The sequence below is a fragment of the Moschus berezovskii genome, chromosome 6 (assembly GCF_049115385.1).
Source record: "Moschus berezovskii isolate FMDL1 chromosome 6, NW_MosBer_1.0, whole genome shotgun sequence".
Classification (NCBI taxonomy): domain Eukaryota; kingdom Metazoa; phylum Chordata; class Mammalia; order Artiodactyla; family Moschidae; genus Moschus; species Moschus berezovskii.
This window is the reverse complement of record NC_142465.1, coordinates 53,871,869-54,324,732: the sequence shown is the minus strand read 5'-3', so window position 1 is coordinate 54,324,732 and position 452,864 is coordinate 53,871,869. Positions and strand designations below refer to the sequence as shown.

Genomic DNA, 452,864 nt, shown 5'->3' with positions numbered 1-452,864 from the left:
AGCAGATTGCATTCAGTCTCCTCATAGCCATTTAGAACTGAAAAGCACTATGGGCAAATGTTTATTATCCTTACTGTTAATAATTATTACTTTGCCTATATAGTCATTACTTAAATATGACAGAATAACTAAGATTCCACAATTCATACAAACACAGCAAGGTAAAGACAGAAGATTCGTGCTGAATTCTCCAACATGCTTCTTCACAAAGGCATAGTTTCTGCTAAATACATGAGTCAAAACAAAGGAACAAGCAAATACCACAAACTCAATTTTCTCATTGCAAGGGGGAACACCGTTTGTGGATTGGTTTTATAGAGTCTCAGAATTTTCAGTTTGGAAGAAATTTTATAAGACCCTATAGACTAACTTCTAATCTACAGGATCACTATCCTGGTCACTGGATTAAAAAGGGAGAAAGGGAGGAATACAGGGAGGAAGAGGTTCAGGGATAAAATCAGAATCTCGCGACTCATTACTTACCTAATTCTGTGTCTCCTCCCAGGCTGACTTCAAACCAGGGATAGTCACTGGGTGGGAGTTTTGGCCAGGTATAGAGAAGCCATGGAGAAGGCCTTGGCACCCCACTCCAGTACTCTTGCCTGGAAAATCCCATGGGCAGAGGAGCCTGTTGGGCTGTAGTCCATGGGGTCGCAAAGAGTCAGACACAGCAGCAGCAGCAGAGAAGCCATACTGTAGTCAAGGCCTCAATGGGTTCATTCTGTCTTCAACATTAACTCGAGTGCTACACTGGAAACTTTGTATTAGATAATCCAGACCCACACCCAGGACTCTGAGTTACACAGCATTCTTAACCAGTTACCTGGATAAGGCCGTATGCTACACAATCATCATGGGCCAATGGACATCTTTCTGAACTTTTACTGGAAGGCCCAGTAGGTAACCTACTTTGTTATAAATGTTAAAATCAGGATAAAGGCTATTTCAACACATGACACTCAGTAAGAGTATTAAGTGAATAAAATGAGTGTTCTCTTACCTTACTAATTTCTATGCTGCTAAATTTCCCTAATGAGCAGTTCTCCATTGGAACTTCCCTTTTTCCCTTTCAAACTCCTCCCTCCCACAAAATATAACATGTTTCAAACTACAGAAGATCTCATAGTCTAATGAATGAAAAAAGACATTTACTCCCTCATGAAGGTTTGAAGTTTCACAGCATTGCCAGTCACATGAGTAAATTGGGAGACTGGAGCTCCAGGTATGTTGCACCCCAGGGACCATAAAACAAAGTAGGAAGCTAAATGCCATGAGAGTGGTCTGAATAAATTGGGGCAAGATTCCTTGAAAGGGAAGAGATTTCTGATAGAGGTGCTGAGGGAAAACCTAATACAGAAGATGTAGTCTTCCTGGGTTTAGGGAGGCATAGGATTTTGGTAGGTAAAGATAGCATGAAGTAAAGATACATTGTTGATTGGAGATTTTTAAAGTGTAGATCCTGGACCTGCAACATCAGCAACACCTGGGAACTCGTTAGAAATGCAAATTCTAGAGTCTATGCTTGCCCTATTCAATCATGAGTCATAGCATTTTGTGGTTAGTAAGCATCCAGGTGACACTGGTACATACTCGCGTTTGAGTTTCAATGACCTAGATTAAAACTTTGAACCTGGAGTCAATGAACTTAATTGAGGAAAGCAATACATCTTTATTTTCACTAACCTCTAGTTGATACTTAATATCGTCTTCCAATGCAGATGTCGGCAATTAACTGATATGATAACAATTAGGACCATTACAAGGTCCTGTTATTTATAAATGAATCTATAAATACATATGATATCACAGATTTTAAAATATTTTTATAACTGTATTTTAATATAACTGTTTTCCTTTGTAATTCCATGTATGTAATTTGAGGTATTAAAAACATTCTGAGAAAGTGTCCATCAGCTTCACAGACTTCATAGCCAAAGATATCCATCCCATTATACAAAAAAAATTAAGAATTCCTAGACTAGAATTAGTCTAAACAAAGAAAACTGAGCAAAGGCTAAGAGGTAAGAAAATACAGGGCAGAACGCGTCATCTACTTTTTTTTTCTCCCGTATTCCATTTTGACTGAAATGTGAGAAACGGTGACGAGGGGAAAAATAAAGCGGGACAAGGATCAGAGCATGAGAAACCCCATCAAACCAGAGTTTTAAAATAATTGCCTGGTGAAGGTAAGAAGGATGGACTGGAATACAAAGAAACAGAAGGTAAGAGGCTAAATTTCTAATCCAGGCTTCACTAATAAAAGCCCCAAATGAAGATCAAAATGGAAAAAGGAAATGACTGTGAAAGTGCTCTGAAGGTCTAATGTTGAGTATGACAGAGAGGTTATTGATATTTCTCCCAGCAATCTTGATTCCAGCTTGTGCTTCTTCCAGCCCAGCGTTTCTCATGATAGACAGGGAGGCCTGGCGTGCTGCAATTCATGGGGTCGCAAAGAGTCGGACACAACTGAGGGACTGAACTGAACTGATGACAGAAGGGAATCAAAGATGATCCCAAAGTTTAAAGTGAGGATCACTGGAACAGAAGTCTTACCAAGAAAAATCAAGGAAGCCAAGTAGAACAATTTGGGAAAGAAAAGTGCTAAGTTGCCTATAGGATATCCAGGTGAAAACATTCAGTATTTAAGATCAGCCTTCTCTGGTGGGTCAGTGGCAAAGAATCCACCTGCCGATGCAGGAGACAAGAGTTTGATCCTCTGGTGAAGGAAATGGCAACCTACTCCAGTATTGTTGCCTAGTGAGTCCCATGGACAGAGGAGCCTGGTGGGCCACAATCCACGGTGTCACAAAAGGATCGGACATGACTTCATGACTAAAAAACAATAATTTATTTGAGGTACTAAGGTCCTAACCTTCAAGACATACTGCATTTCCTGAATAACTTATTTGGAGCTGGTAGGTTTCAGATGAATCTTTTTTGGATCTCTTCGACGTCTGAACTTTCTAAAAAGGCTCTATCAAAAGTAGCATTATTTCAAAATCTTTCAAGAGTTTGTCACCAACAGAGATTTTTACCCTGAGGTGCGTGGACCCATAGGAGTTTCTGTGAATCCTTGAAATTAAAAAAGAAAATTTTGTCATCATGGACATTTTTCTGGGAGGAGGAACATACATCAATATAAACTCAAAGGGTATGTGACCCTCCTTCCTCCTCCCGAAATGCTAAGGAATAACTCCCTAGTCATCCTTCTAAACACTCCAGGCACAGGAAGCGCTGTGGTCTGATGATATGGGGAGGAGGCACAAGCCTCAGAACGAACCAAAAAAGTCTCTATAATCCAGCAACCGCAAGATGCCAGTCATTGGTGAACGGTTCTGAGTCAGGAAAAGATCACCGCACAGTTGCTGGGTGAGAAGAAAGTTTGGAATTTCTCAGTCAAAATTCAGTGAAGAGGACAGTAGAGGTTCTGACTCATTTCTTGAACTAAATCTTTCCCGAATACCTGTCTGTACAAGAGCAGTCATTAAAGCACACTAAAAATGGTCATTTTGGTGATAACTCCTGCACTGCTCAACTTTCCACTGTCCAGAAGAAGCTACACTACACCGATGTTGCCAGGACAGAAACAAAACCTCAGGTCAGGAGCTGTTGCCCTCTGCTGGCTAGTTCCAGGTTACTCTCACTCCCAACCTTCTTGCCACCAAATAAAAGGTTTTGCAATCATGTCAGTTTTGACAGAGCCTTTCTAGAGAGTTCAGACACCAAAGAGAGGCCCCCAAAATTTAACAGAAATCTATTAGTGTCAAAAAACAAACAAAACTCATAATACCAAAATATTGACAATGTTATTAAGTACCTACAGCATTGTCTAATGTTACACATTTTGGGGACTTTAAAGAATCTGCCTGCCAATGTAGGAGATACAGTTCCGATCCCTGGGCTAGGAAGATTCCCCTGGAGGAGAAAATGGCAACCCACTCCAGTATTCTTGCCTGGAAAATTCCATGGACAGAGAAGCCTGCTGGGCTACAGTCCATGAGGTTGCAAAGAGTCGGACACAATGAGCACAAACATACTGGTGGTCCAAAGATTAATATGGAACCCTGTACCAAGATCACAGGTGCAAAGCCTTGTACCAAGGCCACAGATGTGGAGCCCTATACCAAGGTCATCTCCAGAACTGACCAAGCCCCATAGAAACCACTGTCATGAGACCACCCTGATCTAAACCGGCTGGCTCCCTGACCCCATATTAGGTAAAACACCCACCCTATTACCACCCTCTAGCATCCTAACCAATCACTCAATGCCACCTTCCAGCAGGAATTCTGTCTTGAGGCTACTAAAGTTGGCGACTAGCCCAAGAAAGGCCTTAGCTCTCCCATGAACTGATACACAGTTTTAACAGTGACTTCTGCTCTAATAACTCTGAAAGTGTTAGTTGCTCAGTTGTGTCCAACTCTTTGCAACCTCATGGACTATAGCCCACCAGGCTCCTCTGTCCACTGGCTTTCTTCCCAGGCAAGAATACTGGAGTGGATTGCCATTCCCCCCTCCAGGGGATCTTTCTGACCCAGGGATCCAACCTGCATCTCTTGTACCTCCTGCATTGGCAGGCAGGTTCTTTACCACTAGTGCCACCTGGAAAGCTCCCTATTTAATTATATAAGGTAGGGCAATCCCTTTTCTCCCCTCCCAGGCCCATGCCAATTCTTCCAGGGAAGCAAAAGGACCCTGCAGGTAACCAGAATAATCCTATTTTAAGTATCTTCTCAAACTGTTTCTTCCAAGCATTTAATACTTTCCCCAAGAAGAATTTTATTATTGGAAGCTAAGCAGTTGACAGATTTTCAATACTATTAACAACTCTCACTTGTAGTTAACTGATGTCTGACAAATCAGTACAATTTTTTTTGTTTTTTTGAAGCTGAGTTATCTCTTTAGCTCCTGTAGGTCTTACTTCATTGGAAGTTAATTCCCTGAGGACACAGACAAGAAACTTTTCCTCAATATCACCCATCCCTTTAAAAACGAAACAAGACCACAGAGACTCAACTTTGATGAAATGAAACATTATTGCTCCTGGAGATTTTTGCAGGTTTTTAAACTAAAAATAACATTTTAAAAAAAATATGCAAAGAATCACCTTCTCAAGCTTTCCAAGGACAAATGTACTTGCTAAGCCAGATGGTGACAAACACATGTCTGAGAAAGTGGCCTCATTATGGAAAGGCATAGTTGCAAAAATTATGCAAATAAGTCATTGTGTCTGCATTAACAATTTACTGTGAAATTGTATGATTCCACATCAATTTAGTCATACACAATTGGGTCTAAAAGTTTAACTGGGACTTCTCTAGTGGTCCAGTGGTTAAGAATCTGCCTGCCAATGCAGGGGACATAGGTTCTATCCCTAGTCTGGGAAGATCCCACATGCTGCAGGGCAACTAAGCCTGTGTACCACAACTACTGAAGCCCGTGCCCTGCAACAAGCGAAGCCACTGCAATGAGAAGCCTGTGCACCACAACTAGAGAAAAGCCCGCATGTAGCGGTGAAGACGCCTTGCAGCCAAAAATAAAGTAAAAAAAAAAGTTTAACTGGCATGTCCAGGCTGTGTCAACAAGAGTGTAAAATAAGGTCACATGGATTTCTTAACACCCTTTTTAAGAAAACTTCAACCCTCCATGCTGCGTAACTGTAGGAATTTCAGGGTCTTGACACTTTCCCCTCCTCACTGTTTCTGAGAATCAGGACCCCTCAAGGTGTCTGCTGCCTTAGCCTCAGGTCTGTTCCTCATCGATCCATGCTATATCTACACAGGTTATTCATTGCTCTGTTACAAACCACCTCCTACACATTTCCAGACTCCCTACTGCTGCCCACTCCTGATCTTTTCCCTAAGCAAATGCAGAGACTCTCTTAATTCGCTGATGACACTTCTCAGCCCAACTGCAACCTTTAGGAAAGACACCTCTCAAAGTTCAGGAAAATGGAAGGGGGCATTTCAAGACCAGGAATACTTTAAAGCTGTACTGGGTGTAGCTACTCATGGCCCAGATACACCTCCGTGTCTTTTATAACAGTGATCTTTCACACTGAGACTCCACCACCTGGGGTATGTGAATATGCCCCGAGAAATACTAGGATAAAGGTCATTTCTAAGAAATCAATTTCAACTTCAACTTCTGCATAAACTCTTTCCCCCAAATGAATCTCTGTGAAGGTGCCTTTGACAGGTTATGCTTTCTATTTTCTTTAGTAATGGCTCTTCTCTTACATAAAAGCAAACTCACTTCTTACCCATAAGTTTATGTGGTGTATCAGAAGATTGTTTATGGGTCTTGAGTGAAGCACTAACTGCCCTTAATTCTGGACTGTCTTTCAAAGATGCATGTGTCCTGGTGAGCATCCTTGGAAGACAGCATGCCCCTTCACCTAAAAAGTAGACATGTTCACTGCTAAGGGCTGAATGATGCCCCTCCCCACAAAAAGATGTTGACGTCATAATCCCCAGTACCTCGGGATGGGAATTTATTTGGCAACAGGGTTGTTGGAGATCTAATTAGTTAAGATGAGGTCATACTGGAGTGGGCTTCTCTGGTAGCTCAGCTGGTCCAGAATACACCTGCAATGCAGGAGACCCCAGTTCAATTCCTGGGTGAGGAAGTTCCCCTGGAGAAGAGAGAGGCTATCCACTCCAGTATTTTGAGCTTCCTTGACAGCTTAGATGGTAAAGACTCTGCCTACAATTTGGGAGACCTAGGTTGGGAAGATCCTCTGGAGGAGGACATGGCAACCCACTCCAGCATTATTGCCTGGAGAATCCCCATGAACAGAGGAACCTGGTGGGCTACAATCCACAGGGTCGCAAAGAGTCTGACATGACTGAGTGACTAAGCACGCACAAACACATATGGAGTATGGCAGGCCCTTTGTCCAATATGACTGGTGTCCTTATAAGAAGACATCCATGTGAAGACAGAGAAAATGCCAAGTGATGACTGGAGTCATGCAGCTATATGCCAAAAAATACCAGAGATTGCTAATGAAACATCAGCAAGGAAGGATTCTTCTATAGGTTTCAGAGGGAAGATAGCCCTGCCACCATCTTGATTTCAGACTTGTAGCCTTTAGAACTGAGAGACAGTGAATTTCTATTGTTTTAAACAACCAGACTTGTGGTATTTTGTAACCGCAACCCTTGGAAACTAATATAGTTACTGCCCAGAATAACACTTGAGCAAATGGAAGGCATCATTATTGACCATTAAAAAAAGATTTGGGTTTCCTAAGTTCAGAATTCTCTCCTGAAATGCAATGAATTGTGTGAGCAGCATCCACCTGGGCCCATTCACATTGGCCCTGAGGGAACTGGAGTTCAGAGAACCAGTGCAAAAATGGGAATATTCTGGCTATTGCTACTGCTGTAATTACCTCCTGTGTGCTGCCAGCATCCATGAAATTATGGCAGGGTAACCTGTAAAATATCAGACCCCTCACAGTTCTTAATATGAGGAATTACTAGAGGGTGTAAAGATCTCTGCTCACCAGAGGAACACTTAAGACAATTGACTACATTAACCAAGTCACCAAAAGCAGTACCTACTCAATTCATTGAAAGAGATATTTCAAATAAAATTTCTAGTATGTATGTCATTTGGACATTAGACTCTTGGAACTTTATGGTAATAGAAAGAACAAATATATATAATATGCTGATAAGTATTTAATAGGGTGATCAATAAGACTTTTAAGAAAAAAACATTAGAACAAAATTCTGGGACTTCTTTGGTGGTCCAGGGGTTAGGACTCTGAGCTTCCACTTCAAGAGGCATGGGTTTGATCCCTGTTTGGGAAACTAAGATCCTGTATGCTGAAAGGTGCAGCTGAAAAAAAATTGTTTTTTATTATCCTAGAATAATATTCTATGGGAGAAACAGAATGGAATTCAAGGAGCAATACAGTATTTCCAATTGTTACAAAGCTAATTAAGATGTTTTTAAATATAAAAAATGGTAGCTATTAAGTCTATTATAACAAGATTTCACTTATACATTTAAAAGAAGGAATTTTATTTCCAGTGTCAATATCTACAATGTATGATAAACTGTATCACCTGAAACATTTAAATGTAATAATGATGATATCAGATTTTTTAAAAAAATCCATCAAGGAATCATGTTTTTTCCAAAATTGGTAAAACAAGTTTGAAGACTATTCATTGCCTTCCTGCTTACAATCCCCTCAGCTCTGGGCCTGCCTGGGTGGTTGGAGCCAGTTTACCTCAATGCCAGCACTAATCAAGCAGGCCTCATATTTATCATGGTTGACTGCTGTATGACCATCCTTGGCGTGGTTAATATTTGTGTTAGTTGCTCAGTCATGTCTGATTCTCTGTGACCCCACGGACTATAGCCCTCCAGGCTCCTCTGTCCATGGAATTCTCCAGGCAAGAATACTGGAGTGGGTAGCCATTCCCTTCTCCAGGCGAATCGTCTTGACCCAGGGATTGAACCTGGGTCTCCTTAACCAAAGGCGGATTCTTTACCATCTGAGCCACCAGGGAAGCCAGGCAGTTGATGTTTAATAGTTGTTAAATGAATATAAGTTAAATACCAGCAAAGACTCATTCATATCCTCTATCTGTTTTGCTTTGGGGACTGACTGCTCTACTGGTCTATCCTGGAGTGACTGAAACCAGGATGGCTCTGGAGTCAAGGGGTGTCCTACATGGCCAGACCTTGACACACTAAAAATAAGTTTAGCTCTCATCTATAAGTTTAATAAGCTGAGTCATTATAATCTCATATCAAATGAGACACCAATTTTCAAATTTTAATGAATTGAGGAATTACTCTACAGTTTCTAAGACCTGCCAAAGTGCCCAAGGGACAAAGTTAGCCCAAGTTCCCATGACTATCTTCCTCTGTGAGATCAGTGTCAAGTACCATCCTGCCTGTTCCTGCTGTTGCCACTGCACAGCTAAGCAGTTCTCTTTCAGAATGCACCTCAACACAGCTGCCTCTCGTGGCCTCTCCCTGAGGTCTACCATCAGGCAAACTCCTGCCCCCAGGTGCTGACATTAGGTTCTTGTTGTATAGTCGCTAAGTCGTGTCCAACTCTTGTGACCCCACAGACTGTAGCCCGCCAGGTTCCTTTCTTTATAGAACTCTCCAGGCAGGAATACTGGAATAGGTTGCCATTTCCTTCTCCAGGGGATCTCCCTGATCCAAGGACAGAACCTGAGTCTCCTGAATTAGCAGGCAGAGTCTGACATTAGGTACAGAGCTACAGAAAGCAGAACACATTTGCAACTCTTATTTCCTAACATTGATATCTTACACATACCATACGGTTTTAAAGTATCCCAGAAACAGATTATCAAAATCAGATTGAAAAAATAAGCAGACAAGTCAAAAGACTTGCATTTAATGAAGCCTCATGGATCTACAAGATATCAAGAGAAGTCTCCCAAGGAAGAAGGACATGACAAGCATATTTCTTCTGACTCATTTCCTCTGGAGAAGCAGCTTAGAATTATTCAGGCAAAAGGCCATGAAATAATTGCATTGGAGAATTGCTAAATTCTATCTACAAGGCTTTCTTGGGAAGTCACATGGCATGTCTTTTCTTTCTCACTTGGATGGGAAAAAACATTTATTTTCTTAAACTTACTTAAAAGAAAAACAAAAATCAGAAGTAAATGTGATGTTTTTATATAGAGTAATTATAGAAAATAGACTGAGAATGATTTTCTACCTAATAATAAAAAATTACAGTAAAAATATGCTTGGAAAGATTTTGGTTCTGAGTAGCTTCTCTTGCCGAGTAATCCACTGGATATACACAGCACTGCTTAGCTATAGTTGGCTAAATGTCTTGTGTGCTCATGAAGTGGTTGGGCTTTTTGTGGTCACCCCATTAGTGTCAATACTGAACTTTTCCCCTCTATGTATTCCTTTGCAACTGCCTGAAAAAAAAACTAACTAGTTGTAAAAGCAATCAAAATAAATATTTTCAGATGCTGCTTTCCAAAATTGGGTCAGAGACCACTAGGGTACTGGCTGCCTGAAGCATGGGAAGAATTTCAGACGAGATCGGGCGCGTTCAGGGTGGTATGGCCATAGTGGGAAGAATTTTAGTGGCTGAAGTAGAATTGCTGAGGAAGGTATTAGAAACTAGAGAGGGAGGGAAAAAGTAGAGGAGAGGAGTTAACAGTAATCAAGAGAAAAAATCAACCATGAAGAAGAAATAAGGGAAGGTTGTAATATTTTATATGAAAGTGTCTATGGTAAGCGGAAAAAATGGCTGCTTTGACTCAGATTCGGGGTTAAAGCTAAGAGGCAAAAGGCAGAAATCCTTATAAATTCTTACACATTTCTTTACAAACTCCTCAATGTCTATGGAAGATGCTGTACAACTCACTATTTTAAAAACTGACAAAAGAATAAAGCGTTTATCTAGCCACCCCTTTATGAGCTGTTCAAGGTAACTAAATAGTTAGAGGTGTAGTTCTTCTTTGCAGATTTGTCTAATAAATGAAATTGGAGTGACATATTTAGAATCCAACAGTTTTGTAACCTCTACTAATACAACTAATTTCAGAAATGCCAGGTATTAGCTGTCTAATAAAACACACAACATGTGTGTGTGTGTGCACTTGCTAAGTCACTTCAGTCACGTCCAACTCTTGGCAACCCTTTGAACCATAGCCTGCCAGGCTCCTCTGTCCATAAGATTCTCTGGGCAAGAATACTGGAGTGGGTTGCCATGCCCTCCTCTAGAAGCTCTTCCCCAACCAGGGATGGAAACCCTGTCTCTCATATCTCTTACATCTCCTGCATTGGTTCTTTACCACTAGTGCCACGTGGGAAGCCCAAAATGCACAACACTTGCTACCAAAATTTTAAAAAAAGCAGTTACTGAATCTTTCCTCAAAAAAACTGGAAATAGAACTGCCATATGATCCAGCAATTGCACTCCTGGGCATACACACCGAGGAAACCAGAATTGAAAGAGACACATGTACTCCAATGTTCATTGCAGCACTGTTTATAATAGCCAGGACATGGAAGCAACCTAGATGTCCATCTGCAGACGAATGGATAAGAAAGCTTTGGTACATATACACAATGGAGTATTATTCAGCCATTAAAAAGAATGCATTTGAACCAGTTCTACTGAGGTGGATGAAACTGGAGCCTATTATACAGAGTGAAGTAAGCCAGAAAGAAAAACACCAATACAGTATACTAACGCATATATATGGAATTTAGAAAGATGCAAATGATAACCCTGTATACGAGACAGCAAAAGAGACACAGATGTATAGAACAGTCTTGGGACTCTATGGGAGAGAGTGAGGGTGGGATGATTTGGGAGAATGGCATTGAAACACGTATGTTGTCATATGTGAAATGAATCACTAGTTCAGGGTCGATGCATGTTATAGGATGCTCGGGGCTGGCATGTGGGGATGACCCAGAGGGAGGATAAAGGGAGGAGGGAGGTGGGAGGGGGGTTCAGGAGGGGGAACTTATGTAAACCCGGGGCGAATTCATGTCAATATATGGCAAAACCAAAAAAAAAAAAAGAAATTCTAAAAAAAAAATAAAAAAAGCAGTTACTGAATCTGATCAAACATCTTGATATAACTCCCAACATGAAGAGAAAAAAAGGAACAGAAAGCATGTTAAATAATGGTTTGAGGATACCATCAGCAAAACCCTGACTGTGAAAACCTCATAGGAGAAATGAACTAAACATTTCGATCAAAAGGCAGAGACTGTCAGACACTGTTCTTTTTAATCAGTATTCTCTAGTTCTCACTACACACACTTGAAAAACAATGATACAAATAAAGGACAAGTGAGAGGACTGAAAAAGACACACCATGCAAACAGGAAACACAAGCAACCTGGAATGGTCATAAAAATGAGGCAAAGGCTATCCTGATGGCTCAGAGGTACAGAATCTGCCTGCCAATCCAGGAGATGTGTTTGATCCCTGATCTGGGAATATCCCACGGGCTATAGAGCAACTAAGCCTGTATGCCACAACCATTAAGCCCATGCTCTAGGACCTGGGAGCCCTAGAACCTGTGCTCCACAAGAGAAGCTAACGTAATGAGAAGCCCTCGCACTGAAACTAGAGAGTAGGTGCTGCTCATCACAACTAGAGAAAGCTCATGCAACAACGAAGATCGAGCACAGCCAAAGGAACTACTCTTAATTTTTCTTAAAAAAAAAAAAAGGAAGAAGAGGCAAAATGGACTTCACAGCAAGGAGTACTAATGGAAATAAAGTGGGAAGCTTTATAATGATAAAATGGTTAACACATGAGAAAGAAAAACTATAAATATGTATGGGTCTAATAAAAGGAATTCAAAATGCAAAAAACTGACAGAAATAAAGAAATCCACAGTCACAGCTGGAGATTTTAATTCACCCTTCTCAATAATTGATAGAGCAACCAGAGTAAGAAATATCAGTAAGAAAACAGAAATGAAATGATGCTTCTACCAATGATAAAAATTTGGAAATCTTTTACCATAGGAAAATTGGTATTGTGTGAATTCTGAAGTACTTTCAACATGTTGTAGGAATAATATGGACTTTCTTGAGTTTTACACATTCATAAGTAAATGGTCTGTATCTCGTGCCTTTGTTGGTTTTCTGTGAGCTGTGGTTTCTGGGAAGTGAGCAGCTCTCATTCCTGTAACTCTTGTAATCCAGTCATTCATGTGCCTCCTTCATGAGGATTCAGTACGGCTGTGGTGCTGTTATCCCTCTGATAGGAACTCTTAACTCAGTGTAAAGCCCCAAAGGTCTGTTACTTATTTTTATTTTATATTGTACTATATTTCATTTACAGTGTTGTGTTTGTTTCAGGTGTATAGCAAAGTGATAGTCATATATATATATATATATATATATGAATTAACAAAAGTAGTTCCCATCTTTTGATGGGGTGCTCATGGTTTATAACATAAATGGCATTATTTTGAGAGAGGGATAACTTAGGTATGGCATTGGGTTTTTTTTCTTTTTGCAGCCTGAGGCAGTTGTAAAATAACTTAATGTAGCTTTTTACAACTGTGTATTCTATGGTATTTTTTATTTGGTGAAATTTTAACTGTTAATGTTTTCGGCATTGTGCTTTGTACCATTTATTAAATAAAAATTTTAAAAAAATTTGGGAAGATCCACAAAGATTCTAAGGGCTTCCCTGGTGGCTCAATTGGTAAAGAATCCACTTGCAATGTGGGAGACCTGGGTTTGATCCCTGGGTTGGGAAGATCCCCTGGAGAAGGGAAAGGCTACTCACTCCAGTATTCTGGCCTGGAGAATTCCATGGACTATATGGTCCATGGGGTCGCAAAGAGTCAGACATGACTGAGCGACTTTCACTTTCACTTCACAAAGTAGAGCAGGTGGGTTGATTAGACATTTACCTGCCACCTCTTCTAAACTAGTTCTTTAAGTACCATTCAAACTGAATGTTGAAGTACAGGTTTGTCACAAATCTGAAGAGAAAGATGATAACAGGAAAGTTTAAAGAACAGTGGTTCATCTTTTATTTTGACAGCGTTCAAATTCAAGTAAGCTTGCAAAGTGTTTTTTACATGCGTGATCTCAGTTCATTCTTACACATCCTTGGGAAAAAGCAGACCATATATCCTTATTCCCATTTTACAGATGAGGAAGTCAAACTCAGAAGTCAACTTGCCAAAGAAAATTGCAAGTTGGCTGTTAGATCAAAGGGTGAACTTATTTTGATGATCACCTGAGTGACTCTACTGGGAGTGAGGTTGAAATAACAGCTATTTTCTCTCTTCAAAGTAAATTTCTCTAGTATCTTCAAATGTACAGAGCAATTATAAACAGGATATTGGCTCCTGGGTTAAGAATTTAGCTTTACTGTCACACTCCCTAAGATGACACAGTCAGACACCAGGTTGGACCCAAAGAACAAAGTCATAAATGTTCACCCTCTGTCCAAACAGCATTCTGAAATGAACACTCCTTGATGGGCTTGTTGGCAAACTTGGTAAGTGTTCACTACACTTCCAGTTGTCCATAAACATTGATCAAGCTGTGGTTTAGAAACATATTTCAAAGCAAATGGTCTACAGAAAATATGAGCATTTACTCTTCCCATTAGCAAGGCATGGGGCTTCCCTGATAGCCCAGTTTGGTAGAATCTGCCTGCAATGCAGGAGACCCCAGTTTGATTCCTAGGTTGGGAAGATCCCCTGGAGAAGGGATAGGTTACCAATTCCAGTATTGTTGGGCTTTCCTTGTGGTTCAGCTGGTAGAGAATCCACCTGCAATGCAGGAGACCTGGGTTCAATCCCTGGGTTGGGAAGATCCCCTGGAGAAGAGAAAGGCTACCCATTCCAGTATTCTGGCCTGGAGAATGGGTTCACAAAGAGTCAGACACTACTAAGCAACTTTCACTTCTCTTCACATTAGCAAAGCATAGACCTTATAGATCATTTCATTACTGATTTTCAAAGGACAAATCTCAGAGAGTAAAATGACTTTGTTTCCTGGCTTGAACCAAAATAGGTTTAAAAATAAATATACAATTCAAATATTTTCTAGGTGAGGACTCAGTATTTAAATATTGTATATGTTTTATTTACACTTTCTGCCACGTTCCACTGAGGCCTATTTCTTTTAGGTAAACGGGACACCATATCATTAAGGCTAACGGTGGTTTCATCTGGGGGAAAAAGAATTCATTGACACCAAGGAATATTTTTCAGCTTCTTGGAAAAACACGAAAAGGAAGAAAAATGATTTGACTAATTAGTTCCAATTGTTTTCAATTTTTTATGTAAGTTAAATGATGTGAAATCGGCCCAGATTTTTATTGAACCTGAGTGAATAAAATGCAGAAGTGAATCTCTACTTCCGATGTAAAGCAAACTGGCTTTTCACAAATCATATTTTTACTTTTTTAAAAAAAAAGAAAAACACGTGTTCTCCACAGAAAATAGTCCAGTCTGAGATAGGCAGGCCTCTTACATGGACTCAAGAGACTCTGGTCTCGGCCAATGCTGCCAACTTGCCTGCTGTGGCCACCCCGTAAAAAACCGTGACTCCGTGCAATCATGAGAAAGGGGACTGCTCTGATCATTATGCTGCACACAAGCTTTGAAGGAACTATCAAATAGTAACAACTCAATTACTCTTTGTGGCTTATTTTTACTCTGAATCAATAACCTAGAAGGGAAGGTCTCACAGTCCATTATGGCTTCACTGATCTGTCTCCTTCCCCATGAACACCCACTGAAGGAAAGCGTTAAGGAAGCATGTGTTAAGATGTATCACTGCTTCTAAAAATACTGTGGAGGAGAGGAATGAAACCCAGGTTGAGATGTGCTTAACTGTAGGTGGATTACTCAACTATGAAGAGGCCTTTTGAATGCGCAATAGATTTTTAGCAAGTAAAAGGTATCAAGACCTCCATTTTGATTTTATAGAAGTAGGTTAAGTTGCATAAAAGTGGCTGAAAAATCAAGACTGCCTGCTTTTTCAGCTTAAAGATAACCAGGGAGTGGAGCCAAACATGAGCATGCATTTCAACGGAAAGGTGATCAACAGAGAGCCAAATAGCTCCTTTTCTGAAGAAGGAAGAAACTGTAAGGCCGGACCCCGGTGGCCATTGTAAGGCCGGACTCCAGTGGCCATCTTGGCTTCTCCTTCTCTTCTTCCCTTTCCCGCCGGCGGGAAAAAGCCCTGCCAGACTCCGACCATTGTGCTCTATTCTCTCATTCCATATCCCACTACTGGAGTGTCCTGGTAGAAATCAACCCTCTTCTAACCTCTCCCTCTTAACCTCCTGTCCAGAAACAGCATTCTGCCCAGAAACAGCAAGAACTATTCCACTGTGTCAGCACAACCTTGAGCAGATTGGGCAACCAACCCAGTCTTGCCCCCCATTTAACTGACCTATGAGAGACCACCACTCCAAATCTTACCTAAAGTTATATAAGTTGCCTCTTGCCTTTGTTCAGTGCGGACTTCCTCGACTTTGCTCTGTTGGGTCCTAGAATCCCGCCCAGGGGCGCCTAGCCATTAAAGCCTGTTACATTATCTATTTGGCTTCTGGGTTCTTTTATTTAACATCATTGGGCTCTTTCAACCTTACAGAAACGACCACTTAATGGCTTACACTGACTTTAAGAGTGAAAATTTCAAACTTTATAAGGGTAAAAACAAATGCAGCTAGATGTGTAGGTCATCCCAAAAGCAACCTTGGCTATTAAAGTTGCCCTGAGAATCTTCGGAACTGTTAAAAACCAGATGCTATTGCTACCATTCTGATTCACTGTCAATTTCAAAAATTGATAGAACTTTCTCATCAAGACCCTAATTGTGGCATCAAAAATATTAATTTGCTGATCACAAAACTTAAAGTTTCATGTTAATTTGCTAATTCATGAGCTAGAAAATATTCCTTGATTTTTAAAAATCTGTTTTATAAAGTATCTCAGTTACTCATCCAGGAAGGAGGGGAGGGAAAGACAGGGCGTTTGAAATTACACTGGAATACAATGTTTGGAACAATATAAAACATCTGGAAAGGAGAATCAAAGGCCAATAAATATTAGTCTACATGAAATACAGGAAAATAGAAGAAAACGCCAAAAAATTACCTTGCTGTACTGCAGAGACCACTATCCATGACCACCTCCTAGGCTACTCTTTGGATATGTAATTCAGTTGACCATAATTGCTTATAAAGGGTGCAATGCAATCAGGCAGGGTTTGTCCTGAATTTAGAACTGAAAGAAGCATGGGGTGGGGGAGGGGTGTGGGGGGGGTGTGGTACGGGGTGGGGGTGGGGCGGAACCTCTAATCATAGACCACTGTAGATCGTTAGAGCAATTAAGAACACAATACCCAGTCTTGAATACCTTTCACACAAACCACCTGCTAACCTTTGGATCCAGGTTTCAGACTTGCAAAAACCTTGGGGTTCTTAAGGGCAAGTGAGATCTCACTAAGGAAAGAAATAAAGTGGGAGTCTCTCTCCGATTTCTTTGACTCAAAAATGACAACAATGGTAAAGTGAGGTTCTGGGCGGGTGAGGAAGTAGGTGCTCTGAACTTTGTCATCATAGAAGTGGACCACTTTCTCCAAGCTGTTCAGGTCAGATGTGCGGTCTGTCATGATCATGATGACATTGGGCCAGTGCATGACAGGCCGGTCGCTGGGCAAAGACACCACAGCCGGATATTGATCCACTCCCTTGGGGGCCTCTCTGTAGGAATGGGGGTGGTGATAGCCATGACCCTGAAAGCTCTCAGAACCACGGTTGTCGAAGATTAAGGACACGTTGGCAGCATCATATTTCCTGATGAAGCTGGAAATCTTTCCAAAGAGGTCAGGGCTGGCTTTTGCAGTCAGCGCTTTCATTTCTGAAGCAGTCGTTTGTCGGCTCAGCGCCTCGTGAAAGTAGAAGCTAAATTTGGCAAGAAGCATGTTTTTGAGTTTCATCAGCCAAAGGAAAAGGTGTGGGGGCTGAACGGCCTTCTGAGACTGCCCTCCAAACAGATGTTTCTTGGTCTCCCGTTGCTTTTCAAAGATCTGGCCCCAAGTCTGCAGCTTGGTGTGAGCACTGTGCAAGTTCACCAGGGACGGGAGGAACTTCCACTCTGAGACCTGAGCCTGGGCCTTCAGGAGGTGACTCAGGACGTCAACCTCCAGCTGGAAACTGCTCTCCAGAGGACTGAGGATGGGGTGGTGAAACCTAAAGTGGGAAGGGAGATGAACATGTTAAGTGGAAATGTTACCCCACGGTGACACTTTCTATCCTCAAAAAAAAAAAAAAAACCCAATGTGGTCAGACAAACAATATTATGTCTGGGGGCAGGGAAGGGAAAGACAGAAAGAGTCCATGTTAATTTATTTAAACAATTGTTCTGATAACTTCACCATCTCAGGATTATATTGGTGTTACAGTCTCCCATGGGAAGAGCCTGAGGTTACAAAAAGAAATTGAGAATAGCCGCTACTTTCCTTTCAAATAAAGAGAAACTGAATTAGCTCTAAGTCTTTCTCAGCTTTTGTTTGTTTGTTTTTGGCCATGCCACACGTATTGTGGGATTTTAACTCCCTCATCATGGTTGAACTTGAGCAGTGAAAGCACCAAGTCCAGTGAAAACACTGGACTGCCAGGTAATTTCTGTTATAAGTCTCTCCGAAGTTTATTTATTCCAGGAATTGTATGACGAAACAAGACATTCTATTTCAGGCTTAGGTCCTAAAGAGGCAAAGAAAAGGTCACTGAAATATCTCTTAAACGTGCACATAACACATATCACTGTATTTAATGTTCACAGTAACTCCAAAAGGATCATAAAACCTATTTTGCAGATGGAAGTAGAGATGATAAACCAATATCTGAAACAACAGTATGCAATCAATAAATGTTTATTAAAGGAACAGAACACTTTCCAGAAAGCCCTTATTCAATCCTAGTTCCCAAACTCCCTTCATAATTTAATCACAGTTACAAACAAAATGGTAGCTAAATTTTTAAAAGTTTGTACTTCAATCACTTTCCATTTATCTCAGGATAAAATCTAAAATCCTTAACAAAGGCTTACAAGGCCTTTTAATAACCTGTGCAAGTTCACCCTCCTTGAACTTAGACCCTCCTCAGTTTGATCCACATTCCCATTCTCCTCAGTTTCCCCAGAAATTACATAACTAGAAATGAGACAATATCACAAAGTTAAGGTAATACTGTGATTTCATTCCTATTTGTCCTAGACAAAATGTTTTAAATAAATTTTAGCCATGATCTACAGTAAGAAATACAGTTTATACTGTGACTTAGTACTGTGACTATACTATACTTTATACATACACCTATAGATAAATTTCATATTTACACTTACTGTGGGGCTTCCCTGGTAGCTCAGACGATAAAGCATCTACCTACAATGCGGGAGATCCGGGTTCGATCCCTGGGTTCGGAAGATCCCCTGGAGAAGGAAATGGCAACCCACTCCAGTACCCTTGCCTGGAAAATCCCATGGACCCAGGAGCCTGGTAGGCTACAGTCCATGGGGTCACAAAGAGTCGGACACGACTGAGCAACTTCACTTCACTTCACACTTACTATGCACAATGTACTCTTGATATTTATTATACATATATATTTGTAATTAGGTTGCTGCTCACTAAATTAATTTGATGACTCCAGTATGCTCCAGTCACTATGGGAAATGATTTACAGGCTTGATCCCATGTAATTTAATTGCTACACTTCCAGTAGTCAAGTACGGATGTGAGAGTTGGATCATAAAGAAGGCTGAGTGCCAAAGAAGTGTGGTGCTGGAGAAGACGCTTGAGAGTCGCATGGACTGCAAGATCAAACCAGTCAAACCTAAAGGAAATCATCCCTTAGTATTCATTGGAAGGACTGATGATGAAGCTGAAGCTTGAATACTTTGCCACTTGATGTGAAGAGCCAACTCACTGGAAAAGACCCTGATGCTGGGAAAGATTGAGGGCAGGAGGAGAAGGGGACGACAGAAGATGAGATGGTTGGATGGCATCACTGACTCAATGGACATGAATTTGAACAAACTCAAACAGTGGAAGACAGAGGAGCCTGGCATGCTGCAGTCTATGGGTTGCAAAGAGTCAGAAGTGACTTAGTGACTGAATGACAGCAACAACATACCGTCAAAGAGATAGAAGATTCACACACATCTGTTTTGGCCCTGGTTGAAGAGGAAAATTTTGGTTATCAATTAAACAATTAGGAAAAAAATCATTACAAGTATATCTAGAGTTTTTAAAACCCTAAAAAAAATGAGATTATGATTACGAGATCCCAAACTAGGTTGAATATTATAAGATAGAAACTGATTATCATGTGATAAATAGGATGCAGTTATTCACATAACAATAATACATTGTTTTTTGTATTACTGGCATTTTATAGTCAACATCCTCTAGGAAAGGGAAGCTAAAACATGGATGGAGGGTGTAGTCTAATAAGGCACTGAAAGAATCAGAAGGATAAATTCAGTTCAGTCGCTCAGTCATGTCCGACTCTTTGAGACCCCATGGACTGCAGCATGCCAGGCCTCCCTGTCCATCACCAACTCCTGGAGTTTACTCAAGTTCATGTCCATTGAGTCGGTGATGCCATCCAACCATCTCATCCTCTGTCGTCTCCTCCTCCTGCCTTCAATCTTTCCCAGCATCAGGGTCTTTTCCAAAGAGTCAGTTCTTTGCATTAGGTGGCCAAAGTATTGGAGTTTCAGCTTCAGCATCAGTCCTTCCAGTGAATATTCAGGACTTTTTTCCTCTAGGATGGACTGGTTGGATCTTCTCGCAGTCCAAGGGACTCTCAAGAGTCTTCTCCAACACCACAGTTCAAAAGCATCAATTCTTCAGTGTTCAGCTTTCTTTATAGTCCAACTCTCACATCCATACATGACTACTGGAAAATAAACCGGATCTCAAATCCTCTAGCTCAGGGACTTCCCTGGTGGTCCAGTGGCTACGACTCCATGCTCCCAATGCAGAAGGGGTCCAATCCCTGGTCAGGAAACTAGACCCCACACACTGCAACTAAGAGTTCACATACTGCAACGAAAGACCTGGTGCAGAAAAATAAATAAAAGTGTTTTTTTTAAATCCTCTGGTTCAAGTACTCAATTAACTAATTTGGACTCTTCAAACATTACATGCTTCGAAATAAACATTAAGAAAGTCTAATACACACACACACACACTATAGCATGTCTCAAAATCTTTGCATTCTAAGAAATGCTCCTACCACCTTAGCCTTTAGGCAACTTTACACTTAATAAGCCTTAAGCATCATAATATTCTGTAATCATGGGTATCAAGAAAAATCTGCCAAGGAACTATGAATACAGTAAGACTGTTAACGCGAAAATGGTTTCATTCTATCACAAGTAACAGTACTCAAAGTGATTTTTCTGCTTTCAACTGGAAATCATTTATATCCAATATTCTCCTTGAAAGAAAAATGAATTCTCTGTACCAACCTTTAGAAAGAATTCACACAAGCTCTTCCATAAACATACTAAAAGTGTTTAAATGTTCAATGTTTATTAGGATGAATGTGAATGGCAAAGCTACTTTTCATCTTTTCAAGAAGAGCTAAAAATTCATGTTGATATTATTCTGCCAAGACTCTGAGATTAGCATCATGTTGTATCACCTTCCCATTCCTACTCTGTGCCTTATACCTATTCACATCTCAGACCATGCGGTGGGTGGTGGTGGTAGTCTGTTAAATCGTAATCCAAAAACACACACCTCACCTATGGCAGCGAGCTTGAAAGAGTCTGAATACAGAATACACTGACTACTATTTGCAGAGAACATCTGCTCCAAAAAAAAGCCAAAAGAGAAGACAGAAAAAGAGAGAGAGAACTCAAGCATGCACTCCTTTCTTCACAGATCCCCATCAAGCAGTTCCTTCCAAAAGAAGTATGGAGGTCCACGCATGTGAGAAGTCAGAAGTCTGATGAAAAACAAAGCTGTGGCACAGTGTGAATATAGGAATGTGAATATGAACACATTCACAATGTGAATATGTCACAGAACTGTACACTTAAAAATGATTAAAACTGTACATTTCATGTTACGTAAATTTCACCACATTAAAAAAAAATCTATACTCCCACTTACAACCATTTTACTAGTTTTTAGATACAAACACATTGATGAAATGGAGATGAATTAGCCAAAGGTTTGCCCTACAGGACTTAACCTGGTGGAAGGAGGCGTTTATAATGAGTACAGGTAGGAAGTAACACATCTCTTAGGATGGGTACAGATCAAGTAACAGTTTAGAAAAAGGAACAATTCCTTTTGGTTGAAAGGGTGTGCAGGCCATGGAGGAGACAGGTTTAAATTGACCCACAAAGCTCAGAGAACTGGTAGGAGTTAGCCATGTGAAGATGTGGGCTTAAATTTCAGGCCCCAAATTCCTAACCACCCCAATTCAACCCCCTTTGCTGTGTGATTTTGCAGCCCTCCCACCAGAGGTGGCATACATTCCCACCCTGGACCATGGATTGGTTATGTGATTTGCTTTAGCCAAAGGGATGTTAACAGATCTGATGCAGGCAAAAGCTTAACATGAGCTTGACTGGGCTTGTTCTTTTGCACTTGGGTCCTCACCACTAGGTAGCTGCTTCCTAACCTTGGGCTCAGAATGCATACACATGTAGCTGACTAAGCCCACAGATCACAGCAAAAAGCCAAGCCCACTGAGAGCAACGTGTTCAGCACAGCTACCCAGCTGAGCCCAGCCTACATCAGACAACTCCCGGTAGACCTGTCTGCCTGAAAGTGTGACTTTGGGGATGGTCTGTTATACAGAATGATTGTGGCAACAGCTGATACAAGGTAGAACTCTATGGCATCCTGGTATATTGACTGTTTTAAGCTGTATGAATTTGAGAAATGACACGTGCAGGAAGGAGTTTCTGGCCCTCTCCTGCAGCAGGTAATAAAACCCTCAAGTAAGAGGGCCTCTCCTTGTACCCTGAGGAAAGGAACATTCTTATCTCCAAAGACAAAAGGTCACAGAGCGAAATCTGAACTAACAGGCCTCGCTGTTTCTCCCAGTTCAGGAAACTTGGCTCATACCACTTTTTTCCACAACTCTCACTCATCATCAAATCTAGCATAAAAACACAGATTTAACAACTTATTTGGGTCTTCATTTCCTTAAGAAGACTCCAGGCCACATTGTTATTTGGTTGCTAAGTCGCATCTGACTCTTTGTGACCCCATGGACTGTAGCCCACCAGGCTCCTCTGTCCATTTCCCTGGCAAGAATACTGCAATATGTTGCCATTTCCTTCTCCAGGGGATCTTCCTGACCCAGGGATTGAACCAGTGTCTCCTGCATTGGCAGGTGGATTCTTTACCACTGAGCCATGAGGAAAGCCCCCAGGCCACATTAAAACTATATTAAATACATTTGTATGCTTTTCTCTCATTAATCTGTCTTTTGCTAAAGGGTCCCCAGCTAGAAAAGAGGGTAAAGGGAAGAGGTAATATTTCCTCCGATACAAATTCAAGCATATTCTAAGCGAACTAAGTAACAGGAACTAAGGTAGGAAATGGCAAATACTTATGGAGAATGCATTAGATTGTGGACTGGTTTTGGTTTTTTAGGGGGGGCTTCTTCTTAAAATCCTGTTTTCTCTTTGAAGCTGCTTCCTTTTCACTCAGAGTTTGAATGCAATTTAAAGAATTTTATGGGTCTTAGATAATTTGAGAAGTTGGATTGGGGCAATATCACAGGAAAACCTTGAGTCTTCACTGTTAAGGTCCAGGCATGTCAATTAATGAGAATAGAATGTGTCCCACAGAAATTGCACTGTTGTTGGTTTTGCTTACGAAATTTTCAGTGGGCAATAGTTAACCTTATTGAACTACACACCTGCAACCGTTTCATTAACAGTGTTATCATTACAAATCTTTTTTGAAGGAAAAAGGGCATAAAGTCTAACAAATCAAATCACAGTTCTGCCTATGGTGAGAATTCTGTCATCTGAAGCATTCAGATTAAAAAACAAAATGTGCTTTGTAAAATGCAAACAGGAAACACATAGTTTTTCAGGGCAGAAGCCTGGCGTGTCTATCTTTGCCTGGCAAAGGTTTAAAGCTATCCTTTTCTACTTCAACCCTCCCCCCCACCGAATGCAAATAAACTTATGTAACTCAATTTTTTAAATTGTCCTTTAAATACTAGCTATAAAATTATGATTAAAGAATAAAAACCATCTAATAGAATATTATTGCTATACCAGATGGACTTTAAAAAGCTATCTAGAATGAATAATTGCAGATCCTTGGTTGGGGAACTAAGATCTTGTATGCTGCATGGCGCGGCATAAAAAGGATATCTGGCACCACACAACGAATACAGCCAATATTTCATAATAACTATAAAAGGGATTATCATTTAAAAATTGTGAATCACTACACTGTATACCTATAACATAAAATACTGCACTTCAATTAAAAGCTCTTGTTTTAGGAGAGTATATATTAATTTGCATTTTTATAATCAATATTCTAGTTTTGCTTTAACCATGAAACAGAAAGATTAGCCAGAGTTTTCTCTTATGCCTATTGTACAAAACAGGTAAATAAATTCAAAACAAATTCTACAGAATCAAAAAATGTTCCACTGATGCCTCCTTGGGGAAAAACACCCAAGTTCTACTTCCCTTTAAAAGTATTCAAGGAATAGCAGACACCCTGACCTTGAACTCAAAATACAAAAAACAAAAATCATGGCATCCGGTCCCATCACTTCACCACAAATAGATGGGAAAACAATGGAAACAGTGACAGACTTTATTTTCTTGGGCTCCAAAATCACTGCAGATAGTGACTGCACCCATGAAATTAAAAGATGCTTGCTCCTTGGAAGAAAAGCTATGACCGATTTAGACAGCCGACAAAGGTCCGTCTAGTCAAGGCTATAGTTTTTCCAGTAGTCATGCATGGATGTGAGAGTTGGACCATAAAGAAAGCTGAGCATCAAAGAATTGATCTTTTAAATGGTGGTGTTGAAGAAGACTCTTGAGAGTCCCTTGGACTGTAAGGAGATCCAACCAGTCTATCATAGAGGAAATCAGTCCTGAATATTCATTGGAAGGACTGAAGCTGAAGCTGAAACTCCAGTACCTGATGCGAAGAACTGACTCACTAGAAAAAACCCTGATGCTGAGAAAGATTGAAGGCAGGAGGAAAAGGGAACGACAGAGGATAAGATGGTTAGATGGCATCACCGACTTGATGGACATGAGTTTGAGTAAGCTCCAGGAGTTAGCGATGGACAGGGAAGCCTGGTATACTGCAGTCCATGGGGTGGCAAAGAGTCAGATATGACTGAGTGACTGAACTGAACTGACCCTGAAAGAATTAAATCTGTATTATTCTTTCTATAGGGCACACAGAATGATTAATGTTAATGATTAATCAGATGATTAATGTCAATTGTTCAACTTGAAATGCAGCATCACAAATGACTGTGATTCTTAAACAAGAATTTGTATTTGCTTAACAATGTAGTCGATAAAGGACAGAAATGGTGTGGACCTAAAAGAAGAAGAAGATATTAAGAAGAGGTGGCAAAAATACACAGAAGAACTGTACAAAAAAGATCTTCACGACCAAGATAATCATGATGGTGTGATCACTCACCTAGAGCCAACCATCTTGGAATGGGAAGTCAAGTGGGCCTTAGGAAGCATCACTACGAACAAAGCTAGTGGAGGTGATGGAATTCCAATTGAGCTATTTCAAATCCTGAAAGATGATGCTGTGAAAGTGCTGCACTCAATATGCCAGCAAATTTGGAAAACTCAGCAGTGGCCACAGAACTGGAAAAGGTCAGTCTTCATTCCAATCCCAAAGAAAGGGAATGCCAAAGAATGCTCAAACTACCGCACAATTGCACTCATTTCACATGCTAGTAAAGTCATGCTCAAAATTCTCCAAGCCAGGCTTCAGCAATACATGAACCGTGAACTTCCAGATGTTCAAGCTGGTTTTAGAAAAGGCAGAGGCACCAGAGATCAAATTGCCAACATCCACTAGATCATGGAAAAAGCAAGAGAGTTCCAGAAAAACATCTATTTCTGCTTTATTGACAATGCCAAAGCCTTTGACTGTGTGGATCACAATAAACTGTGGAAAATTCTGAAAGAGATGGGAATACCAGACCACCTGACCTGCCTCTTGAGAAACCTGTCTGCAGGTCAGGAAGCAACAGTTAGAACTGGACATGGAACAACAGACTGGTTCCAAATAGGAAAAGGAGTACGTCAAGGTTGTATATTGTCACCCTGCTTATTTAACTTCTATGCAGAGTACATCATGAGGAACGCTGGGCTGGAAGAAGCACAAGCTGGAATCAAGATTGCCGGGAGAAATATCAATAACCTAAGATATGCAGATGACACTACCCTTTGGCAGAAAGTGAAGAGGAACTCAAAAGCCTCTTGATGAAAGTGAAAGAGGAGAGTGAAAAAGTTGGCTTGAAGCTCAACATTCAGAAAACTAAGATCATGGCATCTGGTCCCATCACTTCATGGGAAATAGATGGGGAAACAATGGAAACAGTGTCAGACTTTATTTTTTTGGGCTTCAAAATCACTGCGGATGCTGACTGCAGCCAGGAAATTAAAAGACACCTACTCCTTGGAAGGAAAGTTATAACCAACCCAGATAGCATATTTAAAAGCAAAGATATTACTTTGCCAACCAAGGTCCATCTAGTCAAGGCTATGGTTTTTCCAGTGGTCATGTATGGATGTGAGAGTTGGACTGTGAAGAAAGCTGATCGCCGAAGAATTGATGTTTTTGAACTGTGGTGTTGGAGAAGACTCTTGGGAATCCGTTGGACTGCAGGGAGATCCAACCAGTCCATTGTAAAGGAGATCAGTCCTGGGTTCATTGGAAGGACTGATGCTAAAGCTGAAGCTCCAATACTTTGGCCACCTCATGCGACAAGTTGACTCACTGGAAAAGACTCTGATGCTGGAAGGGATTGGGGGCAGGAGGAGAAGGGGACGACAGAGAATGAGATGGCTGGATGGCATCACTGACTCAATTGAGACGAGTTTGAGTGAACTCTGGGAGTTGGTGATGGACAGGGAGGCCTGGTGTGCTGTGATTCATGGGGTGGCAAAGAGTCGGACACGACTGAGTGACTGAACTGAACTGAACAATGTAGTAAGTTTGCCAAAAGAGGAAACCTTTAACACCATTCTACTCTGAGCATAACTGGCTTCCAGGGGGAAAAAACAAAACATGCTTCCTCTTCAACTCTGAATGCAAAGAATGTGCGTGCGTGCTAAATCACTTCAATCGTGTCCGACTCTTCGTGACCCTATGGACTGTAGCCCACCAGGCTCCTTTGTCCATAGGATTCTCCAGGCAAGAATACTGGAATGGGTTGCAGTGCCCTTCTCCAGGGGATCTTCCTGACCCAGGGATCGAACCTGTGTCTCCTGTAGCTCCTGCAATGCAGGCAGATTCTTTACCACTGAGCCACTGGGGAAGCCACTGGGAAAGCAAAGGGTAAATCATGTTAATTTGTATCTAAAATAATTCCACTTTCTCCCCCAAAATCAATATATTATACAAAATTTCAACTTTTCAGTAATTCTAAAGAATTTATATTGCTGAAATTAACCCAAAATGTCTAAATGTAGATCATTTTTGGACTAGGATGTGTCTGTGATCAGCAATTCCCTATTAAGTAGACAAAGGCAGCACTGGTGGAGAATGTCTACAGCTGAAAATACTTATTGATCATGTGTTATCTTACAGCCCAACTCCATTGGTATCCACTCAGCAGGATGAGGGGTACAGACAAGTGCCCTAAGATCTGCAAGAAAGAAATCTGGGCTTTTGCTACTGCAGTGGAAGAAATTCCCAGGGATCTGAGAAGTTGGGGTGTTTCAAGGAAGGTTGAAAGTTGATATATCACAAGTCTAACAAAATAAAAACAGTTAAATAGTAATAACCTTTCATTACTATGTGAAATTTCTGGAGTTCAGTGGTAAAGAATCCACCTGCAATGTAGGAGATGTGGGTTCTATCCCTAGGTTGGGAAGATCCCATGGAGAAACAAATGGCAACCCACTCCAGTATTCTTGCCCAGGAGATCCCAGCAATGAGAAGCCTGGCAGGCTACAGTCCATAGGGTTGCAAGAGCTGGATACGACTGAAGCGACTAAACCACTACTATCTTCATTACTATGATACAACAAACGCACAGGCACTTGCACACACATTGATAAGGCTCCATACCCATATATCCAGTATTGGCATCATTCTCTTATTTATCCAATTTTTCTTGCAGACTTATGTATCAGTATTACAGGAAACTTTTAAAACAGACAGATGTCTGAATACCCAATCCAGAATTGCTAGATCTTACTCTCTTGGGAAAGAAGGGCCCCAATATAAGTATTTTTCTTAAGCTCCTGAAATGGTTCAACAAAACCACTTTCACGTTAGCATTTGGGAATCACCACATAAGATCCTTCACCCTAAGAATCATATCTCCATACTATAGTTTTTGGTTTAAAAAATTATTAAGAGACAACATATATTAATCAGATTTGAGGGAGAAATAAAACAACACTTCCAAACATAAAAAATTTGAAAACATGTAAAATTTGTTTAAAAAAAGAAAATGTGTGTATTGATATGCATAGACTATCTCTTGAGAATGACAGAAAAAAAGTTGTTAACATTCACTGACTCTCAGGAAGGGAATTTAGCTGAAGAACAGGGGCAGAAGGTAAATTTTCGCTACTGTATTCTTTTGCACTTTTATAAATTTTGAGCCATGTTAATATGCTGGATGGCATCACCGACTCAATGGACATGAGTTTGAGTGAACTCCAGGAGTTGGTGATGGACAGGGAGGCCTGGAGTGCTGTGATTCATGGGGTCGCAGAGAGTCAGACACGACTGAGCGACTGAACTGAACTGAACTGAATATATTGGAAAAGACCCTGATGCTGGGGAAAATTGAGGGCAAGAGGAGAAGCTGGCAACAGAGAATGAGATGGCTGGATGGAATCAATGACTTAATCGACATGAGTCTGAGCAAACTCAGGGAGACTGTGATGGACAGAGAAGCCTGGTGTGCTGCAGTTCATGGGGCTGCAAAGAGCAGGACACAACTTAGCAACTGAACAGCAACAATATATTACCTATTAAAAGTAAATAAAAAGATAATTTAGAATACAGTTTACCCTTGAATGACATGAGTCTGAACTGCACAGGACCACTTACATGCAGATTTTTTTCAACAGTAAATAGTTTGCATCCTTGGATGTGGAGTCACAAATAGGGAGATACCACCGATATGAAGAAAGCTTTCTTTCTACAAACTTTTGCTTTCAAAATCCTACCTGCCCTTAAAAATCTTCTCAGAGAGGGATAGATTGGGAGTTTGGGACTGACATCTATATATCTATTTTAAATATAGCAGTGTGTATCAGAGAAAACCATAATCCAAAAGGATACATGCATCCCAACGTTCATTACAGCGCTATTTACAATAGCCAAGACACGGAAGCAACCTAAATGTCCATCAACAAAGGAATAAAGAAGACGTGGTACACATATACAGTGGAGCATCACTCAGCTATGAAAAAGAACGAAATAATGCCGTTTGCAGCAACATGGATAGACCTAGAGGCTATCACGTCAAGTGAAGTAAGTCAGAGAAGGACAAGTATCATGTGATATCACTCATATGTGGAATCTAATTTTTAAAAAAGATACAAATGAACTTATTTACAAAATAAAAGCAGACTTAGAGATATCAAAAACAAACTTATGGTTGCCAAAGGGGAAAGATGGAGAGAAGGGGTAAATCAGGACCTTGAGATGAACATACACACAAAACTATAAATATAAGAAATAATTAACAAGGACCTAGCATATAGCACAAGGAACTCTATGCAACATTCTGTGATAACCTATAAGAAAAAGAATCTAAAAAAGGATAACTATATGTATGTGTATAACTGAATCGCTTTGCCATACACCTGAAACTAACACAATACTGTAAACAACTATACACCAATAAAATTAAAATATTAAAAAAATAAAAAATAAATAAAATAGATAACCAACAAGGACAACACAGGGAATGGTGCTCAATATTCTGTAATACTCTAAATGAGAAAAGAATTTGAAAAAAGCATAGGTACATATATATGTGTAACTGAAACACTTGGCTATACACCTGAGACTAATACAACATTGTTCCTCAACTATTCATCAATATAAAATTAAAAAAATTTTTTTAAGTCTCCTCAGATTCTACCTCCTCCATATGGTCTCTTTCAATTTCTGTACTTTGCCCACTGCTGCTGCTGCTAAGTCGCTTCAGTTGTGTCCGACTCTGTGCGACCCCATAGACGGCAGCCCACCAGGCTCTTCCGTCCTTGGGATTCTCCAGGCCAGAATGCTGGAGTGGGTTGCCATTTCCTTCTCCAATGCATGAAAGTGAAAAGTGAAAGTGAAGTTGCTCAGTTGTGTCTGACTCTTTGTGACCCCATGGACTGCAGCCTACCAGGCTCCTCCATCCATGGGAGTTTCCAGGCAAGAGTGCTGGAGTGGGCTGCCATTGCCTTCTCCGACTTTGCCCACTACTCATCTATTAATCAGATGAGCATTAATTAGCCTTCATTTTGGAATATAAATTAATATATCTGCCTTTCTTTTTTAAGCAAACATATCTGAACTCATTATGTCCAAAGGAGTGGTATCCTTCAAAGTCATCACTTTCCATTTAGCTCATCATAAAATTACTGAGCACCTTCTATGTGCAAGGCTTTATGCCAGGTTCCAAGGACCCCAAAATCAAACTGAGTCATTCACAGTCAATGATGTCCACAGCACCATTCAAATTCTTTCGGAATTGCTTTCTAGATCTGGCAGTAAGTAATACATTACAACCAATCTCTCTTCTTTATAGGTAGCCTGTGTCTCCTGCACTGGCAGGCAGATTACTACTGAGCCACCAGGGAAGCCCTGCTTAATGTATACCTGTTGATTAATTAACATATATAAAATGTAATACAGCCATTTCTCCTTCACAGTTATTCCATGAGACTCTGCATGGAACTGCAAGGTTGCCACATCCCATCCCTCCCTCCTCACCTACACTGACCTGGAGCTGTATTTCTTGAGGATGGTGTCCAAAAGGCCAACAAGCTCTTCAGCATTGATGAACTTCTGTGTGCTGAGAGTATACATCTTCTCATAGAAATCTGCGATCTCCGTGCGAGCCTGAACAAAGAAGCAGAGCTGCTCTGACAGGTGGGAAAGGAGCTCTTCCACGTGAGGAGCGGTCCCCCCGAAGGCACCACGGCCAGTCACCACCTTCTTCAGCTCGTTGTGCAGCGAAGTATAGATGGTGCGAATGGAATCCTTCCTGCTGAAGAAAGACTGGCCCCCTGGAAGGCAAATGACAGAAGCAGGTCAGGAAGAGAAACCAGACCCACAAAATGCTTGCCAGCATCCAGAAGGAAACAATCCAAACCACTGAGCTCAATGATTTTTCATCTACCATATTCTCTGACTTCTACATATTTTGTGATTCACAATTTCAGTGGAGAGTAAGATAAGTGGATGCCTGGTACCACTCATTTGTGTAGCAATGGACCTGTGTATGATTGTTTGTTGCCTTGTTGTTTAGCCTCTAAGTCATGTTTGACACTTGCAACCCCAAGGACTGCAGCCCATCAGGCTCCTCTGTCTATGGAATTCTCCAGGCAAGAATGGGCTTCCCTGGTGGTATTCCAGGCAAGAATACTGGCATGGGTTGCCATTTTCTTCTCCAGGGGATCTTCCCAACCCAGGGATCAAACCGATGTCTCCTGCATTGGCAGGTGGACTCTACCACTGAGTTTTCCTTACCCACATGCCAATCCCACTTCAATGAAGGATTCAGATCTAATTCAGAGGATAGTTAACCTAGCAAGTGACATGAACTTGGTTCTAAAAAGCCCTCCTTCCACATTTAGGAATTTAAAACAAAAGGGAATACCCAATTATGAGACACTGTTGTTATTCCTGGTATATCAGAAAACTTCATTTTGGCTTTGGAGTTGTATTTTTCTTTTAAGCTACACTAGAAAATGGAAAACACAGCCTATTGGGATCCCAGGAGAAAAAAAAGAAATGTTAGTGTTCTTAGTAAGATTGACACTATAGGTTATATCACAATAAGCACCACATTGTGAATTATTAAGAGTAGGAAGCAATTATAAATAACTGCTGCTGTAACTCAGGGGTTCCAAAGGAAATCAGTATGAAGTAAGACCAAATACATTCTTTACAACAGTTGAAAAGGTTCAAATGGCATCATTTCTTTACATCTGTATTAATACAAGAAAAACTATATTTCTGGGGCCAGTTTCATAGATGTTGTCTTAAGCAATTCTGTACCCCAACAAAGGATCAGAGGCAAGACATTAGGAGAACAAAAAGAAACAGGGCAAGTTTAAAACAGGAAGTCTTAGGAATATTAAAAATCTTAGAGACAAGGGACAGTTTAAATTCTCTGCAGATAATTCACAGAAAGCTTTAATGAATGAGTTAGTATTCTAAACGTACCAGTTAGGAGGGAAAGTGACATATCAAGGCTTTTGTAAAATGTTCTGTTAATGAATGAAACATTTCACAATTCGTTGCCCAGTTTGTATTTCAAGAAAGTATTCTTATATCCCTTACTACTATGGCAACCACCTTGCCCCGGTTTATCTGTGACTGTCCAGGTTTTAGTACTGAAAATCTAGCTTCTCAGGAAACCCTTAGTGCCATGTCCTGAAAACCCCCTCAACGTTGAGCAAACCTATGCTGATGGTCAGGCTTCCCTGATAGCTTAGTTGGTAAAGAATCTGTCTGCAATGCAAGAAACCCTGGTTTCGATTCCTGGGTTGGGAAGATCCACTGGAGAAGGAACAGGCTACACACTCCAGTATTCTTGGGCGTCCCTTGTGGCTCAGCTGGTGAAGAATCCGTCCGCAATGCAGGTGACCTGCGTTCGATCCCTGGGTTGGGAAGATCCCCTGGAGAAGGGAAAGGCTACCCACTCTGGTATTCTGGCCTGGAGGATTCCATGAACTATATAGTCCATGGGGTTGCAAAGAGTCAGACACAACTGAGCAACTTTCACTCTCATGCGGATGGTCACCCTACTTAATTTCTGATTCCATAGGCAAACTGCTGATACTTAAAAAGTGTTTTCTCCAATATACTGTCCAATCACACTGGCGAGCATTCACATCATTTCTCTTACTAATAGCAGCAAAAACGATATGGTACAGGTGGATCCCCAGGTGGCACCAATGGTAAAGAGCCCATCTGCCAATGCAGGAGACCTAAATGATGTGGGTTTGATTCCTGGGTCGGGAAGATCCTCTGGAGGAGACCATGGCAACCCACTCCAGTATTCTTGCCTGGAGAATCCCATGGACAGAGAAGCCTGGAGGGCTACAGGCCGCGGGGTCTCAAAGAGTTGGACACGACTGAGGTGACTTAGCACACACAGGTGGATCCAACATCCTATACAGGACTGTATCCTGGAAGGTTTGCCTTCCTTCTCCATCTGTATTCAGTCGAGCTTTGCAGATTTTGTAAAGTGATGGTAGGAAATAAATGGACATTTGTGCCGAGGTCTAGGGCAAAATCTGTTAGGTTAGGAAGGTAATGAGAGTACTGAGTAAAAGCTGAAAGCTCTGGAAGGCTGAAAGACTTGGTTCCAAACCCCAGCCTCCAAATTTACAAGCTGTGTGATGTGCACTAACTTAGCCACTTTGAGCTTTAGTTGTTGTTTTAACATGAAACTAAAAAGACACAACGAAATAACACTTGGTTTGTAACAAGCCTGGAGCAAAGCACATAATCAATAATGCTAATTCCTTTCCCTTTCATTTGGGCTTCCCTTGTGGCTCAGCTGGTAAAGAATCCGCCTGCAATGTAGGAGACCTGGGTTCAATCCCTGGGTTTGGAAGATCCCCTGGAGAAGGGAAAGGCTACCCACTCCAGTATTCCAGCCTGGAGAATTCCATGGACTATATAGTCCACGGGATCACAAAGAGTCGGACACGACTGAGCGACTTTCACTTTCCTTCCATTTCTAACTGATGTAAGAAGCTCTCCCAATAAACACATGAAAGATGCTCAACATTGCTCATTATTAGAGAAATGCAAATCAAAATCTCAGTGAAGTATCACCTCACACCATTCTGAATGGCCATTATTAAGAAATCTATAACAACAAATGCTGGAGAGTATGTGGAGAAACGGGAACACTCTTGCACAGTTGGTGGGAATGTAAATTGATACAGCCACTATGAAGAACCATAGGGAGACTTCTTAAAACACTAGGAATAAAACTACCATACAATCCAACAATCCCACTACTGGGCATAGACCCTTCAGTTCAGTTCAGTTCAGTCGCTTAGTCGTGTCCGACTCTTTGTGACCCCATGAACCACAGCACGCCAGGCCTCCCTGTCCATCACCAACTCCCGGAGTTGACTCAAACTCATGTCCATCGAGTCGGTGATGCCATCCAGCCATCTCATTCTCTGTCGTCCCCGTCTCCTCCTACCCCCAATCCCTCCAAGCATCAGACTCTTTTCCAGTGAGTCAACACGTCGCATGAGGTGGCCAAAGTATTGGAGTTTCAGCCTTAGCATCAGTCCTTCCAATGAACACCCAGGATTGATCTCCTTTAGAATGGACTGGTTGGATTTCCTTGCAGCCCAAGGGACTCTCCTGAAAGATGATGCTGTGAAAGGGCTGCACTCCATATGCCAGCAAATTTGGAAAACTCAGCAATGGCCACAGGACTGGAAAAGGTCAGTCTTCATTCCAATCCCAAAGAAAGGCAATGTCAAAGAATGCTCAAACTACCGCACAATTGCACTCATCTCACACACTAGTAAGGTCATGCTCAAAATTCTCCAAGCTAGGCTTCAGCAATATGTGAATCGTGAACTTCGAGATGTTCAAGCAGGTTTTAGAAAAGGCAGAGGCACCAGAGATCAAATTGCCAACATCCGCTGGATCATGGAGAAAGCAAGAGAGTTCCAGAAAAACATCTATTTCTGCTTCATTGACTATGCCAAAGCCTTTGACTGTGTGGATCACAATAAACTGTGGAAAATTCTGAAAGAGATGGGAATACCAGACTACCTGACCTGCCTGTTGAGAAACCTGTATGCAGGTCAGGAAGCAACAGTTAGAACTGGACATGGAACAACAGACTGGTTCCAAATAGGAAAAGGAGTACGTCAAGGTTGTATATTGTCACCCTGCTTATTTAACTTCTATGCAGAGTACGTCATGAGGAACGCTGGGCTGGAAGAAGCACAAGCTGGAATCAAGATTGCCGGGAGAAATATCAATAACCTCAGATATGCATAGACCCTTAGAAAACCATAATTCAAAAACACACATGTACCCCAGCATTCACTGCAGCACTATTTACAATAGTTATGACATGGAAGCAACCCTAGATATCCATCAATAGATGAATGAATAAAGAAGTTGTGGTACCTATATACAATGAAATGCTGTGTATGTGTGTGTGTGTTGTGTTAAGTCGCTTCAGTCATGGCTGACTCTTTGCCACCCTATGGATTAAAACCTGCCAGGCTCCCCTGTCCTTGGGATTTTCCAGGCACGAATACTGGAGTGGGTTGCCATTTCCTCCTCTAGGGAATCTTCCCAACCCAGGGATCAAACCCACGTCTCTTACGTTCTTTATTACTAGCACTACCTGGGAAGCCCTTAAAAGGAATGAATTTGAGTCAGGTGAATTAAGATGGATGAACCTATAGTGTATAATACAGACTGAAGTAAGTTAGCAAGAGAAAACCAAATATTGTGTGGGTGCTAAGTCATTTCAGTCGTGTCTGACTCTTTGTGACTCAATGGACCACAGCCTGCCAGACTCCTCTGTCCATGCAATTCTCCAGGCAAAAATACTGGAGTGTGTTGCCATGCCCTCCTCCAGGTGATCTTCCCAGCCCAGGGATCAAACTCGAATCTCTTATGTGTCCTACATTGGTTGGTGTGTTCTTTACCACTAGTGCTGCCTAGGAAGCCCCAAATATCATATATTAACACATAAGTATGGAATCTAGAAAAAAAGTACTGATGAACCTATTTGTAGGGCAGGAACAGAGACAAAGACATGGAGAACAAACCTGTGGACACAGCGGGGGAAGGAGCGGGTGGGGCAAATTGAGAAAGTAGCATTGTAAAATAGAAGGCTAGTGGGAAGCTGCTGGATAACACAGGGACCTCAACCTGGTGCTCCAAGACAATCTTGAGGGGTGGGATGAGGGCTGTGGTGGGAGGGAGGTTCAAGAGGGAGAGGACATGTGTAGACATATGACTAATTCATGTTGCTGTGTGGCAGAAACAAACACAACATTGTAAAGCAATTATCCTCCAATTAAAAACAAAAGCAGCTCTCAGTACTACAGAGTCAGGCTTCTGCAACTCTGTGATCAACTGGGAGCTTCAAGTACTGGAAAAAGAACAGCTAGCTACTTGATAGATAACTGGGTTATCTAGTGGGTGTGGAAGGGCTTCCCTGGTGGCTCAGATGGTAAAGAATCCACCTGCAATGCAGGAGGCCTGGATTCGATCCTGCGGACAGGAAGATCCCCCGAAGAAGGGAACAGCTACCCACTCCAGTATTCTTGCCTGGAGAATTCCACGGACAGAGGAGCCTGGCGGGCTACATTCCTTGCGGTCTCAAAGAGTTGGACATGACTAAGCAACTAAACACGCACACATGCATTTGGTGTGGAAACACCACATAAATATAAAGAATATCTTTTAAAGCTTATCAATAAACATACACTACTAGCATGTGAAATCAAGCTAACTGACGCTTTAGGAAAGGTAAAGACCACCAATTCATTTCTTTTAAATGGGTCTTTTTTTCTCAGAGCTCTCAGGAGCACAAGCCTATCTGGTGACTGTCCTGCTGAGGAATGGGAAGCCCAGGTGGCTCAGTGGTAAAGAATCCACCTGCCAACACAGGAGACTCGAGTTCAATCCCTTGGTGGGGAAGATCCCTTAGAGAAAGAAAACCGCTTGCCTGGAACATTCCATGGACAGGGGAGCTTGGCAGGCTACAGATTAGGGGGTTGCAAAGAGTCAGACATGACAAGCACATACACACACACACAGACTGGAATATCCAGTGGGGAGTGGCCTTTCTTCATGCTGGAAAACAAGGAACCAGAGACACCAGACTTCTTTCTTGTCTCAGTTTTTTGAATTTACAAAATATAATTATTTTGAATTATTTCTAGAAGTCTATTTTCATGAAAGCTCATTATTTTTCAAGATTTCAACAGTCTATCTTGTATCATGAAGTTTCAAGTAGCAAGTATATTAAAGGAGCATGCAAAATTTCTAAGCATATTTTAATCCACAACTTATTGCTAATGATAATCTTTAAACATCAGTTCTCACGTTAAGTCATTTTCTACCATGGTAACTTCCAGCAACCAGATGCCGAGGAAACTCTCCAACAACAAAACAAAGGGGAGAAAAGTATGACCTTCTAAAGTCCTCCACAAGTGATAGCATAACAGTGAAGAGGCAAAGTAGGGAATTAAATAGTTAAAACCACTAGGTGATTATAAGTAGAAAAATATGGAAGTAAGTTACTGATTATTCAAAAAAGTAGGTTTGCTTAACCACAAACCCTAGCAGGTCTGCTGCAGAAGTATGAGACATGACCCCAAACAATAAAACAATGGGGGCATGAGACTCACATATTACCCAGGGAGCTCAGTAAGTTAATGATCACCACTTTGACACACTCTCTGACACATAAGAAACAATGGTTTGTGGACCTAGCTTGACCATGTTTGGACAAGAAAACTCCCCTGCCCAACCTGGAGGAGGAGCCGATGATGGAAGCGTGACATTTACTCAAGGAAGACTAGGAAGTTCTTCTCCTTGCTACTTTTCCTTTGATTATAAAACTATATAGCTCAGTTAAGTTCACAAGGGGCCACCCGCTTGTAAGCCTCACAAGAGTCTTATTCTTATAAATCACTTCTTATCTATCACTTTGCTCTCGTTGAGTTCTCCATGCTGAGACATAAAGCACTGTGGTACGAGAACTCTTTGGAGCCTCCGGAAATGACACCAGATGGTTTTGGTTTCACAGGTATTGAGTCACCATATTTTCTTTTCCCAAATACGTATATTCTCCCCTCAGACTTCCCCCAAAGTTCTTCAACTGAGCCAAGGCAGGAACAGAAGGCTCCCTGTCAGTTCTGTCCTTTGTCTAAAGTCCCATTCTTCCATTTATAATCAGGATTCACGGATAAGGCCTCCAATAAACAGTCACAAAAGTAGGGTCAAAAAGACTCACTTTTTAAAACCATGCTTTCTACATGTTTAAAAGGTATATGTAAACTTTTTATTTTGCTTTTTAAAGAAACCCAGATAAGTATTTTAAATAGCAAAGTAGTTGAAGAACATGGGACTGTGTTAAGTGGCAACACAAAAATTTTCCCAAGTTTTTAAGAAAATAAGAGTGTCAACTCAATAATCAAGAAGTCATATTGTAAGCACGTTGATACCACAAACATTCCCATACAGAAAAACCATAAGGTATTTGCAAAGTTAAAATTTTAAATCTGGAACCTACATTTACTGTACATGGAATAAGTTATGAGGCATTAAATATGCCATTTTCAGAACATTTACTCTGAAATGACAGATCAGCTGGGAGCCTCAACAGCCCTGAGGATGTTTCATAGTGTAAATTGCTCTGTGGATCAATTTCAAAGCACAGTCCTCAGGCTCACCCATGCAAGCTGGGGTCCTTGCAGAACTAATCACTTTACATAATAAGAGCCACTTCACAGAATCCAAGTCAGAGACAGTGATGGCCTTGTGCATGTTCTTATGCACATCAAGCACATCAAGCCAGACACATACAACGTAAACTAGAGTAGATTTCTTTCTTTCTTTCTTCCTTTTTTAGAAATCTACTTTAGAGTGGATTTCTTAACTGAGATCTATACATAGGCTATGGGCTTCCCTGGTGGTTCAGCGGGTAAAGAATCCGCTTGAAGATGGGGTGTCAGTCCCTGGGTCAGAATGGCAACCCACTCCAGTATTCTTGCCTGGGAAATCCCATGCACAGAGGAGCCTAGCAAGCTAGGGTCCATGAGATGGAAAGAGCTGGACATGACTCAGCAACTAAATAACAACAATACACATAGGCTTTAGGAAATCTGACTGAATACTTTCAGATTATATGCAAAATTGTATTAACATATATTTTTCTGGGGAGTGAGGCCACAGGTTACCAAATTCTCATAGGTGAGCTAAAGAAACAAACCTAAGAAACATGACCCTGGGATCAATTACCAATCTTCATGAGGTAGGGGAATCTAAAAACACTAAAACTGCCAGAAAATTACCCACCATCAATTTTATAGCCAGGATCGTCTCCATTTTCATATACACATAATAATATGTAAATTACATAATACATAGTATGTAAATTACAATACATCTACAATTATTTATAAATCATATGGTTACAAACACAATCTGACAGTTCAAAGGTAGGTATTCTGGTACAGGCTCTGTCACCTATTCACACAACTTCACACACACACACACACACACACACAATTTGCCAATCCGTAGAAAGGGGGATTACAATAATCAACAGCAACTGTAAATTTATGAAAAGTGCCACTGTAGGAAAGGAGGAAAAAATACAGGTGAAACTACCTGACTAGTTCTTGCCAACAAGTCAACACACTACATAACAAGATACTGTTTGAAAAGCTAAAGCAAAGATCTCAGAAAGTCCTGCCCCTTGGGTGTTTACAGAAAGCAAGATATACAGGATCACCTTCTGGCAATATAAGGAAAGTGGGGCAAAAAACTCAAACTGGATTCTGCACTCAGTTGTAGTCTTCTATTTTATATTGTATATATGTCCTTCATTCATACCAGACCCTGTGCCTCTGATATTAAAGAGTCTAAAACATGCCAAAGCACTAAAAAGACTTAAAAACTCTGGAATTCATAATATCGGTAATTATTAGTAGTAATACTTTATACGTATAGCCTTTGGCTTTCACATATATTATTTCCTTCTGATCTACTCATATTGTTTGTTTCTACTAGTGAAAATCAGCTGAATCAGCTTCTGCGTTTGATTTTCAGGGGCAAGATTTATCATGGGATGATAAGTGTGTTTATCAGTATCTCTGTAAGACCCCTCTTGTTAGAGTTAGGCATAGTTCTTGCCTTTCCTGTCCAGTATTCATTTTTTTCTTCATTCATTAAATGTTTATTGAGGGTCTACGAAGACGGGGTAGGACTCCATTTGTAATTCTCTGGGGCCTTCGCCTTAAGAGGCCAGACAATAGTGTTTATTAATTCTAACTAGGTTGTACTGCCAAGTTTTGCTCCTCTCGCCGCAGTGTCACTGGTTAGAGAGCGAGTTTGCGTAACTTCTCACTTATGGCACCAATCCATGCATGAGAAAAATGGATACAGCCATCCGTTTGGAGCACAGCCCTGCAAAGAACATCCACCCAGTTGGCCAATCTAACTGCCGCGCAGGCCGGTGGGCGGGGTTTGTGGAAGCCGAGGGAAGGAAGGGATCGGTGGGAGGAGACCTGGGAGTGCAGAGTTGAGCCAGCGGCTACGAGTGACCGAGACTGACTGGGAACCCAAGCCACTGCCGATCGGGGAATATACTCCCTTTCCTTCCTCCTCCAGGGGCACCGGGGGGGCGGGGCGGAGGTACCTAGTTTCTGCCCCAAGTAGGTGAGGCTGTGATAGACCTTCTCGGCCGCGGCCAGGTGGGCCAATGCCGCCAGCAGCGACAGCCAGCTGCCCCCCGCGCTCTTGTTGGCCTCTCGTTCCTTCTCCACATTGTCCTTGGCCTTGTCGTAAGAGAAGATACCCAGATGAGAGAAGAACGTCTCCAGCACCGCCTGTTCCACCGGGACCGGGGCGGCCAGCGGGATAGACTCCCCCATGCGAGCTGCGCTCCAGCTCCACCCACGTGGCTCGCCTCTCCCTCGCACTTCCGGGTTCTCAGGGAACGTGCGTACGAGCGTGCGTGCGCGTAACCGCCGCAAGCGGCGGGCTCGTGAGCGCGCTGCTCTCTGGACCGGGCCTGGGCCTCAAAGAGGACGAGGATAAGAATTCAGGCGAGAGACGGGTGACCGCCCCTCACCTCCTGAGCCGCTTCGGCGCTTCCGTTGCCGCAGCTCTGACTATTCGGACCCTCAGGGCAGAGCGCTAGGCGGCCAACTCGCTGCTCCGCGGAGCTGACGTTCAGAGGTGAGCTGAGAGGCCCCGCCCTGTGAGACTGCGTCAGTGATGATGACGTCACGTTTGCTTGACGTCAGTAGTTCTTGTTCTAACCTCTGGCCTGGGCTCCACTGAGCCTGGGGCGCAGGGCTAGGAATTGAGACTGCGGCCTGGAAGTGTGCTGCCTCTCACAACAAGGACTCTATTGTCATTGCTTTCAAACCAACCCCAGTGAGTGGTTTATAGAAGCCTCACGTGGGTAAAAGTTTATTTCTTTTCCTCTTGTCTGATTTTCACCCAATCACACGAGTTAATTCTCGCCTCTGTGGGGTTCTAGTCATCTCAAGTTCGTGCGAACGAAAGAGCTTCCGAGCAGAGCTGCTCCTAGGCTTCGCCGTACTTCGTTAGGCTTCCTTAAAAAGGTCTCAGAATGAAGGCTACTTTAGTGTAACTTCTGTTAAAGAATCTGAATTGATCCACTTTGCCATTCAGGTTAATTACAAATTTTTCTGACTTTTAAGAAACTCCATAACCCAGCTCATGTGTATGTCCCCTGCTTGAGACACTACCCACTGCTTACTTAGCTTTTACTTTTCTTTTTCCTTGTACATGCTTATTTTATTTATTTTATACTAGTTATATTGTGTTTAGTCACATAAATTTACATGTCTCTTTCCCCTACGAAGTGGTGATTTCCCTAAAGCAGAATCTACGGTTCACTAACCTTTATAATCTTTTCATCATGGATGGCACAGTGATGTTCCTTACTCAAATGAGGGACTTGCCTGTTTTCATTTTGTTGGTCAAATGAGATCTGTTCTGCCATTGTTACCTTTTAATATAACAAATCCCATAATTTGATGTTAATAAATATATATTGTATCTGTTGCTTGCTCTCAAGAATATAATTAAGATCAACTCTGTTAACTGATACAAGGCAGAATTTTATATGTTATAAAGGTAAAAAGGGAGGCAGCAGTGGTGTCTTTTTGGAAGAATCAAGGCTTCCTGAAAGACAGTGTGATGGTTCTAAATGAATGAGTAGAAAAGTAAGTAAGCAAAAAAAAAAAAGTGTAGTACTAGCCCCAAAACCGACAGTGAAAGACAGTTTTAAAGCTCATCAGTTCAGTTCAGTTGCTCAGTCGTGTCCAACTCTTTGCGACCCCATGAATCACAGCATGCCAGGCCTCTCTGTCCATCACCAACTCCTGGAGTTCACTCAAACTCATGTCCATCGAGTCGGTGATGCCATCCAGCCATCTCATTCTCTGTCGTCCCCGTCTCCTCCTGCCCCCAGTCCCTCCCAGCATCAGAGTCTTTTCCAGTGAGTCAACTCGTCCCATGAGGTGGCCAAAGTATTGGAATTTCAGCTTTAGCATCAGTCCTTCCAATGAACACCCAGGACTGATCTCCTTTAGAATGGACTGGTTGGATCTCCTTGCAGTACAAGGGACTCTCAAGAGTCTTCTCCAACACCACAGTTCAAAAGCATCAATTCTGGTTGGTGACCGCGCTATGCGTTCTTCGGGCATCGCTTCCCCCGCACCAGGGTTTCGGAAGGCTCCCAAATAATCTTACATGAGAAAGAAGCTCAGAGGAAGAGGAAAGAAAGGAGAGGAGATGGCCCTTTCCCACTGGTCATGTATGGATGTGAGATTTGGACTGTGAAGAAAGCTGATCGCCGAAGAATTAATGCTTTTGAACTGCGGTGTTGGAGAAGACTCTTGAGAGTCCCTTGGACTGCAAGGAGATCCAACCAGTCCATTCTAAAGGAGATCAATCCTGGGTGTTCATTGGAAGGACTGATGCTAAAGCTGAAACTGCAATACTTTGGCCACCTCATGTGACGAGTTGACTCACTGGAAAAAGACTCTGATGCTGGGAGTGATTGGGGGCGGGAGGAGGAGGGGACGACAGAGAATGAGATGGCTGGATGGCATCACCGACTCTGTGGACATGAGTTTGAGTGAACTCTGGGAGTTGGTGATAGACAGGGAGGCCTGGCGTGCTGTGATTCATGGGGTTGCAAAGAGTCAGACATGACTGCGCGACTGAACTGAACTGAACTGAAACATAGAGGTGATTTTCCTTTTCACATCCTCATTGGATCATTCTCCTCATGAAGACACAAGGGTTTCACATCTGTTACTGTTATAAAAGATTTCACAGTGGCTGCTCTTGAGCAGGCCAGCTTCAGTACAGATGCCTAAGGATTTCTCCAGATTGGGCAGCTTAAGCATGTTGTTGTTGTTGTCGTTGTTTAGTCACCAAGTTGTGTTCAATTCTTTTGCGATTCCGTGGACTGTAGCCTGCCAAGCTCCTCTGTCCATGGGATTCTCCAGGCAAGAATACTGGAGCGGGTTGCCATTTCCTTCACCAGAGCTTAAGCATGATTACTGCATTAATGATGGTGTTTCTAAGGCAGAACAGAAGTTGCAAGTACTAAATAAAGATTTTAAATCAACCATCTTAAACATCCTTAGAGAGCTACGGGGAGCCATGGACAAAGAACTAAAGGAAAGTGGGAGAACTGTGTTTAAACAAATAGAAAATATTAATAAAGGGTCTTTCTTGGTGGAAAAAAAAAAACAAAAGCATCAGTTCTTCAGTGATCAGCTTTCTTCACAGTCCAACTCTCACACCCATACATGACCACGGGAAAAACCATAGCCTTGACTAGTCGGACCTTTGTTGGCAAAGTAATATCTCTGCTTTTTAATATGCTATCTAGATTGGTCATAACTTTCCTTCCAAGGAGCAAGCGTCTTTTAATTTCATGGCTACAATCAGAATCTGCAGTGATTTTGGAGCCCAAAAAAATAAAGTCTGACACTGTTTCCACTGCTTCCCCATCTATTTCCCATGAAGTGATGGGACCAGATGCCATGATCTTTGTTTTCTGAATGTTGAGCTTCAAGCCAACCTTTTCGCTCTCCTCTTTCACTTTCATCAAGAGACTTGTTAGTTCCTCTTCACTTTCTGCCATAAGGGTAGTGTCATCTGTATATCTGAGGTTATTTATATTTCTCCCGGCAATCTTGATTCCAGCTTGTGCTTCTTCCAGCCCAGCGTTCCTCATGATGTACTCTGCATATAAGTGAAATAAGCAGCGTGACAATATACAACCTTGACGTACTCCTTTTCCTATTTGAAACCAGTCTGTTGTTCCATGTCCAGTTCTAACTGTTGCTTCCTGACCTGCATACAGGTTTCTCAAGAGGCAGATCAGGTGGTCTGGTATTCCCATTTCTTTCAGAATGTTCCACAGTTTGTTGTGATCCACACAGTCAAAGGCTTTGGCATAGTCAATGAAGCAGAAATAGATGTTTTTCTGGAACTCCCTTGCTTTCTCCATGATCCAGCGGATGTTGGCAATTTGATCTCTGGTGCCTCTGCCTTTTCTAAAACCTGCTTGAACATCTCGAAGTTCACGGTTCACATACTGCTGAAGCTCATAAAAATAATCAAATTTGTAAGAATTCCTTAGATGGTAAAGGTAGCATCATAGATGAGTGGTGAAAGGAAAACTCAGTAGTGAAGGAGACATAATTATGGGGAAGAAAAAAAAAAAAAAACTTGCCCCCTGTATCCTGCAACAAAAAATAATTGCATATGTAAAAAACAAAATCGTAAACAAACTAGAAAGAAATACAAGTGAAAATTTAATTGATCTAAAAATAGAAGAATGTAATTATGAAAGAACTGGAAGAAATTACAATTACAAGAAGGGATTGAATTGTTTCTAAAAATTTCAAGAAAACACAGTGCCATCCTGGGGGAAAGATCTTTGTAACTGTATGTCAGGCAGAGGTCTGATGTGCATAACATATCAAGATCTAGTCATCAGAGAAATGCAGATTATTATATTTTTCACTTACCACATTTTGTAAAAATCTTTTTTTTATGTACTGGTAAACATGTAGGGACTCTGTTCTTATACCTTACAAATGGGTATGTAACTTGGTATGGAAAACATTTGGCAATATATATTAAGGTTGTATGTTAGTTGCTCAGTCGTGTCCAACTCTTTGTGACCCCATGAACTGTAGCCTGCCAGGCTCCTCTGTTCATGGAATTTTTCAGGCAAGAATACTGGAGTGGGTTGCCATTTCCTTCTCCAATATGTTAAGGTTAAATGAGAGTATATGCAGAGTGTCTAAAACACTAAGACAAAGTAGATACTTAATAAATATTAGTTAACACTTGTTGTTACTATTGTTGCTTTTATCGTTGACAACATCCAACCTTTTAATCAGCAGAGCACCTAGAATAATATCTTGAACTTATCAAATTTAATAATAGCCAATTATTTTACCTGCAAAAGAGTTTACTCAGAAATAGCCAGAGGAATTGCAATTCAGGTAATGGAAACTATGGTGGACCACAGGCAAGTCCAGAGGACATGGAAGGGCTTCCCTGGTGGCTTAGGTGGTAAAGAATTTACCTGCAATGCAGGCTGCCTGAGTGCGATCCTTGGGACAGGAAGATCCCGTGGAGAAGGGAATGGCTACCCACTTCAGTACTCTTGCCTGGAGAATTCCATGGACAGAGGAACCTGGCAGGCTACAGTCCATGGGGTCGCAAAGAGTTGGACACAACTGAGCAACTGAACTGAACTGAACTGAAGGGGCTGTCAAAACTAAATAGTTCTCGGGAGGAAGCAGGGAGTTCAAAGTGTGGCCTGTGGAGGCCTTTCATTGTTTGTGGTGCTGCAGTCTTTGATTGACTGGGCAGTGGTTGGCCAGAAAGATGGTTTTCTTCTTCCTGCTAAATAGTAAAGTAGGCAGTACCTCCCTGTGGGAAAGAGGTAGGGGTATGTCTCTTACAGTTTGGAGTAACTGATGATGCACAGCCATGAGAGCTCTCCCTGTAGACATGTTCTGACTCCAGCTTCAGCTGAGGTTCTTTATTTCTACAAACTTAGTGGATGTTTATTAATGTCTATTTATTTATGATTGGCTGATTCTCCTTGTCTTACAGGAATTATAGGAAAAAGATACTGAGTCAGTGACATGATAGGCTATTACATTGATGCTGTAAAGATACAAGTTACCTTAAAGGATCATCTGGTTCAGTCTATTAGCAAGACACTTTGGACAGTAGTATAAATAAATGTTTGCTGTTGACGATATGCTTGCCATCTACTGCTGCATATTAAATAACCCTGAAACTTAGTGACTTTTGTTGTTGTTGTTCAGTCACTAAGTCTTGTTCAACTCTTGGCAATCCCATGGACTCTTGCTTATTGACCCACATACAGGTTTCTCAGGAGACAGGTAAGGTGGTCTGGTATTCCCATCTCTTGAAGAATTTTTCACAGTTTGTTGTGATCCACATAGTCAAAGGCTTTAGCATAGTCAGTAAAGCAGAAGTAGATGTTTTTCTGGAATTCCCTTCCTTTCTCTATGATCCAACAAATGTTGGCAGTTTGATCTCTGGTTCCTCTGCCTTTTCTCAACCCAGCTTGTACATCTGGAAGTTCTTGGTTCACAAACTACTGAATCCTAGCTTGAAGGATATTGAGCATTACCTTGCTAGCACTTGAAATGAGTGGTAGTTTGAACATTCTTTAGCATTGCCCTTCTTTGGGACTGGAATGAAAATTGACCTTTTCCAGTCATGGCCACTGCTGAGTTTTCTAAGTTTGCTGATTTATTGAGTGCAGCACTTTAACAGTATCCTCTTTTAGGATTTGAAATAGCTCAAGTGGAATTACATCACCTCCACTAGCTTTGTTCTCAGTGATGCTTTGTAAGGTCCACTTGACTTCACACTCCAAGATATGTGACTCGAGGTAGTGACCACACCATCATGGTTATCTGGGTCATTAATACTATTTTGGTACAGTTCTGTGTATTCTTACCACCTCTTCTTAATCTCTTCTGCTTCTGTTAGGTCCTTACCCTTTCTGTCCTTTATCTTGTATATCAAATAACCCCAAAACTTAGTGACTTAAGAGAGTAAAAATCATGTATTCCCTCTCACAATTTCTGTGAGTCAGGAATTCAAGAGTGTCTCAATTGGGCATTTCTGTTCTAGTGTTTCATAAGGTTACAGTCCAGTGTTGGCTGGGTTGTGGTCATCTAAAGACTTATTTGAAGCTAGAGAGGTTGCTTGCAAAGTGACTGTCTCACACGTCCAGCAGGTTGGCACAGACTGTTGGCCACATGGTTCTCTCCATGGGATGGCTTGAGTGTCCTGCTCAAGCATGGCCACTGGCTTGTCCTGGAGCATGTGATCAATCTGATAGACCAAAGCAGAAGTTGCATGACAGTCAAGGCCATCCCTGATTGAATTTGGGCAGACTAGGGAAGGGCACAAAGGCTAGGCAGTAAGGTTCAAAGGAGGCCACCCTGGAAGCTCCCACAGATGCTGATGACATTTCCAGCATGGAGACTTATGTGTCTTTGTGAAAATATCTAAGGATGGAAGCTCTTAACTGATCCTTTTTAGTAATATTGCTCAGGAAATTGTCCCTTAATTTCAGCCCTAATCTTTCCTGTTAAGTCTAGAAAAGATCACTGATTTGATGTTGCTCTTTACAGAGTCTTTGAAATATCCCTACTGACAATGCCAGTGACAAAACTGTTTTAGTGATAACAACCCATTTTGGGGGCAAAATGATATTTAAAATGGACAAGGCATTCATTCATTTATCCAAAAATTTTTTTCATTCATTTGATAAACAGTTGATTAATTTTTGTGTGTTGAAAATACACATAAAAGAACATATACCACAAATAATTTTACAGTTTAATGATTATTCCAGTTAATTCCTACCCCAGTTTTTAAGTATTTCAGCTTACTTTCTTTTTGCTGATTTGTTTTGTTGACTTTCACTTTTTTCACTTCTCTTGACATTATACTAATATAATAGTAAAATTGTTATTGATTTAGCACTTACTGTATACCACGTCTTTAACGTATGACTAATCTTCCAACAGATCTTCACGGCAGGTGTAGTTATCACCATTTGATTACAGAGAATTTAAGTAATTTGTTCAAAGTACTCACAGGCAGGGTGAGATGCAAACCAGGATCTGTCTCTCTTTTCTTTATAAACATGGCTTCTGTTCGTGAGTTATCCCCTTATGCATATGCCTCCCACCTAAGAGGTAAGAGACTTCCACATTGTTACTCAGGCATTTTCAAATTGTTTCTGCAGTTATCTCCCTTTTTACATGGATAGTATGGTTGAGAAGTCTGATTTCAATGAGAAGTCTTTCTTAATTTACCAAGAAGAACCAGATATTTGATATGGAACAACCTCTCACTTTCTCCTTAGATTATTTACTAAAAAATACCATACAGTTAACAATATATAGCTCTTTAGCACCTAACTTTCAATTAAATTACTTTCCCTGTTGTATATTTTAAAAATCTGACCAATAGCAGCCCCCCCTTTTTTTTTACAGTTAATTAACTCTTGCCATTTTGTCTTTCTACGCATAAATATAATATGATTTTGAAGTCATAAGGTAAAAATTATGCAGGGTAGTGAGTTGAAAAAGAAAACCAAACCTCAAGAGAGAAAGCATATTTTAAATCTGAGCTCTAAATAACCATTGCCTAGAATTGATATGGAGCTGCATTGTGCAGTATGGCAGTCACTAGCAATATATGGCTATTTAGATTTCAATGAGTTGAAACTAAACAAAATTTAAAATTTGGCTCTCATTTGCCTTAGTTACACTTCAAATGCTTAGCAGCCACCTATGGCTAGTGGCTACCATATTGGACAGCACAGACACTGAATTTTTCTTTTTATTTTTGGCTGTGCCTTGTGGTATGCAGGATCTTAGTTCCGACCAGGGATGGAAACGGTAACCCCAGCATTGGGAGCTTGGAGTCTTACCCACTGGACCACCAGGGAAGTCCCTGAAATATCTGTCATCACACAAAGTTCTGTTGAACATGCTGGAAAGAAACAACGTCATAAGAAAGAGTTTCACAGATTAACAAAAATAAGCCAAAAGGAAAAGATCAGAAGTTCTATTATTTTAATTGTATTTCATACTTTCTTCTTGATTTTATCCATATTTATGTTTTCTCTTTAAAATGTTATGTGTTCAGTTCAGTTGCTCAGTTGTGTCCAACTCTTTGTGACCCCATGGACTGCAGCATGCCAGGCTTCTCTGTCCATCATCAACTACCGGAGCTTACTCATACTCATGTCCGTAGAATTGGTGATGCCATCCAACCATCTCATCCTCTGTCACCCCTTCTCCTCCCACCTTCAATCTTTCCCATCATCAGGGTCTTTTCAAATGAGTCAGTTCTTCACATAAGGTAGCCAAAGTATTGGAGTTTCAGCTTCAGCATCAGTCCTTCCAGTGAATATTCGACTAATTTCCTTTAGGATGGACTGGTTGGATCTCCCTGCAATCCAAGGGACTCTCAAGAGTCTTCTCCAACACCACAGTTCAAAAGCATCAATTCCTCTGTGCTCAGCTTTCTTTATAGTCCAACTCTCACATCCATACATGACTACTGGAAACACCATAGCTTTGACTAGACAGACCTTTGTTGGCAAAATAATGTCTCTGCTTTTTAGTATGTAGTCTAGGTTGGTCATAGCTTTTCTTCCAAGGAGCAAACGTCTTTTAATTTCATGGCTGCGGTCACCATCTGCAGTGATTTTGGAGCCAAAAAAAATAGTTTGTCACTGTTTCCACTGTTTCCCCATCTATTTGCCATGAAGTGATGGGACTGGATGCCATGATCTTAGTTTTCTGAATGTTGAGTTCTAAGCCAACTTTTTCACTCTCGTCTATCTTTTTCATCAAGAGGCTCTTTAGTTCTTCTTTGTTTTCTGTTATCAGGGTGGTGTCATCTGTATATCTGAGGATACTGATATTTCCCCCGGCAATCTTGATTCCAGCTTGTACTTCATGATGTACTTTGTATATAAGTTAAATAAGCAGGGAGACAATATACAGCCTTGACGTACTCCTTTTCCTATTTGGAACCAGTCTGTTGTTCCATGTTCAGTTCTAAGTGTTGCTTCCTGACCTGCATACAGATTTCTCAAGAGGCAGGTCAGGTAGTCTGGTATTCCCATCTATTGAAGAATTTTCCACAGTTTATTGTGATCCACACAGTCAAAGGCTTTGGTATAGTCAATAAAGCAGAAATAGATGTTTTTCTGGAACTCTCTTGCTTTTCCAATAATCCAATGGATGTTGGCAGTTTGATCTCTGGTTCCTCTTCCTTTTCTAAAACCAGCTTGAACATCTGGAAGTTCACGGTTCATGTACTGTTGAAGCGTGGCTTGGAGAATTTTGAGCATGACTTTACTAGCGTGTGAGATGAGTGCAATTGTGTGGTAGTTTGAGCATTCTTTGGCATTGCCTTTCTTTGGGATTGGAATGAAGACTGACCTTTTCCAGTCCTGTGGCCACTGCTGAGTTTTCCAAATTCGCTGGCACACTGAGTGCAGCCCTTTCACAGCATCATCTTTTAGGATTTGAAATAGCTAAACTGGAATTCCATTACCTCCACTAGCTTTGTTTGTAGTGATGCTTCCTAAGGCCCACTTGACTTCGCACTCCAGGATGTCTGGCTCTAGGTGAGTGATCACACCATCGTGGTTATCTGGGTCATGAAGCTCTTTTTTGTACAGTTCTTCTGTGTATTCTTGCCACCTCTTCTGAATACCTTCTGCTTCTGTTAGGTCCCTACCATTTCTGTCCTTTATCGAGCCTATCTTTGCATGAAATGTTCCATTGGTATCTCTAATTTTCTTGAAGAGATCTCTAGTCTTTCCCATTCTGTTGTTTTCCTCTATTTCTTTGGATTGATCACAGAGGAAGGCTTTCTTACCTCTCCTTGCTGTTCTCTGGAACTGTGCATTCAAAGGGTATATCTTTCATTTTCTCCTTTGCCTTTAGCTTCTCTTCTTTTCTTAGCTATTCACACACAGAAAATAATTAAAGCAAAATTTATTGAGTACTTAATAAATTCCAGGAACTGTACTAAGTGCCTTCTGTGTATTAACCCATTTAATCCTTAGAACAATGTTATATTCATTATAGAAAATATTTTTAAAAGAGAGAAAACCAACCTTAATCTGCAAACCCAGAGGTAATCACTGTTGACATTTCCGGTGGACATTGTGGTATGCTGCCTGGAGCTCAGGATACAGCTGCCAGGAATTTTGGCTGCTGATGACTCACAATTGAGTTGTTCTCCAGAATTACCTTCTGTGGACAAGATGGCAGAGGAATAGGACGATGAGACCACTTTCTCCCCCACAAATTCATCAAAAGAACATTTGAACATTGAGTAAAGTCCGAAAAACAACTTCTGAATGCCGGCAGAGGACATCAGCCACCCGGAAAAGCAGCCTATTGTCTTCAAAAGGAGGTAGGAAAAAAGATAAAAGATAAAAAGAGAGACAAAGAGGTAGGGACGGAGCTCCATCCCGGGAAGGGAGGCATAAAAAAGAAGTTTCTGAACATCAGGAAACACTCTCACTGGCGAGTCTGTGGTGAGCCTCGGAACCTCAGAGGGCAACACAACTGGGAGAAAAAGAAATAAATAGTTAAAACTCACAGCTTACAAGCTCAATGGTAACACCCAGCGGAGAAGCAGAGCAGATGCCCACGTCCACCGTTAGCAAGTGGGGGCTGGGCAGGGAGGAGCTGGCTGAACTGCTTAGAGAGAGGACCGGGCCTGAATGCCACAAAGGCAGTCTGGGGAAGCTGACTGGAGATAGCAGAACAGACTGTGGGGTAGCTACCCCGCGAAAAGGCGAAAAGCCCTAACCTAAGACTCTGCCAGCCCCGCTCACAGAACAAAGGACTGAGCAGAGCTAGCCAGTTGCGGTCAGCTCATCCCCCGCTGAGACAGGCAGGGGAGGGCAGCCAGAGCCGGAAGGGGGCAATCGCAGCCCCAGAGAGGCATCTGATACCAAACTTCAGGCAGGCTTCATTGTTAACCAAGACTCTTTGGGTTTCTGGCTGGCTAATATCCACCTGAGAAGGTGCGCTGGTTGTACACCCACAAAACCGAGCAGGAGGGACCAGGGAGGCGATAAGTCGCAGCGACTGTGCTCGCCAAACACCTGGTCACTTGAGCTGCTCGGTCCGGGGAAGGCACAAAACACAGGCCCAACCAAATCTACACCTTTGTGGAGTACCCGAGTACCTGAACCTGAGTGGGTTAGACCTGGGATGTGCATGCAACCCAGCGCTGACCTCAGACAGTTATCGGCAGAGCAACCTAGAGCCTGTGCAATGTAGACTGGGACAGCACACATGCCGTGAGTGGGGGCAAACCCAGTGTGGCCAGGACACTGTGAGCACTCCCCACAGATGCCAGAGATATCTGTCTGCAGTGTTCCTCCCTTCCCAGAACAGGACTGAACAACTGAGCCTTAAAAAGTGTCCACCACCATCCCCTAGTGTCAGGGTGGAAATTAGACACTGAAGAGACCAGCAAACAGGCTAAAACAGAGGGAACCACCTTGGAAGTGACAGAGAAGTCTAGAGGCTACTGTAAGAATAAGACTGAAAACCAGAGGCAGAAGAATTAAGTTCAAATCGTGAGAACACCAGAGAACTTCTGACTATAGGGAACATTAATCAATAGGAGCTCATCAAACGCCTCCATACCCACACTGAAACCAAGCACCACCCAAAGGTCAACAAGTTCCAGAGCAAGACATACCACGCAAATTCTCTAGCAACACAGGAACATAGCCCTGAGCTTCAATACACAGGTTGTCCAAAGTCACTCCAAACCCATTGACATCTCATAACTCATTACTGGTCACTTCATTGCACTCCAGAGAGAAGAAATCCAGCTCCACCCACCAGAACACTGACACAAGCTTCCCTAACCAGGGAACCTTGACAAGCCACCTGTCCAACCCCACACACAGCGAGGAAACTCAACAATAAAGTGAACTCCACAAACTGCCAGAAGACGGAAAGGCCACCCCAAACATGGCAATATGAGCAAGATGAAGAGGCAGAGAAATACCCAGCAAATAAAGGAACAGGATAAATGCCCACCAACCCAAACAAAAGAGGAAGAGATAGGGAACCCACCTGATAAAGAATTCCAAACAATGATAGTGAAATTGATCCAAAATCTTGAAAGCAAATTGGAATTACAGATAAATAATCTGGAGACGAGGACTGAGAAGATGCAAGAAAGGTTTAACAAGGATCTAGAAGAAATAAAAAAGAGTCAATATACAATGAATAATGCAATAAATGAGATCAAAAACACTCTGGAGGGAACCAATAGTAGAATAATGGAGGCAGAAGAGAGAATAAGTGAGTTAGAAGATAGAATGGTAGAAATAAATGAAGCAGAGAGGAAAAAAGAAAAACGAATTAAAAGAAATGAGGACAATCTCAGAGACCTCTGGGACAATTTTAAACACCCTAACATCCGAATCATAGGAGTTCCAGAAGAAGAAGACAAGAAGAAAGACCATGAGAAAATACCTGAGGAGATAATAGTTGAAAATTTCCCTAAAATGGGGAAGGAAATAATCACCCAAGTCCAAGAATCCCAGAGAGTCCCAAACAGGATAAACCCAAGGCGAAATACCCCAAGACACATATTAATCAAATTAACAAAGATCAAACACAAAGAACAAATATTAAAAGCACCAAGGGAAAAGCAACAAATAACAGACAAGGGGATCCCCATAAGGATAACAGCTGATCTTTCAATAGAAACTCTTCAGGCCAGGAGGGAATGGCAGGGCATACTTAAAGTGATGAAAGAAAATAACCTACAGCCCAGATTACTGTACCCAGCAAGGATCTCATTCAAGTATGAAGAAGAAATAAAAAGCTTTACAGACAAGTAAAAGCTGAGAGAATTCAGCATCACCAAACCAGCTCTCCAACAAATGCTAAAGGACCTTCTCTAGACAGGAAACACAGAATGAGTGTATAAACTCGAACCCAAAACAGTAAATAAAATGGCAACGGGATCATACTCATCAATAATTACCTTAAATGTAAATGGGTTGAATGCCCCAACCAAAAGACAAAGGCTGGCTGAATGGATACAGAAACAAGACCCCCATATATGTTGTCTACAAGAGACCCACCTCGAAACAAGGGACACATACAGACTGAAAGTGAAGGGCTGGAAAAAGATATTCCATGCAAATAGAGACCAAAAGAAAGCAGGAGTAACAATACTCATATCAGATAAAATAGATTTTAAAACAAAGGCTGTGAAAAGAGACAAAGAAGGACACTACATAATGATCAAAGGATCAATCCAAGAAGAAGATATAACAATTATAAATATATATGCACCCAACATAGGAGCACCACAATATGTAAGACAAATGCTAACAAGTATGAAAGGGGAAATCAACAATAACACAATAATAGTGGGAGACTTTAATACCCCACTCACACCTATGGATAGATCAACTAAACAGAAAATTAACAAGGGAACACAAAAGTCAAATGATGCAATAGACCAGTTAGACCTAATAGATATCTATAGGACATTTCACCCCAAAACAATGAATTTCACCTTCTTCTCAGGTGCACACGGAACCTTCTCCAGGATAGATCACATCCTGGGCCATAAATCTAGCCTTGGTAAATTCAAAAAAATTGAAATCATTCCAGGCATCTTTTCTGACCACAATGCAGTAAAACTAGATCTCAATTACAGGAGAAAAACTATTAAAAATGCCAACATATGGAGGCTGAACAATATGCTGCTGAGTAACGAACAAATCATTGAAGAAATCAAAAAAGAAATAAAAATATGCATATAAATAAATGAAAATGAAAACACAACAACCCAAAACCTGTGGGACACTGTAAAAGCAGTGCTAAGGGGAAGGTTCATAGCAATACAAGCACACCTCAAGAAACAAGAAAAAAGCCAACTAAATAGCCTAACTATACACCTAAAGCAACTAGAAAAGGAAGGTTAGTAGAAGGAAAGAAATCTTAAAAATTAGGGCAGAAATAAATACAAAAGAAACAAAAGACACCATAGCAAAAATCAACAAAGCCAAAAGCTGGTTCTTTGAGAGGGTAAATAAAATTGGCAAACCACTAGCCAGACTCATCAAGAAACAAAGGGAGAAGAACCAAATCAATAAAATTAGAAATGAAAAGGGAGAGATCACAACTGACAACACAGAAATACAAAGGATCATAAGAGAATACTATCAGCAATTATATGCCAATAAAATGGACAACTTGGAAGAATTGGACAAACTCTTAGAAAAATACAACTTTCCAAAACTGAACCAGGAAGAAATAGAAAATCTTAACAGACCCATCACAAGCATGGAAATTGAAACTGTAATCAGAAATCTTCCAGCAAACAAAAGCTCAGGTCCAGATGGCTTCACAGCTGAATTCTACCAAAAATTTAGAGAAGAGCTAACACCTATCCTACTCAAACTCTTCCAGAAAATTGCAGAGGAAGGGAAACTTCCTAACTCGTTCTATGAGGCCACCATCACCCTTATACCAAAACCTGACAAAGATGCCACAAAAAAAAGAGAACTTCAGGCCAATATCACTGATGAACATAGATGCAAAAATCCTTAACAAAATTCTAGCAATCAGAATCAACAACACATTAAAAAGATCAGACATCATGACCAAGTGGGCTTTATCCCAGGGATGCAAGGATTCTTCAATATCTGCAAATCAATCAATGTAACACACTACGTTAACAAATTGAAAAATAAAGACCATATGATTATCTCAATAGATGCAGAGAAGGCCTTTGACAAAATTCAACATCCATTTATGATCAAAACCCTCCAGAAGGCAGTAATAGAAGGAACATTCCTCAACATAATAAAAGCTATATATGACAAACCCAGAGCAAACATTATCCTCAATGGTGAAAAACTGAAAGTGTTTCCCCTATAGTCAGGAACAAGACAAGGGTGCCCACTCTCACCACTACTATTCAACATAGTTCTGGAAGTTTTGGCCACAGCAGTCAGAGCAGAAAAAGACAGAAAAGGAATCCAAATTGGAAAAGAAGAAGTAAAACTCTCACTGTTTGCAGATGACATGATCCTCTACACAGAAAACCCTAAAGACTCTACCAGAAAATTACTAGAGCTAATCAATGAATATAGTACAGTTGCAGGATATAAAATCAACACATAGAAATCCCTTGCATTCCTATACACTAATAATGAGAAAATAGAATGAGAAATTAAGGAAACAATTCCATTCACCGTTGCAAAAAGAAGAATATATCTACCTAAAGAAACAAAAGACCTATATATAGAAAACTATAAAACACTGTTGGAAGAAATCAGAGAGGACACTAATAGATGGAGAAATATACCGTGTTCATGGATTGGAAGAATAAATATTGTGAAAATGAATATATTACCCAAAGTAATTTATAAGTTCAATGCAATCCCAATCAAGCTACCAACAGTGTTTTTCACAGAGCTAGAACAAATAATTTCACATTTTGTATGGAAATACAAAAAACCTCGAATAGCCAAAGCAATCTTGAGAAAGAAGAATGGAACTGGGGGAATCAACCTGCTGGACTTCAGGCTCTACTACAAAGCCACAGTCATCAAGACAGTATGGTACTAGCATAAAGACAGAAATATAGATCAATGGAACAAAATAGAAAGCCCAGAGATAAATCCATGCACCTATGGACACCTTATCTTTGACAAGGGAGGCAAGAATATTCAATGGAGAAAAGACAATCTCTTTAACAAGTGGTGCTGGGAAAACTGGTCAACCACTTGTAAAAGAATGAAACTAGAACACTCCCTAACACCATACACAAAAATAAACTCAAAATGGATTAAAGATCTAAATATAAGACCAGAAACTATAAAACTCCTAGAGGAGAACATAGGCAAAACACTCTCCGACATAAATCACAGCAGGATCCTCCATGACCCACCTCCCAGAATATTGGAAATAAAAGCAAAAATAAACAAATGGGACCTAATTAAAATTAAAAGCTTCTGCACAGCAAAGGAAACTATAAGCAAGGTGAAAAGACAGCCTTCAGAATGGGAGAAAATAATAGCAAATGGAGCAACTGATAAAGGATTAATCTCGAAAATATACAAGCAACTCCTGCAGCTCAATTCCAGGAAAATAAACGACCCAATCAAAAAATGGGCCAAAGAACTAAACAGACATCTCTCCAAAGAAGACATACAGATGGCTAACAAACACATGAAAAGATGCTCAACATCCCTCATAATCAGAGAAATGCAAATCAAAACCACAATGAGATACCATTTCATGCCAGTCAGAATGGCTGCTATCCAAAAGTGTACATACAATAAATGCTGGAGAGGGTGTGGAGAGAAGGGAGCCCTCTTACACTGTTGGTGGGAATGTAAACTAGTACAGCCACTATGGAGAACAGTGTGGAGATTCCTCAAAAAACTGGAAATAGGACTGCCATACGACCCAGCAATCCCACTCCTGGGCATACACACCGAGGAAACCAGAATTGAAAGAGACACATGTACCCCAATGTTCATTGCAGCACTGTTTGTAATAGCCAGGACATGGAAGCAACCTAGATGTCCACTTGCAGACGAATGGATAAGAAAGCTTTGGTACATGTACACAATGGTGTATTACTCAGCCATTAAAAAGAATACATTTGAACCAGTTCTAATGAGGTGGATGAAACTGGAGCCTATTATAAAGAGTGAAGTAAGCCAGAAAGAAAAACACCAATACAGTATATTAACACACATGTATGGAATATAGCAAGAGGATAACGATAACCCTGTATACGAGACAACAGCAGAGACTCGGATGTGTGGAGCAGTCTTTTGGACTCTGTGGGAGAGGGCGAGGGTGGGATGATTTGGGAGAATGCCATTGAATCATGTATATTATCATATGTGAAACGAATCTGACGTGGTTGGGGGCTCCCCACCTCAACACTCTGTGGATTCAAAAGTCCGTTCCTTCTGGAAGTGTATAAATTAGCCTGGGATAGAACCTGCACGCTGAATTTACTGATTAAGAAATCAGAAACCAGAACTATACAGGTGGCATAGAAAAACAAGAAACCATTCTTAAGTAATCTTTTAAAACTTTGAACAGAGTTACAGATTTTACCATTTGTGATAAACTGGTATATATAATTTAACCAGAACCAAAAAGAAGTATTGTGTGAATTCTGAAGCACTTTCAACATGTTGTAGGAATAATGTGGACTTTCTTGAGTTTTACATATCCATAAGTAAATGGCCTGTATCTCGCGCCTTTGTTGGTTTTCTGTGAGCTGTAGTTTCTGGGAGGTGAGTGGCTCTCATTCCTGTAACTCTTGTAATTCAGTCATTCTTGTAATCCTCCTTCATGAGGATTCAGTACGGCTGTGGTGCTATTATCCCTCTGATAGGAACTCTAACTCGGTGTAAAGCCCCAAAGGTCTGTTACTTATTTTTATTTTATATTGTACTATATTTCATTTACAGTGTTGTGTTTGTTTCAGGTGTATAGCAAAGTGATACAGTCATATATATATATATATATGAATTAACAAAAGCAGTTCCCGTCTTTTGATGGGGTGCTCATGGTTTATAACATAAATGGCATTACTTTGACAGAGGGATAACTTAGGCATGGCATTGGGTTTTTTTTTCTTTTTGCAGCCTGAGGCAGTTGTAAAATAACTTAATGTAGCTTTTTACAACTGTGTATTCTATAGTATTTTTTAATTTGGTAAAATTTTAACTGTTAATGTTTTTGGCATTGTGCTTTGTACCATTTATTAAATAAATTTTTTTTAAAAATAGAATAAAAATGTAAAGAAAAAAAATTACCTTCTGTGAAGGCAACTGCCTCACACTAGGTTACATCTCCTCCATGGGGACAGCCCACATCCCATGACTGGGCACTTGTAAAGGTACAAGGCACAGTCCCTCAAAGATAAATAGTTGCTTATTTTTTTTAAAAAAAGGAGAAGGCAATGGCACCCCACTCCAGTACTCTTGCCTAGAAAATCCCATGGATGGAGGAGCCTGGTAGGCTGCAGTCCGTGGGGGTCACTAAGGGTCAGACACGACTGAGTGGCTTCACTTTCACACATTGGAGAAAGAAATGGCAACCCACTCCAGTGTTCTTGCCTGGAGAATCCCAGGGAAGGGGGAGCCTGGTCGGCTTCCGTCTATGGGGTCACACAGAGTCGGACACGACTGAAGTGACTTAGCAACTTAGCAGCATTTTTAAAAAAAGGGCAGGGGGTCAATGTGGGCTAGATCCCTGGTGGGAGATCCTGCATGCTGCAACTAAAACCCAGTGCAGCCAAAATAAATTTTTAAAAAAGGTACAAGGGACAGTCTGAGACATCCAGCTTCAGAACTCACCTAGTAAACAAAGCTTCTGTGCCATCTGCCTTGTGGTTCACCCGCTCCCTCTGCCCAGCCCTGCCTCCCCTACAGGTGCTGCCTTTCAGAGTATTCTGTGCTAAACCACCTGTATGCAGATCTCTGCCTCAAAGTCGGTTTCCTGGAAAACCCAAGCTCAGTCAACATTTCAGAGGATCAGTTCCAGCTTTCTTATTTTTGCATGTATTTATGTAACTTTTAAAAACCTATCCAAACTTAGGTCACCCCAACAACTTTGATGTTTTCTCATCTATTGTTTTGTATGTTAACTTTTAGTTGATAACATTTTATGAATAATTTTGCATGCCACTAAGTTTTTTTATACCACAGTTTATAACAGCTCCCCAGGATTCATGTAATACGTTATCCTCATTCTTACATTCTTGAATATTTTGGTGTTTCCTGGTTTTCACTGTGGCAAACCCTGTAACTTAGACCAACATTCATCCCCAACTTCTCTCTCACTTGCCTGCCTATGGGATGGGAAAACCAAATATTCCCATGTATTTTGTTTTCCTAACCTTGCTAGCAGTGGTGTAAATTCCAGCCTTCGAGAAGTCAGCTGAAGATTTCTGAAGTTGAAGGGAAGTTCCAGGAAACCTTTTGCCTTCCAAATAAAATTGCACAGCTAAAAATGGTATCATCTCTTCCCTGTTCTCTCTGCTTGGTAAGGAATAGGATGTCTGGAGCTGTGGGTAGCCATCTTTCATCCATGAGCAAAAAGTCAAGAAAATGAAAGGCTTCTGGCCTTAAGATCATTAAACATTTAAACCAAGGGACTTCCCTAATTAAAGGGATGTCAGTTCAATCCCTGGTTGAAGATCTTGCATACTGCAACTCAGACCCAATGCAGCCAAAATAAATTTTTTAAAAAAGCAACTACCTATCTCTGGATTTCTCATTATGATGAGGAAAAAAACTATATTTTTTAAAATGTGCTTATGTTTGGATTTTCTGTTAGTTATAGCTGAAGTAATTTATAAATGTCACTATCCTTGATGTTCATGAATAGAAGTAATACAGTGATAAACACTTGCATAGCAATGGTTTAACATAAAAGTCAGGGAAGAAGAATCAGGATCCTTCTCTTCCAGTGTTTCTTCTTTTTGACCTTGTGCAGCTCTGTCCTTAACCATCCTGTTTTCCTTTTCTTGTGGGGACCAGAAAAATAAGGCATGTAAGGTTTCCTAAAGTCTCTCAAAAGGCAATAGTAGTTAGAAAAGGAAATAGACCTTTTAGACATCATAATCATATCTCTTCAAATAGGATATTTTAGCAAAGGCAGCATGCCATTGAGTTCATACCCACTACTGCAGAATCAGCAATAGTGTTTTGGAGCAAGTGTTGCATGAACTGCATTGCATTAAGTAATGCATTAATTTTCTGTATGTGCTGTGCTTAGTTGTTCTGTCATGTCTGACTCTTTGTGACCCCATGAACTGTAGCCCGTCATGCTTCTCTGTCCATGGGGATTCTCCAGGCAAGAATACTGGAGTGGGTTGCCATGCCCTCCTCCAGCAGATCTTCCCAACCCAGGAATCATTCCCAGGTCTCCCGCATTGTAGGCAGATTCTTAACCATCTGAGACATGCTGCTGCTGCTGCTAAGTCACTTCAGTCGTGTCTGACTCTGTGCGACACCATAGACGGCAGCCCACCAGGGTCCGCTGTCCCTGGGATTCTCCAGGCAAGAACACTGGAGTGGGTTGCCATTTCCTTCTCCAGTGCATGAAAGTGAAAAGTGAAAGTGAAGTCACTCAATTGTGTCTGACTCTTAGCGACACCATGGACTGCAGCCTACCAGGCTCTTCCATCCATGGGATTTTCCAGGCAAGAGTACTGGAGTGGGTTGCCATTGCGTTCTCTGTCTGAGCCATAAGGGAAGCCCAATTTTCTGTATATTTGCCTGGAAGTCATTAAGGTCTCTAAGGTTGGGATATTTTATCCTTTGAGGATAAACAGAGAATCAAAGATGAACTGCACTACTGTTTGAAGTGAAAGGATCAGTGCTAAATTACAAAGCAGTTGTGAAGATTGTGTTTGATTTCAGCTTTCTAGTGGCAGGCACTTGAAATTGGCAAAACCTAAATCTAGTGAGTCTACCTCCATGACTCCACTTACCCAGTCTTGAGGCTGTTTCTGATTTGACAGCCATAGAAACCTCAGGCTGGCTGGTTCGGGTTCAAAGCATGGGGATACTTTACAGGTCACAGGGAATCGGGGTATCTAAGACCTGGGGTGTCCAAGATAGAGATGCTCTAGCTCATTCCCACTAGTGTCTTTAGGATGGAAGATGGCTCTAGATCTGGCCAGAGTGCCAGCAAGTTGCTACAGACTAGACTTCCATTCATGAGCATGGACTAAAACTGGCCTGACAAAAGCAGCAGAGTGAAAAGGCAGCCTAAGGAAATCATATCTAATAAGGGGGAAAATACTCCGATGCTGGGAAAGGTTGGGGGCGGGAGGAGAAGGGGACGACGGAGAATGAGATGGCTGGATGGCATCACCAACTCTGTGGACATAAGTTTGAGTGAACTCCGGGAGTTGGTGATGGACAGGGAGGCCTTGCATGCTGTGATTCATGGGGTCGCAGAGAGTCGGACACGACTGAGTGACTGAACTGAACTGAACTGACTGAAGTGGGTAATATTCAGAATCTATAAGGAACTCTCACAACTCAACAACATCAAATATAATCCACTTTAAAAACAGGCAAGAAGATACACAAATTGCCAAAAAGCATATAAAAAGATGCTTAACATCACTAATGATTAGAGAAATGCAAATCAAAATGGCTACCATTGAAAGCAAACAGACAGAAGATAACAAATGTTGGCAAGGATGTGGAGAAATTGGAACCCTTGTGCCCTGTTGGTAGGAACATAAAATGGTACAGCCCCTATGGAAAACAATGTGCTGCTTCCTCAAAAAATTAAAATAGAAATACCATATGATCCAGTAATCCCCTTTCTAGGTATATATCCAAAAGGCTTTCAAAGAAGCATTTACACACCCATGTTCATAAAAGCATTATTCACAATAGCCAAAAGGTGGAAGCAAACCAGGTGTCTATAAATAGATGAGTGATGAAGAAAATATGGTATATGCATACAGCAGAATATTTTTCAGCCTTAAAAAGGACAGGAGGGAGGGAATCCTGTCACATGCTACAACATGGATTATAAGGACATTATGCTAAGTAAAATAAACCAGTTGAGAAAAGACAAATATTCGATTCCATTTATGTGAGGTATCTAGAATAGTCAGATTTACAGAGACAGAAAGTAGAATCGCTAGTAGTTGCCAGTGGCTGGGAGAGGGGAATGGGGACTTGCTATTTAAGGAGTATAGAGTTTCAGGTTTGCAAAATGAAAATATTCTGGAGATCGTTGCACAATAATGTGAATGTACTTAACACTTAGGAGGGGTGGAGAAAGAAAAGTAGATCAAGATCACAGGGTCCCGCAATGCCTAAAATACGTATTTACTATCTTGGTCCCTTATTTGATGACCCTTGCAAATAATATTACTCATGGCACACTGTGTATTTTTGTATTTCTTTGGTGTATTTGGTGCATGAAATAGGACCCACTCACATCGTGTTAAGCAACAGGAGATTTAATACAGGGAGTCAGGAGCTTACAGAGTTACTGGAAAGTCTGAAGAGATAAAAGTGGGGCCTCCAGGAGTGCTTACTAGGACAAGACTGCTGGGCTGGTTTACCAGACAAGAGGCGATGTCTGCTGTAGCAGAGAGCTGGGGCGTCCGGGGACACCACTGGTGCTGTTGAGTTCAAAGACTCAACACTGTCACTGTTATCAGGAAGCCACTGCTGCTCCTGGGACTACCTCTCAGCACCCATGAAGCTAGTACCTAGACTAGTTAGTAAAGCCCAGCGTGTTCACAGCTGAGTTTACTGGCAGAAACAAAGCATGTGGCTCCAGGCTTCGATCCGTCTTCCAAGTGCTTCTAATTGGCAGAAGCAGAACCCTAACTGCACAGAGATGGGGGAGGTGTGGTTTTATCCTTCTTTAACACCTGCAGAGCGATGTAGAATTGATGCTTTTGAACTATGGAGCTGGAGAAGACTCTTGAAAGTTCCTTGGACAGCAAGATCAGACCAGTCAATCCTAAAGGAAGTCAACCCTGAATACTCATTGGAAGGACTGCTGCTAAAGCTGAAGCAGGAATACTTTGGCCACCTGATGTGAAGAGCCAACTCATTGGAAAAGATCCCGATGCTGGGAAAGATTGAAAGGAAAAGAAGGCGACAGAGGCTAAGATGGTTAGATGGCGTCACCAATTCAATGGACGTAAACTTGGGCAAACTCCGGGAGACGGTGAGGGACGGGGGAGCCTGGCGTGGTGCAGTCCATGGGGTTGCAGACAGTTGGACACAGCTTGGTGACTGAACAACAGCAACAATGACACCTGCAGTCTCAGAAACACTGGAGGACTTCCCTGGTGGTCCAGTGGTTAGGAATCTGCCTCGTAATGAAGGGGACATGGGTTTGATCCCTGGTTGGGGCCCTAAGATCCAACATGCCACAGAGCAGCTACTGAGCCCACGTGCTCTGGAGCTCACCTGTCACAACTAGAGAGTCTGCACCTCAACAAGAGATCCTGCATGACACAACTAAGACCCGACCCAGCCAAATAAATATTAAAAAGAAAAGAAATACTAGAGGTTTGGCATAAACGCTGAGAGCCAGTTCAGAGCACCCACCACAACTGGATTGTGGCTTTAGGCTCCTTCTGCCTCTTCTCGTCTTTGGCCAGTTCCTTATTCCTTTACTTGAGAAATCTTCTCTGACACTCTCTTCTCTACCTCCACCCTTAAAGAATGGAATGCCCTTTGTGAGCTTCCCTAGGTCTTAGCTCTAGCTGTGTGACCTGTGTAGTTCTCTATATCATAATAGCCCTGTTTCTTCTTCCGGACTTCCCTGGTAGCTCAGCTGGTAAAGAATCCGCCTGCAATGCTGGAGACCCCTGTTCGATTCCTGGATATTCGATATTCCTGGATATTCCTGGGTCAGGAATATCTGCTGGAGAAGGGATAGGTTACCCACTCCAGCATTTGGCCTGGAGAATTCCATGGACTATTGTGGGGTTGCAAAGAGTCAAACATGACTGAACGACTCACTTTATTCCTCCACTAGACTATAAACGCCTTAAAAGTAGAAACTTGGTGTATTATTTGTTAAGAATAATAAGTAGTTTCTATATTATAACATCCTAAATAGTGTTTCTTTTCCTATTTTCTTTGCTCCATACTTTTGTGTGCTGATATCTATATGGTAAAAGCAAAAGTAGCTTTCTGGCTTTTTGGCAGAGCAAAGAGTAGTTCCACCAATATTCTCTATATATGTATCCTTATTTAATTCTCTGTGTACCTATATAGGTACAACTGTACTCCAATAAAGTGAGAGTCACTCAGTTGTGTCCAACTCTTTGCAACCCCGTGGACTGTACAGTTCTTGAAATTCTCCAGGCCTGAATACTGGAGTGGATAGCTTTTCCCTTCTCCAGGGGATCTTCTCAACCCAGGGATTGAACCCAGGTCTCCCGTATTGTAGGTGAGTTCTTTAACAGCTGAGCCACAAGGGAAGCCCCATATTCCAATAAAAATTAATTTAAAAAAATACTTGAAGTTCTAAAATTCCAGAACTCTATGAATAAATTCTTTGTTTTTCATTCAATAATTATTACTTCTGTGTAGTGAAAATTTCTTCACCCTCTGAAGTCTAAGCTTCTGTGGAATTTCAATTTTGTTTCCTCACATCTTCCATGATACCTAGTCCAGTGTCCTGCATAGTACGAAACAGGCTCTTAAGAGGTAAAAAATAAATATATAGATGTAATTTGAGTATGCCTCCAAGAAATCAGTCTTCAACATTTTTGGAAATGTTTCTGTAGTCAGAGCTGAGATTCTTTTCCTTAGAGAAGGGCTGTGTTCATTGCCCAATTGTCTATTCCTGTGACTGAATGTGAAAAGGTTTCTTTTATGAAAATTGTGTTGCATGCATATAGAATACTCTTGGCCTGTGGATAATGCCAAATATAGCAGGGAGTTTTCTATAGGGGACCAGTTTTCATTCTGCTCCCTGTCTCTTACACAGGGCAGTCGTAAAATCACAAGATCATTCAACAGTTTTTCTCAATCTTTGAGGAATCACTTTTTTAGGAAATAAAGTTTAAAAAGAAAAAAAAGGAAATAAAATTCTTTCTAAACATATAAATGACCTATGGACAAGGCATAACGTTTCTGAAACTTTCATTTACGTCAGTAGTTCAGTCTCAAGAAAAAAGTTACCATGAATGCAGATTAAACAAAGCCGAAAAGCATGTGAAAGGGAAAGAAAATAAGTACCTTTTTAAAAAATAATTATATTTAGCTGCTATTTTACGTTATAGCTTCCCTGGTGGCTCAGATGGTAAAGAATCTGCCTGCAATGCAGGAGACCTGAGTTCAATCCCTGGGTCAGGAAAATCCCCTGGAGAAGGGAATGGCAACCCACTCTAGTATTCTTGCCTGGAGAATACCATGGACAGAGGAGCCTGGTGGGCTAAGTCCATGGGTTCACAAAGAGTCAGACACAACTGAGTGACTTTCACTTTGATATTACATTCTAGGGGAACAGCAAAATTCACCTCTGGGGTAAATAGAGGTTCTGTTTGAAGAGAGGAAGGAAACAGACCAGCCTTTGGGATTGTGAGCTAGTCTCTATGGGGACGGTTTGACAATGAGATTTTTTAATACTTTGTTTGGAGTAATAAAATTACAGTGATTTGGACCTTTGGAACTCAGAAAGGAGATGAAGGAGAAGGAAATCTGAGCAAAATGGCCGCAGGCAGTACCTGAGAAGAAAATATAGTGATAAATTCCCTGTGCTGAAAACAACCATAGAACTTTTGGATACTTATATTTTCTGTCCTGTGCTTACAGTATACTAATTCCTCTTGTAATCCCCAGACCTTCAGTAAGTCTTTTATAAACAACCACTTGTACAGAATGGTGCTTGGGGAATAAATGAGGAGCGGGCAGTGGTGACAACTAGGATCAAGTGGGGCAAAAAGGAGATTCAGTTCGGTTTAGTCACTCAGTCGTGTCTGACTCTTTGCGACCCCATGAATCACAGCACGCCAGGCCTCCCTGTCCATCACCAACTCCCAGAGTTCACTCAAACTCATGTCCACAGAGTCGGTGATGCCATCACTACTACTACTACTACTAAGTCACTTCAGTCGTGTCCGACTCTGTGTGACCCCATAGACGGAAGCCCACCAGGCTCCCCCGTCCCTGGGATTCTCCAGGCAAGAACACTGGAGTGGGTTGCCATTTCCTTCTCCATATAGTCACTAGCAGTCTGTTAATGAAAGAAAGGAATGTCTTAAGGCTCAGGATGCCATCACTAAAAAGCAGGAATTTAGAAAAGATCAAGAATTCTTTCTTAACCTCGGGGTAACCTTGGGGAATCATAACCTATGTATTAAAGAGCCAGGTAAACCTAGAGGCCTGGGACACTTGAGGTCACTCGATGCTACACATGAAAGGTTAAAGCCTGATCCCCAAGCAACAGGAGCAACTCCCAGATTGTGCAGGATCAGCCTGGGTGGGCTGAGGTGCTCTCTAAGACTTGAATCCAGAGAATTCACAGAGAAAATTGGAGACTGATATTAAGAACCATTCATCTCACTGAAGAAACTGCATATTTAGAAACAAGAGCAACGACAAAACAGAACTCTGTAACCTGTTCACATGTGGATCTGTGCATTCTTAGTAACTGTCACCATGGTAGCAAGGCAGTTTGAGAGGGTGCCTTCTTAGCACAGTATATAGAAAGGAGAGAGAGAACAGCTCATCATGTACTGTCTTATACCTTCCTTATTTATTTGTGTTGATCCTGTAACCCCTGACTATTAGCCTCTGACACTTCTCTTCCTGATAGCATCAAACACAGTGCTAAGAATATATTAGGCACTAAAATGCATATACTGATTGACTGAATTGAATAAATTATATTTCTGCTGTGTCTTCCTTTCTAAGCTATAGAGAGAGTCACCCAGCAGAAATTTGATTTTAAAAATGACTCCTGGGAATTCCCTGGCAGTCCAGTGGTTAGGACTCTGCACTCTCACTGCCAAGGGGATGGGTTCAGCTCCTGATTGGGGAATTAAGATCCTGTAAGCCTTGCAGCAATCCCCCCACCCAGAAAAAAAGAAAAAAAGAAACCTCCTATATTTATCTAGAGGATCAAAACTAGGCCATTTTCCTAATTGGACTGGCCCAACGTGCGTTTCAGATTGGAGGGGTGAAAGGACAAAGATTAGGTACTCTAAGACTTTATCTTATCAGAAGACTAACCTGTGTATAGTAGGTAGATGAGTAAATCCACTTGCACCAGTAAGGCCGTTGTGAAGACTTGCAGTGCTGTTTTCTGCTTGGATGCAAAGACAAGGTTGGCAGCAGTTCCTGAGTGAGTAATGTCAGGCCTGGGTTAAAGCCCAGAGGACAGGGAGTTCACCAGATTTGAACTTCAAACTGAGAAAGCTTTTTGGGCACCTTATTTTCAATGAACACTCAGCCTGGGAAGCCTTCTTATTATAACGCTTTGAGTGAATGATAATCTTTTAGTGTGGCCTTTTCCCTAATATATTCTTACATTTCATTTTAATTTGTCATCTGTATAATTGCCCTGCATGTCAATGACTTTCATTTCTACTCTTAATGTCTTGTTATTTCACATTTCTTTTTTTAAAGTATTTAAATGCGGACGTAGCCTCTTTGTTTTAATAGCCAGGGGGGTGCCTAAATTTGCCACTTTTAAATCTGGGTTCCTGTAGTTTCAACAGATTCTCAGCATGTGCCACCTCCAGCTTACAGATTGATATTCCAGTCATGTTTGAGGCTGAAAACAGCTGCAAGAATTTGTCCTTAGAATTCTTTAGCAGTTGCTTCCAGTTGATAAAGTCCAAATTTGGCTGGTCGATGTATCAGCTACTGGGATGTGATTATTGTCATGATATCACCCCATTGGGACAAACCAGATGGGACCAGCCTCTCACAGAACAAGCTGCAGAGGTCGCCATTACCAGAGAGGAACAGGTTAAATCCTTCCAAACCTGCTAAGGAATTTGACCTAGTTCCTGGAAATTAGAGTGTATAATGAAAAGTATATTTGGTTGCAAATGTGTTTCTTTCTTTCTCAAAATTACTTTTGAACCCCTGTGAGACAGGGATCTCATGGACTCAGGTACCACCGTTAATAAGCTTGACTAATTCAGTATGAAGTTTGGGGAGCAGACAAATAATATGACTTCATTTTATGAAAAGAATGTTTAGGCTTATAGTGGTGAACGTCTGTGAAGACACAGTTGACATGCTTCCAGCACTCTCGTGTCCTGTTTTTTGACCCCTGTGTTTAAAACAATGGCAGGCACAGGTGCTCAGTCAATGCTGAAGAAGTGAGGGAACGAATTTGAAAAGCTCCTCACAGCCTGACTCCAGCCTACTTGTCCAGTTGTGGTATATCCAACTGCCCTCTCCCCAAAACATCCAATTTATACGTTGGCAAAATAGTTACTGAGTTCCCTAAAAATCTCTCCTCCTTTCCCACTTCTGTACCTTTGCTGTTACTGTACCAATGGCCAGGCATATTATTCTCTCATATCCCAGAATATGAAAAAGTTACTGTTTTTCAAGCCTCATTTCAAATGCTACTTCCTTCATGAAAATTTTACTGATGATCTCAATAAGGTAAAACCAAGCCTCTTTGCCCTCTAACTCATAAAACTCTGTACTTCCTGTTCATTTATTCTCAACTATTTTATCACGTAATTGTCTCTGTAGTTAACGTATTACAAGCTTGCCGTATAGTAATCTTGAAGAGGGGCACTGGGTCTTACTCATCTTTACAGTAACTGCACATAGTTGATAGTAATTGTTGTTGTTATTCAGTCACTCAGTCGTGTCTAACTCTTTGTGACCCCATGGACTGCAGCATACCAGGCTTCCCTGTCCTTCACCATCTCCCACCATCTCATCCTCTATCTCCCCCTTCTCCTGCCTTCAATCTTTCCCAGCACCAGGGTCTTTTCTAATGAACTGACTGTTTGCATCAGGTGGCCAAAGTGTTGGAGCTTCAACTTCAGCATGAGTCCTTCTAATGACTATTCATGAGTGATTTCCTTTATGATGGACTGGTTTGATCTCCTTGCTGTCCAAGGGACTCTCAAGAGTCTTCTCCAACACCACAGTTCAAAAGCATCAATTCTTTGGCACTCAGCTTTCCTTATGGTCCAACTCTCACTTCCATACATGACTACTGGAAAAACCATAGCTTTGACTATGTGGGCCTTTGTCAGCAAAGTAATGTCTCTGTTTTTAATACACTGTCTAGGTTTGTCATAGCTTTTCTTCCAAGGAGCAAGCGTCTTTTAATTTCATGGCTGCAGTCACCATCTGCAGTGATTTTGCAGCCCAAGAAAATAAAGTCTGTTACTGTTTCCATTGTTTCCCCATCTATTTGCCATGAAGTGATGGGACTGGATGTCATGATCTTCGTTTTTTGAGTGTTGAGTTTTAAGCCAGCTTTTTCATTGTCCTCTCTCACCTTCATCAAGAGGCTCTTTAGTTCCTCTTTGCTTTCTGACATTAAGGTGGTGTCATCTGCACATCTGAGGTTATTGATATTTTTCCCAGCAGTCTTAATTTCAGCATTTGCTTCATCCAGCCCAGCATTTCGCATGGTGTACTCTGCATATAAGTTAAATAAGCAGGATGACAATATACAGCCTTGATGTACTCCTTTCCCAATTTGAAACCAGTCCATTTTTCCATGTCAGTTTTAACTGTTGCTTCTTGACCTACATACAGGTTTCTCAGGAGGCAGGTAAGATGGTCCTTTATTCCCATCTCTTTTATAAGAATTTTTCAAGTTTGTTGTGATCCACACAGTCAAAGGCTTTAGCATAGTCAATGAAGCAGAAGTAGATGTTTTTCTGGAATTCTCTTGCTTTTTCTATGATCCCAACGGATGTTGGCAGTTTGATCTCTGGTTCCCCTGCCTTTTCTAAACCCAGCTTGAACATCTGTAAGTTCACGGTTCACATACTGTTGAAGCCTGGCTTGGAGAATTTTAAGCATTACTTTGCTAGCATGTGAAATGTGTGCAATTGTGTGGTAGTCTGAACATTCTTTGACATTGTCCTTCTTTGGGATTGGAACAAAAACTGACCTTTTCCAGTCCTGTGGCCACTGCTGAGTTGCCATATTTGCTGGCATATTGAGTGCAGGATTTTAACAGCATCATTGCTTAGGATTTGAAATAGCTCAGCTGGAAGGCAAATGTAGGAACTCAGTAATTAGTTGTTGAATAATTATGGTATTCAGTTTTATTAATGCTGTACTGTGAACCCCAGAAAATCTTTTTGTCAGTTTTCTTAATAGAATATAAATGTTGTTATCATAAATGGACACTATTTAAACTCCCAAATAGATTGGAGTTGTATTTGTCTACATTTTCTTTCTAGTCAATTCTGTAAAAGATTGGAGCCCTCATTAAGACAAAAGGACTCTCCCTGTGTTTTAAATGATCATGGATTTGTTTAGTTCTTTTAGTAACATCATTAAATTTATATCTTGTGTTCCTCAGAGAAGATCTTTTGGGTGTTTTTTTCCTAAGTATGTATGTGTCATTAAATTTTGATTCCTCTGATCATTCATTTCTGTTGTTCTCACCTGTGTTACTTAAAGTTGACATTTCCATCCATTTATCTATTTACATGTAGGGCAAAGGTCTTCATGGAGACTTTTGGAGCTGTGCTTTCTGAATATAATTAAACATTTTTTCTACAAATGACCTCGTCTTGACAATCAATAATAAAACTAAAAATTCTCTCCCATTTTTAAATAGTTAGCTATCACCACACGCAGAGGTTGAAGAGAGAGGGGATGAAGCACAGATTATCCCAAGAATTAAGGCTGGAAGTAAACTGAAAGCTTCACTCTTAAAAGCAAGCACACCACTATGTGTTTTGTTTCCTAAAACTTCTAGTTCTCCTGAGGAAGGCATGTAATATCTCATTCAGAAGATTCTAAGGATTTAAGACAAAAGATGCGAAGAAGTGGAAAAAACTGTCCTTTTCAAAAATTTGGGATGGTCTTTATTCTGACCGCTACATGAGTAGCAGTCCTAAATTATAACTTTCCAAGTCTCGTAAAAGCATCATTCCTAAAATAAATGCTGTTTCAGTCAAAGCCTCACCAGTTTTTATTTTAAATGAAATTCTCTTTTTACCACGCTGCTTCTCTTGCTTAGAGCCGTGGCTCTATGTCCTCTCTTTTTGTCCCTCTCTCCCCATCTCATTTCCTTCTTTCCTAATCATATTTCTGTCCTTCTTCTCATTCTCTTTATTCTAAGTTATAATGTGTGTACTTAAAGTACTTTTACATTTTTAAAGTAATTTCATAGTCTTCCTGTCTTAATTGATGTTTTTCAGAGTTTCCATTTCTTATTGAAAACATCTGTTGAGCATCTGTGATCAGCCAAATCCTGAGCTAGGTAAGGAGATATAATCATGAACAGAAGATATAAGGCCCCTGTAAGAAGCTCATAGTCTACTGGAGATGGCATTTATTAAGTAAATAATAACATAGCTTATTTGTCTAATAGCTCAAAGTCTATGATAGAGTGGAGTTGAAGGTAGCTTTACTGAGAAAGTAAAGCTGAATTTTGGGAATACAAGTATGAATGAGGTATGAAGGGGCTTGGCATGCTCAAGATAAAGAGAAAACATGGGGGTGGGGAAGGATGGGGAAAAAAGAGAGAAGACCGATGTGGTGGGAAAATTTTGAGCCAAGGGTAGAGTGATTTGAGGGGAGGTAGGTAGGGACCAGGACATGTAATGCCACTATGGGCCAGGGTATATATTTTGGACTTAATCCTAAGAAAAATGAAAAAGCTATTGGAAAGTTTTTTAAAAAAAGGATATAATCAGATTTTATTTTAAAAGTAACTGTGGAGAAATTTAAGATTCAGGAAACCCCTAAAAAAGCTATTGCTGTAACATAGGTGTTAATGATATTGGTTTGGACTAGTAAAGATGGGAAGAAGTATGTGTTTTGAAATTCTGTTGTGGACAGAATTCACAGGACTTCCCTGTGGATGAGTTTAGATCTGTCCTGTCTAGAAACAGAGGGAGAGGTGAAATGACTTCTCTTGAAGCATAGGAGTCTTACTCAAGATTAATTCATGATGGAAAGATGCAGATAAAAGAAGAGGAGACTTCATCTTATTAGAATATAAATGCCATGCCATGAAGTCAGGGGTTTTTAAGTTCTTGTTTATTACTGTATCTCTAGTGGTTGGAATAGTGCCTGACACATACCTACTAAATAAATATTTGTGGATTGAATGCCTAGTGCCACAGTTACAGTACAGAAACTATCTAAGCAGTTGCCTTGGCCAAGACTCTAATTATAGGAAGAAAAATTTAGATTAAATTTACCGTCACACCTCACATTACCTCTCTAGATAGGTAATGAGAGAAAGTTTTGTTTTGTTTATTTATTTACTTGTCTGTTCCTCGTCTCGGTTGTGGCACATGGGATCTTTAGTTATGGCATGTGTAGTCTAGTTCCCTAATCAGGGATCAAACCTGGACTCCCTGCATTGGGAGCATGGAGTCTTAGCCCCTGGACCACCAGGGAAGTCCCAAAGCTTTGTTTTTTAATCATGGAAAGCTGGAGAATTTAAGCTAAGCAGCCAGCTGGTCTATAGGAATAAAGATGGACAAAATACTTGCCTGGGCAGCTCAGCTGGGACCAGGTGAAGGTCCTCGAAACCTAGTGGCTTTGCAGGACCTCACTGTTGGAAACCACAGAGAATCTGAGTGTATCTGAGTTTGTGAGCTAAATTCCTGACTTTATAAACAGAAATTCATCATTGCTTATATCACACATCTGTGAGACTTATAGATTGCCTCATCAGCAGGACCCAAGAACAAAAGCCTGTCTACAGTTATCTTCCAGCTCTCCTAAACTGAATTTTCCAAGTTGAAATACCCGAGTCTACTAGTAAGCTTCTGAAAGCAGCCAGTTCATCCGGTATCTACTGCAGAGGCTGGAAAACTGCCACCTACGGGACCAGTTAGCCTGCAGCCCATTATTTACTTTTTAACAGCTTTATTGAGATATAATTCACATACCCTACAGTTGCCCTTTTAAAGTGTACAGTTCATGGTTTTTTGGTGTATTTACTGAGTTGCACTATCTTCACCACAATTGATTTTATAACATTTTCATCACATATCCCAAAAAAACCCTCACCCATGAGCAGTTCCTCTACCTGTCGCCAAAACCTGCCAGCCCTCGTATCCTTTTTTTGTTTTTTGTCTATAGATGTGTATATTCTGGACGTTTCTTGTAAGTGGAATCATACAATAGGTGGTTTTTTTGCGACGGGCTTCTTTCACTTAGCATGTTTTCAGGATTCATCCAGGTTGTGGCACAACAATGCTGCTTTCTTTCTTTCTGCCAAAAGAATGAAATGGGTGTTTCCACATTTTGACTGTGATGAATAATGCTGTACATTTGTGTACAGTGTTTTGTGTGGACATATATTTTCATTTCTCTTGGGTATATACGTAGGAGTGGAATTGCTAGATCATATATAACTCCCTGCTTAGATGTTTGAGAAACTGCCAAACTGTTTTCCAAGGCTGCTGTGACATTTTGCAATTCCCACAGTAATGTATGAGGGTTGCAGCTTCTGCATATTCTTGCCAACACGTGTTATTATTTGTCTTTTTGATTATAGCCATCAAGGGGTGAGGAATGATATCTCATTAGGTTTTGTTTTGCATTTCTGTAATTTACAGCTTATTTTTATACAGTGTAAAAACTATGAATGGTTTTTACATTTTTTTAATGTTGAAAAACATCAAAAGAAGAATATTTATCTGAAATTTCAATTTCCGTGTCTATAAATAAAGTTTTAGGGAAATACAGTCTCACCAATTTATTTTGTATTGTCTGTGGCTGCCTTTCTCCCTGCAGCAGAACTGAATAGTTACAACATTGACTACATGGCCTGCAAAGCATAAAATGTTTACTGTCTGTTCATTTACAGAAAATATAGTTGGGTGAGACTCTTGTCTACAATGTAGTTGATGAGACTACAAAGAATCTAGGATAGGAAGGAGGAAATATCACTACCCAGTAGAAATGGATTTTTAAAAAATAAAAATCGGGGATGCAAACGAGCAAAACAAGGGAGCAAATCAGTATATTATGGGTCTTAGGGAGACTACCGTATTTTCACTTCAGTCATTATTATAAGATCCTTCCAAATTTGGGCTCTCCACATCTTGCAGTTCTCTCCTAGAGTTCTGTTCCTGATCTACTGCTCTGGTTATATATGATCATCAGAAGCCTCCAGGGATGTCCCATGCCTGCAGACCTCTTCTTCAGGAAAACTTAGCCAGTGTCCCACATGATCTGCCTCAACTTAATTTTCTGACGCTTACCTTCTATCAAAGATGTGCATGTGCTAAGTCGCTTCGGTCATGTCCAACTCTTTGCGACGCCATGGACTGTAGCCTGCCAGGCTCCTCTGTCCATAGGATTCTCCAAGCAAGAATACTTTACCACGGAGCCACTGGGGAAGCCCTCTGTTGGAGACACCTCACCTGAATTTCAGGATTTTGTGCTTTCACTCATACTTTCTTTTCTACTTGGAATGCTTTTCTCTTCTCCAAATCCTAGACACATTTTATTATCATAAAATATTTCAAGCATACAGAGAAGATAATAATATAGGGATATCTGTGCACTCATCACCAAGCTTTGTTGAATCTTTTGCCATCTTCTTCAGTTTGAAACAAAATTGCACACTTATGAAACAATATTACCCGCGTAGATACTTTTAAAATCTCCACAAATACTAAATCTTCTAAGTTCGGCCTTGTTAATGAACCCAATCAGAATTAAACTTTTTTCTGTGATTTCCTGTAACCCTTTCTTTATTCTACCCTTGTAATATCTTCATGCGACGAGTTGACTCACTGGAAAAGACTCTGATGCTGGGAGGGATTGGGGGCAGGAGGAGAAGGGGACGACAGAGAATGTGATGGCTGGATGGCATCACTGACTCGATGGACATGAGTTTGAGTGAACTCCGGGAGTTGGTGATGGACAGCTCCGGAGGCCTGGTGTGCTGTGATTCATGGGGTCGCAAAGAGTTGGACACGACTGAGCGACTGAACTGAACTGAACTGAACTGAATATCTTCTTTAAGTGTTCCTTACTGTTATCATTCCCATAAAGTGGTACAAAGATGATTTTAGAATAATCCAAGGTAAAGGCATTAAAAATTTTTAGAATTGTGTTTATTTAAAATGCATATTAGAAATATGTAAGTATTTAAATATATATATATCTAGAACATCAACTCCATGATTTCCCAGATACTCTAAACTAGGTAGAGGTACTAGAAAAATATGGAGTAAATAATGATTTTAGAAAATAAGGAGTAAATAATGTTAGAAAAATAAGGAGTAAATAAAAAATACAGATGATATGGCAAAAGTTTTGAAGGTTGTACTCAGTTTAGCTTAGAGAATTTAGCTTTTTAGAACAGAGACAAAGTTTTATTAATTTTTGTGTATCCTAAGTATCCAACTAACTCCAAATTAGTTCAACTAAACCCATACTCTCTGGGACAGCGAGATCCTTGAAAATTGTATGAAACCTCCCAAACCTCTGACAGACCACATTTAGACATTTTCGCCACATTGAGTGTCCCCAGCACATATGCCAAGGACAGATGGTGCTTTTCTCCCCCTCTCTCTTCCCTGTCCATTATGACAAGTTGCCCCAGTTGGGGCTTGATAAATATGAAATAATGCTAATAATAGTCATCATCTGAAGGAATGAGAACTCTGAGTTGCCAGAATGCTGTCATTAGTATCCACTTCAACAGACCAGTCTCAGCAAATTTCAGTCTATGGGCCATTTTAGAGAAATATTTCTCCGCCTCCTTAAAAATCACTGTTTTGTGGCATCTTTATTGCTAACACAGAGCCATCTGAAGTCACACTGGCAACTGAATTTGGTCTTGAGACTTGGCGGCGAGGAATCATTTTGTTGTGTAGCAAGCCCAAAGCATCATGCTAGCCAAATTATGTCATATAGTTACAAACTACTGTCCAGTCTTCCAGCTTCTCTGAGTAAATGTGGTCTTCTCAGAAGTTTCACCCCTCCTACCCAAAAATGACCTTGTATGCTCTCAAATATCAGAGAATCCTTAGTGTGATGAAATCTTTCACTCTATGTATTAATATTTCCTTTCTTACAGCCTGTGTTTTGAAGTGGTGTTTTGTTAATATGCGGGAGCCAGGGGAACCCCTGACACTTCTGAGTCACAAAAGAAAATCAGAACATATCAAAGGTTTGGTTGAACCCCCAAAGCTTTACTCATATTAGACTGGATATGCTTCTCAATAAAGCCCGATAAACTTCTCTAAGTAGGTTTAACTTTTGCTTCTTAACTCCCACTGCTAAGGCACAGAGCTTTCCTGATCCTAAAATTCCACACTGAGACTGGCTTCTAACCAGGGTACAGATATAACCTTATTACTTTATCATCCAAATGAGGACACTGTTGAAAATATAGCAGAGGTGCTGGGGAAAAAAATGTGTAAACCATCCAAGAACACCATGATGTTAAGTCACCATACTTAAAAAATCATTGTGAGCCCTTAGCCTCTGCAGCAGAGCCTCTCAAACTGGGGTCTGGACGTCTGCTTGAAAGTCTGTGGAGTTTCTTAGGAAGTTTAAAGTTTCGTTTTTATTTCAGTGGAATGCCTGTGTTTGCATTGTTTATGTTGGGCCATTGTTTGTCCCTAAGTGGAGGAACTTTGAGTGTCCTCAGCCAAAAAGAGAATAGAAGCAGGTAACCTCCCTGGTAGTCCAGTGGTTAAGACTTGTCGCCCTCCCAATGCAGGGGACAGCAGTTTGATCCTTGGTTGGGGAACTAGAATCCCACATACCGCAGGTCGTGGCAAAAAATAAATAACACTGTGGCTATGTGAATCAACCATATTTCAAAAATTTTCTTTTAATTTAAAAGAAAAATTTTTTAAATAGCAATACATTGGGGAAATAAAATAACACAAGCAGATTTCAAACATAGTGAAATGTTCAAGCCGAGGGACAGTCCGAGGTTAGCCTGTACATAAAGATGTGTAGTAGTTCTGAAGAGCAGAGTGAAATGTGATGCCAGGAGACTGAAGAACTTAAGGGCTTTTGTGATACATTCTACCATTTTCATTTTGCGAGGAGAGGTGGAGTTTGAGCAAAACATCACATGTGACATTGACATTTACATTTAATTTTATAAACTTTTAAACTATACATTTGTGCTGATTTTATAAGAACATATGGGGGCTTCCCAGATGGCTCAGTTGGTAAAGAATACACCTGCAATGTAGGAGTCACAGGAGCCGCAGGTTCGATCCCTGGGTTGGGAAGATACCCTGGCAGAGGACATGGCAACCCACTCCAGAATTCCTGCCTGGAGAATCCCCCAAAGGATGACAGAGGAGCCTGGTGGGCTTCAGTGCATGGGATCACAGAGTCGGACACGACTGAAGCGACTGAGCACAAAAGAACAGTTTTCTCACACCTAGATTTATGTTAGTACATATTAAAGAAGACTGACAACAAAAATTAATTTAATTTTGAAGATCAGCAGGAATTAAAAGTTTAGCAATCAAAACTCCCAGAGCAGTTGTTTTTCTGTCTTCCTTGTCCAATTTTGCCCCCTGGTGGTTATAGTTGGTAATAGATGTAAAATGTTTAGTTGCCAAGCCTAGAAAATCCCATGGATAGGGGAGCCTGGTAGGCTGCAGTCCGTGGGGTCGCTAGGGGTCGGACATGACTGAGCGACTTCACTTTCACTTTTCACTTTCACACATTGGAGAAGGAAATGGCAACCCACTCCAGTGTTCTTGCCTGGAGAATCCCAGGGACGGGGGAGCCTGGTGGGCTGCCGTCTATGGGGTCACACAGAGTCGGACACGACTGAAGTGACTTAGCAGCAGCAGCAGCAGCAGTGTTTGACTCTTGCAACCCCCATGGACTGTAGCCCACCAGTCTCCTCTGTCATTGAGCTTTCCCAAGCAAGAATACTGGAGTGGGTTGCCATTTCTTTCTACAAGGGATCTTCCCTACCCAGGAACAGAACCCATGTCTCCTGCATTGGGAGGCGGGTTCTTCACCATGGAGCCACCTGTGAAGCCCTAGGATATAAAATACTCCCTTTATAAATGTGTCCTCTCCAAATTCATTTGGTTAGCTGTGCTGAAGACAAAGTAATTTCCATGTAGGAACAATGTTCTAAAGAATGGTTAATATTGCAGAATAGCCCACAAAACCCCACAATGGCTCTCTTCCACTTGATCTACACCCTCCACCCTCCTGTACTGCCCTGATACTTCTGCTACGTCACTTCAGTCATGTCCGACTCTTTGTGACCACATGGCCTATAGCCCACCAGGCTCCTCTATCCATGGGATTCTCCGCAAGAACACTGGAGTGGGTTGCCATTTCCTTCTCCAGGGGATCTTCCCAACCTGGGGATCGAACCTGTGTCTCTTTTGTCTCCTGCATTGGCAGGCAGGTTCTCTACCACTAGCACCACCTGGGAAGCCTTTGCTGGCAAAACAAATCACTAACCACCGTCACTACCATTGCCACTAACTACTCCGTCTGCACACCCACAAGTAGAAAGAGGGAGAAAGGGAATTAGTGGCTCCATCAAATCCAGCATCTTTAATTACAGGCACAACTTATGCCCTGAAACCCTACACCTCTCCTGGGGTCTTCAAAGGAGTGGACCACCCAGAAGGAAACTTAACGGTCCCCTTTGCCTCTCAGAATCTTAGGGCAAATATTAATCTTGCTTTCTTTTCTCTTGTTCCACCTCTAGCCCCTCTTAGTTCTACAAAATCACCTTCCAAGTAGAAGAAAACAAGAAAGGAAAAGAAAAATAGGAAAACCAAAGAAAAGAAAACCCTTTGCCCCAAGGTTTTTCCTAACCCAGCAGCCAGAGGTCTCTGATCTATAACCTTCAAAGCCTCACCTCCTCCAGGCTGTAGAACTTCCTCGTCAGTCCCTCCTGGGGCCTGGCTCAGAGAGGAAGGTGAAGGCGGCAGCAGTCCCGGTCCTCTTGGTGTTCGTCATGGACTGTCAGCACTTAAGTGGTCAGCTGTTATTTGTGCTCTGCGACTCCAAGGGCTCCTCCCCCGTCAGGGACAGTGACGGTGTGGACCCTGCTGTGCTTCAGGCTTAGACAAATATAAAACCCATTTTAAAAGGATTAGAATTCTGTGGAATACTGTCTAGTCCATTTAAAATGACAAAAGGGAAAATGATTTTATGATTTTAGCCATGTTTAGCCAACTTTTAGAAAAAAGTTGGAAGAACAGATAAGTAAAATAGTTATGCTGATTAGAGTGCTTGATTGTGGCAAATGATTTAATTTGGAATTACACTAACATTGATAGAATGCTCTGAATGTATTTAAAATAAATGAAAATGTCCTTGTTCTGTTTACCCATTGCTACATAATAAACCACCCCAAAACTTAGAGGCTTAAAAATCACACTTATTTTTTTAAAAAAAGATAAGCTCATAGAAACAGAGGATAGAAAGTGGTTGCTAGGGGCTGGGATGGGGAAATAGGGAGAGGTTGGTACTTCTCCAAACTTTTAAGGGTATCAGTTCAGTTCAGTTCAGTCGCTCAGTCGTGTCCGACTCTCTGCGACCCCATGAATCACAGCACGCCAGGCCTCCCTGTCCATCACCAACTCCCGGAGTTCACCCAAACTCATGTGCATCGAGTTGGTGATGCCATCCAGCCATCTTATTCTCCGTCGTCCCCTTCTCCTCCCGCCCCCAACCTTTCCCAGCATCAGAGTCTTTTCCAGTGAGTCAACTCGTCGCATGAGGTGGCCAAAGTATTGCAGTTTCAGCTTTAGCATCAGTCCCTCCGATGAACACCCAGGATTGATCTCCTCTAGAATGGACTGGTTGGATCTCCTTGCAGTCCAAGGGACTCTCAAGAGTCTTCTCCAGCACCACAGTTCAAAAGCATCGATTCTTCAGCGATCAGCCTTCTTCATAGTCCAACTCTCACATCCATACATGACCATGGGAAAAACCATAGCCTTGACTAGACGGACCTTGGTTGGCAAAGTAATGTCTCTGCTTTTTAATATACTATCTAGGTTGGTCATAACTTTCCTTCCAAGGAGTAAGCATCTTTTAATTTCATGGCTGCAATCAGCATCTGCAGTGATTTTGGAGCCCAAAATAATAAAGTCTGACACTGTCTCCACTGTTTTTCCATCTATTTCCCATGAAGTGATAAATACATTTAATTATGAGATGAATAAGGTCTGAGTACCTGATGTATAACATGGTCACCATAGCTGGTAACACTGTATTATATAATTGAAATTTGCTAAGACAGTAGAGCTTAAATGGTTCCCCTCCCCCTCAAAAAAAAAAGATATCTATGGGAGGTAAGGGATGGATTACCTTGAGTCAGGGTGAGGGGTGAGGGTGGGGAAAATCCCTTCTCAGTTCAGTTCAGTTCAGTTCAGTCGCTCAGTCGTGTCCGACTCTCCGTGACCCCATGAATCACAGCACGCCAGGCCTCCCTATCCATCACCAACTCCCGGAGTTCACTCAAACTCATGTCCACAGAGTCGGTGATGCCATCCAGCCATCTCATTCTTGGTCATCCCCTTCTCCTCCCGCCCCCAACCTTTCCCAGCATCAGAGTCTTTTCCAGTGAGTCAACTCGTCGCATGAGGTGGCCAAAGTATTGCAGCTTCAGCTTTAGCATCAGTCCCTCTAATGAACACCCAGGATCGAAATCCCTTCACAGAGTACAAGAATATCAAATCATCACATTGTTTACTTTAACTACCTTACAGTTTTATTAGTCAATTATACCTCAGTAAAGCTGGAAAAAATCCAACCTTTTATTATATCTCACAATTCTGTGGCTTGCCTGGACAGTTCTTCTAGAGGTCTTACTTGGGGCCTTTTTGTGAGTTTGCTGTTATGTGGCAACTGGGGCTGGCACTCCTGTCTGTGGTCTCCTTCTACATGTTTCTTTAGACCATGCTTTCAACTCAGCATAGAAGAGGCACTTTGTAGAATAGCCAGATATTGGGATAGCACTATCCCAGATGTTGGGATATAGTCATGAATAAGATGAATGAGGGCCAGACCCTCATGAAGCTTACATTCTTAAACTCCTGCATTGCAGAAAATAAGTAAAACAAGTATAAAGTGAGGTAAGTGATTGAGAGGCCACTTGGGAGTGATCAGAAAAGCCCTCTTTGAAGTGACACTTGACAATCTGGGGGGAAAGCATTTGCTAGTGCAAATGTCCAAGGCTTGAAAGAACTTGGAGGCTTAAAGGAAAACCATAAAAGGCCCAAGTGCTTAGGGAGTAGTGAGTGAGAAGAGTGATTGGATTAGGTCACAAAGGTAGTCAAAGGTCAGGTCATTAAGAGTCCTGAAAGCCATGGTAAGGACTTTGGAACTGTGGTGTTGGAGAAGACTCTTGAGAGTCCCTTGGACTGCAAGGAGATCCAACCAGTCCATCCTAAAGGATATCAGTCCTGGGTATTCATTGGAAGGACTGATGCTGAAGCTGAAACTCCAATACTTTGGCCACCTCATGCAAAGAGTTGACTCACTGGAAAAGACTCTGATGCTGGGAAAGGTTGGGGGCGGGAGGAGAAGGGGACGAGAGAGGATGAGATGGCTGGATGGCATCACCAACTCAATGCACATGAGTTTGGATGAACTCCGGGAGTTGGTGATGGACAGGGAGACCTGGCGTGCTGCGATTCATGGGGTCACAAAGAGTCAGACATGACTGAGCAACTGAACTGAACTGAATGGGAAGAAAAGAGAAGGTTTAAAGTCATAAATTATATTGATTTCCTTGTTCAAAAGAATAGTCCACTCTCACTTTAGAGAAGGGTTTTGTAGGAGTCAGGGGTGAAAACAAAGTAATGAAATAGTTTATTGCATTAGGTGATGGAGGTTTGGACAAGAGTAGAGTAATTACGAGAAGTCAGTAGATTATTCATATATTTTGAAGGAATTTCCAGTAAGCGCTGCTGATGGATTGTGTTTAGAGGATGAAGAGAAAGGAGAAAACACAAACGTCTCCCAACTGTCTCTTTTGAGTGGTAGAATGAATGAAGTAAAATTCACTGAGGAGGAGCAGACTGGTGGAAGAACAGATTTCTTTATTTGGGCAGAAGGCAGGAAAGAAAATTTTAAATTCTACTTGAACATTTTAAATTATATTATGCCCACTTAATAATTTGCAGTTGAACTGTTAATACATGATTTAAGGTTCACCCAAATCTGTGCAAGAATAAGCCATGTTGTAACAAAGTGCCATACCACCTGGAAAATTAGAATCAATGACATGTATTTAAAGTATAAGTTCTTAAAGTGAGTTAGTGTTTCTGTTAGGATAACTGCTACCATCGATTGAAGGGGTTTTTTATTTGTTTGAACCATATGAGATTGCAGATATTGATAATTTTGAACTTGAAAATGGTAGAACTATTTGTTTACATATGAATGAATGAATATTCACAAAAACCCTTAAGGTAGACTTTCTATTAACTTATGCTTGACAAAATGGAAGTTCTGAAAGAAGTTAAAAACCTGCCGAAAGTCTGATAACAAGTAGTTGGGCAAGAATCAAAACAAGGTCTTGCTGACAAAGCATCTGGACTCTCAGTCACAAGGTTATACCACCCCTGTTTCCAGCCAGAATCATTCTGCCTTCCTCTCAATGTAAAAATCTTCAGATCCAAAAGACAGATATACAGGCACACAGTGCTTGGTCTGATAGGATGAAGAATTGCTGACTGTCTTCTTCCTACAGGGAACCAAGTTCAGGTGGAACTTACAAGTCAGTATTACATTTTGGAAGTAAATACAGTGAACAAAGAGAAATCAGAGTGAGTTAATACTATTCAAGGTTGCTCAGAAATTCCCATTAAATTCATTTTTTTCAAGAAATTTCCAGCTTCTCCTCTACATTTATCATTGAAACATCTCTACTATACAAATACATTAAATAGAAAACAAGTGATTCTAACCTCAGAGAAAATATGCCACTGGCTGAAACATATCACCAGTCAACAAGCTGTGACCACTATTAGCAAATGCCTTATAGCATGTTTAATACCATACTTAATACCATACTCAGGCATTTCTATACACTGAACAGTGGTACTACCAGTGAGTGAGAGTCAGTATGGAAATAAGTAAAATACATCATCAATCATAGAGACTTTAGGCTTTTCCCTCTTAACCTAGTTTCTGGGTTATCTAGATTTCAGTAAAATGAAGAAACTCTTCATATGTGTATTCTCGCACTGTCTGTGAATCAGTTAGGAACACTATAAGGACAGAATGGCAAAGTCTGCTTGATCAGTTAGTAATTAGCTGTTTAAATCAAAGGTTAAAAAAAGTTTACATGACTGAAAAGCTTTCTGTCCACCCTTGGGAAGACTATTTCCCACATAGCTCTTGCATTGTGAATCTACAGTCCTTGGTGATGAGCAGTGGAAATAGTCACCTAATGAAATCATACTCCTGCTAATATAAAATTGAATTTTCAGTTTAATAATGAAATGAATCTGTTCTTCAGTGCTGTCTAGATTAGGGGCTGAGTATAATAGCTAGTCCCCAAATTGGTCCTGGAGATAAGGGCAGTACTTTTTAATCTCTAAGTTCTCAGCCAGGTTTGATAGTAGTTTAATAAGTACCAAAACCTAAAACTCCCCAGTGGCTCGGTGGTAAAGAATCTGCCTGCCATTTCAGGAGACACAGGAGACATGGGTTCGATCCCTAGGTGGGGAAGATCTCCTAATGGGGAAAATGGCAACTCATTCCAGTATTTCTTGCCTGGATAATCCCATGGACAGAGGAGCCTGACAAGCTACAGTCCATAGTGGTCACAAAAAATCAGACATAACTCAGTGACTGAGCACGCATGCACTGAATCCTTACTACTTCCACATGCCATGCTATGTGCTTAAGCAATACCTTTTCTTTTAAATCTAACAACCCTCTGGGATAGGTTATATTTTTGTTTTGATTAAGGCTTAGAGATGTTAAATAACTTCCCAAGGTCCAAAACTAATGGGAACGGACAAGAAGCCACGTGGGAAAGAGACCCCCAAGCCCTCTGCAGAGCCTCGCCACTCCTCGCCCAGAACCAGGGCACTGCCTGGAAGCCAAGGCAGAGCTGAGTCAGCTAAGTCAGTCCTTTTGTCATTCTGCAGGCTCCACACTCATCAGTAGTCAGCCTACTGTCCCATCATTTTTCCAGTTTCAAGTGTTGCTTGTCTTTGTCTTAAGAATCTTTTCCAATTCTCCTGTTTAACCATCTCTTGGGAATAACCCCTCATCTGACAGCTTGGGACACTCAATAAACACCATTTTGCTCCCTTTCTGTCCCTAGATTAGAAAGCAGAAGACTTGTAATCTTGGATGGGTGACAGTGCAGAAGGCTCAGACACTTTCTGGGGCAATGGTGATGACAGCCAGGAGGAAAATGCTTAGTCCAAAGAAAACAGTATTGTTGAAATCAGCATACAACCAGGCACTGAGCCAGGGTAGCAGAGGAACGCACTGCCCACTACAGAATGCTAAGAAGTGTCTCATCACAGGCAGAGAATGTCAGAGCTGGAAGAGAACTTGGAGAACAAGTTCTCCCTAGCCTTCCACATAAGCAGAGGAGGCCCTGAAAGGAGATCTGGCTTTCTCCAGGTCAAGCAGCCAGTTAGTGGCTTAGCCAGAACCAGGAATCAGATGTCCTGAGTTTAATTCTCTCTCCACTGCACAGCACAGACAAGTCTGGCTTGGGGGCTCTTTCCTTGGTGCTGGATTCTTCTCTGATACTCCCTTAAGTAAGCTGAATGGAGGACCCAGTTCCTGAGTTCTTAGAAGCCCAAATCCAATAGCTCAGCAGGGATGCCAACGTGAAGGTTTTTGTTGGGTTAGTTTACTGCCATAAGATATAGTAAGACATTTTAGAAATAACTGGAAGAGCCATAACCGCTTATAGACAGTTTCTCTTTCACAGAAACTCTATGAGACTGCTCTCATTAGCCCCAGGTTCGTTTAAGAGTGGCAGAATGCATTTAGTCTTGTTGAAGCAAGTCTAAGCTTCTTTCCCCATGATAGATGAGGAACTGACCTTTCTTATAGCTGTGTCTATGTTCTTCTGCTCCTTCTTCCATGAATACTTATATCACTAGAATTTTTACAGGTGGTGTCATCCTGTTGCCCAGTATTTACACTCCCCACAATCTATTTTTGCATATGTCAGTGGCTTCATGCCAGTCACCATTATTACACCAAAACTCATCAGGGTGCACCTTCTACACTTGCTCTTCATAGGTTTCTGTTTCTTTTATGTCTTTAGAAACTTTTTCTTTTAGAAAAATGCTAGTCTTCAGCAACACTTTATGTCATTGTATTGAACAGTTTCTTTTTTTGTAGCAGATTAAAAACTTTAAAGACTTCTCTTAGAGAGGTATTGATAGAACCTTCAAATAAGATCTTTTTTTATAGAATACAGGAATAGCTGTATTTCTAATAAATATTAAGTTGACTTCCAATTAACATTTTATACTCTTATTAACATTTCACAGATTGTTTCTGTTCAATCAATTTCAGAACTTCATGAAAAAGTTGAGTGGTAGGTTGGGTAATAGGGTAACATAATGGGAGCCTTTTTTCCAGTGCTGGCATGTGAATAAAGTACCTGCAAATCATAAAAAGAAACAAAATAGAGAGCTTTAAAAACAAGACTTTTCACACCAGTCACATCATTAAATACATACTTGCTGGCATAGGGCTGTTGAGTGTGAGAGTTTAACCCACAAGACTGCCAACATTTAGCCCTCCAATCTCCTCCATTTGTGACCTAGAAGACCTCTGATATGTGAGCCTTTCAGCTCACTGAAGCACTTTACTTCAGCAAAGAAAGTGAATTGCATTAATAATGTATCAGTTATCAAAGCATCAATAAAGAAACTAGGACTGTTCTCACCATAGTGTGAGCTGAGGCTCCTGGCTCTCGTTTTCACAAGCCACACACAGTGGGGAGTTGAAAGGAATCAAGCTGGGGTGAGTGAAGCTTGGCCCCCCACTAGGACCAAGTTGAGGGAAGAGGAGAGTTTGTCTCCACGGCCTCAGTGAAGTACAGTTGACCCTTGAACAACATGGGTTTGAACTGCATGGATCCACTTGGGCTTGGATTTTTTTCAGTAAGTACACATAAATATAGGTGTAGAACACTGTGCACGAGGCTTGTATTTGCAGTGGAGAGTCTCTCCTTACATAGGCATAAGGTGATGTTTAATATAAAATTGATAATGTGTTAGTTTTCATATTACTGTTTATAACTTTGCTTTCAAAGAATTACATACCATACAGTATGCTTCTCTTTCTTGTAATTGGAGAAACTGTATCAGCCCATCACCACAGGTGTCTTTTTTTAAATAACAATGTTTCCAATACTATATTATGAATATGACTATAATACTGTGTGCCATAAACATTTTATTATGATTCATTCATTATTGTATAAGCCAGGTTACCATAAAGCGATCATATTGCTGCTGCTTTGTTACCAATGCATGAACCATTATGCCTGTACATAAATATAAATTTCTTTTTCACATTATATTTTCATTTCTTTTGCCTAGTGATTGTAATATGTGTAACATCTACAGTGCTTTGTATCATATAAGACAAATTAATGTCTTATATGATACTTATAGACAGTTCATTTTTGAAAGACAACATGAACTTCCTGTATCAATAAATATGATTTTCTTAATAATATTTTCTCTAGCTGACTTAATTGTAAGAATGCAGTATATGACACATATAACATACAAAATATGTATTAATAAACTTTATGTTATCAGATGGCTTCTGGTGAAAAATAGGCTATTGGTTAACTTTGGGTGGAGTCAAAAGTTATATATGGATTTTCAACCATGTGGGGTGTGGCATCCCCTAGCTACAACACTGTTCAAGGGTCAGCTACTATAGGAAAAAACTAGGGAAGAGACAAAAGTAAAAATCTTTAGCTAGACTCTTGGACGGCTTCAAGCATTGCTTCTCAACCCTGGACGCACATTAACATCACCTGGAGAGTTTATCTTAAACACCAGTGCCCAGGCACCACCCCAAACTGAACAGTTACAGCATTTCTATATGTGAGACTTGGGTATCACAGGTCGGGAGGATGATGCTAAGGACAAAGAGAGGAGACAGTGGCAAACTAAACGGAGCAGTGTCTGCCCAAGAGGGTAGCTGCTTTTAAGCCCTGGCCAAATGTTTTCATGTAGGCATGTGACACTATTGTTGCCATTGTTCTCATTTTTAAATGTGCGTAACTGTTTTTAAAACATTGATTTATGTGACCCATGCTACAACATGGATGAATCTTGGAAACATCATGCTAAGTGAAAGAAACCAGACACAAAGGTCATATGTTGTGTGATTCCATTTGTATGAAATGTCCAGGACAGGCAAATCCACAGAGATAGAGTAGATTAGCGGTTGCCGGGTTTTGGGGTGTGACAGCTTCACGGGTAACAGGCTTCTTTGGGAGTGATGAAAATGTTCTGCAATTAGATAGGGGTGGTGGTTGCACAACATTGTGAAGTGTATTAAAAGCCACTGAGGGAATTCCCTGGTGGTCCAGTGGTTAAGACTCTGTGCTTCCAGTGCAGGCGACCTGAGTTCGATCCCGCATGCCACGTGGTGCAACCAAAACAAAAAAGTAAAAATAATAATAATAATAAGGTCTTGGTAGTTCCCTGGTAGTCCAGTGATTAGGAATCAATACTTTCACTGCTGTAGGCCTGGGTCAAAAAATAAAGTCTTTAAAATTAAAAAAGCCACTGAATTTGCACCCTTTAAAATGTTTAAAATGGTGAATTTCATGCTATATGAATTTTACTTCAAAAAAAGGGAGGAAGAAAGTAGGGCATGTGCACCAACTCATAGTGGGACAACCAAAACCCTTTCATGGGAACCAAAATGGAACCTATGCTATAAAACCACGTGGAGGAAAACCAGGATTGGCATTGGCCTGTAAAAGTTTTTAAAGCAAATCTTTAGGCCACAATACATGCCTTCCCATCCTTGTATGTCTGTCTCCATCCAAAGTAATAACAAAGCTATGCCTGCTGCACCCTTTTCATCTTAAGTTAGAGACAGCCTGGGTTTTGTTTTGCTTTTTCCTTTAGAGGTGCTAATGCAAAGCTATACCGCTAAGAGCATTTGGCTTTGCCGGCCTATAAATAGAAGCAGGAACCCCTGAGGTGCAGAACAAGCTGGCTGATGAAACAGTGCTCTGTACTGTTCTTTCTTACTGTTTTGTTATTGAATGTAAGAGAAGGGTGAATGAAACAACAAAAAAGAAAACCCTAATAACTGCATTCATCGTTCCTCCTTTATCAGTTGTTTTTCTTTCCCAACGACTGGCCAATTATATTGTCTCCTTCAGTAGGGTTTCTTGCTTTCAGTTACTCACATGTTAAAATCATTACCGGTTCTGCAAAATAGATGCTGGTTGCGATAAAGACAGTGAATGAGAAACAGTTCTTCCCAGAGAGCTTTGATGATTCACTGGTCTCCTCTGGCCTAGGAATGTACTTCAAGTGGCAATAGTTCTTAGACACCCCCCCCACCCCCAAATCCTACCTTACCACAGTAAGGTAACTATTTTATCAAAGTAAAATATTATTAAAAACAAACGTTAGAATTTCCTACTTAATCTTCTAAATATTGGGCTGTGTTGTAGTTTTGCATGAAAATAAAAAATGAGTGAATTTTGTGGCAGATGACAGTCCGACTTTTTCTTACCTGAATTCTTCTCTGTAGTTGTTCCTAATATACTCAGCTAAAGTCTTGCTGTACTGCAGGCAGCTCTTGAGGATGTAAAACTGCTGGTACAACAAAACCGCTCGGCCAGGACTTAGCAGCTGAAATGAAGCTGAAAGGCCCTTCACCACTTGTTTCACAATACTGGCCACAAAAGTAATCTAGACAAGGGAAACACAGTTACACACACGCTGCATGCCACCTGCAAGGGCACCTGCTTAGCTGAAATCTCAACTAGAAATCTAGGCTGAAGTCCTCGCCACCCTGACACCCTGATGCCCTTGCACTGTGCTATTTCTTACTCTGAATTAGTACTAAGAGAGCACCAGACCATAGACCGACTGGGTTTGCCAGTTGCCCCCTACAAACTGGATCAGTACTAGACCTGACTGTCAAAGGAGTTTGACTCCAAAGCAGAAGGAGAACATTGGAAGCATAAATTTAGGCTACTGTAAAAAACAGGAATACTACTGCCGTTTCAGGCTCTAACCAGAAGGTCATTCTGGATGGTCATTAAATTAGCATTGACAAAATTTGCCTTTTCTATTCATGTGGCTACTGACCCTTCCTAAGTAAGGCAGGTGATCTGAAATTTTGCCAACCCAGATCCATTTACACATATTGACTAAATATTGTATCAGGCAAATGCAGATTGAGATCAGAGAGTCTGGAGCAGGGAACAAAGCAATGCCCATTTGGGAATTACATTTTTAATTTCTTTAGCATCTTGCTGTAATCAAGAAAGAGAATCAGCCAGAGCTGACTGGCATGCAGGTATATTCAATGATTCCTCCAGTTTCCCTGCTTGCAAATTTCTCTCAAATGGTCTGTTTCTACCCAGACTCTTTAGAAATAGGTTAATACTGAAGTTTTCAGCACTGTTTGTGGTCCTTTTGCCATCTTTCACCCTGACATGCTTTATGGTCACAGGCTGGCCACATACTCAGCTCAGTTCCTTTCGTGAACCAACCCTAGAGGTTGATAAGAAAACTTTCCTGTCACTTGGCGTTCTTAGGACCCCAAATTTCGCACAATAGTTTAGATGATGAGGTCTGCAAACACCCCACACAAAAAGTAGGGGTCTTGCATCGTGCACATAAGAGCTACTGTTGCTTGGAGTGACTGTAACTTTATAATACTCTTTGAAGTGGGCCTGAGACTGGTTCGAGTCTAAGTCTGCTGAAGGACCCAGATTCCTGGCTCAATCTCTGTATAAAGCAGCTGTACTACTGACAAATGTACCCTCTGACTGCTGTCAGGTTTTTATATATATATGTCACAGAGATCTGGCAATTGGATTCCCTAAGACAGACTCAACATCAAAATAGCTCAAAGCAGGTAACCACTGATGATTAAAAGAAGCACATTCATGTGTGGAAAGAGAACATTATACTACATGTCAATCCTCCATTAGCAACAAAAATTTAGTTTGCATTACTACTTTTTGAAAAGATTTCCAATTAAATCTATGTTGACTACATGGACAAATACATGAATGAATAAAGGGAAAGTAAGTTTGGGGAGATGAGAAGAGATTAATGGATAAAGCCTTTCTTAGAGTTAATTCAGCAGATATTTTATTTAACATCTGTTATGTGCCTGGCACAAAACACAGAGCTCCTACCCTTATGGCCCCTCGAGTTTGGGAAGAAAGACATTGTATCAGACATGATAGACTAGGTTATGTGATGGTAATAAATCTCACAAAATATCAATGCTTTAACACAAGGAAGGTTTATTATTTGCTCATACTGTATGTTCCTTAAGGATCAGTAGGGGTTTCTGCTCATTGTAGTCACTGGTCCACATTCCAGGACCATATGGAATGTTACTAGTCACCCTATCAGAAGGAAAAAAGAAGGCAGGAAAGCATACACTGGCTCCTAAACCTTTGGACAAGAAATGACCAAGGTTACTTCTGCTCACATTTCATTGGCCAAAACAAAAACAGAGACCCACCTAATTTCGAGTGGGTAGGGAATATTCTTTTGAACTGTGGTGCTGGAGAAGACTCTTGAGAGTCCCTTGGACTGCAGGGAGATCCAATCAGTCCATTCTAAAGGAGATCAATCCTGGGTGTTCATTGGAAGGACTGATGCCAAAGCTGAAACTCCAATACTTTGACCACCTCATGCGATAAGTTGACTCACTGGAAAAGACCCTGATGCTAGGAGGGATTGGGGGTGGGAGGAGAAGGGGACGACAGAGAATGAGATGGCTGGATGGCATCACCGACTCGACGGACATGAGTTTGAGTGAACTCCGAGAGTTGGTGATGGACAGGGAGGCCTGGCGTGCTGTGATTCATGGGGTCGCAAAGAGTCGGACACAACTGAGCGACTGAACTGAACTGAACTGAGGGAGTGTACTGCTACTACTTGCCTGAAAGGAGAGAAACCCAGAATATATATGGACACTAATGGCCACCTCAAGACAGAATCAAGTAATAACACAAACAGTGTAGACTGCAACAGTAATAAGGCCTATATAGAAAAGGAAAAAGTTGCCATGCCCTGACAGTGTGTGCCCATGATGGAAGAATCTGATAGAATGAGAGAATCATCACCTTCACCCCACACAAGGAAGGGGCACTGAGGCCTGAAGGATGAGTAGGAGTTAATTAGGTGTAAAAAGAAGAAAAAAGCACTTCAAGCAGACAGAGGGAATGATAAAGACCACGTGATGGAGTTGGGAGTATCAGGGTGGGCAGTGGGTATGAGACCCACATTAGCTGGCAGAGTGAGGGACCAAATGAGGCTGTAGGGTCATAACATGCACAGCCTTGTAGGCCATATTAAAGTTTTTAGTCTTCTTTTGTTATGTCTTCATTTATTATGAGCACGTGATTTAAAGCAAGTGATGACATAATCAGATTTTTTATTTTGAATAGATTCCTTTGACTGTAGTCTGGTGGAAAAATAGGACAGACCACGTAGATGCAATTAGGGTGTCAAGGAGAGAGCTGGTGATACCACAGACCAGGATGGCGGCTGCCAGGACAGAGTGGCCACAGCACTAAAAGTGTTCTACTCATACTTGCCAACTCACACTCACTGTTTAAGATGAATGTTCATGTTTTTCACTTAACTATACAGCCAGTGTTTTAAAATTTTGTTTTCTACATATATCTTAGGGCTTTTCATTAAGTAAAAATCACATTTAAGATGTTATTTCAATATCTTAAACATTCAGGCCCCAAATAGAAAAACATTTTGACTAATAAAATGATCAAATGTACATTTTCTTCTGTTTTATAAACTTGACCCCTTATAGAGAAATAGTCATTAATTAAGCACAAGAGCATCTGTTTCATCAGCGTTGAGTGATTGCTTTGTTTCTGCTTCTAGGAGGTACTTACTATGGGAGGACAACTTTGTAGAAAGGACATTATCCAGCTAATAGCAAATTTTGTTGACTCCAATCCAAGATTTCCCTGAAAAAATACAAGGAAATAAGCAAGTTACATTCATGAAGTTCAAACGTAGCTAAAAAGATATGCATTTTCAAATACATCTTATCCTGATTAATCAAATCTTTAAGATGAGTATTTAGGAACATAAGCTAGATGAACACTTAAGAGCAATAGTAGTCCTATCATTTAAATCACCCAATTTGGGGGATTATCTCTAATACAAGCATTTTAGTTATAGAATATATATATCATATAACAGGGCTTCCCAGGTGGCTCAGTGGTAAAGAATTAGCCTGCCAATGCAGGAGATGCGGGTTTGATCCCTGAGTTATAAAGATCTCCTGGAGAAGAAAATGGCAACCCACTCCAGTATTCATGCCTGGGAAATCCCATGGACAGAGGAGCCTTGAAGGCTACCATGCATAGGGTCACAAAAGAGTCAGACATGACTTAGTGACTCAACAACAACAGTATATATCGTATAATGATCGTGACATATAAGATAATGACACAATATAGTATGTATAATAAAACCATTGTACCTGCTGAAAGACAAGAAGTATCTCATACAAAAGGGCTGTAGCTGTATCTGTATATTCCAGGATAAGCTTCTGTAACTAGAATTTTAAATAGTAATCAGTGCGGTATCATTGGCAGAGCCAGAAAATAATCATTTCTTCCGGTTCTCCTTAGGTATTTATAAAAAGAATTTATGATCAATAGAAAGTATTAGTGTGGTTAATTTTCTTGTTCTGTTTGATTCAATCATTCTCAAAAAAGTGGCTCTCATAAAATGACTGCACATATAGTAATGGCTAAGAAAGTGGGTCAGGAAAAGAAGATATGGCCTACAGAATACTGACATGCAAAAAAATGCAGACCTATCTGCAGTGTCATTCAGATCAACCATCCTGCTTCCTTTCAAGAATCTAGAAATATACTCCCCAGGATTGAAGTAGGAGATTCTCCAGGGAATTAAGTCTTATGCCCAACTTGAAGGATGGGTAAATGTAGAGGTAGAGACATTTTGTTGTTCTCAAGAAATTCAAACAGTTGGTGAAGCTGTCTCCTAGCCCACAGGCCACTTGGTACATGAGAACTGTGTCTGTAGGCATGCTACAGGCCCCACATTTTCCCTAACAGTATCCTTTGCAAGGAAGAGTTCTAGTTTGAAACCATCTGCTCTATTAGACCTTGGAACCAGAATTTATATAATCTGCTCATGGTTTCATTCATAGCCCAGGTGCAAAAGACCAGCAGGTCCAAAAACAGGAAATTCAGACCTGTCTATACTGCTCACTGGATGTTTTCATATGGAAATATCAAAGGCAAATCAAATAAACTAATCTAAAACCAAGCTCATTATTTCCCCTTTAAACCGACTATTCTTGTTATAGTTATTATCTATCACCCAGGCCAGAATCTAAAAGTCATCTAATATTAACTCTTTATATTTTTATCAACTCAGTTTCCTAAAAAAATTTCTGGAATCTTTCCTCTTCACAATTACCATCTTCCTTTTTTCACTTATTTATTGAACAAACATGCATCAGACACAGTACTCGTTGGAGTCCCATACTGTACTAATGGAGAGTAACAGAGACGTGGTTACTGCCCTGGTGGAATATGCAATCTAGTGGGGACAGATATCAGGCTGATAACCACGTAAATAAATGCACAGTTACGAACTGAGACAAGGGCTGGGGAAGAAAGGCACCGGAAGTAGGAGAGCTCTAAACAGAAAGCCTGGTGTCGTCTGGGGGTCAAGGAAGGCTTGCTTCTTGGCCCCTGTCATCCCTCAGCGGCACTGCAGCACTAGCTTCTTAACACCTCTGTCAGGCTTGTTTCCATCCTCCTTTTGTCCCTAATCCACTCATTCCACTGTTGAAACTGGTACTGCAGATGCTCCATATACAGTCTGTAATAATGTTTGATGTTATATTTGACCAGTTAATGCCTGTCTCTTCAACCTATGAGGGCAGAAGTTGTGTCTATTTTGCTTTTTATTTGCAGCCTGCTGCCTAGCACACTGTTTAGCTCATAACAGACACTCAATAAATATTTATTGAATAAATGAGTGAATTTAAGAACTTTCTAAACCATGACTCTGATTGTGTGTTCAAGAACTATCAAATCATGTCCACCTTTTAAAGAAATTCTGTGTTGGCCTACTCAAAATAAACTAATAATAACCTGATTTATTCTCTCAGAGTAAGTACATTATAGGCACTTTGATACCTCTAATGCTTTAGTAAAACTTTAAATAAACAAGTAATGCTAGTTTGCACTACTTAGATAGGTAAGGAAATGATAAACTAAGACAAGAACGTTAACCCTGATATATCTCTAAAACAGTGCTTTTTTACCCATTAGACCCCTGCTGTGGAGTTATATACATAAATATTTTACAGAGACAGATATAAACAAATTTATCTAATATATACAGAATACTACTTTCTCAGTATGCATACTTTAAAACATATAAAATGCATATAGTATTGACAAATAGCTATCTAAGTTTTGAGGTTAATAACAAAATATTAACTTTGATTTAATTATGTTTCTATATTCTAAGACTCATGGCCCACATAGAAGAACTCCTATATATTGTAGTTAGTCTATTCCAAAAATTTCACCTCACCTCAGCATCAAAAGACATCTCAACTAAAGTTGAGTCAGCCACCAATTGGATGTCAAACACAGGACATGATTTTGGAATCTGAGGCTCACTAATTAAAATTACCAAAAGGTTAAATAGTGTTCCCCTGAAAAAAAATAAAGGCAATTAGTGAGTTAAGTTCAAAAATAAAAACAGTGACACCAAGTTTGCAGGCACTGAGTGTAATTATATTTAAAAGTACGAAGCACTGTGGACTGTTTATTTTAATCGAGGTATAATTGATTTATAATGTTAATTTCATGTATACAATAGAGTGATTCAAAAATTTTATAGATTATACTCCATTTATACTTATCACACAATACTGGCTATATTCCCCATCTTGTACAATATATCCTTGTAGCTTATTTATTTTATACATAGTAGTTTGTACCTATTAGTTCCCTACCTCTATTTTGCCCCTCCCTTCCCTCTGCCCACTGGTTAGAGCACTTAGTTTGTTCTTTATATCTGTGAGTCTACTGCTTTTTTGTTAGTCTTGTTTTTTAGATTCTACATATAAGTGATATAATAGAGTTTTTTGACTCTAGAAACCGTTTGTAACAAACCATTTCAGAGGTTTATTGTTCCACTAAAGATCACTAGCTATTAGTGAATAAAACTGGTATTAAACTTCAGGTCTTTCAAATATAGTGTACAGTCCCCTAACATATACTAACAACCCACTTAAATGTTACTACATATTTGAATAATATATCATACTATTGAAAATAAAAAGGCACACACACAAAAAAATCACAATTCAAAACACGCTTCCTGAGAATTTAGGTCAGTAATCCCATTTTCATATGTATAGTACAACCCCTGTAAAGTTGAAAAAAAGCTGAAGGCAGACCACTAGAAAAATCTGTCCCCTAATTGAAGACAATATCAGAGAAGCTTTGACAGAGAAGAACAATAAAAGAAAGTACATATAGGACTATATAAAAATTCTCTACATTCTTAAGCATTCCTTTCATAATGGAATAAAGAAGAATTAAACAATCTTATTTAGTAATATTTTGAGGCTTCCTAATCTTTTTACCCAGATGTTCAAGCAGGTTTTAGAAAAGGCAGAGGCACCAGAGATCAAATTGCCAACATCCTCTGGATCATGGAGAAAGCAAGAGAGTTTCAGAAAAATATCTATTTCTGCTTCATTGACTATGCCAAAGCCTTTGACTGTGTGGATCACAATAAACCATGGAAAATTCTGAAAGAGATAGGAATACCAGACCACCTGACCTGCCTCTTGAGAAACCTGTATGCAGGTCAGGAAGCAACAGTCAGAACTGGACATGGAACAACAGACTGGTTCCAAATAGGAAAAGGAGTACGTCAAGGCTGTATATTGTCACCTTGCTTATTTAACTTATATGCAGAGTACATCATGAGGAACGCTGGGCTGGAAGAAGCACAAGCTGGAATCAAGATTACTGGGAGAAATATCAATAACCTCAGATATGCAGATGACACCACCCTTATGGCAGAAAGTGAAGAGGAACTCAAAAGCCTCTTCATGAAAGTGAAAGAGGAGAGTGAAAAGGTTGGCTTGAAGCTCAACATTCAGAAAACAAAGATCATGGCATCTGGTCCCATCACTTCATGGGAAATAGATGGAAAAACGGTGGAAACAGTGTCAGACTTTATTTTTTTGGGCTCCAAAATCACTGCAAATGCTGATTGCAGCCATGAAATTAAAAGACGCTTATTCCTTGGAAGGAAAGTTATGACCAACCTTGATAGTATATTAAAAAGCAGAGACATTACTTTGCCAACCAGGGTCTGTCTAGCCAAGGCTATGGTTTTTCCGGTGGTCATGTATGGATGTAAGAGTTGGACTGTGAAGAAAGCTGATCGCCGAAGAATTGATGCTTTTGAACTGTGGTGTTGGAGAAGACTCTTGAGAGTCCCTTGTACTGCAAGGAGATCCAACCAGTCCTTTCTAAAGGAGATCAATCCTGGGTGTTCATTGGAAGGACTGATGCTAAAGCTGAAACTCCAATACTTTGGCCACCTCATGCGACGAGTTGACTCACTGGAAAAGACTCTGATGCTGGGAAAGGTTGGGGGCGGGAGGAGAAGGGGATGACAGAGAATGAGATGGCTAGATGGCATCACCGACTCTGTGGACATGAGTTTGAGTGACCTCCGGGAGTTGGTGATGGACAGGGAGGCCTGGCGTGCTGTGATTCATGGGGTCGCGGAGAGTCGGACACGACTGAGCGACTGAACTGAACTGAATCTTTTTACAATCATTTATATCATTACCATGATAAGTTTACCAAAATTATAATAAAAATGTAATTCCCCTCCTTTCACCAACTCAAAAAACAAATCTAGTTCTCATATCTGCAAAAGAAGTTAACACATTGTCAGTTACCACATTGCTCAAAAAAAGCAGGATATGTCCTACAGGATATTTGCTAATGTTTTATTCAGGCTATTTTAAAACAGCCAGTCTATTTTCAGAAGACACTTCCAAAATCAACAAAATATTTAGAAGCTTTCCTGATATTAAGTTTGAATTGACATTCCATTCACTGTGATATTTAATTATAGTCCTTTATTTTCAGCCACAGCTTCTTTTCAAACTATCATATATCGTAGGGTAAGGGGAGGAACTCTCAAATTATGAATCACTTACTGTGGTAAGTTGAATACATGAATTAAACCATAAGAATACTAAAAAAAAGGATGGATTATGGCATATTTCAAGAATACAATGAAGTGGGTTGAACTAATAAAATTTCTCCTTATGAAAAAAATAAAGAGGAAAATGCTGAAATGGAATTTAATTTTAAATCTGTCCCTTCTGCAATCTATCCCTTCTGCCAACTCAATTTAAAATCCATTAAGTCAATAATAGATGAAATTTTATCCTAAAATGGTATTTCATCCTGACTTATTATAATAGACACCTTAGGGTTGACATCACACCCTTAAAAATGGTACCAACAGTTTATTTCAGTTCAGTTCAGTTCAGTCGCTCAGTCGTGTCCGACTCTTTGCGACCCCATGAATCACAGCACACCAGGCCTCCCTGTCCATCACCAACTCCCGGAATTCACTCAAACTCATGTCCATTGAGTCGGTGATGCCATCCAGCCATCTCATTCTCTGTTGTCCCCTTCTCCTCCAACCCCCAATCCCTCCCAGCATCAGAGTCTTTTCCAGTGAGTCAACTCGTCGCATGAGGTGGCCAAAGTATTGGAGTTTCAGCTTTAGCATCAGTCCTTCCAATGAACACCCAGGATTGATTCCTTTAGAATGGACTGGTTGGATCTCCTTGCAGTGTTATTATTTCCAATGTAATATTTTTTAAAATGTATTACAGTATCTTAAAGTACAGACTTTGAAAGGCACACTCATCGTCTCATAAGTCATTCTGTGTTATTTTGGTAAGCAGAATTTTAATATGGCTTCCAAGATTTGCATCCTGTATACAGTATACACACTCTATATAATCCCTTCCCTAAAGTATGATCAGGACCTGGGAACATATTAGGCTTTCATTCTCGTCATTAAATTATATTAGATGAGAAAGGTGAAGAAATTTTGCAACTGTAATTAAGATCCCCAGTGAGTTGACTTTTGAGTTAATCAAAGAGATTATCTTGAGTGGGCCTAAGCTAATGAGGCGAGTCCTTTAAAAGAGAGTTTAGGCCTTTTCTGAGCTCAGATATATTCTCCTGCCAAGAAGCAAGCTGTCATGAGTTTTACAGCTATAAGGAAATTAATTCTCCTAACAACTACCCAAAATGAGTTTGGAAGAAGGCCCCAAGCCTGAGACTGCAGCCCCAGCCAACCACCTTGATTACAGCCTTGTGAGACCCTGAGCAGAGGAGCCAGCTAAGCTGTGTCCAGATTTCCTGATCCATAGAAACTGTCAGATAATAAGTGTATGTTGTTTGAAGCCACTAAATTTGTGGTATTGGGTTGGTCAAAAAGCTCATTCGGGTCTTCCTGTAAGACCTATGGAAAAAGCCAAATGAACTTTTTGACCAACCCAATAATTTGTTACATGGCAATAGAAGATTATTAGTTTTATTAGACATTTACTGTGCTAGTTAATGGTACAGATAACATGATTTGACCACTATGAATATAAAAATTGACTGAAAAGTTAGTATTACAACCAGACTGTACTATAGCAATATACTATATGTACCAAAGGACATGAGAAGAATTTGTTATATCAGGAAAGAAGCTTGATACAGTAGGGCTGATGTGGCAGAACCAAGTTAAGACAGAGCAATTAAAATCCAACACTTTACAACAGAGATTGGTAAGAATGATTTTCTCCAATTGGGATAAAGAAAAGTAGAGACCAAAAGGTGGACAAAAAGGGTAACTTGATTTAGCAATAATTTCAGTATGGGAGAAGACATAATTTTGAATCTGTCTCTTGGATATTGGGAAAATGGCAGTATCGTCAACTACATAAAGAAGTATGCAGAAAAAAAAAGTATGCAGAGAAAATAGCAGTATATTTTCCTTGTATGCTGTAGAGTAGGGGTCAACAAACTATGGCCTGCAGGCCCAATGGCCCAGAACCTGTTTTTATAAATAAAACTTTATTGGAATACCGCTGTGCCCTTTCCTTTGCATATTGTCTGTGGCTGCTTTTGTGGCAATGGCAGAATTAAGTAGTTTCAACAGAGACTATGTAGCCTTTTGCAGAAACATTTGACCACCCTGCTGTAAAGCATAGTTATGCCTATAGTCCTTGACACAGCAAGTTGCTTAAGATATGCTAATTACCATTATCAGTAAAATTTATTTGTAAAAGTCTCTAATAAATAGACTGGACAGAATAGTACTAAAAGTTCTTATTCTTCCTTCTGGTTCAAATGTTTCAGAGTCCATGGTGCTCTTCCTTCTTTCACCTTTGATTCAAGAAATGTAGATAAACAGTTGATTGAAAGGGTGGGAGGAAATTAAGATTTTAGCCAGACCATTGCCCAAGGATATAATTCATAGCCTATAAATCTCATAAAAAGGTCATACAGCTAATATTCAAACACACACTTTCTGTGGCAAAGAATGCTGTTGTCCCACACTATACATTCTCCCATTCTTCCTTTGAGTAACAGCTGTCCCAATGCCATCTAAAGTTTAGCTGGGCACACAGAAGTCCAACTAAAGACACATTTTGCAGCCTCTTTTGCGGCTAGAAATGCCATATGCCTAAAATTCTCACCAATAGAAGGAAAGCAAAATTATTATGCAGTCCATGGGGTCTCAAAAAGTGGGACATGACTTAGTGACTGAACAACAACAACAAAAGTCTTCTATGCCATGCTTTAAAAAGAAATTTGGAAAGCTGCTATATATCACAGGAAGCTCAGCTGGGTGCTCTGTGATGACCTAGAGAAGTAGGATTTGCAGCAGTGGGGAGTGGGGAAGGGGGAACAAGTGAGAGGGAGCTTGGAGAGAGGGGATGTATGTATACTAATAGCTGATTCACGTTGTTGTACAGCAGAAACTAACCAAAATTATAAAGCAATTATACTCCAATTAAAAAAAAAAACAAATAATATATTCCTAAGTGGCAACCCACTCCAGTGTTCTTGCCTGGAGAATCCCAGGGATGGGGAAGCCTGGTGGGCTTCCGTCTATGGGGTCACACAGAGTCGGACACGACTGAAGTGACTTAGCAGCAGCAGCAGCAAGTAAAAAGAAGAAGAAATTTCCTTGCCCTTCCTGATTCCCACAGGGTGTGATGAAGGCAAGAATTTCAGCCAGCTAACCATGAGGACAAAGATAGCATATGATAGAAGACAGCAGAGCAACAAAAAGGAGGAAACTTAGGTCTCTGACTGGTCTTACAGCAAAAAGCGTGGCTCTTTACTGTGGACTAATATGTAAGGAAGATGTAAATTTTTCTCTTCTTTGGGACACATATTTTGGAGTATGTTTATTACACCTCTTACCCTCCAATATTCACTCCAAGATTGCGTGCATGCTAAATCGCTTTCGTCGTGTCCAACTCTTTGCTACCCTATGAACTGTAGCCTGCCAGGCTCCTCTATCCATGGGGTTCTGCAGACAAGAATACTGGAGATAAACTTATGATAACAAAATCTTTGTGCCCTCAATAATCAGAGAGAACTCAGTATGCATCAATTAATCTGTTCATCACAGAAGGAAGTGAGAGACAAAAGAGTTTAATATATTTACAAAGGGATCAAGCAGAGAAGTCAGAGAATTATGAGTTCTGGAAGACACTCGAAAGAGTAGTTAGTGGGTTGCAGCTACAAGATCTCAATTTTTAAAAGGCCTTACTTCTTAGCTGCTAATATGTTCAGGCGTAATGACTCAGTTTCTGTTTCTCTGAACATCCGTCCCAGAGTCTGTATAATTTCAATGCACACCCTGTAAAACAAAGAGGAAAAATGTCACAGAAATCGCATGACTTCATTATGAGTTCAGAATTTAACAAAATCAGTAATCCTTAATAGAATTACATTTAGATATCCATTTTAAAAAACGTATAGGAAGGAAATTCTTTATATCAAATTGCCAACATTGGTTGCAAGCCTACTCTGTGATGGCTACATGGTAAGCACTCAAAAATATTTGTTGAATGAATAAATTAATAAGTGCATGTCAGGATTACAAGTCATTATCATACTGATTTTTGTACTTATTTTTTGCAGTTTTAATGATAATCACACTATTTTAAAACAAAATTTAATCTTTTGAACTGTTTCAAGTAGGTAATTTTTCAAAATTTCAAATGTAAAAATGGGGATAAGTGAAAGGTGTCTTTCCTTCATAAACTGATTTTTTTCCCCCTTTGGGGACAGCCAGTATTACTAGTTTCTTGTGTAGTTTTTGTCCACACAATTAGAACAAAATAAATGCTATTTTAAAAAATCTATGTGAAGCAAAATTTGCAGCACTATTTATCATTAAAACAGTACATATTTTGCCCAGTACCTTCTATTTATTTAACATCCTAGGGAAAAAAATTTAGTACTTACACCAGCTCATCAGCCCTTTGGCTTCTATTGTGAAGTGCATTCTTATCCCTAGACTCTGGCAAGTATTCATGAAGTTTGTTCACTAGGAAATAGAAAAGGTCACTGGTCTGTGAAAGCAAGCAGGAAAGAAATGGTAATTAAAAGTTCAGTTCAGTTGCTCAGTCTTGTCCGACTCTTTGCGACCCCATGGGCTGCTGCATGCCAGGCCTCCCTGAGTTACCTGTTGGCAAATCTGTCGATTCTTCCATAATAAAAATAAGAAATTATTTGTTCTTTGATTAGGGAGAAAGGGATTTACAATCTCTCTCATTAACACTAGCATAACCCAAATTGAAAACATACTTTTACTTACAACCAGGAGACCACTGTCCTGCTAAACAGAGCCAGAGCTAAAAATGAGCAGATGAGGCTGGGAGACGACTTCACCATTAATATTGAAGATCATCCAGAAGTTGGTATATAATTTAAGCAAGTCATTAAGTCACCTTGGAATAACAGTGTTAAATGGGGGCCACTATATATCCGGCCTTTCCAAAGTAATATGGCTTTTGTGAGAACATGTCTAGAAAAGCACTCATTGTGAAATGTTTACTAATTCAAAAACGAATGGCAGTGGTACAGCCTGTGAAGATGGTGCAGAATGATTTTAATACTTCTGTTAAAACAGTGGAAATGTAGACTGCCATTTCTGCCAAAATAAACACTGACTTAAGAGTGGGGGAACCAATTTTTTGTGTGTTCCTATCCAGTCTCATGAGATAATCAAGCATGACAATAAGCACTGGCCCATGAAATGAGGCAAGTTGGTACTAATGAGAAATAGGATGTAATTGCTCCTGTTTTCTGTTTCTCTGTTGTTCCTTTTCTCCCCAGGACTTTTTCATTTACTTGTGGCAACCTAGACTCCTTGTTTAGACAGGTACATGTGTGCTCTTATTTAGTTACTGTGGCGTGAGAAGAGGCTGGGATGGCAAGTGGGGAATGGGAAGGAGGAGAGGGGCAAATGGACGGATGCGTTGGCCCACTGAGAAGTGCTGGGATTTTCCCAGTGCCCTGGTAAATTAGCAGAGTGCGGTAGCTTTACACGCTGACTGGAGCCAGGCAGCACGTATGCTCAGTTGTGTCCAACTCTGTGCAACCCCATGGACGGTAGCCCCCAGGCTCCTCTGTCCATGGGATTCTCCAGGCAAGAATACAGGAGTGGGTTGCCATTTCCTCCTCTAGGAGATTGTCCCAACCCAGGGGTCAAGCCCACGTCTTCTGCACTGGCAAGTGGATTCTTTACCACTTGAGCCACCTAGGAAGCCCGGTTCTGCCACTGGGTGGCTGCAAGCTGTTTGGCAAATTACTTACATATTCTATAACTCTTCATCTCTAAAATGGGATTAATAGAATCACCTCATGAAGTTGATGTTAGGATTAATAAGATATTATTTGTAAAGCCTGAACAGTCCTCAACATATTGTACATGCTTAATAAATATCAGCGGTTACTGTAATCTCCCACCTGCTCAGTGGGTCAGGAATTTTCACGTTTAAAATATCTTCCACCTACTAGCAACAACATGAAAGAATCGCAAAAACATTATGTCAAAAGAAGCGAAACACAAACTCCAGTACAATTCCATGTAACTGGAATTCTAGGAACAGCAAAATTAATCTATGATAGAAAATACAGTTGTTGCCTGAGGACATGGGTCAGAGGAAGCTGAGTGCCAGAGGGCACAATTTAGCCCTAAGAGGTGACAGAAATGTTCTCAATCTTGGTTGAGTGGTGTTTATACAGTTATATACATTTGCTAAAACTCTTTAAACTGTATGTTAAAACTCTTTAAACTCTTAAAATAAGTGCATTTTATTTTATGTAAATTGGACCCCAGTATTTCTCTGAAGACGATATACAAATCGCCAGTAAGCATGGGAAAAAATGCTCAACGTCACTAACCATTAGGGAAATGTAAATCAAAACTACTAGATACACCCTAACACCCATCAGAATGACTGCTTCAAAAAATCAGTAAATAACAAGTCTTGGCAAGGAGTGGAAAAACTGGAGACTTTATGCACTGTTGGTGAGAATGTAAAATGGTACAGCTGCTGTGCAAAACAGTATGGCAGTGCCTAAAAAAATTAACAATAGAATTACTATATGATTTAGCAATTCTGCTTCTAACTGGGCTCCAAAAAGAATTGAAAGCAGGGTCTTAAAGAGATATTTACACATCCATGTTCATAACAACATTATTCACAATAATAAAAACATGGAAGCAATCCAAGTGCTAATCAGTGGATGAATGGATAAATAAAATGTGGTATTACATGTCTGGAATATTATTCAACCTTAAAAGGAAGGAAATCCTGACATATCCTTTAACTTCAGTGAATCCAGAAGACATCATGCCAAGTGAAATAAGCCAATCACAAAATGATAAATGCTGTATGATTCCAATTACATGAGATGTTTAGAATAATCAAACTCATAGAAGCACAAAGGAAAATCATGGTTGCCAGGGGCTGGGGGAGGGGAAATGAGGAATTATTGTTTATTGAGTATAGTTTCAGTTCTATAAGATGAAAAGAGGTCTGGAGATGGATGGTGGTGATGGTTACCCAACATGGATACATGCCACATGGTTCGGCCAAAAAAATAAAATGAAATAGAGAACTCTTTCATCATTGAACATATAACTATTTAATCCAGCCATGTGGCAAGTACTATGCGAAGTAATGCAAATAACATCTTAAGCAAAACAGACTAACTGGACATGATATCTGTACTCCAGAAGCTTTCAGTTTAGTCAGCCTATGAAAAAATGTTTTCAAAATTTTAAAGTTTTATTGTAATAGAAGAATAAAAATTACCTAACAGAGGAAAATTATACCCCAATAAAGCTGATTTTTAAAAGGGAAAATGATACACAGTTGATCCTTCAACAACGAGGGGTAGAGGTTTGGGGGGAGATAAAAGTGCTCATCCTCTTCACCATCAAAAATCTGAGTATAACCCTCCATATCTGTGATTCCATACACATGGATTCAACCAAATGTGATCATGTAGTACTGTGGTATTTACTATTGAAAAAATTAACATATAAATGGACCAAGCAGTTCAAACTAATGTTCAAGGGTCAACTATATATATTACTATAATTATATAATATTATGTTGTTTATTATATTATTATAATAATTGTATTATTAATTATAATAATATGGCTATAACTATTCATTATACTAATTTTATTATACAATTGTATAATTAAATTATTAAATATAATTATATACTAATTTATTATTTTTATTTACAAATATATATATAATTTCCCATCCTTTTACCCAAGAACCAAAAATTAGAGCTGCCTCTAAGCTAATAATGTGGTGTATTCCTAACAAGGTCTGTCTAAAACAAGCATTTTAGATGATACAGCACTACACCATCCCTACCTGCCTCAATGCTGGGAACACTTGACAGATTATTCTCTATAGCTACTATGCCCTCTGGTTAGGGTGATCAACCATCCAAATTTGCTTGCAATTGGCCTAGATTTTGCACTACAAGCCCCAAGTGCCATGAACTTCCTCAGTCCCAGACACACTGGAACAGTTTGTTACCCTAATCTGGGTAAACCAGGATGGTTGGTCATCAGACGTGTGAAGCACTCAGAATCTAAGAAATAGCCAAGACTGTCTTGCATGGTGGGGGAAGCTGTGCACTTCCCAACTGTGCAATAAAATGGCAGCAACTATGTATGAGGCCAGTAGCCAGAATCAGCCTCATTAGCACAGTACCGGTACTTAAGTGGGCTTCTCAATGCCTTCACCTAAAACTGAATGACACCAAGTCAGTCTTCCACAGTAAGTCTGTAACTTTTCCGAGTGGGAGAGCTAGACTGCTTTGACTTCTCAAAAGTCACCTTTTTAAAAAATTATTTTATTTATGTCTGTTCTGGGTCTTCGTTGCTGTGCTGTCTTTCCTCTAGTTGTGGCAAGCAAGGGCTACTCTCTAGTTGTGATACTCAGGCTTCTCATTGCTTCTCTTGTTGTGCAGCACAGGCTCTAGGGTGTGTGGGCTCAGTAGGTGTGGCCTGCAGGCCTAGTTGCTCCGCAGCCTGTGGAATCTTCCTGGATCAGGGATCAAATCCATGTCTCCTGCATTGGCAGGTGGATTTTTTACCACTGAACCGCCAGGGAAGCCCAGGAGTCATCTTTAACAAGGTGAATGTACTTAGTGCCACTGAACTGTACAGTTAAATATGGTTAAGATAGTTTTGTATTATGTGACTTTTACCACAATAAAAAACTGTAAAAATATATCAATCCTACACTTAAAAGCATATTTAATTCTATTTTTGTTGTAGGGGAACATGCAGATAAAACTTCTTGATATCTGCTTTATCTCACTGTCTTATAGTTCTTGCATGCCAGGAGCTTCCCCCCACCCTCTCTCTTTTTTTCACTGTGTCAACCCAGCCCATGTGAGCTACCATCTTTTTGCTACTGCTCTCCTCTCTTCCATCTCCCTGGCTCCAGCACACACATATACATTGATTACATCACAGCATTGCAAGCATCAAGACGATTGCATTAAATTTAATCAACATTTTATTAAAAACAGCATCAGAATACAAAATGTTTATTTCTATTTTACTTTATGCTTGAATATGCTGCATTTGATAAACAGGTAAAACAAGTTTTAGAGATTAAAAATAAGACAAAAAAACCTACTTTCCAGAAAAGTCTTTTCAGAATGAAGTTTTTCTGGGCTGTTACTTTCAGTTCCATAATTAGACAAAGTATCTTCCTCAACGTGTTGTCTTTAAGAAAAAGTTCAGATTTAAGCTGACCGAAGTGCTTAATTTTCTCCTCAGATCTACAGAAAGAAAAGAAAATTTGCCATGGGAAAAAAATGATAAGAAACAGCAGTTGAGGAATATCAACAATTATTGACAGGTATGTAAAAGTTTGTTACTAATGGGATTTTTTTCTTTAGTTCCCTGAGGCATTTTATTTGCATGTATGTATTACATCCCAAAAAAAGAATTCAAGGACTTTTCCCTCCTGTGTGTTTTCATCTTGCTTATTCATGGTCCGTGATGCCAGCTGAGGTTGTTGGTACAGTGAAACCAAACTGATGTGGCAGGAGCAGGTTATTCTGCCATTTTTCCACATCTTTGAGTTTCATATCAAATCTGCAGCTGATCACTCCACACTTAGTCTGTCTGTGAGGTTCCCAACAATCTTCCCAGCCCTGTGATCATCGATTATTTCAAATTTTCCAATGTAGTCATGCTTCATCATGGAAGATGACTTTGGAGCACAGCCTAATAAGAATTTGGCGTTTGCCTCTCTTTGGGGCATTGTTGATACTCTTGAAAGCGTTAGCCAGGACATTCGTGGTGCCACCATCGTGGCAGCATGGGAAGATGGCGGAAAGAAGACTAATGGAATATTAATATAGTTTTGTACTTCTAACTTAAGTACTTATCAGTAATGAAAACTGCTCCTTGTAGCCCTCCAGGCTCCTCTGTCCATGGAATTTTCCAGACAAGAATACTGGAGTGGGTCACCATTTCATCCTCCAGGAGATCTTGACCCAGGGAACGAACTCGCATCTCCTGCACTGCAGGCAGATTCTTTACTGCTGAACCACTGGGGAAGCCTCTAAATTGAACTGTTTATTACTCTCCAAACACATTTCTTACCATGCCCCTTTACTCGAGCTGTATCTATACCAAATCTTCTGTCCCTCATTCATAGTCTAGCTCAGAGTTTGTTTGTATACCATTTACCATAATCCATGAATCATATGTAATATTATTTGCATACTATTTTTCCTTTAAATCAACTCATTTTTTCTTAGAGAAATTTCTTTATGAAGAAAACTTTTTATTACTACTTCTCAAGGGAAAAATCAGTACTGTTTGCTATAATTAGCAGGTAACTGTAAAAACAGCTTGAAAGCAACAAAATTCTAAGTAGATGCTCCTTATTTTGAGCCTGAAGTCTGCTCTCCCTTTGACAAAAGGGCAGATAAGTGTGTTAGAGAGCTGTCTGTACTGGCACCAAGTCAAGAGATTCTCCCTGATGAGATCAGATGAGTTGGAAAAGAGAATCACTTTGTTACCATGGAATTCAGAGTCATTTCATGCCATGTCAGAACACCACATGAAGTCACCCACATCATCCACACTTCCGTTCCACACTTCAGGAAAAGCTGGCTTCGCTGAAATGAGTTAACACCTTCTCCATAGGCCTTTCCCTAATTCTGCCAACCATGGAGACCCTCTCCCGTAGCCCTTTTGCCATACTTCACTCCATTGCAGTTCTTTGTGTACTTGTCTGGGCCCCTCAGCTGATTTGCAGCAACTTGAAAAACCATTAACAGGTTGGCTATTGTTTCCATCTCAGGCTGTGCTCAGCAATAACAACTGCACTTACCTGTAGAGCACTGACTCTGTGACAGGCTTTGGCCTGGGTACTCCTCATGGACTAGCTCACTCAGTGTCACTAGGTGGGCTGAGCTGGGAATTACTATCGTGTTTACAGGAAATTAGGTTAAGTAGCCTGTCCAAGATCACACAACCAGTGATTCAGAAAAGTAGAGTGCAAAGTAACAGTAAGAGCTGTTTCATGTTCTGTGTAGACCAATGGAAATGTCTTAGAATTTCTGACTTAAGGTAAAAATATTTTTACCACTTACTCTAGAAATCTTATTATCAGCCATTTATTCCAGTAATACTACATAGAATCTTGGTTCTTGCCCACTACCTCCCACTTTATTTAAAAAAAACAAATCTAAGATGCTCTCTTCTACCTAATCAATGAACCTCTCTTATTAACATAAAAATTAAGACTTTCTGAAAAATAGTTTCTTTTCTAGTGAAGACATCAGAGTAGAAATGAACATGAAGAGATCTATCTTAGCCATCAAAAAGGCCACAAATAACAAATGTTGGCAAGGATGCGGGAAAAAAAGGAATCCTTGTATACTGTTAGGGCATCCCTGATCGCTCAGTTGGTAAAGAATCCGCCTACAGTGAGGAGACCCCAGTTCAATTCCTGGGTCGGGAAGATCCCCTGGAGAAGGGGATAGGCTACCCACTTCAGTATTCTTGGGTTTCCCTTGTGGCTTAGCTGGTAAAGAATCTGCCTGCAATGAGGGAGACCTGGGCTCAATCCCTGGTTGGGAAGATCCCCTTGAGAAGGGATAAGGCTACCCACTCCAGTATTCAGGCCTGGAGAATTCCCTGGACTGTATAGTCCATGGGGTCACAAAAAGTTAGACACGACTGAGCAACTTTCACTTTTTTCACTTGTACACTGTTGGCAGGAATGTAAATTGGTGCAGCCACTATGGAAAACAGGATAAAGGTTACTCAAAAAACTAAAAATAGAACTACCATATGACCCAAGTACCACTCCTGGATACTTATCAGAAAAAAAATGAAAACACTAATGTGAAGATACATGTACCCTCAATGATCATAAGACCAGTATTGACAATGGCTAATGGATGTAAGTAACCTCAGCAGATGAATGGATAAAGAAGATATGGTATGTGTATGTGTGTGTGTGTGTGTGTGTGTGTGTGTATAGTTTTAGTTGCCAAGTCATGTCCAACTCTTGTGATTCTATGGACTATAGCCTACCAGACTCCTCTGTCCCATGGGATTTCCCAGGCAAGAATACTGGAGTGGGTTGCAATTTCCTTATCCAGGGCATCTTCCTGACCCAGGGATCAAACCTGTATCTCCTGCATTGGCAGGCGGATTCTTTATCACTGAGTCACCAGGGAAGCCATATATGTGTGTATGTGTACATACACACACACACACACACACACACACACACACACAGAGGAATACTACTCAGCCATAAAAAAGAATGAAATTCTGCCATTTGTAGAATATGGATAGACTTGGAGGGTATTATGCTAATTGAAATAAGTCAGACAGAAAAAGGCAGATACTGTATGATATCACTTATATGTGGAATCTAAGAAATAAAACAAACTAATGAATATAACAAAAAAGAAATAGACTCACAGATACAGAGAACAAACTGTGGTCACCAGTGAGGAGAGAGAAGGGAAGAGGGGCAAGATAGAGGCAGGGCATTGAGAGTATAAACTACTATGGATTAAATAAATAAGCTGCGAGGGTGTATCATACAGCACAGGGAATATAGCCAATATTTTATAACAATTTTAAATGGACTATAATCATTAAAAATTGTGAATCACAATGTTGTATACCTAAAACATATAATATTATAAATCAACTATACCTGAATTTAACAAATAAAAGAATTCCGTAATAACAGTCATAGAGGCAGATGAACATGCTCTTGAGTATGGGGGGACGGTCAGATAGACTGATCAGTATCCTAGATCTGCCCCTGTTCCTCTGAGTAACTTCCAAGGGCAAGTTTCCTAGTGTCTCTATACCTCCGTTTTCCCATCTGTAAAATGAGGATTGTGATAGTACCTATCCCACTGTGCTGTTTTGGTATTTTAGTTACTTCATGTGCTTAAGATACCGTAAGTATTTAATAAACATTATCTAAATAGGAATAAGCTTTGAGATCTTGCTTCCCTATATACCCATTTCAAATTATTGCCATATTTCATTTAAAAAATAACCACAAAATCCCTCTGCTGAGAACTCCAAAAAACAGCAGGAATGTAGTTTTCACAAACAAATGAGCTTAGAAAAGCAAAAGCCCAGAAAAAATACAATATCAGCACAATCATTTTGAAATTGAGTTTCCAGTTTTTCCCACTGGGAGTCAGCAATTTGCTAAGATTCATATAGAAATGAACTGTTTTTAATCTCTTGGCACCTATGATAATAGATTATAATATCAAACTATTTTTTTCAAAAAGGCAAAAACAAATTTCATAAGAAAAAGCACACTAATCTCTTCATACTGAAAATCAATTCATATGTAATGGGAGGTCTTATCTTACCGCATAAATTCAAATTAGATTCGGTAGTCTATATTTCTACAGAGAAGTTATGGATAATCACAACTTCTCTGAAAATTCAGATAATATTTGCTTATATATAGATGACAAACTTTGACTAATTTAAATAAGAAAATGTCTAGTCCCAGAAGACTCCATTATTCAGTTTAGGAATAAGAGGAAATTTTATATTAAAGTCAACAGATATTCTGTATTTCATGAGCTAGAAAACATAACCTCACCCAAATTAAGTGGCAGGAGAATTCTTGATTTAATGATAAGTTCTATTTTTCCTGTATTTTTTCATTTTTACAAACATTTAACATCAGTTATACCTTACATTGTATCATACTTTATAGCTGGAATGGTTTTTCATAAATTATCTCAGAAGCCCTGTGTATATATTCACAATAATCATATTATAGAACTCACAACTGTGACAGAATCCTAACTTGAAAACCCAAAGAATATTTACTTTTTTTTAAACTGAAGATGCCTTGTAGGTACAGACCATTTCCTATGTGTCTTATACATATATCTGCATCCTTCGTGGTACCTTAAATTACTATACTTTAAATATATTGCCTTTAGTAATTAACTTTGCAAGAAATATGCTTTTCCTGAGTCCAGATAGAGGCAGGCCTCTCCTTGCCTTCAGGTATAAATTTCAAGCCACACAAAGTGAGAGCCTGTTCTATTATACAATTAACTTTAAAATCACTTTATATAATATAGCACCAAAATTAAAACGGATACTTTTTTAGAGTAAACATATGAAGACGTGTAGAAATTCTAAGCTATCTAGATAATAATCTTTAAAAAAAAAAACCCCCAAACATTATGTTATTTAACCCGTATACCTCAGAACACATCTCAAAATAAATGGAACATTTCCTTGCAAACTCATCATTATCACACCAACAAACTTATCAGTAATTCTATGGTATTGTCTAATACCCAGCCCGTATTCAAATGTTCTCTCTTGCCTTAAAATATATTTTTATATTTGGCTTGCTAAAATCAAGATCTAAAAAAGATAATGGTTATATTTGCTTGCTGTGTTTCTTAGTTCTTTCAAAAACTTTAACTATGGAAATTTTCATACACAAAAATGGAGAAAATCACATAAAAACCCCCCACATACCCATCACTAAGCTTCAGTAATTTTCAACATTTTGCCAGTCTCGTTTTATCTATTGCCTTACAAACACACACATACACACACACCCCTTTAAAAATTCTGAGATAAAATATACATAACATAAAATTTACCATTTTAACTATTTTCAGGTGTATTAATACAATTCAGCAGCAGTAAGCGCAATCATAATATTGTGCAACATCACTACTACCTATTTCTAGAACTTTTTCATCATCCCAAACAGAAACTCTGCATCCATCAATCAATAAGTCTCCATTCCTCTCTCCCTAGCTCCTAGTAACCCATATTCTGGTTTTTGTTTCTATGAATTTGCCTATTTTAGGTATCTCATATAAGTGGAACCATAAAATATTTGTCCTTTTACGACTGACTTATTTCACATAGCATTATGTCTTCAAGGCTCATCTGTATTGTCACATGTATCAGAATTTCATTCCTTAAGGCTGACACACCCATACTTTAAGTCAGATTCCAATTTAACTGTGGAGCAGCAAACAGCCCTCCACTTTTCTTGGCTGGGCAATCCCATGGACAGAGGAGCCTGGCGGGCTACAGTCCGTGAGGTTGCAAGAGAGTCAGATACAACTGAGGTACTATACCACAACAAACCAGTTTAATTGAACAAAGATGTGCCACAGGTGGTGCTCTTTGTTTCATGTTATGTCAAATAATGACGCACAAAATTTTTAAGTGCCTCATTAGAGCATCCCAGTTAAGTGATGCTGCTGCTGCTGCTGCTGAGTCACTTCAGTCGTGTCCGACTCTGTGTGACCCCATAGACGGAAGCCCACCAGGCTCCCCCGTCCCTGGGATTCTCCAGGCAAGAACACTGGAGTGGGTTGCCATTTCCTTCTCTAATGTGTGAAAGTGAAAAGTGCAAGTGAAGTCGCTCAGTCATGTCTGACCCTCAGCGACCCCACGGACTGCAGCCCACCAGGCTCCTCCATCCATGGGATTTTCTAGGCAATAGTACTGGAGTGGCTTGCCATTGCCTTCTCCGGGTAAGTGATGCTAAGACTGATCAATTGTTTAGTTATTTACATGATCCCTCGATTTTGAAGTTCCACTTCACCTTTCTATCTAATAGTTCCATCCATTGAGATCATTGCATGAATCTTTTATTTCATTTGAGGTTGGAAAAACGGTAATTTTCTATTTCTATCAAAGCTTCCACATTTATTAGCTGGAATTCTGTAAAATTAAATTTGTTCTCATCAACTTGAGCTACTTGGTTACCCTGAACTAACTACAGTTTATGCAGGAAAGGCAGGATAAATGCTTAATTTTTTCCATTTGTTTGGTTATTTGCAGAGAAATGAATTAATGCCCTATTTACTTCTAATGGAGTTTAGTTTATTTTTATTTCTTAATAGAAGGAGGGTAGGAGAGAGGACTTTCCATGATGCATCATCATACACTTTGGAATTTTTATATATTCATTATGTTTTAGATGCTCAACATCACTCATAATTAGAGAAATGCAAATTAAAACCACAGTAAGGTATCATTTCACGCCAGTCAGAATGGCTGCTATCCAAAAGTCTACAAGCAATAAATGCTGGAGAGGGTGTGGAGAAAAGGGAACCCTCTTACACTGTTGGTGGGAATGCAAACTAGTACAGCCACTATGGAGAACAGTGTGGAGATTCCTTAAAAAACTGGAAATAGAACTGCCATCAGTTCAGTTCAGTTCAGTCGCTCAGTCGTGTCTGACTCTCCGCGACCCCATGAATCACAGCACGCCAGGCCTCCCTGTCCATCACCAACTCCCGGAGTACACTCAAACCCATGTCCACAGAGTTGGTGATGCCATCCAGCCATCTCATTCTCCGTTGTCCCCTTCTCCTCCCGCCCCCAACCTTTCCCAGCATCAGAGTCTTTTCCAGTGAGTCAACCCGTCGCATGAGGTGGCCAAAGTATTGCAGTTTCAGCTTCAGCATCAGTCCTTCCAATGAACACCCAGGATTGATCTCCTTTAGAACGGCCATACAACCCAGCAATCCCACTCCTGGGCATACACACCGAGGAAACCAGAATTGAAAGAGACACATGTACCCCAATGTTCATCGCAGCACTGTTTATAATAGCCAGGACATGGAAGCAACCTAGATGTCCATCAGCAGACGAATGGATAAGAAAGCTTTGGTACATATACACAATGGAGTACTACTCAGCGATTAAAAAGAATACATTTGAATTAGTTCTAATGAGGTGGACGAAACTGGAGCCTATTATACAGAGTGAAGTAAGCCAGAAAGAAAAACACCAATACAGTATATTAACACACATATATGGAATATAGCAAGAGGATTACGATAACCCTGTATACGAGATAACAGCAGAGACTTGGATGTGTGGAGCAGTCTTTTGGACTCTGTGGGAGAGGGCGAGGGTGGGATAATTTGGGAGAATGGATTGAAACATGTATATTATCATATGTGAAACGAATCTGACGTGGTTGGGGGCTCCCCACCTCAACACTCTGTGGATTCAAGAGGCCGTTTCTTCCGGAAGTGTATAAATTAGCCTGGGATAGAACCTGCACACTGAATTTACTAATTAAGAAATGAGAAACCAGAACTATAAAGGTGGTATAAAAATACAAGAAATTATTCTTAAGTAATTTTTTAAAACTTTGAACAGAGTTACAGATTTTGCCATTTGTTATAAACTGGTATATGTAATTTAACCAGAACCATGAGAAAGTTGGTATTGTGTAAATTCTGAGGCACTTTCGACATGCTGTAGGAGTGATGTGGACTTTCTTGAGTTTTACACATTCATAAGTGAATGGTCTGTATCTTGTGCCTTTGTTGGTTTTCTGTGAGCTGTGGTTTCTGGGAAGTGAGCAGCTCTCATTCCTGTAACTCTTGTAACCCAGTCATTCGTGTGCCTCCTTCATGAGGATTCAGTGCGGCTGTGGTGCTGTTATTTCTCTGATAGGAACTCTAACTCAGTGTAAAGCCCCAAAGATCTGTTACTTATTTTTATTTTATATTGTACTATATTTTATTTATAGTGTTGTGTTTGTTTCAGGTGTATAGCAAAGGGATACAGTCATATATATATATGAATTAACAAAAGCAGTTCCCGTCTTTTGATGGGGAGTTCGTGGTTTATAATATAAATGGCATTATTTTGAGAAAGGGATAACTTAGGTATGGCATTGGGTTTTTTTTTCTTTTTGCAGCTTGAGGCAGTTGTAAAATAACTTAATGTAGCTTTTTGCAACTGTGTATTCTATTTTTTTCATTTGGTGATATTTTAACTGTTAATGTTTATGGCATTGTGCTTTGTACCATTTATTAAATTTTATAAATTAAAAAAAAAAACAGAAGGAGGGTAGGAGAGAGGACTTTCAATGATGCATCATCATACACTTTGGAATTTTTATATATTCATTATGTTTTAACCATCTCATTCATTATTTTTTCTGATCTTGTGTTGTCTATCTTTGGTTATTAGGAGCCCCTTCACGGCCCTGTTGCTCTTTGCATTCTGCCTCAAGCTGTTTCAAACTTATCTGTGTATTTCCTGCTGCAGGCCTAGAATCAGTCATTCTTCCAAGGAACTTTGGGTCCTTTTAATGGGGAATGAATTGTATCTTTTAAAATTAAACTTTCCCTTAGTTTATTTACATCATCCCCAGTATATGTCACTATCATAAATCTCTCAAAACTCACTTATGACTTAATATCAAAGTTATTGGAATCATCAATTCACAGAGTGTTTTTTTCTGTGCAAAGCACTGTTTTAAGTAAGAAAAATACAAAAATTAATAAGAGATCCTTCTTGCCTTCCAGGGTGGTGGTGGTGGTTTAGTTGCTAAGTTGTGTCCAACTCTTGTGACCTCATGGACTGTAGCCCACCATGCTCCTCTGTCCATGTGATTTCCCAGGCAAGAATACTGGAGTGATTGTCATTTTCTTCTCTAAGGGATCTTCCCGACCCAGGGATCAAACCCCTGACTCCTGCATTGCAGGTGGATTCTTTACCCCTGAGCCACAAAGGAAGTCCATTGCCTTCCAGGGGCTCACAGTTTATTGGAATAGTCACATCGCAAGTAACTGCTTCAGTGTAAGGCTGACTGTGATGAGAACATAGTAGTACTATAAAGTCTGGATAAAATCTAAGTTCCTTTGTCTCGCATATAAGGTCCAGCCTCTATCTCATTTCATTCATTCATTCATTGTATAAAGCTTACTGGCAGTCTGCTATGTGCTAGTGACCAAGGTACAGTTCAGTTCAGTTCAGTCACTCAGTCGTGTCCGACTCTCCGCGATCCGATGAATCACAGCACGCCAGGCCTCCCTGTCCATCACCAACTCCCGGAGTTCACTCAAACTCATGTCCACAGAGTTGGTGATGCCATCCAGCCATCTCATTCTCTGTCGTCCCCTTCTCCTCCTGCCCCCAACCTTTCCCAGCATCAGAGTCTTTTCCAGTGAGTCAACTCATCGCATGAGGTGGCCAAAGTATTGCAGTTTCAGCTTTAGCATCAGTCCTTCCAATGAATACCCAGGATCGATCTCCCTTAGAATGGACTGGTTGAGTCTCCTTGCAGTCCAAGGGACTCTCAAGAGTCTTCTCCAACACCACAGTTCAAAAGCATCAATTCTTCGGCGATCAGCTTTCTTCACAGTCCAACTCTCACATCCATACGTGACCACGGGAAAAACCATAGCCTTGACTAGACGGACCTTTGTTGGCAAAGTAATGTCTCTGCTTTTTAATATACTATCAAGGTTGGTCATAACTTTCCTTCCAAGGAGTAAGCGTCTTTTAATTTCATGGCTGCAATGAGCATCCGCAGTGATTTTGGAGCCCCCAAAAATAAAGTCTGACACTGTTTCCACTGTTTTTCCATCTATTTCCCATGAAGTGATGGGACCAGATGCCATGATCTTTGTACAGCCCCCCCTTAAGAAGCATATTTCCTAATGGGGCAGCGCATAAACAAGCACATAATACAGAGCGGACAATGCTACAAGTTGTGTAACCACAGGATTTTATGGAGGGGCCCTCTTAACTTACTTTGAGAAATGATTTTTAGAAAAAGGGATAATGAGCTAAGACTTGAACTGACATTTCTATGAAGAGGAAGAAGAGAAGCGGGTAAGTTCTAGAATGGAGGCCATCATGTTAGAATCCAGATGAACAGGGAGCTTTTTGAGAGCTACAAGTTCTCTAGGATCAGGAATTTAAGGTAGGAGTGTGGGGGACACAACAGTTGAGGATAGAAAAATAAAGAGATAGTAGGAAGATTTGTAAAAAGGTGTTATAGAGTGTAGACCTTCTAAGGGCACTGCGGAGCTCTTCAAAGGCTTTAAGGGAGAAGTGACATGATCAGATTTGTGCTTCTGAAAGATTCCTATGTCATGCTGAGGAAAGGTCTAGCGAGGTGCAAGAGTGAAGGCAGACACCAGCAAGGAAAATACTGGTGGGAGCCCAAAACAGAAATAACTGGACCTGAGCATATGGCAGTGGAAAGAAGTGGGTGTTATCCAGATATATTCAGTAGGTACAATAAATCATGTGGCGATGACTGGATGTAGAGGGTAGGCATCTGGGGATCCAGGACCCTGGCTTAGGCTGTCTGGAGATACTGACATCATGCCCTGTTTAGGAAACATAGACAGAAGGTCAGGTCACAGAAAGAAGAGGCTGAGCCCTGTTTTGAATGTGCTGACGTTATGGCTCCTGTGACACATACAAGAAGTGATGTCCCATAGATTATAGTATTTGCAATTCAGGGCATGAAGTGATATAAATGTGATGGTCAGCAACTCACAGAGTTAGGAGAGGCAAAGAGAACAACCCCCACCTCCTATGTAACTCTGACCTGTCATCACTTCTTACCTGTATGGCTTTTCACCTCCAGTAGCAGGACTGAACTCACTAACATATAGGGGATCTTGTAAAAGAGTAGCTTTCTGAAAGAGGAAAAAAGTGGGAATAGTTAGAATTTTTGTTGAATGAAAATCAATTCCGCTTACTTTTAGTCAATATCATATATCTATCTTTCTTTAATCCCCTCTACAGTACATGATTTTTAACTCATTCCAGTATTTGATAATACCACAGGGAATTTTTTCCTTACATGGTTTTTTTTTTAGTTTTAAACATAACACTTGCTCATTGTATCAAGATCAAACAGTACAGAAATGTGTAAATGATAAAAAGTTCCCTATCCCTCACTACCACTTCTGTCTCAATTTTCAAAACACCTTGCTGTTGTTGGTTTGGTTTATATTCTTTCAGGAAGATAAAAACATATTAATTATAATATATATTTATAATATTTACACATTAGATGATATATATTTATAATATTTATTTAATACTAGCCACATCATATCACATGTTAATCTGGAGGTTCATTTTCACTTAATACATAGTGGACAGTTCTTCATTTCTGTTTATATAGATTTACTTCAGTCTTTTTAATAATTACAGTATTACATTGCCAAGATATACAATAATTTTGTTACCTGTTCCCCCTTTAATGGGGTTATTTTTTCCTTAAATCATTAGTGTTGCCATTTCCCATTCATTCTGGGTCTTAAAACAAACTGGCATGTAATGTTCGGTAAGTTCTCTAAATAATTTTTTGTTTATTTTGAGGCTTAACAGACAGGTCAGAAGGGATTTCTGAAATGTTTCTGATTTACAGCTCCAAATAACTTCTGTCTTACTCCTTATAAATAGAATATGGTGGTAGGCGCATGTGTAGGGGGGGGATTATGTGCTTTGTCTTACTATTTTTGTCATCATTCTATGTTTTTTCTTTTTTTAAAAAAGCTGCCCTTTTTCCCTCTCCAAATTTATCCTTGCCTTAAATCTAGAATTTTAATTTGAGGATATTCCTTAGTTATTCAGCTTTCTAGCAGTTATCTTCACAACGTCAGGGCAAAGAATTGCCATATTTTGTCTTCGTAGAATTTGAGATTCTAAACAACAGAGATCATAATTACTTTTGGTAAAATTTACAGATAAAATGGCTTACTCCCAGAGACAACTCTTTGGAAACCCTTAAAATCAGAATGAGTGCTAATTTCTAACTGGATGGTTTAGGTTAATTTTACCTGAAAGTATACAGAGAGTTAAGATGTCTTTTCCCAGGAGCATTTCCATACCTCAACAGGAAAGAAATCTCAGACACAATAGATCAATTACCCAAGATAAATCTGATTTCGGAGATTATTTTTTTTCCATTTCCTAAAATCTATGAAGATAGCCAAGACTAACCAAGGGTAACCACCCTAATTAGAGAATTCAACAATTTCACCAAAAATGTCACACTTTTTAAAATGTTTCAGTTCAGTTCAGTCGCTCAGTCGTGTCCGACTCTTTGCGACCCCATGAATCACAGCACACCAGGCCTCCCTGTCCATCACCAACTCCCGGAGTTCACTCAAACTCATGTCCATCGAGTCGGTGATGCCATCCAGCCACCTCATTCTCTGTCGTCCCCGTCTCCTCCCACCCCCAATCCCTCCCAGCATCAGAGTCTTTTCCAGTGAGTCAACTTATCGCATGAGGTGGCCAATTAAAATGTTTATATTGAGTTAATACCGTTTTCACTAGAATAAATGCTAACCTAATTGATTCATCATTTGTATATGAAATATTTGCTTACTTGTTTTCCATCTTTCAAGGGATAGAACGTTGTTTAATAATAATGTCTGCCAACTCATAAGGATAACCCCCTCCATCCACATTATTTCAGTGCATAGAAAAAAAATCAGTCTATCTGGGTTCAAATCCCAGTTCTGTGTTAGTTATATAATCTTGAACATATTATTTAACTTCCCTATACCTCAGCTTCCTCATCTATGAGATAATAGTCTTAACCTCCTAGGACTATTGTACAGATTAAATGAGTTAATATACAGAAAGCATCAGCACAGTTAATAACACTGATAATAACAGTACGTTAGTTATTTGTTGTTGCTTTTATTATCAGAAGGGCTATGAGTTGGCCCATCTGACTTACCCCAAGCATGCCTCTACTGCAGAATTTTAAAGTAGTACTTAAAACTAGGAGTTAGTTAATTCTGGAAGCATAAACAGTCATTTTGAAATATTTAGGCAGAGTTTTAAAAGTCAATTAAGTTTTGGGTTTTCTGTTAGAATATATAAGGCCTTCTTTTAAGAGAACAAGATTTTCCCTCTATGATTCACATACATTCTTAATTTGGAGAAGGCTGTTTAAAATTTAACAGATGAATTTTAAACATTTAACATTTAATTTAAACATTAAATATTCTGAACTGTGCTATGAGAAAAAAACTAGAGTTGCCTTGCAGTCTTCCAAATTTGGGGCCTTATAAAACCCCTCCTTCCTAGCTTCTTCTGAGTGATAAGAGTCTTTCATACCTCTTAACATTATTATGAAAGACTCTTTTCAATCAGAAGGGCTTCCCTTATGGCTCACCTGATAAAGAATCCACCTACAATTCGGGAGACCTGGGTTCGATCCCTGGGTTGGGAAGATCTGCTGGAGAAGGGATAGACTACCCACTCCAGTATTCTTGGGCTTCCCTTGTGGCTCAGCTGGTAAAGAATCCATCCACAATGCAGACCTGAGTTTGATCCCTGGGTTGGGAAGATCCCCTGGAGAAGGGAAAGGCTACCCACTCCAGTATTCTGGCCTGGAGAATTTCATGGACTGTATAGCCAATGGGGTTGCAAAGAGTTAGACACGACTGAGTGACTTTCATTTCAACATTATTATATTCGAAGATCAGCAATAAAAATTATATATCACTGAAGGGAACTAAAAAGAGTCATATTCTAAAACTGATCCTGATGTTATAAAAAGATTACTAAATGAGAGTTCTGCCTCTGCCTCTAAACTTACTACACAATGTTGAGTAAATTACTTGGAATTTTTTTTTGCTTCAGTCTCCTCATTTATAAAATAAAGGACATAAGCCAGGTGCTCTCTATAAAATTATCTGATCTTATGACAATGACTCCCACTAACCTACCTTCAATACCACAGCTAAGAAATAATGAAACATATTGACCATGTTGAGCTTTGTCCTCACTGAAAGCTGAATGGTTAAAAAATCTTTACCCCTTGTGTGTGTGTTAAGTCACTTCAATTGTGTCCAACTCTTTGCAACGCTGTGGACCATAGCTCATCAGGCTCCTCTGTCCATGGGATTCTCTAGGCGAGGATACTGGAGTGGGATGCCATGCCCTCCTCCAAGGGATCTTCCCGACCCAGGGATCGAACCCGTGTCTCTTAAATCTCCTGCACTGGCAGGCAGGTTTTTTACCACTACCACCATCTGGGAAGCCTGAGAAATCACCCCAGCTAACTGTAAAAAAACCACACTGCTCACAAATATTCCAAAATAAGACCTGTCTCCAACCTTCCTCACTGATTCCCACGAGACTTATGGCCAACTCCCCTATTTATTACTTGCCTTGTGAAACCTCAAGCCCATGTCCTTTTCTTTAAGACACTTTTCATTAATGAGCATTTTCCCTATTGCAGTAGCCTGATAAAATCATCTCCTTAATTGTCCAGTGCATTGTGTCTTTCACTATCTTAAATCCCAAGGTTAAGTTTCCAAAATGGGGAGGAAGAGCAGGGAAGCCTATCCTAAAAAATAATACTCAAGCCAAGGTTAACTTAGGAGGGCACTTACTATAATATAATTGTTCCATGAACTTTTTAAGTGCAGAAATATTGATGACGTTGTGGAAATAACATACAAATGAAGTTCTGACTCCTTCTTCTCTAGGTTTGGGTTGCTCTGTAAGGGGGAAGCCAGGGTAGAATTTCCTAAGTAAAACTCATTTCCGTTCCCATTGCACTTGAAAGGGATTTCACTCAGAGAGTCTTTGTGATCTGAAAGCCCCTGTGGTTCCTTTGTGTCTTTTATACAAAATGGCCCACTAGCTTTGCTACTGGCTGATGTGAGCTGACAGCTTCTCCTGGAGGGGTTAGGTAAGGGTCCACGGGCTCTTTGGCCATGAAGGGACAGCTTCTTCAGGTCTGAAGGAGGGCCGAGAGTTGAGTCCTTGGATGCTGTGCTGCTCTCCTGGTGGTACCTGTCAGGTAGAATTTAGAGTTAAATATAATATTCAGAATTTAACACAAAGGAACAAAGAGAACCCAGTGGCCCATTGCAGCAGTTCGAGTCTGAAAGTAAAAGTCTTCACATAAAGGGAATGCTTGTTAGGAGAAAGGAGTGATGTACTCTCACTTGCTGTTCACCACTGACCTAGAGGAGTTATGGTACAATTCTTCAGTATATACTCCTGCTTTCAGAAATACAATTCTACCCTATGTCATTTAAAGAGGCATTTTTTTTACATCTAAAGCATTATGCCTGTCCTTCACAGAGCCCAATACTCTTAGTGAAAGGACTTTTCATTCTAGTTTTGAAACTTGATTGTCCTTTCATTGGGTATTTCTGATGGATACCAGAAAGAAAAAACTATTCATATGGAGAGATGTGAAGAGAGATTTTCTTAAATGGTGTTTTCTTTGACTCAGGTTTTGCTAATACTCTTCTGATTTTTCCAATATCATTGCAATAGCATCAGCAGTTTTTTTCAGAATCAATCTTTTGTCCCATCTTTTGTCTTCCCTGTTCTCTCCAGCTCACCATGACCCATTCCTTTTCTCTGCAGCCCAAGGAAGCAAGTGGCAGAGACTAAGAAGTTGCAGAGTATGAGATCCAAGTTCTAATCCAGGCTCTGCCGCTCAGTGGTTATGTGACTTTGATTGACCTAAGCCTTAATTTCCTAATTTTAAACTAGGAACCAATAGAACCATCTCATTGGGTTTCTATGAGGATTAAGTAAGAAAATACATGCAATACTCAATAGATGCTAGCTATTAATCACTCAGTAGGTGCTAGCTATTAATATTACCCTATATTGTCTTGAATTGCTGGTTTATCATTTTAATTTATCCTTATGAGACTGGAACTTCTATGAAAGTTGGAAACCACTTTGTTTTTATTTGTTCTTAATTTTAAACAGGTGTAGAATTCATTCATCATCTGTGCAATGCTATGAACTAGGCTGACTTTCAACTCTCAGATCCCTCTTCCACTGATTTTACATATGTGTACATGTATGCACGCACACACACACACATGAACATACAAGTGCTCAAAAAGTGATAGCTTTTCTTTATTCTTGTAGGTGATATTTTCTAAAATGTTCTCTATGGGAATTGAATTAAATAGCCAGTGCACAGATTATGTTACATAATGTTATGAAATTAGGTTAAAATGCTCATTTTAGGCACAACATATGTTAAACTAAGATCATGGCATCCGGTCCCATCACTTCATGGCAAATAGATGGGGAAACAATGGAAACAGTGAGAGACTTTATTTTTGGGGGGCTCCAAAATCACTGCAGATGGTGACTGCAGCCGTGAAATTCAAAGACGCTTGGTCCTTAGAAGAAAAGCTATGACCAACCTAGACAGCATATTAAAAAGCAGAGACATCACTTTGCCAACAAAGGTCTGTCTAATCAAAGCTATGGTTTTTCCAGTAGTCACGTATGAATGTGAGAGTTGGACTATAAAGAAAGCTGAGCACTGAAGAATTGATGCTTTTGAACTGTGGTGCTGGAGAAGACTCTTGAGAGTCCCTTGGACTGCAAGGAGATCCAACCAGTCCATCCTAAAGAAAATCAGTCCTGAATATTCATTGGAAGGACTGATGCTGAAGCTGAAACTCTAATACTTTGGCCACCTGATGCAAAGAACTGACTCATTTGAAAAGACCCTGATGCTGGAAAGATTGAAGGCAGGAGGAGAAGGGGACGACAGAGAATGAGATGGCTGGATGGCATCATCGACTCGATGGACATGAATTTGAGTAAGCTGCGGGTGTTGGTGGTGGACGGGGAGGCCTGGCGTGCTGCAGTCCATGGGGTCGCAAAGAGTTGGACACGACTGAGCGACTGAACTGAACTGATCTTAAAGGTCAGCAAAATGATTTCAGGTAATTACAGAAAGGTCCACTTGAAGTGACTGTAATTTACTCAGTTGTATGAAAAATTTATTAGAGAGTTAAAAGAGTTTCTAACAAGGATTACCTTTTTGACAGCATAAATTAAAACACCACAGACATTATAGCTTCACCAATTAAGCAAGCCAACCATAAAGCTAAACTTTATTTTTCATTTAAAATTCAGTAATACCCACTCTTAGTAGTCTGATTAAAGAGTAGTTCATTATTAAGCAAGAGTTCTAGAACCTTGAATTTCCACACTTGTCGACTTCATATTTATAGTACTAGGATGCTAAAAGTCAAGTGTTTTTCTAATGAGCTGATTATGTATCTCTAGGGAGAGCCCAGCCATAAAGGAGTAAGCAATGAGAGAACTGGGAAAGATAACTCCAATATCAAAATTATGCACAAATGATTGTTCTCCTTTTCCCCTCCACATCAAACATAGCCATATTCACTCCTTGAGGCTGAAACCATCAAAAAGCAACAGTCCAAAAAACAACAAGCAACATTAAACAGCTTCAGAAAAATCCATTAGATGCAAGGTCGACTAAGAATGCAAAGTACATATAATCTAGTGTATTGATTCTATCAAGAAATGAGGAAAAATTGTAAGTAGAATTTATTTAACTTCTTTCTCATCTTTTTCAAGAGTTTTAAAATCAAATACAAAAAAATAATTATTTTATTTTTAAAACTCTTAAGAAGGAAGAGAAGTTAAATATAGAAATAGGGAATTTAGTTTTCATGGAAAGCAAAGCACCTATTCGAGGAAGTAGATTAATGTATAAAATAGAAAAAACAAGCAGAACAATAAAGAACAATGATTCTTCCATAAAAAAATCATATAGGCCTAGATCTCAAGATGTAGAATTTCAGCTCTCCTGGATAAAAAATTCCCCACGAAGGCTCTACTAAAGCAGAATTGGTGAGATATAAGCAATTTTATGTAAAATAATTCAAAATTGGAAAGTTATTAATATTTAAGTATAATCAAGAGGCTAGCAGAGACCAGTACCAAACTCTTCATGTGACCCAGAGTCACATAACATAATATTCAACACAGTTAGCACTCTGAATTGTATATTTTATGGCAACCCACTCCAATATTCTTGCCTGGAGAATCCCAAGGACAAAGGTGCCTGGCAGTCTACAGTCCATAGGGTTGCAAAGAGTTGGACATGCCTGAAGCGACTTATCATACACACATGCCAAATTATTGCACAATAGCATTTTTAATAGCTTTTTACAATTATTTACTTATTTTTATTTTTGGCTGTGCTGGGTCTTCATTGCTGCATGAGCTTTTCTCTAGTTGTGGCAACCAGGGGCTACATTCCAGCTGTAGTATACCGGCTTCTCATTGTAGCAGCTTCTCCTGTTGTGGACCATGAGCTCTAGGTGCACGGGCTTCAGTACTTGTGGCACACAGGCTCAGTAGTGGCAGCTCCTGGGCTCTAGAGCACAGGCTCGGTAGTTGCGGCACACCGACTTAGTTGCTTCTCAGCATGTGGGGTCTTCTAAGACCAGGGATTGAACTCGTTTCTCCCGCACTGGCAGACAGATTCTTTACCACTGAGCCACCTGGGAAGCCCACACAAAAGCATTTTTATTCTTTAAATACCATGGATGGAGGAGCCTGGTAGGCTGCAGTCCGTGGGGTCGCTAAAGGTCGGACACGACTGAGCGACTTCACTTTCACTTTCACACGTTGGAGAAGGAAATGGCAACCCACTCCAGTGTTCTTGCCTGGAGAATCCCAGGGACGGGGGAGCCTGGTGGGCTTCCGTCTATGGGGTCACACAGAGTCGGACACGACTGAAGTGACTTAGCAGCAGCAGCAGCAGTGAGAGTGGAAAAGAGGAAAGGTATTCTGTTCCAAGACTTGATCAAGGGTTCTGAGGATGCCGAGTAGATTATTGTTTAGTGACTGACTTACAGATAATTAGCAATAACAACAGAGCTAAGTTTAATAGGGATTTACTAAGTGTCACACAGTTCAAGTACTTTACATGTACAGTTGACCCTTGAACAACATGGGGTTGGGGTGCTGACCCTCTACACAGTTGAAAATCAACACGTAACACTTTAGAGTCACCCCTCTGTATCCAAGGTTCCATATCTGAGGACTGTGTAGGACCGTAGTAGGTACCTATTAAAGAAATATGCATATAAATGAACCCACAAAACTCAAACCTGTGTTGTTCAAGGGTCAACAGTACATGATTTAGTTCTTTATGTATCATCCCTGTGGGATAGGTACCTTTGTGAGCCCGATCCTACACTGAGGAGTGAAGCCCTGGGAAGGTGAAATAGTCCAAGACAGAGTCCAGACTTGAAGTTATCCAGTACAACTACTGAGCCTGCATGTTTTACTCTACTATGCAGAAAAGAGTAACACAGATTCCCTTTTTCCAGTTTCTGCCAAGAAATGTTTCTTCTTAGAGAAAGATATAAGGTTCAACTTCTTGATTGTTTTTTTCCCCTTCTATTTTGCTAATGATATTAAGTGCAACACATTCTCATTTCATAAAGGTGCCAAGGTGGTCACCTCTGCCATGTGGTGGTGGTTTAGTCGCTCAGCCATGTCTGACTCTTGCAACCCCACGGACTGTAGCCTGCCAGGCTCCTCTGTCCATGGGATTCTCCAGCAAGACTGCTGGAGTGGGTTGCCATTTTCTTCTCCAGGGGATCTTCCCAACCCAGGGATTGACCCCGGCTGAATTCTGTTTATTAAACAGATTGGTTTCTTCAGTTCATCCTTCTATTTGCCATGCCCTATGGTTAGAAAGTCTGCTTTTAAGTTTCCATTAGCTAGATATCAGTAGAGGCAGATGTAAACTTAGATCAAAATCCACCCTAGTGGGTATGAGCTGAGCAGATCTAGACTGAAGGCTAAGCATTGTCACTCTTTTCTTTTTGGATTATTCAGGGTGAATTCAGTTGAATTTATATAAATCTGACTCTGTGCCAGCACTGTAAAAATGTTCTGTTGATCTCTGTGTTTTCCTTTTATATGTGCAATCAATAGGCAGTCTTTTCCCCGACAGCTTTAGGGGACTCTTAAGTAGGTCACAATAAACTTGTCCTCAAGGAGCATTTTGAGGAGACATCTGCTTGGGTTTTCTCCTGTAAAATGTTTGAGTACATGAAACTATCCACTAATGAAGAGCTATACTAAAGATAGAGAAACCAAAGTAGTGAATCTCATTATCAGAGATCATCACTAGTCTGTTTTCCATCCCTCAGGTGTTAAAAGGTCTGTTGTTTACTATTACCTTGAAAAGTAATCATATTTATGTAAGTCTGATGTCCCAAGATAACTGCTTCCTTCTTATGACCTGCAGCTTCTCATAATTAGGCCTAAAACTTGATACCACAGCGGTGTTTCAAAACCCTCTACACGATAACATTCTTTAGCCCTCTAATTAGTGTTTATCATAGCCTGCCTTTTGTTTACACTTTTGACTCAAATGTTTAATTACGAAGATGGTCGTCCTAGAAAACTGTGGATAGCAGACCTAACTCTACCGCCCCAACCTGTATCCACTCCTCTCCTCCACATGTGCAGCGCACAGAGGCTGCCATGTTTTTAAACCTCTTGGTTTCGGTGCATATTTTCAGCAGTGAATCATTTATTCAAGCTAGGCATCAGAGACTCCCCAGGATTTTTTTTTTTTTTTTGGTTGTGGTGGGTCTTCATTGAAGCTCTCAGGCTCTTCGTTGCTGTGCGTGGGCTTTCTCTAACAGAGGTGTGCAGGCTTCTCGTTGCTGTGGTTTCTGTTGTTGCAGAGCACAGGCTTTAGGGCACACGGGCTTCAGTAGTTCTGCCACACAGGCCTAGCTGCCCCGTGGCATGTGGGATCTTAGTTCCCAGACCAGGGATCAAACCTGTGTCCCCTGCACTGGCAGGCGGATTCTTAACCACTGGACCACCAGGGAGGTCCCAGGATTTTTTAATTTGGTGCAAGAAAGTATGTGAGTTGGCCACCATGTGGTGGTGGGAGCAGTAAAAAGTGAATTTAAGACAGCTGTTGACTTTGCTGTCCCAGAGAAGACATGTTATTCAGTGAAAAAAATAAATAAATAAAGCTGATCCACAAACATCCAAGGAGACAGAGACAAAGTTCTGTGGCACTCAAGTCCCCAGTTCCAGGTATGCCTAATCCAACTTCAGCTTACCATTCCCACATTCCCATGGTGTGGTTTCTAACTTTGGCTGATTGTTCTCACTGTTGTACATCTGAAATCAATCACAGAGCCCAACAAATAGAATATACCAGATTTAACAGGTAAGATAGATGGATCTACATTTATATCTATATATATCTACTGAATGAATGTTGAATAACATGCATTGCCCTGTAATTCCAATATTGCCTAAATTCCCCTTTTAACCTATGTTGGACTGCAGCCACTTTTAACAGAGTTCTAACCTCCAAGATAACGTACAACTACTGCATACATTCCTTATAAATCTCTTTTATTTTTCTAAATTGGAAGAAAACAATGAGGCTATCAGAGTGGTCTAGAAAAATTAGGACACTGTACACCAAATGTGAAATGAAGAATGTTGAATCTGAGAGCATGTGGGGCTCTCCACTGGCACGGCCCCTCCCTCAATACTTCCAGTTATGCAGGCCATGCTAGGAACATCACTTAGTGCCTGGAGACAGGAAAGCAGAGACCCCTCCTCCAAGAATCCAGTAACTTATGGTGCTCAGGGTAACAATAGAATTGCAACCCCTTAAAACATGGCTTCTTATTGCATGGATTTAGATCAAACCATGCTCCTCTAAGCCTATCTAACACAAGCCAGGCTTCTTAAACAAAAAGTTATAATAGTGACATTTAGGTTTAGAAGACCTTTGCACGTCACTGTGCGGCGAGAGAAGGTGAGTATGAGAGTAGGTACAGTGGGAAAAGGACCCTCCCCAGTATCCTGAGTTGTGACACAGCATGGTGCACCACAGGTCTGTGCGTCCTTCCCAAGTAGGAGTTCACTTTTCCTTTGCAGCATTTTACAGTGTTTTCCTAACCTGGCTATTCCCCCCATGTCATACCTGACTTTCAGGGCCCCAACACACCTTAATTTTCCCCCTGTCATCCCCTGAATCCAAGTTCTTAGAATCCTATGCTCCCCTCCTCCTTCTAGTGTCTAGATACTTAAAAGTGTGTAATAGAACCATACTTTGAGTTGTGCAGCTTAGGAAACTCCTTTTAAAATTTACACATGTTCCATTTTTTCCCTGCTTCTGTCGTAGCTTCTACCATTCCCACAATTGCAATATATGAATCACCATGTGTACTATTCCTTCAACAACTGTCATCTGACATCTTGACTCCTTCCCCAAACTGAATAAAACCTTTCTCCTCATTAAATCTCTCTGACAATTTGCTCAAACTCATTGAGGACACTTAGCACGCGTACTTTGCAGTATCTTCATTTATGCAAATGTCATATGTCCTGGTTGGAATCAGCTTCTCAAGGGTAGGAACCATGTCTTACTCATTGTTGTATCTATTACAGGGACCAACTTCCTACTCCACAGAATAAGAGTTCAGTAAATGTTTTTGAATTTGATTTTAATCATTTACTTATATTGAGACACTGTATATTCCATTGAAATGGGAACATTTATAGTTTATATCTAACTGGATTTGAATTTAGAAGAAAGCCTCCCCAAATACCTTCATTATTATATATATGAGATAAATAGAACTCAATTTGAAGATTTTAATAGAGTAAAAGCACTTTAAAAAGCCATTTGAAGTGTAAAATAAATTTTGGTCAGCAAGTTAAAAGCATGAACTGACAATCTCACCTGAAAAAGGATTTATTCAGACTGTTAGACTTTTTGCCTCTCCAAAAGACAGGCCCATTATTCTCTTCTTTGACTAAGGAAAAAAGAAAAGTTAATTGGTCATTAATTACATAATTTGATTGAGCTTATAAAGAAGATACAGTTACAGGTACTGATTTGATGACTTTTATTTATTCATTTAGCTGTATTGAGTCTTAGTTGTCTCATGCAGGCTCTTTCATTGCAGCACACGGACTCTAGTTGTTGCTCAGGCTCAGTAGTTGTGGCGCTTGGGCGGCCTGAACCCTAGAGGGAGGTTCCTCACAGGCTGTTCAGTCCCTGGAGCAGGCCCCTGGGTTTCTTCCACTATTTGGCTCTTCTCTTCCCGCTTTGGATTCCCTAACAGGCTCCAAAATCTTTTCAATAAATTCTCTTTGGCATTAAGGCAGAATCAAATTGTTTGTACTTGCGAGCTAATAACCTTTACTAATACATAAGTGTTTAGGATCCCAGTCATCACAGGCACATTAAATAGTAGGCATTTCACAAATTTGGTACTAAATGTGGTACAAATAACACCTTTGGTTTTTGCTAGAATTAAGTAGAACATATTAGTAGAACACCTGTGGCCTAGGGGTCAGACAAGTTTGAGCCTATCTCTTCTTCAGGACCACACATTACAGGATGTCTAGGAGGTAAACCACAGGAGTCATGCGTACAGAGCAGTACCTCACCCAGGAAACAGGCAGCTTGGAGAACTGGAAACAGAGCACAGCACTGCTGGCATGCTGGAAAGGGGAGAGAGTGCTGGGACTTCTTTGCTAAGAAGCTGATACTACCTACAGTCAACCTGTACCTAGCTAGGTTCAAGTCATCTCGTAAACCTGATCTCATCCAAGTTCACCAACCAAACTTGAACTTTCTCTTTTTGTGTATGAGGACACTAAGAGGTTGTGACAAAACTTTAATGTCAATGTCCCTGCCTCTCTTTATTAGCTTTTTAATTTGTAACAATGGAGTGGCTAAACTTAGGATCATCTGTTCTCCACTGAGAAATGAAGTACGGCTAGAGTTGTGTTTCAACACTTGGTGGCATGTCTGGTCTCCGGGATGCCAGTGATTGGAACCTGGTAAGGCTATATTGGCAATAATGACAAGAGAGCCTGAATACAGATAATAGAGAGATCTGCCCCTGTGTTATCTCGCGTGCACCAGCAGTCTTCAATCTTCTTCAGTAACTTAGGTAGGAAGTCCTTCAGCCATTCAGCACAGTGTGTGTCTGATGGTACATGGTGCTGGTCAGCTGAGGAATACTTTCAGAAGCGATGCGCCAAAAAGAACGAACCTGCTGTTTTGCCTGTAGGAGGTTTGATTATATTTGTCAAATCCTATTCCTGTGGGAAAGACCGACAAGCTTATGTATTGATAAAAATTATCCAGAGACTTCGAGTGACTAGGAGTCTGCACTCCCAATGCAGTGGGTATGGGTTCCATTCCTGGTCGGGGAACTTTTATCCCACATGCTGCATGGAGCAGCCAAAAATTTTTCTTTTAAAAAGTTATCCACTTAACCTAAGAGACTCATCAGTGTCTTGTTGTTTTGGCTTTACCCCACATCACTAGTTTTAAAAAACACCTAGGTTTTAGGTTTAAAATAAAAAGTATGCACATACACGTGTATACATATTCACACACATATAAAAAACTTTGATCCTGTTTTTGTTTCATTAAATTATTGTGTCTCGTTCTGGTTTGGGGATTAGTCCACTTCACTTTATGCCAGTGTTTCAAAATATGCCACTAAAACCTTTAAGGTCCTTTCCATGATTCTAGAACTGCAGTGATCAATTTGGTAGCCATGAGCTACCTGTGGCTATTAACATTTAAATTAATTAAAATTCAGTTAGTAGCACTAGTCATCTGAGGTCCTCAATAACCACAGATAGCTGATGGATACCATTTAGACATAATTAGACTAGATATAGAAAAATTCCATCATTGCAGAAAGTTCTGTTGGATAGTGCTATTCTAGAATGTACCTGAAACTAATGGGCATTAGTAACCCCATTCCTTCTAGAGCTCTTACTGTTAATACAACTCACCATTGTCACTCTGCTGTCACCAAGACTATTCATTTAGAGTTTATTAATTATGCCCTTCATCTAACCATGCATGCGTGCTTACTAAGTCGCTTCAATTGTGTCTGACTCTTTGCAACCCTATGAACTTTAGCCCATAGGCTCCTCTATCTACGGAATTCTCCAGGCAAGAATACTGTAGTGGGTTGCCATAAAATGTGCAATTCAGAGTGCTACCTGTGGCCCATACAGGTATACATGTGTACTATAGAGAAAAGCCTCTTTGTAGCTCCAGAAAAGTTGGGCCTAATTAGAAATCCTGCTTTAAAGTATGGTGATTAAACTCAGTATTTATATTATAAATGATCTGCAATTTTGAGCTTCCTTTGTTAAGATGATCTACTTGATTGGAGTGTGAGCACCTTAACCACATGACACAAATATTCCCTAGGCTTTCTCCCAAGAGATTTGGAGTTCTAATAATTATCTGTATTTAAATACTCAGTAATTAATGTGAGCGGCTTCTCTAGGCATGGCATCATCATTATTAACATGAAGGACTCTAGTAATGACTACCGTCAAATAGACGCTTAGATAGGTTTGAGCGTATCTCTTGTTTCAGAATTACATATTACAGAATGTCCAGGAGGTGAACCACTGGGGTCCTGTGCACAGAGCAATACCTAACCCAGGAATAAGCAGCTTGGAGGCCAAGAGGAGTCTGAGCTCGTCAGTGCTGACTTGCTGGAAAGGGGGAGTGTTTTTTATCCTCCAATGTGTGCTGTGTGACTCCTTGAAACAGCAGTAGTTTCGTGTTTTTGAAAATCCCTTTGCCAAAGTATCAGATGGTACCTTTGGAGATGAAAGTAAAGGAGAGGAGGGGAGAGGTGTCATTCCATGAACATGTGTGTGAACAAACGATACGTTTTTAAAGACTCTTCACTGCTTTTAACATCATTTGCAAAGTTTCTAGGAATTTAAATTTCATAAAACTTCTACCTATAATTGGCTTCTTTAATGCATGTTTTCATCTTCTTATATGTGTTAGGGGAAAAGAAGCCAAGAATAATTATGCTTGTGGACAAGGATAAATATGCATTTAAGGCAACCAACACCAGTTAGATATCCTAATTAGTGTGACAGGAGACCTGGTGAGCAACCAGGGATTTAACAAGTTTGCTAATTAGAGCAACTTTTAAAAACAGTCGCCATGTTCTAGAGTGTCGATGTGGTAAGGTCCTTATCCAGGACAGTGTACACTGGACATTTTTCTCACAGTAGCTATTCAGTACTCCAAGAGGTTGACCCTGATTTTGAGTGGAGTCCAGTGAAGAGTGAACAGGCTGGTATGGCTTGGTCTGGCTATACTGGCTAGATGCTGGAAGTAGAAGGGCCTATCCAGTGAGCCACCGTGGATCTCATTCTTTCTTTCTCCCTCCATGCTAAGCATGTAGTCTTCACAGCTGCCTACTTTCCTGCTGTGTGTCCAGCTCTGGCCACATGATTTCACATAATACAATGACCTTGTGAAGCTAGTAACAGAGACGAGGAAGCTGAGGCTCACAAAAAAGTTGAGTGACTTGCAGACAGTCATACAGCTGGGAAAGGTGAGAACCAGTATGCAAATTTGGCTTAAATGAGGCCCAAGTCTATGCCTTTTTTTCTGCTTTTCACCAACTCCCAATTATAGGGATGGATACTTTAAAGGACTCCTTTGTATACCTGTACATTTCATATACATGTATCAAATACATATATATGTATGTTTTTCACTCACAAAATAAGACCAAGAAAGTAAGCAGTGTCATGCTGAACTGTATAATCTATTTTTATCCAGTCACCCTTGAATTTTTAAAACTTCTCCATAAGAAATGTTTGGGAAGGGCCCAAAGTATGAAACCTAGAAGCAGGGCTGCTCTGGGGTTGAGCCCAATGAGTGCTGGGAGTCTGGACTCCCCACCTCCTTTTCTCTAGAAAAGATCTAGATCATCTGGATCTCCTTAAGGCACAACTGGGAAATCACACACTGATCTCCCTAAAAACAAGATCTAAAGGTGACTTTTCATGTTTTTATCTAGATGTGAATCATTCTTGGGAACAGATTTCTGACCAATATTTTTGAATGAAGAGTGAATGCTGTAATAAACCACAATTATCAGGGCAGGGCTGATGGCTCCCTTGCTGGTAAGAGGCCTAGGGTTCAGAGAGATGACTATAAGGAGTTTTCCTAAAGCCAGGTGTTCACAATCTTTCTGGTTGCTGCTGCTGCTGCTGCTGCTAAGTCACTTCAGTCGTGTCCGACTCTGTGTGACCCCATAGATGGCAGCCCACCAGGCTCCCCCATCCCTGGGATTCTCCAGGCAAGAACACTGGAGTGGGTTGCCATTTCCTTCTCCAATGCATGAAACTGAAAAGTGAAAGTGAAGTAACAACCCCATGGACTGCAGCCGACCAGGCTCCTCCGTCCATGGGATTTTCTAGGCAAGAGTACTGGAGTGGCTTGCCATTGCCTTCTCCGATCTTTCTGGTTACCCCCTCACAATCTTCCTGGTTACTCCCTGCACTTCTTCACCAGGTTTTTAAAAAATCTCTGTTGATAAGGTTACTAAAATCAAACAAGCACTGATCAAAAGGAATTCAGAGTGTAACTCATTCTTTTTTTAAACCAATATTTAGTAAAAACACTTTCCTTTCTTTTTTCTTTCTTCTTTTTTATTTTCCTTTCTCCCTTTCTTTCTTCCATACTTTTCTTTCCTTCCTCTCTACTCATGGCAAACTAGGCCCAGGCACTATGCTGCTGATCATGGATAATCAGCTTATCCTTAGTGTAAAGAACCGAATCTTCTCAACATCATTAATCATGAGGGAAAAGCAAGTCAGAACCACAGTGTGCTATCACCTCACACCTGCTAGGATGACTTATCAAAAGGTCAAAAATAACACGTGTTGAGTGAGTGAAAGTCGCTCAGTCGTGTCTGACTCTTTGCAACCCCATAGACTATACAGTCCATGGAATTCTCCAGGCCACAATACTGGAGTGGGTAGCCTATCCCTTCTCCAGGGGATCTTCCCAACCCAGGGATCGAACCCAGGTCTCCCACATTGCAGGTGGATTCTTTACCAGCTGAGCTATCAGGGAAGCCCAACAAATGTTGGCAAGGATGCAAAAAAAAGAAAATGAGAAAGCACCCTTATGCACTGTTGGGAGGGAATATAAGTTAGTATAGCTATTCTGGAAAATGGCATGGAAGTTCCCCAAAAAACTAAAAATAAAAGCCATCCCACTTCTGGGTATATATCTGAAGGAAATAAAATCACTGTCTCAAAGAGATATCTGCACTCCCATGTTCATAGCAAAATTACTTACAGTAGTCAAGAATTGTGTAATGGGGCTTCCCAGCTGACTTAGTGGTAAAGAAACTGTCTGCCAACATAGGAGATGTAGAGATGTAAGAGGTGTGGGTTCAATCACTGGGTTGGTAAGTACCCCGGGAGAAAGAAATGGCAACCCACTCCAGTATTCTTGCCTGGGGAATCTATGGACAAAGGAGCCTAGCGAAGCACAGTCTATGGGGTCACAAAAAGGCGGACATGACTTAGCAACTGAGCACACACAGTCAAGAATGGTAAACAACCTAAGTGTCTGGCAGTAGATGAATGGATAAAGAAAATGTAGTGTGTGTGTGTGTGTGTGTGCGCGCACGTGCGCACGCGTGCATGCGCATGCATGCTTAGTTGCTCAGTCCTGTCTGACTCTGTGACCCCATGGATGGTAGCCCTCCAGGCTCCTCTGACCATGGAATTTTCCAGGCAAGAATACAGAGGCAGGTTGCCATTTCATACTCCAGGGGATCTTCCCGACCTGTGTTTCTTGCATCTCCTGCATTGGCAGGAGGATTCCTTACTACTGTGCCACCTGGGAAGCCTGTGTATGTACATATGTATATATATGTATACATATACACATACAATGTAGTATTGTCCAGCTTCTAAAACGAAGGAAATTCTGCCATTTGCAACAACATGGGTGAACCTGGAAGACATTGTGTGAATAAGCCAGGCACAGAAAGGTAAATACTGCATAATCTCACTTGCGTGGAATCTAAAAAAGGAACTCACAGTAACAGGGAGTATAATAGTGGTTATCATTGTGGGACTTGGAAGTGGAAGCGAGGGGAAAAGGTAGGTGTGCATCAAAGGTTACAGAATTTCAGTTATAAGATAAATAAGTCCTGGAGACTGAAATGTATAGCATGGTGACTGTAGTTAACAACAACATGCTGTATATTTAAAATCTGCAAAAAGAGTAGAGCTCAAGTGTTTTCAAAAACAAAGCAAACAAAAAAGTAACTGTGTGTGGTGATGGGTATCTTAATTAGCCTGACCGTGGTGATCACTTCACAGTGATCACTTTGATATACATATATCAAAACATCACACTGTATACCTTAAATATCAATACATAGATTTTTATTTGTCAATCATACTTCAGTAAAGCTGGGAAGGAAAAAAGAACATCATCTTTTTACCTTCTATAGAAATGTATCTTTTCTTATATCACATAAAGAAATATATTACATACCTTTTTTGTTGTTAGCATTGGCGTGATGAAATGGAAATAAGAATTTCCTGACACCTTTTGATTTTTCACACTCTTTTTTTAAAACAGTTGAATAATAGATGATACGAATGTGTTGGTTGGTTTCTCTATCTGGTGGACTTAGAAATTCTGGGTAATCATCAATCTGAAAAACAAAATGAATAGAGCTGATTAAAAACAAATACAACTGCTCATCTTTTCTGGGATAATAAATCTCCCAAAGCTTATGGCAATTTTAAACTGCATTCTTTCTTCTTTTTTCCCTGGGAAATCTTTCCTCTTATTGTTGCTGCTGCTGCTGCTGCTGCTGAGTCACTTCAGTCGTGTCTGACTCTGTGCGACCCCATAGACGGCAGCCCACCAGGCTCCCCTGTCCCTGGGATTCTCCAGGCAAGAACACTGGAGTGGGTTGCCATTTCCTTCTCCAATGCGTGAAAGTGAAAAGTGAAAGTGAAGTCCCTCGGTTGTGTCCAACTCTTCCCAACATCATGGACTGCAGCCTACCAGGCTCCTCTGTCCATGGGATTTTCCAGGCAAGAGTACTGGAGTGGGGTGCCATTGCCTTCTCCATCCTCTTATGGTTAGGTTTCCCAATTCTTCCTCTATTTGTTTTCAGTTCAGTTCAGTCGCTCAGTCGTGTCCGACTCTCCGCGACCCCATGAATCACAGCACGCCAGGCCTCCCTGTCCATCACCAACTCCCGGAGTTCACTCAAACTCATGTCCATCGAGTCGGTGATGCCATCCAGCCATCTCATTCTCTGTCGTCCCCTTCTCCTCCCGCCCCCAATCCTTCCCAGCATCAGACTCTTTCCCAGTGAGTCAACTCGTCGCATGAGGTGGCCAAAGTATTGCAGTTTCAGCTTTAGCATCAGTCCTTCCAATGAACACCCAGGATTGATCTCCTTTAGAATGGACTGGTTGGATTCAGCAACAAAACCTAAGAAACTATTTACACTATAGGATTGCTAAATAAATAGTAAGTGTCTTTATTTGTTAAAATATACCCTACCACTTCCATTTTTTAATTTTTTAAAGAATTTTAAAGGTCTTAAAAATATATAATTAATTGGGTTCAGACTAGTATTTTTCTCTGCAGAGGACAATAGCCATTTGTAGAGAACAGTCTACAAAGATGCTGTGAATACAAACATCACGGTTTAAACTATTGGAAGTTTCCTACTTCTAAATAGCTTTTTCTTCTCTCTAAAGTGCTTGTTTTCTATTTTTGACTGAAAAGGGGAAAATCTCAATAAATATTTAGGACTTTTAGATGTTTTCTTTAACAATCTATTTCCCTTTTTATGACAGACAGGCAGCAATAGCACATGATTGAAAAGTTAAGAGTAAAGGGAATCAACTGTGTGTACCTGTGTGCTAAAAGCTTCAGTCCTGTCTGACTCTTGGTGACCCTATGGACTGTAACCTGCCAGGCTCCTCTATGGGATTCTCCAGACAAGAATACTGGAGTAGGTTGCCATTTCCTTCTCCAAAGGAGAATCACCTGACACATGCTTAAAACTATTAATTCAAACATCAGGAGGGATTCCTCTGTACTTTTTACAGGTACTTAGAATTTGGGTAAAAATGTTTCCTGTGATTGTTTAGTTCTATCATTTTCTTTTCACAAATATAAGAAGGAGATTAATGATAATAATTAAAAATTTTAATTCTAATACAGAGTAACCAAAGATAGGAAGATGGATTAATGAAAAATTATCAGGACCTACTCAAATTTTTAAAATTATTTTCACATATGTAGGGTAATTCAAATCAGGCTAATGAAGCAAGGCCCAGTGGAGAATGTGCTTTAGTTAATACAAAGTTTTATAGTTAATAAAGGAATTCTGCACAAAAGATTCTTCAGAAATGCCTTTATTTTGAAACCTGCAAAGTTTATAAATTTAGAATGTTACACATAAATAGCTAAATTTTCTGGTTTGTGTAGCTGTATTCTGAATATTTTTCCCTTGCTTTAGTCAGGATAAATTATGAAAGTCTTTGAAATAGGCAAAAAGGATTATCTAGGTGTTCATCTTTTATAGTCTTTAACCTATTTTAAAACTGTAAGTTGTAAAAAAACTGATAATAATTCAAATTATTTTTGTTCATAATGATACAGATTGTGTCCAGTGAAATAGAATTGATCATTGCCATCTGATACAAAGAACAGCTATTGGATATCTGCACCAGTGTGAATTCATTTTCTAACTTTCAGTTCAGTTCAGTTCAGTCGCTCAGTCGTGTCCGACTCTCCGTGACCCCATGAATCACAGCACGCCAGGCCTCCCTGTCCATCACCAACTCCCGGAGTTCACTCAAACTCATGTCCACAGAGTCAGTGATGCCATCCAGCCAGGGAAGCCTGGTGTGCTGCAGTCCATGGGGTCACAAAGAGTTGGAAATGACTTAGTGACTGAACAACAACAATTCTTTATATTATATTCGTATAATGTGTGCCCTGTGCTTAGCCATGTCTGACTCTTTGTGACCTCATGGACTGTAGGCCGCCAGCCTCCTCTGTCCATGGAATTTCCCAGGTGAGAATACTGGAGTGGGTTGCCATTTCCTCCTCCAGAGCTTCCTGACCCAGGGATTGAACCTGAGTCTCCCGTGTCTCCTGCATTGCAGGTGGATTTTTACCCACTGAACCGTCAGGGAAGCCTTATTACTATAATATCTCTGTATTATTAGCTATATCTAAGCATTATATAAAAATCATGTTCATTCATTCATTTTTACAAATGAGATGTAACTTTTACGATGTCTTTGAAAACAAGCTTCATCACTACACTTAGAGACATTTTGTCTAGTTTTTTGGCCTGGCTTTATTATCTTTGTTTTGCATGTCATCAGTTCAGTTCAGTCACTCAGTTGTGTCCAACTCTCTGCGACCCCATGGACTGCAGCATTCCCGGCCTCCCTGTCCATCACCAACCCCCAGAGTTTACTCAAACTCATGTCCATTGAGTCGGTGATGCCATCTATCTCATCCTCTGTCGTCCCCTTCTCCTCCCACCTTCAATCTTTCCCAGCATCAGGGTCTTTTCCAGTGAGTCAATTTTTCTCATCAGGTAGCCAAAGTATTGGAGTTTCAGCTTCAACACCAGTCCTTCCAATGAACATCCAGGACTGATCTCCTTTAGGATGGACTGGTTGGATCTCCTTGCAGTCCAAGGGACTCTCAAGAGTCTTCTCTAACACCACAATTCAAAAGCATCAGTTCTTCGGCACTCAGCTTTCTTTATAGTCCAACTCTCACATCCATACGTGACTACTGGAAAAACGATAGCCTTGACTAGACAGACATTTGTTGGCAAAGTAATCTCTCTGCCTTTTAATATGCTGTCTAGGTTGGTCATAACTTTCCTTCCAAGGAGTAAGCATCTTTTAATTTCATGGCCACAGTCACCATCTGCAGTGATTTTGGACCCCCCAAAAATAAAGTCTGCCACTGTTTCCCCATCTGTTTGCCATGAAGTGATGGGACCAGATGCCATGATCTTAGTTTTCTGAATGTTGAGTTCTACTCCAACTTTTTCACTCTCCACTTTCACTTTCCTCAAGAGGCTCTTTAGTTCTTCTTCACTTTCTGTCATAAAGGTGGTGTCATCTGCATATCTGAGGTTATTGTTATTTTTCCTGGCAATCTTGACTCCAGCTTGTGCTTCATCCAGCCCAGCATTTCTCATGATTTACTCTGCATATAAGTTAAATAAGCAGGGTGACAATAAACAGTCTTAATGTACTCCTTTTCCTATTTGGAACCAGTCTGTTGTTCCATGTCCAGTTCTAACTGTTGCTTCTTGACCTGCATACAGGTTTCTCAAGAGGCAGGTCAAGTGGTCTGGTATTCCCATCTCTTGAAGAATTGTCCACAGTTTATAGTGATCCACACAGTCAAAGGCTTTGGCGTAGTCAATAAAGTAGAAATAGATATTTTCTGGAACTCTCTTGCTTTTTTGATGATCCAGCAGATGTTGGCAATTTGATCTCTGGTTCCTCTGCCTTTTCTAAAACCAGCTTGAACATCTGGAAGTTCACAGTTCACGTATTGTTGAAGTGTGGCTTGGAGAATTTTGAGCATTACTTTACTAGTGTGTGAGATGAATTTTCTTGTCAGTTGCCTCATCAAACTATCCTATTTGAAAGGTCTGAGTAATAAACTAATCATAGTCATTTAACATCTCTGTCTTCTACAGATAGTTTTTGTTTTATTGAGATGCTTGCTTGAGAGTTCTACTATAAGGTAAAGATCAGAGTTTGTGTCTTCAACAAAGAAGGCCAGTTTTAGAGCCTCCTGGAAAAAGAATTGAGCCAGGTTCTTCAAACTATTTTTAAACATATTTTTATTGAGGTATAATTGACATATAATTCTTCAAAGTAGTAACACTTCAACGCTGACCTGATATTACATAGTCAACCCTCAAGACTGCACCAGTGGGCTGAGTGAGGATTTCCAGGATTCTTTTATATCAAGAAGCAGGTGACTTCATAAGACTCCTAACCCAATATTTATCAGAATAAGAATTAACAGTTTAGGACAAAATGAAACTGATGAGGGGAATTTTATTTTTATTATTTCTTTGGACTATTATTAGTATTGTTTTAATGTTCTGTTTTTCTGGATATGAAAGGAAGCTCTTTTTCTTCTTAAATAATAATCAGTATGTAACATAACAATTTAGTAGATTCTACTTTTGGAAACTGAAAATGTTTAAATATCAGATCTTTACTGACTCCCCCCGAATTCAGAAACTCTTAACTTGACTGAATCAAGATCTGCTTTCCTTTTTACCGGGATATAACCTGACAGACACATTGATTGTATAACTACAGCCTTACATGAAGTGTAATATTTAAGTAGAATGCTGGTTTAACCAGGTATGACAGGCCATTTTAAGGGCCACAGTTTGGCTGTACCTATGGAACCAATGTTAACAAAAACTTCCTAGGAAAACTGGCCTGGTACCTAGGTGTACCAGCCTCACAAGTCACTCCCTGGCAGACTAGAAAACTCAAGAAATTTTCTGAACCTCAAGAAGACCCTCCAGAAGAAATTTCAAGATCTCAAAAATTACTCAAATTTTATAGGTACTGCAGGAGAAATCTGGTGGAGTTTCTTAAGCTTGATTTCCTAGCTTTGGGAAAGCAAATACAGGCTTTTAAAAGTCTAACCTGCATTCATTATGGAATTTCCAGATAGAAGTTAAATCTACAGCAGTGGTAGTTGTTCAGTACCCTAGATTTGCAAAGTATTTTTAAGGAGGCCTATCTGTTGGAGAAGACTCTTGAGAGTCCCTTATACTACAAGGAGATCCAACCAGTCCATTCTAGAGGAGATCAATCCTGGATGTTCATTGGAGGGACTGATGCTAAAGCTGAAGCTGCAATACTTTGGCCACCTCATGCGACGAGTTGACTCACTGGAAAAGACTCTGATGCTAGGAAAAGTTGGGGGCGGGAGGAGAAGGGGACGACCAAGAATGAGATGGCTGGATGGCATCACCGACTCTGTGGACATGAGTTTGAGTGTACTCCGGGAGTTGGTGATGGACAGGGAGGCCTGGCGTGCTGTGATTCATGGGGTCGCGGAGAGTCGGACACGACTGAGCAACTGAACTGAACTGATCTGATAAATTAATACTCTTGTTGCACCTATGTAAATAATTTGGCCAGCCTAAAGAGTCTTATATTGTGATAAAGAATCTTTTCTCAGAAATTCCCTGGTGATCCAGTAGTTAGGACTTGGTGCTTTCACTGCAGGAGGCTGAGTTCAGTCCATCGTTGGGGAAAACTAGATCCCACAAGCTGTGGGGCTTAGCTGAAAAAAAAAAAAAAGAATAACCTTTTTTTTTTTTGAGATTATTATGATAGTGGGGATGGGAAAGACTTTGCGGTGGGGACGGGGGTGAGTAGTAGGAATTCTCCTGGGGGTAACCTATCTACGTCTTTCATTGTCTTTGACATATTTTACAATGCTGTTATTTGTAGAAAACTTTTCTGTGTTTTTTAAAAACACAGAAACATAGCGTTTCTAAGTGGTAAATCTATCAACTTTTGTCCTCATTTCTTCCTTTTTTATGCTTAGAAATGCCTTCTATACCCTAAAATCAGATAAATATTCACCTACAATTTATATTTCCTTAATGGTTTTCTCTTTTACAGCTAACTCTCTAATACTTCTGGAATCTTTATTGGGAGTGTTCCTTAAGACTTCAATCTATGATTCCAAGTGTATTTAGTGTTACTCTGATGAAAATCATACCTTAAGTAGAGACTGACTGCAAATAAATATGTAAACATTTCTAAGTCAAATTGCTTATTAGTAGTTTTGGGGAGAGAAAAAGTATTTATAATTATTTGAATAATTACAGTTAAAAACAGCACACATTTTATATAATAATACTTGCAGCGAATCTATAAGGAAGTCATTATTAACTCCATTTTGCAATGGAAAAATCCAAGATTCAAAGAGTTAAGTTCACAAAACTAGTAAATAAATGGTGGAACTAGAATTACAAATCAAGTTACTCTGTCTCTAAAGCCAATTTTATAAAAAAACAATGTTTAAGTGCACAGCCCTATTAGTGGTCAGAGGTGGGATTTTCTCAGAGAAGAATTTCTTTTAAAAAATAAGGCAGGAGTCCAAAAAGTAATCAAGCAGCTGGATTCATTATTGTGTCAGAGTTTCAATCAAATTATGCTAATTCCTTCATTTGGAAGTAAGTAGAGTCAGACTTCTTTTTTATTGCTGTAATCATCGAATTTGCTTAGCTCTGTCATTCTGGAACATGGTATCTTGCTTAAATACATGAAGGTAACATTTTATACAAAGAAGTCATTTAAATTTTTTCTGTATTCATTGGCATGAAAAAATGTCCATGATATGCTGGAAACGAAAAATAACAGATTATAAAACAGTATGTGGAGTATATGGGCTTCCCTGGTGGCTCAGAGCTTCCATGGTGGCTCAGACTGTAAAGAATCTGCCTGCAATTCAGGAGACCCAGGGTTCAATCCCTGGGTCAGGAATATCCTGTGGAGAAGGGAATGGCTATCTACTCCACTATCCTTGCTTAGAGAATCCCATGGACAGAGGAGTTTGGCAGGAGGAGTCCGTGGGGTCACAAAGAGTCACACATGACTGAGCGACTAATACTTTCACTTTTCATGTGGAATATGGTTCTATGTGTGTTAATTCATTGATCAGTTTGTAATATTGTACTACAGATTTTCTTGGGTGTATGGCTAACTGTGGTTATCTGTGGACGATGGAATTATATGTATATAATTTATTTTCATTTAATTATAAGAATCATCTTGTATGCTGATCTTTTAAAAAAAAATATTTCAGCTGGTAGTCTGGCATCTCATAGTCATGAAACACAGATGTGTGCATTCTTTGAAAAATCTGTCACCAAAGAGTTTGGGTTGCGGGGGTGAAACAGTAAGGACAGCATCTAATATGTTTACAGTAACCTCACTTTTAAAAAAGCCATTTTTATGCACACTGTGACACCCCATCACAAGAACAGAAGTGTTAAGTGATTCCTGATAACAATCACACAGCTAAAGGGATACATCTGTGTTAGAAAAGGTAGATTATGACAGACGTGATAAACAGTAACTATGAATAGTGGTAGTGCCAAAATGACCGGTCACTTTTCACCTTCCCTCTTCTCTCTTACTGGTTCATCTAACAATCATAGTCTCAGTTGCAGATTCTATGAATACAAATGTATAGACAGAGCAAAACTCTTGACATACACAATTAATTCACTTGGACTTGAATTAACAGGGCAAAGTGTTGAAGAATGGAAGGTGGTCTCTCTTTTTTCTTTTGCTTCCAAAAAAAAAAAAATTAATCAAGATCTTTTTTTCAAGACCCACAGCATGCTTGTGAAGCATGAAAGGACCACCCAGGAGCCAAACAAGGCGAATTTACTCATCCGTGGGGTGTTGGCCTAGTTTTCTGACCTGAAAGCCTCTCCACTGGCATCAGTGAACAGGGCAAGGACACTTAGTCCAAATCAGCGCCTGAAGAAAAAAAAGAAACCTCTTAAAGGGGATAGAGCTAAACTCAGTCCCTTGTTAGCGATTTACTTTAGATGTGGTGTTATCTGAAAAAAAAGATGTTTTGCCTTTGCACTGGGACATCAGAGGCATCTTTTGGAAATTCAAAAGCCAAAGTTTTAGCCCAAAGGAGAGAGAGGAATGAGATGGGGGTGTGGGGGGTGGGGGGAAGGAAGAGAAGGAGGGGCAGGAGGAGGCAGGAAGGAAATTGTAATGGTCCTACAGAATTATCTTTGTTTAAAATTTTCTAACTTTATGTCCCAAATAAGCTTTAAATATTATGACATATTATATTTTGTAAACTCTTAGCTAATTTAGGTTGGAAATAAGATTATCCAGTGTTTCATACAGCATTGAATTTATGTTTTTAGGACCATTTTTCAAAGCTGAAAGAACTGCTTTTACTTCTAGCACAGGTAATCATACCTGTAGAATATCTACATGAAAATAACCATAGAACTCCAAATTGAGACATATGACATATTTTTTTTCCTATGATTTGTTGACATAAAAACTCTTAATAAAATAATTAAACCACACTATTTATATATAGGTCTGTCTAGTTAAAGCTATGGTTTTTCCAGTAGTCATGTATGGATGTAAGAGTTGTACTATAAAGAAACTGAGCGCCAAAGAATTGATGCTTTTGAACTGTGGTATTCAATCCTGGGTGTTCATTGGAAGGACTGATGCTAAAGCTGAAACTGCAATACTTTGGCCACCTCATGCGATGAGTTGACTCACTGGAAAAGACTCTGATGCTGGGAGGGATTGGGGGTGGGAGGAGACGGGGACGACAGAGAATGAGATGGCTGGATGGCATCACCGACTCTGTGGACATGAGTTTGAGTGAACTCCGGGAGTTGGTGATGGACAGGGAGGCCTGGCGTGCTGTGATTCATGGGGTCGCAAAGAGTCAGTTGGACACAACTGAGCGACTGAACTGAACTGAACTGATTAGAGAAGACTTTTGAGAGTCCCTTGGACTGCAAGGAGATCCAACCAGTCATTCCTAAAGGAAATCAGACCTGGATATTCATTGGAAGGATTGATGTTGAAGCTGAAACTCTAGTAGTTTGGCTACCTGATGTGAAGAACTAACTCATTGGAAAAGACCCTGATGCTGGGAAAGACTGAAGGCAGGAGAAGGGGATGACAGAGGATGAGATGGTTGGATGGCATCACCGACTTGATGGACACGAGTTTGAGTAGGCTCCGGGAGTTGGTGACGGACAGGGAGGCCTGGCGAGCTGCAGCCCATCGGGTTGCAAAGAGTGGGTCACGACTGAGCGACTGAACTGAACTGAAGACTATTCATCAGTTGTAGTGCTTCCTGATATATGACCTTTCTTTGCCTCTGAAAAAAGTACTGACCCCTGTCACAACCCCATGCTCCAGCCATGTCCAAGAGCATCAGCTGCTGTCCTCCCATTCAAAGCTAGGATTGGGGGGAATTCCTTGGCAGTCCAGTGGTTAGGACTCCACACTTCCACTGCAGGATACACAGGTTCTGGTCAGAGAACTAGGATCCTGCAAGCCACATGTCCCCCTCAAAAAAATTGAGTCTTGGGGAAAATCTTAAAAAAAAAAAAAAAAATTTGTATTACTGATACTGAAAACTCAGCCTCTGTACACTGGTGCCAAATCAGGTGAAGGAGAAAAGAATAGCTTTATTGCTGTGCCAGGAAAAGCAAGCTTGTGCCCCTGAAAAACTGTGTGTCCCAACTCAGGAAGATTTCATGAGGGGTTTTATAGCATTGGTTCAAGGTTCGGGGTGTTTATGAGGATCAGGGTGTGTAGGGCCTGTACTCCTTCAATCTGACCTCAGGTGGTCCTCTGTTAGAATGAAGAATGCTAACATCTTCCATTTATGAGGAGTTTTATTTCTGTAAGGCACTCAAAGAAATTGTTCTGTATATCCCTTAAGGGGGAGCTTCCCAGGTGGCTCAGTGGCAAAGAACCTGCCTGCAGTGCACGAGCCGCAGGAGACATGGGTTCAATCCCTGGGTTGAGAAGATCCCCTGGAGGAGGAAATGGCAACCCACTCCAGTATTCTTGCCTGGAGGACCCCATGGACGGAGGAGCCTGGCGGGCTACAGTCCATAGTGTCGCAAAGGGTCAAACACAACTGAAGGAACATAGCACGCACACACGCAGGCATCCCTTGGAGATGAACGCAGACCCTGCTCCAAGGTTGCCATGTTGTTTCTTGGCTGCTCCTCCCTTGTCTCTGCTTCTCCTCCCTTCCCTGATTAGCAACTGTCTGAAGGGCTTCCATGGCCAGGAACCCCACAGAGTCCTGCTAGGTTTCACTGCTTATGTGAAGGGGAAAAAAAACCATGCTTGTTCACCAACCAGGAATACCGTCTCTCAATCTGCGAAGTTAAAAAAGTAGGTAGGTGTGCAGAAAAGGGTTAACTCTCCAGGTCTGAGCTGCTCATACCTTGCATCTTGGAAGGTGGAGGAGCCTGGCAGGGTACAGTCCAGGAGGTCACAAAGAGTCAGACACTACTTAAGTTACTTAGCACACACACAAACATGCTACTCCACTGGACAAGGACACCTGGAAGCTTGCACCTGGTATCTCCTGGATTCCATCCTACACACCTCCCTCTGCTAAGTGTAATCTGTATTCTCTCACTGTAATAAACCATGGCTGAGTCCTGTGAGTCCTTCTATGATCCATCAAGCATGAAGGTAGTCTTGGGGACCCCCTACACAGATGGACAGCCATACACAAGCATTAAAAGGCAAATACATTAGTTTGCCAGCAAAGGTCCATGATAGTCAAAGCTAGGGTTTTTCCAGTAGTCATGTACGGATGTGAGAATTGGACCATAAAGAAAGCTGAGCACTGAAGAATTAATGCTTTCGAACTGTGGTGCTGGAGAAGAGTCTTGAGAGTCCTTTGGACTGCAAGGAGATCAAACCAGTTCATCCTAAAGGAAATCAACCCTGAATACTCATTGGAAGGACTAATGCTGAAGCTGAAGCTCCAGTACTTTGGCCACCTGATGTGAAAGTTGATCCATTGGAAAAGACCCTAATACTGGGTTAGATTGAAGGCAGGAGAAGAGGGGGCCAGAGGATGAGATGGTTGAGATCACTGATTCAATAGACATGAACTTGGGCAAACTCCAGGAGAGAGTAAGGGACAGGGAGGCCTGGCATTTTGCAGTCCATGGGGTCACAAAGAATCAACACGACTTAGCGACTGAACAACAGCAACCCAAGCATAAGGCCATTGGCTGCCTATACCACTGGTTATGCCTCCTTTGGGCACTGCAGAGCCTTGCCCTTTCCCAGGCTATTAAGTCCTGAGGAGTCAGCCCACCTTCCTGTCCTTCCTTTTCAAAGAACTCATAAGATTCTGATCCTTGAGGCCATATTTGCTCCAGAGTGAAAATGGGAAGAAGAGATTAAATGTTCAAACAGTATCTTACAAAATGTAATAAAATTTAACATTTATTGAATACTTATTACATGTTCTTTATAGGTATTACCTCACTGAATCCTCATAGAACTACTAGGATAGGTAAAACTATTCCCATTTTACAAGGGAATTTGAATTTGAAGAACCTGAGGCTGAGAGAGTTAAGTGACCTGCCCAAGGTTCCTTTGCTAGTAAGTGGCAGACCAAAGATTAAAAATGAATCCTGTGCTCTTAACTTATGCAAATGACATGCAAAGTATAAAACATATATGCACACACACAAAAAAACTAACATACTGTGGGTCTAAAAACAAAATTGCTTCTATTATGAGATGGTGCTTCTATTATGATGAGGTAGATTTTTGTGTTTCTGTATTTTGTAATCTCACTGTGAGACAGTGTATAAGGACAAAGACTGCTGTACAGACATTATTACTATAGTAAAAAAAGTCACAGAAACCTCAAAAACTCCAAATTTTCTAATTACTAAATGGACCCATTTGGCTCTCATTTCTTTTTTTCTTTCTTTTTAAACTGAAGTTTATGTGTATTGGATATTAATCTTTTATTAGTCATATCGCTTGCAAATATTTTCTCCCACTCAGGAGATTGTCTTTTTGTTTTGTTGAAGGTTTCCTTTGCTGTGCAAAAGCTTTAAAGTTCAATTAGATCCCATTTGTTTATTTTTTGCTTTTATTTCGTTTACTTTAGGAGAGATAGGTAACTCTCACTTCTTAACCATTTTCATGAATTGCCCACCTACAGAGTTTCTATCAAAGGCCTGACATCTAAGAGGGACTGAAACATGAAAGAGAGCCTCAGACAAGAAAGCCTAAAAAATGCACATAAACTCGTACAAAGATCAGGATTAAAATCACTTGGAAATCAGATTTCTAAGTTGGAGGGTACTAAAATGTCCTAAAGAAAAGCCATCAAGCAGGCAGCAACCAGGTTAACTGGTATGAATTATTCTCATTAAAGTCTTATGAACCAATTCATTGTTTTGTTGCCCTAATTATTAAGTACATCATGACCAAAGTAGGTAATCAGCCAATACCTTGACAGAAATTTGGAATGCTTGGGAAACACTTTGAACTAGCAGTTAAGAAATCTGATTTCTAATGTGGTCTCCATTATTAAATTTTTATGTGGCTTTGGCCAAATTACTTACTCTCTCTTGGCTGTGATTTTCTCAGGTTAAAATGAGAAATGTGGAATCAATTAAGGTCTCTTTCAGCTTGAATATATATATTTTAAAACATGAAGTTATAACATTACAATATTAAAACTTTGTTAATGACTGTACTTCAGGAAATGTATTTGCATGATCAGAAAGAACCACAAGAGCTTCCCTACAAAGATGCAGACAAAGGGTATCTACTGAGTCCTGTTTTGTGGGAGGAGAATATATGTAAATATGTAATTCACCTATGCATTTTGTTAAGAACATTCCTTATAAAGAATTCTGTATCTATATCCCAAAGAATCTTGTAAAAGGTATTGGTACTAGTCAACCTATAAGAAATATTAAATGCAGTCCTTTATTCTAGTTTCTTTATGCTTGAGATTTTCCATATGAAAAAGTAAATATGAGAGAGATGACAACCAAATGCAATGTGTGATTCTTGATTGGATCCTAGTTTGAACAAACTGAAAAGACAGTTAGAAAAGCTATGTGACCTTTGCTAAAATAGGCTCTACTAGGTTCCACTGATTTGGGTAAAACATATTGTAGAAAGGGCTTCCCAGGTGGTGCTAGTAGTAAAGAATTCACCTGCCAGTGCAGGAGACAAGAGATGCAGTTTCGACCTCTGGGTCGGGAAGATCGCCTGGAGGAAGACATGGCAATCCACTCCAGCATTCTTGCCTGGAGAATCCCATGGATAGAGGAGCCTGGAGGTCTACAGTCCATAGGGTCACAAAGAGTCGGATGTGACCGAATCAACTTAGCACACACACATATTGTAGAAAGCTGATGAAGCACATGTTATTCCCTCCTTTTACAAATACTCTGTCCCTTTTTTTTGCCTAGAAACTTCTAGTCTTCCTTCAAGATGAAACTCAAAAGTTACTTTCTCAGTGAACCATTACCCATTCATCCACCCGAAAGAATATGTCACTTTCTCTTATCCCACCATATTCTATTTAATCTGCTTTCATATTCCATTTTAATCATCTGCTTATCATTTTTCTTCTTTTCCATCTGGCTTGCCTTCCTGTCTAAATTATGAGTTACTCAAAAGCAGGTTCCAGTTTTTATTCATTTATACATCTGTAGTATAAATGAATACTAGTAATTCAAAACGCTGGTAAAATGCTGTCTGTAAAATCTAACATACATTCAGTAGAACTATTCAGTGTAGAAAGAAGAAACACATAAACCAGAAGAAAAGGGAAAAACGCAGTCAAACATCTATTTGGAGACCATTTTACTTAATAAGCTTCCCAGGTGGCTCAGATGGTAAAAAGTCCACCTGCAATGCAGGAGACATGGATTTGATCCCCAGGTGAGGAGGATCCCCTGGAGAAGGGAATGTCTTCCCATTCTTGCCTGGAGGATTCCATGGATGGAGGAGCCTGGTAGGCTGCAGTCCATGGGGTCGCTAAGAGTCGGACACGACTGAGCGACTTCACTTTCACTTTTCACTTTCTTGAATTGGAGAAGGAAATGGCAACCCACTCCAGTGTTCTTGCCTGGAGAATCCCAGGGACGGGGGAGCCTGCTGGGCTGCCGTCTGTGGGGTCGCACAGAGTCGGACACGACTGAAGCGACTTAGCAGCAGCAGCAGCAGCAGCAGCAGCTATCACCTATGTCACACTGTACTTAAGCTCACTCCTAAGTGGAAGCTATTTTTACATTTCAGTTCAGTCGCTCAGTCACGTCTGACTCTGCGACCCCATGGACTGCAGCCCTACAGGCTTCCCTGTCCATCACCAGCTCCCAGAGTTTACTCAAACTCATGCCATCCAACCATCTCATCCTCCATCATCCCCTTCTCCTCCTGCCTTCAATCTTTCCCAGCTTCAGGGCCTTTTCCAGTGAGTCAGTTCTTTGCATTAGGTGGCCAAAGTATTGGAGTTTCATTTTCAACATCAGTCCTTCCAATGAATATTCAGGACGGATTTCCTTTAGGATGGACTGGTTGGATCTCCTTGCAGTCCAAGGGACTCTCAAGAGTCTTCTCAAACACCACAGTTCAAAAGCATGAATTCTTCGGTGCTCAGTTTTCTTTATAGTCCCAACTCTCATATCCATACATGACTACTGGAAAAGCCATAGCTTTGACTACACAGACCATTGTTGCCAAAGTAATGTCTCCGCTTTTTAATATGCTGTCTAGGTTGGTCATAGCTTTTCTTCCAAGGGTCAAGTGTCTTTTAATTTCATAGCTACAGTCACCATCTTCAGTGATTTTGGACCCCCCCCAAAAATAAAGTCTGCCACTGTTTCCCCATCTGTTTGCCATGAAGTGATGGGACCAGATGCCATGATCTTAGTTTTCTGAATGTTGAGTTCTACTCCAACTTTTTCACTCTCCTCTTTCACTTTCCTCAAGAGGCTCTTTAGTTCTTCTTCACTTTCTGATATAAGGGTGGTATCATCTGCATATCTGAGGTTATTGACATTTCTCCCAGAAGTCTTGATTCCAGCTTATGCTTCATCCAATCCAGCATTTCTCATGATGTACTCTGCATATAAGTTAAATAAGCAGAGTGACAATATACAGCCTTGACTTACTCCTTTCCTGATTTGGAACCAGTCTGTTGTTCCATGTCCAGTTCTAACATTTAGCATTTGGCAAAGGTTTCCACTGTGGTAATTGTGCAACCTCCACCAGGTGGTTTTTTTCCTATTGTACTTTCCTTGGGCTTTAGCATACCAGTTCCTGAGGAAATCTGAGTAGGTGAGCTATTTTTGGAAAATATGAATATTGCTGGCATGAATGATCCACTCATAGATTTCAAAAGGAATTACCTATTAGGAGAATGGGGCACTGCCCTCACATAATATTGGAGAGTCCCTAGATTATTTTAATGTTCACTTGAAAAATCATTGCCTCAGGACAGAGAGCCACACCTCAGGAATACTAAAAAAAAAAAAAAAAAAAAAAACCTTGCAAATCCTGGCCCTGTGAAAAAGATACTATATTCCATCTGGGTCTTTGCAGCCAAACCTGTCCTTGAACCTCAGCAGCAGCAATGACACCACCTCAGTTGTGAAGGAAAACAATCCTGAATACAGAGAGGTGGTGTGGAAAATGGAAAAGGTGTTCTGTTTATCCACTCCCCTCCTTCCTGACACCCGATACTCAGAAACCATGCAATGTGCGTACTGAGGTAACTCTGTTGTCCTATTGCAAAACCTAAAAGCTTCTCAAGAAATATTAGTACTATAAATTTGCAGGAGGCCAATTGTTACTATATGCATAGTGGTTAAAGAATGCTGGCTATGATGTCCAAAGGTTAAATTTACATTCCAGCTCAGATGTTTTCAGATTATGCAACTTGTACAAGTATTTACCCTTTCTCTGCCTCAGTTTTCTCATCTATGCAAGAAAGAGAACATCACCTTCCTGAAAGAATCAATACAGTGAAATGAGATAATCCACTTAAAGTGGCGGGCACACAGTACATACCCAATAGGTGTCTGTTATAACTCTTGATATTTGATGTTCATAAGAACTTCAGTAGTGCAATGCTGAGCCAGATTCATGGTCCACTCAGTCTGGCATTTGTCTCTGATGATGGCAGCAAAAGGCATTTGGAGAAACAGGTGAATGCTCTTTCTTGTTATTAAATGAGTAGGGTTTATTTGAAAATATCCCTAATTTTTTGGACTAAATCTCTAAGAATAAAATGGCCTTCCCTGGTGACTCAGAAGTAAAGAATTGGCCTGCAATGCAGGAGACCTGGGTTCAATCCCTGGGTTGGGAAGATCCCCCTAGATAAGGGAATGGCAACCCACTCCAGTATTCTTGCCTGGGAAATCCCATGGACAGAGGATCCTGGTGGGCTACAGTCGATGGGGTTGCAAAAGAGTCAGACACAACTGAGCGATTAACACTTTCACTACACTAAGAATCATATATCACTTATGAATGAGTCTGCATCATTTTTGACCATATTTATATTTGCAACTGGTACCAATTTCTCTTAAAGTACTACTTTCAAAATGCAGGGAGTTTTCCAGTATTTTGTGAATAATCCTATATTTACCTTACCTCTTAGTCTTGATTTCATAGTCTTCACTCAGCTTTCTTTTACCAGCTTTTAATTTCCCAGAAAAAAGGAACCCTAAGCTTTCAGCAGTTGATTATCAAGTTTCTAATTTATTCAGTTCAACTCCTCATAGATATTTTGAGTTCCTGATACAAAGCACAAAGTTGAAACATACAAAATATAAGATTAGAGTTTCTATTTTCAAAAGAGTTCAGAGTCTTCTGGAGATCCAGTCAATGAAAACTTTTTAAAAAATGATCCGCTATGTACTAAGGCAGCTATAGCCTAGAGATTAAGAGCCCTGACTCTGGAGCCAGATGACTCGGGTTCAAATTCTGGTTCTGTCACTTGGTGGATGACCACGGGCAGACTGCTTACAATCCTTGTATTTTAGGTTCCTTATCTGTAAAACTGAGCTAACAGTGTCATCTGGGGCTTGTTGTAAGGATAAAGAAGTTTCACATCAAGCACTCAGAACAGCAGCTGGGTAGCATATACTAAGCACTCAATAAAATGTCAGCAATTTGAGGTAGGCATTAGAGCTGTTCACAAATATTCCTATCCTCTCTTCCAGGCACGTGGAACACACACATGGTAGGATCATATTTTCCTACCCCCTTTTATGTTAAGCATGGCCATGTTCCTGACTCCGGTTAATGAAATGTGAAAAGTAGGAACATGCACCTGGGTAGAAGATGAAAACCCAGTACATAATTTGCAGAGGTAATCTCCCCTGCCCTGGTGATCAAGCAAGCATGTGGTAAAAGGGAACCTCTGATGCTAAAATGGGTAACTAAGTATCACATACCTTGTGAGTCAAATGAACAGTCCTTGCTAATCCACCATGGACAGGTAGCTAAGACCAGACTCTGTGCTGTGTGAAAGTACTTAGGCTTTGAGGTGATTTCTTAGTGTAGCTTAAGCTGAACGACTCTGACCAGTCACTAGGGTCAGAGCAGTGAATCAGGCTGACAAACTGCTGGTCCTCTTAAGAGTTTCTCAAGACTTGAATGCAATATCCAAAATATTCTATGCAAACAAACTGTTAAGAAGCAGCCAAAATGACTGATAAGAGTTTACCACTTTTTTCCACCTCCCACAGTGAGATCTTTGAAATGTAACAAGTGAGTCAAAATACAGGGGGAAAAAAAAAGTTCAAGATGAAAAGAAGTATCCATAACATGGTCTTACCTTCTATAACTCTTTAATACCTCTCAACATGCATGATAAACAACACAGGGATCATCTCATGCAAACACAAAAAATGTGAAGAAAGCTGAACTTGAGCAGGAGACCCATGAGAATTTAGTCCGACTCTGCCACTAACTATGTAACTCTGGCCAGTGTGATGAGTTGCCAATCTCCCAAGTCCCTCGGTATTTGGAAATAAGGAAATATGATCCCCTTTTCTAAGAAGTGAGCTGTATGATGTATCTGAGCATCCATTTATTCACTTATTCTTTCTTTCAATTTACAAATAGTTATTGACTATCTGCTATGTGTCAGAGAATATAACGTACAGTGATACAAGGGATGAACACGACAGACAAGGTCCTGTTCTCATGGAGCTTACATTTACTGTGGGGCATTTATTATTGTTGTTGTTGTTTAGTCGCCAAGTCATGTCCAACTCCTTTGTGATCTCATGGACTGGAGCCCTCCAGGCTCCTCTGTCTGTGAGATTTCCCAGGCAAGAATATGGGTTGTCATTTCCTTCTTCAGGATATCTTCCCAACCCAGGGATCAAACCTGTGTCTCCTGCTTGGCAGGCGGATTCTTTACCACTGAGCCCACTATGGGACACAGATAAGAATAAATCATCAAACACATTAATCTCATAGTGCAAACAGTGGTAAGTGCTTTGAAACAGTGATGTGGTAGTTGTGTTGGGGACTGACACTTCAGACTGGGGGGACCCAGAAGGCATCCCTGTGGAGGTGATGCTGAACTGGAAATATGACTGTCAAGAAGGAATCAACCCTCTGAAGACGTGAGGGAAAGTGTTCCAGGTAGCTCATAGTTAAATACATTTTTGCAGACAAGTGACAAGGTTCAGAACACACTACCCCAAAATATGGTTGGTACCTTAGCGTACTGAATGTTCTGAGCTGAAGGGATTCAAGAAAATGCAGATGCAGAAAAGTCTTTCTGATCCCCAGCCCTCCTCCCTGAATCGGGTCATAAGGCCCTCATGAGAGAGTTGGTCTATCTATAACCAGAAGAAAGGAACAACCTTATCTCCAAGACAGGGACGCTAAGATGAATCCAAACAAGCAGGCCTCGCTAAAATGTCCCCAGTTTATGACCCTTAGCTTTTTCAACTTTTTTGAACTATTACATTTTTCTATGACTTTCCATTCTTCATCAAACCTATTGTTAAACACCCACCGGTTTTTGCTTTGTTTTTTAAGATTTTTCTTTAATTGATGTGGGACCATTTTTTAAAGTCTTTATTGAATTTGTTACAATATTATTTATTTTATGTTTTGGTTTTGTGGCCACGAGGCATGTGGGATCTTAGTTCTCCAGCCAGAGATTGGAACCCCCTGTATTGGAAGACAAATTTCTAACCACTGGACCACCAGGGAAGCCCCCACACACAGGTGTAACTATTTCTTCTTTGGAATTTTATTTCCTTCTAAAGTCCCCCTTGCTGCTACTGCTGCGTCACTTCAGTCGTGTCCGACACACTTTTCTCCTGTTCATCTTTTTTTTTTTTTCAGTTTAATTTTCAGACCTAATCAGGATCCCTAGAAGGGTTGAGGAAAACCTTTCCTCTTCTACACAAATCAAGAGGATGGACTAATATGTAGGATATGGGGAATGAAAGAAAGATAGAGCTAAAGATAATGGAAGATGACGTAACTTCCTAAAATGGGAAAAGTTAAGAGAGGAACAGTTTCGGGGGTGGAGCTCAGGAATTCTGTTCGTCAACAAATTAAACTCGGCAAACCCAGTGGGCAAGTTTTCAAAAAGAACAAGTGAGATTTTAAAACACCTAATACATAAACAATGCTCAAAAACCAGTTCTTCTTTTTTTCCCCAAATTTACGAATCTCCCGAAGAGATATCAGTCTTACAGATTCATGAACCTATGTTGACTTAATATTACGTGGATAAAGGTTATTACTAATAATGAAACATGTATATAGCTCCTACCATGTGCCAAGTACTATTTTATTTTTTAAACACATTTGTTTATTGACTTATGTATTTGGCTACACCGGGTCTTAGTTGTGGCATGAGGGATGTCATTCCCTGACCAGAGTTTGAACTCGGGCCACCTGTGTCGGGAGCATAGCGTCTTAGCCACTGAACCTCCAGGGAAATCCCCAAGTATTATTTTAAGTGTGTTTCATTTATTAATGAAGTTAATCCTTCCAACAGCTCTGTAAGAATGATGCTATCATCTCCATTTTACAGATGAAGAAATGAAGAGATAAAGTAGAGGTTGCATAACTTGACCAAATCCACACAGGTAGAAAGCAAAAGCTGAATAAAAATGTACCAGTAAATGTATACTGCAAATAATAAATTGAGAAACGACGAGACAGATTATGTTGAATAACAAATAGTTATTGGCCATGTCATGTGTGTGGGCTTCCCTGGTGGCTCAGAGGTTAAAGCGTCTGCCTCCAATGCAGGAGACCCGGGTTCGATCCCTGGGTCGGGAAGATCCCCTGGAGAAGGAAATGGTAACCCACTCCAGTATTCTTGCCTGGAGAATCCCATGGACGGAGAAGCCTGGTAGGCTACAGTCCCCGGGGTCGCAAAGAGTCGGACAGGACTGAGCAACTGAACGGAACGGAACGGATGTCATGTGTATCAATCAGGCAGTGTTCCAGGAACCATAGGAAATCACTGTTCAGGATAGTTGGTTCTCACGCTTGAAAAATGTATCTAATCTTAGAAGTGCTTAAAGAATAGTGTTGTGATGCACACAAGAAAAGCAGAACTCTAGAGCTTTCAGAAGTAATTTTAAAGAAAATATCAGCCTTTCACAAAAGCTCTGCCTAAGCAACCTTGGAAACCCATTGTTTCAGGAGATGAACCACATCAAACACCCACTGAGTGGTGATCATTAGTAACGTGTAGAAACAGTGAACCACTGTGTTGTGCACTCGGAACTAACAGTGTCATAGGCCAATTATATTTCAGTTTTTAAAATAATTAGTTTTTAAAAATAAATGATAAAAACTTACATAAAATTATTTAAATAAATCTGACATTGATTTGTTTTGGAAAAAAATCCCCTACCGAGACCTCCAAGTGCACATCAAACTTGTCTTTGCTAGAATGGAAATCTCACTTCTGTATTTTGTTGCTGTTCTTTTCATTCCCCCCCCCCGCCCCCGCCTTAGGGGAAAGAATAGAATTTTATCTGTATATTTGCACATTTTTTGTGTGTGAAGTGTAACTAGAACATGAGACATGAACTAAATGGAGAGATCTGGCCAGGTGGGGAACAAGAAGGGTGGGGGCCCAGAGGCATAAAGGATTGGCTTGCTTAGGGGCCTTATTGACGGTGAAAACAAAGGCCACTGGGAACCTGAGCCAACTGAAAGTTAAATAACAAGAGACAAATTTGCACAGTAAAATGAGAAGACCTTTGAGAATGGAAAAGGATTCTAAAGAGGTAGCCTTAGAAAGACAGCACCCTAGTAGAAAAGGAGATTAAAACAGTTGATCTTTCAAGAAAGGAGGAACCGGTTCTAAAACACAAAGCTGCCTGGCACTCTAACAATGTAATCCACTGTAACAGACAACTGTATATTTGAGGGGACAATATAGTTGACATAACACAGAAATCAGGAAAATTCTCCACGTGGTATTAAGGACAGACATAGTGTTCACAGAGGGATGACAAGCCAACTACACCTGTGGATATTAATTGATACTAGATAAAGCGATGTGGGGACACTCATTTTTCACACACCCTATGAAACTTAGTACAAGCCATCATCATTGTCCTTTAGTTCAACTCTTGGTGACCCATGGGCTGCAGCACACCAGGCTCCTCTGTCCTCCACTATCTCACAGAATTTGCTCAAATTCATGTCCATTGAGTTGGTGATGCCATCCAACTAACTCATCCTCTGTTGCCCCTTCTCCTCCTGCCCTCAGTCTTTTCTAGAATCAGGGACTTTTCTAGTGAGTCAGCTCTTCTCATCAGGTGGCCAAAGTATTGGAGCTCCAGTTTCAGCATCAGTCATTCCAGTGAACATTCAGGGTTGATCTCCTTTAGGATTGATTGATCTCCTTGCTGTCCAAGGGACTCTCAAGAGTCTTCTCCAGCACCACAGTTTGAAAGCATCAGTTCTTCAGTACTCAACCTTCTTTACGTCCAACTTTCACATCTGTACATGACTACTGGAAACACCATAGCTTTGACCATACAGACTTTTGTCAGCAAAGTGATGTCTCTGCTTTTAATACACTGTCTAGGTTTGTCATTAGCTTTCCTTCCAAGGAGCAAGTATCTTTTAATTTCATGGCTGCAGTCACCATCCACAGTGATTTTGGAGTCCAAAAAATAAAATCTGTCACTGCTTCCACTTTTTCCCCTTCTATGTGGCATGAAGTGATAGGACCAGATACCATGATCTTCATTTTTTGAATGTTCAGTTTCAAACCAACTTTTTCACTCTCTTCTTCCACGCTCATTAAAGGCTCTTTAGTTCCTCTTAACTTTCTGCTATTATAGCGGTATCATCTGCATATCTGAGGTTGTTGATATTTCTCCCAGCAATCTTGATTCCAGATTGTGATTCATCCAGCCCAGTATTTCACATGATGTACTCCCCAGGTGGCTCAGTGGTGGTAAAGAATCCACCTGAAATGCAGGAGACACAGGTAGATCCTGGTTTGATCACTGGGTTGGGAAAATCCCCTGGAGAAAGAAATGGTGACCCACTCCAGTATTATTGCTGGTAAAATTCCATGGACAGAGGAGCCTGGGGGCTACGGTCTGTAGGGCTGAAAAAGAGTCAGATATGACTGAGCACATACACACCCACACTCTCTCTCTTTGCATTTAAGTTAAATAAACAGGGTGACAATGTACAGCCTTGTCCTACTCCTTTCCCAATTTTGAACCAGTCAGTTGTTCTACATCTGGTTCTAACTGTTGCTTCTTGACCCACATACAGGTTTCTCAGGAGACAGATCAGGTGATCTGGTACTTCTATCTCTAAGAATTTTCCAAAATTTGTTGTGATCCACACAGTCAAAGGGTTTAGTGTAGTCAATGAAGCAGAAGTAGATGTTTTTCTGAAATTTTTTTGCTTTCTTCATGATCCAACAAATACTGGCAATTTGATATCTGGTTCCTCTGCCTTTTCTAAACCCAGCCTGTACATCTGGAAGTTCTCAGTTCACATGCTGTTGAAGCCTAGCTTGAAGGACTTTGAGGATAACCTTACTAGCATGTGAAATGAGGGCAATTGTACAGTGGTTTGAACATTCTTTAGCATTGCTTTTCTTTGGGATTGGAATGAAAACTGACCTTTTCCAGTCCTGTGGCCATTGCCGAGTTTTCATATTGAGTGCAGAACAATGCAAAGAAATGAAACAATAGAATGGAAAAGACTAGAGATCTCTTTCTTGTAGTCATGAATGGTGTGAGAGTTGGACTGTAAAGAAAGCTGAGCGCCGAAGAATTGATAGCTTTGAACTCTGGTGTTGGAGAAGACTCTTGAGAGTCCATTGGACTGCAAGGAGATCCAACCAGTCCATCCTAAAGGAAATCAGTCCTGCATATTCACTGGAAGGACTGGTATTGAAGCTGAAACTCCAATACTTTGGCCACCTGATGCAAAGAAGTGACTCATTTGAAAAGACCCTGATGCTGGGAAAGATTGAAGGAAGGAGGAGAAGGGGATCACAGAGGATGAGATGGTTGGATGAGTTTGAGCAAGCTCCAGGAGTTGGTGATGGACAGGGAGACCTGGTGTGCTGCAGTCCATGGGGTCCCAAGGAGTCGGATACGACTGAGCAACTGAACTGAATTAAACTGAGAGATCTCTTCAAGAAAACTGGAGGTATCAAGGGGACATTTCATGCAAGGATGAGCACAATAAAGGACAGAAACTGTAAGGACCTTACAGAAGCAGAAGAGATTAAGAAGTGTCAAGAATACACAGAAGAACTCTTAGGTAGGTAGAATAGGGAAAAGGAGTCCAAAATGGCGGTGGCCAAAAGACAAGGAAGGGAAAAGCCTGCGAAAATAGAACAAAGGAAGGTCGGAGGACTGAAGTGAGGACCTCAGGTGAAACAAACAACACTCCTGGCTGGCCCAATTTACATAGGGCAGGCCCAGGGGGAAAAAGCATATAAAAAGAGGAGCCAAACCTGGCCCGCTCTTCTCTTGACGTGCCCTCACACCTTGAAGATGGATTTTCCTACTATCTTCTAAATAAAATAGAGCTGTAACACTGAGCTGTTACACTGATTTGTCTAAGAGCTATAACATAGTCCATTCGAGACCTGAGAGCTATAACACGGTCTGTCCGAGACCTGAGAGCTGTGACACGCCAAGGGGGCTTTAATGTCTGTCACTCCAAATCTTTGTTGTGAGGAGACAGAAACCGAGGAACAAACACACGCGTGACATCTATGGTGCCGTGACTCGGGTTTAACCTGGCTGGAACAGCCTCTGCACAGAAGAGGCCAAGCACAGCAGGAGCCCAATTCAGCGAAGCTCCCGGGATAGAAGCGGAACGCAAAGAGCGCCCAGTGCGCGGTGGGGGCGGGGGGGCTAGCTTTGGTCCCTCTTTTTATATGCCTTTTCCCCCTGGGCCTGCCCTATGTAAATTGGGCCAGCCAGGAGTGTTGTTTGTTTTACCTGAGGTCCTCACTTCAGTCCTCGGACCTTCCTTTGTTCTATTTTCACGGGCTTTTCCCTTCCTTGTCTTTTGGCCACCGCCATTTTAGACTCCTTTTCCCTATTCTACCTACCTAACAGAACTATACAAAAAAGGTCTTAATGACGCAGATAACCACGATGGTCATTGAGATGGTCAGTGATCATATTTGGAAAACTCAGTGGTCATTCACTTAGGGCCGGACATCCTAGAGTGTGAAGTCAAGTGAGCTTTAGGAAGCGTTGCTACAAACAAAACTAGTGGAGGTGATGGAATTCCAGCTGAGCTATTAAAAAATCCTTAAAATTGATGCTGTTAAAATGCTGCACTCAATAGGTCAGCAAATTTAGTACAAGCCACTGAACTATAATAATAACTAATAAAAACTCAGCAAAAAGATTGTCAAGGCATTTGTGCTTGGCATGATTGTACTTATTCAGTTCAGTTCAGTTCAGTTCAGTCTTTCAGTCATGTCCGACTCTCCGCGACCCCATGAATCACAGCATGCCAGGCCTCCCTGTCCATCACCAACTCCCGGAGTTCACTCTAACTCATGTCCACAGAGTCAGTGATGCCATCCAGCCATCTCATTCTCGGTCGTCCCCTTCTCCTCCCACCCCCAACCTTTCCTAGCATCAGAGTCTTTTCCAGTGTACTTATTACTCACTGAAATAATGTTTTTTAAACAATTACCCATTTTAAAACATAAGAGAAAACACTTCTGTATTGATTTCCTATTGCTATTGTAACACATTTTCATAAACTTGGTGGTATTAAATAACACAAACTTATTTTCTTAATGGTTCTGGGGTCAGAAGTCTGAAATGGGTCTCACTGATCTAAAATGGGTATCAGCAAGACTGCATTCTTTCTGGAGGCTCTAGGGAAAAACATGTATCTGTGCCTTTATCAGCTTTTAGAGGCTGTCCACATTCCTTGGTTTGTGGCCCCCTTCCAACTTCAAAACCAGCAGTAGTCTTTCTTATAGGGCATCTCTCTGCTGCTGACTCTTCTTCTGCTTTCCTTTTCTACTTTTAAGGATTTAGTGATTATATTTACATTATGCATATAATCCAAGATAATCTCCCAATTTTAAGGTCAGCTGGTTAGCATACATATGCAGTTGCTCAGTTGTGTTCAACTCATTGTGACCCCATGAACTGTAGCCTGTCAGGGTCCTCTGTTCATAGAAGTTTCCAGGCAAGAATATAAGGTTGCCAGTTCCTTTTCAGGGGATCGTCCCAACTCAGGGATCGAACCCACGTCTCCATCTCCTGTACTGGCAGGCAGATTCTTTACCACTGCATCACCTAGGAAGCTCTGCAACTATAATTCCCCTTTGTTGTATAATATAAAATAGGAAGTAATATAAAATAGAAACAGGTTCTGGAGATATCTTTGGGGAGTCATTATTCTGCCTTCCATAGCTTTAACCAAAGTTAAACTATATTGTGTAAGATGGACATTCAATATACCGACAGGGACTTCCCTGGTGATCTAGTGGTTAAGAACCTGCCTTCCACTGCAGGGGATACCGGTTCAATCCCTGGTCAGCAAACTGAGATCCCACATGCTGTGGGGTAACTAAGCCTGCATGTCTCAACATCAGAGCCCTCATGCTCTGGAGCCTGCACTCCGAAACTTGAACAGTCCCACATGCCGCAACCAAGACCCAACACAGCCAAAAAAATAATTCTATCAACAGTGCTGAAATCTTGAGACTTGTTCAGTACCTTTATAGACACTACACACTCTCCTATATGCCAGAAAGGTAAACTTTATAAATCAAGCATGATCAGGTATGTCTTTTTGTAGTATTCTTGGCTTGGGAGACCTAGGGAGCTTTACTGTACTTTGCAGATTCTGACAGCTTAAAAAGAAAACTGTATGACACCTATTGAAATATGTATACTGTCTCTTTTGGGAGAGAGTAACAATATCCTAAAATCATTACTTTCTGTCCAAAGAATACATGTTTACACTGCAGACACTAGGAAAAAAGTTGACCATCTAATGTTTTCTAAAACATTTGGTCAGAAATTTAAATTTTTAAAAATTTTAGTTCAAGAGAATGCAAATAGTAGCAGTGAGGAAAAGGTAGTTTTACTCCCAACTTTTGCTCAAAGTAAGGCAGGAGATAGATGGGCCCCAGGCTGAACAGCTGGAGTTCATCCCCTATGGACAGATACTCCAAAATAGCAGAAAGAAAGAGACGTTAAGCCTGCCCAGATTAAAGAGACCACATATTTATCACTCTTGAGGATAAGGAGACCGTCTTGACTATATATGTGCAGAAAGGCTTCTTGGAGGTCTAAAGGGAGGGGGCACCACCCCATATCACATATTAAGTGATGTCAACCTATGGATCGGCCTCTTTGCTAGAATCCATCTTGGCTAAGGGATGCATGCACATACATGGAAAGACCCTGATGCATACCAAATATGGACTCAAGCAGGCAAAGCAAGATGATTGGCCAGAGGAAACCTGGAAGAAATGCCCCATTAAAGTGATTCAAACTACCACAAGGGCGCAACTCTCTGAGACCACCTGTGTGTCTATCCACAATACCCTTTTTCTCCTAATAAATGCTTTACTTGTTCACTACTTTCTGTCTCTATGTGGAAATTCAATTCTACACAGCTGACAGGCAAGGGCCTTGTCACTGACCACTGGTCCCTGATGTTCTAGTCTAGGATTCAGTGCTGTCACTTGGGTGGCTGACTTCAATCTCTGGCCAGGAATCCTGCTTCAATCCCCTGCAGGCTGAGGCCACCTGAGATCAAAGTGAAGCAAAGATATCAGCATAGTGATATCAGTCCACGGAGGTATTTTAAGTAGAAAAAGCTTTCACTTTTTTCATTCAATTTCATTATTTTCTAACAGACATGTTCCAAAGAAGCTATGATTTTCTTGGCCCCATCAAGGCTTGCTAGCTTCTCCCCTGGGAGATGCACAGACTCAAGCGAGGGAAAGAGACAGGAGTCTAGACACCTGTCCCCAGTGGATAAAGGAAGAACACACCTGGAGAGCGATTCAGACAAAGGGAGCCAAGGGGGGAAAAACAGTAATTGGAGAGGAGACTGCTTCCAAGCTGTTGCTGGTTTATAAGGTAAATCTATTGCTGGATGAAAGGGATACAGTAGCAGCAACTAAAAACTGAGACAGACTCTATCTCCTTCAAGGCTCCTGCTCTAATGACACTCCTTCCATGAAGTTTTCCCAGCATGGCCTGAGCCTGGATTGGATGAAATACCTGCCAGAGATTGCCATGCGACCCATACAAATCTTATCAGTGCATGCACTTATGCATTCATTCACTTACTCATATTGAGTGCCTAACATGGTCTAAGCCCTAAAGATAAAACATAAATAAACAAGGCATATTCGTACTTCTTACATGGCATTTATTTGCATTGGTTTTGGTTTTCTGTCTTTCCCACAAAATCTTCTAGGAAGGCCCCGTTTCAGTTTCTCATCCTCAGAGTCTAGCACAGTGCTTGGCCCACTGTGAGTGCTTAATTAACGAAAGAATGACCTTAAAGCTTATTTCTGGTAGGAGGCTATGTTCTCAAATCTGTCGTCCTATTTGAGGGGACAGGGGTGACCGGTACACAAAATGAGAATGGTAGAAGCATCTTTATTCGGAATGCATACAGCAATCCAGTTTTCCTATGTGGCTGCTAGTAGGGAAGTATATGTTAAAGAGAACAAGAGTCCAGGGCAGGGTGGGGAAGCTCCTCCTCCTCCTCCTCGCGTGTAACAGGGATTAGGGGGCCCAAGAAAGGGGTTCTCGCGAGCCCGTGTGCGCGCCTCACCAGGTCAATGGCTACGATGTCCCGCAGCGCCACGACTCGTCGGATGGACTTGGGCGGGTTCTCGGTCAGGTAGATGAGCCGGTCAGTGAGCACCACGTACTTTAAGGTGTGTTTCTCCGAGTCAGATACCACGATGCACTGCTCGTAGGCGCGGACGGCGTCGTAGACCTCGGGCGGCAGATGCCGCCGCAGGAAGGCGTCCAGGCGGCTATTCTTGCGCGCTGGGAAGCCGTAGCGCGCGGGGCTGGCCATGCGGGGCGCCCGCGGCCCCGCCGAGTGCCGGCGTCGGCGGACGCCTCTGCCCGACCCCGCCTCCGCGCCGCCCGCGGTGGAACCCGCGCGCGCCACAAAGCCGCCGAAGCGCGCGGCCGCCTCCCCGGGCGCTGGTGGCTGGCCCCCGGCTTCGGAGCTCCTGCGTCCGGCCCCCTGACCACCACCGCCCCTCTCGCCCCCAACACACCAACACACACACACACACACACACACACACACACCCCGCGTCTGGCCCCGCCCCCCAATCTTGGTCTCAGTCCCCGACAACAATGGGCGGGGCGAGACTCTGGTCCTTCTGGGCTCTCTGCCAAGCATCCCGGGGCCCTCTGCTCACCCCGGCCCCTTACCCTCCCCTAGCCTAGCTGTTGCGGACCAAGCATCGAGGCCTCGGGTTTGGTCTGGTTTTCTATTACAAACTTGAACGAGATGAAATTTACCGATTTATTTTTAAATAAAACAATCCTAGAGCTCTATTAAAATCAACCACAAAGATTTAGCACTTGATTATAAAATTGCTTGGCATAGCTCTCTAATTTTTCACGAGTAGAGACGTAGCTCTTCTTTCTGCACCTACATAAAAGCTCTCTGACAGAAAAGACTGTTATAAATTGTTTTCCGCACACCCAGGTCTACCTAATGGATATGCTTCTGTTCCCAGTGCCCAGGACAACGCCCTGTAGGCAGTCGGAGCTCAATCTGTGTAGGATTAATGAACGGGTGAAGCCTGCGTCTCTTAAAAAATTGAAACTTAGAAGCTGAGAAATGATGAACATGCAGCCTTGAGGTTTCAGGGTAGTAACAAGTACTGTTCACTTTTACAGACCAGGAATGCTGCTGCTGCTGCTAAGTCACGTCAGTCGTGTCCAACTCTGTGCGACCCCATAGATGGCAGCCCACCAGGCTCCGCCGTCCCTGGGATTCTCCAGGCAAGAACACTGGAGTGGGTTGCCATTTCCTTCTCCAACGTGTGAAAGTGAAAAGTGAAAGTGAAGTCGCTCAGTCGTGTCTGACTCTTGGCGACCCCATGGACTGCAGCCTACCAGGCTCCTCCATCCATGGGGTTTTCCAGGCAAGAGTATTGGAGTGGGTCGCCAGTGCCTTAACTTATTGTAAATTAGGTTAACGAGATGAGATCACAGCAACAGAAACCTATCTCCAGTAACCCTAGGTGAGAACTTTCATTTTAATTTCAAATCCTAGAAAAGTCATTCTCTCTCCCTTCCGATTCACCCAGAGACCCAGAGACAATGCAAACAGTATATGTATATTTTGTTTAATTTGTTCCAGCTACCTGCAACCCAGTATTGAATTATGTATTCTTTATTGCATTTTACATTTTCATTTTCCTCATATTTTACTATTGCATACTGTGTGTTGTCAGCAATTTCAAATCCTTTGTGGAAACAGTATAAATAAATTAAAACATAAACATAATGTAGATTAAATCCCTACAAACTGAGGGAACTGAGGAGAAATGTTTAGATGCTTATACTGCAAGGAGATCCAACCAGTCCATTCTAAAGGAGATCAATCCTGGGTGTTCATTGGAGGGACTGATGCTAAAGCTGAAACTGCAATACTTTGGCCACCTCATGCGACGAGTTGACTCACTGGAAAAGACTCTGATGCTGGGAAAGGTTGGGGGTGGGAGGAGAAGGGGATGACGGAGAATGAGATGGCTGGATGGCATCACCGACTCTGTGGACATGAGTTTGAGTGTACTCCGGGAGTTGGTGATGGACAGGGAGGCCTGGCGTGCTGTGATTCATGGGGTCGTGGAGAGTCGGACACGACTGAGCGACTGAACTGAACTGAACTGAACTGACTGAAAGAAGTCTGAGAAACTCAATAGCAGCAAAGGAATAGAAACAATATTTCTCTTTTGGAAAGACTGTATTTGCTGAGTAAGGAGAGAAGTGCCACCTGCTGACAAAATCTTAAATGACCTAGCATTTGAAGTTTTCTTAGCATCTGATCATGCATCTGACTCTTCATATATCATACCTGGATGAAAAGGGAGCCCCAGGATCATGGCTATTTCCTCTGAAGTAAGGATTATTCCCATCTAACCCATTCTGAAATTTGTTGCCTCAAACCAAGAGAAGGAAAGGCCCTTCACGTTTGCCAAATTGTCATACCTCAGGAGTGTTTGAGAGGGAAATGGCTACTGCAGGGTTGGAATGGGAGGCCTAAGTGGGGAACAGGCCTCAGTCCAGACTGCTGTCTCATGTCTCATGGGCTCCCTGTTTCATAGCCACTTCCCGGGACTAAGAAAAAGAATGACTGGATCAGGACCAGAAACGAAAGCATATCTGGTATATCTGCCATGAAGCCCACCACAGACAAGTTTCTGGTGACAAGGGTACTAGGCTTAACAAATGTGAAGATTATGCACACAAAGAAGGGAATTTAACAAAGGGTCTGGTGGTTAAGGTGACCTCAGTTAACTTTTTAATTTTGTGGCATACAGAGAAGGCAGTATCATGGTTTCCAGGCACTCATTGTTCTGTACTGTTGTCAAGGTAACAGCAAAGTTCAGATCACAGGAAAGGGGTTTAATATAGGAGAAAGATCCCTGGATTTGGAGTCAGGAGAACTGGATTAGAGCACTAATCCTGTTGCTCAGTATCTGAGATTTTTGAAAAGTCACTTCACCTTTTAAGCTTCATTTCACCATCTGTGTAATGAAACCACTACTAAACATATACCCTGCTAACTAGAGAGTTGGTGGAAGGACCAAAGGCAATGAGTTATGAATTATGAAAGGACTACAGACATGTAAAGTATCTGTACTCCCTTATCTTTTGATAAGCTTTATGAGAATAGTTAATATAAACATAGGCTTCCCAGGTGGCTCAGTGGTAAAGAATCCTCCTGCCAAACAGGAGGTATGGATTTGACCCCTGGGTCAGAAAGATCCCCTAGAGAAGGAAATGGCAACTTACTCCAATATTCTTGCTTGGAAAATCTTATTGACAGAGGAACCTGGTGGGCTCCAGCCTATGGGGTCACAAAAGAGTCGGACATGACTTAGTGATTATACAACAACAACATAAATACACCCTACATAGGCATTTACTCCTTATCTTCTAAATCCAACTAAACTCAGGAAGCATTTGGTACAGATCCTGTACAAGATCCCTGGGAGGAGGGAATAGCAACCCATTCCGGTATTCTTGCCTGGAGAATTCCATGGACAGAGAGTTGGTGAGTTACAGTTCATAGGGTTGCAAAGAGTTGGACACGACTTAGTGTCTTTGTGATTCCATGGACTGTACCACGCCAGGCTTCCCTGTCCATCACCAGCTCCTGGAGTTTGCTCAAATTCATGTCCATCCAGTTGATGACTCCATCCAACCATCTTATCCTCTGTCGTCCCCTTCTCCTCCTGCCTTCAATCTTTCCCAGGATCAGGATCTTTTTCAATGAGTCAATTCTTCACATCACGTGGCCAAAGTAATGGAGTTTCAGCTTCAGCATCAGTCCTTCCAATGAACATTCAGGACTGATTTCCTTTAGGATGGACTGGTTGGATCTCCTTGCAGTCCAAGGGACTCTCAAGAGTCTTCTCAAACACCACAGTTCAAAAGCATCAATTCTTCAGCGCTCGGTTTTCTTTACAGTCCAACTCTCACATCCATACATGACCACTGGAAAAACCGTAACTTTGACTAGATGGACCTTTGTTGGCCAAGTAATGTCTCTGCTTTTTAATATGCTCTCTAGGTTGGATAGACATCTGGATAAAGCTAGATGACCTGGGTTCAAATTCCAGCTCTCACTCAGTAGTTAAAAAAATCACCTTGGACAACATTTTTATTTGGCTGTGTTGCACAGCATGCAGGATCCTAGTTCCCCAACCAGGGATCAAACCTGGGCCCTTGGCAGTGAGAGTGAGGAGTCTTATGTACTGAATGCCAGGGAATTCCTGGACAGCTTACTTTAAATGCTCAGTGCCTCAGTTTGCTGATCTGTGAAATGGGTAATAATACCAACCCCACAGGATTATTATGAGGATTAACAATGTTTCTGAGTACTTAGAACAGGTACTTGGAACAGAGTGAACACTACGTCTTTTAAAAATAAATTGAACCAGTATGTGATTTCCTGGTACATATGTGGTCATTCAGTTCCCCTTATACAAAGTAGTAATATCAAATTTTTCTTTGTTGGGTGATAGCCTAACAAGTGGGCCTTAGGAAGCATCACTACAAACAAAGCTAGTGGAGGTGATGGAATTCCAGTTGAGCTATTTCAAATCTTGAAAGATGATGCTGTGAAAGTGCTAGACTCAATATGCCAGCAAATTTGGAAAACTCAGCAGTGGCCACAGGAATGGAAAAGGTCAGTTTTCATTCCAAATCCCAAAGAAAGGCAATGCCAGAGAATGCTCAAACTACCACACAATTGCACTCATCTCACATGGTAGTAAAGTAACGCTCAAAGTTCTCCAAGGCAGGCTTCAACAGTATGTGAACCATGAACTTCCAGATGTTTAAGCTAGATTTAGAAAAGGCAGAGGAACCAGAGATCAAATTGCCAACATCCACTGGATTATCAAAAAAGCAAAAGAGTTCCAGAAAAATATCTACTTCTGCTTTATTGACTGAGTCAAAGCCTTTGACTGTGTGGATCACAACAAACTCTGGAAAATTCTTAAAGAGATGGGAATACCAGAACACCTGACCTGCCTCTTGAGAACTCTTTATACAAGTCAGGAAGCAACGGTTAGAACTAGACATGGAACAACAGGTAGTTTCCAAATAGGGAAAGGAGAACATCAAGGCTGTATTTTGTCACCTGCTTATTTAATGTATATGCAGAGTACATCATGAGAAATACTGGACTGGATGAAGTACAAGCTGGAATCAAGATTGCCAGGGGAAATATCAATATCCTAAGATATACAGATGATACCACCCTTATGGCAGAAAGTGAAGAAGAACTAAAGAGCCTCTTGAGGAAAGTGAAAGAGGAGAGTGAAAAAGTTGGTGTAAAACTCAACATTCAGAAAACTAAGATCATGGCATCTGGTCCCATCACTTCATGGCAAATAGATGGGTAAACAGTGGAAACAGTGACAGACTTTATTTTGGGGAGCTCCAAAATCACTGCAGATGGTGACTCTAGCCATGAAATTAAAATACGCTTACTCCTTGGAAGAAAAATTATGACCAACCTAGACAGCATATTAAAAAGCAGAGACATTACTTTACCACAAAGGTTTGTCTAGTCAAGGCTATGGTTTTTCCAGTAGTCATGTATGGATATGAGAGTTGGACTATAAAGAAAACTGAGCACCAAAGAATTGATGCTTTTGAACTGTGGTGTTAGAGAAGACTTCTTGAGAGTCTCTTGAACTGTAAAGAGATCCAACCAGTCTATCTTAAAGGGAATCAGTCCTGAATATTCATTGGAACGACTGATGCTGAAACTGAAACTCCAATAGTTTGGCCACCTGATGCGAAGAACTGATGCATTTGAAAAGACCCCATGGCAGGAAAGATTGAAGGCAGGAGGAGAAGGGGATGACAGAGGATGAGATGGTTGGAGGGCATCACCGCATCTATGGACATGAGTTTGAGTAAACTCCGGGAGTTAGCTATGGACATGGAGGCCTGGTGTGCTGCAGTCCATGGGGTCACAAAGAGTCGGACACGACTGAGCGACTGAACTGAACTAAGCCTAACTTTTTACATTTTAGATTACAGCTCAAGACAAAAACATAATCTACATACACAAACATACAAACAAAGGAATGGAATTTTTACCTTTTCTTTTTTTAGTTGCAGTTTTGGTGGAGAAGTGAGCAGGTCATAAGAACCCTGTAAGGATTTCAAATTAGAAGTACCCTTCCATGGGTCTTAGGATCCCAAGTATTCCCACCTCTCAACCTGAAAATCAGGACAGACAGTATGTAAAGAGAGATACTTGAAGTCTGCAATAGGTAAATAGAAGCTGAATTTTTAAAACGTCTGAATTAGGAATCCCTTGGTATTTCTACTTAGTATTAACAGATACTGACCATTTAAATTATCTACAACATTTAGCAATCAACTGAAATATAGAGACATGTCATTATAATGAAGTCTAAGGAACCATCCAAAGCGTTGGATTAAAACAAACATTTCTTTTACTATATAATGCCCCAGTGCTCTGTTCTGCCTCAGGCTTTCTGCTTCACACCCACTTCCTATAAAAGAAACCAATGGTTGAACTAGAATCCAATAAAGACAGCTCACCTGACCTATTTTCCAACTTCTTTCTCTGCCAGGAAGCCCATTACGAATGAGCTTTGGCAACAATGGCGCTAGGCTTAATAAGCACTGAGATGAAGAAAATTTGACAAAGAACTCAGTGTTTATCAGCTCACATTATATTATTTCAGGTTCAATTCAATACATGTCACAAATACTTACTGAGAAGTTGTTATCCATAAACAGAATCAGAAAGAACTTATTTTCAGTCTTCAAGAATTGAGTACTAGGTGAGTAATACAACCATACAAATTTAATACAAAACAAAAATATATTAATGACATGCTGCTGCTGCTGCTGCTGCTAAGTCGCTTCAGTCATGTCCAACTCTGTTTGACCCCACAGATGGCAGCCCACCAGGTTTCACTGTCTCTGGGATTCTCCAGGCAAGAACACTAGAGTGGGTTGCCTTTTCCTTCTCCAATGCATGAAAGTGAAAAGTGAAAGTGAAGTCGCTCAGTCGTGTCTGACTCTTTGCGACCCCATGGACTGCAGCCTACTAGGCTCCTCTGTCCATACGATTTTCCAGGCAAGAGTACTGGACATGAGAGGTATGAAAAAAAAGCACATCAAAGAAATGATTGAACAAACCTGGTTGCGGAAATGTAGAGTCACTTCATGAGAGAGAGAGAGCATTCAATAAATTCTCAAAGTCAATGAAACTATTCCTTTTTTCCCTTTTACTACAGTTTAAAAAAAATTTAAGAATGTACTACATATTCACTGTGGGAAAAAAATTGTTTTAATCCAAAAAGTTACAAGAAAGATAACAGAAATCACCTGCAGTCTTACTACCTAAAGATAACTTTCAAGTAATGGATAAGTTTCCTTCAGTAAATCCAGCAGAGAAGCTTTGAAAGCCTAATGTCAGACAGAGGAAATAAGGAAAGGAACAGAAAAGACAGATGTGATAGCGCTAGGCTGAAACTGAACTGTGTCATTGAACATGAAAGCAACAAAAGTAATCCCAAGAGTGCTGAGTTGTGCTGAGGACCTGGATTCATTGGCAGAAATGGCCACATCAGAATTCAGGTGTATTTTGTGGGGAAGATCATGACTTTGGTTTCTGGATGTATTAGACTTTATGTACTGGTTGAGATGTTTAGGTGTCTTGTAACACAAATTGAGAGTACAAAATCTTAGAACCAGAAGTAGAGAAGGGGAGATCTTCATAGAAATGAGTACTGAAGATGTGGAAATAATTACTGAGAGCAAAGGCAGAAAACAGAAAGCCACATAGCTAAGAAGGCAGCCTTGGGGAAGACATGGTAAGAGAGTAAAAGTAGGAGGCGTCATCAGAAAAATGAAATAAGAGAGTTTGAAGATAACACAGTGTCAAAATCAAGAGAGGAGAGAATTTCAAGGAGAAAGGAAATAGTCAAAGGAAAAGTTGAAGTAAATTAATAAAAATGTCACAGGATTGGATAATTTTAGGTTTCAATAGAATGAGGATAGAAAATATATTACAAAAAGTGAGAGACTGGAGGATTAAGTGTAGGCAAAAATGTATGGTATACTGAAGACAGGAAGCCTAGATTCAAGAGTTTAGGGTTCTAATACAACATTTACTAGCTATGCGACTTAGGTGTGTGCATGTGCTTAGTCACTCAGTCATGTCTGACTCTTTGTGACCCTTTGGACTGTAGCCTGCCAAGCTCCTCTGTCCATGGGATTTTTCAGGCAAGAATACTGGAGTGGGTTGTCATTTCCTCCTCTAGGGGATCTGATCTTCCTGACCTAGGGATCAAACCTGAATCTCCTGTGTCTCCTGCATCGCAGGTGGATTCTTCACAAACTGAGCCATCAGGAAAGCCCCATGTGACTTAAGGTAAGTTACTTAAAATAGATCCACCTTGGTTTCCTTAACTATAAATTAAAAGTGATGATGATGATATCTGTTCTATCCCTACAAGCTAAGAGGAACAAATTAGAAAAGTTATATGCAGACAAACTGTAATCCATAATGCGATATATAAATGTTATCTATTATGGTTCTTTCAAGTACTCTGGCAATTGTAAGAAAAGGGAAATATGGGATAGAAACAATATTTTATTGTTATAAGAGAGGTGCCTCAGCATATTCATAGGAAGAACTAGTACAATAGTTTTACAGTGTCATCATCCTTTAATGAACCTTCATTTGAGAGACGGGTTGACAGCACAGACTCTAGAGTCAGACTGTGTGCGTTTGAATCCCAGCTCTGCTACTTAACTTTCAGTTGATTCCTTATCTATAAAATGGGCATAATGACAGTACTGAGTTGTGAGGATTAATGTCTAAACACTAAGAACACTTTCTGGAACATAATAAATGCTCAAAAATGTTCAGTTCAGTTGCTCAGTTGTGTCTGACTCTTTGTGACCCCATGGACTGCAGCACACCAGGCCTCCATGTCCATCACCAACTCCCATAGAGTCGGTGATGCCATCCAATGGTCTCATCTTCTGTCATCCCCTTCTCCTCCTGCCTTCAATCTTTCCCAGCATCAGGGTCTTTTCAAATGACTCAGTTCTCTGCATCAGGTAGCCAAAGTATTGGAGTTTCAAGTTCAACATCAGTCCTTCCAATGAACATTCAGAACTGATTTCCTTTAGGATGGACTGGTTGGATGTCCTTGCAATCCAAGGGACTCTCAAGAGTCTTCTCCAACACCACAGTTCAAAAGCATCAATTCTTCAGCACTCAGTTTTCTTTATAGTCCAACTCTCACATCCATACATGACTACTGGAAAAACCATAGCCTTGACTAGACGAAACTTTGTGGTAAAGTAATGTCTCTGCTTTTTAATATGCTGTCTAGGTTGGTCATAACTTTTCTTCCAAGGAGTAAGCGTCTTTTAATTTCATGGCTGCAGTCACCATCTGCAGTGATTTTGGAGCTCCCCAAAATAAAAGTCTGTCACTGTTTCCACTGTATCCCCATCTATTTGCCATGAAGTGATGGGACCAGATGCCATGATCTTAGTTTTCTGAATGTTGAGTTTTACACCAACTTTTTCACTCTCCTCTTTCACTTTCCTCAAGAGGCTCTTTAGTTCTTCTTCATTTTCTGCCATAAGGGTGGTGTCATCTGCATATCTGAGGATATTGATATTTCTCCCGGCAGTCTTGATTCCAGCTTGTGCTTCATTCAGCCCAGCGTTTCTCATGATGTACTCTGCATATACGTTAAATAAGCAGGTGACAACATACAGCCTTGACGTACTCCTTTCCCTGTTTGGAAACAATCTGTTGTTCCATGTCCAATTCTAACTGTTGCTTCTTGACCTGCATACAGATTTCTCAAGAGGTAGGTCAGGTGTTCCGGTATTCCCATCTCTTTAAGAATTTTCCAGAGTTTGTGGTGATCCACACAGTCAAAGGCTTTGGCATAGTCAATGAAGCAGAAATAGATATTTTTCTGGAACTCTTTTGCTTTTTCGATAATCCAACAGATGTTGGCAATTTGATCTCTGGTTCCTCCGCCTTTTCTAAATCCAGCTTAAACATCTGAAAGTTCATGGTTCATGTGCTGTTGAAGCCTGGATTGGAGAATTTTGAGCATGACTTTACAAGTGTGTGAGATGAGTGCAATTGTGCAGTAGTTTGAGTATTCTTTGGCACTGCCTTTCTTTGGGAATGGAATGAAAACTGACCTTTTCCATTCCTGTGACCACTGCTGAGTTTTCCAAATTTGCTGGCATATTGAGTCTAGCACTTTCACAGCATCATCTTTTAGGATTTGAAATAGCTCAACTGAATTTCATCACCTTCACTAGCTTTGTTTGTAGTGATGCTTCCTAAGGCCCACTTGATTTCGCATTCCAGGATGTCTGCCTCTAGGCGAGTGATCACACCATCATGATTATCTGGGCCGATTTTTTTTGTATAGTTCTTCTGTGTATTCTTGCCACCTCTTCTTAATATCTTCTGCTTCTATTAGGTCCATACCATTTCTGTCCTTCATTGAGCCCATCTTTGCATTAAATGTTCCCTTGGTATCTCTAATTTTCTTGAAGAGATCTCTAGTCTTTCCTATTCTGTTGTTTTCCTCCATTTCTTTGCACTGATCACTGAGGAAGGCTTTCTTATCTCTCCTTGCTATTCTTTGGAACTCTGCATTCAAATGGAGACTCTTTCCTTTTCTCCTTTGCTTTTTGCTTCTCTTCTTTTCACAGTTATTTGTAAATAACTCAGAGAGTTATTTTGCTTTTTTGCATTTTTCTTGGGGATAGTCTTGATCCCTGTCTCCTGTACAATGTCATGAACCTCTGTCCATAGTTCATCAGGCACTCTATCTATCAGATCTAATCCCTTGAATCTATTTCTCACTTCCACTGTATAATCCTAAGGGATTTGATTTAGGTCATACCTGAATGGGCTAGTGGTTTTCCCTAATTTCTTCAATTTAAGTCTGAATTTGGCAATAAGGAGTTCATGATCTGAGCCACAGTCAGCTCCCAGTCTTCTTTTTGCTGACTGTATGGAGCTTCTCCATCTTTGGCTGCAAAGAAGATAATCAATATGATTTCGGTATTGACCAGCTGGTGTTGTCCATGTGTAGAGTCTTCTCGTGTTTTGGAAGAGGGTGTTTGCTATGCCCAGTGCATTCTCTTGGCAAAACTCTATTATCCTTTGCCCTGCTTCATTCTGTACTCCAAGACCAAATTTGCCTGTTACTCCAGGTATCTCTTGACTTCCTGCTTTTGCATTCTCCTATAATGAAAAGGACATCTTATTTGGGTGTTAGTTCTAGAAGATCTTGTAGGTCTTCATAGAACCGTTCAACTTCCGCTTCTTCAGCATTACTGGTCGGGGCATAGACTTGGATTACTGTGGTATTGAATGGTTTGCCTTGGAAACGTTGAAAATGTTGGCAGTTAGTAAAAGCATTGTCATATGCAAGCACATATGTCTAACTCTTTGAGACCCCATGGACTATAGGCTCCTCTGTTCATGGAATTCTCCAGGCAAGAATACTGGTATGGGTTGCCATTCTCTTCTCCAGGGGATCTTCCCAACCCAGGGATCAAACCTGGGTCTCCCACATTCTAGGCAGATTCTTTACCATCTGAGCCACCAGGGAAGCCCATATGCAAGCGCACATACTTTAAAATAATGACTGTTCTTTTTCAATATTTTGATAACTAGCATTTTATATTAGTTTGAAATGAGAAACTGTCCATTCCTTTATACATGGGGGAACCAGAACATGGAATGGTCAAATTTCATATCCCTCTCAGATCCTCTTCTGGTGGAGTCCAAGTAGTTCCTTATTCATTATGAAATAATGTGTCTACAAAATGGAAAGACTTTTACAGTCCTAGGTATTTGAACTACCATGAAGGGCCAGTGTTACTATATAAACTGTAGATAAGGTATAGATATTAGATAAGCTGTAGATAAACTTCATGTGATAAAAATTTAACTATGAAGTATTCACAAAATGAGTTTACAAATGAAAAAAGCAAAGATAGTAGCAATATAATAGACTGTGTTTTGAAGTTCTTTAGGATGATACAGGGGCATATACTGAACACAGTATAGGCTTTGGAGCCACTTGGACCAGGATTAGTATTGAACTACCATAGTCAGTAGCTGATCCACACAGCTAATGTAAGAATCCATGCAATGATTCACTTATTGAATTGTAACTACAGGGTGGTACTAGGCATCGGGATACACTGAAATAGAACAGGAATCCTAGCCGGACATTTTGAACAAGTAAATTACAAACGTGATGTAAAATGACTCAAGATACTTTATATATGAAATGCCTGGTGCAGTGTTTTGCACGGGGCAGGTCACAAAATAAATGTAGCTGTTATATAGTTACATTAATTTTATTCTACTTTTCTGTCCATTCCCTTCTCCCAGGTTTTGTTTTTCACTGTGGTCCCACTGAGGGTAACCTTCTCTATATTCAGTACATACTTAACGATCAGTTCAGTTCAGTTGCTCAGTCGTGTCCGACTCTCCGCCTCCCCATGAATCACAGCACGCCAGGCCTCCCTGTCCATCACCAACTCCCAGAGTTCACTCAAACTCATGTCCATAGAGTCGGTGATGCCATCCAGCCATCTCATTCTCGGTCGTCCCCTTCTCCTCCCACCCCCAACCTTTCCCAGCATCAGACTCTTTTCCAGTGAGTCAACTCGTCGCATGAGGTGGCCAAAGTATTGCAGTTTCAGCGTTAGCATCAGTCCTTCCAATGAACACCCAGGATCAATCTCCCTTAGAATGGACTGGTTGGATCTCCTTGCAGTACAAGGGACTCTCAAGAGTCTTCTCCAACACCACAGTTCAAAAGCATCAATTCTTCGGCGATCAGCTTTCTTCACAGTCCAACTCTCACATCCATACATGACCACGGGAAAAACCAGAGCCTTGACTACATGGACCTTTGTTGGCAAAGTAATGTCTCTGCTTTTTAATATACTATCTAGGTTGGTCATAACTTTCCAAGGAGTAAGCGTCTTTTAATTTCATGGCTGCAATCACCATCTGCAGTGATTTTGGAGCCCCAAAAAATAAAGTCTGACACTGTTTCCACTGTTTTCCCATCTATTTCCCATGAAGTGATGGGACCAGATGCCATGATCTTTGTTTTCTGAATGTTGAGCTTCAAGCCAACCTTTTCACTCTCCTCTTTCACTTTCATCAACAGGTTTTTGAGTTCCTCTTCACTTTCTGCCATAAGGGTAGTGTCATCTGCATATCTGAGGTTATTGACATTTCTCCCAGCAATCTTGATTCCAGCTTGTGCTTCTTCCAGCCCAGCGTTCCTCATGATGTACTCTGCATATAAGTTAAATAAGCAAGGTGACAATATACAGCCTTGATGCACTCCTTTTCCTATTTGGAACCAGTCTGTTGTTCCATGTCCAGTTCTAACTGTTGCTTCCTGACCTGCATACAGGTTTCTCAAGAGCAGGTCAGGTGGTCTGGTATGCCCATCTCTTTCAGAATTTTCCATAGTTTATTGTGATCCACACAGTCAAAGGCTTTGGCATAGTCAATGAAGCAGAAATAGATGCTCTTCTGGAACTCTCTTGCTTTCTCCATGATCCAGTGGATGTTGGCAATTTGATCTCTGGTGCCTCTGCCTTTTCTAAAACCTGCTTGAACATCTGGGAGTTCACAGTTCACATATTGCTGAAGCCTGGCTTGGAGAATTTTGAGCATGACTTTACTAGCATGTGAGATGAGTGCAACTGTGCGGTAGTTTGAGCATTCTTTGGCATTCCCTTTCTTAGGGATTGGAATGAAGACTGACCTTTTCCAGTCCTGTGGCCACTGCTGGGTTTTCCAAATTTGCTGGCATATTGAGTGCAGCACTTTCACAGCATCATCTTTCAAGGTTTGAAATAGCTCAACTGGAATTCCATCACCACCACTAGCTTTGTTCATAGTGATGCTTTCTAAGGCCCACTTGACTTCACATTCCAAGATGTCTGGCTCTAGGTCAGTGATCACGTTATCGTGACTATCTTGCTCGTGAAGATCTTTTTTGTACAGTTCTTCTGTGTATTCTTGCCACCTCTTCTTAATATCTTCTGCTTCTGTTAGGTCCATACCATTTCTGTCCTTTATCGAGCCCATCTTTGCATGAAATGTTCCCTTGGAATCTCTAATTTTCTTGAAGAGATCTCTTGTTTTTCCTGTTCTGTTGTTTTCCTCTATTTCTTTGCATTGATCACTGTGGAAGGCTTTCTTATCTCTCCTTGCTATTCTTTGGAACTCTGCATTCAGATGCTTATATCTTTCCTTTTCTCCTTTTCTTTTTGCTTCTCTTCTTTTCACAGCTATTTGTAAGGCCTCCTCAGACAGCCATTTTGCTTTTTTGCATTTCATGAAACCTAAATACAGAGCACTTATTGTATGTCAAACATAAGTATTAACTCAATTCTCACAACAAGCCTTTGAGGTAGGTACTATTAGCATACACCTTTTTACTGATGAGTAAACAGGGGCATCCTAGGTGGTTGAGTGGTAAAGAATCTGCCTGCCAATGCATGAGAAGCGGATTCTATCCCTCAGGGGGAAGATTCCCTGGCATATGGAATGGCAACCCACTCCAGTATTCTTGTCTGGAGAATCCCACGGATAGAGAAACTTGGCAGGCTACAGTCCATGGGGGTGAAACGAGTCGGACACTACTGAGCGAGAAAAATCAAATCGTACTGAGTACAGATAAGATTATGTAACGTGCCTGAAACTGAGGTTGACAATCAGTGAGCGGGGTAACGGGTGTGGAGCGAGCTGGGATCCAAATCTATGTAGCTTTAGCCTGTACTATCTGTATTCAGTATTTTAAACTAATCGGTGAATAAATCAAATAACAGTATTACACGAAGTAAACAGTATCTTTTCACGAATGACAAAAATACTGGTACGTTTAAACTGACAAAAAATTTTCAGCGCTTGTCGGGGGATGCTCACGCTGGGTAACGTGTGGGATCATAAAAGAGAAATTAAACAACTGACTCACACGTGGTTTGGACCACGACAGGCGGCTCTCCGGGACTCCGTTCTCTAACCTTCCAACTACCTCCCTAAGTCTTTATGGAACATGCTAAGAAAACCACAATAAACTGTGGAAAATTCTGAAAGAGATGGGACTACCATCTTGAGAAACCTGTATGCAGGTCAGGAAGCAACAGTCAGAACTGTACATGGAACAACAGACTGGTTCCAAATAGGAAAAGGAGTACGTCAAGGTTGTATATTGTCACCCTGCTTATTTAACGTATACTCAGAGTACATCATGAGGAACGCTGGGCTGGAAGAAGCACAGGCTGGAATCAAGATTGCCAGGAGAAACATCAATAACCTCAGATATGCAGATGACACCACCCTTATGGCAGAAAGTGAAGAGGAACTCAAAAGCCTCTTGATGAAAGTGAAAGAGGAGAGTGAAAATGTTGGCTTGAAGCTCAACATTCAGAAAACAAAGATCATGGCATCTGGTCCCATCACTTCTTGGGAAATAGATGGGAAAACAGTGGAAACAGTGTCAGACTTTATTTTTGGGGGCTCCAAAATCACTGCGGATGCTGATTGCAGCCACGAAATTAAACGACGCTTATTCCTTGGAAGGAAAGTTATGACCAACCTAGATAGTATATTAAAAAGCAGAGACATTACTTTGCCAACAAAGGTCCGTCTAGTCGAGGCTCTGGTTTTTCCCGTGGTCACGTATGGATGTGAGAGTTGGACCGTGAAGAAAGCTGATCGCCGAAGAATTGATGCTTTTGAACTGTGGTGTTGGAGAAGACTCTTGAGAGTCCCTTGTACTTCAAGGAGATCCAACCAGTCCATTCTAAGGGAGATTGATCCTGGGTGTTCATTGGAAGGACTGATGCTAACGCTGAAACTCCAATACTTTGGCCACCTCATGCGACGAGTTGACTCACTGGAAAAGACTCTGATGCTGGGAAGGATTGGGGGCGGGAGGAGACGGGGACGATCGAGAATGAGATGGCTGGATGGCATCACAGACTCGATGGGCGTGAGTTTGAGTGAACTCCGGGCGTTGGTGATGGACAGGGAGGCCTGGCGTGCTGTGATTCATGGGGTCGCGGAGAGTCGGACACGACTGAGCGACTGGACTGAACTGAACTGAACTGAAGCAAACCCGGCCCGGTTTGTGGGGGTGGGAGGGGTGGTTACGGATCTCCGCCCTGGCGCAGAAGCCGTACCAGACTTCACGGATGGAAAGATTCCGGCCGGACCGCCATCCCGGCATGCACCAGAGGCCCCGGCGACCACGCCTCCCGGCGAGCGCCCGGTGCGCGTGTGCGTACCGTCGCCCGGAAGCGTCGCCTGCACATTGCATGCTGGGAGTCGTAGGCTCCCGGTCCGGGACCTCGGGCCGTCGTCAGCCTTCTCCATGAGGCTGCCGGCTTTGGTCCGCGCGGCACCGACGCGGGGAGCGCGCTTCGCGCTGACTCAGCGGCGACGGCCGCGGCGGCGTTAGCCGGCCCTCAAGCTCTTATCCTTCCTGGGGCGCCAACCCCGCCCGCCAGCTTGCTAGCTTGCCTGCCCGGCGCCTCGCAAGAAAAGGCGCCAGGAGACGCAGAGCGGCGAGAGGCGTGCGGCCCCGGCCAGCTCCGTCTCCAGCGTTAGCGCCGCGGCCGTGGCGGAGGACGACGGTGACGAGGACGAGGGCCGCTCTTCTCGCTCCCTGCTTGCGGCGCGGCTCCACTGACCGGCCCTCGGGAGTGCAGGCGGGCAGGCGGGATGGAGTGATAGGGAAGGTGACTCGGGGCTTGGGGCGGGACTAGGACCCAGTTCGGTCCACACGAGGGTAGTTGGCCGGGAGGACTGGCCCGGGCAGCCCCCATGCTGGAGAGGGGTGCGGGCCGGGGGCTCTCCATGGCGGAGCGCCCCGAGGCTGGGCTGACTGGGCGGGGGTAGTACGAACTGCGGCGGAGTGCGTCCCCAGTGCGTGGCCGCTCCTTGCCCGGTGTTTCATCACTCCAGTTGCCACGAGGCTTCTTTTAGGGGAGGGATCCAGGGGAAGGAAAGGGGCAAGGCCGGCGGAGGAGGGCCTCATCGCCTGTGGCCCCCACATAATAAAAGTGGCTAAGCCCGTTTGTAATAGTTGCAGCGTATCTCAGCAGTTTCAACTGCAGAGACCTCAAACTTGATCCCCACCCCCACCCCGTCCCAGGACAAAAAAGAAAAAAAGTATTATTTCTGTGTAGTAATTTGCCAGCACGGACACGCCATTTTTGCTCTTCCCTTCCTCACAGTTCTGCAGGAGTAGAGAAACATGATGTTTCCTTGTAAACCAGGGAGGGGGGGAATTACTTTTTGAAAGTGCTAATTAGTTGTTACTGGGGGAAGTTACGTTTGATTAAAGCGACTTGTCAGGGTGGTGGTAAAAGGCTGGAAAGATTAAGCCTTGGAACTGAAGAACAGTGTTCAGTAGGTGTGGTGGAATTTTTCCAGATTGTTTTGATTCTTAATTTATGGCTATCCATAGTAAAGTTAGGGCTTAATATTTTCAGTATTTTGCTTGCCTTCCCCCTGAACATTTGCTCGATGCGTAATTGAAGGGTTTATCTTATTGTAACAAATGTTTAAGCCTGCTCCGCTTTACCATGTTAGATATGTGTTCATGCACAACCTTTTGCTAGGAAATTGTCACGTTTCTGCACAGGTTACAACTTTTCAGGTTTTTTGCGTACATGTAGGTGATTTACCATTGCATATTATTATCCAAGTGCCTTCTCCATGGGAGATTTTCTCTATTGACAACTGTAACAAGTTGGTTTCCTTGGATTTTATTTGCAGTGTTTTTTCTTACTACCGCTTGCTGTTTCCCTTGATAGAATCAAAGTGACCGAGTTTATGAAATTTTCCCTAAAGCCATGCCATATTCAAGGAATCTTTTACAGAATTTCTCGATCTGGGATTCGTAGAAATTCAGATCGTCTTTTCTTTCTGTGTGTGCATTTTTCAGGGTAATTGTCATCAAATTTTTAACAGTGCCTTTGTTTTTACATCTGTTCAAAATGCCAGTTTTCTAGTGTGATACTATAAATCAAGAATGCTCCAAGTAGTTCCCATTCTCCCATGTGCCTAGCTCTGAATTATGAATTGCGGGCCCACTATATGCCAGTCATGCTTTACATACCTTGTCTCATTGAAGTCTTTACTGCTTTATGAGGCAAGTGCTCTTATTTTCCTATTTCATAGAAAGGGCTCTCTCAGTTTTTGTAGTTGTCCACGTCGCCCCAGTTTGAAAACAGGTTAGAGTTCCAATCCAAATCTTTGCAAATCCAAAATCTATGTTATATTATGTCCTAGGAACATAGTGACAAATGTTCAGTCATTCCTTCTGTTTAAGGTTAGTGAGAGAAAAGTAGAAAGCAGACAGTGACAACCTATCAGGACTTGGCGGGGCGTCTCATCCAGTTTGGGAGAGTTGAACAGTCGGGGGTCAAAGAAGTGTTCTTGAAAGGTGACCTCTAAACTGAGTTCTGAAGGACAAGCAGGGGTTAACCAAGTAAGGAGCAATGTGTGCAAAGAAGATGAAAGGCAGACTACCACTTGTCTTGCGCGGTTAGAGTGCAGAATGGTTACAGTCTTTGAAAAGTGTTTGGCTCTTAATTCTGAGGGCAGTAGGGAGTTATACTGCCTTGATGTAATCTGCAAGTATGACCTTAACTATAAGAGAAGGGGCTGAGCTTTCTTCTTCAAGGCTCTCAGAACACATCCTGATTTATTATTGATTTGGGCAGAACCAGAGGGACACAGAAAAGCATGCTGTAGTAAGAATCTTCTAACCTGGATCCAATCCTGCCCTCACCATTCCCAAGAAAGGCTGTGGCCCCTTCCTCATCAGTCCCTGTGCCCGCCCCCCACCCCCAGGTTCTTGCCTTTTAAGAGTAGTAAGACAGGCCTCCTTACCTCAGGTAGAGCTTGTTCTTTATTTCTGCAAATAAATACACATTTTATCAGAAACCAAGTTGCCTTTGGGGCTGATCATGTTCTTACTTGAAAATGTTAGACTCTAAATTGTGGAGAAGTGCAATGCTTTCCAGAGACTAAAAAAAGTTCTTAAATAAGAGCAGTCAGTGTTCAGTAGTCAGCAACATAATCTGAATTTGTATTTCTTTTTGAACTTAATGTGGTTGCACAGTTGCACTTTATTGGAGATAGTAGCAATGTAAATTAGAGTCGGACACGACTGAGCGACTGAACTGAACTGATTTCAAGTAAAAATAATTACTTTCTATATTTTATTGATGATCTTGAAGAAAAGAAATTTGAGAACCTTAATGGCATACCATAGAAATTACACGTTAGTGGACTATTTAGCAGACCCACTCTTCTGAGACAGGCTCCTATACTTGTAATTTGAATTGTTTCAAAGGAAGTTCTTTGAACTCTTAAATGTCTTTGTATAATGGTTATCTGCTTGTAATGGTATTCAGGATAAGCATCTATTTTGCTTATTAAGTGTTTTTTTCTTTCAACTTTGTGTGTGTGTACAGATGTTTGTGGATTCTTCTGTGGGATTCGAGGGCACACCTATTGTAATCAGAAAACTCCAAGTATAGCAGCAGGAATGGATGAACAGGCTCTCTTAGGTCTAAATCCAAATGCTGATTCAGACTTCAGACAAAGGGTAAGTCATGTCCGCTTAATCATTTTTTAAAGCATGTTACATAAACATTTTCATTAGAGGGCTTGAATCAAAAATACACATCTGATGAAGGTTTAATTTGGATGGAAATGAATAGAGAAACAAATCTGAGGTATTTCACTATATTCTGAATACAGAAACAGTGAATGATTGTGATTTATTTTCTCTGTAGTTGGCTTAGCAACAGTATTAAAATCACATGTAATTCAGGGCAAGTCTTTATGTCACATCATTATAATTATTTGAAAGTTATAATACAAAGTATTGTTCAAGGGACTTTGCTATAGTAGCAGGTGTATATATTATGTTTTTTCATTGCTTGGTTTAATTTAGTCCAAACAAGTTGTATAACCCTCATGTTAGTGATAGTTAACATTCTTGTTACTTTAATCAGGCAGACATGTAAATAAGCAGGTATTATATACCATGTCTCAGGTTACATAAAATGATTACATGACAAAGAATCCATTATGAGGTGCTGGGATATTTGGGTAAGTATAAACAATTAAATATATTGTAGCATACACTTGTAATCATGGCTGAATGATAAAAGAAGAATCTAAAAAACAAGCCTGTAATTAAATTTTTTAAAGACGTGGGTGGTTTGAAGTATAAGGTAAATGGATGAAGAGTCATTTGCTTTCTGCTCTCATAGCAAAGGATATTTTTTTTAATAAATGAGCTAAAGTTAACAATTTAGAAAATATAAAATATAAAAAATTTTACAAAATATAAAAGTCAACAATTTTACAGAAATTTTTTTAAATAGTAAAAAAAAATCTGTAGGGATTTTCAGGATAATAATGTGTACTTGTCTCTGCTGTTAAAAGAAGTAACCAGCCTTCCAGATAGAGGTAAATGACAAGAATTGAGATTTAAATAGCTAATTACAAGATACCTATCAAACTAGTTAAGACGTGAAAAGTCATTAAAACTCTATGTCTTGTGTATGTGGGCAAATATTTCTTTACATAGGAGCTTTAGCTACCTACTTTCAAACTCTTAGTCATGAACATAGTTGAAGCATAATAAATCTGTACCTTTCGTTTAGCTTGGTGTTACATAGCTTTTGACTGTTTAGTTATTAAATAAGCTTCTCTGTTATTTTTTTTTTGTTCCTTTTTTGAAATCCTTTGTTTTATAATTAAATTCCACCATCAGAATTTTTTTTTTAATGTGCAATGATTTTCTTTTTCTGAAAGTAAAACTAGTACATTGACAGTGGTTTTAATATTATAGAAGTTAGGTTTTTCAGCAATAAAAATGGGTTCTATCAGTCATAGGCATATGTTAGACATCCTGATCCAGGCCTAATTTGATACTCCATTAAGCCAACCTGAGTAATAATTAGAATGAAAAATAAGAAATTGTAAGGAAAAGTAAGTTCTGATAGTCCTGATGCTCGAATTGAGGAGTAGTAGGGACTTAATTCAGTTTTGTAATAAGATAAATGACTACCAACCCTGATTCCCAGTTGTCTGTCTATAGTTCTCTGTTTTCTACCTGGACACTAAGTAACTGAACTGACTCTGTTGCCACTTAGAGACAGTAGAGCATTAGAAATGTGTGAGATAGAAGAACTGGGCGATGAAAACTGACTTGTTCATCATTACTACAGTGTTTTGTTTTGTTTTAATGCTAGTATCACATGGGTTCAGAGCGCAAAGAATAGTTAAAACTGAAAATTTTCAAGTTGTTATCACTTAAAAAAAATAGAATATCTGTCTTTGGCTTAAAACTTAGTGACAGTTCTAGCAGCTGAATCACACCTCCCCCACCTGTTTTGATAAGTGAACTATTAGATGGTAATGCAGTCTGCAAGACTGACTTCAAACTTGTCCCCACCCTGGCCCCTGAGATACTCCTAAAGGAAACTTGAGGCTTTATGGAGTAGGTATTGTTAGACACCTGAACTAGATTTTTTTTCCTGCTGCTTGAGCTCCTATGTTCTTAGTTCTAAAGGCAGCCATTATTTACACTAATATAGTATTTGGTGATGTTCATCTACTCATTTCTTTTACGTGGTCCTCTCTCAGTGGGAACAGCCATTGAGACAGCATATAAAAACTCATTTCCTCGTGCATGCAGTTGCGTCACACAGGAAACTATCACCTAACTACCCACACAATCACTCAGTCATGTCCAGCTCTGCAGCCCCATGGACTCTAACATGTCAAGCTCCACAGTTCATGGAGTTTTCCAGGCAAGGATACTGGAGTGGGTTGCCATTTCAGTAGCTTTCCATTATTATTGCAGGTTTTAAAATATATGTATATTTATAAAATAAATAAAAATATTTATTCATTTATTTGGCTGCCTTGGGTCTAAGTTGTGGCAAGCAGAATCTTTTGTTGAGTCGTGTGAGATCTTTCATTGTGGCTCAAGGACTCTAACTTATTTTTTTTTAACCTCTAACGCAAAGGAAAAAATAATTTTATATCGTGACCCAGTATATGTGTATGTATATGTATGTATATACACACATGAATATATGACATGTACACACATAAGTTAAATTCACCCATTCCAGTCCATTTTAATTCACTGATTCCTAGAATGTCTATGTTCACTCTTGCCATCTCCTGTTTGACCACTTCCAATTTGCCTTGATTCATGGACCTAACATTCCAGGTTCCTATGCAATATTGCTCTTTACAGCACCGGACCTTGCTTCTATCACCGGTCACATCCACAACTGGGTATTGGTTTTGCTTTTGCTCCATCCCTTCATTCCTTCTAGAGTTATTTCTCCACTGATCTCTAGTGGCATACTGGGCACCTACCGACCTGGGGAATTCCTCATTCAGTAGCCTATCATTTTGCCCTTTGATACTCTTCATGGACAAGTTGACTCACTGGAAAAGACTCTGATGCTAGGAAAGGTTGGGGGCGGGAGGAGAAGGGGACGACCAAGAATGAGATGGCTGGATGGCATCACCGACTCTGTGGACATGAGTTTAAGTGAACTCCGGGAGTTGGTGATGGACAGGGAGGCCTGGCGTGCTGTGATTCATGGGGTAGCAGAGAGTCGGACACGACTGAGCGACTGCACTGAACTGAACTGAACTGAACACACATAAGTAAAACAAGTCATACAAAATAATAATTATTCTTGCTGGGTACAGTGCACTCTAATCTTTGTTTCATTTTTTAAATTGCTGATCAAGACTGATAAAATTTTTTCACAACATTGATGAGGCACAAACCACATTTTTAAAAAAATATATTGGCTAATTGAAATTAGATTCCTCAGCTCATTTCAAGGTATGTGCCTAATTGCTTCAGACTCATTTAGCAATGTTTCTAGAGATTATGTGTTATTTTCTTGACTGAGATTTTTTTTTGCAACTGAGATTACTGTTTGTTGTCATATATGAAACTGACATCTGTCATTGATCTCCATTGCAGCATACAAATGGAAGAGTATGAGTCACCCCTATTTTCCCAATAGTGGTAGATAGCCTATGGACTTGGTGCTGCATCTGTTTTAGAGGATACTTGCTCCTGTAACAAGACCCAGAATTCATGAATACAGGGATGAGAAACGCGTTTCCTAAAGCTTTGACTTTTTCAGTTATTTGGTACTTCCCTAAAATTCATATTAAGCAGTTGAACTCTGATTTTAATCTCACCATTTAGGAGACTTACTGATGCAGTTGAAAAATGGAAATAATTCTCTTTTTATGTTAAATGGTAGATCAATTGATAATACAGAATATTTCATCCTTTATATGTAGTCATTTCTTTAATGGCATGTTTGCTATTAAATAGGAAAAATATTCTCTATAACCCATTTTATAATTGCATGTACCTTAGGAGTATAGCACTTGACAGAGCACTGGAGTGTTTTCTCTTGATTCTTCTAATAACACAGTGAGGTCTGCAGGGCATTTTTGTGTTGTCTCCTTTCCCATAAGGAAACAAGTTAGAAGTGTCCAACTGATGGAATTTGTTTTTTACTTAACCTTTTTCCTAGGAATAATCATTCAGTTGCACCTACTCAGAAGCCTGAATTCAACGTTTAGCAGGTTTTTTTAGTCACTGTAGTTGGTTTGCTACTCTCAGGAAACTTTGTTGAGTATTAGCAGAGAATTGAGATTGACTATTCCAAATGCATATTCTGCTTTGCAATTACACAGGCCCTGGCCTATTTTGAACAGTTAAAGATTTCCCCAGATGCCTGGCAGGTGTGTGCAGAAGCTCTGGCTCAAAGGACATACAGGTAATTAAAGCAAAATTTGCATAACTTGTAGAAGACTTTAAATTTTTATGAACTTGGCAGGATTGTTTTATTTATCTGTTTGAAAAGGCTTTCATAAAAACATTTTATGACTTAGTTTTAAAAAACTATTCCATGTAGAACGAGAAAAATAGTCAACTAAAAATGTTGGCCAATTCTGAGTTCACTTTTCATTAAAACTATCCTCTCTTTGCCTTATTCTGAGTACCTGGCAGTAGATTCCAGGTGGCATATAGTACAGTAATTTCCTTATTTTCTTATGATGAGGAAGGATGGTTGGTTTTCTAAAAACTTGGTAAAGAAGGTAATCAGAAATTATCTGTCTTTTTAATTTAAGTGCATAAACATTCAGTTACTAATCCTTTGATGTCGTACCAACAATTTTTCTTTGTGTATGTACCACAATCACTTTGTGATTCTTAATGTTGAAAATATTGATTGCCCCCATAATTGATCCTCTCCAATTTCTGCTTTGGGTCCCTGTAGTGGATTAAAGAACAATGAATGTGAATTTCTAAACCTTTTATTTATTTGTTCCCACATCTCCAAGTCTTCTGGTTATCTGGCCCACAGTACACATGTGCAAGGTTTTTTTCTCCCATGCACTGTGACTTTCTATGAACTCTTTCTGAAGCATTCAACTTAATTTTTACAAAAATAGAAACTCACCATACTCACTGCATTATTTTATGTAGTAGTTAATTAAGTTTCTTAAATATAAAAGCAATACAGTGCACCTATGAGACTGGGGGAAGCACGCTGACGAGTTGTAAACAAGCAACTCTACTAGTGGGAGTGTAAATAAGTTTATAGGGGTCAGTGAGAGTTCCTACCTAGATTTCTTGCATGCTGGGAGTATCAGTCACTACATTTTATAGCTGAAAGCATGTGTTCCAGTTTAGTGAAAGTTGATTTTGAAGAACATCTATGTCTTAGAGTAAATGAGGGCTGGCTTTTAATTAAGGGCTCTCTGTAGTTTCTATTTTGAGTGAAAAATCTAAGTCTTATATAATTAAAGCTTCAGTGCAATCCATGATAAGAATAGAAACGCTAAGGTCTTAGAAAAGATGCTGCTGCTGCATCGCTTCAGTCGTGTCCAACTGTGCAACCCCATAGACGACAGCCCACCAGGCTCCACCGCCCCAGGGATTCTCCAGGCAAGAACACTGGAGTGGGTTGCCATTTCCTTCTCCAAGAAAAGATGCTAATTAAATGTAAATTTTAAAAAAACTTCTAAAAATTCGATTTTATTTTCTTAAGTGTGAATTTTTTTTGATGGAGGAGTTAAGGCATGTAATCAGAATGAAGATAATACCTCCATTCTTACATTGACTATAGTTAGCATTGTATATGAAAAATTGTTCCTTGACTATGCCTGACTCAAGTGAAGTGAAGTGAAGTCACTCAGTCGTGTCCGATTCTTTGCAACCCCATGGACTGTAGCCTACCACGCTCCTCTGTCCATGGGATTTTCCAGGCAATAGTACTGGAGTGGATTGCCATTTCCTTTTCCAGGGGCTCTACCCAACCCAGGGATCAGACCCAAGTCTCCCGCATTGTAGACAGACACTTTACCGTCTGAGCCACCAGGGAAGTTGTCTAAAAAGAACATTGTTGTTCATTAAAGGGACTTGGTCAGAGCTTGTACCTAGCTCACTGAATCTCTGTTGTCACTCCTAGGGAGACAGTTAGAAGTGGACAGTGGATGGATATTGATTTTTACTCTCCCCCCTTTTTAAGGTCATATATTTGTTTTTTTTTCTTTCTTTTTTTTTAATGGCCTCGCCATGCAGTGTGCAGGATCTTAATTTCCCAACCAGGGACTAAACCCATACCCCATACAGTGGAAGTGTAGACAGACTCCTGTCCACTGTACCACCAGGGAAGTCTGTAAGGCAATATATTTGTAACCTGGTTTTCTGTTTGAATTTCGGGGCTGGACTGCCAGTCTCGGCAACTTCTCTTGTTTTGGATTTTGCTGCAGTAGAACTTTTAAGTATGACTTTGATGACCATCTCTGACTTGACTCAGTCTCTGGCTCTTCTACCGTTTGTCATTTTACGTCTATCCTTTCTGTTATAAAATGTAAGAATTGCTTTGGGAATCCTAACATCTAGAATTGGGGGGAGTGCTCTCTATTTGCAAAGCACTGTATGTACTTAAAGTGAATCTTAATTTGGGATTATCTTGTCAGATTTCCATTGAATATTATATAAAGTTCTCTTGGCTTACAAATGGATGTGAATGTAACACTTGAGAGCAATAAGCCAAAGGTCTGGTTTGAGAAACTTTTAACTGAGTTATTCATTACTATTTACCTTTGATTTGTTTTCCCTAATTCATATTCTCCTTATCTACTTTTTCTTTTTTTTCTTTTTCAGTGATGATCATATTAAGTTTTTCTGCTTCCAAGTACTGGAACATCAAGTTAAATACAAGTATGGCTTTTCTCACTGAGATTTGTGGGGAGAGGCTATTTTTGAAATTAGTTTTTCCCTCTTTGGGGACATCATAACATAGGCTGTGAATTGACATTATGTGTCATATCCAGCTTTGAGATATGTTTTGTTTTATCCCAAGGTGTTTTAAAAATACCGAATTCATTGGCTACGTAAAAGAATCCAGTCAGTACACAGGAAAAAGTTAAATTCCAGTTTCTCTGGGAAAGAATTAAAAGATATGGCAACACCATGCCTGTATCGCTACATGACCACTCTCTGTTAAAGCTGAGTGGCAGTATGGCCACTTGTACTTAGAACCCCTGCCTTCTTGTTGTTTAGTCGCTCAGTAGTGTCCAGCTCTTTGTGACAGCATGGACTGTAGCCTGCCAGGCTCCTGTGTCCACAGGATTTCCCAGGCAAGAACTCTGGAGTGGGTTGCCATTGACTTTTCCAAAAACCCCTGCCTAATTTAAGCAGAAACAGTGAATTGCTGCCCCAGGGATCCTTAGCTTGCCTCCTGATTTATTCTGTAAATCACAGACCTGAGACCATAGACTTATTTTCGTTTGAAAAATTGTGTAGCTGCCATTTTGTTTTAGCATGAACTGGACCACAGATAGATCAATATTGATACCTCTCCAGCCACTCCCACCCCTGTCTTTAAAGTGGCAATGAGAATTATTACCAATTTATCATAGGGAATTTTAGGTAATTGCTATACAAATTTTCTGTTTCAAATATAAGAGGCCATTACTTTTTAAAAACCATATACACTCAATATTACCATTATTGTTTTTCTTCTGTATTTTGAACAGATATTCAGAACTAACTGCTGTTCAACAACAACTAATTAGGGAGACGCTCGTATCTTGGCTTCAAGCTCAGGTAAAATAGTAGCTTTTCCATTTAGTACCTCAAATTGCCAGATATTTCAGTTTTTATTTTTGGAAGAGTTTGCAACTTCACCTCAAAAGTGTCGCTCATTTATCCTCCATTTGATCATGTAGCTCTTTTAGAAAGTACTAGCTTTGAAGATTACGAGTGATAAAAACTTAGTAACTTAAAATTATATCAGTAATTGAAGCTGTCATTCTTCCCATGACACATGGTGGAAACTTTTGGTTTTAAAATGTAATTTTAACTACTAGACAAAAGTAAATTTTCGCCCTTAAGGTGATCCCTCCTGGAACAGATTCTTCACAAAGAGCCCTTTTTAAAGGAGCCAATAGAGTTCTTTATTCACAGTATTTTATTTTTCATTAATTTTAGCTAATCTTAATATATTAAAGCAGTTGTATAGCTGGAATATTTATTTATCTTACAGAGCAAGCAGCTAGAAGAAAAATCATTGAATTTGTTTTCTGCTTAGAAAAGGTTATAGGAACTACTAAAACTCTGCCCATAAAACTTTAATACTTTGGTAATTTTCAAGCGTATTTGCTGCAAAGCTGTTGTAGACCATGGTGCAGTTTAGTGGGATTTTGCCTGTTAATGATAAATAGGAGAACAAAGTTTGAGTCTTTTCCATTTACATTTAATTTTATGAACTGTATCTCTGTTTGTCAGATGCTGAATCCCCAACCAGAGAAGACCTTCATACGAAATAAAGCTGCCCAAGTCTTCGCCTTGCTTTTTGTTACAGAATATCTCACTAAATGGCCCAAGTTTTTTTTTGACATTCTCTCAGTAGTGGACCTAAATCCAAGGGGAGTAGATCTGTACCTCCGAATTCTCATGGCTATTGATTCAGAGTTGGTGGATCGTGATGTGGTTCACACCTCAGAGGCAAGTAACGTCTTATTAATAAGTGTTTAATTTAGATATTGCAAGAGATAATAGGTACATAATAAAAGGATCAAGAAGGATTTTTTTGTTTGTTTTGATAAAACTTTTTTAAGACTACTTACAAATTTGCTCAACATTTTGAATTTTGTTTTACAAAGGAACTTAAATTGGGGTTTTTTTCCCAGGTATAGGGTGAAATTAGAGCATTTAGCTTTTTTTTTTAACCACACAGGAACTTCCTCTAGTGAAATAAATTGATTTTTTTCCTATGAATTTGTAGAGAAATGTGGCCTGTGTTTACTATTACTTTATAGTTGCTGACTGAGGAGAAAGCATTGCTGCGTACCAGTGCTGGGTTCTTCTGTATTCTCAGTTACGTAGGCCGTGACTTTAGTCTTTCTCTATTTCTTTATTCCCCAATATAACTTTTTCCTTTTTCTTGAAGAACACAATGGAAATAGCTTAATTCAAATGTGCATGATGATTTAAGGTTATTGTGTGTTAAATATGACATTTATAAAGAGTATTGTTAACATTATTGCTGTTCTCTTAAATAGTTTATGTTTGTATAATACTGAGAAGTAACTTATCACATGGTTAAAATGTGTAAGCAGTGTTTTTTTTATAGTCTGTGTGTAATGAATCATGTCTGAGTTGAATGGAAGGAAGAACTAAAATCACAGCCTATGATTGTAGAGCAGAGAAGTAGGAAGTACTGCCTGGGAGTGTGTTGACACGCTGGGAAGGGCCGCGGCGGGGAGGCCGCCGTGCGCCGCTGTGGCGCGGGTGTCACACAGGGTCTTGGGAGGTAATCCCACTGTATTCATGCTATTTTGGGTTCTTTTTTTAGGAGGCTCGTAGGAATACTCTCATAAAGGATACCATGAGGGAACAGTGCATTCCAAACTTGGTGGAATCATGGTACCAAATCCTACAAAATTATCAGTATACCAATTCAGAAGTGACATGCCAGTGCCTTGAAGTAGTTGGGGCTTATGTCTCTTGGATAGACTTATCCCTTATAGCCAATGATAGGTAAGTAAATCTATATTTTAAGAATATAAACCTGCAGAATACAGTGTGTAAGACTCATGAATCTGAAAATATTGTAAGAATTTTTGTTTCTCCATTGACAGGTTTATAAATATGCTGCTAGGTCATATGTCAATAGAAGTTCTACGGGAAGAAGCCTGTGATTGTTTATTCGAAATTGTAAATAAAGGAATGGATCCTGTTGATAAAATGAAACTGGTAGAATCTTTGTGTCAAGTGTTACAGTCTGCTGGGTTTTTCAGCATTGATCGGGTCAGTAAATTTATGTATAAGGTTTTAAAAATTCTTAGAACAAACTAGGATAGGCAATAATTTAAATATACTTTCCTTTTTATTTTTGTTTTAAGCGTTAGAAACTTCCTTGAGCTTATAATAGTGAAACACTGTCCAGAAAGCCGTAATGTCGTGTGTAACATTTTCCTTGACCATGGATTATATCAGACTTAAACTTGAAGATCTAGGATAATACTTACTTTTGTGCTTTCTAATAGCCTCTCAGGTGATGCTGTGATATTGCTCTTCATGGACCACACTTTAAGAAGCATGGCAGTGCATTTTGACCTAAATTAGACTCCATTGTAAATGTTATATTTTCATCATATTCATTTGCGCTGTTAGAGCTTAGCCTCAGCAGAATTAGGGCTTGAGTGAGTGTGGTAAATTAATAATTCAGAAACTGAATTAGAAGGTTTTTACTTTTAATTTTACCTGTGACAGTGGTAAAGAATTACTAAGAAGTCTTTGTATTGTTGATACATCAGGAGTATACCTCTGGTGTTTTCCTAACTGACAAAGTGTAGTCAGTTACACTGCTAATAATTGTCTTATTAAAAAGCATAAAATGGTGAAGTTAAAAAATCTTCCCGTAGGAGAACATCATAAGGATAATTAATGAAAATTAACCTGATTTTGAGTTCTAACACTAATGCTGATTAACTTTAGGCAGGTTATTTTAAGAGCAGTTTTATCTCTTTGTGATGTGGTTGAGGTTCAAATTAAATAGTGTAAGAAAGGACTGTTATAAATTGTTGCACAAAGCACAATATGGCAGCATTAACTTTATTAGAAGGTATTTACTAAATTCATCAGTTTAGAGAGAAAGTTTTGAAACCACAGATCTTTTTAAACTTTTATAATTTGACAATGTCTACATGACTATAATCATTAAAGATAGTTATTTTGAGAGTTAGTGGATAATAACAGTTAGTAGATAATAATGGTAGTATTGTTAATGTCTAATGTTAGTTTAAAATTGACTCCTATAATTGGCACTTGATCCATTCTAAAATTTAGAGTTTTTCCTCTCAGGTAGTTGGTTTTAAATTGAGATCTGTATTGTTTGTAGGAAGAAGATGTTGACTTCCTGGCCAGATTTTCTAAACTGGTCAATGGAATGGGACAGTCATTGATAGTTAGCTGGACTAAATTAATTAAAAATGGGGATATCAAGAATGCTCAGGAGGCCCTGCAAGCTATTGAAACAAAGGTGGCGCTGATGTTGCAGCTCCTCATTCATGAGGATGATGACATCTCTTCTAACATTATTGGATTTTGTTACGATTATCTTCATATTTTGAAACAGGTAAGTCCTTATGTTAGTCTTTGTTGTAGATAATATAGAAAAGCCATAGAGAATTGGAAAATACAGGAAAATGAAAATAAGATGCTCAATTATCTACTCTAGTGGCATTTACTGTTAATTATGAATATATTTTCATCGTTTTTCTTTCCTTGAAACTTCTTAGCTGGAAAACATAAATGGCCAGGTTCTAAAATTAGATTAAAAAGCTTCAGAATTAGTTATAGGTTTAGATTGTTTCTTTTATTTTTAATCTGTGTTTATTTCTTTTTGGCCTTGTATCATGTGACATCTTAGTTCCCCGACTGGGGACTGAACCTGTACCCCTGCCTTGGGAGCATAGAGTCTTAACTGGACTGCCAGGGAAGTCCCCTGTGTTTGTTTTTAAATACAGTAGAAATTTTATTAAAGATGGTTTATTATTTAATTACATATGCATCATTTCTTATAAAGTTTTTTTATAATTAAAAATTTCCCCCTAGAGAGTTGCTGCCAATAATAGAACTTAAAACATAGAAAGTATGAATCTCATATATTATACATGTAGCCTATTAAGGAATTAATAACTTTTCATTATGACATTAGGTGAGAGCTATGCCTACTTTATTTACATTGATTTAGTTGAATTGAGTCAAACTTAATATTTTTCCAAACTGAGTTTAGCTTCAGTTATAACATGTTTCTTCATGCATACTTTAAGAAATTTTAGGCAATGTGAAAAGACAGGAAGAAAGTTAAAATCACTATTAGTAATCCCACTGTATCTCATAGTGGATTTCTAGGCTTTTTTGGCCTTACTTAATTAAAAACAAGGTGAGATCATACTTTGCTGTTCTGTAATCTTCTTTGCTGAGTACCCAAATAAGTATCTTTAAAAATCAAGTTTATCTCCATGTTTTTGCCTATATGCCAAGTTACTTACTAGAAGTGAAATTGAGATATTTTAGATTAGGTACATTTCACATATAGAAAGGTACTATCAAACTGCCCTCCAGAAAAGTTGTGTGCATGTTTGAAAAGATACTAACTGATTAGAAAAATATTTTGATAAGCAAGTATTACTTTAGGAAACCTAATAAATGATTGCTTTCTTTTCAACAGCTTACAGTGCTTTCAGATCAACAAAAAGCTAATGTAGAGGTAACTGACTTTTTGCTTCTTTTAAACCAATAGTAGACTCTGTATCTGCCATCTGCCTTGAAATACAGCCTAATTTCAAATTACGTGAAATTAGAGGAAACTGACAAAAGATATTTTATTCTTAATTTTAGGCAATCATGTTGGCCGTTATGAAAAAATTAACTTATGATGAAGAATATAACTTCGAAAATGAAGTAAGAATTTTGGATTGAGGAGAAAACAGTTTTAATTTTATTATGTACCCACATCAAATTACAAGTTTTGAGTATCTTCAAGTCCTTTAAAACAAGAAGTGTTTTAAAAATTAGTCTTGTTTATATTGACGACTTCTTAGATTAATAGAAACTTCGTAATTCTTCATGTTTTTCTATTTTGTTCTCTAATTCTTTAAAATGACCCTTTTAAGGACACTTTGTAGCACTGAACTTTGTAAAACATTGACAGTATGGTTCATGATCATATTTCACTTTATATTTAATGAGAGAGGAATTGAGGCGCAATTGGTGGACCTCAGATTGTAACTGTCTATGGGAGAGTGGGAATGAGGCACTTCATTGTCTTTGGACTTGTTCTGGTTAAAGTCCTCTCGAGGGTTGTCATGAGTCAGCTTTCCATCAGTTACAAGTGTCATGAGTGCTTTCTGGCAACTCAGTAATGGCATGTACTGTCTAGCTGTGTGCTAACATGTTCTGTTACCCACTTCAGACATTCAGAAACTTTGAACTACACAAGGATACTGGTGCTGATCACCAACACACTGTGCACTTGCAGAGTGCCAGGTTCATTACGTATAATATCTTTAATTGTGATATTATTACAGTTCTTACAGTGGACAGTAAGATACAGTAAGATAAAGTGCTGAGGTTCTCACAAAGCCCTACGTGAACCTGTCGTGGCTTAGACTTTTGCTTTTGTTTTCCAAAGCCTTCCATTATCTGGTGTTTGCCTAATCGTCCCTCAGTCACTCTCCTCCATTACAATGACTCTTGTTTTTAACCTCCTCCCTGTGCTGTTTCTGGCTCTAGGCTTTCATGGTCTAGGGCTGGGAAATAATTATTTGTGAGCAGGAGGGGAAAGACTACTGCGTTTTTCTACATAAATATTTATGAAAAAATGAAAGTGAATTAAATTTGCAAATATAAAAAACTAATGTGAACTCACCATTTTATGTCTTAAGGTCTTTTAAGTTTCTTAATGGAATTTTTTAAATACCATAGGGTGAAGACGAAGCCATGTTTGTAGAATATAGAAAACAACTGAAGTTATTGTTGGACAGGCTTGCTCAAGTTTCACCAGAGTTACTACTGGCTTCTGTGCGCAGAGTGTTCAGTTCTACACTGCAGTAAGTTTGTTCATCTGTTTCTAACAAGTCACCTCTTTCCTCTTCTCCCTGCTGGTGGCCTAACATAAGTGATTCACATGAATGACTTGTTTTTGTTACTTACTGAGATCTTAGGTGTATCTCTGAAACAATGCACTTGACTCCTTGATTTATCTTGATCCTTGAGGGGAAATGCTGCTCTTTGGAACATAACCAATAATAAAATGGATTACATTGGTTATTTATACTTCTGTGATATGAGTTATGTTTTCTGGCAGAATTAACAATTGCTGTGACTTTGTAATAATCAAAGAGGATTTTGTTGGTGTCTTTTTCTCCAGTGCATCACAAGTTGTATAGAAAGTTTGTATTTAGATCTCAGTGATGTATTATACCTTGGTAGGAATTGGCAGACTACACGGTTTATGGAAGTTGAAGTGGCAATAAGATTGCTGTATATGTTGGCAGAAGCTCTTCCAGTATCTCATGGTGCTCACTTCTCAGGTGATGTTTCAAAAGCTAGTGCTTTGCAGGATATGATGCGAACTGTAAGTATACTAAAGACAACTTATTCTGAACCTAATTTTCTGTTTATAAGCTAATGTGAGTTTCTTAATTGTTAGAGTTTAATATACATTATTACAAGGACAATTTGATGTTGCAGTAAATGAAGATAGATTTCTTAACTCTTTCCTGCTCTAGCTGGTAACATCAGGAGTTAGTTCCTATCAGCACACATCTGTGACATTGGAGTTCTTTGAAACTGTTGTTAGATATGAAAAGTTTTTCACGGTTGAACCTCAGCACATTCCGTGTGTACTAGTAAGTATATACTTTACTCTCAGCTTTTGTTATTTTCCATGTGTTTCAGCTAATGAACAGATAGTATTCTATCTTTCTTTTATCACTTTTTTCCAGAGCTCTCAAAAACTCCTGAACATGCTAAAACTTCCATTTCTTTAAAATGGAGTTTGTGTCTAGTCAGTTATTTAAAACGAATAGTCAAGGACCTATTTGTGTGTAGTGTAGGCTTACTTATATGTACCTGGTTCCTCTCTTCCAGAGCTAAAAAGTAAAATTCGATGTGAACAAAAACATGTCATGATGTTAGCAATAAAAGCAATAAAAGACATTAAATAAGTATAGAAATAGTAAAAGTGTCTCTGTTTCTTTAGATGGCTTTCTTAGATCACAGGGGTCTGCGTCATTCTAGTGCTAAAGTCCGGAGCAGAACCGCTTACCTATTCTCCAGATTTGTTAAATCTCTCAAGTAAGTAAAACATTTTGGCTGTTATATTTAATTCTTATTTTTAAGATTGTTAAGTAAGATGTAACTTATTATCTAAGAGCCTATGGTAGATTTAGTTCTTTCTGTTCTTAGGCTTTTTAAAAAAATGTTCCTTTTTGTACTGTGCTAAGATTTGTTTCTCTTTAGCCAGGTACTTTGTTCATTATTAAACTGATTTGTTTGAATATTTTTATATGTAACACTTGTCATTACTAATGGCATTAGTTATTCCACAGTTTTATTGCTGTAGATAAAACTATATGGTTTCTTTGAAATTCTAAAGATGATATTCCTTGGAAATACATTTTTAACTTAATTTGTCATATTGTTCTGTACTAGTACCATTTTTTTAGGTATGAAAACTACTTTTTCTTAGTTTAAAGTGAAAGTGAAGGTTGCTCAGTCATGTCCGACTCTTTACGACCCCATGGACTGGAATTCTCCAGGCCAGAATACCGGAGTGGGTAGCCTTTCCCTTCTCCAGGGGATCTTCCTGATCCAGGGATCAAACCCAGGTCTTCCGCATTGTAGATGGATTCTTTACCAGCTGAGCCACAAGGGAAGCCCTTTCTTAGGTTGTAATATTGTAATTTTTAAAAATCATAGCTAGTCTGAATGGTGACATGTGACTACCTTAGAACTGAACTTTGTTTTTTATTTCTGCCTTAAAGAGGAATTTGATATTTCAGCACTTCTCCAAGCACTATTATTTATGTAATTGTGGTTTTCCTTTTTGCCTTTATTCAGTAAACAAATGAATCCTTTCATTGAGGATATTCTGAATAGAATACAAGATTTATTAGAGCTTTCTCCACCTGTAAGTATCTTTCTTTCTAAATGAAAGTTGGGGTGGAGGGCATGTAGGGCTTAGATCTGTTTATTAAAACTCTGTTGAGATATAGTAAACAAACATAGTAATAGGAAAAGAAGGGGAAAAAAAGAAATAGAAGGGAATCAAAATTTGACTGATAGATTTAGCAGTGTGAGCTATGGTCTGCTCTATGTACTATTAAATGCCAGTGAAGTATTTTTTGGAGAAGAAATGTTCAGTTTCAAAATTATTCTCTGTTTAGTACTGTGATCACATGAGCCATTCTCAGTGACTTCTACTAGTAGACTGAAATTTTTTGTTAAACTTCTGGCTTGAGGTAAAAAGAATTTAAACACTGCTTGATCTGAATAGCTCAGTTGTTTATTTCACTAGAAAGATTTAAGGAATCTTTAAAAGATACCTTGCAAGCACATTTTGACTGATACCTGTTTTTGTGTAAAATATTGGCAATGTCAGCAAACTACTGACATTGACTTTTTTTCATTTTGGTGAGAGTTATTAATGGAGCCACACTTGAAAAATGTTAATCATAAAATATTTTGTTTTTTAAAATAACTATCAGTCTTTAGAGTATATGGGTTATTTAATTTCATTGCATGAAAAGTTACTAGTGAATTATATGGTTAAATTTGCCTATATACTAAAGAAATATAGATTAAAAGACTTTCATAGAGCCATATTTAGCCATGCCATATTTATGGATATTGGAAATTTTTTGTTTTCTTATTGTACATAGAAACAAGAACTTGTACTATACCTGTAACCTTTTTTTAATGTGTAAAAAGACTTGATTCACAGTGCTTTTACTGAATGTTGACTGCTTAGTAGGTGTATAAGTACCGTGTACTTATCTAGCAACTTAAACTTGGTGATCTCAACTCCTAGAGCAGTGATTGGTCCTAGTGTTATTTAATAAATGTTTTAGTTACTTCTAGATAAGGACGTTTACATAGACACACACACATATATATAATATACATATATATTATATATATATATAAATAAGGCTGCCACACAATTTATCTGTTTTAAGACTAGGCTTGTAAATAATTTCTAAACAGGGATTTTTGGTGTTAGAAGTAGAAGGGCCTCTGATATTTTCCCCTTCCCCCTGGCCTCTCAGGTTTCGTAAATGTGAAAAATAACAAAACTCATTAATAAAATGGATCAATGTATGGATGAATGTTTGCTTACACTCGAATAAGATCTTTTCTTTTTATTTGCAGTCTTACTTTCAAACGTGCACGAGTAACAATTTGTATATCTGTTTATTATGTGGTGTTTGTTGTTATTTAAATCTTAAACACTAAAATATTAATCTGTGTGGCCTTTGTCTTAACCTTCAAAGCACTTTGTATAACTGACTTTTAGCCTCCTAATAACAGATAAATTTTATAAAAGTAAAGCAAGTTAGAAAACTGATGATTACATTACATGACCATTTACAAAGTCGTCTCAATAGACCCATCATCTTTTGACCTCTAATTCAGTTTATTTATAAGTACTCAGTCTTCTTTTTATTAATGAGCTGATGTGATAGATTACATTTCTGTCCCTCTTTTCATTTTAAATGGGAGGAACTGAACAAAGAAAAACTTAAATAACACTAAATTTCATTTCAGGAGAATGGTTACCAGTCTTTGTTGAGCAGCGATGATCAATTATTTATCTATGAGACAGCTGGAGTGCTAATTGTTAACAGTGAGTATCCAGCAGAGCGGAAGCAGGCATTAATGAGGAATCTGTTGACTCCACTCATGGAGAAGTTTAAAATTCTGTTAGAAAAATTGATGCTGGCACAGGACGAAGAAAGGCAGGCATCTCTAGCAGACTGTCTCAACCATGCTGTTGGATTTGCTAGGTGAGTGTGATTCGTGAAGACTGGCATTTAAATTGGCGAAGTGATTTTCTCAATATATATGGAATCATTTATTTAGATTTTTCTAGAATTGGGCATGAGTGTCATGTTTCCAAAACTGGATTGTCCAGAGAATTGTGTAAACATTTCTTTTATAAATTCATTAAATTAGGAGATTTAGCTGAAGAAGGGAATAGATCTTATAACATTCTGCATTTCTGACTTGACATCTTTCTAAATCCTTAACTTCTCTGATTTCTCTGGTTTAAGTTGATAATGTATTTAAGGAGATTCTCTTAAGTATATATACCAATGAAATCAGGGGATCTGTTATGGAATCTTAAAGAGAAGGTGCTGAGGCTTCTTATTAGTTGTTGCATTGTATCCCAACCACCCAAGCTGTTGTTTCTCTCTCCACATACTTCTTTATTGGTAAAGAATAACAGCATGAAAGTTACAGTGATTTTTAATTAGAAGCACTTAGAGAAATTGCTCTACAGAAGATTTCCATGCAAAAGTTTATGTTAGAGATATTGTATAAATAACTCAATTCTAAGATTGTTTTCTAATATAAATTGGTGGTTTACAGTTTGTATAGTATAGTAAATAGATTTTCCCCCCTCTTTACTGCATATATTGTCAGCAGGATTTTAGCAGAATATTTAGGTGGACTCACCTAAATATTGAGAGATTGTATCAATTACATTTCATTCATTTAACTTGGGCCCTTTCTGGAATGGTAACTGGAAGCAACCATTAGCTAAAAGTGGACATAACTGTGACATGGAAAATAAAGAATTGACTGCTTTGTTTTGTCGGTTTTGTAATTTGTTGTGCATTATTGTTTATTACTCCACAAAACACTTGAAGAATAAACTTAAAACCAGTTACCTGATAATTGTTTATGTAGTCGAACCAGCAAAGCTTTCAGCAACAAGCAGACTGTGAAGCAATGTGGCTGTTCCGAAGTTTACCTGGACTGTTTACAGACGTTCTTGCCAGCTCTGAGTTGTCCCTTACAAAAGGATATTCTCAGAAGTGGAGTCCGCACTTTCCTTCATCGCATGATTATTTGCCTGGAGGAAGAAGTCCTTCCCTTCATTCCATCTGCTTCAGAACACATGCTCAAAGATTGTGAAGCAAAAGACCTCCAGGAGTTCATTCCTCTTATCAACCAGATTACAGCCAAATTTAAGGTACTATACACCTTCAGAGGTCAGAGAATTTCCTGACTTTAAGATCTCCTGACTTTTTTATTTCTCTTTAGATATATTTTAGCATTTGACTTTTTTTAAAGTGTGTGTTACCTGAGGGCATGAATCATACGTATTTTTATCATCCCAACTATTAGTTTGGTGTTTTAGAAAAGCAAATGAAACAGCATTGGATACTAAATGTCTAACGAATAAGTTAAAAGCACTGTAATTTGGGTATCCAAGTAGTTTAAAAGTAATTCAGTGTCTGTTTTATGTACAAGGAAATTTAAGCAAAGTATAAGCTGGCTAACTGACTAACACTTAACATAGCGTTTTCTTAACATAGCGTTTTCTATGTTCAAAATCTGTCCTGAGTGTTTTCTTATACACTCATTTGAATTTTGTAACAACCCTGGAAGTATTGTTCTTTTATAGATGAAGAAACTGAGACACTTAACTGAGAAGTTAAGGAATTTGCTTAAGGTCATGTGAAGCCTTCACAGAGTTCAATCATATAAATTCATTTTTAATTTAGCAGTGAAAGTGAAGGTCACTCAGTTATGTCTGACTCTTTGCTACCCATGGAATTCTCCAGGCCAGAATACTGGAGTGGGTAGCCTTTCCCTTCTCCAGGGGATCTTCCCAACCCAGGGAGAGAACCCAGGTCTTGCGCATTTCAGGTGGATTCTTTACCAGCTGATCTCCCACAAAAGAAGCCCAAGAATACTGGAGTGGGTAGCCTATCCCTTCTTCAGCAGATCTTCCCGGCCCAGGAATCAAACCGGGGTCTCCTGCATTGCAGGTGGATTCTTTACCAACTGAGCTATCAGGGAAGTCCAAATTTAGCAGTAGAATTCATTTATTGAGAATTTAAATTTGAAAATATTCCATGACGATATTTGATTGTGGAATATGTTTGATTCCATGTTACTTGAACCTGAATCTTGAATTGTAGGAAATGGTTTGAACTTAATGGTTTTTGAGGCTTTCAATACTGTATATGCTATGTAGATTTTTGTCTTAATATTTGCTAGCTGAATTATATAAATATGTATCCTAAATATAGAAACTCTGGAAAAAGGCTTTATGTAAAACATGTTTTTCCTAAATTTTATGTTAGTAATTTTCTTATTTCTCAGTAATAGTTGTTTCCTCTCTTCAGATACAGGTATCCCCATTTTTACAACAAATGTTCATGCCTCTTCTTCATGCAATTTTTGAAGTTTTGCTCCGACCAGCAGAGGAAAACGACCAATCTGCTGCTTTAGAGAAGCAGATGTTGCGGAGGAGTTACTTTGCTTTCCTGCAAACAGTCACAGGCAGTGGAATGAGTGAAGTCATAGCAAATCAAGGTGGGGATGCATGCAGTGCCTAAATTGTCTGTTGTTTGTCACAGTTCTATGTCTGTATGAGCAGGAGCTAGTTGAAGTAAACACTGAACTTTTGAAGTAGTTGTATGTTGGCCACAAGGATGACAGTTCATTATTATCACAGTAGCAATCACTTTCACTTCAGAGCCCTTAAGATTAATTTGTATTCAGTTCCTGTTTTCCTAAACCAATGTTCCTTTTTCTTTTTTTTTAAGTTGACTAGCAATGTGTGTTCGGAGAAGGCAATGGCAAGCCACTCCAGGACTCTTGCCTAGAAAATCCCATGGATGGAGGAGCCTGGTAGGCTGCAGTCCGTGGGGTCGCTACGGGTCGAACATGACTGAGCGACTTCACTTTCACTTTTCACTTTCACACATTGGAGAAGGAAATGGCAACCCACTCCAGTGTTCTTGCCTGGAGAATCCCAGGGATGGGGTAGCCTGGTGGGCTTCCGTCTGTGGGGTCATACAGAGTCAGACACGATTGAAGTGACTTAGCAGCAGCAATGTGTTAGCTTCAGCTCTACAGCCAAGTGATTTAGTTATATACATATCATTTTTCAGATTATTTTCCATTATAGGTTATTATAAGATACTGAATCTAGTTTCTTATTCTATATAGTAGGTCCTTGTTGGTTATCTATTTCATACATAGTAGTATATATCTGTTAATCTCATCAGTTCAGTTCAGGTGCTCAGTAGTGTCCAGCTCTCTGCGACCCTATGGACTGCAGCACGGCCAGGCTTCCCTGTCCATCACCAACTCCTGGAGCTTGTTCACACTCATATCCATTGAGTTGGTGATGCCATCCAGCCATCTCATCCTCTGTCGTCGCCTTCTTCTCCTGCCCCCAATCCCTCCCAGCATCAGGGTCTTTTCCAATGAGTCAACTCTTCGCATGAGGTGGTCAAAGTATTTTAGTTTCAGCTTAGCAGGAATTCCAATGAACACCCGGGAATGATCTTTAGAATGGACTGGTTGATCTCCTTGCAGTCCAAGGGACTCTCAAGAGTCTTCTCCAACACCACAGTTCAAAAGCATCAATTCTTTGGCACTTGGCTTTCTTTATAGTCCAACTCTCACATCCATACATGACTACTAGAAACACCATAGCTTTGACTAGACAGACCTTTGTTGGCAAAGTAATGTCTCTGCTTTTTAATATGCTGTTTAGGTTGGTCATCACTTTTCTTCCAGGGAGCAAGCGTCTTTTAATTTCATGGCCGCAGTCACTATCTGCGTGATTTTGGAGCCCAAAAAAATAGTCAGCCACTGTTTCCGTTGTTTCTGCATCTACTTGAATGAAGTAATGGAACCGGATGCCATGATCTTAGTTTTCTGAATTGAGTTTTAAGCCAACTTTTTCACTCTCCTCTTTCACTTTCATCAAGAGGCTCTTTAGTTCTTCTTCACTTTCTGCCATAAGGGTGGTGTCATCTGCATATCTGAGGTGATTGATATTTCTCTCGGCAGTCTTGATTCCAGCCTGTGCTTCCTCCAACCCAGAGTTTCTCATGATGTACTCTGCATATAAGTTAAATAAGCAGGGTGACAGGATACATTCTTGACATACTCCTTTCCCGATTTGGAACCAGTCTGTTGTTCCATGTCCAGTTTTAACTGTTGCTTCTTGAAAGTGAAAGTGAATTGTTCAGTTGTGTCTGACTCTTTGCAAACCCATGGATTGTAGCCTACCAGGCTTCTCCATCTGTGGGATTTTCCAGGCAAGAGTCCTGGAGCTAGTTGCCATTTCCTTCTCCAGGGGATCTTCCCGACCCAGGGATTGAACCCGGGTCTCCTGCATTGCAGGCAGATGCTTTACCCTCTGAGCCACTGCATACAGATTTCGCAGGAGGCAGGTCAGGTGGTCTGGTATTCCCATCTCTTTCAGAATTTTCCAGTTTGTTGTGATTCACACCGTCAAAGGCTTTGGCGTAGTCAATAAAGCAGAAGTAGATGTTTTTCTGGAACTCTTGCTTTTTTGATGATTGAACAGATGTTGGTAATTTGATCTCTGATTCCTCTGCCTTTACTAAAACTACCTTAAACATCTGGAAGTTCACAGTTCACGTGCTGTTGAAGCTTGGTTTGGAGAATTTTGAGCATTACTTTGCTAGTGTGTGAGATGAGTGCAATTGTGCAGTAGTTTGAACATTCTTTGGCATTGCCTTTCTTTGGGATTGGAATGAAACTGACCTTTTCCAGTCCTGTGGCCACTGCTGAGTTTTCCAAATTTGCTGGTATACTGAGTGCAGCACTTTTACAGCATCATCTTTTAGGATTTGAAGTAGTTCAACTGGAATTCCATCACCTCCACTAGTTTTGTTCTTAATGATGCTTCCTAAGGTCCACTTGACTTCGTGTTCCAGGATGTCTGGATCTAGTCCAGTAATCACACCATCATGGTTATCTGGGTCATGAACATCTTTTTTGTATAGTTCTCCTGTGTATTCTTGCCACCTCTTCTCAGTATCTTTTGCTTCTGTTAGGTCCATACCATTTCTGTTCTTTATTGTGTCCATTTTTGCATGAAATGTTCCCTTGGTGTCTCTCATTTTCTTGAAGAGATCTCTAGAGATTAATCTCATACCTCTAATTTATTCCTCCCTACTTCCTCTTGGTAACCATAAGTTTTTTATGTCTATGAGTCTTGTTTCTTTCTTGTAAATAAGCTCATTTGTGTCATGTTTTAGACTCCATATATAAATGGTATCATATAATACTTGTCTTTCTCTGTCCCACTCGCTTTACCTAGTAGAATAATCTCTAGGTTCATCCATGTTGCTGCAGATGGAAATATTCCAGTTTTTGATGACTGAGTATATCCCATTGTATATATCACCTGCATCTTCTTTATCTATTCTCTTTTGCTGGACATTTAGTTTGCTTCCATGTTTGGGCTTTTGTAAATAGTGCTGCTGTGAACATTGTTGTGCACGTTTCTTTTCCGATTGGAGTTTTCATCTTTTCTGGGTATATTGCCAGGAGTGGGATTGCTGGATTATATGGTAATTCCATGTACAGTTTTCTATAAGAACCTCCATACTGTTCTCCATACTGACTGCACCAATGTACATTGCCACCATCAGCGTAAAAGAGCTACCTTTTCTCCATACGCTCTCCAGCCTTTATTATTTGGAGACTTTTTGATGATGGCCATTGTAGTTTTGATTTGCGTTTCTCTAATAATTATCAATGTTGAACATCTTTTTAATGTGCTTCTTGGCCATCTGTTTGTCTTTGAAGAAATGTGTATTTAGATTTTCTGCCCAGTTTTTGATGGGGTTGTTTTTTGTTTTCTTTGTTATTGAGTACTATGAACTGTTTGCATATTTTGGATATAAGCCCTCAATCAGTCTCATAATTTGCAAATATTTTCTTCCAGTCTTCTCATTTCGTTTATGATTTACTTTGATGTGCAAATACTAATAAGTTTGTTTAGGTTCCATTTATTTTTGCTTTTATTTCTTTTGCTTTGGGAGACTGACCTAAGAAAATATTCCTGTGATTTATGTCAGAGAATGTTTACTTACGTTCTCTTCTAGTTTGATGGTGTCATGTCTTATATTAAGGTCTTTAAGCCATTTTGAGTTTATTTTTGTGTACAGCATGAGGGAATGTTCTAACTTGACTGATTGACCTGTGGCTGTCTAGCTTTCTCAACACGACTTACCAAAGAGACTTTTTCCATTATATAATCTTGCCTTTGCAGATTAATTGACTGTTGGTGTTTGTGGTTTTTTTCTGGCTTCTGTTTTGTTTCATTGATCTGTATGTTCGTTTTTGTGCCATTATCATGCTGTTTTTACTACAGTAGCTCTGTAGTGTTGTTGGAAGTCTGGGAGGGCTGTGCCTCCAGCTTTGTTCTTTTTCCTCAGGATTGCTTTGGCAATTCCGGGCTTTTTATGGCTCCATATAAATTTTAGTATTATTTCTTATAATTCTTTAAAAAACGCCATGGGTAATTTAATAAGAATTGTATTAAACCCATAGGTAACTTTGGGTAGTATGGCCATTCTAGCAATATTCTCCCAAACCAAGAACATGGGTTATCTTTCCATTTCTTTGAATCATCTTCAATTTCCGTTATCAATTTTTTATACTCCTCAGCATATGCATCTTTCACCTCCTTGGTCAGTTTATTTATTGGTTTTGTTTTTTGGACACAATCTCAAGTGTGATTGTTTTTTGCTTTTTCTGATATTTCATTATTAAAGCAATGTGACAGATTTCTATATATTAGACTTGTATACTGCTACCTTGCTGAACTCATTTATTCTAATATATTTTTTTGTGGGGTCCTTAGGGTTTTCAATATAGAATATCATGTCATCTGCCTATAATGACAGTATGGATACCACCTTTTATTTCTTTTTTTTTGTCTAATTGCTGTGGCTGAGACTTCCAATACTATATTGACTAGAAGTGGTAAGAGTGAACATTATTCTCTTGTTCCAAAATTGAGCAGGAAGGTTTTTGGCTTTTTACCATTGAGTATTACATTCACTGTGGGTTTGTTACAAATGGCTTTTATTATGTTGAGATATACTCCCTCTGTACTCACTTTGGTGAGAGTTTTTATCATGAAGGGGTGTTGATTTTACCAGATGCTTTTTCTGAATCTACTGATATAATCATGTGGTTTTTGTCTTTTCTTTTGTTGGGGTGGTATGTCACATTGATTGATTTGCATATATTGAACCATCCTTGTGACCCTGAAATAAATCCTACTTGATCATGGAGTATTATCCTTTTTATGTGTTACTGGCTTCAGTTTGCTAATATTTTGTTGAGGATTTTTGCATCTATATTCATCAAAGATACCAGCCTATAATTTTCTTTTTTTGTAGTGTCTGTCTGATTTGGGTATCAGGGTGATGATGGCTTCATAGAATGACGTTGGTAGTGTTCCCTCTTCAGTCTTTTGGAAGAATTTAAGAAAGATAGGTGTAAGTTCTTTGTCTGTTTGGTAGAATTCCCAAGTGAAGCTGAATGGTCCTGGACTTTTTTTGCCGTGAGTTGTTTTTTTTTTTTTAAGACAGGTTGTATTTTACTTCTAATTATCAGTTTGCTGAAGTTACCTGTTTCTTCTTGATTCAGATTTTATAGGGTGTATGTCTCTAGAAATTTTTCCATTTCTTCTAGGTTGTCCATTTTGTTGCCATATAATTGTAGTATCATAATTTTTTAAATTTCTGTAGTACTGGTTATTATTTCTTTTTCATTTTTTATTTTATTTGAGTCCTTTTCCTTCTTGATGAGACTGGTTACAGGTTTGTTTATTTTGTTTATCCCTTCCAAAAAACCATCTCCTGCTTTTTATAATATTTTTTAAATCTCTATTTAAATCTGTGTCTTCTCTCTGATATTTATTTCCTTCCTTCTGTTGACTTCAGGATTTGTTTGTTCTTTTTCTGATTCTTTTAGGTGATTCAGTTCAGTTCAGTCTCTGAGTCATGTCCGACTCTTTGCGACTCCATGAATCACAGCACGCCAGGCCTCCCTGTCCATCACCAACTTCCGGAGTTTACTCAAACTCATATCCATTGAGTTGGTGATGCCATCCAGCCATCTCATCCTCTGTCGTCACCTTCTTTTCCTGCCCCCAGTCCCTCCCAGCATCAGGGTCTTTTCCAATGAGTCAACTCGTCGCATGAGGTGGCCAAAGTATTGGCATTTCAGCTTTAGCATGAATTCCAATGAACACCCAGGAATGATCTTTAGAATGGACTGGTTGGATCTCCTTGCAGTCCAAGGGACTCTCAAGAGTCTTCTCCAACACCACAGTTCAAAAGCATCAATTCTTTGGAGATCAGCTTTCTTCACAGTCCAACTCTCACATCCATACATGACCACTAGAAAAACCATAGCCTTGACTAGACGGACCTTTGTTGGCAAAGTAATGTCTGTGCTTTTTAATATGCTATCTAGGTTGGACATAACTTTCCTCCCAAGGAGGAAGCGTCTTTTAATTTCATGGCTGCAATCACTTTTAGGTGGTAGGTTACATTGTTTGAGATTTTTCTTGTTTTTTTGAGGAAGGCCTATATCACTATGAACTTCTATCTTAAGACTGCTTTTGCTGCATCCTGTAAATTTTTGTATGGTAGTTTTTCATTATCACTTGCTTTGGTATTATTTTTTCTTTTTTCTTCTCTGATTTCCTCATTGACCCATTGGTTTTTTAGTAGCATGTTGTTTCATTTCCACATAGTTGTTTTTCATTTTTCTTTCTGTGGTTGATCTCTAGTTTCATGCCATTGTGGTCAGAAAAGATACTTGAAATAATGTCTATTCTTTTATATTTACTGTGGCTTGGTTGTGTGTTCTAGTATGTGTTTTATTCTAGAGAATGTTCTTTGTTTGCCTAAAGCTATATAAGTTGATTCCTTCATAGTATAATACTGTGATGGCTTCTTGCCGGAATTGACCTGACAATTGAATCTTACTGGCCACTTTGCTTTTTTTTAAATTTTTTTATTTAACACATTAGTGTCTGGGGGGTTTTTGCAGAAATTAAATACCTGAGGCCTGCAGTTAGTTATGTAACTGAATATTGAATTGTCTCTGGTCAAAAAGCTATTAAAAGTGGACTGCAGGGGTCCACATAGAGAATTTTGCTATATGGAAATCCAGAGGGCAGGATAATGAGGGAATAGTAATTTTTCAATGTTTTATACTTAAAATTTAGGAGCCAGGATAATAAAAATTGAGGGATCTTATCAACCCTGTTAATGCTTTTGTCTTGTTACTATATATGATATCAGAAGTTCAGATTGCCTTTCTAGTTCTTTTTCACATTGAACTCAGGTTTTTCTCTTCAGGTGCAGAGAATGTAGAACGAGTGCTGGTTACTGTTATTCAAGGAGCAGTCGAATATCCAGATCCCATTGCTCAGAAAACATGTTTTATTATACTTTCCAAGTTGGTAGAACTCTGGGGTAAGATAATTCTTTTTCAAAAAATCTTGGGGATTCCCCTGGTGTCTCAGTGGTGAAAGAATCTGCCTGCCAAGGCAGGAGACACAGATTTGATCCCTGATCCAGGAAGATCCCACATGCCTTGGAGCCGCTAAGCCCATGCATCACAACTATTGAGCCTGTGCTCAAGAGCCCAAGAGCTGCAACTGCTGAAGCCTGCATGCCCTAGAGCCCGTGCCTCACAAGAGAAAAGCCCGTGCAGCAATGAAGACCCAGCATAGTCAAAAATAAATATAACTAAAAAAAAATTTCTTCATTCCCCAACCTGTTTCCTAAGACGAGACATGAAATGGGACCCTAGTCCTAATGTAGACAGGCACTGGGAGTTGATTTTTACTGGAGATAAATTAAATGACTTCATTATTATACAAGATGAAAATTTGAATTTTCTTAACAGGAGGTAAAGATGGACCAGTGGGATTTGCTGATTTTGTTTATAAGCACATTGTCCCCGCATGTTTCCTAGCACCTTTAAAACAAACCTTTGACCTGGCAGATGCACAAACAGTATTGGTAAGCACCTAGGAATCTCTTTAGACCTTCTTAGATCTCAGGTATTCTAACTCACAATTTCTTCCTTACTGCCAGGCTGATTATATTAGATTTCAGTGCCTTTAAAAAAATAATAATTTCAAATTAGAATATTTATTAAAAAATTTTTTTTAAAACATTGATGATACCTTTTGGACCTTTGTGAATTCTTACTAAATCTTGATATTAAAGTTGACTGTATAAAATCTAGCTCCTCCAGTTTAACAACCAGGACTTTCTCTAGGACTGTGAAAGGGTACATGATGCAAACATTCTTTAAAGCTTGATTGGGTTACTAGTTTCCTACCACTTCTTTCATTCTAAAACTTGTGCTTAATGTTGTTGTTTTTTTCTTAATCATTAAGAGAGTAACTTTCTCTTCCTCATTTGATAGTTTCCCCAAATCTCATCTTTAGAATGCTTAATGTCAAGCAGTTGCCCTTTACTCATTTCCCTAGGACCAAGTAAAAGCTTGATTTCTTAATTATAATGCACTACATTAAGACAGCATTTTTGTATTTTTCTGTCTATCCCATTTGTTCCTTTTACCTGTTACCATTCCTTTCTCCATCTTTTATTTGGAAGTAATGTTAGTGAACAGGGGCAAGGGAAAGAAATGTAGGATCGGTATTTAAGAATTGACTATATTAAATTTATTAAACTTGCTTTTCATAGGCTTTATCTGAGTGTGCGGTGACACTGAAAACAATTCATCTCAAACGGGTAAGCTTTGTACTTCCTGCCCCCTTATTTTCAGCTTGCATGTTTATTTTTTATAGTTTTAATTGAGTATGTCTTGTTCTTGAAAACTATCTTTTATGAAAATTGATTAACTTCGCTTTCGACTATCTTGGATGTGAGGGTGGGGTTGAATGAAAGTAGTAGTATCCTTTATTGTCTTTCACATTTGGGATAACCAGAAAGTTAAAATGTATATTTGTTTGGTTTAATAAACAATAAGAAATATCTTAACCAGAATTTCAAAATCCCAGGTTTCAGTACCTGGTAGGTTCTTCACAGATGTGTCCAGCTTCTTAGTGTTACAGATTGGTTAGAGCACTTCACTACTTCAGAAGTTTGTAGTCCCCTTGTTAGCCTAACAATTTGTATAAATCATAAGTGATTCTGGGCTGAATCTAGCTGGTGTGTTGTTTGCTTTATATGGTGTTTTTAACTAGTGAATTGGTTCCCAGCATTTGAAAATCAGGTCCTTTTTTTTTTTTTAACAAAGATTTCTGTTTCTGACTTTTCAAAGCCAGGATGCCAGCACAGGACTAGCAGTCCCACATAGCTGAAGTCATCTAGTGAGCAGCAGCTTCCCTCAACCACCCAAAATAAACACGTGAGGTTTTGTTCAGAGTTTCTGTACATCCCACTCCCTCATCTGAACTTGAATTACTGATTCCAAGAGAGACTTGAAGGGTTTTCAATCAGCATTTTCTCTACAACTGTTATTGCTAGGGAGGAACGGCTACGTGTTCAGGGCTGCAAGGGTCCTGTTAAACATGAATAAAAAGTGCCCCAACATCTGTGGAGCTTAGAATCAGGCTTCCCTGGTAGCTCAGCTAGTAAAGAATCCACCTGCAATGTGGGAGACCTTTGTTCAATCCCTGGGTTGGGAAGATCCCATGGAGAAGGGAACAGCTTACTCACTTCAGTATTCTGGCCTGGAGAATTCCATGGGCTATCCATGAGGTCGCAAAGAGTCGGACACGACTAAGCAACTTTTACTTAGAATCGGGGAGACCAATACTTAAAAACTCAATTGGATGTGTTAAGCAAGTACTTTAATAGAGGTACAGTAAATTAATCCATTTGTATTAAATGTAACATGGTGGGACTAAAGATAAACAAGCAGATCTGCCCAGGCAGTATATAAGAGGCAGTATATAAGTCAATACCGAAAAGAGGCAGTATTTTTCTGTTTTTTTAATAGACTGTGAAATAGCTGTGAATTCATTAGACTGACCAGGAGGACCTGGCACTCTGGGCAAAAGATACTGTGACAGGTGTAGGAAGACAGATCAGGTGTTGCAGTGTAGACTTAGAACTAAATACTGGTTTTGGGGTTCTCAGGTTGTAGTTTGTTAAGATGGAGTAGTAGGAATGAATGGGACTTTCTAAGACCAGGAGAGAAAGAACGTTGGCTAAAGCAAGAGTCAACAGAAAGCTAGAAGTAGGACCAAGGGTGTGAAAGTTAGGGGAATAGAGTGATGAAAGAGAAGACTGGTTAACGTTGTTGGATGCTAGAGTCAAGGAGAATGAGGAATAACCAACAGTAAGAATGATATTTACAATTCGGAAGTGTTTATCTTGTCCTCAGTGTTGTTATTTAGATACACAATTGAATCAAGTGGAACATTATATTTGAAAATTATTTACTTCATTTTTCTATTTTCTCATTTATTTACCTGACTGATATCCTCTTGAGGTCAAAGTTTATGTTTCCTCATTAAAAAAAACAAAACTATACTCCATTTTTAAGTGGTAACAGTGGAGTTATATGCAATGATGAGCAGTGAATGGGCAGTTAGTACAGGGAGAGTAGTAGAATAAAGAAGTGAGAAGGAAAGTAGAAGTGATGTGAGAAACTTGCACAAACAGTACAGTATTATCTCCTCTCAGGAACAAGTTTCCTTAGATGGATCATTAAATTGTGAGCTGGATTGATTGGGCTAGTGGGTCAGGAGTCAAGGTAGATAGGAAACATAAAGAAAGCCTTTGATTCAGGAGCAGTAATGTTAACAGGAAATCCAGATATTAATGCAGGGGGAAGTACATTGAGGAGAGTTGGGTTGCTTTTATTTTGATAGCATCCTTTCAGTTGCACTAGGTTGGAGTCATCAACATATTAAAGCATTTAAGTTAGATTCAAGTTTGAAGATGCAATTAGCAGGGATTTTGTTTGTTTTCTGAGTATTGGATTTATTGCATTTGGTTGAGGCCACTGTCGCAGCAAGAGTGCTGTAAGAAAGCCGTTTTCAAACTGTGTCCTAAGTTCCTTTGTAAGTGTTGAGAAGGGGTGGAGATTAGGGGTAAGTTTGTGGAACTCTTCTCCCTTCCCTCTACCAAGTTTACCCTTAAAAAGCCAGATAACTGTTACGGAAGTTTTAGCATCTAGAAGTACTAGCAGTTGGCATTGAAGGACAGTGGCTTAAGATATCAAATGACCTGCTCTTCATTTACTATTTAGTACAGACTTAATAGCAAACTGGACAAATCACCATGTCTTCCTGTGTCTTAGTTTCCTCACCTGGCTACTAAATTCCTGTTTCCTAGTTTATTGAACAGGAAGAGGGAGGTGTGCTTTTATTGCTATTATCTCCTATGTAGCATTTTGTTCTTTCTTGCTTACATTTTCATTTCTAAAGATGTTAATTATCCTGGCACTACCACAGGCTTCCCCCAGCGCCTGTAGTCCACTCTGGTAGATTGGGAGCACCTCTGTTTGCTTTCTTTTTCAGTCCTGTGAGTCAGACCCTGGTTTTTTGATCTCCTGCCTTTAGAAGAATATTTGTTTAATCGTTAGCACTGCATAACAGTGTGTAATGTTAATGTGTCCTGAGTGCTAAGTGTTATTCTAACAGCTTTACGTTTGTTAACTCATCCAGTCCTCACAATAACTCCATTTTTTCAGAAACTGAGGCTCAGGGAGATTAAGCAACCTACCCAAGTTACTAGAAGTTAGCCAGAGCCAGGCTTCAAAGCAGTCTGGCTTTAGAATATGTGTTCTTAATCACAATACCATATTGTATTTAAAGTATTTATATATTGTTCCAATTTAATTTTCAGGGCCCAGAATGTGTTCAGTATCTTCAACAGGAATACCTGCCTTCCTTGCAAGTAGCTCCAGAGATAATTCAGGTAAGAGCTGCTGTAGCAGATTTTCCTCTTAATCTTAATTAAAGAAATTTTTGTTTAGTCCCTAAGTCATGTCCGATTCTTTGTGATCCCATGGATTGGAGCCCACAAGGCTCCTCTCCATGGGATTTCCTAGGCAAGAATACTGAAGTGGGTTGCCATTTCTTTCTCCAAGGGATCTTCCCAACCCAGGGATTGAACCTGCATCTCCTGCTTGGCAGGTGGATTCTTTACCACTAGAGCCACTGTAATCCAATTTAAATTTTGATTGGAGAAAGCCAAACCTGGAATTTCCCTGGTGGTCCAGTGGTTAAGACTTCACCTTCTGGTGCAGGGGGTACAGGTTCCATCTCTGGTCGGGGAGCTAAGATCCCACATACCTCTTGGCCAAAAGACCAAGACATAATCATTATTGTAACAAAATCAATAAAAAGGCTTTAAAAGAAAAAAGAAAACCAGAACTCTTACATTCACCTTGACTTAATACACATAGGATAGCCAAAATCCAAACATCAGAAGGTCTGTGAAATTGAATGGGAAAAAAAATGTCGTTTTTCTTTTCTAACAGAAATTTAATTTCATACCATTGTGTAGGTGACAGATCATAGTAGTATTCACATTACCTGTGACTGTTACTCATAGGAATCACAGATATTTTTATATCACATTACATTGTTCCAGAGATCTTGAAATAGCCACTAGACCTTGTTATCTAAGTAAGTCTTATTATTCTGCCACATATCACAAACATATTTCATAAGCATAATTCATTATCATTAGTTTCCTTTGTAACCCCATGTATTTTAAGAGTATTTTCTAAAACATTCTGGAAGTGGTCTAATAGGCTCCCTCAGACTGCCAGAGGGGACTGTGGCACATGAACGCGTATCTGAAGGTTTGTGCTAGGTGGTTAATTTTACACAGGCCAAGCTCACCTGCGCTTAGCTTGTGAATTTGAAATCATATTTTGAGGTAAGTGGCACAGTCATTTTTATGATGGCATTCAGTTATTTTCTGAGCATCTAGTTATCCAGACCTCTTGTGCAATAGCACATAGTTCTAATGAGGTATCAAAGTCCCAATTGAAACTAGAGTTAGGATCTCTTGTGTAGATTCTAAGGATTGTTTCTTCATCAGTAGTATTTTATAATACTGTTTTATAAGAGACATTGAAAAAACTGAATGAAAAATAGACCTCACATAAGAGTACTCACAAAATTAATTTTTAATGAATTTATGATCTCTAATTTTATGACATATCTTTAACTTGGATATTAATTTTCTCATTCATCATTTGTTTCATAAGTAAATTAATATTTTATAAAAACAGTATGTTACTAATTACTTACGATATTAATGCATCAAAAACACAAATATACCATTCAGTTTTGAATAGCTCAGATAGTTTCCTAGATTCCTAAATGAAGCAAAGTTATTATATTTCTATCTAATAATTTGCTTGTAAAAGATAATGATTCCCAGTTTTCCCTTTACTCAAATGCCATCTGACTGTGCTTCTTGCACAATTCTATTGAAGAGAATTTTCTCTTTTTCACTTGGTCTGGCTCCTCGCAGTTACCCTTTTACTAGATGAGAACAGCCATAGTCATGTAATTTTTATCCCACTCACCCTTCTGAGGCAAGAGTCCATCTTCCCCAGAACATCCATGCTCTCGAAAGTGAAAACAGCCTGTCTGAAAAGTATTACATTTGAAAATGTCATATAACCTTTTTGGTGAGGAACTGTTCAGGTTAATTTTGATAAATTATAATATGAATACTGGAGATATGAAGCAACCTGAATGTCTGATGATGGGTGAGTGGATAAGCCAAATGTGGTGTATATGTAGAACGGATATGGTTCAGCCTTTAAAACAAAAAGGGAAATTTTGTCGTATGCTACAACATGGATGAACCTTGAGGACGTTACACTAAATGAAATAAGCCAATCACAAAAACAGACACTGCATTATTCCACTTAAATGAAGTATCTAAAGTGGTCAGACTCTTAGAAACAGAAGGTAGAATGATGGTGGCCAGGGGGTGGGGCTGGGGAGAAAGGGGGAACGGGGACTTCAATGCGTGTGGAGTTTTAGTTTTGCAAAATGAAAAATTCTTGAGATCTGATGCATGACAGTGCATATAGTTAACGATGCTGTACTGTATTTGTGGTTAAGATCGTCAGTTTTATGATTTTATTATCACAGTTTTAAAAGAACATTGTGGTTTTGAATTTTGAGTTTAATACAAATGACTTATTCTTTTATCTCTCTTTCCCTCCTGGCCCCTCAGGAGTTTTGTCAAGCGCTTCAGCAGCCTGATGCTAAAGTTTTTAAAAACTACTTAAAGGTAGGTATTTGGAAAACTTACATATCTTCATACAATTAGGTGATGTTTCAGAGCCAATACATACTACAGCATACTGTATCATACTGTAGTTTGACCAACAGTTACATAGTTACATATTTGGGACTCTCTGCTCTAAAACCTGCTTCTAAGAATCAACAATTAATAGCTATTACTACACTTCAGTTTTATGTGAAGGCCCTTTCAACTGAGCTCCTACAAAAGGTTAGAGGAAGTTAGATAAGCACACTGAATTGTATATGCCTGACCATGTTGATACGAAAATGTCATTTCCTTTTACAGTTTTGTGACGTAACTAAATAGGAACTAAAGAATTGGGAGAACAAGTAATATTTAAGAACAGCTGATGCCCATATTGAGTTGAAAGTAAGGAACTAAAAAAAAAAAACAGAAGTATGAGTTACTTGGTTATATCCTATCTTGAAACTTTCAAATTTGCAAAATGGACAAAAAGTAGAATCCTCAGATTTGGCCATTAAGGCTCTTTTTACAGTCATAAAACCACTGAATTAACCAAACCAACCTCCAGGTATTTATTTGGTATTCATTTTTACAATTAAATCCACAAAACAGCTATCTTGCCCTCACCCAGCTAGTCAGTCAGTACTCTGTGACTGCCTTGTTATGTAACACATACTATCCTAACTGCTGCAGATACTGGTGTGAGTGACTTTCCCTGCCCACAAGGAGCTCATGGTCTGGAATTAAAGTTATAGTGTGACAGCTTGAGGAACTTTTCATTACTACTTTAATTATCTTCAACAAATTTCAGGGTAAAGCTCGTGCTAAATTTCTTAGTGATAAGTAACTTAATGGCTCCCTGGTCCTTTTGCCAGAGGCATTCAAGTCAAGGGACTTCACTGATAAATAAGTGTGCTATCCTTCAGCTTTGGTTCTACCATCTTCCCTTGCCAGTTTTTTCCCTAGTAATAGTGTGTCAGCTTAAACTGACCAAAGAGTTTGTGAGAATAGAGTTACTGTTTATCATTGGGAACCCTTCCCTTTCCCAGTTCCCCATAAAAGCAAAGTACCTGTGGAAGTAACCTCTGTTAAGTTAACTGATCATCACACTGGATTAAAGGACTAAAAATAAATTGTAACTCTATTAGAGGTATCTGTTCCAGCAGGTCTAGGTACATTGTAGGAGGCTTGTGCTCCAAGTATATTCATCCCAACAGCATTTATAAAGTCTTCCTCCCAAGCGCAACTTCTCTATGGCGTTATTCTTCTAGTTGGAAAAAAAATGAAGTTCCTTCTTTTGAGCCTCCTCTGTTCCTGTCTGATTAATCCTTAGGTCTTCCTGGTTGTTTCCTTCTCGCTGTCTCACTTGTTTTCTGTCTCCCCTGCTGCCACTCTGGTGTAGGCTTCTATTCTCTCACTCTGATTTCCCTTCCCTTGTTCTATCCAAGCTGATCCATTTGAAAACATTGAACAGTTTTCTGAAATTCATTCCTCTTCTTCATGATCTTCATACGCTTAACTATTGACTAAACAGTAACATATTCTTTAATTTGGCATTTAGGTGCTTTTTTTTTTTTTTTTTTTCAGATTCTGAGCTCAGACTACCTTTTCGTTGTTTCTTGCAGGAATATCCCTTACTATTCCTGCTGTTCTTCAAATATTCTGCCTTATTAGCACTCTTCCCCTTTAGGAATTCTACTCATTCTTCAAGGCTAATCTTAATCATGGCCTCTGTGTAAGGCTGTCTGTTGCTTATATAGTGATGATTCTTTTCTCTCCACTTAGTCAATAGATAGTTAATAATTACTATGTGAATGTCTCATCTACTAGGTGTTACGGATATAATGACGAATGTGGTCCTTATCCATAATGAGTTTACTGCCTTCTGTTTACTCTTTCTGGTGCTTACTTAACATGAACCCAACTATGGAAGGGAGTAATACTGAGCCAGTGCTTAGCACAGCCTCTAGCCTACCCATTCATAGGCTTAGATGTTAAATTGGAAGTATTTTTTTATACTCAAATAAATAAATAGTTAGGGGATAACACCTGCTGTCTTGAGCTTTGACTTGTTTCTTCCTCAAAATTTAATTTCCTAGCATTAACTTTGACAGTAGTGCCAGTCAGCAAACCATTGTCAAGAGCATGTTTTCCTCTCACTGCTTGACTCTCACGGCACTGGAGGTAGCATGATATTTTCACTAGTTTCCCAACTGAGTAATGTCAGCATTAGTTATCTCTAGACTTTACCAAGTTGTCCAGAAGAAAAAGTTTGGCTTGTATATTTTGTGGGTTTATGGAGTATATGAGCTGTTTTATTAGAGTGACTAGCACCCCGTAACATGGAGCCCTTCTTCAGGTAAAAGGTGATACTCATCTGACATCAGTACTAAGTGAACTAATACCTTATTTACAGGTGTTCTTCCAGAGAGCAAAGCCTTGAGGACTAGATCTCCCCGTGCCTACTTCATGATCAAGAATTCCAGTTAATAATTTATAAAGAAACAATTTTTTGTGTGCTGTTCACACTGGTCTTTTTAACATTGCTTTGAGCTTATTGCGGTATTGGGATTTTTTTCTGTAAAATTGGTGTAATTTTCCCTAAATTACAGGTATGTGACAACATAGAGAAGTTGCATGCCGATTAAATTGTTCTGTATAAAAATGCTGTTGTAAGATACAGCAGAGTTATCCTAGTACCTTTTTTTTTTAAACTTGAAACTTTTAAGTCCTTTATAAAGACCATAGCAAGAAAACAGTGTACTTCTTTTTCATTACTGAATATAAAATGTTTGAAAATTAAAATTTTTGTTTTATGTGTGCAGACTCATAAACTGTTTCATTTATGTGTGCAGACTCAAAGTGGGGGGAATAAAATCAAAATTAACTTTTTTGTAGATAGCTATTACATTTCCTTAAACTGTTTCAATGCCAATGTGTATTCTACAAAACAGAATGGTTTCATAAATTAACTGAAGAGTAGGTGCTGGTGTTATACATTTTTTATTATAAAAAAGCAAATAAATTTTACGTAGTGAAATATATTAAGTCTTTTGGAGTTATTTTAAATATTTGAGCCTTATTTTTTCCTCTCTCCCTGATTTTCCATTTAAGGAACTTCACATACTGTATGAGTGTCTGGATGATTTAATTATGCTCCTAAAAGAGTATATCGTACTTTGTTCTATTAAATAATTTAGAATCTTTTTTCAAATGCACTACAAAAAGCCTGTGTGCATATGTTGATAGAATTAAAAATGTAATATTTTCCATCTTAACTGGATTTACTTAGGGCACAATATACCTGTGTGTTTATAATGCTTATAAGTAGTAGCTGCCGGTTTGGTTCCCCTGCCTTCCCCCATTTTTATTCATAATTATGCAAGAAACTTTCCCTGGTGGCTCAGACAGTAAAGAAGGTGCCTGCAGTTTGGGAGACCTGGGTTCAATCCCTGGGTCGGGAAGATCCCCTGGAGAATTCCATGGACAGAGGAGCCTGGCGGGCTACAGTCCATGGGCTTGCAAGGAGTCGGACACAACTGAGCGACTAACACTTTCACTTTCATGCGAGAAACCAAGACAGTAAGACCAGTAGTACTATTGGAAAATTAAGAAAGGATGGACAAAACTGAGCAGCAGAATTAACTATAGTCATCATTTAAGTTAAATTCCAAAGTCCCAAGTAAGGTTTTAGGGTGACTAAGGGTTTTGGAAGGAAAGTTATGACCAACCTAGACAGCATATTAAAAAGCAGAGACATTACTTTGCCTACAAAGGTCCGTCTAGTCAAGGCTATGGTTTTTCCAGTGGTCATGGATGGACGTGAGAGTTGGACTGTGAAGAAAGCTGATTGCCAAAGAATTAATGCTTTTGAACTGTGGTGTTGGAAAAGACGCTTGAGAGTCCCTTGGACTACAGGGAGATCCAACCAGTCCATTCTAAAGGAGATCAGTCCTGGATGTTCATTGGAAGGACTGATGCTAAAGCTCAAACTCCAATACTTTGGCCACCTCATGCAAAGAGTTGACTCACTGGAGAAAACTCTGATGCTGGGAGGGATTGGGGGCAGGAGGAGAAGGGGACGACAGAGAACAAGATGGCTGGATGGCACCACCAACTCGATGGACATGAATTTGAGTGAACTCCGGGAGTTGGTGATGGACAGGGAGGCCTGGCGTGCTGTGATTCATGGGGTCTCAAAGAGTCGAACACAACTGAGTGACTGGACTGAACTGGAGGGGTTTTTTTTAACCTTTGGCCATGTGGTCCCTAGAGGTTTCATGGGTGGTCCCTAGAGGCTTCAGTGGTCTTCTAAATCCCCTAAAATTGTATCCTGAAATTTACATAAATGTTCTCCTGGGGTTAATTCCAGAAATGATTTTAAACATTTTCCTAACATCATAGAATAAAGGTGCTAAACTAACAGTTAATTGTAAAAATAGATCAATGAGATGTATATTATACAGTCAGCCCTCTGTATGTGCAGGTTCCACATCCATCAAACAAACTTAGATCAAAAATACTTGGAAAAAACAATTTCCAGAAAGTTTGAAAAAGCAAAACTTGAATTTTCTGTACTTGAGAATTATTTATATAGCATTTACATTGTATTAGGTATTGCAAGTATTCTGCTGCTGCTGCTAAGTCGCTTCAGTCGTGTCCGACTCTGTGCGACCCCATAGACGGCAGCCCACCAGGCTTCGTAAGTATTCTAGAGATCATTTAAAGTATGTGGGAGGATGTGCATGGATTACATGCAAGTACTATGCTATTTTATATAAGAAATGAGCATCCAAGGATTTTGGTATCTGGGGGTCCTGGAGCCAATCCCCTGTGGATACTAAGGGATGACTACTTCAATAAAAATGATTTTTAAAATAGATGAGTGAGAGCTATTGTTCCTTTGACAAGTTCCTCTGTACAGTGGAAGAGATCATTGCATATGTTGCAATGATCTTTGAACTAATTGTTCAGAGTATACTGAACTGCATAGCATGGTAGTTAAGAGCTTAGACAGGCTTGGGATCCAGATTCAGTAGGTTCAGATAGCAGTTATGCCAGTTATTGGTTTTAGAACCTTTGACAAATTAGATAAGTTCTCTCTGCCCCAGTTTATCCATCTGTAAAATGGAAAAAAATGGTAACTACTTTATAACTAAGAATTCAGTAAGTTAAACATGAAAAAAGCTTACTGCAGCATCTGCTTATTGATAACTATTGTATAGTCATTTGGTGGTGTCTGACTCTTTTGTGACCCCATGCTATTTTATATACTCTTTTGTAACCTGCTGGGCTTCTCTGTCCATAGGATATTCCAGGCAAGAATACTGGAGTGGGTGGCCATTTCCTTTTCCAGAGGATCTTCCTGACCTAGGGATCGAACCCAAGTCTCCTGCTTGGCAGGCAGATTGTTTACCACTGAGCCACCTGGGAAGCCCCCAATAGCCATTATTACTGTCCTGTTTATTCCATATATGTAAAGGTGACTCACTGGAAAAGACTCTGATGCTGGGAGGGATTGGGGGCAGGAAGAGAAGGGGATGACAGAGAATGAGATGGCTGGATGGCATCACCGACTTGATGGACATGAGTTTGAGTGAACTCCGGGAGTTGGTGATGGACAGGGAGGCCTGGCATGCTGTGATTCATGGGGTCGCAGAGAGTCGGATACGACTGAGCGATTGAACTGAACTGAAAGGTGACACCTCCTTCTTCCTTCCTGGCTATTTAAAGCCCTTCAGAAGATTCACAAGTGTTCAGAGCTAAGAGAAATCAAAACAGGGGCATTAAGAATCTATAATAGAGATTAAAACAATGTTATCTAATCATGTGTAATAATTCGCACCTTCCTTCCTTGAAGTTATCTAGAGCACTTCACTTAGGGGGTGCCATAGCAATAAGGAAACTTTCACCATAAATTGCCTTACCTGTATTGTTTAACAGTCTCCAAAAGCAAATACCCTCAATAATTGTCTCAAGGGTGAATCTCACCTTAACAAAGCCTCACTGAGGCAAAAAGACAGGGATTTGTATGTCTTAACTATGGAACTACAAGTTTTATGAGGCCTGGTATAGTTCTGGGCCTAACAGTTCATTTAAATCTTAAATACTAACCTTAAATTTTTCACAAACGGCTTGATCTTCCAGAAAAAATACTTCAGTGTTCCTCACTTAATGCAGTAAACATTTTGAATCAAGGCCTTCAGCTAATCACATTTTCTCCCATTCAACTTTGAGATGTAGGTTATACTGTTGTAAGGAACTTGGACTCAAGGCCTTCTCCTTGGCATTAGATAGAGGTGAACTAAAATTAGTGGGAATTGTAAGCAGTGAATGAACCGTTGTTAGAATGATTCCATCATTAAACATTGTTTAAAAGTTTAATAATGTAAATTCCTTTGTAACATTATAGATTCTTAATGCCCCTGTTTTGTTATCGCTGTTTTGTACCTATGATATAGGATAAAAACACGCTTAAGTGTTAGTTGCTGAGTCGTGTCCGACTCTGCGACTCCGTGGACTGTAGCCAGACAGGTTCTGTCCGTGGGATTTTCCCAGCCAAGAATCCTGATGTGTGGTGCCATTTCCTTCTCCAGGGGGTCTTCCCCACCCAGGGATCGAGCCCAGGTCTACCGCATTGCAGGCAGATTCTTTACCTTCTGAGCTATCAGGGAAGCCCTAAAAAACAGGCTTAGGTTAAAAAAACAAATCGTCTAAAGCCAGTTCAGTTCAGTCGCTCAGTCGTGTCCGACTCTGCAACCCCATGAACCGCAGCACGTCAGTATTTAGCAAAAAGAGCTGGGATTGCAATCCAGGTCAGCTCCATTCAAAAGCCTCTGCTCTTAAATCACTGCCACAGTTTCCTTCTTTCACTCCTGGCTCCTGTAGTTCTCACCTGGGAAGGACTCCCGCCTTTCTCCTCCTTCCCTCCGGAATTTATCCTTCAGCAGCAGAAGTCTCTTTAGCCTCTAGTGCTGAGAAAGGTTGCAGTGCTGTCAGTGGGGCAGAGGGATCTCTAGGGAATAGCTGCTTGAGCTCTCAGCGGCGCAAATATTGCAGGGCACCTGATTTTAGTCCCTAGATTCTCCAGTATTGTCCTTTTCCAAAGCAAGAGTACTGGAGTGCGTTGCCATTTCCTTCTCTAGGGGATCTCCCCGATCCAGGTGTCTACCTTCTTAGAAGGGAAGAAGGGAAGAAGGTAGCAGACACCGTCTAAGCCACCAGGGAAACCCAAAATACCATCTAAAAAGAGGGAATTAAATGAGCTTCTTTACATTCGATAATCTGGCTCCCCTGCAGCCAACGTGGTCCTTAAAATACGTACGGATCTATCCCTGCAGCGATGGCCCCGCACGTGTCAGTATTCTGATTATTATATGTTTGTAATCATCGGTCCCTATCTGTCTGTCCACTGGGGGACGCGGCGGAATTTGCCGCGTGGGAATCTGAATTGTTGCGCTCACTGCGCAGGGTAAACCTCAGGTAAGAGGGAGACAGGCGGTGGATGTGGACTGGGTGGGACTCAGACACCAACCCAGCCTCCTGGCTCCTCGTCACAAAAAATCGCGGAGCCAGCCGCGCGAGCAGCCGCGGCGGCTGAGGCGGAGGCCCAGGCCGAGCCGGCGGGAGTGCGCACGCGCGCCGGCCGTCGGTCACGTGGCCTCTGTCCAGGGCTTGCGAAGCCGGAAGTGGCCTGAGGCGCGGGGAGGCCGCGGGAGCCCGCTGGCGGTGGGACCGCGGACACCGGCGAGGTAAGCCGGGACGGCCCGGGCGGAGGGGCTGCAGACGTGTGGGGCCCGGGCTGCGGAGCCACGCATGGCCCGCGAGGAGCAATCCCGCCCCCGCTGGAAACTGGGGTGCTGAGTCAGGGCGGAGGCGGGGCGGGCGACCCGAGGAGCCTGGCGGGAGCCGAGGCCGAGCGCTCCCCGACCCTGGCTGGGCGGACACCGCTCCCGGGTGTCCGAGGCGTGCGAAGCCGGCCGGAATGGCCGTGCGGGCCGGTCCGCTGCGTCTGGACTCCTCGCCCCATGGCCGGCCCTTTGACCCGGGCCCTCACGGGTCTGCTGTCGCTGGGCACCGAGAAAGAGGATGTATCCGTTCCTGGGGTTGGGCCCTGGCCTCCCGGGCAGGCGGGCATCGATGCCCCTTTCCCTTGGAGTTAGACTGGCTGCTTTCTCCCGTTTTTCCGAGCGTGAACGCGATCGTTTGATTTTTCAGACGATTAAGAAGACATGTCATTAGGGTTTTAATGAAAACAGCAGGGGTTGGCTCACCGGAAGCTAGAAGCCGAAGACGTTTTTAGTGTACATACATGTAATGCAAATTCCCAAACGTTTCCTTTGGGAAATGGCTTACGAGTGTATTTTCCAGTCCGTTTCCCGGGTGTTTTCAATAGGTGTCCTCAAAACAAGTTCTCCCCAGTAATTGTCGGTGCGTAACCGAAGCCCGGCTTTTTTCGCTGTAGAACGCTGAATATTATGTTTAATAAATGATTCAAGTAGTGGTAGAGTTTGGAAATCCTGGAACTTTGTCCATATGCGGCGTCACCAAACCGGTTTTCATCTATGGACAAATGGTAACTTTCATTTTGGACGGTATAAGGAAGTAGACTTAAGGCAGGATCACCAATCTTATACTTGTTGAGTGCCTGCTTATGTTGTGTCAAAATTTTGGAAAGACTTATATAGCAAGCACCTTCTAGGTGTGCTGAGTCATGTTTTAGCATGTTGTTGTTGTGGGTTAATTGGTAGATAGTTTGAAAGGGCATTTCCCCAATCATTGTGACACCGTAGTTTAATATCTGCATATAGAGAGCACCATATCTTAGCTGATCAATGTGTTTTATATTACCCATTGGATGTACACAGGTACCTAATGATATTATTTGTCAGTTATAGTTAACTCAAGCAGCAAAGTTACATTAATTAGGGAAGCTTTTCATTCTTGAGAAATACTTGGAAGATACTATTGAAAAGATATTTGAGAATTTTATTATATCAGTAGCTGATAAATGTGTATTTCATATTTTGAAAACAGAATCTTATTATTTCCCATAAATTGCTGTATATAAAATTATTTACCTGAATTAGACGGGGGTGAAATTATATTTATATATCTTAATATATCAAAGATTGTTGAAGTTTGGACCCTGCCCATTCTTTGTGTTCTTAACCCTACTTGGAATATTGGCATTCATTAATTCCTGAATATCTATTTCTGACTTATTGTGAAAGGATGTTAAGATTAAATGTGATATTGCATCAGGTTTAGATTGGCATGCTGGAACAAATGTTTATGCTATTTAGCATACCTCATTTTTACTCCATCATGGAACACAAATATTTACAATGTCCTTATAGATACAGCTTATATATAGCTTTTCAATATTGAAGGACAAGGGTAGGGGTATTTTTTTTTTAATAGACTTTATTTTTTTAGAGCAATTTTAAGTTCACTGCAAAATTGAGCAAAATTGAGATTTTTCCATATATTTCTTGCCTCTAAACATACATAGTCTCTCCTGCTTATTTTTTAAGACTTGTTAATATACACTCAGGAAATGGCAACCCACTCCAGTGTTCTTGCCTGGAGAATCCCAGGGACGGGGGAGCCTGGTGGGCTGCCATCTATGGGGTCGCACAACGACTGAAGCGACTTAGCAGCAGCAGCAGCAGCAGCATGTATGTATTTATATATTTGGAGGTTGGAAAAACTATCCTTAAGTTAATTTCAGAAAAGTGTTATGTAGTGGCAACAATTGTTTTCTTTAGTGTTGCCTTGCACCTGAAAGAAACAGTTATTTTTTTCTATATTTCTGTTGTATTTTACCTTATTTTATTTAAAACACTTTAAAATATGATGCATCAGTGATTAATCTTTCAAAACATTTTAAGGAGGTAAATATTACTTTCATTGACAGAAAAAATTAGAAGGAAAATAGATATTTTTCTCAGCCCTGTGAATAAGTGAATTAAACTGAATATATGAGATGTCATTGGTTAAAGCTTTTTCAGAGCCCACGCAGCATTTTAGTCTTTAATATTGCTGGAAAGTTAGATTTTTATTGGACTGTTTGTACACTTCAATTTGGCAGTAAATTATAGGTGTTCTTTCTTGAGACTAAAAGTAGCTAACATTTGTTTCTTAACTGTATCATTCCCTTAAAACAAGCATTCAACTTTTTTTTTCTTTTCTCTTAGTATAACAGGATCGCCTGACCACGCCGAGATGCAGAGCACTTCTAATCATCTGTGGCTTTTATCTGATATTTTAGGCCAAGGAGCTACTGCAAATGTCTTTCGTGGAAGACATAAGGTTGGTACAGAGAATTCTGTGAAAGCACTGTATGTATAGTTTTCTGAGATGCACGCTTACACTTGGTGGGTTTGATTATTTTGTCTAAAGAGAGTTTTTGTGGTTATTTAAGGTATTGCTTGTGTCAGAGGTAGTGTTATCTACCTAGTGGTGGCAGAGGTCATGTGCTGGGGAAAGGAGAAAAACAGAAGGTTGTATGAAAAAAGGAACTAGGGAAATTTAGTGTTGGCCTTTTGGTTCTTTCTTCCACCTGGTCCTCCTGCGGTAGAGAGTGATCTCACTGACAGAGTTCAGTGCGGTGGTAATTTGGGGTAGGAGGCAGTAGAGGGAGGTGTGGTGAGGAGCAGATGGGAACTTTTGAGGGAAACCCAACTGATGATTCTGCTGTGCTGTAGTAAGGCTTCCTGCCCCTGAAGTAAACCAGCATTCTGCAGAGTAGATTGGTGTAAAGTGAAGTTATCAACAAGGAGCCCAGGTTTCAAAGGCTATATATCCTGGTATGAGGTAATCAGAACTTGTTAGTGCAAGGAAGAATAGAATAAAAGGGCTAATCCCAGAGGCATTTCAGGAACCAAAAGTACTCTGTGTCAGCTTCTATACTGGAGAATGAAATGAAAGATAATTAAAGTAATTTAAAAATGAAGAAATTTAAAATCATTAAAATTTCTGTTCTAAGAAGGAAGCTGGAAAAAGAATAAAAACATCCTTTTATGATGCAAATAATCATCCACTAGTTTTTCAGCACTAAGAATTCAGCCCAGGAGCTCAAAACACTTTAGTAAGGAGGAGTTTCTATATATTTTTCTGTAGCCTTGAGACCACCAGTCAGTTCTGTCTGTGACAATGAAATAAGTGTTCACAGAGGGGTGCTATTTCCTCTGTGGCTCTTAAGGAGTGAATCAGAAGTGTCATACAGTTTTTAGCTTTTTTTTCACCTCCAATTTTTAGAATTATCCACAGGTTCCAGTCCTTGATCAGATTCATAGTGATCAGCCTTGGATATTTCTGTCCTAGAAATTGTTTTTGTTTTGTGCATTCTGCCAATAAGAGAAAATGGGTGGCAGCACTGAATTTAGCAATGAGACACATCTGACACTCTGTCTTCCTGTGACCCAAATTAGCTTATCAGACTTTAATAATCACCTGGTATATGGCAAATACTTTGAGTGGACCTGGTCATTTTAGCCACAGATAAAGTACAGTTCTGTGCACGAAGAGTTTTGGGTTTAGTAGGGACAGGGGAGCCTGCTGGGCTTTCGTCTATGGAGTCACACAGAGTCGGACACGACTGAAGTGACGCAGCAGCAAGGTGGCATTGGAAGGAACATAAATTAGAAACAGGGAGTGACAGGTATTCAGTCGTGATAGGAACTGAGTGAGGCATATTTAAAGTGCCTGAGGCTAGTAAATCTCTCTATATACTAGTGCCTTTCCTTACTTAAATATCCAGTGTCCCTCATGTTAGTACTTACATTTAGTAGGTGGTATAAATGCTTGATAACTGAAAGAATAAATGAATGAGGACAGACTACAGTAGACTACCCTAACACAGCCTGAAGTTCTTCAAAGGAAGTAAAAATGTTCTTTATCCAGTAGAGTTCAAAAACCTCAAATAAGGATTTGAGAGGCATAAGAATTGACTTATACTATTGCCAACATCTAGTTTAGTATTCAAAATGTGTTTTGAGGAACCATATTTGTTCTCCGTGACATCAGTTTCAAGGGTTTAGGACTATACCCCCAAAATCCTGCTTGCCCTTAATTACTGCTTGTTTAAGGATCTTTAATTGTATTAGCTAAACCCTTTTTATGTTATTGCTGGGAGTGACCAGGTCCCTAAGTTTACTATTTGTTATTCAAAGTATTTGTTGTTGTTATTGATTAGTTGCTAAGTCGTGTCCAACTGTTTACGACCTCATGGACTGTAACCCGCCAAGCTCCTGTGTCCATGAGATTTCCTAGGCAAGAATACTGGCGTGGTTGCCATTTCCTTCTCCAGGGGATCTTCCCAATCGAGGGATTGAACTCGTGTCCACTGCATTGGCAGGCAGATTATTTACCACAGAGCCACCAGGAAGCCCTGTACAATATGTGAAAGTGTTGCTCAGTCATATCTGACTCTGTGACCCCATGGACTATAGCCTGCCAGGCTCCTCTGTCCATAGGATTCTCCAGGCAAGAATGCTGGAGAAGGTAGCCATTCCCTTCTCCAGGCAATCCTCCCAACCCAGGGATCGAACCCAGGTCTCCTGCATTGCGGGCAGATTCTTTACTGTCTGAGCCACCAGGGAAGCCCCATACAAAGTTTATTACCTACTTAATTTGTCTTTTTTTCATTAAGTTGCCTGGGGCTGCTACCGTGTGTAGATGGGTGTACATGCGTGTGATAACTAGGTGAAGGTAAAGGGGGCAGAGCTGTAGGAAGGACATGTTGACCTGCACGTTGTATATATGTGTACTCGTGAATCTCTAAATATTATTCGTAGTGCTTTGACTTAAGGACAGTGACTGATAGGTGACTGCAGTTGAATAGAGGGAAACTGGGACATGTGACAGCATGAACTCACGGGTATGTTGTAGACCACAGAAGAGTGGAAAATACTGTCCTTGGTCACAGTGGATACATTGCAGCATTGTGTTATTTCCCCTGCTTGCTCCTCTCTTAGGATTCTCCTCATATCAGACTAAGTTTAAAACAAGTGTCCTCAAGAAAAATCTCTCTGTTGGGTGGTAATAGATTTGACAGTGTTCTTATCCTGGCTTATCAAATGGTAAAATGGTATGATTGAGCCCTGGTTAAGTTGTTCCATTTTCATTCTGTCTGAAAACAGTCAGTGGGTCTTTTCCTCTGGAAAGAATATACGTGTATTTCTTGTGGAGGGAGCACGGGAGAAAGGGAGGAGTGACCTCATCACACAGATGATGGTCTCCACAGAGTGCACTTAAGACTGAGCTTGTGAGACAGCTAAATGGTCTTAAGAAGAAGATCATGAAATTCTAAGGTGAGGGGAGGAGGGTTGCAACCTGTAGGTGGTTAATCTGTGTGAGAAGCTGTAGAGAGGGCTTCAAAGCAGAAAAAGCACAGGGTCCTCAAAGACAGAGAGCCATGAGAAAGCTTTATGTAAGGCATGCTTAAACCCCAAGCTCATAGAGGAAACGAGCTTTCCACTAACTCTAGGCGGGTTCAGCCTTGGGTTGCGGGAATAGCAAGGTTAAACTCAGAGAATCTGGCCTGAGTGATTGGAAAGAGGTGAGAGGGTCTTCAGGAGAGCCTTTAAGGTTAATTCTGTGAAGAACATGAGAATGTGATGTTTACCTGGAATGAAGCGTGTGTTTTGTACTTGTAAGATGCCTTCCCAGTTTCGGGCTGTGCTTTGTAATTCTGTGTTTGATGTACTTCAGTGTGCCCTGAGAGAGTGAGAGTTGGGCTACTGCAGCTGCTTTGGTGGAGGAAAGGAAATGTCTTTGATTCTTTAGAAATGATGCGGGAAGCAGCAACCTGCCCTAGTCATCTAGGTAAAGTCGCAGAAAGTTCCCAGCAGCAGCCATGGTGCAATCCAGCAAGAAGGGTCTGCTCTAATCTTACTCTTTTAATTCCTCTACTTCCACATTGGCATACGTACCCATTTTATCCAGCTAGGGAATCTTAAAAGTTAATGGTTTTACTTTGAGTTTCTTACTAAAAATTTCGTATGTGGAATATAATCTTCAATCTTTCTCTTCCTGCTTTGATTAATTTAAAATTATTAGTTCCTGGAGAAACCTTGTGAGTTTCACTTTCTATTTCTCATTCAAAATACATGTTCACCTTTAGTACTGTTAACTGTCTTTGCCACATGTATCACAATGGAAGCTTTATTTATAATATGAAATAAAATAGCCTCTTCTACATTCCAAAGCATACAATTTGAAATAAATATTGAGCAGTCCAATTGATGTATTTTAGCTTTTTTAAGAAAAAGATCAAGAATCCTAGTACAAACTACCAATGCTTAAAAATATTCAGGGTGTTCTACAAAAAAGATAAATTGCTGTATCTAGTTCTAATGCTCCCTTTTTTGTTTTCTTTATATTATAAGTAAATAAAAGCTTTCTCTCCTTTTCTTAGAAAACTGGTGACTTATTTGCTATCAAAGTATTTAATAACATAAGCTTCCTTCGTCCAGTGGATGTTCAGATGAGAGAATTTGAAGTGTTAAAAAAACTCAATCACAAAAACATTGTAAAATTATTTGCTATTGAAGAGGAGGTAAGTCGTCAAGCTTTAGTTAATCCTGTCGTATTTATTATTGTTAATACAATTCAGGAGAAATAATCTAACATAAAAATTGTTTTATAAAGAGTGGGTTTTTTAATGCTGAAAATTAGGGCTCATTCAATCAAATATTTAATCTCAAAAACAGATATAACAATGGAAGTTGTTGGAATGGAATGGAATATAACAATGGAAAGTCTCATGGAATCAGAAAAAGTGGTATGAGTAATAAAAGAAAATACAATGTGGTTACCAGTATTACTAAAACCAAAAGCTAAGTGAGGTTAAACTGACATAATTACATGAGAAGAAAAGTCAAACAATGCAAGGAAGAGTTTATAAAGAATAAAAATCATTGGAATCCAGAGAGTGATATATGAATCCAGTTGTCAAAGACAGAATTGGTTTTAGTGGGAAACAGTGAGAATAAAAATGTCATTAGGAAAATAGAAATCTCATTAGTAATCAGATCACACCTTTTGAAAAACAATTTGGCAGTTTATACTCCTTATATCAGTGATTTCATTTTTAGTGATTACTTCTAGAAAGTAATCAGACATGTAAACTATAATTTTATGCACAAAGATGTTCATTGCTGTCCTGTTTATAATAAAGAATGGTTAAATAAGTTTGATGGATAGTTACCCAGAGTTAGCTATATTGAAGGTTAAAAGCATAGCCCTCTGGACTGCCAAGTCTGTTCAAGACTTCTTACACAAGCCACAGAGGAGTTTGGCAAACTGTGCAATCAGAGAAGTCCCCACCAGCCTGCTCATTCAGACACGAGCTGCAAGTTCCAGAGTCCCCAGAGCCATCTTCACTTAAGACCAGCTGGCTACAAATTTGGGGCTTCCCATGACTGCCCTCAGACTTGATAATTTGCTTCAATGTTGAATGACTCACAGAACTCAGGAAGGCACTATACAATTGACCCTCAAACTGCACAAGTTTGAACTGCACGGGTCCACCAGTAATAATGTGAATTTTTTTCCACTAAATATGTACTGCAGTACTACACAATCTGAGATTGGTTGAATCTGCAGATATGGAACCACAGATACAGGGGGTTGACTGTAAAGTTACATGTAGATTTTCGACTGCATGGAAGGTCAGCATCCCTAACCCCTGCTTTGTTCAAGGGTCAACTCTACTTACAAGTTAGTATCTTAGCAAAGCAAAAGGATATAAATTAGAACTAGCTAAAGGAAGAGATCCATAGGGCCATAGGACAGAATATACGAGGGTTCCAAACATGAATCTTCCTTTCCACAAGGATACCTTATCCTCCTGACATTGATGTATGATATGACAGTATGCACAGAGTATTGTCAACCCTGTAAGTTCACCCAAGCCTTTGGTGTGCAAAGTTTTTACTGAGGCTCAATCACATACTGTCTGCATATCTGAACTTTAGTCTCCAGCTCTTCCTGTGGGTTCTGGCTAATTCCTTAGCCTCCAGAAGTCAAAACAGAAGTGCACGTCCTAAGATCCCCATCAAAAATCACATTTTTAGACTGTCATGTGGCCAAAGCCCCCATTTTAGCAGATAGGACATTCTAGAGGCCTATTGAATCAGCTCCCAGTCGCCAAGGGCAAGCGCTAGACCTCTCTGGCTAAAATTAATTTTGTACTGCACAGTGGTTAAGCAGTAATAGAAAGATTTAACAAAATTTCAGTCACCTGGGAGCATGCTTATATATAATGTTTTGTGAACAAATCAGTATTAAAAATATATATGCAGTATGATCTTGATAAATACAGTATGGTATACAGAGTATTATGTGTCTATAATGTGATTCATTACATAGAAAAAAGACTGAAAGGAAACAAACCAAGTATAAACATAATTATCTCGGTGATGAAATTAGAGGTATTTCTCAAATTTTCAACTCCTCAAAACTCGGTTATTATTTAGAAGCAACAGCTTTTTTCTTTTAAAATTATTTCTTTCATATTACTCAATAGTAAAGTTTTTAAAATATTTCATAGATTTATTTTGGGGATGTATGGAAAAAAATTATAAAAGGAAGAAAGAGTAAAAAATGATAATGAATACTATATTTAAGACTCATTCACATTTTCAAGTTTCTGAAATGGGCATTATCTTATAATCGATGTGTATTTGTAATTTGGTAATACTTTTTTCCCTCTATAAAACTATTGTTAAATTGATGGTGAATCTTATAATCAATGGTACATTAAAATCATGGTTTAAAACAGATCAGCAGCTGAGATTCCTATGAGCTGACTAGAACTTTGCTCCAAGGGGACCACTCAGTTAATCTGCTACCTGTTTGTTTTTAAGGCTAAAACTCGGGGAACTCTCTGGCAGTCCAGTGGTTAGGACTCTGGGCTTCCATTGCATGGGCACAGGTTGAGTCCCTGATCGGGAAACTAAGATCCCACATGCCACATTGTACTGCCAAAAAAAAAAGCTGAAACTCCATTCTTTGAAGTAAAAGTAGTGAAAGTGTCACAAGAAGAATGCAAGTCTTTTAAGAGATTCATTACAAAAGCTAATATCCTAAATGTACTATTATGTATTAGAAATTAAACAGTTTTGAAAGATCCATTATAACATTGTAGCAGCGATTTTCTAATTAGCTTTAGCCAGCTTTTACTGTGGTTTGTCTTTAAAGACAAATTCAGTTTTAATACTAATTTTGAGAAATGTTAATTCTCATCTGTACAGTCAGCAAATATTTAACAAACCCCAGGTAAAAAGCAGTTCCAAGTACCTTTATTATTGTAGCAAATCCAATTTTTAAATGAAATCAGATGAGTATTGGCATATATTGAAGATTTTATTTTTTTTAACTTTACAATATTGTATTCCTGCCATACATTGACATGAATCTGCCCCGGGTGTATGTATGTTCCGCATCTTGAACCCCCCTCCCTATTTTTTAGATTGAGTCCCAGTCAGTGATTTTTTTTTTTTTACAGACAACAACAAGACATAAAGTACTTATTATGGAATTTTGTCCATGTGGGAGTTTATACACTGTTTTAGAAGAACCATCTAATGCTTATGGACTACCAGAGTCTGAGTTTCTAATTGTTTTGCGAGATGTGGGTATGTTTATTTATTTATATGATAATATATGTGTATAAATATAATTTAATGACATAAGAATTTTTAAAAATAAATTTCTTACATTCAAAGCTAAAGACCTTTATGGAGTGCTTTCTTAGATAAGATATCAAAAGCACAAGTACAATAAGAAAAAAGGAGATAAATTTCGTCAACATTAACTTCTGTGTGTCCAAAGGACAGCATCAAGTAAAAAGACAACTCGTAGAATGAGAGAAAATATTTGCAAATCAGATGTCTGATAAGGAATTTTTATCCCAACAAGTCAACAATAAAGAGACAACCCAATTTAAAAATTGGTAAAGGATCTGGTAGACATTTCTCCAAAGAAGATATGCAGGTGGCCAACTAATATATAAAAAGATCATTAGGCATTAGGGAAATGCAAATCAAAACCATGAAGAGATGCCACTACATACCCACTGCTGCTGCTGCTGCTAAGTCGCTTCAGTCGTGTCTGACTCTGTGCGACCCCATAGACGGCAGCCCACCAGGCTCCCCCGTCCCTGGGATTCTCCAGGCAAGAACACTGGAGTGGGTTGCCATTTCCTTCTCCAATGTGTGCAAGTGAAAGTGAAGTCGCTCAGTCGTGTCCGACTAGTAGCGACCCCATGGACTGCAGCCCACCAGGCTCCTCCATCCATGCGATTTTCTAGGCAAGAGTACTGGAGTGGCTTGCCATTGCCTTCTCTGACATACCCACTAGGATGGCTAAAATCAAAAAGACAAAACAGGCGTTGGTAAAGATGTAGAGAAATTGAAACCCTCATATTCTATTGGTGGTATTGTAAAAAAAAAGTGCAGGCACTTTGCACAGTAGACTGACAGTCTTCAAAAAGTTAAACAATTACTATATGACTTGTCATTTCCATTACAAAAGAATTTAAAATATTTGCACACAAAAACTTGTATACCAGTATTTATAATAAAAGCAACAACAAAAAAAGGAAGCCCAGTATTCACCAACTGGTGAATAGATAAATGGGGTACATACAATGGAACATTATGTGTTTGTAACAAGAATGAAGTAGTGGTATATGCTGTAACATGGTTGCACCTTGAAAAATTATGCTTAGTGAAAAACACCAGACACAAAAGGCAACAATATTTGTTATGATTTCATATATGTGCAATGTTTAGAATAGGCAGATCCCTAGAGACAGAAAGCAGAGTAATGGTCAAGGCCTTGAGGGGAGAGTGCAGTCAAGGAGTGACTGCTAATAGATGTGGGGCTTCTTTTTGCATGGAAATGGAAATGTTCTGAAATTGGTGGTGATGGTTTGTATACTCTGTGGCTCTATACTAAAACTGCTGAATTGTGTACTTTAAAAAAATGAGTTTTATGATATGTGAATTTTATCTCAATAAACCTGTTATTAAAAAAAAGAATATGGCAGTCACAGGGAATAATATCTTCTTGGAAAGAAATGAATCAATGTTTGAATAATAGGAAAAGCCCAGTGTTAGTGGGAGGTTAGTGGGAATTCTTGAAATTGATACTGGAAGCAGTAGAGACTACTTACGTGAGGGTAAAATGAAAGAGAAGCCATATATGCTACAGCCTATTAAGTCAAATAGAAGAGGTAGATAATTGATCCCTTCCTAAGTATACTGGTAGTCCTGAGTTTCCATAATTGAATGTTGATATCTTTAAACTTATTTTTATATGTCATGCTTGGACATTCATCTTTCAGCTGTCAAATGGTTCAGACTATCATTCTGACACTGCGTGTCAGTTAGCCCAAACAGCTTAATTTCAGCAATTTCTATTAATTTTTTTTTACTATATTATATATTGAGTCCAGTTTACTATTTTGTTGAATTTTTTTCCCCAAGGTAAAACTTTTAATTATGGTGAAAGATTATTTTTCTTGGGAATCTGTTTTCTTGGGTTTAGGTAGATGGCCCACAGGTATATAACAAAAAGTAATTCAGGAAGTCATAGGCTTAAGATCATTGTGTTCCATTTTCTTGACAGTATTTAAAAGAGACTGGACTCTTCCTTAGACCATATAGATCCCTGTGCTTCTAAAATTTCTCATTTCTCAAGCATGAAATATAAAATCTAAGTATAATCTATTACTTCTTTGATTAAAATGACTTTGGACCAACTTATGTAAAAACTTACATTAAGTGAATAAGAATGAATTAATGTGCATTAGTGAACCTGATGCACACACACATACCTACTTATGATTTCCTTTGTTTTATATTTATTGTTGAAGTGGGTGGAATGAATCATCTCCGAGAGAATGGCATAGTTCACCGTGATATCAAACCGGGAAATATCATGCGTGTGATCGGGGAAGACGGACAGTCTGTGTACAAACTCACAGATTTTGGTGCAGCTAGAGAATTAGAAGATGATGAGCAGTTTGTTTCTCTGTATGGCACAGAAGAATATTTGGTAAGTCATGCATCACTAATAATTTTATTTTAAGAAGCTGCATATATTATAAATATGGATAGTTGGTCAACCAGATCACTCTATAAAATGTCTTAACTCTTATGGCAAAAATTAAATTTTCTATTCTAATGAATATGGTATGTAATACGGAATTAGATATTGGTTTCTAACGGTGTTACTTTCTATTAAAAAAAAAACTTCTTGTAAGTTTTATAATATTCCTAAATAATTTTACTAATATTATGCATCTGTGTTAAAAGAAAGAACTATCTGTACACTCCAGAAGCATCTAGCTAGTAAAGACTTCCTTATTTGGATCAGAGCAGTTAATATATTACAAGCTTGTTATAATACTGTTCCCTGTAGAGCAAACTTCATTATAATTCTGAAGCAGAAGACTCTCTTCAGGGAGGCTGGTTACTGAAAGATGAAAAGAACCCTTGTTAGAAACACACACACAAAATGAAATGCCTCTAAAAGATCTAACTTGAAATACTAGAAAACTAGAAAAGCTCCATGGTTGAAACAGTTTATGTAGATGTGTTTGTGTGAAGTTAGTAAACATTTGAAACACTTAAGAAAGGCACTTAAAAATAAGTACATTTACCATGTACTTTTACCATGTACTTTTTTTTTTTTAACATGTACTTTTCACTTTCATGCATTGGAGAAAGAAATGGCAACCCACTCCAGTGTTCTTGCCTGGAGAATCCCAGGGACAGGGGAGCCTGGTGGGCTTCCGTCTAAGGGGTCACGCGGAGTCGGACATGACTGGAATGACTTAGCAGTAGCAGCAACATGTAATCAGAAAGTTTATAATATATAGCTGTCACTAATTGGTTATGGCTTTGAGTTTTATTTTAAAAGTCTTAGATTCTGTGACTTTTTTTCCAATTGGATTCTGTGATTGTAATTTTATAATTTGAATAAAGTCAAGTTGCCCCTATAGCTTTATTCAGATTGTTCTAACCCTGGCATGAATTAAGGTATCTTAACTTGTTCTATCCGGAGAAGGCAATGGCAAACCACTCCAGTACTCTTGCCTAGAAACTCCCAAGGACGGAGGAGCCTGGTAGGCTGCAGTCCACGGGGTCGCTACAAGTCAGACATGACTGAGCGACTTCACTTTCACTTTTCACTTTTACACATTGGAGAAGGCAATGGCAACCCGCTCCAGTGTTCTTGCCTGGAGAATCTCAGAGACGGGGGAGCCTGGTGGGCTGCCGTCTATGGGGTCACAAAGAGTCGGACACGACTGAAGTGACCTAGCAGCAGCAGCAACTTGTTCTATCAATATGTAACCACTGATTAATCTGCAGTTGTATTTTGATAGTCCTTTATTAAGAGTACTTAAAAATGGGGACTTCTCTGACAGTCCAGTGGTTAAGACTTCACACTTAGAGTGCAGGGGCATAGGTTTAGTCCCTAGTCAGGGAATTAAGATCCTTCTGTGCAGTGCAGCCAAAAAAAAAAAACCTAAAAATGGATCATATTCATCCTACAGCTATTTATGTACCAAGCATTGTTGTAGGAATTGAGACTTCTGTGGTGTGCCAGAAGTACATGATTTCTGCTCCTATGGAACCTACAATCTAGTGAGAACAATAGACAAGTAAATAAGATAAATTCAGATAATTAAAGTGTTGGAAAGACAGTAAGGTAACAAAGCAGAAGAAAGATAGCTGGGGAAAGCGTCCTTTCAATCTTAAGTCAACTGATACTTTAATGATGGAAACAAGCAAGCCATGCAAAGATTTGGGGGAAAAGCAGCATTACAAGCAACTACAAAGGCCTAAAAACAGAAACGACCTTGGATGTTTGAGAAACAGAAAGGATGACAGAATAGCTGGACTTAGTGAGTGAAAAGGTAGGTGATAAGAATTGGAGAAGTAAGCAGAACCCAACCAGAGCATACAGACTAGTGGTTTCTACCCTGTATGATCACCCCCTGTTAATAATAAATGTTTTACAATATTCTTTTCAGTGTCTTGAAGTTCTTAGATAATATAATCAACCAGAATACCTAATTAAAGGAAGAGGATAGTATCTTAATGATAATATAAAGGAAAATATAATAAAATCATAGATATTTAATATGTAAAAGTTTACTGGCAAAAGTTTACTCTCAATTTCACTAGCAAACAACTGAAATAATTAGATGCCTGTACTTGTGTATAATGTTACCTCCAGTGCACATGCAGTGGTAACCTGTATATTGAATTGGTGGGTCATATATCATAAGTCTTGTGTTACTGACATCATTTTCCAAAGCACTGAAGAATTCCTGATAAAGTTTCTAACTTAACAAAGTAGATTTATGTATACTGCATTCCTATAGCTACAAAAATACTGTTTACTTTATATTCAGAAATATACTGTTTACATATAAAATGAAGTGAGATCATTATAAACAGACTTCTTAGCTGCACAAATATCTGGCAGGATATTCAAAAGTCATGCAGGAAGTCAGAAGCTTGTTTTTCAGAGCTGTTTCATGTTCAACAGGATGTCTCTCATCTCTGGTCTCTGCCCACTAAATTCCAGTAGCCCTTCCCAATGACTGTGGTGATCGAAAGAAACAACGGCAGTACCATACTAGCCTTTGTGAGGGTGATCCCTGTTGCCGACTGTCAGTCTTTCACATAGTCTCTGAGGACCACAGTTTAGCCTCCATCACTAACAGACTTGTAAAACAGAAAGAACACAACATTAAATAAATAAACTTCCAAGTCCATGCTGTTCTCTTGGCTGAAATTTTACTAAAATTTTCCTATTTCAGATTATTCCCAACTCTGTTTTCTAATAGATTACACCAGCAGTTATGATATGAGACACACACAGCCTGAAACTCAGCAGTCTAGAAATATTTCTATATTTAAATGAAAACTTTCCTCATTTTGGAATTCCCAGACCAGATGTTGAATCTTCTCCTTTTTATGTGTTAAAGACAGAAAAAAAAGACCAAAGGAAGCACCAGCATTTTTTCTTCTACTGTTTTTATTATGATGGCTTTCTTAATATGAATTACCCAAAAACTTTGTTTGGGTTTTTCCATAAGATAGTGCAGGAAAACTCAAACGAACTTTTTGGCCAACCCGATTTAACCTGAGAACTTAGAGTAGGTTTGTCCTTATGCTCCCGTCCCAGATGCAGGGGCCCGGGCCCATATGCTGATCCCTATGCAAATACAAGTAGCAGGTTCAGGAGAGAACCTGTGGGCCCAGATACTTCAGACCAGCATGCATTGGGCCATTCTCAGCTAATCGTTCTCAGCCTAGGGAAGGCCTTCCAGCTGTACTATTTAGGAGGTATATTAGTGCACCTTTTGAGGAGGTCCCGCTTTGTCTCCTTCTAGAATCGCTGTATCTGCTCTTCCCAGGTTGGCAGCCTCATGTTCTTTGAAGATATCAGACATGTCCAGGTACTCTTGGCCTCTTCACAGCACCATTGATAAAGTAAGAACCTTCTGCTAGGACAGAGGTCTGGCTCGTGCTTCTTTAGACAATAATGCCTTATGTACTATGCCACAGAATCAGCAAAACCACTCAGACCCTTTATATCTGGTAGCCATGTTTGGACATACGTCTTAAGCCCCTCATGCTTGTCACCTCTTCTAATTTCTCGTTAAAATGTATTTCCCAAAAAAGTCCCATCCATCCCCCCAAAAATAATCCAGAGCTTGTAACCCTTCAAGAGGTGAATTCATAAACTACATCATTTACAGTAGAGACACTCTCCCAGCAGTGTTATCCCAGTCCCTTGGGCCACTGCCATATACCACAGTGTCATAAGGCATTGTTTTAGTTTGGGATCATTTGGGAGATCACTCTGCTCTGGTCCAGAGTACACTCTTACAGGTTTATCTACCAAAAACCTTGACATTACAGCACATAATTTACATAAAGGCAGTGTCACGGAGGCTAAGCATGTATGACCTCTGGCTGTCCTTTGCAGAGCTTAATGTCCATAAGAATCTCTTTCTGGATTTGTAAGCTCCTAAGCCATGCCCTATAAATTCCATCTGTTCTTCACAACTGTGTCATAGTGTCTTCTGTGCTTAAGGACCATGTGGTGAACATCAGCTACTTTTCTGAGTCGCTGTACCTCCAAATACCCAGTCAGGCTAGTCCTCTGAATTCATTCTAGAAAATTAGTTTTCATCTCAGAGCCCTTGTGACTCGCTCACATGGATTGCATGTGAGGTGTTAGGGGAAGGAATTGAGGCTGCCTGATATGTTTAGGGTATGAGCATCTGGGTAGCTGATGGTACCATTTACTTAAAGGGTAAAGATTAGAAGGAGACAGGTTTGAGTCAGAAGACCGGGAGTCTGGTTTTGATACCTTAAGTTTAAGCTACCTTTTAGACATTTGAGAAACCAGTAGGATATATGAATCCAGAACTGAGGACAAGAAATGGTTTGGAAAGTTAAAGGATATAGGTAACATTTAATGCCATAGGCCTGAATGGAGATACAGATGAAGAAGTAAGGCAGTTGTGAGTGTGGACGGCTGTTTTGAGTTTTGCTATGGAGGGAAGCAGAAAATTAAATGATAGCTCAAAGAGGTTGTAAGGTCAATTTAGGGGTTTTTTTAATGGGAGATTCGAAAGCATGTGTGTAAGCTGAAAGAAATGAGCCAATAGAAAGGGGGGAAATGATGCATAAAATAAAAAGGGTAGTTTCAGGAACTGATTTCTAGAATTGATGAGAAGATATGATGGGCCCCACAGCACAGATGTGGTGCTAGTGGTAGAGAACCCGCCTTCCAGTGCAAGAGACATAAGAGATGCGGGTTTAATCCCTGGATCGGGAAGATCTCGTGGAAAAGGAAATGGCAGCCCACTCCAGTATTCTTGACTGGAGAATCCCATGCACAGAGGATCCTGGCGGGCTACAGTTCATGGGAGTGCAAAGAGTCAGACATGACTGAAGCAACTTGGTACAGCACAGGTGGAAAAGTTAAGCCTTTGATAAGAGCAGTTCCATTGTAACTGGTTCTGAACACAGATTCAGGTAGGTTGGCTTTTGGTAAAAGATATAAAGAAGAGTTGATCTCTGATTGCTTCCATTTTCTCACTGTAGTATGAAGTGAGGTCATCAAAATTGAGGGTCGAAGGAGGTGGTTTTGGAGGTTTGAGGAGAGAGAGGAAGATGTGAAATAGTCTTTTCAGATTGGGAAAGTAAAATCATTAGGAAAATAGAATTTCCAGACATTATTGAATACCCATTTTTGTGTAATGTATTTCAGAGAACAGAAGTTAGTAGCTTTTTCTTTTCTTTTTAAAGCATCCTGATATGTATGAGAGAGCAGTGCTAAGAAAAGATCATCAGAAGAAATACGGAGCAACTGTGGATCTTTGGAGCATTGGGGTAACATTTTACCATGCAGCTACTGGATCACTTCCATTTAGACCATTTGAAGGGCCACGTAGGAATAAGGAAGTGATGTAAGTGATTTCTCCATCTAAAATTAGAAATAATTTTTTAAGTGTATATCTATCTTATTTTATTTCGTCATGTTAGAGAGGTATACTACTGAATATTGATTTAGCCATCATTTCTGATATTTTAAACTTTTATTTTTTAGTAAGAGTACAACCTTATAAAAAATGTATAGAGATACTGTTTCATACTGTGTTTAACTATCTTATGTACAAAGTATAAATGGCATCCATATTTGGTCCATCCAGTCTTTGGTCCATATTAAAAATATTGCGCCTTCTGAAATTTATTTCAGCACTATTTAGTTCTTTTTGTGTGCTTATTAGTTTTTTCCTCCATATAACTAAAAAAATTAAAAAGTACTTTCATAAAGTAATAGAACCACTAAAAGAATTAGTGGATCAAAAAGAACTATGAACTGACCTGATTTCTTTAACCATTTCAAAAATAACATTTAATGTAATATTATTTTTCTAATGTTGCTGTTTCAGTCCAAAACATTTTGCTTAATGCATTTTACTAGTACATTATACATTTATGCAACTGCCATAGTTACTAGGAAATAATTACTATGTATGAAGTCACTGTTATAAACCAAATAATGGAAGAAAAGAGGGATGGATTGTTGGATGTGAAATTTATTATGAAACTCATTTGTCCGTTGGCCACACATCTTTCTATTTTGAAAGAAATTAGTGGTTGATCTTGCCTCATGAGAAATAGCCAACCTCTGTACACATAAAACTATAAGGTGAGGTTATGAATATTGTTTGGTTCAGTGAAGTATAACTCACTTGACAGTCTTAATGTGTTCGACTGTTCTTTTAGATCTTGACGTTTCTCTCAGATCTTTATATATTTGACCCTGCCTTTTATAAGTGGGGCTTCCCTGGTAGCTCAGATGGTAAAGAATCTGCCTGCAATGCAGGAGACCCAGGTTCGATCCCTGGGTGGGGAAATTTCCCTGGAGGAGGAAATGGCCACCCACTCCAGTATCCTTGCCTGAAAAATTCCATGGACAGGGGAACCTGCTGGGCTCTATAGTCCATGGGGTCACAAAGAGTTGGACATGACCAACTAACACTTCATAAGTAATAATCACAAGTGTAAACATACAATCTTTAATCTTATCTCAGAAAATTAGAAGCATATTTTTTCTTTTGTTTGTTTGAGGAGGTAAAACTAGTTCAGCTGATACCATGACTTTTGCTAAAACCTGATTGTTTTCCAGCAAGGAAAGCATACATATTTGTGGGAAGAAGTTATCCATTAGTGTACTGATTTTGGTATAGCATCATCTTGAGACCACTTTACAGCAGTGTCCTTTTTATAAAATCTCTTCATTAATGAAGGCTTAGAGTCAGTTTCTCTTTTCTCATTAAACATAAAGTGTGCCCAACAGTTAATCATGCTTGCTGTCATAGGTGTTTTAAAGCAGCATCAGCATGTATTGCTGCACTGAGAATGGGTTAAATAAAAGTGTGATGCTCTTTAATAAAGGAAGCATGACTCATAAACAATTGGGAGTTCCTGGTTCGTTCTAATACTATTAGAAGAATTTTTTCTTTAATTGCGCAGAAACTAAACTTTTTATGAACATTGATGCTAATGAATGTTCAGAAGTACTTTAAGAAATAATAAGGATTGTTTTGCTTGACTATTGAGTGATGTATTCCTCTCACATTATAGGAGTGTTGATCCCTCAGAATCTTATTTACATGTTAATAAATGTATTTAGATATGTATCTTAACAAAGTAAGTTTTTTCAAGAGTTCATAAGCATTACCTTAAATAAGAATTCTGCCATTCATTCTGTTCACTTCTCTTCTTGCATTAATCTCACATATCTCTACTTACTTCTCCACAATCTGATCCTTCTCACATGAATGCAACTTATTTTTCATATTAATTTCCTTCTTTGAAAAATCTCTTAGTACACAAATTCTGGCTGCCTCTACTGAAGAAGCAGCAAGCACCTCAGATCAGTCGTTCTGGTTTCTTCTACTTTTTTAAGAGTGTGTTAATCTGCTCAGAGCACATTTATGTAGACATTAAATCAAAAAATTATGTCAGAAATACTATCTATAAACTTATATAAGATTCTGATGTATTATGATTTACATTTTTATCTTGAAGGCACGAACCTCTTATTTCTCTCCTAATTTCAGATTTCGTTTTAGAAAGGGCTGACACCTGTAAGACTGCTTTCATTGCCCCACCTCCATCATTATTAGCATTCTTTCACTTCTTCATTCATCTTTCTTGAATTCATCTTTATTTTTATCACCATCATCAAGAAACAGATTAAGTTTGACTTTTAATTTTGGTATACACATCTAATCCTGTAATGTGTATATATTTTCTCAATATGCAAAAACTTTCTGATACTGTGCTATGTATAGTTTTATCTTTTTTTTTTTTTTTTTTTTAAAGAAAGCTATTGTTCATTCTGTAGTAATTTCATGGTCCAGTTGACTGCCTTTGGATAATATGGGTAAGAGGGATTAGATGCTTTTTTCATGGTCTAGAGACATTCTGTAACATAACTTTTTTTGTGTTTGCTCAATTTTTTCAGATGGAAAAATGAATATTTTTGTTGTGATCAGCAGATGCTGTTATATGGCACTCTGAGAACCCAAGTGAAAATTAATTATGGCATATGTAAAATTATCGTACAGCCACTATTCTACTTCAGTCAGTCAGATTCAAAGTATTTTGATTGTTTTATGGATCCTGTGAACATCAGTCACAAAGTTTTGTCTAGCAGATAATTGTAGGTGCAACTGAGGAAATATTTTTGCAGAGCCCTTTGATAGGCTATGCGGTAACAAATTGCTTATTTTAATCTGCTTTTATTCCTCCCAAGGTATAAAATAATTACTGGAAAGCCTTCTGGTGCAATATCTGGAGTACAGAAAGCAGAAAATGGACCAATTGACTGGAGTGGAGACATGCCTGTTTCTTGTAGTCTTTCTCGGTAAGTATAGTGTTTGTACCCTATTCTCTTTGGTGTTGGGATGTTTGTTGATTAAAATCACCAATACTTAAGTGTAGTTTTGTACTTAATTTTTCAGTAGATATTATTAAAGCATGCCTTGATTTGTAATTTTTGTCTTTGTGGCAATGTAAAGATTGATTTGAGTCTATATAAATAATTTTGCCATATCTCTTTTAAGACACAGAGCATACATAAATTTTTCAGATTGCTAATCACTGGTGTTAGAATTGTGTCCAGTGTGGGATTCCAGCTTAGGACTTTGGTGTCTCTTGTGCTGACCTTCATTATGACAGAGCACAAATAGTAGTACAGATAGGAATAATTAGAGTTCTAAGAAACAAACATTAAAGAAGTCTAATATTACCCTCATTTTCAAAAAGTAATCATATTATTCAAGAGGTGAGAAATAACAGTTTTCTACTGCTTTTTCCAGCATTTCAAAAGTTCATATGGGTCTTAATATAGCAGCCAGAACTCAAATTATACATGAATCCTGTTATCACAGAGAGAGATTTAAGGTAAAGGAAATTAAAAGTAGAGAGTAAATTTTTTTTTCTGTTGTATATCTTTTTTTATTGATGTATATTTGGTTTACAAAGTTGTGCTAATTTGAGAGTAAATTATTTTAGATTTTACTCCGGAAATAAAGCCAAGGCAAGGCAATTTCTAATTCAGTATTTAGAATTTGTAATTACTGAATTACTTTCCATTTTTCTTGAGTGTGGGGACTGTATAATCCACAAGTGAACATACATAGGTTATGTTTTATTGGTTTAATGCCTTTTAGAATCTGTGGTTGCTTTTTGTATTACTTTCAACATATAAGTAAATAAATATGTTTATTCAAAATATTTATTGAGACTGTACATATATATATACCACAAGTTAATGAAATATGTCCTGTCATTTTATGTGTTAATATCTGTGAAGACTCATTTAAACCAGTAGTTCCAGTGCTGAAATCATTTTTGAAAACCACTGGCCTGACAGTTTCATTTTTTTGTGTTAAAAGTTTCCAAAACTAAATTGTGTCATGCAACTAGAATTACCAAGAGAAAGTCACTTTATTGGAGAGCAGAAATTCAATGTTATAATAGTGATCTGTGTTAAATTTTGATTTAGAAAAGTACCCATTTTGGAAATCTCGGGCAAAACTGAGAAAATTTAAACGGGTCAGGAAATGAGCACTTGCTCTTTAATGTTGAACTATATTGCTGACATTCACACAGTGTTTTGTCAGTCTGAACTATAGATTGCATATTTCAGGAGGGTAGCAGACCTTATATGTCTAATTATTCTTTAGTACACTAAGTTATAAATTTTTTTATAAAAATTGCTTAGGTATCAAAGTATGTTATATGATTTTTTTAAATACTAAGGACTTTAAGTACTAACAATCAACAATGAAAACAACTACCAAAAATGTAGGAACTACAGAAAAAAGATAACCATCTTCTTTCTTATATGTATTAATTAGTCAAGACTAGATAGCCAATGAGACAAACCTAACTCAGCTGTAAGTGAAGACAGATATAAGTGAAAAATAGATTGACGTTGTAATTCAAAGTTCATGTGTGTATGTAACACAGAGCTCCACTGAATCCTCAGATTCAGATTGTCATCAAGCCTTGGTGGGCTTTCCCGGTGGCTCAGCAATAAAGAATCCACCTGCAATGCAGGAGATGCGACAAGAGACCTGGGTTTGATCCCTGGGTCGGAAAGATTCCCCAGAGAAGGAAATGGCAACCCACTTGAGTATTCTGGCCTGGAAAATTCCACGGACAGAGTCTGGTGGGCTACAGTCTGTGGAGTTGCAAAGAGTCGGACATGACTGAGCATGCCCATGCTGCATACACATACCTTAAAAACTGTTAACAGACAGTTATTTCAGTGTCTGTCATGTAGTCAAGAATATATTTTTAAGATGACTTGAAATTCCATAATTGAGTCTATTTAAACATATTTTAAAATTCAGGTAGTGCATGAGAAAGAATTAAGTTCCTTCCATTCATTTTTTTTTTTAATATTTAAGTTTATTAGTCAAAGATTGGAGGTTTTCCTGGTAGCTCAGACGGTAAAGCATCCACCTGCTATGCAGGAGACCCCAGGTTCAGTCCGTGGGTCAGGAAGATCCTCTGGAGAAGGAAATGGCAATCCACTCCAGTATTCTTGCCTGGAGAATTCTATGGACAGAGGAGCCTGGCGGGCTACAATCCATGGGGTCACAGAGTCGGACAAGACTGAGCAACTAACACAGTCAAAGATTATTCTTAGTTTAATTGGCATTAATTGATTGCTAAATGATTATAGTAATTTTCCTTCTTGAAGAGGTATGCTACAAAAGGCATATGAATTCAGCATAAAAAATTAGGTGTTGGAATGACACGTTAAAAGGACATTAATGACCCTGAAGTTAAACCATTATCCTCATGACCACAGGGTTCCTTCCAGTCAACTGATCTCACCTGGATAGCCATGTATATACCATGTTAGGATGTTTGGAAAAGTGAGGAAACTTGAGAAGGAGAGAACCAAAAGAAAATAACGTGTAAAAGCCAACATGAAAATACCATAACCCCTGGTTCATTGACAAGTAATATTAAATCAAGGTTACCTGGCTTTCCAAAAAATTGGTAGATTTTTTAATAATTTTAAATTAATCTTATCTGATAATAGTAATAGCAGGTCCTTTCATTTGTTGGTAAATATTATGATTTTGTACTTAGATTCTTCATGTAACTCTTTTCAATACTATTTTAGGGGTCTTCAAGTTCTGCTTACTCCTGTTCTTGCAAACATCCTGGAGGCAGATCAGGAAAAGTGTTGGGGTTTTGACCAGTTTTTTGCAGAAACTAGTGATATACTTCACCGGATGATAGTTCATGTTTTTTCACTACAACAAATGACCGCTCATGAAATTTATATTCATGGCTATAATACGTAAGTACCTCTTTATATTTTTTCCTATATCATGATGTTACATAATAGTTATGTATCTTCACAAATCAGGAGAAGAAATAGAAAAGATGCTTCAGCTTCATCAGATGTACCCATTTCTGGGTAGAAAGTGTTAGAAAATGTTTGAGTGCTTAGTAAATTACTTTTCACTTATCTTTGAAGTAAAAGGATTAATTTTCTAAAATTTACAAGTAAATTAACTTGTTCTTAAACTACAAATTTTACAAGACTATTTTCCTTTATGTGCCTTCTCTCAAATTACATAACCATATAACTACAATTAGTATTTACTAATAAATGAGCCAGGTTTTATTAAGAGTATTGTCCTGTCACTTAAAAATATTAAAGCATAATAAATCTTAAAGATAGTTCGTGTAATTATTTGCATATGTGGCCTAAAACTCTGAGTGCTGGGGAAAGACCCATTCCTTTTATCTTAAAAAAACAGATTATACCTACATGATAAAAATCTCTCCATGTGATAAAACTACATATAATTAAATCACACACAACCTTACATGTGGAACTTGGGAAATCTGAATAAGATAGGTGGATTGTGTCAGTATCAAGGTCCTGATTATAATGGTGTACGGAGAATTCCAGGGACGGGGGAGCCTGGTGGGCTTCCGTCTATGGGGTCACACAGAGTCGGACACGACTGAAGTGACTTAGCAGCAGCATACTTACGCAAGATGTTACCATTGGGGTGAAACTGAGAAAAAGAGTATTTAGTGTCTCTCTACACAATTTCTTTCAATTGCACATGAACCTACAGTGATCTCAAAATAAAATGTTTTTTTTTTTTTTTTAATGAAAAGGGAAAGCATTAACGCCCTTTCTATATGCCTTAGTTTCTATTTTAACGAGACTCGGGTAGCAGTTTTGATGCCTCATGAAATTAAAAAAGAGACTTTCACTAGTTATTTATTAAGGAATAAAATCAATTAGATGGAATAATACTTTAGACATTTTGTCTAATATCTTTATCCAATAAGGGGCTTCCCTGGTGGTTCAAATGGTAAAGAATCTGCCTGCAGTGCAGGAGACCCGGGTTTGATCGCTGGGTCAGGAAGATCCCCTGGAGAATGCAGTGGCTACCCACTCTAGTATTCTTGCCTGGAGAATTTCATAGACAGAGGAGTCTGGCGGGCTATAGTCTGTGGCATCGCAAAGAGTCAGACACGACTAAGTGACTAACACTAACTAACATTACAATATTATAAACATTGAAAATAATATAAATAGAATGAATAAAATAATATAACATTAGGTTCAATTAAGTTCAGTCTCTCAGTCGTGTCCGACTCTTTGCGACCTCATGAACCGCAGCACACCAGGCCTCCCTGTCCATCGCCAACTTCCAGAGTTTACCCAACTTCATGTCCATTGAGTCGGTGATGCCATCCAACTGTCTCATCCTGTATCATTCCCTGCTCCTCCTGCCTTCAATCTTTTGCAGCATCAGGGTCTTTTCAAATGAGTCAGCTCTTCGCATGAGGTGGCCAAAATATTGGAGTTTCAGCTTCAACATCAATGCTTCCAATGAACACTCAGGACTGATCTCCTTTAGGATGGACTGCTTGGATCTCCTTGCAGTCCAAAGGACTCTCAAGAGTCTTCTCCAACACCATAGTTCAAAAGCATCAGTTCTTTGGCGCTCAGCTTTCCTTACAGTCCAACTCTCACATCCATACATGACTATTGGAAAAACCATAGCTTTGACCAGACGGACTTTTGTTGGCCAAGTAATGTCTCTGCTTTTTAATATGCTGTCTAAAATATATTAATCATCATCTGTATCTTGGTACTCAATAGCCTGAATAGAAATGTAACATAGTTAGGTGTTGGCCACTATTTCATTGTAAGAGTAATATGTGTACATAGAAAGCCCACCTGAGCCCAAGCCAAAAATCACAGCAGAGGCTTTTTGTCAGAGAAGAATCACAACATTGCTGCTGGAATGTTGGTTTGTTTCTTTTTTTCATGGATCTCTTTAGGGAGAATCTACCTTTTCCCCCAAAACATCATTTTGAAAATACCTGATTTTATTAGCTTATTTAACACATATTATATACTCATGTTGTAAGTGATGTTCTCAGTTCTTTATATATTTAAGTCATTTAGTCCTCACAACAGTTCTGTGAGGTGAGGATTGTTATTCCCATTCTGTAGATAAAGAAACACAGCACAGAGAAATTAAGTAGTTTAAGGTAGTAAGTGGTAAGCAAACAAACTGAAATTTGAACCCAGCTGTTCTAACTCATCAGTGACCTTAAACTGTCTTCTGTATTGGCTCCCATTTATGAAATATAAATAAAAAATATATATAAATATAAAACTCCTGTGAATTGCACATATCCAATATAGGTGTCCAGACGTAAAAATGTCTTGGAATTGACTGCCATATCGACAGACTATGTGAAATTTTCAGTTTAGTAGACTTTATAGTGTCCACATCAACAAAGCAGCATTTCTGTGGACTGGTCATGATCTAAAGTTTCACTGAGAAATGGATGTCGTGGCACTGGTTTTAAAAAAAGATTTTACCTTTCATTTTATCCCAATTATGTTGTCCTTTTCAATTTTTCTCATACAGTGCTACTGTATTTCATGAACTGGTATATAAACAAACCAAAATTATTTCTTCAAATCAAGAACTTATATATGAAGGACGACGTTTAGTTCTAGAACCTGGAAGACTGGCACAACATTTCCCTAAAACTTCTGAGGAAAACCCTATCTTTGTAGTAAGCCGGGAACCTCTGAGTACCATAGGATTGATATATGAAAAAAGTAAGTTGGGATTTTTCTTGTTGTTCTTACTAGCCATTAAAAAATAACAACAAACTGGGAATTCCCTGGTGGTCTAGTGGTTACAGCTCCACACACTCACTGCTGAGGGCCTGGGTTCTGTCTCTGGTTGGAGAAATAAGATCCCACAAGACACACAGCGCAGCCAAAGGGAAAAAAAAAACTATAAAAATGATTGTCATCTTTATAAAGTTGATTAATGACATTAATGTGGAACTTTTATAAATACTAAAATTTGTAAGTTAATCGAATGAGTAGTAGTAAAATTTAAAATTCTCATAGGTAACAAGAGTTGACAGTAAATATTTTGTTTATAAAATGGTAAAATACTTTGTCATACATGTTTTATTGTAGCTCTCTGCTTTCAGTATTTTACTAACCCTCAGAATAACCTCTTGTATCATAAATCTCAACAAATGTTTATTGTTTCCAGGGTGAATAGGACCCTTTGCTAGGCTTTGGAATCTAAGAATAATTAGATATGTATTTTGGAATCTTTTAAATTATTAATTCTGATGGTGAAAAAAAATTACCTGGAATTTTACATTTCTGTTTAGATCTTTGGGATTTGATTTAGATTTAAAGAAAAGCATTGAACTTGTTATATTGGAATATATTTAAGAAAAAGATGTAAAACTCCTTAGAAATAGTGCACGTAGTAATTTGTTAAGGAATGAGCATTTTTTTTTTAACCAGGGAAAGAACATTAAAGAGTTTTATCACTAATGTTTAATTTAAAGGTAATTTAGAGGTTAATGTTTAATTTGGAGGCTGATGTATAAAGGATAAAATAATGCATTTTTTATTTCTGATTTTAACTATTTTATTTCATATTTCAGTTTCCCTCCCTAAAGTACATCCACGTTATGATTTAGATGGGGATGCCAGCATGGCTAAGGTTAGTATTTAATTAAATTACTATTTAAACATCTGAATTAAAATTATCAATAATGTAAGCAATAAAAAGTGTATCTTTATATACACCTGTATAGCTTAGGAAATGACTCATTTAGATTGTTATCCATTACAAACTGTTTCTTGTTCTCGCTTCTTTATAGCTTTTCTTGAACTCATAAGAAAATGTTCTCCATTGAGACAATGCATGTTTACCATTATTAAGGATGAAATGTTTATTGTAGTTATATCTGTCCTTAGCTTTTAGGAACTAGTAGCTTTTTTAATGATAAAAACAGGAATGTTTGAAAATTTTTATGTGAAAGTTTTTCTTACCCTATTACCACAATTTAGCACCAAATATTGACACTTTGTATTTCTTCATTAGGCAATGACAGGAGTTGTGTGTTATGCCTGTAGAATTGCCAGTACCTTGCTGCTTTATCAGGAGTTAATGAGAAAGGGGATGCGATGGTTGATGTAAGTAACGGATTGAAATTTGAAAATTGATCTTCACATAGGCCTCACTAAATAACTGATCATCTCTTCATGGGTACTTTACCTCTTTAGACTAGGTAGGGTCACATGCATGATTTTTACTATAGTACATTTGTTCCACATTTAGTTTACAAAATATTTAGCAGCTTTTTTTTTTCCTTTAATTTTATTCCTACAAAATATAAGACAGGACAAATAGTATCTGAATTTTAAAATTTTTTTAAATTAAATTTTAAAACAAATCAGGAGAAAATGGGACTTCCCCAGTAGTCCAGTAGTTAGGACTCATGCTTTCACTGCCATGGTCCCATGACCCTAAGAAATGTTTTGTGGATGAGTATATATGTCCTCACAGAAGTGGAGAATGAATGGTCTCTTAAAAATCATGCCTCTCGGAGAAGGAAATGGCAACCCACTCCAGTGTTCTTGCCTGGAGAATCCCAGGGACGGGGGATCCTGGTGGGCTGCCATCTGTGGGGTCACACAGAGTTGGACACGACTGAAGCGACTTAGCAGCAGCACCACCACCAGTTATGAGTGAAATACAGAGTATAATGCCAGGCTGGATGAAGGACAAGCTAGAATCAAGACTGCCAGGAGAAAATATCAATAACCTCAGATACGCAGATGATACCACCATTATGGCAGAAAGTGAAGACGGACTAAAGAACCTCTTGATGAAAGTGAAAGAGGAGAATGAAAAAGCTGACTTAAAACTCAACATTCAGAAAACTATGATCATGACATCCAGTCCTGTCACTTCATGACAAATAGATGGGGAAACAATGGAAACAGTAACAGACTTTATTTTGAGGGGCTCCAAAATCACTGCAGATGGTGACCTCAACCACAAAATTAAAAGATGCTTACTCCTTGGAAGGAAAGCTATGACCAACCTAGACAGCATATTAAAGACATTACTTTGCCAACAAAGGTCCGTCTAGTCAAAGCTATGGTTTTTCCAGTGGTCATGTATGGTTGTGAGAGTTGGACTATAAAGAAAGCTGAGCACTGAAGACTTGATGCTTTTGAGCTGTGGTGTTGGAGTAGACTCTTGAGAGTCCCTTGGACTGCAAGGAGATCCAACCAGTCCATCCTAAAGGAGATCAGACCTGGGTGTTCATTGGAAGGTCTGATATTGAAGCTGAAACTCCAATACTTTGGCCACCTGATGCGAAGAGCTGACTCATTTGAAAAGACCCTGATGCTGGGAAGGGTTGAGAGCAGGAGGAGAAGGGGATGACAGAGGATGAGATGGTTGGATGGCATCACCCACACAATGGACATGGGTTTGGGTGGACTCCGGGAGTTGGTGATGGACAGGGAGGCCTGGCGTGCTGTGGTTCATGGGGTCACAAAGAGTCAGACACGACTGAGCAACTGAACTGAACTGAAGGCTATGAGAATTGACAAAACTACCAAGGGATTAAGTTAAAGTAGACCAGAACCAAGGACTGGGTCCTGAACAATTAAATAATTTATATTTCCCTCCAGTAACGCTCTTTACTTCACTTTTAGTTGGTTGTCAGAGATGAAGAACTTGGGATTTGTCTAAAAGCCAGTTATAAAGGTAAAAGGAACACTGTTAACAGCTGAGGAATGGAATTACTGTGTGTTTCCTATCTGCAGTATTCAGTGACCCCCAGCTCAGTTTTTTCCACAGATGTTTTGGTGCCTGATTATCAGCAGGTTGTCCACAGAGATTATCTGTGTTCTAGAAAGCAGTATCATCTTGCATGGTAAATGGCAGCTGGGTAGAAACAGGCCTGCCTATCTCACAGCAGGGCAGAACTTGGGAATGCAAACAGTTTTCCATTCAGAAATCGCAGGCAAACTTTGGGATGCTGAAATCAGCCCTCCTCACACAAGTTCCTCTCATCAGTTTCCCGGTAGAAAGCGACTGTGCTGCCACAGGTAGAAACCACCGGCTGGCCATAATTAGGTCTGAAAGAGCACCCCCTTGTTTCTGCTTTAGTGTGCAAGCTTCAGTGTGAGCCACTGTGAATGGCAGTGGGATTTGGGGGGCTGTCCTTGTACTGCAAGGAGATCCAACCAGTCCATTCTAAAGGAGATCAGTCCTGGGTGTTCATTGGAAGAACTGATGCTAAAGCTGAAACTGCAATACTTTGGCCACCTCATGCGACGAGTTGACTCACTGGAAAAGACTCTGATGCTGGGAAAGGTTGGGGGCGGGAGGAGAAGGGGACGACAGAGAATGAGATGGCTGGATGGCATCACCGCCTCTGTGGACATGAGTTTGAGTGAACTCCGGGAGTTGGTGATGGACAGAGGCCTGGCGTGCTGTGATTCATGGGGTCGTGGAGAGTTGGACACGACTGAGCGACTGAACTGAACTGAACTTAAAGTGAGTGAACCAGTGAGCCTAACAGTCCTGACAGATATCATCCCCACCGGCTGCTGGGTCACATATACACTGTCTCTGATCAGTGTGCGTGTTTGAAACTAATGTCAAAGGCAATGTGTAGTGTTGGCACTAATTTTTGACAAGAAACTAGAAATAAACCCTTTGTTCACTGGTCAAAAAAAAAAGTCATGCCTCTCGTTCTATACAACATCATTTTAAGCTTTTGCATTTTATAGACACATAATAATGAACTCATGGTGTTCTTGGGCTTTAATGCTTATGACGGTTTATGTATACCCACCTCACACCTGTCTTTCCCTTCTCACAAAAACATACATGAAGCGTTTCATCATTCTTGTTCTGCTGCTTTTTCTAAAGAAAAAAATTTAAAGCTCTTTTTTTTTCCTGTCACCTTTATGTTAAACCTGTCATTTATGATTCTAATATTTTTATGTGTTCACATACCCAATTTGTAAACCTATGCTTTTTCTTTCCATTAAGAAGCCTGTTTATTTTTACTAAATGGTTTCTGGAAAAATCTAAATGTTGACTTCATTCAGTATCATAGCATTGTTACTAACAGCTCTTGTTTTCTCTTGCTGTTTTCTGTCCAAGTCACAACTTTATGAACCTTTTATTTCTTTATTTATTAGTTTTTAGTTCAATAAGTCATAAAAAATAGTTTTTCATGTAGACCACTGTTGGCCAATTTTTTTCAAATAGTAAATATTTTAGACTTTGTGGGCCACAAGTTTTCTTTGTTTTCATTTTGTTTTTACAAACTTTAAAAAGGTAGATATTCTTTTTAGCAGAAACAGGCATCAGGCCTTAGTTTGCTGACTTTGATATAGATCAGAAGCTCTTCAGTTATATACTATCTCATTATTTGTTTCCTTAGAGATCATATTAATTGATTTAAAGTATAAATCAGACAATAGTCTACTATGAACAGTAAAAATTAATTCTGGTGGTATAAAATGTAATGCTGTTCAGCTTATTTGTGTGGTTGAAAGTTAATTTTTATTCCTTAATATAATTTTAATGCCTTAGATTTCCAAACTATTGACTGGTAATGGTTTGTGCCCTGAATAAGTGTTAGAGATGCTTTCAGTAATAAAAAGGTAATTGGCTTTCGTAATGTATCAAGACTATTAAGAAGTTTGTCTGAACAGAAGGTAGTACCACAGTGTAATTAGTGAAAGACAAGAGCAAATAAATAATTCCCTAGATAAACTAATGAGAATATTATTATTTTTTAGAGAATTAGTTAAAGATGACTATAATGAAACTGTTCACAAAAAGACAGAAGTTGTGATCACATTGGATTTCTGCATCAGAAACATTGAAAAAACTGTGAAAGTGTGAGTAGATTGCTGTCTTACTGATAATGGTTAAAATGTTAACTATTCTTCCATTTCTGTTTAATTTGTTTAGTTATTGTTAACATGATACAGCATGCCATTCTAGTCTTTCCGTTAAGGGACAACCTTAGATTAAGTCACTTCCTCACAAGGGCAGAAATACCCGGTTGTCTCAGTAAGAAATGAATACCATCTCTTTGGTAGCATTTTCTCCTTCCCTTTGAAAAGGAAAAGGAATCTGAAATAGAAACATTTCAATTTTTTACCTTGCTAAGCAGACAACTCTGCATAGGAAATACAAAACCTGTAATCAAAGGAAGTAGGAAGTTATTCTAAAACTGCATTTTGAAAGTATTTTTAGAATTTGGGGATTATTCTTCAGTTTATTCTTCAGTCACTCAGTCGTGTTCAACTCTTTGTAACCCCATAGACTGAAGCACGCCTGGCCTTCTGTCCATCACCAACTCCCAGAGCTTGCTCAAACTTATGTCCATCGAGGCGGTGATGCCATCCAACCATCTCATCCTCTGTTGTCCCCTTCTTCTCCTGCCTTCAGTCTTTCACATTATCAGGGTCTTTACAGTGAGTCAGTTCTTCGCATCAGGTGGCCAAAGTATTGGAGCTTCAGCTTCAGCATCAGTCCCTCCAATAAATATTCAGGACTGATTTCCTTTAGAATTGATCGGTTTGATCCCCTTGCAGTCCAAGGGACTCTCAAGAGTCTTCTCCAGCACCACAGTTCAAAAGCATATTCTTCAGCGCTATATTAATAAGTTTATTCTTTCTTACTTTAGTATTTAATTGACGGTTACTTATTATTTAGTTTACTCTTTAGTTTACTCTTACTTACTGTTACTTAGTTTACTCTTACTTATCCCTGAGAGTGCCTTTTGAAACACAGTGATATTTTAAACTGCCCTGTTCCTAGGCTATACTACTTGTACTGCATAGGAAAAATAATAACTGAACCAGTACATACTGCTGACCTCCATTAAATCAGAAATCTAGTATTTTGACGATTATCATGGCATAAGACTGAAGTAAAGTTGTCTTTTATAGTTTATCTCTTAATCTGCACATTTATAAATACAAATATATAAAATTTCATTTTTACAGAGACATCAAGTTTTCTTGGAATTGTTGATTGTAGGCTTTGCATTCAATATTCCGTTCTTAAATCGTTATGATAATAGGTCAAATATAATTTATGAAACAGCTTTTAAAATCTATGCTCATTTAATTTTTCTGTACTTGTTTTTGTACAGATATGAAAAGCTGATGAAGATCAACCTAGAAGCAGCAGAGTTAGGTGAAATTTCAGACATACACACCAAGCTGCTGAGAGTAAGTGTTTACAAAATTATGACAATTGTAGGTTCATAGTCTGTTCCTGTGGTGACAAGATTAGAAATGAACTTTCCTAGAGAGATGATGTACCTAAAGATCTCAGGAGAAATAGTAGCCTTTTCCCACCATAGAAAACTGTTTATAATTATTTAAATACCCTTTACTGCCACGAAGTTCTTCATGACATTTCCAAATGCCTTCTTTGCTTTCAGCCCATTTCTCTCTCTCTCTCCTCTTCTCTCCCTCTCTGTCTTTAGAATTCACAGTGCTCTTGTATTGCTTTTGTGGAGATTAAAGCAAGTTCATACATGTAATTTGACATGCAGAATGTATAAACTTGTTTAGAAATAGACGCAAGTTAGGAAAATACCTGATCTTTTCTAAAATAAAAAGTAAGGAAAGAAAGATTTGAGTTTCTCAAGGCAGTGATTTGTTTCTATAACTAAAAAAGAAATTAGGACAAAATCTCTCCTGAAAAATGCAGTAGCATTTCAGGTAATCTCTGGATCTCTTGTTAAAATGTGTGGTAGAAGAGCGTGAAATTATGTATTGAGAACTGACTCCTAATCCCAGATACTGTCGCTGTTTACCCAACGATTCCTGCCTGGCTACTCAAGCAAGGCCTTCAATTCTTTGTAGTCTCGTTTTTTTCTTCTTTAAAATGGGTAGTTGCTTACTTTGCCTACCTCACAGGTTATTGTACTAATTAAATGAGATAAATAAAAATGCTATATATACTCCTGCAAGCTTTTAGTATTTTGAGTATTCTTTCATAAAATGGATGTTAAAAGTTTTAGAACTTGTGATCATATTCCTTTTCTCTTTGCAAGCTTAGGCTGATGTTTAGTTATTTCTTTTCCTCAGTTTTAGATCTGAAATAGTGGTTTTCAAAATATGAGCCATGAACAACTAGTAGTTGTAAAGTTTAATGCGTTGTAACCAGCAATGTTTTAAAAATGACATAGAATAGAAAATGTCAGAATGCATCACATATAAGGATATTACTAGTCCATGAAACTTTCTGTTCAGTTTTACTGTTTACACTTGAATAATACTGGGTTAAAACAAAGTGAATTTCTTTCTATAGGTCATGATCAAAAAAGTTTGAAAAATGTTTCTATGGAATAGACATGAAAAGTCAGAGAAACAGGAAATAGTTTTCCCCAGTATTTGTCCATATTAAAATATAGGCAGTCATATTGTTGTAAATGTTTTCTATTATTTTTTCTGCTTTTGTTTTAGAACTTGACTTACCAACTCATTTTAGAACTTGACTTACCAGCTCATAGACCTCATGGCACTTTCAAGTGCCAGAGTCGTTTCAGCATTTTGAATTGAAATTGGAGTCCAAAATGTTTCTCATTTTTATGACATTTTTGTGAGGATTTAGATTTCATAGGAGAATCAAAGCATGAATGGTTAAATAGCTTATATTTACAGAGTCTTACAAAGTCAGGGCTTTAACTTCAGGCCATTTATTTTTCACCAGATTTCAGTGTTTTTCCTCATACATGTTGAGTTGTTGTAGCTCCTTTCCTAACGGAGACCTCAACATTTTTTCCCACCATAAAAGTAAGATATATAAGTTAGAAAAGGTTATATATATACATGCCAATCAGAAATGATTATTAAAAGTTCTGTTCAGTGTCCTACAGCAGTGATTCTCAGAGTAATCCTTGAAACAGCAGCCTCACCTCACATGAGAACCTGTTAGAAATGCACATTTTGGGGCCTCACCTGTTGAATCAGAAACTGATGGTAGGGCCCAGCAATCAGTGTTGCAAGCTCTCTAAATGATTCTGATGCTGCTAAAATTTTGTCAGTCACTGTTTGGTTGTCTTTTTATATATATTATTAAATGATTATTTTCCCTATGAACATACAGGTTTTTTTTTTAATTTTTTGTATGACATTATAGTAAAGGCATTTTCCAGTTTTGTTGGTAATACTACTTTTTATTGTTTTTGACTACTTCGGCATGTGGGATCTTAGTTCCCCAACCAGGGATCAGACCCACACAAACTGAATTGGAAGTGCAAAGTCTTAACCGCTGGACAGCCCGGAAGTCCCACTACTTTTTAAATAGACATTTAATAATATTGCAGCCAATTGATTTATTATTTTATTTCAGTTCAGTTCAGTTGCTCAGTCATGTCTGACTCTTTGCGACCCCATGAATCACAGCACACCAGGCCTCCCTGTCCATCACCAACTCCCAGAGTTCACTCAAACTCATGTCCATCAAGTCGGTGATGCCATCCAGCCATCTCATTCTCTGTCGTCCCCTTCTCCTCCTGCCCCCAATCCCTCCCAGCATCAGAGTCTTTTCCAGTGAGTCAACTCTGTTTTATTTATTACCCCCCTAATGTTGGTCCTTCAGGTTGCTTGCTATTTCACACACTTTTGTGCTGTAAAAAAATAACTTTGTCCATAAACTATTTTCCATATTTTAGAACTATAAGGTAACACATTCTTAACATTAGTGTTAAGAAAGATATAAAGCATGAAAAGCAAGATATGTATTTGGCTATATAAGAATTTTAAATTGTTTTTTTTTTTCCTTTGGTCTGCTCCACATGGCTTGTGGGATCTTAATTCCCTGACCAGGGATTGAACCCTGGCCACTGGCAGTGAAAGCATGGAGTCCTAATTACTGGACTGCCACGGAATTCTCAAGATCCCTATATGTTAAATGAAAGAAAAAAAAAGTTAAAAAACAAATAGATTGAGAAAATGAGATAAAGGGGGTTTTGTTTGTTTGTTTGTTTTAATAAACACAGCTCATACAAATGCATAAAGTGAAGTTACTCAGTCTTGTCTCTTTGTGAACCTATGGACTATAGCCTACCACGTTCCTCCATCCATGGGATTTTCCAGGCAAGAATACTGGAGTGGGTTCCCATTTCCTTCTCCAGGGGATCTTCCCGATCCAGGGATTGAACCTGGATCTCCTGAATTGCAGGCAGACTCTTTACTGACTGAGCCACCAGCAAATTTTTTCCCTAACAAATGCATAAGGAAAACATTAAATCTGCAGTAAATAGACACAGACCATTTAGAAATGATTTAAAAATGAGTATATCTAAGTGAAACTCTTAGGGAAAACAGTTCAACCCCAATAGTAATAGAAAATTGCCTATTTGGATAACAGTAAGATACCATTTTGTCTTTCAAATTAACAAGGCTTTAAAAATTATCCTTTCTCAAAGACAGAAATATAGATCAATGGAACAAAATAGAAAGCCCAGAGATAAATCCATGCACCTATGGACACCTTATCTTTGACAAGGGAAGCAAGAATATTCAATGGAGAAAAGACAATCTCTTTAACAAGTAGTGCTGGGAAAACTGGTCAACCACTTGTAAAAGAATGAAACTAGAACACTCCCTAACACCATACACAAAAATAAACTCAAAATGGATTAAAGATCTAAATGTAAGACCAGAAACTATAAAACTCCTAGAGGAGAACATAGGCAAAACACTCTCCGACATAAATCACAGCAGGATCCTCCATGACCCACCTCCCAGAATATTGGAAATAAAAGCAAAAATAAACAAATGGGACCTAATTAAAATTAAAAGCTTCTGCAAAAAAAAAAAAAAAAAATTATCCCTTCTCCAACCTTACCTCAGTCTTTTCCTGTCTCTTTTCACTCCATGTCCATTTATTTCTCTGCCCATTTAAACAAATGAGCACACACATAACTCTAGGCCAGGCCTGTTCCAGGCAGCAGAATAGCCACGATGACTAAGATCCCTGCACTCCTCAAGTTATGGGTGTTTGTGAAATATTCAGTTCTAACTCCCTGTCCTGAACTGGCATAAGGCTTTATCTCCTTTTCCTTGCTATGAGTGATGTTATGGGCTGGATTGTGTCCTCTAAAATGATATACTGGGAATTCTCTGGCAGTTCAGTGGTTAGGACTCCATGCTTTCACTGCCGAGAATTACAGGTTCAATCCCTGGTGCAGTAACTAAGATCCCCACAAAGCACTCAGCACAGTAAGCAAGCAGGCAAATAATTAAAACTGTATAATACCAATGCTAACAGAGTAGAATGAAAAGGGCACATTTGTTGTTGCTAGTAGCTGCCTAAACCATCACTTAAAACTTTATTTGAAAAACAACAATATATATCAGGACATTTAAAATATTCAAATATGTTTATCCTTTAAATCTAACCATCTTTTCTTTGTAAGTTATACAAATGCTCAGATCTTTGGTAGATAGGTGATAAGTGTATTAAGCTTAAAGTGAACAGGGTAGATGAGGTTTCTTTGCATTTTTTTGTTTTTATGAGGACTTCCTTTTTTTAATCTCTAAACCAAGAGAGCACAATTTTGCACACCTACATTTATAGTTGGGGTTATGCTAATAGTTCTCCTGTTCGATTTTCATGAGATACAGTACTAACCATACTTTGTAACTCAAGAAACAGAAGCTTAATTGAATGATTACAAGTATTTTGTGTGTTTTTTAAAAAAGAATAATTGATGTAAACAGTGTTTATAAAATGTATTCATACTCATGTTTTATTATCATATTGTCATATGATAATTGTCATTATCATATTGAATACAACCTAAGAAACTGTCCTTGCATTTAAAGGTAAAAATAATTATTCTGACTTTGAAGTAATCTACAAAAGAAATACTATTCAGACATTCAGCTCCATTAGCATTGTGATTTTCCTATCTGATTTTTGGTGATCTGGATCTAAACACTTTGGTTTTATGTAGCTTTCCAGTTCTCAGGGAACAATAGAAACCAGTCTCCAGGATATTGAAAGCAAATTGTCTCCAGGTGGATTACTTGCCGATACATGGACCCATCAAGAAGGCACTCATCCCAAAGATAGACAGTAGGTTATAAGTGCATTGGTAGTTTCTACTCTTATTAAATGTCCTTTTTCACATCGACTCAATTAATTTATTTGAATTTTTTTTCTTAAAACAGTGTAGAAAAGCTACAAGTCCTGTTAAATTGCATCACAGAGATTTACTATCAATTCAAAAAAGACAAAGCAGAACGTAGTAAGTAAAATTTCCCATTTGTTAATCTAATGAGTCAGTCCTACTAGTTGTAATTCAGTTGAATTATTTGCTATATTTAGTAAAGATGACTACATAAGTGATTTATTTCAGAGACTTGATTTCTGTCAGGAAAGAGGTTGAATGTATTAAAAATTCAACCTTTTGAGTATTTCAAATCAGGGATCATGGTCTCTATAACCTCTAGTGGCCATGCACGTAAAAGAAAGGAATGAGATTCGCCAGTGGAGACTGAGGGGAACTAGAGAGGAGCCCCTCCCCGACCCTGCCCCCATCAGAAGGGGAGAGCCAGTACTCAGATTCACCTAATTGTTTTTCCAGTCTTCCTAGATCTCAAGAGAAGCTGGAAATAGACTTTACTAGAAATATCCTGATTTTTAAATGTTGACCGTTTTTTTTAATGTTAGCAATATATAGACCAAATGAAAGAATTTGTGGGTTATATCTACCCATGGGTCACAAATTTGTACCATCTGCTTTAAACTGTTAGGCTTTTTGAAGTAATAATCTCAGAAAACAATTGCATGTGATTTTATGATTCTACATTTATAAAAGTAATATATATTTTTATTTTTAGGACTAGCTTATAATGAAGAACAAATCCACAAATTTGATAAGTAAGTGTCCAGATTATGTTTTTTTAATTATATTTATTTATTTTTAATTGATGATTGCTTTACAATATTGGTTTGATTTCTGCCATACATCAGCATGAATTAGCCATAGGTGTACATATGTCTCCTCCCTCTTAAACCTTCCTCCCACCTCCCATCTCCCACCTTTTCCCACCCCTCTAGGTTGTCACAGAGCCGTTTGAGTTCCCTGAATCATAGCAAATTTCCATTGGCTATCTGCTTTATGTGTTAGTTTATATGCTTCCATGCTACTCTCTCCATTCATCTCACCCTGTCCTTCCTCTCAGATTATGTTTAATAATTATTTTTGGTTATATTGTTAATGAGATTCTTCTTAAAGTTGTGATTAATCACAATAAAAAATACATCTTGATACTAGCTTTATATAGAACCGTTACTGAATGTGCACATATTTTCTGGCTCCCTGGTTCAGAGGTTACAGAGATAGGAGAATAAGGGGGACAGTCTTCTGCCTTCTGTACTCTGATTACAGAAGGACAGATAGTAGAGAACATAGGAGAGGGCACACTTAACCACCTCTTTAACCTTAACCTCATTCAGTAAATAGATTTTGACCATTCTCCACTATGAACCTTCTTTTTCTTCTCTTGCATATAATGTCTGTCTTAGAAACCTTAGGCACTTTCTACTGTAAAAATCCTAAACCCACAACAGTCATTACGGGAAATAAATTTCATATATTTTAAGACTCTTTAATATTGGAAATAAAGACAATGACATTGCTTTAAGCCTCTGATCATTTCTAAATTACAGGCAAAAACTGTATTATCATGCAACAAAAGCTATGACCCACTTTACGGATGAATGTGTTAAAAAGTATGAGGCTTTCTTGGATAAGTCAGAAGAATGGATGAGGTAAGTAAACTTTTTTGGGGGTGATTAGTGGTTGGGTGCACAATATACAATCTAATCTATATTACACATTTTAAGTAAGGGTGATATTTCCTTAGACTCTTTATTAATCAATTCTTTTTGGTTTTCAGAAAGATGCTTCACCTTAGGAAACAGTTATTATCCCTAACTAATCAGTGTTTTGATATTGAAGAAGAAGTATCAAAGTATCAAGACTATACTAATGAGGTATAGCTTCAAAATTATCTAGAAAAAAAGCCTTTTTCCTATTAGGAAAAATTAAAATTCTTCTCAGTTTATATCTGATAATGATTGAAAAGAGAGAAATAGGATGTAATATGCCTGTATTTAGCTCCACTTGCTCATTTGTGATATGTAACATTTACCATTTAAATCATTTTTAAAGATATTTATTTATTTATTTAGTCTTCCCTGGTGGCTCAGATAGTAAAGAATCTGCCTGCAATGCAGGAGACCCGGGTTCTGTCCCTCAGTCAGGAAGATCCCCTAGAGAAGGGCATGGGCAACCCACTGTAGTATTCTTGCCTGGAGAATCCCATGGACAGAGGATCCTGGCAGTCTACAGTCCATGGGGTGGCAGAGAGTTGAACATGACTGAGCAGCTGACACGCACGTTTGTGTGTGTGCCTGTGTCTGGTCTCGGTTGTCGCACAGGGATCTTCCATTGTGGTGAACACTCTCTAGTTCTGGCACTCGGGCTCTCTAGTTGTGGTGCAGACTCTGGAGTGAGTGGGCTCAGTAGTTGTGGTTGCTCCACAGCAGGTGGGATTATTAGTTCCCCAGCCAGAAATCAAACCCACATCCCCTGCACTGCACAGTGGATTGTTAACCAGTGGACCACCAGGGAAGTCTGTGTGACACATATTTTGAGCCAAGTTTCAAGAACTTAGATGTTTTTAATTATAAAACATCTAATAGATCATTTTTTATCATCTAAAAAGTTTTTTTAAAAAGAGTTTTAGTGTAAGTATTATTGATGGTTTTGAAATTACAGCATAAAGCTATAACGCGCGTATTAAAACCTGTAACATTTGTTTCAAGGTCTGTAGTAAGTATTCTGTTCTGTGATTGATGTGTTTTTTTTGTTTTTGATGTTTTAGTTACAAGAAACTTTGCCACAGAAAATGTTTGCAGCCTCCAGTGGAATCAAACATACCATGACCCCAATTTATCCATGTTCTAACACATTAGTAGAAATGACTCTTGGGTAAGAAATTTATTATTTGGTAACTGTAACGTTTCTGTTTATTTTTATTTTGTTTTACTTGCTCTTTTATTTTGAATTGTTTTATATTTGTTAGTAATACATTTGCTAATGTTATTTAATGGCTTAGATCAATCTAGAGAACTAAACATACTGTAAATATTTTTTTTTATTGGAGGCAAATTACATTAATATATTGGTTGGTTTTGCCATACATTGACACGAATCTGCCCCAGGTGTACATGTGTTTCCCCCTCTTGAACCCCCCTCCCACCTCCCTCTTCCCCATATCCTCCCTCCAGGTCATCCCCGTGCACCAGCCCCAAGCATCCTGTATCATGCGTCGAACCTGGACTGGTGATTCATTTCACATATGATAATATACATGCTACAATGCCATTCTCTCAAATCATCCCACCTTCACCCTCTCCCACAGAGTCCCAAAGACTGTTCTATATACCTATGTCTCTTTTGCTAATCGTAGAACATTTGCTTAATTTTTTTAAGCAGAGATACTTTCATCTTTATTTTGAATACAGTATGAAGAAATTAAAGGAAGAAATGGAAGGGGTAGTTAAAGAACTTGCTGAAAATAATCATATTTTAGAAAGGTGAGTAATTTAAAAATCATTCTGCCTGGTGATTATGCAATTGAATGCATACATATATATCTATATTTGTAGCTGTTTGTCTTCCTGTATCAATAGGTTAAGCAGTGAGAAAGGAGTGTTAAGTCAGAACCCTTAGGTTTTGTGAATTTCATGATGCCTTTTAATGTTTGGGGTTGTTTGGATAAAGAAAAGTCAATTGTGATTGATTTCATTTTATAGAAGCACTGGTTAATTAGATTGGTGCAAATGTCATTGCAGTTTTGGGTCATGAATGTTAAATCATTATAACTAGGCTCAAACACATCTTTACTAGTGAAAATGCTGCTGCTGCTGCTAAGTCGCTTCAGTCATGTCCAACTCTGTGCGACTCCATAGATGGCAGCCCACCAGGCTCCCCCGTCCCTGGGATTCTCCAGGCAAGAACACTGGAGTGGGTTGCCATTTACTTCTCCAATGTATGAAAGGGAAAAGTGAAAGTGAAGTCGCTCAGTCGTGTTCAACTCTTAGCAACCCCATGGACTGTAGCCTACCAGGCTTCTCCACCCATAGGATTTTCCTGGCAAGAGTACTGGAGTGGGCTGCCATTTCCTTCTCCATGTTAGTCAAAATAGGCACCATTAAAATCAACAAATATTTGCCAACGAGAGATAAGTGTGTTTATTCCTATAGCGTAAAAATCCATGCTTTGGGATCTGACGAACTCTTGGAAAGAATTTTCTGCTTCCTACTGGAAGCATTTTCCCTGCAAAAAGTTGTCTGCTCTGCTTTATTACCCATTTTGAACTCAAGAAAATCACTCAGATTTGCTTTTTGTCTAACATGATTTCCATAGTCTAAAATAAATATAAAATAAACAGCAAGTAATAGATCATTAGCAAAAATACATAAAGTGAGACAAGCACATTAATATGATGTCTGACAACATAACCACATTTATTTAAGAATGTATTCCAGTATCAAATGGCAAATTTCAACATTGTAAAACCGCAATTTTGTAGCAACCTAATAGAATTCTTTGAATCAGTCTGTGAAAACAAAAATCTTTTGCATATTATTTTTCCAAACATTTTCTCATTAGAATCATCATTTTCAGTTCTGAAATCAGATTTGCTTAGGAGATGGCAGCACTCTGATAGTCTAACTCACAGAACCCTCTGCATACCTCCCTGCGTGTGAGCATCATCTGTTCATTGAGTTCTTTGAGGAGCTGAGTGTTTGCTTATCTCCAGAATCCTAATAGATCAGGAGAAAAAGTTGGAAAACATATAGAGCCAGTAAAGCCACTTTATTGGCTATTTTTCTCAGATTCCTTGTCTGTGTTTCTCAGAGAAGTGAAGTCATATTTGGCTCATGAAGGAAAAGCCTTCTTTTTCCAGGCCTTAGGTGTTTCTCCAGAGGTCCTCTCACCACCGAGATGTTAATACAAGGACATCATGTTTATGTGGTGTTTTGTACACTTGAAGAGCACTTTCAAGCTGTATGGCCTCACTAAGCGTGCATTCCAGCCTTCCTTTCCAGGGTCTAGCAGATAGTCTTCGTTAGTGTTCCACAGATGCTGACGTTCATATTGAGAAGATGAACTGGAGCTGGAACCCAGCCTCCTATCTCCTCACATCATCTTCCCCCTACTAGCCCTATTTTCTCAAATAAAAGTCCACACAGCTGCCTAAGGCTTGTAAAGATTGAATGTCAGGAAATCACATGATATTTGAGCTACATGCAGAAAGTTATCAGACACTTCTGTAGTATCATCAGCCTTCTTAATTTAATGAATTGGTAAATCAACTTTTAGCCATATGTAATTGTAAAAATTGAAATAAAAGTCTTCATCTACTTTCTCATACTTCTCCACCCCCGTAGAAGTAATCAGTATTAATAGTTTGTTGTACATGTGTATTTTATGAGAATGGAGTCATTCTGCTCACACTGGTTTAGTCTCTTTTCACTTAAGCCTATGTATCAAGAGCACTTTTTCATATCCATACCTATAGCTTTAGTTTTCTCATTTCAGCAGCTGCCTAGTGTTCTAGCATATTCATCTACCATATCTATTTAGTGCATCCCTATTTATTGGGCATTTAAATTGTTTCTAATTTTTCACAATTACAAACCATGCTTCAGTGAACATACATGTTCATGTATCTCTTCATGTGCTTGTATATGAATTGTTGATTTCTTGACGTTTCTAGATACGGAATTGTTGGGTCTAAGGTTATGCACATTTAAATTTTGATAAGCTTTGTTAGTTTGTTCTCTGAAAGACCTGCTTGTTATCCCATTGAACGTTACCACTTTTTCAAGTGCCAATTTGTTTAGTAGAAGCTGGTATCTTATTTTAGTTTGCATTTCTTCAGTTAATAGTGATGTCAAACATCTTTTTATATGTTTCTTCATTTTTTTTTTTCTGTGAATTGCCTGTTAGGTTTTAAAGTCTTTCCGATTGGTTTATAGCATCTACATAGTAATTATCTCTTTATAACTTCATAAATTTATTCAAACTAGTTTCTTCAAAACTTTCAGTTCAGTCAGTTCAGTCGCTCAGTCGTGTCCGACTCTCCGCGACCCCATGAATCACAGCACGCCAGGCCTCCCTGTCCATCACCAACTCCCGGAGTACACTCAAACTCATGTCCACAGAGTCGGTGATGCCATCCAGCCATCTCATTCTCCGTCGTCCCCTTCTCCTCCCGCCCCCAACCTTTCCCAGCATCAGAGTCTTTTCCAGTGAGTCAACTCGTCTCATGAGGTGGCCAGAGTATTGGAGTTTCAGCTTTAGCATCAGTCCCTCCAATGAACATCCAGGATTGATCTCCTTTAGAATGGACTGGTTGGATCTCCTTGCAGTATAAGGGACTCTCAAGAGTCTTCTCCAACACCACAGTTCAAAAGCATCGATTCTTCGGCGATCAGCTTTCTTCACAGTCCAACTCTCACATCCATACATGACCACGGGAAAAACCATTGCCTTGACTAGACGGACCTTGGTCGGCAAAGTAATGTCTCTGCTTTTTAATATACTATCAAGGTTGGTCATAACTTTCCTTCCAAGGAGCAAGCGTCTTTTAATTTCATGGCTGCAATCAGCATCTGCAGTGATTTTGGAGCCCAAAAAAACAAAGTCTGACACTGTTTCCACTGTTTTTCCATCTATTTCCCATGAAGTGATGGGACCAGATGCCATGATCTTTGTTTTCTGAATGTTGAGCTTCAAGCCAACCTTTTCACTCTCCTCTTTCACTTTCATCAAGAGGCTTTTGAGTTCCTCTTCACTTTCTGCCATAAGGGTAGTGTCATCTGCATATCTGAGGTTATTGATATTTCTCCCAGCAATCTTGATTCCAGCTTGTGCTTCTTCCAGCCCAGCGTTCCTCATGATGTACTCTGCATATAAGTTAAATAAGCAAGGTGACAATATACAACCTTGACGCACTCCTTTTCCTATTTGGAACCAGTCTGTTGTTCCATGACCGGTTCTAACTGTTGCTTCCTGACCTGCATACAGGTTTCTCAAGAGGCAGGTCAGGTGGTCTGGGATTCCCATCTCTTTCAGAATGTTCCACAGTTTATTGTGATCCACACAGTCAAAGGCTTTGGCATAGTCAATGAAGCAGAAATAGATGTTTTTCTGAAACTCTCTTGCTTTCTCCATGATCCAGCGGATGTTGGCAATTTGATCTCTGGTGCCTCTGCCTTTTCTAAAACCTGCTTGAACATCTGGGAGTTCACGGTTTACATACTGCTGAAGCCTGGCTTGGAGAATTTTGAGCATGACTTTACTAGCGTGTGAGATGAGTGCAATTGTGCGGTAGTTTGAGCATTCTTTGGCATTGCCTTTCTTTGGGATTGGAATGAAGACTGACCTCTTCCAGTCCTGTGGCCACTGCTGAGTTTTCCAAATCTGCTGGCATATTGAGTGCAGCACTTTCACAGCATCATCTTTCAAGACTTGAAATAGCTCAACTGGAATTCCATCACCACCACTAGCTTTGTTCGTAGTGATGCTTTCTAAGGCCCACTTGACTTCACATTCCAAGATGTCTGGCTCTAGGTCAGTGATCACATTATCGTGACTATCTTGGTCGTGAAGATCTTTTTTGTACAGTTCTTCTGTGTATTCCTGCCACCTCTTCTTAATATCTTCTGCTTCTGTTAGGTCCATACCATTTCTGTCCTTTATCGAGCCCATCTTTGCATGAAAAGTTCCCTTGGAATCTCTAATTTTCTTGAAGAGGTCTCTTGTTTTTCCTATTCTGTTGTTTTCCTCTATTTCTTTGCATTGATCACTGAGGAAGGCTTTCTTATCTCTCCTTGCTATTCTTTGGAACTCTGCATTCAGATGCTTATATCTTTCCTTTTCTCCTTTGCTTTTCGCCTCTCTTCTTTTTACAGCTATTTGTAAGGCCTCCTCAGACAGCCATTTCGCTCTTTTGCATTTCTTTTCCATGGGGATGGTCTTGGTCCCTGTCTCCTGTACAATGTCACGAACCTCCGTCCAGAGTTCATCAGGCACTCTATCAATCAGATCTAGTCCCTTAAATCTATTTCTCACTTCCACTGCATAATCATAAGGGATTTGATTGAGGTCATATCTGAATGGTCTAGTGGTTTTCCCTACTTTCTTCAATTTAAGTCTGAACTTCGCAATAAGGAGTTCATGATCTGAGCCACAGTCAGCTCCTGGTCTTGTTTTCGCTAACTGTATACAGCTTCTCCATCTTTGGTTGCAAAGAATATAATCAATCTGATTTCGGTGTTGACCATCTGGTGATGTCCATGTGTAGAGTCTTCTCTTGTGTTGTTGGAAGAGGGTGTTTGCTATGACCAGTGCATTCTCTTGACAAAACTCTATTAGCCTTTGCCCTGCTTCATTCCGTGCTCCAAGGCCAAATTTGCCAGTTACTCCAGGTGTTTCTTGACTTCCTACTTTTGCATTCCAGTCCCCTATAATGAAAAGGACATCTTTTTTGGGTGTTAGTTCTAAAAGGTCTTGTAGGTCTTCATAGAACCGATTAACTTCGGCTTCTTCAGCATTACTGGTTGGGGCATAGGCCTGGATTACTGTAATATTGAATGGTTTGCCTTGGAAACGAACATAAATCATCCTGTCATTTTTAAGATTGCATCCAAGTACTGCATTTCGGACTCTTTTGTTGACCATGATGGCTACTCCATTTCTTCTAAGGGATTCCTGCCCACAGTAGTAGATATAATGGTCATCCGAGTTAAATTCACCCATTCCAGTCCATTTTAATTCACTGATTCCTAGAATGTCGACATTCACTCTTGCCATCTCCTGTTTGACCACTTCCAATTTGCCTTGATTCATGGACCTAACATTCCAGGTTCCTATGCAATATTGCTCTTTACAGCACCGGACCTTGTTTCTATCATTGGTCACATCCACAACTGGGTATTGGTTTTGCTTTTGCTCCATCCCTTTATTCCTTCTATAGTTATTTCTCCACTGAGCTCCAGTAGCATACTGGGCACCTACCGACCTGGGGAATTCCTCATTCAGTATCCTATCATTTTGCCCTTTGTTACTGTTCACGGGGTTCTCAAGGCAAGTATACTGAAGTGGTTTGCCATTCCCTTCTCCAGGGGACCACATTCGGCTGTGGTCCATGTGATTAGATCAGCTAGTTTCCTGTGATTATGATTTCAGTTTGTCTGCCCTCTGGTGCCCCCTAGCAATACCTACCGTCTTATTTCGGTTTCCCTTACCTTGGTCGTGGAAAATCTCTTCACAGCCACTCCAGCAAAGTGCAGCTGCTGTACCTTACCTTGGACGAGGGGTATCTCCTCAAGGCCCCCCCTCCTGACCTTGAACGCGGAGTAGCTCCTCTCGGCCCTCCTGCGCCCGCGCAGCCACCGCCTGTTGGACGTGGGGTAGCTCCTCTCGGCCGCCGGCCCTGGCCTCAGGCGTGGGGTAGCTCCTCACGGCCGCACCTCTTTAGCTAAATTCTAAATTTATCCTGAAAGGCTAAAGATTAGCAAGTAAAAAAGATTATTAAAAATTTTTAACAAAATTTTATTGATATATTGAATCACTTCTGTTTTGTGAAAGAAAATCCCCACTTCCCAAAGCATGTCCAATAACTCATGTTTTATTTGCTGGCTTGACAATTCATGGGTAACCAGACATGGCAGAATCGTAACTTACATGTTTGAGTGACCACTTTAAGGATTTGTGCCAGAACAAGTAATAGAAACCAAGTCTTGTGCACTGTCTCCACATAGATATCTGTCACTTCAGATTTTTTTGTATCTAAAATCACTTATCATCCTTCCCAACTCAGTTTCCCCTGTAATTTCCTCATCTTCTTCCCCTTTCTTCTCCTTCCATGAACATAAATTATTTTAAACACTAACTTTTTTTACTTCCTTTCATCAGGTTTGGTAGTCTTCCTTCAAAATATTCCCCTGTTGCCCTCATCAACCTCATCTAGATCTCCTTTCCCCCTCCTTCATGAGCCATGGTCATAATCTCCTACCTATATGCTTAACCAGCTCTTCTCATCTGTCATAGGTTTTATAGCCAAACCAATCTTGCCAAATACTGATCTAATCATACCACTTCTTTGACTCAAAAATTTCTAAATTCCTGCTACCTATAAAGTCAAATATAAATTTGTACTGAATTCAAAGAATATAATAGTCTGATGCCAGACTAATCACCCAGTTTTATTCCTCCAAATAATATTCTGTTCTAGCAGGATTCCATTCTTCACTGTCTCTGACTCCCAGCTCCACGTCTTTGTTTATAAATCCCATCCCAAAGAAATTACCCAACTCTTCCTAATGCTTTCTAGATTATGTCACTCCTCGTTTTCTCTTAAGAAGTCTTCCCAAGCTATTGAGTTGTATTTTTTCAAATATTTATAATAATACCACTGTGTTTCAAATTAGAGCAAGTTTATTTTGCTCTGTTTTCAAAATAGAGCAAATTATAGTTGGTTAACTCTTTAAAAGAATAGTTTGTTCATCTAAGAAGTATTTTATATTCTTTAAAATGTTAGAGGTCAAATAAATGAATCTTGTGAGATTGTCTTTTTTTCTTCTGTATTTTAGGTTTGGCTCATTAACCATGGACGGTGGCCTTCGCAATGTCGACTGTCTTTAGCTTTATAAGAAGTTCGAGGCAGGTTTCAGTTTGCACAAGAAAATAATGTCAAGGCATTAAATGAATGCCTGTACAGGTGGTCTCTTGTTTCTATATTTCACTATTTGATGTGGTCATGTAAATATGTATAATATTGTAAATACATAAAAATATATAAATTTTTGGCTGCTGTTAAGATGTAATTTTACCTTTTAACATTCATAATTATATGAGGACATTTGACCTCAGTTAGCACTTAGAAGAAAGCCATGACCGATATTCTGAGATACTGTGATGGTCGACTTTTCTGAGTAAGTCCAAATAAGTCATGTATCTCCGACTGCCTGCTGAAAATATTTTTAAGTGGAACCAAAATTGGCATCGTTACAAATCAGAAAAGGCTGATTCTTGACACATTTGTAAGTGACAGAATGGTGAGATAGCTTCTATGAGTGGAGAGCAGAACCGAACCACTATTGTACTAGGATCCCAGTTTTTTTGAGAAGGATAAAGTGGCATTATCCCAGTTATCCTCCTGTCTGTTTAATTTCAGGTAAATTACTGAGCAAAATTTTTAAAGTGATGAATTATTAAAAACTGTTCATTTTTTATTTTGGCCATAAATGTATAATTGTCACAAAAATTTTAGGATCATTTCAACTGTTTTAGGCTGTACATTTCTTCTTTACTTTAATTCTGCTTACTATTTCATGAAGAAATACCAATAAATTTCTCGATTTTAACGTAACAGTTTGTATTTTTCTGTGTACAACAGTTTGAGAAACAAGTTATCTTTTGAAAAATAATGTGGGTGGTAATGGTCAATTAGCCTCAGAAATTGGACAAGGGGCAATTCTGTGTCTCTTCTAAACCATTGATTCCAAATTTAGTAGAAGTTCTTTCATAAACATATGCTGTACAAATCCAAAAGAGAGCCTTCTCTTTGAAAAATGTACCCAAGGTTCCAGACAAAAGAACTGTGCTCAATATGAAATTTTTTTATCCCAGAAGGATTAGGTTTTGGTTTGGTTTCTGATTTCTTAGATGATTGAAGTATGATTGTGTACAACCTGTATATCATGAAGACACCATATTTTAAAGAGTAAATAAATTTTGGCTAAATGGGTTAGGATTTTAGTTGAAATCTCAAATTGATACTTTATTGTGGAGGGGAATTTTAAGTGTCACATGTACACATTATAGAAATAAATACATGGGTAAATGACATTACTTTGATTGTGACGGTTATCACCATCAAAAACTGTTTAGTCAGAGAATGTGTGGGGCAAGGGGGTGTTTAATCTCTTATAATTTTAATTTTCCATTTGACCATCTAACATGAATGTCTTTAATTGTGTAGTTTAAAAGTTTATGTCACTGGAGACTAGATAAAAATTTTACCTAAGTTATATGGTCAGTTAATATATTTGCAAATTTCATTTTTATTCAAGCACCTCTAGAAAAGAACATCAATAAGCAAACCTTTGCTGTGGGGACTGTTTTTGTATAACTTGTGTTAAGTTGTCCTGGTAAGATCAGTTCTGATCCACAGTAATAATTGGTTAAGACTTAATGTTCTGTTCCTCGTTACAGCAGCATGTAAATCAAGCACACTTGCTTTCAATAGACTACTCTCAAGAATGCATCTTCATTCAAAAAACACTTTATGTCAGTAAATGCATAGTGACATTGGTCTGCTAACCAAATTTTCAGTTACTATGTAAGTAAAATTAGCTTTAAAATAAGTTACCTCTCTAGTTCAGTAGCTTTTTTTTTTTTTCCATATTTGGATATATTTCCAAAAGACAGAAATTAAAAATTAAATGTAACAAGTGAAAGAGTTGGTGGATTTAACTCTTCTTTTTTTTTTTTTTGGTAGTTTTTTTAAATTAATGTACAGTAATTTACAATATTATATGTTACAGACGTACAGTATAGTGATTCACAGTTTTAAAGGTTATACTCCATGTATAGTCATAAAATAGTGGCTATATTCCTTGTTCAGTATATACTTTTAGCTTATTTTATACATAGTAGCTTGTAGCTCTTAATCCCCTACCTTGTATTGCCCCTCTCTGCTTCTCGCTCACACTGGTAGGCACTAGTTTGTTCTTTTTATCTGTGACTCTATTTCTTTTCTTATTATATTCACTAATTTGTTGTATTTTTTAGATTCCACATGAAAGTGATATTGTACTGTACCTGTCTTTTTCTGACTTATTTCAGTTAGCATAATACCCTCCAAGTCCATCCACCTTGTTGCAAATGGTAAAATTTCATTCTTTCTTTATGATTGAGTAGTAGTCCATTATGCATGTGTACACCACATCTTTATCCATTCATCTGTCAATGAACACTTAGGTTGCTTCTGTATCTTGGCAACTGTAAATAATACTGCTGTGAGCATTGGGGTGCACATATCTTTTCAAGTTAGTGTTTTTGGGGTTTTTTGGCTATATACTTCAGAGTAGATTGCTGTCATATGATAGTTCTACTTTTAGTTCTGCTTTAGTTTTCTACAGTAACTGATCAGTTTACATTCCCACCAGCGGTGTACAGGGGTTTCCTTCCTCCACATCCTCACCAACATGCGTTATTTGTGTTCTTTTTGATGATAGCCATTCTGACAGGTGTGAGGTAGGATTTAATTCTTAATGTAAAAATGAGAGATGGTTCTAATAGAAGAAATAATCAAAAATGAAATAAGTGAATGTAAATTATATGGGAAAACCAGGGGTATCTTTTAGTAAATAAAGAAGAACTGAGAGGTTAGGGAAGAAATGTGGGAAATAATCCCATCATATCTTCTAAAGGTCCCATTTTGATTATTTTGGAAATGACCAAATACTGTTTAAGTGGCTTATAGCCCTCATTACACTGTCAGAGTGTCTCTTATTAGATATAAAAGATCTTTTCCTCAAAATATTCCTTTAAAAATATAATACCTGCATCAGTAAGTTATCCAGAATGTGTTTTTGTTTGTTTTTCTGGGTTTTTTTTTAAGCGATGAAGTTTGTGTTTTTTGGTGTTCTGTGCTAAAAGAGGTTTGTTATTTGGAATTAAGAAAGGAATTATGAATTATCAGTAGGAATAAACAGTCTCAACTGAAATGTCAGAACTTTTATTGTCCCTTCAGAATCACAGCCACAACCAAAGCTAGTCTTTTTATCTTTGACTTAACTCCACTTAGAAGAGCATTTTACACATTGTACTTTTTGTCTTTGAGGAAGTGCTGTAGAAAATTTACAGTTATTCAAACATTAAAAATGTGCAGGCGCAGACACTGAAAACATAAAGAAGTCTTAATGCTGTCATTTTGGGCAAGATCCACCAGCCTACATCCTATTTTTAGGAAGAGGAGAGTATCAGAAAGTCTTTCACTATGGTTTTAAATGGACTTTCTCCCCCACTTGTCACTTAAAAGCAGACTTCCTAAGCAAATTCATAAGAACTCATGGAAGTAGAGTAGGAAACAAAAACATCTGACTTGGAAACAGAAACTGGTAATAAAATATTTTCCTTTTGTGGGTGTGTATAAATCAGCTCCAAAGATGTGGTGTGTCACATAAGAAAAGCACTGTTCAAATGTTACATCAGGCTGTTTTAAGGACTAAGCATGAATAAGTTTATTTCTTTTGACATAAACAGAATGCACAAAGATCAGTTGTTGGATGTAGTTCCAGGAGTGATGATGGGTCTTTGTCTTTTATACACTTCTTGACTTGTAAGAATCAGTCAGATTCTTTCTGCAATAGATTCCTGCCAAGGTTTAAAATTTCATTTTTCCAATAAAAAAATGTACAAAACAAATGGGATCAAGGCTATGGCTCTTAGAAGTAGCTTATTAAACACCAGCAAGTCCTGCAGACTGCCATTGACAGTTCTGTTGGATGCTGTGTTAGTGGATACTGGTGACTTTGTCCCTGTGTGAAAGTAATTGTAATTCTTTGGAGAAGGTGGGGCAGGGGTGGTGTCTATACTTAAAAATTATCAAGTGTTGCATTAGGTTAGAGTTTCTGAAGCTTAAAACTCTTTCTTTAGAAAGAACATCTATTAATACAGTTTCTAGTTATGAGGGCTAAGGTCCAAAGGACAGACCAAAGGAATGACAGAGGAAAGGGATTTAGGGCTGACAGGTGGTCCCCAGACATATTGGCTGAAAGAGAGTTCACAGCTAAAGTGTCACATGTGGGTGTTACTGTGTTTTCCTCATCCACGTTCTCGTGGAGGACTGTTCTGAAGCACTCAGTAGTACTGGCTATGGCCATCAAAAGTGACTTTAACAAGACATTCAGAAGAATAGCCCGGCTCTTTTACTGGTTCCCCAAGTCACTAACCTGCTCGAAGAATTGGAAATCCAAGTTGCTCTGGAGCCAGGGGCGAGGTAAGTTATCTGAGGCTAATGCTTCATTTGAAATACATTTTTTTCTGTTACTAAAATGGAGCCTCTCTCAAGTAGGGAGAAAAAATAAAGCTCTTAAAATCTTTAAAAAGTTATTTAACATGGTTTTCTGAGAGAAAATTAAGAGAAAGCAATTTGAAGGTGAGATATTAAAAGCCATGAACATTTTATAATCCAGTTTATGATCTATAGGCATTTGGGTTCAGAGAAGTTTTCTGAAGAGAAATGGAGAATGTTTAGCTTTAAAAAAAAAAAAAGTAACTCTTATTATCAATGAATCTCAATTTGCTTGTGGAATTCAAATACCTTAGAATAAGCGAAAAAAGAATAATCAAATGCATTCCCCTTCTCATAGAAAATTTAAAAAGTCAGTGGACCATTTTATTTCTGTGGGTCAGTTTATACAGCATATTTTAGTCAAGCATTAAGGTAAGATTTTAAAGCACCTTAAGTGTACCGCTGCATTTCCATCTAGTCCTGCCTGGCTGGAATATGAGGGGTCCTAGGACAGGGGCTTGGGGTAATAGGGTACCTGACACCTTCTGCAGAGCCCAACTCTCATCTTCCTACTCTGCACCTGGGAGGAGGTCTGGACACGCCGCCGGAAACAAGGTGAGCAGATGCTCTTCCTTCACAGTGTTTCATCTTGCAACTGACTAAAAACTTAGAGCTGTTTGACACCCGTGTAGCTCTGCATGTTACATAAAAGGTTAACATTTTCCCTTTGTCTGGTTGGTAGTCCAATATAACCTGATGATATGATAGAAGAGCCACCACCACATCTTCCTTTAATTAATACAGAAATGACTGTGGGTGTCTGATTAAGAACTTTACAAAATGTAGGGCCTAGTACATTTCAGTAATCTCCTTTTCCTTAAACTGATACTTACATTCTTTTTCACTATCAAAATATGTATAATCTCGCTTAATAGTTTAAAACTCTCAGGGGATGGGTGTGTGTGTGTGTGTGTGTGCGCGTGCGTGTGTGTGTGTGTGTGTGTGCGCGTGCGTGTGTGTGTGTGTGCGCGCACACGTGCCCTCAGATATGGAATAGTATAACTGGGGATGTTAGAGCCCCAAGGCAAGTTAGAAACATCATCTTCTCGAATCCCTTCATTTTAAAGGTGAGTGAACTGCCCCCCAAAAGTTAAATATCTTAACTTCCAATACCATTTCATGGGAAGAAACAGAAGTTTATCCTAAATCATGTTTGTCCACTGTGCCTTTTACCAGTCCACAGTGCTATGGTTTGTAAACATCAGAGAATGTGAATGTATAAATCTGACTGAACGTGAGAGTTGATGGAAACGTGTGATATCTTCATTGAGTTGATTGCTACTTGAGGGGTGTGCATCATCAAAACTTATCCAACCGAAAGCCTATGCAGTTTATGTGAATTATACTACAAGGAAATTAATCTAAATTAGAAATTATTATATCTAATAATTACAAAGTGTGTTGATGGAAATAGCACATTTAGATCAAAAACGTGCCACACAAGTTCTGAATAGATGTCAGCTTCTATTTCTGGTCCTAATGGTGCATTCAAGAAAGCAAATTTTTGATCCTTGAAAGCAAAAAAGTGTTGTAGGTTCTCCGAATGGGAGCCTAGACATATGTGTTAAATGTGAATGTGGTATTTCACGCCTCTGGACTCCTGTTACTATTCCTGCTAGCTAAGAAGTATTGAGGTCATTACTGAAAAGAGGACACTGCAAAAAAAAAAGACCAAAATGACTGATTGAAATTGGGGGTGATGATGTAGCCTCTGGGTACATTAAAGTCTTAGAATAGACAGACCTTAAATGTCCATGAACCCAAGAACAAATGCAAAATTAAACGTGGGATTTCTTAAAGAAGCTTAATAATTTGCCCAAGACACGCAGCTGAAAAGTGGCATAGTCAGGGGAAATGAATTTTGGTTTCATCTTTGCCTGAGTTTGAGCTCTTCAACTCCCTTCAGAGCCCTCCTGGATCTGTTCCCCCAAATAGTGAGAACATCGCCCTTCTACTTGCTGCATTGATCTCATCTCTAGAAGAGGTGGGGAGTCTGTGAAACTCCGAGAAGTTCAACTTGTGAAGCTTCAAATGTTTAATTTCATACTTATGAGTGCTTTAGAAACAGCAGACCTTTTTGGAACACCAGGAGGCGTGAAAGCAAGTACTTTTGGAAATGCAGTGTTTCCTGTGACATGGTTTTCTAGACAGATCTGGAAAGTTCAAAGTAGAACACCTTTGAAAATACCAAAAAGCCTATGTTACAGAATGAATCTTCTCTAGGCTCAAAACTTTCTTTTTTTTAGAGCATATAAAGTAATAATAGAAATTGCAACAAAGCTTCTGTTTCCCAGATGTCAAATCTATTATTTTCATCTCAGCTCCTGCTGGAGGACATAGGGAGAAATTGGCAAGGACCCGCCCTTAGCTTCTTTTTGTCACCAAAACCCCAGCACGGTGATAGACCCATGGTAGCACATGCGCAGTGGTATTGATGAACTGTGTGGTTAAGATGTTTTAATTCTTCATCCCAACCTCTCACCTGGCCCAGCAAGCACACAAAAGAACACAAACATGTTATGCACACATTCACACAGCGTCTAATCAAGTTTTTTGTCAACAGCAATTTTAGGACTGGTCACCATCAAATGATTTGGATGATTTGCCAAGAGAATTGAGAACTCATTCATGATAATGACCAGGAGTGTACCAGGAGTGCCAACCCAAGAAATTAAGGGACCAGAAGTCCCCCCTCCCACCCCCCAAACTATTTGGCTGTGATTTCTATAGCCATCCACCTACTTGGTTTCAGCTAACAAAGCTGGGGATTCCACAGTTTCTCTGTCCCAGGAGGGGTTTGCTAAGCTAAGTCACTTCAGTCGTGTCCGATTCTGTGCGACCCCATAGACGGCAGCCCATCAAGCTCCCCCGTCCCTGGAATTCTCCAGGCGAGAACACTGGAGTGGGTTGCCATTTCCTTCTCCAATGTGTGAAAGTGAAAAGGGAAAGTGAAGTCGCTCAGTCATGTCTGATTCGTAGCGACCCCATGGACTGCAGCCTACCAAGCTTCTCCATCCATGGGATTTTTCTAGGCATGAGTACTGGAGTGGCTTGCCATTGCCTTCTCCGCAGGAGGGGTTTAAGATGCAACAAAACAAAACATTTACAGAACTAATCCTGGGAATCTGGTTCCCTGGGGAAGAAAGAAGAGCAAGGATTTCCTCAATTCTATCCCCTCCCACTGCTTTGGGTTGCTGAGCCCCTCTGGGAATCCAGAATAGTGTTGCTTCTAGAGCAGCTACATTTTCCAAACCCAAGGTGTCAGGCACAGGGACATGGTGTGAAGGGATGGGAGCTGAGCATTGATTGATTCCAGGGGAAAGAAAGATGCCCACGTTTTTTTCTCTGAGATCACTTCTCTGTTCATTTGCTTAAAACCGCATGGGCTTCCTTGTTTGGATGCTACTGTGTAGATAAAAATGTCCCCTGTGGGTCCAGAAAACCCCTTCTTGCCCCCTAGGTCTGCCAGGCTTTAGTAGGAGCTCTCTGTAAAGACCAGCTCCCAAATTTGTATATGACTCAGAGTCACTTATAGCCCAAGACCACAGACTCTGAATTTGGGGATGGATAAAAATCAAACTGCAACAAGCACAAATGTTTTTAACAAAGTGGCCTTCACCTCGGGCTGATCTGCCCACAACCCAGTTCCTGAGTGGGTCAGTTGACCAGGGAGGGGCTGGAAAGCTGGTGGTAGGAGGGAGGTTCCGAGTCCCATCGGATTACTGTTGTCACTTGCTAGCTGTTCTTCTGGCTTCAATCATTCTTCCTTCTTCCCTTCCTTCCATCATGCTCCCAGCTTCCCCCAGAGTGAGGTTTCTAAAGCATGTGTATGCTCCCGTCACTGTCCCTCCCGAGTCACACACTGTATTGTAGCTCCCTGTTTACAGTTTTGTTTTGTTTCTGATTCTCCTGCCCCACTCATGCCCAGAACACCTCTCATGATGCTCCCTCCATGGTGTCAAGGTGCAGAGTCTAAAGAGGGTGCCAATGCTCTATTTGAGATCCGCTGACTTTTAAGGTACTGACTCCTTTGTATACCATCCAAGGCCCAGCTCAATCCAGCCCACATAGCCAGTTCCATCTCCACATACTTCCTGCATTGCATCCTCTGCAGTACCTACATCAGCATCCACATCGTGCTGATACGCAAACTCAGATGCCTGTAAAATTCCAGGTGTGACTTAACCAAAAGGAAAGACTTCCCTTGTGGCTCAGCTGGTAAAGAATCCTCCTGCAATGCAGGAGACCTGGGTTCAATCCCTGGGTTGGGAAGATCCCCTAGAGAAGGGAATGGTTACCCACTCCAATATTCTTGCCTGGAGAATGCCATGGACAGAGGAGCCTGGCGGGCTCCAGTACATAGGGTTGCAAAGAATAGGACACAACTGAACGACTAAAACTTTCATTAACAAAAAGTAAAGGTGTCAGGTGTAAGAAAAATGGGAAATGGGGGGACTCTGGCAACCTGAAGAGCTCAGGTTCCAGCTTCATCCTGTTCATCCAGTTGTTGGACATCAGGTCTTAGAGTTCCAAAAACGTTTTTGTTCATCTGCTCATCAAAATTTATACCTGTTTCAAGCTATTTGTACTCTTATGGTGCTTGTTACCATCTTGTAGTTTGATTGTCGTTGTTTGTGTATATTTCTTACCTCTTTTCTAAACTCTTCATCTGAGAGGGACTAACCAAAACTTCATGTCCTTCTTTTCAGAAGCTCTGAAAGCATCCTCTCCTCTTTTTCCTCCTTTTTTCTCTCACTTTTTGGCAGATCTGACTAGCAAAGCTGTCCTGGGGCACAGGCGTCTCTTGTCCTTATTGTCTCTTTGGAAGAGACATACACATTCTTCCACTATTTTTCAGCCCTTTAAAGCCCCATATACTCAGCCTACTTGTGATCATAATGAGCTTCAGCTGTGGAAGGGGGAAACAGGCTGGTAGGTGGCATCAGTGAGTGTGGGTGAGATTCTGCAGACCTAGAATTTATTTGATTCTGCACTGAATTTTTTCAAAGCTTACTTTTCTACTGTTATCTGTTCTGGAGTTTCTTTTCTTCTGGTAGGGTGATCAGGAACATAGAGATCTGCTGTCAGAACCGACTTGAGAATACAGATCAATTGATTCCTTGCTGCCACTGTGATGTGTAAAAGGAACAGTTGAAAGAGACATGATGTCAGCTCATTACTTCTGCCCCACAGGCGGCAAAGAGCCACAAGTATGACAAGCCAGGTGAACGAGGGAGGGAGGGAGGTCAGTAGTGACCTCATCTCCCCACAGCTACTCATTATTCTAATTATTCTGAGGACTACAGCCACTTCTCAGTGTGAGACCACAGGTCTCTTACTTCACAACGTCCTGGGGTGATTGTTAAAACTTCGCCTCCCAAACCCTCCAGCCTAAGGACCCGTATTCCTGGGGGAGGGTCTGTGACTCTGCAGCTTTAACAAGCTCCCCAGGTGGTGCTCATGCTGCCTTCAGCCGGGCCTGCTAAATTACACACCCCTGCCTTCAGGTCTCAGTAAACCCTCCACACTGCACCACCGTCCACAGTCACCATCAAAGCACGAGGACCACGAACATGGTTTGAGGTCAGAGCCTGGCTTGGCCACATACTGGTAAGAAAGCAGCTTCCCCTCTCTCTGCCACAGCATCTTCTTTGATAATATAAAGATGATAATAACAGTACTTATGGCTTAGGATATTAAGAATTACGTTAATGCTTACAAAGTGCCAGGTTCCTGGCTCAGTAAATTGTAGCTCCATTACCCAATCCAGGAGTTCCCAAACTTCCATCATTCATAGGCCATTGTTGCAATTTTTTGCCATATTTGCATAAGCCTCTACTAGAATTAACTTAATACATATATGTATTAATACATAATATAGCCATTTTACTTAGCATCATCCTAAGAAGAAATACCTGGAAAATAATTGGCTTGGTGTACTATTATATTTTTACACATTAAAATGTGTATATGATTTAGGAAAATGTAAAGTGTTTATTTCAGGTACCACCATGGTAAGTCTACTTACCACCAGCGGGAAACCCTGATCAAATCCAACTTCAGTTCATGAAACTGAGACTCAGGTTAAGTGGATTTTCAAAAGTCATACAGGGAGTGGTGTGCAAAGGCAGAACTAGAGGAATTCAGGTCTCCTTCTAACTAGGGCAATGCTCCTTCCTCCACATTAACCTGGTGGTTCTACAGTGTTCTTAAAAGATACATTGAAATGTACCAAAAATAGAACATTCCTTCCTGAGTCTGATGACAGTAAATGGAAAATACCCTTATTCATTAAATTGGCTACAAAGGAAAGCTTTGAGGAGAAGAAGTTGAAAGTGTAGTTTCGTCTCATTTTATCCCTAATAGCCTCTAAGCGGGTGTTGGAGAACAACACCCAAGACAGGTGAGGCTGAGAAGCCAAGCTTCTGGGACTGACTGTGCAGCGGGGCCCTCCCTGCAGAGGGCCGCCGAGGGCAGGCTCCACTGCGCCTCACAAGCTTGGCCTCGTGGGAGTTCCTTAACCTTTCTGGACCAGTCTGTAACATTCTCAAAGGACTGTTGGAAATTTTAAGTACCATCTAGAGAAAATGCTTAATACGGCAGGGGTGGGGTGCTTTTCTTTTTTCCTTTTTTTTTTTTGGCTGTGCTTGGTCTTTGTTGCACATATGGGCTTCTCTAGTTGTGGCTCAATTGCCCCATGGCATGTGGGATCTTAGTTCCCCAACCAGGGATCAAACCCACGTCTCCAACACTGGAAGGCGGATTCTTAATCACTGGATCACCAGGGAAGTCTCGTGTGTTTTTCTAGACTGAATGATCATATGCGAAGAAATACAATTAGCTTTGAAGTCAGAGCTTGAAAGGAATAAGGTATGGAAAACCTGCTACACTGAGTGGTCAGAACTTTAGTGTCTTTCCTGATCAAGTGAGTTCATAATTCTGTGTATCTTTGATACAGAATGCAGCTACTGCCCCACAGTCAAGATTTCAGGGAGTGCAATCAAGCACCATGTTAAGCTAATTGGTAGTTCTTTGCAGGGGTTCATGTTGAAGGTGCAGTGGGTCTCTGGTTTTCATTGAGAAACCATTCATTTCCTACTTGGAGTTGATCCAAGGGTGAACACATGACCCAAGCCTGGCCAGTCAGCATTTTTTAACACCTAGACATAGACATGTAAGTCCATCCAACCAGAGTCAGTCCTGGATCTTTTGATGGAACTTAAGAACTCCAGAAGCACTCTGTCTGCTAGATGCATGCCAGGAGTTGCTGACAGTCATCTTGCCACCCTGAGAGAAGACCTTCTTGAAGATGGAGCCATCATAGACAGGAGAAAGAAGAGATGGAGACAGAGCAAGGGCCAGTGAGCTCGTCTGAGCCCCTGGATCCAGCCACACCTGAGTCTAATGTATCCTTGCACTTATAGACAGAATCATTTGTCTGCAAAAATACAGGGAAGCCTAACCAACAGATTATTCATTTGAATTATTGCTATGGCAAGAGAAGAGAGAAATCTCAAGGGACTCAGTTTTCGTATCTTATGGCAATCAAGCTGGGTGAGACATTTCTATTCAAGTACTGTGCACATGCCTTGCTACCTGGGGCCCTATGCCCTTTTCTGCCAAGCCACTCCCATCTAAAGAGCTTAATCCCATAACTTGGGAGCCACCACAATCAAGATAATGAACACATCCATCACTCCCCAAACCCCCTCATGCCCCTTTATCATCCTTCCCTTTAACCCCTCCTGCCCCCACCACACAAACCCTCACCCATTTTCTGTTGCTGTACATGAGTTTGCCCTTTCTAGAATATTCTATAAATGGATTCTTACAACATGTACTCATTTTTTTTTTTTTTGGTCTGGCTTCTTTCACTCAGTATAATTATTTTGAAATTCATTTATATTGTTGTGTATATCAAAATAGTTCCTTTTAAAAATCACTGGATAGTATTTCAATGTGCCATAATTTGTTTATCTATTAATCTGCTCATGGACATTTTAATAGTCCCAGTTTAGGACTATTAAAAAACAATGCTGCTGTGATATTTGTGGACAAGTCTTTGTGTGGACAGAGCCTTCCCTTTCTCTTGGGTAAATACGTAGGAGTGGTATGGCTGGGTCATGTGGTAGCTGTATATTTAATTTTTTAAGGCACTGTCCAAGTATTCTTCCAAAGTAGTCCTACCACTTTACATCTGCATCAGCAGCAGGTCCTCCCCAGGATGTGCTATGGTCACTTCTCCATTTTAGACATTCTAGTAGGTGACTAGCAGTATCACACTGTGCTTTTAACTCACATTTCTCTAGTGACCAATAATATCTAGCATCTTTTCATGTACTTATTTGCCATCTGTGTGTCTTCTATTTTTTTGATGAAGTCTGTTCAAATCTTTGCCCCATTTTTTAAATATATTTCTTATTGTTTGTTTACTCTTGACTGTGCTGGATCTTCATTGCTGTGCATGGGCTTTCTCTAGCTGTGGTGAGTCGGGGCTGAGCTCTAGTTGTGGGTGTGTGGGCTTCTCAATTCAGTGGCTTCTCTTGTTGCAGCTCATGGGCTCAGGAGTTGTGGCACACAGGATTAGTTGCCTTTTGACATGTGGAATCCTCCCGGATCAGGGATCGAACCCATGTCCCCTGCACTGGCAGGCGGATTCTTAATCACTGGACCACCAAGGAAGTCCTGGTCCATCTTTTATACTGACTGTTTACTTTCTGGATGTAAGTTTTGAGATTCATTGTATTTTTCTGTATCAGATTTGCAAATATTGACTCTCAGTCTGTGGTTTGTCTTTTCATTCTCTTGACAGTGTCTTTTGAAGAGAAGAGGCTCTTAATTTTTATAAAATCTGATTTGCAATTTTTCTTTTATTAATTATGCTTTTGGTGTCTTATTTAAGAAATCATTAAGTCAAAAAGTCATAAAGTCAAAGTCATAAAGATTTCCTCCTATGTGTTCTTCTAGAAATTGTATAGCTTTAGGCCTCACATTTAGATCTGTGATGCATTTTGAATAAATTCTTATACATCATGAGAGGTATGAAGTTTATTTTAAAATATGCAAAAAAACATATGCATGTCCAATTGCCCCAGCACCATTTGTTAAAAAGATTATCCTTTCTCCACTGAATTTTGTTCTTCGTTGAAAATCAGTTGACCAAGTATATGTGGATTTATTTCAGACTCTCTTCCCGAATACTGTTGTGTTTATTTTTACTGTGGTAAAAATATATATAGCAGAAATATTGCTGTTTTAACCATTTTTACATATACAGTTGGGTGGCATTAATTCACAGTGTTCAACCATCATCACTACTTTTTCCACTGAAAAAGTGAACATATTTAAAATCTCACTTTTTCCTTGAAAAAAACTTGGAAATTTTGAACTGCATTCCATCACACTCCCAGTTTTATTTTAATGTGAAAAGTAATGTTGTTGCTTCAGGAAGATGAACCATATTAGCCTTTACCTTTATAAGGATTCCACAGCACCCCTCCCTCCCTGTTTGTGCAAACTCCAACTCAGAGGAAATCAGAACTCCAGAGACCTCACAGGTCACCTAGAAGCTCCCCTTCGTTTTACAGATGCGAAAACTGAGAACCCAGATCACACTCTGGTAAATGACAGAGCCAGCTGAGAAATAAGAAAGGCTATTTTGGGGCTGCTGAGGGTTTTGAACCAAATCCTGACCACTTCCTTCTATAAGATCCAGCTTTGGTGAAATCAACTCTCCTCTCTGCCTCCAGGCACCAGAAAAGTGAAGCAAGGCTACCACCATCCTCACAGGACTAACCTGAGAGTTTAACCAAAGGATAAAAATGCCTCAAAGTTGACAACAGGAGGTGATCAGGGTCAGAAAAGCACAGCCACTCGGGAGAGAAGCTTACAGTTCTCACGGGAGGCAAGAGCAACACTAAATAGCAGTTCACACTCTCAGGAACTTTGGGTTTTCAGTACAAAGATAAAACAGTCCCACTGATGGACATGCTTGAAGAAGGCAGTCTCACTTCTGCTAATTCTTGACTGCTGTTGTAAGGGGTTCCTTTTCCCCAAACAATGGGACTCATGTCCTGACTTAGTGTATGATACTTTCCTAGTATCCTTGGAAGTCGTTAAAACCTGTTACGCAATCAATTAACAGCTGTGCTCATAAATGCATATTTTCTTAACAGGAAAAGCACAGGGCTTCCTTCAACAACAATTATAGTATCAGTGGGTAACTGTCTGGAGAGGCTTACTATGATGCTGGACATCATTCTAAGCAGTTTTTTCTTTTCTTGCCACACCACTCTGGATATAGGATCTTAGTTCCCCAACCAGGGATTGAAGCCGTGCCCCTTATATTTGAAGGGGGGCATCTTAACCGCTGGACCACTCTGGAAGTCCTTTAAGTCCTTATCAAAAGTCAGTGCAGTGGGGACTATATTATAGAAGACATAATGGAGGCACAGAGAGGTTAAATAAATTGCCAAAAGCCACACAGCTCACCTCGACCATCTGTGTCCAGAGGCCTTTCTAACCACAATACAGGCATCTCCAGTTAAAGACTGTGGACTGGGAAACCCTTGTCCTCTTCTGGCCTGATTTATAGACCTGGCTGTGAGAGTTTGACAGCCCTAACGAACAGGGCTGCTGAGCATGCTGGTGGCCAGTTGGAAAAATATGCGAAGCCAGGGAGTGGAAGGAGGCCTGGCCGCCTGGTGGGCTCTGAGTCACATAGGTCAGCAGGAGCTGGCCCACTCAGCCTGTCACCCTCAGCTGTCTCTCTGTGCTGCACACGGACCCAGGGCTTGGAGATGGGAACTGCGATTTATAAGCTCTCAGGCAAAATCAACTTTGGGGTGAAGAAAACCCACATACCCGGTAGGTTCCCCTGGCTTCTGACTATCTGACGGCACCCGGGTCACTGGGAGGACCATCTTGACACTGGTTCAGTTGTTCGTGCCTTTGATGTTACAGAAGGACCCAGCTGGCCTTCAGGGCTGGGGATAAAAGCTTCAATGGGGACTGCTGTTTGGGTTTCTTGTCATCTGAGTTCGTTTATAAGCCAGCTCACAAGTAAGCTCTATTTTCTTGTAGACCAATGTGCTTTCAAATGTTGCATGAGTTAAACAAAGGGTGGTGACAGCAAAGCCCTGCAGCTTCTTTCTATTACAGGACAGCTCAGAGGTTTAATTTTCCATAACAGATGGAACAGTAACTCCAGCATTATTTTGACCAGTTATAAATATCAAAGACATGTGTTTTGCTGGATAGATTCTTCCTAAAAGGATTCAAGGACCTCCAGGCGTTAGCCCTCAGCTCCCAAGTCTTTCTTGAGGAGCAACAGAAATTGCCTTTGGGCTCACGGTGCAGACAGGGGGTGGTGGGAGCTATGTGGTGATAGGGGCACTGGTATAATCAGGAGAGTTTCTAATAGCTTCAGCTGTCGGTAGATCTTCATTAGCAACAAAATCGAAGTAAGAGTTTAACAGAGCACAAGTAAAAGAGGGGTATCTCCCACTTTCCTCTTGCCAGTGATGGATAGATTACCCATCCTGAGGCTAGTAAAGGCCTCTGCAAGGTTGTGCGGGAGCAGGAGGTGGCACTGTTGTGTGTATGTGTGTGTATTTAGAGTGAGAAGGTGACAGGGGCTGGAATGAACCCAGAGATTCTACCTGGTTTTAAGCCATCAGCTGTCTTGTTTCTTGGTGTGAGTAGCAAGATGCTGGTCTTAATGCTAAGCAGTGGAAAATGTTACCAGGGCTGTGTGTCTGCCACATTACCGTATTATTACTATTGGCCAGAGGTTCTTACAAAACCAATAAGTGGTTGTGTTTCTAGAATTGCTTGCCTGGTCCTCAGGCAAATCATTGTCGTGTTTGATCATATCTAAGACACTGTCGATTGTGATGCTTTATGAACCACAAAGAAAGGAAAATGCTGGACTTCCCTGGTGGTCCAGTGATTAAGACTCCGTGCTTCCACTGCAGGGGTCATGGGCTCAATCCCTGGTCAGGGAACTAAGATCCCGCATGCCAAGTGGAGCAGTCAGTACATAAATAAATTTAAACTGATTTTTTTTAAACCTTCAAAAAAGGAAAGGAAAATGTTGTCAATTAGATGATACATCATTCATTGTAAGACAGCTCACTTCAAAGATGTTCACATGTTTTTAAAAGGCCTTCAGTATAGATGAAATTTGGTAGTAGCCTTCCAAAGTTCCTTTTAGTCTTGTAAGACAGTGCTTCCTCATAAAAGTATCCCCATCCCATTAAAACTTTGTTTACAAGAAGTAGATAAAACTTTCCCAAATTGGGTTTTGCTTTCTCTTTTTTGAAGTATGTTTTTCGTAAAGGGAAATAGTGGGCCTGCTGTAGGCTTGACATTACAGTGAAAGAGATTACAATTAATTTTGAATGAGGGACAAAAATACATCAAAAGAGAATATGCTTCCTAATATTCTTCGTAAACCTTGAATAGCTTGTAGAATATTTGACTATCACACATCTCTCTAATTCAGTTGGTCTATGTTGGGTTTATTAGAACATCAACACATATTAATAATAACAGTGTCAGTCCAATTCCCAGATAAGAAAGGAGAGCTATGGAGCTCTTAAAAAAAAAAAAAGATGGTGCACACCTTGGAAAGGAAAACCGTGGAATAAGGGATGGGAGTGCATCTCTGCAGTATGCTCCACGCTCGTCTTGTTGGCGTCTCTGTGACGTGTGCCTGGGCTGACCACACTCTTGCGTCTTTCTCAGAGTTTTACTCCTCAGTCTTTCTGACAGCACCCCTTTCCGCATCAGGGAGCTTTCCTCATCCTAGTTCTTACTATGGTAGGAGGAGCTGCCACTTTGTGTGAGCTCCTATTCAAGCGCATTCTCAGACTTAACATGTTACATCATTTGAAGGCTCACAGGAGCATGGTGAGGCTCCAAGATGCCCCTGCTCGCAGAGGGTCACTTCAGCTTCAGAATGGACTAATAGCTTGTGCAGAGCTTTACAGTAAGTAAGAGGCAGAGGCAGAGTTCAAATGCAGACGGTCTAACCAACAAACTACACTCTCCCCAGGAGGCCACTCTCCCTGTCAGACTGCTCTCAGCCATAACCCCGACCTTGCCATACACGTGAATAAGATAAAAGCCGCCGCATCTCTGAGTCTCAGCACTGCCTCCTGAACCGCAGACTCACTCACCCAGCTACCAGCTGGACATCCTCCTGCATAATCCACTGGCACCTGGATCTCAAACGGCCTAGAGCTCAGCCATGCGTCTTTTCCACCAGCGCCCTTACCCTGTGGCAGACAACACCTGAGGGGGTCAGCTCAGAGTCAGTCCTCTCTCTCTGTATCATTGTCCTGACAGGACTAGCTGCATTGTTCCCTAGGGCTGCCATGACAAACCACCACAGACTGGGCGGCTTAAACACTGGGGCTGGATGTCTCACAGTTCTGGAGGCTGTGGTGTGGGCAGGTTTCTCTGAGGCCTCTCCTTTTGGCTAGCAGGTGGGTGCCTTCTCTCTGTATCCTCACCTGGTTGCTCCTTGGGCTCTGTGTGGCCTGTGTCCTAACATACTTTTTTTTAATTATATATTTATCTTCGGCTGTGCTGGGTCTTTGTTGCTGAACGGGCTTTTCTCCAGTTGCGGTGAGCAGGGGCTTCTCTTCGTGGCAGGGCTTGGCCTTCTCGTTATGGTGGCTTCTCTTGTGCTGGAGCACAGGCTCCAGAGTTCGCAGCCTTTAGTAGTGGCACACGTGGGCTCGGTAGCCGCGGTTCCCAGGCTCCAGAGCACAGACTCAGTGGTTGTGGCGCACGGGCTTAGTTGCTACTCGACATGTGGGATCTTCCCAGGTCAGGGATCAAACCCGGGTCTCCTGCATTGGCAGGCAGATTCTTTACTGCTGAAGCACCAGGGAAGCCTTCATATACTTTTCTTATAAGAACACCAGTCATATTGCATCAGAGTCCACCCATGTAAGCTCATTTTATCTTAATTACTTCTTTAAAGGCACTATCTCCAAATATAATCATATTCTGAGATATGAGGTTAGGTCTTCAATAAATGAATTTGGGGAGAACACAGTTTATCCCATGACACTAACCTTTAGGCATCTCTCAAATCTGACTTTCCATCTTCATCCCTTTTAGTTGAGAACAATGCCATTTCTTACCATTATGATACTCTCACCATTATGAATATTATAAACAATTTGTTTCTGATTACAAAAAGAATTAGATGAACTCTGTATAGAATGTAAAAAAGCTCAAATAAACAATAAACCCCTATAATTGGTAATTGACATCTAGCCTTACCTTTTTTCTATGCATATATATTTTAAACACTGAATCATAACATAGATTCTCCTTAGTAATTTGACTGTATCATTTAACAGTTTCTCATGCCAGTGAATGTTATTCTCCAACATCACTTATTGATCATGTCACAGTATTCCATCACATGGATGTAATGTATTAACTGACTTCCCATTGCTTCCGCATTTCTTCCATTACAATGAAGATCCCCCATCATAAGTCTTTCCTCACATCATGATTATTTCCTTAGGGTAAGTTCTTAGAAGCAGTGCTTTTGGGTCAAAGTGTTAGTCCAATTTGAAGATTTTTGATATATATGTTCACAGATTGCCTTCCCCAAAAGCCTGTTTCAATTCAGACTCCTGCCAACACTGCTTGAAAGTATCAAATTCTCAGCATTCTCACCAGCACTGTGCATGTGCTAATTTTCTAGCTGAAAATGTTCTCTGGTTTTCACTGGGTGATGACAGTGCCAGCTTTCTTACAGTGAGTTCATTTCTGTAGCACAGCAGTCTCCAAAACAGAGTTAGCTCACAGGCCAATTCTCACGCTCCCAAACGCTGAGACCTCAGTCTACAGCCCACCCCTCCTTCTCTTCAGCCCTCAGTTCTGTCCTGTAGCATAGAAGGCCTTGCACAATGGCCCCCGTCCAACCCCAACCAACACTATTGCTCCTGACCAACTCTTGGGCCTCAGGGAGATCACACTGGCATCTCCTGTTGAAGGAGGACCCAAGCAAGAAGACTGCATGGGCCCTGGGAGCAGGCTGGAGACCATTTGGGCAGAGAAACTCTTGAGTCCTGGCTGCCCAGCAAGTGATACCCAGAAGCTGGCCATGTTGGTTCTAGGTGAGCGTGTTCTGTGAGCTCCGTGGGGAGAGTGTGGCCAGAGGGAGGCCGACAGGCATCTAGGCAATACTATGAGTACCTGCAGGTGTGCAAGATAATCTACTAGAGACTGAGAAGATACTAGACGTTCTATCAGTATTATCCTTAAATTGTTCTATTTTTATACATTTTATTGTATATGTAATGTATTAATGCAGTAATGTATGTATACAATGATAAATAAATATATTGCTTACCCTGCATGCATTAGAGACATACGTTCAATTTCCTTTCTCTCTCTCTCTTTTTTTTTAATGACAGCAGAGTGAGTTCGAAACAGTGTAAAGACTTCACCATAGGAATGATATAAATTGATGATCTGAGTTTTTAATCCATCTCCTTCCTTGAATCCTGCTGGTTCCCCATCCAGTCTCCATACTGCTACCAGAAGGATTTTATTTTTTAACAATATAGACCTGATTTTATCAGACTTGTGCTTTAAAATATTTCTGTTGTTTTCCTCTGGTTTGGTTTTTCAGGATATCCTACTCCTGAATTCATCCCACCCTGCAGCTTTCCTAATGGTATTCCCAGGGCCAGCAGCACTTTCTCTGTCCAGCCTCCGTCACTTGCATAGATATGACGCTTCTTCTGCTTGAGTTGTTCTCTCTCACCTCCTCCAATGCCAATTGCCTAATTCCTAGACCACATCACCTCAAGTATCACCTCCTCTAGGAGCTTTCCTTGGCTTTCAAAGGCTGACTTAGGCATCTGTCCTGAGCCCCCACTCCGTACTGCTGTTGCATTTGCCACACTGTATTGTGTAGATATAAGCATCTGAATGCAGAGTTCCAAAGAATAGCAAGGAGAGATAAGAAAGCCTTCCTCAGCGATCAATGCAAAGAAATAGAGGAAAACAACAGAATAGGAAAAACAAGAGATCTTTTCAAGAAAATTAGAGATATCAAGGGAACATTTCATGCAAAGATGGGCTCGATAAAGGACAGAAATGGTATGGACCTAACAGAAGCAGAAGATATTAAGAAGAGGTGGCAAGAATACACAGAAGAACTGTACAAAAAAGATCTTCACGACCAAGATAGTCACAATAACGTGATCACTGACCTAGAGCCAGACATCTTGGAATGTGAAGTCAAGTGGGCCTTAGAAAGCAACACGACGAACAAAGCTAGTGGAAGTGATGGAATTCCAGTTGAGCTATTTCAAATCTTGAAAGATGATGCTGTGAAAGTGCTGCACTCAATATGCCAGCAAATGTGGAAAACTCAGCAGTGGCCACAGGACTGGAAAAGGTCAGTTCTTCATTCCAATCCCAAAGAAAGGCAATGCCAAAGAATGCTCAAACTACCGCACAATTGCACTCATCTCACACGCTGGTAAAGTCATGCTCAAAATTCTCCAAGCCAGGCTTCAGCAATATGTGAACCGTGAACTCCCAGATGTTCAAGCAAGTTTTAGAAAAGGCAGAGGCACCAGAGATCAAATTGCCAACATCTGCTGGATCATGGAGAAAGCAAGAGAGTTCCAGAAAAATATCTATTTCTGCCTCACTGACTATGCCAAAGCCTTTGACTGTGTGGATCACAATGAACTGTGGAAAATTCTGAAAGAGATGGGAATACCAGACCACCTGACCTGCCTCTTGAGAAACCTGTATGCAGGTCAGGAAGCAACAGTCAGAACTGGACATGGAACAACAGACTGGTTCCAAATAGGAAAAGGAGTGCGTCAAGGCTGTATATTGTCACCTTGCTTATTTAACTTATATGCAGAGTACATCATGAGGTACGCTGGGCTGGAAGAAGCACAAGCTGGAATCAAGATTGCTGGGAGAAATATCAATAACCTCAGATATGCAGATGACACTACCCTTATGGCAGAAAGTGAAGAGGAACTCAAAAGCCTCTTGATGAAAGTGAAAGAGGAGAGTGAAAAGGTTGGCTTGAAGCTCAACATTCAGAAAACAAAGATCATGGCATCTGGTCCCATCACTTCATGGGAAATAGATGGAAAAACAGTGGAAACAGTGTCAGACTTTATTTTTTTGGGCTCCAAAATCACTGCAGATGCTGATTGCAGCCATGAAATTAAAAGACGCTTACTCCTTGGAAGGAAAGTTATGACGAACCTTGATAGTATATTAAAAAGCAGAGTCATTACTTTGCCAACAAAGGTCCGTCTAGTCAAGGCTATGGTTTTTCCCGTGGTCATGTATGGATGTGAGAGTTGGACTGTGAAGAAAACTGATCGCCGAAGAATTGATGGTTTTGAACTGTGGTGTTGGAGAAGACTCTTGAGAGTCCCTTGGACTGCAAGGAGATCCAACCAGTCCATTCTAAAGGAGATCAATCCTGGGTGTTCATTGGAAGGACTGATGCTAAAGCTGAAACTGCAATACTTTGGCAACAAGTTGACTCACTGGAAAAGACTCTGATGCTGGGAAAGGTTGGGGGCGGGAGGAGAAGGGGACGACAGAGAATGAGATGGCTGGATGGCATCACAGACTCTGTGGACATGAGTTTGAGTGAACTCCGGGAGTTGGTGATGGACAGGGAGGCCTGGCGTGCTGTGATTCATGGGGTCGCGGAGAGTTGGACACTACTGAGCAACTGAACTGAACTGAACTGATCCCAGCAATTCCTCTCCTAGGAATGGAAACAATCCAATGTCCATCAAGTGATGAATAGATAAAATGTGGCGCTTCCAGCCAGTGAAATATTCAACCATAAGGAACCTTCTGTTACGTGCTACAATATGGATAGACCTTGAAAGGAGCTAGACATGAAAGGCCACATATTATATGATTCTGTCAAAACAAAATGTCCAAAATAGACAAATCTGTAGGAACAGAAAGGAGATTAGTGATTTTCAGGGGCTAGAGGAAGAAGGAAATGGGCAGTGTCTGCTAACAGGTAGAGGGCTTGTTCTTGGGATGACGGAAATGTTCTGAAATTAGATAATAGTGATTACTCTGCAACATTATGATTATACTAAAAATCATTTAATTTTATTTTTTAATTTGTATTTACTTTTTTGGCCACACCATGCAGCTTATGGGATCATAATTCCCCGACCAGGGATAGAACCTGGGCCCTCAGCATTTAAAGCACCAACTCTAACCACTGGAACTCCATGAAATTTCCTAAACTTTCTACTCTTCAAAATGGTGAATTTTTATCGCCAGATAGTTGATTTACAATGTCCTGTTACAGCAAACACAGCAAAGTGTTTGCAAAGTGATTCTGTTATACATATATCTTCTTTTCCATATTCTTTCCCATTATATCGATAGTGTACCACAGGGTGTTGAATATAGTCCCCTGTGCCACACAATAAGACCTAGTTGTTTATCCATTCTATATATAATAGCTTGTATCTGCTAACCCCAAACTCCCAGTCCTTCCCTCCCTTACTCCCCTCCTCCACTGGCGACCACAAATCTGTTCTCTATGTATGCAAGTCTGTTTCTCTTTTGTAGATATGTTCATTTGTATTGTATTTTAGATTCCAGATATAAATGATATAATATGGTATTTGTCTTTCTGTTTCTGACTCACTTGGCTTAGTGTGATCATCTCTAGATCCAACCATGTTGCTGCAAATGGCATCGTTTCATTACTTTTTATGGCTGAGTAATATTCCATTGTATTTTTATACCATATTTTCTGTATCCATTCATCCATCAGTGGACATTTAGGTTATTTCCATTTCTTGGTTATTGTAAATAGTGCTGCTCTAAACATAGGGGTGCATGTATCTTTTCAAATTAGAGTTGTATCTGGGCATATGCCCAGGAGTGAGATTGCTGGATCATATGGCAACTCTGTTTTTAGTTTTTTGAGGAACTTCCATACTGCTCTCCATAGTGGCTGCACCAATTTACATTCCCACCAACAGTATAAGAAAATAAGAAAAGTATTCCTTTTTCTCCCCAACCTCTCCAGCATTTATTATCTGGAGACTAGACTTTTACTGATGGCCGCTCTGACCTGTGTGAGTGACACCTCATTGTAGTTCTGGTTTGCATTTCTCTAAGTGCCTAAAGGCCATCTCTATGTCTTCTTTGGAGAAATGTCTCTTTAGATCTTCTGCCCACTTTTTGGTTGTGTTGTTTGTTTTTTGTTGTTGAATTTTATGAGCTATTTGTATATTTCGGAAATTAAGCCCTTGTCTACTGACATCATTTGCAAATATTTTCTGAGTCAGTGGGTTGTCTTTTCATTTTGTTGATGGTTTCCTCTGCTGTGCATAAACTGGTAAGTTTGATTAGGTCCCATTTGTTTATTTCTGCTTTTATTTCTATTGCCTTGGGAGACTAAACTAAGAAAACATTGCTACAATTTATGTTTTGCCTATGTTCAGAGAATGTTTTGCTTATGTTCTCTTCTATGAGTTTTATGGTGTCATGTCTTATTATATATATATTTAATTCTTTAAGCCTTAAATGGTGAATTTTATATTATGTTAATTTTATCTCAATTTTTAAATTGCAAAAATGACATTGAGAGTAGTCTAATCTGTCTTTGTGAAATGTATTCACTGGTATCTTGTTTGGATTTCAAAGAAGGCCAGGTGTTTATAAATGGCTCAGCATACCACTATGAAAGAATAAGCCCTACACAAACACATGTCTCCATTACTCCACATCAGATACTGGGTTTTGGTTTGGAGGCTTAAATTTCCCTCTGCCCATCAGATGGACAGAGATTCATGTACCTCTAACCAAGAACCTCCTGCACTTTCTCTTTCAGAGGGTAAATACATATGTCATTCTTACTGCCAAGACCTGGTACATCTGGATTATCCACAAAATGGGAAATTACCAAGCAGTATGCCCATTTGTGAAGTAAGACACTCAAGCCAAAACAACCCTCAGGTAGGTGCTACACGGTGCTTGCAGTGTTCTGAATTGGGGGCTGTGCCATCACTTGAATGCCAATAGAATGGGCTCCTTACCCCCATGGCTTACCTGTGTGTCTTCACAAGTGCTAACTCATGTTTATTCTTTGCCATTACTCCTTTCTTCTGTTGCATCAGAAGCTTAACCATTGGTTGTGATCCTAGAAATAATAGGATAGAATGTGCTAATAGTTTATCCAACAGATTTTGGAAAAGATACAAGGCGTCAATCTGTACCATTGTTAGTCCACTGCCAGCTGACAGTGGGACTTGACCTTTGAATGAGTATGTTGGTTGTTTCCACATCTGATAAAGAACCTCAGCGTGAACACTCTATTCAGGAATCCATCATTTTTTACTGGTTCCATTAAAGCCAGGATCTCCAACTAGTTGGTCGAGATCTACTTTTGATAGGTCCTCAGCCTGGTTTCTGGCCGACCTCCCTCCTCACTATTTTCCCTGGCTTGTTGAGATTTCCAGAAGAAAGGGGGTACCACCAGCAGTGAAGCCTACTCCTCTGCTGCCTTGACTATTTCTAGCATCTTTTCTCCTGACCTTTCAAGATTTTTCTTTAAAAGTCATCTTTCCTCCCCACCCCAGAAAGTTGGGGGCAGTGGCGTTAAATGATCCTTGAGTGTCTTGTTTTCTGGAAGCTCATTTTCATGTCTGAATAGGATTACTGAAATCAGGCAACAATATACATCTTTTCTTTATGTGTATCTGAAGTTATTATTCAGTCTGGGGCCAAGAGACGGATTCTGTACAGCACCCTGACCAATGCTGAGCACAAAAGAACAGATCGGTGATTTTTGCCACTTGCTTTTCCCCTAACAAAGTTAACTCTTGATCAGAGCAGTCATAGCTGCTGTGATGAGTTTGTTCAGCATGTGTGGCTCTCACATCTGTTAAATTTCCATTCAATTTAATTACATTTGGCAGGGGCATAGGGAAGGAATGGGGAGTCAGTAAAGGGCATGAATAATAGCTTGTCTGGCAAAGTGATGGCTTCATTTTAACTAGGGATTGATGGGACTTTTACAACGGGAGTCGATTGGAGTTCCTGCAGAGTTGTACCAGCTTTAAAGCTAGTTTCAGAAAATGCCTTCATCTCCAAAAGAAAAGCTTGGATTAGGGAGGCAGTTTGTAATTTAATAGGATGACTTTGGAGTGAGCAGAGAGAATAATAGAGGTATTGTGAGAGGCTCTAGGGAGAACAAATATATACTTGTTCGGCTTGAAAGAAAAAATGTAGAGTTCAAGTGTAAGGTTTAAACAAATTCTTTAGGAAGTTTCTCAAAAGGTACCTGAACTACCAATGCTGAATAATTCATATACTTCTTATATACATTTTTAAAAGTAACACTGAGCAATCCTACATGGCTCTAAAAGCTTTACATAATTATAAAGTAGTTTGATATTTGATTTTAGTTTAATTTAAAATTTTTTTGGTGGACCATTTTTAAAATCTTTATTGAATTTGCTACACTATTGTTTCTGTTTTATATTTTTTGGGTTTTTGGCCATAAAGCATGTGAGATCTTAGCTCCCCAACCAGGGATCAAACCTGCACCCTGGCATTGGAAGGTAAAGTCTTAACCACTGGACCACTAGGGAAGTCCCTAGTTCACTTATTTATTTATTTTTTTTAATTGGAGGCTAATTACTTTATAATATTATATTGGTTGGTTTTGCCATACATTGACATGAATCCACCCTGGGTGTACATGTGTTCCCCCTCTTGAGCCCCCCTCCCACTCACTTATTTTTAAACTGTAGAATTTAAGATTTAAAAGCTGATGTTCTGGGGAGTTCCAGATTTGGTTTGCTGGATAGAGCCAAAGCAGAAGATGTGAAAAACGGCTTCCCAACAGGCTAAGTATAAAATTTCTCTGTATTAAAGTAAGAATGCCCCCAACTAGGAATACCACCCTAGCATATCATTTCCTGCATATACATCTAGGGGATAATGTATACTTCACAGGAGGTGATGTTTTGAATATTTTTTCTTTTCATAAGGCATATCCAATATAATACATTGTTGTAAAACACTACCTAACCAATCTATTCCTGTGATTTGAACTGGGGTTTGATACTATATTTAGCTTTTCTAATGAGTTTTTTTTTTTTTTTTTAGTTTTTTTTTAATGTGGACAATTTTAAAAGTTCTTATTGAGTTTGTTGCAATATTGTTTTTGTTTTGTTTTGTTTTGTTTTTGACTGTAAGGCATGTGAGATCTTAGTTCCCTGATCAGGGATCAAACTGGTACACCTTGCATTGGAAGACATAAGTCTTAACAACCACTGGACTTCCAGGGAATTCTCTCTCAGGGGTTTTAAACCTGCTAAATGATCAATGCAGTGGTTTCAAAGTCATTTACAGGATTCTGAGTTCTGACAATCTCTCAGGATATTAACCTTTTGGAAGTGTGTCAACTGATGCTATAATCTTTGGCCACTGCTAGACGGATAAACTTCAGACTGGTTTCAATTCTGTGGAGACCCTTAAGAAAATTATTTCAAGCAAAATTACCTAGAAGCTATAGAATTTGACCAAGAACCAATACAGTTATTCTCTCACTCACTCTTATCTTGCAACTGCTTTTTGATATGCTGAGGGCTTTGAAAGATGGTGGCTGGAATAGACCCAACCACACAATCATTTTTCCATCTCACTCACCAAATCTTAAGGGACTAAGCCTTTAAAAACACCACCAACAAATTTTGAATGCAATACAATAGTGCAGGAGACTACATAAAAGTTTGAGATTTAGTGAGTGACTTGTGGAAATGATTGAACGGCTGAACCTCTTCCAGTTTTCCAGAATTGTAATTAGTAAAGTCAAGACTCAGACAGGTAGTGATTCTGTGATCTCCCGCCCCTGATATCTGATCATTCTCAGCAGGGTTACACAGAAGATGTAGGCTTCAAGCCATTTGTCCCCTTGAGGCTCTGAAAGTGTATCTTTTCCCAAAGTAGGGGGAGAAACGGAAGGTCTGAGTGAACTAGCAGAAAAGTGGGGTACAGAAGCCCACCACCACCTGTGCTTCTGCTGTAGGTAAGGGTGGGATTAAAGAATGAATGATGCTAGAAAACTTTTAGGGCTTCAGTTAAACAGCCCATTATTAAAATCTCTGAGGAGGGGTTGTCTGTTCCTCTTTCAGCTCTAGCTTCCATAGGCCATAGCATCATTCTTTAAGTTGTTGTGTCTTGTTCCCTCTGTTTTCAGCATTTTAAATGAAACACTCTGATTTTGAATTACTCCCCATCTGTTGTTCAGTCACTGAGTTGTATCCGACTCTTTATGACCCCATTGATTGCAGCACGCCAGGTTTCCCTGTCCTTCACTATCTCCCTGAGTTTGCTCAAACTCGTGTCCATTGAGTTGGTGATGCCATCCAGTCATCTCATCCTCTGTCACCCCTTCTCCTCCTGCCCTCAATCTGTCCCAGCATCAAGGTCTTTTCCAATGAGTCGGTTCTTCCCATCAGGTGGACAGTGTCCTTCCATTGAATATTCAGGATTGATTTCCTTTAGGAGTGACTGCTTTGATCTTCTTGTAGTGCAAGGGACTTTCAAGAGTCTTCTCCAATGCCACAATTCGAAAGCATCAATTCTTCAGTGCTCAGTCTTTGTGGTCCAACTCTAACATCCATACATGACTAGTAGAAAGACCATAGCTTTGACTTCACGGACCTTTGTCAGCAAAATGATGTCTCTGCTTTTTAACACACTGTTGAGGTTTGTCACAGCTTTTTTTCCAAAGAGCAAGAGTCTTTTAATTTCATGGCTGCACTCACCACCTGCAGTGATTTTGGAGCCCAAGAAAATAAAATCTGTAACTGCTTCCACTTTTCCCCATCTATTTGTCATGAAGTGATGGGACTATCGGGAAAGGAGTACATCAAGGCTGTATATTGTCACCCTGCTTATTTAACTTATATGCGGAGTACATCATGAGAAACGCTGGGCTGGAAGAAGCACAAGCTGGAATCAAGATTGCTGGGAGAAATATCAATAACCTCAGATACGCAGATGACACCACCCTAATGGCAGAAATAAAAGAACAACTAAAGAGCCTCTTGATGAAAGTGAAATAGGAGAGTGAAAAAGTTGGCTTAAAACTCAACATTCAGAAAACTAAGATCATGGCATCCAGTCCCATGACTTCATGACAAATAGATGGGGGAACAATGGAAACAGTAAGAGACTTTATTTTGGGGGGCTTCCAAATCACTGCAGATGGTGACTGGAGTCATGAAATTAAAAGACGCTTGCTCCTTGGAAGGAAAGTTATGACCAACCTAGACAGCATATTAAAAACCAGAGACATTACTAACAAAGGTCTATCTAGTCAAAGCTGTGATTTTTCCAGTAGTCATGTATAGATGTGACAGTTGGACTTTAAAGAAAGCTGAATGCTAAAGAATTGATGCTTATGAACTGTGGTGTTGGAGAAGACTCTTGAGAATCTCTGGACTGCAAGGAGATTCAGCCAGTCCATCCTAAAGAAAATCAGTCCTGAATGTTCGTTCATTGGAAGGACTGATGTTGAAGCTGAAACTCCAATTCTTTGGCCACCTGATGTGAAGCACCAATTCACTGGAAAAGACCCTGATGCTGGGAAAGATTGAGGGCAGGAGGAGAAGGGGACGACAGAAGATGAGATGGTTCTATGACATCACCGACTCAATGGACATGAGTTTGAGTAAGCCCCAGGAGTTGGTGATGGACAGGGAAGCCTGGCACGCTGCAGTCCATGGGGTCGCAAAGAGTCAGACATGACTGAGCGACTGAACTGAACCGAGCTGATGGGACTGGATGCCATGATCTTAGTTTTTGAATGTTGAGTTTTCAGCCAGTCTTTTCAGTCTCCTCTTTCATCTTCATCCAGAGGCTCCTTAGGGACTTCTGTAGTGATCCAGCGGCTAAAACTTTGAGCTCCCAAGGTAGGAGGCTAGGGTTGATCCCTGGTCAGAAACTAGATCCCACATGGTGCAACTAAGATCCAGTGCAGCTGAATAAATATTTGGAAGAAAAAAAGAAAAGAGGCGTTTTAGTTCCCCTTCACTTTCTGCCATTAAAGTGGTTTCATCTGCGTATCTGAGGTCATTGATATTTCTGCTGGCAATCTTGATTCCAGCTTGTGAGTCACCCAGTCCAGCGTTTCACATGAGGTAGTCTGCATATAAGTTAAATAAGCAGAGTGACAATTTACAGCTTTGATGTACTCCTTGCCCAATTCAGAACCAGTCCCTTATTCCATGTCCAGTTCTAACTGTTGCTTCTTGATCTGCATCCTTCCTATCTAGCAGTAATGATTAGGTGCAGTCACAGGAAATGAACATTTTTGTAGATTATAAATGGCTGAATAGCAGCTAATTTCATAAGGCTCAAACTCAGACTAAGGGAATTATTCTTAATCATTATAAGCAGTTGGTAACTTTTTTTTTTTAACTTAAATATATTTGGCTTCCCTTGTGGTTTACAATGTTGTGTCAGTTTCAGGTGTATGGCATACAATGCAGTATTTTTGCATGTTAATGGGCTCGATAAAGGACAGAAATGGTATGGACCTAACAGAAGCAGAAGATATTAAGAAGAGGTGGCAAGAATACACAGAAGAACTGTACAAAAAGATCTTCAAAACCAAGATAATCATGATGGTGTGATCACTCAGCTAGAGCCAACCATCTTGGAATGTGAAGTCAAATGGGCCTTAGAAAGCGTCACTACGAACAAAGCTAGTGGAGGTGATGGAATTCCAGTTGAGCTATTTCAAATCCTGAAAGATGATGCTATGAAAGTGCTGCACTCAATATGCCAGCAAATTTGGAAAACTCAGCAGTGGCCACAGGACTGGAAAAGGTCAGTCTTCATTCCAATCCCAAAGAAAGGCAATGCCAAAGAATGCTCACACTACCGCACAATTGCACTCATCTCACACGCTAGTAAAGTCATGCTCAAAATTCTCCAAGCCAGGCTTCAGCAATATGTGAACCGTGAACTTCCAGATGTTCAAGCAGGTTTTAGAAAAGGCAGAGGCACCAGAGATCAAATTGCCAACATCCGCTGGATCATGGAGAAAGCAAGAGAGTTCCAGAAAAATATCTATTTCTGCTTCATTGACTATGACAAAGCCTTTGACTGTGTGGATCACAATAAACTGTGGAAAATTCTGAAAGAGATGGGAATCCCAGACCACCTGACCTGCCTCTTGAGAAACCTGTATGCAGGTCAGGAAGCAACAGTCAGAACTGTACATGGAACAACAGACTGGTTCCAAATAGGAAAAGGAGTACGTCAAGGTTGTATATTGTCACCCTGCTTATTTAACTTCTATGCAGAGTACATCACGAGGAACGCTGGGCTGGAAGAAGTACAAGCTGGAATCAAGATTGCCGGGAGAAATATCAGTAACCTCAGATATGCAGATGACACTACCCTTATGGCAGAAAGTGAAGAGGAACTCAAAAGCCTCTTGATGAAAGTGAAAGAGGAGAGTGAAAAGGTTGGCTTGAAGCTCAACATTCAGAAAACAAAGATCATGGCATCTGGTCCCATCACTTCATGGGAAATAGATGGAAAAACAGTGGAAACAGTGTCAGACTTTATTTTTGGGGGCTCCAAAATCACTGCGGATGCTGATTGCAGCCATGAAATTAAAAGACGCTTACTCCTTGGAAGGAAAGTTATGACCAACCTAGATAGCATATTAAAAAGCAGAGTCATTACTTTGCCAACAAAGGTCCGTCTAGTCAAGGCTATGGTTTTTCCCGTGGTCATGTATGGATGTGAGAGTTGGACTGTGAAGAAAGCTGATGGCCAAAGAATTGATGGTTTTGAACTGTGGTGTTGGAGAAGACTCTTGAGAGTCCCTTGGACTGCAAGGAGATCCAACCAGTCCATTCTAGAGGAGATCAATCCTGGGTGTTCATTGGAAGGACTGATGCTAAAGCATCAATACTTTGGCCACCTCATGTGAAGAGTTGACTCACTGGAAAAGACTCTGATGCTGGGAGGGATTGGGGGCGGGAGGAGAAGGGGGCGACAGAGAATGAGATGGCTGGATGGCATCACCGACTCGATGGACATGAGTTTGAGTGAACTCTGGGAGTTGGTGATGGACAGGGAGGCCTGGCGTGCTGTGATTTATGGGGTCGCAAAGAGTCGGACACGACTGAGCGACTGAACTGAACTGAACTGGTACCGTTTTCTAATGGGAGCACCTGCAGCAGCATGGACTCTGCCGTGCTCCCCTCCTTTCGGTGCCTGGAGGTGGGTCAACAGCAAGTAAGGCAGAGCCTTCGGGTCCGGCCCTTAGAGCCCAAGGTCGGGAGAGTAGGTTTTGCTTGTGATATTAGAGCCACCAGAGGGCGCTCTAACACTGACTACCATATGTTTACGCGTGAGGCGATCCAGAGGATCACAAGAGTCGACACGCCTTAGCGACTAAATCACCACCGCCACCACCAATGAAAAAAGCAATTAATATACCAAGACAGTATTTATAGAGCACGCATGATGGACAGAACGAAGGTTTAGATATATCATTATTATGTTTATTGCTAACATTAGTTAAGCGTCTGTGTGCTTGTCACATATTTCATTTTATGCTTACTACAATTCCATCAGCAAGATATTTTCATTTTTACAGATGGGGAGATAAAGGCTTACAGACGTTAAGTGATTTTACAAATGAGACAACTAAAACAGATTTTATTTAGAGGCTCAGCTCACTGATAAAATTCTCTTGCTTTCCCATCCTCTTTTTTTCTTTTTAAAAGTTCTTTCTTTAAAAGAAAAAAGAATTAATTATACTTCAATTTTTTAAAGCTATTTTTAATTTTAAAAATTTAAAAGTTGTTAAATAAAGAAGAAGCTGGAGAGAGAGAGAGAAAGACAAGCAGAAGCTCGTGTCCATAGGTCAGTGAACGCTCCAGTCCTGACTGCCTGCACAGCAGGATACAGTATCCTGCACAGGACTGCCTTCCTCCCGCAAATCTCCGTCTGCTATTTCTATGACTCTCCCCACCCCCCAGCTTGCCCTAGAAGACTATTTGATCTTGGTTTCACCCTTATTTGAGTTCAAGCAGTAGGAGGAGACAAGAGCAGAATGTTAGGAACCTCCACACCCTCAAAGATAGCAGCTCTGCTTCTGTAGCCCTTTAGAGTATGTTCATGACCCACAGCGACCAAGGGCAAGGAGATAATCATGCAGCCCCCTACTAGCTGGGTGGCCTTGGTTACCAAGTCATGTAATGTTGCCAAAAAATTATATGTAAAAAATGTAGTAATATCTTATTCTTAGGGATGTTGTAGAGATTTAAACAGTGCATAGGGAAACAGTCCAGTGCTTGGCAGGAACTGATTTAATTAATGCTGCCTAATATTGCCAACAAAGTTCTGTCTAGTCAAAGCTATGATTTTTCCAGTAGTCATGTATGGATGTGAGAGTTGGACTATAAAGAAAGCTGAGCACTGAAGAATTGATGCTTTTGAACTGTGGTGTTGGAGAAGACTCTTGAGAGTACCTTGGACTACAAGGAGATCCAACCAGTCCATCCTAAAGGAAATCAGTCCTGAATAGTCATTGGAAGAACTGATGCTGAAGCTGAAACTCTACTACTTTTGGCCACCTGATGCAAAGAACTGACTCATTTGAAAAGACCCTGATGCTGGGAAAGATTGAAGGTGGGAGGAGAAGGAGACAGCAGAGGAAAAGATGGTTGGATGACATCACCGACTCAATGAACATGAGTTTGAGTAAACTCCAGGAGTTGGACAGGGAAGCCTGGCATGCTGCAGTCCATGAGGTTGCAAAGAGTCAGACATGACTGAGTGACTGAACTGAACTGAATATTGCTTTTATTTAATTCTCCCAACAACCCTATAAGGTTTGCATTTCACAGAGAACCTGACTTAGACCATGATTCTTTGAGTTCTTGTGGTTTACAGAAGAGGAAATTTGAGTTCCCCAGGGGCTAAGTGACTTGCCAAAGGTCCATAGCTAGTGTTACAACTATCAGATATTTTCCATTTTTTCCATTGTTTTCAGTGTTTCGGCAGGCGGGACTAAGCAACAGTGTTTGCACGTGTGCGCCTTATCACATGTGCACAGATGTACGCCTTACACGCGTGCTTGCGGCCTTCCGACAGCCTTCGGAAAACCCCTGGTGTTGGTTAATAGGGAAACAGCACCCCAAGTTTAGGGGAACCTTGAAATAGATCTGATTTAAACATTGTAATATGATTCTCTGAACAGTTAACTTTTTCTTTCTGCTTTGATTGTGGTTAAAAGAATGTGAAAGTGTTAGTCGCTCAGTTGTGTCTGACTCTTGGCGACCTCATGGACTTCTCCGTGGAATTCTCCAGGCTAGAATACTGGAGAAGCTGCGCACCACAACAAAGGTCTCTCACGTCACAATTAAGACCCAACACAGCCAAATTACTAAATAAATATTTTTATTTTTATTTATTTATTTTTTTTTTCATCTACAAATAATGACAGTTTACTTTTTTCTCTTCAGATCTTTACATCTCATTTTTTCCCTAGAATTCTTTTTTTTTTTTTTGAAATGAACAGAGGAAAATTTATGCGTCGAACCTGGACTGGTCACTTATGATAATATACATGCTACAATTCCATTCTCCCCAATCATTCCACCTTCACCCTCTCCCACAGAGTCCCAAAGACTGTTCTAAATGCCTATGTCTCTTTTGCAGTCTCTTATACAGGGTTCAGGTTACCATTTTTCTAAATTCCATATATATGCGTTAATATACGGTATTGATGTTCTTCTTTCTGGCTTACTTCACTCTGTATAATTGGCTCCAATTTCATCCACCTCATTAAAACTGATTCAAATGCATTCTTTTTGATGGCTGAGAAATACTCCATTGTGTATATGTACCAAAGCTTTCTTATCCATTCATCTGCAGATGGACATCTAGGTTGCTTCCATGTCCTGGCTATTACAAACAGTGCTGCAATGAACATTGGAGTACATGTGTCTCTTTCAATTCTGGTTTCCTCGGTGTGTATGCCCAGGAGTGCGATCGCTGGATCATATGGCAGTTCTATTTCCAGTTTTCTGAGGAATCTCCACACTGTTCTCCATAGTGGCTGTACTAGTTTGCATTCCCACCAACAGTGTAAGAGGGTTCCCTTCTCTCCACACCCTCTCCTAAATAAATATTTTTAAAGTTGTTTAAAAAAAGTTCTAGTGTGGTCAGAGGAGGTCTCACTGAGAAGGAGCCATCTAGAAAAACTTGAAGAAGATGAAGCGCGAGCTTTACAGATAACTGGGGAAAGAGCATTCCAGATGCTGGTACAAAGGCCCTGGGCAGGAGTGGGCCTGGTATGTTGAAAGCCAGTGTGAGTGAGGACAAGTAAGGGAGGAGGTGTGGGTGATGGTGGGTAGGCAAGTAGCCCCCTCCAGAGACTTGATTTTTATTCTGAGTAAAATGGAGAGCCATCACGTGGCTTTGAGTGGAGAGTGATGTGTTCTCATTTCTTTTTAAAAGGATCACTGGGGTTTCTGGGTTCAGAATAAATTATAGGTGGGGGTAGGGGTAGAATTGAGGAGACTCACTGAGTGGTTATTGCAGAAACCCCAGCAGAAGTGTATGGTGGCTCAGACCAAGCAACAGTAAAAGAGAGGAGATGGAGTCTGATTCTGGAACATCAGACTCACACTGATGTAGCTGGAAAATGTGGCTGACACCAATGAGCAACTGGAAGGATGGAGTTTCCATCAGTTGAGACGGGGAGACCAAGTGAGACGTAAACAGTTGAACATGAGAGTCTGTCTCCTCCACTGGAGTATGAGGGAGGGAGGCGGGGTTTGTGTACCCCAGATGTGCTCACATCTGCCTCCTTACAGGGAGCGGTAGACTTTCATTCCATCATGAGCAGGTCTTCCCCGTCCCTGTGATCTCAGTGTGTGACACATGGCGGAGGCTCAGTGAATATTTGCTGGATGAATGAATAATGAATTTTGATATACTACAACTATAATTGAAAACTGGAAGAATCTGGCTCTCAAAGTTTTAAACAAGAGATTTATATCTCTTTAACTCTTTGATAAGACTATCTTTGTTATACCTCCAAAAGTCTCCATCTTAAAGTAATCTACTTTAGATTACATACATGAGATTTCATGATACGTGCCTGTGTTAGTTTAGAACTTAAAGAAGCAAAAGTCAGGATGGGATTATCCAGGTAAGAGATTGACTGTGAGTCCATCTGCGATGGGTGAAGGAGAGGGAGCCAGGGGACGTGAGGAGAGACTCCAGGCAGCAACCGGTCTGACACTTGAATAGGAAGAAGGAAAGATCTTGGGTCGAAGAGTCAGGCTGCAGCAGTTCTGAAAAATCCTTGAGTGGAGGAACCTTGAGTCCATTTTTAAAATGGACTAAAAAAAAATCTTGCCCTTTGTGACAACATGGATGAACCTGGATGACATTATGCTAAGTGAAATAAACCAGACACAGAAGGAGAAACGCTGCATGATTCCACTTGTATAAGGGTTGTAAAATAGACAGACTCATAGAAGCAAGGAGTATAAAGGTGTTTGTCTGGGTTGGGAAGATCCCCTGGAGAAGGGAAAGGTTACCCACTCCAGTATTCTTGCCTGGAGAATTCCATGTGCAGAGAGGAGCCTGGTGGGCTACAGTGCATGGGGGTTGCAAAGAATCGGACATAACTGAGCGACTAACACATGGACACTTAGGTGAAAGTGAAAGTTGCTCAATCGTGTCCGACTCTTTGCAACCCCATGGAATATACAGTCCATGGAATCCTCCAGGCCAGAATACTGGAGTGGGTAGCCTATCCCTTCTCCAGTGGATCTTCCCAGGCCAGGAATCGAACCAGGGTCTCCTGCACTGCAGGTAGATTCTATACCAACTGAGCTATAAGGGATTAAAATTTTGCTGAAAGATTAGATTTTATGTTAAGTGTTTATATCACAAAATAATTATAAAAAGGAAAATTTTGGAGGTGATAGTTATGATTGGGCATAGATTGTGGTGTAGTTTCACAGGTATATACTTACCTCCAAACTCATCAAGTTGTAAAACTTCAATATAGGCTACTTTTTTTTTTTCTTCTGATGTGGACTGTTTTTTAAGTCTTTATTGAACTTGTAACAATCTTGTTTCTGTTTTATGCTTTTGTTTTTTGGCCATGAGGCATGTGGGATCTTAATTCCCTGGCTAGGGATTAAACCTACACCCCCTACATTCGAAGGTGAAGTCTTAACCATTGGACCTCCAGGGAAGTCCCTATGCAACTTTTTAATATGTCAATCATACCTCAATAGTGGTTTTTAAACAAATGTAAAGGATGGTGACTTGGAAAAAAAAATTGATCATGAAAGGAGTTTGCATCTTGCAGGAATGGGCCCACATTAGTCCCTCATCTTTGCTCGGTCATTGACTAGAAGCAGCCATTGGGAAGAGGGGCTGTGATCCAGAATGTTAGCAGCTCTGGCTCCCAGTCCTGCAAGCGCCCCACTGCCGGAAAGCTGAGCAGTGCATTGTCATGGCCACCACAAACTCCCACCAAGTCCCTTAAAGCCTACTTACACCACTATTGCTCATGTATCTTGTGAGTCACTGAATAAAGAAGCTGTCTCTAACCTCAGAAATGGTTTCATCTAATGTCTTCATTTTAAAGATGAAGAAAGAAAGAGGGACTTCCCTGGTGGTCCAGTGGTTAAGACTCCAATGCAGGGGGGATGTAGGTTCAGTCCTTCATCAGGGAACTAAGATTCTGCATGCCAAGCAGCATGGCTCCCCACCTCCAAAAATAAAATAAAGATGAAGAAAGAGAGAGGCAGCAATTTTAAATAAATTTTCCCAAAGTACAGAAATTTTGCACTGGACATTTGTTCTTGTGTGAAGACCATCCTGGCCCCAGAATACCAATAGATGCCAATCTACTCCGTATCCTGACAAGTAACTCTGCTCCTTCCTTTTCTATAAGCTCCTTGGAGGCAGTTGAGTCCCAGGCAGTACCATTGAACAACTCATTATTGATACCTGATACCCGAGACAGAATTATTATGCAGATAAGACCACTACACAATGCACTTCTGTGACACCAAGAGCATATGTAACAAAAAATGCCCCAAGGAGCCTCCCCCATTCCTGCTTCTGCATCTCCATAGCATTTTATGGTGGTGGTTTAGTTGCTAAGTCGTGTCTGACACTTTTGCAACCCCGTGGACTGCAGCCTGCCAGGCTCCTCTGTCCAAGGGATTTCCCAGGCAGGACTATTATAGCAGGTTGCCAATTCCTTCTCCAGGAATTCTTCCTGACCCAGGGATTGAACCTACATCTCCTGCTTTGCAGGCCAATTCTTTACCACTGAGCCACCAGGGAAACCTAGATAGCATTTGTCTTTTACATAAATGCTCCTTAGACTTGCTACTGAGGAGGACCATTCTAGGCAATGCTGTGGTTAGTTCAACTTGCATTCTTCCTATTGCTTCACAAGTGGGTGAAAAGTACCTTAAAACCAAACTGTGGCTTTTCCATCCTGTCCCCATAAGGCTCCTTCTTCCTTCCCACCTCTACCCTCGTCTTTCCCTTCTAACTGTGTGACACCTCCCTGCAGCTAATTGTTCAAGTTAAAAACCTGGCTGCTGCTGCTGCTGCTAAGTCGCTTCAGTCGTGTCCGACTCTGTGCGACCCCATAGACGGCAGCCCACTAGGCTCCCCCTTCCCTGGGATTCTCCAGGCAGGAACACTGGAGTGGTGTGCCATTTCCTTCTCCAATGCATGATAGTGAAAAGTGAAAGTGAAGTTGCTCAGTCGTGTCCAGCTTGCGACCCCATGGACTGCAACCCACCAGGCTCCTCCGTCCATGGGATTTTCCAGGCAAGAGTACTGGAGTGCGGTGCCATTGCCTTCTCCGGTCCTTGTTAATCAATCTGTTTTATATATAGTAGTATATTTATGTTAATTCCAAACTTCTAATTTATCCCTCCCCCCACCTTTCCCCTTTGGCAGCCATAAGTTTATTTTCTCTGTGTGCGAGTCTGTTTCTGTTTTGTAAATAAGTTCATTTGTATCTTTTTTTTTTTTTTTAGATTCCACATATAAGTGATGTCATATGGTATTTGTCTTTCTCTGTCTGAGGTTCTTCACTTAGAATAATAGTATCTGGGTCCATCCATGTTGTTGCAAATGGAATTCTTTCATCCTCTTTCACAGCTGAGTCATATTTCATTGTGTATATGTACCACATCTTCCTTATCCGATGGACGTTTAGGTTGCTTCCATTGTCTTGGCTATTCTAAACAGCGTTGCAATGAACATTGGGGTGCATGTATGTTTTAGAATTATGGTTTTCACTAGATATATTCCCAGAAATGGGATTGCTGGGTCATATGGTAGTCTCATTTTTAGTTTTTAAGGAACCTGCAGGACTGTTCTCCATAGTGGTTGTACCAATTTACATCCCACCAATAGTGTAGGAGGGTTCCCTTTTCTCTATTGCTTGTAGATTTTTTGATGATGGCCATTCTGACTGGTGTGAAGTGATGCCTCATAATTTTGATTTGCATTTCTCTCATAATTAGCAATATTGAACATATTTTCATGTGCTTTTTTGCCACCTGTATGTTTTCTTTGGAGAAATGGCTCTTTAGATCTTTTGCCCACTTTTTTTTTACTGGGTTGTTTGTTTTTGGATATTGAGCTGCATAAATGTTTGTATATTTGGAGATTAATCCCTTGTTGGTATCTTCGTTTGCAAAAACTTTCTCCTATTCTGTGAACTGTCTTTTTGTTTTGTTTATGGTTTCCTATACTGTGCAAAAGATTAGGTCTTTTAAATTTAAAAAGTTTAATTAAATAAGTTTACTTAGGTCCCATTTATTTTTGTTTTTATTGTTATTTCTCTAGGAGGTGGAACCAAAAAGATTTTGGTGCAACTTATGTCAAAGAGTGTTCTGCGTATATTTTCCTCTAAAAGTTTTTCAATATCTGATCTTATAAATACAACCCAGATTATATCACATACCTGTTTAAACACCTACCACCCTTAGAATAAAATATACATTCTTTTATTTTTGGACCGCCCTCTGCAGTGGAAGCACAGTCTTAACCACTGGACTACCGGGAAGTCCCTAAAATTTGCGCTCTTTACCATATTTACAAGGTCCTCTGTGATCTGTGATCTAGTCCCTGCCTCCTGTGCTGACATGGCTCATACGACTGCCTCACTCCTGTGCTGATTCCCCGGACTCCTGCTCCAGCTCTTAAACGGCCCAAGCTCAGTCCTGAGTTCCTCTGCTGTTCTTTCTTTCTAGAATATTTCCCCCCAGGTATGTCTTAACTGGCTCCTTGATCTAGGACTCAGATCAAATGTCACTTTCTCAGTGAGGCCTTACTTAACCACTCAGACTGAATAAAGCATCCCCCCCCCCACCATTATACTATAACATATTACCCTGTTTTATTTTCTTCATGTCGCATACCATCATCTGACTTTATTTTGTTTAGTTTTGTCTCTCCGTTGTAGAATGTAAGTTTCATGAGAGGAGGGACTCTGTCTGTTTTGTTCATGGCTGCATCCCTCATGCCTTTCTCATCCTGCACAGATTGTGTTCTCAAAAATGTCAATAATACCTTTGATGTACACAGTCATCGATTCCAGTCAACTGACTAGACCTTTTGACTTTCAATATATACGTCTTCCCAAATGGTGTGGTTGTTGTGTTAAACACTGCCAATTGTCAACATTGATTTCAGCTTTCAACTGACAGACAATATTGGCGGTTTGACTCTGGAACATGTGTAATTTCAAAACAATTTTTTATAGACGAACGAGTGAGGAGCCCTTGCCCTCTAATAACTTCTGTGGTATCTTTATTAGGTAGGCTAATTCTTCTTGGGCGAAAGTGAAAGTTGCTTAGTCTTGTCTGACCCTTTGCAACCCCATGGACTATGCAGTCCATGGAATTCTTCAGGTCAGAATACTAGAATAATGGAGTGGGTAGCTAGTCCCTTTTCTAGGGGATCTTCCCAACCCAAGGATCGAACCCAGGTCTCCTATACAGCAGGAGGATTCCTTACCAGCTGAGCCACCAGGGAAGCCCAAGAATACTAGAGTGGGTAGCCTATCCCTTCTCCAGTGGATCTTCCTGACCCAGGAATCAAACCAGAGTCTCCTGCATTGCAGGCCCTAAATATAGTAAATGCCTTCTCTTCCTCATTACATTTCTACAAGTTGCCATCTCTAAGAAACAATCATGTTTTAGAAATACATGATTGGTCCTCTCTCAATATATTTCCATACATTGTTTTTCTTTTCTGGGGGAGCTATGCCACATGGCTTGTGGGATCTTAGTTCTCCAACCAGGGATTGAACCTGGGCCCTCAGCAGTGAAAGCCCAGAGTCCTAACCACTGGATTGCCAGGGAATTCTCTTTCATACATTTTTAACAACCTCAAAACTAAATTCTGCATACACGAAAGAAGGTAAACTATAACTGTCTTGTAAACCAGAAACAGAAGTCTGGTTCATAAGCAGAGAAAGTATTCTTGCTTCAATATGGTGTGTGTGTTAGGAGAACACTGGAGAAACCTCTTTTTGTACTACTCACCAATCCCCAAAGGACTAAAGTCTTACTGCTGGAACTCCATCCAGAGTAAGAGAGGAGAGAAACTTCTCTAAGAATGCTCACCATCCTAGACATTTCTCATTTTTTTCCCCCTAAGGAATGTGAACTATCTTGTTTTACATTTTCTATTTTATCATTTAATCCATTTGCATGGCACTGTTGCAAAGCAACTGAAAAACACATTCCAAAGCAGAACTCATTGGAAGTTAGGACACTGGCCTCAAAATTCAGTGTCCAGCAGTGCCTGGCACCTAGGGAGCCCTCAGTAAGTATGTTGTGTTGTTGCTCTGTTGTGTCCAACTCTTTGCAACCCCATGGACTGCAGCATGCAGGCTCCCCTGTCCTTCACTACCTCCTAGAATTTGCTCAAACTCATGTCCATTGAGTCAGTGATACCATCCAACCATCTCATCCTCTGTTGCCCACTTCTCCCTCTGCCCTCAATCTTTCCCAGCATCAGGGTCTTTTCTAAAAAGTTGGCTCTTCGCATCAGGTGGCCAAAGTACTAGAGCTTCAGTTTCAGCATATTAACCAGGCCAGAAGTCCTGACAGGGTCCTGAAAGGAGACAGAGCCCCAGTTCCCAATGACTCACTGATGAGTTCATTGCCAAAACTACCAAGTGGGTAGGTGAAAGTGGAGGGGACTGAGGTGGTAGTAAACACATCCTAAGATGGCAATACTGAGAATTCTAATCAAATATGAATTGAGGATTCCACATGCAGACACCAGGAATGTTCCCAGACAGAGACCAATAGACCACAGGCTATTGCTTCTGGAAGCCCATCAGTTCAGTTCAGTTCAGTTGCTCAGTCGTGTCCGACTCTTTGTGACCTCATGAATCACAGCACACCAGGCCTCCCTGTCCATCACCAACTCCTGGATTTCACTCAAACTCATGTCCATCGAGTCAGTGATGCCATCCAGCCATCTCATTCTCTGTCGTCCCCTTCTCCTCCCACCCCCAATCCTTCCTAGCATATAGCCCATAGTGAGACTGAAATGTAAAGATGGCAGCCAGTTTGCTGCTGACAAACAGAACTAACCCCTCTCTGCATGTTGCATCTGTAACAAGGACCTTAGTATGCATGCCTGCCCCATCCTCCCTAAGGGCTAGGGATCCTAGACTCTTGAAAGTCTGAGGTACTGTTTTGTTGTTACCAGGTGGGGACCAGGATAAAAAGCAGTTGTTGGAGTGATTAGGTCCAGATTAAGTACAGCTTTGTGGGCGGAGGCTGAGACCTTGAATCCTACCCTCGGGCAGATCAGCAGACGCTGCAGTTCACTGAGGGCAGTGATAATTGATCCTCTTGCTGCTAGTCAAGGAGTAAGAGAGCAGCTGGGCTTTGCAACTGTTGTGGCAGATCAATTTCAAATGAGGCGTAGGGAGAAGAAGCCTGTGTCAGGAGCTGGGCTGGAGACAAAGGCTTGGGTGCGATTCCCAGGGGAGGAACCTGGGTGACATTTCACTTGAAGCTGAGAGGGTGACAGTCACACAGCAGCAAGCCTCTTGCTTAACAGGTGCAAATATAAAGAAATGAAAGGAACACCTCCCAACCCCACCACGGGCCACAAACTAGAACTTCCTCTGTGCAGAGAGTCAGGGACCAGCCATACTCACATGTCCATGCCCTGGTCTTCTTCCCAGGCACATGGCTGCCTTCTTTCCCAGATACCTGAGTTCCTGCCTAGGAAATGTGGTGGAGGTGCTGTTGGCCATGGTCAGGCCTGGCCCCACTTGCAACCAGCCCTCACTCCTCATCTGCTGGCTGAATAGAGAGGACTTTGGGAAACCCAGGGATGCTGGAGCCAGGAGTGGCAGGAACCTGGGCCCCTGAATGACTGCCCAGTCATAGGCAGGGGGACTAGGATTGGGGGTTCCCTATGATGGCTAACTAATATTCTGCTTCCCAGAGGGCTCAGTGGGAAAAGAATCCTCCTGCCAGTTCAGGGAAGGCAGGAGATGCAGTTTCAATCCCTGGGTCAGGAAGAACTCTTAGAGTAGGAAATGGCAACCCATCCAGTATTCTTGCCTAGAGAATGCCATGGACACATGTAACCTGGTGGGCTACAGTCCATGTGGTCTCAAAGAGTCGAACACAACTGAGCACACACACATGCATGATGGTTAACATAACCTGAATAACACCCTTCTGGAACTGCATCTGCTGGAAACCCTGTTCCCTGAAAGTCTCACAGAGTCTCACTGAGGGAGCTCCTGGTCTAGGAGTTGGGTCTCCATACACCAGACACTGGCCCTCTGCACGCTGGTTCCACGGGGCTTCCTGGCCTCCACTTGTGAGCCTGCTTCCCAAATTGCAGCTCAAGCTGATGCTGGAAAAGTCTTTGGATAGACCCTCTTGCCTTTCCCCTCAATCTGGGCTGTGCCCAAGTATGTCTGTGTATATGTCTCTATGTGTGTTTGCTTGTTTTTTGGGGTTTGTGTGTGTGTGAGTGTGTATAACATAAAATTTGCTATTTTACCCAGGGAACTCATGCTCAATATCATGTGGCAGCCTCTAGGGGAGGGGAGTTTGGGGCAGAATGGATACAGGTATATGTATGGCTGAGTCCCTTTGCTGTCCACCTGAAATTATCACAACATTGTCAATTGGCTATACTCCAATAGAAAAATAGAAAGTTAAAAAAAGTTAAACACACACACGTGTTTGATATTCTATCTTTTTTTTCCCAGAAATATCTAGGCTTTACCTAATAGGAAACAATGAACCTCTGGTTATTTAACTACGTTAAAATAACATAAGGTCCCTGAACAGTTCATGAATCAAGATGTAAATTCTGCCATTTTAACCAGTCTTGCTTGTTTTTCTTCTTGCTGTTACAGCAGAGGGAGGGCCCTCGGCCTTCAGAAGGATCACTTCTCCCCGTTGGAGTTGGGATAGGGTCCTTTTTCACAGCCACTGTTCCTCACACGACCCCCGACACATAGTGGCCATTCCGCCGAACCCTTCCCTGTTTCCAGAACAGCCTCTGGACTCCACCCCAGCAGGAGCTGCAGGCACGCATTTTCTCACCTCTTTGGGTGTCGCATTGTGTAGAAAATCCCAAAGGTGTGTCATTTTCATTCAACCCACAGCACCAGCCCTGCGCTGTAACCGCCGTGCCCTCACTGGAGGAGTCAGGTCACGGAGGGAGTCTCCCAGTGGAAAGTGAGGACAGTCGATGAGGCCTAAGTGTTGCTCCCAGAACAGCTTCTGCTTAGGACGTGTTCATACCCACCCCGGCATTCAGTGACCCAGACTCAGAGCTGTGTGTGTGGGTGGCAGTTTCTCTCTTGCCCCTCCCCCAGTGATGTCCTCTTCTGCCCAAATTTCTTCCCACTCTTGATACGCCTTCTAGAAAATCTGTCTTGCACTGTTGCTATTGAGGCCTCCAGAGCTGCTCTGGGGCATCGCTTTTGAGCACAAATATCCTCTGGCAGCCACAGGTGCCCCAGCTTGGCTGGTAGAGGGCGGGCTGGATCCCAGCCTCTGCCTTGGTACAGTGTTCCACCGGACCCTTCCATCTGGCTGCTGGAGTCTTCCCCGAAACATTGCCATGAGTTATATTTTCTATTTTTATTATTATTTTTTCGCTGTACTGTGCAGAATGTGGGATCTTACTTCCCCCTACCAGGGGTCAAACCCTGGGCCTGGCAGTGAAAGCACTGAGTCCTAACCACTGAGCTACCTGGGAAGTTCTACCGTGAGTCTTAAATAACCAGTTCCTCCCTCCTCCAGCTCATCACTGTCACCCTAGGGGCTCAGAGGCACAGGCTTGGGGATTTTAAGGTAGCCAGAGGTGATTTTAGTCACAGTGTGCCAAGCTGAAGGCTGTGGACTGATCAGAGACCACTACTACCTTGCCATCATTGTTCCTATGGGGAAATGTATCCCTAGGTCTTTTCCAACTATCTACTTAAAAATAAATCTCAGCAGACCCTTACCAGAACTAAATCAGCAGACACCTTGATCTTGGACTTTGTAGCCATCAAAACTATGAGAAACAGGGAATTAATTCTCTGGTGGTCGAGGACTTTCACTGCCATGAGTCTGAGATCCCACAAGTCCCGTGGCATGGCCAAAAAATAAAATAAAAAGTTGCGTGCTGTCACTTTAGTTGTGTCAGAGTCTTTGTGATCCCATGGACCATAGTTTGCCAGGCTCCTCTGTCTATGGGATTTCCCAGGCAAGAATACTGGAGTGGGTTGCCATGTCCGCCTACAGGCGATCTTCCTGACCCAAGGATTGAACCCGTGTCTCTTATGTCTTCTGCATTGGCAGGCAGGTTCTTTACCACTAATGCCACCCTGGCCTTAGAAAAATAAGTCTTTGGGGGACAATCTGCCCATGAGAAACATAGGCCCTATGACGTAGGCTACTTTCTTCTTCTCACCCTCAGGCTTGTGAACGGCTGTGGCTGACTTACTTTGGCCTTAGCTGGCTCAGATTTGATTGTGAGATTTCTGGTTGTAGGATCTCCTTTGTAACTTGAACCCCAAGCACAGGAGGTATCTTTGTACATGATTGATTTAATTAAAAAGTGGACAGGGCTTCCCTGGTGGTCCAGTGGTTAGCACACTGTAATGAAGAGTAGCTGCTGCTGCTGCTGCGTCACTTCAGTCATGTCTGACTCTGTGCGACCCCATAGACGGCAGCCCACCAGGCTCCCCCGTCCCTGGGATTCTCCGGGCAAGAACACTGGAGTGGGTTGCCATTTCTTTCTCCAATGCAGGAAAGTGAAAAGTGAAAGTGAAGTCGCTCAGTTGTGTCCGACTCTTCGCAACCCCATGGACTGCAGCCCACCAGGCTTCTCCATCCATGGGATTTTCCAGGCAAGAGTACTGGAGTGGGGTGCCATTGCCTTCTCCAGAAGAGTAGCTACCACTCGCCAAAACTAGAGAAAGCCTGTGTACAGCAATGAAGGCAGAACGCAGCCATCAATAAATAAATAGTTTTTAAAAAGTGGACAGATGCTGATGATCTCATGCCTCTTTCTGGAATGCTTGCTTGGTGCCAGACGAAAGCTGATGTTTAGTAGCTGCCGGGCTAGGAGGTTAGAAGTTTCACCTTAGCCTTATATCCTGGGCATTTCTCATCTGGGCATCATATTAATACCAAGGGACAGACAAAGCTGAGCTCAGCACCACCACTTGACCTCATTTCTGTTTTAGGAATTCTCCCTGCAACCGTGCAGTTTGAGCAGAAAGCCGTCTCTGAAGTGTTTTGAATTTTAATATCTTTTCATACTGACCTCTTTCTTGTCAAGACACCATGTGTGCCTTTGGCCTTAACTTGCTGACTAGAAAACTGAAACACACTTCTAACTGGTAGCCAGAAACAAAGGGAAAAATTGTCTGTCTGAAGAGCTATTTAGCTGTCCGCATTTCCATGCTCCACTGCCCCACGGCCCCTCCTATATGAACAACCCCCGCAAGAATCCAGCTGCTTTTGTATTAACGCCAGTCATGGCATTTCTCACAGTGGTCTGTTCAGCGTTGAAAAAGTGAGGGCTCTGTGATTTCAGCGTGGTTCATCACAGCACCTTGAAGCCTGGGTCTTGAGGGAGCCTGCCACAGGGGAGGGTCTTGAGAGGATCTCAACGCATCTGCCAAGCCAGACTCCAGGTTAAGATGCCTCCAGAAACCTCACACAAGGTTGTGTCCTTTTAATCAGCCTGTTTCTCAGCTCCTTAGACACTACACAGGATAGGTTCGAGGAGCTGGCAGTGGCTTCATCTGGAAGCATTTTCCTGAAACATGCAAATATTTGTACCTCGAGGGACTCTGACTCCAGAAAGGCGTACACGAGTGTGAGTGCTGTGGAGGTAAAGCATAACTCATGGGACGCTCTGAGGGGAGACCAGGTTTTACCTAAGCAAGAAGAAAATTTTGAATTCCAGCAACAGGAATAACCCGTAACAGGAAAAGGGCTACAGGAATAGAGGCAGGATGGGTGTGAAACAGGCAGTACCTGAAAGTCAGGCCTCCGGATGTTAACTGGCCTGTGGAAGAGGCGTCTGGGGAATGTCATCACTATCTGTCCTGTCTGTGTTTTATAACGACACGCTGCAGATACTGGGCCCTGACCTCTAACACAGAGCAGAAAGGCTGTCAGCTCTTCAAGACAAAGGCTTCAGAAGACTGGGAGGCCACCCAGCAACTGGAAATGAGAACACACTCCTTCCATCTTAAAGGCGGCTCTGCAGCCTCAGTCTTACCTGGCAATGGAGGAGAATGCTGCTGCCATGAGTTCTGGCTGGAGATGGGCTCAGGCTTCAGGCTTAATGAGTTTCCTGATCATTCAACACTTTCTTTAAGACACCTGTGTTTTTTGGCTACCCTGAGCAGGGAGAGAAGCCAAGCTGTTGGCAGCCTCCTCAGATCTGGTGTTCACAGCAACACAGAGGCTATTTCCAGCAATTATCTTCCCATCATAGATGTTCTGTGGAGAGATTTGTGGCATTTTCTTTACATGGTTCCATACAGGTCTCCAGTATTACAGCTGGATTCTTTATGAGCTGAGACACAAGGGAAACCTTTATGGTTTAAAGGCATTCATTAAAATTGGGAGATGAATTCTGTTCAGATGGTCTATCCTCTCTTCTTGTCAGGTTCCCACACGCTGGCCAGCCTGACCATAAATGGCTGCGTACACAAACCAAGGCGTGCTGGTGAGGACAGTGGGGGCAAGCAGAGTGGGTTTCAAGATTCTGCTGGTGCTACAATCACTCACTCTATCCTTTCTGATAGGCAAAGGGCAAATGTCCTCCTACCAAGCTCAGACTTTGTAGTTTATGATGCTTATAAACTTCCTCTTACCCTGAATTAGGCCCAGTTCCCCACTGGATTTCTCCCATGGCTCCCTGAACATTTCTTTCACAGCTCCTATCACAGTTTGTGACTAGATTTGTGTGGGTGTGGTTATTTATGTCTTCCTCTCATTAGACTGTCAACTTTATGAGAGCATGAGTCATATCTGTTCTCTTCATGACTGACTCCCAGCACTAAACACAGAGACGGGCATATGGTTGGAGTCCAGTTAATATTTATTAAACTAGTGAACGAGTAAACGAATGGATGCATGAATTAATGAATGGAGCTTAAAGAAATCATAGAGAGTAAGTCTAGTGCCAAGATTCAATAGATAAAGATACAGAAGGTAAATGGTTTGTTCAAGTCTATGAAGCTTGTTTGATTTCACATGTTGAAGACAGATTGAATTTGTCAATTAATTCTGAAGTATCGATTGAACATGTATTCTGTTGTGTGAAGGAACTCTAAGATGGCTAAAATTCAATATTCTTACTGTTAAAAAGTAGCAGTTAAACTGATAAGAGAAAAATAGTGCCTATTCATTAAGTGCTTTCAATATATTTCATTTATGAAATAGGTCTTAGCATTTCCATTTAATAGATAGGAAAGACAAGCTTAGAGATAATATTACTCAATTGTGTTGAGCTTTTACTATATGCCAAAGCATTTCTACATGTTTCACCTCCATTCATAAATTAACTTAATCATCAAGACTTGATTAGGGGAGGACCCACTTCCAAGCTCGGTCATGGGAGTATTGTCAGGACTCATGTCTGTACTCACTGCTGGCCAGAGACAGCTCCTAGCTAAATAGGCCTCTCCATAGCAGACTCATGATGTGGCACCTCACGCTTCTGAGAGCGATGACTGAGAGATACAGACGCAGAGAGAGACGGAAGTGAAAGAAGTTAAAGTCCTTGTAACATGATCTCAGGGATGATCTCCTATCACGTCATTATTATCATTTTTTAATAAACATTTGTTTTTAATGTATCTGGCCACGCCGGGTCTTTGTTGAGGTATGTGAGATCTAGTTTCCTGACCAGGGATTGAGCCCAGGCCCCCTGCAGTGGGAGCAGAGTCTTAACCACTGGACCACCGGGCAAGTCCCATCATTTTCTATTCATTAGTAGTGAGCCATTAGGTCCAGCCCACACTCAATGAGAGAGTATTACACAAGGGTGTGAATAATAGGAGGCAGGGATGACAGGTCATCCTAGAATCTGCCAATCACAGCAAGGTTACTTTAATAATCCTGAATTAGTGTATTAACCACATTAATATAACAAAGAAGAAAAGTATGATCCCCTCAATAGATTAAAATAAAACCAAGTATTTGATAAAATGTGACACCACTGATGACAAAAGCTAAAAATGAAAGCTATTGGTCTTATTCTGATAAAAACTTGTGATAGATTGTGTTCATACCCTGACTTCCTCACCCTTCCTGTACCACACCCTTTGCCATGTTAAGTTTATGGTGGCCTCCCATCATGGGCAAGATTATTGTGGACTCTGGACTCAGCCATATGACTCACTTTGGCCGTATATTGCCATTAAAATATTTGGCATATTAATAGAAGTGATGCCAGCGGAGTTCTGAAATGAGACTGCCTATTGGGGTTTGCTCTTTCGTTCTACAATTCACCATGAGGACCTAAGCAGCTAGCCCACTGGCTCCACAGGCAAATGAGAAACAGGTGGAGCACAGCTGCCCCAGCTAAAGTATGCAGTCAAACCCAGGTGAGAACAGAGCTCCAAGCGACGTGTACATGCGTGTGAGCATATATGAACATTTATGAGCCCATCTGAGACCAACACAGCAATCCAGTGAAGCTCCACTCAGATCAGCTGACTACCACTTCTGTAAGAAGTGTCTATTGTCATATGCCACTGGGGTTTTTGTGGTTCTTTTGTTATGCAGTAAAAGCTGACTTATACAGGTTATTTATAAAGCTACCATCAGCAAATATCAGCTTAAGAGTGATATGTTAAAAGTTTTCCTCTGAGACAAGAAATTTCTTAAGTTTGACTGCAATTCATACTTCTTTTTAACTTGGTTCTGGGCATTTTCACCAATGCAAAAAGGCAAGAAATAGAAATAAAAGAATAGAAAGAAAAAAATAGTTGTCCTGATTTGCAGATGATCTGACTATGTACACATACAATCCAAAAGAATCTTCAAATCAATGATCAGAATTAGTAAGTGAATTTATATAGGTCACTAGATTCAAAGTCAATATACAGAAACAATTGTATTTCTATATGCCAGCAATAAAACAAAAGATTTTCAACATCTATGTACAGAGAATATTGAGAGAAATTAAAGAAACTACAATAAAAGAAAAAAAGGAGGACTATGTTGTGTTCATGGATTGGAAGACTCAACATTGTAAATATGTCAGTTATCCCCAAATTGATCTCCCCAGTGCAATCCCAATAGAATTCTCAACAGGACTTTTGTGAAAATTTACATATCAATTTCAAAATTTATTTGGAAACACAAAGGGCCAAGAATAGCTAAAACCATCTTGAAGAAAACAATATGGAAACCTTTTTTTTTTTTCTCTCAGAAAAATCAATATAATTAGGGCTATGTGGCTTTTTGGCTCAAGCACAAGCAAATAAACCAATGGAACAGAATTGAGAGCCCAGAAACAGACTCACACATTTATGGATATTTAATTTAAGACAAATGTGATGCTCTGAACAGTCTTTAAGATAAATATTTCTGGATCAGTTGGCTATTTGCATGAAAAAAGAAAAGGGAGCTGGACTCCTACTTTAGTGTTACACAAAAAATAAATTCCAGTTAGGTTGCTGATCTAAATGTGAACACTAAAACAATAATATTTCTAGAAGGTATCAAAGATGTTCCCAGGATCTAAGAGTAGGTAAAGATTTGTTAAATAAGATGTGAGGAAAAAAAAAAAAAGCATTAACTGGAAAGGAAATAATTGATAAATAGATGAGAGACTGGTTAAGTATAGCCCACAGGTCAAATCTGGCCACTTATTTTGTAAGTAAAGTTTTACTGGCAGACAGCTATGCCCAGTCATTTACATATTATCTATGGCTGCTTTCATGATACAGTGGCAAACCTGAGTGGTTGTGTAAGAGATCTAATGGCCCACAAAGCCTAAAATATTTACTATGTGGTCTCTTGCAGAAAAAGTTTGCCAACCCCTGAATTAGACTAAATTAAAATTAGGAATTTCAGGTCATTGAAGAGCATCACTAAGAAGGTAAAAAGGCAAGTCTCAGAGTGGGAAAAACGTATATAACTGACAAAGGTCTCCTATCTAAAATGTATACTGCATGCCAAGAAATTAATAAGAAAAAAAGCTCGATAGAAAAATGGGATAAAGAGATGACTAGGTACTTATCTCACAAAAGAAGAATGGCCAACACATATTTTTTTTGGCCACCTTTGGGGGCTTGCTGGATCATCGAGCAAGAGAGTTCCAGAAAAACGTCTATTTCTGCTTCATTGACTATGCCAAAGCCTTTGACTGTGTGGATCACAGTAAACTGTGGAAAATTCTTAAAGAGATGGGAATAACAGACCAACTGTCTGCCTCTTGAGAAATCTGTATGCAGGTCAGGAAGCAATGGTTAGAACTGGACATGGAACAACAGACTGGTTCCAAATAGGAAAAGGAGTACATCAAGGTTGTATATTGTCACCCTGCTTATTTAACTTATATGCAGAGTACATCGTGAGAAATGCTGGGCTGTAGGAAGCACAAGCTGGAATCAAGATTGCCGGGAGAAATATCAATAGCCTTGGATATGCAGATGACACCATCCTTATGGCAGAAAGTGAAGAGGAACTAAAAAACCTCTTGATGAAAGTGAAAGAGGAGAGTGAAAAAGTTGGCTTAAAGCTCAACATTCAGAAAACTAAGATCATGGCATCCAGTCCCATCACTTCATGGGAAATAGATGGGGAAACAGTGGAAATAGTGGCTGACTTTATTTTGGGGGGCTCCAAAATCACTGCAGATGGTGATTGCAGTCATGAAATTAAAAGACGCTTCCTCCTTGAAAGGAAAGTTATGACCAACCTAGATAGCATATTAAACAGCAGAGACATTACTTTGTCAACAAAGGTTCATCTAGTCAAAGCTATAGTTTTTCCAGTCGTCATGTATGGATGTGAGAGTTGGACTATAAAGAAAACTGAGTGCTGAAGAATTGATGCTTTTGAACTGTGGTGTTGGAGAAGACTCTTGAGAGTCCCTTGGACTGCAAGGAGATCCAACGAGTCCATTCTAAAGGAGATCAATCCTGGGTGTTCATTGGAAGGACTGATGTTGAAGCTGAAACTCCAATACTTGGGCCACCTCATGAAAAGAGTTGACTCACTGGAAAAGACCCTGATGCTGGGAAAGATTGAGGGCAGGAGGAGAAGGGGATGACAGAGGATGAGATGGTTGGATGGCATCACCGACTTAATGGACATGAGTTTGGGTAAACTCCAGGAGTTGGTGATGGACAGGGAGGCCTGGCGTGCTGCGGTTCATGGGGTCACAAAGAGTCAGACACGATTGAGCAACTGAGCTGAACTGAACTGATGGGGGCTTGCAGAATCTTAGTTCCCTGACCAGGAATTCAACCCTTCCCCCCTGCAGTGGAAGCATAGAGTCCTAACCACTAGACTGCCAGGGAATTCCCTGGCTAACACATATGTTAAACTGTGTTCAATGGTGTTAGGGAAATCAAGATCAAAAAATTCCTAATCGAGGGAGTTCCTCGGTGACCTAGTAGTTAGGATTCCACACTTTCACTGCCTTGACCTGGGTTTAACCCTTGGTTGAGGAATTGCAAGCCACACAGCACAGCCAAAATAATAATAATATTTCTGATGAAGTGTAGGAACCTGGAAAAGGATGTTGGTTTTTTTCAAAGTAAATGATGCAGGATGCACGGAGGTACACAGGCCATGATGACAGATATGTAAAGTGTGCATGCCTCTGACCAAGGACTGAAAAGTATTTTGCAAAAGCAAAAATAGTTGGTAGTGATAATTTTTTTCTTTTCCCCAAACAATTCCTAAATTTGTTGCATGGTCTTTCTATGAATGACAAATTAAAAGAAGGGAAGGGGACTTCCCTGGCGATATAGTGGTTAAGACCCTATGCTTCCAATGCAGGGGCGTGGGTTTGATCACTAGTCAGGAAACTAAGATCCCACATGCCTTGTGGCACAGCCAAAAAAAATTTTTTTAATTAAAAAAAGGAAAGCCTTTCTTCTCTTTGAGAAGTCCCATTCCCCCCAGAGATGTACTGTAGTTTGTAAAGGTCTACTCTGATGAGTTTCTTTAAAAAGGACTAGTCTATCCCTTAGGGGTTGTATGGTCAGGAATGCTAGCTTCTATTTTCAGCCCTGCTGACAGACAGATGATGGAGTTCATGCAAGTCCTTTAAGTTTTTCCCATCTTTGAAGCTGAGAACAGTTCCACTTGCTGCTGCCATTTACATTAATGAGGTACATTTAATGCCCATGAAGTTCATTGTGGCATATTAGTCTTCCTTTGAGAAATCAGCGATCTTTATGAAGGAGAGAGAAACAGTAGGAGTGGTGTCAGAAGTGAATTCCTTCAACCAATATTATTGCAAAACTGCCCTGTGCAAGGTATTGTGTCAAAGTTATTCAGTGGAATAAAAGATGTCCGAATCAAGCCTTGACGTACTCCTTTTCCTATTTGGAACCAGTCTGTTGTTCCATGTCCAGTTCTAACTGTTGCTTCCTGACCTGCATACAGGTTTCTCAAGAGGCAGGTCAGGTGGTCTGGGATTCCCATCTCTTTCAGAATGTTCCACAGTTTATTGTGATCCACACAGTCAAAGGCTTTGGCATAGTCAATAAAGCAGAAATAGATGTTTTTCTGGAACTCTCTTGCTTTCTCCATGATCCAGCGGATGTTGGCAATTTGATCTCTGGTGCCTCTGCCTTTTCTAAAACCTGCTTGAACATCTGGAAGTTCACGGTTCACGTATTGCTGAAGCCTGGCTTGGAGAATTTTGAGCATGACTTTACTAGCGTGTGAGATGAGTGCAATTGTGCGGTAGTGTGAGCATTCTTTGGCATTGCCTTTCTTTGGGATTGGAATGAAGACTGACCTTTTCCAGGCCTTCAGGGAACTTGCGGTCTTCCAATGATTCTAACTGAAAGTTTGTATCCATTGACCAATAGCTCTGGAATTGTGATCTAGAATATTGTGATAAAATCATAACATTTAAGTTATAATTAGGTGTTTTAACATGTTATTTGGGGAAGAGAGTCGTGAATCATAGCAAAATGTTAAAAAATAAAACCAAAAAACCTCTTCTTAGTGTTATAACTCTGTGTTGTCCAAGATTAAATTTTTTTCCCGGATCTGTAAGGAATTATAGGGTAAATTTTTATTCCCCTGTGAATGGAGTACAAAACTAGGTCTTTGTCTTCTGTATCTTCTGATCTATACCCTAGTTGTGAACCATAGAGTTAGACGCTAGTGTTTTAAAAGAGCCTAAAGGGCATGTCTTGGAGAAGGCAATGGCACCCCACTCCAGTACCCTTGCCTGGAAAATCCCATGGACGGAGGAGCCTGGTGGGTTGCAGTCCGTGGGGTCACGAAGAGTTGGATACGACTGAGCGACTTCACTTTCACTTCTACGCATTGGAGAAGGAAATGGCAACCCACTCCAGTGTTCTTGCCTGGAGAATCCCAGGGACGGGGGAGCTTGGTGGGCTGCCGTCTATTTGGTCGCATAGAGTCAGACACGACTGAAGCGACTTAGCAGCAACACAGCAGCAAAGGGCATGTCTAGTCCAATATTTTTCATACTGTGGGTTGTGAAATCAATGGACTAGGTTATGACAAGCATTTTCAACAAGTAAAACAGACTAAAGTTGCACATGGTAAAAATAAGTATTATTTAGCAAAAACTTGTTTTAATACTGGAGTGGGTTGCCATTTCCTTCTCCAGGGGATCTTCCTGACCCTGGGATCAAACCTGCATTGCAGGAGATTTGTTGAATCTCCTGCATTGCAGGTGATATCTTTTCCATCTGAGCCAGCAGGGAAGCCCATGTTTTAATTATTATATTAGTTGCATAGGGCTACCATAATCAAGTACTACAAACTGAAGGCTTAAAGCAACAGAAATTTATTCTTATCTATGTCCCTGCCACCCTAAGCGCACCCAATCTCATCTGATCTTGGAAGCTAAGCAGGGTTCGGTTTGGTTAGTACTTGGATGGGAGAAATTTATTCTCACAGTTTTAGAAACTGGAAGTCCAAATTCAAGGTGTCAGTAAGGCCATGTTCCCTCTGAAACTCTGGGTAGAAGGCTTCCTTTCTTCTTCCTAGTTTCCCATGGTAGCGAAAAACCTTTGGCATTCCTTGACTTACAGCTGCATCACTCATCTTTGCTTCTGGGGTCACATGGCCTTCTCTCTGTGTGTTTGTACGCATGCCTGTATCCAAACTCCCCTGTTCTCATAAGGACACCAGTCATACTGGATAAGGGCCCACCCTAATGACTTCATCTTAACTTGATTACATATACAATATCCTATTTCCAGAGAAAGTCACCTTCACAGCTACTGGGGGTTCCAACTTCAAAATATCTTTGGTGGGAGTGGGAGAGTGGACACAGTTTAATCTAAAACAATCATATATATTTAAAGCCTGTGAGTCACAGTGTTAAATGTACTTAATATTAGTTGTGATTAAAAAAGAAACATCTTGATAAACAGCTTAATCTAACCAGTCATCCAGTTCTTGACTTTTCTGTAATATATTGATAATAGTACTAGGGTCCACACGGAGCCCATCAAAAGTAGCTGAGCACCTCAGTAGATACCCTGTGGGTCTATAGACAATCCTGATTGTTGACAATGCTTTTATCAGAGAAGAGCTTATTAAGATTGTATACACAGCTAACAGGAGATCTAACAGAGTACCTTGAACCATCAGGTTAGGTTTTTAGTAGCAGTGGTTACAGATAAAGTGCTCTTTCAGAACAAAGTATAATATGGAAATAATAATGATAACAACAACAATATACAGGACTGAGCGACTGAACAGCAACTTCCATATAATAATAATTAACATTGTTATATAAAAGTATAATACCAGAAAGCAGTCACATTTATTGATGGAAAAAATTTTAAAATCAGTTTTGGGAACTCCCCAGCGGTCCAGTGGTTAAAACTTGGCACTTTCACTGCCGAGGGCCTGGGTTTAATCCCTGATCAGGGAACTAAGATTCCCACAAGCTGTGTACTGTGCTTAGTTGCTCAGTCGTGTCTGACTCTTTGCGACCCCATAGACTGTAGCCCACCAGGCCTTCCTGTCCATGGGGATTCTCCAGGCAAGAATAGTGGGTTGCCATGCCCTCCTCCAGGGGATCTTGCCATCCCAGGAATCAAACCCAGGTTGCCTGAGTTGCAGGTGGATTCATTATTGTCTGAGCCACCAGGGAAGCCCAAGAATACTGGAGTGGAGTGGGTAGCTTTTCTCTAGGGATTCTTCCCAACCCAGGAATCAAACCAGGGTCTCCTGCATTGCAGGCAGATTCTTTACCAGCTGAGCTACCAGGGGAGCCCCATGAGCTGTGTGGTGTGGCCCCATACACACACAAAAAAACAATTTTAGAGGCAAGTTTTAAATGTTCATATAAGGAAGATCTCATTGCCAAAGCTTGAAGAAAGATGCATCTTTGAAAATCTGAAAGGCTTATTCAGAGGAGATCAAGATACTTTTTATTGTGGAAGATAGAAAAAATGAACTAGGTTAAAGGCTCCCCAACCAACAGATCTGGGTCTGCTGTAAAATTGTGAAGCCTTACCTTTACAGATCTCTCAGCGTGTTGCCACCACCCTGCCCAGCTCTCTGAAATTCACCACCTTTTCCTCTTCTACTTAGACACCTGGCTGCCAGCACCTGTCTGCTCTTTCTAATGAAAAGTCTTTGTCCTGAAAAGTTTACGTAGTCTGACCTTTCCTTAGGTAATTTCTAAATAAATCATTGTTTCTATTTTTACATTAAAAGTTTTACCATTTGATTCATAGAAGATCATTGTTAGATCTTGAAGGACACTCCAGGTAACAATCCTTTATTATCTCTGAGACATTCAAGCTGCAAACAGTCCTATCAATGACAACTCATCACCCTGCCGAGATTCTTGGAGGGGTGTGACTAAGCGGGGAGGTGTGGGGCTCCATTTTAGAAGGAAAGGAAAGACAGTATGGAGTTTGAAAATATCTTGTTCTGAAACAAACTGCCCCCCTGAAACTCACCTTCACATTTGCCCTGGAGTCAGACCTGGGTCATTGGTGGCTCCTGGTTATGCTCTGGAGACCGCAGGACAGGAAAAACACTGAGGGTTAAGCCAGAGTTTTGATTTCACCCTGCCAGTGATTTCACTACCAGTTTGTATGCTCATTTATTTTGTCACCTTTACATGGGAAGGCTGGGATCCCTGGGTCAGGAAGATCCCCTGGAGGAGGGCATGGCGATCCACTCCAGTATTCTTGCTTGGAGAATCCCATGGACAGAGGAGCCTGGTGGGCTGCAGTCCATGGGGTCGCAAAGAGTCAGACATGACTGAGAGACTAACACTTTCACACTTGTTTGCTCATTTATTTTCTCATCTTTACAAGGGAAGGCTGACTATACAGAGGAACTTTGAGCTACCACTCATTTTTGAAGGACTTGATCCATGCTAGTATATAGTAACATAATTAATTTGGCTGCTCAGGTCTTAGTCGCAGCACATTTGGATTTTTTGGTTGCTATGCATGGACTCTCTAGTTTTGGCAAACTCTCTAGCTGTGGCAAATGAGCTCAGTAATTGTGGCTAACTGGCTTAGTTGCTCCGTGGCATGTGGGATCTTAGTTTCCCAACCAGGGATTGATCCCCTGTCCTGTGCATTGCGGAGAAGGCAATGGCAACCCACTCCAGTACTCTTGCCTGGAAAATCCCATGGACAGAGGAGCCTGGTGGGCTGCGGTCCATGGGATTGCACAGAGTCGGACACGACCGAAGCGACTTAGCAGCAGCAGCAGCCTGTGCATTGCAAGGCAGATTCTTAACCACTGGACGACCAGGGAAGCCCCCCTCTACTTTTTGCTTTCAACATGAGCAGTTTTCAGACCTCCAGAAATTTCCTTTAGCCTACCTCCACTCCACTCCCTACCCAAGGCAACAGGAGGCACTTGGGAACATACACACAGCACAAAGTATTGAGCCTTTGTCTCAAGTGGGGAAAAAAATGGTCTCCACCCTCTGGCATAGTTAATGCAGCTGCATTGTTTGTGCTTTTTCTAAAATTAAAAATAACCCCTTTAATTACTTGCTGTTTATGGGCTCAGTGGTAAAGAATCCATCTGCCTGAAGGAGATTTAAGTTCTATCCCAGAGGTTGGGAGGATCCCCTGGAGAAGGAAATAGCAACCCACTCCAGTACTCTTGCCTGGGCAATCCCATGGACAGAGGAGCCTGGCAGGCTGCTGTCCGTGGGGTTGCAAAAGAGTTGGACCTGCCTGAGCAACCGAAACAACAATGGGGTAAAGAGCTCAAGGGTTCTGAGTTAGGTTAGTGGAAATCAGACTTGTATTTCAGCCATCCACATAATGTCTGCTGACACCAAGCACGCCCCCACCCCTCAGGTCATCCTGACAGCCTTCGTTGTGCTAAACTATTACAGAAATGACCAAGGCTCCTGCATGGAGTCTTCTTGACTTCCTGACCGCCAATCCTGTCCTTTTCCCCAAAATGTTGTCTTTTTTTAAAAAAACTTTATTTATTTAGGCTATGCTGGATCTTCACTGCTGTGCTAGGATTGTGGCAAGCAGGGGCTACTCTCTAGTTGCGGTGGGAGGGCTTCTCATTGCCGTGGCTTCTCTTGGGGCGGAACATGGGCTCTAGGATGTGCAGACTTCAGTAGCTGTGGCTGCAGCAGTAGGCTCAGTAGCTGTGGTCCCTAGGCTCTAGAGCACGGGCTCAATAGCCGCGGTGCATGGACTTCGTTGCTCTGTGGCCTGTGGAATCTTCCTGCACCAGGGATGGAATCCGTGTCTGCTGCCTTGGCAGGTGGATTCTTATCCACTGTGCCATGGCGAAGTCCCTCCTATTTTCTTTTGAACCTCACTGGCAAGATCTTATTCTGCATGGAAAACATGGTGGATTTATTTGTGCCATCAATTTCTTTGTCCCTCCATGTTCCAGGCTCTAATCTTGCTTCAATGTTGCTGTACAGCTCTTGCCCAGAAATACTGCTGTCCAACTAAAACCATATATTCAGGCAGCTGATTGAAGCCAGAGACCCTGACCTTGAGCTGAGTTGCTGTGCAGTAATCCGAGCCATCTGCGCTCAACAACAATTAAAACCTTCAGATCTCTTGGGCGTTTCCTTCCTCTGATGATAACTTAGGGGCTGCAGCACAACTCAGAGGGAAACAGTCTTTGGTGCCAGCTTGGTTCCTGCGGGGCAGTTCTAAACAGAGAAATCCCCACTTGATGTACTAGTTCTTTCCTCAGCTGAAATGCAGGTTCTTAACATCTAACAAACCCTGAACATTTAATTATTCTGATTGCCTCTTTTGCCCAGAGGGGCAGAGGAACCTTCTGTTTACGAAGCCAGAGTCAGACAAAATTATGAGGTAAAGCTGGTTGTGAAGAGCTCACGTCGCCTCTGTAGTCCACATCTCTTTTTCGGCCTTTCCTGCCAGCTTTGCATCCCCTCAGAGGTCTTGGTGCCTTCTACTAATGAGATCCAAAAACAACAACCACCACCAAACCCCAAAGCAAGTTATTACTTCACTCCTTACCTCCTTTCTTTCCCTTCAAAATTCTTGAATCCTTATTATTGTGAGCTTTCCTATCAATTCTGGGGGAAATGCACACAATAAATACATTTAACCAAAGTGGCCAAGAAAGTCATACTGTCACCCTTGGGAGACGGAGGTAAGAAGTTATAAGAAAAAAATCCTTCAGGAAAAGAATTTGAAAAGGAGTAGATATATGTACATGTATAACTGAATCATTTTGCTGTATACCTGAAACTAACACAACATTATAAATCAACCACAGTCTAATATAAAATAAACATTAGAAAGAAAGTCCTTCCAGAGAATTGATTTCTTTTTTTTAAATTTAATTTTATTTTTAACTGGAAGATAATTACTTTATAATATTGTGATGGCTTCTGCCATACATCAGCATGAATCAACCATAGGTATATATATGTCCCCTCCCTCTTAACCCTCCTTCCCATCTCCCTCCAACTCCCACCCCTCTAGGTTATCACAGAGCACCCTCTTTGGGTTCCCTGCCTCCTATAGCAAATTCCCATTGCCTATCTATGTTACATATGGTAATGTGTAGGTTTCAATACTATTGTCTCAATTCAGCCCTCTCTCCCCCACAAGTCTGAGAACTGATTTCTAATGGAAAGCATTATATCCTTAGCAAATCCCTGGGAAGGAGGAAAGATTTGGTTGGCTGGAGTTTAGCAAGTTACACCATGTCCATTGCAGTATTATTCTATAGGAGCAAGCCCTCTGGAAAAGCACAAAAGGGTTCTTCAGACTCAGGCTCAGCTGCTGGATGGAGCTGCCACTCTAAGTCTAGAGACACCACCAAGGATCTCTTGGGTGACCACTGAAAAGTCTTAAGACTGTAAAGAGTTCTTTCTCTGAGCATCAGGCTGGGGAGACTATATTGGGGTTGTAGTGCTTTAGGCACTAAGTTTTGACAGAATAGTTCCTAACTCAGATGCCAGTAAGTGAAGAGGGGTAAAAATAAGGTATTTCTTTCCCCAATGCTTGATCAATACTCTTACTGAGTTTTGAAGATGTGTCTTTAACAGTCGTTGTGGAAGAGTATTAGAGACCTTCACTGTCTCACTTGATCCTCTTTAGAACCTTGTGAAATAGGCATTTTTCACACTCTTAAAAATTAGAAAGTGAAGATCATGCATAAACTTATTCTTGAGAGATAATCACTGATACGTATTTTAAATAGTATTATCATTTTACAGGTGAGAAAACCAAGATTCAAGAGAAGTAAAATAATTTATCCAAAGCCGAATGTTCTATCTCCAAATGTGTATGCTTTTTATAACCTTATTTTCCATACCCTCTCCTCCTTTGTGGAGCAGTGGTGATTGTGTCTATGCCTTTTTCCTGTTTAAAAATTTTTCCCACTCGATGGACATGAGTTTGAGCAAGCTCCTGGAGCTGGCGATGGACAGGGAAGCCTGGCGTGCTGCAGTCCATGGGGTCTTTCTCAAAGAGTTGGACACAGCTGAACTGACTGACAAGGGAAAAAATGGCTAATAGTTTGAGAATAACCTAATGTGGCTGTTTTATCCATAACATTGTTATGTTGCCTGGCCGGGGTATTGCTAGGTGAACTGTAAAATATGTAATTTAAGTTGGCTTCCCTGATAGCTCAGTTGGTAAAGAATCTGCCTGTAATGCAGGAGACCCTGGTTCGATTCCTGGGTCAGGAAGATCCGCTGGAGAAGAGATAGGCTACCCATTCTAGTACTCTTGGTCTTCCCTTGTGGCTCAGCTGGTGAAGAACCTGCCTGCAGCGCAGGAGACCTGGGTTTGATCTCTGGGTTGGGAAGATCCCCTGGAGAAGGGAAAGGCTACCCACTCCAGTATTCAGGCTTGGAGAATTCCATGGACTATGTAGTCCATGGGGTCTCAAAGAGTCGGACACGAATGATCGACTTTCACTTTAATTTAATGTTTATTTTTTAAACTATATTTTATTGAAATGTAGTTATTTACAATGTCATGGGTTCTTAATGTTACTTATGTTTTTTAAAAATTGTTTTATTGAAGTATAGTTGATTTATAATGTTGTGTTTATAATTTAATTTTTAAGGACTGGGTTTTGGTGGCCTTCCCTGGTGGGTTTTGATAGTGGAGTGCGTTTTGACAGTGGGTCACCATCCAGAAGACTCCAGAGGACTAATGTTCCTGAAGCCTGGTGGTGTCACCCCCCACTCCCCCTAACCTACCCATGACCCAGCCCCACCGCCACTCCCCCACTCCTCCACCCTCCGCTTTACATGTGGGATAAGGGACAGATGCTTCTAGTTCAGAGGGTGGTGGTGTTCTGTTGGTATTTGCCAGGCACTTGAACATCTACAGTTGTGGCTTCTATACTAAGAGGCGAGGTCCTGGTTGGTTTCTATCATTCCAACGGCTTACAACATGTAACTGAAGAAAATGGAAACTGTACCAGTTCTACTTTAGCTGTAGCTAAAAATATCTCAACATAGACAATGGTATCTCAACCCAGTATTTTTTCAAGACCATGATATTTGGTTTTTTCATGGTATTAACTAAATAAACAGTCACACACATACATACACCACTCCTCCTCCCCCATCCTAACCCACTGCCTCTTTAGGTTTCTATATTTATCAAAATCCGTTTGCTAAACTAGTACATCAAGGAAGAGCAAGTTATCCCATGTTTTGTTAACATGGTTACTGAGAATATAGAAAAGGAATAGAGGAAAACATCACAGGGGAATATTCTTTATATCTGGTCTTTTGCTGCTGTGATGGATGGAAAATCAGAACAGTGAATTATGAACTGTCCAGTCAACTGTACATGATGTAGTCCACTTCTATATATCATAGAGTTGGTGGGAGCTATGTATATCACTATTTAAAGTATTCATTCTTATAGATTAAAATACAGCATAGAAAATACATGTATTTAAAAATATTTTTCTTATGATAAAAGCAATACATATCAATTATAGAAAATCCATTATATGTAGAAAACAGAAAAAAAAACTAAAAATTATTGGTAATTCCTCCAGATTAAGATGATATTTATAAACATGTTAGCCTTCTGGTATTTCCCTGGTGGTCCAGTGACTAAGACTCTGGGCTTCCACTGCAAGGGGTATGGGTTCAAACCCTGGTTGGGGAACTAAGTTTCCACATGCCATGTGCTGTGGCCAGTAAATTTTAAAAATTTTAAAAATAAAACAAATATTCTATCCTTTTAATCTTTTTTCTGTGCATAAATTATTTTTAGAAAAAATTGGGATCATGTCAAATATTTAGTTTTGTATCATGTAATTTTTATTTGATATTAAATCATGACTATTTCTCCATGATATTAAATAAGATGATTTTAATGTCTATATAATATGTATATGTAAAAACCTGTTTTATGCAAATTCTAATGTGATTCAATATTTTTAGTGGGGTAAAATTATATACCTTTTAATTCCTGTAATTTTTCCCATGATTTCTTTTTAATTTTTATGTGTAAAAAGTTTCTATGACAAAATTAAAAAAAAAAAGACTGCAGGTTACAATAGGTGAAATATAGCCAGTATTTCATAACTATAAATGGGATATAACCTTTAACAATTATGAATCACTACATTATGCACCTGAAACATACGATATTGTACATCAGTTATACCTTAGTTAAATTTGTTAAAATAAAAATAATTTTAAAAAATTAAAAACTGAAGGAAAAATTAGAAATAATTACACTTGCCTTTAAAAAAGAGTAAAACAGAGTATTTATTTATTTATTTTTATTGGAGGCTAATTATTTTACAATATTATATTGGTTGGTTTTGCCATACATTGACATGAATCCGCCCCGGGTGTACATGAGTTCCCCTTCCTGAACCCCCCTCCCACCTCCCTCCTCCCCTTATCCTCCCTCTGGGTCAACCCCATGCACCAGCCCCGAGCATCCTGTATCATGCGTCAAACCTGGACTGGTGGTTTGTTTCACATATGATAATATACATGTTTCAATGCCATTCTCCCAAATCATGCCACCCTCACCCTCTCCCACAGAGTCCAAAAGACTGTTTTATACACCTGTGTCTCTTTTGCTGTCTTATATACATTGGTTATCATTACCATCTTTCTAAATTCCATATATATGAGTTAGTATACTGTATTGGTGTTTTTCTTTCTGGCTTACTTCACTCTGTATAATAGGCTCCAGTTTCATCCACATCATTAGAACTGATTCAAATGTATTCTTTTTAATGGCTGAGTAATACTCCATTGTGTATATGTACCAAAACTTTCTTATCCATTCATCTGAAGATGGACATCTAGGTTGCTTCCATGTCCTCGCTATTATAAACAGTGCTGTGATGAACACTGGAGTACATGTGTCTCTTTCAATTCTGGTTTCCTCGGTGTGTATGCCCAGGAGTGTGATTGCTGGATCAGAGTATTTCAGTTCAGTTCAGTTCAGTCGCTCAGTCGTGTCTGACTCTCTGCGACCCCATGAATCACAGCATGCCAGGCCTCCCTGTCCATCACCAACCCCTGGAGGTCACTCAAACTCATGTCCATCGAGTCGTGATGCCATCCAGCCATCTCATTCTCTGTTGTCCCCTTTCCTCCTGCCCCCAATCCTTCCCAGCATCAGAGTCTTTTCCAGTGAGTCAACTCGTTGCATGAGGTGGCCAAAGTATTGGAGCTTCAGCATCAATGTCCTTCCAATGAACACCCAGGATTGATCTCCTTTAGAATGGACGGGTTGGGTCTCCTTGCAGTCCAAGGGACTCTCAAGAGTCTTCTCCAACACCACAGTTCAAAAGCATCAATTCTTCGGTGATCAGCTTTCTTCACAGTCCAACTCTCACATTCATACATGACCACTGGAAAAACCATAGCCTTGACTAGATGGACCTTTGTCGGCAAAGTAATGTTTCTGTTTTTTAATGTACTATCTAGGTTGGTCATAACTTTCCTTCCAAGGAATAAGCGTCTTTTAATTTCATGGCTGCAATCAGCACCGCAGTGATTTTGGAGCCCAAAAAAATAGTCTGACACTGTTTCCACTGTTTTTCCATCTATTCCCATGAAGTGATGGGACCAGATGCCATGATCTTTGTTTTCTGAATGTTGAGCTTCAAGCCAACCTTTTCACTCTCCTCTTTCACTTTCATCAAGAGGCTTTTGAGTTCCTCTTCACTTTCTGCCATAAGGGTGGTGTCATCTGCATATCTGAGGTTATTGATATTTCTTCCGGCAATCTTGATTCCAGCTTGTGCTTCTTCCAGCCCAGTGTTCCTCATGATGTACTCTCCATATAAGTTAAATAAGCAAGGTGACAATATACAACCTTGACGTACTCCTTTTCCTATTTGGAACCAGTCTGTTGTTCCATGTACAGTTCTGACTGTTGCTTCCTGACCTGCATACAGGTTTCTCAAGAGGCAGGTCAGATGGTCTGGTATTCCCATCTCTTGCCGAATTTTGCACAGTTTATTGTGATCCACACAGTCAAAGGCTTTGGCATAGTCAATGAAGCAGAAATAGATAATACCAAATCTGTTACATAAATCAAAGAACAAGGGCAACATGCAAATTCCAAAAGTTAATTCTCTTTTTCACATTCAAAGTGTCAGAATCATTGAACAGTTCAAGATGATATTCTACGATTAAAGACCAAAGCAGCCATCCTGTAGTTAGGGCTTTCCCATAGGCCAGTATTGCTTCAATAAACACGAGCATGATTTTAAACCATTTAGAGGTACAATTTAAATCAATTTAAATGCAATTTAAATCCTTTTTCTCTCCATAAAGGAAAAGGTGTTTCAGACCTAGACTTGCCCTGTAATAATGCTTTCTGTGACAATTTGATGAACATTAATTTATTAGCCCAATTCTTCCATACATAAAGGAAAGGAGCCATGATAGCACAAATACATTAAATAACCACTGTGTTCTACTATGATTACTTTGTAGATGTAAGCCCATGAAACTGACTTTCAAATAAAGGGGGAGGGACACCCTTAATTTCACAGTAGTGTTCAAGAGGAATCCAGGTGGACAAACACACAGACACATGAAGGAAAATCCTAAATGTATAGCAAGGTTTTTAACTAGTTCTAGACTATTCTTTCGGAGAAGGCAATGGCAAGCCACTCCAGTACTCTTGCCTAAAAAATTCCATGGATGGAGGAGCCTCGTAGGCTGCAGTCCGTGGGGTCGCTAAGGGTCGGACACGACTGAGCGACTTCACTTTCACTTTTCACTTTCACACATTGGAGAAGGAAATGGCAACCCACTCCAGTGTTCTTGCCTGGAGAATCCCAGGGACGGGGGAGCCTGGTGGGCTTCCGTCTATGGGGTCACATAGAGTCGGACACAACTGAAGTGACTTAGCAGCAGCAGCAGACTATTCTTTACATATGAAATTTGGGGCTTTAAGGTGATGTTTCTAATGTGTATACTATTTAACCAAAGTGCTCAAGTAAAAGCTAAAATAAGATGAATTTTAATCTCATCACTTGATGTTCATTTCCTCTATAGTCATTATCAAATAGCTGAATGAGCTGGTAAGAAATCTGAGTCCCAGTGTCAGTTCGGCTGAAACTAAGACTCAGTTTCCCACCTGTGAAGTCACAGTAATTACAGAGCCTTTAGGAGAATCTGAGATAACTATGTGAGAAAGTACCACGAGCATTTACAAAACTATGGACCAAAATACATCAAGCTGTAATTATCATACTCCTGTTGTTTAATTTCTCCAAGTAGAAATACAGCAATTAACTGAAATACTCCTCAGTGACACAAGGAAGCTCAATATCTTTAAGGTTTTTAAAGAGCTTTGAAGATGAAAGAGTGCTGAACTCTTCATAGGAGTTCAGATCTGGTCCCAGTTGAATTTATTTTTAAATAGTGTAAGAGAGTTAGTGATTGTGTTCACATGGAGTTACTAAAATTAACATCTTAAAAAGTTTTTATTAAAAAAATATAAGAACGAATTGTCTACTGAACTCTCATATACCCATCAGGAATATTCAAGTTTTTGCCACCCTTGTTTTCCCTGACAACATGTCATTTCATCCATACATCTTTCAAAATATATTTCTAAGAAATATGCACATGAAAAACAATGATTATGAGTAAATAATGCATATTTTAGGGAGTTCCCTGAGGGTCCAGATGTTAGCACTCTGTGCTTTCAATGCAGTGGGCATGGGTTTGATCCCTGATTTGGGAACTAAGATCCCACATGCTTTGTGGTATGGCTAAAACAAACACAAAAACAAATAAACGAACAAAACCAATGCTGTCATTATCACTTAATTACTTTATCCTACAAATATTCCTATAATCATTTAAAAATAATACCATTATACAGCTTAAGATTACTTAGTAAATAGTTTATGTACTTAGAACATCTCACACTAAGGGACATTCAGACAAAATACTATTTTAAAGACATTGAGAACAATTTTGTGTGTGTGTGTCTTTGATACTAAATACTTACTTAGTTTCATTTATCTTAACGTATTTTCAACTTTGTAGGGGGGTTGACTTTCCCTCCTTCTGAAAAAACTTAAATTTTAAGTATGTAGATATTCACACAATTCCAAAATCCAAATCATATACCAAGATACGTTCACATAGTTTTGATTCTATTCCCTGTGTCCCCACTGGTTCCTTCTAACTCTCTAAAAGTAACTAATTTTATTTTTTGTTTATCCTTCTGTGGCTTCTTATAAAAAATATTCTCCAAGTAGATAGCGTATGACAAACTGTTCTACACTGTTCTAACAGAACGGTTAATCCTGGAGATCATTCCATAGCAGTGTACTGAGACTGTTCTCATTTCTTTTCAGGGTTACAACGTATTTATTATTTAGCCCATTGCCTAATTGGTGGATTCAGTCGCTCAGTCGTGTCTGACTCTTTGCGACCCCATGAATCACAGCACGCCAGGGCTCCCTGTCCATCACCAACTCCTGGAGTTTACCCAAACTCATGTCCATCGAGTCGGTGATGCCATCCAACCATCTCATCCTCTGTTGTCCCCTTCTCCTTCTGCCCCCAATCCCTCCCAGCATCAGGGGCTTATCCAAGAAGTCAACTCTGCATGAGGTGGCCAGAGTACTAGAGTTTCAGCTTCAGCATCTGACCTTCCAATGAACACCCAGTACTGATCTCCTTTAGGATCGACTGGTTGGATCTCCTTGCAGTCCAAGGGACACTCAAGAGTCTTCTCCAACACTACAGTTCAAAAGCATTCAAAGATTCTTTGGTGCTCAGCTTTCTTTATAGTCCAACTGTCATATCCATACATGACCACTGGAAAAACCATAGCCTTGACTAGACAGACCTTTGTTGGCAAAGTAATATTTCTGTTTTTTAATATGCTATCTAGGTTTGTCATAACTTTACTTCCAAGGAGTAAGCATCTTTTAATTTCATGGCTGCAATCACCATCTGCAGTGATTTGGGAGCCCAAAAAGATAAAGTCTGACACTGTTTTCACTGTTTCCCCATCTATTTGCCATGAAGTTATGGGACCGGATGCCACAATCTTAGTTTTCTGAATGTTGAGCTTTAAGCCAACTTTTTCACTCTCCTCTTTCACTTCCATCAAGAGGCTTTTTAGTTCCTCTTCACTTTTTGCCAGAAGGGTGATGTCATCGGCATATCTGAGGCTATTGATATTTCTCCCGGCAATCTTGATTCCAGCCTGTGCTTCTTCCAGCCCAGCGTTCCTCATGATGTACTCTGAATATAAGTTAAATAGGCCGGGTGACAGTATACAGCCTTGACGTACTCCTTTTCCTATTTGGAACCAGTCTGTTGTTCCACGTCCAGTTCTAACTGTTGCTTCCTGACCTTCATACAGATTTCTCAAGAGGCAGGTCAGGTGGTCTGGTATTCCCATCTCTTTCAGAATGTTCCACAGTTTATTGTGATCCACAGAGTCAAAGGCTTTGGCATAGTCAATAAAGCAGAAATAGACGTTTTTCTGAACTCTCTTGCTTTCTCCATGATCCAGCAGATGTTGACAATTTGATCTCTGGTTCCTCTGCCTTTTCTAAAACCAGCTTGAACATCTGGAAGTTCACAGTTCACATATTGCTGAAGCTTGGCTTGGAGAATTTTGAGCATGACTTTACCAGCGTGTGAAATGAGTGCAATTGTGCGGTAGTTTGAGCATTCTTTGGCATTGCCTTTCTTTGGGATTGGAATGAAGACTGACCTTTTCCAGTCCTGTGGCCATGCTGAGTTTTCCAAATTTGCTGGCATACTGAGTGCAGCACTTTCATAGCATCATCTTTCAGGATTTGAAATAGATCAACTGGAATTCCATCACCTCCACTAGCTTTGTTCATAGTGATGCTCTCTAAGGCCCACTTGACTTCACATTCCAGGATGTCTGACTCTAGGTTAGTGAACATACCATCATGATTATCTGGGCCACGAAGATCTTTTTTGTACAGTTCTTCTGTGTATTCTTGCCACCTCTTCTGAATATCTTCTGCTTCTGTTAGGTCCATACAATTTCTGTCTTTATCAAGCCCATCTTTGCATGAAATGTTCCCTTAGTATCTCTAATTTTCTTGAAGAGATCTCTTGTTTTTCCCATTCTGTTGTTTTCCTCTATTTCTTTGCATTGATCACTGAGGAAGGCTTTCTTATCTCTCCTTGCTATTCTTTGGAACTCTGCATTCAGATACTTATATCGTTCCTCCTTTGCTTTTCGCTTCTCTTCTTTTCACAGCTATTTGTAAGGCCTCCTCAGTCAACCATTTTGCCTTTTTGCATTTCTTTTCCATGGGGATGATCTTGATCCCTGTCTCCTGTATAATGTCATGAATCTCTGTCCATAGTTCATCAGGCACTCTGTCTATCAGATCTAGTCCCTTAAATCTATTTCTCACTTCCACTGTATTATCATAAGGGATTTGATTTAGGTCATACCTGAATGGTCTAGTGGTTTTCCCTACTTTCTTCAATTTAAGTCTGAATTTGGCAATAAGGAGTTCATGAACTGAGCCATAGTCAGCTCCCAGTCTTGTTTTAGCTAACTGTATAGAGCTTTTCCATCTTTGGCTGCAAAGAATATAATCAATCTGATTTCGGTGTTGACCATCTGGTGATGTCCACGTGTAAAGCCTTCTCTTGTGTTGTTGGAAGAGGGTGTTTGCTATGACCAGTGCGTTCTCTTCGCAAAACTCTATTAGCCTTTGCCCTGTTTCATTCCGTGCTCCAAGGCCAAATTTGCCTGTTACTCCAGGTGTTTCTTGACTTCCTACTTTTGCATTCCAGTTCCCTATAATGAAAACAACATCTTTTTGGGGTGTTAGTTCTAAAAGGTCTTGTAGGTCTTCATAGAACCGTTCAACTTCAGCTTCTTCAGTGTTACTGGTTGGGGCATAGGCTTGGATTACTGTAATATTGAATGGTTTGCCTTGGAAACGAACAGAGATCATTCTGTCGTTTTTGGGATTGCATCCAAGTACTGCATTTCGGACTCTTTTGTTGACCATGATGGCTACTCCATTTCTTAAGGGATTCTCACCCACAGTAGTAGATATAATGGTCATCTGAGTTAAATTCACTCATTCCAGTCCATTTTAATTTGCTGATTCCTAGAATTTCTACGTTCACTCTTGCCATCTCCTGTTTGACCACTTCCAATTTGCCTTGATTCATGGACCTAACATTCCAGGTTCCTATGCAATATTGCTCTTTAGCATCGGACCTTGCTTCTGTGACCAGTCACATCCACCACTGGGTATTGTTTTTGCTTTGGCTCCATCCCTTCATTCTTTCTGGAGTTATTTCTCCACTGATCTCCAGTGGAGATATTTGTTGATAGCTGGGTTATTTCCACTTCTTAAATTATCATAAATAATGATACAGTCATAACCTTGACCATGAGACACTTTATATTTTTATCCTGTGTCTTTGACATTGTTTCCCAAAAGAGGAAATAAATATGTAATTTTGCTAGGTTTTGCTAGACTATTTTCCCTTGGAGCTGGAGTTGCACCCACTTTGCATTCAAACAACTATATGTGAATGTACATTACAGGGAAATATAGCCTTTATCTTCTAATAACTTTAAATGGAGTTTAGTCTATAAAAATATTGAAACACTGTACCGCATACCTGAAACTAACATAATGTGAATGAAACTATACTGCAATTTAAAAAAGAGAGAGAGAGAATCTCTCGAGGGTCAGGTGGTTAGGATTCAGTGCTTTTACTGCTGGGGCCCTGGGTTCAATCCCTGGCTGGGGAACTAAGATCCTTCAAATAAATAAATAAATTTTAAAAGAGGATTATATAATTGAAGATGCAATATAATGAAAAGAATCAAGTAAAAGAGTAAATCAAGTAATCAAGTAAAATAATCTCATGATAAAAAAATAAAACAGTAGTCACTGTAGTTGTTCATTTTCTGCATCAGCTTGACTGGGCTGAGTGATGCCCAGAGAGTTGGTACAAAATTCTTTTTTTTTTTAGTATTTATTTATTTATTCAGCTGCATCAGGTCTTAGTTGCAGCACGTGGGATTCTTCACTGCAGCCCACAGACTCTTAGTTGCAGTGCATGGGCCCAGTTGCTCTGCAGTATGTGGGAACTTAGTTCCCTGACCAGAGATCGAACCCAAGTCCCCTGCACCTCAAGCCTGACTCTCAACCACTGGACCACCAGGGAAGTCCCCAGAACATTATTTTGTAATGTCTTTGAACATTTCTGGAGAAGATTAGCATTTGAGTCTGCACACACGGTAAAGAAGCCCTTTCATGAGTGTGGGTGGGCATCTTCCAATCCAGTGAGGGCACAGGTAAAACAGAGGGTCAGTTAGCTCTCTCTTCTTGAGTGGGAACATTTATCTTCTGCCTTCGAACATTAGCACTCCTGGTTCTTGGACCATCAGACTCAGACCGGGACTACATATATCATTGGCTACCCTGGTTCCAAGGTTGTCAAGCTTGGATTGGGACTAGACCACTGGCTGTCCTAAGCCTCTGGCTGGCAGACCAGATCATGGGACTTCTCAACCTCCATAATCTTGTAAACCAAGTCTTCATAATAAATCTCTTTTTATGTAGGTGAAAAAGCAAAAAATCAAAAGGCAATCATATGTGAGAATGTCTGTTTCCTTGCTACCTCAGTAACAAGGTTGTCTAACTTTCTTTTGATTTTTGCCAATTTGATAGAAAAGAAGCAGTAGTTTTGCTTTTTTTTCCCCCTTTCACTTTTATTGAGATATAATTGACACACAGCACTGTATATGTTTTCCTTGTGGCTTCCCTCAGGCTTCCCTTGTGGCTCAGCTGGTAAAGAATCTGCCTGAAATGTGGGAGAGCTGGGTTCAATCCCTGGGTTGGGAAGGTCCCCTGGAGAAGGGAAATGCTACCTACTCCAGTATTCTGGCCTGGAGAATTCCATGGACTCTATAGTTCATGGGGTCACAAAGAGTCGGATACGACTGAGCAACTTTCACTTTCATTGTATATGTTTAAGGTGTACAGTATAATGATTTGGCTTACGTATACCTGAAATGATTACCACAATAAAATTAGTGAGCATCCATCATCTTATACCGATAGAAAATTAAAGAAATAGAAAAAAGTTTTTGCCTTGCGATGAGAACTCTTAGGATTTACTCTCTTAACTTTCGTCATATAACACACAGCAGTGTTTATTTTCTTTATCGTGTACATCATATCCTCAGTACTTGTCTTATAAGTGGAAGTTTATAACTTCTGACTGCCTTCAACCAATTCCCCCTCTGCTTTTCTATTTGCATTTCTATTGTGAGGTTGCACGTCTTTTTATATAGTTTTAAGGGCTATTTTCTTTTTTCTGTGAACCAACTTATCTTTTGCCCACTTTTCTATTGGGTTACTACTCTTCTTGATGTTTAGGAGTGTTTTTTAGATTATGGATATTTTCCGTTTTTGACAACATTTTTATTATTTTTTCCGGGTTTTTTAATTACCCTTATCCTTATTTTAAAAATCAGGGCATAATTTATACACAGTGGAATACACTCTCTATAGAGCATAGTTCAACAAGTTTTGACAAATGTATACAATTGTGTAACCCACCATGACCACAATCAGTATTTAGAATAGTTCCTGTCATTTATCTTTGACTCTGCCCATTGTGTTCTATTTTGCCATGATTTTGTACTTTTTCTTTTTTTAGCTACTACAGCTATGACTTGATGTAAACTGTTTCTTTCAGTGAATATCTCAATTTTCTTCTGAGTTTTAAACAAACATTACATAACGTAAAGGTACATTCCACCTGGGGAGCTGAGGACACATATAACTAATAAAATGTATCTTTTTTTTTTTTCTGTTAAAGTTGTTAAAGCAAAACTGAATAGAATTGCTGTTTTTCATTTGAGGTGTTGTGGGGCAAGCAGTAAGTTGAAGGTACAAAAAGAAATATGGCAGCCTTTAAAGGGCCTTTGGCAGTGTTGCTATTTCCAACATGCTACTAAGAGGGATCAGGATCTACCACCCCAAAATACACCACTCTAGCATAAAAGATTCTTTTGAGTCAAAAGCAACTGAGGAACAGCCAACTCCAGAAAAACTCTAAAACCAGAGTATAAATTTCCCTTTTGCAAAGGAAATTTAGATTTTTATAAAGGAAATTTACATTTGTACACGTCTTGCTCTCCTGTAGAAAGAGAATGAGCAGCAACTCTTATCTAAGGTGACTTGAGTCTGCTTAACTAATCTTACTTAACAACCCTTATTTACCTGGTGACCATCCTACAACCTCCCCCTCCTCCCTTGCCATAGTCCAAAATTCCCTTCACACTGATATGAAGATATTTAAGCCCCGGGATTTCAGTTCTTTTCTGGAAAGCTCCCTTATGCCTATGTAAAAACGTATGTACATTGTCAGTTGCTAAGTCATGCCAGGTCTTTGTAAAGCCATGGACTGTAGCCTGCCAGCCTCCTCTGTCCACAGGATTTCCCAGGCAAGAATACTGGAGTGGGTTGCCATTTCCTGTTCCAGAGGATCTTCCAGACCCAGGGATCGAACCTGCATCTCCTGCATTGGCAGGAGGATTCTTTACCACCGAGCCACCTAGTAAGCCCCATGTAACAAATATTTTCTCCTACTAACAAATCCTTTTCTCCTATTAATCCTTTCGTCAGCTTAATTTGTAGGACTTCGAACCTAGACCTAAGAAAATAGAGGAAAAATTTCTTCCTCCTCCTATTATCTCCCTGGGTAGAATGTGCATTTAGGCTGTGTAATGATGGTTTAAAATCCAGAAGAGAATCATGAAAATTTTGTTGAAAGAACCTATTTACATTTAAAAAAGAGAGAGAGAGAGAAAATCATGGTAAAATAGAATACAGTAGTCAAAGACACGTGATGGAAACTGTCCTAAATATAGATTATGGTCATCGTGGGTTACACAGTTGTATACAGTTGTCAAAATTAATTGAACTATCCTTATCACTTGCATTTTTTGAGTTTAGCAGGTGGTTGAATTTTGCTAGGTTGTTTTTGACAAGAGCAGTCAGTGATACAGAGTTCAAGGATTTGAAGTTGTGTCTCACGACGCAAAACCAGGGCTCATCCTTTCTGCACCGTGTGAGTCCCTCACAAAACCACAGGAAGTTTCACAAGAGGTGGTCAGCTTGTTTGTCCTCTCTGTTTAGTGTTACAACACAAGCCCTGTGGCCTTGCCTGCCCTGCCCCCACGCCCCAGCACTCTCCTTCATGTCAAACCCGGGCTGGCAGTTTCCGAATTCCGGGCAGATCGCATCTTAGCTCCTTGGCTTATGTTCCTGCATCTTGCCACTCATCTTCTCGGGTCAACTTTTCTTTTCATCTTTGAGTGTTGGATTCAGTCATCAAATAGGTCGTGCTTAAGTTTTTGCTAGTGACCTTTTCTTTCGCCCCTGAAATTCCTGCTCTATTCTCTGCCTGTCTCTCTCTTTTATGTCTCACCAAATCTTCACATTTTCTGATCTTTGCTTTATATTTTCACATGTTCTTCAGAGATGGCCTTGGCACTGTCTATGTCACTATTAGGTAATTGTTTCATTGGGTATGTTTTCCTCACCAAATAGAAGATTTTATGGTTTTCTTCACTAAAATATAACATTTTGGAGGACAGGGAAACTGTCACTTTTTTGAAAAAAAGTAAATTTTATTTATTTATATTTGGCGGGTCTGGGTCTTTGTTGCCGCTTGGGCTTTTCTCTAGTTGCCATGAGCCGGGGCCACTCTAGTTGTGGTGCAGGCTCCTTGTTGCAATGGCTTCTCTTGCGGTGGAGCACGGGCTCTAGGGCATGTGGGCTCAGTATCTGCAGCTCCCCGGTTCTACAGCACAGGCTCAACAGTTGTGACACCTGGGCTTAGTTGCTCGGCAGCATGTGGGATCTTCCCAGATCAGGGATTGTCATGTCTCCTGCATTGGCAGGCGAATTCTTTACCACTGAGCCACCTGGAAGCCCCTCTATCACTTCTTTTATGCTTTACCTGGTTTCTCTGATGCTGTGCACACAGCAAGATCTGAATTGTTACTTAACATAATGAAAGAATGGAGATAACAAGGTACCCAAGGAGAGCAGGGGAGAGTTTGAACTCAACTCTGGGAATCTATCCCCGTCACCAATTCTTCTCTTCTATGTGGAGAATTTTGTGTAGCCCAGAACAATTTATGTGCTGACCTTAAGGCTTCCTTTCTAGAAATTCTGAAGCCACCATGAGCCTTTCCGGGACAAAAAAAGAGAAATATGCATTAATATCTAGCTAAAGCAGTTATCTTAAAACACAGACTTCAAAGTCAGATATTTTGGGCTCTGGGAATAGGTTCTATTTACCGAAAAAACAGTCATCAGACCACTGTCTTGTGTTTGTGATAAATGTTCCATAGTCAGCCACTGTCGAGGAGAATCTTCCTCTATCCTTCAAAGGTTCTTTTGGCTGGTTTAATGATCAAATTGAAATCAGGCAGATTAACAGGAGAAAAGCAAATGTATTTGTTTAATATCTACATTTATTTGTTTGCTTTTTTAAAAAAATTTTACGTATTTATTTGGGTACACCAGATTCTTAGCTGCAACACACAGAATCCTTGATCTTAATTGGGCCTATGGGACCCAGTTCCGTGACCAGGGATCGAATCCAGGCCCCCGGGTATTGGGAGTATGGAATCTTACCCAGTGGACCAGCAAGAAAGTCCCATAAAGCAAACTGAATTCCATACGTGTGGGAACCACACAGACAGGAACAGTTGGAAGACAGAAGGGTAAAATGAGGTATACATGCCACCCTGAGCTAAGGAATGGGAAAGGGGCCTGGGTCTTCACAGGGAGGAAGACAAGTCACAGGACAATCAGAAGAGCAGACATTTGGGAGACGTTTGCTGTGCACGTTAAGTCACTTAGATAAATTTATCTCTGGTAATCATTCTCATTTTGGGAAAGGGCCTCAGTTTAAATTCTTTTCGCTAGTTAAGGCAGAGGCAGAAGTTTCTCTCCAGCTCACAGGGTCCTGATTGCCTTTAGCTCAAAATAAGCCACATGCCAAAGTGGCACATTTTGGGGAGGCTTGTCTTGAACCCCTTCCCCACAGAACTGTCCCAAGTCTCCATTCCTCCCTCCAGCCCCCAGCCCCTTGAGATTAATTAAATCTCAAGCAAATATAGCAGAAAATGTCTTTTTATTCTTCATAGGTTATAAAATGAGTATGTCTGCAAAGAGAATATCACTTGACAAGTAGGTCCAGCAGTGGCCTACTTGACTGACTCCTTTCTTTTTATTTATTTATCTATTTGGGTGCTCCAGGTCTTAGTCATGGCACACAGAATATTTGATCTTAGTTGCAGCATGTGGGATCTAGTTCCCTGACCAGGGATGGAACCCAGGCCCCCCTGCACTGGGGGCATGAAGTCTTAGCCACTGGATCACCAGGGAAGTCCTTGATTCCTTTCTTTTAATCTCCCAGTCACAGCTCTGCTTTCAGAGACCCCTGCAAGGAACCATGCCGGTGTGTGTGTGTGCTCAGTTGTGTCTGACTCTTTGTGACCCCATGGACTGTAGCCTGCCAGGAGTGGGTTGACATTTCCTACCCTGATGCCATTGTGAATGGGGCAGAATAAGGATGACTATTCCATGGCGAATGAGGGCAGGTTCTCTCTACCTGTGTTCAAAATAAAGGACTCAGCTAAAAGCCCTTGGCAGAAGTGTGGGAGTAGGGTGGAGACTTAAATTACTTGGAAGGACTGGTGAAAACAAATATTGGAAAGTTCAGAGCCCCAGTCAATTGAATAAGAATAAAAACTCCAAATAGAAATTTTTTTTTACACAAGTGCACTCTGTTATAATGCATTTCAAATCAATTCACTGCAAATCATTTCTGGTTGGCAGAAACCTGACTCTTCTCTGAGGCAGCCTGCCTAGATGGGTTAAGTCTCAAAGGCTATACAGTGGTAAGGAGGGTGAATAGGAGTTACTACTGCTTCACCCAGGGCAGCTGTTACAGTTACCCCGTGTTTCTTTTTTATCAGGGGACAATGATGGGGCCTCTGGGGATTAAATGAGTTAGTACAAACCAAGCATTCAGAATACTGCCTGGCACATAGTGAAAGATCAATAAATGTCCAATGAATTTTATTTATTTTTAATTGAAGTATAGTTGCTTTACAATGTTGTTTCAGGTATACAACAAAGTGATTTGTGTGTGTGTATGTGTATTTTTTTCCAGATTCTTTTCCATTATAAATGTTTAGGCTTTTTTTTTTTTTTTTAGTTTTGTTTGGATTTTTATTGACAACATATTGGCAAGTGTAGCTTGGTGTGTTGTTGGGTGTTTTTAGATTCTTTTCCATTATAAATTATTATAAGATATTGAATATAGTTCCCTGTGCTATACAGTTGATCCTTGTTTACCTATATTTATTTTTTGCTTTGTCTGAGGGATCCTCTATGAAAATAATATCTTGGAATTTAAAAATGAGATTGTATCAGGATTTTTTTCTATAGGATTTCTTTCATTGAATGTGACTAAACTAGTACTTTAATGAAGGCAAACAAGTATGTTTATTCAGTAAAATCCCAACTATTTGAGGAACAATCTACCTAATTAAGTTTTAGCTACAAATGTCCTTTGGAAGTCCTGTATCTTTGCCAAAATGATTCAACTATGTTTTTAATGTTATTTTCTGGTTTGTTTGTTTTTTGTTTTGCTTCTTTGAGGGCAACTAGAGTTTTCATTCTAAAATTTTCATTCAACATGTATACATCCATCTTTTTAGCTTGACTTATAAAAATTCTCAACTGATTCATATGTAGTTAATGGTATGTGGAAAATACCAATGAATATTTTAGACTCCCATGGTGGTTTTGTGTGGTGTTGGGTTTTTGCAATTTATGAAGCTATAGCAAACAAAATTTTATTGTTTCTATATTTGATTTTTCAATCTTAAACTACTTTTTACTCTGGACTATTTTTGCTTGTTTTCTTTTGAGATTTGCATGAGAAAAGAAATGTTTAGCTATAAAAGTGCTCAATGTTTTTCCTCTTGTCTTCATAATCTTTTCTTACCACCCTCACAAACCCCCGGTGTCTAAACCAAGATCATATTAGATTTTTATCTATCTACGGGCTTCCCTTGGAGAGGGGAATGGCAGTGTTCTTGCCTGGAGAATCCCAGGGATGGAGGAGCCCAGTGGGCTGCCATCTGTGGGGTTGCACAGAATCGGACATGACTGAAGTGACTTAGCAGCAGCAGCAGCAGCAGCCGAGGCTTCCCTGGTGGCTCAGATGGTAAAGAATTTGCCTGCAATGCCCGAGACTTGGGCATTTGATCCCTAGGTTGGGAAGATCCCCTGGAGAAGGGAATGGCTACTCACCCCAGTACTCTTGCCTGGGAAATCCCATGGACAGAGGGGCCTGGTGCACTACAGTACCTGGGGTCACAGAGTTGGACAAGACTGAGCAACTAACACTTTCAACATTTTTCAGGCTTACTGGAACTATACTTGTAATTATTGCCTTTTTAAAATAAATTATTTTTCATAGAGTTATTATTGAGAGTCATTTTACTATTATGACAACTTTTCAGAGGTTTTAGGACTGAGGCTCCCTTCTTCATTTCCATAATCTATGGAAAAAGTTCCTTGTAGTGTTGAAACTCAATTGTTTAAAAAGTTGCAGCTATTATCTTTTAGTTTCATTTTGATTTTATAAAGCTAAGGAATATTCCAGGCATACAAAAAATACAGACAATACCATAAAAACTCTCTTCAGTATCTAGATATTAATAAACTATTTATTAATATTTCAACATATTTGTTTTAGTCTTTTTTCTCTAAGAAATAAATGCCACAGCTACAGATAGAGATTGCTCCCCATTCTTCTTCCCTTCATTCTCTCATATTTGGGGCATAACCTTCTCATCTCTCTTTTGTCTATCTTTTAATGGAGACAAGTAATTATCACTTAAGAGTTTCTATTGATGTCTATGGCTTTGAGGGTCTGAAGAAAGAAGGTAACATGATTAAGTATCATAATTACGCAGGGCTTTTTCATCAGATATGTGCTTTCCCTTGGCCTGTTCTTATCCAAATAATGAGGAAATGCAAAAGGCTAAGATAAAATCTGGACTTCCCTAGTAGTTCAGCTTCTAAAGAACCTGCCTACAATGCAGGAGACCTGGGTTTGATTCCTGGGCCAGGAAGATCCCCTGGAGAAGGGATAGGCTACCCACTCCAGTATTCTTGGGCTTTCCTGGTGGTTCACACAGTAAAGAATCCACCTGCAATGTGGGAGACCTGGGTTCAATCCCTGGATTAGGAAGATCCCCTGGAGGAGGGCATGGTAACCCACTCAAGTATTCTTGTCTGGAGAATCCCCATGGCAGAGGAGCCTGGTGGGCTACAGTCCATGGGGTTGCAAAGAGTCAGATGCAACTAAGCACAACACAGCAAGATGAAATCTACTTGGATATAGAAACCAAACCATGGGGTTATCTTTGGAATATTTATGCCAGGTAAAGGCAATGGCACCCCACTCCAGTACTTTTGCCTGCAAAATCCCATGGATAGAGGAGCCTGGTGGGCTGCAGTCCATGGGGTCGCGACTGAGCGACTTCACTTTCACTTTTCACTTTCATGCATTGGAGAAGGAAATGGCAACCCACTCCAGTGTTCTTGCCAGGAGAATCCCAGGGACAGCGGAGCCTGGTGGGCTGCCATCTATGGGGTTGAACAGAGTCAGACATGACTGAAGTGACTTAGCAGCAGCAGCAGCAGCAGCAGTGTCTCTTGCACGAAATATTTTGGCTTGTTCTAGTGGGTCCTCGGAGAAGGCAATGGCAAGCCACTCCAGTACTCTTGCCTAGAAAATCCCATGGATGGAGGAGCCTGGTAGGCTACAGTCCATGGGGTCGCTAAGGGTTAGACACGACTGAGCGACTTCACTTTCACTTTTCACTTTCACACATTGGAGAAGGAAATGGCAACCCACTCCAGTGTTCTTGCCTGGAGAATCCCAGGGATGGGAGAGCCTGGTGGGCTTCCGTCTATGGGGTCGCACAGAGTCGGACACGACTGAAGTGACTTAGCAGCAGCAGTGGGTCCTAGTTGGATTGGCAAATCTAGTGATGGGAAGGACCATTTGTTTTTTCCTCCACCATGTCCAATACACCTAGGTAACCTTCATGATAATAGGTAGTGAGTGTATTGTTTTCTTGGATACTGGAGATATGCCCAAACATGGAAAAACTGTCCTTACCTGTAATCATATTAGCTAACATTAACTGAGTTGTTATTATGTGTCAGGCACAGTGTATTATGACACTCACTTTATCTATTCCCTGTAAGAACTTGTCAAGGTAAGTACTATTATCCCCCATTTTCCAGACATGGAACCAAAGCTTAACCAGCTTAGACAATGTGCTGCTGGTTGCGTGATCTCAGGCTACATTTCAGCCTAGGCAGTCTGATTTCCAAGCCCACATACTTAACCACCAAACACACAGCCTTCCAGTTATTATATTGTTTATTTCTGCTGTCATGAAAAAAACTGGAGTAACAAGAGTGATCGTTGATACCATCGGCCCTGTTTGTGTTGAAACAGAAGAGATGCTGATTGTACCAGTGTAGCTACGCCAGTGCATATCATCTAAGTATCAGCCCTGAGGTAACCAACTGCCATCATCTTTGAATCTGAGTGTCATAGAATTTTTGACATAAATTTTAGCACATTTCCTTTTTAAAAGGAATTGAGCATATTTAGCAGATTTCCTTTTTAAAAGACATTTTATTTTTTTAAAAAGTATTATTATTTTAGGCCATGCTGTGCAGCATGTGGGATCTTTGTTCCCCAACCAGGGGTCGAATCCGTACCCTTTGCATTTGGAGCAAAGAATCTCAACCACTGGACAGCCAGGGAAGTATCTTAAAGCCATTTTAAAGACCAGTTCTTTAGGAAGAGTTCTGTCTGTTTCAGTGTGAGAGAATGACCTTTCTAAATTATTTTCAGGGGAATAAGTCATCATTTTGAAAGTTTTGTTTCTGATTCTGTGTCTCTATTGATTCTACCCAGTGTCAACAGAGAACAGAACTTGGCAGAAACATGATGAGAGGGACTTTTCTGGCAAGCGGAAAAAAAAAAAAAAGATATGATGGGACTATCTCATGATAGTATGGCTGACTTAACTGGCTTAAACAATTTAAAAAACATTATCTCACATAACAAGGAGTCCTAATTAGGGCAGCTTCAAAGTTGATTAATTCAAGTACCTATGCCAGTTCTTTGTGTCACTCTGCTTTGCCATCTTTAGTCTTTAATTTTTGTCTCCAAAATGGCTACAGAATTCCCAGGTACCGTACTCAGGCATGACAAGATCCAGGTGAAGAAGAGAGTCTTCTTTAGGTGAATATCTTTTCAAGGTGAGGAAACTGTCCCCCAAAGCCACCAGCGAACATTCCCTCAGGTCTCAAAGTCTCAACGGGCAGGTCTGTAGGAGACCTGCTCACACCTAAAGGAATTGATTGCAAGAGCCATGGGACACCACGTGCATTGGTGTTCAATTGCTCTGTCATGTCTGAGGCTTTGTGACCCCATGGACTATAGCCCACCAGGCTCTCTTTCCATGGGATTTTCCAGGCAAAAATACTGGAGTGGGTTGCCGTCTCCTCCTCCAGGGAATCTTCCCAACCCAGGGATTGAACCCACATCTCCTGTGGCTCTTGCATTGGCAGGTGAGTTCTTTACCACTGCACCACCTGGGAAGTCTCACGGGGCACCACACCTGACTGAAAATCAGGCCTTCCTTCTGAGATGGGATTGGACCACCTTCCCTGGGAGGGGAGGATTCCTGAACTAAAATCCTTGTTTGGTTAACAAGGAAGTGAGTCATGGATGTTGAGTATGTAACAAAGTCTAATATTTAGGGCAAGAAAGGCTAATATTTGCTTGGCCTTGTTTTATGCCAAGGGCTTTACGTGGATTCTCTTGTTTCATCCTTAAAGTAAACTAAAGGAGCTAAAACAGGGACATTGTTAAAGATTTCCATTTTACTTATGATGAACCTGAGGCAGAGAGGCTAATTAAATTATTAAAGATCATACAAGAGTAAGTGCCAATGTTATTCAAACTCCTGTCAGGCTAACCTCCATGGTCATGCTTCTTCTGTATGACAAAGGTATCCAAAAAAGCAGTTGTTTTTCAATGTGACATTTATTATAAATTTCCTAGATAAATTATCTCAGTCTTTAGCATATCCTAAGAATACTACCTACAATTATGATTACACAAATGTAATCTCAGCATACATGCTGTTTCATGACCTGCTTTAGAAAATACTTGCTAATCTCGTGAGTGAAAAATGTACCTTGTTGTTTTCATTTACTGGAGTTTTCAGAAGACTTAACGGTTTATTTATGCTCAGCAACCAAAGGATTCTTTTAAAAAGGTAAGTCAAACCATGTCATTTCTCTGTTTCAAACCTCCAGTGGTTTCTCACCTCAGAGTGAAAAGCAAAATCAAATTCTCTATAATTGCTCAGTCCATAGGGTCACAAAGAGTTGGACACAACTAAAGGACAGTGCACACGCATGCATACTTAGTCAAAGCGTGCGGTGTCTAAATTTTTTCTACAGTTATTATATTTGAGTTTCTACTATTTGTGGATATACATATTACTTAAATAATCTGATTTAAACATTGTGATTTGCAATCACATTTATTTTTATCCTGGGTGGTTTATTTGGTGAGCAAGAAGGGTTAAGACTGTTCCAAAAGCCTCCCCTTCTGCACTGATTAAAGGAAAATGGTTTATGGTACTGGATGATTAAAATTATGAAATATTTGTGTTTATAATATTTACACGTATTTATTGTTTTCAATATATTCCCCATTTAGCATAGAGATAAAAGGTCACAAGGCTATAAATTTCAATCATTAGGGCCTTGTGTCAGTGGGACATTTATGATAACAGAGTCCACTTACAAATTCTACTCTGTATTTGATAGTAAGTCCATTCAAAATTGAACTTGGTTGCATACAGTTTATTTACTCCATCCCCTTCCTTGAATTTTAAATGTTAAAAAGTCTACTTGCTTAATGTGACATTTTCATTTTTTACAGACAAGTACCTGTTTTATGTGACTTCCCAGGTGGCTCAGCAGTAAAGAATCTGCCTGCCAATGCAGGAGAACAGGATATGCAGGTTCGATCCCTGGGTTGGGAAGATCCCCTGGAGGAAATGGCAATCCACTCCAGTATTCTTGCCTGAAAAATTTCATGCACAGAGGAGCCTGGCAGGCTATAGTCCACGGGGTCAAAAAGAGTCAGACTTGACTAAGTGATCAAGCAGGCACCAATTTCATGAACCAAATTTTAAATTTGTGATTTTTTTAAAATCAGGAATACTATCAGGAATTCCCTGGCAGTCCAGTGGTTAGGGCTCTGCACTCTCATTGCAGATGTTCAATTCTTGGTCAGGAACTAAGATCCCACAAGTCACATGGCATGCCCCCCCAAAAAAAAGAGTACTAAACTTTGCCCAAGTGTTTTAAAGAAATACTCTCAGAAAAATATGGATATATGACTACTATGCTGATTTAGGAAACAGAATACAAATTTTTCTTTCCTTTATTATTGCTTTTTGTTGTTTAAAGCAGTGCTTCTACTTCATTATTCAATTATGCCTTTTTGTTACACCCAGTTCTGATGATGCGCTGACAAATATAAAAATTAATTCTGTCCTTTGGAACTTAAAAACAATACCAGGAAAATATCCTATTTATGGTATGGTGGCTCACAAAGTACTTTAATGTATTTTTTCTTTTAATATCTTTCTTCAGAGTATTCAGGAATTGTGCAAAACAATTTGCTCTGGGTGGGGTTATTTCCTTCTTTCCATTTACAATCAGACAAGTTATATAAATCCTTTAACGTACATATGACTCTTAAATTGGAGTATTTAAGTATGTAAATTGGAGTATCCCACCAGGGAAGCACAATCAATAAGGATTGTGTTAATGAAATAATGGGAAGCAAATGACAAAAGTCTATCATAAAGTATATCATCTGATTTCCTTACATCAGTTTATGTGCATGGAACACACAGGGGTCAGATGGTGAAAAATCTGCCTGCAATGAAGGAGACCTGGGTTTGATCCCCGGGTTGGGAAGATACCCTGGAGAAGGGAAAGGCTACCCACTCCAGTATTCTGGCCTAGAGAATTCCATAGACAGAGGAGCCTGGTGGATGACAGTCCATGGGGTCACAAAAGAGTGGAACATGACGGGGTGACTAACATTTTCACACAGGGATCAGCTTAGATTGGGTGAAACAACATAGAATAGCTGGTTTCTAATTATTCAGTGGCTGTGAGGCTGGAAAGGCTTCGATGTTGCAAGATCTTTAAAGTGGACTGGCTGTAACTCCAAGGCCTGCTGCCTAGGGTGGCTGAGAATCCCTTGAGTGAATAGACAACTTTGCAAACTGGTTGTGAGTAAGCCTGAAGGCGTGCAAGCCTTCTTTCTGTCAGAGGAGAGAATGACTCGAGCCAATTCTATCCTTCTTGTCACCTCTGGGCCAGTTCTGCCTCCCAACTATTCCACATGGCTGACCACTGACCAAGGAGAGAACCTAGAAGGGCATCTGAAGCTCTTCAGATCACAACGGTCCCAGTCCTTACAGCTCCCCTCCTCTCTTTAAGCCTCAGTTGCTCTAGATGTAGTGAAGTGAAAGTCGCTCAGTCATGTCCAACTCTTTGTTACCCCATGGACTGTACAGTCCACGGATTTCTTCAGGCCAGAACACTGGAGTGAGTAGCTTTTCCCTTCTCCAAGGGATCTTCCCAACCCAGGGATGGAACCCAGGTCTCCCACACTGCAGGCAGATTTACCCGCTAAGCCACAAGGGAAGCTAACTCTAGAAAGCATCCTTCGAATGAATGACTGAAAAATAATTGGCTCATTCAGGAATTTCACACAATAAAGTATAAGAATTAGGTGTATATCTTAAAACAAGGCTCCAATTATCATTTGACCTTTTTACACCCAAAATAGGAGTATTGCATGGACTGTTACAGGGAATTAACAGCCCTTGTTCCTTTACATTTTCATGTAAAATGAGCGTAAAATAGTACTAACTACCTTGAAGTTGCTCAGTCCTGTCCGATTGTTTGTGACCCCCACAGATTGTAGCCCCCCAGGGTCCTCTTGTCCATGGAAGTCTCCAGGCAAGAATACTGGAGTGGGTGCCATTCTCTTCTCCAGGGGATCTCTCCCACCTAGGGATCAGAACCCCAGGTCTCCTGCATTGCAGGCAGATTATTTACTGTATGAGCCACCAGGGAAGCCTGCTAACTACCTTAGCCAGTTGTTTTCAGGACTAAAGGAGATAATGCAAGAAAGTTTAGGTATAATGGCTGAAAATTTTGTTTTCTAACCCTCTCTTCCCCTCCTAATGTAACCTCTCCTAAAGCTGGCTTACCACAGCAGAGCTGAAACTTCAAAACCACCTTTCAGTCAGGATCTCTGCAAGGGAATTAGTATGGTTTAAATCAATTTAATAACACCAAGATGTAAATGACTATCACCCACAGGTGGCCTGAGAAAAATTTTGCATTTTAAAAGAGGATTAGCTGACTGGAAGGATTCAGAAAATACGGAACTTGTTTTGTTTTTTGAGGGTGAATAGAGTTCCCTGAACCCTTCACCCCAAGATTGAAACCGTGCCTTGTAGGTAAAGCGGATTTTGGAAGGGAAGATTTAAAAAGCATGTTTAATTAATAAGCACTCGAAGTGCAGAACTAGTTCACCCTGCTTCGCAACAAGTGGCCTCAAAGATCATAACGACCTTGGCCGTCCTTATTTCGGAATGAATCCTCACTAGAAAGAAGGGCGAGAGAGAAAGACCAAAGCTCAAGTTTTGAATTTCCGGAAAGGATGTTTTTATTTGAACAAATTCTACCCAGTCGTTACTTCCTCACGCCTCTCAGCTAACCTTTAACCCTCCTTGGAGGGTCGGGTTGCCAGCGTTCTCTTCGGGGCGAAAGGACTGCAGAACTCCCGAAGGTCTCGGGGGTGGGGTGGGGGGGTCCCTCCGCCCTGCAATCTTCACCCGCCGGACCTCGGGAGGGGGCGAGCAGTGCGGAGACGCCGGAGAAAGTTTCCGGCTCTGCTTGGGCCCTCCCCCAAACCCGAGCTAGCCGGGCGGGGGGACTGATCTCCGAGGAATTGGCCGTTTCCGGGAGCCTAGGGGTAGCGACCCGTAGCACAGACGCAGCCATCTAAGCAGGGATCCTGGGGGTTCCCCAAATACTGCTCGGGAAGAGCAGCGCTCGTAGCACAGCCGCACTCCCACCTGCGCCGGGAGCGCCCAGACCGCCTGGGGCGCGTGCCGGGCCTCTCGGGGCGGGGCCCGCGGAGCGCGGGGCGGGGCGGGGCCCAGGGGGCGGGGTCGCGGGGCGTTTCTGGGGCCCCAGCCGCGCCAGGAGCCGGGAGGCCGGGCAGCCGGGAGGCGGCGGGAGGGGCCGGGACGGCCGGGTTGAGCGGCGGCCGCAGCTGCAGCAGGACGGCCCGCCGGCGGCTTGGGGCCGCGCGCCGGGAACCTCGCGGGGCGGGCGGGCGCGGCACCCCCTGCCTGGCCGCCAGCGCCCCGGGGAGGCGGCCCGCGCGCGACGGGACCAGCAGCATGAGCAGCGGCTACAGCAGCCTGGAGGAGGACTCCGAGGACTTCTTCTTCACCGCCAGGACCTCCTTCTTCAGGAGAGCGCCCCAGGGCAAGCTCCGCACCGGCCAGCAAGTGAGTGGTGTGTGCCCGGTAGGCGCAGCAGCCGGCGCGCAGTCGCTCCCGGGGAATCCCGGGGCGGCAGGACCCCAACTCCACGTGTCTCCGCGGGGTGCACGAGGGATGCTCGTGAGGAAGGAGGAGGAGGCCAGCGAGAAGGGGCTTCTGCCTTTTCGGATCCCGGAGTAGTGCCTCGAGCTGCTGCTCGCGGGCTTGCGCTGGGCGCGCCGGGGAGGAAGGGCGGGGAGGCGGAGGCCCGGCTCCCGCCTGCCGCGCCAGATGGCCTCTGCGACTCCGCCGCGGGCGGCAGGCGAGCAGTGTGCGAGCCGGGAGTCGTCCCCAGGCCACTCCCCACGTTTCCCCTGTGCCCGGGGACGCCCTTCGCCCCCTCGCGGTCCTCGTGGCGGCCCCCTCTATTAGTCCGTTCATTGGCCTGTGGCCCCCAGAGTGTTTTGGGGGCCGTGTAACGGCCAGGAGTGGACGTGTGGACCCAGCCTCCCCTACCTTCCCGGGCGGAGCGCCTCTCGCGGCGGGGTGGGGGGCGCTGAGGGAAACACGGGGCCTCGCCAGAGCAGGCGCTCATTAAATCTGGGTGGCAGGAGTCACGGTGGTGCGTTTCCAGTAAAGTCAACTTTATAGGTGCCTCTAATGTTTTGCAAGCAAGTTCCGGTACTAGGTAGGAGTAGCCGGCGAGAGCTGAGCCTTCGGTCGGTTTCTTCCTTTTTTGGAGGAAGCGTGCAGTGGAAAGCATGACTTGGGAAAAGACTGGTAGGGAACTTGGGTTGCTTTCGCCGACCATGATTGTGTGTTTCAGGGAGGCTTCCCCGAAACGGGACGCTTGGGCTGATGCCTGAGTCCGGTGCTTGAACCCCGCGGCCTCCTGGCCCTGGGAGCCTCAGCAGGGAAGTCCTGCCAACGCAGACGTGCTGGTATCCGATTAGAGAAGGCTGGAATGGAACAAATTGATTGCTCTTAAAAAACAGCAGGCCCGCGCCCAACATTGCCATCAGACTTCTTTCTGGAGACTAGAGGCAAGGAAAATCAGGGCCGGATGATGACTTATGGGAGGAGTGAGGACGGAGTAATGTGTCAGGATTTCCTTGCCAGACCTTTTAAGTTTTTTTAACCACTTTAGGAGGTCAAATTTCTTTTTAAGATTCGGAAGTTTTAGTCTTTTGAACCTCTTAACTTCCCAAACCTGAAGGGGCGAAGGGTAGGGAAGGACAAGAGTCAGGTGCCCTTACTCAGTAGCTGATGATCCCAAGTGAAGTTCCGAGTCAGTTGTTTCTAAGGCTTAGTCACTTTAACCTGAGGCTGCTATAATATATGCTAGGTGACTTCAACAACAAAGTATGTATTTCTGAAAGTTCTAGAGGTTAGATGTCTGAGATGTGGGTGCCAGCATGTTGGGTTTTTTGTTGTTGTTGTTGGCCCTTAGGGGCATGCAGGGGATCCCCCGAATCAAGGATCAAACACTTGCTCCTAGGCAGTGGGAGCTAGGAGTCTTGACCATTAGACCACCAGGGAAGTCCCAGCATGTTGTGTTCTGATGAGGGCCCCTTCCTGGCTGTAGATAGCTGATAGCTAAATGGCAGTGCCCTCACTCCAGGGAAAGGACTACCTCTCACCTTATTATGAGGCCACTCATCCCATCCTATGGGCCACCCTGAAGGCCTGATTACCTCCCAAAGGCCCCACCTCCAAATCTTATCACATTAGAGTTTCATCATGTGAATTGGGGGGTGGGGGGCAGAGGCAAACAGTTCATAGCAAGTGAAATCTTATTTTTAGTGAAGTGTATTCTAATGCCATGAGTTTGCTGTGAAGTTTGGAAGTCAGGAATGCCTGCCTCTCCAGTCAGTGCATTGAATAATTGCATCTCCTTGTGCTTTTTTTTTCACTTTGCTTTTCTCTTTCTTGGGCTCTGCTTCCTTTCTCTTCTCTACTTTGTGCTTTTTTTTTCCATTTATGTCACTGTCATCATTTGACACTTTGAGTAGAGACTGTCAGAGACCATTGTGCTCATTTGAAGTCTATCCCAGAGGCTACTAGTAGCTGCAGAAAACTAGTTGGTGTTGAATTCTCCAGGCATGAGATGGTCCTTTATGAGGGCCAAGGTATCCAGGTTGAACGTGTATGAAAACGTTTTAGTGCTTTAAAAAGTAAGAAAGTTTTTTTCTCAGTTTATACACTGACAGTGTCTATGTTATACTCATTAATTTACGTAATATTCATCTAGTATATATAACATACTCATTTAATGATACTTATTTAGTATTTGGGATTGTCCTACCATCAGTATATATTTTGAAGATTGTGCTGAAAATCAGAACAGTAAGTCCTTAGCTCTTACTTAAAAAGCTTCAAAGTATATTCTGAAACTTTATTGCTGTGCATTTCCCCTTCTAACATAACGGTTACTGGGTGCTGAGTTAGAGGACTTATTTACCAGTTGAAGAAGTTGTTCTAACTGAATTTTTGTGGGCATTTTGGTTTATTTGAAGAGTGAGTCTGTTAAATTCCTGAAAAGATTTATGAGTTAAGGAAGTCAAACTTATCATAAATTTAAAGCAAAGCACTCTTAATACAGAACATGTCTTTTACCCAATGTTAGATAAATCTTTTTTCCTTTTTTATGCCAGTGAGTGTAAGAATTAGGTAGGCACCTCTGACATGTAGTTTAGAGAAAACATAAATTTCACTTCTAAAGAGGTGGAAAGTGTTGCCAGAAGGATCTATTATGGATAATAGTAATTTTTTAAAAGTGCTATACCACCTGGTGGAAAAGCCAGGAAAATGTGGTTTCTAGAACTCTTGAAAATGTCCAGGGAAAACAAGATGTCTGTGGTAAATGCAGGATGGTGAGAAAGGGGGAGAGAGGGTGAGAAATTTCTTTCTTCTCTTGCCAGGCAAAGGAACATAGCCCAGCCTTTTCTTTCTTATTTTATATTGGTGCCCTCTTTAAGAAAAAAAAAAAGGAAAAGGCTTAAAAACTTGTCTGAAAGGTACAAAGGAAAGAAATTGTGGCCTTTTTCTAGGAGTTTGAATGCCATGCTTTCTGCTGTATGCCCAGGGTCTCCATCAGTGAGTATTAGTTGAATGAATTAATGTTTTCCTGGTCTGATAATTGTTGGCTCTTTATGTGTTTTCAGTGTACCCTGTCTTATGATTCTCCCAAGAATCCTCTGCAGCATTAACCTAATGAAAGGTTGGGCCTTGTTAAGTGATTTGCTAAAGACCCACACTCAGGTAGGGAAAAGGCAGAACTCAAGTTTTCCTGACTCAAAATTCCAGTCTCCTTTTCACTGCTTCTTGGCTATAAAAATAATTTTAATATTCCAGTTTACTTTTGCAAAATGGACATCTATAATTTAGGAGTTTCTTAACATTTTGACACCCTAACTTTCATGTATCTTCATTACAGTGTTCATAAGTCATCCTTATGAATGTGCTGTTTTGCTTGGTGCAGAAGCAAGAATGTCAACAATATGTTAACTCATAATTTTCCTTTTCTACATATTCAGGCTTCCAAGAGTAGAAATGGACTAAAATCATTCATCTATCAGACCATATTCTGCTTCTTCTCTAAACCAAGGTGATCACTTTTCTTCCTGAGCCTTGGGTACATAATAGGAATAAGAAATGACGCTGTGTTTGCTTTAGAAGTAGAATAATTAAGTAATTGTAATAAAAGGGAGTTAATAAAAAAATTTTAAAAGATAAAGAAGTCTTATTTAGGAGCTTGAAATTGTCTTCTGAAGCATCCACACTTTTTAAGAAGTTCTGCTGAAGACTGGGTTAATAAGGCAAGCCTGTGAGACTCCATGTAACAGATCTTAAGCTCACCGATAGGTTTTTTCCTTGTTATAATTTAAATATTTTTGTGGTTCTCTGGTTCTGCATTTTACACCTAGAACCAACAGTAATGAGTTGCACTATTTTATTCAGTGTTTCCATTGGAAGTTTTGGTGATAGAGCGCTAATTTACAACATCAAAGGTATTTGGCTTAAACATTTTATACTGACAGAGTCTCTGTATTACTGAATATAAACATTCCCAGCAGTTGTTTTCCCCAGTGTATGGTTATTTGCACATCTCATCACCGTGTCTGATATATTCTGTTCTTACACAGTGTTAATCCAATGGAATTTTGTGTTTGTGTGAGCAGGACTCACAGAAACATATTTCTTTAACTGAATATCAGAAGAAAATTGGTCACCAGTCGTATATACCAGCAAGCATGAACAATATACACTCTACCCCATTTCTTTTTGTGGCTAACGTGCAAGAGTTAGAATTATTTGGAAAGCAGTGACACAAAACATTTACAAAAAGGAAAGCTAAACGCATCCAATAATGTTGTTATTCTTCTTAGATTTCCTTTGGCAGTCAGTGCATGTCATACTGTAAACATTCGTTTTAGGGACAAAAAGGAGACTGGCCGAATGCTTTCTCGTGTACCAACTCCTTGCCTAGAGCATCGACTCTTGTTTACTCTTAGCTTTCCACATAAATTGCTGCTTCTTGATAAAGACCCCAGTTTGAGGCTTGCTTTTCGCTTACTAATTTGTCCCAGGGTCTTTGGCTAGCTGGGCCCCTCTTTGGAATAGATGGTGAGAGACAGTGTAGGGTATAATAAGGTAAATGCTTGCAAAGATACATCTTGACTAACTTGGCCCATTTTTGTCCCTGTCTCGTTGAAGAGCTGATATATGTTGCCTTGTAGGAGGCTGCTATTCTGGTTAAGCAGGCAGGCTACAGTCCTACAGTCCATGGGGTCACAAAGAGTCAGACACAACTGAGTGAGCACACAAAACATTGCTTATTATTATATATGTTATATATGAGAAGGCCGAAGGCAATGGCAAGCCACTCCAGTACTCTTGCCTAGAAAATCCCATGGATGGAGTAGCCTGGTAGACTGCAGTCCGTGGGGTCGCTAAGGGTCAGACATGACTGACCGATTTCACTTTCACACATTGGAGAAGGAAATGGCAACCCACTCCTGTGTTCTTGCCTGGAGAATCCCAGGGATGGGGGAGCCTGGTAGGCTTCCGTCTATGGGGTCACACAGAGTCGGACACAACTGAAGTGACTTAGCAGCAGCAGCAGCAACAGCTCATTGTTTGCTCTCTGATGCAACAACTTAAAAAAAAAAATTTTATTTATTTACTTATTTGGCTCTGCCCAGTCAACCTTGTATATTGTCACCCTGCTTATTTAACTTCTATGCAGAGTACATTATGAGGAACGCTGGGCTGGAAGAAGCACAAGCTGGAATCAAGATTGCCGGGAGAAATATGCAGATGACACCACCCTTATGGCAGAAAGTGAAGAGGAACTAAAAAGCCTCTTGATGAAAGAGAAAGAGGAGAGTGAAAAGGTTGGCTTGAAACTCAACATTCAGAAAACAAAGATCATAGCATCTGGTCCCATCACTTCATGGGAAATCGATGGGGAAACAGTAGAAACAGTGTCAGACTTTATTTTTTTGGGCTCCAGAATCACTGCAGATGCTGATTGCAGCCATGAAATTAAAAGACGCTTACTCCTTGGAAGGAAAGTTATGACCAACCTAGACAGCATATCAAAAAGCAGAGACGTTACTTTGCCCACAAAGGTCCGTCTAGTCAAGGCTATGGTTTTTCCCATGGTCATGTATGGATGTGAGAGTTGGACTGTGAAGAAGGCTGATCACCGAAGAATTGATGCTTTTGAACTGTGGTGCTGGAGAAGATTCTTGAGAGTCCCTTGGACTGCAAGGAAATCCAGCCAGTCCATTCTAAAGGAGATCGGTCCTGGGTGTTCATTGGAAAGACTGATGTTGAAGCTGAAACTCCAATACTTTGGCCACCTCATGCGAAGAGTTGACTCACTGGAAAAGACCCTGATGCTGGGAGGGATTGGGGGCAGGAGGAGACGGGGACGACAGAGAATGAGATGGCTGGATGGCATCACCGACTCGATGGACATGAGTTTGAGTGAACTCCGGGAGTTGGTGATGGACAGGGAGGCCTGGCGTGCTGTGATTCATGGGGTCGCTAAGAGTCGGACATGACTGAGCGACTGAACTGAACTGAATCATAGTTGCAGCACATGGGATCTTTAGTTGTGGCATGTGGGATATAGTTCCTCCACCAGGAATAGAACCCAGGCTCCCTGCATTGGGAATGCAGAGTTGTAGCCACTGGACCATCAGCGAAGTCCCTCATGCAACAACGTTAATTAAGAGTCTATAACTAGGAGTCTAGTCTTACTAGGCTTCTTCAGTTCCCTTCAGGATTCAAGTTAGTCCCCATCACAGAACTCAGGCCTGGAATTGCTTCTCTTAGTTCTTCCCTTGTCAGTGTACATGCCACCTTCTCAGAGAAGTCTTCCTGAGCCACCAATCCAAGCTGTACACCCTTCTCTCTTAAAGTACTCTGCTCTTTCCCTTCATAGCAAAAGTTGTAATCTCTTGTTATAGTTTGTTTAGAACAGAGACTAGCATGTTTACCCAGGGTCTAAAATAAATGCCTGGCACTTGGTAGGTGCTTGAGTAAGTGAAAGCCTACTCATCATTTTGAATGAAAGCCCCAGTACTAGGTACTATGAGTTTTCTTTTAAACACAAGTACACAATTTCCCCTCTTCTCACAACTAGACCATAATCCTCCACTGCATCTTATAGAGGGTAGTCATTTAAAAATATTGATGGCAACTGTTACTTCTGGCTTAGCTCACTTTATTTTTCCTTATTTTAAGCTTCAATCATTCACTCATTTATGCAACAATTGAGTTTATTTTTGCTATTAAGGGAAAAAGCAGAGGGCTGCTTCAGATCAGTGATTCAGAAAGACTTCTCTGAAAAGGTGAACTGTAAGGAGAAAAATGTGACCACCTCCACCCAAATTTGGCTCTGGGAATAGAGCAATGAAAAAACGTCCCTAACCTCATTTAGCAATAATTTTTAAAAAGCGTATCAAATAAATAAAGCATCTCTCATTTTTCTTTAAAGAGCTTGCTTCTTTGGTAAAAGGAAACTTTTTAACTGTTTGCAGCTTTTTCAGGAATACCCCTGTTGTGCAAAGTCTGGTAAAGCTATTATGTCTATTTAGATAGAAATGTTGGCTAAGATGTGTATCCCTGTAAAACAAGCCACATTTCTCTGTTGACATCTGTCCTAAAATTGTAGAGAACTGTATATATATAATATATATATAATACGTATATATAATATATATATAATATAAATATAATATATAATCACCCTATAGTTAGTGTTGGCTTGGCTGTCAGTGGCTAGCTGAAATGGTTATTGCTTACTTGTGTATACACACACACACACACACATACATTTTTAATCAGTTACACACCAGGAAAGAGATATCAGAGCCTATAAAAAAATTAACATGTGAAATGAATGTAAGCATATCACAAAATAAAAGTGACCATCATTCTAACATTGTATTGCCTGCATAGGGTAGTTACTAGTCAGGTATGGCTGTTGAATACTTGAAATGTGGCTAGCCTGATTTGAGAGATGCTGTTAAGTCTGAAATACGTACTGAATTTCCAAGACAAAGGAAAGAGAAAATATATCACAATACTTGTTTTTATTATTGTTACATGCTGAAATAATACTCCGAGTATATTGAGTTAAATAAAATTAATTTTTATATGTTTATTTTTTAACATGACTATTGGAAAATTTAAAATTAATGACTTCCTAAAATAACTGACTTCCCTGGTAATCCAGTGGTTAAGAATTCTCCTGCCAATGCAGGGGACAAGATTTGGAGACACGGTTTCGATCCCTGGTCTGGGAAGACTCCACATGTGGAGGAGCAACTAAGCTCGTGCACCACATCTATTAAACCTGAGTGTGGCAGCTGCTGGCCTGTGTGCCCTAGAGCCTGTGCTCTGCAGCAAGAGAAACCGCTGCAGTGAGAAGCCCATGAACAGCAACTACAGAAAGCCCATGTGCAGCATGAAAACCCAGCACTGCCAATAAATAATAAAGTTAGTGGCTTGTGTTATACCTTTGTTGGACAGTGCTGTTTGCAAAAGCAGAGCTGCGAACTCTTGCCAAGGGTGTGAATCTCTATCCTCTGTATGGCTGCAGGTGGACGGATTGGGTACCAGCCAAGCCCACTGGGAAGATTTTTCTTTGTAAAGGGAAACATGCCCTTTGCTGTTTGGAATAGTTTCTTCTTAGCACACATATGAGTTAAATGAGCATTTTGGGGTTGTGAAACTTTTGTATATAGGACTTCCCTTTTTTTCACTTATGAACTGAAAGGATAAAACCATCCTAGTGGCATTCTAGCTGCAATTGTGCCTTCAGTGTACAGAGGCAAGGGCTCATCTTTCATAGAGTATTTAAACAGCCAGAGTAATCTGCATTTTATAGACTGTAATTGCCCACTGTTGCTACATATGATTCCATCAGCTAAGATAATTTACTAATTATATATTGCAACACTTAGTTCTTTTTCCAGATACTAAACAAAGTAATTAGAGGAGGAAAAAGGGTGAGGTGGGAGATTGGAATCCAAAAGAATAGATTTAGAAGATCTTGGATTTAAAAGATTTAGAATGTAATCAGCAGAGTGTTTTCATGAAATTAATGCCAGTTGGCCAAAGTATGTGTGTGGATTGTGAAAGGAGCTTTCTAAATTCATTTCCCAAGTGTTTATGAATATTCACAATGGGCTAGACTGCTGCTGAGGATTCAGTGAACAAAACAGATTGAAATCCGCTCTCATGGAGTTTAGTTAGATCAATTCTTATCCATGGAAAAGAGCAAGATCTTAATTAAAACTTTGACTCCATGTTTGTTATATATATGCTGAAAAAATGAGTAATTTCTCATATGTATATCATTTGCACTGGAAAGATTTTAAGATTTTTAAAAATAGTGATATAAAAATCACATCACAGATGATATTAATACATAAATATTTTGAAGAATTATTTTCTAGGCTTTTTCACTTTTTTGTTTTACACATATGTAATCTTACTGTATTGCTATTTTAAAAATTGTGATTTGGGAATTCCCTGGCAGTCCATTGGTTAGAACTTTGTGCAGAGGGCCCAGGTTCAATCCCTGGTCAGGAAACAAAGATCCCACAAGCTGTGTGGCCCCTCCAAGAAAAAAAATATAAATAAATTGTGGTTTAATACAGGTAACATTTGCCATGAAAACCATTTTTCAGTGTTCAGTAGTGTTAAGTGTATTTACATTGTTGTGTATTCAATTGCCAGAGCTTTTTCTTGGGAGTTGAAACTCTGTCCTCATTAAATTTACAATACAGTTCCCCTTTCCTCCTCCCGGCCAGCTCCTACTTGTTTCTGTTTGGCTGTTTGCTGTGTCTCATAAGCAGTGTCATACAGTGTTCGTGTTTTTGTGACTGGCTTATTTCACTTAGCATAATCAATAACCTCAGATATGCAGATGACACCACCCTTATGGCAGAAAGTGAAGAGGAACTCAAAAGCCTCTTGAGGAAAGTGAAAGAGGAGAGTGAAAAGGTTGGCTCGAAGCTCAACATTCAGAAAACAAAGATGGCATCTGGTCCCATCACTTCATGGGAAATAGATGGGGAAACAGTAGAAACAGTGTCAGACTTTATTTTTTTGGGGCTCCAAAATCACTGAGATGCTGACTGAAGCCATGAAATTAAAAGAGGCTTACTCCTTGGAAGGAAAGTTATGACCAACCTAGATAGCATATTAAAAAGCAGAGACATTACTTTGCCAACCAAGGTCCATCTAGTCATGGCTATGGTTTTTCCCGTGGTCATGTATGGATGTGAGAGTTGGACTGTGAAGAAAGCTGATCGCTGAAGAATTGATGTTTTTGAACTGTGGTGCTGGAGAAGACTCTTGAGATTCCCTTGGACTGCAAGGAGATCCAACCAGTCCATTCTAAAAGAGATCAATCCTGGGTGTTCATTGGAAGGACTGATGCTAAAGCTGAAACTGCAATACTTTGGCCACCTCATGCGACGAGTTGACTCACTGGAAAAGACTCTGATGCTGGGAAGAATTGGGGGTGGGAGGAGACGGGGACGACAGAGAATGAGATGGCTGGATGGCATCACCGACTCGATGGACATGAGTTTGAGTGTACTCCGGGAATTGGTGATGGACAGGGAGGCCTGGCGTGCTGTGATTCATGGGGTCGCAAAGAGTCGGACATGACTGAGTGACTGAACTGAACTGAATGTCCCTAAGGTTCATCCATGTGTCAAGAGTTCCTTTCTTTAAGTCTGAGTAATATTCCATTGTATATGTATACCTCATCTTGTTTATCCATTTACTCGATCAGTGGACATTTGGCTGCTTCCACCTTTTGGCTCTTGTGGATATTGCTGTTGTGAACAGGTGTGTACAGATATCTCTTAGAGACCTTGCTTTTATTATTATTATTGCTTAGAAACTTTGCTATTTCAGGTATGTACCCAGAAGTGACAATGCTGAATCATTTGTAATTTTTGTAATTTGTTGAGGAATATTGTACTGATAGATTTCCTGCTATTTAAACTTAGAATTATGAGATATAGCTGTGTGACTTCAGCTATCATTTTGATGTCTGTATTGTATTTTATTGAATAGGCTCTCATTCCCAAAATAGGGAAAACATGGATGTTTCTAATTTTTGCTGCTATACATAACACTGTACTGAACAAGAGCAAGAAAGCTTTACCATTTATGGATGTTTTTTAGGGTAGATATACAAAATAGAATTTACTGAGCATGAGGGTGTAACCATTTTTATGAGTAGTTATTTATTGTCAGTTTAAGTCTATTTTTAATCTAGTTTCATTGCACCCTCAGCTGCACTGGATGCAGTCATTAAGATAGAGGAAAAACGTTGCAAAGTCACCTCATGGTTATTTAATTTGCATTCCGTTGGTTAATACTGAGTGTAGGGACTGCCCTGGTTGCTCGGTGTTTGGGCTCTGTGCTTGCACTGCAGGGGGCATAGGTTGGATCCTTGGTGGGGGGACTAAGATCCCATATGCCATGGGGCAGCTAAACCTGAGTGCCACAACTACAGAAGCCGGTGTGCTGCAATGAAAACCCAGTGAATTTAATATTTTTTGGTGCTTTTGGATGGATCTTCCTCTTGGTGTGAGCAGTGTTCATGGCCTTTGACCATTTGTTAGGTAGGTGGAAGTCTGGAGAGCATTGCTCTTTGCTTCTCAATGTCTATTTAGCAGGGTAAATGCTTCTTCCCCTTTTTTGTGGTCAGCTGAACTTCAGGTTATTTTTGACTTTGTTTGTACCAAAGAGTGGTTGCATATTCTGTCCTTTTGAAATACATTAGAATGTGTTTCAGACTGACATCACTGAAACTCAGAGCAAAATACTTTTTACTCCTATAATTACGGCACGGGAAAAGCATTGCTAAGACAGCATCAGCGTCCTGTGAATACACTGCAGAATATAGAGGGCGGGGAGCTGGATGATGTGTCTTTTACTAATCATGTGAGAAAGGGTGACTAGGAATGCCTGTTTATCTTTGAATTTCAGTAAGTTTAGCATGAGTTTTCCAACCACTGTGGTAGAATTTGGAGGAATTGAAGTTATCTTATAAATGTACTGGGAACTGAAAAAAGTTTAGGACAAACTAGTAAAAACCCCACCTACGAAAGAGGGTTTTTATACCGTTTACTGATAAGCGTATCGTCTTTGGTTGAAAACTTGTGATTGAATGGAATCTGACCCCGTAGTCCACTTTAAGTTTCATCTGTGTCCAGAGTTTTTGCTTAATGTTTTATAATCTGATTATACTCATTTAATTTTTTCCTTCTTTCAGAATATTTTAAGTAAATGAATCTTTTAAAAGGCTGTGTAGAGTTATTTCTGACTTTAGATAGATGATGAACCCTTCTCAATCCTCATATTCTTAGACAACTCAAATTTACCCTGAAAACTTCCCACAGATGCTTATTTCGAGGAATATTTTTTGATATTTTGCCACTTAGATCATAGAAATTTATCTGTGTCTGATATAGATCTCCAACAGCAAAACAAACAAAAACCAAGCCTTTTTTTTTTAAATAGAAAACATAACTAGGTGCACTGAAGAAAACATAACTAGGTGCACTGAGAAAAAAAAAATAGCAATCCTAAAATGAAGTTTAACATTCCATAATGTTTTACAGTTAAAGGAGCTTTCCAAGGGAATTAAGATTCATTTGGTTTATTTGGGCTTTAATTTCAGCGGAACTTTGAGATGATAAGTTAAACAGAAGTTTTATTGGTTTAGGCCTTCAGCAGATCCAGGTTTAATGGCATGGCAGAGGTGAATCCAGGGGTTACTTGACTGTAGTCAGTGATTTCCCAGCTATGGGAAAATGTAAATATTATGTAGGTGGCTTAAAGAAACAATAATATTACTTTTGTCGGTTTAAGCCTGTTTCTGTTTGTTTAAATGGGCTTGTGGATTGCTTTTTCTTGCCAGTTTTCCTTTGAGGGGAAGTGCTGCCCTTTCAGAGCTTTCTGAAGTTTGAGAACTCCTTTCTTGCTTTTCCTAATGACCTGTGTGGGACACGCAGCCCAGTTGGCTGGCGTGAGGGTGATGGTTCTGCCATGCTGAGGTGTAGTGTTGGATCCTCGCTGTCCTGTGGGTCTCAGCTAGAGGGAATTTGTTCTGTGAACTGTACCCAAAGCATAATTGTACCTGACATCTGGTGGAGAGGGTTTGGAGATAGGTTGTGTAGAATGAATATTTTTCAAAAAGGCAAATCTAGCACCAGTATCAGCAAATTAACTTGAAAACTATTCTCACTGCACATAGTTCTGTGCCGTTTTAATTACAGTGGATCTTAGCAGGGAGAAGCACGATAGGGATCGGGGGTTGAGAAGTACAAACTGTTATGTATAAAATAAGCTACAAGGATATACTGTACAGCATAGGGAATATAGCTTCTATTTTATAATAACTGCAAATGAAGTATAACCTTTAAAAATTTTGAATCACTGTATTATACACCTGTAACTTACAGAGTATTGTACATCAACTATACTTCAGTTAAAGAATAAATCAATATTTTTGAGAAGAAAAAATGGATCTTGATCTTTTCAAGTGAAGCTGTTACTATTTTTTAGAAAAGGGACTGGATTTTGTTATGGGCTAAAAGGATGGTGTTCTTCTAGACTAACTGCAGGCAGTTGTGTGAGGCAGCCTGAGTTAAATCAGTGCTAGCTGTGTTGTCGTGGGCAAGTCATTGCACCTCCTTAAGCCTCAATTTCTTCATCTGTGTATTACGTGTGTGCCTGGCACATAATGAGCAGTAACAAATATTAGTCATTGTTATTTGTGGAAGGTTCTACTGTATATGATCATGTACTTTGAGTATGCTAGGTTGAATAGAGAACTGACAATGGTTGAAAGATTTGAAGTGAACCTAATAAGCTAGCTAAAGAATAAAAGACAGCAGGAAATTAGGTTGTCTGTGTTTGGCTTTATGGACCAAAGTAAATTGGGAATCTCAATGTAATTGATCAGGAAGGCCCTCCAGTCATTCCCAGAGGCTTAATTTTCTTTTCTTCTTCTTTTTCCTCCTTCTGTATCACTGTGGTGTCTTTGTTTTTTGGTAAAAGGGCTGATTCCTCCTGACCAAGCCTGAGGCCACCCATCAAAGTCTTTACCCACTTCTTTCTCCTTTAGCAAGCCATTCCATTGGAGAGAGAAAGAACAGGCATACGAGAGTGGGGGTTCTTTTGCCCAAGTCTTTATGTAAAAGTTAACACAATATGAAAGCGTTTTTCTTTTCATCCTCGTCTGTTCTCCCTATTTATCTGCCTCAGAGTGCAGGGTTTTAGTTGCAGTTTTGCTGGAGGCTGCTGGCTTGACCCATTTCTTCCTGGGGCTTTTCCTTTTTCCTCCAGAAGGTCTAAATCGCGTTGTGCTCGGCGTTTAGGGACTTAGTCAGGCCGAATGAGGTAATTCATATGACCTTTGTAACATGCTGCAGGGGGGACGCTGTGGTTAGAGTCCTGGTTCCCTGCGCTGTGGCTGGCCTCCCACCCACAGAGTGTCTATCTCCTCTCTAAGGCATTTCTGTGTTGCTGAACACATCCGCAGTTTGGAAATGAGCTTGCTTTTGCAGAATTTGAATGTAGGCATGAAAGAAACTCGATGAGTCATGTGATCTGTTTGGCTAACTCTTCAGAGGTCACTTATGCTCCGTGAAAGTGGTATGAGTTTTAGAGTCTGGTGGGGAACCTCTTCCTTTGGGCCATATGAGCCTCTTGGGGTTTGCTATTCCCTCTTCTGCTGTCAACCATCCCTCCCTTTGGTTGTTTTTTTATAATTAGTTGGTTGTCTGAAACTGGCTTTATATTAATTCTGAATACCATTGTGAAGAATTTTAATTGCTTTAAAAACTTCTAATTTGACTGAGCTGTAGTATTACTGAAGTACTTTTTTAAACAAACAAAAATTATTTATTTGACTGCACTGGATCTTAGTTGCAGCATGTGGGAATCTCATTCCCTGACTCAGGATCGAACCTGGACCCCCTGCATTGGGAACACAGGATCTTAGCCACTGGACTACCAGTAAAGTCCCTACTGCAGTACTCTTATAAATAATATCATAAATTTGTGTAAAAGACTTGCAACAATATCTGGCATGTAAGTGCATGTTTAATACACTAATATTAACTAGTATAATTTCTACTGGTATTAGCATTATCAGTTTAAAACAGTTTGGTAGGAGCTGTTATTCAGACTGGTGGCTCAGATGGTAAAAAAAATCTGCCTGCAATCCAGGAGACCCGACTTTGGTCCCTGGGTCAGAAAGATCCCCTGGAGAAGGGAATGGTTACCCACTCCAGTTTTCTTGCCTGGAGAATGCCATGGACAGAGGAACCTGGCAGGCTATAGTCCATGGGGTCGAAAAGAGTTGGACACGACTGAGTGACTAACACATTCTTATTCAGACAGTTTGGTTCAATATAAAAGTCTCGGAACCTAGAATTAGCTTAGGCTCTTGCTTTTGGATCTGTCATCTGTCAGTTCTGAGAGCTGTAGCAGGTTCCTTAACTTCCTTGAGTGTCATTTTGGAAATCTTTAAAACAAATTATCATAGAGGGGTTAAATGAGAAACTGTGTGTTACAATTCCTAGATTATAAATTGTAACATAATTCTAAGTATGACAGCATCACAGGTGTGTTTAGAGACTATAAAAGTTTTTATTTTTAATATATATCTTGTTTCTTATAAATTGATTACATATTTTCAGCTTATTATGGTATTAGAGGTGACACTTGACAAATAGTTGTTGAAAAATGAATTTATTCCTCTGTCTTGTTGATGTGTGTCTGTATCTGCAAAGTGGTGATTTGTGTTTGAACAGTTACATCTAAGCAAGTTTTAACTACTTTATGAATGGAATGTGATACTTAGGAAGCACTCAGATACTTTGGGGAAAAAATGACATTCTAGTTCATTGTCAGATGAATCAGGGACCCAAGTAAATTTCATTAGTTTTAAGCCTTCCAGATTATCCTGTCTGTAAGCTTCATTACTCTGATGCTGGAAAAGATTGAAGGCAGGAGGAGAAGGGGGACAACAGAGGATGAGATGGTTGGGTGGCATCACTGATTCAATGGACCTGGGTTTGAGCAAACTCCAGGAGATGGTGAAGGACTAGGAAGCCTAGTGTGCTGTAGTCCATGGGGATGCAGAGTCAGACACAGCTGACTGACTGAGCAAAAACAAATTTTACAACGGTGAACCACGTCTGTCCTGTTCACCACTGTATCTTCATTGTTAATGTGGTTCTTGGTTCAGGGCACAGAGGGGGGCCGTTGATTTTTGTTGATTGGTCATCTGGTGGTTGATCAGACTCACATCAGAATTATAATCAAGAAAAAGAAGTTGGGTGACATAGTGGAATAGATTTCTTTTGGTTTCAAGAGTAGTAATAGTAAGCAATGACAATAGATTCTGTATCATGTGAAAGTGAGACTTTTGGGTGAAATGGAAAGTATTTTGGACTGGGGATGGTACAGACCTCCTAGGTAGGTAGGTTTAATTGCAAAGTCATGTCTGACTCTTGCAACCCCATGGACCATAGCCTGCCATGCTCCCCTGTCCATGGGATTTCCTAGGCAAGAATACTGAAGTGGGTTGCCATTTCTTCCTCTGGGGAATCTTTTCTGACCCAGGGGTCAAACCCAGGTCTCCTGCATTGCAGGCAGACTAAGAGGTCCATGGAGACCTCCTAGGCTTGCTCTTTGTTAAATAGCGAAGATAACTTTGGGAATTACTTGGCCACTTTGGGCTTCAGTTTGTTCCTCAAAGGTCCTGTCCAGTTCTGGGACAAATAGTTAATTTATACTAGAGCTGCATTCCTTTTTGGAGGGAAAGTAACAGATAAGTCTTGAAAGGGACTCCATGAAATGTATTGAGATGCCAAATGAATTAGTTTGGAAACAGCTATCTGAAGTCTTATCTGGTTGGATGGGGTTGAATTTAAGTGTATTGATTAGTCATTGCTTTTTGAGAAATGAGTAGAATATGTAGAATTATCTCTTTTTCTGAAAAGGGAAGATCTTGGGAAAGAATCAGAAGTTCTTGAGATATATTTAATTCATCCATATATAGTGCCAACAAGAACGGGTGCCATGCAAGCTGAAGGGAACACCTAATTGCTCTGAACTTCTGTATTGCTGGAGTTATAAATACAGTGTCAAGAGCTGCTTAGGAAAGAACCCGCCAGCAGTGCCACATTCCTCAAAGACAGGGCAGGATAAATGTTTGAGAGTCCTCTGCTTGCTGAGAACGTGAGGCCAGGAGCCACTGTGCTCACTGAGGGTGCATTCTTGTGGGTTGGTGTGGCATTTGGGAGTGAGGAAGTATAAACATTTCCTTTGGGACATTTAATTTTTTCTTTTGTTTCTAATATCTCCTTTATTCCAGTTGCACATACTCTTGCCTGGTAAATGTTCCTGGTAAACTTCTTTTAGCAAGTAAAATCCTACTGTGAAACATTTCAGAGTCTATTGTCTAGTACAGTGTAGCCGAATGCCAGGCTTCTGGAGGCGTCTGTCCGCCTGCCCACACTCTGTGTTGAGTGCCTTAACCAGCCTCTCCATTCACTGATCCTAAAATACCCAGTTTAAGGCTCATTTTCTTAGAATCTCTTGTCCTCTGATTGCTTTAAAAGTGAAAGAAAGAAAGTGAAGTCGCTCAGTCGTGTCCAACTCTTTGCAACCCCATAGGCTGTAGCCTACCAGGCTCCTCTGTCCATGGGATTTTCCAGGCAGTAGTACTGGAGTGGATTACCATTTCCTTCTCCAGGGGATCTTCCCAACCCAGGGCTCGAACCCAGGTCTCCCGCATTGTAGACAGATGCCTTACCGTCTGAACCACCAGGGAAGTCTGATTGTTTCGTGTGTATTTAAATATGGCTGTCCTGACGAGAATGAAAATTCTTGGGGGCTGAGGATTTTTGCTGTAGAGGCCGTGTCAAATGATTTATGAATGTGATGATTAACTTGGTCCATTACTGAGACATTGTCTTTCCAGAGAATTTTTTTTTTTTTTTTAGTGGCTGTGCTGCACAGCTTGTGGGATCTTAATTCCCTGACCAGGTATTGAACCCAGTCCCTGGGCAGTGAGAGCACCGGTGTCCTAACACTGGACTGCCAGGAATTCCTGAGAATTATTTTTAATCTGGGCAGTTTATTTAGAACTTTGCTATCATATGTTTCTAATTTCATATATACTTCAGGGGATGTTTCTTCAAGAACCTGAGGGGGAAGATATTTCCTTAAAATTGGTTTTTAAATATTTGAGGGATTATTGATAATTTAGAACAATGTAAATCTAGGTGGAATGGTCTTTTTAACCTGAGGAGTCTGAGGTTTTTGGCTATTATTTTAGCTAGAAGGAATATGCTTAATGTATAATTACATCAAGGTTTGCTTTCAGTCATGGAAATCATTGAAAATTATTTTTCTAGCAACAGCTGTTCTTTTCATTAAACATACCATAGTATCCCTGAAGTTTTGTGGTGCGTTTTCAGGTTGGAAAATGTGCGATGTGATAAACAGAAGAGATTGATTTAGTTAACTGATCACATTTTAAGTTTGTTTTAATTTGAAATGTTGGCCTCATAAAAATGAATATCGTGTCAGAATAGTTTATGTGAACTAAAATGTTAGCATCTTGTGGCAAGTAAAGCACCGAGTCTCCAGATCCTATATGTTACAGTCATTAAGCATTATTTGAAGTATCTCTGAATTTACATAAGACATTCCATTCATTTAGACACTCACTGATTTTTAACAATTTTAGTGATCAAAAGGGAAAGTGTGGGCTGAACTATAAAGTAATAGATTTTCCCCAGATGTAAAATATATATCTCAAAAAAGATGGAAATATAAAGTTCAAAAGCTACTTGGAGGGACTTCCTTGGTGGTCCAGTGGCTGCGACTTCACGCTCCCAGTGCAGGGGGCCCAGGTTCAGTCCCTAGTCAGGGAACTAGATCCCGCATGTCGCATCTAAGAATTTCATGTGCTGCAACTAGAAGATCGCATGTGCCGCAACTGAGACCTGGTGCTGCAAGAAAGAAATAAAAAGTAGAAAAGAAAAAGCTGCTTGGAAACGCGAAACCATTCTTTGTGGCTGTCAGAGCACGTTACATCCAGTCTTGTCTGCCTCAAGAGTCAGTTCTAGCCAGTCCCCAGTGGCTGTTGAGTGAGAGTGGTGATAAAGTGGAGGAGAGGTTGGAGATACTGCTGATTTGGGAGGATTTGGTAGTGTTGAATGTGTTGGGGCAATGACAGAAGGCAATCAGGGCGAAATTCGTGAGTTTCTGGCTTGGGTGACCGGAAGATGATACTGTCACTTATCAAGAAAGGGAATATAGCAGAAAGATCAGATTTGGGAGGGAGGGTAAATTCAGATAATATATTGACTCCATTCTTCTCTGGTGGCTCAGACAGTAAAGAATCTGCCTGCAATGCAGGAGACCTGGTTTTGATCCCTGGGTTGGGAAGATCCCCTGGAGAAGGGAATGGTAACCCTCTCCAGTATTCTTGCCTGGAGAATCCCATGGACAGAGGAGCCTAGCAGGCTACAGTCCATGGGGTTGCAGAGTCAGGCACAACTGGGGCAACTTAGCATGCACATGGGGTCTTCAGCCAGAAGCATGGAGGATTCCAGGGTTTAAGGGGCAGTCGAAGCAGAGTGTGTTGTTCATGGTATGGATCAAGGAGTGGCTGGAGGGGAGGGAAGAGAACTCAGAGAGAGTGGGTGTCCTGGGAGCCAAGGTAGGGGCCTGCCTCAGGAACAAGAGCTTGGCATTGCTAATCATCAGGGAAGTACAGATCAAAACCACTGTGAGCTATCACCTCACACCTGTCAGAAGGACTGTCATCAAAAAGAGCACAAAATAGTAAATGCTGGTGAGGATGTGGGGAAAAGAGAACCCCACTACATTGTTGGTGGGAATGTGAGTTGCTGTAGCTGCCCTGAATAACAGTATGGGGGCTCCTCAAGAACTTAAAACTAGAGCTGCCGTATGACCCAGAAATTCTGATCCTGGATATATATCTGCTGCCATTTGCAGCAACATGGATGGACTTGGAGCACATCATGCTAAGTGATATAAGTCAGAGAAAGACAAATACTGTATGTAATCACTTATATCAGGAATCTTAAAAATATAACAAACTAGTGAATATATCAAAAAAGAAGCTGACTCAAGATGTAGAGAACAAGTTACTCCCAGTGGGGAGAGGGCATTATAGGGGTAGAAGAGTAAGAAGTACAAACTACTAGGCATAAAATAAGCTACAAGGATATATTGTACAACATGGAATATAGCCAGTGTTTTATAGTAACTGGAGTATCTTTAAATATAGAGTATAACTTTAAAAAATTGTGAATCACTATATTGCATGCCTTTAATTTGTGTAATATTATGTATCAACTAAAATTTAAAAAAAGAACGACTTTAAAAAGAAAAAATAAAAAGAACAAGAGCTTGGTCAGTAGGACAAGTACTGCAGAAAAGCAAGGAAGGACTGGAGTGGGGCCAGTAGGAGGTCTCTGAAGACGAATAGGAAGAATACACGAACAATGAGGATGAGGGTATTGTTGAGGGGGATGTCTGTCTTCCCTGTGGAAAGGAATGTATTTGGACCAGAAGTGGAAGGGACTGCTTAGAAAGACAGCTTCCTGGAGAACGGGGTCAGGGGCAGTGAAGTCTGGAAATACGCACATGTTACAACAGATACAACAGGAGATGACTAGGAACTTGAGTTGGTGGCAGATGGATTTGGATGGAAGAGGGAGGTTTGTACAGATGGGGCAGGCATGGGCAGAAGTCCTCAGAGACAGGGAGAGGGAGTGCTGGTATCCCTGGACTACTGGCTGGTGTGTGGGCCTGGCAGCTGGTCTCACGCTGCCGGTGTGCTGAGAGCCACGCCTGGAAGAGGAAGGTTGACTGGCTCTGAACAAGCGTGCTTTCCAGACTGAGGACTTTGGACTTTGTTTTCTGGGTAAGGAGGTGCCATTTAGGGAGGAATAATGTGGTCTATGACTTTGAGACCAATAGCAGTTTATGGCAGAGTTGAGAGAGAGGCAGGGCCATCCTCTGGGTGGCTATTGTCATAACCTGGGCGAACATCATTAGGGCTAAAAATAGGACAGGTGTGGTGGGAGAGAGGAGGATTCAGAAGTTGAGTGAGTAAACTGGCACCTGCCTGATCAGGTGAGGGAGGGAGAGGAAGGGGAGGAGGGGAAAGGAGAAGGCTGTGTGGAAAGTGACTGAGAGCATGACAGCATGCTCTGTGGAAACAGCACAGGTCTAGTGAGGAGGTGGGACAGTTCAGTTTTAGGCACATTTACAAAACATCTATGGAGCATCCAGCTGACAACCAGGGCTCTGGAGCTCAGGAGGGAGGTCAAGGCAATAGGCAAAGACTTGGCAGCATGAAATCATCATCCTTGAATTACAGGTGGTTAAGATTTATTTGAAGGAACAAGAGAAAAATAAATCTTGATGTAGAACTGTAAATGTAAACTTCTCAGACCACTGCAGTATATTTTTATCTTTCTTAGAATAAGGCCTTTGATGACTGGAATGTGGACCTGCCCGCCAAATACCTCAAAATTAACATGACAGGAAGATGTTAGGAAATAAGAAGTTTCACTAGAAATGCTGTTATCTTGATAGTTTTTTCTTCTGTTGAAATCTGTTTCTTCAATCCTTTTGTTTTTTCTTTTTGGTAAGACAGACATTAGAAGACTGATGGGGACTAGCTAGCTGGTTGTATTTTTGAAAAGTCTTTGAAGGTGAAATATACTGTGTTAAGTGTGGTATCATTGCGTTTTATTCCCTGGGTTTGTCAACAGTGGATACTTAATAATGAGACGATCTAACACAATGTCCAGGGATGGATTTAAAGAGAAAGCAACAAAAGTGGTTTATACTTCTTTTCAGGAAATAGGCTGATTGCAATTTACGTTTAGCTAAATACTGACTTGTAGAGCCTTGCCTTGGGATGGTCTCCCAGAAAATCTGTTTTCCTGCTTTCCTTTGGAAAATGTATAAGCCAGTAATACTGCTGTTCTGTGGAAATGTTAATTACACAGAAGTAGATTCCTTAAATCTCTGGAATATCCAGCAGTGTCGTGGCATTCTAGAATTTGTGGAAGGATGTGAGTTGTTATTCTTCCCAACCCCAGCTGCTCTCTGTCGAATTATCTCTACTACTTCCCTTTTGACTTAATGCTTCAGAAGAGATTTGAATCTGCCTGCTTTTATGGTATCAACAAACATGTATTGAGTGCCTGCCTTACACCCAGAGCTATGCTTGGCTCTGAGGATGGACTCAGAGAGGAATAAGTCTATTCTTTCCCTCAACAGCACAGTCCAGTGGAAAATCATAAAGAGCTGTTGTGATTTTGTGACGTAAAATGAAATATGTATTTGGTGCAAAAAAGCCCTTGGAATGTCCTAAGTGTTAAGAGGGATAAAAGTGAAAGGAGTATCTTTTATTATTCATAATCATAATAAGCAAGGGGATCAAATCAGCCAATCCTAAAGGAAATCAACCCTGAATATTCATTGGAAGAACTGATGCTGAAGCTCATCAGTTCTGAAGCTCTAATACTTTGGCCACTAGAGGCAAAGAGACCCAGAATCTGGGAAAGATTGGGGGCAGGAGGAAGAAGGGACAACAGAGGATGAGACGGTTGGATGGCATCACCGACTCAGTGGACATGAGTTTGAGCAAGCTCCAGGAGATGGTGAAGGACAGGGGAGCCTGGTGTGCTGCAGTCCGTGGAGTCGCAGATCAGACTGAACAACAGCAAAGCTCCTTTCAACCAACTAGAGTTTCTGTTAAGGAGGTGAAGTCTGAGGAGCCCCTAAGGTATGAGGGGCTGGTTGCCAGGGGAACCAAGCACGGGATTAGAGGGTTTACGATGGGGAGAGGGGCAGGAGATTGGGTTCAATCACCAGTGGCCAGTGAGTTAATCAATCATACCTATGTAATAAAGCCTTCAGAAAAACTTATGTGCAAGGGTTTGTAGAGCCCCCTGGCTGGTCAACAAGGACAGGTGCTGGGAGGATGGCACCGGGGGAGAGCCATGGTCAGTCTGAGCCTCTTCCCATGTACCCAGTCCTATGCCTCCCTTCCATTTGCCTGTTCCTGAGCTGTGTCCTTTGTGATAAACAGGGAATAGTAAGTAAAGTGCTTTCGTGAGTTGTGTGAGCCATTCTCGCAAATTATCAAATCCCGATAAGGGATTGTGGGAATCCTTGATTTACAACTGGTTGGGTAGGAGCACAGGTGACCACCTGGACTTGCCATTGACATCCAGAGTGGGAAGGATGCTGTGTGGGCATGACCTCTGTAGCCAGGGGATCTGCTTACCCCAGGTAGGTAATGCGAGAGTTAGTGTAGGATACTCAGGTGTTATCTGCTTGGTATGGGGGGAAACCCCCACGTAGCGGGAATCAGAAGTGCAGTGTTGTGAGCAGTGGAGCAGAGAATACAGAAAAAGTTTTCCTTTCAGAGACCATTATGGCTGCTGACCACTGATAACCACAGTGGCTCATGTTTATGGCCCAATTACAGTGCATCTTACCTTGACTGCTTCAGTTCATCTTCACACTAACCTAGTGAAGTAGGCGTGGTCATTCTCTTTGTACCTGAGAGGCACGGAGAGGTTCACTGGTAACTGGTAAGTAGAGGAACCAGGAATAGAAACTGGGCAGTCTGCTGTGAGAACCCACACTTCAAGAAAGTGGTGAAGGGACTTCCCTGGCGGTCCAGTGTTTACGACTCTGGGCTTCCATCCCAGAGAGCATGAGTTCCATCCCTGCTTGAGAAACTAAGGTGCTGCTATAAGGGGACCAAAAGAGACTAAGAACAGAAAAAGTAAAGAGTTTAAAAAAAAAAGAAAAAGTGGTGAAGAGAGTAGGGGAAGTTAGTTAGGGTGCCTCTGTCACGTGTGCAAAGTCAGGGGAGGAGTGTGTGGAGCTCGGGCTGGGGGTTGGGGAATGGTGAGAGGAGAAATCATAAGGTTAAGGTTGAATTAAGCCCCGTGGACCAGTTTGAAGTCAGGTAGTGGAAGGTGATGCTAGACAGGGGGAGGGACCCAGATTGTGAAAATAGGTGGTGTCTCCTTTTACATCGTTGACCCTGAAATTCCTAAAAGTAGAGTTTCATGTCTGTCCCACATTTACTGTGGACATGCAGCAGACGCTGTGTGAATTTATAGCATTCTTATTTTCATCCCAGTTCTACTCATTATCAGCTAAAAAAATATGCTTGTACCACATGGGTGGAAGTTACAGTGATTATAATGGTTGTCTCTTGCAACTCCAGAGAAGTTGGGGATTTCTGCGTGGTTTATTGTAATTTGGAGAGCAGTCTGTAATTAGCAAACTTTGGAAATTTGTTTCAGGGAGTGGGAGACGAAGGCCTTCGAGAGGCTAGCTGTATATTGCTGCGTGTTTGTTTTCCTCTCAGATCAGAAAGAAAATTTAAAGGATCTTGAGTGAGTTCCAAGAGTTAAAGTCAGCCACTCACCCTTATTGGCACACTGAGATCGCTGTGATGTTTGCAGTAAGGATTACTGAGAACAGACCATGCGCAGAGCTTAGTACTGTATGTAACTGGGTCATTATGAAAGTCCTGCTCCCTCCCTTTAGGGAACTTTGGGATTGCATGGAAAGACCTACATGATAGGATGCAGGTTGTGAACAGTAACAGCAGCTGTATAAACAAGTGTAGGGGAGAGGGAATTAGAATAAATACATTTGTGTGTATGCTCGGTTGCTTCAGTTGTGTCTGACTTTTTGCAGCCCCGTGGACTGTGGCATGCCAGGCTCCTCTGTCCGTGGGATTCTCCAGGCAAGAATATTGGAGTGGGTTGCCATGCCTCCTCCAGGGGATCTTCCTGATCCAGGGATCAAACTCATCTCCTGCTTGGCAGGCAGATTCTTTACCCATTGAGCCACCTGGGAAGCCCAGGTACATTGAGGAGACATTTAAAATAAACACATTATAATACTACCCCTGATCTATTCATTTGTGTAACTCTTGATAAGTATGGGGGTGCCAGGAGGCAGAACAGAGGAAAGGGCAGACCTAATTAGGCGTACCTCCTGAAGGTTGTTAAGTTTATTTGGATTTGGGTGTCGGAAAGATAAAAGATCAAGCAGTGATGGAGTGGGTGTGTGTGTCTTTTATTTTTCTGTAGAAAAAGCAATGGTGTGTATTTTGAAAAGGTTAGATGGTCTCCAAAACATAATGAGTTTTATAGACTTACTTTCAGAAATGCCCTGTATTCCTCTAATAGAGGTTGTCTCTGGGGGTAGGTATAGTGAGTACTTTCTAGAAATATTGCAGAGTCTGTCGGTTGGAATCAATCTTAAAGGGGGATGTTTCTTCATGCTTTTTTTTCATAATCAGATATTTCTGCCAGAGAATCCAGGGTTATAGTACAAATTGTTACATTGTCAAAGTAAATGTCAATTTCTTGAAGCAGGTAAAAAGGCTAGGAAAGCGTGTTTTTCTTTTTACTATTGTAAAATAATTCTGAATACAGTAATTATATAAAAGGAGTATGAATACCTTTGTAATTGCCATCCATCCTAAAAGATAAGACACTGCAGATAAGAATTGAAGCCTCTGTCTGGGTCTCGCTTCTGGCCTCATTTTCTCTCTCCCTTCCGTTCTCTTCACTTTTTTTTTCTTAATCATTGCCACCCTGTATTTTATGTTTTTTCCATGGGTGTCTGTTTAAATACTCATCACCGATAGTTATTTCACATGTTTTTAAAGATTGCAGCAGTGGTGTCGCAGTGCATGTCTTTATCCGTTGCTCACTTCCATTGTTCTGCCTTGTTTTTGAGAATTTTTTCGGCTCTAGTTCATTCTTTTTAACTGCTCGACACACCATAGTGTATCCATTTCCCTGTTGATGGACATTTAATTATGATTTCCTCCCATTTTTCTCTAATACAAATGATATTGCAATACACATTTTTACGTGTCTCCTTTCATGTGTGTGAGACTTTCTGTAGGTTTTAATCTCAGGAGTGGGCCTGCTTAGTTATAGGGAAGGGAATGCATCTTTCTGTCCTTTGGGTACGTTCCTTAGTCCCTTCTTTGAAATGAAAGCTTGAGGATTAAAACTTTATCTCTTTTTAACTTGTGATTTTTAAAAATAATCATAATGAGCCTCTGAAACTTGTGGTTGGGGGAAAAGAGTACAGAATAGGTAGTATTTATTATGCATTGATTTATTGGTGAATTATGTAAAGTTCCATTTAATTGAATAATGCATGGTTGTGTTTCTTCAACTAGGATCTATTTAAAAAAAAAAAAGAAAAATTTCAACTCTATTTCTTTGATTACCAGTACATACTCACGTGAAGTTAGAATCAGTGTGACTTGACAGGACAGTGGAGACGTTTTAATAGAAAATAACGTTTTTTGGTGGTGGTTAAGTTTCCTTCAATTTACTCGAAAGTCTCATTAAATTAAAAGCATCCTATTGAGGCATAATTGACATGCAGCATTATAATAATTTCAGGTGTACGAACATCATGATTCAATATTTGTATATATTACAAAATGACCACCACAGTAGTCTGGTTAACATTTATCACCAAACATAGTTACAGAATTTTTTTCCCCCTTGCAATGAGAAGTTAAGATTTATTCTCTTAGCAACTTTCAGATATGCAATACAGTATTAACTACAGTCACCATGCTGTCCTGAAAATCTCTTTTTAAATCCTTGTTATCTCTCAGGGTGATCGGGTAGAAGGGAGCAGGTGCCTGAATTATGAAGAATGGCGTAAGTCACGACAGAATCTCTTTGAAATGACCTGGTGTGCTCACTTTGGGTGAAAGAGGGTTCTGTTTTCTTATCATCCTCTTCCTGCTCAAGCTGCCTACATGGAATTTGTGGCTTACAAGATACCCGTTGGACTGGCTTTAGGCTGATAATATCACTTCCTTCATGTTTTCTTCCACATCTTTTTTTTTTAAAAGAATATATTTATTTTTGGCTGCACTGCGCAACATGTGGGATCTTAATTTCCTGACCAGAGACCAAACTCGCTTTCCCTGCATTGGAAGTGCGGAGCCTTAACCGCTGGATCACCAGAGAAGTCCCTCCATGTCTTATTTTTTAGAACTTTTTTGTAAGTCTTTTCAGTAAGATCCTAAAACCATTTCCTGTTATGGTTTAGTTGTTTCTCCAAATATTTATTTATTCTGGTAGGAATCAATAAGAGAGGTACTTCTCATGACTCTTGGCCACAAGTTGTGATGTGTCATTATTGACAGGAACCTTTGGAGCAACATGGATGATCTGTTATTTTTGTGATGAAGAAATGAGGGGTAAACTTTGTAGTTATGGATTTAATGTAAATCTCTGATTTCATCTGAGGCTTTTGAGGGCCTTTTATATTCTCCTCCACTGTCTTGCTGGTTTGGACTTGGAACTTGCAAGTGAGTGATGGTCAAAGCTGATAACAAATGGGAAATCCTGTGGATGTGGGGTCCTATGAATCTGTGATTGTTGATACTGGGTTTGAGAAGTAACTGACTCCAAGGGATATTTATGCAGTTCATCTGTTCTTGAATACCTGCATTTCTTTAGTCACGTAAAGTACATCCTGATTCTTATTCCTATACTTGGAACCATCTAATTATAATTATTTGTTGCAAATTATCTTTTGAGGTTTCCTTGTAAGTTGATCAGCTGACTTGGTTATTTAAATTGTTGGCTTTATCCTCTGACCTAGTACTTACACTAAAGTTTATCCTAAAAAAAAACACCCAAAAAAACAAAACAACAACAAACCTATGGAAAGATCTCTTACAAGAAGTCTCATCACAGTCTTGTTTTTAATAGTGAAAAATTTGGACACAACTTAAAGGCCCAACACCAAACCTCTCAGGTATATTAACATTCAACTATTTAAAATTATTTGTACAGTGATTAAAAGTACAGGTTCTGGATCTAGACTGTATAAATTCTAATTTTAGTGTTGTTACTTAGAGCTGTGTGACCTTGGGCAAGTTTCTTTTTTTAAATTTTTTGAATTGTAAAATATACATAGCATAAAATTTACCATTTTAATCCCCTTCAGGCATACATTTAAGTGATAAGTGCATTCACATTGCCATGTAGTCAATGAAGTTCATCATTGTAACATTAACAGCTTTTCTTTTAGGTTATTTTGGATATCAAAGAAGTTAAAAGAGTAGACTGTGCCTGAAGTCAAGTGAAGCGAAAGTCTCTTAGTCATGTCCGACTCTTTGAGACCCCATGGACTGTAGTCTGCCAGGCTCCTGTCTCCATGGGATTCTCCAGGCAAGAATACTGGAGTGGGCTACCCAGGGGATAGCCCTTCTCCAGGGGATCTTCCTGATCCAAGGATCCAACCCAGGTCTCCTGCATTGTAGGCAGCAGATTCTTTACCATCTGAGCCAGCAGGGAAGCCCTCTAGACTGGTTCCTAGTAAATACTCAATAAACATTAGCTATTTTATTTTCATATGAGAACAAAATGTGTGAGTGTGTGCATGTATATGGGTATTTGTTGTTTTTAGTCACTAAGTCATGTCCAACTCTTTTGTAACCCCATAGACTGTAGCCTGCCAGGTTCCTCTGTTTGTGGCATTTTCCAGGCAAGAATACTGGACTGGGTTGCCATTTCCTTCTCCAGGGGTATACATATATGTAATCTTGTTTTTAAAACAAAGATTCTATATAAGGCATACACTGTAATGATTTCGTGTGCATAGTGAAATGGTTACTCAGTTAAACTAGTTAACATGGTTTCCTCACATAGGTACCATTTTTTTGGTGTGTGATATGAGAGGACCTGAAATCTAGTCTTAGCAGATTTCCTGTATTCAGGACAATATTATTAACTGTAATCATGCTGTGCATTAGCTCTCTAGACTTACTCATCCTGCATAACTATAACTGTGTACCCTTTGACTAACAAACATTAGCTATTGTTAAAGTATTCAATACCCAGATACTCATGGAATTTTTTAAAATGGAAAAGATTTCCACTGGCAGACTCTATCTCCTCAGGGTGATAGGAAAAGTCTCTTTTTGCTTCTGTCCTTTTTTTTTACCCTATTTTTCTTTTGTAATAGAAAAAAAAAATTGCATGCAAATTTTATTCTGGAGTCTTTGGGTAAAAACACCCAGAGGTTACTGGCAAGTTAATCTAAAAAGGACAATTTTATTTTTCATTTGATCTCAGAGTTTCATTTGTTCTCCTTAATTGACTAATTGTTTAAATAAAGTTAAGGTTCATTGTGGCGTGCCTACAGTTGTGTCAAAAACACGTTTTCATACAAAGGCAACTTCCTTAAGGGTATACTTAAGATTGTGTATAGTTTGTTAATCTTATTGTGGTATTTTGTTTTTCTTAACTATAGTTTCCTGTTCTTTTGATTTTGCATGTCGACATTGCTGAAAGTAAATATTTTGGTCTGCAGAGTTTGTAAGCGAGATGGAGTGGTGTTTATAATTCAAGGAAATAGCGGAAACCAACATCAGTTGAAATTGCATAAAAGGCCAGGTGTACTTTGATTAGAGTAAGGTAGAAGAGCTGACTCTTGAAAAAAAGACCCTCATGCTGGGAGGCCAAAGGAGAAGCGGGCAGCAGAGGATGAGATGGTTAGATAGTATCACCAACTCAGCTGAGCAAACTCTTCGAGATAGTGAAGGACAGAGGAGCCTGATGTGCAGTCCGTGGGATCCTAAAGAGTCAGACATGACTTTGTACCTGAACAGCAGCAACAGCAAAGAGAGGAAGAATAGTCTCTCTTCCCTGTGCCCATGTTGTTAAAGCTGTTACTAAAGTAAAGGTAAAGAGTGAAACAAACGTTTCTCAGCAGGGTCATGTTTTATTTTAGCAAATATGCTGCTGCTGCTGCTAAGTCGCTTCAGTCGTGTCCGACTCTGTGCGACCCCATAGACGGCAGCCGACCAGGCTCCGCTGTCCCTGGGATTCTCCAGGCAAGAACACTGGAGTGGGTTGCCATGTTTTTGTAATACCTGTTTATTATTTTTTAAAATACATTTTTATTTATTTATATGGCTGCACTGGGAGCTTGCGGATGCTAATTCCCTGAGCGGAGATCGAACCCATGCCCTCTGCAGTGGAAGCACGGAGTTCTAACCACTGGACTGCCAGGAAAGTCCCTTAATACCTGTTTAAACATCAATACATTTTCTTCTCCATTTTAAGTCACGTTGCCTCTGGCATATGTGCCATATTTGTTTCGACTTTCTGGCGTAATTCGGAACCCCTGGAGGCGTGTGTAGATGCTGGAATGAGAAGCACGGCCCACACAACTTGGGTATTTTCTTACGGATTCAGGTGGAATTATTGATGGTTTGCATGCTTTGAGAGAGCTTCTGTGAGTTTATTCAACAAATATTGAACACTGACTGGGCTGAGAATTTTTGTGGGTTGGGCCAAAAAGGAATGACAGCAATGGACAAATACTTTAGGCAAACAATTACCACGTGAAGAATACTGTGTACTGTATTAATGAATATGTACTGAATGAGTGAATTAGTAAGAAAAGGCACTGTATTGGGTGCTTGATTGTATTATCAGTTAACCATCATCACCCTATATGTAGTCCTGTAAGACTGGTATGGTTATCATCTTCACTTATAGGAGAGAGGACGTTAGGGAAGGATTTATCCTTTCTTAAAAAATATTTTCATCTTGAAAGTGTTTATGTACTTTTGGTATATTTTCTATTTTATAAAGTAATACTTTTTATTGCTAATCTTCTCTCCTGCCGTCTATCAAAAAAATTTTTTATTCCTCAGGTTAAGAATGGAGTATATTGTGTCTTCAGACACAGAAGCTTCATCTGTACTTGTGTAGATAGCTAAATGTTAAAAATGGAGATATAGCTGGTATAAAGTTGTAATGGTACAGTTTAGCGAGTAGTGTGCTCTCTGCCCCTTTCTCTCCCCACCACCATCACCCAAATCAATATAGTACATTCTGCCGCCCCAGGAGATTCCTTTGTGTCCCTTGCCAGTCAGTAAGCTCCTTACCCCTTGCTTAAAACCACTATTCTGACTTTTATCACTGTAAATTAACTTTGCCTCATCTTCAACTTCATATGAATGAAACCATGCACTCACTATGCAGCCTTCTGCTCAATACAGTATCATGTCATTGATCCATGTTGCATGTGTCAGCGATTCATTGTTGCTGTGTGTTATTCCATTGTATGAATATGCCATAGGGTACCCGTTTCCTAATGAACATTGGGATTGTGTTTTCAGCTTCTTTGATGACCGTTATTGTAGCACATATCTTTTGATGGACATATATCCTCATTTCTTTTGGGTATATACCTAGGAGTGGAACTGCTTCATCGTGGGGTTAGTGTTTGACTTTAGTAGATGTGCTCCAGTGTGATTAGACCAATGTACATGCCCACCAGCAACAGATGAGAATTCCCTTTGCTGCATTTCCTTGCCAACAGTTTTTTGTGGTTTTTTTTAGACATTTGAATTTTTGCTGTGTCTTCAAGTAGCGAGCTTGGGAGAATGTTGTTGATTGCTGCAGCTTGGATAGGATGAAGATAAATGAACAATATACAATCAGCCATAAAATTTTGCTCAGCAACTTTTTCAGACATAGTGGTTATTTCAATGGCAACTGAAAATTAGTTGGTTGGACCCCACCCATCCACTTTTTATTTAATCCAACTTTGTCAAAATTCTAGCCCAATTATGCTCATATTGTTTCAGGATAAGAGACGCATCATTTCCTCTCTAGTTTTCATGTTGAAATATTTTTTAAAAATCTCCGAAAATTCCTATAGGAAACCTTATACTTCAGAAGGAATCAGTGTTTGATTTTTCCCTTCTCAGGCACATATTTCTTCTGTTGAAATGGAGTAAGAGACCCAGGAAAAACAATGTCTAAGTACATTTTGTTGATCTAATAACTCTTATTACAGCTTTCATTGAGGGCCTCCTCTAGGCCAGGCCCTGTGCTGAGTGATTTATATTCCCTAGCTTCTTTATCCTTTATCACAACCCAGAGAGGTATAGTTCCTGTTATTATTCCCATTTTACAGATGAGGAAACTAAAGCCCTCAGAGGTTAAGGAGTTTACCCAGGTTTATCCACTAGTAAGAAGCTGAAATTTCAAGTCTGTCTAGCTGACAAAGAGCAGAATTAGGTGCCCTCCTTATCATTACTAGTTTTTAATCATTAAGTAAGTGATAGATCTCTATATAGTTATGATTTACTAATTCGGTTTCTTTTTAATTGAACGTTCCCCTCCTCATCCCCATACTGGCAAAAGGTGAATGAAGCCCATATTTGTTTTTCCCCAGGATTGTTTTTCGGCCCTTTGAGGAATATATAGAACACAATGAATGGGAAACGGGTTCAGCCAGTCTTCTGCGGTGCTGTGTGTGGTCCCCACGATGAGAGATGCACATGGCTGGTGTGAGCTAGAAAGCCATGACATGGATGAAGAGCTGTGGCTGTCGAGGTCCAGGCTTTGTGCAGGAGATATCTGCCCTGTGCTTTGAAGTGACTGGACTTTGGACTTGTGGGCACGAGAGGCTGGGCCAGGGGCGATGGGATGGAATCCGTGCTCTTCCAAGTTGCAGATTCTCATGTTTGGTGGGACATGAGGTATCTGTCAGGCATATGCTTGGCGAGTCGTGGCCCCACCAGATCCTGATCAGGTCAAGGAGGCTCTTGAATGTCTGGCTGTGAAGCCTTTCGAGGTATTTCCTGCTTTGGGAAAATGAACTGGGCAGCACTCTGGCAGCAGGTGGAGGTGGAGAAGCCTCTGGAAAGTTTGCAATAGGATGTTGGCCATGGGGATGGAAGGTCAGCAGGGACGCCTGGGCTGGAGGAAACGGACACAGAACTGCTTAAAGGAGCTGTGTGAGTGGATGGAGGCCTCTGGCTAGCTCCCTAATGTCTTTAGTTGTGTCCGATTCTTTGTGACCCTATAGACTGTAACCTGCCAGGCTCCTCTGTCCATGGGATTCTCCAAGTAAGAATATTGGGGTGGGCTGCCATGTCCTCCTCCAGGGGATGTTCCTGACCCAGGGATCCAACCAGTGTCTCTTATGTCTCCTGCACTGGCAGGTGGGTTCTTTACCACTAGCACCACCTGGGAAGTCCCTCCCTAGAGGAGTGGAGTTAACCAAAATTGCTTATAAAAAGTCTTCATGATACACAGGCCTGGACCGACCTTGGAGCTTCTGATTGGATGGATTCTGGGATGGATTTTAATAGGAGCCTCTGCTTATTCTAATGCATTTTCCCTCCCCGTCGTGCAGTTTAGTGTCAGTGAGGAAAACGGGGACACTTCTAGGACCCACTCACATCTTAGGGGCAGGAGAGTCAGACGAGAGTTTCCTGTCTTGATGATCAAGGGAGCAGCGTTAAACATCTCCAAAAAGGTCTTGTTTCCAAAGTGGGCACACTGTTCCTGCTCAAAGATTTCCAGAGCCAAGAGCTTGCCAACTTCCCAGGCTGCCGTTTTTGGACAATTTCGAGGATCAGAAAAGCTTTTCGGTGAAGTAAGCCAAAGTGTCTCCTTGTATAGCTTTCCCAGGGTGGGCCTTCCTTGCAGGGAGCACAGGGCTGGTGCTGTCTCCATGTGATACTCTTCATGGTTTTAAAGCCAGTTTTCACTTTAACCCAGTTTTCCTTTTCCCCAGCTGAAACACCTCCAGTGTACCCTCGTCTCCTTTTCAGAGCCTTTGTTATGATCTCCTTTAAACTTCCTTATTGTCACTATTGCTTTTCTTTTCTAAGATTTTTTTTTTTTCCTTTTTTGGCTGTGAATCATTTTAAAAGTCTTTATTGGATTTGTTACAAGATGGCCTCTGTTTTGTATTTTGTTTTTTTGGCCTAGAAGCATGGGGGATCTAGCTCCCCAACCAGGGATCGGACTTGCACCCTCTACATTGGAAGGCAAAGTCTTAACCACTGGACCACCTGGGAAATCCACTATTGCTTTTCAAATAAGACCTTCCCACACCCAGGCATTTTGACCTGCACAAGATAGAGTGGGACCGTTTATTCCTGTCTTGTTAAATAGATAAAACACTTCTGCAGTTTTTTTTAGAAGGAATGGAGGGATCCCAAGTATAGACCTTAAATATACCTTTGATTTCATCTTGGTCTCACCCTACTCTTTGAGCCTGTGGACCTTAACTGTGTTAGCTGCCCACCCTCCCGGCTGTTACTTTGCCAGTTTGGTAAGCAAATGTGATCCTCTTCCAGCGGAAGAGGAGGCAGGCCTCAAAGCCAGGCCGAGGAAGCCTCTCCTGGGTGTCTATCTCATGACCCGCTTAGTAAGTTCAGTTAGCAGTTGGCCCATCAAATTCTGATACTTAATCAATATTGACTAATGAGTTGTCCTCGGGATGTTCACATTAAAAAAAAAAAACATGGCCTTTGCACCCCAGGAGATGTTTACTAGAGAGGAGTTTTGGGGGTCTTTTCCTGCATCTTAAAGAAGCAGTTGCACTAGAGAGATTTTCTGTTGTAGGTGTTTTATATAGATTCTTACACATCTGCTTCAAATGTATTATGAGCACTGGAAAGTCCCTGCACTGGATGTTTACTTCTAGTCATACTGTTCTGCAAACTTTATGACTTGGGCGTGTAAGATTGTTTATATAGCTAGGTCTTCTGCCTCTTCTGCTGTTGACACTGATTTCTTACCTGCTTTTAGAATAGTGTCCCTGAGGTATTTGCTATATATGCTTGGCTGCATTGATATAAATACATTTCAGGTTGGCCCTGGAAAGTGCCCTGTAACCATATACAGAGCTAACTTACTAAGGATAAGTTATTGCATTTCAGACACTGAAATCTAATAATAGAAAAAGCAGTCTTTTGACAGGCTGTGCCTCTCTCTGATGCCCCTTCAATTTTATTTTTTTAAACTGCTGATTAAATGTCAGGAGCTTTGGCAGCAGCTTACATGATTGAAAGTCCAGGATATTTGGAGAGGCAATAAAAATGGTAATGACCATGGTGCCTTAGGATGCATATATTGAGGGATATTTTTAAGGTACCATTTAATGTTTAATCATAGATGTGATTATTTTGTATAAATTACTAAACATTCTTGCTTTGAATTATTGGAAGTGCAAAGGCAGTAGTTTTGAAGATTGCTACAAAAACCTAGTTGATTAGATAAAAGATTAGCAGGCTTTTCAGTATATCAGCAATTTCCTTTTCTTCGCTTAATTGAATAGAGATGAGGAAGGGTGGTATCTTAGCTATAAGTTAGAGGAATAAGCAGAATAAACATTGTAATCTTACGATTTCTTGAATAATTTAACTTTCTGAATAGTGTATTTTTATTTTGCTTTATAGAACCCAATTTGTGACTTCTTTAAAGACGCTATCCATTTTTAAACCTTCTATATTTTAAAACTTCTATATCTTTCACTGGAACTTCCCTGGTGGCTTAGATGGTAAAGAATCTACGGCAGTGCAGGAGTTGTTCAGTCACTCAGTCCTGTCCGACCCTGGGACTCCATGGACTGCAGCACGCCAGGCTTCCCTGTCACTCAGTACCTCCTGGAGTTTGCTCAAACTCATGTCCATTGAGTTGATGCAGTGCAGGAAACACGAGGTCATTTCCTGCGTCAGGAAGATCCCCTGGAAAAGGGAATGGCTACCCACTCCAGTATTCTTGCCTGGAGAATCCCATGGACAGAGGAGCCTGGTGAGCTATAGTCCACGGGGTTGCCAAGAGTCGGACACGACTGAGCGACTGACACACTCATCTTTCACTGTGTGCTGTGTATATGGCATAGTGTTTTCCTTCATGGCAGGTGCTCAGGCTATTTTGAAAACATTCATCCCATGATTTATCGGCTTTATGTTCATTTTTCAGAGAAAATGTTAGTTTATTTTCCTGGGCCAGTGCTTGAGCGGCCCTCAGATTCAGGGCCCATTCAGTACTGAGATGAATGAGGCCTTTAAGCTCTTACTTAGTCTTTTGCTGCCTTTTACTCCAGGAGAGGTCCTGATAAATGTATGATGGAATTATGTCAAGGTTACTGTAGTAATCACTTACTTACTTTATTGAATTATGTGGTGCTTGGGGAACTTCAGTATGTAATTCTCTTATCTTTGAAGCCCTGGCATCTTCAGCGACCCCCGGTAGCATGCCTACGGAGTGGTGTCTGAGAGGATGACCATGGAGCCCAGCTCAGGTTGACCCAAGCATGACCAGGTTGGTGGAGGGCGGTTGTCAGTGGAGCCTGCTTTTCTGGATCATGAACAAGTTCATTTTGGGAAAGGCTCTGCCTGCTCCGTTGACGGATGGTGGTTTTTCCTTTATCAATAGTTGGTAGCACTGGGAGGAGTCATTTCTACCTTGGCACAGGTGGATCTTGCCAATAATTTAATTTTTTTTTAGAATTATTTTTTTATTGCTAGTACATAGAAATACAATCGATTATTTTTTTATGGTTGCGCTGGGTCTCCGTTGCTGCACTCCGGCTTTCTCCAGTTGCGGTGCGTGGGCTTCTCATTGTGGTGGCTTCTCTTGTTGCAAAGCACAGGCTCTAGGGCACGCAGGCTTCAGTAGTTGCGTGAGGTGGTCTCAATAGTTGTGGCACTCAGGCTCTGGAGCACTGGCTCCAAAGTTGTGGCACATGGGCTTAGTAGCCCCGTGGGCATGTGGGATCTTCCTCAACCAGGGATTGAACCCGTGTCCCCTGCATTGGCGGGGGTATTCTTAACCACTGGATCACCAGGGAAGTCCCGGTCTGACTAATTTTTAATTCACATGCTGTATTCCACCTGGAATGAATTTACCGAGATTGCCTTCTCTTACTTCTAAGTAAATGATTTCAGCAAACATCATGGTCTCCTTTGTTACAGCATTGACTTCAGTGAAGGCTATTTTAAAACATTGCTTGTATGCTATGACTTATTGACTGTCAAGAACAAATGACACATAGTACCTGTCCTAGGCGAAATCAGGTCCCAAGGAAAATGAGGGTGAGGGGATTTTAAATTCCAAACTGGTTCACAGAGAAAGCCCATGCTTTCCTCTCAGCAACTCAGTTGTAGATCATAGACGGTTTTGAAATTCACAAAATACTCACAAGTTTTTATTTAGTATTTAGTTAATCTGTAATTATGAGTACGTAATTTGCCTTTTTTTTTTTTTAAAGCTGTGATATTGATACTGTTTTATTTAAGAGGATGCAGCATCAGAGTTTTCAAACTCACAACTAACTGACGGGTCATTTCATAACCTGTATTGTTGTTATTGATGGAAAAGAGGCTGGATTCCCCACAGAACAGAGGGCATGTGTAGTCTTCCATTGTGCTGGTAAGGCAGGGCCGGAGAAGAACCCTGGATGTTCTGCAGAGGAGTCTCCTCTCCTGAAGTGCTCATCTTAGCCACTGTCACTGCTTTGTGTGTGCTCAGTTGTGTCCGATTCTTTGCGACCCCATGGACTGTAGCCCACCAGGCTCCTCTGTTTGTGGCATTTTCCAGACAAGAATACTGGAGGGGATTGCCATTTCCTACTTCAGGGGATCTTCCTGACCCAGGGATTGAACCCACATCTCTTGCATCTCTGCACTGGTAGGCAGATTCTTCACCACTAATGCCACCCCTTACTGCTTTAAAATTATTTAATTGTAAACAAAACAAAAGTTACTTCCTTAGGAATATACTTTTTAAGAATTATAAATTCCTTTATTCTTAACTAGAACCTCAAGTTACTGGGGGAGGATGAGATCTTGGGATATGTCTAGCAACAAAATTTCTAACACAGTGTTTACTGGAGGGAGTTATTTTTGAGGTTAATGGTGATATACATATATATGCATTTGACTGTCAGATAAGTATTTATGGGAATTTCAAGTACCTGCTGAGTAGTTTGGGAGATGCAGGAGGGATATAAGACGATCAGCTAGATACAGAGTTAAAGATCGTATGGGAAGGAGTAAGGTACAGCTCTAATGGGTATAGGGTTTCTTTTAGGGTTGATGAAACTGTAAATCTGGAACCTGGGGATGGTTGTACAGTCTTGTGAATATACTAAGATCATTGACTTGTGTGCTTCAAATGGATGGATTTTATGGTATGTGAGTTATATCTTAATAAGGGTGTTTTAAAAAAAGGTCTTATTAATGAATTCACAGTGAAGATTCCAGAATTGCCTTTGACTTCCTGCTTTCCCTTTTCCGTTCTCCAGCTCTCCAAAAGTAGGTGAAATGAAAGATAAAGAAGACCAAACACTCTTCCCTTCTGTGGTGGGGACATGTGAGTGAGTGGCCCCAGACCTGTACCGGGAAAGTTGTTTATACAAGCTTTGAGGCTGTAAGCCCAGAGAAAAGAAAAACCAGGCCGAAGGCCCACTCAGACAGAAACTGACCAGAGAGATGGGCCTGTCTGCTCCCTGGGAAATCTGAGATTTCCTGAAACTTGGTCCCCTAATCTGTGGACAAAGTTAGGCTGTCAGCTAAGTAGTAGTGCAAAGTAAAAGTGAGATTGTGGCACAGGCAACAGCATGGAGGAACCCCGATTACCAGCGGAAATGTCAGCAACCTCAGATACACAGAATCATCTCCCTAATGGCAGAGAGTGAAGAGGAAATGAAGAGCCTCTTGATGAAGGTGAAAGAAGAGTGAAGAAGCTGGCTTAAAATTCAGCATTCAGAAAACTAAGATCATGGCATCCGGTCCCATCACTTCACGGCAAATACCTGGGGAAAAAGTGCAATCAGGGACAGATTTTATTTTATTTTATTTTATTGGGCCCCAAAATCATGGTGGATGGTGATTGCAGCCATGAAATGAAAAGACTTTTGCTCCCTGGAAGAAAAGCTATGACAAACCTAGAGAGCGTATTAAAAATAAAAAGCAGAGACATCACTTTGCTGACTCAGGTCCATAGTCAAAGCTATGGTTTTTCCAGTAGTCATGTATGGATGTGAGAGCTGGACCATAAAGAAGGCTGAACGCCAAAGAATTGATGCTTTTGAACTGTGGTGTTGGAGAAGACTCTTGAGAGTCCCTTGGACTGCAAGGAGATCCAACCAGTCCATCCTAAAGGAGATCAGTTCTGACTATTCATTGGGAAGACTGATGCTGAAGCTCCAATACATTAGCTATTTGATGTGAAAAGCTGGCTCATTGGAAATGACCCTGATGCTGGGTTTGATTGAGGGCAAGAGGAGAAGGGGGCAGCAGAGAATGAGATGGTTAGATGGCATCACCAACTCAATGGACATGAGTTAGAGCAAGCTCTGGGAGATAGTGAAGGACAGGGGAGCCTAGGGTACTGCAGTCCATGGGGTTGCAAAGAGTTGGACATGACTCAGCGATTAAACAACAGCAGTAAGTGAAATGTGCCAGTCAGAGAAGGTCAAATACAATATGACCCCCCTCCATGAGGTGCCTAGAGTTGTGAAATTCATAGACACAGCAAATAGAACAGTGGTTGCCAGGGCCTGGGGAGTTAGTGTTTACTAGGTACAGAGTTTCAAAATGAAGACATTGTGGAGATGGATGGTGATGATGGTTACACGACAATGTGAATGTGCTTAACTCCACTGACCATTTAAAAATGGTTAGAATGGAAATTTCCCTGGTGGTCCAGTGATTAAGACTACACACTTCCAATGCAGGGGCCATGGGTTTGATCCCTGGTCAGGGAACTAAGGTTCCGTGTGCCATACAGTTCCCTGCCTACCTACCAAAAAAAAATGTTATAATGTTATGAGTTCAATGTTATGTCTACCACAATAAAAAAATAATAATAAAGTAAGTGTAAAATTACTTAGAGGAAAAAGGGGACAGGGTATTTGGATTCTTTACTAGACTGGACACCTTTTTTGGTGGCCTTGCTTCTGCTGCTGTCACGCGCGCGTGTGTGTGTGTGTGTGAGAGAGAGAGACAGCCAGAGTCTTTGTGAGGCCTCTTACCTGCTCTACCTTCTTTCCCGTCCTTCCACCAGTCACTCATGGAGTGTTGCCTGTGTTCCAGAAACTGGGCTGGGCACTGGGGAAAGAGGCATTTATAATGTAGGAGGTTGGGAGAGATGCAGTTGCTTTTTTCAAAAAAAAGATTGTGACATTGTGTTGTGCTCATCTGTGGTTCAAAGTATGGGTGGCACTATTTAGGTATTACTTGGGATGGGGGATAGGATGGGTGGGAGTGACAGTGAGATGTCTGGAAACCTAATTTAAACTAGTAAAGTCAACATGTGACTGAAAGTTGATACTTGCAGTTGAATTCTTTGGAAAAACAGCGTTTCTCAAGAAGAGTATTAGGATTTTGTCTATAACTTAAAAATTCTTTATAGAAGAAAGAATTCCTTATGGTGCTAGAGGAGCCACCAGGATAAGGATGAGACAATCTATTTGATGGCTACTGTTTCCTGAGGCAGCAGAAGAAAGACACAGCTAATTTCTTAAGGAACTGTGGAGGAGACTAAAGTACAAACGTGAAGCAGATCGTATTTACAGAGTGTCTTAGTCTGTTCACGTGCTATAACAAAATACTGTTGACTGGGTGATGTATAAGCCACAGAAGTTTATTTCTCACAATTCTGGAGGCTTGGAAGTCCAAGATCGAGGTGCCAGCAAATTCGATGTCCGGTGGAACCCACTTCCTGGTTCACAACAGTATTTTTGTTGTGTCCTCATATTGAGGAAGGGGTGAGGGAGCTGTCTAGGGGTCTCTTTTATAAGGGCACTAATCCCATTCATGAGGGCTCCACCCTTATGATTAACCAACAACTTCTCCAGCACTCTTCCTCCTAATATAATCACTTTGAAGATTAGGACTTCAACATAGGAACCTTGGGAAGATGCAATCAATCTAGTACAGAAAAGTATATAAGTAACTGACAATTAATTTATTACGGACAAATTTAACAAGAGGAGAAGCATGAAAGTCAGGAGAGTCAGGGACCACAACCTCTAGCTAGGAAAATCTTAGGATTCTAGGGTCCCTGACCCACCTGATCACTGAGGAATTGATACTTTTGAATTGTGGTGTTGGAGAAGACTCTTGAGAGTCCCTTGATTGCAAGGAGATCCAACCAGTCCATTCTAAAGAAGATCAATCCTGGGTGTTCATTGGAAGGACTGATGCTAAAGCTGAAGCTCCAATACTTTGGCCACCTCATGTGAAGAGTTGACTCACTGGAAAAGACTCTGATGCTGGGAAAGGTTGGGGGCGAGAGGAGAAGGGGACAACAGAGAATGAGATGGCTGGATGGCATCACTGACTCGATGGATGTGAGTTTGAGTGAACTCCGGGAGTTGGTGATGGACAGGGAGGCCTGGCGTGCTGTGGTTCATGGGGTCGCAAAGAGTCGGATACGACTGAGCGACTGAACTGAACTGAGGTCGCAGAGGCAGCCCTCATCTGTTAAATAGATTCTCTATTAGGGAGGAGTTGGAGTGGAGGTGAAGTAGGGCAAGGATGTGATATTTTTGGAACAGTTTGAGATACTAAGTAACTTCCTGATAAGATTAATTTCCTCCTAAGTTAAATCTTCTGTGTGGTCATGCTCTTACTAATGAAAAAGTCAACAGTGGATAAGCTGGAATGATCTGGCTTCCTAGCTGTTGTGCTCAGTTCTGAGGTGTGCCCTGAGCACACTTGAAAGAGTTGGCTTTGGGATAAGGGAGGGAATCTGTTTTTGTGGAATACCATATTTTTTTTCCTTAAAAACTTTTTTTAATTGAAGTACAGTTGATTTGCAATGCTGTGTTAATTTCTGTTGTACAGCAAAGTGATTCACTTATTCATGTACATCCATTCTTTTTAATATCCCTATCCATTGTGGTTTATGACAGAATATTGAATATAGTTCCCTGTGCTGTACAGTAGGACCTTGTTGCTTATCCATTCTATGTCTACTACTTTGCATCTGCTGACCTCAAATTCCTTAGAGTACCTGGTTTTGAGATTTGTTTGTGAATTTCACAATAAAAGTAAGTTATAGTCTCTTGTTTTTCTGTCAGTTTTCCACTGTGTACTTGTGGCAGGGTGAGGGAGTGGTTTGCAACAGTTCAGAGTATAGCAAAATTTAAAAGGAAGTTTAGAAAAATCAAATACTAAGAATTATTATCCTAATGTGTCTGGAAACAAATCCTCTGCTTTTTTTTTTTTCCCCCAGAAAAAGAAAACTAGAAAGTAATTAGATTAGTGACACCTCTTTCTATGTGCTCACATTCCATTCTTGTTAACCAGTTACATTTAGAAGTCATTGTTAATAGGCATTTTTGGAATTTATCCCTGGTAGCTCAGAGGGTAAAGAATCTCCTGCAATGCCGGAGGCCCAGGTTCTCTCCCTGGGTCGGGAAGTTCCCCTGGAGAAGGAAATGGCACCCCTCTTCAGTGTTCTTGCCAGGAAAGTTCCATGGACAGTGGAGCCTGGCCCATGTGTCCATGGGGTCACAAAGAGTTGGACAGGACTAAGCGACTGACACTTTCACGTTTTCACTTTAATTTTTCTTAATTTTTAACCATTTTTTGAAGTCTTTATTGAACTTGTTACAGTATTGCTTCTGTTTTATGTTTTTGGTTTTATTGGCCCCCCAGGCGTGTGGCGTCTTAGCTCCCTGAGCAGGGATTGAAACTCTGCCCCTGCATCTGAAGGCGAAGTCTTAACCCTTGAACCAGCAGGGAGGTCCCCGTAATAGGCATTTTAAAGGAAACTAATAAAGCGCTATCTCATTTTGTTTAAACCTGTGAGTACTGAAGAGTTTGTGTTAGCCTATATTGTGAGAAAACTGCTGCCTAAACCTGGCCTGGTGCTATCAGCTCTGGGGGACAAAGGCTAATACTTTGTCATTATTCTACTTTCTTGATCTTTAAGGAGTAGGTCACAAATATATGTGTATTTAAAAAATAGGTGGTGACATTATCATTTGTTTTTCCTCGTAAAGGCTAGGGAATTTCTTTTTAAAATAGATTTTCTCCAATGACAAAAATAACATATACTTAATGCAGACAATTTGGAAGTAGAAAAAAATAGAGAAGTTTCTGGAAAACCTCTCCCTTTCAGGGAAATGATTGACTTTATTTTGAGCAAGCTGTGTTCCTGCTGACTTGCCTTTTTCTCATCCCAGCAGATCTTTCTGGTTTGAAATCTCCTTCGTGGAGGGCTTGTAAAGGACACAGCTGTCCTTTCTGCCTCAACTCTGGTCTGTTGAGTTTGGAGGACTTGGAAGGCAATCACCTGGCTTTCTCACCGCATCTACTTCCTGTCTTTCAAATTGTTAAATGCTGGAATCTGCAAACTGGTTAATGGAACATCCTTGGTGGCCCCATACTTGTGAACATGTGTCACCAGGGCTTGTGTCTGAGACTGAGGCTTGATAATCAGAACGCATCTTGCTGAGGAAAAAGACCCCTTGCGCAGGAGGCATTGGGTCCAGACTCTGCCCCACTTCTCAGTTGAACTGTGTATGGTGTGAGAGTCATTCAGTAGTATCCAGCTCTTTGTGGCCTTGTAGACTGTAGCTCACCAGGCTCCTCTGTCTATGGAATTTACAGGCAAGAATACCAGAGTAGGTTGCCATTCCCTTCTCCAGGGGATCTTCCTGACCCAGCAATGGAACCTGGGTCTCCTGCATTGCAGGCAGATTCTTTGCCATCGGAACCACCAAGGAAGTCCTCTCAGTCAAACTGTAGCTGCGGCTGAAAAAATTGCACAACTTGAAAAGTTGAGAATTATGTTTTATTTGGTGGTATTCTGAGGACTTAAGCCTGGGAGGCAGCCTCTCAGAATAGGTCGGCGGGACTGCTCTGGAGAGGTAAGGGAGGAACCAGGATATATAGGAGGTTTGGCAAAGGAAAAAAAAAATGAACCCAGCTAGTCAGAATACCAAAAGATTACTCTTGAGACTTCCCTGGTTCCAGTGTTTTAAGAATCCACCTTCCAGTGCATGGGACACAGGTGCAATCCTTGATCCAATAAGACCTCACATGCTGCAGAACAACTAAGCCTTTGCACAACTCCTGAACCTGTGCTTTAGCACCCACAAGCTGCAACAAGAGACACCACCTATATAAGCTGCGCACTGCAACTAGAGAGTAGCGAGTGGCCTTCGCTCGCCGCAACTAGAGAAAATCTGTGTGCAGCAAGGGAGATTCACTGCAGCCAAAAATAAATAAAAATAAAAAAAGATTACTGTTAATTAAAGAAAGTCAGACACCTCAAGTTGATGAATTTAGCACTTTTCTATGTACGAGAAGATGGAAGAGTCTGGGCTCGGTGACGTCTTTCCTTTGATATGCACCTTAGCATATCAAATATGAATACCCTATTCTTTCCCATCCTGAGTCCCCTTAGGGTGTACCACTAGGGGTGGCTGGCCACAACATACTTTGTTTACTGATGTGGCAGACAAATTTCTTCCTCCACAGTGGTAACAAAATTTTTTAGATCAGATTATCTGATTTATCTAGTACATAGCAAGTTCTTACAATTCTTTCCATGGATATTATGCCCACCAAAACTTTTTTGTTTCTTTCATTCAGAAATGTTTACTGAGCACCACCTGTGTACTTGCCCTTAGGAATGGATCCCACAACAGAAAAATTTTCTTCAGGGAGCTCACATTTTTGTAGGGGAGGTGCTAAGTCGCTTCAGTCGTGTCCAGCTCTTTGGGACACTATGAACTGTAACCCGCCAGGCTCCTCTGTCCATGGAATTCTCCAGGTAAGAATACTGGAGTGGGCTACCATGCCCTTTTCCAGGGAAACTTACCGACCCAGGAGACAGTAATAAATAAGATGACTAATTATATGGTATTTTAATAGTGGTAAGTGCTAAGGAGGAAACCATGGCAAGGGAGATATAGGGGGTGTGTGTGTGTATATATACGCTGGTAGAGAAGGAACATTGACTTGTTTAGCTTGTAACGTAGGTATGTATAATTTTACTATGTAATGAATCTTTACGATTTTTTTCTTTTATTTATGCGTATTTGGCTCTGCTGGGTCTTCATTGCTGTGCGGGCTTTTCTCTAGTTGGAGAGAGCAGGGGCTACTTTCTAGTTGCGGTGTGAGGGCTTCTCTTGTTGCGGAGCACAGGCTCAATAGTTTTGGCACACAGGCTTAGTGGTTCACTGGCATGTGGGATCTTATAGGATCAAGGATCCAACCGGGGTGTCCTGCATTGGCAGGCAGGTTCTTCACCGATGAGCCACTAGGGAAGCCTTGTAATGCATCTTTATGCTCCAGCTGGAGGCAAGTACTCACCCTCCTGTTGAGTAGAACTTCCTGTCTGTCCCTGGCATGCTGTTTGTGGGAGGATGTAGGTTCTGGATATTGCCTGGCTGGAAATGAGGGCTCCACAACAAGGTTTGGAGTTTGAGAGGGGTGTGTGTGTGTGCGTTTCTGTTATAAAACTCAATGTTTTAAATAGAAACTGGAGGGGCCACTTTCTTGGAAAAAGTGCCCAGTGCTAGAAGCAGTAATTACGTAAGTGCCAGATTTGGAGCAGACACGTAATGTTGACACACTGTCCCCCCGCCCTCCAATCTTTCCCACACTGGTACTTCTCTTTTTCACATCCTGCATATTCTGTCCTTCTCCTTCTTTCATCCCTTGAGGCCATTTTGGAGAAATAAGTTTTTAAGGCACGGACTACAGTTAGCATATGTGACAAGTGACAAAGGCCGCCTTGTGTGATAGTCTAGTGAATCAATAGGCGAAAGGAAGAAGCTTTTCAGAGAATAATCAGGTTTCTAAAAATGTACATGGACAAAGGGAAGAGGATAAGAAATCTACTAAAGATGTGGTGTGTGCTGATTGATTAAAAAATAAATAGCTTTCCTAAACCCTGGCCATATCTTGTTTAGTGCCTAAGTGTGGGTCTTTGAAACTACAGAACTCCTTTCCAAAGTGCAAGCTTGTTCAGTGTGGTTTGTACCTGCAATTTCTCATTACTTCTCAGTGATGCTTTTTAGTTTAAGGAATATGGATTCCATTACCGGTCTTAAAAGTTATACTTCAGAAACTTTATTGATGGCTACTCCTAATTATTTGGATTTTCTGTGCAGTGTGGGTACCTCAGTATTAACAGTGGTCACTAAAAACGTTTTAATAGTAGGGCTCAGACTTCTCTGGGCTTCCCTGGTACCTCAGTCAGTAAAGAATCTGCGTGCAATACAGATTCGATCCCTGAATTGGGAGTTCCCCTGGAGAATAAAATGGCAACCCACTTCAACATTCTTGCCTGGAAAATCTCATGGACAGAAGTGCCTGGCGGGCTACAATCCATGGGGTCACAAGAGTCAGACACAACTTTAGCAACTAAACCACCAGACTTTCCTGGTGGTGCAGTGGATAAGAATCTGCCTGCCAATGCAGGGGAAAAACAGGTTCGATTGCTGGTCCGGAAGCAACTAAACCTGTGCCCTAGACCCTGCGAGCCGCAACTACTGAAGCCCATGCACCCTGAGCCTGTGATCTTCAAGAAGAGAAGCCACTGCGGAGACTCCTGCACACCGCAACTAGAGAACACCCAAGTGCAGCAGCAAAGACCCAGCGCAACCAAAAGTTTTTAAAAAGTAGGCCTCCACTGAAAACACTAGAAACCAGCCCTGCTTAAAAACTCAGAGAGCCAGAATTCAAAGGTACAGGGGTTGCTGTTGGTTAAGGTATTTTGTGGCCTAAACTATCTTCTCAAATCAGAAAAGCAACGAAGTATTGTGGAAAGTTTAGAATTTGCCTGGATCCGATTTAGAACATCAGCTCCTCTTTCAACCAGTTATGTAATGATTTGGGCAGATTAGTCTCTGTGTCTGTTTTCTCCCATGTGAAATTATTATTATCTCATAGAGTTGTCGTTATGGTGATTAAATGCCATCTATATGACACAGAGTAGATGCTAACAGGTTTTAAAAAAATGTTTATTTTGCAGTGCTGGGTCTTACTTGCAGCACTCGGGATCTGTGATCTTTAGTTGTGGGATGCGAACTCCTAGTTGTAGGATCTAGTTCCCTAGCTAGGGGATCAATTAAAATATTGATTTTGAGAGCCCCAATCAGACTGCCTGATTGACAAACATTACTTTTTAATGTTAGATTTTCATTTAATATAATAATTAAGCAGTAACTAGTAATAATGGTGTATATTGTCACCTTGCTTATTTAACTTATACGCAGAGTACATCATGAGGAACGCTGGGCTGGAAGAAGCAGAAGCTGGAATCAAGATTGCCGGGAGAAATATCAATAACCTCAGATATGCAGATGACACTACCCTTATGGCAGAAAGTGAAGAGGAACTAAAAAGCCTCTTGATGAAAGTGAAAGAGGAGAGTGAAAAGGTTGGCTTGAAGCTCAACATTCAGAAAACGAAGATCATGGCATCTGGTCCCATCCCTTCATGGGAAATAGATGGAAAAACAGTGGAAACAGTGTCAGACTTTATTTTTTTGGGCTCCAAAATCACTGCAGATGCTGATTGCAGCCATGAAATTAAAAGATGCTTACTCCTTGGAAGGAAAGTTAAGACCAACCTTGATAGTATATTAAAAAGCAGAGACATTACTTTGCCAACCAAGGTCCATCTAGTCAAGGCTATGGTCTTTCCCGTGGTCATGTATGGATGTGAGAGTTGGACTGTGAAGAAAGCTGATCGCTGAAGAATTGATGCTTTTGAACTGTGGTGTTGGAGAAGACTCTTGAGAGTCCCTTGGACTGCAAGGAAATCCAACCAGTCCATTCTAAAGGAGATCAATCCTGGGTGTTAATTGGAAGGACTGATGCTAAGGCTGAAACTGCAATACTTTGGCCACCTCATGCGACGAGTTGACTCACTGGAAAAGACTCTGATGCTGGGAAAGGTTGGGGGCGGGAGGAGAAGGGGACGACGGAGAATGAGATGGCTGGATGGCATCACCGACTCTGTGGACATGAGTTTGAGTGAACTCCGGGAGTTGGTGATGGACAGGGAGGCCTGGCGTGCTGTGATTCATGGGGTCGCGGAGAGTCGGACACGACTGAGCGACTGAACTGAACTGAGTAATAATGGTAATAATAATGATGATGGTAACCGGCCATCATTATAAGGTGCTTTTGTGTATGTTATTTTGGTTACTCTTAACAGGGACTACTTGAGAGCAGGTATTTGTATTATGTTCATTTTGCTGACAAGAAACAGGTTTTGTGAGATTAAGAGATTTAGAAAGTAAGGAAAGAAAAGTGTTACCTTAAAAGATCACTTTTTATTGATTAAGATAACATCTGAGTTGAAAAGTCCTTGGAGGTTTCTTATGTAAGATAGGATTTTGAAGCAATTCAGCCTTTTGCAGGGTAGAAGCCTAGACCTCCTGTGGCTGTAACATGGAACCACATAAGTACTGGGCCCTTTGAAATCCGAATGAATGAAATCCTAAAGGTCTGGTATATTGACATCGCCTTCCTGAAAATTCGCAAGAAGTGTGTAACTTTACTTTGCTGTCAACAAATCTGTTCACCTGGGAAATAACTGGATTGCTGCTGCTATACTGGATTACTCTCAGTTCCCACTGGAATGAGAGTCCAGCCTGAAATCTCTGTTTTGCAGGGAAGGAAATAGGTTGGAAAACCACAACAGATAGGTCTGCCCGGGGTGTCTGGTGATCAAGCTGAACTGTGCTTTATTTCTTTTTTCTAAGTTTTATTTATTTTTGGCCGTGCTGGGTCTTTATTACTCTGTGGCCTTTTCCTCTAGTTGCGATGAGTAGAGGGTAATCTCTAGTTATGGTGCTCAGGCTTCTCATTGTGGTGGCCTCTTTTGTTTTGGAGCATGGACTCTGGAGCTCTCAGGCTTCAGTAGTTGCAAGCTCCCAGGCTCCAGAACACAGCCTCAATAGTTGTGGTGCTTAATTGCTCCTTGGCATCTTCCCGGATCAGGGATCGAACCTTCATTGCCAGGTGGGTTCCTTACTGCTGAGCCACCAGGGAAGCCCTGAAATGTGCATGATTTCTGTCACTTTCTCTCTTCCTGTGGGATTTCTGATGCTGAGGCTCACCAGGCAGCTGGGAATTTGTGGTGAATCAGCAGTTGCCTGTCATTAAATTTAGAACTCTTAATACCCTCCATACTCCAGCTACCCACAAATGAAAAATACAAAGTTCTAGAATGTGACATTCTCCCCCCATGCTTATATTTGTTCTTATTTCTCTGTCTGGATGCCGGCATTTTAGTGAATTTGCAGAAAAGTTGTATTGATCTCAGAGTGTTATGAAAATAAGTCCAAATGGACATGACAAACCCAAGATAAGAACCTTGATTGGATCACAACAGCTATAAACGATATTTGTGGGACAAATAAGGAACTCTGAATATGAAATTGATACTGGATAATGATATGAAATTATTGATTTTCTTAGGTATGATAATAAGGATGCTTTGATTGTGCGGCAGAATGGCCTTATTCTTGAGAGATTCATGCTCAAGTATGAAGGGGTAGGATGTCATCATGTCTGCAGTTTAGAGATGATTCTGCAAAAAGTGAAGCTCACTCCCTACACAGAGGGGTGAGGTTAAACTCTCTCCGAGGGCAGGGCCTGCACCAGAACCAGTACCTGAACACGTAACTGCGCAGTAAGTATTTGCCAAGTGGGAATTCATTACAGAGAAACCAGCCTGCACAGCCAGCCACCTCTGTCCCTTCCCCGACACTGAGCTCCTCCAGGTCTTTGAATCTTGCCCCAAGCACCTTGCACAGTGCTGGCTCTCATTAATCTCTGTTGAAGGAATGGGAAAAATGCTGAAGTAGTAAGAACAGCAGTGGCCACCTGAAAGTGGGTTACTTTTTCCTTGCAGACTTGCAGAAATGCAAGGATGAGGGGGAAATCTGTCCAGTTCTTGGGGGTTGTTTTCAGGGAACTGAGGCTGACTTATTAATAGTAACAGATCTGAAGAAGGAGCTGCAGGGCACTGGGTGATACCGCTGAAAACCCCAAGTATTTGTGCAGAAAATAAGCAGGTGCCATTGTGCATCGTGAAAGCTGAGCTTTCTGGAACGTCCCATCCTTAAGTTTGGAATTTGGTTTGGTCTTAGGCTGGGCTAGTTTTTAAGTTTTAAGAGCCTAGGGTAAACCTACGGTTGCTCTCAGGTTTTGAAATGTATTTAAACCCCTTGTTGGGGGTATTGAGAATGGAAGCAAAACTTAGCATTTTGTCCAGCTTGATTGCCTATTGCTCATATGTGTTTTACATTGTTCAGTGTTTTCTCAGGATAAGCAGTGAGAAAATTCAGGTCTAAACACATGCTTATGGTATTCAGGCACTGAATGGAATTAGTTTCAGATTGCCCAGTGTCAATTGTGTATTTTCTGTTTTAGGATGAAAGAAATGGGACCCCAAAGAGGGAAAACAACTTTTTACTTGTTACAAATTTGAAATCTATTTTTCTTCTTTCTCTTTCTAACTATTGAGAAATCAGAGTAGTTAACTGAAACAGACTCTAAAAATACTCTTTAGCGGCATGCTATTTTCTCTTTGTCTAAAATTAGCTGATTTGAGCTGGGCGCTCTGGTTTTCAAAAGCCTTCCATTAGATTCTCCAGCTCGTCCTCTCTGGTTTTAAGAGCATTCCATAACATGTTTGATGGGGAAGCAGACTTTACAAACACCTGCGGCAGGTTCTGGCTTAGATCTCACCTCCTCCGGGAAGCCCTCCTGAGATTTTTCTCTCCTGCACTCTTTTCTGACTGCTCCGACACTGTAACCTCCACTAGTACCACGTTTCATGTCCCAACCTGCCCTGAAGGGCACACCCTGCACCCTGTCATCAGTGCCTCACACAGCTGTTGGCTAAATATTTAGTGAACGTGTTAGTCACTCAGTCATGTCTAATTCTTTGTGACCCATGGACAGAAGCCCACCAGGCTCCTCTGACGATGGAATTCTCCAGGCAAGACTACTGGAGTGGGTAGCTATTCCCTTCTCCAGGGCATCTTCCCCAACTCAGGATTGAACCTGGGTCTCTTGCATTGCAGGCAGATTCTTTACTGTTGAGCCACCAGTAGTCTCTCAAATATTTAGGTGTTGAACAAATATTTGTTGAATGCTAAAATTGGTCCCTTGACTAAGCATATAGAAAAGAAAGTATTTGTTGGCAGTCTTGACAAAGAGTCTTATCAAGAAGGAAGTGGGGACAGTAAAGAAAGTGGGAGAGAAACTAGTTGAAATGGGAGTGGCTCAGAAATGTTGACAAGGTCAGGATGTGGTGGGAGAAGCCCTTTGCCTGGAAGAGGGGTGTGGCAGAGACAGCTACTGCTTGCCCATCCTCCTCTGCCTGAGCCCTCTAGATGGCTTTGGACAGTTGTAAGGTGTGTTTTGTTTTTAAAACAGTGTGCTTTCAAAAATACCGTTTACCTGCTTTGATTGGGAAATGACATTTATTTTTATGAAAATATGTGTACTCAGTAAATAGATTCCATTTGTTAAGTATCTGGAAATATTTTTTAGTTGGCGTGTGGGGTGTGTGTGTATTTTCTATCACTAGTTCCTTCCCTGGTGGCTCAGACGGTAAAGAATCTGAGAATCTGCCTGCAATGCAGGAGACCTGGGTTCAATCCCTGGGTTGGGAAGATCCCCTGGAGGAGGGCATGGCAACCCACTCCAGTATTCATGCCTGGAGAAAATCCCCACGGACAGAGGAGCCTGGTGGTCTGTAGTCCAGTTCAGTTCAGTCGCTCAGTTGTATCTGAATCTTTGCGACCCCATGGACTGCAGCAAGAACTACGCTTCCTTGTCCATCACCAGCTCCTGGAGTTTACTCAAACTCATGTCCATTGAGTCGGTGATGCCATCCAACCATCTTATCCTCTGACGTCCCCTTTTCCTCCTGCCTTCAATCTTTCCCAGTATCAGGGTCTTTTCCAGTGAGTCAGTTCTTCGCATCAGGTGGCCAAAGTATTGGAGTTTCAGCTTCAGCATCAGTCCTTCCAGTGAGACAATGAGATTTGTGTCCAGCTGTTTGCAATGACATGGAGTATAGCCCATTTCGTACTGAGAATGCCATGAACAGTATGAAAAGGGCTATAGTCTGTGGGGTCGCAAAGAGTCAGTCATGCCAGTGACTAAGCATAGCACAGTTCCTTGAGACAAGGGGGTTATAACTTCTATTCTAGACCAATAGAATTTCTGTCCTAGACATGTTCCCATTTTACAGGACCAGACTTCATCCCATTGAGTTGACTGAGTTCTGAATCAGTTGAGAAGACCAGTTTGAGGATGATAGAGACCAAAATTTACCTTCCCTGCTGGTTTGGAGCTGATGCGGAGAATGTAGCTTATCCCTGTGGGCAAGGAGCCTTCCTGAGGCTGACCTCCTGTGCTGTACTGGTGAAGGCCCCCTTACAGGGTCAGAGCAGGACGCTGGCCCACGCTGAGGACAGAGGGAGGGGCTGACTGTGCACGCATGCCCGTTTTCTCCTTCCAGACTCACTGCTCCCCCTTCTGATGGGGAAGAGAGAGGAGCCTTCTCTCCCTTTTAAGTGATAAGAAAATGACAGCTGGAAAGGTTATGTACTTTCTCAGTCACCCAGCTAGTTGGCAACAGATTTTTCTCCTGGACTCTAGAGGTCATTTGATATGCATAGAAAGGGCATGGTTTGGAAACTGGCCAGGATGTGTGTTCACATACCACCTCTATGACCTTTGCCTGGGTTTATGCTTCTGTACAGTGGGGTTAAACTTTCTACCTCAGGGCTTTTGAGGGTTACATGAGCTCTAACCCGAATGGATGTGAGAGTTGGACTGTGAAGAAAGCTGATCGCCGAAGAATTGATGCTTTTGAACTGTGGTGCTGGAGAAGACTCTTGAGAGTCCCTTGGACTGCAAGGAGATCAATCCTGGGTGTTCACTGGAAGGACTGATGCTAAAGCTGAAACTCCAATACTTTGGCCACCTCATGCGATGAGTTGACTCACTGGAAAAAACTCTGATGCTGGGAAGGATTGGGGGCAGGAGGAGAAGGGGACGGCTTTCAAATCTAAATATTCACGTTTCTTTTCTAGGACTTTTTTTAAGTAGCTGTTTGAAGAGTTTTGTTTTGTTCGTTGCCGGGGGTGGGGTGGGGGGTGATGCACACGTCAGTGGCCCAAGTGAAGGGGTGAAAAGCTGAAGCAATCTTTGTGCCAGGGGTCTGGCCAAGAGCTGGTACATTGTGATGTGGTGCGGTCTGTCTTCACGCTTCCTTAGACCTAGTGGACGAAGCAGGTCCCTGTGCGCTCTGGGACACTGTTGTTTCAGGCGGTGCCCCACGTGGGGACAAGGATGCAGCTCTAAGCCGGCGCACATCCTGTGTTGAATACTGGTATTGACTCTTCAATTTGAGCGTCTGCTATCTGCTTCCTGTCCAGATCTTAGTTTACTGAGGTCCACACAACTTTGATCCACGTTTGTTTCAGACCCCTAATGCCAACACTTTCATTAAATTCGGTTTCTCTTCTTTCTTCCCCCTCACCTCCTAGCTGAGCAGCATCCCCCCTTACCTCCCCCATTTGGCTCCGGGTGTGGGGGTGGCTGGGCGGCCCGGCTGCTGACCCCTAGCACTGAGGAAAGGTGGGGCGGGAGGGCACTTCCTCCAGGCCTTGGGCTTCCTGTGCTCGCGGGGGTGGGGGAGTGGAGGGCGGAGCCAGAGGGTGTGTGAGCCCTCAGGTCTTGGAAGTGACAGAAACATTCCTGCACAACAAAGAAAATCCAAGTTGCTTGTAAATTACCCCCCACTGCCAATGGCTATTCAGTTTCCAGGGCGACCGGAATGTAGCTTTTATTTATAAATTGGTTGACTAATAGGGTGATGTTTAAAAAGCTACTTTTCCTTTCCTTTCCTCAGTCCTTTGCAATAGCAGGTTTTTTTTTTTTTTAATAGCTAGAAGAAGCCTTTATTTTCCAGACCGCAGTGCCTTATTTTCACCTAATCTCTAGTTTGCTCTCTTCTAGCAGCTTCCACACGTTGACCTCTGTAAGTGCATTTGAGTTGCTTTAGTGCCTCTGTTCTCAATGTCAGAGTCGTTTCCCCAGGGGTGGCTCGCCTGCCAGGAGTGGCCTGCACATCAAAGTTTGTTCAGTTACTCTGCCAGGGTGCTGGACTACTTTGTGTTTGCTGTGTCCTTGGCTGTTTTTAAAATACACGAACGTCTTTTTTTTTTCCCCCTTCACTAGATTTTACTCCCCACCTCCACCCCTAGAAGAATCCCATGGATGGAGGAGCCTGACGGGCTACAGTCCATGGGGTCACAAAGAGTCAGACACGTTGGAGCAACTAACATTTTCAACACACTTTCCACCCCAATTACAGTCATACAGACCAGAGAAGTTTTTGAAAATTTTGCCAAAGTTTTGTACAGAAAGAGAATTAAAGCCTCGAATCTTACCAATCAAGTATAAACACTTAACATTTTGAAATATTTCCTTCTTGTCTTCAGTCACATAGTTTGTTATGTTGGATTTGCAGTTTCTCCTGATTGTTTTGTTTTGTCTTCCATTAATATCTCTCTGTAAGCATCATGTTAAGAGCTTCTGTATGGTCCCCTCTTAAGGTATATGAGCACATTTACCCATTTCCCTAACACTGGGCATATAGTTTGTGATTTTTAATTAATTCTCTGTAGACTCAGCCAGGTGACCAGTGCCCCTGGTAACTGCTGGTTGTGTTAGTACCTTCCTCTGGAAGCCAGCGATGCACAAACCTGATGGTCTGTCCATGAGCTTTCACCTTCTCCAACGTCCCTTCCCATCTTCTTTCTTGGCTGAATGGGCTGTGAGTCAAATAGACCTACTGTGAGCTCACTAACTGCATGCCCTCGCCATGTGAATTCTTCCAAACCTCCATTTTCCTATTTGCAGAATAGGGATAAGAATGATTCCTCAAAACAAGTTATAAATGAGTTCTGAGTGGGGTGTGAAGGGTGTGGTGGTGGTGGGGTCTGACCTGGGTGATGCAACTGCTTTTTCCACCTCCAGCAGCCTTCTAGGGCTTTAGGCTGGCTAATTTTACCTGTCTGGTTTTGGAATAAGAACAGAGAGGATAGGGAAGCAAAATGGGGGAGGTATATTGAGAAGATTTTTCTTCCCATTCTCAGTATAAGGGCTTCCCTGAAAGCTCAGTTGGTAAAGAATCCACTTACAACGCAAGAGACCCCGGTTCGATTCCTAGGTGGGGAAGATCCCCTGGAGAAAGTTTAACCTGCTCCAGTATTCTGGCCTGGAGAATTCCACGAACTGTATAGTCCATGGGGTTGCAAAGAGTTGGACACAACTGAGCGACTTTCACACTCTCAGTATAAAGTTCAAGTGTTTGTTTGAGCATTGCCTGAACCCTCAGAGCAATGGGATCCCCGGCTGGGCTCGTGGGGTGGGAGGCGTGGGCCAGGGTCACCAGGCCCTTGCCTGTTCTCCTGGCAGGGGGTCTGCCTTCCTAGTCTCTCCCCTTCTGGTCTTTCTGTTGGTGACTCGTAACTCACCCCAAGCCTTGAGGTTCTCATAATGACTTTCATGTTTCTCAACTTATCCATAACCAAGCAGGAGGGCAAGGAGCAATTCCTGTGCAAAAGAGTATCTTTAGAAATTGCTGAAACTTTCCTGGTGGTCCAGTGGTTAAGAATCCTCCTGCAAATGGGGACCGTGGGTTTGATGCCTGGTCTGGGCAGATGCCACATGCTGCAGGGCATGTAAGCCCATGCACTACAATGATGGAGCCCACAGTCTAGAGCGTGTGCCCGTTTTCTCACAGATCCTTGTCCTTCTGAGAGTGGAGGATGTCATGTATTGCTCGTGAAGAATATACAAAGAATGAGGCCTTGTACACTTGGTACTTCAGCCGTGCCTTTTAAGGGCTATGAAGAGGCTTAATCAGAAGAAGCATCTTGAGAGCAGGGGTCCGTGGAGGGGAGGAGAATGCAGGCAGAGGCAGTGGATTGAATTAATAGGAGCATGGGTGATATAAAACAGCTTAAGTCCTCATGGGCTTCTTCAGACATTCAACGTGTCTGTTGAAAAATTGTTCCAAGTTTGGGGAATTTCCCCAGTGGTGCAGTGTGCAGTGGTTAAGACTCTGCACTTCCATTACAAGGGGCGCGGGTTCAGTCGCTGGTCGGGGAACTAAGAGCCCACATGCCTCATGTACCACGAGGCAGGCTTACCCCTGCCCCCCTGCAAAAAAAATGTTCAGTCTGTACATGTAACTTGGAAGGACTGCCAATTCTCTCCCTACGCCTGTGATGCCATCGCCACAGCTCAGTTGGTTTGATAGCGAGCTATGCAAATATGTTTTTAATTGGTGCATTGGCAAGGCTGCACTGCGTAAGAATTGAAGATGTACAAATCCACGCCTTCCCGGAGCTGTATGTTACGGTCTCCCTGGACATTATCAGCTTGAAGAAGGTGTGGTCATCTACATTTTTAAGCTCTATGTCACCTGGGGCTTCCCTGGTGGCTCAGAGGTTAAAGCGTCTGCCCCCAATGCGGGAGACCCGGGTTCGATCCCTGGGTCGGGAAGATCCCCTGGAGAAGGAAATGGTAACCCACTCCAGTATTCTTGCCCGGAGAATCCCATGGACGGAGAAGCCTGATAGGCTACAGTCCACGGGGTCGCAAAGAGTCGGACACGACTGAGCGACGGAACGGAACGGATATCACCTGAAAATGGAGAACCTAAGTTGCTTTTTAATTCTCCCCTGGTGGCTCAGAGGTTAAAGCGTCTGCCTGCAATGCGGGGGACCTGGGTTCGATCCCTAGGTCTGGAAGATCCCCTGGAGAAGGAAATGGCAACCCACTTAGTATTCTTGCCTGGAGAATCCCATGGACAGAGCAGCCTGGTGGGCTACAATCCACAGGGTCGCAAAGAGTTGGACACGACTGAGTGACCTCACTCACATACTGTGACGGCAGCTTAGACTCCTTATGAAATAAGAAGATCCCAAGCTTGCTTCTGGCAGTTTTCCTTGGAGTGCTTGTCTATAGACGTTTCTTATTTGCTTGGGACTCTCTGTCTTCTGTTCAAATTTGTTTTCAGCTGGCAGCTGAAATTTGCTTTCAGGGTGACAGCCCCGTTGGTTTGCAGTCTCTGCCCCTGGTTTTCTGATTCCTGCTGTTGGCGGAGCTGGAGCCTGGAGTTTCCCAGATGGGCTCCACCTGCCTCCTCCCTGCCTGCTGCCATGTTCCTTCGTACTTCCTGTCTGGTGCCCCTCCAAATGAGCCTGCTCATTTCCTTTCTCCGGAACCTCCCCTTATTGCCAGGGTTCAAAGGTTTCATCAAGGATATGGTGGTCACCAGACCCGACCTCCAAACTCTGACCTTTGAGTCTCTAGTATCCTTGGGGTAATCTCAATCAGGGGACTGTGGCCACGACTGTAATTGCTGTTGAAGGAGATGGACGGCTGTCAGATGACCTCTAGAGCCTTGAGCAGTGACAGGTTTTAATCTAAAATTTAGGGCGGATGCTCTGTCACGTTCCCCATTGTAACATCTGTCTCTTTTCCCTCTTGGTTTCTTGGCCACCTCTTATATGTATTTTTCCCATTGATTTTCCTTCTTCCCAGTGGACTTTGTAAGCATTATGTTGATTGGGGGGGGGGTGTAAATGGTACACAATCTTAGAAAAGTTACTGCTGAAAGGGACCATGATCCAGTGCTCTCTTAATCATCAAGGAAACTGAGTTTTTGAGGCAACGCCTTCTTTTGGGAACCTGAGTCCCTTCTGATGGAGATCTCAGAGAAATGGGCTTCCCAGTGGATTGGGCCAGGGCAGAGTGCTGGCTCAACTAAGGCCACATTCTTTTTCTAATGATTACAGCTGATTAGCAGGATTTGGTTGTGCTTGGCCCTAAGGCCTCTCATAATCTCTCCTTTTCTTTGTTGCCTTAGAATTTAAAGAAAGTTAAGCCAGTTGTGAAATGTATCACCTTTCAGAAAGGGATAGCATCTTAATTGACTCCCTTTGAAAACATGTCAAACTGGGATTTTTTTAAGTGCATTGTGTAATCTGGTATGCCTTGAGGTTGAGACCTCCAGATGGGGCACGCTGGGGAGACTGGTCCACCTCCAAGTTTGTTTTCTAGCTCCAAACAAATGAATGACTGTTTGAAGATTGGCACGAGACCCGGTTTTAAAAGTACAACCATATAGGGTATGGCAGACTGGTAACTGAGGCGGGGGGTGGGGGGGCGGTGGTTGAAAGAGCGAGGTCATGGAAGGCCCAGATGAAACGCTTTTAATGTGTATCACAACTGCAATTAATCTTATTAACACGCTGGGCTGGGGCTGCTCACCCTGCCCCGGGTGTTCAGGGGTATTGGAAGGGCATGCTTTGAAGGACTGTCTTCTTTGATGGTGCAGATGGATAACAGAAGCGTATCAGACTTTGTATCTGGTACCAGAAAGGCCTTTTGTGTTCTCTAGGCAGACGCATTCCGTTTTGAGAAGCAAACAAAACTTGATGCAGATTGATAAGATGTACAAAAAGAGGGTGGGTTTTCAATGTGGTCTTTTAGCTGTGGGCTCTGGGACCAGACAGAAAAGGGAGGGAGCCTCCTCCTTGGTGCTCAGCGTCCGGCTGGTGACAGCTCTGGGAGCGAAAGATTTAAAAACATGAGTTGTTGGGAGGCAAGAGTAAAACACAGGAAACACCAAACCAGAGAAGGTGCTGTGATGAGAAAGCTGAATTGAGGGGGTGGTGCAGGGGTTCCTGAGGCTGCTGTGGTTAGAATGGCTTCCTGGGTGGGGTGGCCTTGACAGGAGGGTCACAGGGTGCGGGTTGGGAGTGGGGGCACTCACCGGGAAAGATAGTGGGTCGCGGGGTAGGTTGGTGTAGTGCTCAGGGGTGAGGCTGGCCTGCAGGTGGCACACTTTGATCTGTCCATGTCTGTCTTTCACAACTGCGTGTGAGAGAAGCTAGCACAGCACTGCATCCTTATAAGGCTGCTGCCCAGTTCTGTTTTTGCCACCCTTTTTTTTTTTTTTTCAGAAGTCCTCTAAAATACCCATCTAGATTCCCTTCTGCTGTACTCTTTCTGTTTAACAAGTAGCCTTGGGGACAGAGAGGTTGTTTGAAATTGTCGAGTTCAACGGATGTGGTTTGGGTATGCTAATATCCTCTGATGAATATACAATCTAGTCGCTAAGTGAATAATGGATGCAAAAAGAAATATCTGTTCCTGTAGAATGTATCCTGCTGCTGCTGCTGCTAAGGCGCTTCAGTCGTGTCCGACTCTGTGCGACCCCATAGACAGCAGCCCACCAAGCTCCCCCGTCCCTGAGATTCTCCAGGCAAGAACACTGGAATGGGTTGCCATTTCCTTCTCCAATGCATGAAAATTAAAAGTGAAAGTGAAGTCGCTCAGTCGTGTCTGACTCTTCGCGACCCCATGGACTGCAGCCCACCAGGCTCCTCTGTCCATGGGATTTTCCAGGCAAGAGTACTGGAATAGGGTGCCATCACCTTCTCCAATAATGTACCCATTTTCTCATAATTAGTGAATGTCCCACTTAAAGCATTATTAAAGAACTGTTCTCTTCAAGTCTCCTTGCCGTGTGTGTACATATGCCGGTTTCTCGCCTGCAGGCCTTCTCAGAGGTTTTAGCATTCGGAAGTTCTTTGGGAATCAGTGAGGGGGAGTAGTGGAGGAGGAGGATGGCGACCCTTGCTGTCCACAGGACATCTTGGAGGATTCGCAATGCTGTTTGGCAGTGTTTTGTGCATTGCCCTTGCTCCCTCAGCTGCCTTAAGACAATAGTGACGCATCTCTTGAACCAAGGAAGTTGAGGGGGCTGTTACATCCCCGCTTCCTTTTACTTTGCTATTGGAGCGGCTAACAGATGGCTGCAGAGAAGAGTTGCCCACTAGCTAAATCTGGGCAAGACGAGTCTCTGAATGCTCACATAAATGGAAATAGAGTCCTAGCTCTATATACTGCCACTGAAAAAAAAAAAATCTTCCTGTGTGGTAGGGGATACAACCTGAGAGTGGCCTGAATGAATCAGTGTGCCATGGCCAGACATCTGTCAGCTTGGCACCCGTCAACCCTGGTGCCATGAGGATGAGGCAGCAAGCAGCACGCTGTGCTTTTAAGGTCAGAGCAGCACCTGTGACTTCCCTGGTGCTCCAGTGCTTAAGACTCTGTGCTTCCACTGCAGGGCCTACAGGTTCCATCCCTGGTCGGGGAGCTAAGAACTAAGATCCCGCATGCCCCAGCACGCGGCCAAAAAACCCAAATAAACAAAACAGACAGAAAACAAAAAACAGCAGCACCCAACATTCCAGAAACAAGTGTTCTAGTTCTTACCTTCAGGGATAGACTCTTCCTTACTCCAGAATCTGCCTGCAATGCAGGAGACCCGGGTTTGATCCCTGGCTTGGGAAGATTCCCTGGAGAAGGGAATGACTACCCACTCCAGTATTCTTGCCTCGGCAATCCCATGGACAGAGGAGCCTGGTGGGCTACAGTCCATGGGGTCACAAAGAGTGGGACACGACTGAGCGAGTAGCACTTTCACTACTCCAGAACAATTGTCTTTTGACTGTAATACTCAGCTTTGCTTTCTTGTGGGTTTTCCTCCCTCGTTCATTACACCTGCCCACATTGCAGTTCAGCTTCACTCTGTCCACTGGAGTTCCACTAGCTGCCTGAGGCTATGTACGCTTAAATTATTTAAAATGAAATAAAATTTAAAACTCAGCTCCCCATTTCAAACTCTCAGGTGCCATGTGTGGCTTGTTCTATTTTGGACAGTGCAGATATAGAACATTTCTGTCATTTCAGATCATGCTGTTGGATGGAACTTAGTTCCCGCAACAGCTCTACCTACTTTAACACTTGGAGGTTGTGGTACTGCAAGCGAGGAATGTCTGACAGATGTTGACTGTAAATATGAAACTGTCCCCCATGGACTTTCTTGCGAGCATTCATCAGGGTTGAGCAAGGCATTTTGTGTGCCTGTTCAGTTGTGTCCTACTCCTTGCGACCCTTTGGATTGTAGTCTGCCAGGGTCCTCTGTCCATGGGACTTTCCAGGCAAGAGTACTCAAGTGGGTTGCCATTTCCTCCTGCAGGGGATCTTCTGGACCCAGGGATCAAACCTGAGTTTCCTGCGGCTCCTGAATTGACCCTCTTGGGACTTTGCAGGCTTAGCTTTGTGTGACAGCATTTCTGCATTCATCACAGGGTTTCCGCTTTGCACATGTAAAGGACAACTTGGGACAGTGTTTTCCTACCTGCTAATCTAATGCTTTAAAATACAATTCAGGAGCATTGCACCTGACTTGCTGAAAGTGTCTTTTGAGCCCCACAAATGGCTTGCTCACTAGTTCCTGGAAATCACTGCTTCATCCTGTGCTTTTATGTGCAGACCTGCTTTGGTTTGCTTATAGGTTCCTCCTTGTTGCAGTAGAAGAATCTCTCCTGGAGGAGATTTTTCTATTTTGCTTAGGTCCACGATACTTTATATGATGTCTTTGTTGGAACAGAACCTGGAAGGAAGACGTGTGAAGTTTTTACCTAGACTACCTTTCTCTCAAGCTATCTGTGAATTCCATTTGCAGCATGGCCAACTGGCCCCGGGAAGTGTAGTCTTAGGAAGGAGGGTGCGTGGTGTGTTATCCCCTACACAGTACAAGGCTGGCACCTGTTCCAGCTGTAATTGCACCCAGCATCCCAGTCTTTTAGGGACATCAGTAGGTCGCTGCCTGTTTCTTCAGCTGGAGAGGAGATGAAAAGTAGGAATTTATGAGTTTGGAATGGAACCTCACTTAGAGAAGGCGCCTGTTGACTTGATAAGTTTATCCTCCTCCACTAAGAGAGGCTGGACCCCAAACTGGTCAGGCGTCAGAGCTGCTCCCCATGAGAGCCGCAGGACCACCAGTGGGGAGGTGATGAACTTTACTCCTGTCCTGGCATGATGCGGATATGTATTGTCGTCCACTCAATCTAGGAATCTGTGCTATTTGCATTTTTTAAAGAGTTAATTGTTTCTTGGAGAGGTCTGTGATGCAAACAAAACAATGCCACACATGCAAGGGGATGGGGCAGGGAGTAATACAGACTTGACTAGGCTGAGAACCAAGAAAAGGCAAAAGGGCTGGGACCAGAGTGGTCTCTCCCAATTTTAAGTGCTTGGTACAGAGCTGGGCACCAGTAGGCATGTAATAAGTAGTTGTTTAATAGTGGGTTGTATTGCCCATGGGTCACAAAGAGTCGGACTTGACTGTTGTTTTCATAACAGTTCTATAAAGTTCATATTGTTCTATACATTTTAAAAAGATGAGAAACCTGAGAGTCAGGTTAAATAACTCACCTTTGGTCACACAGCTAGAATGTGGCAGAGCCATGATTCAGACCTAAGTATGCCTAAGCCTTAGACCACCTGCCTTCACTAGGCTCAAACAGAGGGAGCAGTGGGGCCATATCATCTTCTCTCCTTCTCCCTCCCTCTGCCCTCCCATCTCTCTCCCTTTCTCCCTGCTCCCCCCTCGTAGTTACTCTCAGATGCTTTATACTTGTTGAGGTTTTTTTCATTGTTATGTTTTTAACTTAAGAAATTATGCTCTATTTTATACAATGCTGTTGTCAATTATATCTAAATAAAACTGGAATAAAAAGACTGTGATATGATTTCAGAATTACAAAAAAAAAAAAATGGCAGAAAGGGTGTAAGCAGTGTCCAGGTTTGCAGGGGTCTGTATATTCTTAGACAGTTGGGTTGTGAGCCCCTCAAACCCGGAGTCAGGCCATGCTGCCTTCACACAGTCTGAGCCACGCTGCCTGGGATTCCTGTGTGTCTGGGAGGTAGGGCGTGCCCCTTATGAAAGTTCATCGGTGTAAAAACAGCAGTGTGACCTCACCCAGGAACTGAGGCAAACCCGAGAGCAGCCGTCCAGGGTTTGCTAGGTGTAAACATGAGCAGAGAGTCTAGGGTTTATGGTGTTGCATGGAAAAGCTCGCCCTCTGAGAAACTGGAGGGTTTGGGGAATGTAAGAGAAAAGTGGCTTATAAAAAAGATGACTGGTAACTTCCCAAACAGACACTCTCAGGCGTGGCACCATACCCTCCCCGGCTGCCAAGAACAGCGGATGCGTTCACAGACTCCTGCGACTATGCCATTTCCTCCTCGCCGTGCAATTACAGATGAATGTTTATGCTCCATGCTCTCTGGTCCACGCCCGCCATGTGGTTTTTTTTTTTTTTTTTCTTTTTAACCCTCTCCTTCTTGCTGTCACCTCTGTACTCATGGAATCTACGTTCTCCGTTCTGGTTTCTGTCCTGCTAGTGTAGTAGTAGTGTGAATCGCTCAGTCATGCCCGACTCTTTGCGACCCCATGGACTGTAGCCCGCCAGGCTCCTCTGTCCATGCGATTCTCCAGGCAAGAATACTACAGTGGGTTGCCCATGCCCTTCTCCAGGGGATCTTCCTGAACCAGGGATCAAACCCAGGTCTCCTGCATTGCAGGCAGATTTTTTACCATCTGAACCACCAGGGAAGCCCATAGGCATGCATTGTGTTTGGAGGACATGCAGGAGGATTCTTCCTGGTGTGAGAGGAAGGGTGAGGGTGTCCTCTTTTAAAGGGTTAAACAGTCTAGAAGTTTCCCAAATGAGGAGACTTTCTCCACTTCCGACACTAAAAGAAACCAGTGTCCTCCGCTCCAGGGCCTCACGTGCGGCTACGAGGCCTTTCCCTTTGCTGCCAGACTCCTTTACTCGGAGGAACTGAGCTTAGTTAACCTCCTGGAAGTCTTTTTTCTCTGGCATTCCTCATTCACACCTGCTGGACAGGAAGTGCCGTGAAGATGGAGGTGCTGTGTGACGTTCCCACACGGGGCAAGGCCTGGCCCACAGCTTCTGTTCAGAAAATATTTGCTGAATGAGTAGGCCTTGGAGAACAGTTGCTACCTCAGTTGCCTGAAAAATGCAAGATCACAGAAGAAGAGTGTAGATCTTAGACTCTTATCAGAAGGGAAAAAAAAATTAACTATGGGAGGTGATGAATGTAAACTTATTTTGGTGACCATTTTTATGTACATATAAAGTCATTATGTTCTACACCTGAAACAAACAGGATGTTACATGTCAAAGTCACTTCAGTCGTGTCCAACTCTTTGTGACCCTAGAAACTGTAGCCCGCCAGGCTCCTCTGTCCAAGGGATTCTCCAGGCAAGGATAATGCCATGCCCTCCTCCAGGGGATCTTCCTGAACCAGGGATCGAACCCGAGTCTTCTGTGTCTCTTGCGTTAGCAGGTGGGTTCTTTACCACTATCACCACCTGGGAAGCCTACTATGTTATATACCTTAAACTATTATGGTATTGTAAATCAATTATACTTGATTTACAAGTATATATAGGTATTTAAAGAAAATACAGGCTTATAGCCCTTTAGGGTTTAGTTGCTTCTGTGGAATTTGCTTTGCAGTTGATCTTTCAATAAGGAGATTTCAGGTTTGGAAGAGACCTTGGAGATCTTTGGATCCAGCTCTTTTCTGTTGTTGCTTCCTATGGTTTGCTGGGTTTTTAATCTCTGAGAAAGTTGGCTGAGTGGTTTACACAGGCATGTCTCAGTTATGCGTGTGTGGATGACCCAGGGCAAGTTTCTTTTCCCAGACTGGCCTGCTCCTTTGACTGAAGCTCCTGGGAATGCTGACCCGAGGGGGCCTCAAGATGGGTGCCAAGGCCAGTGTCATCAGCAAAATCTGTGATCAAGGACTGACCGAGATGATCTGACCACCTGCCCATTGCTCTTGTGCACTCCCCTCAGCCTTTCTCGCCTTTTCTTCTTTCTTCAAGTAGTAAGCCCCTCGATCGCATGTATGCTCCGGTATTCGGACAGTTCACTATTTTTGTGTATTTTTAATGGTGAGCCTTTGGTTTCCTTGATTCCTTGAGTGGAGCCATCCTGTCCCGTTGTTCACACTAGTGGAAGCACATTTTTGCAAACGGAAAGCCAGGAAATACTTTGGGGATGTCTGCTGCTGCTGCTAAGTCGCTTCAGTCGTGTTCGACTCTGTGTGACCCCAGAGACGGCAGCCCACCAGGTTCCCCGTCCCTGGGATTCTCTAGGCAAGAACACTGGAGTGGGTTGCCATTTCCTTCTCCAATGAAAGAAAGTGAAAGTGAAGGTGCTCAGTCGTGTCTGACTCTTGGCAACCTCATGGACTGCAGTCTACTCTTGCCTGGAAAATCCCATGGACGGAGGAGCCTGGAGATGTCTACTCCAGTATCATTTCTTACTTGATAAGAAATGAGAGAGCAGACTCAGGTAGTAGCCCAGGGCACAGCATTAGTTTTGGTGACCTGGCCTAGTCCCAAGTCTGGTTGGAATGGGGCACTTTCCCAGCACCTTTTGCCCTGCCATCCCATCACCCATGAAATGGAAAGTCTCTTATTGTATACTTTTGTTTTAAAAATGTTACATATATATGTTTTGTTTAATGAAAAGTTTTTTTTGGCCGCAGTGTGTGGCACGTAGGATTTAGTTGGGATTCCCAACCAGGGATTGAATGCTCGTCTCCAGTAATGGAAATGCAGTCTTAACCACTGGACGCCCAGGGAAGTACCACGTATTATATCTTATAATTATTTTCTCTTTTTTTTTTTAAATTGAGGTGTAGTTGGTTTACTGTCTTTCAGGTGTACAGCAAAGTGGTTCTGTTTCAGATAGATTCTTTTTCAGGTTCTTTTCCCATTATAAGTTGTTAGAAGGTATTGAATATAGTTCCCTGTACTATACAGTAGGTCCTTGGTGTTTATCTTTAATATTTTGTAGTGTGTATCTGTTATTCCCAAATTCCTAGTTTGTCCCTCCTCCTCTTATTGTATGCTTTTTAGGGTATGCTTTGACGAGTCTTTGGATAGTTCATAGTGAATAATGAATGCCGTAAGACTCTCATTTTCTGATGACCTGTAGCTGGCTCATTGTGGACTGGAAGGAGCAGGTCAGGCAGAGATGTGAGAGACATGTTTTAAATTTCCTTGGAAATAGTCACTGAAGCTCCTGAATAGTTACTTTAATCTACAGCTTTTTCCTTCCCTAACCACTGACACCAATAATAAGATTGCTCTGGGACTTGACACTGGTAGATAGAATGCTGCCCAAGGGACTTGAGGTTTGCTTCCGAAGCTGGGCAGTGACCACGCTGGCCTCCCAACACTGACCCGTCAGACCTCACCAGGACAGGACTGGAATCGAAAAGTTCCTGAGATGACATCGTCAGCACAGCCCTCTCTGGGTCTCCAGTCAAGGAACTTGAGGTCTGAATGGATTTGATGCCCTTAAAGTGCTCCTGCAGGTTCTTTCCTCGCTTGTGGGGGTGTGTTGATCACACTAACTCGGTGCCTGGTGGGAGCAAATGCGCACTCGGATAGCCTGCAGCTGCGAGGATGGGGTGATGTATCTGGCTGGAAAAGAGGTACTTTTTAAAGGTTTTATTTAGGGGGTTATTAAATCATCCGATCTTCTCTCTATCTTGAAGGTTATTAGGACCCTTCTCCTTTTTTGAGTTTATTTCTCAGGTTTGAATCTGATTATGCAGCCTTTCTTTAAGTTTTCAAACTCTCACACAGGAATGGGGGGGGCTGTTCAGTTTAGTGGAGACAACACAGAGGGCCTGGGTTAAAACCGAGCTTGGTCTTTTAACCAGTTGTGTTGTCCCCGGCAAGCCACTGGACCTCTGTTAGCCTCAGTGTCTCTGTAACATGGGGATGCTGACGAAGATTAAATGAAGACCCCAGGTGCAAGTACTTGGAGTTACTGAGGGTGGGTGGGCTTTGGGATCAGGTGTTCAGGTAAGTGCCAACACTTCTCAGAACAGTTTTTATCGGTAGATTAGTTTACGTCTTAGAACTTGATCTCATCTAGAAACGAAGTAAAAATACCTGCTTGGTTAGGTTGTTGGGAGAAGTAAACGCCGTGTAAGTCAGGTGCCTGGCATGCCTGGCTTCAGGGGCCACAGAACTCTGGAGTGTGGCCATCGGTGATTGACATCAGCTGTCACACGATGTTATGCACTGGTTGAGCTCTTTAGGCAAAACAGTTAGTGAATTTTTCACAGTCAAAAGAGGATTTCACTAAAATCCTCCCTTCCAGAGTGTGGGGAGAGACTGGAGGGGTCAGGGTTGAGAGTGGATGGGTCCAGGAAGCCTGGCTACTTGTATCTTCATTTGGAAGATTAAATTACTTCTGGCAGTTGTGTCGAATTTGACAGGTCAGTGATTAGTGCCAGTTTAACACTTATTAACTACCATACTTTTTGCTGATAAAGACTGTAAAGCTATAAAAATCATAAAGTTCATAGGATGTGCATGCGTGTTATGTGGCATGTGAAAAGAATCCTGGCTTTTCTGCATTTTTTTCTGTGATTGCTCATGGATGGTTTGGCTTATTTTTCTTCTAGGATGTGGAGAAAGAGAAGGAAACCCACAATTACCTCAGCAAAGAGGAAATCAAAGAGAAAGTTCATAAATACAACTTAGCAGTCACAGACAAGTTGAAGATGACCTTGGTGAGCACCCATGCTAATAATACTGTTTAGCTTGACAATGTCAAAGGACAACTATAAGTTGTTGGTACCACAGTCTGTATGTTTTAAAATGTCTGAATCACGCTTGCAAACATTTAAAGATTAAGGTATATAGGACCGGGAAACCAGATATTTCTGTATCTTTCAAATGAAAGCAGTATTGTGAAGTAGCTTTATCTCAGAATCAGTCAACACTTCCTAAAGTTTTATTTCGAAAGATGTCATGACCTCCAAAGGGTTGTTAGCATTGAGTGTAATCCTTGCCTGTTTAACACAGGGGTGGTAACTCAGATTCTAACAAGGCCTTAGATAAGTTTTACCTTATGCAAATAAATCTGGAAGTGTCAGGAAAAGGATTTTGTCACCACGGATTGGGATATAATTGAGCTCTGAGTTTTCTCAGCTGGTTGTGGGTGTAAGATGGAGCATGTATTAATAATACTCAGCTTCCTACACTGTTGTTTCAACTTTGCGTTTTCTGCAACTTTGTGCCGGAGCTGTTTGAAGCTCAGTGGGGAGCAAGGGTGTAGGAGGGAGAAGCCCAGGCTTGGTGACACAGGAAGGGAAGCCCACAGCAGAGCCTGCTGCGGGCTCCTCTGGCTGGTCTGGCCTTGCCCCACCACTTGATGACATTCCTTGAGGCACCTGCCACCCCTCGGTGCCAGTGTCCAGGGCCCTTGAGGCCCTGCCTGGCCGTCTAGTGACCCTGAACTGACAGAGTTCAGCAAAGGATAGGACGACCTGGTTAGAACAGGTCCGACTAAATTCTGTCACCCTTGGGGAGGAGCTTTTAAATATAAACCCTTGTGACAAAGGATCCCTATCTGGTGGGATTCCATCCAAAAAGGGAGACAGCAGATAATCTCAAGATTATTCCTCTTTATTCCACCAGTCGGTCTCCTCCTTTTTCAAACTTGGTTTTTATCAAAGCAGAACATTCTCTCCCCCTTGGAGATTAAAACAGATGCAAATTTCCATGTCATTTCAAAGATTAAAAAGAAAAAGTGAAATGTTGTATAATACTTTCCACAAGAATAATGAGTGAATTAGTATTGTAAATTGATCTTGCAGAAAGGAAGAAAAACAATGGCCCATAAAGGAGATTTTTCATTTTCTGTGTTAACTGTCATTTATATATAACTTAACCTGAAGGCTCATTTAAATAAAGCATTACAGTGTTTGTTTTTTTATGAATATACTAGAAGTTAAAAGTGAAGCCCAGACCATTATAACTATTTTTAGCAACTAAAATATTCTACCACCAATTAAGACAAGTGCAGGGGATTTCCCCTGTGGTCCAGTGGTTAGGACTCCACATTTCCACTGCAGGAGGCCCTGGTTAGGGTATTAGGACCCTGCATGCTGCGTGGTCTGGCCAAACAAAAAAACAAAAGAAAACACAAATGTTTGTATCATAATGTCTGTGGTTTACATTGTAACTTGAATTTGTAGTAAAAATACTGCTGCTTAAGGTGTCTGAAGTGCCTCATTGTGTATCCCATGCTAGCAGGGAATCCTACGCTATATAAAATAGTTTATGCAAAATTGGTAATATCTGGTACACAGGCTGCTGCTGCTGCTAAGTCACTTCAGTCATGTCCTACTCTGTGCGACCCCATAGATGGTAGCCACCAGGCTCCGCCGTCCCTGGGATGCTCCAGGCAAGAACACTGGAGTGGGTTGCCACTTCCTTCTCCAATGCATGAAAGTGAAAAGTGAAGTTGCTCAGTCGTATCCGACTCTTAGCGACCCCATGGACTGTAGCCTACCAGGCTCCTCCGTCCATGGGATTTTCCAGGCAAGAGTACTGGAGTGGGGTGCCAATGCCTTCTCCGGGTACATAGGCTAGCCACTAGGAATGAAAATAGCTTGTTTTCTTCCCGTCTGCTCCTTGTTGTTTGAGTATTTCAGAGTCCTAATTGTGACTTTCCTTTTTTGTGTAATAGCTGGTCATCAGTTGGAGATGTTTCCTTTGAGCAGTTAGTCTGCACATGGCCCCAAGCTTTAACAAGCCTTGTGGTTTGGCCAGCATCTGTGCCAGGGGATGGAGGCTCACCCGTGGGCCCCGACCTTTCACATGCAGCTTCGCAGGCTTCAGTCCCCACATCTGCCCTGCAGACCTTGCCTGAGAAGCACTTTCCTGGAGTGTTAACCTTTCCGAGGTCATCTCCTGAGGGGGTGTCTTGAGTGAGCCTCTGCCACAGAGCCATAAAAGAAAAGAACAAGAGAGGAGTGTTTCACCTTCCTTTTCTCTCGTTGCTTTGATGCGCTCTTTCCCTAAAATGCCCAGCTCATGTGTGTGTTCCTCTTCCTGCCTCAGAATTCAAATGGGATTTACACTGGCTTCATTAAAGTACAGATGGAACTCTGCAAACCTTCACAGACTGCTGGAAAACCCGCTCCCAGTAGCAATGGCTGTATGAACACCCTTCACATCAGCAGCACAAACACGGTTGGCGAAGTGATTGAGGCCCTGCTTAAGAAGTTTCTTGTGACTGAGAGCCCTACCAAGTTTGCACTTTATAAGCGGTGTCACAGGGAAGATCAAGGTACCATGCTTAAAATGAAAATGGTCCCTGCTTTTGTTTCTGTCTTTTGACTTCATTCGTGGAAGACTGGTGGGTGTACCTGTATCAGTTATATCAGAGCCCAGGGACTTATTCTGGAATAAATGGTGAATGCATCCTGGCTGTCCGTGTTTTTCAGGTGGACAGCTCTTCGTCTGAGAGCCCAGAGGTATCTGTATGTGAAGTATGTGATGGGTATTTATGGAGGATTTATGAGATAGCCCCCCTCCTGCCCCCACCGCCCCACCCAGCACAAAGAAGAATGCCTTTGTGCTTAAGTTTTCAGTAGCACATTGACGTTGGATGTGATTGGTGAACTTGCAGGCTTCTGTCAATGGCACAGTTCTAGGCTCTCCTTTTCCCTTAGCCTGTCTCATGCTAGGTGTGACCCTGGGATGGGTTGGTACCCTGCCCCCTCACCCCCTACCCCCCCAGGGGCACATGCAGTGGATGAATAACGTTTTGATCTGAGGTCTATCTGTCTGAACTTAATACCCACAGTCAGTGGATTAAAAAGAATCTTAAATTACTGCATGAAACTAAATAAGCTATTCCAGGTCAGGTCAGTTTTGAACAGAAATTGATACCAATGGTGGACAGCAGGGATTTAGTGATTCATGAAGTACTGATTTGAAAATGGTGTATATACGTGAACATTTGTGCTTTCCCTAGTTTTTCTGGGTTGAGCCTATAGCAGCTGTGGCAGAAAATCCACTCACCTTGGCATGATGGGAAAGTCCTTTGGTTGCCTAGGGATGAAACCCAGCTAGATGCTAAGTATGCTCACGCTTCTTCAACATGTACTGTGGGCTGAGCCTGCAGAATAAAGGGATGAATAGGCCGAGGTTCCCATCCTTCAGAGGCCACAGGCTCAGCGGTGGGGGGAAGTTTACATCTCCGGGGAGATGTATATATAATGTATAATTCAGTGGTGTCTGGAAGGGAAAAATAATACAGATCAATTCAGATGGCATTTTGTCTTGCCACCTTCTTTGCCTGCCCCACCTGGTCTTTAGTTGCATAGTCTAACAGTAATAGCATCTTACTGATATATTACCCACATGGCAAATCTTTCAACCCTACAAGGCAGAGAGAGTGTGTGTGTGTGTGTGTGTGTGTATGCAGAGCTTGCGTTCAGACAGACTGCTCTGTTTGTGCCTGCTGAAGGTATATTTTTATTGTTGCAGGGATTACAGATCCTTTTTTAAGTTTATCTTGCTTTCTATAAGGAGGAGCAGGATTAATTATAAGCCCATTTGGAGAGTGATACTCATTTAAATTCATTCTCAAGAACTGTTCCCTTTTAAAATCAAGGCCCAGTTTACATTATGCAGATAGAATGGAAATGGTGTAGAATTCATTCCAGTGTGGGCTATTTATTGGTGACAAGCTGAGGAGGGTGGCTCCCAGGTGTTGAGGTAATCACACTGTTGCGTTGATCTGGGGATGGGGGAGGGCAGTGATGTCGTGCTGTGTTAGTGACATACATCTGGTTCTCACCAGTCTATGCCTGCAAGCTCTCGGACCGGGAACATCCACTCTACCTGCGTTTGGTAGCAGGTCCCAGAACAGACACACTCAGTTTTGTTCTTCGCGAACATGAAATTGGAGAGGTAAGTGATTGTTCATTCTTGCTTTAAAGCCTGCAGACCAGCTGGTCCTGTTTTATCGCTCTGATCTGGTGACTCTACCAGTGACTGCGGAGGAGGAGGGGTGGGGAGGGGAGAGGGAATGTGTGTGTCTGTGTGTGTCTGCCTGTCATGGGAGGAGACGTGGTCCTGTGCAGGCAGGGTGTTTTTGAATTGTCAGAAATGAACCCAGAGTTAGTCTACAATATAATTTTCTTGTAACACTCATTATTTTGGTCTGTAATTTTCAGAGGTGGAAGGATATACACTTTTTTAAAACTTGATCACCACCCAGTCTCATTTTCACCCCTTCCACCTCCAAATTACTCTGATCCAACTGAGCTTTGAAAGTCGACACTCTCCATATGTTAGCTGGTAATCAAAGTCTCCAGGCTCTTTGCTCTAAAGGGAATAAAGGGAAACACAGTCTCTTTACTATGAAAACCATTTAACTTTCTAGACTCTTTCTTTCTTCTTTGCCCAGATGATTTAAGAATTTATGTCTGTGCGTTCATTATTTGCCATTTTCTCTCCAAGAGGGACTGTATTTAGGTCAGTTCAGTTGAGGGAAAAGGCACTTTAGACTGTCCTTCTAGATCAAGTGTCAGTTGAGTAAATCTCTCAAGCTCTGGGTCTCAGCCTTTTGTCTAGAATCGGAAATGGCATGAATTGTCCATGTATAACATTTTGTGATGCAGTAAGAATAGTTTCTAGGTTAAAAGTTAAGAAACCAAGACTGCTTCCTGCCATTCCTTTTACCAGAGTAGGAGCACAACCTTGGGTAAATCTAGTCTTTTCAGTCCTCAGTTTTAAAATCTGTAAAGTGGGACTACAGACTTGAAAAGCTGGTTTTGAGTCACAAATTAGAAATGTATGTAAACATGCTTGGTAAAGAGTATGTTTATATGTCAGTGTAAATTGGAACTTTATTTCGGGGAGTGTTAGAAAGACAGTGATTTGGGACATTTTGGAAGTTTCTTTGATCTTTATGTTTTGAAATCTTTAAAATCCACTCTCATTTTGAAGAGATAGCTTGGTGCAAAAGTCTAAAGTTTGAGGTTTTGGTTGGTACACGATAGTCTACCCTCCGCAAACCCGTCAGACACATCAGCGTAGTCATGTCAGCATCTTCTCTTTCTTCGTGCTGGTTTCTGAGTGTTGCACAGTTTTGGTTCAGTTCAGTTCAGTCGCTCAGTCGTGTCCGACTCTTTGCGACCCCATGAATCACAGCATGCCAGGCTTCCCTGTCCAGTTAGTGTAATTGGAGCTGCACTGTCTGGGAGGGAATTATGCTGGCTTAGTGTTGAAATTCACGTTACACTGTGTTCTAATGTTCCGGGTTGCTTTTCTGACCCCTCTATGGTATTCTTGTGTCTCAAGTTTTCGAGGTTAACTGAATTGAGAGAAGAAACTTTCCATAGCTGTCAGAGAGTGGGAGGGAGATGCTATTTTATAATGTCTTTATTTTGGAGAACTTATGTGAAAAATAAATTGTTAAATTTTCAAATTAACAGAGTATTCTAATGTAGACAGTTCTGTTCTCCTGCTTCATTTCTCATTTTCTTTAGTAACTAGCTCAATCAATCTCCAAGAGCCAGTCTCCTTCAGTCATTGATCCACGTGCTGATTTTATTCTGTCTCCTCTCTCCGCACTTGTAATAGGTTATCCTGTTTTTCCCTGCCCCACATGCCCCGGGGGTCCCCCATCAGACATTGCTCTTGGCCGAGATAGTGGTGCTCAGCCCAGGACTGAGGGCCTCCTTTTGGGAGGGGAGGACATGTAGTTTGGAAAGAAACCTCCCAGCGGATGCCACATACTCTTCTTGAATTTTACTGCTTAAAAATAATATATATATATATATATATTTTTTTTTTTTTTTAAGAAAAATACCATGAACATTTTGTGCCTGCCAAGTACCAGGTGCTACGAAGTCAGAAGCTCAAGGGCCAAAGGCAAAGCCCACACAGTTGGAAGTACAACAGATGCAGTGCAGACAAGAGAAATACTAAGCAAATAATTATAATACTATTTAGGTCTTTTGTGATCAGGCAGTGATGAGGGCTTCCAGTGCTCAGTGAAAGTTTCTAAAAGACATAATCCTGACTGAGACAGAAGGGAAGGAAATCATGGAAGGGTTCTCAGAGAGAGTGGCATTGAGTCTGGGACTTGAAGGTTGAGGAGGAGTTTGCCAGGCAGAGTGGCGGAGGGGAGAGCATGTGCAAAGCCACACAGGGTAATGAGTGAAGGGCACAGGGACAGTGATGGGACTGGGGAGGGGAGGGTCTTTCAGACTTAGCAGAAACAAGCCAGGAAGCCACTGAATGATTCCAGACGTGGAGGGTCATGCCTCGGTTGGCATTTTAGAGAGAGTATTCAGGCTGGCTGTTTGAGGCAACAGATTAGGGAATGGAAAAGTGGAGCTTGGAGGCTGTCCCAGGGTTGGAGGGGAAGATGGTGGTGGATAGGAGGGGGTGAGATTGATAGTGGGAACTGGGGAAGGAAGGCAGTGACAACGAGGACCCCACAGAGAGGGAGGGTGGAGGGAGTGTGGAGTTCCGTTTCATGCTTCTGTGGGTTAGTGTCTAATGGAGTTAGGTGTTTGCTCTTAGAGCCCTTTTGGAGGAGGCTGGGAAGGAGGGGAGCAGCGGGCAGTGGGAGTGAGCTGAGGTGGGGATGTAGGGCTGGTCAGGAGGCTCAGCTCTTGTCCACCAGGACTTCTGAGAAGGCCGGGCAGCGTTGGGCAGTGTGAGTCAGGAGGGGAAGGCAATCACAGCCCCCTGTACTCCCCACCCTCCTCATTCCTAAGTCTTGAATTAATTAACACCTGGCATTTTTCATTTTTATGTTCCCTCACAGTGGGAAGCCTTCAGCCTGCCAGAGCTACAGAATTTTTTGAGGATCTTGGACAAGGAAGAAGACGAGCAGCTACAGAACCTGAAGGAGCGCTACGCAGCCTACAGACACAAGCTGGAAGAAGCCCTCAACCAGGCGTGGAAACCGGGGTAAAGTGTGCGGCTCCCTGCCCCTCAGGGACAGCACGGGACCTGTGTGTGCACTGGCGGCCAGGGTCTCTCTTGTCGGAGGGCGGTTTTCTTGCCCTATGATGCTAGGGCCTTTCCTCTTTACAAATCTCTAGATCTAGTTCCCCCAAACTGGTCACGCAGCATCCTGCAGCTTGGGCGTCCTCTGTCAGGGATTCTGCAAGCTTGTTCTGTTAATGGCACCATGGTGTTACCTCTTGGCAAGCTGTGAACCTGTGGTCTCATCTGGAGCATTCTAGAGTGCTTTGTAGCATGGACTTTGAGGTGTTTTTTTTCCCTTATTTTCTTTTAGTTAAGTATATGATGATGTTAAGCTTAAGGTTGTGCAAATGTTTTTTTAAAAGCTTAACAAGGACTCTTTCTGAATACTTGTCTTATGTTGAAACTACCTGTATGTTACTGGGTTTTTTTGTTTTGTTTTTAATATCAGAGGAAACAATTCATGTGAATTGAAGGGCACAGGAAGCTAGGGACGCTGAGGAGTTGGTGAAGGAATTTGGAGGAGTCTGACCGAGAGAAAAGAGGAAGTATGGAAGAGGGTGGAGGTGGGGAGTTCTGACGCAAGGTGGTTTGGTAAGTGGATGGCAGAGAAGGTGAACTTGCTTGTTAAGGGGTTAACAGCTTTCAATTTAGAGACATTAAATCCATTGTCACATTGCTTGATTTCCTGGTGAGTAAAATGTGAGAACGGAAACCAAAGAAAGTAGGAGCTAGACCCAGAGGAGGAACGGACTGCAGACTGCAGCGGATCTGGGAAGGCAGCAGGAGCCGCCGCCTTGGTGAACCGGCGCCCTCCCCGCCCCTGCCGGGTGGAAGGTCCGATAGGTGCTGCTTCTCTGGGCCGTCTGGGCGGTGAGCATCAGCGATGACCCCTTTAAAGTTACAGTTTCCCCCTGAGGTTGTTTCTCAAAGTGGAAAAGGAGTTTCGGGAGGAGGCAGTGTAGCCCCCGCCCCGCCCCCCGCACTCGTCGAGTGATTTGAAGAGTGAGGCGCTCTCAGCACTCTCTTTTGACAATCGCTCCCTCCTTTCCCTTTCGTCTTCCCCTCCCTTCTTCCTCCTTCCCTCCCCTCACTGCTCTCCCTTCTCCCTTTGTCTTATAAATGGAAGTAGACTCGATGCGGAACAGGGGTGTGGAATAAGGAGGCACAGGAGGGGCCATCAGCTCCTCAGTTCCAAAGGATGACTGTAAAGTGGGGGAGCGCGGGTGGGGCAGCGTCCACTCCCAGCGGACCACAGAGGAGGGGGTTCTCACGTTTTTAACAAAAGTGCATGTTCCTGCAGACCAAAGAAGCGCATGTGCAATAGGAGCCTTCCTTAAAACAGGTTAAATAATCTCATTTTATGCAGTAGTTAATCTGAAAACAACAGGAAAGGTGTGTTGTGAGTGGCCTTCCAGTCTATTTGTAGTCTAGATAAATTATAAATTCCCAAGGAATTGTTAACACTTTGGTGACACCTAATGGATTCTTTTTGAAATTCCAAGGTGCTTCAGTTCTTTGCCTCCTAAGTGAACTGTGCCTTTTTTAAAAATTGCATTTCTGTTCCCTTCTTGGTGGCTCTTCTGAGTTTTCAGAGAACGCCCGTCTTGTTGGAGGCAGGTGTGTTGCTTCTGCTATGCCACACACATTACTGAGACAATCATATCTTCCTAATAAGCTTTTTTAAGGAAAGTTGGAAAGAAATCCAAAAAAGTAGAACTAACTATAAAATATGTATGGCACATCTTGTTTAATTTTGCATGTAAGTTCCTTTTAGTGCCTCAGTGAGGTTTTAGTGTCAGCCAATACTTTACCTTCATTGTTCAGGGAATGCCTTCATGATTTTTATACTGGTTTTACTATTCAGACTATGGCTTAGGTGTGAGTGTACTGTTATCAACCACCTGGTCTTTTAATTACCCATCCCAGTAAGCTCATATTTTGTGAAGCCTTTGTTTCTCAGATTCAGACACTGTTCGAACCTTAAAGTAGTACCTGATGGGTATCTGTGAAAATTTTTTTTTTTGTTTTACTTGAATTAGATTGTCTAAATTAGGCATCCTCGTCTGTATGATCCGGGAGCTCGCTCTTTGACATGTGCACTACAAGTTTCAATTTGGAAAACTTACTGTGTTGAAGTCCTGTCGGTTCATGATTCTTGAAGACCAATGGTCTCTCCTGAACACTGGTGACTGCAGCATTTTTAATGTGTAAGAGGCCACTGAGGCCAAAGATTTTAAAAAATTATTGTACAAATTCTTATGTTAAATTAAACTATCTGTGCTTTGCTGTAATACTGTTTTCTCTTCAGTATGTGATGGTACAGGAATGAGGTTAAATGAAGGGGTGGTATTGCAGGGGAGCATTTTAAATCACAGAAGTAAAAAAAATTATTTATAATTTTCATGAGTTTTAAGTTTATTTTTATGGGGAAGAGTTTTTTTTTTTCCCTAAAATTGTTTCTGGAATGGCAAATTGTTTCCATTATTAAAAGTTGAAGTTGTTAGTTGATGTTTGTGTGTTTTTATTTATGGTAATATGCCAGATAAAAGAAGGTCATGGGAGTGGGAGGAACTGCTTTTGAAGATAATTGTGGACATGCGCTGAAATGTGACAATTTTCAGTAGGTTTGTATGGTTCACATTTGTTCTTCCAAATGTCTCTTTTCCTTTGCCTTACCATCTGGGGAGGATAACTGGAGGTGAGTGTCTGCCCACACTTCCAAAATGGTTGTTTACCAGCCCATTCTAAAGGAGATCGGACCTGGGTGTTCATTGGAAGGACTGATGTTGAAGCTGAAACTCCAATACTTTGGCCACCTCATGCGAAGCGTTGACTCACTGGAAAAGACTTTGATGCTGGGAGGGATTGGGGGCGGGAGGAGAAGGGGACGACAGAGAATGAGATGGCTGGATGGCATCACTGACTCGATGGACATGAGTTTGGTGAACTCCGGGAGTTGGTGATGGACAGGGAGGCCTGGCGTGCTGTGATTCACGGGGTCGCAAAGAGTCGCAGAGTCGGACACGACTGAGCGACTGAACTGAACATATATTTAGAAGTGTATGAAGTCTGTACATACAAGTGTATGAAGCATGTGAATAAAGATTATAAAGTGGCTGCCCTGTGACCATTACCGAGATAGAACGTTGTCCCTTCGTTAGCAAGTCTTCTCCTTCACCACCTACTCCTTTCCTGAGACCTCCCACTTAAAAAAATTCATTTGTTGGCGGCACTGGGTCTTTGTTGCTGTATGCAGGCTTTCTCTCGTTGTGGTGCGTGGGCTTCCCGTTGTGGTGGCCTCTCTCGTTGCAGAGCATGGGCTTGGTAGTTGGGGCACACAGGCTTGGTTGTCCCTCAGCATGTGGAATCTTCCCAGACCAGGGATCAAACCCATGTCCCTAGGATTGGCAGTTAGGTTCCTAACCACTGGACCATCAGGGAGGTCCCCTCCCACTCTTAAGAAAAGACCACTTTCAACGTTAAATTATCTATATCTTTTTGAGTCACTGTGACTGTCTCTCACGGGATTGGATGCACAACTGCTTCTCTTCATGGGCTTCCAAGCCTGGTGGAGACAAGTGATTTTACTACTGCACCAACCCTAGAGGGGGTGGGGAAGTAGGTGCGAAGCTGTGCCAGTTGGTGAAGGGGAAAACATTTAAGTGCCGTCCCTGCTTTGAAAGTGAAAATATTATGCTAGAAATGATGGCTCAATATAAGTCTTTTTCACAAAAATATCCAGAAGAATCTAGTTTAGAAGTTTGGCCTGGGTTACTACCCAAGGTGCAGTTGGGAATGTTTGGGAATTTTTATCCGTTTAAGGGAGTTAGCTTCTTGCCCAAGGAATTTGTCATCAGTTGATAATTAAATGAACATTCTTATATTGCAAAGTTAGTTCTCAAAGATTTGTACACTGTTTTGGGACTTTGTCAGGTGATCCTAATTAGGAATTTTTCTGTTTTTGAATGTTTGAATGAAAGGAGGAGTCTATATACAGATGTTTTATATATGTGTGCATATATATATTATATATATTATTAAAATATGTATTTTATATATTAAATAATATATATACATATATATAATTTTTATTTATTTATTTTTGGCTATACTGGGTCTTTGTTGCTGCACAGGCTTTTCTCTAGTTGTGTTGAGCAAGGGCTACTCACCAGCTGTGGGATCCGGGTTTCTCATTGCAGTGTCTTCTCTTGCTGTGGAGCACAGGAGGTAGGGTGCACAGGCTTCAGTAGTTGCAACTCCTGGGCTCTAGAGCACAGGCTGAAGAGTTGTGGCACACGGGCTTAGTTGCTTCATGGGATGTGGGATCTTCCCAGATCAGGGATTGAACCCATGTCTTCTGCATTGGCAGGTAGATTCTTTACCACTCTAGCCACCAGGGGAGCCCCATATACAGATTTTCTTTGATTGACCGTGGGTTATGTTCTGATAAACCCATCATAAGTTGGAAAATACATAGTAAGTCAAAAGTGCATTCCATATACATCATCTCCCAAACATCATAGTTGTGCTTAGCATACCTTAAACCTGCCCGGGACACATGCATTAGCCTACAGTCAGGCAAAGTCATCTGACACAAAGTGTGTTAAGTGATGAATATCTCATGTAATTTATTGAATACTTTCCTGAAAGTGGTTAACAGAATGGCTGTTTGGGTATGGAATGTTTTTTTTTTCCCCCCCAGAATGTTGTAAGTATATTGGTTGTTTACCTTCATAAACAAAAGAAATATCACTAGCCTGGGAAAAGATCACAGTTCAAAATCCCAAGTACATTTTCTGGTGAATGCATACAACTTTCACACCATTGTAAAGTCAAGAAACCGTTAGTCAAACTATTGTTAAGTTGGGACCTTCCATACTATAATAGCAAATTCAGACACAGTGCTTACCATGTTCTAGGCATTATTCTAACAAGTTTAATATGAATTAACTCAGTTTCCCCCCTTGAGATAGGTATTGTCAACACTCTCATTTTACAGATGAGGAGACAGAAACCCACTGAAGTCCAGCAGCTTGCCCACGGCCATTCTGTGAGTGAATAAAGGACGTCCCTTCCTGTGCACCAGCTTTCCCTGTAAGCTCTACCCTGTTTTTCAGTAAAACTGCCTAATAAGGGCCCATCAGAATGCCTGTAGTGGGCAGTTCAACTGAAATCAGGCCTGTTAGTAGAGTTGGGATTTGTGGGAAATGGAGGGGACAGGCTTGATGTCAGAGCACTCTATCATCCTTTTTTTGCTGTTCACTTAGCATTCTATTTAAGTGGTTATACTAAGTTACAGAGAAGGAGATGCCTACCTGTGTTTTCATTGACAAGTTCTGTTGTGTGCAAGAAGCTGACAGGGTAGGTATCTGAACCTCATGTTCTCACTGCAATTAGTAAGATAATTCCCTGGATCCACTAGAATAGCTTTAAGAAGTCACAGTTCCCAGGAACCACTAAAACTTGCGAAGGCTGGAGTTTTGCTTCCTCATCAAGGATGAGCCTCTGCAAAGAAACACGGGAAACTAAGTATGCAAATTCTTGAAAGTATACATTTACCTGGTGTGAATCACTACTTGCTTAATTAAGTGCTTAATTAAGAAAACAGGTTTGTATAAGGATGGGGGGAGAAATAGGAACAGGAGCTGGTGGTGGAAAGGAGTGGGCAGAATAAATAGCTGTCAGTTGAATATATTAATTCCATCTGTAGGAGAAGGAAATGGCAACCCACTCCAGTGTTCTTGCCTGGAGAATCCCAGGGACGGTGGAGCCTGGTGGGCTGCCGTCTATGGGGTCACACAGAGTCGGACACGACTGAAGTGACTTAGCAGCAGTAGCAGGATTTTTTGGTTTTTAAGTTTTTCCTGGTTTTTGGATTTTTAGAGGTTGGTGGTTTGGGGTTTCATTTTGGGTTTGTTTTTTGGCAGATCTTTCTCTTTAATTCTGTAAGGTGAGACTGACCAGGTAGACAACAGACCTTCTGATCTTATTATTAGTTTCCAAAGTCACTTGTGACTCACTTGGCAGGTGAACTCAGAAAGCTCCCCTTCCCCTTTCTGAGACAGGTGAGTATTGGCATTTTTAAATGTTTGCACACAAACATTATCAGGACCCTTTGTAAACTTAAAAGAAGTTGGGTTTTGGCTTTGTGTCTGGGAGGGAGTTCCTTTATCCAGGAGAGTTGGTTTTGATCTTTCTAAGCAAGGAGGCTTACCGTCAATGCTCCTCTGTCTTCAGCAGCCACAGGGCTGCTTGTTGCCTGGTGTGTGCACCCTCCCCTCGCTTTAGCCACCCTGTGTGGACACAGGAGATTAATTAAACCCTGTGCAGTTCCTTTTCTCTGGAGTTCTAGGGGACTCTGATCCAGAGGACGTTCTGATTTTCAAGTGAGAAAATTTGCTAAAGTTCTAGTCATTCTGGAGCAGCACCCTGACGTGTCCTACCACAAGTTAGAATCCTTGAATTGTGGGCTGGGAGGTGACAGCTTAAATTCACATCTTTTTCATGCATGTGTGATTGCTCAAGGAAATTTTCCAAGTCCATGACTTTTAGGTAAAACTGAGCATGTGATTAAATGCCTGATCAATAAAAGATGCTTGTCTGAGAATACACAGCAGCCTTAGAAATTGAGAACTTGGCTATCAGCCTTCAGAAAAGCCTAAGCCTCATTGCCTTAGTTCCAGTTTCTGCAGGAGTTTGTGTGCTGGGGAAGGGTCTGTGTGTCAGGGAAGACAAGGAGCTAGTGTGCAGGATGTGGGTGAGGCCGGAAATGATGTTCCTGACCCTTGTGTCATGCCTGTGTCACCCTTGTGCCACCCTATGCTCCTGGCTTGTTTTTAAAATTTTTGTTCTATTCCAAGTAAGGTGAGCCAAGCAGAGGCACTACAGTTCTTGGGGGAAAAGTTTTTATGAAGCTAGTAGTTGGGAAAGGGTAGTGTTTAAGATCTGTTAGATGAGATTTCAAGACAAAAACGAGGTTATTACTCTATTTCTTTATGAACTACCTATAGGTGCTTATTTTTAAAAGGCAGATTTTTCTATACCCTACCCCAAAGCTAATACTAAGCCCTGAGAATCTCCTACTTTAACAGGCACCCTATGTTTTTTTCAAATACTAAGTGTAAATCTTAGAGCTCTGCAGAGTATTTCATAGATTGAAGGGATATATCCAGGTGCACAGTTCTCTTTAAACAAATTACTTCCACACTGAGAGTAATGGCCAGCCTGCAAAGAGACTCCCTGTCTTGCCTCACTTAGCCCTGTAAAGGATAGTTCTTTGTATAGTGTTACCCTGTGCCCCAATCATGGCTAATTGGATTTTAGTTAGGCCTTGGATAAAAGACTGTTGATCAATTAGACTTTCTTAAAATTCTAAATAAAGAAACAGAGGAATTGTAGTTAGTCTGTGATGGGTATTCATAAGCCAGGGGACCGAACCCACCATTGAGCCTTGTGTCAGAAGCAGAGAAAGCAGGAGAATGGAGCAGCAAGAAAGCAAGAGGAGAGTCTATGTGGCCTCTGGAAGGTGAAGAGAGTAAATTCAGAACCTACTTGATATTTGTTAGCTGTTGAGTTTCTCCTGGTACCCTCTTCCCTCAGAAAGGAATTATCTTTGTTTACATGAGCTCTGTACTCATGCCCATTTCTGCAATGGGGTTAAGAGTAGAAACAGGGAAATTTTAGAAAAGATGAAAGGGCTCAAACGAATAACCTCAGCCTCCTCTTAAAGAAAAAGAAAAGCAAACCCAAAGTAAGCAGAAGAAAGGACGTGATAAAAAGTGGTAACAAATGAAACAGAAAACAAAATCAGCGAAACAAAAGTATGTTCTTAAGAGATCAGTAGAGTTGATAATCGGAGAAGGCAATGGCAAGCCACTCCAGTACTATTGCCTAGAAAATCCCATGGATGGAGGAGCCTGGTAGGCTGCAGTCCGTGGGGTCGCTAAGGGTCGGACACGACTGAGCAGACTTCACTTTCACTTTTCACTTTCACACATTGGAGAAGGAAATGGCAACCCACTCCAGTGTTCTTGCCTGGAGAATCCCAGGGACCGGGGAGCCTGGTGGGCTTCTGTCTATGGGGTCACACAGAGTCGGACACGACTGAAGTGACTTAGCAGCAGCAGCAGAGTTGATAATTCTCTAACCATACTGACCAGGCAAGAAAGAGAGGACGCAAATTATTAACACCACTATTAGGAACAGGAGCGGTGACATCACTACAGATATGTTCTTATTTTAGGTCCTTGCATTGCAATAAGTTTCCTTAAAAACTAGTGTTATTTTTTGGAAAAACAAAAACAAGGTGAGTTCTACACATTCCTAGTTTTGCCTAGTTTTGAAAAATTTGCCAAGTGACAAATGCTGATGTTAGGTACTATCAACTGTTTGGTTCCCAGAGTTATTTACAGTACTGTAACTTTAATGCATATGGTCAATACTATTCTAACTTAGTATTTACGGTTACTTTCATATTCTTAGAAATACAGTAGGAGTTCTGCTTATTAAAATGTGAATTCTGATAGTTTCCTCCCCCTCCCATTCCCCTCCCTCCCTCCTTTATCTTTCTTTTTCCACAAACAGCTTAGAACTAATTGTAATCATATTTGAGGAATGAGTGTGTCTGTTTTACTGTTGGGTTCTGTGATACCTATCTTCTTAGAACGATCCTGTTTTAATTTTTTTAATAGCTTTTCACTTCTGTTAGTTTTTTCCATTCTTTGCACAAAAAGAAACTTGAGTACAACACCACGTGTTTTAACTTCTTTTATTCAACAAGTACTTTTAAATTACCCGAGGATGTTAGGACTGTGTCGATTACGGTGAGAAAGAACATCATGGTCCTGTCTTCACTGACACTGGTTTGCATCAGTTTCCATGTGTAATGAAACCCGGCAAATGTCACAAAGATGAAATACAGAGCACTGTGAGTTTATTACCGAGGCTTTTAGAGAAGGCTTCCTAGAGGGAGTGATTTAGAGCTAAGATTTTTAAGGATGAGTCGGAGTTACCTGGCAGAATTTATGATTTACAGGAGAATTTTCTACATAATAGCCACTGGCTTCTCAAGCCTTTTGGTAGTGTGTTATGTTGGTGTCACTCTTGCTGTCTTTCCTGTTATGAGAAAGGAACTTACAGAGTGCTAAATAATTCTCCTTGGGTTCTGAGTTCATCTTTGGCAGGGGCAGAGTTAAAATTTTCAGTAGCAGTTGCCCTGGATCCACTCTTTTTCCCCCCTGTAAAGTGGAGAGAGGGCATCATGTTTGCTTTCTTCATCAGACTCATGAGGACCAAATAAGATAATGAAGGTCAAGCTACTCTACGCCCTGTAAAGCCTGATGTAGTGTAAAGTGGTATTGTGTTCCAAATTCTTCTTCCTGTAGTGGTGGTATGGCTGCTTTACTACTGGGCCGGGATGTTTACATATCATGTTGACAGTGACATTCATCTAAGAAGCATCACCTAGGATGTAATTTCCAAGAGGGACAATTTTTTCAAAGTGAAATTTTTTGTTTTTGTTTTTCAACCTCATGCTTAGGGAAGGCAAAACACTCAAGATCCAGGGCAATTAACAGACCAAGAAATCTACATTCAGTGCCTTTCTGTCTGCCCCCCATAAATATAATGGCAGAGCGTTGTCTGTCTTTTCTGACAAGTTAGACCCACAAGGCTCAGAGCTGTGGGGACCAGGGCTGCCCATGCTGTCACGTTCCTGTAGGTGCTGAGCGATCCAGACCAGAGGGTCACATGTGGGTGTCATCTGGGGGCCATGGCCTTGGTTTCTCGTCCGGTGTTGTCACGTGTGTGAATTCTCACCCCAGATAGTAATCTCTGTGAGGACTGGGGCATGTCTTCAACTCATTTCAGCTCTCTGAGCTGGGGCACATAACGTCTGTGGGACTAAACATTTCATCGAGTCTGGAAACAGCCACTTGGGCAGCTTGGAGAAGGAGTGGGGCTGTTCTGCAAGGCTTTCTGCCTCTCCTTGTAAAGTCAGTGTTCACCTCCGGCTGAACCCTTCACCAGGGCCCTAAGTGCCAATACAGGGAGGAAGGGGGCAGATGACCGAGGGCCCCAGTGTTTGTGTCCCCTGCTGCACAGACCAGACTCAGCATCCCAGGCTTCATCTTCTGTGGAGTCATCCATAAAAGTGCAGTCACTGGCTGAAGGCTGCCTGATAGATGACTCAGTAAGTGGTCCCTCATTCCAGACTGCTGAAAGGATCCAAGTTCTTGTGTTGATGTCAGGTCTAATAAAGTTGCTACGCACGCTATCTCGGAGGAGCTGGGAAACACAGGAGACCTGGGGAAGAAAAGGACAGGGGGAAGCCACTTTTCTTCAGGACTTAAACAGAAGCGGCTGCATTTCTGAGCTACTTTCCTAGCATTAGGACGAGGCAAAGGAGTAGCGTCTGATGGTCTTGATTTGGACAACAGGTGCCTCAGAAGCCAAGCCAAGATCTTGGCCTGCAGCAGCTGCTGAAAGAGCAACTCCGCCCCTGCGCTGGGCTCTCCCACGCACCCACTTTTGTGGGTAATAGAGACCCTCTGGAGGGAAGACTTGGACTTGTGTCTGGGGCCTGCCAGCCTAGAATCCATTAAAATTTTTTCCAGCATGTGCTGAGAACAATACTTTAGCAACCATATAAAGAAGCTTCTACTAGTTTTTGGTAGTTATAGCTGCAAACTGGTATTTATTTATACCTTTCAGTTATATAATGTACAGATTTTCTTCTGCCTTTGGAGACAAGTTGAGCCTCTACCACTGGGCAGCTTTGCCCTGTCCCAGGTACCTACTGTTTTATAGGTTTTAGCTAAAGTTTTGTCCCATTTTCTCTTGGTAAATTAGGTTTGATCATTATGTTAGTTATACATTGCCATACATAGTTACAAAAATATTTTTTTTCTTATGAGGACATTTAACATGTACTCTTAGCAAATTTCAAATATGTAATACAGTATTGCTAACTATAGTCACTATGCTGTATGTTGCATCCCCATGGCTTTCTTTATAACTAGAAGTTGGTACCTTTGGACCCCCTTCACCTGTATGTCCTACTCCCCATCCCCCACCTCTGTCAGCCACCATATCTGTTCTCCATAGCGATAAGCTTGGTTTTCTTTCCTGTTGTAATTGTTCGTTATTATTTTTTAAATTCCGCATATTAGTGAGACTGTGTTTGTCGTTCTTTGTCTTACTTAACATAATGCCCTCAGGGTCTATGCATATTGCCACAAGTGGCAAGATTTCATTGATTTTTATGGCAGAATAGTATTGTGTGTATATATACATCATCTTCGTTATCCATGCATCCATGGATGGATACTTACGTTGTTTCTGTATCTTGACTATTGTAAATAATACATTGGTTGTTTCTGTATCTTGGCTATTATAAATAATGCTGCGGTGAATATGGGATTTCAAATTAGTGTTTTGTTTTGTTTTTTTCAGATAAATACCCACAAGTGGAATTGCTGGATCATATAGTAGTTCTATTTTTAATTTTTTGAGGAACCTCCATACTGTTTTCCACAGTGGCTATTTCAATTTACATTCTCACTAACAGCGCACAGGGATTCTCTTAACATCCTTGTCTTATTTTTGGCTGTGTTGTGCAGCTTGCAGGATCTTATTAAATAGTTCCCTGACCAGGGATTGAACCCTGGTCAGTTGTTTCTTGTTCTGCTCAGAGCTTTCAAGTTTTCACTGCTGAGTAAGATGTTGGCTGTGGACATCTCATCTATGGCTTTTATGTTGAGGTACTTTTTTCTATAACCATTTATCATAAATGAACATTGAATTTTGTCAAATGCTCTTTCTGTATCTGTTGAGATGATTATCTTTGTTATCTTTCGTCTTATTAACGTGGTATATAACATTGATCTGTGGATATGGAACCATTCTTGAATCCTTGTACTAAATTCCACTTGATCATGGTGTGTGAACCTTTTAATGTGTTGTTGAATTCAGTCTGCTGATACTTTATTGAGGATTTTTGCCTCTATGTTTGTCAGGAATATTGACCTGTCGTTATCCGGTTTTGGTATGAGAGTAATGCTGGCCTTGTAAAATGAGTTTGGAAGTGTTCCTTCCTTTTCTGTTTCCGGAAGAGTTTGAGGATTGGTGTTAATTCCACTTTGTTCACATTTCCTATTTTTTTCATGATTCAGTGCTGGAAGGTTATATGTTTCTGGGAATTTATAGAGTTATCCGATTTGCTGGCATCTAATTAATTGTGGTACTCTCTTAGGCTCCTTTGTCTATCTGAGGTGCAATTGTAATGTCTTCCCTTTCATTTCTGATGTTACTTATTTGAGCCCTTATTTTTGGTGAGTCTATTTAGAGGTTTGTCAGAGGAGCTCTGTTTTCTCTGTTTTGAAAAGTCAGGCTGTGAAGTAGGACAAGAAACCATTTGAATGGTAGTGTCAACTCTCCTTCTTAGTCTGAAACTATTTTCCCTGTAAATACAGATATAAGGGACAAATTTTGTTTTCAATCTACATGATGTCCTGGAGGTCAGAAAAAGAATATTTCTCTTTCATAACCCAGCTCACTTCCAAACAGAGAGTAGGCACTCAGATCTATGAGGGTGAAATCCTTCTTAGAGACAGAATTTAATAGAAAGATGTCTTCAAAGCCAGATCTTTGAAATCTTGACTCTAATTAGCTTTATGAGCTTGGGTAAACTGAATTAAAGAACCTAGTCTGCAGAGCCCTTTTTATCACAATAAATGCTAATTACTACTTCTTTGTATTTCTCTGCTCTTTGAGGACCTATCAGCATGTCAGAGCTGCAGGTCATGAGGATGTAGGTCTCAGGTCTCACCAGCTTAAAGTGTCACGAAAGCGTCCTCTCAAAGACTGAGATTTAGAACTGTCATCTGCCCTGTGGGCCTCCTGAAGCCAGCTCCCATGTTCCACGTGTACATCTTGTCTTACGGAGGAATCCCTAGGCCATTAGTAAAGTTCTCTCCATAAAGCTTTCAGCTGGGGGCCTCAGGTTCTCTGCTCTTGCCTCAACAGACTTCAAGGCACATATATGACTAGCCCATTAAACCCAAAGTGGGTAGAGAAAGAAGAGGAAACAAATACCAAACGTGTATGGTGTTTGGTTCTACAGGGCAAGGTAGTCTTGGTGGGAATGTGGGAGAGGGTGCAAGTTAGAAAGATGGATGGAGTCGTCTGTACTTACCCGCACTCGGAGTCTATGCAAATAGTCTCCTCTCCCTTGGTGACTTGATACTGTGATAAACCCAAGTATTTGTTTTTCTGATGGTAGTCTGGAAACTTAATGGGTGTCTTCTCACCTCTTGTTTTTCTGGTCTTCAGAACTTCTAAGAGGCAACCTACTACGTCTGAGATTGGCAAATTATGGCTTTTTTTTTTTTTTGATGTTGGAACATAGCCATGCATACAGTTGTGGGTTGTCTATGGCTACTTTTGTACTGAAACAGAATTAAGTATCTGTGATACAGACATGGCCTCAGTTCAGTTCAGTTCAGTCATGTCCGACTCTCCGCGACCCCATGAATCACAGCACGCCAGGCCTCCCTGTCCATCACCAACTCCTGGAGTTCACTCAAACCCATGTCCACAGAGTCGGCGATGCCATCCAGCCATCTCATTCTCCGTCGTCCCCTTCTCCTCCCGCCCCCAACCTTTCCCAGCATCAGAGTCTTTTCCAGTGAGTCAACCCGTCGCATGAGGTGGCCAAAGTATTGCAGTTTCAACTTTAGCATCAGTCCTTCCAATGAACATCCAGGATTGATCTCCTTTAGAATGGACTGGTTGGATCTCCTTGCAGTATAAGGGACTCTCAAGAGCCTTCTGCAACACCACAGTTCAAAAGCACCGATTCTTCGGCAATCAGCTTTCTTCACAGTCCAACTCTCACATCCATACATGACCACGGGAAAAACCATAGCCTTGACTAGACGGACCAACCTAAAATACTATCCCTTTAAGAAAAAAAGCCGGTCAACCCCAGTGTAGGACTTCGTTTCTCATTTAGCCAATGGATCATGTGACTAGATATCAAGGCAAAGCACCTTTGGAGGTGAGTTTATCTAATTAAAGCTGGCCAAGGTAAGTTTTTTTTTCCCCCTTCCAAACTGTAAATGCATAAAGAATTATCAGGAAGATTTTCTGCATGCTACTCGTCAGGGACACATACGTGAGCTTTCCAGGTAGGGACTATAGTACCCCATGGAAACAGCCCATCTCCAGTACTAGGTGAGCCATTAAACAGTATACAACCACAACAAAAAGAGTCAAAATTACTACTTGTGGACTAAAATAAAGGACACATTTCCACTACAACAGAAATAAACTTTAATTCATTGAAAAGTGCAGCAGTGAACAGGGTCCTTCGAAGGGCACTTTCTAGGTCAAATGACTGAGCTGACACAGAGCCAGGGCAGAATAACTTCTAGGAACAGATGATGCAAACACAGAAATTCACAAGTTCAGTGGGACCTAAGTGGTGGTGAAACGAAAGACCTAAATATTCCCACCTAGTTCCACTGGTGGATCAGTTTAAATACCCCTTTGCTGTCTCTTAATAAGGATCCTGGGACAATTTATCGTCTTCTGTTAAAATACTCGTCTTTAGACACTTAAAAATAAATTTAAGAACAGTTGCCAGCCAACCCTAGTGTTGTTAATTAAAACATTTTAAAACAGCACCACTGGTCGAATTCAAAGATGCTTAAAAGGCATTCCCTACTTTTTAGTTGCAGGGAATGTTATTGTATTTGAGGGAGAGCTTTGTAATAGGAAATCATATAAGGCAAAATCTCTACTCATCCCCAAGATCTGTTCATTCCTAATAGTTACAGTTCTCTATTCTGAAGGGCACCCAGTCTTCTTAAAAGGGAAAATAAACCTCCAGTCAGTACAACTGAGAGAAAAAAGGCAAGCCTCCTGCAGTGAGGCCCTTGTACATATTCTGAAGAATTTCAGTGCATTTTGTGATCTGTTAGTCTATAAACTGAGGCTTCTTTATGAAAGATGATTTTAGCATAGATCCAGAGAATGAAGCCAGTCCAAGAGAAAAAAATTAGAGACCATTTAAAAATGAGAGGTACAAAGAGGGCTTCAGTCCATCCCCCCACCAACCCAACCCAAAATCTGCTGCATGTAAGAGCAGCTAGCTGATCTGAGTTACACTTGTGACCTCATCTGCTATTAGGAAGCAGCATCATAGAACTGAATAATATCACATCACAGTACAAGACCTGGTAAGAGTTGGTTTCTTTTTATTCGGGAATAACTGGTCAACTTTCATTAATGTGGAAACTGACTGATTAATGTTAAGAATCATAGAATAAAGCTGATACCCATACTCGACACTGTAGTTTGCTTTTAGTTATGAAACTGTTAGAATTTCTTTTTCTAAAACAGTTCAAACAGAAGTATTCATTTCTCTTGCCCATTTCACCTCTAAATACCACCATAGTTAACTGGGATTGTGTGAGGTAAAGGAATAAACCTAATGGCTGTTAACCCAACATGGCAATCTGGGATTGTGATAGAAAGTTACCTATTATGGCCATGTGTTACAAAGTGCTTAAAGCTCAACCTAGGACCTTACATAAAGCTAAAATCAGGACTGCCTGAGTTCAACAGATTATAAACCATAGTTCCTCTTCCTACCTGCTGCCCCACCATCAACTAACCTTCTTGTGAAGACAACATAAGAAAGGGGGTTAGTCTTTGAGCCAAGAGACAGAAATACAGGTGTTCTAAACAGTGAGGAAACGTCAAAAAGATCTGATTTTGACAGAGCCACAGTAAACAAGGCCCAAACTGCACCAGACTCCACGAAAGGGAAGAAGCTAAGTAGTTGGTACTTTACATCAACTCTAAAATTCTTACATCTTATAACAAACGAACAGAATGTCAGCAAAAAGAGGGACTGTCACAACTTCACTTGTGGACCTGGAACCCAGGCTCCCTGCTGGGCAGGCACTTACTACACCTAATTTATGGCCCTTCATCAACCTGTCAACCCCGAGAGCCCTAGCTACGGAAGGCCCTCAGAAAACACAACCTTCACCAACCCTTGGAAGTTCTTCTCTGCTGAAATACTTAACCCACTTTATTTTTCAGATCTTAGAGGGGAGACATTCCCTCAATAGCCCTGGTGTTATTAACTGGCTCACTATGTGAGTAGTCCCTGGCAAGTAGATGTCTATCACCTTCAGTAACTACTTGGAATTAGCCTGTACCAAAAGCTTGCTACTGTTCTATTTCAGTGAAGCACAAGCCCAGAATTCCTAAAAATGAACAAAGCTTGGTTGATAAGTTTTGAATTTGTGACCATATCACATTGTGATGAATATTATAAAAAGTGTATTTTTACTCATCTAAAAAAAAATGGTTTTTGTTTTTAGTCAGGTGGTTCAGCTCTGATGGTTCTTCTTCAAGCCATGTGATTTTTTTTTTTTTTTTTGATAGTGAAGTGCTCAATATGGATTGCTATGCAGGTCCTCTGATTTTAGGTCAAGCTGGATACCAAAAA

At 40.8% G+C, this 452,864-nt stretch overlaps 5 protein-coding genes across 11 annotated transcripts; 3 read left to right on the top strand and 2 right to left on the bottom strand.

Annotated features, from left to right (window-relative positions):
• Positions 1-14,582: 14,582 nt before the first annotated feature.
• Positions 14,583-40,606, bottom strand: KICS2 (KICSTOR subunit 2). Its single transcript, XM_055396457.2, has 3 exons — positions 40,367-40,606; positions 30,707-30,992; positions 14,583-17,725 (listed from the first exon to the last, which is right to left on the bottom strand). The coding sequence occupies exons 1-3, from the start codon at positions 40,599-40,601 to the stop codon at positions 16,909-16,911; spliced, it is 1,338 nt and encodes a 445-aa protein (XP_055252432.1). The 5' UTR covers positions 40,602-40,606; the 3' UTR covers positions 14,583-16,908.
• Positions 40,607-40,769: 163 nt separating this feature from the next.
• XPOT (exportin for tRNA) lies at positions 40,770-221,848 on the top strand. 4 transcript variants are annotated; one of them, XM_088837063.1, is made up of 27 exons: positions 40,777-40,908; positions 71,737-71,798; positions 107,190-107,271; positions 184,850-184,983; positions 189,141-189,223; positions 191,623-191,679; positions 192,498-192,567; positions 193,249-193,467; positions 194,318-194,502; positions 194,604-194,772; positions 195,866-196,102; positions 197,201-197,239; positions 197,371-197,433; positions 198,457-198,581; positions 198,964-199,108; positions 199,263-199,382; positions 199,736-199,830; positions 200,596-200,665; positions 202,303-202,541; positions 203,449-203,734; positions 204,897-205,086; positions 211,929-212,045; positions 212,482-212,597; positions 213,291-213,338; positions 216,408-216,479; positions 218,769-218,825; positions 221,221-221,848. In XM_088837063.1, exons 4-27 carry the CDS (start codon positions 184,924-184,926, stop codon positions 221,245-221,247), a joined length of 2,889 nt encoding a protein of 962 aa, XP_088693189.1. In that variant the 5' UTR covers positions 40,777-40,908; positions 71,737-71,798; positions 107,190-107,271; positions 184,850-184,923; the 3' UTR covers positions 221,248-221,848. The 4 variants fall into 4 exon arrangements, with proteins under 4 accessions (XP_055252428.1, XP_088693189.1, XP_055252427.1 ...); XM_055396453.2 differs by lacking the exon at positions 71,737-71,798 and having other exon boundaries at positions 40,770-40,908; XM_055396452.2 differs by lacking the exons at positions 40,777-40,908; positions 71,737-71,798; positions 107,190-107,271 and adding an exon at positions 181,674-182,101.
• Positions 85,991-165,777, bottom strand: C6H12orf56 (chromosome 6 C12orf56 homolog). The gene is made up of 13 exons (XM_055396456.2): positions 165,333-165,777; positions 136,909-137,071; positions 130,270-130,342; positions 122,111-122,516; positions 118,308-118,381; positions 107,047-107,191; positions 102,324-102,430; positions 101,623-101,712; positions 95,317-95,440; positions 93,218-93,292; positions 92,622-92,696; positions 89,246-89,424; positions 85,991-86,123 (listed from the first exon to the last, which is right to left on the bottom strand). Exons 1-13 carry the CDS (start codon positions 165,582-165,584, stop codon positions 85,997-85,999), a joined length of 1,890 nt encoding a protein of 629 aa, XP_055252431.2. The 5' UTR covers positions 165,585-165,777; the 3' UTR covers positions 85,991-85,996.
• Positions 221,849-226,433: 4,585 nt separating the features above from the next.
• On the top strand, positions 226,434-276,822 carry TBK1 (TANK binding kinase 1). 4 transcript variants are annotated; one of them, XM_055395077.2, is made up of 21 exons: positions 226,434-226,555; positions 229,004-229,118; positions 233,227-233,367; positions 236,320-236,449; positions 238,693-238,874; positions 244,160-244,320; positions 247,182-247,292; positions 250,074-250,253; positions 252,868-253,064; positions 253,922-253,980; positions 254,365-254,456; positions 258,099-258,200; positions 259,466-259,544; positions 264,290-264,411; positions 264,507-264,583; positions 265,179-265,218; positions 266,011-266,112; positions 266,241-266,337; positions 267,231-267,337; positions 267,874-267,945; positions 275,017-276,820. In XM_055395077.2, exons 2-21 carry the CDS (start codon positions 229,032-229,034, stop codon positions 275,066-275,068), a joined length of 2,190 nt encoding a protein of 729 aa, XP_055251052.2. In that variant the 5' UTR covers positions 226,434-226,555; positions 229,004-229,031; the 3' UTR covers positions 275,069-276,820. The 4 variants fall into 4 exon arrangements, with proteins under 4 accessions (XP_055251052.2, XP_088693188.1, XP_088693187.1 ...); XM_088837061.1 differs by lacking the exon at positions 226,434-226,555 and adding an exon at positions 227,359-227,379 and having other exon boundaries at positions 275,017-276,821; XM_088837062.1 differs by lacking the exons at positions 226,434-226,555; positions 275,017-276,820 and adding an exon at positions 227,240-227,379 and having other exon boundaries at positions 267,845-267,944.
• An 85,007-nt stretch (positions 276,823-361,829) lies between these two features.
• On the top strand, positions 361,830-438,845 carry RASSF3 (Ras association domain family member 3). The gene is made up of 5 exons (XM_055396768.2): positions 361,830-362,088; positions 428,998-429,105; positions 431,444-431,672; positions 433,194-433,303; positions 436,176-438,845. The coding sequence occupies exons 1-5, from the start codon at positions 361,978-361,980 to the stop codon at positions 436,323-436,325; spliced, it is 708 nt and encodes a 235-aa protein (XP_055252743.2). The 5' UTR covers positions 361,830-361,977; the 3' UTR covers positions 436,326-438,845.
• The last annotated feature ends 14,019 nt before the right edge of the window (positions 438,846-452,864 follow it).

What these genes read in the sequence shown, in the direction of transcription:
- XPOT (XM_055396453.2), top strand. Translation starts at nt 184,924, where the DNA reads ATGGATGAACAGGCTCTCTTAGGTCTAAATCCAAATGCTGATTCAGAC. An exon ending in GAACATCAAGTTAAATACAA is followed by an intron (nt 191,680 to 192,497) that starts GTATGGCTTTTC and finishes TATTTTGAACAG; the next exon opens with ATATTCAGAACTAACTGCTG. An exon ending in TTTTTAAAAACTACTTAAAG is followed by an intron (nt 218,826 to 221,220) that starts GTAGGTATTTGG and finishes CCTTATTTACAG; the next exon opens with GTGTTCTTCCAGAGAGCAAA.
- RASSF3 (XM_055396768.2), top strand. Translation starts at nt 361,978, where the DNA reads ATGAGCAGCGGCTACAGCAGCCTGGAGGAGGACTCCGAGGACTTCTTC. An exon ending in AGCTCCGCACCGGCCAGCAA is followed by an intron (nt 362,089 to 428,997) that starts GTGAGTGGTGTG and finishes TTTTTCTTCTAG; the next exon opens with GATGTGGAGAAAGAGAAGGA. An exon ending in ACAAGTTGAAGATGACCTTG is followed by an intron (nt 429,106 to 431,443) that starts GTGAGCACCCAT and finishes TTCCTGCCTCAG; the next exon opens with AATTCAAATGGGATTTACAC.
- C6H12orf56 (XM_055396456.2), bottom strand. Translation starts at nt 165,584, where the DNA reads ATGGCCAGCCCCGCGCGCTACGGCTTCCCAGCGCGCAAGAATAGCCGC. An exon ending in CATGGAACAATTATATTATA is followed by an intron (nt 118,382 to 122,110) that starts GTAAGTGCCCTC and finishes TTCCTCTTTCAG; the next exon opens with AAAGCTACTCTTTTACAAGA. An exon ending in CAAAGGGCTGATGAGCTGGT is followed by an intron (nt 101,713 to 102,323) that starts GTAAGTACTAAA and finishes TTTGTTTTACAG; the next exon opens with GGTGTGCATTGAAATTATAC.
- KICS2 (XM_055396457.2), bottom strand. Translation starts at nt 40,601, where the DNA reads ATGGGGGAGTCTATCCCGCTGGCCGCCCCGGTCCCGGTGGAACAGGCG. An exon ending in CTACTTGGGGCAGAAACTAG is followed by an intron (nt 30,993 to 40,366) that starts GTACCTCCGCCC and finishes TTTGCCTTCCAG; the next exon opens with GGGGCCAGTCTTTCTTCAGC. An exon ending in CTCAAGAAATACAGCTCCAG is followed by an intron (nt 17,726 to 30,706) that starts GTCAGTGTAGGT and finishes TTCCCACTTTAG; the next exon opens with GTTTCACCACCCCATCCTCA.
- TBK1 (XM_088837061.1), top strand. An exon ending in ATGGCACAGAAGAATATTTG is followed by an intron (nt 238,875 to 244,159) that starts GTAAGTCATGCA and finishes TTCTTTTTAAAG; the next exon opens with CATCCTGATATGTATGAGAG. An exon ending in ATTGAAAAAACTGTGAAAGT is followed by an intron (nt 258,201 to 259,465) that starts GTGAGTAGATTG and finishes GTTTTTGTACAG; the next exon opens with ATATGAAAAGCTGATGAAGA.